We start from the raw sequence: 576,716 nt of genomic DNA, 5'->3' as shown, positions 1-576,716 counted from the left end.
TCAATATACATTAACATCCAATATACATTAACATCACACTGTATGCACTAAATATGTGGAGCAGATTCTTTACTGTCTGAGCCACTAGGGAAGCTCAGACATCAATTTACCTTAATAAAATTATTTTTTTAAAAAGAACCTAAAAAGCATGAGGCAAAACATTGACCCATAGTTAAAAGGAAAGGCAGTCCTCTCTTCAGTTAAAAAGATGCAACATGTTTCTGTCCTTCTGAGGTGTGAAGGGTGAAATGCTCCTTGCAAAGATAAATATGTACATACATGAATCTGTTTCTGACTTGATAAGTCAGGGCAAGAGTTTTCTTCCTACTGACTATCATCTCAGGTGCAGATATAAATAAAGAAGATGTAGATGAAGGGGCGAGTGGATGATCCCATAGCACCACTTCACTGGGCCAGTGATGACTCAGTTTTCCACGGACCATGAGACTTGGTGAAGCATATTCAATGTCAGATTTAATGGGCTGTTTCAGAAATGCTGTGCACACAGATCATGAACCAGAAGGCTGAGGAGATTACTGATAATCCACAGTAAATGGATTAAAAGCAGTAAAAATTGGGCTTCCCAGGTGGCTCGTGATAAAGAATTCACTTGCCTGTGCAGGGCACACAGGAAACGTGGGTTTGACCCCTGGGTGGGGCAGATCCCCTAGAGGAGGGCACAGCAGCCCACGCCAGTATGCTTGCCTGGAGAATCCCCTGGACAGAGGAGCCTGGCAGGCTACAGTCCATGGGGTCTCAAAGAGTCAGACACGACCAACGCGACTTAGCATGCACGCAGCTTATATTAAAACTGTACCACATTCACGGGCATTTATTCAAAACCCAGGTCTCATCTCCTTGTAGTCTCAGAACTTTCCAGCCTGTGGGGGCAGAAGAGGGAAGTGGCCGTGACATTCAAATTCGAAATCCCTGAGCTCCTGCCGCTTTCTCTCAGGCCCTGAGGAGGGCAGATTTCTCAGAGCCCTCGGGGAGGTCGGGAAGCGCATTCTCTGGAAGAAGCCTGCACCCCCAGGGCATTCTGGGGCGTCTGCCATGTACACGAGACTCAGGAGTGCTTGGCATGACATGGCTGACAGGACATGACAGGACTCATGCGTTCTCCAACGCTTGGATAAAAATAATATCGCACTTCCCATTGAACTCACTTGAATCAATGAAAAATAACCAGTCAAATCATTTTGGAATGTAGTTCTACAAAATGATACTGCTTTTCTCATCTGCCATGCTCCCCTGAGGGGTGACGTTGCCTCCGGTTAGAATCACCCCCCTGTCAGATGGCAAATTATATCACTTATATGTGGAATCTAAAAAGATGATACAAATGATCTTATTCACAGAACAGAAACAGACTTCGAAAACTACTTTTGGTTACCAAAGGGGAAAAGGGGGGCAGGGGATAAATTAGGACTTTGGGATTAACATATACACACTATTGTACACAAAATAACCAAATAAACAGCAAGGATCCAATGTGTAGCCAGGGAATGCTACTCCATTTTCTGTAATAACCTATATTGGAAAAGAACCTGAAAAAGAATGGATGTATGTGTATGTATAACTGATTCACTTTGCTGTACACCTGAAACCAATACAACACTGTAAATCAACTATGGCAGTGCTAGTTTAGTCTCTAAGTCGTGTCCAACTCTTTGTGACTCCATGGACTGTAGCCCGCCAGGCCCCTCTGTCCATGGGATTTCCCAGGCAAGAATATCGGAGAGGGTTGCCATTTCCTCCTACAGGGGATCTTCCCAACCCAGGGATTGAATCTGAGTCTCCTGCATTGCAGACGAATTCTTTACCGCTGGGCCACGAGGGAAACAAATCAACTATACTCCAATAAAAAATAAAAAATAAACTAAAAACAAAACAACAGCAAAACAATCAGCCTGTCTGTTCTATGGCAGGAGGGGAAGACGTGTTTGTTCTTTGGTATACTGACTCATTGGAAAAGACCCTGATGCTGGAAAAGATTGAAGGCGGGAGGAGAAGCAGACGACAGAGGATGAGATGGTTGGATGGCATCACTGACTCGATGGACATGAGTTTGAGTAAATTCCAGGAGTTGGTGATGGACAGGGAGGCCTGGCGTGCTGTGGTCCATGGGGTCACAAAGAGTCGGACACAACTGAGCGGCTGAACTGAACTGAACTGACTACATGCTATTAGCACCTCATATAGTGCTGCTTGGATCACAGAGCTTCTCAGAAAACAGCCATCCCTACACAAGGCTCTGACATAGATCTGTGGTCCCTAGTGCTGCAAGGCCACTACACACACATGCGAGTTAATGCACAGTCCTGGGGTGCCATTCACATGTCAACCCACCCACCTCTGCCGGATGCCCCTGCCCAGATCGACAGCAAGCTCCCCTCTCCTTTCCAGGGTCTATCCCCTGGTACCGGTACACAAACTGCCTTTAGAATGGTCTCTTCTGAGTAGAAACCAGTCCGTGCAAATAGATGCTCCAGGTCATCTGACACCCTCAGTGCGTCAACAGACACAGAAATGTTCCCTACCCCCCACTGCTAGCAAGGGCTGTGAAGCAAATGCCCTCCCCTGCCACCCGAAGAGCGGCATTGGCTGGTGACCTGCCGCGGAGTGTAGCTTGTTGATGTGCCTTGTTTTATCGACATAATGTGTTCAGAATTTGGAAACTGGATTTCTTAAAGCAGGGCTTAATTTTTACATTTTCACCCGTACCCACAACTCACTGTTTTCTTATTCCATATCCATTTATGGTACTTGCCTTTGAAAGCCTTGTGTCTCCTACACACACACACACACACACACACACACACACACACACACACACACACACACACACACACACCCCAACCTTTCCCCCCTGGCAGTTGTGAGAAGAGGACTAGGTCTATGTGGTCTTTGGTTGCACTATAACATTCTATAAAATAAGAATGTTCACATAACATTTTGAACAAGGTTCTAGTTTAAAAGTCTATGCTTTTATCAAATTGTCCTTTGGAAATTTTCTTTTCATGTTTAGCACTAGATTTATACTCAAAAAGTCTCCCTGCAAAGAGGTTTAGAATTTATAGGATTTTCCAATCCCCTATAGCATCAGAGTATAGAATAATCATAATGAAATTTTTATGAAGCTACTCTTTACTCTGTACTTTTAAGGAAGAAAAATAATACTAATATGTATTGAGTACATACTGTATGTCAGATCCTTTATTATTATGTTTAATCTATGAAATAATCATATAAATACAATCATGTCCCCATTCTATGTGAAAGGAATCTAGTGAACAGAGAATTTATTAGTTTACTTAAGTTCACACATTAAATGAAGTTTCACACAGATTAATTAGCTTAATTCTAGAATCCATATTCTTAATACTAACAAGCACCTTATTTTTATATCATCCCATTTATCTTCAGGATAATTCTGTAAGGTTCATATTACTGCATTCATGTGAGGAAACTAAAGCTTAGGAAAATTAATGTATCCAATATGTGTGTATATACATACATATATATATATGTATGTATATACACACATATACGGTGCTGAAGGGAATGGCAACCCACTCCTGTATTCTTGCCTGGAGAATTTCATGGGCAAAGGAGGCTGGCAGGCTATAGTCCATGGGGTTTCAAAGAGTTGGACATGACTGAGCAACTAACACACGCACGCACGCACGCACGCACGCACGCACACACACAGTGTTGAATATGTATTGAAGCCTAAGTCTGATTCCAAAGTCAGTGCTCTCGATCACAATGATAGATCCCTTGCTTAATCTCTAGACCTCTGAAATTTCTATTTCAAGTCTTCCATTAACTTGAAAGACATCAACAAGACAGGAGGGAAATGACTCCCTGTCTCATTTAGAATCTGCTCTAACATATAGAACCACAAGAGAAAAATGTATTTCTTTGCGATGCCTCCACAAAACCATTTAACTGGTTGGGCTACGGATGGGTGCCTGTAAAGGGCAGTGAAAGAGCAAGTGAATAAACGGTATTTTCTCTTGTTCACACCCCACTGAGCTGTACAGTAGGGAAAGCCATCTACTGAGAGGGTAACAGATCAGGATGTGAATCTCACTGTAAGCACTTATCAGTTGTGTCATGCTGGGAAAATTTTTTAACCTCTGTAAGCTTCAGGTTCTGTATCTACAATAAAGCCTTGTAACAAAACTCAGTTGCAACAATGGGCATTTATTCTTGTGTTCATAGTTTGTAGGTCCACCACAGGTTGGCTGATTGGGAGAGTCTCTGTTTCAAGTGGTGGGTGAGCTGGGATCACCTCCTCATTGTGGGTTTAACTCAGAATTTCTCTACATGGGTCAATTCTGGGGTCTAGAATAAAGGCACTGAGCCAGCTAGGGGAAGCTCTTCACATTGGAATAGGCACAAGAAGACATGTGCAAAACCAGATCCATGCCTTTGGTTGCATCATAGACACTGAGAATTCCATTGGCCAAACTAAGTCACATGACCGACCCCAACATCAACAGAGATGAGCAACATACAAGGGGGATTTAAATATTTGACTCTCATGATTTCCTTTTACATAAAATGGGAATAAGCATTAATTTTAAGAAATGTAGCTCCTTCCCAGCTGGAACCATGGAGGGTGCAGAAGAGAAGAAAAAGAAGGTTCCTGCTATGCCAGAAACCATTAAAAAAAAGCAAAAGAATTTCACAGAGCTTAAGCTCAAGTACCTGAGAAAGACGTTTGCCCAAAAGATGCTTCAAAAGGCAAAGAGAAAGCTTATCTATGAAAAAGCTAAGCACTTTCACAAGGAATAAAGGCAGATGTACAGAACTGAAATTTAAATGACTAGGATGACACAAAAAGCCAGCAACTTCTATGTACCTGCAGAACCCAAACTGGCATTTGTCATCAGGATCATAGGCATCAGTTCTGTGAGCCCAAAGGTTTGAAATGTGTTTCAACTTCTTTGCCTCTGTCAGATCTGTAGTGGCACCTTTGTGAATTGCCAACAAGTCACCTTCGTGAAGCTCAACAAGACTTCAATTAACACACTGAGAATTGTGGAACCATGCATTGCATTTGTTGTTGTTATTTAATCACACAGTTGTGTCTGACTCTTGGCAACCCCATGGGTTGCAGCATGCCAAGCTTCCCTGTCCTTCACTATCTCCCAGAGTTTGCTCAAACTCATGTCCATTGAGTCGATGATGCCATCCAACCATCTCATCCTCTGTTGTCTCCTTCTCCTTCTGCCCTCAATCTTTCCCAGCATCAGGAGCTTTTCTAATGAGTCGGCACTTCGCATCAGGTGGCCAAAGTATTGGAGCATCAGCTTCAGCATCAGTCCTTCCAATGAGTATTCAGGGTTGATTTCCTTTAGGATTGACTGGTTTGATCTCCTTGCTGTCAAAGGGACTCTCAAGAGTCTTCTCCAACACCACAGTTTGAAGGCATCAATTCTCTGATGCTCAGCCCTCATGATGGTCCAACTGTCACATCTGTACACGACTACTGGAAAAACCATAGCTTTCACTATACAGACCTTTGTTGGAAAAGTAGTATCTCTGCTTTTTAATATGCTGTCTAAGTTTGTCATAGCTTTTCTTCCAAGGAGCAAGCATCTTTTAATTTTATGGCTGTAGTCACCACCTGCAGTGATTTTGGAGCCCAAGAAAATAAAGTCTGTCACTATTTCCATTTTTTCCCCATTTATTTGCCACAAAGTGATGGGACTGGATGCCATAATCTTAGTTTTTTTTAATGTTGAGCTTTAAACCAGCTTGTTCACTCTCTTCTTTCACCTTTATCAAGAGACTCTTTAGATTCTCTTTGCTTTCTGCCATTAAGGGTACCCAAATCTGAAGTTTGTAAATGAATTGATCTACAAGCATGGTTATGGCAAAACTAAAAGAAGTCAATTGTCCTGACAGATAACATGTTGATTGTACAGTCTCATGGGAAATACGGCATTATCTGCATGGAGGATCAGATTCATGAGCTCTGTGTTGCTGGAAAGCAGTTCAAAGAAGCAAGCTTCCTGTGGCCCCTTAAATTGTCTTCTCCATGAAGTGGAATGAAGAAAAAGACCACCCATTTTGTAGAAGGTGGAGATGCTGGAAACAGGCAAGAGCAGATCAACAGGCTTATCTGAAGGATGAACTGAGATATCTACCGTGATTATTTTTGCAATCTGATCAGTTAATAAACAGCGATTGCTTTAAAAAAAAAAAAAGATGTGGTCATAGGATAGTTTGTAAGGTATGAAGAACCATCTAAGAGTAAAGTACTGTAATTACTTTTTCAAAGAGAAGCACTAATAGTCAGCAGAATGTGTTTCTATTTTGAGAGAAGTTGATATTTTGCAAAACAATATGCCAGTTCTTGCCCAGGAGATGATAGCTGCTCAGCCCTTTAAAGTAACTGGTGAAAATGTCATTTGCAGACAATAGGCTATGTCTGCCAAGCTTGGCATTTTGATGGTTATTTTAATGTCTTGGGCAATTAATTGCTGGCAGTAAATATTCACACATTTCAGTGAAATGGCTACATGGCATGATATTTTAAATTCAGTTTAGGAAGTAGGGATGCAAATCTGACAATACACATATGAGTACAAAGGGTGCCATGGAAATAGCTGGAAGGTGAAGACTTAGAATCAAATGAACTAAATCAAGTCTTAGAGAAGACAGAGTAAGTGAGGATAATTCACTCCTTTCCTCATCAATCACATGGCCAGGGCTGTTTTCTGTGCTCCAGATCAAATTATTCTAACTGTCCTCCTGCTGGATTATGATGTATGTCAGCTGAGGGGAAAAAAATGGCTCATCAGATGAGCATTCTGTGATAGGCCACTCAATGTGCTAATTTTTTTAGTAGGCTTTGTTGATAATCTAAAGTTCTCTGGATTTTGAGATACATCCAGTGCTGAACATGACAATTCTTGGATTGCCTGTTTTACTAGTCCATTATGATCCAGGAAATGTTCCCCTTGCTGCTTTTTCCCATAAGTTGAGTTGTACTATACAATTATCTACATATATATATGTAGAATATATATATATATATATATGTATATATCAGTTTAGTTCAGTTCAGTCGGTCAGTTGTGTCTGACTCTTGGCAACCCCATGGGTTGCGGCACACCAAGCTTCCCTGTCCTTCGCTATCTCCCAGAGTTTGCTCAAACTCATGTCCATAGAATCGGTGATGCCATCCAACCATCCTCTGTTGTCCCCTTCTCCTCCTGCCTTCAATCTTGCCCAGCATCAGGGTCTTTTCTAAAGAGTCAGTTCTTCCCACCGGGTGGCCAAAGTATTGGAGTTTCATGAAACTCCAATACTTTGGCCACCCGGTGGGAAGAGTTGACTCACTGGAAAAGACCCTAATGCTGGGAAGGATTGGGGGCAGGAGGAGAAAGGGACGACAGAGGATGAGATGGTTGGATGGCATCACTGACTCGATGGACATGGGTTTGGGTAAACTTCGGGAGTTGGTGATGGACAGGGAGGCCTTGCGTGCTGCAATTCATGGGGTCGCAAAGCGTCGGACACGACTGAGCGATTGAACTGAACTGAACTGATGATACATATATGGGCTTCCCTTGTGAGTCAGCTGGTAAAGAATCTGCCTGCAATATGGGAGACCTGGGGTCAATCCCTGGGTTGGGAAGATCCCCTGGAGAAGGGAAAGGCTACCCACTCCAGTATTCTGGCCTGGAGAATTCCATGGACTGTATAGTCCGTGGGGTCGCAAAGAGTTGGACACGACTGAGCGACTTTCACTTCACTTCACTTCATATATATATATATATATATATATATATGATCAACTGTCTCAAGACGTTTAACCATCGCTAATTTTATCGGAGGCCTGGTTACCCATCAGGTAATGTAAGAGACAGCAATCTCATGAAATAGCATGTAAGTAATACAGCTAGTAACGTTAATAAAGCTTTCAGAGGGATTTAAGCCATGAGCTTCTAGAACCAAGTCGACTCCCCAAATGATCACCAAGGCTAGAAAGTGAAACACTTAAGGCAGAAATCTAATTTTTCATGTGTCATTAAATGTATAATATTAGAGGATTCTTCTGGTGTGAAAATGCAGCATTCAGTTTGAATTTTAATTCAAATTCAAGTGCCTCCTTGAGATGCTGTAAGGTTATAGAGGGCCGTGTGACTTTGTAATGCAACTTTCTTCATCAAAGAGACTTCAGAATTCAGTAGGCTAATAGCTTGGTTACTATCATTTAAGGGTTTGTTTCTGTTAAGGCTTCAATGTGGACAATTACATCTTCTAATTCTACTGAAGGCACAGAAATAGCTGCTAAATGGTCATACCAGTGGAACACAGATCTCTGAGTCCATTAGGCTGTGTTAATGGCAAATTTGCTAGAGTCACATCTAAATTAGCACTCAAGTGGCCTTGAGAACAAGAGAATCCTAAAGTACACATTCCTATTCATCCTGGTGGAAGCCAGGGCTGTAGATAGGTGCTTCAGAGCTATTGAGTTTCATTAGGTGTGACCCTGTATATTTCTGGTTGCCTGACCCAATTTGTTCCATACCAATCACTGTCTTTAAGGGAAATGAGATATTGGCATTTTTCATAAGGCACCCAGGCCAATTTTCTAGTGTTATTGAACTCATTATTTTTTCTGGGTGCTATTCTCAGTCATGTCTGACTCTTTGCAACCCATGGACTGTAGACCGCCAGGCTCCTCTTTCCATGGGATTCTCCAGGCAAGAATACTGGAGTGAGTTGCCATTTCCTCCTCCAAGGGATCTTCCTGACCTAGGGATAGAACCTGTGTCTCTTGCATCTCCTGCTTTGGTAGACCAGTTCTTTACCACTAGCTCTTACCTGGGATGGTGCAATTTAATTGTTCCCAACATAGCAGGGTCTTTAAACTTAACCATACCCTGGTGTTAGCCATATAAATCCATCCCATAACTCAGGAAGGGTCCATGTAACAATCGAGAAGTTACAACTTTCTATTGAAATGTAGCTCATTGTTCTGACTGAGATTGAATAATTTTAAAGAAAAGCTCATATTTATGGCCAGAATCAGAGTGAGTATGCTTGATTGTCTGAGTAAGGGTGTCCCGTCTATCAGTAGCATTAGAAGCTTGTATAGAACTTTTTGTTCAATAGTTGAAAAGCAAATTTCATGTATTCATGCCAGAGGAAATTTTGAAATAACTTTCTAATTTCTCTAGAGATAAATTACAAGACCTTTGTCATATGAGAAGGCAATAGAAAAGTATATAGTTAAAAGCACTAAAAAATGTATTAAAGAAGAACCTCACATATAATGGTAAGAATAATAACAATATAATTTTTTTTCTGGGTTTCTATTTCTCAGCTTAATTCTTTGGTTAATGTTTGGAATACTTTCAGAAAAATATAAACTTACTGAGCCTCAAAACAACCCTTCTTTCCCACAGAGAGAACCCTTTCAGTAAATCACTTAGAAAACTTTTTATTCCCTTTTTCACATAGCTTTTCTAAACAGGACAGGCTTTCTCCTTTTGCTCTTCTGCCTTGGCCCCCTTCTCTTTATCAGCTTTTAACCTAGACATTTTTTCTTGCTCTTCTCACTACAATGACCACACAGTATAGTCAGTATCCAGTTCAGTCGCTCAGCTGTGTCTGACTCTTTGCGACCCCATGAACTGCAGCACGCCAGGCCTCCCTGTCCACCACCAACTCCTGGAGCCTACCCAAACCCATGTCCATTGAGTTGGTGATGCCATCCAACCATTTCATCCTCTGTTCTCCCCTTCTCCTCCCACCTTCAATCTTTCCCAGCATCAGGGTCTTCTCAAATGAGTCAGCTCTTCGCATCAGGTGGCCAAAGTATTGGAGTTTCAGCCTCAACATCAGTCCTTCCAATGAAAACCCAGGACTGATATCCTTTAGGATGGACTGGCTGGACCTCCTTGCAGTCCAAGGGACTCTCAAGAGTTTTTTCCAACACCACAGTTCAAAAGCATCAATTCTTCAGCGCTCAGCTTTCTTTATAGTCCAACTCTCACATCCATACATGACTACTGGAAAAACCATAGCCTTGACTAGATGGACCTTTGTTGACAAAGTAATGTCTCTGCTTTTAAATATGCTGTCTAGGTTGGTCATAACTTTTCTTCCAAGGAGTAAGCATCTTTTAATTTCATGGCTGCAATCACCATCTGCAGTGATTTTGGAGCTCAAAAAAATAAAGTCAGCCACTGTTGCCACTGTTTCCCCATCTATTTGCCATGAAGTGATGGGATTGGATGCCATGATCTTAGTTTTCTGAATGTTGAGCTTTAAGTCAACTTTTTCATTCTCCTCTTTCACTTTCATCAAGAGGCTCTTTAGTTCTTCTACACTTTCTGCCATAAGGGTGGTGTCATCTGCATATCTGAGATTATTGATATTTCTCCTGACAATCTTGATTCCAGCTTGTGCTTCCTCCAGCCCAGCATTTCTCATGATGTACTCTGCATATAAGTTAAATAAGCAGGGTGACAATATACAACCTTGACGTACTTCTTTTCCTACCTGGAACCAGTTTGCTGTTCCATGTCCAGTTCTAACTGTTGCTATAGTCAGTATAGATGGTTGTTATAGAGGAGGAAGCAGGAAATACTGTTACCTTTACGTACCAGGAGCTACTGTATACAATACGCCCGAATATAAAATCACTCCTAGGCAGCCCGGTCCTGCCTGCCCAGTGGAGCCGAGGACCCTGGCAGACACAAAGAGAGCCATCAGAGACAAGCAGTAGCTACAGTGATCTCTGCTGAAGGCTTCCCAGAGGGGAGCCATTCTGGGGAAGAAAATGCCTCCCCTTCTCTGCAGTTCAACCCTGAACATCACAGAATTGCATCCAGTTTTCTTTGGGTCAAAGGCAAGAGCTGAGTTAATCACCCAGTGTAGTCACTCAAAAGCAAAGTTTGGCTTCTCCTCCAGGGCAGTCCCATGGGAAGCCATGCGCCCTCCGACACTGCTGTGGGAGGCCTGGAGGGGGAGGCAGAAGGTTAAGTTGATGCTCACACCTGCAGGAATTCTTATTTTTCGGTGTAGAAACTTCCCTATGTTTAAAATTCCAAGGGAGAGCATAGACATGGTAAAGGCTGTGGTGGGAGATTAAATTACAGGCTGTGCTTCCTTCATTTTCAAAGTCGGCGGTATAGCATCTCCAACCTCTATCGCTCTCTCTGATCTCAGCTCCTGGCGTCATACCACCTTCTCTTACTCTGAACCTACTGCTTTTATCACATAGGGACCTTTATGATTACATTTGCTGGCGCAGATAAGGTAAGATAATCTTCCCTTCTCAAGATAATCCTATCTGGAGATTTCCTCTCTTTTTCTATGCAAGCTCACATATTCACAGGTTCTAGGAATTAGGATATAGGCATCTTGGGCGTCTTTAGGGGGCTTATTCTTTCAATCACAAAGGGGAAACAGTTTGTGGTGAATATATGGAAGATGAATGAATTAATTAACTATGAGAAGAGGACATATGTTACACTGAGTAGAAAGGGAGACCATCTTTGACGTTCTTTAACAGAGTATTTGACAGAGTACAGCTCCCAAGCAAAGTGATTAAGGTTTAAAGAACTGCAGTCTGGAGAATTCAAACAAAAATAAAATAGGGTTCCAATTTAGAAGAAATGGGACAAATGCCCAACTCCTAAAAGTAGAAGGTAATATGAAACTTTCTTTCTATCTTTTATTCCTTCTTCTTTATTTTTTTGCAAGAATAAGGCAGTTGCTAGAATAGCCAGTTGCTAGAATAACCTTTGTCTGACTCTTGTCTAAAATAAGATGTCTCTGCCTCTCAAATTTCTTCTAAGACTCAAACAATGATTTATATCTAGAGCCTCAAGATCCTAGACTGAAAAGCTAAAAGTCCTCCAGCAGAAGGTCCCCAGAAGGGCAAAATATGGTTAAAATACTATACTGATTTTATAAATCATAATTTAAAAATATTTGTGTTTGAAAATTAGGAAACTTTCCAAACATTAATTAAAATATTTTTATTAACTTTTGGCATGAAACTGCTATTCTTAACTTGAAGAAAGCACATTTAGAAGAAAAGTTTGGAAGTATTAAACAAAAACAGACTTTATCAAAAACAACAACAGACTTTATGACTGTAAAAACGTCACATACATAGCACAAAACTGATTATAATCACAGAAAAAAGAACTCTACTCAACTTCATAGTATTAGAGATATTACATAAAACTAATTTTAGAAAATAAAACCTCTTTTCCACCTTTTCCAAATATGTTTTTTCAAATCTGAATTCCATGGTTCTCTTTCATTCTCATTAGGGTGTTATGATGGAGTAGTCTTGGTTGAGGTTGTTAGTCACTGACAACAGAATCCACTATAGCTATTAATCAGACAAAGATGCGATTTGGTACAAGAAGTTGATGGGGATTCAGTCCTAGATGCTGCTCAGTGAAGAACAATGCAGCCAGATGGAATGAAGCTCTGCACTAGAAACATCACTGCTGACACTGCCTACCAGATGCCAAGGCAGATCTACCCTTTTGTATATGCCATATGCCTAGACCTTAGAACATTCCCTATGTCCAGAACAACTAACCATGATTGCCAAAAACTGGATCTTCTCAATGTGGGGCTCTGCTTCAATGTTCTCCCTTCCCCCCAAGACATGCGGGATCGTGTCTGTGTGTGCAATTCCGTTTCCTTGTAGATTTCTACCTTCACAGAGTTCTGTTTTTGGCAGCACCATGAGATGCCCAGGATCTTAGTCCCCTGACCAGGGGGCGAATGCAGGACCCCAGTGAAAGAGCACAGAGGTAATATCTGGACCACCAGGGAATTTCTCAATAGTTTCAAAGTATCATTTTTAGTGTGACAGTATCTATAGCTCTGGAAGGCAAGCTAGAATTTGTTGAGTCAAGCAACTATAGTATCAACCATAAGCATTAGACTTTCTTCTTTGGAGTTTTTTTTTCCCCCTACATAGAAATGTAGGGGCATGTATGCAGCACTGTGCACTTTTGCTAAGACAGGAGGTCAGTATTAAAAATTACATGGACCCTAGGTACCCTTGACCTCAGCCAGACTCAGTGATCCTAGGCTGTGAAACTTAGAGACTGACTTACTGCTCCCCCAGGCTGGATGATTCTACTTTCAGTTCAGTGCAGTATTATGCTTATCTCAGGCCTGAGTTTCAGAAATCAGGAGGAGAGGAGTTTTGACCCTAAATGTTACAGAATCTCTGTGTCATAGGATGGGCTTCCCAGGTGGCACTAGTGGCAAAGAATCTGCCTGCCAATGCAGGAGATGTAAAAGACATGGGTTTGATCCCTGGATCAGGAAGATCCCCTGCAGGAGGGCATGGCCACCCACTCCAGTGTTCTTGCCTGGAGACTCCTGTGGACAGAGGAACCTGGTGGGCTGCAGTCCATGGGGTCACACAGAGTCAGACCTGACTAAAGCGACTTAGCACACGCACGTGTGTCATATGGTGATTGATTATAGCAGCCCGTGGCAGTGCATCCTTGGAGTCTGGGTGTGATCTTTTTTCCCTCTGATCTCTTGTGGCCAATGAGGACATGAATCAAGCATGAAACCTGTCAGAGAGAAAGGAGGCCCAAAATTGTATTAATCCATATTTATTGAACACTCATACCTTCACAAAGCACTTCTTCATACAGTCTTAAAAGTCTTGGAAGTCAAGTAATTGTAAGGCAGGAGGCATGATTATCTTCATTTCAAAGGCAGAGGAAGTTCAACTTAAACTGAGTTGTCCAACTTCATAAAACTAGCAAAAAGCTAACCTAAAACTCGAATCCATATCTTCTAATTACAAGCGCACCACTTTTCAGACCACTCATATTTGCATTATATTGAAGAGAAGGGTTAGAACCTGAAGTACTGCTTCTGTTCTGTGTGCTGGACCCTGTCTCACACACTTTCATTTGTTATCCCACATTTCTTCCTAACAGTTCCCTGGGGGAGGTGTTATTACAGGTAAGGACACAGGTTCAGAACCGCATCGTGCAGGTGATAAATTCTGGGGACTGTGGAGGTGGACCAGGGGTGAGGGCAGTGGGAATGTGATGTATATCAGACTCAGGACCCAGTCCCTCAAAGAGGACTCATAGATGACTCCTGCCTCTGCTGAAATTTCCTGCCCCGCTGGCATCATTATCTCAAGGTGAGTGGGGACCAGTTATGGTGAGGCTTCCCCATCATTCTACATCATTCTACTCACAGCTCAGGCCCAGGGCTCCCCTCAGGGTCCTGCTACCGATCAAGTGTGCCACTAAGCTGCTTGGTTGTAACAGTGGAGGGATAAGCCAGAACTTATCATTTGGGAGCAGCGTCATTGAAATATGGTTAATATTCCCCAAATATCTCAGCTTTGGAGAGTCACTCACTAAGTTAACAATTAACCATCTGACCCAATCCCCTGGCTACACAAAACCTAAAGATGTTCACAGCAGCAATTCGGGTATTATTCAAAATAGCCAAAAAGTAGAAACAACTGAAATGTCCATCAACTGATGAACAGACAAAATGTCCATCCACATAATGGAATGCCATTCAGTCGTAAAAAGCAATGAAGTGCTGATCCACGGTACAAACGGATGAAACCTAAAAACGTGTGAAAGAAGCCAGCCGCAGAAGGCCACGTTGTGTTCAATGCTATTACCATGAAACATCCAAAGCAGGCAAACCCACAGAGACAGGATGAAGTTAAGGAGTTGCCGAGGTTAGGGAGAGATGGACTGCAGAAGAACTGCAAGTGGATATGGAGCTTATATGGGGGGTGATATAATGCTCCGGAATTTTAGAGAGAGAGATGATAAATATGCAGTTCTGTGAGTATATTAAAAGTCACTGCATTCTACCCTTTAAAAGGATAAACTTTATGGTATGTGATTATATCTCAATAAAGCTGTTATTTAAAAAATTAAAAATAAATGCTGCATGCAAAAACATCCAGTCTCAGTCACTTAATCATACAGAATTCATCAAGCATGTGGCTATAACCTTCTAGTAGCATTTAAGAGCTTTTCATAATCACATTGGATATACAGAATTCTTTCTAGAGAAACCCACATTTAAGTCTTAGAGACTGAAGTAAAAATAAACTCTTGAAAAAATTCACTGTGGAAAAATAAATTTGTGTATTTCTTTCAATGTATGTTGATTTCATTTAAATGACTGTCTTCAGAACTTTTCAAAATTTAAGTCTTTTTTAAATGTTTAAAAGTCATATAATACAGAACATACTGTTTTATCTATGTTTAACTGTGCAGATCAGTGACACCTTTATTCACTCAGAATATCTTAATAGAGTAGCTACTACGTGTGGAATACAGAGCAAAGGCCTGCAGGAGAGCCCTTGTCAGAGAAGAACCCTTATCAGAGAAAAACAAGGCAAAGAAAATGTTAGAGCTCACAAGAAAGATGACACGTGCCCAGATACTCCTGAAGTTTAGTCCTGGGTCTGGTGCTCGGATGCGATTCCTCCTCTGGCCACAGCGAAAGTTGCCAACTAAAGTCTTTCCCGCTAATCCCAAGGACTGTTTTAAAAATCTGTACAGAACTCTGCTCCAGATGGATTTTATCAATCACTAAGCACAAAAGTTGAAACTTCTTTGGGGTCCAGGTTCGTCTAATCCCCTCGTTAGATTCAGTGAAGTAAAGACACTTATCATAATTTCAGAGCTGGATAGTACTGACTTAGGACAGGAATCTGAGTCTCCTAATCTCCGTGCTTTTCCCTATGAAGTGTTTAAATATTAATAAATAAATCCTGGGTGGTAGCAATATATGACTTTAGGAGAGGAAAGACAAATACAGGCCTGGAGGTTGAGAAGCCTGCAGGGATGGTACAGGGCTTGGAAAAAAGAGAGACAGAGAGAAACAGACCCAGAAAATGCATGAAAACCAAAAAGAACTGAGAGTAAAGGAAGAATCTTTATACTTAGGGTATATAGGCACCCAGGAGGTGAGCCTTCAAGGGTATCAATAGACTTCCCTATTTTTCAGAAAAGTGCCTGCTAGTTACTGGTATTTGAAAATTTTACAGCAATTTTAGCCTTTGTGCATCTCCACTTGATAAACAACCTTGGGGAAAGCAACACATCGGATTCTCTCATTTTACAAGTATTTATTGAGCACTTAGAAAGTGCCAAGCTCTGGGCTAGCTTGGGTACCCAGTGAAGGGGAAAAAAAGCTTAACTCCCGCGAGGGACTTGGGGTGGGGTCAACAGATGTCACAGGATTTGTGAACCTCAGGATGACCACACTCATCTCTCCCCTTTCTTAAAAAAAAAAAAATGCTTTTTTTGGAGTATATCATCACAAAATCTACAAACAATAAATGCTGGAGAGGGTGTGGAGAAAAGGGAAACCACCCCGCCCCGTACTGTCAGTGGGAACGTAAATTGGTACAGTCACTAGCAACAACAGGATGGAGGTTCATTTAAAAAATTAACAATAGAAGCACCACATGGTCCAGCAATCACACTCATGGGCATATATGCAGAGACAGCCACAGTTCTCACCTCTTCAGAATGGGTTGTGCATTGGGTGTGCGTGGAGGAAGGAGCTTGAGTGTAAGTTGGGGCCAGGTGGCTGCACGGTGTATAAATCCAAGCTGATACATGTGAACTCTGTTTCATAAACTGCAGAAAGAAGATGGGGCTTGTGAATGAAGTCTCCACGGCCTCTGCTAAGGGAGGAAGCCCCAGCATGACTTTGCCCGAGTCTTTGTTTCATGGAGGTACTGCTTGGCAGACAAGCCAACGGTTTGTCCGGGGCCACCCAGCTAGTGAGTAGGACCCAGGGCGTCCGGTTCCCGGGCTTCCTTGTCCTATACCCTTCACATTTCTTCCCAAAGGCCCGATGGGCTGGAGCTAGAATGACAATGAGGGGCGATGTGTCCTAGACAAAGCCCGACCTTGGCTCCTCACTGCCAGGGTCTGTTTACCTTATTGGCTTTCTGTGTTCTATCAAAACAAACAAGGACTATGGCCAGCATATGGACTAGCACGTGAGTGAGTCAGGAAGGGACTGTCCGCCACACATGGAGCCACCTGAAACTCGCCCCGTCCCTCTGTCTCCAAGGACTGTCTGGGGGGGCAGTGTGTTGGCCTGGGCTGCAGGTGACCCGGCTGGATACGGCCAGTTCGGTGGTGCCATTTGTCATGAATATCAACACACTGCTCTGTACTAGAGGAAGATGCTCCTTAGAAAAGAGATGCTGTGTTTCCGGTGAAAGAGTAGCTCTTTTTAATTTTACTTATTCTCAGAAGAGAGGGTCATGAGTTGGGGAGAGTGAAATGGGCTCTTTTTCTTCTTGATCCTATGAAACTCTGATAAGCATAAGCAAGATTTCTTGAAAAGCTGTCAGGATGGGCAGAGGGTACAGAGTTCAGCAACAAAGTTAGAAGTAAGCACAGTCTAAACTGAATATCTAAAATACACAGCAGTATTTGCACAATAAGGGCTTCCCTGGTGGCTCAGACAGTAGAGAGTCTGCTTGCAGTGTGGGAGACCCGGGTTTGACCCCTGGGTAGGGAAGATCCCCTGGAGAAGGAAATGGCAACCCACTCCGGTATTGTTGCCCGGAGAACCCCCATGGACAGAGGAGCCTGGGCGGCTACAGTCCATAGGGTCGCAAAGAGTCGGACACGACCAAGCAACTTCACTACAAAGCTTTAAGCAGACTGACTTTTATCTGGCCACAGTGCATTTTATTAAACTTTTAAAAATGATTTATCATGATTTTCCCAAAACTTAGTAGCAGTTATAATCTATGATGCATAATAGCTTCAACACCTGGCAACTTTTAAAAGTACACCTGTTATTCCTGTGTGTTTGTGTGTGTTTGCCTCACAGTATACAGTTCCCTGACCAGGGGTTGAACCCACATGTCCTGCAGTGGAAGTGCAGAGTCCTAACCACTGGACCGCCAGGTAATTCCCAAGGCAGTTCTGGAAGCTGGTTTGAAGGGAGATTTCTGTGTCTGTAGAATGTTAGGTTCTTCTATCTCCTCCAGGGCTCTGGCCCCATGAGTCACCCCATCCAGCGGTGCATTGCCTTCAAGAAGAGTGAATTAAAATAGAACTTAGTGAAATCCCAACCTGAGACCTTCTAGGCAAAATTAAGAAATAGCAATGAGACACAAGCATCTAGTTAACACAATGTAACATGATTAATATTTTCCTCCCTTGGAAGAGAAGAGTCAATTACTTTTTAAAGCAGTAGAAGAATTCTGATATATACATTGGGAACTAAGTAGGTGTTAGCTTCAGTGAATCCAGGGTAGGAAGACCCTGAGTGAAGTCCAGAGGGAAAGGATCACATAATAAGCTTTCAGAAGACCTATCAGTGGCCCAAAGATGCCAGGATGATAGAATGAATGGGGCAATGATGAAGTGGAGGGAAGGCAAGCAGTGGGTGGCTTGCTGTTGCCCCTGCAGCCATATGGAAACCATCATCGGGCCCTTACTTCACCAGAGATTTTGAAAAGTGTGACTCTCCTGAGATCTCTGAAGACTTCCAGTCAAACATACTCCACGCTGACCCTGCGTTTTTGATGTTCAATTCAGACCCTGCTTAATTCGAGCTTTGCTGCTGAACTCTCCCTTCTGCCCATCCTGAGAGCTTCTCAAGAGAGCCAGCTTGCATTTGTTCGAGTTTTGCAGGGTCACAGGAGGAAGAGGACCCATTCCACATGCACCATCTTGTGACCTCCTCTCCTGATTGCGTGGCCCATGCCACCTCCTCTCATGCCATCTATCATCCTGTCTCCAACGAGCCGCCCTGCCTCGGAGATGAGGGAACCCACGGAGAGGATGAAAGAAAGCCAAGGAGATTTCCTTTTCAGTAAAGGAGGCACATTCATTTTATTTGATGTACAGTGTTTACATTGTTTCTCCTACCTCTTTTCAGGAAAGACCCCCGTTTGGTGACAGTAACCTCTCTCAGTTATTTCTGTCCAATAATTTACCCCAACGGAAAATTAGTAAACATTAGATAATATATTGTTATATATAATATATTATATATTATAAAACATTACCTTTGGTATTGTTTAGATGTTTTCAAACTTCCTTAAAATCATTTAGGGAATGACAGATGTTATAAATGAATAAAAGAATGAATAAATGACATAAAGCCAAAAATTTACCACTTCGTCCTTCCAGCCTTATCTACCACATGGATTTGTAATTAAATATTCAGTGCATTATTTAAGAAATCTTTTAAAAGTGAGGTCAGTTTTGTTTCAGGAATTTTTTTTTGTTTATTTGTATTGAAGTAGAGATGCTTTAAATATTACATTAGTTTCAAGTGTCCAACATAGTGATGGTTCAATATTTTTATAAATTATACTCCATTTAAACCCGTCACAGGGAGGATCACCTCTTCTGTGTACTTGCTGACTGGATCACGTCCTTCACTCTCCTCTAAGTCTTTCTTTACAGTCTTAGTTGTACAGGAGACTTTCTGCCAGTTTCCAAACTGTTTTCAATGAGGATTGTTCCACATGTATGGTGTTTTTGATGAGTTCATGAGCAGAAGTGAGCTCAGCACCCTTCTATTCCACCATCTTGGTTGGGTCACATATATTTGTTTCTTTCTACTGTCTTTTTCCTCCCCACTTCCAAAAGCACCGTGACATGAATGATAAGTATGCTTGATATGGAGAAGTCAATCTCAATAAGTATCCTAATTATTATTTTTGTCTATCTGGGGTCATTGTATTTTTTTTTTTTTTCTCTATATGGTTTGAGAGCTTTACTGGCACTTTATCCCCACTTCAGAATACAAAAAAAAAGGTTTTTTCCTTGGTATTTTAAATCCTTCAGTTGCTTTATACAATTCAAATGTTAAATAACTTTCTACTTTAAAACACATATAGGGCTTCGCTGGTGGCTTAGTAGAGGGGACACAGGTCCAATCCCTGGTCCGGGAAGATCCCACCTGCCACAGAGCAACTCACGTGGCATTTGTCCGTGCGCCGCAGCTACTGAAGCCCACGCTTCCCAGAACCCTGCTCCGCAGCTGGAGGAGCCCCCGCAGTGGGAAGCCCCCGCACCACGACCAAGAGCAGCCCCCTGCAACTAAGGAAAAGCCTACAGAAACGAAGACCAGCACAGCCAAACATGAATAAAGAAAATCAAAGAAAGACACGTGTATATAGAATCTAGAAAAAAGAGTACCGATGAGCTTATTTGCAGGGCCGGAGTAGAGGTGCAGACGTAGAGAACAGACCTGTAGACACAGGGAGGGGAGAGTGAGGTGAACTGAGAAAGCAGCAGCAACATGCATACGCTGCCACGTGTAAAGCAGACAGCTAGCGGGAAGGTGCTGTGTAACAGGGAGCCTAGCCAGTGCTCGGAGTTGGCCTAGAAGGGTGGGATGGGGGGTGGGGGGGAGACTCAAGAGGGAGTGAGTGTACGTGTGCATATACTGAATTCACTTTGTTTTACAGCAGAAGCCAACACAACATCGTAAAGCAATTACATTCCAATAAAAAGAAAAGAAAGAGCCATCAGAAAGTGACTGCTCAGTCACGGAAGGTGGCCGTGGAATCTGTGTCAGTGACAGGTTTTACAGGGTCCTGGGGCTCCCCCTTTACAAGGCTTTGGGTGTCTTCACAGAGTTGCTTGTAAGATGGCCCTAAGACCGTCATCGCTGGTGTCACTGCTGTGGGGAACCACTCAAGTTTGCATTTATATGAATGGTTTTCCCTTTATTCCTTTACAATAAAAAGAGTCCCAGTAAGCCTTCCCTCAAAAAAAGTATTTGTTACTTTAAAAAAAAGCAAAAAACAAATATTTATTCAGAGTCTAGATTGAGGCAGGCTCTAAGTTCAGCACTGGAGAAATTAGAATAAAAGTAGAGTTTGTAGAATTAGCAGGAATTCACTAATATCGGCTGTATCTCGACTCTGAATTGAGCCACTGCTGCTGCTGCTAAGTCGCTTCAGTAGTGTCCGACTCTGTGCGACCCCACAGATGGAAGCCCATCAGGCTCCGCCGTCCCTGGGATTCTCCAGGCAAGAATACTGGAGTGGGTTGCCATTTCCTTCTCCAATGCATGAAAGTGAAAAGTGAAAGTGAAGTCGCTCAGTCGTGTCCGACTCCTAGCGACCTCATGGACTGTAGCCTACCAGGCTCCTCTGTCCATGGGATTTTCCAGGCAAGAGTACTGGAGTGGGGTGCCATTCCCTTGGCTAACCTGAGAGCAAATGCCAAGTTCCAACATGATGGATCTTTCTGGAGCTGATCACTTATCTTTCCTGGTGGATGAACTCTTGTCAAGTTAGAACAATTTCCAACCTATGGACATCTGTTCATTCTTCCAGAAAATGCTGTAGAATTCCAGAAACCTCTCAAATAAAATGCGTTTGTCCTTGAGAGATCATTATTTCTACAAGATTATCACAATTGTTGGAGATTTTTTTCTTTAGGAAAGAGGTAGATCAGTCTTTGTCCTCCTTAAACTTTTAAAGTGATAAAAAAAAGTCATCCACGAGCAGAGCTGTCAAGTGCGAGTTTTACAGATAAAAATAGAGAACTTTTCTCCCTCTTCATCTCCAGTTCCAAAGAGGCTGAGAAGTCTAGAGGTGTTCTGTAACCCCAATGCACATCCCATTGCAAACGAGGTATGGTTGTGGAAAAAGAATCTGTGTCTTTGAAAACTCATGAAAAATCTATTTCTCTAGAAATTTCATACAGAATATATGCTAGAGTGGCTCTGCCCTGGGAAGAAAAAAGGGTGAAGAAGGACAGGCTGATAAAACAGGGAGAAAAGAATAAGAACTAAAAAAATAAAAAGATAATGACGAGCATAAAGAAGGGAAGTAATGGGGTGAATTGGTAATTATAGGCTTAAGACAATTTTTTAAATTGTATTATAAGTACCTATTATTACCATGACACCTACTATTCCTTGACCTAATTTTTTAATGAGGCAATGTTTTAAACAGGTTAAAAAACACTTTAAATCATGTAGTATGCTAGGCATCTTCCCAGAAGGCATCCTTTTTTTTTGAGAATAAGGTGGTGAAACATTGTGGCAGAGAAAAGCTTTTATGAAAGGTCCCCTTTGTGTTGATTGAGGTTTTGCAAATCTGCTCCTAACAGAAGGATTTGCAGTCGGATTATCCAGATCAACTTGCTGAGCCAAGGAATGGCTTCTTATTTCATCCTGATTGTTTTTTTGTTAAACCTAATGTTTAAACCCCAGTCCTAGAATCTTCAAATAAAGTTTGTTGACTAGTGATTTAAAGAGAAGGATTCAATGAGTGGGACTCAAAACTGGGCTCCAGTAAGAATTTTTAAAAAAAGACTGCTTCTCTCAGTTTCTCTGTGAGAGAGAGTAGCATTGACTTATATTCACTTCCATGTGTAAAAATGATAGCTAATGGGAAGCTGCTGTATAGCGCAGGGAGCTCATCTCAGTGCTCATGATACCTAAAGGGGTGGGATGGGGGTGGGTTAGGAGGGAGGGAGGCTCAAGAGGGAGGGGACATTTGCATACTTATGGCTGATTCACGCTGTTGTATTGCAGAAACCAACACAATATTGTAAAGCACTTATCCTCCAATATAGAAAAAAAGATACACATGTGTATATATACACATATTAAAAAAAAGAAAAAGAAAAAAATTTTAAGGCTTGGTGAGTTGGGTGAGGGGTTCGTTGTTAATTCTAGCGAAAATAGTACTGTTTCCAGAATAGTTTTACAGTAATTTCAAGGACTTTTTGCAGATTGTTTATGGCATCACCAGAGACCCGCATGTAATAATAATGAGAACTGAAGTGGAATGTCCTGAGCACCCTTCTGGGGGACACCCAAGGGGAGACCCAGACCAGCCCCAGTTCTTTGTGAATAAGTTGGATTTGAGAGCCCACACCCTGAATGATGGGGCCTGAAGGCCTGCATGGCTACGGATCCCACTTGATCCACTCTCATTACCCCAGCGGAGTCCTGATTCACCCTTGATGTGGCAAGTAAAACTGAATTTGCTGTAGACACTGGAGCTGCCTGCTCTGCTCTGACTCGGCCAGCCAGCCCCCTCTCCATCTGTGGACTATACGGTGACAGGAGTTGGCGGGCAGCCCAGGGGAGAGCGATCTACATCTCTCCTGGGCTTCCCAGGTACACAGTGGTAAACAATCCACCTGCAATGCAGGAGACTGGGTTCTATCCCTGGGTTGGGAAGATCCCCTGGAGAAGGGAACAGTTACCCACTCCAGTATTCTGGCCTGGAGAATTCCATGGACTGTATAGTCCATGGAGTCGCAAAGAATCAGACACGACTGAGCGACTTTCACTTTTGTCTTCCTAGGTGGCACCGTGGTAAAGAATCTGCCTGCAATGCAGGAGGCACAGGAGACTCGGGTCCAATCCCTGGGTCAGGAAGGTCCCCTGGAGAAGGAAACGGCAACCCACTCCAGTATTCTTGCCTGGGAAATCCCACGGACGGAGGAACCTGGCGGGCTACAGTCCATGGGGTCACAAAGAGTCAGCCACGGCTGAGCACGTCAGCACAAAATGGAACAGGATATTGTTAGGAAATTCAACCTGAGCTTCACTTGAACAGAATGAGTGAGATGTGAAAATAACACAAAGGATGTTAAAGTGTAGAATCCGTTCAAAGATGCTATTTTTAGAAACATGAGAAAACTTGATTCTTCTTTCCCAACCAGGCCAGCGCCAACTACTGTCCACGCTGGAGCCCAGCGGGGGCTGGGTGCTCTATAGTTATCAGCCCTGGCTCTCTGGTTGAGAGTCACCGAGTCTGTGAGTAATCAAAGGAGGGAATCGCTGCCACTGGTCGCAGTCCTCGCCCTGGAAGGAGCAAATGGGTTCACCTTGGTCACCTCCTCATGGACACAAGGCCAAAGCCGGTGGTCCCAGGGTCCGGGCTAAGGCAGCGTGTCTGGTTTTCCAGAACCAGCGGGCATCTTTAGTCACGTGGCTGGCTGCAAGGAAAGAGGCCCAGTCGGGTCCAAAGTCATTTACCCGGACCCATCTTCACACATCCTCCTCTTCCAGTCTACCGGGGAGGGGGTGCTGATCAGGTTTCCAAGGCTGCCTTTCTGCCCCTGGCACTTTATTTTTCAGCAGCCGCTTCTTTCTCCCGCCTTACTTTTCATTCCTCGGTCCTGGTTGCAATCCTTTCCCGCTCTGAATGTCCCTTTGGGACATTTTGCCTCCAAGGCTCTGAGTGGCTCCTGTCAATCAGTCATACCTCAGTCTCTAGTTGGACACATTCAGAACCCTGCCTCCTTTTATTGATTTATTTTTAATTAAGTTTTATTGGAGTATAGTTGCTTTACAACGTTGTCTTAGTTTCTGCTGTACAGCAAAGTGAATCAGCTCTACAGATACATACATCCCCTCTTTTTTGGATTTCCTTCCCATTTAGGTCACCACAGAACATGGAGTAGAATTTCTTGTCCTATACAGTTGGTTTGCATTAGTTATGTATTTTATGCAAAATTAGTGTATATATGTCAATCCCAATTTCCCAATTCATCCCACCCCCACCCCTGCCTCCTTTTAGATGTCTGGCTTTATAACTAAAAGAGGGTCTGAGAAATTTGGAGGCATCTTAAAGTTGTTCTTTTAATCATAGATAATACAATGACCATATAGCCTTTAATGTGGTCACGAGTGTTCAGATTTGGAAGTTCTCCCAAGTCTGTCATCCTGTGCTTCTACCCATAGCCACAACCCTTCCCAGCTGCCCCTGTAGACCTACACATTACCACAGGGCCTCTCAAGACTCCTAAGCTGCTAAGGGATTGAATCTGTGCTTCCTGCCATGAAAATGTACCAGTGCTGTGATTCATGATCTTGGCTGCACATTGGAGTCACCCAAGGATCTTAAAACATCCTGATGCCTGGGTCTCACTCATGAAGATGCTGACCTACTTGGTCCAGACATTGACACCAGAACTTTAAACATCCTCCCAAGTGATTCTAAGGTGCAGCAAAGACTGTGACTCCCTAAGGCCACAGAGTTCACATCGTTTGCCCTAGTCCCTCTCCCCTGCCTCTCTCTTACCCACTTCTGTGTGTGCGTGCTTACTTGGTCAGGCATGTCGCACTCTGTGTAACCCCATAGGGTGTAGCCCATCAGGCTCCTCTATCCAAGGGATTTTTCAGGCAAGAATATTGAAGTGGGTTGCCATTTTCTTCTCCAGGGGATCTTCCTGACCCAGGGATCGAACCTGCATCTCCTGTGTCTTCTGCATTGCAGGTGGATTCTTTACCCGCTGAGCCATTGGGAAAGACCCTGTCTCCATCCCCTGCTAAATTTTCATGGGGGCTGACATGACAGACATGAACGAGGAAACTCCTGCGGAGGCTTTGTCTCCGTCTGGAGTGAGCTGGCACTCCGTTCCTCGGGCCGATGTCAGGCCCTGGCTGCCCGGTGTGTGCCCCCTGGCCATTTGACTTAACCGTCACCCTCCCCATCATGGCCAGATGGCGTTTTCTTTATTTATTCTCTCATGTGCACATAGTTCTGTAACCACAAAAAGTAACTGAAATATTAAGCGAAGAAGAAGCCCCTCCCTGCTCCCATTTTTTGGCTCTCAGTTGCCTTTCTAGCTGTGATCTGTGGGAGGAGAAGTTGGTGGGTTGTAGGGACTCAACCTTCCAGGGTTTTGCACCAGGCGCTTGGTCTCAGATAGAAGCTCCTTCCTTTCCCGTGTGGTGTCTGGGAAGCTACATCTGCCCAGCAGTGACCAGGGAGGAAAGGAGTGTCTTCAGCACTCAGCGGATCCCAAAGAGGGCTTAGAAGTCCCTAACAGAAGGAGTCTGGGGGATTGCCCCTACGGAGGAGGGGGGAGGGGAGGGCCGCCCACCCTGTACCCACTTTTGGGAAATGCGCATGGGACAGCTCGTGCCCTGCAAGCCTCTGAACGGAGGGTCAACCATGACCTCCCTTTTACTTCTTTGCCTTTTAGTTCCCACTTCATAAAAATTGCCACACTTTTTCATTCGTGTCCTGGTTATCTAGCTTTTCTTTGGGGAACCACAAGATTTACCAAGAACACGAGCAGATCTTAGTCTCCAACTCTCTCTTCATTTTTAAAACAATTCTTGGCGTATAGTTGAACAACAGTCTTGTGTATTTTCAGGTGTAAAACAAAGTGAATCAATCATACATGCATTCATTCTTTTTCAGATTCCTCTCCCATACAGGTTACTGCAGAATATTGAGTGAAGTTCCCTGTGGTATACAGCAGGCTCTTGTTCATGATCTATTTTACACATAGTAGTGGATGTATGTTAATCCCAAACTCCTAATTTATCCCTTCACCCACATCTCTCTTCTAATGGCCTAGAAGTTTTGTGATCTTGGACACAGGTTGGCAGCCCTTTTTCTCCTCTGCTAGTTGCTGTTGATCTGGTCTTGTGTCCAAGATTTACAGAGCAAAGAGGTTGATCTTGGCTCCCACCCATTCAGTGGAGCAAGGTGGGGAGGGAAAGAAGGAGAAGGATGTTCTGCTCTAAGAAATGGCTGGTTCTCTCTGCTGCTGCTGCTGCTAAGTCGCTACAGTCGTGTCCGACTCTGCGCGACCCCATAGACGGCAGCCCACAAGGCTGCGCCGTCCCCGGGATTCTCCAGGCAAGAATACTGGAGTGGGTTGCCATTTCCTTCTCCAGTGCATGAAAGGGAAAAGTGAAAGTGAAGTCGCTCAGTCGTGTCCAACTCTTAGCGACCCCATGGACTGTAGCCTACCAGGCTCCTCCATCCATGGGATTTTCCAGGCAAGAGTACTGGAGTGGGGTGCCATTGCCTTCTCCGAGGTTCTCTCTAGGAATATCTAAATTCAAACACATCATACTACTGCAAAGTTTAATTTCCTTCCTGGACTCTCAAATCTGAACAACTTGAAAAAGACAACCCTGTTCCTCATATTAATTTGACTTTATTTCTTATGAACTAAGAGCTTAGCCTTATAATGACTAAGAAACCATTCACCGCTTTCCCTGAGTTCTATTGAAAAGCATCCCACATTACCATGTCAATGAAACTCTCTAAACCCAAATCACAAACGCCTAAGCCCTGGAAAATGCTCAGTCAACACCTCAAAATGTTAGTCCTCTAGAGTTTCTAACTAAAGGAAGGAATTAGATTATTTGGAAATTGTGAGATATCGAGTCATAAATGCATCAGACGTGAACAGAAAGCATGGTCTGTTTGGCTTAAAAAGAAATCTCTGTTCCAAAATAATAACTGAGGAACTCTGTGTGTATATATGTGCACGTTGATACTCAGAAGCTATTTACATCAGCCAAAAAATGTTCTAAAAATATCAGTAAATGGCCTATATCTTTCCTATTTACTGTGGATTTGGGATAATATCACAAAATGTAACTATTTCCTTTTGAAGTTTAATAGCTCTTTTCAGGCTGGTAATATAATTTTGTCCATTAATCCAGGCTTTTAAGACTCTATCTCAATTTCTAATTCTAATATTTTGACATAGAACCATACCCTCTAGAGAAGGAGAGAAAGAAATAGGCTTCATGTCTTTTCCTAAAAACATAACTCCTGGCTTCCTATTTCTATAATGGGATTTGGGTGGGGGGATTTGAAAGGTACCATTATTTCCCTTTAGTGGTCATAGTTTATGTCACATATATTTGCTTCAAATATTTGTCACACAACATTGCTTTGTCAAGTCTTTGTTATGCCATAGCTCCCATTTTATTCTGCACACAATGAAAAAAAAAATCAAAGGAAAACTGACACTTTCCATGGGTTTATCCTGTGGCTGGAATTCATTTACATCATGTGAATAACATTTTAGTAGTACAATGGGTACAGAAAATTTCACAGATAAGAACAATCAAAATCGATAATGTTGCTGTTCAAAAGAAAACAAAATGGGACAAAATTGCTGTCTCCTTGTCACAAGAAATCCTTTGATTTAATTTGCATATTTGGAGAGTGACAATTTGTTTTAAAGGTGCACCAGCATTTCCTGCCCCACAGCATAGGCCCATTCAGCCTCATTTTTGCTTCCTTCTTCTGGAAATAGGAGGCAAGAAGCATGGAAATCAGCCTCCAATGACAGCACAGGCATCGGTTCACCCTGCCCACTTCCAGCTGACTCCTTGCTTTCCTCCTCTTCTCCTTTCAGACCCAGTTGAATCCTCCACCCTCTTTAAGGAGCCATCAGCAACTCTTCCTTCCCAGTACTGCCTCTTCAAACAGACTGCAGTCTCCTGAAGTTTAGGGATCTTGTCTCATGATTCTTACCCACTTACAGCGTGTTAGGTGTGTGGTAAGTTCAGCTGACTTTTGAATTGAATGATTGATCATTCAATCAATAACTCATTCAACACGTGTCTGTGGAGAGCCCTCTGAATATGAGGCTTTCCTCCAAGTACAGTGAAGGCAACAGGAGACAGCACGGTCACTGTACCTTACTTAGCATCATGATTGAAACTCCAGGAAGAAGTACCCCTTAGGGAGCAGCAGTGATCAGTGACAGAGGATGCACCAGCTCTGCTTCTGTCCTGCTAAGAACTCTTCAAACCCAAGCTTCGCTGGGGGTGTAAGTCCAGGCTCATGGACCAGGAAACGCCTGGGATGCAGGCACAGCATGGCATGTGCCGGGGGTGGCCGTATCAGGTCTCGGTGGGGTAGGACACCCTAGGAATATTGAGGTAGTTGCAGTGGCTATGGCATCCGACTTTCCCTCCTACTCCCTTCACATTCTGGGTCACGTGGAGGGAGGAATCAATTGCATAGGCCCCTCGGTTTCTCCCCAGCTGTGTCCTCACTTCCTGCCCTTGGTCCCAGTATTCAAATGTCAGCTCTGAGAAACAGAAGATGGGGGGTGAGCCTCTCCATGCCTTAGGGAGAAACAACTTTATTAAAGGGGTTTCTAAGAGGCTGAGAGCAGTTTGGGGTTTCTTTTTCTCGAAAATTATGACATCATTTACCACTTATTATTTGCAATGTGCCAGGTATTTGTCTTCACTGTCTCCTTTTTACCGCATTGTGCAGGGACATTCCTGCCTTGAATGGATGGCCAAGCAGAGGACATCCGACACCCGGTGGATCAGGTGGGTGGACATTACTATTAGTCATGTGTACTCACAGCCCAGAGGAGGAGGCTACTGCAGAGTTACACAGGGGGTGTGCTGAAGAGCAGAGTGAACGGGCAGTGGGGGCAGGCTATTTAGTACCAGTGAGACAGGCTGGAACCTGGGGCCCTCTGCTGCAGAGCTTGCACCTGGACAAATGTCTCCTCCAGCGACAAAATACAAAGAATCTATCAGGGACTAAAAATAACTGTGTGCGTGAGCAGAAAATACACAAAGACCAAAAACCCAGTCGCCACTTCCGAAGAGCCAGGTGCAAGACTAGGAGGTCAAGAGAAGTAGCAGGGCACTGTGCATGCCCTCGGCATTCAACACCCCCAAAGGGGTGGGCACCCCTCCGCCCAACACCTGGACCCCCCATACCCTCACTTTATATAAGGAACCAGCTCGCCCCCACCTTGGGGAGCAGATGAGCAAGGGGAACTGTTCCTTGTTCCTTCTCCCCCCTGGGGCAGTAGGAGCCCCAATAAAGCCTTGCCTGAATTTCTTGTCTGGAGCCTGATCAATTTCGATTGATTGGGGAAGGTCAAAAATCCTGGTTGGTAACACCAAGAAGGTGAAGTACCCCCACTTCCCACAGGAGAAAGTGATGGGCTTATTGGAATAATTCTGTGGACTGGTGGGAAACTGAAGCCTGCTATTCGGGGGTAAGCAAGGGCTGTGACTGGCTCCCATGATAAGAAGGGTTGTTTGGTCCAGGGAACTTATCCTTGGGAGCAGAGGGGTAGAAAGGGGAAAAGTAGGTAAGCCTCTCATGCCCTTCCCAATTTCACAAGCTGTCAAAGTGGCACATAGCTTTGAGCCTCGCTTGGACTTAGGTCTTATGTCTAAGTATTACAGCACACACTTGACACACAGTATCTTATTTAGTGTTCATAATAAGCCCTGCAGTCATTATTTGTTACTTCATAGTAAAGAACTGAAGTTCAGTCATCTCGGGTGACTTCTCAGGAAATGGAAAAATCCAAAATTCAAAGCTGGATATCACACCATATCTGTGATCTATGCAGTGATACAGCTTTGAGGGATTCTCTGCAAATAATTCCAGGCCATGCTTCTAACTAACAAACAATGCACTTGGACACCGTGATGTGAATGAGAAGGTGAAGGGGAGATTCCTGATACTTTTCCCACCTGCATACAGAGCTGGAGCTGCAGCCGCACTGATGGGAAGCCTTTGGGTACAGTGCATACGCTGGTCCCTAAGAGAGTGTGAGTGAGCGCAAGTCACTCAGTCATGTCTGACTCTTTGTGACCCCACAGGGGTTCAATTCCCAAACCAGGGATCGAACCCAGCTCTTCTGTTTTATCTTCTTTTAGTTTTGCTTCCTTTTGGTCTTTACCCTACTGGGGTCTTTGGGATCTGTGTGTGTGTGTGACAGCATGCACCATACCTCTTCATTTTAGCTTAGGCTTGATTTGAAGAGCTGAAACAGGAAAACACTTAAGGAGCCCTGAGACTCTCACAGAGAGCTGCTGTTTCTTTTAGCTTTGCTTTCCTGTTCTTTATTTTTTTTTTTTAATGTAATCTCTCCTTTTATCAGCCTTCATCATTTCATACTGTAAGAAAGTGAAGTCACTTAAGGCAAATAACCTTATGAATCTGCTGAGTGTGAAGAGAAAAGGCCATGGTATAGATGAATGGATCAGGAGGGAGACACCTAACTCCAGGGGTTTCCAGTTGGTAAAAACTCATGTTGTACAATAAGTATCATTATGTATTACACAATGACTGGGTACTGATTGCTTGCAGTGACACAAACATAAGCAATCCTTCAAAATCAAGTATAAATATAACAAGAAAAAAAGAAATATGGAAAAATTCAGAAATGTCCAACTGTTATTATTTCTTGGCTGAAACTCTACTGATCAGTAGTTGGGTTCCCCAACAAAATGTGAGACCAAGAGAATTTTAGAAAGTAGCAATTTTAAAGAAATGAAAGCTATGCAAAATGCATTGTAGTCCTTCCTTATATAGTTCATAAGCATGAAAAAAAGAATTCTAGGCTGTTAATTAATTCATAATTCTGGAAAATAGTTTTCCATGCAGTGAATCTATAATAATAACTGTTACACAGTCTCTCTCCTTCACTCCCTTTATGAGAGACCCTTATCTTCCCTGGAGAGACTCTGTGCCACCATTTGCTTCCAGTTGCTTCACAAGCCACTCTTAACCCACCCCTGGAAACCATGTATAAAATCACTTCACGTGTGCTAATGATATGAGCACTTACACATCTAACTGATATATATTTAACCAAGATAATCCTTTAAATCATGATCATATGAGAAAGTGACATTACATCAATACTACTGACAACTATTTTTCCTGTGAACTATGGAATATTTTTTCCTCTGACAAATTCATCTCTTCTCAGAAATATGCAAAGTTCAGTGCAGAAGAGTCACAGTACAAGGTGCTAATTATCTTGTAAAAACCTTCCTTCCATTCCGCTGGGTTCTGTGTCCTTTGAGTTTTAAGACGTTTTCAAGGCCAGTCTTAGGAAGATGCTTCAGACTAAAATGCAAACACATGGCTTGGCATGGTTCTAATCAACCTCATCTATGGTGAGTTTCGGAAAAGAGCTAAACATTTACTGTCATCTCATCTGCACCTACAGTTATTTTGCCTTTCCGTGAGAATCAGACTGAACACAGGAGAGCGGCATTTTGGTACTGATGAAAGGTTTGCTCACAGAATTTTACCAAGTAGAGGTGTGACTTGTCTCTACACACAACACACACATAAATTATTTCCCTTTGAAATAAAGTGTGCCCTTCAGGCTAGGAAGGCAGTAGCAGTGATTTAGTTCTCCCCATTCATCTTGGGGAACTGCTCACTAAGGCAATAGGCAGAGTCCTTGAGGGAATCTTTTTGCTCATCCTTATTGGTACACTTTTAGTATTATTTATCATGGATTGTAGTAGTCAGCTGTTGTGCCATAACACCACTTAACAAACAACCTAACAATCTCAGTGCCTCAGAGGAGTGTTATGGACTGAACTGTGTACCCTTAAAATCCATATGTAGAAACCCTAACCCCCAATGTGATGGCATTAGGAGGAAGGGTCTTTGGGACATAATTAAGAGCAGATGAGGTCCCAAGGGCCCAGCCCTTGTGAATGGGCATAGTGCTGTTGTGAGAATCCTGAAAGACCCTGCTGCCCTCTGCTCTCTGACCACGAGGGGATGGTCATCTATGGACCAAGATATGGGCTGCCACCAAACACTGACTCTGCCAGCACCTTGATCTTGGACTTCCCAGACTCCAGAACAGTAGACACAACAAATGTTTAAGGCAACCTATGCATGCTACTCTGTTACAGAAGCCTGGACAGAGTAAGACAAGGAGGGAACGTTTATTTCTCTTGCTCCCAATTCTGACAGTCAGCAGACTCTGCTTCCAGCTAGCGGCTGATCTGTTTCAGGAAGTTGAGGATGTCCACTTCATGGTCTCGCATCTTCCTTGGACCAGGGGCTACCTGAGGTCGGTGTTCTTGTGATGAGTAGCAGGAGCACAGCAGTGTGAGTGCAAACACCTGATGCCTTTTAAGGCCCAGACCCTAAATTGGCACATTGTTACTTCTTTCCAGAAAGAGGCAGTGCTGGTCACATGGCCCTGGGTAAGATGTGATGGTAGCATGGTCCAATGTACCACAGGAGTATTTATTTTCCTCTGATTGACTTTTTAAAATTGTGCCTTCGTGGGACTTCCCAGGTGGCGCTAGTGATAAAGAACATGCCTGCCAATGCAGGAGACATAAGAGACACAGGTTCGATCCCTGGGTTGGGAAGATCCCCTGAAGGAGGGCATGGCAACCCTCTCCAGTATTCCTGCCTGGAGAATCCCCACGGACAGAGGAGCCTGGAGGGCTACAGTCCATAGGATCACAAAGAGTCCGACGTGACTGAAGCAACTTAGCACTCAGTATACATATGAAAGACCATTTCAAAATGGCATTTGGTTTAGGCAAGCCTAAAACCATAGCTGTGGTTCATATATACAATGGAATGTCACTCAGCCATTAAAAAAGAGAACAAAATAATGCTGTTTGCAACAACATGGATGGACCTAGAGATTGTCATACTGAGTGAAGTCAGACAGAGAAACACAAATAGCAAATGGTATCATTTCCATGTGGAATCTAAAAAATGATACAGATGAACTTATTTACAAAACAGAAGTAGACTCATGAATGTAGAAAGCAAACTTATGGTTACTAGGGGATAAGGTGGGGAGAGGGATAAATTGGGAGATTAGGATGGACATATACACACTACTATACACAATCGCTGCAGATGGTGACTGCAGCCATGAAATGAAAAGATGCTTGCTCCTTGGAAGAAAAGCTATGACCAACCTAGACAGCATATTAAAAAGCAGAGACATTACTTTACTGACAAATGTCCGTATAGTTAAAGCTATGGTCTCTCCAGTAGTCATGTACAGATGTGAGAGTTGGACCATAAAGAAAGCTGAGCACCCAAGACCTGATGCTTTTGAACTGTGGTGTTGGAGAAGACTCTTGAAAGTCCCTTGGACAGCAAGGAGATCAAACCAGTCAATCCTGAAGGAAATCAATCCTGAATATTCATTGGAAGGACTGATGCTGAAGCTGAAACTCCAATACTGTGGCCACCTGATGCCAAGAACTGACTCATTGGAAAAGACCCTGATGCTGGGAAAGATTGAAGGCAGGAGGAGAAGGGGGTGACAGAGGATGAAATGGTTGGATGGCATCACCGACTCAATGCACATGAGTGTGAGCAAGCTCTGGGAGCTGGTGATAGACAGGGAAGCCTGGCGTGCTGCAGTCCATGGGGTTGCAAAGAGTCAGATACAACTGAGCAACTGAACTGAACTGATAGACAAAATGGATAACTAATAAGAACATGCTGTATAGCACAGGGAACACTACTCAATACTCTGTAGTGGCCTATATGGGAAAAGAATTTAAAGAACAAAAGAGTGGATCTATGTGTATGTATAACTGACTCACTTGCTGTACACCTGATACTAACACAACATTGTAAATCAACTATACTCCAATAAATTTTTTTTAAAAAGAATAAAACTCTAGAAAAGGGAAGACTAAAATCACACAGGGAGTACTTCATCTCCCAAACTGCTTATTTTTCTTACTTTTGATTTTTTTCTAGATGAATCACAAAGTTATGTTTTGATGATCTCTCTCTTGTTTACAAAAAATCAGAAACTAAGTTTACTGCATACTTTCCCAAAGAAAAGAGTGTGTGTTATGGCTACTAGCACCCAACTTGTCATGGAGAAGAGCAATGGGAACATTAATAAATTGGGATTCAGCATGGACCCATAATGTAATATACTTATTACATTATTAATTTATTGTCTTAAAACCTCTTACCTTAATTATAGCTGTCAACGCAAAATGGTTGGTACTTTCTCAGTAACGGCAGTATACTGTAACATGCGAGTGAGTGTTGGTCACTCAGTCACATCCGACTCTTGCAACCCCATAGACTGTGCCTCACCAGGCTCCTCTGTCCATGGAATTCTTGAGGCAAGAATACTGGAGTGGGTTGCCATTCTCTTCTCCAGGGGATCTTCTCAACCCAGGGATCGAACACGGGTCTCCTGCCTTGCACACAGATTCTTTACCATCTGAACCACCAGGAAACCCATACTGTAACGTGGTGAAAATCAAATATTCCTGTAGTTATTAAATTGTATAGTCTGTTCCTTATGATGAGCAAGAGTTATTAAATCATGGCAGCTCAGTTAAGACATGCAAATTGTTAACTTGGACAAAATCCAATGTCCCTGAATTCACAAAATGTCCAGTTAGGCATCCCCATGACAGGTCGCCTTGGAATGACACAGACTGACACATGAGGAGCCAGCGTAGCCCCCCCGCCCCCCGTGTATCAGAAGACTGGGGTTGAGGCCCCCACTTTCCCTACCTGACTTGGGAGACCTGGTGAGCCACTAGAGGTCTTGGGGTATAGACCCTTAGGTAGAGAAAGAGGATAATAACGATACATAAGGTTCTCAGGCGTAAATGAATGAACCGAAGTGTTAGTTGTCATGATGATGAGAAATGTGGAGACATGTGTTCTCCTGACATGGAGCAGCGTCCTGAGGCTGCTGCTAGAGTCACGTCAGGGAACTGAAACCCCTGCTGTACCTTGACCTCTTCAAGCTGCAGTTCCCTCATCTGTAAACTGTGAACTGTAATAGGATCTCCTTCTGAAGTTTGTCCTGAAGGGTAACCGGGGAAGGCCAGCACGATAGCAAGCACAGAGTCACTGCTTAATAAATGTTATCGGCTGACAGTGATTATCTGCATCACTTTATGGTAGATGTTAAATTTCTGCAACACAAAAGGGCCCCAGACGGCATTTTATTATATTGAATCTTAAAAATATTGCACTTAATTTTTGGCAACTATTATTACTTTTATAATAGAACATTTTGGATCGGGCTTTTAGACTCCATGAGGTGGCGCTCGAGTGGCAAGGGAACACCTCCTTTTCTGAGCTCAAGGCCCAGGCGTCTCACACCCTAATCTCCTGAATGAAAATATAGAGGTTGCCCAGGTCTCCCAAGAAGCAGGTCCCCACGTGTGTGGAGATGTGGGAGGAGCTATAAAGACAGAGATTCCAGCTGATTTCAGCTCTCAGGTCAAGTGTCACACAAGGAATTGAATAAACGGCACTAGCCTGCACAGTGACAAGCAGTTACAGCTTTTGATTTAAAACCTTCATTAAAAGAGGTCTTCAGATGAAATGAACTTCATCCTTTTATGACAACCAGAAGGGAAAATGTAAGACCATGTAATCTGCGCTGCAGTTGAAATCAAGCCTATTTTTGGCTACATCAGGTTGAAGTTGACAGTGCAGTCATGTAGCCTGGCTAGAATAATTAGGCTGGTTTTATGAAGCCTCTTCATCGATTCCATTCTTTTCACGTATAATCGTTTGACTTATCTTGGAGCACAATCACGACAGTAACAACTCTGATGACAGGGGTGACCACGACGCTGGTGGCGAGGATGCGATAGGAGCACAGACCATGTATCTGATCGCATCTCCCGAACATCTCTGCAAGTCACTGAAGCTCCATCTCCACGGCCACATCTCTGCCCAGCCTTTTCTACCTGAGTTTAGTGCAATAAACACCCGAGTTCCACATCCCCAATCATTCCCCACTCCTGACAATTCATTCTGCCTGCTTCTGCCAGTTATCTTAGAGAAATGCAAAGCTGATCACATGCTCCTCTGGGCTTGGGACTCTCCAAAGATTTTGTGAGAGGCAGCGGGAGTTTCCAGGAACTTCAGGATGAGAGGAGCAGAAGCCTATTGGGTTTGGGGGATAGAAGCAAGAGACCGTTCTGGAAATCTGGACAGAGTTGGTCAGGAAGGGCTGTGTTAGCATCTTGGCATTACTGGGGGGAAGAAAGAGCCATGTTAGCATCTTGGCATTGTTGAGGGGAAGAGAGAGACCAAAAGTCCAGAAGAAAGATGAAAATATCAACAGTAGTTCTGAATGGTGGGACTTGGACTACTTTATATATTTTTCTTCATGTTCTTTAAAGTACTCTCATTTTCTACATGATTCTGTCTTCTCAGATGTTTAAACACAAGTCATTTTTACTTTGTAAGCAAAATAAATCCTGTGCTCTCTTTTTGCCATACCACAAGGCAAATTAAAACATGCGGTTAATTGGGCCTCTCTGTGCTTGATGCCTCCACAGTACCTGCATTTGTGGCACAATTAACTGTTTTCTAATGGGCTTCCCACTGTCTCTGGCTTTTGAGTGTCTTGCCTGTAGAAAAGTCTTTGAGCTAACCGGAGCCATCTGTGTGCCCCATCGACCAAAATGTAAGTCAATTGGAGTAACAGTGTCTGTATTGCTCTGTGAAAGGTGAGGGTCGTTGTGCATACCGCTGGACGAAGTGATCATTGAAGTTGTAAACTGAGCCAATTGCTAGAAACTGTGTGAAAATTGCTGGAAAGGAATTGATAAAAAAAAAAAAAACTTTCAATTTTTTATGACTTTTTAAAATGTTAATCAATTTTTAAAATTGAAGCACAGTTGACTTCAATGTTGTGTTAATTACTGCCAGACAGGGAAGTGATTCAGTTATACATGTATATTTGTTGTTGTTGTCCAGTCGCCATGTCATGTCCGACTCTTTGCGACCCCATGAACTGCAGCATGCCAGGCTACCCCTTCATGATCACTGCCTTGTCCTGGAGAAGTGGCTTCAGTAACTCAGTGAAGCCATGAGCCATGCTATGCAGAGCCACCCAAGACGGACGGGTCATAGTGGAGAGTTTTGGCAAAAGATGATCCACTGGAGGAGTGAATGGCAAACCACTCCAGTATATTTGCCATGAGAATCCCATAAACTGAATATACAAAGGCAAAATGATGCATGTATGTACATTTTCTTACCGTTCTTTTTCATTATGGTTTATCATAGGATATTGAATAGAGTTCCCTGTGCTATGTATATAGTAGGACCTTGTTGTTTATCCAAAGAACTTTCCACTTTTGAGCTACTGCTCTTAAGGACAAATATTTTAACGGTTGGGATTTTAGCTCTGGAGGAACTTTCTCCTGAAGCTGGGGCAGGAGGTGTGGTAGGAACTCGGATGTGATTAGATGTGGGGCACAGAGGTCACTGTATCATTTTTCCAATTAAACTGTTTTATTACCTATGGCCATTTCCCCCTTTAAAAACTGTCTTTGTTTTCTGGAAAGGAAGCCAGCACAACCTGATCACAGAGTCACTGTTTCTCGCTCTCGTATTTTTACACGGAAGTCCTCATTTCTTAGAGCTGTTATACTTACTTTCCAGCCCTGAGGCGTTTCAAGAGGACAGAGATAGAGCCATTTCAAAAACAAAATTCTCCCCGCAAACTAGGAGCAAAACAGGAAGATCCAGGTATGCAATGGCATTCACTGATGGATGGCATTTCCTGAAATTTCTCATAACTGATTCTCAAGAAAATCTCCCAAAATACTCTCTGGAAAGTAAAGGTTAACATGATCTATTAGTTTGTTAGGCTGCCATAACAACATACCGCAGATGGGGTGACTTAACAGAAATGTGTTTCCTCACAGTTCTGCGTGTCCAGGATGAAGGTGTCAGGGAGTCGGATTCTCTTGAGGTTTTTCTCCTTGGCTGCAGACGGCGCCTTTTCTCTGCGCCCTCATGTGGTCTGTGTCCGGATCTGTTCGTATAAGGACAGCCCTCAGACTGGATGAGGGCCCACCCTAAAGACCTCGTTTCAGCTTAATTATCTCTTTAAAGGTCTACCTCCAAATGCAGTTGCATTCAGGGAATCCCCTGGCGGTCCACAGCTCTCATTGCCAGGGCCCCAGTTCAATCCCTAAGTGGGGGACTAAGATCCTGCAAGCCAAGGAGCGCAGCCAAAAGAACCAAAGAACAAAAACAAAAACCCAAAATGTAGCTTCATCTGAGATACCACAGTTACTACACTGGCGGTTAGGACTTAAACATATAACATTAGAAGGGGACACCACTCAGCTGATACCATATGGTATCAGTTGGGAGGAACAGAGGGAAAAAACAGTAAAGCACTAAAATATTACTTGTCCTAAAATATCAGTAACAATGATAATATGATCCATCAACTTTGAGCAGAAATGAACATGGACTTCTTTTCAAAAAACTCTCGAAAGCCAAATGTTCTCTTGAAACAGATCATTACCCCTTCTCCTTGCAAAGGTGGGGGACGGATGGGATGGGAATTTGGGGTTAGGGGATGCAAGCTATTACACAGAGAATGGCCAAACAACAAGCTCCTACTGTAGAGCACAGGGAACTATATTCAGTATCCCATGATAAACCATGGAAAAGGATATTTTAAAAAAGAATGTGTATTTATATATGTATCTGAATCTCTTTGCAGTACAGCAGTGATTGACACAACAGTGTAAATCAACTGCGCTTCGATTTTAAAAAAAGGAATGAGTCTACAACAATCTATACATTTCATTTAAGGGAAGTGTGACAGGCAGCACATAAACATAAATGTCTTCCCTGTTTAATTACTTCTAGGGTTGGAGGGGTCTTAAGGAGCTTCTTACAATAAAAACGTGCAAATAGTAAGTGAAACCAGTCAGAATAACTGACAACCTACATGTAACGGCAGGTCAAAAGTAAAGGAAATTAAACTGCAGCTAGATGGATTTTAAGATCATATATAGTCACTAAACTAGAAGCATGGATATTTTTCTCTTAATTTCCTGGCATAGGCGGCCAAAGAACTCTATTTTGGGCTGGTATGACGCTCACTCTGCAGGAGGGGAGAGCGGTTCCCTCTTTGCGGCAGCAAAGTCTTGCTAAGCACAGACTCTGAGGACCCACGGTGGGTCCCACTTGCCAGTGAGTGAGAGGCCAGGTATGTCCCCACCAAGTCCCCAGGAGTCCTTGGTTACAGGCAACTCGCAGGTGGCAGCTCCCTGGCACCCCCAACCTTCTGTGTAAGTGCTAAGTGCGCTGCGGAAGCCAGAGAAAACCCTCTGGTGGACGACCTCAGGAGCTGCCGGGGGAATCTGCCCAGTATAGATGGTGATGGCAGGATTCACGGAGACATGACTCCACAGTGCAGGGTCTTGAGCACCACCCTCACCATCACCCCAGCAGGGACTGGGGAACCAAGCGTCATCATCATTCCCAGGACTGAGAGCTACGCACGCATCTGTCCTGCCAGGAGCAGGGTTTACTTTATGTGTCCACGGGATGTCAGGGCTGGGCTCTGAGAGATGGGTGTGCCAGGGGGTTGAATTGATGCGGTGCCCAAGCACAGGCTCTGCTAACTGGCTGAATGAAAACCTTGCTTCTTTCCTTTTGAACTTCATTTCTCCCTTGTGCCTAAGAAAAAATACCTTGCCCTATCCTACTCCATTTATTCTCATGAGCCTTAAGGTGTAACTTCACAGAATGAAAGGATGCAAGATGAATAAGCATGTGGCTTTGCAGGTGGATAGACCTGGGCTCTGCTATGGTGCATCAGCTGAGTGAGCCTCGGTCACTCTGCACCACGGTCTCCTCGTCGGTATCAGAGGAACAATGATGATATCTTCTCAGCAGGGCTGTCGTGAGGAGAAAGGTGCCAACAGAACCGCTTCCTATGCCAAGTACATGATAACTGTAGTGAGGGAAAGGTGAAATTAATTGATGGGAGGGTCTTCTATTTTATATAAGGTTCCTGATCTGTGACTTGTACACAGGGGTTCCTCGGCCTATGTTTTAATATGAAGATGAAAGTTCTTGTCAGTTTCAGTCAGTCCTGTTTGTCCCCCCAAAGCTTCGCTTCCAGGCAGCACTTCCCCGAGATTTTCTTCGTGTGTCTTTCTCTTCTTGTCACCGCAGCTTGCTCCCCAGAGAGTCAGAGAATCAGGATGACCGTCAGTGCGGATGAAAGACTCTGAGAGCAGACTGACGTCTTTCCTGTATCTTTCCTCCAGAAGAAATGGGGACAACCCTAAGGAAGCTGGATTTGTATAAATTAGCACCATTCTCCTCCCTATGAGCTACTTTTTAAAAAAAATTTTATATGAGTATAATTGATTTATCATATACTGGGTTATAGTTGGTTTAGTATAGTTGGGCTTCCCTGGTGGCTCAATGTTAAGGAATCCACCTGCAATGCTGGAGACTTGCAAGACATGAAGATTTGATCCCTGGGTCGGGAAGATCCCCTGGAGAAGGAAATGGCAACCCACTCCAGTCTTCTTGCCTGGGAGATCCCATGGACAGAGGAGTCTGGTGGGCTACAGTCCATGGGGTCACAAAAGAGTCAGGCACGACTTAGGGACTAAACAACAACCTGTTGATTTACAGTGTTGTGTTAGTTTCAGGTACAGCAAAGTGATTCAGTTATACATACGCATCCACCATTAATTTTCAGATTCTTTCCCATATAGGTTATCACAGAACCCTGAGTAGATTTCCCCGTGCTATGCAGTAAGTCCTTGTTGGTTACCCTATGAGCCATTTTCCTTGGAGGAGGAAATGGCAACCCACTCCAGTATTCTTGCCTGGAAAAAATCCCATGGACGGAGGAGCCTGGTGGGTTACAGTCCATGGGGTTGAAAAGAGTTGGACATGACTGAGCGACAAAGCACGAGCCACTTTATTTTAACATCTATTCAACAAGCAATGTCATTAGCTCAATAGCTGGCTTGTTCTTCTTTAGACCAACAACCAGACTTTAGATTGCCTTTCATTTTGCAAACACTCCTCTGAGAGAAAAACAATAAATGAAATATAAAAAGAAATACATTTTTGGTCTCAACCTCAGAGAAACCCACGATGTATTCATTTCAGGCTTAGCTTTCAAGGTCATATCTAGAAACTTCTCATCAGTTGAAAGCTCATATGGCCACAGGCAAATAAAGCAAATGAGCTGATTCTTTTTTGAAAATAGTGAGCAAAGTGCAAATCTGTCAGCCAAAGAGCACAGTTCACAAACTTGATTGACTCAGTTGCCATTAGTGACAAGTGTAAATGATTTTCGGCGAACTTGGGGACAGTCTTGAAAATACATCTAATCATTTCGCCGGAAAACCCAAACCTGCGCTCTCTCTAGACCAAAATGACTGACAGATTTTGTTTTCATTATTCCCATGATCTTGTTTCCTGGTGTTTTGGGGACCCAATTCCCCATGTTACCCCAGTGTGCACATAAATACACACACACACACACACACACACATAATTCTTAAGTGATTCACACTAGCTTCTGGTCCTTTTCAAGTTGAAGAGGTTAGAGTCATGAAGACAGACAGATTTTCTTTCATTGTCGCTCACCCAAGAAACCTATGACACACAGGGCTCTGTGTGGCCCCATGAGGACTCCGTGAGGTCTTCCGTCCTCAAGATCATCATTTCCCTGGGTTGGAAGGAGAAGGTCTTGGACCTTGAGGAGTGCCCCCTGCTGGGCCTCTGTGACCCACTAATTCATCTGGTGCATTTGGGACCTTCCATATAATGAATTTGGGCCAATGTGAGATATAGAACTCAAGTCTCCCTTTTCCCTAAGCTCTGATTCACTTGCTTGAACTCAGCAAAGGGTCAGGGAAGGCCTTGGCGAATGTGCAGTGCATGAGTTTGCCTCTAGGTCACTTTGGGTCAGAGCCAGCCAGCTTGATCCATCAGTAGTGCCACTTTGGGATGCCAGGCTGGCAAGAGCTCTGAAAACAGACCAGCGTGTGGGGGTGGGTGTTAGCTGCTCAGTCGTGTCCAACTCTTTGCGACCCTGTGGACTGTAGCCTGCCAGGCTCCTCTGTCCATGGAACTCTCCGGGCAGGAGTACTGGAGTGGGTTGCCAGGGCAGAACATCCTGTAGAGGTGTTCACCCGCCTCTTGCCTGCAGGGTGGTCCGTGACCATGCTGCGTTTATGCTGCTCCTCAAAGAAAGAAGTATCGACCCCTTCTCCCGACCCAGGAAGGTGCATCAACATCACTGTCTCCATTTCTCCACCGGGAAGCCAGGTCACACACGGCACAGAGCACGTTATCCAGAGCCCATTTGTGAAAGGGAAATGAGTCCCCTCGTCATATGTTGAGGGGACAAGAAGCTTTTTTGAATCATAGGTATTCTTGATTACAACTCTGTGGCAGTGCAGGAATCTTAAGTGCCTTCCAAATCCTCAGAGAAACTTGCCTAGAGCCACAGATGCTTTCACGGGGGGTAATGTTTATGTGGCTCTGCTTCTTTGAAGATGGGGGACAGTTTATCAGGACAGTTTATTGCTGTTCTATTAGGGACACGGATGGTTATATGCAAATGCGAGTGCGAGTCCCCAAGCCTGCAAGGACTTCAACACCTGAGAAATCAATAGGTGAGCTCAGCTCGTGGACATTTCCATTCCTGACATTCTAGGAGTTCACATATCTCTAGTAACCTGAACATTTAATTAAGCAGAATTTTCCACTTGCCAGCTGTGCCAGACAAATGAGAGGACTCACTGTATGAGTCAATAAGAAAACCTACCCCAGAATGCCTTCCGCCAGAGGATGTCAGAGTAAGAATTACTGTGGGCAATCAGGGAAGGACATAAAAAGAACAAAGTGTACACAGCACCCTTTGTATATCAGAGCCTTACAATCTGCCAACGTGTGCCTGAAAGTTAAATCTCCCATTACATAACTTTCTATCCCTTTCTTAAAAATGTTCCAGTCGCATTGGCATGTTTTATGATTTGCCTTGCTTCAGAGATAAGCACTTTGCAAATGACTAAAGTTCTCAGGTGTTTTTCTCATTGGAAAGGTTGTGGTTAGGGAGGGATGAATTCGGAGACTGGGATTGACCTATATAACACTACTGGGTATAAAACAGGTAACTAACGAGAACCCACTGCATAGCACAGGGGGCTCGACCCACTATTCTCCAATGACCCATATGGGCACAGAATTTGAAAAATAATGGATGCTTGTGATGTATAACGGAGTCACTTTGCTGTACACCAGAAACCAACACAACACAGTCAATCAGCTATGCTCCAGAATGAAATAAGAATTGAAAAATGAAATACGTATAAAGGTGGAGGCTGAAGAGTGATGTTGAACGAGGTGCTGAGCAAAGAAGCTGTTTAGGTAGAATGTTCAGAAGGGAAGGTGGTACCTGCCTCAGATAACAGTTCATTTCCCAAACCATACACAGCCCTAAAAGAGGTCGCTCTCATAATCGTAAACGTGTGTGAAGGCTCAGAAACTATGGAGCTTGCTGGGCTCAGCCCTGAGTGTGCACCAAGGGCCTTTTCCTGTACAGCCAGCTGTGAGCTTCAGGCAGCTCTGTCCACTCCCTGGTATCACGCCCTGTCCGGCTGGTGGGTCGAACATCCCCATAAGCTGATGGGAAGGGTATTTCTTTTCCATTCAGGCCCCAAAGGAGCCCAGTAGCCTGTTAGTGTTTGAAAAAAAAGAATTAATTTTCTCCTCCAATGGCTTATATCCTCCAATGCACGACAATTTTAAAAGGTGATTTTTTTTTAAAGCACTTGCGCTTACAATGTTCACTGGAAACGTACAGGCAGGGAACGGGATTAACCTAGGATGCTCTCTTAATTCCATGGATGTGGAGAATTACACACGGAAATGTGAGGGTGAAACTTGGCCACATCTGGACGAGACCAGGACTACAACTCAAGACTCTGTAGACATTTTGCCTGGATAGGTGCTTTCACTAGACTAATGTAATTGATCAGAAGGAAAACAGGCTCCTATTTGTAAGAACCTAATGATTAAATTATATCAATTCTTTACACCACTTATGTCGGTTCTTTATATTCTTTTATAATTGATGCTTTCAAACTGTGATGCTGGAGGAGATTCTTGAGAGTCCCTTGGACTTCAAGGAGATCAAACCAGTCTATCCTAGAGGAAATCAACCCTGAATATTCATTGGCAGGACTGATGCTGAAGCTCCAATATTTTGGCCACCTGAGGTGAAGAGCCGACTCATTGGAAAAGACCCTGATGCTGGAAAGATTGAAGGCAAAAGGAGAAGGGGACGACAGAAGATGAGATGGTTAGATGGCATCACTGACTCAATGGACATGAATTTGAGCAAACTCTGAGAGACAGTGCAGGACAGAGGAGCCTGGCGTGCTGCAATCTATGGGGTCACAAAGAGTGGGACATGACTTAGCGACTGAACATCATCAACAGAAACAACAACAAGAACAAAAGATTATCTGGAAAAAGCAACCTGAAATGGATTACGTGATTTGTGAAAGCTACTCTAAAATGAATGTGACTCACACACACAAATAAATACAATGAATTAACTGAATATTTTAAAAGATAATCTTAGCAATGATCTTATTCTTCAGGGAAAGAAAGTGTATTCAGTTAGGCATCTTTCTATGGTAATACTTACAGAGATATATTATAAGGATGTCCTCCAGGGGGTGTTAAGTCTTCAGTAAAGCTCCAGTACTGCTGAAAGGCATTCGAATCCAGTTAGCACAGACAGGCAGACAGTCTGGCTTCCTTCTCTCTGGGAGGCAGGTGTTCTAGGGCCCATACCCTGAATTTCACATCTCAGGAACTGTATGGACAGGACAGGACCCATAGGGCTTTCCATGGGCAGAGATGTGATTCTTGAAGGCCCCCAAATACTCTCATATGAGTTGGACAAGGCCATGTGAGTCAAAACAGCAAAGGATCCCTCCTTCCTACTTAAACCCACAAAGGGCTATTTTTGCTGTTCTTTCTTAATGAAACCATTGCTTGGGAGTCTGCAAATGTCTAGGCCTTGGGAGCCAGCAACTCGAAGTAGTAAAGTGCACGACTGCAAAGCATACAGCAGCATGGCTGTGTGACGCACCGGTGACCGGGTGCCAACATCGCAATACTGACAAGCTCTAGGACCCTGAATTAATTACTTGAGCTCCCACATCTCTGATTCCTCATTCACAAAAGACTACATCATAGGGTTATGGGAGGATTAACCAAGACAACCCAGAGGAAGTGGCTGGTGTACAGGAAGTGTCCCATAAACACCATTAGTTGCTTTTATTCCGCAGTCTGGGTCCGGTCCTCCCGATGTGGCCTCAGCCGGTCCCTCTCCTCCCCCTACACAGACCCCTTCATCCTGCCCACCCCCTGCAACCTTACCCCAGTGCTCCCTCTGCTTCCTCACCCGCCTCACCATCTGATGAGATCTCACCCAGGTCTCTGACGTTCAAGTGCAGCTGAGACCAAAGAGACACAATCCCTTCCTCCAAGAACCAGACGAGGCTTCTCCTATCTCTGAACAATATCAGGGGCACAACATCTTGATCCAGAGGTGTATGTGTCTGTCAAATGTATGGAACTGGATGCCTAACACGGGTGCATTTTTTTAACGTGTAAGTTGTACCTCCATCAACCAACCCAGTCAGAACATAATGAGAAGACCTCAGTCTCTGAGGATAGGGAGACTTGGTTCAAGTTCTGATACTTTCTCCTTGGCAGGACACTGGACCTCTTTCACACACAGCTTCCTCCTCTGTACGTGGGGTGGCTGTCCCTTTCTCCTCTAGGAGTGAGTGTTTAGAGGTATACTGTACAGGCATGCTCATCTGCTTCAGTCGTGTCCAACTCTTTGCGACCCCATGGACTGTAACCTGCCAGGCTCCTCAGTCCGTGGGATTCTGCAGGCAAGAGTACTGGAGTGGGTCGCCATGCCCTCCTCCAGGGGATCTTCCTCACCCAGGGATCAAACCCGCATCTCCTGGGTCTCCTGTATTACAGGTGGATTCTTTACCACTAAGCCACCAGGGAAGCCCTAGAACCATAGTAATAGTAGGCAAATGCCTTGCACTGGGCTTGCAAGCTGAAGTTTAATGATTATTAGGACCTTCGTTTTTGGCATAGGCATTTCTATGTTGGTCACAGACCTCTGTCTACCACAAGGTAATCTTGAGGACAGAATATTTGTGGTTTTTTCTTTCCCATGTGTCTAGCAGGGAGTAGACATGGGTGTGTTTAGCTAAACACACTGAGTTTTAGGTACCAAACATTTAGAAGCATCAGAACTTAAGGCTCTACAGCATGTCATGCTACATATTATCACCTGGGTTGGTTTGCTAAGCCTGCCTCTTTCAAAGTCTGACAGACACTTTACTTGGCTGATAACTCAGCTATGGCTCCCCAGTGTACAGTAGAACTTAATAACACATCTCTCATTGGGATCGCTCTTTAGGTTCACACGGGTTGTCTGTATTTCTCTCTAAAGCAATTAGAGTTTTCTGGACCAATAAGTCACTCTGTTTTTCATGATTCAAAGTTAGGCTTTTATTTGGTTTCAAATTAAAAAAATAAATTTCATTATTAAATAGTGAGATGGATCTAACTGAGGTTCAGAGAAGTAGCCGACTCAGGAACAGACCGCCAGGGGTACAATTCAGGGGTGGATTGCCTAAACGAAAATGAGTAGGTTGTCATGTTTGTTCAAAGTTCAACAGTGGCATAATTCAAAGGAAACTGAGATACAAAGTTTCAAATGTTTACAATGGATGAGAGAAGTAAACCAGCTTATTCTACTGCAATCCCAAACGGATTTCTTTTTCGATGCCAGGCAGCTCGGACACTACACCACGGTGCTAATGTCGTCGGGTTCGTCAGCTTTCTTTTGCCTGCTCGGCAGGGACTTCAAGTATTCAAGGTGTCTTCGCGCGTCCTCCTGATTCTGCCTCACGTAATACACCACGTAGGAGATCACCATGGTGAACCAGCCAAACATGGTGACCAGCATGGCGTAATCAGTCGTTTTTTTAGGGAGGTTACAAAGGTCGGCGTCATTGGCAGCGTTGAGGAACGGCCTCCCAGCGTGTTCGTCCAGCACGGAGGTCTTGCAGATCACATTGTGGGCTGTCTCGTGATTGGACGCCATGCTCCGCAGGACTTGCTGGAGCGTACAGTCACAGTGCCAGGGGTTGTTGGCAATTCTGGCTCTGGCCTTCAGGTTATTGAAGGCGTTTTTGTGCACGCTCTGAATCCGGTTGTCAGACAAGTCCAGAGTCTGCAGAGTCTCAGCGACTCCCTTGAAGGCGTGCTCGTCGATAAACTCGATGCCATTCTTGGAGAGGTTGAGAACTCTTAGTTGATGGAGGTCCTTAAAAATCTCATTGGGGATGGATGTGATCTGATTGGAGTCCAGGTACAATAGGACCGTTTCAGGCGGAAGATCTCTAGGTATTTCCTTGAGATTCGCATTGCTACAGGTGACATTTAAACCCCCAGAGGAAGAACAGAGACAGCCCTTGGGACACATACTGGCGGAATGAAAGCACAGTATCATAAGAACGAAACTTTGGAGGAGGAGACACATGGAGAGGGAGCGAGTTAACCACAGGTCCACCAGATTCATGCTGGGATGTCAGCATAATCACAAGCCCAAGCCTCATCTACTCCGACAAGCACGTGTGCTCACGGTCCCCGCCCTGTCCACACTGTCGGTCTCCTTCCAGAGTGGTCCAAAGGGCTGCTACTCACACACGCATCTCTTCATCATGCTGGTCCTCGCGTGGGCACCTAAAGGGAAGAAAGCAGACGCAATGAGCTCTTTTGCAAACAGTGGCGGGGCGGGGGGGGGGGCATCGCAATGAAACAGGCATCTGGCATTTTATGTGGGCAGAAGAGTTGGTTATGCAGGTCATTTCCGTCAGCACCCCTGGGGGTTATCTGTGTTATCGGAGTCTCTGCTCAAATCCCAGGCGCTGGGGAAGTGGAAGGTCAATAAACGACGACATTTCCGAGCGACATCGCCTTGTTCCTGGTGCGGAATGTGAGCAAACGGTCCAGATTCCTCTCCTCTCCACTGGCCTTTGCCACATCCTGCGCCCTTCCTAAAGTCGACAGCAATGAGATGGAGTCACCCCTCTCCCTCCTCCTGCAAGAGGCATCAGTGTGACTGAGCCCTTCACGTGGGCGGCAACGAGAAATCACCCTGATATATTACAGTTGATGACCGTAGATAACAACAACTTCCGTGGCTTTTGAACGGCTGTCCAATTTGGAATATTTTCCCTAAAGAAACACCTTACTTGAATTATGAATGGGATGAATGGGTACATCCCAACCTTCACAGCACAGTGTTGCCAGAGAACTCCAGCCTGGAATCTCCAAAGGAGCTGCCTCCCTCAGGACCTCTGGGGAATACACCACACCCAGAAGGATGTCCTTACGTGAATTTCCAAAGGATTCTGTTTTCTAAACAATGTAGCCCCTCTCCAATAGATCTTTGAATATGAAACACAGTTCCAAGTCTTTTTTTTTTTTAGTATAAAAAGAGTTTTGAGAAATACTAGCCTCTTATATGTAAGTCAAATCATTAAGCTGTGCATCTTAAACTTATACAGTATGAAGTTCTGTCAGTGAAGCTGGGGGTGGGGGGTGGGGAATGACATAATTAGCAGCCAAAGAAATGCAACTGTAAAATGAGCTATGAATGTTTTTCTTCTATCAGTATAATTTTTAAAAATACCATCTGTATGCTTATAAGAACAGAATAATACGGATCCTCATTAACACATATTTTGAGAATATGTTTTGGAAAGAAATTTGGCAATATCTATTGAGAACATTAAATTTTACATATGTATATGTGTATATATATATATCTTTTGACATTGTAATTTTCTTTCAAGTAATCTATTCTAGGGAAATGTTCTAAGATAAAACAAAAATGTACTGTCACCCTCCCAAAAAGAAATACTAGCCTCTAAGTCCTCCTCAATCCCCTATTCTTTTCTTTCCAATTGTGTGTGTGCGTGTGTATATATGTATATAATCATTTATATATATAAAATCATATTTATGTGCTTTGTCCCTCAGACGTGTCTGACTCTTTGTGACCCCATGGACTGTAGCCCACCAGGCTGCTCTGCCCATGGGATTTTCCCAGCAAGTATACTGGAGTGGGTTGCCATTTCCTTCTCCAGGGGATCTTCCTGACCCAGGGATGGAACCCATATCTCCTGCATCTCCCGCACTGGCAGACAGATTCTTCACTGCTGAGCTATTGGGGAAGCATTATATATATGTATTATATAAAATATATATATAATATATGTATATATCCCCTGGAGAAGGGAAAGGCTACCCACTCCAGTATTCTGGCCTAGAGAATTCTGTGGACTGTATAGTCCATGGGGTAACAAAGAGTTGGACGCGACTGAGTGCCTTTCACCTTTCACATATATTTCCTGTTGAGCTGTTGTTGGAAAAAGGCCTAAGAAATTGCAAAACTTTAGTGATATGAGCAAGGTTATGAACTTACCCCAAAATAGAGATGTGAACATGAGTTTACACTTGAAACCGCTCTCTCGTGCAAAGAGGACAGGCATTCTTGCAGACTGGGGAATAGCTCTCAGACAGACTCTGTGCCTTGCCCTTGGTCACAGAGCTCATAAGTGGTACAGATGGCAGTCGAGCCAAGGCCTCTGTTCTGACTGGTTAATCTCACAGTTCTCCTCACTACCCCTACAGCTCTTTCCCGATTCCATCTGCCCCATGGGGACAAACAAAATCCAGAGACTGCTGCAGCGTCTGATGCTGTTACGTGGCGACTCAGTCCCACACGGAGGACCCCATGAGCCCCAGGGAGGGGGCTCCCTGCCCTGTGGAGGGAAGCCGTGCCTGACTTCAGAGGATTCTCTCTCAGGATCTAAGGAACCAGGAGAAGGTTCATCCCTCTTACAGCCGTGAGCAACAAAAGACTCTGCAAACTTGTCTTTTCTAAAGATCCCAGATGGATAAATAGAGAGGGAAATGACTCCAAATGTTACCAAACTCACAGAAAAGAAGATTAATGTGAGCTGAAAACATAACGAACTGGGTTGTTCATCACGGAAAAAAATCAGATTAGCAACAGCAGAATGAAATGAATGTGCTTTTGGAATCTCGAGTCCCTCAAATGCCAGAGAGGCTGGAGCTGAACCCCGAGGCTGACTAAGCCATCCGTCAACAGCTCGTTTTATCTGCAGGGTAAGTTCACCTCCCTCCCATGTTTTCCTTCCTGCAAACCTTCAGCGCGTGGTGTTTGGGGACTGTAGGAATTGCTTAGATGGGGGAGAAAGGACATAAATGGGAAGTACTGGAGGCTACATCAGAGAAGAAGGAGGGCTGGCAGAGGACAAGGCACAGGGTGCTGGGCGGAGGAGAGGAGACGGAGAAGTGAGTGTGAATAGAGAACTTAGAGCTTCCTGTCATCAGCCAACCTCCACCAATTGAGTATGTGCCCCTCCATCTGCCTAAATCCTGTGAAACAGTGCGAAGCCTCCTCTAGAGGAGACTCACATCTCTCCAGAGCCCGAGTCCATCTGGAGAAAAGTGTTCTCTAATTTAGACTATGGGCTTCCCAGGTGGCTCAGCAGTAAAGAACCCGCCTGCCAAGGCAGGAGACTTGGGTTTGATCCCTGGGTCGGGAAGATCTCCTGGAGAAGGAAACGGCAACCCACTCCAATATTCTTGCCTGGGCTACAGTCCACGTGGCTACAAAAGAGTCAGACATGACTTTGGTGACTAAACAACAACAACAATTTAGACTATAAGCTCTGTGAGGGCAGGGACTTGTTTCTGCCTCACGTAGAAATAATAACAAACAATTAAGAAGTAAACAGTGCACTGAATTTGTATTTCAGCTTTCATCCTTATGAGCACTGTGCTCGTGGGTAAGTTATTAACCTCTCTAAATCTCACTCCCCTTCTCCTCATATAGAGATTATAAAAGCATCTGATGACAGTGTTGATATAAGAATTGTATTAGATAATCCATGCCAAGCATCTAGCACAATCCGTAGTAGGTAGCAAGTGCTCAACAGTTGTTAGCTATAATTATTATTATTATTCCAGAAGCACTTCCAACTCCTAGCATAGTGTTACATAAATATCTATCATTCTATGAATGAACCTGAAATATTCAGCAATCTAGCTGTGCTTTTTCTTCCCTACGGTAATTATTTTCACTATTCTGGCACATAAACATTGGCTTGTCAAATGTCTGTTGGTTTTAAATGTCAAAAAAGTAGCTTCTGACAAAATCACAAGTGTAGACTCCTACTTGCGGAGAAGGCAATGGCACCCCACTCCAGTACTCTTGCCTGGAAAATCCCATGGACGGAGGAGCCTGGTGGGCTGCAGTCCATATGGTTGCGAAGAGTTGGACACGACTGAGCGACTTCACTTTCACTTTTCACTTTCATGCATTGGGGAAGGAAATGGCAACCCACACCAGTGTTCATGCCTAGAGAATCCCAGGGACGACGGAGCCTGGTAGGTTGCTGTCTATGGGGTCACACAGTGTCGGACACGATTGACGCAACTTAGCAGCAGCAGCAGTAGCAGACTCCTACTTGAAGAACAGAACTTTTTCTCAGCACACATCTCTAGACTTAGTCATTGTTTCTTCAGAATAGTCAGTCCAATGGTCATGGTCACAGACAAGAGATGGTTAGGATGCATCTTCTCAACATCAGAGTGAAATTTGTCTTGAGATGAAATCCTTCATGCCCTAAATGGTCCACCTATACACAGGATGGAATGTCTGTTGGGAGTATAAATCCTGCATATTCCTTGCATTCAAAGAGGTTGGACTCAAAACTATTTCATTTTCTCTCTGTGATTCACAAAAAGGGAATGGAATCTTCTGAGGTTGGCTAAATCTCTGTGTTGCTGCAAAACAGCCTCTAGAGCCTTCACCCTCACCCAGGACTTTAAAGTGACAAAAGACGCAGCATGTAGAGACGTCCAAAGACATCGCATCAAGGTTACCTCCAGCAGGGAGGACAGAAGAACTGTCTCTCCACTCTGTTGTGCTGACTGACTGTTTTCCAAAGGGATTATCAGCTTGGCATCGCCTGCAAGTACTGGTTAGATCAAGAGCGATTCCCAGGAAGGGAAGCCGTGGGGAGATGTGTCTCTCAGAGTAAAAACCAGGCATTCTGCAGACACCAGTGCTTCTCCAGCAGAGGGCAGAGCTAAGGAGGCGCCTAAATGCCCTCCTGTTGTGACCCGGTCAGGTCTAACCAGAGTAGCAAACAAGCCATCCTTCTGCGGGGTGGGGGGAGGGAAATGCCTCCTTGCTAACTTCAGAATGAGCAAGTGGAACATAAAGGAGCCCTGGGGTCGCCTTGGTGAGGGGGTAGGGCACAGCAGCACTCCGCCTGCCGTCTTGAGAAGGAAGACGACCCAGCATGGAGACAGCCCAAATGAAACAGCATCTCTTCTACCTCCTAAATTCCCCTTCGCATTCCCCGGCTCATTACTTCTGCCCTATCCTACCCCCCTCATTCCCTCCCAATATGTCTGGGGCCACGAGGAAGCTACAGGATTTCTGGGTGTGCGGTCAGGCCTGAGCTGCCCCCCCCAAAGAGGACCACTTTACCCCTAGACCCGAGCCTTGCTGCCATGTCCCTGTCACGCAGGTTTCCTTTTTGCCCCTTTGGCCGCAGCTCTCGGCATGCAGAAGCCCCCCGACCGGGGACTGAACTTGTGGCCCCTGCAGTGAAAGTGAAATCTTAACCACTGGACAGTCAGGGAAGTTCCCTGTCACACAAGTTTCTGAGCTACAGTAATTAATGCTGGGATCGGGTGGCAATCCTCAAATACCATTTTCAGAAAGAAAAAAAAAATGTACTTAGCAGCCTACACGAGAAGGCAGTTCTTTTAGTGGCTGATTAAAAACTCTGTCTTGCATGGAAACAACCTAAATGTCCATCAACAGAGGAATAGATAAAGACATGGTCCACACATAAAATGTAATATTAGTGTCTTTAGTGTTAGTTGCTCAGTCGTGTCTACCTCTTTGACCCCATGGACTGCACTCCACCAGGCTCCTCTGTCCATGGGATTTTCCAGGCAAGGATACTGGACTGGTTTGCCATTTCCATCTCCAAGGGGTCTTCCTGACCCAGGGATTGAACCTGGGGCTCCGCATTGCAGGTGGATTCTCTACTGACAGAGCTACCAGGGAAGCCCCAATAATGGAATATTACCCAGCCATTAAAAAGAATGAGATAATGCCACTTGCAGCAATATGGATGGACTTAAAGATTGACATACTGAGTGAACTTAAGTCAGACAGAGAAGGAGACATCCCTTATGTATGGAATCTGAAAAGAAATGATACAAATGAACTTATTTACCAAACAGAAACAGACTCACAGACTTAGAGAACAAACTTATGGTTGCTGGGGAAAAGGGATAATTACAGAATTTGGGATGGAAAGTACACACTGCTGTATTTAAGATGGAGAACCAACAAGGACCTACAGTATAGCACAGGGAACTCTGCTCAATGTTATGTGGCAGCCTGGATGGGAGGGGGTTTGGAGGAGAATGGATACATGTATATGTATGGTTGAGTTCCTTCACTGCTCATCTGGAGCTATCATAATATTGTTAATTGGCTATATCCCAATATGGCAGCCTGGATGGGAGGGGAGTTTGGAGGAGAATGGATACGTGTATATATATATGCCAGAGTCCCTTCGCTGTTCAGCTGGAACTACCACAGTATTGTTAACCGGCTAACCCCAACATAAAATAAAAATCTAAAAAAAACCAAAAAACAAAAAAAACCAGGGGACTGAATAACCTAGACATTACCAGTTCACTTTTGCTTTTCTTTAACTCTCTGAAGCGCCCCAACTTAGACAAAAATGTAGCTCCGCTTTGGTGTAACTTAATTATCTAAGTTTAAATACTGACTACCACTTATTTGTGACCTTGGTCAAACCTTTCTGTGCATTTAAATTCTTTGTCTAAAAACCTGGCATAATAAGGGACTTCTCTGGTGGTCCAGGGGTTAGGAAATTACATACTGATTTCTTTATTTGCTCAAGTTTTCTGTCAACTAAGTTGTTGCTCAGTCTAATGTCCAATCACATGTCTGGTGTACATTGTTATATATGTGGATCCTCTGTAAGTGGTTGGGCTTTTGTGTACTTTACTGTATAGTACTGTGTAGAATACATTAGTGCAGTATTTTTATTTCAAGCCCAGAATGTTAGGAAGCAAATGAAAAAGCAGTGGTGATGTAGCTGGTACTGGTGTACTTTACAAGGTACTGTCCTGTAAGATTGGAAATGTCTCTTGATTTTTTTTGTACTTTGTTAATGTTTTATTTGTGCGAAAAGTATGATAAGCCTATTACAGAATAGTAATATATAGTTGATTGTGTTAGTTGGGTACCTAGGCTAACTTTGATGGACTTATGAACGAATTGGACTTATGAACATGCTCTTGGAAAGGAACCCGTTCATTTGCAAGGGACTTACTGTATATCCTGGCCCCTCCATTTCCTCTTCAGAGCACTTCCTTGGAGCTACTAAGAGGCCGTCTCTCTAGGGCTATAGTCCTCACTAAGGTCCCAGAACAAAACTTATCTGGATGCTTTTAGATGTTTTTTTTTTTCAGTCAGCACTAACAAATAAACAACAGTTTATTTTTTTTTTTTTTTTTGAACCCAGCATCTCTCTCTCTCTCTGGGTGCTAAATAAAGAATAAAGATAAGGTTCTGTCTTCCCTGACGTCTGTCTTTATTACTCATCATGCTGCAAGGTTACAGGAAGACTGAGTGGGGACCGACCTGTCTCAGTTTCTTTCTGCTTCTCTGTTATTATTATTTCCCACTAAGTGCCTAGGGCATTTACAACAGTGAGAGCTTTGCAAACTCTTAACACACAATCTACATAAATGTAGGCACCCAAAGATACTCCAGTACTCTTGCCTAGAAAATCCCATGGACGGAGGAGCCTATAGTGCAGGCTACCGTCCATGGAGACGCAGAAAGTCGGGCACAACTGAGAGACTTCACTTAAAGATACTCCAAGGTCCAGAGGCAACTTGAAAACTGCTTTTAGGAAGCATTATCCATGCCGAATTCAGTTGCATCTCTGACTGGGATGGATGACTGTAACCATTAAAAAAAAAAAAAAAACAAAACTTATCATAGTCAGTGACTTGGTGGGGAAAGTAGAGGATTCAGATCTAAACTCAAGGAAATGAAAACACTAATTTAAATAGACACAGGTACCTCAGTGTTCATAGCCGCATTATTTACAATAGCCAAGATATGGGAACAACCTAAATGTCCATTAACACTTGGATAAAGAATGGCTGAAAAAATGTGGCATATGTATAGACAATGAAATACTATCAGGCATAAAAAAAAAATGAAATCTTGCCTTTTCCAACAACATAGATGGACCAGGAATATATTATGCTTAGTGAAGTAAGTCAGAGAAAGACAAATACTGTATACTTTCTCCTATATGTGGAATCCAAAAATTAAAACAAGCAAATGTGCACAGTAAAACAGAAACAGTGTCACAGGCACAGCAGACAAACTAGAGGTTACCAGAGGGGAGAGGCATGGAAGAAGGAAAATAGGGAGAGAGGATCAAGAGGTAACAAACTGCTAAGGGTTAGGAAAACAAGATACAAGGATGCAAGGCACAGCACAGGGAACACAGCCAATGTTTTATAACTTTAATGGAACATAATCTATAAAAACATAGAATCATTACAATCTATACCTGAAACTAATATAATACTGTAAATCAACTAAAGGTAACTATAAGTGATGATGGAAGTTAACTAGACTTACTGTAGCAAAATTTTTTGCAGTATATACAAATGCTGAGTCAATGTTGTACACTTGAAACTAATATAACGTTATATATCAATTGTATTTAATAAAAGATGTCAAATAATTATTAAGTGAAAATGTACATATATGCTCCCCTCTACGTAAAACAAAAGAGAACAATCTACACGCACACACACACACACACACACACACAACTGTGTAATTAAAATGTTATGGAAGAACATATAAAAATGGATAACATTTAGAGTCTGGTTCTAGAGCAGATGGTATGGAGAATTTTGACTTTTTATCTTATATTCTTCTCTACTATTACAATCTTGGCTGTGAGTATGATCATAATATTAACTAGGTAAGAAAAAGGGGTTGGTCTGTAGGTACCTACTGATAAGCTGTTTTCTGTTAGGGGTTGCAGGAAGTACAAAAGTATGTAAGACATGTGTCTCTTCTGGGCAGCTGAGTCATCCTAAAAAGTCGCTTAAACTTTCTGAGTCTTAGATAAGGGTACAGCACACCATAAGCCTGAGGTAGATAAAACTAGGGTCACCTCTCAGTTTGGGTGCCAGCTGGGGGACCTTGGGCAAACAAAGTGGCTGTTCGGAGTCCAAGGTTTCTCAGCTATAAATAAGAATAACATCTATTTCACAGGTTTCATATATGGTTGTGATTGTGCCGCTCTCATAGCAGATGCCTGACAAAATATCACAGACTCTGAACACACTTTCAAAGGCATCATAGTCAAGTTCAGATTTCCCAAGGGTTCTGTGGAATACCGTCTGCGAGTTGCAGTCATGTAAGTCTGAGAAACACCCTCTTTGAGAGTTACAATGGTCATCAGCCTATTTAAGGTTCTGAGAAATTACAGCAGAGGAACCTATTAACTCAGAATTATCCAAACATACTTGGTCCCCCTGCCAAAGGCCTCTGGTGCCTTTTATAGCATAACCATCCTCGGAATATGATAATTGGTAAATTCAGATCTAACTAAAGAACATTTAATATTATCTCTACTATTTCTCCTCTTCATCCAATATCCTGAAGGAATATGAGGTGACATGTTTTGCAAATGAGAATTCAATTTGCCACTTGATCCTTCTCAGGCCAAATAATATCACCATACAGAAATAGTTCCCACCAACTATTAATAACACTCATTGAAGGTAGAGATGAAAAAATGACTAATCTATAGCTATCACAAAGGATCATTTTGTTTAATGAAATACCTCTTGATTAAAACTTACATGCCCATAAATAAATTGCAACAAATGGGATATTACTATGTTTCAATTTCAGGCTCTCCAATTTCCTCACCCTCCCTCAGGCACCACTTTTATTTGTGAAAAAATCATTAATAACATGATCCTTGAGGGCTTTGAAAACCTTGCACACGTGTGCTCAGCTGTGTCCGACTCTGTGTGACCCCATGGACTGTAGCCTGTCAGGCTCCTCTGTCCATGAGATTTCCCAGGTAAGAATACTGGAGTGGGTTGCCATTTCCTTCTCCAGGAGAGCTTCCCAATGCAAGGATGGAACCTGCGTCTCCTGCGTCGGCTGCTGCTGCTACTGCTGCTAAGTCGCTTCAGTCGTGTCCAACTCTGTGCGATCCCACAGACGGCAGCCCACCAGGCTCCGCCATCCCTGGGATTCTCCAGGCAAGAATACTGGAGTGGGTTGCCATTTCCTTCTCCAGTGCATGAAAGGGAAAAGTGAAAGTGAAGTCGCTCAGTCGTGTCTGACTCCTAGCCACCCCATGGACTGTAGCCTACCAGGCTCCTCTGTCCATGGGATTTTCCAGGCAAGAGTACTGGAGTGGGGTGCCTGCGTCGGCAGGCAGGCTATTTACCCCTAGTGTCAGCTGGGAAGCCCCTTGAAAACCTTATAGAGTGCTAACTCAAAGAGACGGCTTTGGAGTTAGACATATCTGAGCTCCTAACTTTGACTTTCAATCACTTGCGTGCGTGCTAAGTCACTTTAGCTGTGTATAACTCTGTGTGACCCTATCGGCTATAGCCTGCCAGGCTCCTCTGTCCATGGGATTCTCCTGTGTATAACTCTGTGTGACCCTATCGGCTATAGCCTGCCAGGCTCCTCTGTCCATGGGATTCTCCTGTGTATAACTCTGTGTGACCCTATCGGCTATAGCCTGCCAGGCTCCTCTGTCCATGGGATTCTCCAGGTAAGGATGCTGGAGTGGCAAATAGTTATTAAACATATACAGTTACAACTCTTATTAACCCGTATCTCAACAGGATTGGATTTTAAGAAATGTGAATGTGAGAAATAGAATATTTAGACTATGGTTTTAAGAAAAGTTGTTATAAATGGTACATTACATTTGCCTTCTCAAAATGTATATCCTCTTTCTCATGCAACTTACTGACAGAAACTGACAACTTTATGCATATTTCTACTGGAAGCTGTAATTAAATTGGAACTTTTTAAATTAAGGAAACTAAATTTTCAAAGTAATTTCTTATAATTGTATCAAATTCTTGGAAAGTTGTATTTTTATTATTTAAAATTGATAAATCTGAACTCCTGGATAAAAAAAAGAAGTGGCCTTAGGATTTGCTTTGATCACAGATGAAGCAGAAGTTACACTTTCCCTGTTCTAAGCCTCGGCCCTTTCAAGAGTCGGCATGTGCTCTTGCCTTTGCTCTGGGAATCTCCCCAGACACCATGACCAGTGCGCTGGGGAGTGTGATCCCATGCAGGAAAGGCCCACTGTCCCAGCCTAGACCCAGCCACACTCCTGACATGTGGGAAACCCAAACCAGAGGATCAGAGCCAACTATTGGATCCGCGGGTGACCACAGACTCATGAGTGAGCCCACCTTAGACCAGAGGGCCATCCAGTTACTCATGAACTTGTATGCAAATGCCACCAGGTTTGGGGACACTATTATCTCTAAAACTCTAGCTGATACACATGACCATTTAACAGTTTAAAAAGTTAATATATTTATGTTAATTACCACAAGGCCCGATTGACATTTAACAGATTCATACCAACATCTATTAGAAAAAAATGCTTCTTAAAGTCTAACAGAAACCTCATTCAAGAAGGTTGTAATGGCTCAATGCTGAAGGGCATTAGCAGTTACATTATCAGTAGAAACCAGATCATTTAACTCTATCTACTGACCATGAGCATCAATAATGTTCCAAACTGCTATGGCATCCCCTAAGTAGCTCAGGAAAGCCAATACATAGATGAAAGACGTTCATTCAAGACCAAGATCAAATCTGGATAATACATTTGAAACACTGTTTGCTCCCATATCCCTGGTGCCTATGGCTCAGCCCCCAGAGTGGGGTCAGAGCTCCATCTGTGTAGCCAGGAGCAGGGGCTCGGGAGTCAGACTGACATTGAGTCCCAGCTCCATCCCTGACCTGGCCTTGTCTCACTTTCCTCCTGTATAAACAAAGATCACAGCAGTAGCTCTACTTCTTCTGTTTGTGGGTGCGTGCTAAGTCATGTCTGACTCTTTGAGACCCCATGGACTGTAGTCCGCTGGGATCCTCTGTCCATGGGATTCTCCAGGCAAGAATACTGGAGTGGGTTACCAGGCCCTTCTCCAGAGTATCTTCCCAACTAAGGGATCGAACCTGGGTCTCCTACATTGGCAGGCAGATTTTTTTTTTTTTTTTTTTACCACCGAGCCACCTCTTCTATTTGTAGTAAGGATTAAAGGAGATCATTTAGGTGAAACACTTGAAACAGTATGCGGCACTAAGTCAGTAAATGTTAGTTATTTCTGTTTGTTGAGCGATTTCTGCTTGACACATATTCCTGGAGACAGGGCTTCAGAAGCCATCATGCAAACAAAGACAATTATTGAAGAGACAACTACAGGGAAAACCAAGTTTCTAGAGAGTCAATGAAGAAGGTTTTTTTGAGTGTTCCTTGTACTACTTTTATTTTTGCAACTTTTTAAAAGTTTGAAATTATTTCCAAATAAGTTTTGAAAAACTTGAAAAAAATATATTAAGAGTGTCACATACAGATATGAAACTCATACTGTATGCATACCACTGGCTGAATTTTTCACTTAATCAATAGTTTCCCATGTTATTACATAATCTTTTAATCCATCATTTTTATTTGTTAATTTTTTTTAATAAATTTATTTATTTTAGTTGGGGGCTAATTACTTTACAATATTGTAGTAGTTTTTTACTGTGGTAAAAGTCACACAATATAAAACATACTATTTTAATTGTATTTAACCATGCAGTTCAGTGGCACTGGGTACATTCACACTGTTGTGCAAATCTCACATTATCTGTCTCCTGCATTTTTCACCTTCCTAAACTGAAACTCTGTCCTCATTAAACAGCAACTCCCCACCCAGTCCCTGGAATCTACCAATGTACTTTCTGACTCTGAATTTGACTGTTCTAGGTAACTCGTATAAGTGGAATCAAACAGGATTTGTCTGTACCTGATGTATATTGGGATGCATTTTTAAGTTAACTTAACATATATCCTACAGACAGATTGTGCCTTCTTTTTCCCCCTGTGCTATGCAGCAGGTTCTCATTAGTCATCTATTGTATACACAGTAGTGTATATATGTCAATCCCAATCTCAGTGAAGAATTTAAAGGTCATGCCTTAGCAATTGTGATGACACAGAATTGAAATAAACAATATTTTATTAATTTAGGCGCTATTGCCAGCAGTCAGTTGCTCTGAGGTGCTCACCTGTTGCTTTGTCTGCAAAAGGTGTCCATCAAATGAAGCCAGCTCTCCATCGCAGGCACCTAAAGGTAGAACCCCAAAGGATGGCTTTCTCCAATTTCATTTTGGCCACTCACCCACCAACACTCCTGCCTAGACCTGTGACTTCACACAAAGTGTCACCGAGTAATCCAGGCTGATAACCTGAGGCTGACATCTGGACCCTGATTTCATCTGCATTCAAATTATCCTTCCTTCTAGAATCTCACAATGTTTCCTTTCCAGAATGCCTGTGTGTCAAACCAAGTAGAATTGCTAGCCCTCCAACCTGCTAGCAGAAAACAAGTAGTGGATAAATTATCCTGAACCTTCATGTGATTTGCCTTCAATTTCAGACTGATTCTTCATTCCACTAAGGCCCCTAATGTACACTGTCACTTTCATCTTCTCGGTGACCACATGGGGGATCATGTAAGATCAAACTTTTCCTCACTGATTTTATCCTATGATACATGTTTTTCAAAAAGCTATGGCCTCTACTGTATAGCACAGGGAACACTGCTCCATACTCTGTAATAACCTATATGGGATAGGTATCTGAAAAGGAATGGATGCATGTATATGAATAGCTGAATCACTTTGCTGTGCATCTGAAGCTGACACAACATTGTAAGTGACACTACACTCCCATTTTTAAAAAATTAAATAAATAAATATGCTAGCATGCTAATATGCACTAATTAAGTATGCTAATAAACAAATATGCTAATATACATTAAAAAAAAAAGCCAAACCTAAGTCTTCCTTAGAGAAGAAGATAAGATGGAAAAACAAGCAATATCTACAGAATAATAAAGTCACACAGAAAGCTTGCTTGGATACTACTGATGACAATTTAATTCAAGCCAAAGGATCCTCAGACAGGCAGTCTCCTGTTTATGAAATTATGCCCTTGGGTGAACGAGGCCGTGCTTTTAGATTAATGGCTTGGGTCTAGTCTAGAGCTGTTCTCACCTCTTCCTGTTCTCCACCCGAGTCCCTTATCTTCTTGGTGAAACATAGGCTTCTTCCCCCAAAACTTCCTTTTACATAAGGAAACTCAACAAAACAAAAAAAGGAAATCAGAACTGAAGTTTCCATACTACGTAGTTCACTGAAGGTCCATAGGGAAATGTGGGGCTCTGTGTTGGCTTGATTTTCCTCTAGGAATCACCCGGAAAAATTAACAGCTATCCAGGGACTTAGCTTTTGTCAACAACAAACCAAATAAAACTTTCCAAACTCACTTAATTGTCTTCAGGATGCAATAAGACTTCCTCAACTCCTCGCGCAGATGTAAGATGCCAATTGAAATAAAACCCAATGTGGATTCCCCACCCCAGCATGTACTCTATCTTGGGGAAGAAACCAGCCGGGTAAGATAAGTAAAAAAGGTAAGAATTGGTCCAGGTGAAGATAAGAAAGTCAGGCAGTGGAGAGAGCCACTCCCAGAAAAAGATAACAAATTCCCATTTCTGTCTCCTCTGAAGGCTTGCACAGTTTTTAAAATGTAAATCATCAGAATATTAAGAAGCAGTCACAAGCTCGATTGCCCATAGGACAGTTTCAGAAGCTGTGACCAAATTGCTGTTCTTGTTCAGTCGCTCAGTCATGTGTGACTCTTTGTGACCCCATGGACTGCAGCGCACCAGACACCTCTGTCCTTCACTATCTCCCAGAGTTGGCTCAAACTCAAGCCCATTGAGTCAATGATGCTATCTAACCATCTTATCCTATGCTGCCCCTTTTCTCCCGTGACCAAGTTGCCTATGTATTAAAGCAAGTCTTATACACAGTCAGCTCCAGCAACGACTGGTCAGGTGAAAGCGTGTCGTTTTTAATGCCACCTTGGTGTTTTGCTTTGTCTCAGGATGTGAGAACGGGAGAAACGTGAGTCTGGGCTGGCCTCCCGACTCCCTGACATAGTGACACTTGATTTAAGCATGAAGACATCATTCTCCCTGCTGCCCCTCCATGGCCCCGCATCCCACGCACTTCTTTCCACCTCGGCAGTTCCTAAAGCAACAGGTAGGAGGGGTGGACAGGGTGGTCGTGAGCAGCCCCAGGCTGACTCGGGGTCAGGGACCCAGGAGGTGCTCAGGACCTGCTTGCTCAATGAAGGGCTGAATGGCTGAAAACAAAGCAGACGTTTCTCAAGAACCAAAGAGGCTGACAGGGTGTGGACGTGCTCCCTCTCTTTCATCTAGATGGTAGCCGAGAAACCAACGGAGAGAGAGCACCACTGATGGTGACCTGCTTCTCACGCAGTCGGGACCCAAATCAACGCAGGTAGCCTCTCACATTGAGAAAATGAAGAAGGCAGCATCCAGTTCAAGAAAACCAACATCCAGTGGGATCAGTAGGATGATGCCCGGCATGGCCAGGTGGGTTCACTGTGTTTAACACGCAGAGATGGGTCCCGGTCTCTCAGATGCTGCGTCATCAAGCCAGAGACACTGGCCTGGCCTATGAGTTTCAGAAACATACAGTCAAAACATGAAGGTAAAATATTTATGGAGAACCAGAGGCAGAGAAGGGCCTCTCTGGTAGGTTGGTGGTAAAGAATCCACCTGCCAATGCAGGATATTTGGGTTTGACCCCTGGGTCAGGAAGATTCCTTGTCAAAGGAAATGGCAACCCACTCCAGTATTCTTGCCTCACAAATCCCATGGGCAGAGAAGCTTGGTGGGTTACAGTCCAAGAGGTCCCAAAAGACTCAGACACAACTTAGCGACTAAACAACACCACCACGCGTGGCAGAGACAGACTGAATCTGTACCAATTGGACTTTTCACTTTAATTGTGTGCCATTTCCCTCTTTGCCTCTCCTCTGTCTAAGCTCATCATTGACCCTGAGGGAAAGGGAGTGTCTGAGAGTCTATAAGGCCTCTTGGTGCTTAGCTGCAGGGAGCCCTCTGGAGGCGAGGCCATCCTGGCAGGACTCTGTGACACCGAGTTCTCTTCAATGGAGGAAGCAGATGGCACTCATCTCGTGATGGGGAAGCCAAGGCCTTGACCACATGAAGAGCTGACTCTTTTATGATACAGGTAGTAGACTCTTATCTCTTTGGGCATCCAGGTAGGTCTGTTCCAACTGATTAACAATTATCTATGATGGGGACCATGCTTGCCTTTCTGTAGGCAGAACTAGGAGAGAGTGGTTGAAAGTCTGCTCTAAGCAGAGGTGATAGGTGGTTTGGAAAAGGTCATTATTCTCTTCTGGTGCAGGCAAATACGCCCTGATGAGGCTGGACTTTCCATCTGAACAAAGAAACAGCAAGCACTCCTCCCTCTGTGGCCCTTTATTTACAAGATATGTCTGTGGAAACAACCTAAATATCCATTGGCAGAAGAATGGATACAGAATATGTGGTATGTATATACAATGGAATACTAATCGGCCATCAAAAAGAACAAAATTTTAAAAAAAAGAATGAAATAATACCATTTGCAGCAACATGGATGAACCTAGAGATGATCATATTAAGTGAAAAAAGTCAGAGAAAGACAATATCATATCATATCACTTACATGTAGACTCTAAAATAGGACACAAAGGAACCTATCTGTGGAACAGAAATAGAATCATGGACACAGAGAACAGACTGGTGGTTGCCAAGGGGGAAGGGAGTTGGAGGAGGTGTGGAGTGGGAGGTTGGGGTTAGCACATGTTAGCTGTTATATAGAGAATGGATAAACAACAAGGTCCTACTATAGCACAGAGAACTATATGCAATATCCTATGATAAACCATAATGGAAAAGAATATATATATAACTGAATCACTTTGCTGTACAGCAGAAATTAACACAATGTAAGTCTACTATGCTTCAATTAAAAAAAAAAAATACATTAAGTGTATGTCTGTTATCCTCCACAGGGGAGCATGTCTGATATCTGCTGACCTGAGAAGGGTTGTCACCTGGCTGTCTGGTTGTAGACATATTCATAAAGGTCTCTTTTCTCTTAATTTATCATAAAACTTTCATGTTAAGTCTTCCCAGGTGCAAGTCTTCCCAGGTGCACGTGAAGTTCCTGAGCCTTTTTCTGAGATGAGGAAGGTGGAAGCTTCAGAGAGGCATGTTTATAATGTCAACAAAGGAAGTGCTCACAGACAGCGTTCCCCGAGGCCACCGTGGGGACGCCTCCTTGTTTGGAGGCTCTGCCCCGCAGCCACAGGCAACACTGCTGCTGCTGCTGCTGCTGCTGCTGCAGGAGGTGGAGGAGCCTCGGGCTAATGTCTGATGAGTCAGACTCTGGATTCTTCCAACCCCTGGGATCTCTCTCTCTCTCTTCCATCCACCTCCTGGATCCCGGGTCATTTTCACCACTCATTATCACCAGCACCAGAAGGAAGGTGGAGGAAATGAAAGGAGATGAAATTCAAATGAATCAATCCTGCCACTTTTTCGCAGCTCAGCTCAAGAGCGTACAGGGGGGAGGCAGCGGCTGCTCTTCTGTGGGTTCCGATTCTCTGAGCTATTCCTGTGCCCCTTGCTGCCAGGCAATATTGAGGGGGCTGGATGCAAATGAGCTATGGGACAGAAGCAGAGAGGCGGAGGGAAGCTCACTCCAGCAGCAACTTCTTCAAAGAAAAGGGAAGGGATGTCACACAGAGTAGCCTGAGCTTTATTAAACAAGCTCATGTTTGGATTCATCTTATTCCCTTAGAAGTAGAGGGAAAGGGATGCGAAGACCATCCTGAGAGCAGTTATAATGCAGAAGATGCACTGATTGTCATAGCAACAAAAAGAAAGTATCCTGCAAAGAGTATGCCGAGGACAGCAAAAACAGACACAAGGAAGAACTGTAGGAAAACCCGAAAGAAGAAGGAAAGGAAAACAAAACACAGGAGTATCTTTAACCCCACCGTCATTCACACAGGTGGGCTGCGGGAGAGGGCGGGAAGCTGGAGTGGCCGAGCGTGTCCTCTTCTCTCTGAGCTCATGTGATGGGAAGGGACTGGACCCCGGTTCCCAATGTCCTGTCCTGCTCTGGAGCGGACCCTGCGATTTGCCATCCACACGGCCCTGCAAGGAAGAGCTTATGTAATAGGAAGGGCTTGTTCCTGCTACTGGGATGCTGGTGGGGAGAACCACTTTCAGGGACTGTCTCCAAAGCAGAATCACTTTGTCTCCCAGGAAGAACCTACATCCAACGATGGACCAGCAAAGGGGAGAAAGTCTCGGGCATGCCAGCCCATTCTAGGACAGCTCCGAGCTGCTGCGGGGTGGGCTGAGGCCGTCTCAGGCTCTGCATCACAGGGTAACTTCTTCCTCTCTCCAGTCCATCCCGTCCCATCCACAGATGCTGATCCCAAGTGTACCACTTCTCAATAAGCCTCTTGCTTGCAGAGTCCCATTCCCAGTCTTCTCCCCGGAAAGCCTGACAAATGATCATCCTGCCTGGGATACACAGTTGATCATTTTTTTTTTTTTTCCTGAGCTAAAGATTCACTCGTGGTTGTGATATTAGTATATATAAGAGAAGCTACAAAACACACCCAAGAAGAAATGTGAGCTGAGGAGGTGGGAGATGCAAGAGACAGAAAGGGTGTGCGTGAGCCGAGCGGGAATAGGATAAGGAGACTGGGCTTCAAACTGAACCTAAGGAATAGGGGACGCCAAGAAGTCAGAAGCACGCCACTCAGCAAACGTTATGGCACCCAGATCAGGTCCATCACTCAGCAAACATTACGCCACTCAGATCAGGTCCAAGCTTGCGGGAGGGGAGCAGCGAAGGGGTCCAGAATGGTGCTCAGCTGGTGAGATGAGGGGTGGAGTTCGGATGACTCCTACACCACAGCTGAGTCCACTAGTGGGCAAATGACCATTTGGGGCTAAATCTAAGGACAGGGCGCTTTCCACTTGGGGGAACTTCTGGCAATACAATCTGAAGAGAATGTTTGCCACCAGAAAAAGGTGTCATGACAGAGACTGGACTAAATTATCATTGCCACTGCATGGCATCACACACAGCCTTTAGACCCTATGTCTGAGGGGAATAGAGCAGGAAACAGCTCGACGAATGGAGATTCACGAAACCAAGGTCTTCTTGGATTCTACTACAGGACGCTTTAAGCAACTGAACTGCAATTAAGATATGGCAAAAAACAGGATAGTATGCAGCTATTTTAAACAAACAAGAATACACACAAACATTCACCAATATACACGCAGAAATATATATATATGTACACACATGGGCTTCCCTTGTACTCAGCTGGTAAAGAATCCGCCTGCAATGCGGGAGACTTGGGTTTGATCCCTGGGTTGGGAAGATCCCCTGGAGAAGGGAAAGGCTACCCACTCCAGTATTCTGGCCTAGGGAATTCCGTGGACTGTATAGTCTGTGGGGTCACAAAAAGTCAGACGTGACTGAGTGACTTTCATACACACACACACACACACACACACACACACACACACACACACACACACACAAAGTCCACCACATCTTAATATTAGAAGAAAAAAGCCAGTTGTCTAATTCATGCAATAAACAAACACATCTGTGGCATCAGTTGCTACATCTGATAAACTTACAGGTCACTCACATTTACCATGCATAAACACCTCTGGAGGAATTTACAATGGCCGATTGCATCCCCATTTTCCAGGTGAAGAAATCGAGCCCCAGAGATGGTAACTAATCTGCCCAAGGTCACAGAGTTAGTAACTAGCTAAGGTAGGATTTGAACTGGTGGAGAGTCCCTGCAGGCCACTTCTTTCTCTCCGTCCTTCCCTCTCTCTTAATCTGTGGGGGTGTGTGTGTGCTCTGTCTCCCTCACCAGCACACTGAAGCTGGCCCTGCAAAGAGGAAGTATAGTGACACCACCTACGTCTGTATGAGACCCTCAGGTTTACCAGCTGCCTTGATGGAGGTGTGGTCGTCATTACGGTGCTTTGGAAAATCTTCAGTGCTCCCTGGCGGAGGGGGAGGGCTTCCCCCCCCCCCCCACTCTTTGCAGTTAGCTGTCACCATGTGATCACTTTGGCTAATGGATTCTGAGCAGAACTTAGGTGAGTTTTAAGGATGCTTTTAATCTCTTCCTCCATCTTCCTGGGTCTGTAAGTAACTCAGAAAAAGCAGATCCCGTCACTAACACACTGGACACACAGCAGGAATGAGAATTAACCAGGGGTTGAACCTACATTCTCGGTAGTGAAAACTTGGAGTCCTAACTAACTGGACTGTGAGGAAACTCCCCAACTTTTGTACTTTGAAGCCACTGAGATCTGGGGATCATTTATTGCTGCAGCATTGCCAAGCCCATCTTCGCCATTCTGAAGTGCTTATCCTTTGTCTACAGATAAGGAAACTAAGGTTCAGAGAGGTTTAATGATTTGTCCATGGACACACAGTAGTAAGATGGGAAGCCTTCTTACAAGCAGAGATTGAGGAGTGAGATCGTTTTAGGAAGCAAACACACACACACACACACAGGAGCCCCAGCAAAGTCAAGAAGGCCAGAGAGAACACTGGAGCCACTGCAAATATTCCAGGGTTGGGGGGGGAATGGATTGATGCTAACAGGGCAAAATCTGGGTCCTGAATTCCACAGGAATATCAAGTTCACCCTGAACTATTAAATATGTTTACAGAAGGTCAGTAAGAAAGCTGGAGCAAAGGACTGGAAATTGTCAGAAAAGAGACACAGAAGTGTAAACAGAGACACAGCTCACGTCATGCTTCAGGCCAAGACAGCATCAAGATTTTCCACCACCAGGGCCCAACTTCTGACCTTGGCTGGTCCTTTAAATGCCGTGTAGATTGACTCTCTGAGTTGATGTCATGGCAACCAGCTCTACTGACTAGTTCCATGCAATCTGCTTTCACCTTTGGCTCCTTGGCCACTATCACAAAATGCAAAGCTTCAGAGAGGGCTGGAACTTTATTTTTTATATTTTTATTTTTTAAATTTATTTACTTTTTAATTGAAGGATAATTGCTTTACAGAAGTTTATTGTTTTCTGTTAAACCTCAACATGAATCAGCCATAGGTATACATGTATTAAAACTTTATTTTTTAAAGGGTGGGAAGAGGGAGGCTTCCAAAGGAATTGTTCATCCACGATCCTGCTGAATAACAGGCAAACTGTCTAAACTGGCTGATTCACCAGCAGAAATGGGATGAGATACATCAGCTAGAAGGAGCCTGGGAAAACACTGAGAGGCTGAAGCCATGTAGTCAGAGGATCAGCCCTCAGACCTCACCACGACTCAGAGCCCAAACAGCAGCGCCGAGACTCAGCTGGCAAGCTGTCCTTAAGGTAAGAACAGAGGCTTATTCCTCAAGAATTCTGTTCACAGGTATTTCAGGAAAAGTGGGCGTCCCAGCACTGTAAAATAAGCAAAAAAGTGGAAAAGAAACAGCCTGCCAAACAGGAGACATGGGTTCAATCCCTGGGTTCAGGAAGATCCCCTGGAAAAGGAAATGGCAACCCACTCCAGTATTCTTGCCTGGGAAATCCTATGGACAGAGGAGCCTGGTGGGCTACAGTCCATGGGGTCGCAAAAGAGTCGGACACGACTTAGTGGCTAAACAGCAGCAGAAGCACAAAAGGAATCCTGAGTGATTTCTCTCTTGGCCCAGAAGAACTGATGACCACTGGGCTGGACAGGGTGGTAGAAGTGACCAGGAATCTTTCCAACGAGTCCCTTGGACTGCGAGGAGATCTAACCAGTCAGTTCTAAAGGAAATCAATCCTGAATATTCATTGGAAGGCCTGATGCTGAACCTCCAAACTTTGGCCACCTGATGTGGAAAGCCAGTGTTTGCCATGCCCCTATTATAGGTGTGACCTGACCTGCTGTCTCCTTTGTGGATGGGTCATGGGAAGCCTCATAACCTCGTGAGTTTCCTTCTCCCAGATCTTGACCTTTCTGAACCTCCTCCCATTCTCCAAAGGGACAGCTGACTCCTCACACGCCTTGGAACTCAGCATGACTAGAATATGAACGATCTCAGAATTGCCTGCCCAGATTTAACTGGTGTGTATGTATATATATATATTATATATATATAAAAGTGCACCCGGAATTGTTTGAGTCTGCCATTTTTAATACATGCGGCAGAATGCTCGTGTAGAGAAACACAGAGTGCCAATTAGGTAACCTGAGATCTTGCATCGTTTGGGGTAAACACAAAGGAAAAGTGAAACAGGAAATAATTGATATAGAAGGAGGAAAAAGAGTAATCTTTTGACGCTGATGTTCTGTGGGTGGACACCATGTGCAACTGCAGTGGAAAGGAGTAGACCCACCCAAGGGGGCCAGTGACACGCCTCGTATGAGCACCCTGAGGGGGGTGTTGACGGGGCCCAGGGAGCAAACAACGCCCCACCAAAGGGAGCGTCTGGTTTTTCTCCAGGCTGGGGAAGGTCTTTCTGGAGGCGCTCGGCCAAGAAGCGTATTTTCCCATCTCAATGACAGGGCTTCCTGGGGGAAAGTAAATAGCTCTTCCCACCAGGAACAGAAGCAAAACAAAATGTAGTCACGCAGTAAACCGGGTGATGAGAGAGCAACAAAGATGCCCTCTCCTGCAGGTGACACGCGTGTGTACCTGGGAGGGGAGAGCGAAGGAGAAAGAGGGTCTGTGAGGGAAAGGGGGCGATGACCAGGCACAGTCAGTGTCCAGAGGGCCCTAAATTCTAGGCAGCATGGGAGAAACAAAGTGAGCATGGGATGTATGTGCTGGACAAAGAAGAAGGAGTGGCTACCAAACTCCTGCCAATGGGCTTCCCTGGTGGTCCAGGGGCTAGGAATCCGCCTGCCAATGCGGGGGACTCGGGTTCAGTTCCCGGTCGGGGAGCTAAGATCCCAAGTGAGAGCCCGTGTGTTTCAATTCCTGAAGCCTCCGCCCTAGAGCTGGTGCTCCACAACACAAGAAGCCCCCGCAACAGGAAGCCTGGGCAATGCAGTGAGGTGTTGCTCCCGCCGTCTGCAACTATGAAAAAGCCCACGCACAGCAGTGAAGACCCAGCAGGGCAAAAAAACAAAAAAACAGAACCCAACTCTTGCCAAGTACCGAGTGAGACTTGGTTACTGCAGTCTCATTGCAGGTTAATGGTGTAACTTGGCTATGGTGTAAAATGGGTCTGGTTAAACCCTGCTCAATCTGGTAAACACCTTGCATCGACCGGGTTATTAAATGAATCATTTTGTTTACATTTTCTATTCAAGAGCCTTGGCCCACTTCAGAAATACTTTTGTTTATAGCAGGTTCATCAGCCATCTGGTTGTTACTCTCGCACCAGGCAGTGATTGACATTAATGATAATCTAGTGATGAGAGTGATGACTATAATTGTGGTGGCTGAGAGCTATGTAGCCCTGCCTTTGGACCAGATGCTCTGTACACATCGCATCATCCTGTCCCACTCTCAGAGCTACCCAGAGAGGTGCGAACCATGGTCTTCCCTTTCACAGATGAAAGTACGAGAGCTCAGAAAAAATCGCTTCAGTCCATGGCACAGACTGATCTAAGTCTGCCAATTCAAAATCTTGGGTCCATCAACATTACGGAATATCATCTCTTGCTGGGTAGAACTAACGCGGCTTAGCTTTATTCTTGCCTATTATTAGACTGTGGGGAAGGGAGGTTTCACGCGCTACCCGTATGTTCCTATCGTGTGTGCGTGAATGCTGAGTCACTTCAGTCGTGTCAGACTCTTTGCAACCCTATGAACTGTAGCCCGCCAGGCTCCTCTGTCCATGGGATTTTCCAGGCAAGAATACTGGAGTGGATTGCCATGCCCTCCTCCAGGGGGTCTTCCCAACACAGGGTTCAAACCAGAGTCTCTTGCGTCTCTCGCATTGGCGGGTGGGTTCTTTACCACTAGCAACATCTGGGAAGCCCTGTATGTTTCCATAAATTTGTTTAATTCAGCCTTTGTTTTCAAAATGCTTTTCCCTGTTACAACTACATGTTCAATATTACAAGTTTTTTTAACCATAAAATCAACACCTATAATTATGTTCATTTACACAGTTTGCTGTCATCTCAGGTTACCTGTGGAAAAGAACTTCCATAAACACAAAAGAACAAGTAAATGCCAAGGAGAACAGAAACTTTATATTAATATCTCACTCCCCTATCATTGCCTACTTCTTTCTTACTCCCTTAAAAGCTATTTTTTTTAAAAAAGCAGGAAGGGAAGGGGACAACAGAGGATGAGATGGTTGGATGGCATCACCGACTCGATGGACATGAGTTTGAGCAAGCTCCAGGAGCTGATGATGGACAGGGAAACCTGGCGTGCTGCGGTCCATGGGGTCGCAGAGTCAGACCTGACTGAGCGACCGAACCGAACTGATCCAGACCCCAGTATTTAAATTATCTGGTGTAGCATGTAAGTGACAAAAACACATTTTGGAGAGAACAAAACAACAGGCTTTCTCTTCTCTGTCTAATGTTACCTTTGGGTTTTAGTTTCCAAAAGAAAACTCTATGATTAATAATGAAACAGGAAAAATAAAGTCCTCTTTCTGGATTAGGATTCTGTTTGAAATATTTGGAAATCTGTGTTTTAAGAGATGCCAAAACAGGTTCTCTCTCTGGGCTGGAAGATAGTTCGATTCTTTTGATCACAATGAAATGAAAAGTCTTGGAGACCAAGAGGGAGAAGCCGGCTATATTTCCCTCTGCCAGACGCAAAGCCCAAACAATGTTTGCATATTGCCCATGGGCTTTGGTAGGATTCTTTTTGAAGGTGTAAAACATCAATCGTTTGAACAACTCTGGCCTGCAGAATAGAAACTGCACATTTGTGAGTTGGGGTGACAGGCTTCAGTAAACTACAGAAGTGCCCCATGTGTGACATTTCTGGGATAACCTTCCAGCAAATGGATAAAACGTAAAGTCCTAGTTCTCAAGCCCATTGGGAAATTTACAGTCTCTGTGGCATTAGACCTCGTCCAGAAGAAATACCATCAGGACTTCATTTGTAAAATAAAGACATAGTCAATCCCTAAATAGATTAAGGAGATGCATATGTCAAAATGCAATGTAGTAGGACTCCTAAACACAGAAACTTTAATAAAAAGAGCATGTATGCACACCATTCTTTTTTCCTCCCTCTGTGAATATCTTAACTGAGAAAGCTCTTGAAGCTTTGGGACAATAATCACAATTTATTGATACCTTTGGATATGTATAAGAAGAAAAACATCTTGACAGGGCAAGAACCAGGAGATTCACATTCTTATGGAAATGTCCTGAGGTTCTTCCATAAATTTCAGTTAACACTAAAGCTCTGTACATTCCTTTGTCAAGTAAAAAGAAATGGGCCATTTAAAATAAAAACTACGATGAGGTATCACTTTACATCAGACAGAATGGCCATCATAAAAAAATCTACAAACAATAAATGCTGTGGAGGGAGTGGAGAAAAGGGAACCCTCCTACACTGTTGGTGGGAATCTAAATTGGTGCAGTCACTATGGAGAACAGTATGGAGGTTTCAAGAAAAGCTAAAAATAGAACTACCACATGATCCAGCAATCCCACTCTTGGGTGTATATTCAGGGAAAAACATGGTCTGAAAGGATACATGGACCCCAATGTTCACTGCAGCACTGTTTACAATAGCCATTGACATGGAAGAAACATAAATGCCCATCAACAGAGGAATAGACAGAGGAATGGATAAAGAAGAGGTGGTATATGTACAATGGAATACTATTCAGTCATTAAAAACAATGAAATAATGCCATTTACCCCAACATGGAGGGACCTAGAGATGAGGCTTATTCTAAGTGATGTAAATCAGACAGAGAAAGATAAACATCATATGATATCACTTATATGCATAATCTTTAAAAATGATACAAATGAACTTATTTACAAAACAGAAACAGACTCACAGACTTAGAGAACAAACTCACGGTTACCAGTGGCGAAGAGTAGGGAAAGGGAGAGATTAGGAGTTTGGGACTGACATGTACACATTGCTATATTGAAATAAAATGCCTTTCCATAATGGGGAAGGCAATGGCAGCCTACTCCAGTACTCTTGCCTGGAAAATCCCACGGACGGAGGAGTCTGGTAGGCTACAGTCCACGGGATCGCTAAAGAGTCGGACACGACTAAGCGACTTCACTTTCACTTTTCACTTTCATGCATTGGAGAAAGAACTGGCAACCCACTCCAGTATTCTTGCCTGGAGAATCCCAGGGACGATGGAGCCTGGTGGGCTGCCATCTATGGGGTCGCATAGAGTTGGACACGACTGAAGCGACTTAGCAGCAGCAGCAGCAGCAGCAGCAGCAGCAGCAGCCTTTCCATAAAAAAAGAAAAAATGGGCTAGTTAAGCATATTTGACCTTTCTTCCACAAAATAATAAAGCAGAATAAAAGAAGTGTTCTGGGGTGTGATGGTGCTTAGTTGGTAGAAGCCTACCCAAGGAGGTATCTTTTGAGCAGAGAAATGATTTTCAAAGCTAGTGGGGGGAATAGTGCTCCAAGGCAGTAGGAACAGCATGTGTCAAAACCCTGAGACACCCTCAGCTTCTTTGAGGAACAGTGAGAAGCCCAGTGTGGCTGAAGACACAGGGGCAGGGCGGAATGGTGGAGAAATGTTTAGGGAGGTCCTCAAAGAACATGGTGGGGGCTGCAGTTTATTTAAGCATGATAAGCCACTGGAAGATTATAAGCAGAGAAGCAAGATGATCTGATTTATACATTAGAAAAATCATTAATTTTCTGTTGTGACCGCAAGAAGGCCACCACCTGCTGTCAGCTCTCCTACAAATACCTACAATACACAGAATGTCCATCCTTGAGGACTTTGTGCCTCCCTGTTCAAATCTTTGATGGCTGAATGAATAACTGAATGAATATGTCAGTGAAAGGTTCCGGTTGTCCACATTCTGGCTGACCAAGGCAAAGAACCCTATGCTATCCCGTATTCATTACAATTCTTTCTCATCGAATCTATCTGGACTTGTTATAAGCCAGTGAACATGTCGTCAACAGAAAGTCCACCCAAATATTTATGGAAGAGGAATTCTAGTTTTTACTTAGTTTCTAATGGGAGATCAGAAAAATATACATTTTTTTCTCTTAGAATTTAAGAAATTAAATACCCTTCCTCCCAGAAAGCTCTTCTTTCCTCTTAACTCTTTTCCTCAGCTTTCATGCTGAGCTTCAGCAGAATGTAATCTGGGTATTAGATGACCTCCAAAGTCATTTTGACCTCTGGTTCTAGGAATCTATAATTTTACATCCTCCGATTGTGGTGCTTTCCCAACCCTTCTTCCAGAGGAAGAGTCAGGAACCAGCATCACCCTTGCCATTAGCACTTGGCTGTGAGGGTCCCCAGGATCCCAGGTGCACAGTCTGATTCCTTAGCTACCAGCACTAGCCAGCAACCCCACTGCTTCTCCAGATGATCTGAGTTTCATCGGGAAGGCCTCTCTGGAGCTTTCATATGCACCTAAAACAATTTCAAAATGCGAATTGGCTGCTCGTTGTGCTGGCGGCTCAGTGTTGGCTAGCAATGAGAATGTGTTTCACGTGTGCAGTGTGTTTCTTTGAAGTTATGGAATTATGGTCTTGATAACACCCTGAAGAGCCTTCAAGGATCCATGGCGTTGGCACAAAGTGTTCTCCCAGGGTCCCTCAACCAACTGGCCAATCTACTTTGACTCCCACAAGCTACCCCTCTGCACACACAAGACTGCCACCCCCTCCAGAGGAGGTGGAGGAAACTGCCCTGGGCAGTGCAACCTCCAAGATGGACAGTGTGACCTCCAAGACGGGCAGGGCAACCTCCAAGACAGCCCGGTGCCCGTCGGCCTGCCACCGGCCTGGCAGGGCCTCCCTCATCTCCGCCCCCCGTGTGGACGACAAGGGGAACGCAGTCTCTGCCGCACACGCCACCGGTGGGTAAATATTTTCCACAACAACCCACACACGTTTCCACTTCCCCGGAGGAAAACATGGCCTCCTTGTATGATTAATGCTTTATTTTTGTACAGTCCCATGCAGCTTTCAACGTGCTTCCCGCACATGATCTTCTTGGATTGTTCAACATCCCGGTGAGTAAAGGAGACGTGGTCCATGTCTCCATTTTGCAGGCGGGGAGACGGACGACTCAGCTCTGTGACTAATCAGTGACGGAATGAGGGTGAGCAGCTGTGTTCTCTGACTCCCAGCCTGGTGGCCTCCCCAGCCCAACTCTGACATCTCACTCAGCTCTCACTTTTTTCTGTGATTCTGAACCGCAACTGTGTCTATCGAGGGCAGTGCCTGCAATGAAGTCTAGAACCCCACCCTCCAAAACCAGGCTTCCAGCCCCGTGTTCATGGCCATGCACAATTTCAAAATGAAACAGACGGAGGTCTGACACAGGGTTGTCACATTTGGTTCTGCCAGCTACCACTGTTTTATCATAATAGAAGTGGCGTGTTCACCATAAAAATAGGGTGGGAAACATTTGTGATTAAGAGTTAGTCTTCTCTAGGAAACAACCGTGAAAGCATTTTACATCATTCTTTTAAATTATATTTTTGAATGTACATGCAGAAAAATTAAAATAACTTTTCTGCATGCTTTGTACCTTTTTATTCATTGACACAAGTTTGTCAATCTTGGTACATGTGCTTGTGTACAAATATATATATATATACACACACACATATACATATTTATTCAACAGTGTAAGAAAAACACAGTCATTCCAATTAACTTCACTTTTATCCACATTGTTATCAAACCTCCAGTTTTATTTCTGCTTGGCAAATATGGAAGCAGCACTGAGTTCTTCGCCTGGCTTGGAATATTCTGGGCAAACAAAAAGTGGAGGATTAATTGCTTCTGTGCCCCTAGCTGTCTCTCTCTGGAGTGCCAGGGAGGTGGTGGGTAGTTCAGCTGCAAGTTCTGGACCACAGCATCACATTGCAGACCTGAGAGCAAGCATCACTGGCGTTGTTTCCACACTATATCTGAAAGTCTCCATTTATTAAAAAAAAAAAAATGACCCAAACAGTACCTACCAACCTATATAGACATCTACTTATCTGCAATAAAAGTCAGGGAAAAACCCTGGAGAGAAGACATTCTCCTACAGTCCACAGAAAATACCCATGAAACACCATTAGTGAGAAGGATTCCCGTCCTTTCTGCTTATGGTAGGTACCTGAGGGTATTTCCAGCTATTTCAAGTCCAGTCATGGAACATCAACAAAACAGGTGATATAAACTACTCTGAAGACATTTGACATCATATTTAAGCACATGCTATTGGAGAAACAGTCAGGAGGGCCAGTGAAGAGGACTCAGTCCATGCTGACACTCAGGTCAAACCTGGAGACTCTCCACTGAGAAAGAAAATATGGAAGGAGCAGATAAGAAAGGGGCAAATTTGAGCTCATTTTTATAAATGCTCAGTTTGAAGTACTCGTGGGACTTGCAGGTTGTGAGGTCTGGATGTATTTATACATCCACTTACTTATCTAAAAACATTTATTTATGTACATCATCTGAATGTCAACCTCTGTGGGAGGTGTTATGGGTAAGAAAGAACATGGCGTTGCTTCCACAGGGAACCTGGACTTTCACAGCAATAATTTCTGAGGTAACTGATAGAGCGCTTTTATTCTCTGAGAAAGCTTGTTTTAAAATATATGATTCATTTGGAAATTTTAAAGAGCATCCTTCATTCTTTCTTATGAGAAAACAGAAATAGAAGCCAAGTGCTATAATTTGCATAATCCCATATTTTACTTTTCTTCTGTTCATCTGGCTACATTAATCCAGAGCTTACATTTTATTTTAGTCCATCTAATTTCATCTTAATAGTTTTCACTCACCTGTTAGTGTCTTTGCTTTTGTCCTGTGACAGCAGGACAAAATATATTGACCAAATGTGAGTAATTAACCTGCTGAATTGGAGACAGTTTTCCCACAGACTCAGAGAAATCTCTATTAACCTTGGGAGATGGTAAACCTCACAGCCACATTTCTGATGGTGTTGCACCATTAATCCAAAGTCTAACTCAACTTAGCTTCCCCTGTAAAATGCAGAGTATGCTCACTCTAAAAAATTCAAGCGGGTTAAATAACTTTCTCTCAAATCACGGAGTAAATTTAGTTCAAAACCTTCTCATTAGCAGATTTTTTTGTGTGTTATTTATTATTATTTGTTATGGACAGAGGAGCCTGGCGGGCTACATCCATAGGGTCACAAAGAGTTGGATACGACCAAAGTGACTGGGCACACGCTTGCACACATACACACACACACACACACACCATCTACACTAGGCCAGGAGATGAGACGGTGTCTCCTGCAGCCTGTCCAGCTCTCTAATGCAGGGCACAACCCACAAACAAGGAACTCAAAACAACGAAGTGGAAGAAGGGTAAGTGTCACTCACAAGTCCAGCGGCTGCATTTAGAAAATGAACTTAGAACTAGCGGATCTCACCCAGACTTCATGTCTGAAATCAGGTGGGTAAGCAGCCCATTAAGGAAGGCATCCTGTGCAGGGCACAGGAAACACACATCCAAACTAGAGAATGATGAGCGGAGGGTTCTTGTTCTTTCTGCTGGGAAATCCCAGGGTGTTTGCAAGGATCTCAAGGCAAGTCATGGGACATCAACACTAGAGCCAATACAAACTACTCTGAATCCACCTTGGATTGTAGGCGTGTATTCTCTCTAATGAGTAGTCAGGAGGGACCATGGGTAGGACTTGGTCTAGGCAGACACCCAGGTGTCAGGCTGGGTGACTCTTCACTGGGAAGGCTGAGAAGGACGTTGTCCCAGGACTGAAGCTGGGATGCGGACATTCTCAGGGAGATGGTGACTGGGACCTCACAGGGCCTGTGACCCCACAGAAGGAAGAGCAGCCAGAGAGACACAAGCCACGGAGGAGACTGAGGGCAGTGCTTCCGGGGTCTCCCCATCACCAGGGGGCTGGGGCCACCGGCTTCTTCTCTGCTGAGTTACATCCAGCCCGGCAGTGGGTACAAAACAGGCACACGCTCACAAGTAGGTCTGTGCATCCACCCCACCTTCTGGGGTGGCCCCGTTTCCTAAGCCTGCCCCTCAGAACCACCCCAGGAAGCTGAGAAAACCTTGAGAGAAGGACATTTTCATCGCACTGTGGCTCAACTCCAGGGCCAAGTTTTTCTCCCCATCTACAAACTCCGAAATACCCCCTTCCACGTAGGTGGTCTTTCGTCTCACACGGGGCACATCTAAAGAAACAGCACTGCAGGTGCTGCTGGAAATGAAAAGCTTAGCCTAAGAGAAATAAAAGAAGGTATGAGCTCGGTTTTAGACACCTTATGTTCTGGGTTTTTTTTTTTAAGTTATGATTTCTAGGAAGAAATGAAGGCAACCTACGAACACTGATTTTTTATTTTTTGACTTGACATTTGTACGAAAAGATGGCTCAGCACTACAACAGACCTTTGTCTGGACAATTCAGGAGTGGTCGCTAAGGTTTATTTCACATGGACACATTGATAGAGGCTGAAGCTAGAAGTGGACTCCTGAGTGCTGTGAGCCGTGGCAAGTGGAACTTTTGAGCAGCGAGTTACGCTGGCCCACCTCCCACTCAGCACCCTCACCTCACTTCATCTCACGTGCGGCTTGCTGCTCTCCCAACATCACACTGAACTCTTTAGGGAGACTGTTGCTTTCCACTCCCCTAATGAAATAGTTACTAGGATAATCTCTATTTTATGCTTGGAGAAACTGAGACACAGAGGTCAAATAACTTGCCCAAGGAAGCAGAGTTAGCTTGTAGGACTGGGAATCCATACCTGGACTCATGATCTCCTTCTACAATAAAGAAACTAAGAACATAAAATAAAAGACTAAGAACAGGGCTACCATACGATCCAGCAATCCCTTTCGTGGGGGTATATCTGGAGAAAACTATGGTTCGAAAGGTTACATGCACCCCAATGTTCACTGCAGCACTATTTACAATAGCCAAGACATGGAAGCAACCTAAATGTCCATGATGAACTGGGTAAAGAAGATGTGGTTCATGTGTACAATGGAGTATTACTCACCCATGAAAAGGAATGAAATGATACTGTGTGCAGCAACATGGACGGACCTAGAGATGATCATACTAAGTGATCATACTAAGTGATCATACTAAGATGATCATACTAAGTGATCATACTAGAGATGATCATACTAAGTGAATTGACAGAGAAAAGCAGATATCATGTGATATGATGCTTATATCACATGATGTAAACATATGATATGCTTAAATGTGAACCTAAAAAGAAGATATGAATAACCTTATTTACCAAACAGAAACAGACTCACAGCCTTAGAAAACAAACTTATGGTTACCAAAGGGAAAACATGGAGGGGAGGGATAAATTGGAAGTTTGGGATTGACAGATACATACTACTGTAGATCACCAGCAAGGACCTACTATATGACACAGAGAACTCTGCTCAATATTCTGTAATAACCTAAGTGGGAAAAGAATTTGAAAAAGAATAGATACATGTTCATGTATAAATGAACCATTCTGTGGCATGCCTGAAACTAACACAGCATTGTTAATCAACTATAGTCCAATATAAAATTAAAAATTCAAAAACCACTCAAAAAACAAAAGAAATAAATGGCTTTTGCCTTCAGCTTGTTCATAAAGTCTTTGATGCAGTAATAATCCCTGATATTTTCATAGCATATGTGATATTCCATGACCCTAATGACTTGGGAATAGCCTTAGCTCCATTTTATAGATTAAAAAGTTGAAAAACAAAAAACAATTGGCCCAAGGATCTAGTGGCAGAGGGAAGAAGAATTCACACCTTCAGAATAATCACTCAAAGGACGCTGCCTTCTATTGCCCACCATGTCCTTCTAGCAAATAGGAAGGAGGGGATGGGCATCAAAACGAAGTCCTGTTAGTTATTTTGGGAAGCACACTCCTGTGTCTCCACGTTCTAGGAGACTGCTTCCCTGTGTCTCATCACTGAAAGGGAAAGGGATGGAATGTCTCCTCCTCGGAGCTGGGCAACCTAATAGGAAACGCCCATCCTTTCCTAACCACCCTCAGTGCTCCTGTGATGAAAGTAGTGAATGGCACACAGGAAAAAGGTAAATGGGATGGAGAGAAATGATCAGAATGAGGTACTAAACTGTTAGCAAGCTCAATCGGGCAAGGGAGGGTGGGAATATTAAGTCAAGTCACTTACAAAGAGAAAGCTAATTAGGGTATGTAGTGGGGGAAGAGAATTTTACTAAGCTCAAAAAATGGGCTTAAAGTTGGAATTTCCTGGCATGGAAGAAAAGGGTTTAATCTTTCACCTGGGAGCCAGTTTCCACCCCAAAGAAACAGACTGAACCAAAGCAAACTAAAACAAGCTAAAATAACTGGCTGGGAAGGGGTATCTTTGAACACGTTCTGCTTATGGAAAAGCCAAGAAATCATCTTTCATCAGCAACCATATGACTTTAAGTAAGATTCAACTTTGGGGCGAGAAAACTAATGAAGTGTGAAATTGTTTTTTCTTTAGAAAGGCAAACAAGAAACCTCTTTTAAATATTTTCCAAGTTACTGATTTGTTCTCTTCCAACAGGACAGATTTTACTAAGAGACTAAATTTTAAAGAATAAATTTCAAGCAAGTAGAAAAGTTTGGGGCTCAGCTATAGGACTCTTGGGGTCACCATGGGGTGAAAATGTAAAATTTACCATCTCCATACTTTACAAATACTAGCATATTGACATAATATTTTTGCTTTGATAATCAAGTCTTTCATTTTCTGCGTTTAGCTAAGCCAATTGAAGGTTGTTAATCCAGAGGTGGAAGAAGGACCACCCAATGATGTGATTTGCTCACTTTTGATGAAAGGAGCTAAAGGGTAAAACCAAAAGCAAAAGAGGTGTTCTGGACACATGTGACCGACGTGGGCTGAAGCATGATGTGGTAGAAACAGCAAGGATTCTGCCAGTCACTCATCTCATCACATTTTTGTTTTCACCTTTATAAGCACAAGAGCCCTCTGAACATCAGCACATCTGTGGACCTTCCATTAAAGAGCTGAACTTATTTAATATTCATTGACTGAAAAAAGTAACTAATGGCAACAAGCTATTCCAAATTCAGTAGGGCTTTTGAATGCATTTGCATGTATTAATCTCAATGAAGAGCATACTTGTATGTTTACCCAAAGGTTGAATGTGTGTGTGTGTGTGTGAAACAGTAAGTTGTTCAGTCTACAGACGTTTGATAAACATGTGGATTTGAAGACCCTTATAAGTAATCCACAGCTCCCTGGGATACGTCAGCTGCCAGATGGGAATTACTGAACCCTTTCTCTTCTGCTAAAGACTCCATGGTCTAAAAATAGACTTTGGAAAGCATTTCAGCATGTTATCCTGCAAAAGTATGCATCCTATATGCATTGATAAAGAACCAGAGTATCACACACTGAAATGAACAGTATTCACTGCCGACTAGAAGACCTTAGGGAGGTTTGTTTGCTTTTCTGTATTTTCCAAATTCTTGGCAAAAATTATTCATCCCTGTTGTAGTTAAAACAAAAAATTAACAAAAGGTCTTCATGCCACTTCATCAGGAAGGTCCCAGCATTTGTCTGCAAACTTAAAACAGAAATAGAGACACAGATGTAGAAAACAAAGTTATGGTTAATGAAGGGAAAAGTTGGGAAAGGAAAACTGGGAGATTGGGGTTGACATGTACACACTGCCATGTACAAAATAGATAACAATAAGTACCTACTGGACAGCACAGGGAACTCTAGTAAGTACTCTGTAATGATGCATAAGGGAAAAGGATCTAAAAAAGAATAGATACTAATACATGTATATGTATAACTGGTGGCTCCGATGGTAAAGAATCCACCTGCAGTGCGGGAGACCTGGGTTCTATCCCTGGTTCAGGAAGATTCCCTGGAGAAGGGAATAGATACCCACTCCAGTATTCTTGCCTGGAGAATTCCATGGACAGAGGAGCCTGGGGGGCTACAGTCCATGGGGTCGCAAAGAGGTGGACACAACTGAGCAACTTTCACTTCATGTATAACTGATTCACTTTGCTGTACACTTGAAACTAACACAACATTGTAAGTCAACTATACTCCAATACATTTTTGTTTAAAAAAAACGACCTCAGATTCTTGGCAAATGTCCCTAATACCTGCTCCCAGTCTGTCCTGGGGACCCGTTCCTGCAAGGTGTCATAGGAAATTACAGAAAACTAAACATTCATTTTCTCATGACAGCGTACTCCACAAAAACAGTTTTGGGCAAGAACAACTACCTTGTCATTTCCTCTCCACCACAGTGATACCTCTTTCCAGCTGAAATTCCTATCTTTGATGAAAATGTTACAGTCATTGTATTTAAAAAAATTTTTTTTTAAATTGACGGTAATTGCTTTACAATGTTGTGTTGGCTTCTGCTGTACAACAATGTGAATCAGCCATGAATAGACATATATCCCCTCTCTCTTGAGCCTCCCACCGCCCATCCTGCCCCTCTAGGCCATCACAGAGCACCCAGAGGAGCCCCTGCGCTCTACAGCAGGTTCCCACTTGCTGTTTCACACACGGCAGTGTAGACACGTCATGCTCCTCTCTCGGTTCGTCTCCCTTCCAGTCCCCCCCATGTGTCCACAAGTCTGTTCTCTATGTCTGTCTTTATTCCTGCCCTGCAAATAGGTTCACCTGTATTATTTTTCTAGATTCCACATATAGGCGCTAATATATGATACTTTTCTCTTTCTGACTTACTTCACTCTGTATAATTTTCACCCAATGAGATAGCTCACGGTAATCCTCAAAACTGTCAAGCTCTTGACAAGCAAGGAAGGACTGAGATATTGCCCCAGATCAGAGAAGAGGAGGCAGGATGGTGAAAGGTAACCTGGATCCCGGGTTGGACTCTGAAAAAGAAAAGCACAGGAGTGGAAAACAGGCAGCACCCAAATAAAGTTTGGAATGTGTTTGACAGCGATGCGTCAATTTTCTAATTGTGACAAGCTGACGTCAGATGTGAGCAAGAGGGGAAACAGAGTGATGCTACACAGAAACTCTCTGTTCTACCTTTACAACTTTGTGTATGTCGAAAAAAACTTCAAATTTTTAGATTAAAAAATTTCATTATGTGTTGCTAAGTACTCAGAAGGATCGGTTGAGATAATCAGTGTAAAACCTTGCAGAAGGAATCCAGCAAGTGTTCATGTGCTTCCTCTCAAGTAAACCCTTAAAATCCCACCAACATTTTTGTTATAAGTCCTTTTTGGGGTGTTTTTTTTTAAACTGGGTCTGTTTTAGTAAAAGAGCATGTGCTCCCAAGACAGTCTCATGCTCCCTCAAACCAAACGTTTTGTGTTAAAATAAGTTAGTCTGAGATGTTATTTCCAGAAAGGAAATACTTATCTTTCTCATGTGCCATTCCAGTATATGGTTTACTGTGACTAAATGAGGATTCCCAGGGGGCTCAGTGGTAAAGAATCCACCTACTAGTTCAGGAGACAAGGGTTTGATCCCTGGGTCAGGAAGATCCCCTGGAGAAGGAAATGGCAACCCACTCCAGTATCCTTGCCTGAGAAATAGCATGGACAGAGGAGCCCGGTGGGCTACAGTCTATGGGGTCGCAAAAAGTCAGACATAACTGAGCACACACACGAACACACACATGACTAAACGGGATTAATAGTTCATTATCTGTCCAGCAGTACATGAAATTATGCATACACGCATACCTACTCGAACATTTTCCTTAGCTCCACTCTTGGCTCATGGTAAGACTCAGAACCGGTTAGCTTCCTCCCAGCCCAGGGGACAATCACCCAACAACCACCCTGAGACAAAGCCAGTTGGTCCTCATCGCCGCCTCCCTCCAATCCCTCAGAAGGAACTTCATTTGTTTCCCTCAGGAGGAGAATATTGGGTCAGTTGTAAAGTAAGTGAATCTAACTGATGCAAGATGAACAACTTGTTTCATTACTGAGCTGAACTGATCAGACAGGTTCTTTCACATGTACTTCTTTTTAAAATTTTTTTTTAATGTTTTTTATTGTGGTAAAAGTCACATAATATAAAACAAACTATTTTCATCATACTGAGCTCCACAGTTCAGAGGCATTAAGGACACTCACATGGTTGCGGATCTCTCACTATCATCCATCTCCCGAATTTTTCATCTTCCTCAACGGAAACTCTGTCCCCATTAAATACTAACTCCCCACTCCATTCCCCAATCCCCGACCCTTGGCCCCAGCATCTACCAATGTACTTTCTGACTCGATGAATTTGACTATTCTAGGTATCTCGTATGCGTGCTGTGTGCTAAGTCACTTCAGTTGTGTCTGATTCTTTGTGACCCCATAGACTGTAGCCCGCCAGGCTCCTCTGTCCATGGGATGCTCCAGGCAAGAATACTGGAGTGAGTTGCCATTTCCTTCTCCAAGTTACCTCCTATAGGTTGAATCAAAAGGTATTCTTTGACACGTACTTCTGTCTCGGCTGAGTAAAACTTACCCTCTTGTCATAAACTTTCGTGAATGAAGATGGCTGTATGTTTTCCTGCCCTTTCCTTCTCCACCATGACTAAGGTATGTGTCGTCAGCTTTTCCTCACACACTTTCTTGAAGGCTCCTCTCTGTAGACTTTCAAACTTCCACACCTACGACTAGCTTTAGGAGCCACGTCAGAAGTGCATCCCACAGGACGCGCCCTCAGGACAGAGTCCCTCTGTTCTCCGTGGCGCTCCGTCCCACTTCTCTCTGGTCTCCCTCCTTCTGGACCATGAGGTTGTGGCCGCATTCCAGGGATGGCAGAAGAGTTTTTACACAGAGGAGGTTTTCAGAGGTTTCTGTGAACTTGATTTAAATTACTGAACACCATGTACAGTGAAAGGACCGTTTCATGATTTTTGAATGATTTATTAACTTCGCAAGCCTTCCAGCCTGATGCCAGATTTCATTATGACACTAAACTTTTAGCTCTTTCATATGTATTTCAAAGCACCCAGTTAGACAGGTTTTCTAGTACATAAGCTCCTCTTGTGAACAAGCTCCTCTTACGTGCCTCTGGGAGTTGTGTGGACTCCTTCAATCAACCAAGGAAGGAAACTCTTAGCAAAATAAAAACATACCTTGAGGTTTGACTGTAATTCCCACAGCTGCCAAAAAATTCTCCCTGTTTCCAAAGAATGTCTGGCAAGTCAACATTTTTTTTTTCCCTCTAGGTTCTTCCTTGCTCATCTAGCCATCTTGGTATCTGGTTATTTATCTCTTTCACTGTACATATTTTTTATGATTTACTGCCCCAGCTCTCTTTTCTAAACTATTGGGACTGACTTCTACTCTTGACTAATAACAGCCTTTTGAAATTTTGGTCGATAATAATAACAGAATGCACAAAGGGTCAGATGGGAAGAGAAGCATGTCAACAAGACAAAGCAACCGTGCTTCCAGGAAATACTTGGAGCAGAACTGAATGAGGAAGAGAAGAAGACAGCCAAAGATGTTAAGAAGAAATAGTTTAGTATGATTTTCAATCACAGCAAACCGAAACTTGGTTTGAAGTTGGATACTCAGCTGAGTCAGTCCTGCAAACTGCGACCTGCCTTGGATTAGAAACGGGGTCGGCAGCGGGGCTCAAGTCTTCTTGGACACTAGTCAGGGCCGTGCCTTTATTGTAGGATGACCTCTGGGCTGCTCTAAACGCTTTTGCTCCAATCAGTGCTCCTCAAGGTGTGAGCCACAGACCAGCAGCCTCTGCTGGTTAGTCCTTAGCACGGTTAGTCTTTATGAACCACAGTTAGGGTTAGGGTTAGGGTTAGGACAGCAGCAGCGTCTCGTGGGAACTTGTTAGAAATGCAAACTTGGGTCCCACCCTGACATGCTGAAGCAGAAACTCTAGGAGCAGGTTCTGCATCCGTATTTTAATAGCCCCCAGGCTGTTCTGACACACGCTCAATGCTGACCTACGGACCTCTCCATGCAGACAGCTGAGTGACTTGGAGTTTATATTTTGGGAAGAGGCAGCCCTGAGCCAATACTGACACAGTGGGTGTTTCAACACCCGCCCTGCCTCACTGCAGGTGGGAACCTCACTGTTTCCAGAACCCCCTGTAGAATTCAGCCACACTTACCCTCTGCGGGACTCCTCTGAAAATACACTTAGCCTCCTTCCTTTCACCTCCCTGTCTCACCTTCCCACCCCCACCCCAGTCTTTCCTAGGACCACCTCCTAGTCAATCAGTCTCACTGAATCCTCAGCTCAGAGTCTGCTCCTAGAGAACCAAGCTATCTCCTTCTGTGGAAACTTCAGCTTCACTGGTGGTACCCCGCAGCCTGGTGTCACATTATCAATCACTTCCAGACTCCAGGTACTAACTAGAGCCTGAGGATGACAAGGTCAGGACTCCCTGTGGCCTCAGAGCACTGGGGGCTAGTGGAGTCGTGGGAGGAGCAGACCTGTGAATGGATCTCATGGATGTAACAAAGCTGAAATTCTCAACAGTGCTGGGAAAACATTCTCCGTAAAACTCCCATACGAGGCAATTGGCCAAGCTAACTGCTGAAGTGTGGTTGGGGTTTACAGTGTCAGGATATGGAAAGCGAACAAAATATTCCAGCCAAAGTCATGGACCAAAACATGGAAGTGAGGAACAGAGAAAATGCTGCATCACGTGACATTTCTCTGGTATTAAATTCAGACTGAAGAGGGGTAGGTGATGAAGTTGAAAAAAACGGAGACGTTCTAAAGCACAGAAAGACTTCTCCGTCCCCCTAAGTAGTGTGGCCTTCATTCTGTGGGTGATGGGCACGGGGTGATGGGTCTTCAGCATGAGAATTCTCCTGGCTGAATTACATAGGCAATTCTATCAGCAAAGGGACCAAGTCAATGACTCCAGTGACAGTCTAGGCAGGATATAATAAAGGTCTGAACTTGAGGATAATGTGGAAACGAGGAAGGATTTAGCAGGTGAAATTGGTAAGACTTCCACTGAATAGATGCAGTTGTGACTGAGAGGGAGGGTGTGGCAAGAACAAAGCCGGGTTTCCGGCTTGAGTGATGCAGTTAACATAGAGCCGTGGTCATTTCCATCGTGCCTCTTCAGAGTCAGGGCGAAAAGAATCATGCTGAGACTTGCGCCTAACCTCGTGTGTGTGTTAGTCGTGCAGTCGTGTCCAACTCTTTGTGACCTCAGGGACTGTAGCCCCCCAGGCTCCCCCGTCCCTGGGGTTCTCCAGGCAAGAACACTGGAGTGGGTTGCCATTTCCTTCTCCAATGCAGGAAAGTGAAAAGTGAAAAGTGAAAGTGAAGTCGCTCAGTCGTGCCCGATTCATAGCGACCCCATGGACCGCAGCCCACCAGGATCCTCTGTGCATGGGATTTTCCAGGCAAGAGTGCTGGAGTAGGGTGCCATTGCCTTCTCCAGGGGATCTCCCAGACCCAATGACTGAACCTGGGTCTCCTGTATTGCAGGCAGATTCTTTACCATCTGAGCCACCAGGGAAGCCTGCTCCTAACCTTGGGAAAGTTAAATATGACTAACATTTTAAATTAACGCAGTCAATTTAAAAATTCATCAGTGCTGAAAGATGCAAGGCAGCTCTGATTGGTGCTGGTACAGAATTGCCTAATCAACAGAAACACCAGGTACAATTACTATGCAAGTCCTTTCAGTTCAACACAGTTTCGGCATGATTACTCTAAATGGGAAGTTTATGAAAGGCTCCAGTCTTTAAGTAATTAATAAAATTCAAGGTCTTGATAAAAGTAGACGTAGAGACATGCAGACATTTACTAGGAGAAGAAATGGGAAATGAACAGTCGTATTCAGGGAGTAAAAACATAATCAGTGTGACCTGTCAACAAGCAAACTGCAAAATGAGAGCCATAGATTACTATTTGGACAAGCAAAGCACAGCCCCAACCCTAACCCGACCCTGTGGTTCATAAAGAATAACCATTAAACGTGCCCTTCTGTCAGAGACAGAACCCGATTGAGCCAGAAGGTGCCTGCCAAAAGGGAGAAGCTTGGGGAAATGGCTTGGAAGAGGTTGTTCACTGATGTCGCTGTGTCCAGAGGCCTACGGTCCAATCCAACCCAGCCCCCTCCTCTCGTACCTCATGCACTGGGAGCAAAAGGGGCCAGACCGGCAGAGCCAGCATGAGAACTCAGTTCCGCTTCTGCCCAAGTGTTCCATCTCTTCCTTCTTAGGAAGGCTCCTTGAGTGACAAGGACGCACAGCTTTCCTCCTTTCCGCTCTATCTGACTTCCAACTACTCAGGATCCAAAACGAGGGAAAGGGCAGCAGAAACGACTGGTTTCAGGCTTTCCTAAAAGTAATGGAGACGCAGGCTGGCTTCATCATCCTAGCATCAACCTAAGGCTTCCACTAACAGATCCATTAAGAGCACCGGGCAGTGGAAGGAATCAAGTGATGGCACTACCACCAAAGTAGGTACATTCTCTCCATGAACTTTGCAATTATAGATGCTAATTCCAATTAGAATAAAGCAAAGTGTGGTGTCAACAAACACACACACGCCTGTTTATCTTTAGACACAAACAGAAGCCAATCAGCCTGGACAATGCCATAGCTACAACAGAGTTGAAGAACTGGATGGTAGAGAACTTCAGAGGAGGGGCTGGTCTACCAGGGAGAAGTTAAAGCATCAATGGGGGCCCTTCAAAGGGACTCAAGGGCAGAAACTATTAATCAGTATTAATGGGTTTCCATACTTGAATGGCTGGTGCCATATCTATCAGATGGCTATCAGTCCTAGAAAACAAGAATATTTTTCTCGTGTTAAACTCTACAAATCCCAGAGTATTGAGTATGAGTAGGGCATGGTAGAGAGTCTAAGAGTAATGAATTAAACTGACAATAATGATGTTTCAAAAAAGTTAGAACGGGCTAGCTTTAATAGCTAGAAGAAAAGACTTAATTATCTAACTCAAGAGATGGATAAAGGAAGGCTTTTACGAAAAGAACTGAGATGTTTCTTTCTTTCACGGTGAGGTAAATGTGACTAGCTTTCTGGGACAGATAAGGAAATGCTCAGGAGATACATTAAGGACAATAGCATTTCTCAAAGGAGATTCCAGATCCTCAGATAATTACTAGAAGTTCCTGAGGGGTCCCAGAGATGCGACGTGTAACCCCAGCCAGGATCACAGTGATCAGCAGGATGGGGACACCCTCTCCATTCTGAACCTTTCTGCACTTTCCTGACCTTCCAGCCTTTCAGAACAGGCAAAATGTCAGACAGCAACTCTGGACTTTGATCTTGAGCCTGAGGAATCTAAGAACCTCAGGAAATGCAGTGTTACTGTGAACTTAATGGCAGCTGCATCAACCAAGGGATACGGAGCAGGACCCGTGGGGCTCCAGGGCACAAAAGCCTCTCTGAGTCCCCCATTTCTTGATTACAGGAAACAGCCTTCATTCAGCCTCCATGACCCTCCCTGAGATCCAAAGGGCAGGTTTAGACAGTTCCTACTGGAGAAAGAGAGGGCATACAGAGATAAGCGGCCTTCCAAGGTGACGCAGTGGTAAAGAATCTGTCTACCAATGCAGGAGACACAAGAGATGCGGGTTCAATCCCTGGGTGGGGAAGATGCCCTGGAGGAAGAAATGGCAACCCACTCCAGAATCCAGAGGAGCCTGGCGGGCTACAGTCCATAGTGTCGCAAAGAGTCAGACACGACTGAGCAAATGAGCACACCAAGAAACACTAGTGCAACCTTGGGGCTGGATCCTGCTTCCCCATCAAGGCATACACATAGCTCTATCTTTGAGCTGTTTTGCAGATACCGAAATCCCTACCAGGTAGGAGAAGTTAACTGTTTGATGCCCACAAGCAAGTAGACTCCAAACTGGTTGGAACAAAAAGGTTGATGATGCTGACTCCCGAATAACTCACCGTCAACCAATCAGAATGATTTCCACAAGCTTATCACAGCCTCTTTGAACCATTACTATAAAATGTCTCATCAAATCCTCCCATACTGGGGACACAGGTTTGAGGGCATGAACCTGCTGTGGCCTTCTTTGCCTTGCAAAGCAATACTCCATCCAAAACTCTAAGATTTAATTCGGTGATGGGGTACAGAGACATTACTTTGCCGACAAAGGTCTGTCTAGCAAAGCTATGGTTTTTCCAGTAGTCATCTATGGATGTGAGAGTTGGACTATAAAGAAAGCTGAGCGTCAAAGAACTGATGCTTTTGAACTGTGGTGTTAGAGAAGACTCTTGAGAGTCCCTTGGACTGCAAGGAGATCCAACCAGTCCATCCTAAAGGAAATCAGTCCTGGATATTCATTGGAAAGACTGATGCTGAAGATGAAGCGCCAATATTTTGGCCACCTGATACGAAGAAGCGACCTATTGGAAAAGACACTGATGCTGGGAAAGATTAAAGGCAGGAGGAGAAGGGGACAACAGAGGATAAGACGGTTGGATGGCATCACTGACTCAATGGACATGAGTTTGAGTAAGCTCCAGGAGTTGGTGATGGACAGGGAGGCCTGGCCTGCTGCCGTCCATGGAGTCGCAAAGAGTCGGACACGACTGAACAACTGAACTGAACTGAACTGGGGTGCAGAGGCCCAGATTCGGCTTCATGAGTTCCAACTCTAATGACTTTCACAGGTCTGGTGCATTGCAGGGCTGGGGGGCGGGTCGCTGCCATAAATGCTGCAGCATCAGTAGGAGCAGGCGTTCAAGGCAGCAGTGTGTGTGACAGCCAGGAATGGGGAAAGCATCAATGTTTACTCTACAAATGTGAGCAGATAATCAACAACACATCCATTCGGTGTGGTATCACATAGCCATTAAAATACATGTACATATGTATATATGTAAAACGGAGGAGATAAAATTACCTGTATAGCACGATCACCACTAACAACAAAAACCACCTGAATTCATAAAAATCACCAAAATATTATAATAACAGTATTTAGGGGTGAGGATTGAGATTTTGAGTGTCATTTCTTCCTCCTCTTATCTATTAGTATTTTCTCAGTTTACTTTAAATAACCATGCAGTAACGAATTGAAAGCAGGAGTCTGCTTTGGATGAAGAGCAGGCACTTCTACTTATTCTGTAGTTGTAAGTGTGGTCTTCAGAGAGGAATTACCCTTTTGGCTCCATATTCAAAGCTATGACACTTTACATCTTTACATGTTCTTTGCACAAGACCTTCCCACAAGCAAAGGCCAATGCATGCGTGTGTGTGTGTGTGTGTGGGTGTGGGTGTGTGTGTTGTAGTAGTCAGGGCATTTCAGTTAGAAGATGCACAAAGCTCCAGGGTCAGCATTTCTATGGGATAATTTGAAAGACACTCATAAGACACTATGGCTTCCCTGGTAGCTCAGTCGGTAAAGAAACTGCCTGCAGGACAGGAGACCCAGGTTCAATCACTGGGTCAGGAAGATCCCCTGGAGAAGGACATGGCAACCCACTCCATATTCTTGCCTGGAAAATCCTAAGGACAGAGGAGCCTGGCGGGCTACAGTCTATGGGGTTGCAAGAGTTAGACACAACTTAGCGACTAAATGACCACCACCACCACCATAAGACACTTAATCATCCATTCAGGGTGTTTTTGAAATTGTTCAAATGTCTAAGAAGATTTATAGGAGCTGTTAGGATTTCACATGGATTAATGGTAGGTCAAGGATAAAATTATATCAAAATTAACTTTTTTGTGTGGGAAAGAACAGGCTTCCTGGGGTATGAAGCATTTCTTAAAACTTGGTTTTAGTTGATTTACAATGTTGCATTGGTTTCGGGTGTACAGCAAAGTGGTTCAGTTATATATTTGTTGTTAAGTCATTCAGTCGAGTCGGACTCTTTGCAATCCCATGAACTGCAGCACACCAGGCTTCCCTGTCCTTCACCATCTCCCGGAGTTTGCTCAAACTCAGTTATACATATTCATATATCATTCATTCTTATTTAGATTTTTTCCAAGATTAACTCTTCTTAACAATTACATATTTTTAAAGAAATACCTATGTATGATATGCCACACAGCACAAAGGCCTGAGGTCAGCACTAGTAACATCCCAGTTGTACAGATGAAGAAAGAAGTGCTTAGGCAAGACAGCAACTCACTCCAGGTCACACAGGTAAGAAATGGAGCTGCAGATTATCTGACCTCAGGTCTGCCTCTGAGACCACTACTCTGTATTGTCTGCCTATTTTGACACCAGAAATACACACCCAGATATCTTGGAATAAAGTGGTTCTCATAGAACATCCTTCCCTTATCTACGTTTGCTCTAGAACAATACCAGAGAAGGCAAGGAATGTTCTAGAAGACACACACATAACAACTACAGGAGATGCTTATACCAGCCACTCCAGAAACCTAAATGAACCCTATCTTGGAAGCCACAGTTAAAAGAAAACGATAATGCCATTTTCTGTGGTTTGCCTTTGATTAAATCAGCTTTAAAATGTTACCTGTTTGCATACATAAAATTCACTGCATCTTTGGTCTGGTTTGAATTTGCTACTTGACTTAGGAGAGAGCTAATAACTGTATCCAGCTCTAACATTTACTCTGAAAGACTTACCATGATCTGTTGCTGAAAGGAAACAGATTCTGATCTGGCTAAATTAAATGAAAAAGAATTAAGTTCTGGTTTAAAATTGACTTGCTTTCCAGGGGAGGGAAAAACTGGGAGTTTGGGACTGACATATTCACACTACTATATATAAGATAGATAAGCAAGGAGGACTTACTATATAGCACAGGGAACTCTGCTTGGTATTCTGTAATAAACTACATGGGGAAAGAATTTGAAGAATGACTGTATGTATATGTGCAACTGAATCACTTTGCTGTACACCCGAAACCAACATAATGCTGTAAATCAACTCTGCTCCAGCATAAAATAAAAATTTAAAATAAATAAAATTTCCTTGCTTTACTTCCATGGATTTCTGACAAAAAGAAAAGGAAATTAATCTCTAATCATAATTTTCACAATTTAATTAGGAGGCACTTTCATCAGCTGCATCCAGGAACCAGAGACATAGATATCCTGGCCCCCGCAACACAAACTAAACCCCTATAATCCTCCTTTATCATAATTCCATAATCCCGACTCCCTGAGTTCTCCAGCTGAGGAAGAATGTAATAATGTAATGATGGGGGGGGGATCTTACATTAACTCCTGCTAAAATTCAGAGGAGGAAAAATGTGTGTAGCTGCAATATTAAAACTCTAAGAAAAGTGAGGGCTTTTAAAGAAGGATAACTATGCCACGATGAGGCAAGGTAACAAGAAAAATCATGGTTTACATCCGAGCACTAAGTTCTAAGATGAAATTGATTTCATCATAAGACGCTTTACCAAATGAATAGCAAAATGCAAGAGGCGTTGGAAAATCATTTCAATTCAGATGGGCTAACACTTCCAAGAAGAACCTCCAGGGCACGATATCACAAAATAGGAATGGATGAAATCAGCAGATTGGCCATCTACTGGTGTTTAGCCTCTACAAAATATCCTATTTTCAGAAAACCTAAGAAAACAAATCCAAAAAGATGTTCTTGTTTTTCATTTCAGGATTTCAGACAAAACAAGTTCTTCCTGAGGAAGCAGCAGAAATATAAACAGAGACGAAAGAAACAGAATTTGAATATTTACACAATACTATTCAAAATACAATAGTAATCAAATGCATCCATCTAATTTTTGAATCTGTCTGTACAGTGGAATATAATTTATTAAGTTTCACATGCATTATCTTATTTCAATTTCCCAACAATTTTGAGAGGTTCCCAGGGCATCATGAGGACAGAGAGGCCAGAAGATTTAATCAAGGGCAAGTGCAAATGGCAGAATCTGACCTTGAACTCATATGTTCTTGCTGTCATGAGTCCAGAAAGAGCCCAGAAATAGCCAGCCTCATACATGTGCTCAATCGCTAAGTCCCGTGCGACCCTTTGCGACCCCACGGACTGTAGCCTATCAGGCTCCTCTATCCATGTCTATTCTTGCTCCAGGCAAGAGTCCTGGAGTGGGTTGCCATGCCCTCCTCCAGGGGATCTTCCCAACCCAAGGATCAACCCGTGTCTCCTGAATTGGCAGATGGATTCTTTATAGCTAAGCAACCAGGGAAGTCCAATAGCCAGCTTACCCAGATTCAAAACCTGAACACTGCTGCTTTGGAGAACGTCACCTTTCTGTAACTCAATTTATCTATAAAAGTAGAGACAATAATAGTACCTACTTCCTAAGGTTGCTGTCAGGATAAAATGAGTTGATATTTGTAAAGTGCTCGGCACCCAGTAGGCACCATACATGAGTCTGTTATTAACATAAGTACAGCTAGCTGATTCTACCTCCCCTTTAAAACATACAAACATTTGTCAAGTCGTGTTCCCAATATTTATATTTGGATATCCCCAAACTCCCAATGTTCTGTGCAAAATCATTAGTAAGTTAGCCTCTGATTACAGCTGAGACCCTCAGTTTCCTGTGATCCTGATACACCCTTGCTCTTAACAGCTAACGGTCCCTCTATCGGGTAATTAATTGGTGGTAGTGACACCCATGTCATCCCTTGAATGGAATGGGATCTGCCAGCCTCCTGCTCATTGTCAATGTAAATGCAAAGAGAATTGGAGCTGTTCAACTTATGCAAATTCACAATTGAAAAGACATCAAGGATCCCACTTTCCTCCTGGTTACAATTTCTCATCTATTTTGACAAGTGCATCCCAGGTATTTCTCCTTATTCCAGAAAGCCCATCATCTGAAAATGCGTGAAGAAGGAGACCTCAGTAAGAACAGGCCCACCTCAACAACTCCAGCCCCTCCTCAAGTATGGTTGCTGGACCAGCAGCGTCCCTGGGGAGCTCGTTGGAAATGCCAAATCCTGGGTCTCACTTCCGATCGAACGTGTCAGAATCTTCGTGGCAAGAAGCTCCCAGGTGGTCCCTGTGCAGGTGAAGGTCTGAGAAGCAGAGGGGCCACCCTGCAAGGGCTTCACCTACGGTGTCTCTTTTCTTGGAGGGGCCGTTTAAAGAAGGACATGCTGCTAGCTGGTCAGTGGGTGGATAGAGTTGAGAGGAGCCTAAATTGGACTGCTGGTGCTACACTCTGGCAACCATTCTAGAAGGAAAGGCGAGCCAGTCCCTCCTGGATTTTCTCTACTGTCTCTTGTTACTTATTAAAGTTTGAAAAAGCAGATGCAACCTCACCTGCAACGAGCCAGAAAAATGGAAGAGTGACTCATCCCACACTGCGATTAGCAGAGCAAGCCCGTCGATTCATAGCTGACTGAGCCCAGAAATGAATGAAAAGCCAGGTCAGACAGACGATCCCCCTTCTGCATGACTTGGCCTCGAAGGCAACCTGGAAGGTAATTAGCGTCTTGGCTGGAATTGAGAAGTTTCAGGAGACAACAGGAAAAATAAGAGAGAAAGGAAGACAGCCTAACGAATCACTCTAATTGTGGAACTGAATGAAGAAAGAAACGGTGAGTCTGTTTGAGTGACTCACACCAACAATTCAGAGCAGTGACTTTGCAAGTCAGAAAGTGGGAATGTGATCAGTCAGGATAAACCCTCGGTTCAAAGACAGAACAAACAGTAGTGAGGAGAGCTGCATGCTACGGGACAGAGTCACTAACCATTGCTGTGCCAGCCACTTGGTTTCCTTGTCTTTAGCTAGACAGTCTCTTTGAAACATCAGTGTATCAATCCCAAACTCCCCGTCTATCCACTCTTCTCCTCACAACTCTCCCCTTTGGTAAGCACAAGCTTGTTTTCTTAGTCTGTGAGTCTGTTTCGTAAATAAATTCATTTGTATCATTTTTAAGATTGGGCTCCCAAAAAGTTCATTCACATCCCATGAAAAAAATCCAAGTGAACTTTTTTGGCCAACTCAGTATTTTGTTATTTAGATTCTCACTGCTATATATAAAATGGACAACCAATAAGGACCTACTGTATAGCACAGGGAATCCTACTCAATATTCTGTAATAACCTAAATGGGAAAAGAATTTGAAAGAGAACAGATATGCATGTATATATAATGGAATCATTTCGCCATACATCTGAAACTAACACAACATTACAAATCAACTATACTCCAAAAAAAAAAAGATACACTATTTCCATTTGACTTGTTTATATGAAAAAAAGAAAACAGAAAGAAACTTGAATGTAATTCAGTGAGTATGAATTTCAAACATGGAGATGACTCAGGCTGTTCCCTTAGGAGTTTATAGTCACTCATGATGTGTGCTGAGACATCTATTTCAATTTTCTGAAAAAAAAAATAGTATTTTACGCATAAATATTCTACTTCATTTAGGCAGGAGGAAAGGACAAAGGAGGGAGTTTGGGTTCAGAAAGAAATCTTTAAGACTTTCCTGGTGGCTCAGTGGTAGAGAATCTGCCTGTCAATGCAGGCGACACAGGTGTGATCTCTGGCCCAGGAAAATCCCACATGCCATGCAGCAACTAAGCCTGTACCACAACTATTGAGCCCAAGCTCTGGAGCCTGGGAGCCACAACTAGAGAAAATCCCTCACAGCAGCAAAGACCCAGCAGAGCCAAATGATAATAATAATACATAGAAATTAATTAATTATTTTTTTAAAAGAAAGAAGTCTCCAGGTAAAATAGTTCCCGGTGATACCCAAAACAGAAATCTGACATTAATGGCTTTCAGATACTTTCACATAGGTTACTGATGTGTACATGTTCTGGATCCCTATAAAGAAGATAAGGCAAGTGATTTTCCTCCTAAATTAACAGAAAAACTTACCAGCTCAGAAAGTCTGGATGAGAGAGACATGTTTGCACAGCCACAAAGAACGAGAGATAAGAATTTGAACTCCATGTCTTAATCTAGAATTTTTCCTACTCTCCCATGCTAGTCCTAAGTTGCATGCCCAGATATCTTATTTAATTCTAATTTTGATCTTAAGTTATCCTATGGAGTGTAAAGGGCTTCCCAGGTGCCACACTGGTAAAGAATCCACCTGCCAGTGCAGGAGGCATAAGCGACATGGTTCAATCCCTGGGTTGGGAAGATTCCCTGGAGGAGGAAATTGCAGCTCGCTCCAGTATTCTTGCCTGGCAAATTCCACGGGCAGAGGATCCTGGTGGGCTACAGTCCATGGGGTCGCAAAGAGTCGGACACAACTGACTGCACATGTACACACACAGAGCAGACATCAGTAGGCGGTGGTGATTCTGACTTTCAGACAAGAAACTTGTCAAGTGGCCCCTACAATGGGTCATCACACCAAAACCTCAGTCTTTGGATTTTAGGCCCAGGGACCTTTCCCCTGTTTTTCTGTATGAATACTCTCTAACATCTATCCCCTCTTCTTGGACACCCACCTTGACTACCTTCCACAGTGTTCCTTGCAATTAGCCATAGTCACACTATGATTTCTAGCCAGTGAAATGGGAATGCAAGACATGCATGCCTCTTCTAAGACTTGGACCGCAAAGTCTCCTAGGTACACACCTCTAAGCCTGTTCTGCTTCTGGCTGGGCTGGAATGGAGATGACAATGACAAACTTGGAAACCATGTATTGCTGATAACAGAGCCACCGTCAGCCTGGGTCCCTGAATGACTGTGTGGAGCAAAGTCTGCTTCCCACCTCACCACTGACCTCAACCGCCCTCAGATTGGACAATCACATGGTTAAGAAATAAACTTTCATTGTACTGAGTCATGTCACATTTGGGCGGGTGAGTTGGTGGATTTTCTTGGCTGTGATACACAAGCTGTCCTGCACACTGGCTCGCCTGGGGCAGCACCCTGTCTCTGGCTCTACTTCATACAGACGATCAAATTCATCTCCACGGTGGTTCCCAGGTCAGTAGGGGAGCCAGGCCAGCAGGCGGAGCCATTGAAGGCAGAGCAGAGGAGCAGATGAGACCAGGCTGTGTGAACATACCTGAGTCTGAAGCCCCACTCTATCATTTATGAGCTATGCAAACTCTGGCTGGTCCCTAGGCATCTGAGTCTTGGTTTCCCCATGTGTAAAATGGTGGTCAGTTCAGTTCAGTTCAGTTACTCAGTCATGTCCGACTCTCTGTGACCCCATGGACTACAGCATGCCAGGTCTCCCTGTCCATCACCAAGTCCCAGAGCTTACTTAAACTCATGTCCAAGGAGTCAGTGATGCCATCCAACCATTTCATCCTCTGTCATCCCCTTCGCCTCCCACCTTCAATCTTTCCCAGCATCAGGGTCTTTTCCAATGAGTCAGTTCTTCGCATCAGGTGGCCAAAGTATTGGAGTTTCAGCTTCAACATCAGTCCTTCCAATGAATATTCAGGACTGATTTCCTTTAGGATGGATTGGCTGGATCTCCTTACAGTCCAAGGGACTCTCAAGAGTCTTCTCCAACACCACAGTTCAAAAGCATCGATTCTTTGGCACTCAGCTTTCTTTAGAGTCCAACTTTCACGTCCATACATGACCACTGGAAAAACCATAGCCTTGACTAGACGAACATTTGTTGGTAAAGTAATGTCTCTGCTTTTTAATATGCTGTCTAGGTTGGTCATAACTTTTCTTCCAAGGAGCAAGCGTCTTTTAATTTCATGGCTGCAATCACCATCTGCAGTGATTTTGGAGCCCCAAAAAATAAAGTTCGCCACTGTTTCCCCATCTTTTTGCCATGAAGTGATGGGACCGGATGCCATGATCTTAGTTTTCTGAATGTTGAGCTTTAAGCCAACTTTTTCACTCTCCTCTTTCACTTTCATCAAGAGGCTCTTTAGTTCTTCTTCACTTTCTGCCATCAGGGTGGTGTCATCTGCATATCTGAGGTTATTGATATTTCTCCCAGCAATCTTGATTCCAGGTTGTGCTTCGTCCAGCCCAGTTTTTCTCATGATGTTCTCTGCATAATACATACATGATCATGGTGATAATAAACAGCAAGAATGTTATGGTCAATTTTAAGCTATATCACGACTTAGGTGACATGCTTGGCACAGACCAGGGCGTGAAGGATATTTGGTCACCAGTAGGCATTTTTCATCTTCAGGTGATGCACTGCTGAGCTTTCCATCACCACAACACAAACTCTGTTGTAGCTGAGGGTGATATTGGTGCTTAATAATGGAGAAGTAGAGACTGCAGCTCTCCATCTGTTATTCTAAAGAGGACACTGCTAGGAGGACAGTTAAGACAATTAAAAAGATGAAGGTTTAAGTGCTGTTGACACAAATGGGACGATGAGTTAGTGACTAGAGCAGAAGAGTATTTGTCTCCAGTCCTTCTGGCTTCACTAATAATCCTAGGTCAACCTGTCAAGTAAGATCTACTCATCAGCAAATGCCTTAGTCATGCGATCTCGTAGGAGGCTATGGATTGGATTTCACTAAGTCTGCATAATCAAAGCAGCATGTAACCCAAATACAGACATTATTACGCCTCTCATAGTCCTTAAGAGAACATCAGAGTGTTAGAGAAAATTACATTTCTTTATCCGTTGGCCACGGACTTTAAAGATAGGGTCATAATATTTGTTCTATAACTTTGGGCTTACTTCTTTCATTACTTTCTTTGCCTAGTAATTTCAGAACTTTACTTTGGAAAGTTCCCATTTATCCTAGTGCTTAGTGAACATCACACACACACACACACACATACGCACACACATAAAGTGAAAGTGAAAGTCGCTCAGTCGTGTCTGACTCTTTGCGACCCCATGGACTATACAGTCCATGGGATTTCCAGGCCAAAATACTGGAGTGGGTAGCCTTTCCCTTCTCCAGGGGATCTTCCCCACCCAGGGATCGAACCCAGGTCTCCCACATTGCAGGCGGATTCTTTACCAACCGAGCCACACGGGAAGCCCAAGAATACTGGAGTGGGTAGGTAGCCTATCCCTTCTCCAGTGGATCTTCCATACCCAGGAATCGAACTGGGGTCTCCTGCATCGCAAGCGGATTCTTTACCAACTGAGCTATAAGCGAAACACACACACATAGGGACACCACAGTTTTTCCATTGCTTCAAACCTCATCCAATGATCACCAAAATAAAATGCCCCCCTATAAAACTACAGCCATGCAGTACATTATTTTCAAATTCCATGACATTTCAAATTCTCCCGTTATTCAATACTGCACTTTTAAAATTGACATTATCTAAATCCAGGTATGTTTAGTGAAATTATATGTTACCAGTTCAGTTCATTCACAGTGAGAACAAACCATTCTTCCTAGGATTATCAAACCACCAGGAGCTGCCTTTCCTGTGGGCAGACTATAAGGGAGGATCAGATCTAAAAGCACTTTCAAAGATATGCTGGTGTGATTTTAACTATGTTTCTCAGCCAATCTCATGCAGGTATTTTAGCATCCAAGCTGACACATGGCAGACTCTGACTGCATCCTCTGGGACAACACTGACAAAATGCCCATCGCCCTATGCAGAGGCCACGAGGGCCACTGACCAAAGGCTGCCTATGTCTGTCCCTGAGCTGTCTCACCCCAGTCCCTCCCCCTCATCTTTACCACTCCACTCTGCTCAGCGTTACTCTGTCTGTAACACCCCTTGCAAATTTTCGCTTGTGCAAAGAGTTAAAGGTGTTAAAGAATCACTGGCAGGGGAGGATATCTAACAAGAAATGACTTTGTGTTATTTTTATGGCACTGGTTCCTAAGGTTAAACTTCTATTTATGAAAATTGATACCAGTTTTCCACCAAGCCTGGCAACCGAGCCCCTTCTTTCTAGCACATTCTAACACTCCCTGGCTTTCTCTTCTGCTTTTCCTTTATGCTGCCACGTTCATTCTAGCCAAAAAGAACTCTGCACTGGGCCACTACCTGCTTTCTTATTTCTGTTTTTCGTCTAGGTAGTTCCATCCTCCTAGCACCCTCCTTACTCCCTGCCAAAGAAGTCTTTGCTATTTCTCTTTTCTGTGAAGGACTCCAAGAGCAATCTGCACATCTCATGAGCATGATTATACCTTACCTTATTTTATAGCCATGTATCAGAACCACCTGGGAGATTTTTCAAATTACTGATGCCTTGCATACGTGCGGGCATGCTCAGCTGTGTCTGACTCTTTCTGTGACCCCATGGACTGCAGCCTGCCATGCTCCTTTGTCCATGGGATTTTCCAGGCAAGAACACTGTGGATTGCATTTCCTACCCTAGAGGATATTCCAGACCCAGGGTTTGAACTCGTGTCTCTTGAGTCTTCTGCATTGGCACGGGGATGCTTTACCATTCCGCCACCTGGGAAGACCAGTGCCTTAGCCCCAGCCTTAGAAATCCCAGTTTGCTGTGCGCAGGGGACAACCCAGGCCTCAGAGAATCATAGAAGCTGTGCAGCAGACTCCGGGCTGCAGCAAAGTCTGAGAACCACTGCTGTAGACACTTGGGATCTCCTCCAGGCTCCTGCTACCGAAAGATCAGTCTCTATGCGTGCTCACCTTGGCATAGATGGAATGGCCTAGAAAGCCTCAAGCATCCAATTCAGTGTCTGAATCCATCTGGGCCTAGGCTGGCTAAGACACCCAAATCTCTGATGGCTTTTCAGTCATAACTCTATTACATGATCGCACAGGTTGTTAGAAATAGACCACCAGGAACAGGAAGGCATGACAACGATTCAGCCAGGCACTGGACTGCTTCCATATCTAGGAAAAGTATCACATAGGCCATTTTAGGTTGCTAAGTAAACCTGGAAAGAAATATCTATTTGGTGCCACTGAGTAAGGACACTAAAATCTTTTCCTCCAATATCCACGTGATATAATTCAACTCTGTAAACTAAATCCTATCGATTAGAGGAGCCACTGTTTTCAATCTGGTGTCTTTCAGCATGGCTGTGCCTGGCTACACTATGGCACACATGTGGGAGAGGCTATGCTCCAGAAACAGTTCAGAGTGAGTTTAAATGCGTGCCATTACTTCCCAGGTGGCTCAAGTATAAAGATCCACCTGCAATGCAGGAGACATGGGTTCGATCCGAGTCAGGAAGATCCCCTGCAGGAGGAAATGGCAACCTACTCCAGTATTCTTGCCTGGAGAAACACATGGACAGAGGAACCTGGTGGGCTACAGTCCATGGGGTCACAAACACAACTAAGCAACTGAGCACGCATGTCATTATGAAAGAAAAAAGTGAAAGTGTTAGTCGCTTAGTCATGTCTGACACTTTGTGACCCCATGGAGTGTAGCCCACCAGGCTCCTCTGTCCGTGGGATTATCCAGGCAAGAATACTGGAGTGGGTTGCTATTCCCTTCTACAGGGGATCTTCCCAACTCAGGGATCGAACCCGGGTCTCCTGCATTGCAGGCAGATTCTTCACCATCTGAGCATGTCATAATTCAAAGCAAAATCGAACACCTGACCATGAGCTGTAATTGGAGGTATGATTTAAGAGCCTAGAACACTCACCACAAACAAGAGCTCTCAGAATCTCTGCTAGGTTTTAGGGTATCTTGTTGTTCAGTCGCTAAGTCATGTCCGACTCTTTGCGACCCCTTGGACTGTAGCCCACCAGGCTCCCCTGTCTACCTCCAGGTTATCTTACTGTCGTTTAAAAGACAGTGTGAACTCTCTACTCTCTGAGTTCTTCTGACATGTTTTGTGTTATTCACCAGCCCTCTCAGCCTCCCAGGTTCTGAAATCAGTGAGAAATGACATGTCAGCTTCTCCTAAAACATTATTAATGGCAGAGCAGTGTCTGTCACATCTGAACTCACATGTGTATCCAAGCCCATCTCTGAGGATATTTTCCATCAGTCCTTTTGCCATCTTGTTACTCTGCCTGTAGAAAAATGACAGGCATTCCAGATTTCCTGGAGAAGCTGTCCAGACAGGGACTGGCAGGCGAGCTAAATGTCAGGGAGACGCACCTCATTTTCCTTTCATTAATCCCCACTAATGTTTTCTCTACCCTTCATTATTCTCTGTCCCCCACTACAGTCTATGCTTTTTATCTAGTGTTTTAGGCATTTTTTGTTCTCTCTTCCTTGGCATCATCTCTGCTATCTCTTCCATTCTTTTATCTCACAAGCTCAGCCTTTGGTTTTGGAGTGACTCCTCCCTAAATGTGAATCTACTGAGGATGCAGTCACCCCTTCATCTCCTCCTCGGCCCTGGCAATGCCTTGCCCACACTGGTGGTAGTGGAAACAATTCCATCTGGAAACACATTAAAGATACAGGTGTACACCGTAATAAAAATGGGCATATATAAGGACCAGGAAAGGAGAGAACACAGAAAAAATTGAAAATATTTTGTAGGGCTATGAAATTTAGGGAGATGCTTTGTTTTACTTTCGCTAGTGTTGTTATTCCTTTGTTAATAGAATTTTAAACTTTTGAATAAAAAGCATGATTTTTAAAAAAGTATTGTTGTTGTTTAGTCACTAAATCATGTCTGCCTCTTTGTGACCCCGGGGACTGCAGCACGCCAGGCTCCTCTGTTCACTATCTCCCAGAGTTTGCTCAGATTCATGTCCATTGAGTCAGTGATGCTCTCTAACCATCTCATCCACTGCCACCCCCTTCTCCTCCTGCCTTCAATCTTTCCCAGCATCAGGGTCTTTTCCAATGAATCGGCTCTTTGCATCAGGTGGCCAAAGTATTGGAGCTTCAGCTTCAGCAACTGTCCTTCCAGTGAATATTCAGGGCTGATTTCCTTTAGGATGGACTGGCTGGATCTCCTTACAGTCCAAGGCACTCTCAAGAGTCTTCTCCAACATCACAGTTCAAAAGCATCAGTTCTTCGGCACTCAGCCTTCTGTATGGTCCAACTCGCACATGCGTACAAGACTACTGGAAAAAACCATAGCTTTGACTATATGGATGGACCTTTGTTGGCAAAGTGATGTCTCTGCTTTTAATATGGTGTCTAGGTTTGTCATAGCTTTCCGTCCAAGGAGAAGCATCTTTTCATTTCACCTTCTGCAGTGATTTTGGAGCCCATGAAAAAAGTGATTTATCTCTAAAATATCTGCGGATTGCCTTTTAAAAAGTGGGCTCATAGAGTGAGTAATTCACAGAGTGAGGCAGACAGTAATGAGGGCCTTTGCGGAGGAGGGCGGGTGTTGGAAACGTCCGGTCCTTCTAAAGCACAGTGCACTCTCTGGACTGAAGGCTTCCTGCGCATCCTTCCCCGAGGCGGTGCTCATTTTCTTGTGGCCCTGGAGCTGACCGGACTCTCAACCTCTGAAGCCTTGTGTTAGTCTGCCGGGCTCCCAGAGCTCTTCCTTTAGCTTCCCTCTTCTGACCCACCTGCCAGCTGTGCGGTGACACCTAACACGTGGCGGCAACATATGCTGGGCGAGCAGACAAGACCGAGAGAGACGCTGGGGCAGCCAAGGGCCGGCTCCGCCCTGCAGGCCGGGCCCAGGGACCCGGCCAGTCCAGGTGATCACACTGGTAGCGTCCTGTTCTCATCTATACCATGGCTTTCTGAGAACCCGTTGAGGAGAGAAGAGAAAGTCAAGGGCCTAACTGCAGTAAATTCTCAGTATGTGGTCATTTTTGTTACACCAGCACCTTCTCAGTTAGATGCACAGGTTCCATGGATGGGGAGGGCAAGTTGGAGTAATTTTCCATCTACTTCAGGACAACCATGTTCTTAACACAACATTGTAAAGCAACTATAGAAATTAATTTTAAAGTTTGTTTGAAGTATTTATAGAAAGGGCTTCCCTGATAGCTCAGTTGGTAAAGGATCCACCTGCAAGGCAGGAGATGCCAGTTCGATTCCAGGGTCGGGAAGATCCGCTGGAGAAGGGATAGGCTTCCCACTCCACTATTCTTGGACTTCCCTTGTGGCTCAGCTGGTAAAGAATCTGCTTGCAATGTGGGAGACCTGGGTTCGATTCCTGGGTGGGGAAGATCCCCTGGAGAAGGGAAAGGCTACCCACTCCAGTATTCTGGCCCGGAGAATTCCATGGACTGTAGGTCACAAAGAGTCAGACACAACTGAGTGACTTTCACTTACACTTTCATTTATAGAAAAAAAAGAAAACTATATTCTTTAAGATCGGCAAAAGATACTTTTGTAATTCATTTGAAGGCATGTTCATTCTCCCCACTTCAGAGGGGCTCCAGAGAGAAGAAAATGAATAAAAGTTCTCTGTGGGATTTGTTCTGACACTTCTCTTTCATTCATTTATTCATTCACTCAGCAAATACTTACTGAGCATCAACCATAGGCCGGACTCTCTGATAGGTACCTGGGATACAGTGTCAATAAAACAAATTTATTGACCCCATGGAAGAAATGACAAATACTAGAAGAAATGACAAATACCAACTAGTAAGGGAACACACACACACGCTCACATATAATGTATCAGCGGGTGATGAGTGTATGGAGAAAACTCACCGGGTAAGGATTCTAGAGCAGGGTGTGAGAGGGTACAGAGTGATCACGTGTCGCAGGTGATGGACAGAACAAGACCCTCTGACATCCGTGTGGAGTCTTCTCTGGACACCTCCTTGGAAACCGTTCTTCAGTAAGATGGACCCAATTGATGCACAGAAATTCTTAGTCTATACTACTCACAGAGTAATTCGTTTTCAACATATCCCTCCTCTATCTGAAAAAAGTGACTTTCAGCGATAATCATGAAATGTGCACTCACCAGATGAAATCACGCACATGAAGGAGCCAAATGTTAAACATAAATAAAAGCCACAAATGGTCTCAGGGAATGACAGAATTCGTGCAACTCGAAGTCTATTCCTTTTTATGATCACCGTGTTCTTGTGGTTTATTCCAAAGCTACAGGTTCAGTGCAAGAACAGGGGCCTCCCTGGTGATCCAGAGATTGACTCCTTGCTTTCACCGCACGGTCAGTCCTTGGTCAGAGGACTCAGATCTCTGCATGCTGTGAGGTGGCCAAATAAAGAAATAAATGCGAGACTACCAGAGGTGCTGGAGACCCAAGCTGTGCATGAAGCAGGAGAAGGGTCCCAGAATAACTGTGTCCTTGTTGACTGGATGGCTGAAATCATGTGAGCAGCCTGCATAACTGGGACTTCTCCCTTGGAATCAACTTTCATGTAGAATACAGTCTTTATTACATAACAAGAAGAATGTGCTGGGACTTCCGTGGTGATCCAGTGGTAAAGAATCCGCTTGCCAATGCAGGGGACCCAGGTTTGATCTCAATCTTGGGAAGATTTCACACGCAGGGGAGCACCTAAGCCCATACATTACCACTAAGGGGCCCACACCTTAGCATCCAAGAGCTGCAATTGCTGAAGCCCACGTTCTCCAGAGCCTGTGCTCCATGACGAGAGAAGCCACCACAGTGAGAAACCCACACACGGCAGCTAGAGCGTAGCCCGCAGGCAGCAATGAAGACCCAGCACAGCCCCAGACAAACACATTTTTAAAAGAAGAGTCTGCTAATCTGGAGCTCACACGTATTATTAAAGTTGAACGGTAGCCACAGCAATGCATATTTTGGGGAGGAAATAGTGTTTTATCACTGACGTTATTTAGAAATGTTAGTGTTGCTGATGATGAGAAACAGAACCAGTCTAAGCCCATCCACAACAATTTTAAACTTTCTCCCTGCCCGCTACTCCCACTGCCTGCACCCCCCGCAGACATGTCACCGATGGGCTGAGATGGGTGCCCCTCCCTCATTTCCAGATCTAGCCGGATCCCTTCTCTCAAATATGTTTCACACTTTCCTTTGTGGCCCTTTCAGAACCTGGAATGCACCATCCGTATAGTAAAAGTCAGGTGGTCAGACACATTTGTTGAGGTTCAGCAGAAAAGCTCATCTGATCCTTAGAAATGGGAGCCACCCAACCTTCCTGTTGATTAGAAAGCGCATCAGTTCATCTCTGAGAGCAGGTGACAGGTATTACTGAATACCAACACGTGTAAGCTTGAAAGCCAGGCAGTGAACGGGGGCACACAAGTTAGGAAGTGTGGTCTGGGACCTTAGGACATATGGTCTTGGACACAGCTTATGAAAAGCAAAAAAACACAGAGGAAACAAGTTCAAGAGACAGAAGTTTACCAAAAAAGAGAGATCACTTTAACGAGGGGTGGTGAAGGAAAACTTCTGCATCCATACTTGACCCCGCTCTGAAAAGGATGCGTTGGCTTTGCGTAAGAAGAGGAAGAGGAGAGAGAAAATGCGGAGCATGTCAGAGTCAAGCAATGTGGATGATGGTCCAGCATGAACACCGAGATGCACCCTGAAATACATCTGGGGGAGCAGAGTGGGGCCATGGGAGGGCCTCATGCACCAGGTTCAGGAATCTCACTTTATAGACAACTGTGTTGTGCTGTGGTTAGTCACTCTGTTGTGTCTGATTCTTTGCAACCCCGTGGACTATAGCCCACCAGTCTCCTTTGTCCATGGAATTCTCCAGGCAAGAATACTGCAGTGGGTTGCCATTCTCTTCTCCAGGGGATCTTCCCAACCTAGGGATCGAACCCAGGTCTCCCACACTGCAGGTGGATTCTTTACCAGCTGAGCCACCAGGGAAGCCCAAGAATACTGGAGTGGGTTGCCATGCCCTCCTCCAGGGGATCTTCCCAACCCCTGTGTTAGACAACCAAGGGTCGCCAACCATTTTAAGCAAATAAGTAACCAACTCAAAGTGGTATTTTTGAGACATGAATCTGGTGGAAATACAACACAAGAACTGAGCTGGAGGAAGAGGCTGAAGTAGGTGCAAATTTGGATGCATAAAGGTGAAAAGCGATCAAGGCCCCAACTGAGGTGATTCTCCCCCAAACTGAATGGAAATGTATGACTTTAGGGGCTTCTCAGGTGGCGTTAGTGGTGAGGAACCTGCCTGCCAATGCAGGAGATGCTTGAGACAAGGGTTCCATCCTGGATCCGGAAGATTCCCTGGAGCAGGGCATGGCTACCCACTCCAGTGGTATTTCTTTCTCTTGCCTGGAGAATCCCACGGACAGAGGAGCCTGGTGGGCTACAGTCCATAGGGTGGCAAAGAGTCAGACACGACTGCAGTGACTTAGCACGCATGCACACACATGTGATATTAGACCAGGGATCAAATACCACAAAATTAAAACTCATAGAGTTTGCATTTCTTTTTAATTCAGAGAATATGAAGACAAGGGTGTGGGGAAAATAGTCCCACAAGCGTCATCTAGGAAATTTCTCTGCAGTTCGTGGATGTCGGATTCTGAACTGAAGATGAAATGTTCCGACATAAATGTTCCTGAAGAAGCGGCACAGAGAGGCCAGAGGAACAAAGGATTCCCTTTGAATGTTAGAGCTCAAATGTTCAGTTTTTCCACAAAAGCCACTAAAAGCTTTCCATCCCCCAGAAGAATCACTCGCATGGTGTTCAAGAACATTCTGTCTGGTGGTTGGTCCCACCTGAGACAACTGGCCTGGGCTCAGATGACGTCATAGGAAACCCTGGCCCCTTAGGCATTTAGCATCTACCTTCTATTTCTATTTCTTTCCTTGAAAAACGCGTGTGTGCTCAGTCCCTCAGTCCGTCCGACTGTTTGTGGCCCCATGGACTGTAGCCTGCCAGGCTCCTCTGTCCATGGAATTTTCCATGCAGGAATACTGGAGCGGGTGGCCATTTCCTCCTCCAGGGGATCTTCCCCACCCAGGGATTGAAACCTCGTCTCTTGCATCTCCTGCCCTGGCAGGCAGATTCTTTACCACTGTGCCACCTGGGAAGTTTCCCTGAAAACATGAGTAACTTCAATTTGAAAAAGAGGTACGCTTTAATCCTTGGTCTGAATGAGTGGTATTTCAGAGCTGTGATTAATTTGTGATTTCTCCCATGCTAATTAATTCACCTTTCCTCTTTTACTTTTATTTTCTTTTCTTTTGGTGGAAATGCTGGGAATGAATCACCTCTCCTCTTTAAAGCTCCCTTCAAGAACCCTTAAAATTCTCCAGAAAAGTGTCCTGTTCTTCTTTATGAGTTGACTTAAGGGAGGAATGAAACTTTAAAAGAATTTTGTTGTTGTTTAGTAGCTAAGTCGTGTCTGACTCTTTTGTGACTCTGCAGACTACAGCCCGACAGGATTTCCCAGGCAAGAATACTGGAGTGGGTAGCCTATCCCTACTCCAGGGGATCTTTCTGATCCAAGGATCGAACCCTGGTCTCCTCCATTGCAGGCAGATTCTTTACAACTGAGCCACCAGGGAAGCCCTTAAGAGAGTCTGTAGAGTCACTATATTTATTACAGATAATTTGCTGATTTTAAGTCAGAGTCCATGTTAGAAATTTGGTGTTTCCATGGCCATGACCTGCAATACCCCTGGATTCTCTTGGCTTCTTATGAACACCAACAGTCTGTCTAATGGTATAACGTTCGTAAGAGAACTGTAAGCTGTAATATCTAAGTCTCCACTTAGTAGGGTACTGATAATAAATGTAATCACTTCTCCTGTGCTCAGTTATTTAGTAGGATAACTTAGAATCAAGATGCTGTAGTTGAAGCAAAGTTCAATCATAAGAACTTTATAAGAACAGATACTGTGCCTTCTTCAAGTTTACTCATTGTATGGGGAAAATTGGTGAATGTATTCAAAGGGTACGCACGTCCAGTTGTAAGATGAAAACATTTTGGGGAGGTAATGTACAGCTGGTGATGATAGTTAATACTGTATTTCTATTTAAAAGTCATTAAGAGAGTAGATCTTAAAAGTTCTCAAAAATTTTTTTTAACTGTGTGGTGAATCTGTTAACTAATCTTACTGAGATAATCATTTCACAATATGTACATATATTGAATCATTACATTGTACACCTTAAACTACACAGTGTTATGTGTCAGCTATAGCTTTATATCTATAAAGCTAGGGAAATGTTTGCTTAAAAAAAAAAGAAACTGGGTGTTGCAACTGTTCATTCTTCAAGTCATTCAAATTAAAAATTAAAAATAATATAGTGAAAATATTTTTGCATCAAGCTTCAAAATTCTTGTGCTATATATTTCTTTTTTTGGTAGGCAGGTGCCTTTATATGAGGGTTCTCTTTGGAGTTTGACAAAGAAACTGCACTTTCCAGGAAGAGGGCAGGATCTGGTTTTCTGGAGAGGGGAGAGAAACAGATTCAATGTGCAATTTCCTTTCCTGACTCAGTTTACCAAAATCTTTACATTCCAATACAGAGGGAGACTATCCATTTTGAGACTCACAGGTAAAGTAATTTTTTCCCCAAAATTCAAGATTTATTTTCATTTTCCTAAACTGGATATTTCAGTTTCCCCGGGAACCTGAGCTCTTGTTCATTTCCTGGGAAAACTGAGCGTGGGGAGGGAGGGGGCGCAGGACCCTCGCACACTGTGTCTACAGCCAGGTGGCCTCAAGGCAGGGCTCTGGCCGTCTGAAATCTGGCCAGTCAGCCTCTTGGGATGATCGTCACACTTCCAAGAAAAATAACACACACCTTTCTAGCCACGAATCATGGACTAAGATTCCGGAAAGCCCCTCTTCTCCCTCTGCAATTTAAATCGAGCTCTTTCAAAGTCAGCATACTACATCTTGATGGAAGCCTGAAAAGGTTATCAGTAGTAAAGGTTGAAAATTTTCCACAAAGGTAGGTAGATGGGGAAAAAAAAGAAAAAAATGTTTATACTGAACCCAGGGGGAGGTGCCCAGAGGTTTCTCATCAGCACCGCCCTTGAGGACCACCGCACTGCCGTCCTGAAGGAACGCAGGGAAGGAGGGCTGCGCTCGCCCCCGAGCTGAGCCCCTGTGGTTGTCTCCACTTTCCAGACCAGGGGTCAGGACGCCCGTTTCTTGAAGCGAACCGCGGCACAGGAAGCTGTGCCAGCCGTGATTGATCTAAACGGCGCCGGTTCTGCGTGGTCCCCTGCACTCTGGCTACACCTGGGAACGGCCTGCTGACGACCAATTTCCAATCCGGAGGATTTTTTCCTCTTGCTTCAAATTCCTCCGAGTTTCATTGGAAACTGGTGCTAATGAGATGTATCAGGGGGTAAGGGTGATGTCGGAACTGCCAGGATCTTTACAGAAAGTGCTGCGAGAATGTGAAGAGGATGCCTCGGTCTGGGCGCTTCCCACCGGGGAAGGGGTGCTCCCACGGGAGGGAAGACTGACCGACGTGTTACTTGCATGGAGTTTTAGAACTTCTCAAGTCCTCTCAGAAATCTCTCACCCGGGCTTCCCAGGTGGCTAGGCGGTTAAGAATCTGCCTGCCAATGCAGGAGACACGGGTTTGATCCCTGGTCCGGGGAGATCCCACATGCCATGGAGCAACTAAGCCCCATGTGCGCCACAACTGCTGAGGCTGCGCTCCAGAGTCCGGGACCCTAAGTACCGAAGCCCACACTCTACAGCCCGTTCTCCGCAACAAGAGAGGCCACAGCGTGGAGAACTAGAGAATAGCCTCCACTTGCTGCAACGGGGGAAAAACCCACAGAGCAACAGAGACACAGCACAGCTAAAAATAAATAAATAAATAAAAATTTCAAAAAAGAAAACCTCATATCATCCAGCTCCACAAGGCTCTTCCATCTCTAGCAGAGTCCCCCATAACTCCTGTGCAATTAATACTTAGTGAGCAACTTGTTGAGATTGAAGGTGGGAGGAGAAGGGGATGACAGAGGATGAGATGGTTGGATGGCATCACCGACTCCATGGACATGCATTTGAGTAAACTCCGGGAATTGGTGATGGACAGGGAGGCCTGGCGTGCTGCAGTCCATGGGGTCACAAAGAGTCGGACATGACTGAGTGACTGAACTGAACTGAACTGTACATAACCAGGCACTGGGCAATCAAGGTAGTCAAGGCCGCTGTTTCCACCAAGTTCAGGGTGCACAGGACAGAGCATCAGAATCAGCAAAGGAAGCATCAGGGTGACTTAGGAGACGGAGAGAAGGCGTGAAGGAAACCCATCAGGGGACCATGTTGCAGCAACCAAGGATGGGAGCTGCTCGGAGTGGTGATGCCTGAGCTCAGAGCCGAGCATGAGGAGAAGCCCCCGGGGATCCGAGGGAGGGACATGGGGCCGCAGCAAGTGCAGGCTCGGCAGCTTCCGAGCAGGAACATGCCCAGCAGCATCTTCTGCAAACAGAACCAAAGGCAGCAGGCTAACCAGGCTGAGCAGGAGGATGGTGGGAGGTGGGCTGGAGTGTGAGCCTCCAGGCTAAGGAAGCAAGACGGGGGAGGGGAGGAGACCGGGTTTGTGTCTGTTGGGTGTGTACTCTGAGCCAGGCCTTGAGCCAAGTTCACGGTTGTGAGTAGGGAGGCTGTGCCTCGTCCCAGGTCTCCAGACCATGCCAGCCTGCCCAGACCACACTCTGCCATCTGGGAGGCCAGCTTCAGTTCACCCAGGTGGAAACAGGGCACATAAAGGAACATGGACATTTTGAATCCTTTCTACCTGCCGGCTTATCCTCGGAGTGATTTCGCATGAAGGACATCATTTGGGCCTGGATTTTAAAAATCGGAATTTCTCTAATGCTAAGGAATATCGTCTTCACTTCCTGTCCTTGGCGGCCTCTGGGCTGGAGAATCAGCTGACTGGTTCTACACTCTGGGATAAATTCAAGCACTGCAGATAGAATATAATTATCAGATGAAACTGAAAAGATGACTGAAAAAGAAAACAGATTTAATGCCTCCAGGAAATGATACCGAATGGATCATGCTCGGTGCTACAAGGAGAATATGATATCAGTTCTGTCCCCCACCCTCCTTTACGCAAGTTTGAATAATCTCCCTGTCACTGCTTTTACATGAACTCAAATTGCTTTAGAAACCTGTCACAGTGAATTAGCAAAAGCAGATAGTAATTCAGAGGGGTGCCAGTGTGGCGTTACCGAACATTGCTGGTTGGAAGGCTTCCTGCAGCATTATTCGGGGACAATAACTCACTTTGATCACCGAGTGTCAGTGTGAGCAAATGATGGGCTTTCTGTGGTTTTTAGATTTAACTTTCTTAAAAGTCTATCATAAAGATGGAAAGCGCACAGAGAACATCTGCCGGCATCAACACAGGAACGCGGACGTGGGCACAGCCGGTGTTGGCCCCACCCTGTGGCCACTGGGCCTGGATGAACCAGGAGACAGACCCCACGCAGCCCAGCAGACATGTGGGTTCCAGAAGATCCTTGACCTTGACATCAGGGGCAAACTCGAAGGCTGGGAGAATGAAGAATCGAGGAATAATCCATCACAGAGACATGTAAAATGGAATATTCTTCCCAGTGATCTTAGCGATGGGTCACCTCCCCAGAGACGCCTTCAGGCCACCACCATCCTGTCTCATGTGCCTCATCACCCTCTGTCATGTTCCCTCATGATTTTCTTTTTCTTTCTAAGACTTAGCGATTTTTTAAAATTACTCAGTTCATCTCATTCCTTACCTAGATATTTCTGTTTCCCCACCGAGAGCACAGTCTCCACGAGGAACAGGACTCCACAGTCTCCCATGAGCCCCTAGGAATGATGTCCAGAGCATGTAGGCCCTCAGTGAGCATTTACTGAACGACTTTTGAATTCACAAAATTCTTATTATACCAGAGGCTATTCTGTATTAACAGTGTTGTTTGATCAGCTGTCATAGCAAAGCCTGTGCAAACTAGAATCTGGGCTGTCACCATGAACCATCCTTGGCTCTGCTGACCAGAGACCGACTATGACTAACAGTTACTTGGAGGAAGGACTCTTAGCTGTGGAGCAGCTGCAGTTTTCTGCACAATGTAAGTCCACTCCTTCCTGAAACTGTGTATAAGCCCCTGTGTGCCTGTCTTTTCAAGTAAAAAGCTGACTCAAGAGTGAATGATTGGAAATGCAAACAGGTAGAAACCAAGGGTAGCTGTTGGGCTAGGGAACTGGCTGCAGTTTGGACTATAAATCTGCCACATGGCAGACGGGGGATTCACCACTCCCAGTTCCCTGAAAGATGTAGAAAAAGGTATGACACAGGTCCCTAAGTTGTTTTTACAGGAAGCAGACTCCCTTCAGATGAAAACTGCTGGCCACAAGAACACAGACCCTAGACTGGTTGAAACCAGAAGGTTGATGATGCTTGAAACTTCACCTTAATGCCAACTAGTCTGAGAATCATGCTTGAGCTGATGGCCCACCCTGCAGCCCTTCTCTCACACTGCCTTTAAAACGCCTTCCCTGAGGGTTATCAGGGAATTCAGATCTTCTGAGTGTGAGCTGCCCATTCTCCTTGCGAGTGCCCTGCAATAAAGGCTGCACTTTCCTTCACCACAACCCAGTGTCAATAGACCAGCTTTACTGTGTGTGGGGGAGTGCATGCAAGTCTGGTTTGGTAACATTAATAAGACTGAGAGAATGTTATCCAAATTCTCAGCACTTACTGTTTGATCTGCTTCCTGAAAGACTTAGCTTATTGCTGAGATTTCCCTATGTCACAAAGTCTAATAGTTTCTCCAACTTTGTATTTTGAAAAATAAATTTAAGTCTAAATGTACCAAGGAGTACAAGAATTGCTACCCTGAGCATTCTGGATGAACTGACAATTTTCTGTCACCTTTGCTTTCCCTCTCCTTGTACATGAGTGTGTATGTGTGAAGGTATGCATGTGTGTCTACGTATGGGCAAGTATGTGTACATGTCAGTGTCTGTGTGCATATGTATCTGTGTGCATATGGGCATATATGTGTACATGTCTATGTGCATGTATGTGCATATGTGTGTGTTTGTGTTTCTGTATCTGTGTGTATATATGGGCATGTATGTGTGCATGTCTGTATCTATGTGTGCCCCTATGTGTTTTGTGTGTGTATGTATCTGTGTGTGTGTGTGTGTATACGGGCATTATGTGCGCAAATGAGTATATGTGGATGTATGTGTATTTTGGCTTGAGCTGTTTGGGAGTTAATTATTAATGTACTTCATCCCTGCATACTTTAGCATGAATCTCCTAAGACCAAGAATAGTCCCCTATGTGATGATTATCACACTCAGGAAATTTAAAATTGATAACTCTATTATTATCTAAAGAGCAATTGGTTTTCAAATTTCCCCAAGTGTCCTAATGTTCTTTATAACTTCTCATTTTTGAATCAGGGTCCAACCAAGAACCACACATTATGTTGAGTTGTCATACCTCTTTAGTCTCCTTACTCTAGAATGGCTACCCAGCCATGCTTTCTGCGGGTGTGTGTGTGTGTGTTTTCGGGGGGGGGGCTAGTGTTTTATGACAAGACATTTTTGTACACTACAGGGCCAGTTGTTTTAAAAAATTTCCCTTCATTTTAAGTTGCCTGATTTTTCTCCTCTAGTTAAATCCAGGTTAAAGTCTAATGTTTTAAGCATCTAACGTGACCAGTATAAAGTAGATAGAAAAACACAGGTCCCCAGAGGAATCCCCTGGTTAGGACTCCATGCTCTTACTACCGAGTGCCTGGGTTCAACCCCCGGTCAGGAAACTAAGATCCCACAAGCTTTGTAGGATGGCCAAAAAAAAAAAAAAAAAATGAGGTTCCCCAAAAGGAGTTTTTAGGCTGAAATACCAAATCTATGATGAATAACACTTCCAACATAAGTATCAGAGTCAAGGATCACCTGATAAGACTGTCTCCTTGTCTGAATTTGTTAAAAGGCTCGTTAAGGCAATTTAGTGTTCCCCACATATTAGTCACTCACATCGTACCATCAAGAATTTTGCTATTAATACACCCAGTTTTACCTGTGCTAGCATTTATGCTATCTTCTAAAAAATTCAGTTTATTTATTTAAACTCCTTCTTATCCTAAGAAATGATACCAATATAAATAGTTTTGCCATTCTTGCTCTATTTTTCTATACTATCGAAGTACACATAAATACAAAAAAAAAAATTGTGCACATCTAAAACACATCTACAACTTCCACTGTAGTCTGGGGAAATACTGACCAGAGTGGGTCCAACAGCTCTGTGTGCACTCGTGGGCACGTGTGGGTATGTGTGGGCACAGCACAAAAAGCTCTCTCAAGTACCAAGGAAATAAGAAGACGCCAAGGTTGCCAGGCCAAGCCGGGGGTCACATTCAAACACGACAAGACCTGCCGCTCCTGAGACACAGCTGCTGTCCCTGGACACCGGGTGGATGGGCTCTCCATTCATTTCCCAACCCCTCAGCAGGCAAGGCTGAAACCGGGGCCAGGACAATGCTGCTAGAGCCAACGCTGACACTGATGGAGCCGCTGTGTCCTCCAGGAGATGACTCTTCGTGGTCTGCAAAATACCTGGACTGGATCACACGACTTTTGCCGTTTCACCCTCTACCTTTCCCAGACAAGGAGACTGAGAGCCAGAGATGCTTGGTGGGCTGTCCAGTGCCACGCTGGGAGTTGCTGGTGAATCAGGACCTTCATCCACAAATTCAGATGCCTGGGCCAGTTCATTCCACCCCTCTGGAATTCCCCATGCTAAGCCTACATAGCTATTTATATGTAAAACCACCTACACACACACATATACACACATAAAACCATATTTATATACATGTATACAACACACGTAAACACATGCATACTTACATTATGTAAAAACCACGTCCCTGCTTCCTGCATGCTTCCTGAACACTCTTTCACCACAAATGTGTCCCAGAGAGAAGGGCATTCTCCAAAGCTCCCCTCCTGCCCACTGTGTTTGCCACTCACCAAACAACCATCTCTCCTGTAACCCTGTTTCCATGAACCCCACAACCAACCTGGAACACTTTCAGGATCTCTGCCCATCTACTATTCCTGCCAGTGTGTAATTATACTATTAATATTTGTTGTTGTTTACTCGTTAAGTCGTGTCCGTCTCTTGTGATCCCATGAACCGTAACCCGCCAGGCTCCTCTGTCCTTGGGATTTCCCAGGCAAAAAGACTGGAGTGGGCTGCCATTCCCTTCCCCAGGGGAGCTTCCTGACCCAGGGGTCGAAACCACATCTCCTGCATAGGTAGGTGGATTCTTTACCACTGAGCCCCAGGGAAGCCCCGATCAGATTACAGAGGGCAGCTTTAGACCTGCAGACAACAGGGCTGGGTCTGCCACTTCCTTTCTCCCCTCATCTATGACCCTTGAACTACAGGCCTGGCTGCCTCGGGGCTGGGTACCAGCAGCTGGTAGGTCCCCATTGGTCCAGGACACACTCAGGGCCTCTCACCTCCTGCATCCCCACATCAGCTGGCTCATTTTGCGGCATCTGTCTGCTTAGCCTCTCTCCCCACATCCCCTCTTCTCATCCCCGCTGATATCCCTTGAGGCAGGCCCTCACCTCCCTACACACTGTTACAAGGCCTCCTTCGTAATATCTGGTCACACTGCCTGCTCACCAGTGAGTGTGTGCTCCGTGGGGCCCCCAGGACCCTTCCCAGGGATGAAGGGGGATGAGACTCTCCATACTACTGCAGACAGCACTGGACTGTAGATATGACGGTGACTGTTTCCATAATACCACAGACAGGATACTACACACATGATCCATCTTTTCTCCTCTTCATCTGTCACAAGTGGATTGTGGGGTTTTCCCAAGGCTCTCTGCCATGGGCTCTCACAGCAGTGAATCAGGAGCAGGTGCGGGAATCAGATATTCACATGGTGTGCAGAAACCTAAAATGAAACCACTCTCCTCACTGAACTTTTGTTTTGGAAAATAAATTCTTTTTCATAAAAAAATGTTTTTACGCCAATATATAATGTGCATATTATTGTTAGTTTCAATGCATTAGTAACCATTTCTAAAATTTCCCAGTTTTAATTTCTAATTTACAGTATTCAGTAAATATGGACAACATAACCCATGTAAACAAAACCTCTTTGAGATCCTCCATCAGAGTTGAGAGCCCAAAAGCTTTCTGATGCCGGAAAGTTTGAGAACCACTGCCTGAGTTATTTTCTTAAAGAACGTTCGTTTATCATGTTACTCCTGCAACGTATAAGCTGTTGCTACCCAGAAGTAAAGTCCTTATGAATTTAGCAGGGCCTTGAAAACTAAGATCATGGTATCCAGTCCCATCACTTCATGGCAAATAGATGGGGAAACAATAGAAACAGTGACTGATTTTATTTTCTTGGGCTCCAGAATCACTGCAGATGGTGACTGCAGCCATGAAATTAAAAGACACATGTTCCTTGGAAGAAAAGCTATGAGCAACCTAGACAGCATATTAAAAAGCAGAGACATTACTTTGCCAACAAAGGGCCATATAGTCAAAGCTATGGTTTTTCCAGTAGTCATGTATGGATGTGAGAGTTGGACTATAAAGAAAGCTGAGCGCCAAAGAATCGATGCTTTTGAACTGTGGTGTTGAAGAAGACTCTTGAGAGTCCCTTGGACTGCAAGAAGATCCAACCAGTCAATCCTAAAATAAATCAGTCCTGAATATTCATTGGAAGGACTGATGCTGAAGCTGAAACACAATACCTTGGCCACCTGATGCAAAGAACTGACTCATTGGAAAGACCCTGATGCTGGGAAAGATTGAGGGCAGGAGAAGGGGACAACAAAGGATGAGATGTTTGGATGGCCATCACCAACTCAATGGACATGAGTTTGAGCGAGCTCCAGGAGTTGGTGATGGACAGGGAGGCCTGGTGCGCTGCAGTCCGTGGGGTCGCAAAGAGTCGGACACGACTGAGCAGCTGAACTGACTGACTGAGGCTGGTCATCCCACCCACCGCCCACTCCCTTCCTCCATGGAGCCACCCCACACAGCTGTCCTAAGCCAGCTGCAGTGGTTTTATGTTGTGTTGACTTTGCTTCATTTGCCCGTGTTTTCCAGAGTTCCCTAGCCTGGGGGATGCAAGTGAAGACTGCCCACAGCAGAAATCCGTGTGAACCCCGGCAATGGAAGTGAAGCCACAGCATCACTGGGCAGCCCTGTGGCGGCTCCCAGGTGGTGGCTCCCCCGGTGCTGAGTGTGGAGGTGGCCCGTGGTTCTGAGTGTGTGTGTTCAGCTCCTCCATCTTCTCCCACAGGCAGGGGCTCCAGTTCATTCTCCCAGGCTCTGGTGGCCCTTGCTTCCCTCATCTCGCGGTTCCCTCTCCGAGCCCTGCTGACTTAGAGCAACTTCAGGCCCATCACTAGGAGACGCTGTACTTTCTGGAGCTCTCGCCGGCTCCCTCCCTGGGCCCTGCAGCGGTTTTCCTCTGCTCCCTCCTGTGCCCTGTGGACACCTGCATCCTGAGCTTCTCTCAGGACTCCATGAGGTCTGATTCCTACGATGAATCCATTAGGCCATGTCATTTGTGATGGCCCTGCTCCCCTTCCCACTTTATAATTCATACTAAGCCATCAGGGTGCCCCCCTCCTCTGTCTGATGGAAACCCCCGCAATGGTAACTTTCCTCAATTAACCCTGAGTCTGAGCCAGGCTGGTACCTGGGGGGCCTGGGACCCTTTGCTGCAGAGCTCACACCTGGACAAACGTCTCCTCCAGCAACAAAATACAAAGAAACTGGCAGAGACTAAAAACAACTGCCAGATGAGCAGTTGGGGCAAATTATGGACAACAAGATACACAGAGACCAAAAACCCAAGCGCCACTTGTGAAGAGCTGGGGACAGGTATGAAAGCAGAGTACTGCACATTGCCCCCTGCCCTCAATACCACCCAAAGGATGGTCAAACCACCTAAGTCACCCCTCCAGCCCGACCCTCGGGTCCACCCCTGCTCTCACCCTGTGTAAGGAACCGGCTCAGCCTCGTCAGGGAGTGAGCAAACGAACCTGTTACTTGTTTTCATTCCCCACTATGCAGCAGGGACCCCCATAAAGCCTTGTCTGAATTTCTTGTCTGGCCTCTGATCAATTTTTATTGATTGAGGAGGCCAAGAACCCTGGTTGGTAACAGGTCTCTGAAGCCCTTTTGAAGCCATCCTCATCAACTCACAGCCCAGCTGTAAACGCATGACTCTTTTCTCCCCGGCACCCTCCTGGCGTCCTGCACATTTATGTAGCGCTCCACTTGCAATTCCCTGTGACCTCAGTTTTCCATAGATCTGTCTCTGCCCCCATGTCCGCAAGCTCTCCACAGTCAGACAGGATCTCATGGTCTGTAGTTTTCTTTCCTCAGTCCCTGGAACAAACGCATATTCGTGAAATAACCCTAACACAGGGGAGGTGGAATGAAAATGGCATATGTATTTCTAAAGGTCAGACATGAGGGGGAAGGCTGAATGAGAAAAGCTGGAATTGAAGAATTCCATATTTCTAAGCAGGAGGGTCTGTATAAGGCTTCGTAGGCATAAGGATGACTTAGGGAGCTTGTTAAAAATGCAGATTCCTAGTGCCATGCTTTCAAATATTCTGATTTAGCTGGTTTGGAGCAGGGCCTACAACTCTTCAGTTTAAGGAGACACAAGGGCTCCTGAGGAAGAGGGTCCTTAGAACACACCTATGAACCACCAGCAAAAAGGATACAGTGGTGGGAAGGATGCCAAGGTCAGCAGTTCTTAGATGAAGATATCCTGAATCATTTGGTGGGTGAAGGTAGGCAGAGCGAGGAAGACTTGATAAAAATGCAGTTTCCTGGGCCTCGCCCAATTTCTCAGAATCAGAGGTATCTCGACAGACACAGGCATGCGGTGTAGCGTCAGGAACTAGACTCTCAGTCTTGAGACCCTGGGGTAGCGGTGTGAGCTTCCTGCCACCTGCCCCAGCCCTGAATCTTCCTCCCAGGAAGCAGAGGGTACGGGGGCAGGTTGCCCCTGGGTGTAGGTGACCAGTAATCTCCTTTGGTTACAAGAGAGATCTTAGAAAAAAGATCAGGAGCTTTTGGAAAAATACTGGATTAAGAAAAAGACAAGTAGAACGGATTCACAGAAAGAACAAAGAATTGGAAGGACAAGCCTCTCTCTGTAATTTTCCCACTGAGTTTTCCCTGTGGGTTCTGTGTCCAGGGACCCCTCTCCAATGATGCCCCATATAATTTGGACCTGCACCATCTAGTACAGTAACCAGCTTCCAGCACTTAAAATGGCAAGACCGAGAAGCTAAAGGCTGAATTTTAATTGTGATTTATTTAAAACTCAAAAACTAATACTCATTCATTTATTGGAAGATGTTTAGATATATTTGAAACAACTTGGATATGCAAATCTGATTTTCAACAGTACATTTTATGAAATGTAAATATAGGTCAAATAATCCCGATGAAAATTCAGTGTCCAAAATGCAATGGGCTGCGGGGTATAAAATACACATGAAATTTCAAAGACTTGGTGTGAAAAATATTTAATACATTTTAAATTGGTTTTATGCTTAAATAATAATTTGGAGGTATTGGGTTAAGTAAAATATATGTTAAAACTAATTTCACCTTTCTCTTTTTACATGTGGAGTGTAGCTACTGAAAAGCTGAAATTAAGTAAGTAGCTAGTATTATGTTCCTATTGGACAGTGCAGTGCGGTCAAGACTGTAAACCGTGACACCGAACATTGTCACTGAATATTTTTAAACCATCTTGGAACGTTACTCTATAGATAGAAATGTGTGTATAAAGTCATTCCAGAGGACCACAGGTTGACTCCAAAGATGCTCCCATTTTGGACACTCAATTTCTTCTGGATCTCACCTCTACCCCACCTCCACCCATGATGGAACAGCCTTCGGGGTAGCTGACAAGTCCCTTCTGAAAAGAAGCCTCGGGATTTTCAACTCCCAGTCTGGTGTCTACACACCTTGAGCACCCTCTACCTCCAGCAGCATCCCTTTCAAATGACTTTGGCTTATTTCAAACCAGCCCAAACAGTTCAAGAACTAGCACTGATAAGAATATTCCAAATCTTATACTACTGGCTCTCAAAGAAGACCCAACACTATTTTAAATAAAATCAATGGCATCTCTCTCCAAAGGGACCAGTTACGAAGCCAACTGCTCCTTAGGTTAAGTTCTCGAATGTTTGCTAAATAAACTACTAAACAGAAAATGACATTCTTTTAAAATTCCTTCTAACAGGTTGCATCCATCCGAAAACTGCTTTGTTTGTTATCAGGTGTTCACTCACACCTTGAGACAGAGGTTTTTCACTCAGGGTCCATCCACCACTCCTCAATATTACAGCCGTGGCTAGAATAAAAGGGATCCACATCATGGAAGGTCTTTTCTGATTTTTTTTTTCTCCACTGATTTCCAGCTGAAATTCAGCATGTCCTTCAAATTTCAGGGCTTCCCTAATAGCTCATCTGGTAAAGAATCTGCCTGCAATGTGGGAGACCTGGGTTCAATCCCTGGGTTGGGAAGATCCCCTGGAGAAGGGAACAGCTACCCACTCCAGTATTCTGGCCTGGAGAATTCCATGGAGTGTACAATTCATGGGTCACAAAGAGTTGGACACGACTGAGTGACTTTCACTTCACTTCACGTCAAATTTCAAGGCAAGCAACAAACTACATGACTATTATCAGGACATATGATATCAGCAATAAAAATCACAGCTTTTTTTTTTCTCATATCAACACAGTTATTTCAGAAATCCTGAAATATCATTTATGCACATCATAACTTTATGGTAGTTGATTCTTCCTGACTATAGCACCTCATAGGCTTCCCAGGTGGCATGAGTGGTAAAGAACCCACTTGCCAGTGCAGGAGACTTAAGAGATGTGGGTTAGATCCCTGGGTCGGAAAGATCTCCTGGAGGAGAGCATGATGACACATTCCAGTTTTCTTGCCTGGAGAATGCCACGGACAGAGGAGCCTGGCGGGTGACACTCCATAGGGCTACAAAGAGTCGGACACGACTAAAGCAACTCAGCACGCACACATGCATAGCACCTCATAACACAGAGGTAACTCTTGGTCAATTTCTACTCTGGTCATTGTGGGTAAGGTGGATTCTCCACCTGGCGATCCAGACACGGAACATGCTTTATGGCCTTACCTGTCTACACTTGCTTGTCCTTCATGGATACATCGGAAGAAATCAGCTTTATTTGTTAGAGTTTTACAAAAATGAGAATTTGTAACTCTTTATAAGTTAGCATTGTTTTTTGAAATATGATAGGTGAATGAACTATAAGTTTTTATCAGGCAAATTCAAACACATCTGATGGTTAAGCTAACTATTAAAGTGTGTTATTTAAAGTAACTTTTAAAATATGGTGACAGACTGGGCAGTGATATAGGCCATGCATAAGGCTGTAAGTTCTGTGAAAATCAGTGTGTTTCTGTATTTTTTTGTCCTTTGTAGTTCTACATACCTTTTACATTTTAACTTTTTTTTACATTTTATTTAAACAAAATAAAATGTAAAAAAAAAAATAGTAAGCGATACATAGATTTCACTAGACTGCCAAAATAACACATTGCAGGATAAAAAGTTAGAACCCCCTTACCCAAGCCTTACAGGACTCCAAATATCCATGTGTTTTTAACTCAGGGCACCTGCTTCTAGTAGGATCCACAGTGTCACCTAGCGCCCGTCAGGGTCACCCTCACACTGCCTTCTCCGCCCACAAATGAATAGCAGAAAGTCTCTCTGTATTTCTGTCTCTGCTATTGTCAGCACACAGCAAAGGCAGAGAAGGGAACGTGGCTGTTAACAGAAGTGATGGTCCATAGCTTCACCTGAGAAAGCCCTGGAAGCTGACAGTGACTGAAAGAGTTTGGAGCCTGGGGAGCAATTCAATAAAATGCCATTAATTTTTCTTAGAAACCAGTTGGCTCTTCCACCCTCAATATGAAAAGTGAATTAAAATGTCACCAGTTATTTCTGACGTCACTTCCCTTCATCGGTCGAGTACAACATGAATGTGTATTTAGAAACAGCGCAGCGCCTTCCAATCAAAAAGAAAGTTAAGTGGGGCTCACACAGTACAACCAGGCTGGGCAGAAGAGGGTCATGATGTTGGAAGCCCACATTCCTCAGCGCTGTTGTCCCAACATTTAGAAACATCCCTGGCTTAAAAACAACGCTGTTGCTTTTAGAAATTTTATTCTTTTTTTTTTTAAAAAAAGCACCAAAAACAAGATTCAGCCCACAATTTAACATTGTCAATACATATTCTTCATTACACAACTGACACGCCAACTGTTACCTAAGCACGTCAGACTCTTCAAATCCCACACCCACACATCCTGAACTCATCTGCACCCAGAAATGAATAAGGATGAAGAGCATCTTGAGGAAATAGCATCCCCATTCTCAAATGGCAAAAGCCATGGAGCAAAGTCCTCCTAGTGTCTGAGGAATCTCTTGGAGGAACGGGATCTCTCGGAGGAACAAGAAAGACCTCGAGAGCCACCATGTTGTCAGAAAAAATTCACATCTTTATATGACAACCTGTCCACTGGGTATTTAAAGTGAAAAAGGACGTTGGAAGTCCTTTCCAATTTTGAGGTCCTAAGATTCTCACATAAAGAAATGATTTTTCTTTGTTACTTTACTAAACTAAAGGTAATAATGTTTTGGTAGGTCAAGAGCTTAACTCAGCATTTTCTTACAGAGAATCGCTCCAGGAGACCTTATGTGGGGTGAACACGTGAAAACCTCAGACTACTCATAGCTTCTTCTCTACAAGAATTATTTTTCCTTCATCTCCAAAACCACAATTGCAGGAAATTTCCAACACTCAAATGAACTGTTTTCCAAATGTTCGTTTATCAACTGAATGTTTCCCACTTCATTCATTAGTGTTGATTCATTCTTTCCTTCGACAAGAAGTTACTGAGTGCCTACTAAGTGCCAAGCTGGCAGTGAGCATCAGATATCATGCTATGAAAAAGGCACATCTTTTCCCAGAGATGTTCACAAGGTGGCTAGGTACTGGGCTAATCTATAGCAACCTCCTGCATTAGCCATCTCAGGCTGCCATAACAGAATACCATAGACGGTGCAATAGGAATTTTGTTTCTCCCAGTTTTAGCGACCGGAAGTCCAAGATTAGGTGTCAGCGTGGGCAGTGTCTGGTGAGGGCCCTCTCCTTGGGTCACAGACGACCCTGTTCTTCCTGTATCCTCTCGTGGCCCTTCCTGGGTGTGTGTCCATGGAAAGAGAGAAAGCGAATTCTCACTGTCTGGCCCCATCCTCCTGACCTCTCGCAACCCTAATCACCTCCCAGAGGTCCCATCTCCAAACACCATCACATTAGGGGTTGGGGCTCCAACACCTCCTTCACAGTAAATATGCTATTTGACCCATAATGTTAATTCTATAGACTTAAGTGTTTCATAGGGCTTCCCAGGTGGCGCTAGTGGTAAAGAACCTGCCTGCCAATGCAGGAGATGTAAGAGATGCGGGTTTAACCCCTGGGTGGGGGAGATACCCTGGAGGAAGAAATGGCAACCCACTCCAATATTCCTGCCTGGAAAATCCCGTGGACAGAAGAGCCTGGTGGGCTACAGTCCACGGGGTCGCAAAGAGTCAGACACGACTGAAGCGACTTAGCACGCATGCACATATGCAAGTGTTTCATATCCACCTCAGAAGAGTAAGCCCTTGGCTTCTCTGCTGTTTGTCTCCAGCAGAGGTTGGTGAGGAACAGGCACCAACAGGGGGTGAGAGCTGCAGCAGCATCAGACACCTCAGTCCTGAGGGCCCAGGTGGCTTGGAGCTTGCAGGAGACTGAGGCAGACCAAGTCTCAGGTCAGCTCCTGAAGCAGAGGCGGCAGTGTTCTGCAGTGGGGCCAGAATCCAGCTCTGATGCGACTTTCAAAGACAGGTGTCCTGACTTCACGGCCCTCCTGCAACTCTGAAGCGTCTCATGATCAAGTTCAATTAGGAAATACCACAAAATGAATACAGATAACACAAAATCAGAGTAACAACAGGATTCAAGGCATTATGCTGCTGCTGCTGCTGCTTAGTCGCGTCAGTCGTGTCCGACTCTGTGCGACCCCACAGACGGCAGCCCCCCAGGCTCCCCCGTCCCTGGGATTCTCCAGGCAAGAATACTGGAGTGGGCTGCCATTTCCTCCTCCAGTGCATGACAGTGAAAAGTGAAAGTGAAGTCGCTCAGTAGTGTCCGACTCTCCGCGACCCCATAGACTGTAGCCCACCAGGCTCCTCTGTCCATGGAATTCTCCAGGTAAGAATACTGGAGTGGTCTGCCATGCCCTCCTCCAGGGGATCTTCCTGACCCAGGAATAGAACCTGGGGCTTCTGCATTGCAGGCAGATTCTTTACCATCTGGGACCATCAGGGAAGCCAGTTTTCACAAAGCTGCAGTGACAGAGTGCTTTTCACCAGGCCTGATGAAGTAGGTTGGGGGCCTGTCCACTTCTCTTCTGTACAAAAGCCAGCATCCACCAAGCTCCCTCAACTGAAAATAATTCCACTCTCCTCTTCGGGTATGATCATTTCCGTAAAAGCCTACATGATCAAAGCCGACCTGGAAGGGAAAGGACTCGAAAGAGGGGAAACTGCACAAATGTAAGTGCAGATCCTGACATGACCCCACCTAACACCTCACAGGGCTGACTGCACCTCGGGAACAGTCACCACACGCGGCCCCCTCTTCCCCACAACCTCCAATCCAAGCAGAAGCAATGAATAGCTCTCAGCTGGATCTGTGACATCCAGCCTTTCAAAATGGCACGTCAAGCTCCTTGCGATGTTTTTAACAGAATGAAGGAGAAAAAACACTCCTACATTTCTCTTCCCCCATCGATCATTTAAATTAAAAAGGCAGGTGAGGATACCCAGGCAGCTCTGGATGAATGAGATGGGATCAAGCTTGGGCTGCACTGAGCACAGGGCTCTGCCCACAGCCCACGGGGCCCCGGGCACAATTCTAACCTGTGTCTGGTACTTTGCAAAGGCTTGTATCTCCATAGTCCATAAGGCTCCTCACTGCCAGGCCGGCAGGACAAGAAATAGCAGAGCCACGTGGCAGAAAACCAGAACTCCGAGACCTCGAGGGGCCTCTCACCTGTGGCCACACAGCGACTATCAGTGTCAGTCACTCAGTCGTGTCGGACTCCTTGCCACCCCATGGACTGTAGTCCTCCAGGATCCTCTGTCCGTGGAACTTTCCAGGCATGAATACTGGAGTGAATCGCCATTCCCTTCTCCAGGGTCTCCTGCATTGACAGCAGACTCTTTACCATCTGAGCCACCAGGGATGCGACTGTCAGAACCGCATTCAAAATTGAGTCCAGTGTTCAACTGCAACCTTACGGGGACAGTTTGGGGATCTCGAGTCCCTGTCTGTTACAGGAGATTGGACACAGCCTCCCGATGTGCTTTGCTTTGTTTATTTTGCTTATTTTTTTAATTGAATTAGTTCTACCATTAAACATCAGGAGCTTTTGCATGCAAATCCAGATGTCTGACTTTTTTTTTTTGGAAAATCCGAAGCTTAGACCTGTGCTGCTGCGGGCAACAGGAAGGCAGGGCTAAGAGGGGACCGCGGGGCACTTCACCCATAATCCAGACACGATCGAAGCCCCACTCCCTCCACCGGCTCACACTCAGCCGCACAAAGCCTTCGCATATCAGGCTGTTCTCTTCGGTGCGGGTGCCTCTGGTCCCGGGACCCTCCTTCTCCTGAGAGGCTGCCACCTGTCTTCCCAGTTACACAGGTTTTTATCATCTATCTTTTTGGATTCCTTTCAAATGTCCCTGGCTCCGTAAAGTCCATTCTGATATGCTTGGAAGAACTAACCAGGCTTTGTTTAAGTCTCTTTGACATTTTCTTGTGCTTGTTTTATTGGACCATATATGCAATATTCAGTGCTGGGCACAGAGTAAGCAATCCCCAATGTGGTGATCAATACTAAAATCAAAGACTTCAGTAGTACTTACCATGCATCAGAGACTATTCAAAGTGCCTTATGCATACTAACTCACTTAAGCCTCACGACGACCAATTATTACACCCATCTGATGTAGGAAAAACAGAGGCGTGTTAAATGTTAAAGCTAGGACAGCCTCCCAGATTCCCTGACACAACTTCAGTGGCAGAAGAGGCGTGAGAATGGAGTCTGGCGACCTCTGGATGAGAAGGTGGATTGGATGGACCCTTAGACAGAAGGAAGGGAGGGAAAGAAGAAGGGAAAGCAAGAGAGAAGGAAAGAAAGACAGATGAGCTGTCAGGAGTTGGTAACAGCAGATGGAGGAGTTTTCGTGGCAGGAAGTGCAATCTTCGGGTGGGGGCAGGGGCTGTGGTGTGAGCTACTCATTTTTAACAGTAGACTCTCTGGGAAGACTGCCCTGCTTTAAAATGTCAGTCAGTTTCTGGGGTGCAGAAGGCCTGCCACAGCTGATGTCAAGCTACCGTATGACCCCACCCAGTGCAGAGTTTGAGAGGTGTGAAGCCTTGTCCATGCTAACTAGTACAAACACACCAGCCTGAATGCCTCAGGGTGCAGATGCACCAAGGAAAATGCCAATTGAAGACACAGGCAGGTGATGAAGGACCTACTGAACCATCATAAGGATCTAATTCTTCTAGAGGCAACCAGGAGTAACTGAGCCATTTTCAGCAGGGAGGGACATGATTCCACAGTTATAAAGGGTTAGACAGAGATGAGCACACAGTCCACACTTCAGGAGCTCCTCCTCTGTCTCTCCCAAGCGATGACTCTTGTTGCGAGGAGAGTTATCCCGACTCCATCCCTGTGCCTGCGGCATCCTCTCCTCCATCCCCTCACTCGAGCTGCAGCCCCTCAGGGTGGTGGGGAGTCTCCACCTGTCATTGTTGGATCTGTGCTACCTAAGGAAGGCGGCGCAAAGCAGTGAGCCTGAACCATCTTACAGAGGGAGCCCCATCTCGGGAGTATAAATGAAACAATGCCACTGCAGACCACAGTGCTGGAAGGGGCTTTAGAAACCATCTGGCTTCCAAACACCTTCTCACCAAGGAAGGAGAGCAGAAGGCAATCGTTTTAGCCAGCCCAAAGACCCCGAGCTGGTAAGGTCCAAAGCTGGACCGAGAACCAGGCTGCCCGGCTCCCAGTCGAATACTCTACATGCACACAAAGACAATGTTTCTGAGATGCCATGTACCACCTGCAGAGCCAAAGGCTTTCTTAGAAGAGTCTTTTTTTCCTACTGCCGAGCTGGTTCCACTTCACCAGCTGGAACAGACAGACACAAGGCAATCTCTAGAAGCAGGGACCTGCTGTCATTTCCCCCAGCACAGGACAACACGAGCCATCTGCTCAGGGAACACGCTGTGACCTCGGTCCTCCTCCCTCACTTGAGGTCTTATGATCCAGTCTAAGAACTCTCCAGGTCCTGGCCTCTTCCCACGGGGCCTCCCTCCACCTGCCTGCACTGAGGCCATTTCCTGGTAAGTAGGATGGGCAGGGACAGGAAGTGAACCTTGCAAAGCCACTGTGGCCACTCTGCTTTGGAAAAAAAAAAACGAAAAAAAGATTGTTGGAGAAGGTGAAACTTCCAGCTGAAATGTACCATGGTCTAATAATTCAGCCTCACGTCAGGTGAAATTGGCCAAGGCTTCAGGACATCCGGCCAAGGCAGCAATCGGGAACTGAAATGCAGGCCAGCGTTCACCCAGCCAGGACCCAAAGGCTGCAGCTATTCCAAGGAAGCCCATTGTCCAGTCCTTACAAAGGCTTCCTTCAGCCTGGCTGTGGCCTGCCATGTGGCTTCTTTCAGCTAGAGTTGTTCTCCACTTCCCAACACCCATCAGTAGCCACCACCATGACTCCTGGGAACAGGGCAGATAATGACAATCCCTTGGGCCAGAGAAGTGAAAACTGATCTGGAGAGAGAGACCCCTGGGGAAGTGATAGCAGCTGAAAGAAAGAAAAGAAAGTGAAGTCGCTCAGTCGCGTCTGACTCTTTGCGACCCCATGGACTGCAGCCTACCAGGCTCCTCTGCCCATGGAATTTTCCAGGCAAGAATACTGGAGTGGGTTGCCATTTCCTTCTCCAGGGGATCTTCCCAACCCAGGGATCGAACCCGGGTCTCCTGCATTGCGGGCAGACGCTTTACCATCTGAAGCACCAGGGAAGCGGTGGATAGCAGCTGAGGGACCTTATGTTACCATTTGCCCAGGCCCATCCTGATTCACACCCACTTTGTACAGCAACAACTAGGTTCTCTTTCATTCTCGAAAGTACCCTGATCATCTGTGGTCACCCTAGCCACAGACCTCTCCAAGGCGTCTATCAACAGAATTCCAAGAATCCATGAACTTGAATACAACAGTCACGAATGTGCTTCCCGACAATGAGCTACAATTTAGCATCTCATTCTATTATAAATGCAGGCCACAAACTTTAGATGGAGTACGCGTGCCCACGACACTGTCACCCAAACGTACAAATGGGATGTTTTCCTATCGAGGTTCAGGCCTGCAGTTACCCAAGGCAGCATCACACTCACCCAATTATTGGTCTACATCTGATCTTGTTACACTGACGCTAGTCGGTCACAGTGGTTTATGTAGCATGTAAAATGGTCTCAATAAGATTTGTGCTATAACCTTACGTATTGCAATGTATACATTGAAACACATCATTCTAGGGTCCCTAAACTTGTCAGACCGCCAAAGGGTACCATGGCATAAATAAGATTAAGAGGCTTTGGCCTGGTGTTGCAGAAGCCACCTTCGCCAAGGACAAAGGACATGGGAAAGAAATCCTGCCCTCTGGGTGAGGTCTCAGCCTGCCACTGAGTTGATCCGGACCTTGAGGAATTATTCAGGGGCACTACTGACAGCTTGCACACCTCTTCTCCAGGCCTTTATCAGTCCCATCAGCTTTCTTCATCTTCTCTTATTTTTATGCCTTTCTTTATCCTCTGGGTTGGGCTTAAGCCAGGTATCTCTTTGTCTTCCTGTGCTGATTGCTGGGCCCTCTTCCTTTGGGTGGTCCATTTCCCCTGATGCTTGCCACTGCCCCTCCTTTTTCTCCTACCCCCACCTCCACCGATTCTCCATGGCCTCTCTCCTGACCTGGTGGGCTCTCAGCCATCCCTTTTTCATAAGTTTTGTAGCAAGTGCTTTGCACACCAAGGGTCTGCATACTATCTTTCATTGGGGCAGGGTATTCATTCTGTTGATAGGAAGTGCTTTTGAGAAGCACCTAAAAAACAGACTTTCCACCCAAATAAATGACTCTGATACACTCCACGGCAGGAGATGCTATAACTCTGACAACCCAAGCTTAAATATAATCTGTAGAAAGGATGGCAAACCTTCCTGCTTGTTAATCCCTCATGACCAGATGTCTAGGGAAGGTCAGCAAGCTGGGGCCAGGATTCCTCACAGAGCATAAATTCCCAGTGTAGCCACAGAAAGGATCCTGCTTAGTCACTGCTACTCGGGTGAGCCCTCTGTATGCAGGCCTATACAAGCACTGCTCTTCTAGATCAGAACTGAGGGCAGACTCGAGGAGAAGTCAGTGTGACTTAAGGACCTTTGTGCTTTAGCTCTGGACAAATATACAAGTGCCCTGTGCCTTCTCCCTCCTCCCACCAGGGGAAATATGCATCCTGAAACAGCCATCTCCTGCAGCAAGGGACTGACTTATACGCAGACTGAAAAGTCTATCAATGATCTAAGAAAAGAAGAAGAGGGAAAGAAGGCAGGAAAAAAGAGAAAGAAAGAAGGAACCGATCTAAATTTGTGTTACTCCCTGCTTAAGAGTGACTCACAATATTATATATTTTTATTTTTTATATTTGTTTCCATTTTACTTCTACTAAGAGGCACAAATCCTTTTTCAAACACTGTCTCAAATCCTTTTTTCAAAACCTGTCCCTGGACAAGTATTAACACAAAAAGCAGCTCAGAGAGTTTAGGAGAAATTGAAACCATAAACTTTATAATATCTGTTAATTTATCCTCCGAGAGAAAAAAGTCTTTATCAGAGTGGTTCTTTTTCAGTACATGCGTGCATGCACGCCAAGTCACTTCAGTTGTGTCCAACTCTATGCAACCCTATGGACTGTAGCCCACCAGGCTCCTCTGTCCATGGGATTCTCCAGGCAAGAATACTGGAGCGGGTCGCCACGCCCTCCTCTAGGGGATCTTCCTAACCCAGGGGTCGAACCTGCATCTCTTAAGTCTCCTGCATTGGCAGGCAGGTTCTTTACTACTGGCACCGCCTAGGAAGCCCTTTTCAATACTTAATTCATATTTTTAAAGAAATTTTAAGTATTATGCAGTCCTTACTCTTAACTTACTCACTTTGGGAAAACGTGGTCCAAATATGTCAGGTCTTGAGAGGGTTTCAGACTTCATTCTTACATGAAATGGCCATTTTACATGTCATGTTGTGATGTATTAATTCACCAAGTTTTTACAAAGCACAGATAAGTATATACCAGTATGTCAGATCAAAGAGCTGCCATTATGGTTCCCAGCCACTTGTAGAATAAAGCTCATCATAGCCACAATCTGAAGATAAATCCTGTGGATTATTCAAATCTAGATTAAGATATTATATTTTTATTTAAAATAAAGCCAGTGAAGAAATAGCTTCTCAGGTTCTACTTGGCTATATTTTCTTTTCCTTATCTTCCCCCTGTCATCACCTTCAAATTCCACAGATCCTTATTATTCGGATTCTCTTGTTAATAAAAACAGGTCAAACTCAGATGCTCTGGCTCTTGATTCTCTCATTTTTACCTATCTCACCAAAACTGAGAATTTTAATTCTTACTATGTATTCTGTAAAAATAGTTATTCATTGTGTTCCGAATAAAAAGGTTTCATGTGTTTCATAACCTTTTCCTAGAGCATGTTGCTCAATAATAATTGTTATTCTGTCAACAAACTTGCGGAGAAGGCAATGGCACCCGACTCCAGTATTCTTGCCTGGAAAATCCCATGGACGGAGGAGCCTGGTGGGCTGCAGTCCATGGGGTCTCGAAGAGTCGGACACAACTGAGCGACTTCACTTTCACTTTTCCCTTTCATGCATTGGAGAAGGAAATGGCAACCCACTCCAGTGTTCTTCTCCAGGGACAGCAGAGCCTGGTGGGCTGCCATCTATGGGGTCGCATAGAGTCGGACACGACTGAAGTGACTTAGCAGCTTAGCAGCAGCAACAAACTTGTGTTTATACGGTTTAAGATAAATATACCCCCAATGAATTGTCCCCGTAGAAGCGCTGTGCGGGCCATGGGGAGTGAGTGTGTAAGTCAGCAGAGGGGATGTGGACCACACAAGGGACAAGGAGACAAGGAAGCTCCCGGCATCCCTGAAAAGCTAGGAACTGGAAACCAGGGTGTCCGCCCAGGGCGAACGATGTCTTCCTCCCATGGTTCCTGAGAGAGAGACCCCTTCTCAGGGAGGCTGTCATGCCTGGTTCAATGCCACATGGTTTCTGCTCCAACACTGCCGGAATCCAGCTAAAGCAGCAACCCCTCCTTCAGAAGATCACCCTTCTGGGATGATTTGAGGTTCAGGGCTCTCCCTGTGGACTGGGGTTTCGGTACACACTTTTCCCTACGTATAGTAAAAGCAATATGCGTTTCTAATGAACTCTCTAGAAAGCGAATATTTCCCTTGAGATAACCAGGGACTCTGGGATTCAGATCAGTCAGCCCAGCCCTAAGGGCGGACTGAGGAGGTGGGGGGGGAAGGACAGCATCCCGCAGGGCACACCAGAGCCCTCTGTCATCCGAGCCTCTTTCCATCTGCCTCACCCCTGCCTCACCCCCACATGGGTGTCCTTGCTGTCTAAGGGCCTGCATCCTGGCTTGTCACAGCAACAGGGGTGAAAAGCTTGTTCCAGGGGACATAAAAGGCACCAAATCTCCACCATCTGCCTGCAACTCTTACCTCCCCCGCTTCGGTGTGACTCTGAGAAACAGGCTTTCCCAATTTCCTCTCTGTTTACTTTTTGTTGATTCAGCTCCAGGGGAAGAGCATCTTGATACTGTAGCTGCAGGGGAGAAGACAGGGCATGTTCTTAGGAATCAGAATTCTGTCCTACAAGAACGCCCAGGGGCATACGGAATGCCCAAACTGCTAGAGAAAGCCCCCTTTGTTAAAGGGGCTCAGTGAGTGAGATGCGGCAAAGAGTAATTTCCTGTTTCTGAGCCCCAAGTATGTCCATTTCTGAGTCCCAAGTATGTCCACCAGAAAGATGTGGTTTTGCCTCAAGTTGACAGCAGCCTAAAATTTAGGATCAGAAATCAGAAACCAATGATCAGAAATCCAGGAGAAATAACACCAAATCGCTTCATTGGACCCAAAAGGATTTTTCCCTCTAAGGTCCAACATTTTCTTTTATTTTCACAAATACCTGGGGGTGTGGGAGGACAGAGCCACTCCACTGGACAGAAGGACGTGGCTAAAATGGTTGAGAATGCCTTTAATTGTCGTTGGAATTATTGAAAAGCCTGCACAGTTAGTCTTTTATCAGAAGACTTATAAATGGTCTACTGCAATTTTTGGCAAAAGACACACATTTGTGGTGGTTTAACCACTCAACAATGGTGGCTTTTTTCTGGTTATGCAGATAGAGGCATTTAGGCCAAGTTAGTGAAGAGCTCTACTTTTTTAATAAAGTTTTTCCCTAATCAATTTTTCACAAATTAATTTTAAGATGCTGAGAAACAAATGCAGTGAGCCCAGTGCATGTGTGCATCAACATGGGCTATTTCAACCAAGGGTCAGAAGACGGTGGTTCCAGTACTAGCGGTGCTAGAAACACACAAAAATGACCTTCATCAGGGAATCTCCTTCCCGCCTCTGGGCTGGGAGGGACAGAACTGAGAAGGCTCTCACTCTGATATTCTGGGATTCAGTCACAAGAAATAGACTCTTGCAGAATCCAGTGCCTACGATTTGTGTCTCTAGAGCAGACCCTGCTCATACTCATATCCCCATTACACATCTCACATTTACAAAGGGGCTTCCCAGGTGGCGCTAGTGGTAAAGAACCTTCCTGCCAATGCAGGAGACATAATTTACACGGGTTCGATCCCTGGGTCTGGAAGATTCAATGGAGCAGGGCATGGCCACCCACTCCAGTATTCTTGCCTGGAGAATCCTATGGGCAGAGGAGCCTGGCGGGCTACAGTCCATGGGGTCACAAAGAGTCAGACATGACTGAAGCGACTTACCATGCACACTCTCCAAAAGAATTAGAAAAGAAGTCCAGTCCTGGTGGCCAATTCCCTAAATCTTCTTCCAGTGCTGGATCCCACCCTGCCGAGGTACGCCCCAAGAGACCCATCAGTGTCACAGCCCCAGGAGCCTCACAGGCCAGCATGGCGCTGCCAACACGGCCCTGAGTTGGAGTAGAAGACTAGGACCCACATCCTGTGGACAAAGGGTCTTTGATAGCAATTAGGGTTCAAAGCAGGGACACAGGAGTTGTCCTCCACCCAAAGACTAACCCGTCTCACCACTTACTGGCTGGGTGACAATGAGCAAACCGATTACTTTCTCCATGGCTTAGTTTCCAAAATAACTCTCCTCCAAGGTTGTGAGGCTTTGTGCCCAGGAAATCATCAGAGCCCGGCACAGGGTAAAGGCCAGTGTGGGCAATTGTCCCGGCTACCTGGCCCCTCAGAAGATCTCCCCAGCAACCTGCACAGGCACCTTAGTGCGGATTTAAAGTCCTTCAGCAGTTGCCAAGGGGACCTTCCTGGTGGTCCAGGGGTTGAGAATTTGGCTGCCAGCGTAGGGGACGCAGGTTCGCTCCCTGGTCTGGGAGGATTCCACATGCCAGGGAACAACTAAGCCCAGCGCCACAACTACGGAAGCCTGAGGCTCCAGGGACCCCTACGGAAGCCTGAGGGGACCCGGCACCTAGGGAGCGAGCCCCACTCTCCTAGGGAGGGAGCCCCACTCTCCTAGGAAGGGAGCCCCACTCTCCCGCAACTAGAAAAAGCCTGCCCACAGCAAGACCCACCGCAACCAAACGAATGATTTAAAAAGAGTTGCCAAAGGACACGTTCTGTCTCTTTCTACAAGCAAAGCAAGTGAGCAGAACACAAACAGGCCATAAGCATCCAGAGAGAAGCAGGTTCTGGGAGTCAAAAGCTCAATGGTGAGCTTGAGCAAGGGACTTAATTCTAGGATCCTACCTCAAGAGCAGGGGAATTCGGAAGAGACCAAATTTGGCCTGTGGGGTGTGGCCTTCGCGCTCAGAAGCTGCACCCCAGCCTCGTCCCAGGGCACCCCCCGACAGCTGTTTGGGGCTCTGGAGCTTGTCTTCGGGACGCAGGGAGCGTGCGGCCGCAGGGGGACCCTGGATGGACGGGAATGACCCAACTCAGGACTCCTCCCTGAGTGCGGGCCAGTCGATGTCTCTTCCAGAAGGGTCTGGCCGAAACCTGGGGCCCAAAAGAGGGGTCTGCGCGGAGTTCTCCCAGCTGGGATCCAGAGATGTCTGCAGGGGAACCGCAGGGACGAGACAGGGGTCCCCCTCCGCGCCTGCAAGTGCGAGAGCTGCGCAGGGAGGACCCGAGGGTTTCTGGCGCTCCAGACCCAGGCAACGTTCAAACCCCTCTTCTCTGGAGCCGGGAGGAAACGACCCGGGACTGGAGTCTCAGCCGAAGGCGCCACACGGAGAGGGGCGTGCACTTACTCAGAGAGAGGAAGGGTTAAACCAGGAGCTGCCAGGCCTTGGATAGCCTAGCGAGTTCCCCGCCGGCCTCCGCGGGGCCGCGGGGTGAGGGGGGCTCCCCTTTCTTCTCCACAGCGCTCTAGGGACCCCCCTCCCAACGGCTTTCCCCACCAGATTGCTGGGGTGCCAAGAAGGAAAGGGGCTCGCCTTCCCGCATCGGCCAAGACGTCTGGAACAGCCCAGAGGGTCTACCTGGGGGCAGAGAGGTGAACAGAGTCCCCTCTGCCCGGGGCCCCGGGTCTGGGAGCCAGGCCTCCCCTCCCACCCTCCCCCGAGGCCCGCACCCCCTCGCCCCGCGCCCCGCCTTTCGCCGCATCCCCTCGGGGATCAGCGCTCCGGAGCCGCCGGGGGGCTCGGGGCTCCCCGGGTTGCTCACTCCGCCCAGGGGGGAGGCGCAGGAGGCGGGGGAGGGGGCTGGCGCTGCAGCCGCGGCCCCTGCGCCGTCCTCCCACCGCCTGGGACCCAGGTCTCCACGCCCAGGCGCGGGGGACACTCCCCAAGCAGCACACAAGCCTCCCCCCGGAGTCCCGGAATCCCCTTCCCACTCCGCGGCTGCGGAAACACCCCGAACTCCCAGGCGCCGGGCTGGAGGGTGGGCGTGGGCCGGCCGGCCGGTCTGCGGAAGGGGAAAGGTGCAGCGTGGGTGCTGGGGGAGAGGGGGCGCCGGGTCCCCTTGGAGCTGGGAAAGCGCCCCCCGACCACTCAATCACTGCCCAAGACCCCAGCGGACACGGTCTGTTCCACCCGGAGACGGAGATCGCCCCAGTCCAGGCATCCAGAAGCCGGCCTTCCCACGCCCCCCACCCCCGGGCCCGGCATTCGGCGGCCGGGGTCTGCCCCCCGGCGCTTCCCCGGATACCCGCCCCCTCCCCCAGCCGTATTTACACACCCAGTCGGTGCCCTCCACACTCAGATTTCCAGAAGACGGCTGGAGAGCCGGCCCCTCGCCCACTTGAGCCGAGCATTTGGGTCTCCCCTCAACCCGATCCGTTTCCACCTTCAGCTTCCTCCCACCGCCCCCCCAACACCCCGCCGGCCACCTTTGCCACCCCCCACCAAACCACTTACTTCACCCACCCGGATCTGCACTTGCCTTCCCACGGCGCACAGCCGCAAACCACTCCGAGGGTTTCATGACCGAGTTGGGGGTGGCACACGGGAGAACCGACCGACTCCCGCCGAGCCGGATGGAACCCCGGGGCGGGGGGAGGGGGGCAGCCTCCCCCCCACGTCCCACCAATTCTATTTCACCCTCTTGGCTCCTACTCAACCCCTACAGGCAGGATGAGCACCGCTGGGTCCCAGACCCTCGCCCCTCTGCAGGGAGCGAAAAGTCGACTGGCAAGAACACACAGAGAAATAGACAGATGCCTCCGGCGAGGCGGGGAGGGGGGCGGGGGGGGAGGGTGGGGGGAAGGGCGCAAGCGAGAACTAGACGTGCAACTTGCACGCACTGGCTGAGCGCCGCGCAGCGAGGGGGCACAAAAGTTTGCAGACTGTAGCACTGCAGCCAGCGCTACGTGAGCAAAGAGGGTCGACAACCCCACCACCACCACCACCACCACCTCTCCCGCCACTCGCCAGGAGGGGGTCTCTCCAAGGATCTGCGCCAGGGAGCCTGGGGGTTGGACACGGCTCAGAAATGGGGTGATGGTTCTTCTCTACGGGCTCCGGGGAGGGACGGCCTAGGTACCCGGGCTGAGGGGCCAACGCGGCGCTGGGCGAAAAGCAACAGGCGGCTGCACCTTACCTTGCGCCAGTCCGCGGCCGGGGCGGCTGCTCCATCCTCGCAGCGCACGGAGGAGGCGTTGGGTGCGTCTGCGGGGCGGCGTGCGCGCTGCCAGACCCGCAGCAGCCGCCGTCCCCGCCCGAATGCCTGCCGGGCTGCCTGCCTCGGACCGGGCCGGCCGGGTGGGCCGGTTCTCCCGCGGCGGCGGCGGCGGCGTTGGTGCGCGGGACGCGGGCGGTGAGTGGCTGGGCCGCCGTCCCCCGGCGCCTCGGCGGGGAGAGGGCGCGGCCCCTGGGGGCGCGAGGAGGCGCCGCCGGGCTCCCGCTGCAGCGGCGGCCGCTGCAGACCCGGCGCCGGGCCCGGAGCCTCGCTGGAGGGAGCAGACAAAGCGCCGCCCGCCCAGAAGCGATCAGCTCGGTCGCTGGAGGGGAATCGCCTCCAAAGCCGGGCCGGGGAGGAGGAGGGGGGAGGAGGTGCCTGGGGACTGCAAGAGCAGCAGGGGACGAGCGCGACAGCCGGAGCCCAGCCTCGGCGGCGCGGGCGCTGCCCTCCTGCCTCCCGGGCGGGGGTCGGCGAGGGAGCGAGGGGGCGGGGGCTGAGCGACGGCCGCAGGAGCCGCGGAGCTGGGGCGCGAGCGCTCGCTCGGCGCGCCGCCCTCGCCCCCCTCGCTCACACCTCCTGGCATAGCTCCACTCTCAGCATGCTACGGCCGGATCCTTGCTCCTGTTTTTCTAACTCTGGAGATCAGAACCGAATTTAGCTGGCCGGAGCAGCACAACAGTGGGGATATGTGTGGAGGAACCTCTAATGGGAAGAAAGGAGGATGCTTGAAATCCTTTCGACAGATGATGGTCCACTGGGTGCCGAGTATTGCGCTTGGCTATTTTGCCAGAGGATGATTAAGTGGGATACTACTCCCGCCTCCCCCCACCCTCCCGCCCAAGACTCCAAGATCAGACCCTGGAAAGGCCCCCTGCAGTTCCGGAAGCCCAAAGTTTTGGGCTCAGAGCCCTTCCCCTCAGCCAGTCCAATCAGTTCCCCAAAGCAGAAGGTGTTAGAAAATTAATTTTTTCCTTCCTCTCCCTGGGAGGACTGTGCATGTATGTGCAGCCGAAATGGAGTCTGTAAGTCCCTTAAGAAAGTGTGTGTAAGAATAAAGCGAATTACTGATTTTCATAACGGTATTGTTCCATGATGTAAATTATTTATCAGATCTATACCAAAAGAAAAGGAAAAAAAAAAGCTGGGCCAGAGGACCTGGCCTCCCCAGGGTTTACAGATACCACCTTCTTTTACAGTCCATCTTCACTCTCACCCCAGGCAGAATTAATCTTCCCTTCTCTTTGCTGTCACCGTTGTATTTGCCAATCACTTGCAGGATTTACATATTTATAGATTTGTTTATAGATTTCTATTGCTTCACTCACCTGTGAGTATTGTTAATTTTTTTCTCCACTGCAACATCCAGCAATGTGTTTTATCTAACCTGTAGGGTTCTCAAGGAAAGCTTAACCAGTGGAAGGTCGATTTCTCCTTCAAGCAGCTAAATCCCAGTGTCTCTAGAATCACAAGGACTCAGTGATGAAATCTGTAAGAGTTTGGGTGGAACAGAAGACACAGATAGTTAAACTCACACCTCTGTGAGCTAGAAATGTAAAACTGTGTACTTCATTCTTGTTTCTAAACAATCTTCTCTCACTGACCACCCCACCTCTGTCTGCAGAATTCCCAAAGGCAAAGAAAACCAAGCTGTTGCACAGCTGCATAGGGTGAGAGGTACATACCCAGCGCTAACACCTAGAGCAAACCCATTCCAGGTGAGAAGGACCAGACAATTTTTCTCATTTCGTGACCTGTGTCAAGTCTGTTGGAAGCCTGCCAAGATTTCCTCATTTCCAGTGTGGCTCTCAATTCTGGATGCATTTTCAAACTGTTTGAGCAGTATTTCATTGCTGAGAGAGTGTGTGCTTTGTGGCTTAGGGATATATTAAATAATCCTTTATTTTCTGTCCTTACTTTCTATCAACTATAGGACAGATACCGCAGATCAGGGCTGCACTATGAAAAGGGTCCATAAATGTGTAGGAGATTGGGGAAAAAAAAATGACTCCTAAGATATTTTCTAAGATGATACTGTGATTGGAAAGGTTGTAGTTTGAAGTTTTGTTTATTTATTTTGTTTTGTTTTTTAGATAAAGTCATAGGTAAATATGGATGGCAGGTGTGTAATTTGGTATAGTGTTTTTCTGAAGGGAAATTTGGCATTACTATTGAAAACATAATAGGTAAATATGGATGGCAGGTGTGTAATTTGGTATAGTGGTTTTCTGAAGGGAAATTTGGCATTACTATTGAAAACATAAAGTATTTGCATGTCATTGTCCTGATGACTCTATTTTTAGAAATTCATCCTCAGGAAGTAATTGAGGATGTACAAGAAGATTTATCTACAAGGATTATTATTGCTGTGTTGCTATTACTAGTAGAAAATTAAAACCAAACTCATATCTCACAAGAAAGAAATGGTGAAATAGTTTGAAAAACTATTTCAATATTAGTCAGACATTAAACTGTTGTTGTAAGTGGATAGGTGAATATGGTCAGGAATGATGGTTATAATATAATTTTCGTTGAAAATATCAGATGCAGAAGATGAGAAAATTGTGAAAATTAAAATCTGGGACAGATCTCAGTTTGGACTCAGACAGTTTTACTTGCCAGCTGTGCTATTCCTCTCTAATACCTTGGCTGTATGATTGGATTGATGTTATTTACTTCATAGTGTTTTTGTGCTTTAAATTAAATAGTATTTATGAAAAACTTAGTGCAATGCCTAAGGCATAGTAAAATCTCAATATGTTTTCCTTTTGGCAATTATTAATTGTTAAAGATGAGTTTAATACATGTTTTGTTACATATATATGCATTTAGACTCCTATGTAGAGTAATATGCACTCTAGACAATAAATATGCAGTTTAAACGATAAGCATTGTTTATCCCTCTTAATACTGGGATTATGGGTTTCTTTTAAAAAATTTATGTAGTAATCAAAAGCAGTGGAATTAGTTTTCTCTTAATTAAAACAAACAATTTCTAACTATTGACACAGGAAATCTCTAGACTAGGATGTTTCTGCTCTAGTCGATTCACATAATCAACAAGACTTGCTGACTATTGGTGTCACCCAGGCTATAAAAAGGATAAATGACAGCGCATGGAGATTGTCACCTTCCATATAAACTTGGATTTGTTTTGTAGCAACCAGGAGTCAAGTCCAGCTCAGCAAAATATGCTGCTTAGTATGAAGAGCTGACTGGTTGCTGTTCCCACCTTGTCTTAGGAGCCAACACAAAAAAGGAAGAGGAAAGAGAAGTTATATTTGTAACTTTTGATTAGTGAATTAGGGAAGAAAGCCTGGCATTGAAGGGCCTTGAGTGTCTGTGACCTTCACATGTACAGCAGTGGTCCCTATGGGTTGGAGGTGAAGCTTTTGTAAAACTTCTCTGAGTATCTTACAAATGTTACAGAAATATAAAGGCCAACAATATTTACTGGTGTTTTTAGTGCAACTTTTTTTTAAAAATAGGGGTCAATTATTTTAAAAGGAATATATTTCAGTAATTTTGCATGTAAAGGAAATTCTTTGAATTTTTAATTGTCTCCCTTTGAAACTCTCAACAGAAAGAGAAATGTATTTCTCTGAGTCCTTGAGTTGAATTTCTGAAATCAAGATTTGGGGTGTCTAAAACTCTGGTGTCTAAGGAATGAATGGAATCAAGGTGAAAAGTTGTTACTGTCATGACTTCTTTGTGGAAGGTGTGCTGGTTAACTGCTCTTGATAGGGAACCACCCTAGAACTTCTTGGCTTAAAATAACACTCCTTCCTTGTGCTGAATCTGAAATCTGGACGAGGCTCAGAGAGGAGGGCTGAGTTCTGGCCTGCGCTGTGTGAACTCAGAACAGACACTTTCTCTGCCTCCCAGATGGCTCACCCCGCTGCCTGGCGGGCTACAGGCTCTCAGTAGTCACGGGGAGCTGAGGGCGGGGTCCTCACTTCCCTTCCACGTTGACCTCTCCATGTCTCTCTCTCCACAGCTTCTCACAGATTTCCTCATTTTATGCAGTCTGTTTCACAAAAAAAGGAACCTCAATAGAGATGGTTACATGGCATCACCGACTCAATGGACATGAGTTTGGGTAGACTCCGGGAGTTGGTGATGGACAGGGAGGCCTGGCGTGCTGTGATTCATGGGGTCGCAAAGAGTCAGACACGACTGAGCGACTGAACTGAACTGAACTCCCTTTCCCAGGAAGAAGGGGGAATGTAGGACAAGGAAAGCAAAAGCTTTCTCCAAAAATTTCTGACTGTGAAATTGTCAGCCCAACACAAATTGAACAGTCAAAACCAATCTTCATCCTACAATTAGCTCCAAAAACACAATATAAATCAGATTTTCTGTGAATGTGGAAAATCTAAACTAAGTATTGCCCATTCTGCAAACAATCCAGTCTTCACACAATATTATACGTTTTGATCTGAAACTCACCAGGCAAACTATTTAAAAAGATAATCATTTGAATAATTTAGGCAAGTGGATCCATTTTTCTTCCATTTATGGAGATTTTTCATTAAGAATTGGAGGACGAGCTAGATATGTAAACTGGCGCAGCCACTATGGAAAACAGTATAGAGGTTCCTCAAAAAATTCAAAAGAGAACTCCCATATGACCCAGAAGTCCCACTTCTGGGTGTTTATTTGAAGGAAGCAAAAATCACTCCCTTGGAAAGACACTTATACCCCCATGTTCATTGCAACATTATTTGCAATAGCCAAGATATGGAAACAACCTGTGTTTATTGACGGATAGAAGGATAAAGTAAATGTAGAATATATATGTGTAATGGAATAGTACTCAGCTGTGAAAAAGAAAAAAATCCTGCCATTTGTGACAACATGGAGTATCTTGAGAGTATTATGCTAAGTGAAATAAGTTAAAGACAAATACTGTATGAGTTCAACGTTTGTGGGATCCACAAAACAAGACTCATAGACACAGAGAAGAGACTGGTGGTTGCCAAAGGTAGGGGTTGATGGGTGGGAGAAAGGAGTTTATTGTTTCACACCAAAAAAATTACAATAATTTTAAGATTATCCATTTAAATGAATTCAAAGTAATTATACACACACACACACACACACACACACACACACACACACACTCTTGAGAGTCCCTTAGACTGCAAGGAGATCAAACCAGTCAATCCTAAAGGAAATCAATCCTGAATATTTATTGGAAGGACTGAGGCTGTAGCTGAAGCTCTGATAATCTGGCCACCTGATGCAAAGAGCTGACTCACTGGAAAAGACCCTGATGCTGGGAAAGATTGAAGGCGGGAGGAGAGGGGGACGACAGAGGATGAGATGCTTGGATAGCATCACCGACTCAATGGACATGAGTTTGAGCAAGCTCTGGGAGATAGTGAAGGGTAGGGAAGTCTGAAGTGCTGCAGTCCATGGGGTTGCAAAGAGTCGGACATGACTCGATGACTGAAAAACAACAAATATTTATGTAAGTATATATACATAATCATTAATAATGGCTCCATATAGTAAAAGACCAAATTCCTAATCACGGTTTTCATAAGCCTCTGCAATTTAACTTTCTTCCCAGACCTATCTTACACACTATTTCATAGCCTCTTCCACCTTCTCAATGTTCATCCTTGTTATCTGGGCCCTTTGTTTTGATTAGAGCCAGCTGTTGACAAATTCACTACCCTCCCCCCCACTCGCCCCCACCCACCAAGTAGGCTGCAAGTTCCTTGAGAGCAAGGACTTTATTTCAATCTGTTTATGTCCTCACAGCCCTCAGCCCAGAGCCACACATGGTGTGGATGCTTGATGTACACTTATTGCAAAGATGAATAATTCAATATCGCTCCCCTTTCTGACTCAAATCAGTCTATCTCCAGCATGGCAGTACTGCTCGTGAGTTGCTCCACAGGGGAGCTAATTAACTCTCTGAAACTGGAAAATGTTTTCAAGTTCCACAACACTTTGGAAGCACTCAAGAACACTAATATGTGCAGTAAAGACATTATCATCACTTCCCTGACACATAAATAGTGAGTAATCCCTTTTTAATGTGTTAGTTTTGAACATACTAGATGAATTTACAGGTGGTAATGGATTGTTGGTTCACTTCTATTGATGGGCATCTTGTGTGGACTGAATAAGTTGTGGCTTCCTCCAGCTCTGTGGTTTGTTCATCTCTCCAGCTTTCAGAGTCTCTGTTTATACATACCTGCTGCCAGGAAGGTGACTGGCATGTGAGAACCAGCCTCCTGGGGAGTCTGTGTCTTGACAGGTAGTGCGGATCCCTATGGAGTTCTAGGAGTGCCCTCTTTTTAAAAAAGTTGTCTTGGAGTGTAGCTGATTTACAATCAACTACAACTAGTGATTTACAATCAACTGCAACAAACCCAACTAGTGTTGGGTTTCAGGTGTGCAACGAAGTGATTCAGTTATACATGCATCTATTCTTTTTCAGATTCTTTTCTCGCATTTATATTATCCCAGAAAGTTGGGCAGAGTTCACTGTGCTATACAATAGGCCCTTATTGTTTATCCATTCAATATCTTATGTATAGTAGTGTGTGTTTGATTATCCCAAGCTCCTGATTTATCCCTCCCGCCCCCATCTTTCCCCTTTTCCCTTAGGTAACCATAAGTTTTCAACATCTGTAAATCTGTTTCTGTTTTGTGAATAAGTTCCTTTGTATCACACTTTACAATGAGATTCCACGTGTGAGTGATATGCCCTCTTCGTCCCCAAGCCACATATGTAGTTACCATGGGAAATGTCATGTGACTACAAAGCTCAATGACCCAGTGGGAAACCCCTGCTTCAAGCTGGAATTATCAGAATGTTGGACAGGAAAACTGCAAGGATTGGGTTAGTGAATCTAGAAGCCATGGGCGGGAATGCTGTCTGCCACGTGGAGAAAGTCACACTTCCGCGTGACATAAAGCTGCCACCCAGGGACAGATTTGAGAGGAAGAGCAATTGAGTTCCTGGTTCCAGCTGTTTGGAGGTCCAGCTACAGCTTTTTATTCATCCTCTCTTCAATCAATGTGCCTCTTGGCTTCAACGAGTTCAAATTTGGTTTCTGTCACTTGGGACCAACAGGATTCCAATCAATGCAACATCAAAGAGAGATCTGAGAAACGCTTCCCAAAATACACTTGATTAAAGTTGGAGAGAAAACAGTTGGGGATACTTTGATATGAAGCTTCTGTTTTGAGAAGTTAAAAGCCCAGTGAGTAACATAAATTGAATCCTATTTTTGTAGGCAATAAAGATAGAACCTGACAGGTAGAAACGGGATCCGATTGTCTGTGATTTATTAGAATGGTGGCTTCATGAGGGCAGAGGTTTGGATTCTTTGCCATTTTCCGCAGTGATGACAATAGAATTCTGCACATACGTAGGGGTTTAATGAATATTTGTTGAGTGACAATATATTTCTTTGTTGTATTTCTTCCTGGCTCCCAGGAAGAAATAAGAAAAACAACCACGTATTGAACTTACTTTATAAACCAGCCATGGGGCTAAGTGTCATCAGACATCTGATGTAATTTGTTACCTGGCTTTGGAGTGGGGTGGGGGGCAATTTCGCACTGAGGTCTTTCATGCTCAGAGATTAAATTGTTTGCTCAGTTTACACACAGATGATATGTGTTGGGGTCAAGATCTGAACCCAGGAGCATCGATCTCTGAAACATATGCTCTCTCTACCATTCCCCAATCATGTATCAACATATTTATCTATAGGCAGAAACATCTGTGGTAGACTGAAAGAGGGTAGGAATATTGGACTGAAATATTGCTTCATGTATGATTTCAGCCCTAATTATCAAGGGTGTAGTGACCACAGAATGAGTCCTCATCTACAGACAAGTTAATGCAGGTCTGAGATCCTGCCTCCCATATTCACTAATCAACGTCTCTGTGGAAAGTCTCATCATCAGGATGGAAGCCCTCCCTTTCCTCCCTCTGCTTTTCCATGAAGGGATGTCATAAGACTCTCAGTCCCTGGTCACTGCTGGCCCTCCACCACCTTCCGGGGGCATCTGCATCCTCAACCCCTCTTCTCCTAACTGCAAGCACCTGCTACTCTGTGCCTGGTCCATGGGTGGCAGCCTGGGAGTGCTGGGGACCGACTGCCCCTCCCCCAGTGACTCATGCCAGGTGATGGGTAGAAAGTCTACATGACTCCTCTGCTGATTTGACACTAAGGCATGTTCCACACCGTCTCCCAGAGGCCCTTAACATTACTGTGCCCCAATTACCGACAACACTAACTCGCTCCAAGGGGAAGCTTTTACTGGCTTCCTTGTTTCACTTTCCCAGACCTCTAATAAAAGTTTCCAGAGAAACTGAACTCTCATCTCTATCTCAAGACTGCTTCTGGGACAATAAGTCCCTGAAGGAGAAGGTCAAATTACTTGACTGATGAATTTAAAGGAAGAAACAGCATTACCCTTTACATCCTCTCTTTTGGTGATAGCAAGTCCAGAGGCCATGCCTATTTGTCCTGCCTCCTGCCATGTGTGAGGTCTTGCCCCCAGTGGAAGGTCTTCAATTAGCAACTGGATGGATAAGTCAGTTTAATTCAAGAGTGATGTATGAGGACACCTTCTAGTTCCTTACAGATCTAAAATCATGTACTCTAATCAGCTTTGCTAGAAATATAGTGAACATTTGGATTCTGTCTAGAATAGGTCCACATGATTCATAAAAGCCAAAAGGTGCAAGCAACCCAAATGTACATCAAGTGAAAAATACAGCAAATATGTTATATCCATGCAATGAAATATTATTTGGCCGTTAAAAGAGATGAAGCAGTAGTACATGCTACAACATGCATGGACCTTGAAAAACTTACGGTAAGTGAAAGGATCCAGTCACAGAAGATGGCATATTATATAATCATATTCATATGCAATGTCCAGGAGAGCTATGGAGACATAAAATAGATTAATGGTTTCTTAAGGTTAGGATGGGGAAAAGTGAAAGTCACTCAGTCGTGTCCAACTCTTTGTGACCCCATGGACTATACGATCTATGGGATTCTCTAGGCCAGAATACTGGAGTGGGTAGCTTTTCCATTCTCCAGGGCATCTTCCCAACCCAGGGATCAAACCCAGGTCTCCTGCATTGCAGGAGGATTCTTTAAGATGGAGGAGGGGAAGAGAAAGTGATGGGTAAAGAGTATGGGGTTTCTATTTGAGGTCCTGAAGATGTCCTAGTTAACTAGAGTGTTGGTTGCCAATGTGTGTGCTGTGCTTACTCGCTCAGTCATGTCCTACTCTTTGTGACCCCATGGACTATAATAGCCCACTAGTCTCCTCTGTCCGTGGGGATTCTCCAGGCAAGAATACTGGCGTGGGTTGCCATGCCCTCCTTCAGGGGACCTTCCCAACCCAGTGATTGAACCCAGGTCTCTTGCATTGCAGGCGGATTCTTTACTGTCTGAGCAACCAGGGACGCCCTGGTTGCCCATATGTGCTAATACCATTGAAAGTACACTTTAAAGAGGTGAATTATATTGTATGTGAATCACATCTCAAGAAACCTGTCAAAGTTAGGACTACCTGGTGATGCTAAATGCTAAGATTAGGGGAAGCTGGTAAAAGGTCTACGAGAATACTCTGTACTAAACAGGCAACTCTTGTATAAAGGTGAAACTATTGCAAAATAATTTTTAAGTGGGTCTAAATTTGAGAAGAGGGCTTCCCAGTTGGCTCAGTGGTAAAGAATCTGCATGCCAACACAGGAGATGCAGGAGATGTGGGTTTGATCCCTGGGTTGGGAGGATCCCATGCAGGAGGAAATGGCAACCCATTCCAGTATTCCTAGCTGGAGAATCCCATGAACAGAGGAGCCTGGCGGGCAACAGTCCATCAGGTCACAGAGAGTTGGACACACCTGAGCAACTGAGCACACATACACACAAACTTAAGAAGGTCCAAACCGGAGAAGGTTCAAAACCTTTCTGACTCAGTTTTTCTACTTATGAAGCGAAGTGACAGTCACGCAGTCGTGTCCGACTCTTTGCAACCCCGTGGACTACACAGTCCATGGAATTCTCCAGGCCAGAATACTGGAGTGGGTAGCCTTTCCTCTCTCCAGGGGATCTTCCCAACCCAGGGATTGAACACAAGTCTCCCGCATTGCGAGCGGACTCTTTACCAGCTGAGCCACCAGGGAAGCCTTTTCTACTTATAAGAAGCAACACTATTCTAACGGTCATCTCATCAGGTGGCTGTAGGAGTTAATTGAGATAGTGTATATGACATCAATGTATTTGGCAAACATCCTCTCTCTGAGTGAAATAATAGAAACTTGGGTCCATAGGACAGAATCACCATTGTGTCTCAGGTACCCCATTTCTTCCCAAGATTTCCATTATCCTCCATGTCCCCTTGTTAATTTTCTGATATAAGATTTGGCCTGATAAGATGTGGTCAGAATTCCAACTGTGAGGTTAATATTTCTTTAGCATTTTATTTATTTATTTGTCTGTGCCAAGTCTGAGTTGTAGCACGTAGGATTTTTAGTTGCAGCATGTGAGATCTAGTTCCCTAACCCAAGATCAAACCCAGGCCCCCTGCATTGAGAGCACAGAGTCTTAGCTGCTGGACCACCAGGGAAGTCAAGGTTAATATTTTTATAATATGACTGCAATTCAATAGACGCAATGAGCCAGCTCACTTTGCAATGTCAGAGATTTAGGGGAAAAAAGCAGGGTGACATTGACAATTGATACCCAAGTAGCCATCCTTAGGAATCAGTTGTTCTTGTTTCTCTTGAATCCCATAAGAGCTATTTTTGTTATATTTGGGTTTTATGAAAATGGTATCATTCAGTCAGACCTACACATGGGTCTCAAGTTGCTTTGTTTTCTTCCTTCTGTAGTTTTTCTGGAAGCCAACACAATATTTCCGCTAGTTGGTCTGGAGTCAGTGCTGTATCTAATTATGGGGTTGATTTTCTTCTTTTGTATTCAAGTCTCCTCCACCCACTGGGGGGTGTTGGGGATTTGACAAGGAAGCTTTTCCTACCATCCCTGTTTCTTTGCAAGAAGCCAAGGGCGTGGGGGAAATGCCCTTGTTGGAGTGCAGCTCGGGTTTCAGGCCTCTCTTATAAACTTAAGCGACAAAGGAAGTCACAGTCAAGTCATTTAATCCCCCGGGCTTCAGTGTTTCCCTCTGTACATTGAGAGGATTGGCCTAAGTCATCTGCAAAGTTCCTCTCAGACCTGACATTCTCCAAAACAGAAGTATTTTCCTGAAGTTCACTGACGAGTAATCGCCAAGCAGCAGAAAAGTGCTGAGATGTTGTTAGCTAATATTATCTCTCATCTGCTGGCGGGGTCTTGAGGGGAACATCCCCGAGAGCAGCCTGGTGTTCTGGTGTCCGCTCTGAGAAAAGGCTCAGAGAGCACAGGAAGAGGGGATGGTGGAGACAGTTGGTCCTTCCGGTGTGGTCAGGGGTGGTTACGATGCTGAGATAGACACAGAGAGAGCAGAGGCAGGCTGGTCTCCGAGCCTGGAAGACGAGCGTTACATAAGTGCAATTTCACTTTCTGCGTTAATCTTTGCTGAGGTAATTGCCTTCATTCTATTTTCAGTGTGTTGTTGGCAATGCTGCATGGTCTACTGACAGTTGTTCAATAAAAATAGAGATCATACCCAGGAGGAAAAGTGCAATATTCACACGTGGCCAATGTTCTGCTTCTGTGAGTGATGGGATTCAATTCCTTAAGAGTCAAACGTGGAGAGGCATTTGCTAGTGAGTTTGACCAGCAATCAAGCCTGAGTTACACCTGCGGGCTGCAGGGCGTGCCTGGCACACACCTTTGTACACGAGAAGCTGAGCAGCAATTCCAGCGAGGGAGATCTTTTCAAAATGAAAGAACCTGAAAGGCATATTCTTCTCTTGCATATGACTCACCTGATTGAACCAAGTGTACCTCCCAACAGCTCTCTGATGGTCCCCACCACACTATCAGGCCCCCTCCACTGCTGTCTTGATTTCGGAACACGGTCATTTCTCACCTGAACCCTGAACTTCCTGCTGAAAGGCTCACTCCCTGATTCTTCTCGGCACAGCAGCTGGAACGACCCTCGAACCTGCAAATGTGACATACGTGCTCAGAATTCTTCAGTGGTTCAGGATAAAAATCTTGACTTCCCTGTACAGCCTCCAAGTTCATTATCATTTCTGCTGCCTGTGTCATTAGTCTCACCCCCTGCCACACCCCCTTCTTCTAGTTCTGTCACGCTTAGCTGCTTACGGTTCTGTCAAATTCCTCACCCGCTGGTGCCCCTCAGTGAGGTCCTGCCCAGCATCTCCACCTCTGTAGCCAGGTTCTCCTTGCTTGTAGGTTTTTGTCACCAACACCCTCCCCAGACTGTCTTTCCTAACTTCCCGGAAGACCTAAGGGCTATTTCCACCCCCTCATTGTTAGTGCTCTGTGGAAACTCTTTCAAGGTGGCGATCATCAAACTAGCCTGGTCATGGAGAACACACACGTGATCATCTCAAGGCTGGAGCCATGTGTCAGATGTTTAAGTCCCCCGCGTCAAACAGATAAGAGGTGTCCACACAAATAAGGCTGTAATTAGTAAAAAGGTAGATAAAAGCTCTCTGCTTCTTTTATTAGGAAATTAGCTTACTAAAGAAAAGTTTTATGACTATTGAATTACAGTATTATTTTCTTTATGTAAACTTTGTTCTGTCGAGGTTCAGTCCAGTTCAGTCACTCAGTCATGTCCGACTCTTTGCGACCCCATGGACTGCAGCACGCCAGGCCTCCCTGTTCATCACCAACTCCTGGAATTTACTCAAACTCATGTCCATTGAGTCAGTGATGCCACCCCACCATCTCATCCTCTGTCGTCCCCTTCTCCTCCCACTTTCAATCTTTCCCAGCATCAGGGTCTTTTCCGATGAGTCAGCTCTCCACATGAGGTGGCCAAAATATTGGAGTTTCAGCTTCAACATCAGTCCATCCAATGAACACTCAGGACTGATCTCCTTTGTTCTGTCTAGAAAGTACATTATTTCACTGTTGATAAATTATGACCATGGTGTGTGTTTATTATTTTAACAGGATAAAATCACACACACACATAAAAATTCAATAAAATGTACGTGGGAGAGACCCAGGAAAACTGAGTAACTCCCGTTGTATGTTTTTAAATTAAATTTTGAGCTTGGGAAAAAAAAGAAAACGGAAAGAGCATTTGCTAGGCACCGACGATGTGACCGGCTCCTTGCTGGGTTTGGTGCGGTGGGGAATGTGGGGAGGGACAGGAAGGGAAGGAAGCAGTCTATGACCCACACCTGACGGAATAAAAACAGTGACCAGAGGATGGGCAGAGACATCAATAATGAAAAACTATGCCGATTGAAAATCAGTGAGCTGGAACGTCCTCCAGTCTTGGGCAGAACTTACTCGTGAAATGGAGAAAATATTAAGGGGAACTTTAAAGAAGCAAGAATATTGGCTCCAAGACTTTTAGGATGGCTCAGCAGGTAAAGAATCTGCCTGCAATGCAGGAGATGTGGCTTCGATCCCTGAGTCGGAAACATCCTCCCTGGAGGAGGAGATGGCAACCCGCTCCAGTATTCTTGCCTGGAGGATCCCTTGGTCAGAGGAGCCTGGTGGGCTTCCGTCCACAGACACACCTGAGCACGCATGCGTACTCCATGCACTCCAAATGACTTCAACTCCCTCAGGGAGTGAAAGGGCCCTGGAGTGCTGACCTTAAAGCCTCCTAGCATATTTGAAGATGACCTTGATAATTAAGCATCTAGCCTATGGAGTAGATCAGAAAAATGCTGGTGTTCCAAATCAGAGGAATCCCAGTAATCACTTTTCATGATCTGCAGACATATTGAAAGAAATTCTTAAGTAGATGATTTTATACCCAGAGTTGGTTCTAGCAAAATTAGTATTGTCTTTAACATAGAAGGTGCTGACTTTTTAAAAAAATTTTTTGGCTGCCCTGTACAGCTTGTGGGATCTCTGTCCCCTGGGATCTCAGTTCCCTGAGCAGGGATTGAGTCCAGGCCATGGCAGTAAAAGCCCAGAATCCTAACCATTAGGACACCAGGGAACTCCCTGAAGACATGGATTTTTAATGGGGAGTGTTGGGAGGGGAGACAGGATAAGTGGTAGAGAGGAAATTATAATGAGATTTGAAGACGGTACGATACTATGGAGTTAACATTTTAATATTAATAGCTATCGTGAATGATATGAGGAACCTTTAAAAAATTTTGAACAAGGTATATCACAGTCATATTTGCAGGCTAGAAGTCTCTGACTCTCTATGCAGAGCGGATGAGAGGTGTAAATGGAGGGATGGGGTAGTGAGATCATTTAGGACTCTATTAAATCCTCTTAGTGAGAAATGTTAGGGCTCTGAATCCAGACAATGGAAGGCGGTGAGGTGGGCACCTGGAGAGGAAGATGGCTCTGACATCATCTAAGTGACACTTGACAAGATGGTTTCCAATCTTCCCTGCCCTGTGCCAACTCAGCAGGGTGTTCCTAGCCCTGCAAGATTTCCTTGGCCAAAAAAACTCTAACCACACTGACGAATGTGGTTGGCTGTCCAACAAAATGATCATTCTCCTTCCCACTATTCTTCTAACAGAACCTACATCTCACTGTACAGGCTGAATATTTGCTTTCCCAGAAGCCTTTGCAGTGAAGGATGACATCAGTCATGATTTCAGTCAATGGAAACTAAATGGATGCTTGTTGCCAAGAATTGCTTTAGTAAAAGCCTTTCTTTGTATGAAAAGGATAAAAGGAGGGATAAATTTGTCTTCTACTTTTCATGCACTTTTTCATGCCTGTGTGTGATGCCTGGAATCCTGGCAGCCATTTTGAGACCTTGAGGGAGAAGCCTGAAGACAAAGCCAGAAGGCTGAGAACAGGTTGAAAAGTGCCTGGGTCCCTCCTGATGTTGTTTGAGCTTCTGAATCAGCCCTGTCATCACCTAAATACCTTCAAACTTTTGTTATATGAGACAATAGAAAATCTTGTTTTGAAAGTTCTTCCAGCTCAAATGTTGGCCGGTGGACCAACCATATCAACAAAATCCTGAATTTGTTAAAACAGCAGAATCTTGGGCAATACCCCAGAAATGCTGAATCAGAATCTGCATGTTAATAAGATGCTCAGCACCAGTTTAAGTCACTTTTAATTGCAAACTGTGTTCTGTTGGTTGAAGAATCTAAATTAAGATACTAAATACAGCTCCTTTCATAATCGTAATCAATTGCACTCTTTTTCTGTTATTCTACATATGTGCTCATCCCTCTGTCACAGGATGCATTTTATTTTGTTACGTGTATGTAACCCATTTAGAACCATCCATGACAGTCTGATCCATACAACTTCATGGACTCCTTAATAGAAGGCCCTGTGTCCTACTGACCTTTGTCCTTGCCTAGTATTAAGCTCCGTGAATGTTCAAGTATTTGTTGAATGAAAGAATAAAGGAAGTAATAATTTCTTTGCAATTCCTCTAGCCAACAAAAATTTTAGAACCTCCAACAAGTAGACCTAGTGGCTTCTCAGCTATGCTGATGACCTGCCTTGGGCTATAATGTATTCTGTTTTCTTATGCAACCACTTTTCCAGGTAGAACCCTGATTGACAGAGCTCTTCAGGGTTCCAGATGCTCAAGTAATATTGGTTCGTCCTCATATTAGACCACATCACTGCCATCTCTGCAGAGCTTAGTTGTTGGAAGAATGAAAGTCATCTCAAGGTTGCTCTCGTCAAAGTCACCAGATTCAGTCCCTTGGGACCACTCTGTACGTATGCTGCTTAATTAAAAGTAATCAATGCCAAAAATCAATCCACCATTTAGCATCAAGCCTTGACCACCGACTACAACCAGGAAGGAAATCCCTGGCCATCTAGAATTCAGGAAAAGCCAAAAAGGGCAGGCACATTCAGCTGACTCTGCTTTCCTTAAAAGTTTCTGGCAGTGGCCAAGCTGAGGGAAGCTCAAAGGCAGGGATTAAATATAGAAAATTGATTTCTCTTTTTCATTTAATAAAAAGCGTCCATAGATTTCATAAAGTAGAAACCCTGCATATAGGTCATCCAAATAGAGAACACACACACACACACATATACATATACGAGACTATCCTTCAGCCATCTTACAACACATACACAAATATATAATAATGTGATTTGACTTCCTGTTGGAGCCAAGGTTTTGCAAATACACCTTCAGAGCCAGCAGTGGATCTGTGTGCTGACCTGCTTCCTCAACCTCTGGAGAAAGAGCAGAGCCTGCAGGTGTGCTGAGCAAGGCCCAGGCCTCGGAGGAAGAGAGCCAGCCTGTGGTTCCAACCCCTTAATGCTTAGAGGGAGACGCAAGCCCATCTCAGTCTCAATTTACTCAAACGAGTACCATCCTTTTGAGGATGAACACCTCTCAGCCACAAATTTCAGGGTGGATAAGGGAAAATATACAATTATTACCTAGAGCTCTAATTGGGCAAAGAAATAGATGTGATGTAGCAAAAGAACCCCCAGCAGCACCTGCCATAATTCAATATTGTCAGCTGAAAGCTAAACTTTGTTGGACCAAATTACCCAGTAAGAATCACAAGAAACCACATATGGACAGCTGAGGTTACAAGTCCTCAATTGTCCTTGGCAAACAGGGAAACTGCAGATGATTTTTCAGAATCTGGGGATGCCAATTAGCAAATTTTGCCTGCTCAAATTTTGGTCTACATTGAGAAAATCAGTGCTATAATTGGTGAGGGCATTTTGTTCACTCCCAGAAGAAAAACTAATGCTATGTTTTTACTAAGATACTTTTGAGACACTGTGCATCTGAAATTCAGTGGAAGTTAATTTTTCAGAAAGACAGAGTTGGTTCACTAAAGTATATGGTTCCCAACCTGGGCCAGCATCTCGCTCACACTTATGATGAACACATGGAGCCCTAAGAGGTTGGGTGACTTGCCCAAGGTCACCCCATTAGAGGTAGAACCAGGATCACAGCCTCAATGAGATTTTTGCTTAGAGCAGTGATTCTCTACTGGTGGCTGTTTTGCTAAGAAAAATTGCACAACGTCTGAAGACATTTTTGGTTGTCAAGCCAAGAGGAAGGTACTTCATGTACACACTTCCTTCTTGCATTTAGTGTGTAAAGGCCAAGAATGTTGTCAAACATCCTGCAATTCACAGAACAGCTCTCCAACCTGGTAGGGTTGAGGTTAGGAACCCAGGGATAGAAGTGACATTCAAGCGTAAAGGCTTGCAGACACACACACACACACACACACACACACACACACACACACAGCATTCAGAAGAGGATAAAATAGCCATCTGCATTAATTTTAACATGATGAGCAAAACAAAAACGGTCATAGCAACAGCCCACCCTGATGCTTTCCATGGCATTTCTCTCTCACTTATTTCACTCCCAACATCAGCATATTCTGCTAGCTCCACTTTCAAATTCTACTCCCAAATGGGCTGCTTCTCACCAGCTCCACTGATACCTCCTAGCCTGGCCATCATTGTCTTTCACCTGGACCATTGCAATAATCACCTAAAGGTTTCTCTTCTTCAACTCTCCAGCTGTTCAATCTCTTTCCTATGCACAGGGACCTTAATTGTGTGAAACTGATCCTGTCACTTCCTTGCTGGAAAGCTTAGTCTCCACTGGGACTAATCCCACATCCCAGTGTGCCTTTGGAAATGAGTGGGCATATTTTTGATAGTCATGACAAGTGAGGCACTGCTAGCCTTTAGTAATGGGGATAGAGGAAGCCGAATGTTCTCTAATAGGAGAGATGGTGAAGAATTTACTTGATTGGAGTGGGAGGTTGGGGTCAGCAGATGTTAGATAAAGGATGGATATAGGATGGATAAACAAGGTCCACACGGAGAACTATGTGCAATATCCTATGATAAACTGTAATGGAAAAGAATATAAAAAAGAATATACGGGTATGTATAACTGAATCACTTTGCAGTGCAGCAGTAATAAGACAACATTGTAAATCAACTATACTTCGATAAAAATAATAAAATAGAAATAATTTTAAAAAAGAACTGACTTGCCCATGCTCTTTATCATCTCTGGTAAAGCACAGAAGCCTCCCTGTCAACCTCATTCTCCATCTGGCCATCTGCGCTGCAGTCAACGACACCGATGCTCCTTGAATCTGCCAATCTTCTTGGCATCTCAAAGGTTTGGCACCAGTCATTCCTGGCCACAAAGCTCTTCCCCCAAAACCCCTAAGCCTCCCTCTCTCACTTCATCCAGGTTTCAGCTAATTTGTCATCTGATGAGAAACAGTGTCACAGTCTTATCTAAATTAGCATCCCCTTTGTTCTGGTGAGATGTTATTTTGCTAAATGTTTCTCCTTTTCCTTTATTGACACCTGACACCATCAGTTCAGTTCAGTTCAGTCGCTCAGTCATGTCTGACTCTTTGAGACCCCGTGGACTGCAGCACGCCAGGCTTCCCTGTCCATCACCAACTCCCGGAGTTTACCCAAACTCATGTTCATTGAGTCGGTGATGCCATCCAAATATCTCATCCTCTGTCATCCCCTTCTCCTCTTGCCCTCAATCTTTTCCAGCATCAGGGTCTTTTCAAATGAGTCAGCTCTTTGCATCAGGTGGCCAAAGTACTGGAGTTTCAGCTTCAACATCATGTCCTTCCAATGAACACCCAGGACTGATCTCCTTTAGGATGGACTGGTTGGATCTCCTTGCAGTCCAAGGGATCTTCAAGAGTCTTCTCCAACACCACAGTTCAAAAGCATCAATTCTTTGGTGCTCAGCTTTCTTTAGAGTCCATCTCTCACATCCATACATGACTACTGGAAAAACCTAGCCTTGACTAGACGGACCTTTGTTGGCAAAGTAATGTCTCTGCTTTTTAATATGTTATCTAGGTTGGTCATAACTTTCCTGCCAAGGAGTAAGCGTCTTTTAATTTCATGGCTGCAGTCACCATCTGCAGTGATTTTGGAGCCCCCCAAAATAAAGTCTGTCAGTGTTTCCACTGTTTCCCCATCTATTTGCCATGAAGTGATGGGACCAGATGCCATGATCTTAGTTTTCTGAATGTTGAGCTTTAAGCCAACTTTTTCACTCTCTTCTTTTATATTCATCAAGAGGCTCTTTAGTTCTTCTTCACTTTCTCCCATAAGGGTAAGGTTATCTGCATATCTGAGGTTATTGATATTTCTCCCGGCCATCTTGATTCCAGCTTGTGCTTCATCCAGCCGAGTGTTTCTCATGATGTGCTCTGCATATAAGTTAAATAAGCAGGGTGACAATATACAGCCTTGACGTACTCCTTTTCCTATTTGGAACCAGTCTGTTGTTCCATGTCCAGTTCTAACTGTTGCTTCCTGACCTGCATAGTAAAGTATATATTTATCAGTGTACTGTGTCTCCTGTCTCTCCAATAGAAACTGGGCTCAGAGAGGGCACGGTTTTGTCTGTTTTACTCATCTCTGTATCTTCAGTACATAGAACAGTGACTGGCCAACTGACTGGTGAGAAATAGATAAATACATCTGTGGTGTGTGTTCACTTAGAAAAAAATCCATCCGGAAATATGAGTGTGGTAAGGATAAAGAGGAAAAACAGCATAAATTTCCTTTGGACTTTATGGCTGTGTATGCTAAAAACACGACATAGCCGAAAAAAAAAATTCATTCACCAAGGACTGTTTGCAGAATTATGATTAGAAAATAGTCCTAACTGCTGTTTTAGTTATTTGGTGACCATAATCTGTCTTTGTGAACTGAGTAGTAAAACAGGTCAAAGCTGTTTCTCAATTTCTCTAGTCTATTTCTCTAGAACTTCAGGAATCACGGAACAAAAGAATAACATTCAGTGAGATCTATTCGTAAGATATAACTACCAGTATTGTTAAGGGATGCAGTCTCATGGACTATTTTGTGTGGATAATCTTAAATGAGTAAACTGAATAAGAAAAGTAAGAAAAATTCCTCCCCATTAACTTGGATGGTACCTGGGTGTCTGGCAAAACTTCGATTGCCTTGGGCCTGGTTTCGGGCCAAAGAAACAAACTGCTCTCTCAGGGAAAAGTGTGAGTTTGGAGAGACAGCCTTCCAGCAGGCCCTCGCTACCCAGGCAGAGCCTGGCATCCTCTCCCGCCAACCTGCCTGAGCTACAGATGGCCGCCTACACCTGCTTCCGGCCCCCACACTTGCTTCCGGCCCCCGCATCAACTTCCGGCCCCTGCAACTACTTCTGGCCGGGCCGAGGAGCCTCAGGGAGGGAGGAGAGTGTATTGTGGAGGACACTCTGGCGTCCCCCTCATCCCTTGGATTTGCGGACCCCGTGTGTTTTGGGGCCAGATCCTATTGACCCAGAGTCCCACCGGGTCCTTTTGTGAACGTGGTGTATTGGGGGCTGCTCTCAGGAGACAGGGGCAGGAATCGGAGCTGGAGTCTGGCCTCCAGCAGATCTCAGGGGGAGATCTCTGGAGTGCGTCCCCGGGTGGTCTTCCTTCAGGCAAGAGCGCCATCCTCTCATGGCTCTCTGTCAGTCAAAGCCAGGCTGAGACCTGGGACCTGGGACCCGGGACCCGTTGCTGCAGGGCCTGCAACTGGAGAGATATCGCCTCCAGCAACAAAATACTAAGAAACCCTAAGGGACTAAAAGTAACTGCCAGCATGCTGCCGTTGGGCCAGATTATGAAAAATAAGATACAAAAAGAACAAAACCACAACTGCCAGTTGTGAAGAGCCAGGAGCAAAGGCAGAGTAGTGCGCACACCCTCTGTACTCAATACCACCAAAGGGGTGGGCAGGCCACCAAAGCCACCCCTCACCCACCCCTCACCCACCCTTACCCACGCCTCATATAAGGAACCCTCCCAACCCCTCCCCCTCAGGGAGTGAGCAAGGGCCCCTGTTACTTGTTCTCGCTTACTCCTGCTGCAGCAGAGACCCCAGCAAAGCCTTGTCTGCATCTCTTGTCTGGCCTCTGATCAATTTCTAGTGATTGCTGAAGACCAAGGACCCTGGTCCGTAACCAGTCTATCTTGGGCCTCTGCTCAGCAGGATGAAACATGACCTCCGTGGGGTCAGCCGTGACCCGCAGCAGCCACTGATCACAGACGCTGGATGTGCCGTCCTGTGAGGGGACTGGGATGAGGTGCCAGCAGCATTTGCTTCTTGTCTGCCTGAGTCCCAGAGGGACATGAATCAGAGCTTTTAAAAGAATTCCCCAGAGCCTTTCCTCTAAGCAGCCTTGCTGGCCACAGCATTATTCACAGTGGCCCTAAGAATCATGTCGGGTCCCTTGAGTTTCTTCTCAGGGTGGTCTGCTGATGTAGGGCAGGGTCCACATGGTATTTGCAATGTCGAATAACATCTCCTTCTCTCCTTGGAATGCTCCACACATCTTACAGAAAAGCCATATTAACAAGTCTCAGAGAGCAGTGGAAGAGGTTATAAAAATAGATGTTAAATCATCTAACTTAAAGATTTTTTAAAAAAGAGTCCCATTTCGTCAGCAACTTCGAATAATAATCAATTGAAACCATTTCAGCAAGGTCTTTAGAAATATTATTGCTACCAACGAGGGCCCTTGGCCTTGCCCAATCACTAGAAATTGATCAGAGGCCAAACGGGAAATTCAGGCAAAGCTTTACTGGGGCCCCTGCTGCACATCGGGGCGTGAGAACAAGGAACAGGTTTCCTTGCTTGCTCCCCAGGGGCGGGGAGCTGGTTCCTCACATGGGGGAGGGTAAGGGTCTGTCAAGGGGCTGGGCTGGAGGGGAGGCTTAGGCGGTCTGCTGACCCCTCTGCTGGTGTTGAGTGCAGGGGACATGGATAGTATTCTGCGTTTGCCTCCCACCCCCTTCTTTTGCTCCCGGCTCTAGACAAGTGGCGTTTGGGTGTTCAGTCTTTTTGAATCTTCTTGTCCATAATTTGGCCCAGCTGCACATGCATGCAGTTATTTTTACTCCCTTCTAGTTTCTTTATATCACTGTTTTGTTGCTCCAGGAGATATTTGTCCAGGGTACAAGCACTGCAGCAGAGGGTCCCAGGCCCCAGTCTATCTCATTACATGCATGTCTGTTCTTTTCACTTATTTTCTTTAAACAAAACAAAAATATCTCTGAAGCAACACGATCTTGCCCAGGGTTCTCAACCTTAGCACTCTTTACATTTGGGACAGGTAACTGGAGGGACAGATAACGTTCTGGGCATTGTAGGATGTTTCCCAGCATCCCTTCCCTCGGCCTACTAGAGGTTAGTGGCACCCCTGCCCCACCACCATCCCCTCACATGGCCAAATGTCCCCTAGACGGCAAAATTGCTCCTGGGTGAGAACCATTAATAAGGCTGAAGAAACCCAGATGGCCTTTGGAGTCTTGGTAGCACCCGTGGCTAACTCGGCGTCTTGAGCAAGTTAACAAGTGATTCTAAACCTTGGCTTAATCGTATGTGAAGTGATGATAGTACATCTCCTACAGAACAGTTGTGATGATTTAAGCAGAGAACCTGGCGCGTCCATCCCTATGGGTCACCACTCTCGTTTTCTTTCTGGACTAAAGCATTTTCAAAAGCATTCTTATGGGTAAAGGAGTGATTGAAGGGCCATTTAATACCAATTAGGATGGGAAGCACAATTTAACTTCAAAGATCTAAGAATGACAGAGGAAAAACTAGTTGCTTCTAACTGGAAAAGATGTCACTCTTATTTCTCCCCTTTCAGCTTCTACTAAATATCCTCTGGGGAAAGTATACTGGAAAGTTAAATAGGTGTTTAAAATAACATTTTCTGAACACTTAAAAAATGCATCAGACACTGTTCTAAGAACTTTGTATACAGATTATTGACCATCTATCCTCAATGTACAGATGACAGTTCAGAAGCAGAGAGTGGTTAACTAATTTCCCCAAAATAGCAGAAAATGATGGGGCTGGAATTTTTACTGAAGCAATCTATGGTATTGGAAAGTAGGAGAGTCAGGTCTGTTTCTAAAAAGACAGTTGGTGGCTTGGGAAGAGAAATACCCTAAGAGAAACAGCCACAAAGAGTTGACAGCCGTTTGTTGGCCTGCCTGTAAAAGCCAGTCCCGAATGCACAATTCTTTCTTGAATTAAGAGCTTATGCACGCTCAGTCGCTCAGTGGCATCTCTTTGTGACCATGGTCTGTTGCCCACCAGGCTCCTCTGCCCACGGGATTTCCCAGACAAGAATACTGGAGTGGGGTGCCATTTCCTTCTCCAGAGGATCTTCCCAAGCCAGGGATCAAACCCAGGTCTCACACATCTCCTGCGTTGGCAGGCAGATTCTTTACCACCGAGCCACCTGGGAAGTGATTTACACATTTTAAATGGTAAAGAAGTTCACAATACTACAATAAATACAGCACTTCACCTTGAACGAAACCTGAAGTTTGCCTGTGGAAATGTGCTTTGGAATCATAATACTTTGTGAGTTACTGTAAAGGGGTAGAAAGAGGGTTTTTGTGAGGTCATTCAGAAAGGTGTAGCACACAAACCCCCTGGGAGAAGGGAATGGCTACCCACTCCAGGATTCTTGCCTGAAGAATCCCATGGCCAGAGGAGCCTGGTGGGCGACAGTCCATGGGGTCGTAAAGAGTCGGGCACGACTGAGCGACTAACATAGCACAGAAAACATTATCACTCATCATGGTCTCACCCACACGTAAGTGACGGATTCGCTGAATATAATTTTCCTGTGGACATTCAGAGAAACAGACTCTATCACAGTCAGATATCTACTGCATTAATAGGGCATGAAGCAGAGTATTATGTTGCAATTTCCAGTTAACTAGGTACAGATTGTAGATACAAAACATTAGTCCTAGTACTTTCTTCTATTTATATCAAACACATCACTGTATAATATGGTTGGCTAAAATCATGTCCCGAATGGGTTCATTATATTTAATTATATTCTAATTAATTAATTAACTTCATGTATACTACATGTACCCATTTTCAAAAGATTCAAAAACCGATAAATGCATTTACTAGTGAAATTTTAATGAATAAATATCAGATCATATTGTCACTGATAACTTGGGGAATACTTCTGAGCTTGCAGTTACACATGATTATTATTGTATGATTATTAATAATAATTATCACTGCTTTGGTGAAAATTCAAAGTATTGGAAAGTAGCCTCCATACAGTCAAAGGCTTAACAGAAAAAAAAAAGAAGAAAGAAATGTACAGCACTAGATGTGATGGGTGTGGCTCGTAACACATGCGACCTGAGGCGGCTGGTACATGTGTGAAGTGTGTGTGTGTGTGTGTGTGTGTGTGTGTGTGTGAGTTCTGATACTCCTGTGTGGCTTGGTCCAGCTAGGCGCCGTTTTCAGCATTCACCTAACACTTCTTGTGGATGAAATCACACATCCACAAACACAAAATTCTTGCTATGCTCAAACTGTTCCTTAATGTATTGATAACATTGTAATGTATTGATAACATTGGAAACAACTCAAGTTTCAAAATAAGTGTCAGAGCAGAACTGACGCCTCACAGATGTTGCAGTGCCAACACATCACACTATAGAATGTCCAACTATTTTTCTTTGCAAAGTCTTGCTTTCTCAGTAGAGTCTGTTGTTGCCACCAACAGCTACTCAACTGCCTCAACAGAAGCCTTGAGAGGATGTCCATCTCCTCTCTCACACGCTGTATCGAATCAGTCACCAGCCGCTGTGCCTCAGAGTCACCCTCTCTTCACCGTGGGAACAGCTCATGTGCACGCTCACCACCTCCTGCCAGGACTCTCACGAGAGTCTCCCACCTGGTTTTCCTGCCTCGGTTCCCATCTCCCTACATCTGACCTTCTGTGTCACAGGGATCTTCCCTAGAGCAGGGATTTCTGAGATTGAAGGCCCTGTACCCCCATCTGTATGAACTTGGGTAACTTACCTAAACGGTCTAGCCCTCAGCTTCCTCATCTAGAAAACAATCACAGGATTGTGATGAGAAGAAAATGTCTAAAGTGCTTTGCCAAGTGTCCAGTATATTGCAGGTGCTCAGCGAATGGTTGTTCTGATCAATGACATCATTATAGTTGTCAATAGCATCATCATCAGGACATCGTCATGGCTGGGGAGTTTCCCCATACTGAAACCCTGGACTTGGACTCTTGAAGTCATTCACTTTAATTCAGTGCCGTGTAACACTCTTTGAGGGCCTTCCGCACCCAAAGCGGTATCAAGGGAGATCTCAGTGAAACCTGAGTAGTACCTCCAAAGCCAACAACATACCATATTAATACCTCTACTTTAAAGTGATTGTCAAGATGGCTATGGATAAAGTGCAAAGGGAGTATTAAAAAAGGAAAATTCTAGCAGAGGATTTGGGATGTCTTTGGAGAGAAGATCAGATTTGACTGGTCCCTGAAGAAGGAGAGAGGCCTCGAGAAGCAGTTATGATGAATGCGGTCCATTTTAGAGCCACGTGGGGGTTGGATGTGGCTGAAGGAAGGGAGTTTTGTCTGTTTCGATGAAACGTGTGTAGGGGGGTGAGGAGTTGGGGTGAGACCTGGATCACCGATGGGTTGGTGAGGGTTGAGCAGTCTAGGGTCCTGTCCACTTTACTTTAAAAGGAAGTTCATGTCCATTCGTTTGTCTCCACATCCACCATCCAGCCCAGGACACATCGCTCACATGGGGCACTGCAAAGGCTTCCTGTGGACCCTTCCTGCTCCTGCGTTTGCCCTTAGCTCCCAGCTCACATGCTTCTCTGTGTTGGTCAAAGTAGAAATCATGCTATCTCTTCCCTCATTGCTCTTATAATAAACTTAAACCCCTTTCTCTGGCCTGCACAACTTCCCTCCATCTTGCCTTCACTGTAACACACCTGCCTTAACCACACCTCCCATCCCAGCTCTATGACCATGTCCCTGGAACAGGAGAAGGTTGTCACCTCCTCTGAGCTTTACCTTTGCTTCTCTTTTGGCTAAAGTTCTTCCCTCTTTCTTTGGATGGTTACTTCCTCATCATTCAAAACTCAACACAGCGTTTCCTAGGTAGCTCAGTGGTAGAGAATCCACCTGTCAGTGCAGGAGACATGGGTTCAATTCCTGATTCAGGAAGATCCCACATGCCGAGGGGCAGCTGAGCCCATGCACCACAACTCTTGAGCCTGTGCTCTGGGGCTCGGGAGCCCCAGCTACTGAAGCCCGAGCACCTCAGGTCTGTGCTCCACAACAAGAGAAGCACCGCGCTGAGAAGCCCGCATGCCGTGGCAGCAAAGAGTAGCCCCAGCTCGCTGCACCTAGAGGAAAGCCCACACAGCAAGGAAGACCCAGCACAACCAAATACCGGTCAATAAATACATACGTGAAATTGTATATAAAAAAGACTCAACACAATGACTCTTTTTTGGAGGAACTGTTCCCAACAAACCTATTGAAAAGACACCACCCTAACCACAATCTCGCACGTCACCCTGGCTAACCTGTCCATGGACCCATGATTTTCTATGCCATCCGGACACAAGCTCCCCCTGTCCAGTTGCCTGTTGTACCTGCGGTGCCCAAGATACCACCCATGCAGAATACAGTCACCCCTTCAAATCCACCAGTTCTGCATCTGTGGATTCAACCAAGTGCAGGTCAAACATATTCAGAAAAAAAATTCCAGAAAGTTGCAAAAAAGCAAAACTTGAGTTTGCCACATGCAGGAAACTATTTACAGAGGTTTTCACTGTACTGTTGGCTGCTATAAGTAGTATAGAGATGATTTAAATGTCCGGGAGGGTGTGCCTAGGTTAATATAAGGGACTTGAATATCCAAGGATTTTGGACCCTGTGGAGGTCCTGGACCCAATCCCCTGGGGATGCTGGGGGGAGACTAAGTGTTGAGAGATTCTGGTTGAACAGACACACAACTGTGGGTCAGGACGGGCTAGCCAGATGGGTAGGAGAGGCCCTACATGATGGACTGAGACGTCCAGGCTTTGCCCTGTGATGGTGAGGGCTTTCTGAGTAGATGTATTTTATCTTCCTTCTCAGCTTCTTCTCCACCTACCTGATAAGTCCCACAGACCTAAATTTCAAGGCTCGGCTCGGACCCCACCTTATCATGGTGATGAACCTTGGTCGCATCAGCTGATGGACTCTCTCCTCTTCCTCCTCTGCATCCTGAGGTCATTTTTATTATTTAAGTCTTTTTTGGGCACAATTGCATGGTGCAGAGAATTGCTGAGTATTTGTCCGTCTGTCGATGTTTATCATCTCAGACAGACTTCTAGCTCCTTGAAGAACTCTAGGTACAATCCATGTCCTGTGGCTCTTAGCATGTCTCTTGTGGGTTTGAAGTGTTTCCATGTTTTCCAGACCAGTTGCAACCAGGACCGCCTTGCAGTAACGAGTCCCCTGGGGTGATGGTGTTAAATTGACCTAGCGGGCTACCTGCCCCCCATCCGAGTGAGCCTCCAGCCTGGGAGCAGCCCGAGCTGGAGCTGGTGGAGCCGGCTGTCATCGGTCCTGTGTCCTCCCATCTTACACCATCGTGAAGCAAAGGAAACCCAGCCTGGAGGAGCTGAGCCACCAGAAACGTCAGCCCCATGTTTTGTTCAGTGAAATCACTCCCAGCCTGACTCAACCTCAGAGCGTTTCTGAAAATGCATTTGGCATCAGCAACTGAAATTCCGGTCTCTGGGATGTGCTTGCCACACGGATGTAACTTGCAAACAGCACGCGGGAGAGACCAACTCAAGACAGTTTATCCCGAGAAACTAGGGGATGCTCTGTCTGGGTCACGGAGGTCAGGCAGGGTCAGGCTATCCTGTCTCTAGACCACGGAGGGACGGATCCAGGGCAGGGTGGCCTTAACAAGGATGCGGAGGCCAAGGACGGGGTGGTCAGGGCCCAAGGGCACTGTCCTCGCCCAGAATTTGCTCACACTGCTTCCCGATACAACAGAAGCTATATGGCTGAGAGCTGGCAAAAGTCACCAACCTCTGGCTCCTGGAGGAACTAGACTCAGTGGACATGAACTTGAGCAGACTCCGAGAGACAGTGGGGGACAGAGGAGCCTGGCGTGCTGCAGTCCATGAACACGACTAAGCAACGGAACAACACAGCAACAACTGGTTGCTAACCTGGGTAAACCAGTGCTTAGACTGAGTAACCAGGCCCTGGAATGTGACGGGGAGAGAGGCCTGGGCCACACTTCCCCCTCACTCTGGACAGAAAATGTGGTTGTCATCCTGCGACAGACAGGGGCTATGTAGGTACACCCACCCAGCGTCGCTGCCCTGGCTGAGATGGTTCTGTGCTGTGTACTCCAGAGCCTCCGGGGGCTGAGCCCCAGGAGTCCACCCAGGACCCAGGCAGATGATGGCACAGCCTCAGCAGGCGGCTCTCCTCTCCCTACCCCCACCTTGCTTCCTGCTGTCACCTTTCCAGTAAACCATCCGAACTCTGTCTCTCTCGCTCCGCAGACCTGGAGGATGGAATCTGGCCACGAAAACTTTTTTTTTAAGTTTTGGGTTTGCTGCATCTCCTTTGCGGTGCTTAGACTTCTCTTGTCTGGAGCACAGGCTCCAGGGCGCCTGGGGTCTCTCGCTGCCATTGTCCCACAGCATGTGGGATCGAACCCACATCCCCACATCAGGGATCGAACCCACATCCCCTGCATTGGAAGGCAGATTCTTAACCACTGGACCACCAGGGAGGTCCCAGCGGAAACTTTCTTAAGAGGCAGAGGGGGTGTTTCAGACATTTATTGGCGTCTTCACCAGAGGCAGGTTCTCTGCCTGGCGCTTGCCCTGTCTGCCTGCATGGCAACACTCACCTCTGCGGTGAGGCAGCTCCAGCCCTGCTCAGATTGAATGTTCGTGAAGCAATTCCCAACCACATGGGTGGCAGCCAGCGGACAAGTGAACCTTTCGCTCTTCAGAGACACAGCTTTCAGGGGCATCTGGCCCAGTTTCCCGAAGGTTCCCCCAGATCCGCATCTCCTGTGCACACAGTGGTAACCTGACCGCAGGGCACACCTGGGCGCTGCCTTCTCTTCCCCACCCTGGAGCCTCTGGACCCCTGCCAGTGCCTCCTGAGACCACACACGGTCCACATCCAAATTCTTGCCACAGGATCTGCTTCTGGGGGAGGCCGGCACAAGACCACGTATGCATTTCATTGGATGCCAGCAGGGAACAGCTGAGTCCAGTAATGGAGTGATGATAATGATCACTTACTCTTCCAAGGGTTTTATGTGTGTGAGCTCACCTCATTCTCAGGTTACCATAACGATCTGAGTGTTATTATCTCTATCACATCAGAGATGAGGAAAGCAAGACAGAAACTATCTTATCCTTGGTCACCCACCTGGTTACAGAGGAACCAGGATTCTAGGCAAACGGGCCTGGGCACAAGAATCAGTGCTAATTTTCATACAAGGAATCAAGGTTCAGAGAAGTTGATTAACTTGCCAAAGGTCACACAGATGGTAAGCGACAAGGCAGATCAGAACCCACGTCTATCTGCAGCTATTACATGTTGCCTGCTATAATAAACAAAATTCCCCTGGAGGTCTCTGAATGCATTCAGCTTGGTTCTCTCTGAAGGGTCAAGGCTGGACATGTCACCTGGCGCCCCATTCAGAGGTGGTCAGCATCGCTCCACCCCACAATCCCGTGCTGAGAAGGAAACAAACCTATACGGTAGAACAGGAGGAATCTCCAAGCCACCATGTAGCCCAACCCTGTCTGTGCTCCCACCTGGATGTTTTTCAAAATGTGAGATTTCTTAACAAGAAAAAAAGGAAAGATTTTGCTTTTAAAGTTTCTGATCCTTGATCCTACCAGCAAAAATGCTGTTTGATGAATTTATTGTTCTTCAGAAGAGCGGGGAGACAGACTAAGGTTTGGGCTTTAAGAAAACATCAAAGCCTTCTTTGAAAAACATCAAAGGGCTTCGGCATCCTTCTCTGTGACTCCCTTAAATCACTGACCACGTCTGTAAGCAGAAAGCAAGTGGGAGTCATAGCACACTGGTGCGGGGTGTGAGGGAGCTGCTCAGCTGTGTGAATTTAGGCAACCACTTCACCACTCGGAGCCTGACTTTTCACAAAATGGGAGTCATAATAGTGAAATGGACGCAGACCCTATGGGGCCTTCCCAGGACAGACCCTCATATCCTCTGCCTACCTCTTGTTTGCAGAAAAGCTGCAGTCTCCCAGGCCTCTGCTGAGTCACAAGAGCCTAGCTCAAGAATTAATGAATGATCAGGTGGTAATAAAAAGTAGCACTTGGACCAGGGGAATTGATGACGGTTTAAACTATAGATCAGACATAGAGCAGTCACAGAATCTTTAGCTCCTCCCTGAAGGACACGAATAAGAGTGTCTGATGCACACTCCTGAGTTGTTTCACAGACACGAAAACCCACACCAGATGGAAGAAGCTGACTACACGATGGCCATGAGCACAGAGCCCCTAGACCTACCGGAGCCTGAAGTTGATGATAATTTAATCCCATGTGACACTGCCCTGCAGTCTCACCATCAACCAATCAGAGAATTGATCACATACCTGTGACTTTCCTCCCTCCATTCAGCCTTTAAAAAACCTTGCCTGAAGCCCTTGGGGTGGGAGAGGGGATCTTAAGAAGCCGCCCATACTCCTTTCTTGACTCCTGTAGTAAACACCGCACTTTCCTTCTTCACACTCCCATGTCAGTAGGTTGGCTTCCCTGCATGTGGGTAAGCAGACCCAAATGTGGTTGGGTTACAACAGTGCTGGCTATGCCAGCCTAAGGTAGGATCACGACGGGGCGAAACGTACAAAAGATGTTGCAAATATTAAGATGTTAGGGAATCGCAACATTGCAAAGCATGTTGTATATATCTTCCCTTAATTCTGGCTTCCCTAGTGGCCTAGAGGGCAAAGAATCTGCCTACATTGCAGGAGACTCAGGTTCTACCAGTATTAATTAATGTGACAAATGTTCAGGGAGTACATACGAAGTGCCAAACAATGTTCTAGGCTCGTAGGACAGGGGGTAAGTAAAAACAATTTCTTACCAGACTCCTAGTATGGACAAAATAAGCAAAAATTCAATTTGTTAGAGGTGACAAGTCCTGAGGGGAAAAGAAAAGAAGGAGGAGCGGCATTGGAGGGACAGTTCCGCTCTTAGAGCGGCTGGTAACGGCCGCCCTGAGAAGGCGTCATTTGGGTAAAAACTTGGGGAGCTGAGAGTTCAGACCTTGAAGGAATAGCTCAAAGTGGTTAGGCAGTCTGGGGTTTCAAAAATGCTAACTGGTGACCAGCCAAGCTCACCTTGGCAACAAGCAGAGTCTGGTTCAGCAGGTAGAAAAGTGAGCTCAGCTGGCCCTGATTCTGAGAACGCTATTGTAACTTATGGGGGTCCAGGATGTGTGTGCATGCTAAGTCGCTTCTGTCGTGTCCAACTCCGTGTAACCCCATGGACTGTAGCCTTCCAGGCTGCTCTCTCCATGGAATTCTCCCAGCAAGACAACTGGAGTGGGTTGCCATGTCCTCCTCCAGGGAATCTTCCCAACCCAGGGATTGCATTGCAGGTGGATTTTTTTACTGCTGAGCCACCAGGTAAGCCCGGGGTTCAGGACCCACTCCCCCAAATATTATATCTCCAGCATATTAATATCTTCAGCTGAAGGACTTTTTTTTAGCGGCAGAAGCCAAACTATCACTCTGACCCCACCCCTCGCCCTTCTTCTTGGAAAGTAGGAGATAAATCTGCCCTGTGGAAGGTGCCCCCCGAACCAGAAAGGAGGCAGGCATTCTTATCACTTGAGACAGGGGATCTGGGGCAGAGACATCTGTACAAATAAACCTTGTAAAACTCACCCTTTTCCTCCTAGTTCCCTCTTCGCTTACTATTTCCAGCCAGATCTTTCTTGCAGCTCTTTGCAAATTTATTGTTTCTTTGTCTTCCTGTTCTAGTTATTCCTCCAGGTCTCCCTTGCCTGCAAAGGCTCCCACGTACATGTAGACATTCAAGCAAATGTGCATGCTTTTCTCCTAATCTGTCTTTGTGAGTTTAGTTTTCAGACCCAGCCAGGGACCCTAAGAGAAGGGAGCAAAACGATCTTCTCCCTTACATAAGCCATTCACGTATCTGGAACCCCGGTTTGAGAAACTTGAGAAAATGACCGAAAAATCTGGCATGAAGCTGGCAGCCTGAGAGACCCCTTCTGCAAAACTGGCTACCATCGCAGACTCTTGAACTTCTGTTAGGGCTGAGATCACCACATGGAGGAGAGGGGCTCGTGGAGCTGGCGAATCTCCCTAGTACTGTCTGCACAGGGAAGCCGTGTGCTTTCCAGCAAGCTCCTCCTGACCATGAGAAAGTGGACAGCGTCCCCAGTGCTTTGGAACTGTGACCAGCTCTGTAGCCTCCCATGGCATCACAGAGCCACAAGGAAGGCAGCGTGTCCACAGGGTGTCAGGGTGTCAGGGTGTCAGAGCATCAGGGTGTCAGTAGTGACTTCAGATGGTGAAGCTGGTCCAGACCACATCTTGGACTCCTGAGGGTCACTTTGATGCAGAGTCTTCATCTGCAGGAGCTCTGCTGGGCTGCATTTTGCACGTGGACATCAGGAAGCAGAGCCTTGCCAATGTTTTGTGGCAGCCTGGATGGGAGGGGAGTTTGGGGGAGAAAGGGTGCATGTATATGGATGGCTGAGTCCCTTTGCTGCTGTTCACCTGAAACTATCACAACACTGTTAATCGGTTATACTCCAGGACAAAATAAAAAGTGTAAATTAAAAAAAGAAAATAAAAGAGGCAGAGTCTTGAGCAGAAGTCCCGGGTGAAGCCTTCAGCCTGAGTTTTACTTTAAGTGTTGGGCACACGTTGCTATGCTCAGCTTTCTTTTGAAGCGAGAAGAGGAGGTTGGAAGGGCTTCAGCTGCTCTGGGGTGTGTCCTTGGAGTTCAGAGATGAGATAAGAGACTCACAGGCTGAGAGCAGGACCCGACTCCTCACCCCACGCTTGTCTCTCCAGAAACCTCCAGCCAGAAAGCGTCAGGGTTTCTCTCTGTACCCTGGGGAATCATATCCTCATCTCTGATGAAAATTTTTCATCAGGATAAACCATTTGTGTTGTAAGAAATCATTATGTTATTTAAAATGGGTTCTTTTCCTAATCAGTTAGATGCAGACACAAAATAACTCAAGAGCTGTAAGAAGGAGAGAGACGTTTATTACACTCTCGGATCTTAGAGAGGGGGGCACAGCTCACCACCCAGGGGCCACGTGGGACGAAGGAGGGACTTGGGGCAGCACTGGTGAACAGCTTCCCTGGAGGCTCAGACAGTAAAGAGTCCGCCTGCAATGCAGGAGACCCGGGTCAGGAGGATCCCCTGGAGGAGGGCATGGCAACCCACTCCAGTATTCTTGCCTGGGAAATCTCATGGACAGAGGAGCCTGGTGGGCTACAGTCCAGGGGGTCACAGAGAGTCAGGCACAACTGAGTAACTTTCACTTCACTTCAGTGAGCAGCAGCCTGAAACCCAATCTTGGTTCCTTAAGCAGGGATCAAACCTGGTCACAGCAGTGAGAACGCCAAATCCTAACCACTAGACCACGAGGGCCAGAGTCTAGAGTCTCAGCCCCAGCTCTTGTCTGCCTTGAAGAAAAAGAAAAATTGTCAAGGAGACAGTAAGTAGACAGGAAAGTAAGGTGTTTATCAGAAAAGAATGTGGACGGATGCATGGGTGAGCTCAGACAGGTGTGCCTTTGGGAAGTTTAAGTCCTTTATACGGGCTGGTCTTTGTTTCCCTCTGACCAATCATCTTACTTTTTGTTTGACTCAGGGCCCTCCTCTACGTGCACATGAATCCTTTAGCAAGATGGACTTCTGTCCAAGGGCCTTTGGGAAGTTATTAATAGCAAAACTTATAGTGATCTGGCGTCTGCTCCCTTTTTGACCCCCCAAGGAGCCTTCCTGTGCAGGTGGAGTTGAGGTCTCCCTGACCCCGAGGATGGGAAATATGTGACCTCTTGAGTTTTTACCCACACAGAGCTTAGCCTCTCTACGTCCTTGCCATTGTTGTTGCTGTTGTTTAGTCACTAAGTCGTGCTTGACTCCTTGCGTGTGACCCCATGGACTGGAGCCCGCCAGGCTCCTCTGTCCCTGAGATTCTCCAGGCAAGAATACTGGAGTGGGTTGCCATGCCCTCCTCCAGGGGATCTTCCTGACCCAGGGATCCAACCTACGTCTCACGTGTCCTGCATTGGCAAGTGGGTTCTTTAAAACTGTGCCACCAGGGAAGCCCGCCCCAGCCCTTTCTGTTATCTTAAAGCATCCACAGGAGACAAAGCCCAGTGATTTACTCCTGTTCCTGTTGTTATTTCTACTTCAGAGTATAAACAGGAGGCTGGTTGTAACTGTCTACGCCGGAGCCCATCTCTCTCCTGGCTCAGGACCGGGGAGCCGTCTCCACCAAACAGGCAGGAAGCCGAGAGAGAGTGAGGACCTGGATCAAGTGCCTGTCCAGGGGCTCAGAGAGGAGAGCAAGAGACAGGACAGGAGGGGGTGTCCCCAATGCATCTGAATGTCACCAGGTCACAGCAGGGGAGGGCAAGAAGGCGAACTCGTGGCAGGGACCCGCCTTCTGACTCCTGTGTACCTGTTGGCCCGGGGGGAGGTGCTCACAGCCTGGTTGTGGACGTGTGGAAGTGCCGGGAAAATAGGAGCAATTTCCTTAACAATTTACAACACAACATCCTTATTAAGAAGAAGATGTTGTTCACATCTCCCTGAGCCGGACCTCCCGCCGGGACAGGGGCTATCAAGCAGAAACATTCCAGGTCCTGCCGGCAAGCTAGAAATCTCTCCGTGGAGGTTTATGTTTCCTGCATAAATGAGTCAGGCCCTGGAGGCCCCTTCCGGGTCACCACACCGTCCCTATTTTTACCAGCCTTCTGTCCATGTCATCTGTACTGCTCGTTGGATTCTTGCTAGTCAATCTGTTTTCTCCAATCTAGAAACTATTTTCATGCCAAGGATAGATTAAGGAGGTGTTTTTAAATTTTTAAAACTAAAAAAATATTTACATTAATACCGGGTGCTTCTCTAACTTAGTTATGCATTACTGAGCACCGAAGCGTCACTGACGCTAGGCAGTCCCTGTACTAAGCGTGCGCGTATCTTTTTCTCCATTTAATCATATCTCTGTGAGGTCAGAACTATGAGATAAAGGGGGTATTTTCAATGAGACACCTGGGGCTCTGAGAGGTAAAAAGTCCATGGAGGTCACACAGCCACAAAGGAGCCACGCCAGCCCCCCCCCCCCATCATCTAGCTGCAAAGCCATACTAGTTAACTATTTCCGCATGCACATTGCCCCCAAACTCAGCAGTTTAAGAGACCACACCTTGATGATCTCATTCACCTTCTCAGGGCTAGGAGCCAGGGAGACTCAGCTGGGTGGTTCTGGTGGACGGAGTCTCCCTAGACGTTGCAGTCAGGAGGTTTCCTGGGGCTGCGGTCACTCGCTCCTTCCCTGGATTGGAAGGTCCCAACCCACTCCCTCGGTCCTGGTGGAAATTTCACTTCCTCACTACGTGGGCCTGCCCGCGGGTCTGCTGACAAGGCGACACCTGGCTTCCTCTGAGTGAACCGTCTGAGTTAGAAGTTGGCCAGGATGAAAGCTCTGGGGCGTGTCTGGTTGACTCAGAAGTGACAGGCACTTCTTCCATTAAGACGCTATTGGCCTCGGAGATCAGCCCCTGGGGAACCTGAGGACACGGGCCAGCTGTGGGCTTGGGGGAAGCCACGGATGCGGAACTTCATTGTTGTTTATTGGGCTGAGTTGTGTCTGACTCTTTGCAACCCCGTGGACAGGGGTTGCCAGGCTCCTCTGTCCATGGTATTTTCCAGGCAAGAATACTGGAGTGGGTTGCCGTGTCCTTTCTCCGGGGATCTTCCCCACCCAGGGATCATACCCGAGGCTCCTGCCTTGTCGCCTGCATTGCAGGTGGGCTCTTTACTGCTGAGCCACAGGGAAGCCTGTGGGACTTCATCACCCACCACGGTTTGATGTCAGCACCTGAAAGGGACCCGGCAGCTCCCGTGGTTCCAGGAAACAGAGAAGGAGGCGTGCTGTCTAAAATTCTCTCTTTTAATGTCGCTCAGAGAGCCTCAGGTAACACGCGATACATTGACAGCAGCTAACACTTCTTAGGACACACACGCTTCTTGTTTTTTTACTGAGATCCTTGATGAGTTAAAATTTACATATCATAAAACTCACTCATTTACATGCATAATTCAATGTTTCTTTTGCAGTTCATTAACTTACAGAGTTTTGTCACAGGCACTACAGTTCAGTTTTAGAAAATTCCATGCCCACCCCTGCTCCAAAAGCACCCGTTTGTGGTCAGTACTGTTTCTGTGCTCAACCCAGGGTGATCTGCTTTCTGTTGCTGGAGTTGCCTTTTCCTAACTCAAACGGTTCAGAATCCACCTGCAGTGCAGGAGCGGCGGGTTTGAGCCCTGGGTCAGGAAGATCCCCTGGAGGAGGGCAGGCAACCCACTCCAGTGTTCTTGCCTGGGGAATCCCCACGGACAGGGGAGCCTGGTGGGCTGCAGTCCAGGGGGTTGCAAAGATTTGGACATGACTGAGCGACTAACACCCATGCAACACACAAATAGATGGAGTCATGTGACACGTATTCCTTCCCACCTGACTCTTTTTTTACTCAGCGTAATGTTTTTGACCCTCAAATACTTTCAATCTCTTTCCAGCTATATTACTTTATTTTTATTGGAGTATAATTGGTGTACAATGTTGTGTTAGTCTCAGGTGTAAAGCAGAGCAATTCAGCTATATAAACGTATATCCACTCTTTCACAGATTCTTTCCCCATATAGTTTATTACAGAGTATTGAGTTGGATTCCCTGTGTCATACAGTAGGTCCTTGTTGATTATCTGCCTTATATATAGTAGGTGTGTATCTGTTAATCTCAGACTCCTAACTTATCCCTCTCCCCACCACGTTTCCCCTTTGGTAACCATAATTTATTTTTTTTTAATCCGTGAGTCTGTTTCTGTCTTTTAAATAAGTTCATTTGTGTCACTCACCCATTTTGACAGGAGACAGAAAGAGACAGAGAGCTTGCTTTTCCAGATTCCCTGGACACAGACTCACCATCAGATTTTGTACAGTTTTTCTCATAACATGGAGGACATAATCCAGCTCAGGAACTAAGAAAATACGATGGTGAAGGAAAGGGAGAAATGAACCATAATGGCAATACACGTTTGTCTGCAAAGGCTCCGAGCCTACTGTCTCTGGGCTATAAAGGGAAACCAGTAGGTTTCTGAGGAGTCTGAAAGCCCTTGAGCACATATGGCAGACTTTTCACTTAGGAGAGTGGAGATGAAGGTGGGCAGGGAGCGGGCTTGGTGACGTGGAATCTTGTGAGGTGAGGCCGTCACCACAGGTCTCCAAAGGGGTCCTCAGAGCTGCCAGTGGTAAAGGTGCCCCAATTAGGGGAACCCTTTAGGAGTGAGAGGAAGATCTTTTAAAGGTTTGGGGGAAGAAAAGTTACCCTTGGAGGACATCTTTCTGACTATATTGTGAGGGGCAAATTGATGGGGACTGGGATTGTTGGCCAGGAGATCAGGTAGAAGAAAATTGCCACAGCCCAGGTGACAGGTGACACTGCCCAGGTGATGGGTGACGCAGCCCAGGTGACGGGTGACGCAGTCCAGGTGACGGGTGACGCAGTCCAGGTGACGGGTGACGCAGTCCAGGTGACGGGTGACACTGCCCAGGTGATGGGTGACGCTGCCCAGGTGACGGGTGACGCTGCCCAGGTGACGGGTGATGCAGCCCAGGTGACGGGTGACACTGCCCGGGTGACACTGCCCAGGTGACAGATGATGCAGGTCTGACTGACCCGCTGTGGAGAAATATTCAGGGAACACAGATCATACTTGGGACTGGCTCAAAAAAGAATCTAAAATGCCTTCCAAAGTTTCAAATTGAAGATTTCCCTGGTGGTCCTGTGGTTAGACGCGCACTTCCAATGCAGGCGGTGTAGGTTTGATCCTTGGTTGGGGAACTAAGATTCTGCATGCCATACATCGGGGTCAAAAAACAACACATTAAAAAGAAAGGTTCAACTTGAGTAAGAGGAAAAAAAGATGGCACCACAGAGACAGAAATTTCCAGGCAATGTTTCCACTTCTCTCCTCTGAGCATGTTGAGGATCCTCTCCTGGGCTGCTCCCCTGCTGTTCAGGTTTCTCTGACCTTCAGGATGTCCCCACAAGCCCGGGGAAGAGTTCATGATCCAAACCCCTCTCCCTGCCCGGGAGGGTCCCACACCATCACTGGACTGCTCTTTCCCCACTTCATGCTACTGAACAGCTGAGAACCTGCCAGAGGGAAACCAACCCAGGAGGAAAGGACCTTCAGAATTCATCCAGAGAATCCCAGGAATCCAGGCAGAGCTTTTAGGAGCTCACCAATTCTCTTTTTCCAGCTGATAGCTAAAGGGTGTAGGCAGAGAAGCTAAGGCATGTGTTTCCATCTCAAATCATTTCTCTTTTTTAATTATTTATTTATTTTTGGCTGTGCTGAGGCTTCATTGCTGGGGCTTTCTCTAGCTGAGGCCAGCGGGGGCCACTCTCTAGTCGCGGCTCATGAGCTTCTCATTGTAGCAGAGCGTGGGCTCTAGGGTGCACGGGCTTCAATACTTACGGCTCCCAGGCTCTGGAGCACAGGCTCAATAGTTGAGATCCACGGGCTTAGCTGCTCCACGGCATGTGGGATCTTCCTGGACTAGGGATCAAACCCATGTCCCTTGTGTTGGCAGGCGGATTCTTTACCACTGAGCCATCAGGGAAGGCCTCGGGCTGTTTCTTAGTGCCGTTGGAGGAGCATTTTCCTTGGCCTCAGGCTGTACTCCTTCATTGCTGCTTCAGACACAAGTCTTTAATTGCTACAGAGGGATCCCTGCCCTTGTCCCAAGGGGTTGGTGGTCTTCACAGCAATTTGCTATCCTAGAAGTGACGCTATCCATCTTACTCTCTCTGATCCAAATGAAAATCACAGCTGGCAGCCACAGCAGAAAGTGGCTAATGAACTAGCTCACACCACGGTGTAAATGCTCTGAATAGGTTTAGCTGTCTCACACAAAGCAAAAAATTAATCCAAAGAAATGAATACATTATGCGGAGTTTCAAATCCACAGGACTTTATTTTGAAATGGAAAATACATCTTTTCTTTTCTGAGTGTGTGTGTGTGTGCTCAATTGCTTCAGTCATGTTCAATTTTTCGACCCCGTGGGTTGTAGCCTGCCAGGCTCCTCTGTCTATGTGATTTCCCAGGCAAGAATACTGGAGTGGGTTGCCATTTCCTCCCTCAGGGGATCTTCCTGACCCAGGGATCAAACCCATGTCTTCTGAGTCTACTGCATTGCTGGTGGATTCTTTACCACTGAGTCACCTGGGAAGCCCTTTCTTTCTGTTTGTGTGCCAAGTCACTTCAGTCGTGTCCGACTCTGTGCAACCCTAGGGGCTTCAGCCTGCCAGGCTCCTTCGTCCATAGCATTTTCCAGGCAAGAATACTGGAGTGGGTTCCATCCCCTCCTCCAGGGGATCTTCCAGACCCAGGGATCGAACCTGTGTCTCTTATGTTTCCTGCATTGGCAGGAGGGTTCTTTATCAGGAGCACCTCCTGGAAAGCCCTCCTTTCTGCAAGGCTACTCTAAATCAACAGAAACCAAGGCATCAAGTTCCATTGATTGGCTAAGAGGTGGTCTATATAAGATACTCCCAAGAGGGTCACAGGCAGTACATTTTCAAGACCAACCATCAGGCCAACTAAGTTCTGAGATGAAACCTTCTCCTATTTCAGAGAATGATCACATCCATATCAGAAAGAAAACTTCTCATTGGGTGATGTTTTACATTGAATGCACACTACAGATAGTGGCAAAAATAAACGAAAGCTCTGTGAAAGAGCAAAATATTTTCATGTAACTTTGTTAGTGGTGGACTAGTGATGTAATCTGACATTTTATATGGAAATCCAAACGTGTTATCTGAATAGGAAAATGGAAGGGAGCTGGAGAAAGTGACAAACCTTTCAGGACTGAGAGGGGACTTAGGGAGTTCACTATTCTGAGAAAACAGTGGTTTTTCTGTCTCTCAGTTTAAAATATGTCAATTTCCTTTGAGTTTGTCCCTGTTGACAAATTTCCTGCTTGAACATTTCCTACTTGTTGATTCAATTTTGAACCTTTCCTACTTGAAAAGATTGCACAGAGTGTTTCTAATTAGGTTTAAAATACTTCTTAGTTCTGAAATGGAAGGCCATTAGGTGTTGAAAATTGTAGCTATTCAGAACCCAATAGGTCAACCAGTAGACCTGTTTCTTTTAACTTTTGGAAGGGGAGTAGCTTAAACATATAGCTGTGTTATAGTCCACTATATGGAAGAATACAATTTAATGATACAAACTAAAGAACACTTTTTTCCCCCACCAAGTTATGTTTTTCTGGCTCAGAATTACCTTCTTTGACATAAAACTTGTTTTTTCAGTCAAATCATAGACTCCTAAGACAAAAAGGAGCTTACACATATATCTACCCCATGGCAGGGCTTCTCAGGTGGCTCAGAGGGTAAAGAATCCACCTGCAATGCAGGAGACCCAGGTTCAATCCCTGGGTCAGCAAGATATCCTGGAGGAGGAAATGGCAATTCACTCCAGGATTCTTGCCAGGAAAATTCCATGGACAGAGGAGCCTGGCGGGCTATGGTCCACTGGGTCGCAAAGAATCGGATACGACTGAGCGAGTAACACACTCTCAAAGATCCAGAGAGCCCTGCTCTTTCAACTCACAATTTTGTCATTAGCTTACACAGGTGCACGGAAACAGGTGGTCTCTGAAGGCAGGAGGTTTCGTTTCAATGTTCTGTTCACTAAAGTGCCTGGTACAGTGTGAAGCACAGCAGAAACTCCACAATCACTCATCGACTCATTAAGTTTAAAGGCTAAATCCTCATTTTTGAGAGAAAGGAGTACATACTGCAGATGCCAAAAAACAGGTCTATCATACCAGTATCCTAGGCCATAGAATCAGTTTCACTGTATACAAATTATAGTCACTGAGTTCTTGTGTTGGTTCTTATAAGCATCATAGCTGATGCATTGCCTCAGAACTCATAGGCTGAGAGGGTCACTTGTAGCCCACACCTCAGGGAAAAATACATGTTGCCCAGGTCCAGGGTGTGGCAGGCAGTGGGCACAAAGTCCGGGTGCCCTGGGTTGGTGCAGCATCTACGGGGCTAGCTCCCGAGCATCTGCTCACACCCCATCTGGCCTGATCCCACTGTGGCTGGAGAAACCTTGAAGAAGAGCAGGAAGCTCGCTGTTCTTTCCAAGGAGTGGCTGCTGGGGACAACCTTGCCTCCAATCCCCTCTCCTCATTCAACCTAAACCTCATCCTTGCTTAGACAAGCTCTCTTCTCCTGACTATAGAAGAAAGGGAAAATTCATGCTGTATGCGTAAAGAGGAAAGCAATTTAAATACTGCATGAGGCCTCATTTTACACGTTAAATCTCTTATAGTTGAGTCAAGTGATGCTTGAATTTGACCACTTAGAAGCTGGGTGTCAACAGTAGAAGTGAGTTTTGTTTCCAAGTCTGTGGTTCCCACCCCTTGGCTGTTTATCAAGGTCATGGGAAGTGGAGGGGTACTTTTGATGACACTAAGATCTGCACCCACGCAACTGCAGATAATGAGTTTAGCTCAGAGTGGGGCTCAGGCATGTGCATTTCTTTAGAAAAGCTCCCCAGAGAAATTTGATGAGCATTCAGAATTGGAAACCATCATTTTAAGATAGCACCATGGAGATAGTGCTTAATTGCTCAGTTGTGTCTGACCCTTTGCAACTCTGTGGACTGTAGCCCGCCAGGCTCCTCTGTCCATGGGGATTCTCCAGGCAAGAATACTGGGCGGGGGGGGGGGGGGGTTTGCCATTCCCTTCTCCAACGGATTTTCCCAACCCAGGGATCAAACCTGTATCTCCTGCATTGCTGGCATGTTCTTTACTGTCTGAGCTACCAGGGAAACCCCTGGGTCTTTGGACACTGAACAGAGAAAGTACACAGGGCAGAATGAAAAAAAGAATAGAGTTGGCCCAAAATGGAGACATAGTAGGAAATGTTGTGAGAATCCAACAAAGAAAATTACACTTGGTAGAGGGCGGCACTGTTGGGAGTTCATTCAGAGGGTTGCCTTGATGGTACCTGGAACAAAAGGTGGGCTGAGTGTGCCGAGAGGGCTGCAGAGATAATTGGAACAGATATCATTACAGGACTTTCTGGCAATGAGATCCCATTTTGGATGGGAAATTTTTTTTATTTAATTAAAAAAATTTTTATTATAGTTGATCCAAAATGTTGTGTTAGTTTCAGGTGTACGGCAAAGTGAATCATCTACACATATACACATGTCCACTCTTTTCTAGATTTTTTTTTCCATATAGGTCATTACAGAGTACTGAGTAGAATTCCCTGTGCTATACAGCAGGTCTTTGTTAGTTAACTATTTTATATATAGTAGTGTGTATATGTCAATCCCAATCTCCCAATTTATCACTTTTCCCCACATCCCCATTTGGTGGCCATAATTTATAGATCTGTTAATCTGCTTCTGCTTTGTAAATAAGTTAGTCTGTACCATTTTTTTTAAGATTTCATATATAAGCAATATCATATGATATTTTTCTTTCTCTGTCTGCCTTACTTCACTCAGTATGACAATCTCTAGACTAGACGGGGGAAAGTATAAAAATCAGTCTTTGGGGATGGAGAACAATGAAGAAGAATGAGTCAGAGAAGGTGCACCATTTCCAGGCAAAGGAAGGTGTAGACGTAGACAGTGATGTTGGAAAGATACACCAACGTTTGCTTCTAAAGCTTTGAGTTCGAAGCCATTCTAGGCTATCTCAACAAAAACTCCCAGTTGGTAGCTGAAGAGATTGGAGTCTGAATGAAAGAGAGCTTGAGATTTGGATTAAGAAAACATCTAAAGAAGAGCATAGTGATGGGGGTGATGGATTCTCTAAGACGGAGACCCCAAGAAAAGAGGAGCCAAGAGCCTCAGGCTCAGCAGAGGGAGCCATAGCAGTGAGCTGCTTCCTGCCTGGTTTTATTGAGACTGAAATCTCAGCCTTTCACCCAGAGCAACTCCGCTTCATGCGATCAGTTCAAAATCTTCCATCCAGAATGAAATGCCATCTATACACTTTCCTGATGTTGACCAATTAGCTCTAACCAGACGTTTTGTCAGACAGAAAAGAAAATGTATATATAACAAGGAGAGACACCTTTGAAAACTGTGACCTTTCATTTTTCATATTTTATTCATCTTTTTTAGCAGAGAAGGTTAAACACATTGTTATTCAAACTGTATTACTAATTCATTCAATTCACGGGAAAGACTTTGAAACTTAGTAGTTCTAAGGATTTTAAGCATCTTATTTAATTTTTAATTGACCAATTAAAAATTTTTTCCATAGCTCCTTTTTATTTTAGGCTGTAAAATATGGAGCAATCCAGGAATGGTTAACAGAGTATCTATGTGTGATGGCATTCAACAGGAAATTGTACAAAATAATAATTAGCTTGGGTCTGCACATGGCTCAGCTGTCCTGTCATCAATTTTCCCAGCTGGAAATTGGGACAGCAATAGCTACCTGGCAGAATATTAAATATCATAAATTATTATATACCTTTCTGATGGCATATACAATAACCAATGTTATTCAAAAATATGAAAGGTCTTGGGAAAAGGCTCAAGCTATAGAGTTAAGTGAACATAGGAAGCCAAATTTATCTGCAATATGAATCCAATTTTGTAACATACATATATTTTATGCACAAGGGCAATCATCAGGACAAATCATACTTAAAAGACTGTGATCATTTCTAAGTGATGAGACAATGAATCACTTCTATCTATCATTTCTTCTTTTTTAGTTTTCTGCAAAGGGCATGCATTACACTAGTATCACTGACCCTGCTCACAGCGCCCCTTGTCTTGCTGTGTCTCACGGCGGGCACTGTTCCCTGAACCCGTGGTGGGCAAGGCAGGAGCTAAGAGGCTGGAAGAAGATGCGAGGAGCCGTAGAAACCGCAGACATGTTTCTTCTCTCCTGGCTGGCACAGCAGCCGGAGCAGCAGACGTAACATAACACAACATAAGGGCACACAGCCTTCAGGGCTTTTCCAGGTGAAGCCGGTATCCACATACCTACAGAGCAAAAGCAGCCCGTGGCCAAGCGAGTACCCTGTGAGGCGCATGCGCAGTGCTACATGCGCGCTCAGCTGCTACGTAATCATTGTTCACAAAGCGCCGGGCAAGAGGGAGAGGCCGAGGGGCGAGACAGCCTGACCCTGCCGTCTTGGCTAATTTGCTCTTTTCCTAGATAAACAGGAAAAAGGCAAATTGTATAAAGCCCATTTTTCAGGGCTCTTGTGATGGTAAAAGATAATTGTACCAAAAGAAAATGTCTGTTAGAGTGCATGACACAGAATATGTGCTCAGTATACGATCGTTTGGTGGTGGCTCAGTCGCTGAGTCGTGTCAGACTCTTGCAACCCCATGGACTGTAGCCCGCCAGGCTCCTCTGTCCATGGGATTCTACAGGCAAGAACACTGGAGTGAGTTGCCATTTCCTTCTCCAGGGGATCTTCCCGACCCAGGGATCGAACCCGTGTTTCCTGCATAGGAGGCAGATTCTTTACCAGCTGAGCTACAAGGGAAGCCCATATGATCATTTAAAAACCAAGAAAACGTTAGGGACTTTCATGGTAGTCCAGTGGTTAAGGCTCTGCACTTTCAAAGCACAGGGGAAAGGTTTTGATCCCCGGTTGGGGAGTTAAGATCCCACATGCTACATGCCTTCCCTGGTGGCTCAGATGGTAAAGAATCTGCCTGCACTGCAGGAGGCTCAAATTCGATCCCTGGGTCAGCAAGGTCCCCTGGGAAGGGAATGGCTACCCACTCTAGCATCCTTGCCTGGAGAATCCCATGGACAGAGGAGCCTGGTGGGCTACAGTCCATGGGGTCGCAAAGAGTGGGACCCAACTTTCAGGCTGGGTAGAATGGCCTAAAAATAGATAAATAAAAACCAAGAAAATGTTATTAAACATTAATGAGTACTTAACTATGTTTCGGACATGACACATAGCACTTTACTTTTTTTTTTTCTTTTAATTTTCATACTAGTCTCCTGTGGTAGGTACTGGCCATACCATAATTGTAGAGATGTGGCAAGTCACTGAGAATAAAATCCAATTCCTTCTTTTACTTTTTAATTTCAGAAGGGGAACATCATTTTAATAACAGCTTCTTCAGTTAAACGATGGTTAAATTTGATGTCAAAGAGCAGTCCTCTGTCAGCAGACCCTGTGGGGGAAATCAGAGGGGCCCAGGAAGCTTTCAGCGTGGTCTGCAAAGTCAGATTTCTCTGCATCTCGGATATGCAGTTATCTGTTCCAACAAAGGAAAGCCAGAGACGCCTGTCAGCCTGCAAAGACCTCAGATCCCAGGGATGAGAAGAGAATCGGAGGCTGCTTCTTAGGCAGCTCTGCCTCGGGCCACATGGCAACACCAACAAAACAGGACCCAAGATGAGCACAGCCTAAGGAGTAAAGGAGAGAAGACTTGTGCTGGGCAGGATGGCGTTACTCCATTTTATCTGTTTCGCTGGCAGTAAAGCTGACACCCCTCCCTGTTTCTTTGTTGTTGCTGCTGTCCTGTGTTCTCTTGAAGCATTTAGGACTTAATTAAAATAGTCTAAACAGCCATCGTCTGTCAAGCTTATAATTCTCCTCGAAAACCTCTCTGTTCGCCCCTTCGTGAATTTCATTATACGAAAATCAAAGAGAAAAGTTCGGGAAATTGTCACCAGGAAAATAAATGGGGAAAGGAGTGGTGAAGGGAGGAGGGGGCAGCGTCTGCGTTAGTTTGAGCGGCAGCAAAGCCATTCACATTTTCAGCTTGCTCCTTTTCAGGTGACGGAGAGATCCAGCAGCTGTCCGCAGAGAGCGCTAAGTCTGTTTAGTCTCCCGGCCTTCTTCGACTCTTTCTTGTTGGCAGGAGAGGACTGGAGGAGGAGAGAGAACTCCGCCTTTTCTTACTGCTGCCTTGACCCCAAGGGGCAGGAAGGCTTGTAAGCTCTTTGAACTGTGCTCCGTTTCATCTGACGGAGGCTCCTGTGTGGACCAGCAAAAGGCCTGTGTCCAAGGCAGAGCACAGTCAGGATCCAGGAGCTGTGGAGACTGGAATGCCCACTGGTGGCTTGATATGTGTAGCTTTCATCCCTTATCGGTATGAAAAAAGCTGAGAGTTAAAATGGCCTGTTGTATTGATTTTAACATTATTCCTAGCTTCGTTTTGGGGTACTTTCCTAGAGTTTACCTACCTTTCCCCTCACTTTTCCTGATTTATATTCTCTTGTGGCATTTTATGCATTATTGTGAGTTATCTTAAGTTATTTTTAGAAAAAGAGTGAGATATTTTTAAAAGTTTAAAAAATTGTTTGTGGACCATGTGTGTGTGTATGGGGGGTCGACTCAGCACTTGGAAAGAAGTTGTTCTCTAGGAGTAAAAATCTGCAACAAGACACGAATCTCACTTTCACTGGGAACACCACAGTTATTCACTGAATTTTCGGCATTGAATATAGATTCAATATAGTCACGTGTACTTAGGTAAAAGATGTTTAACACTAAACACTGATCCTGCCAATGAACTGAAGATGTCTAGTTTCTCTGTGTCTATGGTTGAATCCCAGTCTGTGTTTATCAATTCATTTGGAAAATGGTACCCTCGGAGGCTTTGCAGTGGCCAGACCATACCCTTCCCTTGGTCTGTCTTTGGCTGGTTTTCCACGGCATCCTGAGATAATGTTCTGACTGTAATTAGTTTACTTTGGAGTTGACCCTTAGGAGCACCAGAAGGGAAGAAGAGGAGTAAGTCAAAGAAGGGAGGAGGCCTCTGTGGTCAATTGAGCTTCAATCCCCTTGGAAGGCTCTCAAAGACCTTGTGGGATTGCCTCGGAGCTGTCCCCTAGAACAGTCCTTATTCTCATTACTTTCCTAGGTGGCTGAAGATTGCTCCCAGGGGATTAATTGCATAGGACATGGCTCAGGCCGAGTAAATTTCTTTGGCCAAAGAAAGCTTGCAGGCACAGTTACTGATACTGGCAGGAGAAGCCCTTGGGGTGCATGGGAATAGTGACCTCTGACAAGATTTGGGGTGGGCATTGGCTGTAGAAAGCTTCAGTGAAACTGCACTCTTTAAAAAAAAAAATTATTTGTTATGGGTCTTAGTCATGGCATAAGGGATCTTTCTTGCAGCACACAGACTCTCTAGTTGTGGTTCAGGCTCAGTAGTTACAAAGCACAAGCTTAGTTGCTCAGCATGTGGAATCTTAGTTCCATGACCAAGGATCGAACCTGGGTCCCCTGCATTGCAAGGCAGATTAACCGCTGGATTACCGGGGCAGTCTGGAGATTGTGCTCTTGCTTTCCAAGCACCTGCCTTCTGCTGCTGCCCTATTTATTCACTGTGTTCATTGATTTTGATCCTGATTTCCACTCTCAACTTTATGAGATTGATCCATGTTAAATCACTCAAGAACACCCAGGGGGGCTTAGGGTAGTAACAATACTTTTAAAAAAAGATTTTAAGAGAAAAAGCATTGAAACTGTGATCATGGCAGATAGCACAATTTTATCAACCCTCCTTTCATGTTAGAATTGTTTTCATTTGAACTATACATGGTGATTGGGGAAGCCCAGGGCTCAGGGCTTCTAACAGTGTGAACACAGTCCTGAGGATGAAGATGAGTCCAATCAGAACCTACTTAACGTTCTAGCCCTAAGGGCACTGGAGTTGCCCTCCCAGCAGCCAAGCAGCTGCCTTCTTTTTTAGGGATGGCGTCAGTGTGGAGGAGTGAAATTGTAGTAGCAATGCCTTTACTGGCTAATTCTGCCCTTTAGACCGTGGTGATTGGACACCTGATCAAGTTATGTCAATCAGATTTGCTGTCTGAGGAATTTAAAGTTTGGAATGAAGAAAAACCGAGCTTTAGTGACTGGTTCTGGGTAACTTTAAGGTGGTAGAACTTTGAGAGTCCATGTGCTCTTCTGCGGTTAAGTCCTGATTCTTTTTATCCTTTCCAAAGACAAGATCCTCCAACAGCTCTTACAACTCCCAGGTGAGTATGGTGGGCGTCCATTTGTCTATGCCCCGATTCCCATTTTCTAACAAGGCACTGGCTGACATGCAGGTGTCTGTTTCGTAGATAAGGTGATCCATCCTCAATCCAGTGTGGACACTGGTGGGACCAACCCAATCAGTTAGCCCCGTTTCTTTGTTGTAGTGACTGGTTCAGGTAACACAGGTCAGTTCATTCCCTGGGCCACAGGGATCTCTTAATTGTTGGGCATATCATCCAATTCAGGCCAAAAAAGATACAAGAGGATGTTTTCTGGGAGAAAAGTTGGAAAAAAAGTAATTCTTCCTTTTTCTAAGTAATGGTCATAAAATTCTGCCTCTTCTCTTATGGGTGATTATGTGTCGATGTGAAGGCTAGGACTACGGCAGCCACTTTTCCACCATGAGGGAAAGGAGCTTGAAAATAAAACATAACAGAGAACAGAGAGACGTGTTCTTCACGTCATCACCAATCATTGAAACCATCCCTATTGCAAGGATATCTAGTTATCTGAGCCAATAAACAGTTTTTATTGTTTAAACCTGTTTGAGTCGAATTTTTAATTTTTTGTAACTACAGAAACCTAGTTTGCCTGAGTTCAAGTTTTCCAAAATCAAACTCTCAGACCATTCAAATCTAACTCCATTTGAATGCAGAGTTCCAAAGAATAGCAAGGAGAGATAAGAAAGCCTTCCTCAGTGGTCAATGCAAAGAAGTAGAGGAAAACAATAGAATGGGAAAGACTAGAGATCTCTTCAAGAAAATTAGAGATACCAAGGGAACATTTCATGCAAAGATGGGCACAATAAAGGACAGAAATGGTATGGACCTAACAGAAGCAGAAGATATTAAGAAAAGGTGGCAAGAATACACAGAACTGTACAAAAAAGATCTTCATGACCCAGATAATCATGACGGTGTGATCACTCACCTAGAGCCAGACATCCTGGAATGCGAAGTCAAATGGACCTTAGAAAGCATCACTACAAACAAAGCTAGTGGAGGCGATGGAATTTCAGTTGAGCTATTTCAAACCCTAAAAGATGACGCTGTGAAAGAGCTGCACTCAATATGCCAAGAAATTTGGAAAACTCAGCAGTGACCACAGGACTGCAAAAGGTCAGTTTTCATTCCAATCCCAAAGAAAGGCAATGCCAAAGAATGTTCAAACTACCACACAATTGTACTCATCTCACACACTAGTAAAGTAATGCTCAAAATTCTCCAAGCTAGGCTTCAACAGTACATGAACTGTGAACTTCCAGATGTTCAAGCTGGGTTTAGAAAAGGCAGACAAACCAGAGATCAAATTGCCAGCATTCCTTGGATCATTGAAAAAGCAAGAGAGTTTAAGAAAAATATCTATTTCTGATTTATTGACTATGCCAAAGCCTTTGACTGTGTGGATCACAATAAACTGTGGAAAATTCTGAAAGAGATGGGAATACCAGACCACCTGACCTGCATCCTGAGAAATCTGTATGCAGGTCAGGAAGCAACAGTTAGAACTGGACATGGAACAACAGACTGGTTCCAAATAGGAAAAGGAGTACGTCAAGGCTGTATATTGTCACTCTGCTTATTTAACTTATATGCAGAGTACATCATGAGAAATGCTGGGCTGGAGGAAGCACAAGCTGGAATCAAGATTGCCAGGAGAAATATCAATAACCTCAGATATGCAGATGACACCACCTTTATGGCAGAAAGTGGAGAACTAAAGAGCCTCTTGATGAAAGTGAGAGAGGAGAGTGAAAAAGTTGGCTTAAAGCTCAACATTCAGAAAACAAAGATCACAGTCCCATCACTTGATGGCAAATAGATGGGGAAACAGTGGAAACAGTGGCTGACTTTGGGGGGCTCCCTAATCACTGCAGATGGCGACTGCAGCCATGAAATTAAAAGACACTTACTCCTTGGCAGGAAAGTTATGACCAACCTAGACAGCATACTGAAAAGCAGAGACATTACTTTGCCAACAAAGGGCCGTCTAGTCAAGGTTATGGTTTTTCCAGTAGTCATGTATGGATGTGAGAGTTGGACTATAAAGAAAGCTGAGTGCCGAAGAATTGATGCTTTTGAACTGGGGTGTTGGAGAAGACTCTTGAGAGTCTCTTGGACTGCAAGGAAATCCAACCAGTCCATCCTAAAGGAGATCAGTCCTGAGTGTTCATTGGAAGGACTGATATTGAAGCTGAAACTCGAATACTGTGGCTACCTGATGGGAAGAATTGACTCATTGGAAAAAGACCCTGATTCTGGGAAAGATTGAGGGCAAGAGATGAAGGGGACGACAGAGGATGAGATGGCATCACCGACAGGATGAACATGAGTCTGGGTAAACTCCGGGAGTTGGTGATGGACAGGAAGGCCTGGAGTGCTGCAGTCCATGGGGTTGCAAAGAGTTGGACACGACTGAGCGACTGAACTGAACTGAACTACCAAAAGAATATGCAGCTGATGCAGACAGGAAAACTGAGGGCGTAAGAGCAGGGTGATCATGAGCTTGGTGCTTTCTGCAAAGCTCAAGCAGTACTCACACGTCAGTGCTACCATAGCTAGTGAAATGCTCTAAAGAATTGAAAGCGTGGTGTGATGGCCCGACTCCAACATGGTCCCCTGTGACCCCTCTCTGCTCTTTTACTCCCTTAGTTAGGCTGTTCCACTGAATGGAGTTGGCCTGTGAATCCAAGAACATCCTGCAGAAAGGATGGGGTATCGCTTATGAGATTAGGTCACAAAAATCACTGTAGCTTCCATCTTGTTCTTGGGGACAACTCACTCTTGAGGAAACCAGATATGGTGTCACGGGAGGAGCACACCCAGTTGAGCAGTGGAGCAGGTGACCCACGTGGTAAGGAACCGCGGCCTCTCCAAGAGCCAGAAGCACTCACATTTCTGTGAGCAGGGAGCTACTTGGGGAGTGGATCTTCCAGTACCAGCCAGAGCATTCCTCTGAGCAGTTCTGGCTGACATCTTGACTATAATATTTGATAAGACACCCTGAAGCCAAATAAGGCCTCTGTACCCCAACACCAAGGTCAACCTCAGAGGCAGAGTTTTGGGTGAAGTTGAAAATAGCTTTACCTCTTTGACAGGCCAAGAGGGCCACAGTGGGCTAATTCCCTCAAAACTGCCTTGGAGGGTGTAGGGAGGAGTCACAGTGTTCAAGGAGCAGGGCTCGATCAGCTCACACACCTTCTTCTGATTGGTTGGTGATGAGGTCATCGGGAGTCAGCATCACCAACCTTCTGGTTGCAACTGATTTGGGTCTCCATGCTTGCGGGCAGCAAACAGGTAAAACTTTTCTGCCTGATGGGGGTTTCAGTATCTGCAAAACAGCTTGAAGACAACGTTACGTGTGTCCCTCGAGGGAGAACCAGGACCCTGCCCCAAGGCTGCAGCCTTGTTTCTTCTCTGCTCCTCCCTTTTCTCTGTACCCCCTCCCTCCCCTGATTAGCAGGAGTCTGAGCCTGCCCTTCGGATCTCAGGAAAGGTCATGGAGGCTGGATGAAGCCTATTTTCTATAACCAAGAAATGGGCAGGACTTCCCTGGGGGTCCAGTGGTTAAGACTCCACACTCCCAATGAAGGGGGTCTGGGTCTGATCTCTGGTCAGGGAACCGGGTCCCACATGACATGACTGAAGACCCCACGTGCCACAGTGAAGATCAAAGATCCTACTCGCTGCAGCTAAGACCTGGCACAACCAAAAAAATAAAATAAAATAATAACTGCTGAAAGAAATGGGGGACATAGTAAGGCTTTTTTGCCCAATAGCCCCACAGGGTCCTGCTAGATTTCAACCACAGGATGGCCAGACAGCTCAGCTATGCCACTTTGGAAGTTCTGTTCCACAGAAGCTGTATAAGACAATAAATGTTGTTTTAAGCTGCTAAATTAGGGGGTCCATTTTTAAGGAGCAATAGATAACTAATACACATGGTAAACCACCTACATATGTATATAATTCCCAGAAGAATTTGTCCTTTCCATATATATATCTCCCAAGTGGAAATCTACTGTTTTGAAGCCTGAATACCTTCCCTCATCTCTTCCTCCCTTCCTTCTCTCCCTTCCTCCCTCCCTCTCTTTCCTTCATCGTGGGCCAGGAAATGAGCTAGGTACCTGAGTGTATTGTCCCTGCTCTCTCGGTGCTTCACCTGTAGCCTGCAGATTTCCTAAAAATCCTTGGGTTTGCCTCGGGTTTATCAGCTTCTGCTCTCAGTATTCATGGAGAATACAAAGCTGATTGGAAAAGCTATTTGCACATCTAGCTAAAAGCCTGAGCAAAAATGAAAAATGTTAAAATGAAGGCAGGCTCTCTAACCGAATACACTTAAACACATGATTCTGTCAAAACCCAGTGACTGTCTCAAACATGATGACCCCACACTGACCTGACGGCACCAGGGAAAAGATAAGTCGCTGCCATATATCCAGTGTTGAGGATTTTATTTTTTTCTTTTTGACAAGGCTGTTCAGTTTTGACTTTGTACATGTTCTCAGAAACAGTAGCTCCCTAGTGGATGGAGGTAATTGTGTGCAGTACCCAACATGCTCTCTGTTCAGAGTCTACTCCACACAAATAAGAACTTAGTGCTTTTTATTTGGCTGAGGATCCAACTGTAATATTATGGAAACTCCAGAGCACAGTCCAATATGCGAATCCAGAGGCTCTGATGCTATCTTTCCCGGAAGAATTTGTTCTTTTCAAAAACAGTGTTAACGGTGAAGCCATAAAAACACCAATCTGTCTAGTTTTTTCTTTTTTCAACTTATATAGGTCTTTTATTTCCCACTTCAGGGAATGTAATACTAGAACTGAGCTCAAGTGTCCTGCACTGGGCCTTCCCAGGTGGCTCAGTGGTAAACAATCTGCTTACAATGCAGGAGACAGGGATTCAATCCCTAGATAGGAAAGGTTCCTTGGAGAAGGAAATGGCAACCCACTCCAGTATTCTTGCCCAGGATCTCATGGACAGAGAAGGCTGGTAGGCTACAGTCCGTGGGGTTGCAAAGAATCAGACACAACTGAGCAACTGAGGACATACACACACGCTAATAACTAGTGATCGTGAACCATTCTGTGTGATTTTTTTGTCATCTGTATATCTTTAAATCTTTTGCCCATTTTTTGACTGTCTTGTTTTGTTATTATTTAGACAGTCCATTATATATTCTGCTTAAAAGTCCTTTAATAGACCTATGATTTGTAAAAACATATCTTTTTATTCTTAAGAATGTCATCCAGAGAGATAATCCTTACTTTCAATGAAATCCAGTTTATACATTTCTTTTATGGATTGTGATGTTGGCGCATATAAGAAATATTTGCCTAACCTAAAGTCACAGAGAATTTTTTCAGTGTTTCTTTTATTAGTTCTATAGTTTTAGGTTTTACATTTAGTCTAACTTTTAGTCGATCACCTCCTTGAGTTATTTTAGTATATGGTTTAAAATAGATATCAAGGCTTTTTTTTTTTTTGGACATCAATTTTATTTTGCATTTTTGAATGTTAAAATTTTCAGGTCCTTTTATTGAAGAACATATCCTCTCCCCATTGTATTGCCTTTGCACCTTTGTCACAAATCAGTACATCCTATATGTGCAAGTCTACTTCAGGACACTGTATTTCGTCCCACCGATCTATTTGTCTAGATTTATGCCAATATCATACTGTCTTGAAATCATATAGTACAACCTTTCTAAATTTGTCTAGCTTTTTCAAAGTTGTTTTAGCTAATCTAGGTCCCTTGCATTTTCAAGCAATGATTTGAATCAGCTTGCCGATTTCTATTGAGTGTCTACTGGATGACTGCGTGACTGAGCACACACACAGGAATTTTACTTGGTGTAACACTGAATGGATGGATAAATTTGAGGGGAAATGACATCTTACACATATTAAGTCTTCCAATCCTCAATCAAGATTCATCTCTCCATTTGCTTAGTCCATCTTCTTTATTTTCTTGCAGCAATATTTGTAGCTTTCTATGTATGGGTCTTACATATTTTATATCACACTTATCCTTATTTTATACAGTTATGGCATTGCAAATGGTATTATCAAACTTCAACTCCAGATTGTTTATCACTGCTGCTGCTGCTGCTGCTGCTAAGTCACTTCAGTCGTGTCCGACTCTGTGCGACCCCATAGACGGCAGCCACCGGGCTCCGATGTCCCTGGGATTCTCCAGGCAAGAATACTGGAGTGGGTTGCCATTCCCTTCTCCAGGGGATCTTCCCAATCCAGGGATTGAACCTGGGTCTCTTGCATGGCAGGCAGATTTTTACCACCTCATCCACCTTATCTGTATATAAAGATTGTTTTTCATCTTCCCTTTCAATCAGGATGCCTTTAAATTTTAAAAATAGTAATTTTAGATTTACAGAAGAGTTTCAAAGATTATATAAAGTTTTACTTGGTGTTCCTAAAAAGTTGACATCTTGCATTTGTGATGCATTTATCAAAAATAAGTTACCTTCAATACAATACTATCAACCAAACTAGATATTATTGCAAAATGTTTCTCTTACTCTTTGATAATTTTCCTTGTTGAGGAGTCTACTGTCCCTGGCACTAATATAGCCATTCTTATAATTTGTGTTTTGTACAATATATGCTTTCTATTCTCAATTTTTAGCTGTGCGAATGAGTATATTTTAAATACGTTTTATATAGAAAATATACAGCTGAGTTTTGCTTTTAAGCTTAATCTGATAGTCTCTGTTTTTATCTGAACTGTTAGGTGACTACAGTGTTATCTACATTAAAATGTAGATTAAAGGGTCAAAAGTTGAGTTGACACCCAGCATTTTACTGTATTTTCTGTTTGTCCCATCTGTTTCTTCCCAGTCTTTCTTGCGGTTTTTTGAATTAATGCTTATATTTAGTAGTCCATTTCCGTTGGTTTATTAGCTACATTTCATTTTAAAAAATGATTTAATTGTTGCTAAGAGTTTAAAATGTAGAATGCATTTCTTTTGCTAATAGAGCTACCTACATATAATAGTGTGTTATCTCGCTTATGAGACCCACACTTCAGTGAACCCAGTCCTGTCACCTCTCCAGTACTTTAATAGTTTTCATAGTTTTCCTCGTATACATATTATATAATACATATTATAATACATGCTGCTAATGGGCTTCCCTGGTGGCTGCTCAGTGGTAAAGAACCCACCTGCCAAAGCAGGAGATACAGGTTCAATCCCTGGATCGGGAAAACCCCCTGGAGAAGGAAATGGCAATCTACTCCAGTAGTCTTGGTTGGGAAATTCCACGGACAGAGGACCCTGGAGGACTACAGTTCAAGGAGTCAAAATGAGTCGAAAGGAACTTAGCAACTCAACAACATGTTGACATGTTGCTATTAATTGCTACTATTTTTGATTTAACCGAAGTTTTTTTAGGGAGAACTTCAACTTATTGAAGATTTGTGTGGATAAAAACTACTAGCCTCTACGAAAATGACCAGGATCATGCATAACTTGTAACCAAATATCCTGAAGATAGTAACAATTAGGTCATCATCTTTGGATTTAACCACATATTTGCTATTTTATCATATCCTTTTATTGATTTGGGTTTCTATCTAATATCATTTTATCTTCAGCAAAAAATCTTTTAGTATTTCTTTTAGTGAAGGTTTACTGATAAATTAACTCAGTTTACTTTGACCTAAAAAAATATTTATTTTGGCTTTATTTTTGAAGTATATTTTCCCTTAACACAGAACCCTAGGTTGACAGATTTTTTTTCCTTCCTTTAAACAGAGTAAAGAGGTTGTCTCATTATCTTGGCTCTTGCATTATTTATGATGAAAAATAAGCATTTATTTTTACCTTTTTTTTCCCCTTTGTAGATAACGTGCTCTTTCTCTCCTAGGTGTGCTTTTAAGATTTTCTCTTTTTCATTTATTTCAGCAATTCGGTTATGATGTGCTTTGGTCTAATTTACTGTGTGTTTATTCCAGTTGGTGTTTATTGAGGTCATGGATCTGTGGGGTTTGCTTTTCAACACATTTGAAAACTTGTTAGCTTTGGTCATTCTTTCTTCAAATATTTTTGGTGTTTCTTCTCTCTTTCTGGGACTTAGTTACTTATACATTAAACCACTTGATAATGTCACAAAGACCTACGTGGTTCTGTTCATTTATTTAAACTATTTTTCCCTCTCTGGACTTCAGTTTGGATCATTTGTGCTGCTATGTTCTTAAGTTCGGTTGACATTTATCATCAGCATCCAGTCTGCAGTTAAGCCTATACAGCGAACCTTTCATTTCAGAAATTGTAATATTCAGCTCTAGAAGCTTCATCTGGCTCTTTTTTATATTTCTATTTCTCTTTTCAATATGATCGTAAGTCCTTTAACTTTTTGAGCATATTTATAATAAATATCTAATCTTCCTGTGTGCTAATTCCATCCACAGTTGTATCCAATGATAGCAAGTATCTTTCAAGCAAAAGAAAGTCAGTATATGAGGCAGAAACAGACCTAGCAGTTTGTAGTGAGAATCCTAATGTCAATATGCCAGGCTGGGCCACTGCCATGCAATGTCTAAGCAGACAATGTTTTCATGTGTATCTGTGTCATTGATTGTCACATGAATATGAGTGGAAAGGGCCCTCTCTGGTTGGAGTTTCATTTATTCTGATTTTAAATACAAATATTTATCCCCCATTCCTCTTGCTCAAGTAATTTTTTATTTAACTGTGACTAGAAGGTCAAAATTTTAGTCACTAAGGATTAAGTCAAAAGAAAAAAAGATGTCAAAATTTCTCTCGGGCGTTAGGGTTTTGAAAGTGCCCTCCACTCCACTCCCGCTCTGAGCTCAACTTATCTTACAGACCAGCCACGACCTCAGTGTTGGTCTTCTTCGTGGTTTGAAGGTGCAGCCTCTGATGTGATGAAGATGAGACCTGGAATCTGCAAGGAGGACTGAGATGTATCTAAGTTCATCTGGGAGGTGATTCCTGGAAGCAAGAATGAGGCGTTGGGAAGAGGGAGACAGAGAAGTTACCAAAGGCAATTGGAGCGTGGAATGTGCTTGTCTAGCCCTGTGCCCTGGGGTTCGGTCTCGCCAGGGTACCTCTGAAGCACTGAAGCCACACCCAGGCTCTGTACCCCAAACCCGTGATCAATCTCAGAGACAGAGTTTTGGATGAAGCAGAAACAGCTTTACTGCTTTGCCAAGCATAGGGGGCCTCAGCAGGCTAATGCCCGTGAGACTCTGTGTCCCGCCCTGGAGGAGGTAGTGAGTTTTATAGTAAAGGGTTCAAACAGGATGTGATCGGCTTGTGGACATTCTTCTGACTGATAGGCGGTGAGGTAATCAGACGTCAGCATCATCAGCCTTCTGGTTCCTGCAGGTCTGGGGTCTACCTGCTTGTGGCAGCCCACCGTTAACGTCACCTCCTGGTGGCAGTTTCATTCTGCAAAAGAGCTCAAAGGTATTGTTGAGTGTCCTTTGAGGGGGACCGGGGCCCGGCCCCTCTGTTTCTCACCTGACCCTTCCTTGTCTCTGCACCCTGTTCCTTTCCTGATCTGAGCCTGCCCCTTGGAGCTCAGGGAAGGCCATGGAGGCTGAAGGAAGCCTGTTTCCTGTAATCAAGAAATGGGGGCCTGCCCAGGAACCCCACAGGGTTCTGCTCAGTTTCAGCCTCCCATGTTGCGTGCCTTAGATTTTCCGGTCTGAAGGACTACCGAATGTAGGTAGCATTTTCTGTCAACTCTCTTGCTCCATTAATTGAGGGTTGACCACAGGGCAGTAAATCCCATTAATGCTGGCCTGGATCCCTAGCTGAGACGGCTTCCTCACATCCAGAAAGCCCAGAGACAGAAAAGCAGGGGACAGTGTCAGCGGCCAGTGCGCGAGTCCACGGCTCCTCGGCTCAGTGGTGGCTATGACATGGGCTATACGAAACAGCTGCCAGAAATTGGGTGTTTGCGTTATTTTTAAAATGCAGGATTCCTCATTAAGAGTGAGCTTCCTCCTGATGAGTGTGTTTCTTTCCAGTGAGACGGAGCATCTCTGAGTAGAAGGACTTTTCCATTTTCTAAAGACAGATGAGGATGAAATTTCATCTCTCTCCAGACACAGTGCCATCTGGACTTGGGATTAATGACCATAAAGATAAGACCTTTAGAGCACTAATCCCAATGTAATTGGAAATGCAAAAGTATAAACATGTGTACACATTCAGGGGCTAAATTTCTTTTATGAGAAATCTGGAGGGACTGTGTTAAATATGACCTTGTGAGCAGATAAAATAGATGCCATTTACAACCTACATCTTGAGAACTGCCATACCTGGGTACAAGAGGCTGTACTAGAAATTCCTCCATGCTTAAATTAGGAGAAATTTCATCATTTTATTTTAATGGCTTTAATTAATACACAATAAACTGCATATGCTTAGACTGTACGGTTTGATCAATTTTAACATATGAAGACATCCATGAAAACTGTCACCATGATCAAAATAGTAAACAGATCGATCAGCCCCTCAATATCATTATACTCTTTCATAAATCTTTTTCCACCCCTTTTTCTTCCCAGGCAACGACTAATCTATCATTTTCTATCATTGTAGATTAGTTTGCATTTTAGACAAATGTATATAAATAGATTTATTCAGTACGGACTTTTGTCTGGCTTTTTAAAACATGGTATAATTATTTTGAGATTAATTCATGTTGTTTTTTTGCATCAATAATTTTTCTTATTTTTAGGGCTGGATATTTTCCATTGCATTGATCTAGTATAATTTGTTATTGATTCATCTATTGATGGGAATTTCAGTTTATGGCAACTGCAAGTAAAGATGCTCTAAACATTAATATTCAATACTTTGTATGAACATATGAGCTCATTTCTCTTGGGTAAGAGAGAAATGGCTGGATCACATGGTATGCTTCTTAAGAAAATGTCAGATTGTTTTCCCAAGTCGCATCATTTTACATTCTCACCAGCAGTGTCCGAGCATTCCAGATGGTTGACGTCATTGCCAACACTTGGTGTGCTCAGAGTTTTTACTGTAAGTGGGTGTGTAGTGACATCTCTTTGCAATTTTAATCTGCTTTTCCCTGAGGACAAATAATGCTGAGTATATTTTCATTGCCTTCTGTATATCTTCTTTGGTAAAGTGTTCAAAACTTTTGCTTATTGTTTTATAGCCTGTTTTTTCTTATTATATTGGGTTTTGAGAGTTCTTTTTATATTCTGGATACAAGTTCTTTATAAGTATCGTCTTTTCAAATATTTTCTCCCCAGCTAAGTTTTGTCCTTTCATTTGTATAGTGACTTCTGCAAATTTCTAAAATTTGATGAAGTTCTATTTTTTCTTTAATGAATTCATACTTTGCCTATGCCTAACCCTAGATAACAAAGTTTTTCTTATATATTCATTACTAGCATTGTGTAGTTTTAGGTTTTATATTTAGGTATATGATGAATTTTGAATTTTTTTAATGTGGTACAATTTATGACTCAAGGCTCATTTTCCCACCATGACAATGTAAGAATAGAACAGTGGCAGAAGAAGAATAAGTAACTGAGATCTCAGGCCAGTGACCACTGGTCTCCTTGAAGACTACTCTTCTCCACTACAGTCTGACATGCTTTGGAGGTGTCGTATCTAATCTTAACCCAATCTGGAAAATAGGTACAGCAGGTTGGAGCACCTCCCTGAGCTCGCTCCTATTTAAGTCACGGCTGCCGTGGCCATCTGGGCCAGCTCGGAGTCACCTCTTTGGCCACCTCCCACCTCAGCACTCTGCATCCCATCTCGCTGATGCCACAGCGTCCGGTCTACGCAGCATCGCAAGTGCAGCCTGGAAGTGAGGAGGCAACACTCCAGGGCGACCTTCCGCGAAGCAGACTGAGGACCCGTGGACAAAGGCTTCAGGCTCCTGTCTTCCAGAAGAGCGATTCTGAGAGGCATCTGCTCTCTTCTCAGGAGGCCATGGAACCCCTGGGCTTCACGGCTCACAGTCCAACCTTAGTTAACATCACGCTGCCTGCTGCCTTCCCCTCCTTCCTTATTCGATCACCTCATGCCTCATTGTCGCTTCCTGGGATTATCGACCAAAGGCAACACTCTCACCCACGCCCTTATCTGGGACTCTGCTCTCAGGGAAACTCAACCCAAGGCAGCAGTTAGGGTTACATCTGTATTAGAGAGAATTACCACCACTCAGGCCAAATGATCTTCCTAATTCATCAGACTCACAAGTGGTGAAGCTGGGATTTGAACACAGATCTATCTGCTCTGGGGACCTAGGTTCATTCCTCAGGACCAACCTGCCCATCCATCAGCATAGTGTTTTTTTTTTTTTTTTTTTTTTAAAGCAATGCTTTTTTTTTTTTTTTTTAAAGCAACAGCATAGTGTTTTGCGTCAAGGAGGAAAGTCTCTTGCTTTTACACCAGCAGGAACTTTTCATTGTGATACTGTTGCCATGGGAATGACACTTTATCATCTCTCTCTCACATTCTATTATAAAGTGTATACTTGGGATTCCAAACCATAAATATGTGTCCACAAATTGTTAATCTGTAAACTAACCTGCCAACCAGCTTCAGAGCAGAACTGGTTCTCTGGCCAGCAGAACTGCTGTTCCCCTTTTTTGAAAACAACAAAGGCAAGGAAGCGATGGGACAGGCATCTACAATTAAGAGAGGTCATTTACTTTTCATGCCTTGTGGCTTTTGGTCCAAAGGCAGAAAGTGAAAAAGATGGAATCTGCTCTTGCAAGGGATGACATTTACTAATGATCTCCCATGTTTCCAGGTCACTTGCAGCATTTTTCAGCTAATCCTTTGAAAATATTTCTGAAGCCAGTCTGAGTTTTTACCTGTGGGAGAGAAATAGCCTGTGTAGGTAAATACCAACATTATGGCCACTACATGTATTTAAAAACAGAGCACCGTGTGCCTCACAGAATTCCATCAATTGCATGTAATGTTTTTCAGAAGTCCTCATTCTTCTGGGAGCTACCAACTGACATGAACATCTTCAGGCCTTTAGTGGAACTAAAGGGGAATTCATAGAAACCAGAATTGCACAAAGGCAACTGAAAAATTGCGCTTCCCAGGTAGCTCAGTGATAAAAAAAAAAAAATCTGCCTGCCATTGCAGGAGACTCTGGATCAATGCCTGTGTCAGGAAGATCCCCTGGAGGAGGAAATGGCAACCCACTCCAGTATTGTTGCCTGGGAAATCCCATGGACAGAGGAGCCTGGTGGCGTCACAAAGTCCATGGGGTCATAAAGCGTCGGACATGAGTTAGCGTCTGAGCACGCACAAGCAGGAACAGCAAATTTTAAACAAACTTATTTATGCTAATTGGCCCACCCTGGCTGCAGACCTGTCCCTTCATGACAATTCAATTTCAGGAAGCAGCTGCCCATGCAAACCATGTTATTGAATTGGATGAACATCTATTTTCTATTAACTTCAATGAAAAGATTACCTTTAGTCGCAATGTGGCAATGTGTTACATCCATCAAAGCTCTAGTTTATAATAGACTTGTTCTGCTGTGATCCTGTGTGAGTATCTTCTTTCAAGGAAGGAGTCACATCTGGGTGATTGTTTTTAAAGAGCATCTGGAACAATACCCTGAGAAAATCATACGCTAACAACCCTTATGAAAGATAATGTTTCTACAATCTGCTTTGTTCATAAGAAATAAACCCAATAATATAGCACTGTTACCAATATCTTGATATGATGGGTTCTGTAATTATTCCATATATCCATTATTTTTCCCTGTAGAGGATTATATATCTTTGTCTTGTTGCTAGCAGGTTTGCAATATTCCTGGATTCGCTGATACTACTGGGTCTCATCACCTGGGTCCCAAAAGATCTAGCAGAATCCTCAGACTTTTCAATTTTTCATCAAAGAAGACGATGTCCGCCAGTACATTGTGAGAAGATCCCTCAACAAAGAAGGTAAGAAACCTAGGACACAAATACCCAAGATACAGCATCTTGTTACTCCCCACATTCTGCAACACAAATGTGAGCTCTGCAAACACAAGTGCTAAGAAAAATAAAGAAGAGGCTGCAGAATATGCTAACTTTTCAGCCAAGGGAATAAAGGAGGCCTATGAAGATGAACAGGAGTGACACATGCATTTTCCAGGTGAAATTTTAAGAGCTATTTGAGCTGCTGTCATTTTCTCTTTTCCCTCTTCTGCAAAGCTAGCAGCGTCTCACAGAGTGCCTGCTCCTTCCATCTGGGTTCCAGAATGATGACACGTTAGAGCAGAGCTTCAGCTCATCTGAGACAGTGTGTAGGGTTTGGGAGTTATTTGTTTCACCTGCGTAACCCAGCCCACACTTGTAACTGGGCTGGACCCTGGGAGGCCTTCACAGAATAGACCCCCTCCCCACCATGTCCTCCGCCTGCCTTTTGTCCATAGAAAAACGTTAAAGAGTAACTTTAATCAGAGAAGTGAGAAATACAGAAAGAAAGGAAAACAGCCAAGCAGGACAAAATAAAGGTGCTTTAGTCATTAAAAAAGTCAAAGACTCTTAGTTCTTCCTTGAGGGCTATAGATAACATTCTGAGCCCTGGCCTTTGAGCTACTTCGCAAACACTGAAACCCCACCAGGTGGAGAAGTGCGCTGCACACCGCCCACAAGCGCGCAGACCCCAGGCCAGCTGGGGCCAGGAGGTTGGTGATGCTGACTCCCGATTGCCTCACCACCAGTCAATCAGAAGACCATCCACGGGCTGATCATAGCCTGCTCCTTAACCATGATAAGACAACTCACTACCCCCTCCAGGGCGGGACACACAGTGTTGAGGGCAGGAAGCTGTGACCCCCTTTGCTGGCAAAACCATAGGGCTCTTTCTGTCGACTTCACCCAAAACTCTGTCTCAGAGATTTAATCCGTCACGTGAGTACAGAGGCTGGATTTCAGCAACACACTGATATACCCATAATTACAAAATTTATCCATTCCCTTGGAGAGGTCCCAGCTCTTTAAGCTGCCTTGGCTGGTGGACCAGCTACGTGAACAAAGTTGGATCTTCCAGCCCCAGCATGCATCACATGGAGCAAGGATAAACCATTTTTGTTGTGGTTGGGCCCAATTTTTGCTCCGCAGAATCCTGAGCATGTGAAATTGTTGCTGTGCAAAACATTTAAATTTGGGGTTGTTCATTATTCAGTGATAGGTAACCATGGGATATGATGGTTGCCTGAACCACTTTCTGGGCATGCTATGAAACCTGTTTCTACTGATACAGTTTTCCTAAACTCGGGAATTTGTTTTTAGGATTCCCTGACTCCAGATAATTTCTGTAGTTTCCACTTTTTTTTAACACTATCCTTGGTTTTTGTAACACTATCTTTGGTGTTTGTTTTATTAGGATATAGTTGCTTACAACGTTGTGTTAGTTTCTGTGCTACAACGAGGTGAAGTAGCTATATGTACACATATATCTCCTCCCTCTTGTGCTCCCCTCCCTCTCCCCAAATCCCTTCCCTCTAGGTCATCGCAGAGCACTGAGTTGAGCTCCCTGTGCTTTATAGCAGCTTCCCACTAGCTCTCTATTTTATACGTGGCGAAGGCAATGGCACCCCACTCCAGGTACTCTTGCCTGGAAAATCCCATGGACGGAGGAGCCTCGTAGGCTGCAGTCCATGGGGTCGCTAAGAGTCGGACACGACTGAGCGATTTCACTTTCACTTTTCACTTTCCTGCATTGGAGAAGGAAATGGCAGCCCACTCCAGTGTTCTTGCCTGGAGAATTCCAGGGACGGCGGAGCCTGGTGGGCTGCCGTCTATGGGGTCGCACAGAGTCGGACACGACTGAAGCGACTTAGCAGCAGCAGCAGCAGTGTATCCTTTGTTTTGAATTTATAAAATGGCTATCAGCCTAAAACATCACACTTTTCCAGAAGGCACTACTGTCAAATTCTGATAAAATACATCCTATTTTAAAATTTCCTTAAATTAGAATTTAAGGATTAAGAAAACAGAGCATGGGAAAACTGAAATGCATTACGTGTTTAAATGTCAAATATAATGAGAAACTGCCGTGATTTTTTAATAATTGTTTTTCTCATCTGAAAAGCACATTTTTGCCCTCAAAATATTTGAAGACTTAGGAGTTTAACATTTCACTGTTATATCCCCGAAACGTTTTAAAATATTCACAGTTTCTCCCGGATGACAAACAATAAATTGTGTCTTCTGGTTTTAAAGAGAATCACTTGAGTACAAATGAGGCATTGGAAAATATCTCTTTAGAAAGAAATCCCGTGGCCCTTGGTATGCGACAAAGAAAGGTTGTAAAAAGGGTTAATTTTAAAATTCCAGATTTCTCTAATTCCAAGTAATAATGATGAATGACGTATTAACAGACCAATGTTTTTCTTTGACAAATTGCATAGATGTCTGAATGATACAGCTTTATCCTGCTTATATTTTCATCAGATTTTTGATAATATAATACAATTAAGGAAGAACCGACATATTAATGATATTTTCAGAGTTAATGCATATGGCAATAGCTAATAATGTGCTTAATTTGTTGAGGGCTTACATAGCCAGGCATCGTACTGAAAAGTTTTATATTCTTGTCTCACTTAATTCTTACAACAAACCTATAGGTCAGAATTACTAGCTCCATCTCGCAGATAAGAAGACTATAGTTCAGAAAAATTGAGTGACTTACCCATGGTCACAAAGCCAGCCATAGGCGGAATCAAGATTTGCATATAGAACTCTAATTACAAAAACACACACACACACAACCCCCCCAAATCACACAATAACCTGTATTTTAACTAATAAGCTGACATTCCAGAAAGTTGAGTGATGTTCTAACCCTTCTTTAAAGGAACATAAAATTTCTTAAAAGATCATTGTATTTAACTCTGCTGTATCCAACAGAATAACTTTATCCATAAACCTCTATGTCAAAAGATGAACCTCCCCATTGAAGTATAAAGCTCTTATCACTTGCCTCTTAAAATGCTGTGACAAATCCATGACATTCTCCATCCTTGTAGAGGCAAGATCATATTCACTCTGATTTGCTTCAGGTAATTTCTTAAATTGTAGTTTATTTACTCTGAACACAGAAGTACACATGATAGCTGTGAAAACTAAAACTAGGACAGAAATGTCAACACATATTGTTGGCAGTTTAAACTTTCTGAAATCTATTGTCAGGACTTGGTGTTTACATTGGAGAAGGCAATGGCACCCCACTCCAATACTCTTGCCTGGAAAATGCCATGGACAGAGGAGTTGGTGGGCTGCAGTCCATGGGGTCGCGAAGAGTCGGACACGACTGAGCGAACTCACTTTCACTTTTCTCTCTCGTGCATTGGAGAAGGAAATGGCAACCCACTCCAGTGTTCTTGCCTGGAGAATCCCACGGACGAGGGAGCCTGGTGGGTTGCCGTCTATGGGGTCACACAGAGTCGGACATGACTGAAGCGACTTAGCAGCAGCAAGTGTTTACATCCTTCTACATATAGATCAGAGGTTTGATGTATGTTTAATTAAAATCAAATTGTATCATACACACTTTTCTGAAACTTGCTTTTTCACTTAATAGAGCTCTTCCTGGTACTGAGGATCTCATTTGCAGGGCAGCAACAGAGACACAGATGTAAAGAGCAGACTTTTGGACACAGTGGGAACCATATGTAAAATAGCCAGCAGGAATTTGCTGCATGAAACAGGGAACACAAATCCAGTGCTCTATGACAACTCAGAGGGATGGGAAGGGATGGGAGGTTCAAGAGGAAGGGGAAATATATACCTATGGCTGATTCATGTTGATGTATGGCAGAAACCAACACAAACTTGTAAAGTAATTATCCTCCAATTAAAAATAAAATAAAATTTAAAAAATAGATCTCTTCCTTCTCTCCACAATCCTTTCATTTAATTTGCTACAATTCTTACTCCACAATGACATCCTCTGTTTCTTCACTGTCTTTCTAGAAGAGCCTCTCCAATGCCTTAACTTAAAGGGCATGAGGTGTGGGCCTTGAAGACTGTTTTGTGCTCCTTCTTCTCAAGCCAGCTCTCCTCCCCAACCTCACAGACCAATGGTCCTGGATTTGCTTGCTCCATTCAGTCCGTGTTCCGCAGAGAGGCTTCCAGACCCACACTAATTACGCCCGGGACAGACCTCAGCTCTGGGAACTCAGCACCCTCCTGCCACGACTGTGCCTAGCTCCTCATCACCGCCATTCCCCATGATCCCCGTTTAATCAGTGCTGAGATAGCTCATGCCAACTCACGTCACCGTTCTGGGAAACTCCCACGTCACTTCAGTCCGTTACCCTCTGTGCTTTCTCCCAATCCAATTTATCTTCTCGAGTTAGCCATTTTAATCATGCTCTTGTCAATTTTCTCCATGCCTGCCAGCGCTTGGTGAGGACAGCTATACTCCCTCTCTGTGTCTAAGGCAAGTTCCAACAGAGTGAAAAACCACTCGGCTCAGTAACTTGTTCTGGGCAAGACTGGGTAAGGTCTTGGGAGTCACTGTTACAACCCAGGAAGTTATGCTGAGATTTTGAGCAAATGAATAACATGACTTGATTCGTTTAATGGTTGCTCTGTGAAGAGTAGAATTTAGAAAAAAAACTTGCATTGAATTAGGGACACTAGTTAAGAAGTATTTGCCTCATGTGGGGCTTCACTGTCCCCATATTGAGAACAAAGAAAAGCTGACATGGAGATTTTTCAGTCCATTCAAGGACTTTTTAACTTAGAAAGGAGTAAATGAACGTCACAGGTCTCAAAGCCAGCTAAGCAGCGGGCAAAAGTTGATCGCATAGGACTCACAGGAGAGTGAATGGGCATAGTCCTTTTGAAATCCAATTTACCTTAGAAGGATTATGTCCATTTCTATATTTTCAGAAATACACTGAAAAGAAAAAATTTGAAATCCATAAAAAAAATATTTATTTAATAGACATTGATTGCTGCACTACTTATAATATTAAAAAAATGAGGAGTAAATAGTCTATTTTAAAAGTAAATAGTCTATTTTAAAAGTAAAAAGAATGGTGAAATAAAGATACAATGATATGCACTAATTAAAGTCATATTTTCAAGACAGTTTCAGTAGATGGCGAAATACATATGTTTTTTGTTTTCACCAGACTTTTTTTATTGAAGCATAGTTTCCTTACAATATTATACTAGGTTCATTTGTAGAGGACTGGGATTCAGTATTTTTACAGATTATACTCCATTCAAAGTTACTATAATAGCTGTAGTTTCCTGTGCTATACAATATATCCTTTTGCTTACCTATTTTTTTTAATTTTGAGTATAGTTGCTTCACAATCTTGTGTCAGTTTCTGTTCTACAGCAGAGTGAATCAATTACGCTTACACACATATCCTCTCTTTGGGGGATTTCCGTCCCGTTTAGGTCACCGCGGAGCACTAAGTAGGTTTTCTTGTGCTGTACGGCAGGTCCTCATTAGATACCTATTTTATACACAGCAGTGTATACATGCCAATATATACAGTTCATCCCTCCCCTCCATTATCAGCTTGGTGTCCTTACGATTGTTCTCTATGTCTATGTCTCTAGAGAAATACATACGTCAAAGACCAAAGTGACAGTATCTTATTATAAAGTTGTATATTAATGTGAACTTGACTGTGTAAAAAATAATCAAAAACTGAAAATGTTTTAACATAACAGTAGCTACTACCTCGTGATTTTTATTTTCCTCTTTATAAGTTTCTGTATTTCCTATGTATTTTACAAACATGCACTTTCCATCAGAGAAAGTAAGCAAGCTATACACATCACATTTTCATGTAAAACTCAAATATTATTAACAAAAATATGAAACAAGAAATGCTATGATCCATTTTGAGAGTGGACAGTTTATCAAAATCATCTGGAGGCAACTATTCTTTAGAGGGGACCAAAACAATGGCAAAGATATAATAAATACCACTTCCTCTTTTATTTTAGTTCTATGGGGAAGGTCTGGGAAGTAACTTATATCTGGAATCATAGTTTTCCTCAAAACCACCATGTAAAGACTCATGTTTAATGAATGTACTTTTAATCTCAGTTAGACTAAATAAACCATTTTGATTCAAATTCAAAATTAATCCTTAATGGTGTTAACAATTATAAACCTTCGTTCTTTAAAATTTGGCTTGGTGTTTAATGTATCGTCATAATCACCTTGTAAACTATCTAAAATCTGTGTGAAAGTGAAACTCACTCAGTTGTGTCTGACTCTTTGGGACCCCATGGACTGTATAGCCCACCAAGCTCCTTTGTCAATGGAATTCTCCAGAACCTACGGGAGTGGGCTGCCATTCCCTTCTCCAAGGGATCCCCGACCCAGGGACTGAATCCTGGTTTCCTGCATTGCAGGCAGATTCTTCTCTGTCTGAAGCACCAGGGAAGCCCACACAGAAGTAAAGATTCGTGGGTCCTTTACTGTTAACAAGAGTTTGATTATCTGCTAATACACGATGACTGGAAGGACCCGCACTTAAGTTAATGATGAAATTCAAGTTTTCAGTAGTTCTGTGTCTCTTATAAGAGACAGTAGTTCTGTGTCTCTTATCCAGAAGCATTTGGATCACAAAAGAGAACAATGAGGTTACACTTCATTATTCAGCCCAGAATCTGTTCTCATCGAAGTCCTGTATGCCAAAGGAAATAATCTTATTTTGATTTGGAGCTCACTTACAAAGGAGAAAAATAATTGCCAAGAAAATGTAAAGGAAGAGAAATCAAAACAATGGCATTTTAAATGAAGCATGCCAAAATGATGCTAACTCTGGCCTCTGGCCTCTGACACTGAATTAAACCTCGGAAACAGAGTTTGGGGTGAAGTGAAAAGAATCGCTTCCTCGCTTTGCCAGGCAAGGGGGACACAGTGAGCCGATGCCCTCGAGGCTGCGTGTGCTGACCTGGGCGGGGGTGGGGGTTGGGGCAGTGATGGCTCCAAGAGGGCGTGATCAGCTCACGGGGATTCTTCTGATTGACAGCGGGAAGCAACTGACTTGCAACCAATTCTGAGGAGTAACTGTCATTTATGAACTTCCATCACCAATCTTTTTAAGACCGCTTTTTAAATCTTACATCGGCATATAATTGATTTACACTGTCCTGGTAGTTTCAGGTGCACAGCTAGTGATGCAGTTATTCATATAGCTCTTCTTTGTCAGGTTCTTTCCCATACGGGTTATTACAGAACATGGAGCATAGTTCCCTTGCTATACTGGTCCTTGTTAGTTATCTATTTTATATGTAGTAATGTCCACATGTTAATCCCAACCTCCCCCCCCCACCCTTTTCCCTTTGGTAACCATAAGTTTGTTTTCTTAGTCTCTGAGTCTATTTCTATGTTGTAAATAAGTTCACTTGTATCACTTTTTTTTAAGATACCACATATAAGTGGCATCCAGTGACATTTGTCTTTCTCTAAAAAACTAAAAACAGAGCTACCATTTGATCCAGCAGTCCTGCTCCTGGGCATATATCTGGAGAAAACCATGATTTGAAAAGACGCATGCACCTCAGTGTTCACTGCAGCACTATTTACAATAATCAAGACGTGGAAGCAACCTAAATGTCCACTGACAGAAGAATGGCACATATATAGAGAGAAGTACGGTATATATATAAACATGTGCATATATACAATGGAATATTACTCAGACATGAAAATGAATGAAATAATGCCATTTGCAGCAACATTATTGGACCTAGAGATGATTATGCTAAGTAAAGTCAAGTCAGATATCATGGGTCTTTAATTTAATCCATTTTTTCTCAAGAATGACTAAGCATTTTTCTCTTACTAAGGTACTGAAAGTGAAAGAAAGTGTTAAGTCACTCAGTTATGTCCAACTCTTTGCCACCCCATGGACTGTAGCCCACCAGGCTCCCCTGTCCATGGGATTCTCCAGGCAAGAGTACTGGAGTAGGGAGCCATTACCTTCTAGAGGGGCTCTTCCTGACCCAGGGATTGAACCCAGACCTCCTGCATTGCAGACAGATTCTTTATTGTCTGAGCCACAGGAAAGCCCCACTAAGGTACTAGAGGAGGTTAAATTTGACAACAAAACACCAAAACCGTAAGAGAAGAATATGATAGCAGAAGATGAAAACTCCCGTACACTGTCAACAATTTTTTTTGAGCTGATGACCTTCAGAACTACATTTTTGAAGAATGGCAGCCAAGCAACAGCAAAGCATAAATTATCTCATTATTTACTTTACTGTTAGTTTATGACAGGTAACCATGTGACGCTCAAAACCCATTCTATTTCTAAAAAGTACACACGATTAATTTCTAATAAAATGATTCTAACTCCAAAGTGAAAATGAAGTTTGATATCATATAATGAATGAATAAATACATAATTGTTTTATTTGCTTGTTTATTTGCAACTAAAACACAACCTCATGTGTGTGCTCAGTCATGTCTGACTCTTTGTGACCCCATGGACTGTGGCCCACCAGGTTCCTCTGTCCATGGAATTTTCCAGGTAAGAATATCGGCTGGGTTGCCATTTCCTCCTCCAGGGGATCTTCCCAACCCAGGGATTGATCCTGTGTCTCCTGCTTTGGCAGACGGGGTCTTTCCCACTGTATCACCTAGAACACAACTGCATACTTTCCTCCAATCTGAAATGTATCTTCAAGCCTATGTTGGAATGCATATGATTTGATATCCTGGCTACTTCTCAAGGTAACATGGACTAGAACCAAGTATATATACATACATACATACACACACACACACACACACACACACATATATATATATATACACACATATATATATATATATGCAATGCAAAAGCAAAAGCTTTACAATTGCTTTCTGTCAGACTTCATAGCTTTAGTATACACTGCTGTGGGAATGGGTGACATGTATTCCACTTATCAAATAGCTTCAATTTAGCAAGCAAGGAAATGGAAAACTCACTTTCATGCTGAAGTGCCATCATAACGTGGGTTACTCTGAGATAAGAAGGGAAGTGTCAGGGCTCCAGCAGGAGGATTCTGCAGGTAACCTTCCACTTGAAACTTCTGCTTGCCCCAGTAGTCAGTAAAATCTCTGACGCCAATCAATCAGCGTTTGTCATTCAAAGAAGGTGAGTGGAGGAAATCAGTTTTAAAATGCCCTTCTTGCTTCTCTCCATCATGCAAATCAAAACCCACAGTCCACCAGCACCTTCTGACTTGTGCCCCTTCAGCTTCCTACCACGCATAAATATTTCTCACGAATTCTGAACAAAAGCCAGGAGACAGATACCTCAGCAAAGGATACACGCCTCCTGCACTTCAGGTCTAGCTCTTCAGGTCACAGTTTATCTTTCTTGGCCCAATAATTGGTCCAATTAAGAACGTCAGTTATGAGAGCTCATAGAAACAAATTCATGGATCACCAACGATCGGAAACTAGAAGAAACCTCAGGAATTACCTACATCTCACTTTTCAGCGTGGGGTATGGAGAACTGAAGTGGATTTTGCCATCATGCTGTTGTGGATCCATCCCATTAGAGGTAAGCTCTGCGCTGGTTTCTCAGATAGGTCCTTTATCTCAAGTCATTGCTCTCCAAAACACTGTGATCACGATTGCCGAGAGATAAGCCAGTGTATGCTCTTTATCTTTTTGCAGGAGGGAACTCTAGAAAAGGGGCTATAGAATGTCCTTATCGTGTTTAATCAAATAAGACTTATAGAGGATCACATGTACTTATTTTATTTCAAAGGGAAAACTGACAGTTTTGGAGAGGGAGACAACTGAATGACAATAATAGGTTGCTCTTTGGCTACTCTGCCGTCTTAAAAGGCAGAGTGGGCTTGGGTCCAAAGTAAGAGTCCTTTCAGTATTACAGCCTCTATTAAGGAAATGGCAACCCACTCCAGTATTCTTGCCTGGAGAATCCCATGGACAGAGGAACCTGGCAGGCTACAGTCTATGGGGTCACAAAGAGTCAGACATGACTGAGTGACTAAAACAATATTAATATAATTAGTCAAAGTAATGGTTTAAAAATTAAACATGATTCTCCAATGAGTTCAATCGGATGATCTTGTTTTTCTGACTTACTTATAAACACAATCCTCTAAGTCATATAGAATGAAGTAAGTCAGAAGAGAAATACAAATATTGCATATTAACACATACGTGGAACCTAGAAAAACGGTACAGATGAACCTGTTTGCAGGGCAAGAATAGGGATACAGACACAGAGAACAGACTTGTGGATACCGTGGGGTATTCGGAAAGGGAGGGGTGGGATGAATTGAAGAGATTGGGGTTGACATGCATACCTTCCCATTATAAACTAGATAGCTGGTGGGAAGCTGCTGTATAGCACAGGGAACTCAGCTTGCGGGTCAGTAGAGGGCTGGGATGGCGGGGTCGTGGGGAAGGAGGGTGGCTCAAGAAGAAGGGGACATATGCATGCATATGACTGATTCACTTCGCTGTACAGCAGAAACTAACACAACAGAATAAAGCCACTACACTCCAATTTTAAAAAACAAAACATTAACGTGACCGATAGTGCTTACAAGATCGTAACAGCACTGAGTTTTTCAATATGATTATATCTGCATGGAAGTTCCAGTGAGTTGGGAGGAGAGCCTGATATGGCATGTCTTGCCCTAAATGTCGGGTTGATGATGATCCACAGTTATTTACTTTAGGTGAGTTTGAGAGACGACATTTACCACTGATAGCTAAAATAAATGGAAATTCTAAAATAAAGCCATTAGGCATTGCTTTCAGAAATAGAACCCTCAGTGTGGAAGAAAATGTTCCATGAGGGAAAGCAAATAAAAAGCACAATAATATCCATGGATTAAGGTGCTGGTAAGAGAGACTAGTACAGAAATATCCTTTTTTTAAATATGTAACTTGTTAAATTCCCTCTCAAGTTAATACTTAATAGGGAACTGGGGATGTAGTGAAGTGTGAGATAGTTTTTCCTTTATTTCTTTTTCAAAATCATGTGAATTACTCACTTGACACACACTATAGACTGGGATTTAGAAAAACCAACTAACAAAAATTACTGACACCGGAAAATTCAGAGATTCAGCATGAGTGTGAAACAACTTGTTATTCATTTTTCTGTCATATGGTTAAACTATTTCATTTTCCCTTTGAAAATGGTAAAAGAATCAGTCTTATTGGGTTCAGAATGAAATAATTCAACGTCTTTCCAACAATGTGGTTAGTAAGTGATTAAATAGTGAGTGATGCTGCTGCTGGATGGTTCATAAAAAGGAAAATTCTAAATTGTCTAACCAGTTCTTTGCCCTTCAACAAAAGCCCAATTCAACAAATTTTCACTGAAATCCTGCCACATAAGAGTAACTGCCCTAAATCCTGGGGCAGATTCAGAAAACATGGCCCCTGGTCTTGAGAAAGTCACATTCCTCTCAAGTGGTAGATTAGGAACAGAATCCCGGGCAATTGAGTTCTTTGCTCAAGGTCACATAGCACAGCGATCTTTAAAAAACATCATCTTCAATGTATTTGTGAGGCTCTCTCAAAGTTGGCAAATCTTCTTGACATACTATCAATAATGTGACAAAAACAGACTACGTGGTAACAGGAGGGTAACTTTTTGCTTGCTTTAGAGAAGGAAAAAAATACTATAACAATCACTACAAAGGACAGAAGAAGAGAAAAAGCTGAAACACACAACTTAGGAAATGGAAAATAACCACAGATGAAGAAGATTCATCTATTGAAAGATAAAATCAAATTCTCCTTGAGAGGAATAATTTTCTAAGAAAATATGAATGACAAAAGGAGAGACTAAAATACACCCACCAAAACGGAAGGCATGAGAAAGGCTGTCAAAACGGCGTCTGCTCTCTCCCTCCACTTCCAAAATGCGGCCAGGCTAACTCTTTCAAAATTCCACAGAATGGTTTGCACTGAGCCCTCAAAGAGACACAGTGTCTCTGTTGCCTAATCCCCAGCACAGCACCTGGCATATATTAAGGTTTAATCTAGGTGTGATCAGAAGAAATTAGAAACAGCATTTGCTATTGAAAATATTTCACAGAAAAAAGAAGAGCTAGTATAACTCTGATAGAAAAACCTAAGAGGATTAGCAAGCAAGAAAACTGTTGACTTACCATCTTACTTATCAATATAAAGCCTCATGTTTTCGATCAAACATGAGCAAATCAATCCCAGGGTCTATGCAAAGGAAAGTGTTCCATGACAAAGTAGAGTCTATATTTTCAGTGAAAGACTAGTTCAGTATTAGGAGCTTTATTTACACAAATGAACTTACAAATGACTTAAAGCCTCCTATGATCATTTCAACATGTTAATGTTTTTAATAACGAGTGTTATCCATATCTGGCAAAAACTCTTCAAAATATAAGGAAAACTAACGTGATTAAAATCACATTTTAATGTGATTTTTTTAGAAAAACATTCTAGCTCAAGTCTGATGCCAGCATTAAGGCATTTCAGGCGGATTCTTTACCATCTGAGCCACCAGGGAAGCCCAAGAATACTGGAGTGGGTAGCCAATCCCTTCTCCAGGGGATCTTCCTGACCCAGGAATCGAACCAGTGTCTCCTGCCTTGCAAGTAGATTCTTTACCAGCTGAGCTACTAGGGAAGCCCCATAGTGAATTAAAATAAATTAAATTAGAATGAGGATGGGTATTTTTAATTTTTATCATCTAACACTATTCTAGAAACCCCCATTGTGATCTGGCAGGACAAAATGAAAACTATAAATATTGAAAATGAGGAAAGTATCATTATTTGCTTATGATCTGATTATTTAGTTGGGAAAAACAAGATAATGAATAAAAAATGTTTACAAATTAAAAACCAAGTATTTGGTAAAGTGTGGATCACAGAAATAAACTGATATCAATAGATGAATATATACCAATAATCAACTCAACTAGTAACCTAACAAAACTAGCTAAAAAATCAGCTAATCATTTTTAAAAATTTAACATTTACTTCTTTTGTTACCTTCATGTGATTTTTTTTTTTCTTTTTAGGCTGCAATGGGTCTTCATTGCAGCTTTTTCTAGTTGCAGCACACGGGCTTCTCCTGTTGTGGAGCGTGGGCTTAGTGGTGGTGCAGCAGGTGGGATCTTAGTTCCCCAGCCAGGGATCGAACCCTTGTCCCCACATTGGCAGGTGGATTCTTAACCACTGGACCACCAGGGAAGTTCCTTAACCAATTATTTTAGTAAATAATTAGCACATACCATAATAAATAAAGTAACATCATCAAAATAATTCAATGCAGTTACCAGCAATGGTGCAAAATACACCAGGACTGAATTTCATAAGGCTTGGGAAGAATAACTATGCATATGAAAATAACACAACATTCCACTGAAGAATATAGAGGATGACTTGAATACTGGAGATACTAATTCGCTAAAAGTAAAATATTTAAAACAAATGTGGGAGACATTTTCTTTTTCTAATTTTTAAAATAATTTCATTTATTTATTTATGTGTTAGCTTTGGCTGTGCTGGATCTTTGCTGCTGTGTGGGCCTCTCTCTCGTGGTGGGCAGAGGCTACCCTCTAGGCATGGTGCACGGTCTTCTCATTGCACTGGCTTCTCTGATTGTGGAACACAGGCTCCAGGGTGCAAAGGCTTCAGTAGTTGCAGCTCACAGGATCTAGAGCACAGACTCGGTTTTTATGGCTTAGTTGATCCGAGTCATGTGGGATCTTCCTGGACCAGGGATCGAACCAGTGTCTCCTGCATCGGTAGGTGGATTCTTTACCACTGAGGAAGCCTGGAAACATGTTTTAATAGATTTTCTACATGCAATAATTTTTACACAGCAAAAGAAATCAGACTAAGGAGGCAAGTAAAAAGTAATTTATAAGGTGATAAGTGCAAATAGCCAACAAAACTATTGAAAAAAGTTTAGTTTTACTTGCAGTTAAATAAATGTTAATAAAATGGATATTATTTTTATAGGTCAATAAGTTATTACTGATTAAAAATAATACTGCAATTAATCCTTTGGGAGTTTTGGGATTATGAATTTTCATTTATACCTAAGAATATATATTGGCACAGCCTTTGGAGAGGCACTTTTAAAACACACTTTAAAACCGAATATATACATCAACTTTAACCTAGAAATTAAAATCTGGCAGTATATCCTAAAGAAAATAAACCACATCTTTTTTATCCATTTATATGTTGATGGACACAGTATACTTTCATTTCTTGGCTTTTGTGAATAATGCTGCCATGAACATTGTGATGCAAATGTCTTCAAGACAGTGATTTCATTTCCTTTAGATATATCCCCACAAGTGGAATTGCTGGATCATATGGTAATTCTAAGGGGCTTCCCTGGTGGCTCAGCAGTAAAGAATCTGCCTGCAGTGCAGGAGATGTAGGAGACACTGACTTGATCCCTGGGTTGGGAAGATCCCCCGGAGGAGGATACGGCAGCCCACTCCAGTATCCTTGCCGGAAAAATCCCATGGGCAAAGGAGACTGGCAGGCTACAGTCCATGGGGTCGCATTACGGTAATTGTATTTTTTAATTTTTTGAGAAACCTCCATACTGTTTTCCCTAATTCCACAACAGAGGATGAGGATCTTTTTTCCTCCACATCCTTCAAGCATTTGTTACCTCTTGTCTTTTTGATGATGGCCATTCTAACAGGTGTGAGGTGACATTTCCTCGTGGTTTTAATTTCCATTTCCCTAATTATTAGTATGCTGAGCGTCTCTTTATGTGCCTGTTGGTCATTTGTATATCTTCCTTGAAAAATGTCTATTCAGGTTCTTTGCCAATTTTTTAAAAATTAAATTAAGGGGACTTTTGCTGTTGAGTTTTATGAGTTCTTAACATATTTTAAGTATTAACTACTTATCAGATATATGGCTTGAAATTGTTTTCCCAATTCATAAGTTGTCTTTTTACTTTGTTGATGATTTCTTTTTGCTGTGCAGAGGCTTTTTAGCTTAATGTCACCCTACTTATTTATTTTTTATTTTGTTGCTTATGCTTTAGGTATGATTTCCAAAAATATAATTACCAAGACCCATGTTTAGAAGCTTTCTCTCTAGGATTTTCATGTTTTCAAATCTTACATTTAAGTCTTTAATCCATTTTGAGTTAATTTTTGTGAGTGAAGGAAGATAGTGGTTGTTTCATTGTTTTACATGTTTTCCTTGCACTGTGTATTGAACAGACTGTCTTTTCTCCATTGAGTTTTCTTGGCTTTTCCTTGTCAAATATGAGTTCCTCATGTATATTTGAATTTATTTCTGGGCTCTTGACTCGGTTCCATTGATCTATTTGTTTTTATGCCAGTACCATACTGTTTTAATTACAATGGCTTTATAGGTTAGCTCAAAAATCAGGAAATGTGGTGCCTCCTGCTTTGTTCTTTTTCCTCAGCACTTCTTTGGCTTTGGAGAGTATTTGGCCTTTTGTGATTCCATCACTGTTTTTAAAAGAGAAACCAAATTTTAATATAAATATCCATCAATAAAGGAATCAGTTATAGTATTTATGTACAATGAAATTCTCTGCTGCTATTAAACATTATGATGCATATTTATAGTTATTGAAATGAAAAGATGTCTATGAATAGAGTTAAAGCAAAAGGACTAAAGAAAATTGAAAACACAAGTCACAAAATCTTTGTAAAGAAACAATTTCAATATAACTGAAACACTTTCATGTAAAAGTAAGTTCTGGAAGGATATAGTCAGAATATTCTTAGTCAGATGGTGAGTCTTTAGCCTCTTCTATATGTCTTCCTTATTTTCTGAATTTTCTACAGTGAGCATATATGCTATTTTTAAGCTTGTATTTTTAGAGCAGCTTTAGGTTCACAGAAGAATTGAGGGAAAGGTACAGAGGTTTCCCATGTATTCCCTATTCCAACACATGCAAAGCCTATTCCATTTTCCATATATATTTTTTTAATATGGAAAAAAATGAAGGCTTAAGAGGAAATGTGTTATGTGTAGGGGCCAGGGGAGCGCTGAGGAGGTGATAAGACTGCATACATGGCTCACTGTAGAGAGAAGGCTGTCCAGGAATGGACTCCTCATAAGCGTTTTGGTTCTAGAGCAGTTAAAATTGTTTTCTGCGTAAGTCATATATCCTTGATGAGCATATACATGGTCGAATTTAAAAATAAATCCAATGCCAAGCTTTTCTCTCTAGAGCATGTATGCTCTGCCTGCACAACTGTAAACAAGACATCCTTAGGCAGCTGGGGGTGAAGCTGGCCCATCTGGAAAGCACACAATAGACCCTCCCTTGTTTAAAAAGCCAGGTTGAGAACATAAGTTAGCACAGTCATTTGGGGACTCTAGCATTGCTTATTAAAGCTAAATAAACACATATCCTTTGACTCAGTGACTTCACTCCTAGATTTATGCCCAATAGAAATAAATGTTAACATATTCATCCAAAGACCAGTACAAAAATGGTCACGGCTGCGTCATGGTAAGAGGAAAGAACTGGGAACCACCACAAAGTCCATCAAAAGAAAACAGTGATATATTTATACAGCAGAGCGCTGCACACTGGAGAGGAACTACATACTGCCAAACGCAACAAAGGAGATGAACCTCCCGTAATTTTGAGTGAAAGAAACCAGTCATTGAAACATCATTAATATTAAGCTCCATTTCCATTAGTCCAAAAACAGGAAAAAGCAATCAACAGTAATAGAAGTCAAAACAATATTTGGTTTAGGGATGAACTTATTTTCTAGAAATATCTTGATCTGGGTGGGGATCATGTGGGTATGTACATACGTAAAAAGTTCGTGGCTCAGTGGTAAAGCATCTGCCTGCAATGCAGGAAATGCAGGAGATGCAGTTTCGATCCTTGCGTTGGGAAGAGCCTCTGGAAGAGGAAACAGCAACCCACTCCAGTCCTGTTGCCTGGAAAATCCCATGGACAGAGGAGCCTGGCGGGCTACAGTCCACGGGGTCACAAAGAGTTGGACACGACTGGGCACACACCACCATCACTGAGCTATAGATAAATATTTGTGCATTGGTTTGTATAAAATTACACCTCAGTTAAAAAGTTTTCTTTTTTAAGTAACTATTAATAAAAAGGTAATCTTTCCAGGAAGAAAAATATCAGGTCAGCACACTAAGTGAGGCCTGTTTCGGGGTTTTCCATAGTCAGCACGTTTTCAGGCAGTGGGAAGATTATCGTATCGTCTGAGTACATCTAATGATTACAACTGACCAGGAGTCATTTATAGAAATTGTTCATAAATTTTTAAACATACTGTCTGGATACATTTCTAGAGAGCTTTTAATACTTCCCGATAGAGGTCCTCTGCTGTGCTTTTCTGAGCTCATGCTCTGGACATTGAAGCAATTGAAAAATTCAGGGCAGGTTAACTAATCTTAGTAACAAAGAAATCCATTGCTTTTGGCCTTTTGTCTTATTTGATATTCCTTTATTTTAGGCCCATCATATTCTTTTCGCTTAAACGAGCTCCAAACATGGAATTCCTGCCGGACTCTTCGATGTGCCCGCCATTCTAATCTTGCCAAACCCTCTCCACCTGAGGGCTCTGAGTCAGGCCTCTGCTGACAAATTGGCTTGATGTCTTATCTGTTAGAGGAGGAGGAAGAGAATTTGCCAAGGGCAAACTGTAAAAAATGTCACGATCGGTTCTCACAATTTTAAGAACCTTTCAAATTATTTCATTCTATCATTTCTCTACTGAAATATTTTGCTTTCCAGAGAGTCTTCTGGGTGGAAAAAAATGCAAGCTCTGTACTATAAAGTTGCCAAAGTGCACAGCATAGTTACAAGGTCCTGCATTTTGCTTTTATGGCTATAGTTTATTTTTATCTAACACTGCCTCGAGCTTCCGAAAGAGCCCTGCTACCTTGAGGGATGGGGACAACTCAGACCTGCTCATTAATGAAGGGCCCGAGTCTTCTGATTCAATACCTTCCTCTCAGCATAAACTTGAGGCCATTCCAAGTTGAACCCTTTATTAGGTCGCTGAGATCCGTAAATGGTCTTATTTGTTTCGCGGGGTGTGGGGGAGACCATGACTGTTCTGGTAAGATGGCGATGCTTTCATCTTTCCTCTCCCTTCCATCTCCTTTCTCCAGGGCGGCATTTGGTATCTGGGGAGCGAGCTGAGAGGGGTTGCCGGTACAACATCCCGAAAGGGGAGTGGTCCCCGCAGTGCTGTGCACCTGCTGCTTCCTCGGGTTTCTTTCTGAGCAGACAGCCCCTCACTAGTGGCTTGTGTGATGGATGTTCAGGTGCCATTTACACCTAAAGTTGATGGGTAGATCTCTCCCATCTGGGTCAAGGCTCAGTGTTTCCTGGTGGTCTCAACCTCTCTTCTGTTCTTTTTAAAAAATTTTATTTAAGTATTGTTGATTCGCAGGCTTCCCTGCTGGCTCAGTAGGTCAAGAATTCACCTGCAAGGCGGGAGATCTGGGTTCGATCCCTGGGTTGGGAAGATCCTCTGGAGGAGGGCATGGCAACCCACTCCAGTATTCTTGCCTGGAGAATCCCATGGACAGAGGAGCCTGGCGGGCTAGTCCATGGGGTTGCAAAGAGTCGGACACAACTGAGTGACTAAGCATGCATGCATGCATATAGTTGATTCACAATGTGGTATCCGTTTCGTGCGTACAGCTTAGAAGTTCAGTTATACATATATACTTGTCCGTTCTCTTTTTCAGATTTTCTTCCCATATGGATTATTACAGAATATTGAGTAGAGTTCCCTGTGCTATATAGTAGGTCCTTATTTGTTATCTGTTTTATATATAACAGTATGTATATGTTAATCCCAAGCTCCTAATTTATCCCCCCCCCCCAAACATTTTCCCTTTTGGAACCATAAGTTTGCTTTTGAAATCTGTGAGTCTGTTTCTGTTTTGTAAATAAGCTCATTTGTGTCATTTTTTTTTTGATTCCACATATAAGTGATATCATATGATATTTGTTTTTGCCTGGCTTACTTCACTTTATTCACTTCACCTGGCTTCCCTGGTGGCTCAGAGGGTAAAGCATCTGCCTGCAGTGCAGGAGACCCGGGTTCAATCCCTGGCTTGGGAAGATCCCCTGGAGAAGGAAATGGCACCCACTCCAGTGTTCTTGCCTGAAGAATCCCATGGACCGAGGAGCCTGGTGGACTACAGTCCATGGGGTCGAAAAGAGACACGACTGAGGGACTTCACACTTATACTTACTTCACTTAATATGATAATCTCTAGGACCATTCATGTTGCTGCAAATGGCATTATTTCTTTTTTTTTTTATGGCTGAGTAACAGTGCATTGTATTTATACCATATCTTCTTTATCAGTCTGAGTGATGCTTTGTTTTACTGTTTAGTTGCTAAGTCGTGTCCTACTCTTTTTGTGACCCCATGGGCTGTAGCGTGGCTCTTCTGTCCATGGGATTTCCCAGCAAAAATACTGGAGCAGGTTGCCATTTCCTTCTCCAGGGGATGACACAGGGGTCAAAACCTTGTCTCCTGCATCGGTGGGCAGATTCTTTACCACTGAGCCGCCGGGAAAGCCCCTGATGGCTACTAGAGGGCACGTAGTTTTTCCTTCCTGAGTTCCCTCGGGGTCACCACCTCACCGTTGGCAGTGGCTACAACAGCCGATGACCAAGGTGCCCTTTGTTTGCTGATATGGCAGGCAGTGTTTTATTTCTCACTCATCTCCTCTTGTATGTAACATTCTCCCACCCTCAGCAACAAGCCAAATAGTACATTTGCTATAAGGAGGCAGGGTGTTTTATTCACATTTTTTTTTTTTAACTTTTTATTTTGTATTGGGGTATAGCCGGTTGACAATGCTGAGATAGTTTCAGGTGAACAGTAAAGGGACTCAGCCACACATACACATGCACACACATGTGTGCCCAGTACAGGAAGCCTGGATGGAAAAACGCTCAAGGTATTTGGAAAATTCTGTTTTTCTAATGAAAGCCTAGTTTCAAAGATAATTGTCTTTCTGCAGCATCATATCTTGGTCCAACGAAAGATGAACTCTGGCTTTCAGAAGATCAAAATGAACTTTCCGTTTGCACTCCTGATGTAACAACCCACCTCTCTGCTTTCTGAACCCACTTCTCCACAGCAGCAGGCGGGGAAGGGTGTGGCCATGGAACTACAAAGTACAGAGGTCGTTAATATTTTTGCTAAATTTCCCTTGTAATGGATCGTGTTCACTGAGATCCTCATTCTAATTCTTTCTTTGAGGGACTGGTGGTTAAAGAGCTCAAATTACCGAACATGTTGCATATTATAAAGCAGAAAGCAAATCTATCCCTAGTGCTAAAACAGTATTTAAATTACTTAATTACACATTATGGAACCAAAATCCCCATATACTGTAATTATTTTCAAATACTCACTTTCCTGCCAATAGCTATATTTTGCCAGGCTGTGAAGACAAAGCAAATTGGCAAGCTGATGAGAAACCTGTCATGGCAGCACAGAAAATCTTTCTGTTGCCCGTTCCACAAGCAGGTGCCTGGGATTTGATAAGATGGGAGAGGAGAATTTATTTGTTGCTAGGATTCGGGCATGTGATAGAAAACAACTTTCTGCTACTTCCATGTTCATGACCATACATCTCTGCTGGTGAAGTGTTGAGGGAGGTGTGCTATCTCAGAGGGCCTACCACCTACCACAACTCTCCAAATTTGGAGGAAAAAATATGGCTGGGCCACACCCCCCCTAAATCTGCTTCAAGCTGAAGCCACTAGAAACGTATCTCAGGAGGCTCCGAGGAGCTCCAGTTCTTTCTGTCTCAGCACAGAAAGAATCCAGTGAGAGGCAAAGTGACAGCTAAGAAATGATTTACTAGAACAGGATGCTTGTGAGGTTTATAGGCAAGCAAGATGGTGGCACCACCAGCGTTTAGTGAGCTACCGCTTTATAATCAATGGAAAAGTGGGGAGAAGGAGAAGACCGCCTTCTTCCTCCTTCTTAAGTTGACGTCACTCTTTCGTCACCAGCTCTTTGTCCAAGTCACGGGGAGGAGTTTTCTTGTCCCTAAACGGTCAAGACAGGACTGTCATGGGGCAATGGAAATGAGCAAAAAGGCAGTAACACATGGAGACTTGGTTTCAATCCCTGGGTGGGGAAGATCCCCTGGAGAAGGAAATGGCAACCCTCTCCAGCATTCTTGCCTGGAGGATCCCACAGACAGAGGAGCCTGGTGGGCTACAGTCCATGGGGTCACAAAGCACCAGACATGACGGGTGACTTTCACGTTCACGTGCTAAAACGCAGTAAGTCATCTCGAGTTTCAGCACAATATTACTCTTTTCTTATATTTTTGTTGTTAGTGTGCAGAGAGCACGTCCTAGGGATCGCTAACTTACTGAGCTCACTTGGCAGAATGCGGGTCTCGTCCTGTCATCGTTTGATTGTTTGGGGACCTGCTTCATGCTTCGGTTGCATGGTTTTGTTGCTAAGCAAGCTTGCTTGGCTTTGTGGTTGAGCAAACCTACTTTCTTGAGTGATTATTAACTTATAGGGTCTCCCATGCTTTTTTCTCTACTTAAATCCTCTAGCGGGAGTAGAGGATTTTGTACTTTGTCCCTTTGTCCCTTTACTCTGTCCCTATCAAGCCCAGCAAAGAACCTAGCAAAATGCCCAGAGCGCTGTGTGTGTGTGCGCGCGCCTCTGTGTGTGTATGTATGTATAAGGCGGGAGGGGATTCAAAACCACACATTCACAGAAGCTATTTCTAAGACTTGTATAGGGCCTATCTTCTATCTCTTAGAGTCCTTGCTAAACACCCAGCATATATGTCCCCAAATACTCCCCACATCTTTTGGGCTGCTCCATAAAATAAATTACCTACAAGAATAAAAGTATTTGGCTTTGAAGGTCTTAAGGTACAGAATGTTTAGACACCTTCTTCTCTCATAACCAAGATTTTTATTGTCAAAAATCCTACATGTAGAAATTCAGGCAAATGCACATGACTATTTATAAGATCTGGCTCTGTTTCCTACATTTCTGTGCATATAGGGATGTCCTTTGCCCCTTCAGGAAGCCCCTTTCCTGTAGTAAAGGGGCTTTACTGTAGTAAAGGGGCAAAAGCCCCTTTCCTGTAGTAAAGGGGCTTTTCCGCATCATGTAGTACGATTTAAATCATGAACAAGACATCTCCAAGATACACACGGGGCCTATAGAAAGGCTGAAAGCCAATCAGGACACAGACATGGAGATGTTCTGCAGGGCAGTGACTGTCTTTAGGATCCTTGTACTCTAAGTCAAGGTGGGGGGAATATCTTTGCTACACATGGAGGTTTCATTCTACAAATCTGCAGAAGTCCATTCATGAACACCTAGTCACAGCATACTACCCTGTAGGGAGAACTGAGTAAAGTCCCTAAAACAAGGTTCTTGTGAAGCCAAAACTTCGTAAGTGATGCCTATACTTACCCCATCCTAATTGAAGCTAGTTTGAATACTTCCACGTAATATGCCAGAGAAGAGTTATAAGTACAAACCAGCTTTTAATTAAGAGGAAAAGAGCCTATGTATGCTTGGCTGATTGGTGTTCTTTTGGTCTTCTTAATGTAGAGTGCATTGTCTCAGCATTTAAATGGCTTCCGGCTAGTAGGTACTTCTTTCAAGGCCACAGAGACTGAAATTAAGATAACACATATTAACAGAGTAGGAATAACAATAAAAGCAAATAATTGTCCTGGTTTAGGGTGCATATTGTGAGTGATTCTAAATGCATGGAAATGTAGTTATTACACCAGCATGGAGGATCATGGACCTATTTTATCGAAGTAATTACATACTCTTATTAAGTTTTGGGCACCTTGGATCATTTTAGGCAATTGAAAATTGGAAAGGAAATGTCAAACAGGTCTAATGCATGACAAACAACTTGACTTCTTGACATCAGTGGACATGGCTTCTGAGTCTCAAGGCCCATTTGCTATAGAAAATGCATGGCCTGTTGAGTTTGGGGAAGTGCTGAAGTTCAAACAGATGGCATCAGAGACAATGTTTCCCTGAAACTGCCGTGTGGATAGAGTACCATACTAACAATAGCAACAACAGTGATACTAGTGGGGTCTTACTGAATACTTAGTACATGTCAGGCATTATTGTAGGTAGGTCATAGGTTTTAACTCATTTGAACTTGACCAGAAGTTCTGCATCATGTGGTAAGAAGCATTCTGGTATCATTCTGACCATGATAACACTCCCTTCTGATCCCCAAATCAGAGGCGCTTACTTGTCCCCGACATGACACGGGCCCTCTCCTGTAACGCCATTTCATCTGTGAGCATCCTCTTCGGCTCACGCTTCTCTGGCTCCCTTGTTAGGAGAACACAGGCTGACTGAGTCCTTCATCATACTGCCTAGATCGCTTGTGATGATTCCCCCTTCATATACTTGTAGAATAGGAGCTGAGTAAATTAAGACGTGAAAATGTTAGTCACTCAACTCTGTCTGACTCTTTGCGACCTCATGGACTGTAGCCCGCCAAGCTCCTCTGTCCATGGGATTCTCCAGGAAAGAATACTGGAGTGGGTAGCCACTCTCTTCTCCAGGGGATCTTCCCTACCCAGGGATCAAACCTGGGTCTTCTGAATTGCACGCAGATTCTTTACCTTCTGAGCCACCAGGGAAGCCTCAATAAAGAAATATTATGTAGCTTTTTTTTTTTCTCAAATACTATTTCAGGATTAGTTTTCAATATTCTTTGCTTTTTGATGAAAATTCCGAATCTTTGTTTATAAAACAGTATGTAACTTTGATACCAATTTGTAAAAACGTTATACATATATATATATACATATATACATATACATAGACATATAAAGAAGAAATAGATCAGAATATATAACCACATTAACAGGGATCATCTCTGGGAGGGAAGATGATTAATAATCTTTTCTGCCTGTCTGTTTTCTGAAACAAAATGTTACAAGGCTATAATAATTGTCAACTGTTAAAAGACTTATTGATTTGAATATAATTTTGTACACGCACGCTTAGTCACTCAGTCGTGTCTGACTCTCTGAGACCCCATGAACTGCAACCCATCAGGCTCCTTTGTTCGTGGAATTCTCCAGGCAAGAATACTGAAGCAGGTTGCCATTCCTTCTCCAGGGGATCTTCCTGATCCAGGGATTGAACCTGCGTCTCTTGTGTCTCCAGCATTGGCAGGAGGATTCTTTACCACTGAGCCACCTGGGAAGCCTGACTATAATCATGGTTTTGTTCAATTACTTTTGCTGAATATTGACTAGCAAGCAGAATAAGTAGAAAGAAAAAAAACTGACAAGCAATAAGTATTTCATAAAAATTTCTAAGTGGGTAGTTTATCCTTTGAAAAATCTGAGTTTCACTGATTAAAAGCTGAGCAAATATTGCCAGGATTTCTCCCATTTCTGTCTTTCACAAAGAGATATTCCACAACTTGACTCCAAATCTAAGGTTTGGAAATATTAGAACTCTTTGGCAATCCACATATAGACTCTTGCTAAGTGATACCAGGCCAGGGCTAAGGCAAGAAAAGAAGCTTTCTTGGACACTTATACTCTCCTAAGGCACACTATAAAATTCTGGCTTCATGAATTGGAGTTACTCAAAATAACCTTACTCTGAACAACTTGGAGAAGTCAGGATTCTTTAAAACCATCCTTGTCAGGGGTCTTATTGATCAAAGAGTTTCCTGCCCTTCAAAGCTACGTGGCTGCCATGAAGAAAACTTTTCTAACAGAAATCAGCTAAAGTCTGTGCAGAGCTATTTAAGGGTCAGCTGATGCCGAAACAGCAAATTCTGAAGCAGGTTTTGAACCCATAGAAATTAGAAGAGCTTTCTATCTTGTTCCTATAGTCAAGTAAAACTTACTCTTCCTTCTTTATGGCTGCAGTAGCAACTCTTTGCTTAGTTACCTCATGGTGGTGGTTTAGTCGTTAAGTCATGTCTAACTCTTTTTGACCCCAGGGACTGTAGCCCTCCAAGCTCCTCTGTCCATGGGGATTCTCCAGGCAAGAATACTGGAGTGGGTTGCCATTTCCTTCTCCAGGGGACCTTCCTGGCCCAGGAATCAAACCCGGGTCTCTTGTATTGCAGGCAGATTCTTTACCGACTGAGTTACAAGGGAAGTTTCATAAAAGATTTCATAAAAGATGAAATCTTTTAGCTAATTCATAAAAGATTTCAACTGTCCATATAATTAACAATGGATAAGATGACATTTACAGGAGAAATATAACCTGAAAGATGAAACCAATTTGTCATAGAACAATTTTCTATTTGGTGAGACTAGCCAGGTATATACTGCCTAGATTAAACCACAGATGGTTGGTGAATCTAACTTTATCAGATTGGAACTTTTGTTATTCCCAATCTACTGATTAAGGTTTATTTAATTTTTACATCACCACCAAGATTCCTATAATTTTATTTATTTATTCTAACTTGATCATAAATTGTCAAAATTCTTCTTTTCAATGGAGTTGAAGAATAGAAAGTGCCTTGGTATTTTTATCTTCAACATAAATACATCTAACTAGCAGAATCTAAAGATTCTTCAAATAGTTTGTTAATGCTAAAAGAATGAAGGAAAACGTATACGATATTTTTAAAATTCATTTTTACTTCATTATAAAAATAATGGATGTTCATTGTAGGAAAAGTTGAACAAACAGAAGCAAAATTAGATATAAAAGTGTCTCATATTTTCACCATGTTGAACTTACCACTGTTACCATTTGGTGTATATACTCTTTTAGATTTTTTCCCCATTTTGTAGATAGATTATGCAAAAATAATTTTATGCTACAATTTGCTTTTTATTTCTCTGCAACACAGAAAAATCATCTATATTATAAATGCAATTCTACATTTTTATCCTTAAAGTCTGTTTAATATTCCATTATTTGATAGTAGCACAATTAAATAATCCCTTATTTTTTGGAGACTGAAAATATTTTCAACTATTTATTATTATTATAATGACTAATAGTGATGAAGATCTTTTCACTAAATTTCCAATCATTTCCTTTGGTTAGCTGTTTATAAATATGATTTCTTGCTCAAAAGGTGTACACGTTTTAAAACTTTAGTGATTTATTGCCAGGTTACTATTCAAAAGAATAACACTATCTTTTTCTCAACACTGTTTACTCCGAGAGCAATTTCTCTAAACCTTCTGCAACACTTAGTATTATCATTCTTAACATTTACATATCATAGTATAAAAATAATAACTAAGTATTTTAAATTTCTTTAAGTATTAGTAAAGTTGAAATTTTTTCATTTATTTATAATTAAATTGTATGTATTATTTTGTCAACTGACTTTCTTACTGTTATTTTTTAATTATGGCAACTTTATTCATATTTATTTTGAACTAGTTATGTATTGGGGCTTACCAAATGGCTCAGTGGTAAAGGATCCACCTGCCAATGCAGGAGATGCGGGTTTGATCCCTGGGTCAGGAAAATCCCCTGGAGAAGGAAATGTGAATTTACTCCAGCATTCTTGCATGGTGAATCCCATGGACAGAGGAGCCTGGCGACCTACAGTCCATGAGGTCACAAAAGAGTCGCACACAACTTAGCAACTAAACAACAACAATTGCTGATATATATTTAGGATATGAATACCTTTCTTGCCATAAATGAAACTAGTGCTTTTCCAAATTTTCATCTATGTTGAATCTTATTAGTGTCTTTACATATCACTTTTTTAAAGTTCTTAAACACCAAACTAACTGAAAAAGTTGTTAAAATAAGGTTATTCCTATAAGTATTAAGCTGGATAATCCCAAAGTCTAACTTGACCTTTTTCTCCTAAAGTGGAAAAACTCTAACACCACCCTGAAAGATTTATATCGGGTCTTTTCCTTTAAAACTTCAAAAAATAATAGAATAGCAACAATCATAGAGTTTGACCCTGTGATTCAAGCTCTGTTATCAGTAAGACAAGAAGATTTCTCCAAACTGTATTTTGTCTCAGATTTCTTCAAATGATACTTGCAGTTTTGATGAATCCAGCCAACATGTGAGATTCATGGTAGCAGTTTTAAATCCAGCCTCCAGTGTAAAAGCAAGAATAATTCTGACAAGACATTGATTTGCCGACATCTGGCTGATGACAATGGCTTAGAATCGTGTCTCCTTTCTGTTAAAAACAGAAGCTCTTGAGTGTAGGTATAAACAAGATGCAATGTAAACGTGGCATCTTCTAACAGGCTTGGAATTCTTGATGCCTTCAGTAAGCAGTGTCACTTGGCCCCAAGAGAGCGGCGCTCACTGTGCAGCCCAGTCTCTCTCAGGCCCCGCCGTGCACCGGTAACATGGAACAATCTTCTCTCCTGGGGTAGCGTGCCGCACGCACAACATCGGGGCTCTGCCGCTCTTCAGCATGATGTTGACAAAAATCTACACCTCAGTCACCTCCTCTTGACTACCATCAGAGGAAAGAAAAATGGGGCCAATGGACACACACTCAGAGTCACACTGGCACTGGCTTATGTTTATTTTTGTGGGGGCAAAAGTGATCATAGAACCTTTAGGGCATCCATGTGGTCTCACTATTCAAATGTACACGTGCATAAAGAGGAAGTATTTAGCACATCATTCATAGAGGTACGGGCTTCCTTGGTGGCTCAGATGGTAAAGAATCCGCCTGCAGTGCAGGAGACCTGGGTTCAATCCCTGGGTTAGGAAGATCCCCTGGAGAAGAGAAAGGCTACCCACTCTTGTATTCTGGCCTGTCCATGGGGTTGCAGAGTCAGACACGACTGAGCCACTTTCACTTTCACGTGGATGTACAGACTTCCATCTGAAGTCCATCTATAGGCCCCTAAAGAGGTTAGACCTTTCTGTTCTACAAAATGTGATTTCTTATACTTATCTGAGGGTCCGAGAAGCAACAGGAAAGGAGCACATTCACCAGGAGACCCGTAGTCTGGTTCCAAACGTTAGACTGTGATATGAATTATGTCTCTCGTGACTGCCAATAGAACGCCTTCCTCTTAAAAAAACAAAACAAAACAAAACTTCTGAAGACCAGAATGGACAGTTGGTCCATTTTGTTCCAGGAGAGCTGACCAAGCCCTCAGTGGATGCACCATTGTAATAACAATAAACAGTCTACTCTGTCGAAGGTGATTTATTATTTCCATCACCAGAGAAAAGCCAGTCTTCCTGCAGATGCAGGCGGTGAGTGTGTTCTCACACACAGCGTGGTGCTCTTTGTGAAGCGTTGACCAGACAGTGAGAAATCAGATATGTCCTCTTCCTGGGCCGCACACAACCCCTTCCCCACTTTCTCTCTCTGTCACTTGCCCACTTTCACTCTTGTCTAACACTTACCACTCAACTCTCATACATACTTTGATGACAGCCACGAAATAAAAGGTGTACTTCAGATGGAAGTCGGGCAGCTCACCTTAATTTGTTATAGTTCACATTGTATTTGCTGACCATTTCATTGAGATCTGGGGAAGCTGACACAATGTTAAGAAACATATACCCAAAGAGAATTTTAAAAATCATATTAATCAGGGTGTAAGATGAGATGGTTTCCCTAACAATTTGGGCTCTCTATTGGGAATAGACACACACACACACACACACACACACACACACACACACACACACACACACGTTTGTTGGAAATCTTTGACTCATAGAAGCATCTCTACCTTTGTCTCAAAAAGGAGTTCTTCCTCTGTTCTTGTCTCTTGTGTCTAAATTTCTCTTTTTTTTTCTTTATAAGGATATTAGTTATATTGGGATTAGGGTCCACACTAATGGCCTCATCTTAATTTAACTAATTATATCTGCAATGATCTTATTTTCAAAGGTGGTCATATATTCTGAGTGCTGGAATTTAAAACTTCAACTAAAACTTTTGCAGGGGTGCAATTCCACCCATAAAACTGTACATGCATATGTATGCATATGTGAATATACATAACTTTATGGGTTTATATATGTACATCACATATAGTCTTCTTCTGAAGAATATATATGGTAATGATTCCATATATATATGGAAAGAAGGAGAGGGAGAGAGAGTGCAAGCTAGCCTTATGAAGGTGTAGTTAGTGATAAAGGTGCTCCCAAACGACTTGCATCCCAGGATCTGGCTCACACCTCAGTCCTCGAGTTCTCTGAAAATGACCTGGAGTGGTGGGATGAGCCCCAGAAGAAGCAGCTTCCTTAGACACCAGAGGGCTCAAGACAAAAACAATTATTTACCCTCTGACACCCTCTCTCTTCCAGTCCCACAACTCCAGTGTATTTGGGGAGGTCTCACCTGGACTTGTTCCTTTTTGCATTCTCCCAGATCCCCCACATCCATCTGAATGGATCATCAGTTAAGATCTTAGGCCAACAAGCAGCCTCAGCTCTAAACAGGCCCTGAACTTTCCTGCACAGATGAGTGGCCCCTGATGTGCTTGGCTCTGTGTGCGTCGGTGGTGAACAGCTCTTTGTGATCCCCTGAACTGAGCCCATGGGGCTCCTCTGTCCACGGGGCTTCCCAGGCAAGAATACTGGAGTGGACTGCCATTTCCTCCTCCAGCCAATCTTCCCCACCCAGGGATCGAACCTGTGTCTCAGCTCTCCATGTCCCTAAAATAGGCCTTCGCTCCTCTTCCCCAGGGAGGCAGAGGGGAGAAGAGATGCAAGATGAATTAGAAGCAGACAGATGGTCAAACCCTGAGCTCTGTACTTACTAGCTGTGTGAGCTTGGACAAGTTGCTTAACGTCTCTGAAATGCAATTTACTTCTAAAAGCGTTTAAAAACACAGACTTCACACAGTCATTTCAATATTGAAAGAAATGTTGGGTGTAAAAGTATACAGTGCCCGGTCATTAGCACATGCTTAGGACATGCGGGCTTCTCTTTTCATCCCACGGAGATAATTGTTTTATACAGCCATCATTCGACCTTGTCTAGAGCCCTTTGAAAATCCAGTTTCTGAGCACATTTTTTGCTTACTAGGATGCCATTTCCAGTCTTCTGACCTTCAACCGCTTTGTGATTTGAGGAACTGTTCAGACACGGATGTAGTTTCATCTCAGAATATGGCGAAGTGCCAAGCACGCATCAAACTCGTTTTCCTCAGAATCAATCTGCTCGTCTCCTTTTCTCGTGTTTTGACAGATTTCTTCCTGAAAAGTTGAATTACTTGTTTCCTGAAGAAAAAGAGCCCAGGAGGGATGGAGCCCACACACACACACACTGCCTATCCAAACCTCTACACTCTCACACGTAACTGTTTGGGCAGCAGTTAAAGGGAGGGAGAGACGTCCAGCCCTTCCCGTCTCCCATAGGAGGTGGACGCTTTTCCTTCTGGTCACCGCAAAAGTACATCTCTTTTGTGCTCTTCTTGCAAATACTAACCCTTCGCGTTCATGCTCAGTCGCTAAGTCATGCCTAACTCTTGCGACCTCATAGAATGTGACCCGCCAGGCTCCTCTGTCCATGGAATTTCCCAGGCAAGAATACTGGAGAGGGTTGCCATTTCCTCCTCTAGGGGATCTTCACGTCCCAGGGATCGAACCCGTGTCTCTTGCGTCTCCTGCTTTGGCAGGCGGATTCTTTACCCACTGAGCCACCTGGGAAGCCCTGTTAGTTCACATACTTGCTCCAGATAGCAGATACTTCAGATACTAAGGCCATATTGTCTCTACAGCAACTACTCATCTCTACTGTTGTAGCTAAAATACCATGGACAAGTCATAAGCAAATGAGAGTAGCTGTGTTCTAATAAAACTGTATTTACAAAACTAGGTAGTGGGGTATATTTGGTCCACGGGTCACTTGCCAAATATACCCTTTATTTAGGAACCTCATAATTATGAAGTGTGGCTCTTGTTTTTCATGATTTCGTCCTTCAGTTTAAGTTTTTCCACTGGTACTACTACTTTAAGGAGAAGATGCTAGGACTTCCCTGGTGGTCCAACGGTTAAGACTCTGAGCTTCCAATGCAGGGGGCACAGGTTTGATCCCTGCTCAGGGAAGTAAGATCTCATATGACAACCTGGTGTGGCAAAAAATGAGAAAGAAAGAAAAGAAAAGGATGCTGGTAGAAAGCCAGATGGATAAGGAATCAGAGCCATAGATTTTAATAAAAGCACTGACTCATATCTGCTCTATGACTAAGTTAAGTCACATAAGCTCTATGGGTTGCAACTTTTTTATTTGTCACATGGCAGCTGTTTCCTCTGATTTCAGGGCTAGTGTAAGATTCCAGTGAGATAAAGTATGTGATGATAGATTGTAAACTACAAAGTAATCGCGAGCTGCCCTGGATATGTAACAAAATGCCTTAGCATAGTGAGGGCCAATAATATCTCATTAGATAGTATTCCTTATGACAACTTGTAAACTATTCCTTGGGAATGTTATTCTGTATTCAGCATCTTATATCAATTTCCTTCCATGGCCCAGAGCAGGAAGAAGATATATATTATGGCAACAGTTCCTCTGAGTTTTGCCAGCATCATTTTTCTCTGTTTCTTCACCAGCAGAGGTTTTCTTTTCCCCACTTGACCAGTTCCCTGAATTTCAACACTTTGTCTTCTGAAGCCAACTTTTGCAATTCTAATTTGTAGAGAATGTGTAAATATATCCATCACCTATTTTCTGTGTAAGTCCTGGCTCATAGTAGTCATGAAGCATTTTGGAGAACACGTATTTTAAAACAAAGTTACATAGATTGCAGATTGTGGATCTTATAGAAGGAACCCTCTATTTCATTCTCTCTCTCCATGGGATGCTGTAAAGAGACTCTTGAATGTCTCATACCTCATTTATATTTTTCCATCACTGAATTGAATTCAGCAGTTTTTATAGTAATATTAATATCTATCAGGTTTAAATCCTAAATGGCCAGTGTCAGCTTTTCCTTAGAAAGGGAACACCAAATGCCCTTTATGTTTTTCTTAATAGACACTCTGCTATTACAGTACATATAGTTCATATTCCTACCACAAACACATCTGATTCATCAAATTTAAAAAATTTTATTGAGGCATAGTTTATTTATGATGCTGTGCTAAATTCTTCTGTACAGCAACGTGATTCAGTTATACACATATACACATTCTTTTTTATATTCTTTTCCATATGGTTTATCCTAGGATATTAAATATAGTTCCCGATACTTTGGCCACCTCATGGGAAGAGTTGACTCATTGGAAAAGACCCTAATGCTGGGAAGGATTGGGGGCAGGAGGAGAAGGGGACGACAGAGGATGAGATGGTTGGATGGCATCACCGACTCGATGGACATGGGTTTGGGTAAACTCCGGGAGTTGGTGACAGACAGGGAGGCCTGGCGTGCTGCGATTCATGGGGTCGCAAAGAGTCGGACACGACTGAGCGACTGAACTGAACTGAACTGAACTGTGCGCTACAGTAGGACCTCGTTGTTTATCCATCCTATATATAATAATTTGTATCTACTAACCCCAAACTCCCAGTGACTCATTAAATTTTTAAGTCTTATAAATTAATAATAATAACATTACTTCTGAGTTAACATAAGAGTTGCTGTTTTGGTACAAGAAGAACTGATAAAAGTTTTACAGAACTCTTAAACAGAATGGGGCTATTAATTATAATTGTCTAGTTCTTTCCTCAGATCATCTCACCCACCATCTCACTAAACTCGTGGATTAGAAAATAGGCCAAGTGGCTTGAAAGTCATAAAAATACTGAGAAAATACAAGATAATGATGACATTTACATTTTACTGGAATCAAGGAAAAGAAAAATAAAGGCAAAAGAGCAGTAAGGATATAAAACTAAAAAAAAAATAAAAAGAATAAAGAAATGCATGGCTAGACTAGAACAAACGTTTACATGAACTGCTATTATCCAGTGCATGAAAATTGCCCAAATGAAAGCAGAGGCAGACTATATGTTTAAAAAAGGAGGAGAAACAATTTTTAAAATGTGTGTTCACCTTCATGCATCTTATTCAGTACTCTGACACACTGAGCCAAAATTACAAGGATGAAAGAGTTTCACACTTCTCCAAGCATTCCTCCAGAATGAAAACAAAGTGGCTTAAATAGAAATAATAAAGGCACTTCTAAGGGGGTGATTTAAATTCTGTGAATGTTACCTTATATTTTGTGACTCCAATTTGGTCCAGAAGAATGTGGATAGGGATTTACTAAGTCAAAGGAAACAACTGAAATAAGTCTAAGGGCACACACTCTTTTGGTCCAGACGTATATGTACGTATTTTCAGTGGGCTTACAATGCTGTGTTAGCTTCAGATGTACATACAGCACAGTGATTCAATTCAGTGATAAATATGTTCTTTTTCAGATTCCTTTCCCTTATTGGTTATTACAGAGCATTGAGTAGAGTTCCCTGTGCTATACAGTAGGTCCGTGCTGGTTCTCTATTTTATGTATGGTGGTGTGTATATATTAATATAAGTAAGATAGGAAGTTGGGATTAACAGATTCTAATTTTTTAAAGGCTTAGATTTTGCTCGTTAAAGTCATGTTTTTCCTTTCAGATATTAATATTTGAAATGTTTGAGAGAATAATAGGCTACAGTAGGCTATAGGTGTAGTTTGAGATGTTTAAGAGACTCTGTTCAATTGAATGTATAAATGGGGTTTAAGTTTAGTGTTAGTTGCTCAGTCGTGTCTGATTCTTTGCGACCTCATGAACTAACTATAGCCTGCCAGGCTCCTCTGTCCATGGGATTTCCCAGGCAAGAATACTGGAGTGTGTTGCCATTTCCTCCTCCAGGGGATCTTCCCAACCCAGGGATCAAAGCCAAGTCTCTTGCCTTACAGGCAGGTTCTTTACTGTCTGAACCACCAGGGAAGCCCTATAAATAGGGTTAATTGTTCCTAAATAGGATGCCTTATAAGATCTGTACCTTTAAATTTTGTAGATAAGTTGATTGTTAATAAAAATAAAAGTGGAAGTATTCTTACCTTTACATAAAACCACTTGGATTTTTTTAATCTAAGCTTTTAAGGTGACACTAGAGGCTAAGGAAAAACTAAGATTTGAAATTAACTATATTAGTTGTTTAGCTGCACATTAAAGAAAACTAACCACAAATAGATATTTGTATACTTAAGCACTTCTGCCAGCAAAAAGAACCCTAACTGACAATTCATTGGGAAGTTTGAAGGAAGAAGACATTTTTTTTTAATGAATTTCAAATGTTTGAAATTGCTTCAGCACATTTATTGATTGCTTATGTACTAAGCTCTGGCCTAGGTGCTCCTTTAAAGGACTTGGGACAAAAAAAAAAAAAAGGGACTTAGGACGATGCATCACCCGCTCCTGCATGCACGTTTAGTAGTTATTGGCTATTATTACTAACAGAAGACTTCTTTGTGGGCATGTGTTTGTATGTGTGTGTATGTCTCTGTATGTCTACCTCTCAGTCCATATACATCTCTTTCTATCAGGTTTCTGGGGAGATAAGAGGGAGAAAAAGAAAGAAAATGGAGAATAGTAGAGATTGAAGGTGCTCCTTTGTTAATTTGCAATAGACACATGCCTGCACACACACACACACACACACACACACACACACGCAAATCTGGTATGAGCCTAGAAGCAGTCCAGTCTTTTGGAGTGAAATCTGAAAAAAACATCTCTCATTGGAAGGGGCAGCCACTTTGCCTTTATCTGACAACCATTTCGATATGAAAGGAACGGAGGTCTTGGGAGATAACATGACTTGCGGTAAACGCCCATCAAAGGTAAACAAAACCACACACTCGCTGATGCGGGAAGGACAGATTTCCAACAGTAATAATTATGTTAACAGGAATGAGTCTGGCAGGAATGGAACTCATCCTCCAATTGTTCAGAAGTGAATCGTCATTTTAAAAGGGAAATGGGGGCATAAAGAGGGGCCCCAGCGGGGGCTCAGTAGAGTTAGAGAAGTGAAAAATGACAAAGGGTTAACCAGTGAAAATGGGACACTGGTCTGCTGTGCCTGCTGGCAGAGACCAAAGTTAGGATTCTGTCCTCTCACAGAGCTGGGCACTGCCAGTCCTATCCTCAGAGATTGGCTGAAATAAATAGTAAATTTTAGGACAGAAAACTTGAGTTTTCTAGGCATGCCCTTTAGAGGGGAGAGAGGTGTAGACTTGGGCTGTTAGAAACTAAATTGATGTTTTGAGCTGTTAGAAATGGGGTTGCTGTTTTGAGCTGTTAGAAACTAGTCCTGGCCAAGAAGAGCGCTCAGAGGAGCCTGGCTAAAGGCAGGGCAAGGAGAGAGTCTGTGTTATCAATTAGTAAAATTTCCAGTAATGAGATTTGCATCTGTGATTCAGCTGGGTTCTGGTAATGATAACTGTACAAGAGACCACCCAGAAAGCTTTTACTGTGGAAAAAAAGTCTTCGCCCATCTTTGTTAAATGAACCTAGCGTCACAGCTGTGGAGCCTTCTCTAGTTTGCAGGTTGAAGGGTATACCTTTGTGTGCAACAAGGAGAGCAGGTCACTTGAATTCCATCTAAGTGTTCTGAATTTAGTATGTGAAACCCATTGCGTCTATAAATAACATCACCCCGCTGATAGGTACACTTCATTTTTGTTATTGCTTCTACTCTAGTCAATATTGCTTTATGTCCTGTTGACAAATTCTGTGGAAACAATCAGAACATCAACCTCAAATAAATATCACACTGTCATATTCAGGATGTGAAACAGGACCGAGACACAAATACCAAAGGAGCAGGCTCGTGGGCCATTGTGTTTGTCATTCTTTAGGTTATTTAAGCCTAAAATAGCTCCCTATATTGTCTATTCTAGGTCTATCTTTGTGAAGGCTTTAACCCTTTATTTTTTCTTAACCCTTTTTGAATCTATGTATGTCTTCATTCATTAGCTCTTCAATATAATGACTCTGTAAGTTCATCATCCACTAAAGGAAGCACAGCTTCTATTTACTGCCTCACAGGCAAGTTAACCAAGTTCAAAGTAACGACTTTTTTGGGCACAGGAGAATGTCAGAAAATGAAATATAAACTGTCATTTATCCAGGCAGATTTGGGCTGATGTGTAGGGATAGGTGGTAATCCTGAGCCTATAGAATAAAAGGTACAAGAATCTTCTGACTGCTCTATCTTTGCAAAAAGCAAAGGACCTTTGATCTATTGCAGTTAATATCTCCTGATAAGACATTCCTAAATTAAACAAATCATTCACCTTTATCAGAAGATAAAGACTTCCAGGATATCATTTAACAAATTGCTTCACACACAGAGGGTCTCCTGGATGAAAATTCATTTTTCTTACCTTGTGGAAAGAGCGATAAGAAAATCTTGTTTGGTTCATCACAGCACCAAGTGTACCCATGATCAAAAGTTCAGCAAGAAGGCTGGATTCTCAAGAGCCCATTGTATTTCTTCACAGAGTTTTATTTAAAAAGAGAGAGAGAGAGGGAAAAAAGAAGAAAAAGAAACATTTTCAAGTGAGGAGAGAAGTGACTTTGAAGTAGCACTGCTATCTCGGCACCAGAAGGATGTGGGTCGCCAGGTCAGTTTCCTCTCTTCCAGACTTTCATGTCCACGTTTCCATCTTGGCAGAACCATAGTCGCTGGGAGATGATTTAAAAGATTGAGGGCTGAGATGATCTTTAGAGACCTTCTAGCGTTTTCTTCAGTAATTGCTTCCTTGTGTGACACAGAAGAAAGAAGCTTTTGGGGGAGAAATCATTTGTTCCTGCATCTTCCTCCTAGTCCTAAATTCTCATTATTGGAATCTTGTTAAGACGTAGCCAGGATCATTCAGTTCACACTAGAACACATATCCTATCTGGACATTAACACTTTGAGGTATTCTCGCTGATTTTTCAAATACAAACTGTGAGAAAGAAGGAGCAGACATTTCAGGCCTTTTTCTAACATAAGTAAAGTTAAGCTAAGAATGTTTGAAATTGAAGTGCATATGACTGAAAGTAAATCCTATGCTTACCATGTGGTGGAACAACATTATAAAGAGAAAACTTGGAGAAACGCTTCATTCGTTTGTTGCCCGCTGAAAAATATCACCGCATTAAATAGTTTCTTCTTTAAAATTTTTTTTTCTATTAAAGCATAGTTGAGGGACTTCCCTGGTGATCCAGTGGCTAAGACGCCACGCTCCCAATGCTGGGGGCCTGATTTCAATCCTGGTCAGGGAACTAGATCCCATATGCCACAACTAAGCATTTGCAAGCCAGAACTAAGACTCGGCACAGCAAAATAAATAATAATAAATAAAATAAAAAGGTAAATATTAAAAAAAATAAAATAGAGTTGATTTACCATATGATATTAGTTTCAGGTGTACTACATAGTGATTCATTATTTTTAAAGATTATACTCCATTTAAAGTTATTATTCAATTTTGACTATACTCCCTACACTGTACAAAGTATCCTTGTTGCTTATTTGTGCTACACACAGTCGTTTGTCTCTTAATTCCCCTCCCTAATCTTGCCCCTTCCCCTTTCATCTACCCTCTAGTTTGTTACGTGTGCGTGTGTCAGTTGCTCAGTCGTGTCTGACTCTTTGCAAACCTGTGCACTGTAGCTCACCAGGCTCCTCTGTCCATGGAATTCTCCAGGCAAGAATACTGGAGGGGCTGCCATTCCCTTCTGTATATCTGCAAATCTGTTTCTGTTTCTGTTATACCATTCACCTTTTAGATTCCATATAAAAGTGATAATACACAGTATTTGTCTTTCTCTGACTTATTTTACTAAGCAGGTCCATCCATGGTTCTTTCAAATGGCAAAATTCTACTCTGTTTTATGGCTGGTCATATACCATTGTGTGTGTGTGTATGTGTGTATTCCATACACAGGTCCTTCTGTAACATCATAAGGAAAACCCAAACAAACTTTTTAGACAACCAAATATAAACAGCACTTCTTCTTTATCCATTCATCTGTTGATGGACATTTAGGATGCTTCCATATCTCGGCTGTTGTAAATAGTGCTGCTATGAACATTGGGGCACATGTATCTTTTCAAATTAGTATTTTCATTATCTTCACATACAGCCCTAGGAGTGGGATTGCTGAATCATATGGTAATTCTATTTTTGGTTTTTAAAGGAACCTTCATACTGCTCTCCATAGTGACTGCACCAATTTACATTCCCACCAACAGTGCAGGAGAGTTTCCTTATCTTCACATCCTCACTAACATTTGTTATTTGTAGACTTTTTGGTGATAACCATTCTAATAGGTATGAGGTGATATCTCATTGTAGTCTTGATTAGCATTTCTCTTTATTATTCACAATGTTGAGCAGCTTTTCATATGCCTGTTGGTCATCTTATGTCTTCTTTGGAAGACCCCAGGGATGAGGTGCCCAGTATGTGGCTCAAACCCCTAGCTCCCCAGGGAGGATCCCCAAGCCTGTGGTGTCCCCCTCCAGAATCCCAGGGAGATCCCCTCCTTTCCTGGGCCCCTGCTAGGGGTGCATCAGGATCACTTCTCTTCCCTTCCTACCCAACTCTATGCGAAAGTGGCTCAGTCATGTCCGACTCTGCAACCCCATCCATGGACTGTAGCCCGCCAGGTTCCTCTGTCCATGGAATTCTCCAAGCAAGAATACTGGAGTGGGTAGACTTTCCCTTCTCCAAGGGATCTTCCCAACCCAGGGATCCAACCAAGGTCTCCCACATTGAAGGCAGACTCTTTACCAGCTGAGCTACCAGGGAAGCCAAGTCCATGTGGATCTTTCTTTATAGCCCTGGTTGTAGAAGAGCCCTTCTGCCAGCTTATTGCCAATGAGCGCTGCTCCACGTGTAGCTATATTTTTGATGAGTTTGCTGGGGGATGTGAGCTCAGCCTCCTCCTTCTCCACTATCTTGATCTCTGGCTACATTAAACATTAATAGGTTATTTCTTTCAAATTCAAGTTATACCTGTCCTTTCCTGATGATAAAGGTATGTCTGAAAAGCTGTGCATTAATCAGCCATTGTCACCTAAATCATAAGTTATCAAAAACCTGCTCTGTGATTTCAGACATTGTTCATCTCCAATTTGAAATCCTAATGATTTAGTTTCAAGTCTGTCCAGTCCCACCTCTTAGTCAAATAGTTGATGGTCTGTAAATAAAAGTTTAAATGCACTAGGATGACTCTCTATTTATTGGATTATTTTTGCCTCAGACTTATTTTTCAGAACTGACAATTAAAACCTAGATCCTCTGCACCATAAAATTTAAAGGCTACATAACAGGTTTTCTTGCAAGAACATACACCTTTCTAATGAAATAGAAAGTGAAGTCATTTTGATGGTCTATGATTCATATGGAACCTGCTACAAAACTGGTGCTTAATAAACAGCATCACCTCCCTTCGATGTCCCTGTTCGTTTCATGCATTTCTACACTTTGTTTCCCCCTTTTCTAGACCAGGTGCTCTGCTGGGCCTTGTACACAGCTGCAACTGGAGGGACTATTTATTGAGAATAGCTGCTACCTCAAAAATAAAAAAAAAATCCTAATGTGGGCATAGCTTCCTCATATTGGTCACTGAACGTATTCACCTGAAGCATTCCTGTTAAATGAAGCTCTGATCAAATATATTCCTGTGGTCTTCTTCTTCGTGAAAGGTCAGTGTTGGGAAGCAAGTGCTTACAGTTGCTGTGCAAGGCAGGAAAACAGGAAATTAGCTCTAATGATTCAGGCTGCACAGATTTCTGTCCTCTGCTTAAGCTGGAAACCACTGCACACCAGGCTCACTTTCCCTTAGCCACCTCCCCCCATTCTTGATATCTCTTAGGACTTCATTTGAACTGAACTGAGAAAGATCTGAATACATGTAGCAATGTATTTAAAGGGAAGCTTGATAAATGAACCATATATTTGGGAAAAGTAGTTTGGATGTGATCATTAAGAATATAAGAAACAATATTTAGGGAAAAATACACACAGTGGAAAATAGCCAAGAGAAAAAACCATTGCCAAATTGTTTTTTCTTTTCTGAGTTTTTAAGTGTGACTCAGCTGGAGGATTCCAGCCATCTGTGTAGTATAAATAGATTTGCAAGAAGATAAGGATTTGGTCTGTGAACTGCTGGGGGTGGAAATGCCCCTAGTTTTCAAATCTGGCTGAGACTGTGGCAGTGCAGGGGGCATCTGGACAGTGGCCACAGGTTGGCTGTCACCATGATAGAGAACATGGAAAGATATCAAAAACAAAGAAAAAATATAAAGTCAAGGCAAGAGAAGTCTATGTGTCACACTAACATCCTCCTCCTCTCTCTAAGCCATGTCAGGTGAATGACTGTCCGCCTTGGCCTCAGAGAAATTCCAGGAGAATAAAAGAGAAAGGTTTTATTTGAGTGGCAAATAAAACACACAATTTTTCAAAAATCAGGAAGTTATGTAAGAAAGAATAAAAAGTGGTAGAAGAAAGAACACTGGTTTTACCATGATCCAGTCCACAGGCATACAAAATGTCTTCCTAAAGCAGTAACTCACAGAATGTGGTTCCCAAATCAGTAGCCTCAGCATCACCCAGGGATTTTCTAGGAACACAAATTTCCAGTTTCTACTCCAGACCATGTGAATCAGAAGCACCAAGGCTGGGTCCCAGCAATCCATATGTTAAAACACCCACCAGGTGATTCTGCTGGACGGTATAGTCTGAGAACCATGGCTCCAGGCATGCAGTAAATGACCACTAAAAGAGAAAACTGTCATCTGAGACAAGTCCTTGCCTGCCAAGACTTTATGTGTTATGGATCTAACTCACACTGGATGTACAACAGGGATGGAATGATCAGGAATCTCAAATGCCTACTGCAGATAGGAAGCTGTGTACAGCTGTGCCAGTGGCACTCGGAGCCAAGGCGGGTAGCATGACTGTGGGCAGGGTGCCAGGCAAGGACTGTGAGGACCTGGGAAGACCATTGACCCACCCACAGGAGCCGACATTATTCAGCTCTGGCTTCTTTTTGCCACGAGGAACTGCAAGTCCATTTCTCTCTCTCTCTTTTGTTTTAAAAGAAACTGGAAATAAGAATTTTTTAGTCATAATGAACATATTTGAAAATCTTGACAACTGGTTCAGTTGTAAAAAAGAGAAGTATCATTTAGCTAAAGAAAAGTGATGATGGGTGCAGATGTAACCTCTGTGTTGGACCATGATTACAGGCTAGAATGAAGTGGGAAAAGGAGAGCAGAAGGTGTGAAGCTTGGGTTCTCCCTTCTATTGTGTATTTCCAAAATGACGTTTAAAGACACAGCAATTTTTAAATACTCTAAAGTACCACTTTCCCAAAATTTTTTGAAATTCCATCACTAGAGATAATCTCAATTAGTTTAACTCTTCATGCTTCAAATATTTTCTTCCTCTTGAAAAATCCTACAATGGCAGTCATGGGAATATGGCCTTTGGAGTGACATGACTTGGTTCAAATTCTAACTTTGTCATTTTCTAACTATAATTTTAAAGATGTTATGAAGTCTCTCTAAACTTCCATTTCTTCATCTGTAGCTTAAGGATAAGCAATACTATCTTTTCTGTGATGTTTTGTGATAATTTTTGTTCAATCTCAATAAATGATATTTACTGTTCTTGTTTCAATTATAAGCACCTTCTTATGGGTGAGTTTATTAAACTGCTTTCTGCTGGGAATTTGAGAGGAAGAAAATTTAATGGTGAAAGAAACAGAGTTAATTGGAGAACAGAACAACAGGTAGAGAGAAATAATTATACTTTCAGATGTCCTAGAAATTGACAGGATGGGCAGCAATTGCTGTGGGATTTCTTGGTCTATATGTCATTCTTGTGAGAGTGGTCTTGTCCCCAGAGTTCTCAGGTGGATAGAGGTGATGGAGACGTGTTCTAGAGTCAATGTCTGCAGACCACCACCAACACATCTTTAATGAAGAACTTATTAACTCTTAAGACTCCTTGAAAACAAATGGCCAAAATATATATACATTTATATTAGGTTTAGAACTATCTCAAAAATTCATCTGCGCCTCTATTCTTGCCTATGTCTCTTCCACCACTCTGCCACACTGTTATTAATAATTGATAAGAACAAAAGTCAGTGATATATTTTTCAATTATGTCCACAATTTTCTTCTCATGGATTAATAATAAAGAACAAAAAAGTATCTGACCAGTGAGATATATTATACAGTAGGCGTTCCGTCCAAAACTTTACTTTGAAAAGTACAGGTTAGAACCCTGTGGATATTTCAAATAAAACATAAATGGAAAAATTAAAATGTCTAAATTTTCTTAAGGCATTCTACCTTGTTGCTACTGTTGATATAAACCCAAATAAGTTGATTATGTAGGACATCTTTTCTCTAAACTTTTGGTAAATTTTCACTTTTGGCCCAATACATACTGAAGTCAAACAAACCAAAAGGTTGTCGTTTGGAGCAGAGTAAGTTTTATCGAGGGGCCAAGAAAGGAGAACTGGTGGCTCACGCTCAAAAACCCTGAGCGCCTCAGTGATTCTGGGAGAAAAGTTTTTATACACTAAATGTGGGGGGCAGGCTGCAGGGCACATGACTCTCTTCTGATTGGTTGGTGGTGAGGTCACAGGGTTATGGCCCAGGAACCTGCGGTCAGACTGAAGTTACCATCCTCCGCCTGGGTGGTGGCTTCGTTCGTGTGACCCTGAGGGGGATCCGGGACCCCGGCCCAAGGCTGCACTGTTTTTCTTGGCCGCCCCTCCCTCGTTTCCGCATCCCCTCCCTCCCTGACCAGCAGCTGCTTGAACCTGCCCCTTGGAACTCAGGGAAGGTCAAAGGGCCCACTGAGGCTTATTTCCTGCAAGAATCAGGGGACACAGAGAGACTTTTGTGCCCAGAACTCCCGAAGGGTTCTGCTCGGTTTCATTGCTCCGGGGTATATATAAACCTGATCTCAAGTTACCCCCAAATTAAATTGGACAACTTTAATTGGTCATTAATTAAACATCTCTTCTGCCATATGTGCCAGTAAAACTGACCTGAGTAAGAAGCCAGAAAAACAGGATTCTGAGTCTTTCCATTAGTAGCCCTTCCCTGCTGACTTCATGAAGCAGTAAAAATCAACAGTAACTACATCCAGAGCAAAAATTCTGACCACATTTAGACTACAATAATTTGCAGCAGTCATTATGTATGAACACCTAGTCCACAACACCTAAGTGTTCTCAGAGGTCTAAATCAGAGCTGACTTCCAGGCTCATTGTCACAACTCAGGAGTCTCCTGAAGTACTGAAAACCTGGTATGTCAGAACACCTATATCAAAAAACTTCCCAGGAGGACTGTCATAAGTGTAGCTTTTCTTGCTTGATTTATATTTAATGGTGATAATCCCAACCACCTTTGGCACAGTTGAGTGAAGCTGGAGCAGACTGCTGCTTAAGAGAGAGGCATTTGCCTATGAGTTGGTTGGTGGCCTTAGCATGAGTCTTCTACCGCATAAAAATGTCCCATGTTTCATAGTGACAAAAGCAATCGTGGCTTCATGACAATTGTGGACCCAGTAAACAAGGTTTCTTAGTATTCACTCTTGGGCACTTCTTTCCCTTTGAATAATCTAGCTGGGCCTATTGACTTGATTTAATCAAAGGACTCGTGCAGAATTTAAGCTCTGGACTTGGGGACTTAGGACTTAAGAAGGCCTGCCGGTGAGAACTACAAAACTGTCAGCAAATAACGGCTCCATCCAAACCCCTTGTGAGGCCGAAACTCGACTTCTGTGCTCAGGGGCTGAATTAAATCTTGGAAACAAATTTTGAGGTGAAGTAGAAAAGAATAGCTTTATCACTCTGCCAGGCAAAGGGGGTCACAGTGAACTAATGCCCTCAAAACTATGTCCCAACCTTAGGCTGATTTGATGAGGAGTTTTATAGCAATGGTTCAAGGGCAAGGTTGCTGATAAAGGTCCCAGTGTGTGCAGGGCCTGCATTTCTTTAATCTGGTCTCTAGTGGTCTCCTGATGAGCTTTTGTGGTTCTCAAGGTTACCAAATTTTGACCTTTTCTCTGGAATGAAGAGTGCTTCATCAAGAAGTTAACATCTTCCCTTTGTTGGGGGTCTTAGTTTTACAGAAGGGCTCAAAGATATTGTTATGTGTATCCCGTGAGGTGGAACCAGGACCCTGCCCCAAGGTTGCAATACTGTTTCTTGGCTGCTCCTCTCTTATCTCCATATCCCCTTCCTGCCCTGATTAGCAGCTGCTTGAATCTGCCCTTTGGAACTCAGGGAAGGTCAAGGAGGCTGGAGTCGATTCCCTACAAATAAGAAACAGGAGACACAGAAAAGCTTCCGTGCCCAGGAGGGCCACAGGTCCTGCTGGGTTTCATTTGCACTATGAGACCAAACACTAGCAAGGCTTTTAGCAACAAGAGCTGTGTCTCTGAGATGATCCTAGCCTCTGCTTAAAACACCTGGCTGAGGAAGCTCAAACACCACCAGGAGAATTTATTGTTTGTTCCACCCTAAACCTCAATGCTCTCTAGAGAAGTTACTTTAGAAACCTTGCAATTATAAAATCCTTTTGAGATGTAAATCTGCTACCTAAACTATTTCTCCGAGGACTTGAGAACTTCTCTTTGGAATGCAAATGTTCAGGGAGGTAACTGTTGCTCTAGCTAGTTTCTGGGGTAAGACAAGGGCCTAATTTAAGTGAACTGTGGTGTTGGAGAAGACTCTTGAGAGTCCCTTGGACAGCAAGGAGATCAAACCAGTCCATCCTAAAGGAAATCAGTCCTGAATATTCATTGGAAGGACTGATGCTGAAGCTGAAGCTCCAATACTTTGGCCACCTGATGCAAAGAACTGACTCATTGGAAAAGACCCTGATGCTGGCAAAGATTGAAGGCGGGAGGAGAAGGGGATGACAAAAGATGAGATGGTTGGATGGCATCACCAACTGGATAGACATGAGTGTTTGAGCAAGCTCCGGGGGTTGGTGACGGACAGGGAGGCCTGGCGTGCTGCAGTCCATGGAGTCGCAAAGAGTTGGACACGACTGAGCGACTGAACTGAACTGAACTGTGTTAGGTTCCAGCACTGCCTCTTGTCATAAAGGTACGAGAAGAGAAGTCTATTTCTCTCCTGGGTAAGTGCCAAATTGCAAACCCAGAGGCTCAGTCACTTAGACTTTTTACCCCTCAGTGCTTTCCTCCTAGCATCCCAGACTTTAAAGTAGCCTACCTTTTCTTTCAGTGAAGTTCAGTTCAATTCATGCTGGACTCGTCCCTCTTGGAATAGTTATTCCTGAACTAATCCATTCTTACCCCTGTAACTAATGTCTGGCTTTGGCATCTGTGAAAGCAGCATCTGCTTTTGTTCTGTTTGTAGCACTGAGCTCCCACAGAAGAAGTCCAGATACCCTGCAGGAAGGGAGGGATCCTGAGAGATCCTGCTTGGGGAGGAAGGAGGAAGCAAGCCAGGAAGGGAGGGAGATTCCTGTACACACGACCCTGCCAGGTTGTGCCAGCGCCCTGGGTGGAGCTGTCCTGGGCAAGGGCCACTTGTGGGTGAAAAAGCCCCACTTGTCTGGGAGACATGAGAGCCATCTCTGCTCACCCGTGTGATGCTCTGACCCACACAGTCAGGAGCAGATGAAATAGTTGCTCTTTGACAGATAGGATGATACTCAGTCATAGAGAACCAAAGAATCACCCATTGACTCCCTTGCAATGTGGAAAAGAGAAGGCAGACAGCAAAACCCACAAGTCAGAAGAAAGCATGTATTTCCTGAACATCAGAGACAGAGAAGAGAAGATAAAGGGATTTCAGTAGCAGACAGATGTACACACTGAAAAAAATGCACAATGCTAGAGTTGTGAGTTAGGTTTTATTTGGGGCAAACTGACGCCTATAGCCCAGGAGACAGCATTTCAGAGAGCTTCTAAGAAACTTTCCTAAAGACGTAGGGGAAAGGTCAGTATACAACGTGATTTTGGTGAAGGGGGAGTATATGCAATTAAGCACATATTTTTGGGAGAAGATTGAGGCCCATCTCATGAAGGTTACTGATGGTTAAAAGGAGCAGATATGTCCATTAATGATCTTGATGCTTTCCCAGATATGAGAAGATGCAATAATTTAGGCTCATAAAATGTTCTCCTGAAAACATGTATCTGAAGACCTTTCCTGCCAGTTCTTCCCAGAGCACAGATGCCTCGTTTCTGCTCTCTACCTTGATCTCCTTTCAGGGGTGCTAAAGGTCAGTGACTTCAGTGGCTCATAATTCAATCCTGGTAGAGATAGATGGCAAGTGTCCATTTGTAGGTGGCAGGGTATATTGGTGAAAACACATCTTGGGAAGGACCCTAGTGCTTAGCAGCATTCCTGCTCTCCACCAGGGCTAACCAGAAGCTGAAGCCAGGCCTGAGGTTCTGAGCTCTGTGATTCCTGCATCCTGCACCAGCTTGATGGCCACAACATCCTTTGTCCACTGAAATGGCCAGTGACGCTGTTTGTCCACCCTTGTGAGAATGGAAACTTTGACTCTCTAATCACATTGTACTAACTTCTTAAGTGGGGAAACCAAAGTTTGGATAACTTTCTCAGTTCAGTTCAGTCGCTCAGTCGTGTCCAACACTGCGATCCCATGGACTGCAGCATGCCAGACTTCCCTGGCCATCACCAACTCCCAGAGCTTACTCAGACTCATGTCTATCGAGTTGGTGATGCCATCCAACCATTTCATCCTCTGTCATCCCCTTCTCCTCCAACCTTCTATCTTTCCCAGCATCAGGGTCTTTTCAAATGAGTCAGTTCTTCACATCAGGTGGCCAAAATATTGGAGTTTCAGCTTCAGCATCAGTCCTTCCAACGAATATTTAGGACTGATTTCCTTTAGGATGGACCGATTGGATCTCCTTGCTGTCCAAGGGACTATCAAGAGTTTTCTCCAACACCACAGTTCAAAAGCATCAATTCTTCGGCGCTCAGTTTTCTTTATAGTCCAACTCTCACATCCATACTTGACTATTGGAAAGACCATAGCCTTGACTAGGCGGACCTTTGTTGGCAAAACAATGTCACTGCTTTATAATATGCTGTCTAGGTTGCTTATAGCTTTTCTTCCGAGGAGCAAGTGTCTTTTAAATTCATGGCTGCAGTCACCATCTGCAGTGATTTTGAAGCCCCAGAAATAAAATCTGTCACTGTTTCCACTGTTTCCCCATCTATTTGCCATGAAGTGATGGGACCGGATGTCATGATGTTAGGTTTTTGAATGTTGAGTTTTAAGCCAAGTTTTTCACTCTCCTCTTTCACTTTCATCAACATGCTCTTTAGTTCTTCACTTTCTGCCATAAGGGTAATCTCATCTGCATATCTGAAGTAATTGATATTTCTCCTGGAAATCTTGATTCCAGCTTGTGCTTCATCTAGCCTGGCATTTTGCATGATGTATTCTGCATATCAATTAAATAAGCAGAGTGACAATATACAGCCTTGACATACTCCTCTCCCAATATGGAACCAGTCTGTCGTTCCATGTCTTGATCTGCATACAGATTTCTCAGAAAGCAGGTAAGGTGGTCTCGTATTCCCATCACTTGAAGTATTTTCCACAGTTTGTTGTGATCAACACAGTCAAAGGCTTTGGCATAGTCAATAAAGCAGAAGTAGATGTTTTCCTGGTTCTCTCTTGGTTTTCCAATGATCCAACAGATGTTGGTAATTTGATCTCTGGTTCCTCTGCCTTTTCTAAATCCGCCTTGAGCATCTGGAAGTTTACAGTTCATACACGGTTGAAGCCTGGCTTGGAGAATTTTGAGCATTACTTTGCTAGTGTGTGACATGAGTGGGATAACTTTCTACCATCTACCAAAATTTTACAAGGCAATAAAATTTTGCTGAAGAGACACAGATATCAAACTGAAACATACAACTCAGATTGGGACTTGAACCCATGGGCTGGGACTTGAACCCAACCAGAGCCCAGGGTGTGTCATTTAGCTACTGTGTTACAATGAGTGTAGAATGAGGCTCAAGGCCCACTAGAAATCAAATCTTCAAACATCTTGGACCTAATTGGTTCTAACTAGTTTTTATCATATCCTCAACAACTATGTCATTGTTTTAAAGATTGTTTCCTGTCCCCTTCACTTCTATTTTAACATGCTTAAGCTTCCAACTGGATGGAAGGACCTACAGGAAAGAGCAGAAGCCCAGCTTAACAAATGTGTGACTGACCATGTTGAAGAGTATCAAAACTTGGCACTAGTGGTCTCAAAGAGGTATGGCATTATTTAAAGGGACAGAAAACAAATTACCAGGCAGTAACTTGCTTGCTTTAAAGTTTTCTCTCAGCCCTAACCAGGCTAGAAATTGAAGAAAAGGAGAGGAAATTGAATTAGTGAGAAGCAAACATTGCATTTAAACCAAAGATTTGAAGCACAGAAGTACCCATACCACCAGAAGTCTTCCTTCAGGATATGATGAATGAAGCCATCAAAGCAACCAGGGTTTCCTTTTTAAACTATTCATGAACCCGGGCCCCACTGACCGTTATCATTAATGGTATTCATGCATCTTTCATCTCTTACAATGAACTGCAGTTTCAGAGTGAAATTGTCAATATGTGTTAGTTCCTCTGGGGCAAAAATAACTTAGAAACACAGCCTGAGGCAGTAGGCACTGCCAGGCTTCCTCTGTCACCCCCCCTACACACCCCCCTCCCAAAAACACACCTTCCTTTTTTTCCCTCCAAAGTAGGTGAGTCTGTTAGAGAGTGACCTACCAGCTCATCCCCATTTCTACTTGATGCATGGCATGGCCTGGGACAGAACTTTGGTCTCTGTTCCATTAGCTATTTTCATCAGCAAATCGCTGGTGAGAGAGAAAGAGTTATTTCTCAGGATGGACATGTCTTATGCCTTGAGTGGTTCCCTTAGACAGTGGCTTCCCTTGTGGCTCAGCTGGTAAAGAATCCACCTGCAATCCAAGAGACCTGGGTTCGACCCCTGGGTTAGGAAGATCCCCTGGAGAAGGGAAAGGCTACCCGCTCCAGTATTCTGGCCTGGAGAATTCCATGGGCGGTATAGTCCATGGGGTCACAAAGAGTCGGACACGACTGAGCGACTTTCACTTTTGCTTTTACTTTTCACTTAGACAGTGGCAGCTGATTGTTGAAATCAGGGTTGGGGTGGGGTTTATGCTCTCTATGGAGGATGTTTCTCTTAATTGGGCAGTTTAATTGCCAGCCACTTAGAAACGCATGCCAAGCCCTGTCAATTATCAAATAGTTTTTGCCCACATCAGCTTCCCCTCTGAAGCAGCCACCTTGACTGGTTAAGATCCCAGTGGGACCAACCTTTCCCTCCAGCTCTTCCCAAGAACAGTCTTTCCACGGGCCACGCACTTATCCACACAGAGGAAATCCACTTGTCAATGGTGCCATGAAAATCCTCGATGAGCTGCATCACTATAATGTGCAGATCTAATATCAAAGGCAGTTACTCCTACGCCTCTCGGTTTCCTGTATTTAGCCAGCACCAGCCTGGGGAGACAACAGACAACACTTGGAGCCCAGCTTATCTGATAGAACAACATAACCTTTAGGTCTGATAATCATGCCAAATATTGAATGCTTAAAAGCAAATGTTATTATAATTAACTGCATTCACAAATGACAGCAGCTTCCCTTTCTAAAGCTGGCTTGAAGATTTTCCCTCAAGACTCAAATAATAATAATAATAATAATAACACGTGAGCATAGAGCCAGTTCACACCAGATGCCAGAAAGCTACCCAAGACCTTCAAAGTTTAGCAGGTATTGTTGTCTGGTGTATTTGGCAGATCACGGTGAGAGTGTAGCCAACCCACAGAGCCCATGATCACCGTGATCCTGCCTGGGCAGATTCCCAGAAAGGACTGTTTAACCAAACTCAGGTCTAGCTGCTCTCCTCTCAAAAATCAACACCAAGAGGAAAGTGTTGGTAGAAAAGAAAATGTTGCTTTTAAATAGAAAACCAGCCACTGGGGAGAAGGCAGACTCAGTGTCCTCCAAAACCAACTCTGAAGATTCTGTTCAGCCATGAAAGTTTTTAAAGGAAAAAGGGAAGTAATCTCATTTAATCGCTGAGATGGGGGGGGGGGGTGGTCAGAGTCATCGTCACCCTCTACCGCCTGCAGGTTTGTGATCTTTCTTAGATTCCATCTTGTTCACACAGTTTGTTCACAAGATTACTGAAGGGGAAGCTGGGGAAGAGATCTGGTCATCTGTTAACTACTAATTCTTCATTTCTTTTTCTTTGATCTGCAGAAAGAACCAATAGGTGAGGCAAGGTGTGATCAAAAGAGCTGAAAGTTGTGTCTGGGCCAGAGATGAGGGGTGCCTAATTTAAGGTTAGCTATTAATACAATAAAGCTTTGCTAAATTGACAAGAAAAGGGGCTTCCTGCAGAGAGCGCTTTCTTAAAAAGAGTTCTTTTCTGCCAAAAACTCCTTACATTTCCTTACTTATCAGAATATCGTTCCATTTCTATGGGGTTAGGGGCAAAGAGTCATCTTCTATAACTTCTTCCGGCTGACATAGGGCACCATAGTCTTAGAGTGCATGATGTCAACATGGATCTGCAGTATCTCTTTGTTTTTAGTTGCCCACTTAGGGGCAGAACAAGCTACAATTATTTTGATGCTCACAAAGACATCAATTATTCTGAGCAGCAATGTGAATCTCCTTCTCTTGAGGCCAGTTCTTGGATTGGTGGTGGTCCTAGATTCAGTACTGCTCAAGGTGGAGCAGCTGATGTCATGGCTGCAGTCTGGTCCTCAGAAACTCTGGCTTTTTCTGTGTGGTGACGGCTACAGTATCTGTAAAACAACTCAGGAGCAGGCGTCAGCTGCTGAGTCTGTGACTCAATTGTCCTGATCATTAACCACTCAAGACAGCCCTTTTGTAACTCAGGGAGACTCAGGAGACTTTGACTTTTCTACAAGGAAGAGGCAGGGGATGTGCAGGGGCCTTGGCACTTGGGGGTGGAGGGAAGCTGCAGGGTTCTGCTGGGTTCCAGGATTCAGAGGAGGCAGGAACAGAAAGATGCTGATCTAACTCATTCATTGTAAATAAATTTCTGTTCGTCCTGAAAAGACTTTCTGGGTCTCAACACTATGGTGAATTCCCCATAGATATTTGATTTATTTTTTCTTATTATTTTGTTTATCACACAACCAATTTGTGTTGATTGTAGACTGATTAGAAAATACTGCTGAACAAAAGGAAATGTAATCAAATCACACACACAAATTCTGCTGTTCTCAAACAACCACTGTTAATATCTTTATATATTTCCTAAACTTTATCTTATGACCATGACAACTAAATTTTATGTGAAACACTTTCATAGTATCTTTTAAAAAATTAATGTAACATACTTCCATACAACCAAATATGTATGTGTGTGTTCTGTTGTGTCTGACTATTTGTAACCCCATGGACTGTAGCCCACCAGGCTCCTCTGTCCATGGGATTTCCCAGGCAAGAATACTGGAGTGGGTTGCCATTTCCTTCTCCAGGGGATCTTCCTGACCCAGGGATCAAACTCACATCTCTTGACTCTCCTCCATTGGCAGGCGGATTCTTTACCATTGCACCACCTAGGAAGCCCCAGATGTGTATGTATCATCACCTTAATAATGGCCCATTATAGTTAATTACCCTGTTACCACGCCTTTGGGCTCTTTCTAGCAAACATATGCAGAAGTGGTCCTGATGCCTTCCACAAACTTCCCAGAGTCCACTCTTCCACAGGATTGCTGGACATTTCAACGTCAGCACTTCAGGAGCTGTGTGTTTGTACTGACCATGCTTTCAGTGAGCACATTTTAATACTGCCTTTCAGCATTGCCTCCAGAATCTGCTGCATGTGATGATGAATGTTCACACTTTTCCAATATTAGGCACATTGGCAATCAGGGAGAAGGGAAAACACAATCCACAAAATATAGTAGAGTAGCCCAAAAGCATCCACACAAACCTAAAAATTTCTATGAAGTCTTCTTTTATTTTAGACATGTAAGTGAAATTTTAATTCTAGTGTTTCATGTATCCAAGTCAATATTAATACTATTTTTTTTACCCAATATCTTCATGTTTAGCTGGTGCTCTGTTGGTACCAACACATCATGAACCAATGAATCATGTACCATGACTCCAGTGCTATGACTCCCAGGGTTATATGGCAACAGAGTCTGTGCTTTGGTCAGGATTATACTTGTGAAAACAGGCTCAGGCCAAGATAAGCCAACTCCTGTGAGTATAGAGAATGATCAATATGAGGGATTTAACTTTGATATGATATCACTAATACTGCCTAAGTTTGTGCTCCAACCATGTAAATACTTTCATACATCTTATCCTGTTTGTCCAGATACCTACCAGCCTTGTGAAGGATCAAGCAGTGGGAATTATTTCTATTGTCTGCTTCATCTGGAATGCTGAAATGCCTCTTATTTTCCTTGAGCTCTAAATTGAAGGAGGGGTCTCCGTATTATAGCTCCCAGTTCTGATTGCATGCCATTTGCTGTTGCAACACTTACAAAGTCTCCTCACGTGAATCTCTTAATACCTGGAATAAAGCACATTACCTACCCATAGCCCTCCCTGCCAACAATCTGCAGATCATGCTCACATGGCCAATGCACACAAAGGAATCTTCCTGTTCATGGAAGTAACCACACCTCATTCTTATTCTTGACCTCCTTTACCATGATGGCCACCCCCTACTGCCGCCAGGAGCAGCTCCTTCCAAGGACCACATCCTGGCTACCAACCACATGGTTCTTCCTGTGAGTCCTTAAATCTCACAGCCTCATAGTCTTGCCCACAACTTCCCATCTTTCTTCCTCCATTAGTACTGCATTTCCACCAGATATCACAGTAATCTCCAGATTCTACCATTTCTGCTTGGCCTCTCAGTGACTTCTGACCTCACACCCTTCCTTTCTCTACCTGAAACTGATGATCCATTATCTTCTGAACTTATGCTTGGAATTTTCCTTTCTGGTCTGCTATTTTTCCCCTTTCTTCTTTTTCCCTACTTCAGTGGGATCCTTACCCATAGCTCAAACCAGAAATCCAGAAGACATTCCTAGTCTCCAAGCAGTCCTTGCATCTTGCATGCCACCTCTTCAAGCGGTCTCTTGAGTCTCGTTCTCTCTCCACGTTGCAGAGCTCCTGCCCGTACAGGGATTTCGAGTCCTCGTTTGTTTCGCAGCCTCTCCCCGCATCCTGTAACATCTCTCCCCGCATCCTGTAACACCTCTCCCCATGTTATGCTAATGATGAACGCATCATGCCTCCCTCATCTTCCCTTCCACCAACACCCAACCAGGCAGGATTCTGCAAAAATTTTTTTGTTTTGTAATTGGTTTCAAAAAGGAATCGGAAATGACATTTGCAAATACATGGATGGACGGAGAGACTGTCATATATAGTAAAGTCAGAAAGAGAAAAACAAATATTGTGTATTAACACACGTTTGTGGAATCTAAAGAAAGTGGCACAATGACTCTTCACGTAGGGCAGGAGTAGAGACACAGATGTGGACACAGGGGAGGGCGGGACGAATTCAAAGAGCAACGCGGACACGTATGCACTACCCTGTGTAAGACAAAGAGCCAGTGGGAAGCTGCTGCAGAGCACAGGGAGCTCGGCCCGGTGCTCTGTGATGCCCTAGAGGGTGCCAGGGAAGCTCAAGGGGGGCATACATGTATACCCATAGCTGATTCACTTTACCGTGCAGAACAAATTAGCACAACATTATGAAGCAATTATACCCCAATTTTAAAAAGACAAAGAAATATACAATAGGATTATAAAAACAGGCAAAGAGAAAAAAAGTTGTGGATAAAAAAGATCAAATCAAAGATAAAGATACATGTCATAAAGACATATAGAATTGCTTGTTAGGACCCCAAATTTGGATGTGCACTTCCAACACAAATAAAAAAATCTAATCAGTTACAAGCTTCATCACATCTGTTAAGATAAAAACTAATGAGTTACTGGTTGTGAGCCTGGAGAGAATCGCCTCTCAGGGTCGCCTGGCCCAGTGCTCAGGCTTCCAGACTCAAAAATCCTGCTTACCCTTCAATGCTGGGGCTCAGCCTTTCCTTGTCACGAGGGGTGTTCCCTTGATTCTACCTCCACCCGCTAACTCAGCCATCCACTCTTCCTCTCCACCTCAGCGTCTTGGACTTGTCCCTCTGTTTACACTAGTGACCCTGCTGAGTGTGCTAAGCTCCATCTTATCCATTGGGCTCATTGAGGGACAGACTCTGTCAAGCTCATCTTGACATCCCCATTAATACTGGGGAGTTGTAAGTAAAGGGTAAAAGATTTATGCCTTTTAGTATTCTTGGGAAACCCAAATAGGACTAAGGCCAAGACTGACTTTTGTGAGCTAATTCTAATCATGTACAACTTTGGCATTTCCCAGCCAATCTGTTCGTTTCAACCAAATTCAGCTTTCTTTCATACCAAACATGTGCATCAACAAGAAGCTTACTTAGTGAGTTTGTGGGCAAAGGTGAGAAAATAGAAAAAACGCCAGTCACCCCTCCTCCTGATACCCTACCTCTGGCCCAGTGTGGATGATCCTCTGGTCTCCAGAAGCCACCTGGGAGCTAACCCAATGATATTCCCTTCCTTCCTATGTCCAAAGGGGTCAGACAAGCAAGGCCAGTCTCAGAATGTTCTCCTAGCATGATGGCTGTGAAGCTGACTGATAACAGCTTTTTCTTCTGTGAGCTGAGCTCATACCTACTTCTGTTCTTTCCCCACTTCCATGTCTCAGAGTCTTCTGTTGGTCCCTCTGGGCTTCCCTGGTGTCTCAGACGGTAAAGAATCCCCTGCGATGCAGGAGATCTGGGTTCGATCCCTGGGTTGGGAAGATCCCCTGAAGAAGGGAACAGGCTACCCACTCCAGTATTCTTGCCTGGAGAATCCCATGGATACAATCTGGTGGGATATAGTCCATGGGGTCGCAAAGAGTCAGACACAACTGAGTGACTTTCACATATTGGTCCCTCCACCTAAGAGTATAGTAGCAGAAAAGGTCGTGTCTCTCACTGGCTTATTTCTGCCCAACTTCTCAGCGTAAGTGGAGGAACAGTAGCAGATACTGGCTCACTGATGGCTCCCGTCTCCCCTTTTCCTGTACACATTACACTTTCCCGCCCCTCTTTGCAGTAGGCAGGTCCAGGTAATTAGTTCTAACCAGTGAGTTGATGGTAATCCAATTGTTCACCAACTCTTTCCCTTCTCCTGTAGAAGGGAAAGAGTAGGTGAACAACTGTAGGGGAGATATAAACATATGTTCAGAAGGAGTAAGAAATATCCTTCATCACAAATAATATATAATGATTCCATTAATATATATTTTGGTTACAAATAACATATAATGATCAATAGGTTGTGAGATCATAAAATAAGATGCTGAAACCATGTGTTCAGGATCTTTCTGGAAAGTATGCATTTTCAGATCTCATTCATTTGGAAAGATGTGTGATTCTAGGGTAAAAAATGGCAAATTCTTTTTTCAGGGGAAAGCTCAACAATTTTTAACACAAGGACCAATAGGTAAACAAATCCTGAAAGCCAGCTGGAAGGCCTGAGCAATAGTTTCTGATATGATGAGATGGGGTAGATGACCAGCCGTCACTTCTATGCAATCATGAATGGTTTGGTTACAGAGGCAGATTTTTGTCAGAGGGAACGGTCAGATGGTAACCTGAACCTCAGCTAAAGAAATGTTATGCATAAAAGGGCTGCTAAGCCTTCACATTTCATAAATTCTCAACATGTAGCAGCTTCTATGCAAAATACGAAAAGTGTTGAAACAAGCTGGATGCCAGGATTTGTATTTAATTGCCTCTCTCACTTCCTATAGCTTACTTCAAACAGAAGTATGCACTCTTTTTACATTGCCTGCCCAGCATGGTTATTTGCCAGTGAGACTGTACTCAGTCTAACCTTGAAAAGAAAGAAAGGAAGGAAGGAAGGAGGAAAGAAGAAAGCCCTTTCCTGATGATTAAAGTAGCTCCCTACAGTTGAGCTCAGCTCTCAAGTCCTTATGGTTTTGATTACCTAAGACCCTCACACTAACATGTGGATTTCACAATCAGACGCTTACACGGTTGCCTAATGGTTATGTTGTGGAGTTACAATGGGAATGTTATACATGGTCAATTCAAATTTTGTCTGAAACAACAGTTTTGAGGGGCTGGACTATCTCTACATTTTAGGACTTTAGGCTTAAGCTATCTTCCTGAGTTCAGGAAAGAGTATCTAAATTCAAGAATCTGGAGTCAAGATCTCTAACTGCTCATAATAATTGCTAAAATAGTAGCTGGTGTTGGCACAGCCATTTTGCACTAGAAACTTTGGTCTGAAGTGCCAAGGGCAAGGCCTCCACACATAGGCCCCTGTAAGTAAATGAAACTAGACTAAGCACCAAGGGAAAAGAGAAGATGAGACTGATGCTCAGAGTGGGTGAATAACCTGCCCCAGATCACACTGGGGGAGCTGGAATTTGAACCCAGGTCAGACTGATTTCAAAACCTGGCCTTTTTCACAGGGCGGAGTGTGTGTGTGTGTGTGTAGGGGAGGAGGGGTTGTTGGGAGCAAGAACAAGATGGTAGAAAAAGGAGGATCTGAGCTCCCCTCCTCTCACACTGTGTGAGAGGAGGTGCCAGAATCACAACTAACTGCTGAACAACAATCGACAAAGACTGGAGCCTACTAAGAAACTGGAACCTACTTCCGAAGACAAAGACCTGCCGCTCTCATCTCTCACCAATGAGATGGTAGGAGGGATGCATTCTCAATACAATCAAATTTCAATTCGGATTTCAGTATTTTAAAGATATCACCTCTCTCTAGATTGAGCTGTAGACGTAGGACAATCCCAGTCAAAATCCTACCAGGTTTCTTCCTCTTTTTCCTGCAGTTTTGCAACATATGATCCCAAATTCATACACGGAAATGCAAAAATAAACAAACAAACCCCCAAATAGCAAGACAATCTTAAAGAAGGAAAACAAAGCTAACGGACTCACACAAAGTTTTATCAAGAGTTATTTATTTATTTATTTATTTATTTATTTAGGGGCTTCCCTTATAGCTCAGTTGGTAAAGAATCTGCCTGCAAGGCAGGAGACCTGGGTTTGATTCTTGGGTTGGGAAAATCCCTTGGAGGAGGGCATGACAACCCACTCCAGTGTTCTTGCCTGGAGAATCCCATGGACAGAGGAGCCTGGCAGGCTACAGTCAATGGGGTCACAAGACTCGGACACAATTTAGTGACTAAACCACCAAACCATTTATTTTTTAAGGATTATTTTAAATTGCGTTAAATCTACAGATTGTTTGACATTATAACAATATTAATTCTTCCAAACCAGAAATACAGGATATCATTCCATTTTCTTTGTATCATCTTCAATTTTCTTCATCAGTGTTTTATAGTTTTCAGAGTATAGATCTTTCACCTCCTTGGTTTCAGTTTATTAACTTTTAAGTTATTTAAGTTTTTTAACTTAAGTTAAAAGTCAAGTTAACTTTTAAATTATTTTGTTTATTACATTTATTAACTTAAAGTTTATTAATAAACTGGTTAAGTTTATTCCCAGGTATTTTATTCTTTTTGTTTTGATTTTAAATAGAGTAGTTTTCTTGCTTTCTCTTTATGATAGTCCATTATTAGTATATAGAAAAGCAACAGATTTCTGTATAATAGTCTTACATCCTGCAAATTTGATGAATTAATTTATTAGTTCTAATAGTTTTTCACTAGAGACTTAAGGGTTTTATAAATAAAGTATCCTGCCATCTGCAAGTAGTGAGTTTTATTTCTTCCCTTCCTTCTGTTTATTTTTCTTGTCTGATTGCTGTGGCTAAGACTTTCAATTCTACATTAAATAGAAGTTGCTAGAGTGGGTACTTTGTCTTGTTCCTGATTTTAGAGGAAAAGTTTTCTGCTTTTCGCCATTGAGTATGATGTTAGCTATGGTTTTGTGATAAGTGGACTTTATTGTGCTGAGATATATTCTCTCTATATCAATTTTGATGAGAATTTTTAATCATAAATGGATGTTGAATTTTGTCCAAAGTTTTTCTGCATCTGTTGAAATAGCCATGTGATTTTTATCCTCCATTTTGTTAATGTGGTGTATCACATTGAGTGGTTTATAGATACTGAAACATCCTTACAACCCTGGAATAAATCCCACTTAGTCATGACATACGTTCTTCTTTATATATCATTGAATTCAATTTGCTAATATTTTGTTGAGAATTTTTGCATCTATATATATTTATATGTATGTATATATATACATATATATATATTAGTACCTTCCCAGGCAAAGGAAACTAAAGCAAAAGCTCACAAATGGGATCTAATTAAATCTAAAAGCTTTTGCACAGAGAAGGAAACCATCAATGAAACAAAAAGACTGAACTGGAGAAAATATTTGCAAATGATATGATTGTTTAAGGGTTGAAAGCCAAAATATATAAACAACTCATTAAATTCAATATCAAAAGAACAAAGAACCCAGTTATCAATGGGCAAAAGACCTGAATAGACATTTTTCCAAAGAAGACATACAGATGGCCAACATACACATGAAGAGATGTTCAAAATCATGAATCATCAGAGAAAAACACATTGAAACAACGAGATAGCACCTCACACCTGTCAGAATGCTATCACCAAACATACCTCAAATAACAAATGTTGGTAAAGATGCAGAGAAAAGGAAACTCTTTACACTGTTGGTAGGAATGCAAATTGGTACAACAACTATGGAAAACATTATGGAGATTACTCAAATGACTAAAAACAGAACTACCATATGGTCCAGCAATTCCTCTCCTGGGTGTATGTGTATATATATATATATATATATATATATGCCTTCAGAGAAAAAAGAAAAATTAGAAAAGAGATACATACTTGCCAGGGCCCAAAGCAGCATTATTTACAATAGTCCAGATATGGAAGCAGCCTAGGTGTTCATCAACAGATGAATGGATAAAAATGTGGCATATATACAGTGGAATACTACTCAGCCACAGAAAGAAATTTTGTGATTTGCAACAACATGGGAAACATGGAGGGTATTATGGTTGGTGAATGAAGTCAGATAGACAATAATAAATACTGTACGTTATCACTTATATGCGGAATTTGAAAAATAAAACAAATGATGACTATAACAAAGTAGGAATAGATTCAGATATAGAGAACAAACTGGTGTTATCAGTGCGGAGAGGAAAGCAGAGAGGGGTAAGTTAGGGAGGTTGAGAGACATAAACTATTATGTATAAAATAAACAAGCTATAGGGATATATTGTACAGCCTAAGGAATATAGCCAATAATTTATAATAACTTTAAATGAAATATGTTATATAAAAATATTCAGTCAGTATGTTGTACACTTGAAACTAATATTCAATTTAAAAAGGGAAAAATGAATAGAATGGATAATCAAAGAGGGTTTTGGTCAAGCATGTTACCTATAGGAGTTAGTAACCAGAAAATAGCATGAAGGTGGCTTTTGGACTATTCTTGCTTTTCTATTCCTGATCTGTGCAATGGTTGTCTGTGTTCACTTTGTGAATATTCATTAAACTATACACCTAAGAACTGTACAACTTTCTATAGTAGGTTAAACTTCAATAAAATTTTAACGTAAAACATCAGCTTAGAAGGCAGAAGCCCCTGTGTTATTCATAATCATGGAATACCAGGGGGAATATAAGTGGGTCCTGTGGCGCTAAGAAAAGACATAAAATAAATGAACGGAAAAAAAGAGTGAATGTGAGTATGGTGGGGGAGAAAGTGCCAGAACTGAGAAAACTAACTCAAATTTCTTAATAAACCCCCACTTTCAATATAACACAAGCAATGGAAGAGAGTGTCTTTATAGTTATAAGTATTACCTATATTCAACTCAACAACTGTCTGGATAACCTTCTGCACAACATTCTGTGAAGTTTTATTATTGAAATGAATGAAAAGAAAGGGATCTCTGGAAATTCCCAGGTGGAAGAAGAACTATATTTGAACTACAAAACTCAGGAGTAGCAGATGCTAAAAACAGCCAGGTACATGACTGTTTGCAAAATATTGAGACATACATTTGTATTTGAGGAAATGTGTTTATAGGAACTCCTATCATGACTTCTATTTCAGTCAATAGAGTGATTTTCACAAAATATTTTAATCACCAGATAATTTAAGGCACTATATTTCACTAGTATGAATATACTTTATGAACACAATTACATTTATCAAAATTTTGTGAACAGATGCTATGGGCAAAGTTTGTAAGAATAGATCTTCTTTTCTAGAATTAGGCCTTTGCTTCTCAAAAAGCAATCCAGCATGTATAGACATTTTGACAGACTAATGATAGATAGATACATTTTCATGGCAGTGCAAGGACTAGCTTCCAGATAAAAGAGTAAGGCCAAGTGATAAAACCTTCAAGTAATGCAAATATGTCACAGAGCTCCTTATTATGCCATCTGGCCATCAAGAAAAAAATGGAGAAAACACACCAGTTACATCTCAAATAAGCCCCCTGCTGACCGAATGGTCTTTAAACATTTCGCTGAAGAATAAATTTTTTAAGCCTTTGGAGTTTGCTGTCCATTACAATGATTACTAAATACGTATGGTATCTTGGATTTTGGCTTCAAAGCAGTCATTTTGATTCTGCTTATATCTTAGGAAAGTGTGTATTAGAAAAACCTGGAGGATTGGGCAAAAAAGACAGACCTTTCTGCTCTTTGCTGCATGAACTGATTAGTCAGTCTTCTGTCTGTAATATTTATGTCCTCAGTGAGGGGGATCGCTCCTGGCAACAGAGTAGCAGCTTCCCCACCGCACAAAAGAAAAGGAAGGCATAGCTCCGCTTTACAGGGGATAAACTGGTGAAAAAGAGCTCATGGTTACTCTGTGTCAGGCACTTAATTCCCACAGCAACCTTCTGAGGACAGCATTATTTTCCTATCTGACAACTGTAAGGAAGATGCTTAAAAGTGAACAATATGCAAGTTTGCACAATCACTGAATGCCAGACCTTGGAGGAACTTGGCTCCATGACTTGCACGGTGCGCAGGCCATCTTCCTGTCTCTGTATTAGACTTCTAGGGGCTTCTAGGGATTGAGACTCTGTACTTGCAATGCAGGGCGCTTGGGTTCAATCACTGACCAGGGAGCTAAGATCCCACATGCCATGGGTGAGGCCAAAAGATTAAAAATAATTAATTAACAGACTTCTAAACTCACCAGCTGAATACAGACAGCTTAGTATCTTCAGAATTATATTTGCAATGTTGCCGCTTGATGCAAGGAACTCAGGCCATTCTTCGGGGGTAGATCTACTACCGTATGGTGGGGCCGTCCCTGAACTGAGTCAGCTCACCAAGCCTCTAGACCTGTCTCTCAGGATGGCCCTGAGGAGCCACCAATCTCTAGAAACCTCATTGTCTCCCATTTGTAAAATGAGATGACCAGATTCCAAGCATGGTTTTAGATGTTGTTTAATGAGCTACATAGAGCTGACTCAGAGGTCTCTGTGGAGTAGGAGTACGTGGTTGACTGAACGTGTAGCCTGAATTTTTCACTCCTCTGGAAGAGAGCCCTATACATAAACCTTTGCTCGCATGGTCAGTAGGGTATTCTCTGCATTTCTGAGTCTGGGCTTGAATACGTGTGAATTGTTTGGGCGGATGAGATGTTAGCAGACACAATGTGCTAAGAGGCTTGCAGTGCTCCCTGGGGACAGAGTCTGCTCTCCTACACTTCATAATGTACCACGAGTACAGTTTCTCCCTGGAGTTTCATGTCCCTTTAAATCCGATCCACAGGAGACACAGGCAAGGGGGGAACTGAGCGTGATCCCATTTGGGAGCCTGCGCTCCACCACCACCTCCCCCCGCCCCCCCCCGCCCCTGGGTGACAGTCGAAAGGAGAGCCATCCAGGTCACAATCGCAGAATCTTATGAGCACAGATGCTTGCTGGTGTAAGCTATTGAGATTCTGGAGTTTATGCAGCAAGCAGACACTGAAAACCAGCACTCAGGAAAAAAATATTGCTGGAGGGACTCCAGAACCCTCTCTGTTGCATTAGCTCTGTTTATATACAGGGCAACCGCATGACATTTATTTGAAGAACAGGTTCTCCAGCTAAAATTTTAGAAAACATTGAAGTGGGTGATAATTTATACTCCTTTGAGAAATAAGATTTTATGATTCAAAGGCTAATTTTTAAAATAAAAATAACAACATAGCTATTAGAAAATGCAGTACGTGAGACCCATGGCTCTTAACTCTATAAATGAGTCCATAAGGAAACACACACTATCCAAAATATTCCCACATCATCAGTACTGATTGCACTGCTGCGATAGCTAAATTTCAGCATCTACCAAGACAACATTTTTGTGCATTTTAGGGAACAAAATTATGGCATAGAAGATAATAGCCTGGAAATTGATGGCAATTGAAATACTGAATTTCCTTTTTGGAGAGCTAGCATTATATTCTTAGTTATTTCCTCACCTCAGTCAGGAGAGGGTTACTGGATTGCTGTTGTTGTTTTTCACTTTGTGCCTCAGAAATTGACGCTAAATGACTTGGAGGTGTTCAGAATCAGGGCCGTAGGCTTCCTGTGTTGGCAAAGGTTCAACAATTCCTTCAGCGCAGATGGTGTTTCATGGGCAGATAAAAGAGCCAGGAATTAGAGGTGGGTCCCAGTTTCCACACCAACTGCTGCCCCATAACTAGTTGTTGACCCCGGTCATCACTGGATCTCCCCTCACCTGTGTCCTCACTTAGAGGTGAGGCCAGAATACATACCCTTAAAGTGCCTGTTAGCTCCAACTCCTCTAAGGGTTTGTGACAAAGACATTAGAAATGGTGTTAGAGAGAGCATCCCATCAGTCAAAGACCAATATGAAAAGTCAGGAAAAGAGGAAACTCCCAAATAGTGAGGGTCACAGAGAAAGGTTCCCTGGGGCTTCCCTGGTGGCTCAGCTGGTAAAGAACCTGCCTGCAATGCGGGAGACCTGGGTTTGATCCCTGGGTTGGGAAGATCCCCTGGAGAAGGGAAAGGCTACCCACTCCAGTATTCTGGCCTGGAGAATCCCATGGACTGTATAGTCCATGGGGTTGCAAAGAGCTGGACACAACTGAGTGACTTTCACTCACTCACAGAGAGAGGTAATGCCTGACCTACCTAAAACTTACACCATTACATCTCCATGCTCTCCAGGGCTGGGGCATTTCTTCTGGCAAGTTCGAGTAAACTGAGGCCCTGCTCTCAAGGTTGACAATCCCAGGCAGACTCGCTCCCCAGGCATGCCTGGCCATCATGCACTCACAAGGCATTATGTGTTCCATGACAGAGGGCAAGAACTGAAGGCTCATGCACCCATTGTATTTGGCTTCCATGGCATTTAAACATACGGGCTTATTGCTAATGTTTAAAAACTAGGACCTTTCCCTCAAAAAGTCAGATTTCTGGTTTCTGTGAAAGCCTGAAAGATGAGACAACTGCTGGGTCTTTATTCCAAGGCAGCGCCAACTGGCCAGAGGTGAGAAAGAGCTGCCTGCTCTGCGGTAGGGCCTGTGTCCCTGGTTATCAACAGCTTTGCTGTCTGTCTTCCACTCATTCTGAGCACCTGCCTGGGCCCCATCTGTGAGCTCCAAGAGAGGCCCAAAGGAAGACAAAGGTTTCACTGGCAGCCTTCCAAAGATCATGCCTGGGTATAAAATCAGTGATTCATGAATTATTCTGGGAGTAAACATCTCAGATCTCCAAAGGAGCCTACCTAAATCATTTAAGAAATACTCCAGAATACTGAGTTCTCTAGTTAAAAATCACTATAATAAAGGTGCATCTCTCAGATCTAAAAAGAGTTTGCTAAATGGACTCATTTTGCTTTTGCCTACAATTCTGTTGTTATCAGTATGGAGAGCTCAGCTTCCCCCAAAGGCCACTGCTGTTGTTCAGTTCAGTTCAGTCGTTCAGTCGTGTCTGACTCTTTGCAACCCCATGGACTGCAGCACGCCAGACTCGCCTGGCCATCACCAACTCCCGGAGCTTACTCAAACTCATGTCCATTGAGTTGGTGATGCCATCCAACCATCTCATCCTCTGTTGTCCCTTTCTCCTCCTGCCTTCAATCTTTCCCAGCATCCGGGTCTTTTCCAATGAGTCAGTTCTTCACATCAGGTGGCCAAAATATTGGAGTTTCAGCTTCAGCATCAGTCCTTCCAATGAATATTCAGGATTGATTTCCTTTAGAATTGACTGGTTTGATCTCTTTGCAGTCCAAGGGACTCTCAAGAGTCTTCTCAAACACCACAGTTCAAAAGCATCAACTCTTGGGTGCCCAGCTTTCTTTCTCACATCCATACATGACTACTGGAAAAACCATAACTTTGACTATGGACCTTTGTCGGCAAAGTGATGTCTCTGCTTTTTAATAGGCTGCCTAGGTTTGTCATAGCTTTTCTGCCAAGGAGCAAGCATCTTTTAATTTCATGGCTGCAGTCACCATTTGCAGTGATTTTGGAACCCAAGAAAATAAAGTCTGTCACTATTTCCATTGTTTCCCCATCTATTTACCAGGAAGTGATATTGTTGTTATTCAGTTGCTAAGTTGTGTCCGACTATTTGCGACCTCATGAACTGCAGCACCCCAGGCTTCCCTGTCCTTTACTATCTCCCAAAGTTTGCTCAAACTCAAGTCCGCTGAGTCAGTGATGCCATCCAACCGTCTCATCCTCTGTCGCCACCTTCTCCTGTCCTTAGTCTTTCCCAGCATCAGAGTCTTTTTCAATGAGTCGGCTCTTAGCTTTTTGAATGTTGAGTTTTAAGCCAGCTTTTTCACTCTCCTCTTTCACCCTCATCAAGAGTCTCTTTAGTTCCTCTTCGTTTTCTGCCATTAGGGTGATATCATCTGCATACCTGAGGTTATTGATATTTCTCCTGGCAATCTTCATTCCAGCTTGTGCTTCATCCAGCCCAGCATGTCGCAGATATTCTCTTCATAGTGGTTAAATAAGCAGGGTGACAATATACAGCCTTGACATAATCTTTTCCCAATTTTGAACCAGTCCGTTGTTCCATGTCCAATTCTAACTGTTGCTTCTTGACCTGCATACAGGTTTCTCAGGAGACAGGTAAGGTGGTCTGGTACTTCCATCTGTTGAAGAATTTTCCACAGTTTGTTGTGATCCCCACAGTCAAAGACTTCAGCATAGTCAACGAAGCAGATGTCTTTTTGGAATCCCCTTGCTTTTTTCTATGATCCAATGAATGTTGGAAATTTGATCTCTGGTTCCCGGCCACTGTAATGTAATACAAATAATGGAAATTTTCTGAGACTGTGTAAGTAGTGATCAGAAATAAGTTTCACTTTCCTATTTGGCTCTGTTCTTGGTTTTGTCGCTAGGAACTTTGGAAAATATGACTTCCAGCAAGGAGAAATTTTTGCTGTTTCAGACTCAATCTGTGGGGCTTAAGACACAGACTGCTGAGTTCCATCTTCAGAGCTTCTGACTCAGGTGGTCTGGAGTGGAAACTGGGATTTGCATTCCTAAGAAACTCCACGGTAGTACGATGCTGCGGGCCCAGATGACTGAGAAGCAGTGTCACAGGATAACCTCGGGCAAGTAACTGCCATCTGGCTTCAGCTTCCTCATTTGGAAAACATGGGTAGAATATAATCCTCTCTGAATTTTTTTTTTTCCCCATCAAAGAACAATGAAGAAATAGACTAAAATCCATTTTATTTTCTTGCATCATAACCCAGTGTAACTGTGGTTTCTTTCCTTGTAGACATTTGATGAGTTTAACATTAACCTGAGGTTTGAACGGCAGAAGGCTCTTTATTGGGAAAATACAATGCTGTTTTCTCAGCATTTCTAGAAAATATCTTTCTTGAGAAAATGCATCCTCATTGTCTTTCACTCTGTGCTTTTTAGAAAGTAGAGGAGTCTGGGAAAGTTCTAGAGCTACACACATTTTAAAAGATTGAAAAAATTTATTTCTAGTAATAGTAATTTTCTTTATCTTTGGTTTTAATGTATGAGTCCAAAAATAAATTTAATTATATAATTTTAAAAAGAGAGGTATTCGCTTCTTTCTAATTAGTGGACATCATGGTGGTTTTAGCACAAGGATTCCACATTTTAAAAGGTGGCTCTGACTGAGCTTTAGTGATTGACAGTTTACTGTAGTCTTTCCTGTGATAACTAACTAATGAGGTCAGAGACCATTACTGAGATGTCAATACAATTTGATCTTGTTAAAATAAATTATATTTGACTCATCTTCTACCTTCAGAATCACCATTCAGAGACTGATTAGTAATTTAGTAGGGGTTTACCTTCCTCAGAAATAATTTCCTCATAACCATAAATATAATCTAGCCTCTAGGCCTCGAAACCCAAACGCCGTTTCATCAACAGTAACACTGCTGTGGGATTTGCTCACTGAACAGACCTTTTTATTTCTTCCCTTTACGTTTCCCTTGTGGAAAAAGAAATCATGTATGTATATGTGTGCGTGTATACAGATATGTGGGCTTCCCTGGTGGCTCAGCAGTCAAGAACCAGCCTGCCAATGCAGGAGATCCAGGTTTCATCCCTGGGTCAGGAATATCCCCTGAAGGAGGAAATGGCACCCACTCCAGTATTCTTGCCTGAAGAATCTCATGGACAGAGGAGCCTGGTGGGGTCACAAAGTCCATGGGGTCACAAAAGAGCTGGACGCAACTTAGCGACCCAGCAACAACAAGAATACAAGTGAGTGTATTACATGCACTGTACATATATTAATATATCCCAAATGGCCAAATAATTCTATGTACATACACATTTATTAGGATACAACATAAATTTTGTGCACTAATCTTAAGTAACAGCTGGATGATATTCCACCCATGTAAACACTTTAGCTGTTGTTCATTGTTTAGTTGCTCAGCTGTGTTAGAACATTTTGTGAGTAAAGCCATTAAGGAATTGTCCTGGATGCTGAAGGAGGCAGTCAACTCCCTTCCAAGCCAGAGTTCTCCCTTCCTATCCACACCGCACAGCAAATACCATGAATCAGAGAGCAGGCTTTGCAGGAGCATGGGTACCTATGGGAGCTGGTGTTGAAAAGAGCCCAAGACTCCTGTGTTTACATAATCAGCCCATTATAGCACCACCACTCCTGATGAAAGCCAATCCTTCCTTCCAGGCACCTGAACTGCCTATTACTCTCAAATGAGTTATTTTCCCCTCCTGAAAATAAGGAACTAAAACTAGCTGCATGCATGTGCAGTTGGGGCAAATTGTGGACAAAAAGATACAAAACGGCCCCACAAAGAACCCAACTGCCACTTCTGAGGAGTCAGGAACAAAAGCAGGGTGTAGAGAGCAAAAGCAGGGTACTGCATATGCCCCCTGCACTCAGCACCACCTACGGGGTGGGCAGACCACCTAAGCCACCCTCCAGCCCGACTCCTGAACCCACCCCTACCCTCACCCCTTATAAGGAACAGCTCGCCCCCCACTTGGGGAGCAAGTGAGCAAGGGATCCTATCCTGTTACTTGTTCTTGCTCCCCACTGCACAGCAGACCCCAATAAAGACCTGCCTAGTCTGGCCTCTTGTCAATTTCTATTGCTCAAGCACCCTGGTCAGTATCACTCCTGGCCTGTTCTCAATACTCATTTTCACCTGCATAAATAAATTCAGGATGGGTGAGGAAGCGGGAGGAGATTGCGGTTTGCTTCTCCCCATGTCAGGAGGCAGTCACGGGGTCTGAGTAGGAATGAGGAAGCGTTGTGGTTTGGTTTTACTGGGAACAATAACTCAGTACTTATTGAGTTAATCCCTCTTGTCTTCCTGTTGATGGATTCTCATGCCAGTTTCCACAATAGAGCCTAGAAATATACCAAGTCAGACAGAAAATAGAAGGACAAGCAGAAATGAACTCAGCTCATTGTAATTCTGTAACGTAGTCACAAATCCTTCTTCTCAATTTTCACAGAATAAATTCAGCAAATGTTTACTGGACACCTATTAGGTTCCATGGATACAAAGATAAGCCATAGTCTCTGTCATCAAGAAAGTTTCTATTTAGAAGGATAATTGGGACAGATGCAGCTTTAGTTTCTTTATTCATTTATTTAATAATAGATGTTGTGTTTATACATTCTTCCAAACACCATGCTAGGTTCTCGGCTGCATATATAAATAGTGCTGGCCTCATAGTCTAGAACAGCAATGACAGGAGGCAGAATCATAGAATAACAGCAGTTGCACAAGCTTGTTCTACAAATAATTAGCCCTACTCTAGGTTGGATATTCAGGATACAATGACAAACAAAATACACAAGAATGAAGCTTCTAATATTTTCCTGGAGGAGAAAAAATAAGCAAGACTATTACAGATTTAGGTAAACTTTATATAGTAAAGCACTAATAACATTAATGACAATGAACACATGAATAATAATCATCATAAACAATCATTAGTAACAAAATTGTTATATGACCAACTGACAGTGGGCCTTTAACATCTATTTTCTTATTTAGTCTTCAAAATAAACACTGTGAGCTGGTTATTACACCCAATTTGCAGAGGACGAAATAGAGATTCAGAAAGGTGAAGAAGTTTTCCAAGGTCATACAGCATTGTCATAGCAGAGACAGAGATGTGAACACCAGTTTGGGCTTCCCTGGTGCCTCAGATGGTAAAGAACCCACCTGCAATGTGGGAGACCCAGGTTCAATCCCTGAGTCAGGAAGATCCTGTGGAGAAGGGAATGGCTACCCACTCTAGTATTCTTGTCTAGATAAAACAAAGCCATCTGCCATCTGTTCCTTTTCATGGCTGAGTAATATTCCATCGTGTATATATATGTACCACATCTTTTTTATCAAGTTCTCTGTTTATAGACATTTCAGATGTATATATACACACTATTGTATATAAAATAGATAATCAACAGGGACTTATTGTAGAGCACAGGAAACTCTACTCAATGTTCTATTTTAACCTATATGGGAAAATAATCTGAAAAAGAATGGATACATATGTATGTGTAACTGGATAATTTGCTGTACACGTGAAACCAACGTAACTTTATAAATCACCTATACCCCAAAATAAAATCTTCTGAAAAGTGAGCTTGCTGACTCCAGGTTGTTCCCATCTGTAAAAAAGACACATGTACTAGTAACCTATGACAGTTACCAATAGATCCATTCAGTCTGTGAAGAAATCAGTTCTTTGGAATTCGTTACCCCCTTATTTAATGCCTTAATCAACAGAGAAGGAACCAGGAGGCAGAGGGGGTGAGCAGCTTTCACTCACCCACCCCTCCGATGGCCTGCCCCCTGTAATACAAACCAAAGCCTGAATTGCACTGACATCTTCTACGTGGAATCCAAGAGCTGTTATTCAGGCTTTAACCCCTTAACTGCTCCGTGCCATCAGCCACGGCTCACCCAGGGGATGTGTTACCCATCACAGACGACAGACACGGACTCCCTGGGAAATCACAGCAGAAAGGGAAATGGGATTGGCCACGTGATGCAGAGTGGAGAGAAAACAGGAGACTGGAAGCAGGACCGGAAGTCAAAGGCTACAGGGCTGCCCTGGGCTGGAGCTGCCACCACCTTGAAAGCCATCCGTTGTTCGTTCTCCTCTACCTCTACTCAAGATGGTCAATGCTAGGACACAGCACTGGTCTCTTCTCGTTTTAAAAAATTTTTATTGTTGATTTGTTTATTGCTGTGCTGGGCCTTCGTTGCTGCATGGGTTTCTCTCTAGTTACAGCGAGCAGGGGCCACGCTCTAGCTGCAGCGCATGGGCTTCTGTTGCGGACCACGGGCTCTAGCGTGCATGGGTTTCAATAGTTGTGAAGCCTGGGCTTAGTTGCTTCAAGGCACGTGGGATCTTCCTGGACCAGGGATCGAATCCAAGTCTCCTGCGTTAGCAGGCGGATTCTTTGTCACTGAGTCACCAGGGAAGCCCAGCACTTGTTTCTTATGGGCAAATACACAAGAAACAGCCCCTGTCCACAGACTGTGGGTGCTCTACAGTATGCATTGCTGGAGTGCTAAACTGAGGTTTGTAAAGCTCAGTGAGGCTTTCCTTTCTCCTAAATCTATGTGCTGAAAGCAGACTCCGCTGCTGAGACTTGACCTGGCCCCCTAGGAAAAGGTGGCCCGTGGAATGCACCAAGTTTGCCAATCACATCAGCGGCTCCACCTTCTGTGAAAAGTAGTCAGTAATGGAGTAGAGGCTCTCTCCCCCTCTCTTCAGGTGGGGAAGGGTTGGTGCTGTGGTTCAGTCGCTCAGTCCTGTCTGATTGTTTGTGACCCCATGGACGGCAGCATCCCAGGCTTCCCTGTCCTTCACTATCTCCTTGAGTTGGCTCAAATTCATGTCCATTGAGTCAGCAATGCCATCCAACTGTCTCATCCTCTGCCACCCCTTTCTCCTCTTGCCCTTAATCTTTCCCAGCATCAGGGTTTTTCCAATGTAAACAGGAAGGGTCAAAGCACCCTAAGAACTGGAGCATTTGCAATCTTCCCATTTCAGGGAACTTCCATCAGCATGTAAAAATGCTGTACAGCTCCGTTACCCCCTTAAAACTCATTAGGAGAAAGATCAGTGTAACATTTCAAGCTCATCTCAGCAGAATATACTTACATCCAGTTTACGTAAATCACAGAAACCTCTTCTTCCACCTGTGTGGGGGCAGGGCTGAGGGAGGAGGGGGCATCTGACGCGTATCTTTTCTGAAACCATGCATCTTGTATGACACACAAATACACTGTACCTTGAGCGATTTCTGAACATCTTATTAGAATCAAGGTCAGTAATTCTTTTTAATGACTCCAGTATGCCTCAGCTTCATACACCAAGGGACCACTATGAGTTCTGATCAGGCACTCTAAAAGGCTAGAAGCGAACAGGATATGGGGAATTAGCAAGGATAATCTTTAAAGCTATTTATTTTTTTTTTTTTTTTTTTTTTATAAATTTATTTATTTTAGTTGGGGGCTAATTACTTTACAATATTGTAATAGTTTTTGCCATACATTGACATGAATCAGCCATGGGTTTACATGTGTTCCCCTTCCCGGACCCCCCACCCACCTCCCTCCCCATCCCATCCTTCTGGATCATCCCATTGCCCCGGCCCTGAGCCCTTGTCACATGCATCGAACATGGAATGGTGCTCTGTTTCACATATGACAATACACATGTCTCAATGCCATTCTCCCAGAACGTCCCACCCTCACCTTCTCCCTCAGAGTCCATAAAATTGTTCCATGCATCTGTGTCTCTTATTCTGTCTCGCATATAGGGTTATCGTTACCATCTTTCAAATTCCGTATATATGCATTAGTATACTGTATTGTTGTTTTTCTTTCTGGCTTACTTCACTCTGTATAATGGGCTCCAGTTTCATCCATCTCAGTAGAACCGATTCAAATGTATTTTTTTTAATGGCTGAGTAATATTCCATTGTGTATATGTACCACAGCTTCCTTATCCATTCATCTGCTGATGGACATCTAGGTTGCTTCCATGTCCTGGCTATTGTAAACAGTGCTGCGATGAACATTGGGGTACACGCGTCTCTTTCAATTCTGGTTTCCTCGGTGTATATGCCTAGCAGTGGGATTGCTGGGTCATATGGCAGTTCTATTCCTAGTTTTTTAAGGAATCTCCACACTGTTCTCCATAGTGGCTGTACTAGTTTGCATTCCCACCAACAGTGTAAGAGGGTTCCCTTTTCTGCACACCCTCTCCAGCATTTATTGCTTGTAGACTTTTGGATAGCAGCCATTCTGACTGGTGTGAAATGATACCTCATTGTGGTTTTGATTTGCATTTCTCTAATAATGAGTGATGTTGAGCATCTTTTCATGTGTTTGTTAGCCATCTGTATGTCTTCTTTGGAGAAATGTCTGTTTAGTTCTTTGGCCCATTTTTTGATTGGGTCGTTTATTTTTCGGGAATTCAGCTGCAGAAGTTGCTTGTATATTTTTGAGATTAATTGTTTGTCTGTTGCTTCATTTGCTATTATTTTCTCCCATTCTGATGCACAGGGCGAAAAAAATGAGAAGGAAACAAAGCCTCCATTCTGAAACCCAGACACATAGTCTAATTCTGTTGCAAGATAACATTAAATCCTTGGCAGGTCATTGGAGGAAGAAAGCTAGTTCTTCCATTTGCCCAAAGAGTTTGCTCAGTTCTGCTTTTATATTAAGTTTCTATGACTTGAAGCTTTACTAATAGTTTTAATTGAATCCTGGGACTGGTGGTGAGCACTAGGGCTTGTGTTTGGGGTGTTTAAACATGGTGATCCCCATCTTCCTCCTCTGCATCCTTGAGACACCACACATGCAGCTCCAGGAAGCCAGTCCTGAGAGCCTGTGTGCATTACAGCACCATGTGGCTTGGTGCCAGGCAGGCTACAATTCATGTCCTGACAGTATCCATGCCTCAAAGTTATGTGCATCCTTCACAGCAAACATAGGAAGATGAACAATTCCTACTCCACTTAAAATGATCAAAATCCCAAAATAAAATTATAAAAGAAAGAGGATGTCACCATAACTATTCATCAGAGGGTCCTCCAAAGCATAAGTCAGAATAGAAAGGCTTCCTAGAGGGTAAAAGTGAGAAGAATGCAGAACAAACAAGCAGAACCTGCATCTCCTGTGTTGGCAGGTAGATTCTTTACCATTGAGACACCACAACAATTTTTTATTAGGCTTCTCATCTCAATACTATTTATGAATTCCTCTGATAAGCCTGTGATTCCCTGGTGGCTCTGATGGTAAAGAATCTGCCTGCAATGCAGGAGATCTAGGTTCGATCCCAGGGTCATGAAGATCCCCTGGAGAAGGGAATGGCAACCCACTCCAGTATTCTTGCCTGGAGAATCCCATGGGCAGAGGAGACTGGCGGGTTCTATGGGGTTGCAAAGAGTTGGATACGACCGATCAGCTAACATTTGTAAGCCTGTAATGGTAGAGAATAGGGTAGGTGTCCAATGTCTTTCCATTAATGGTTGAGCTTCCTATAGTATGTCAAATATTTTACAGTTCAGGAGCTCTGCACATTTCTTTGGAGAATGACTGGGATCAGGTCTAACTGCCATGAACCCAAACCTCAGAGGGTGCATTTTGTCTGGTACGCTTACTGCTACCATTTATTCACAGATTAACAGTCATTATTATTTCCAGTTAATGTCACTTTTACAACAACCACTGAGAACCATAATTTTGTACTGAGTGGCATTTCTTAGCATCTTTCCAATTACTAAAGTGTTGACCAATGAGATAAAATTATAAAGTGGATTTCTTATCTTGGGAAAGATTTTTGGAAATTCACACACTAATCAAGAAAAAGAAACCTCATCTAAATATTTTCCAAGATTCTATATCTAGTCTGGTGGTTTTTACATAGAAAACAACAAAAATAATACCATAATTCCTCTGGTATTCAGTTGGGAGTTCACTAGAGAGTTGTTTTTGATTCTATGCATTGGTCGGTGAAAGCTACTCTGAGTTCATCAAACATTCTAATCCTTCCACGAATTCAGTCCAGATAGTTGCTCTTTAAACATCTGTGTTATTCCAAGTGGCTGGGGTTAATAAAGATGAGCTCAATATAACTCCTGTCCTCAAGATGCTCACATTTTAGAAAAAGTGTAAATATTGTCATTGGATCATTGGAAGATGCTAATTTCATATACAATACTAGTATGTTTGGTTCTTGAAATTTTAGTGTGGAATAATACCTTTTTGACTTTTTTTTTAAGTCGCTCAGTCATGTCTGACTCTTTGCGACCCCATGGACTATACCGTCCATGAAATTCTCCAGGCAAGAATACTGGAGTGGGTAGCCTTTTCCAACTTCATGGGATCTTCCCAATCCAGGGATCGAACCCAGGCCTCCCGCATTGCAGGAGGATTCTTTACCAGCTGAACCACAAGGGAAGCCCAAGAATACTGGAGTGGGTAGCCTATCCTTTCTCCAGCGGATCTTCCCAATCCAGGAATTGACTGGGGTCTCCTGCAATGCAGGCAGATTCTTTACCAACTGAGCTATCAGGGAAGTGTAAAGGGCTTTAATTTCAGGATGTGATATTGATTGCTTTGAGCCCTGAGCCCAGTGTGGATGACCACGACTGTCAAAAACAGTCGAGCAATCTCACAGATGGGAGGGATGTAGGAAAATATTGAGGTAAAATGCACTCATTCTCTTTAGGAAAAGCTTTCCCATGAAAGAATGAGAAATTTTCTTTAGACCCCTAGCTCCAAACTGGACCTAAATGCCATAATAGTCTTATCTTAAAAGACATTGTAAAAATAACCCCCCCACTAATCAGATTAATCTTTTGATGAATGGTGGTATTTTAAAAAATTAAGATGAACCTGGATGATAGAATATATAATTTACAGTAATCTTCAGTTAACTTGGCATTAATGAAACCCTATTCATAAGTACATATACTATGGGCATATAAACAACTCTTTTAAAAATTAAATCCCGTTTGAAGTGAAAACATTCCTTCTCAGTCATGCTGTTTGTTCATTTAGAAAATTAAATCCTTTCCTCATAGATAATGGAAAAATAAGGCTTCCCAGGCAGCGTAAGTGGCAAAAAATCCACCTGCAATGCAGGAGACGTAAGAGATGCAGTACAATCCCTGGGTCAGGAAGCTCCCCTGAAACATAGTTGCCAAAATGGGGAGCTGATTCTACGAAATGGCAACCCACTCCAGTCTTCTTGCCTGGAGAATCCCATGGACAGAGGAGCCTGGTGGGCTACAGTCCCTGGGGTCACAAGGAGTCAGACACGACTAAGCAAGTTAGTGCGCAAGTACATCCTCAGAGATAATGCAAAAGTAAACTTTGGTCCAGTCAGTGTTGGAATTATGAAAAGATTCATAGAAGACAACTCAATGACACTTTAGTACACATTTAAATGAGTAACTAGTTTTCAAGAAATGATTTCAAACAACCTTAACAATACCATGCAATTTAAACAAAAATATCTCACTTCCATTCTCCAAAATGCTCAATTATTAATGCTTCTATAAAATAGCACTCAGCTCCTTGGGTTCAGTCAAAACTTTTTTATCATCTGAGCACACTCTACCTTATCACTATTCATCTTTTGTACCAAAATTTAAGCCAAAGGAGCCTAAATATTTTTGACAGACATGCCATGAATTTTCCCATAATTACATAGAATATTCCAGGTAACTGTTTACTCATATCTCTCTACCCTAAGATCTAGCATAGTACTGTTCCATGGGAAGTGTTCGGAGAACTGACCCCAAATTCTCCATCAGTTCAGTTCAGTTACTCAATCGTGTCTGACTCTTTGTGACCCCATGGACTGCAGCACACGAGGCTTCCCTGTCCATCACCAGCTCCCAAAGCTTGCTGAAACTTGTCCATCGAGTCGGTGATGCCATTCCCTGTACCCCTCTGATATGTACACCATCCAAGATTCCATTTCTCTTTTTCTCTCTCCAAATACCATTGATCATAGAGAAGACTATTGGAAAAGATCTTCCACAACTAAAGATATCACAAAGGGGCCACATGAGGCGAGTGAGAGGGGCAGAGACAGGGTATCGTCAGGACCCACACATCCGGGCGGATAACCCACAAACAGGAGGGTATTTACAACTGCAGAAGCTCCGCCCAAGGAGTGAGGGGTCTGAGTCCCATGTCAGGCTTCCCAGCCTGTGGGTCCTGCATCGGGAAGGCCAGCCCCCAGGATGCCTGGCTTTGTAGATGTGGCTTTGGGGAGCCAGAGGGCTGTAGGAAATAGAGACTCTGCTCCTCGAGGGTACGTGCTGAATGGCACATGGTCTGGGTCCCAGGGCAGACAGTCCCTGGGAAGGAGCCTGGGTGAGACCCTCTTGCTGGTCTCCGAGAGCCTCCCAGAGAGGCAGGAAGCAAAGGGGACTCCCTCTAGCAACATAGCTGTCAAAACAGGGAGCTGATTCTACCAAACGGCAGGTACTATTTTGGAGTACTCCCTCTGTGTCATCAGTGCTGGGAGCTTACCTGCCCACCAGCCAGTAAGCCCCAGCCCTGGAACACCCCAGGCCCTGCAGCCAGCTGCCCCAGGGTCCCCAGGCCCTCAGCCAGGAGAGCTAGGACCTGGTTCTGTCCACCAGTAGCTGCGGCCTCTGTGCAAGGCAGGACTGGGCAGCCAACCAGGCAGGGCCAGCCCTGCCTAGGAGCTTGCCACATCAGGGGTCCCACTCTACCCACACAGGGGGCACCCCTAGATCATATAGCCCAGCAGAGGGGAGGATGCTGCTGGACCCCATAAGTTATCTCGTGCATAACGCCACAATACCAAGATCATGAAAGATAAGCTGCTGCTGCTGCTGCTAAGTCGCTTCAGTCGTGTCCGACTCTGTGCGACCCCATAGACGGCAGCCCACCAGGCTCCGCCGTCCCTGGGATTCTCCAGGCAAGAATACTGGAGTGGGTTGCCATTTCCTTCTCCAGTGCATGAAAGGGAAAAGTGAAAGTGAAGTCGCTCAGTCGTCTGACTCTTAGCGACCCCATGGACTGTAGCCTACCAGGCTCCTCCGTCCATGGGATTTTCCAGGCAAGAGTACTGGAGTGGGGTGTCATTGCCTTCTCCGTGAAAGATAAGCAAGCTACCTAAAACATTCAAAAGACAGGGAGAATTAAGTCAAGTATCCTCCACAGGGTAAAATCCTCCCCAGTTGAAAACGATTGACTTAACGATTCTTCACAAGACAGAACAGGAATTTAGAAGACAGTAGAAAACTTTGATGGATCATGAAGCACATATTAAAAGACAGAAAAAGCTATGTCACATGAATAACTGAACACAGCGGCCTGTAGAGTCGCTAGGTGGCCAGGCTCATCAGAAGTCCTGCTACAGAATCAGTCCCGGGACCACGGCAGTGACCTCGGTCAGACCCTGAATACCCGTGGGACACAACCCTGCTCCCTGCTGGAGCGGGACATGGCAGGTTGCTGCTGGCGGGGCTGTACCAGGAAAAGGTCCTGATGGACCAACAGAAAGGACTCGCCGCTCGTTTATCACCAGCTCTGGACCCAAAGTCCAGTCTGAGTGTCAAACTCACTTCACATGTCTGAGCCCTTCCTAAAAGACTGTGACTAAAGGGCTCCGATTTGATGTTTCTGGAGTGAGAAGTGGGTTCTGGAATCTTTCAGTGATAGGAATGGGATGAGATGCAAGGCAGTCACAATATTTAAAAAAGAAAAAAAAAGGAAGGAAGAAAAGAAGGAAGAAGAAAGAAGAAAGAAGAGGGGAGGGAGGAAGAATGAAAGGAAGGGAGGGAGGAGGGGAAAAGAAAAGAAAAAGAAAAATGCCCACAACAGACTTTTAACAGAAACAATAGACAATATTAATCCTTTGAAGAATGGGAGGAAGTGATAAATCCGTTCTACGAAAAGCAGCATAGAGACCTTCAAATTCCTACTCAGATCAATGTTGGAGCAAGCCGAGAAATCTTGGAATGCTAGTTAGTGTATCATGGTGGTCATGCTATGCAGGTAGCCACAGCGCTTGCTTGAGAGGGGGAGATGCCCTGTGCAGAGCGGGCTCACAAGGATGCTCTCTGTGTGAGAGGATGGAGGGAGCGTGCTGGTGGCGGAGACTCCGGAGGACACTGTCAGACCCTCCCGTCCCCATCCCAGCCCTCATTCCTGCCCCAAGCCAGCCTCGTCCTCCTCCGCCTGCTTCCCTCACGGCCAGGAAATTTCAATTACCTAAGTGCAGTTAGAACCAAGCTATGGCATTTCAGGAATGCACCGCGAATAGCCAAACAGTCTTCAAAGGAATGTAGATTTTTCTCTCCTCTACATGTGCCAGGAAAAAGTTTACAGCCCCATTTCCTATCTTCTTCAAGGAACAGACTCAAGACCTGGGGAACTGAAACCCCTGTCCACTGTGATCTCCTAGACAAAAGCCTGTCTAAAAGAAACACATCAAAGGATGCATTTCCTATTTCTGCCTAAGTTCTGAAACAACGTGTCAGCCTTATAATTCGTGCTTTCATGTAACTTCCACCTTGAATTACACACAGGAAAAAACGAACTTTGCAGAAGTCTTTTACTTTAAGCTGAATTTCTCTGCTTGTCTTTTTCTGTTTTCTGGTGTACAGACCATCTCTTCCCGTGGCCAGGGATTCAAAGACAAAGCTAAACCGTGAAATTGGTTATAAAGAGTACCTAGTACTTTCTTTTGCTTATAGATGCCGATAGCTCTTTCTTTGGATAGAAGTTTTCCTTCCAATGGTAGCCAAAAGGTCTGTTCAACTTTTTCTGTTGCATATGACCCCTAAAAGTTGAGGTTGACCTTCAGTCCAGCTGCTCCCAAAAGTAGTTACCTTCCATTAAAACAAAAGAGGAAATGGGGGAGAGGAATCAGGAAGATAATGGATAAATCTAGAAATAGCAAAGAGCTAATCCAACCAGTAAGCTGTAGGAGATAGAATAATATTTCTCCTTCCCTCTAGCAAAAAAAATCAATATATATTTGGTTGAGTCAACAAAGTTGCATGCTATTTTTTTCCAAATGATTTTTCTCAGTTTTAAAATCAATTATCTGAATGGATTAGGAGGAAAAAGACAGAGAAGTGCTTTGTAATACAGACCTGGTTTTACCTCTCAAAAACAATGACCTATCTAGATGAAACTTCCCCTTACTTCTAGGTAGGTTTCAGGACCAAATATATTATATAGATTATTTAGGGTGCTTTCAGCAGCAAGTAACAGAAATGCCATTTCAAACTGGTTTAAGTGTTAAAAATTTGTGCTCTAACATCAAAAGAAGTCCCAAGAGGGTGTAAGCCTTTGAGTTATTTGATTTAGATAGTTAGCAATCCAGAGTTTGGCATTTGTTCCAGTCCACCAGGCTTGGGGACAGTTTCATTTTCAGGATGGTAGCAAGGTGGCACTTCAAGGTGATCAGCACAGACATGATATAACTGAGAGGAAAAGAGCATCTCTTCTTGGGACCTTTGTGGAGGTTTCTTTAAAAAACTAAAAGTAGAACTAGCATATGATCCAGCAATCCCACTCCTGGGCATACATCCAGAGAAAACCATGCTTCCAAAAGACATATGCATCCCAGTGTTCAAAGCAGCACTGTCTACAACAGCCAGGACATGGAAGCAACCCTGGTGCCCATCAACAGATGAATGGATAAAGAAGACGTCACACACACACACACACACACACACACACACACACACACACACACACACACAGTGGGATATTACTCAGCCATAAAGAGGAACAAAAGTGGTTCTTTTCTAGAGATAGGGGTGATGTGTGCTTAGTTGCTCAGTCCTGTCCAACTCTTTGTGATCCCATGGATTGTAGCCCACCAGGCTCCTCTGTCCATAGGGATTCTCCAGGCAAGAATACTGGAGTGGGTTGCCATGCCCTCCTCCTATGGGATCTTCCTAACCCAGGGATCAAACCCAAATCTTCCCCATTGCAGGTAGATTCTTTACCATCTGAGCCACCAGGGAAGCCCAGAGATATGGATGAACCTAGAATTTTCTTTATCTCTTAATCATCAGAATTGGATCACATGCCTACTCTGAACCTTTAGACTAGTGGTTCACAAATTAGATAGTCAAACTATTTGGCATTTTTGGTGGTCACAATGACTAGATGGCTCTTAATAGATAGCAGAAAATACCTAGACTGCTAAACGCCCGGTGATAAATGGACAGTTTTTCACAAGGAAGAATGGTACCACCTAAAATGTCAAGACCCTTTTTGAGAAAATTGCTCTTAACATAATCAAACATTCTTTGGACAAGGAAGTGGTTCAGCTTTCCCTTAGGCCTTTGTAAGAAGGAAGGGTGAATATCTGAACAAAATTTAAAAAAAGCATTTTCCTGTTAAGAAGAACGTAGTTGGCAATCGGTGCTGGGTTAGACATCCAGTACCAGTACTCTTGCCTGGGAAATCCCATGGACGGAGGAGCCTGGTGGGCTGCAGTCCATGGGGTCGCTGATAGTCGGACACGACTGAGCGACTTCACTTTCACTTTTCACTTTCATGCACGGGAGAAGGAAATGGCAACCCACTCCAGTGTTCTTGCCTGGAGAATCCCAAGGACAGGGGAGCCTGGTGGGCTTCCATCTATGGGGTACCACAGAGTCGGCCATGACTGAAGCAACTTAGCAGCAGCAGCAGCGGCAGTGTTCACTATGTTATATTACCATCATTGGATCCTGAAATAAATGTCATTTATTTACTTATTATTGTATTGAATTATTTCATATTTTAAAAATTGTCTGAGAACTCTTAGAGGCTTAGAAGATCAACTAAGAGGCGGTTGCCATGACCTCAGTTTGAAATGATTTGAATATTAAGATAGCGGCACAGGGCATGGGGTTTCCCTGGTGACTCAGACAGTAAAGCATCTGCCTGCAATGCAAAAGACCTGGGTTCAATCCCTGGGTCAGAAAGATTCCCTGGAGAAGTGAAAGGCAACCCACTCCAGTATTCTTGCCCGGAGAATTCCACAGACAGAGGTGCCTGGCGGGCTACAGTCCATGGGGTCACAGAGTGGGCATGACTAAGCGACTGACACACACAAACACACAGGGCTTGGGGAAAAGTAAATGGATCCTAAAGATTATTGGAAAGAAATTAACAGATATTGGAAAGTGACTAGTTTTAAAGAGATAAGGGTGATTTCTTGGTTTATGGAAGTCTGAAGTTATCCACTGAATTCCAGCCACTCTCTCATAGCCATTGAAAAATGTTGTAGAAGTAGTGTCTAGCAATTATTGAGAATGTACTTACTGTTAGACATTGTAATGAGCACTTTACGCCCACTAATTCACTGAATCCTTACAATGGCACTTTAAGGAAGCATTTCATTGTTAGCTCCAGTTTACAAATAGAGGAACTGAGGCCCCAGGGAAGCAAAGCCTGCTGTGAAGAAGAATGGACTAGGTAGGAGATTAGTTTTTAAACTGAACTCTGTCATGAGCTGTGTGACCTTCAGGAAGGTATGCTTCTCTTTGGGACTCAATTTCTCTAATTATCAACTGAGAGTGGTTAACCAGATACCAAAGATCTATGTTCATGGTGCCTACTGTTAACCAGAATTCGAGAAATGAAGACCTGATTGAAATAAAAAGGCATTTATTTGAGGTTTGTTAGGACTGTAGCCCAGGAGACGCAGATTCAAAAGCAACTGATTTGTGTTTTGCTGGACCACAAAATGGGGAAAACTTAGAAAGGCAACAAAACCTCACAAGGTCACATGCATTTTTTGTCCAAAGTTAGATTGGAGCTGGCAAGAAGTAAGGGTGCTTGCATGGCAAGGATGAGTTGAGGTTCAAATTCACTACATAGTTGTGAACGTTTTGATGGGGTGAGTAGGGCGGGACTTTGAAGCTATAAGGTTGCAGGTAGCAGGTGCTGGCAGATACTGTGAAAACAGCTGATATGGCCTCAAATCTGATACAGTTCAGAAAATACAAGTTCTAAATGATGGAGGAATAGTGTCTGAAAGCAAATCCACAATGGCCACCTGACTCCCTTTAGGGTGTCTGAACAGCAGTTACTCCATTTTGATTTTTTAAATGATCTTAAATATGTCATCACTATAGACTTTTCAGTCCTCCAAGCCTGAATTTTAGATGCCCTAATGCCATTTCCTATCATCTAAACTACAATAGGACTGGCATAATATCGACATTAATAACAGCTGAATAAATGCTTGATATAAAATGTTGCAAGGCATCCCTAGTGGCTCAGATGGTAAAGAATCTGCCTGCACTGCAGGAGACTCAAGTTCAATCCCTGGGTCAGGAAGATCCCCTGGAGGAGGAAATGGCAACCCACTCCAGTATTCTTGCCTGGAGAATTCCATGGACAGAGGAGCCTGGTGGGCTATATAGTTCATGGGGTTGCAGAGAGTTGGACATGGCTGAGTGACTAACTTTCACTTTTCAACTTTCTTTCAGAAAATGTTCAAATTTTATTTACTCTTCACCATTGATCAGTAGAATACAGTGGAAATGGTGCTGTGCCAATTTTGAGCTCAGCCCTTCACTGGCCTGAAAGCTTCTACTTTCTTCTTGGAATGTTCTTTGTTGGAAGTCAGATGACATGCCCCCGGAGAAGAACCAGGGCCCCCCAGTCACTGGACTCTGAGTTCCCAGTCCAGCTGCCAGATGACTTGAGCCTCCTAGGACCTAATCCAATGTCACATCTGATACCATGTAAAGCAAAACAACCACTCAGTTATCCTACATTGTGATGTAATAAATTACAGTTTTAAGCCACCAATTTGTGGGGTGGTTTGTTTCACAGCAATCAATAACTGAAATAGTTACTGCAAATATACCCATTTTACAGATCTAGAAACTGAAGCTTATGAGAATTTAATTGTAGATCACATATCACGGAAATGGTGGAATAGATATCTGAACAGAGTTCTACCAAATTACAGAGTCCACAGTTGAAAACACTATGCCAGCTTGTCTCTCATCTTAAAACCAAGTTATCAGCCATATGTTTCTGCAACATTTGAATTTGGATAGCATTTTCTCCTATAAAGAGAACCGCTAAGCTTACACAGGCATTACAAAAATCTGTTTTCTTTAATTAATTCTACAATTCCTAGAAGTATTTGACAAATAACGTGTGCTAAATGTACTCAGATACTTCACATGGATTACAAACAAAAAGCCAGAAACCTAGAGGAATGTTCCTCTCTCCTTGTCTCGCTGGAGTTCTTTACTTTTCTAAAGCCTAAGGCAGTGACATGCAGCCTTTAAAGTCCCTTGTCCATCTTGCCAGCAGTGCCTTAGACACCTGTGCATTAAATTAGTGCAATATTGCTTTCAATCTGCACTTAGCATTTCCAAGTGTTCATCATCTAGAAAAAGGCACCGATACATCATGACTAAGTTCCAAACAGATGGTTTCAAAGTCTATTTAGCTGGTGCTCCTTTTTTTATGAAGCTAAAGTAAAATTCGTTCAGCAAATGCAGCTATCAAAAGATAACTGGGGGGCTGCGTGTGTGTGGGGGGGGGTAGGCAAATGAGCTGACTTAGCAAAAATGAAAATCCTGAGTATTTCACATCGAAACAAGCCAAGGCAGTGATTGAAAGGGGACGATGCACCTTTTCTTTTCATGCTGGTTCCACCCCTCCTGCCCTGGTGCTTGTCCAAATACAGTTTAAGTGAAGATACAACGGCATTTTTCCGTGGGTTAGTGCTACAGACTGGGGTACACGGGAAATGTGCTAGCGTGTGGGGTTAGGATGAGGCAACGCACTTGGTCAAACGTAAACAAGTTACAACTTTCCCATAAAATCTGTCGAAGTCATTGTAAGAGTACAGTATTATCTATTCCACATGTCATAACTGAGGTAAGCCTAGCCTTCTAACTCAGCTGTAAAAACTCTAATTGAGACTTTCACATCAAGTGGTAGTAATAGCCATAATGCTATACATTCATATAGAGCTTCATGATTTGTCTGTTATCTATGTGGAACTTGATCTGATCCTTATAATAACCCCAGACTAAGTCCTAGTAATATACAAGCTCAGAAAGTTCAATAACAAACCAGGAGTCAACTCCAGACTCTACAATACCATAACTTCAGCTGCAATGCTCGACTCCAAGTTTCTTTTAAAAAGACGGGGTGAGTACAAACTACTGTGTATAAAATAAATAAGCTGCAAAGATATACTGCACATCATGGAGAATATAGCCAATATTTTATAATAACTATGAATGGAATATAATCTTTAAAAATTGTGAGTTTATGTGGTTCACCTAAAACTTATATATAATATAAATAATATATATTTAAAACCATTTCTCCAATCTTTTATTAGAGCTTCAGCTTTTTTCGAGTTTTTTAAAAATTTATTTTTTTTAATTGGAGGGTAATTGCTTTACACCATTGTGTTGGTTTCTGCCATACATCAGCAAGAATCAGCCATAGGCATACATATATATGTCCCCCTTCTTGAACCTACCTCCCACCTCCCACCCCATCCTGTCCCTCTAGGTTGTCACAGAGCACCGGTTTGAGTATAGCTTCAATTTTTTTATTTCAATTGATTTCTCTTTATTGAGGTATAATTTGGACGCAGTAAAACCCAAAGATCCTAGACAGACAGTTCTATCACTCGGAAAGCTCCCTCACGTCCTTCACCAGGCCGTCTTCATCCTAGGCTTTTCTCTTCTTTTTTGCCAAGTACTTGTTTTGCCTGTTCTAGAACTTTATATAGATGCAAAATTTTGGTTTTTGCAACTTGGCCTCTTTTGCTCAACATAATTGAGAGTCATCCATGCTATTCTGTACTATGACATGCTTATATACTGGGATGTACTCACAATGTGTAGATAAGTAGCTTACTCTTTAACACTACTGGGTAGCACTCCACATCTGAAGGCACCACTCTTTGCTTATCCATTCCTCTGTTGATGGACATTTGGGTTGTTTCTGTTTCTAAACAGCTTCATTTTAACACTAAATGTTTGGCTCTTAAAATGAGTCCATTAATTAAGAAATCTGCACATTTTCCTTTGTGTGTGTTTCTGTGTGTGAGTTAAAGTAGAACTGACTTTGGGAATCAATATAGTTATGCTAAACACTTCGCATTTGAACTATAAAATAAGTTGGTCTGGTTCCCAGACTTCAAGGCTGGGAGGTAAACAGTTGGAGGGATGCTAATGTCAAAATAGCCTCACAACTGAGCAGTCCAGTGTCTGAGCTCAGTGGTGGGGCTGTCCTCATAGGAAAGAGATGGGCATTCAGTGCTGTCGTTTCAAGGTTCCAGCTCTATGCCTAGCACTTTGGCTGATAGCAATGTTTCTGTAAACACTCACCAGTGAGATGCTGGCATCATGTATGTAAACAAATCAGTGGTTCTGATCATTTAAAATCCTGGTATCAGCTGCCTCTCTCCCTTTCTCTAAGGCACTTAGGCGCATCCTGGTTTGCTAATTAAAACCCAGCACTAAAGCCTTTCAGCCTTGTTGTGTGCAGCTAATTGGACCTTCAGGGATGCAATAAATGAGTCAATCAGCATTCACTAGCATGCATTTATCTAGCACCTGCTGTGTGCCAAACACCGCACCGTGTTAGCTGAGTTTCCTAACAGGGTGCAGGGAGAAAATGTTAAGTTAAAGAACACTAGGGTTGATGTCCAAAAGCCTGAGTGTGAGTACTGCTTTTGCACATAACTATTTTGAAGATTTCTGGCAATTCACTTTGTCTTGGAACCTCAGTTTTGAGTTAATAAGAGGTCCTGATTTTTTCAGGGCACAAGCTCGGGTGTGAAAACAAACATATGCCCTTAATATTTCTACCACTCGACTATTCTGGGTTCCTAGTCTTTTGGATGGCAGACATTTAAACTCGCTGCATTTAAGGAATCGCCTTCTTTCCCTATAGAATCCTTCCCATTTGTCCCCGGAGCTATTGCTGAGTCCCCAGGGTTCATGTACTATGTGGAGGGGAACGGATATCAACCAGCTGTGCTCCTTCACTTGAGGTCCACTAATTGTCATATGCTCTTTGGGTCTCAAGTCCTTACTCCTCCAGAATAAGTTCCTTTTTCTACTTTAAAACCTCCCCAGGTCTTCCAGTTTCAGGCCCCCCCTTAGCGCCGCTCTGGGCCTGGAAGGGAGAAATTCTAGACTTTCCAGCACTGCGCTCCAGGACCTGGTCCAGATGCTCTAGGCTCCGGATCATAAGCAGGCCAGCTGGCATTCACTCCCTCTGCACCTGCTTGGATGGAGGGTCTTCTGAGACCTTGTGATTTTCTCAGACTGCATCCAGAAGGCAAAGCATTGGCCCCTGCTGGTGTCCAAGGAACTCTGTGTAAATTAGAGAAATAACATCCCTTTTTTTGTGAATGAGTTGCCCAGGTGCACCTCTTCTGGGCAGACCAATTAGAAGACTTGTTGGTCTGCAGGCTTGTGGGCAGTGAGCCAGCTGGACTCTCAGTCCATTGGCGAGAGACTGAGGGCCTGTGCGGTGCCATCCTAGGCTGGGCTCTCAGTCGCTCCTCCCTGGGTTCTCCCACCCTGTCCCCCTCCTGACCAAGATTCAGCCCACGCACTTTAACCTCTTCTGTTCCTCTTCACTCGCACTTTCCTTCCTCCCCATCTTGAAGTAGGCAACAACCTTCTCTGCTCACAGAATTGTCCTATTCTCCTTTCCACTGGATATGATAGGCATTTGGTAAACAGTGGCTTTTCTTTCAAGGAACTGTCACAGCCATGCATATCAAAAGATTCTTTGGGAGACTTGACTGGCAGTCCAGTGGTTAGCACTCTGTACTTCCACTGCAGGGGGCACAGGTGTGATCCCTGGTCTGGGAACTAAGATCCCCACAAGCCTCATGGCATGGCCCCCCAAAAAAATTTGCCAAAAAAAATTCCAATTCTTTGGGAACTTCAAAGCCACCACTGGACTCTTCCTTCCTCTCTGTATTTCTGTGCGACCTCTCTCCCTAAGGTGAGGGACATCCAAGGTCTTGTGGCCCCAGAGGAGAAAGGACCACAGCTGAAGGACATACTCGGGGACCAGGGCAGCCAGGGAGGTGTGCTGCTTGGATCTCCTTCAAGAAAGACCTTACCGCCCAGTCATAAGGAGGGATTTTGGCTGACAGACTCCAGCTGTGGTGCCAGCAGGAGCTGGAACCGAGGTCGTGGTCTTCTTGGAGACCCTCTAGCCAATGACTGATCATAGTGGCTTTCAAGGGCTTGGCTGTTTCCTCCCCAAACGGGATTACTCCTAAGGATGACCTTTGCTGTGGTACCCTCACCAGGCTGACGCTTGACTGAATCTCGGTCACATCTGCCCAACAGTCTGGGGCTCGCCAGTACCATCTGGTTCCCTTTCCCCCCAGTGAACCTCCTGTGCTCATCACTCAGAGTCTGCTTCTCAGAGAAACCAGACTGACGCAGGTCTGAACTCCAGTAACCAATTAAATAACACCCTTCCAGGTAGCAGAGAATGAAAATAACCAAACAGTCTAATTCCTATGGCTGCCAGCATGCTCTCTTACATGTTCTTCATCTCTGTCTAAAAAAATGTGAGGGAGAGAACAATCATGCACCAGGTAAATCACTCCAATTTGCAAAATGTCCAAGAGCAGAGATTTAATTATCCCTGATCCTACTCGTCCCTTCCCTCGAATCATTCCATCACCAACGACAACAGCAACAAAGGCCAAACAGCACAACGACTGCAGAGCTGCAGGGTGACCCCAAAGCAACAGGTCTGCTTAAATCGAGTCCTGCTGTATTTGAATCATCTTTCCAAAAACAGGCAAGTGATTAAAAAATCAAAGTGAACTGGAAGCTGTCAGAAGTACTGGTTTGGTAAATAACTTTTTGGCCAAAGAATAGAAAACATGATTTTCGCCATAAAGGAACACAAAAGGTATTTTTTCAGTATGTGTGTATGAGTAATGAGTTCTGAGTGCCCTGCAAAAGTCTGACCTTGGCCTTCAGGGTTGCAGGCAGTGGTGACGACACTCGTATTCCCGGTAAGTGCGATCTCATTGTAGGTTCCCTGTAGATATGTCTCTTCAGTCAACTTTTACCCCTTGAAAGGATTATACAAAACCCTCTGTAGGAACAGAAAGAGGCTCATAAAGTGGAGGGTTTAAAATGATTTCAGCACCAACAACATCACTATAAGTTTTGGAGCACCATGCGAAGTCACCATGAAGGTCAAAACACTCATTTGAATGTAAAAGTTGTATGTTATCTGATCAGTTGAAAAGTTAGTTCACTTTCATTCCTACTGCTCACTGGATGTTGGGTAAGGTGGTGTGGAAGGGAGGTTGAGGATAAGACGTGGAAGAGGAGTTTAGGGAAAGAATGCGGCCCATCGGTCTACAAGTTTACTATTGCATTTTAGGAGTCTCATATGTGAAGAGATTGTCCAGAAAAACAGGAGCAGTGGTTCTAATGAGAAAGGGAGGCTATTATATTTCTTGCAAGCTGACAGACTTTCCTCCCAAGAGTTTAGATGAGTCCTCTTCCTGCGTGTTCTTTCACCTGAAAAGGTGTCAATCCCCACCTTACCCCTCTGCCATCCGAATCTCTCAAATTCCACAGTGGAAAGCACAGGAAACAAAACAGAAACCAAGATTTCAAAGAGGAGTCTGACAGAGTTTGGAGGTTCTCTTAGTCTCTCTCTCTCTCTATTTTTTTTAAACATTTTGTAGAATCGCTTGCTCCTTGGAAGAAAAGCTATGATGAACATAGACAGTGTATTAAAAAGCAGAGACATTACTTTGCCAACAAAGGGCCATACAGTCAAAGCTATGGTTTTTCCAGGAGTCATGTACAGACCTAAGAGTTGGACCATAAAAAAGGCTGAGCACCAAAGAACTGATGCTTTTGAACTGTGGTGTTGGAGAAGACTGTTGAGAGTCCCTTGGACTCCAAGCAGATCAAACCAGTTAATCCTAAAGGAAATCAACCCTGAATATTCATTGGAAGGACTGATGCTGAAGCTAAAACTCCAATCCTTTGGCCACCTGATGCGAAGAAGTAACTCATCTGAAAAGACCCTGATGCTGGGAAAGATTGAAGGCGGGAGGATAAGGGGATGACAGAGTATGAGATGGTTGGATGGCATCACCGACTCAACGGACATGAGTTTGAGTAGGCCCTGAGAGTTGGTGCAGGACAGGGAAGCCTGGCGTGCTACAGTCCATGGGGTTGCAAAGAGTAGGACACAACTGAGCAACTGAACAACAACAAGCAGAAAGACAATATCCTCTGTTTACCAACAAGTTATTTCAACTCCCTCTATTTCTTGCCATAATCACAAATTCTTCTTAACTTCTTAGCATGTGGTGTATCCTATTGATTGGCCTATCAAGAAATTAAAAGCAAGCAGAGCAGTCCAACTGGTGGATGAGTGTCCTAAAGCCTCCAGAAATTACTTCTTGGTCAAGAGGATCTTACATCCATCCTAAACTCATCACAGAATTCATCTGTTACAAAATCTTGAAACAGCACCTGAAGACTTCCTGTTGGGTAGAATCCCTTTTGCTTCTTTTATGCTGTAATTTCCTGTGCTCTGCAGACCAAGGGATTCCCTTCAGCCTCTTCCAGGGTGTCTTGGTGAGTGAACTAAAGAGTACATTGAGAGGCTGTCTTATTTGATTTCCTCAGGAATGAGTGTAATGACAGCTAGACTTTCTAAATGTGCAAATAGCTTTAAAAAAGAGATTTGTTTTTCCAAGGACTCTGTTCTCTGGCTTACTCCTTATTGACCACAGCTCTGATCAAACATGCTTCCAAAAGTGAGTGATACATTATTGCCCCAATTATTGTAAAGCAGCTATACCCCAATTTTTTAAAAGGGGGAAGAAAGTGTCCAAAACGGAATCACCTCCAATCCACCAAAAATGCCCTTCATCCAATGTCAATTACGGATGTGCTTTAGATCACATTAGGCCAGCAAATGTTTTCATTTTCACACTGTATAAGAAGAATTCATTTGAAAAGCTATTTTTCATTTGTTTTACTTTCAGGCAACTGCTTATTCCTCTCCCTCATCATAATGTCATGCCCTCCTTCCCAGTCTATATAGTAAAAAAAAGAAAAAAACATTGGGTAATACTAAAATCTAAGAACACATGGAAAGCTTTGCTAGGAAGAAAGAAGTGAGGAACTAGAAGGCAAATCACTTAGTGTGAAAAAATAAAAGCAAAATCTTAAAAACTGAAGTCTCTCTGTGACCTTCACTTCTCCATTTCAAAGAAATCTGTGTTCTTTTCGCAAAAATATTTTGATTAACATTCATCTCCAGGGATCTATAAGTCACTGAGCAACAAAGACTGAACAATAGTGAGAAATAAACGTGACTTTCAACTCAGATCTGTGTTTTATCACCAGTTCTTTGAAGACAAAGGTTACTGAGTTTCCAGAGGATGCTGAAGCTCCTTTCCTGGGCTGCGGCTGTTCAGTCGCTAAGTCGTGTCTGACTCTCTGTGACTCCATGGACTGTAATATGCCAGCTCCTCTGTCCTCCACTATCTCCCTGAGTTTGCTCAAATTTATGTCCATTGAATCAGTGATGCTACCTAACCATGTCATCCTCTGCTGCCCTTTTCTCCTTTTGCCTTCAATCTTTCTCAGCATCAGGGTCTTTTCCAATGAGTCAGCTCTTTGCATCAAGTGGCCATACTTTTGGAGCTTCAGTAATCAGTCCTTCCAGTGAATATTCAGGGTTGATTTCCACAGTGATTTTGGAGCCCAAGAAAATAAAATCTGTCACTCCTTCCATTTTTTTCCCCATCTATTTGCCATGTCATGATGGGACCGGATACCATGATCTTAGTTTTTTGGATGCTGAGTTTCAAACTAGCTTTTTCACTCTCCTCTTTCACCTTCATCAGGAGGCTCTTTAGTTTCTCTTTACTTTATGCCATTAGAGTGTTATTATCTGCATATCTGAGGTTGTTGATATTTCTCCCAGCAATCTTGATTCCAGCTTGTGAGTCATACAGCCTGCTATTTCGCATGGTGTACTCTGCACAGAAGTTAAATAAGCAGGATGATAATATACAGCCTTGTTGTCCTCCTTTCCCAATTTTGAACCAGTCTGTTGTTCCATGTCCAGTTCTAACTGCTGCATCTTGACCTGCACACAGGTTTCTTAGGAGACATTTAAGGTGGTCTGGTACTCCCATCTCTTTAAGAATTTTCCACAGTATCTTGTGACCTACGCAGTCAAAGGCTTTAGCATAATCAGTGAAGCAGAAGATGTTTTTCTGGAACTCCCTTGCTCCTCCCCGTACTGAGAGGGACCATAGTCTGAACGGCCACACCCAGTTCCCTGCACTGATATGTGGTCAACATTATATAACTTATTTTGTGAATGGTGGCCTGCACCACATTTTCTAAGGACACCTAAAATCAAACATTCTGGACTCTTTCTCTACTCAAAAATTGGGCTAATTTCTGTTTCACAAAATGATAGAAACTATTTCCCATCAAAATCCCATTAAAACAAAACATGATTCATAAATCATTCAATGTTATCCTTAATGTAAACCAACTGGACAGATGACTAAGGGCTAAATAGCTACAGTTTCAAATTTTAGAGAAAACAATGATAATTGAAACTGCTACCTAATTGGAACTATATCTATGGGATATGGGCTATATCCATGTTCAGAGAAATATCTATAGCCTTATGTGCTTACAATGGTCAATAAATAATAAAAATTAATTAATTTTTGATTAAAAATATTTATGGAAAACAAGTAGACACACTAAGGAAAAAACGGATTTAACAAAGATAAAAATTAGAAAAGAAATAAGAAAAATAGAGATAATAAATGAATTAAAAAGCTGATATTTAGGAAGTAAGATAAGCATATGACCATTAAGCTATAAAAGAAGGTCACAAATGTAAATATTTAAAACAAGATAACAGGAAAATAATTGCAGATAAAAAGAAAAGCAAAACAATTATATATATGTGTGCATGCTCAGTTTCATCCGACTCTTTGCGATCCTATGGACGGTAGCCCGCCAGCCTCCTCTGTCCATGAGATTCTTCATGGCCAAGAATACTGGAGTGGGTTACCATGTCCTCCTCCAGGGGGTCTTCCCAACCCAGGGATCAAACCTGCCTCTCCTGTGTCTCCTGCATTGCAGGTGGGTTCTTTACCACTGAGCCACTGGGGAAGCTCTGGGATAAGTTTATTCAGTCCTATGTATATTAATTGGAAAGATTACAAAAATTAAAAATTTTAATGAAAATATAACTCAATAAAATTGGCCCTGTGTAATATGGTGAAACAAACAGAAAGAAGTGTATTTCAACTTGGACTTCACTTGAAAATCATCTAGGATGTTTCTGAAAGATGACTCTAGACTAAATCAGACCTTCTTGCAACAACCTGTGATGAAGTCACATGTGGAAACAATCATCCCATCAAGGGTTAGAGAAATAAGATGACAACACAAAGTACATCTTTATGAAGTTAAGGTAGAGCTGACAGGCAGTCAGACCTTAAAGGCAAGACCAGAGAGACGGAAAACCCAAAAAGCGAGCTGACTTTCTGCATGTCGCCTTTCCTCTGGGGGCACATGTTGATTCATGGAGCAGAAGCAAAAGGCTGCGAATACCAACAAACAGACATTGCAAAGGGGCAGAAATATCAGCAAGGTTTGGCAAGAGCACAGGGTCGGGTCCTGAGGAGGGTGGTGGGGGGCGAGGAAGGAATCAGAATTCAGCGGTGGAGAGGCAGTCAGAATGGAAGGTCCAAGATCCCAGAGAAAGGCCATGCAGAGCTGTGAAATTTATTGGTTTCCCCTGAAGACATTTACTGAATTCTCCAGCTGCCCAGACCAAGAGGTTAAAAACCCATGCAGAAAGCCCAAGTCATGCAGAGAGAAGTTCCTGGCAGTCTCGTGGTGTGAACCAGATTAAATTTGGAATTTGGGACTTGGTTGCCTCTCAGAGAGTCAATACTAGGTTGTCTGTTGAAAACCCTAGCAGGCTACCCATTAACAGCAAAGGGAAATCAGAAATAGACTGAGCTTTCCTAAGACCTAGTTTGAGTCAGATTTCCCCCCAGTTATTCCGACCAAGAAAGACTTTAACATACTGACCTCTAAATTTGTTCTAGGGAACTTCTCAATCTATCACTTCCAAAATTCTCTGAGTGTCAGTTTACTCTGGTGGTTAATCCTGCTTCACTACTATTATGGCACCATTCCTTTCTAGTGATTTTGCCAGAATTTGCCTCTGTCTCCATCCTCAGAATCTTCTTATTTCCACTGAAATCAGGAAACCCATTTCAATAACAGCACCCCCATGTCTACAACCATCAAACTAAATTGGTCAGACAAAATCCCTGATGTCTAGCTTTCCTGATTTCTACATTACATCAGAAGGATGTAGAACTTCCTTTAGGTCTTTGAGAAGGATCAGAAGGCAGCCAGTCTGAAAGCCACCAATCTGTTTTGCGACCTCCCATGGTGAGGCATGAGATGACCCAAGAAGCTGGAGGTGAAAATAGCAGCCAAGCCAAAGGTTGGCCCAGTTGCCGGCAGAGAGTTATCAATTGTCTTCACCAAGCCGAGAGAGACGGATCATAAGTTCCAGTGGCTGACTTCAGCAGGGAATGCCCCAGAATGGACAGCAAGCAGATACAACAGAAACACGGTCTTTGAGAACGCATTCAAGACTTCTGACTGTTCCCTTCATGGGGTCACATAACCAGCGATTTCCCCATGGCAACAGGCCCAGATGTCACTTAGAAAGAAGCCAGGATAGACAGATCTGAAAATTAAGAGCATCATTTGAAAGGGCTATTCAAGTTTTTTAACTTTAAGGATTAAAAGTTATTATTTTTCCATGTTAAGCAAGTCTGGGCTTTTGAGAAAGATCAGATTAGTTATCCCGATCAGTTTTTAAAAATATACAGTATGTGCATGTGAATTTACTGGGAATAAAGTTTATAAACATGCTACACTTTAAAAGGAAACCTGAAAATAGCAAAGAAAGGAAAACATCCCATTTAGAGCATAATCATGAGGGATGTAAAATATTCATCCACCCGTCTATCCTTCCAAACATCCAGTCATCCTTGGAATAAACATAGCAAAATATGAGCAAAAATTATACAAAAATGTGGTTGATTGAGAATATGAGAGGATTAAAACAGACACCCAAAGACTCTGCATGTAAACTGTATGTCTCTGTTCCTTGATGGGACTTCTTGGTGGTTCAGTGGCGAAGACTCTGCACTCTCAGTGCAGGGGGCCTGTGTTCAATCTCTGACCAGGGAACTAGATCCCATACGCTGCAGCTCAAAATCCTGCATGCTTCCACAAAGACCTCGGGCAGCCAAACGAATAAATGAAATTCCCTGGGCATTTAAAAATCTATATACATTTTTTTTTAAAGTAATACAATGAAAAATTCCTAATCTAACAAACTTAAGTTTGCTATAATTCCACATCCAGCAAATTTCTCTTTGTTACCTTTCATACGCCATTAACCATGCCCAGAATTTCCTGGGGTAAATCAAATTAGCTTGTTCAGGATGAATACCTAACAAGAGCTTTTTTTTCTTTTTTACCATCCAACATTAGCAGATCCTAATTTTACCCTGATGCTGAAAAACCTAAAGGTAACATTATTTATGCACTATAGTTAGAACAACTTGATGAGATTTTGGGTCTTATGATTCCTTTTAGGAAATGAACTCCAGTGTGTTGCATATTTTAATACCCTCACTCATTCTAACTCTATTCTAACCTACTCCAAAATCTTAGTCTGACTTTTCTGGGCAGATGGGCCATGAATACTGAACACTTAATAATTTACACCCCTGGGAAAGGTCCAGCAATATAATAAAATGTGAAATTTCTGACCAATTATGGAGCATAGCTAATAATAGAGCAGCAGTATCAGCTCACTTTCATCAGTTTGATGATAATAGAAACTTGAGATTGAAGGACCATAGATGCTTCTAACTTTTTTTAAACTTGGAAAACTTTTGTTACAAAAAATTTCAATCATATATAAAAATAAAGAATATTTTAATGAACCCATAATCACACTATTCAGATTTAATAATTATAGATAGGATATGTGCTTCATTTCTTTTCCTTTGCTTAGGATTTTTTTTAATTTAATTTTTTCTTTCAATTTTATTGAGATACAGTTGATGAAAAGCACTATATAATTTTAAGTGTACAGTATAACAATATGACTTATGTATTTAGGAGGTATGAATTAAGGGAAATTCTCAGGTTCCCAGTCAAGCAGGAAAGAAAAGGTTTAGGGGAAAATAATCACCTTGGTGTCAGGTATTCAAATTTCAGTCTCTAAAGTTTCATAAATTGATATATCTATATAGAAGCAATTTAGTCAGAAAATTCAGGACATACCCAGGTGTCATTCAAAGGCAGTGATTTCTGGTTCTACAGAACATTATGGCATTCTATGATTTTAACAAAATTGTGTAAAAAATTTGGTCAATAGTTTCCATCAACCAAGTAAGTATAATGCTATCTAATGACAGAATCCATCAAAACTTTGCAAAGTGGTAATGTGCCTTAACAGCATAAAATATGTGCTGTTATACACTTCTTTAAGCCTCTCAAAAACAACTGTAATATTGCAGTAGAATGTTATCAGATTAGAGCTCTTAGTGAATGACTTATGGTTGAATTTATCATGCCTTTAAATGATAGTTTAAAATATGTTTTAAAAACCTTGGGTGGAATTTTCCTAATATTTAAAATATTTCTGTCTTTGTTAGCAAGCATTGGATATAATTTAAACTGTTATTGATCAACAGAAGTGGTTTTTTTGAACATCAATTTTAGTTTTTATTATGATAATTCAAAGTGTACTGACAATTGGTCCCAACATTAAATATCTCAAACTTAAGTTCATTTTATGAACTTATTATTTATTCATAACTTATTATGAATTTCATATTATGAAATTTCCCAAACACAGACATTTGCCATTTTTATAGCTCTTTGTCACTTGGTCACTCATCTTTTGTTACCAGTTTATCAGTGTTCGGGCTTCTCTGATGGCTCAGCTGGTAAAGAATCCACCTGCAATGTGGGAGACCTGGGTTCGATCCCTGGTTTGGGAAGATACCCTGGAGAAGGGAACAGCTACCCTCTCCAGTATTCTGGCCTGGAGAATTCCATGGACTGTATAGTCCATGAGGTCACAAAGAGTCAGACACAGCTGAGCGACTTCCACTTATCAGTGTTCACATTTGCTATCTGGATGTGCTTAACTCTAGCACAAGTTTCTACTAATTGTCTAATTTCTACTAATCTTCTAATGGTCTACTCTTATATACTGGAACAAGACTGTGTTACAACTATGTGGACTGGTCCAGGTGCCTGGGACAACCCACTTGAGTACCTCTGCCCCCTCCAAAGAAGGGGCTATTTCTCATGAAATGTTCTCGTTTGGTGACCAGAGCATGTCCCAAGTTGATCCAAGCCCACGGGCCTTCAATACGAAACACTGGTGCAACTTGCTACAGTGGTGCCATTGGAATTTGGGCACAAATGCGTGGGTGAACTGTCAGAGTGTGTCAGCTGTTTAGCAGTAGCTTTAAGAAGCTTGCTAGGCGTCCTGTCGGGAGAAGATGCAGGGTCACACCAGCTATGTCTTTCCTCCAGCGCAGCCTGAGCACAAGGCCCCCAGCTGGCCCCACCTTCATCTCTGTCCCCCCGCCGCTCCCAAGTGGCATTGGTCTTCACCTCCGATGGACTGAGACCTGGTTTCCAGGGAACCTGCAGGCCATGAGCAGGAGGCCCACTCCGCTACTTTGTAACTTAGTCTGCCAGGCTCCACAGGGCTCTCCTGTGGCTGAAAGTGAAAGTTGCTCAGTTGTGTCCGACTCTTTGCGACCCTGTGGACTGTCCATGGAATTCTCCAGGCCAGAATACTGGAGTGGGTAGCCACTACAGGGGATCTTTCCCACCCAGGGATCAAACCCAGGTCTCCTACATTGCAGGCGGATTCTTTACCAGCTGAGCCACCAGGGAAGCCCAAGAATAGTGGAGTGGGTAGGCTATCCCTTCTCCAGCGGATCTTCCTGACCCAGGAATCGAACCGGGGTCTCCTGCATTGCAGGTGGATTCTTTTCCAGCTGAGCCACCAGGGAAGCCCAAGAATACTGGAGTGGGTAACCTATCCCTTTCTAGCGGATCTTCCTGGCCCAGGAATTGAACCGGGGTCTCCTGCATTGCAGGCAGATTCCTCCTCTGTCTTCTTCCTTGGGCCTTGGGAGAGTTGGGGAGAAAGCATCAAATTTCACTTTTGTTTTTTCTTATATCTTACGAGTCTGCATCTGTTTCACTCTAGAAACTGGAAAATGAATACCTTAATCCTAGGTACATGCCACGGTGGTTAAAGCTCAATAAAAAGCAGCAAGTCCCTTCTGCAGCTCAGCCTCAGGGCTCCATAATCAGGGGCGTGCACAGCCTGGACCACGTTAATCTTGGCAACTGAGTCATTTCTGCTATGGCAGAGTCTGCCCATCCCTAGATGCTCCCACTCTTCTTCCAAAGAAAGAGCATTCGGGTCTAACACTGTGTCCAGGTAAAAGACCACATTCCTGGTCCTCCTTGCAGATTGTTGTTGTTGTTCAGTCGTGAAGTCGTGTTCAACCCTTTGTGACTCCATGGACGGTAGCACACCAGGCTTCCGTGTCCTTCACTATCTATCTGAGTTTGCTTAGACTCGTGTCCATAGAGTTGCTGATGCCACCTAATCATCTCATCCTCTGTCGCTCCCTTCTCCTCCAGCCTCAGTCTTTTCCAGCATCACGGTCTTTTCCAATGGGTCGACTCTCTGCATCAGGTGGCCAAAGTATTAGAGCTTCAGCATCAGTCCTTCCGATACATATTCAGGGTTGATTTCCTTTAGGATTGATTGGCTTGGTCTCCTTGCTGTCCAAGGACTCTCAAGAGTCTTCTCCAGTACCACAGTTCAAAAGCATCAATTCTTTAGTGCTCAAAGCTATGACAAGCCTTGCAGATAAGTAGGATCTTAACCATCTGTGACTGTGTTCTGATCAAGGAGACAGAAGAGGAAGTGTTGAATGAGTGTTTCTGGAATGATTCTCAAAAAAGCAGGAGATGGCTAGGATGTGTGCTTGTGCCCTTCCCCAGCTACCTACTTTTTAAAATATTTGGATATGATGCCTGGGGCACTAATCACTCTATTGGACCTTGAAATGATTCTGTGCTAAAATGATGGAGCAGAGAGATAGATGGAGACTGAGATGTTAACAACCCTGTACCTCCACCACTATCCTGAAACTGCTCCCCTCCAGACTTATTTTAGGTGAAATGTTGTGCGTTTAAGCCATGATTATGTTGTATTTTCTTTGATATGTAGTTGATCCTAATTCTAACTAACACACTGCTTTCACTGTTCACTGTAAAGCTTCAGGTAAGTCCCACTGCTCAGAACTGAGCTCCACTTTGTATTATTGTATAAGTAGTGTTTCGTTTTGTTTTGTTTTTTAGTTAAGGGCCATCAGCAATGGGCTAACTCCTGAATCGCCGATATAGCCCAAACTGTACAGTGAACTAAGCAACAGCTTCCCATAAAAACTCTTGCTATTCGTTGAGTTTTCAAACATTGATAATTTCTACTGCCACAGTGATTAAGGGCATTCTTAATGAAATCTATGTCCTAGTGATAGGATAAATTGGTCTTTTATATATATATTTCCATTTGGAAAGTTGTCTAAACATTAAAATCCTAAACTTCAATGACAGCCAATTTTCTTTCTTTTATTTGTTTAATGAAGCACAGTTGATCTACAATGTTGTGTTAATTTCTGTTACGTAGCAAAGTGACGCAGTTACACACGTATACATATATACTTTTTTTTTTGTATTCTTTTCCATTATTGTTTATCCCAGGAGATTGGATGTAGTTCCCTGTGCTGTACCATAGGACCTTGTTGTTACCCATCCTATCTATAATAGTTTGCATCAGCTAACTCCAAACCTGTCATCCGTCCCCCACCCCACCCCCACTTGGCAACCCCTAGTCTGTTCTCTATGTCTGGGAGTCTGTTTCTTTTTCATAGATAGGTTCTTTTATGTCATATTTTAGATACTACATATAAGTGATATCCATGGTATTTGTCTTTCTCTTTCTGACTTACTTTATGTAGCATGATAATCTTTAGCTGTATTACTCCATTTAATTTTTTTAAAAAGTGAATCAGGCAGGCTTCATCTCATACCCTGGTGAGAGATTGGGTGGTCAAATGAAGTGAGCAGAAACAAGTCATGAAATTAATCACAGTTCTGAATAAAATGATGGGTCCTGGATCAAGGTCCTCAGAGAAACAGATCCTGCCTCATACAGCTCCCTGAGAGTCAGCTGTTAACAGATCTCCCCAACCTCCATGTTCAGTGACATCACACTGAAAGCTTACAATCAGTCACGGTGGCAGTATTGATACTGCAGAAATCAGCACATGCTGCCAATTGAGTCACCTCTGTTTTTCTCGGGGAGTCAGAGGCTAAACCACTTGCGGTGTCTGGCTACCGCAAGTAGCCAGTGGTGTAGACTGGCTACACTTGCAGAGGGGACAGCACACGGCTAAAAGCGAGTGTGGGTCCCTGGAGCACCCACTGGGCGCGGGAGTCTCATTACTGAGTCACAGCACATCAGGATGGAGTGGTTGGGTAGCATCACTGACTCAATGGACATGGACCTGAGCAAACTCCAGGAGACAGTGAAGGATAGGGCAGCCTGGCATGCTGCAGTCCGTGGGTCACAGAGTCGGACATGATTGACTTAGCATCTGCACCACAACAACAATCTCAGATCAAGAGGGGACTCATAGGCCAAGAATCCCAGTGCGCATGTGATGCCTGAATTTCCCCAATAACTACTCTCTGTATCAGCTCTCCCGCCTCTGTGTGGGTTCTTCCAGCACTAGAAACCTTCTCTTCTCCTGATACAGTCACTGTCACTCTCTGGCTAGGCCAATTTAATTTTTAGAAATAGTCTCTTTAGCCTTGAGTTACTTGGAGCAGCCAGCTTCTCTTCCTATATTTCACTCACTCAGCTTTTCTTTATAACACAAGTATTTACAAAAGGACACGTTTCCCCTGTACCTATGTTGAAGAGGCTTTCTTACTCAGCGGTCAATGCAAGGTTTTCTTTCAGGACAGTGGTCATGTCTAATGACAACAGCACGTCTCCCTGGAGCAGTGACCTGTCTCACCTGTAGTCCTACTACGTAGTCTCGCCCAGACTCTATTCACAAGCCCTTTTCCTCCCTCCCAGACATGGCTGAGTGACTTCTTCAATCATTTTTAGTCTCTTATTGCATCCAATTTCCCATCATAATTTGGCTTTCCTTTTTCTGGTAATAACATCTAGTTTCTATATTGATTAGTATAAATAATGTTTGCCTTCTCTGCATTTTATTTAAACAATGACCATCTATCAAGCAGCCAGTGTGGGGCAAGAAGTTCAGGAAACCAAGACGCTGTGAGATCTAAGCTCTGCCTCTGGAAGCTGTTATCTGCTTGTGACATTTATTCTCGGGGTTCATGATGGCGATTCTGTCCCCAGTGCTCTTCCTACGGCTTTTACTAGATGCAGGGTTTCATACGGCATTTCAGATTTGGTTTTTTTAAGTCCATTCTTACACACTCTTCTATTTTCATCTTAGTATTCATTTTTCTTAAGCTGAATTTCTCCCATTTTGAGTTAAGAGCATCAGCTTATTCTGATTTATATTTAAAAACCGCCACTTAAGAAATCCGGCTTTATCCATTTGTCTCTGTACCCATATCTATCAGTTACCCATCTCCCCTCTTTTTTGTTTTCATATGTGATTTTAAAACCTAGCCTGCAAGTATGGAGTTTACAAATATGACATCAAGAAGCAGTTTTACACAAAAATACAGAATAAAGATACCACAAACAAATATCATAGGGTATCACTTATACATGGAATCTAAAATATTACACAAATGGACTTATCTACAAAACAGAAACTGAGTCACGGACATAGACAACAGATTGGTGGTCGCCAAGGGGGAGGGACTGGGAGTTGGGATTAGCAGATGCAAGCTATTACATACAGTTTGGATAAACAACAAGGTCCTGCTGTATAATGTAGGGAACTCTGTTCAATATCCCGTGACAAGCCATAATGGAAAAGAATATATATTTGTATATGTACACATATATATCTATAAATGAGTCAGTTTGCTATACAGCAGAAATTAACACTACAATGTAAGTCAACTAAACTTCAATAAAATACTAAAAAATGGTACCTCATCTCTAAATATCTGCCTCCTGAAGCATGAAAAGCATTTTATTCATATCATCATATTTTGTTCTCTCTAAATGATGGCTTAAGTATAGACAGAATTTCTATCCATCTGTAAATAATACTTCAAGGGTTAAAAGTCATGACTTATAACTGGCAGGCTCAGGTTTTAGGCTACTAACTCCCAAGGTCTGTGTTTGCTCTCAGAGTTTCCTCCTGCTTTCTAAAAATTGGTCTGATTAACCTCAAAGCCAATCCTATCTTGCGGGTGTAGTCTCTGCGTGCCAGCAGCAATGTTTGCCAGACAATAAGGGTAGATGGCTGGTTTTCCAGAGCTTATCTCAAGCAAGGCTGGTATGACTGGCTCTGTACACACTTTTGAGAATGAGGGGTGACTGTCTAACTCCAAGGTGGAGGTCTTTCTCAAGATCCCACTTCTCGAAGACCTCTAAGAATGAAAGAGCATGAACGGTAAGTTAGACTCAATGAGAAATGGTTTCAACAACATGGGATGTGAAGCCAACCAGATGTTAATGTGGATAAGAAATACAAATCTAATTCATCAAGAATTAGGAAACCACAGACCTTTTCTCTCTATATACAGCTGTGTTGTATTTAGTCTCTCAGTTGTATCTGACTATTTGCAACCCCATGGACTGTAGCCCGCTAGGCTCCTCTGTCCATGGAATTCTCCAGGCAAGAATACTGGAGTGGGTTGCCATTCTCTTCTCCCAGGAATCTTCCCAATCCAGGGATCGAACACAGGTCTCCTGCATTGCAGGAGGATTCTTTACTATCTGAGCTACCAGCAGAGCCTCTGTAAAGTTAGTTGGTCTATTTATTTCAGGAAAGGTATCCACCATACAAACTTAGAATGGCCTGCTCCTGACTAGGGCTCAAAAAAGTTAAGCCTGGAAAACTGAGTGATTGCTGATAATGGAAAAGAGGACACTAGTGAAAATACACCAGCATCGCCTCATGAATCACAGTCTTTGGTTATAAAAATGAGTCTGTTCTCCTTTCTGGACCATTTCAGACTTCACAGGACTAGCCTTGCTTGGGGACATCTTGTTTTTCACAGTAAATTAGTAAGCAGCCAGTGTTGACTCTAGCTCCCTTTCTGACAAACGCGCACTCTCTTGGCTTTTTCTCTCTAACCTCCTTTTTACTCTCCACCACCTGCAGCCATTCACTTTCACAAGAGCAGACGGGTTTTTTCTTTTTTTTAATCAACCGGTCTTTCTCTCTGCTCCTTTGCATGTTCAAGTTTTTTAAACAAACCTGGTGTCTTAAGTTTATTTTTCTAGTTAAAAAGGCAACCAAAACAGACACACACACACACAACCTGTCCATGCCGCACTCTCTTAGGAGAAGTCCAGGGTGTGCTTACACGTGAGGCAGTGAAAGAGAGAAGGGACGTTTGCAAATCCATTTCTTTGGCTGAATCTAGCTCCTCCTGGCATAGAGCTGTGTTTATGTTACCAAATACACTCTTATTTTTTTCTTTTTCTTGTTAAGGGTATCACCCTGGCCCCGAAAGTCACTCTGTGTATAAGTGCAGTTCTAATGACTATTGATTGGGAAATCCCAGCCCTTCATTTGGCTGTCAGCTCCATCTGGCGAGTTAGAAATAATCAATAGCAAAGTGGAGGCTGTAGTAGCAGCACAGAATGTGTCTCCCCTGGGTTGGGCGGCCGTGAGGGTGGGTACTCGAGTTTGGGGAAGGAAGTCTGGTGTATGGCAGCTTGGGGAACATACTGCAATTTCCAGAAACGTATGAAGCGGTACCAGAGTGGAGGTCTAGCCTAAGTAGACATAGCTGCATCTCAAGATAATTCCAGAAATGTGCCACATATCATAGCAAACTGATCATGGGCTGTCTTCTATCACATGGTGGAACAGCTTCTGAAGCAAGGGCTAGTGCTTTGAATGGGGTGACAGTCTGAATGGGCAGGCAATAGAGTGCAATGATTACACCCACTCTTTGCAGGATCGGACATCCTGAGCTGAACTCTCAGTACTAACATTTATGCATGGTGTGGTCTTGGGAAGGCTATTTTAACTCACAGAGCCTCAGTTTTGTCACCTGTGAAATAGTCCCATCATTAGTACCTACCTCAGAGGGGTTTTTGAGAATGAAGTGATCCACATAAAGCACTCAGCTATACTTGGCACTTCATAAACACTCCACGGTATTAGCTGCTGCTCTTGCTGTTTCTGTTAATAATACGATTAACCCCAGTCGGCCCCTGCTCTAAGGCCAGCTTCGGCTGCAGTACACCCTTCAGGCTAATCCTGACAGGAGACACTCATGGTTATTTAGGAATTTCGATTAAAGCTGTATTTCATCAATGAGCCAAACAAATATAAACCATATATCAAGTTCTTGTGTCTAGATTTTATTTAGTCTGTATAAACAATTGAAGTTGTAAACCTGAATGTGTGATGCTGTTTATCCTTTTGAAATTTTCTCTGGCTGGTGTTACCCTGTATGAAGATTTGAATCTTTTATCTCTATGCCCTCTTCTTTCTTTCCGTGTCTCCCTGCAGCATAACGGTTGAAAATCTAGGCCACACACCAAATAAGCAGCTAACGCTTATCTTTGCACAACCTTCCCACCAAAGGATGATCCACACTTTACTTCAACACTTCTGGTAACTAAAACTACCTCTGCAACTCTCATGGCAGTCCAGGCTTTTGTGCCTTTTGAATAAACCTCTTATTTTGGTATAATTTTATATCTACAGGAAAACTGAAAAAAAGACCCTTCTTTAGTCCCTCGTCTTCTAAGAACTGTTGCTTGTTGTTGCTTAGTCGCTCAGTTGTGTCTGACTCTTGCAATGCCATGGGCTGTAGCCCACCAGGCTCCTCTGTCCATGGGATTTTCCAAGCAAGAATACTGGATTGGGCTGCCATATCCTTCCCCAAGGGATCTTTCTGACCCAGGGATCAAACCCATGTCTCCTGCATTAGCAGGTGGATTCTTGACCACTGAGCCACTAGGGAAGCCCATTCTAAGATATTGCCAACAAATGTATTCTTATGAGAGGGTGGACTTCTGTGGGCAAGTGATTTATCCTCTTCCCCCACCCACAGGCAGAGTGCATGTCTCCATGTCACTAGTGTTGGGCTGAGCTGTTTGGATTACTTGGTCCAGAGGCAGAGTGACCATAACGTGAGCAGAGAGGCCTTTAGCACTTTATGCCTGGGGACTGCCTGCTAGGGGCCCACCATGAGACGTGCATTCCCCAGGCAGCGGTGTGCCAAGGAAGAGGAGAGACACATGAAAAGACCTGAGTCACATCTCCTCCTGCAGCTTACCTGCAGCCTGATGCAAGACTGCTCTGCAAAGGCCAGCTTGGACCAGCCAGACCACACTCTCCTACAGACCCATTAGCAGGAAATAAATGCTCCCGGATGTAAACCACTGAGTTTGGGAGTAGTTTTTTCCTCAACATCATTTGTGGCTAATCTGGTTGATGTCCTCTCTGTTTTAAGTCAGAACATCATAAGCCATTTTGCTAAATTCCTTGCTGACACTGCGAAGTATTTCTATAAGAGCCTCCTGAAATATCTGTCCTAGAATCATATCCCAGTGGTAATTTAGGAATTTAGTTTAATAGTCATCTAGTCCAAGAGTTACACAGTAGAGTCCTCCCAACCTCCTGGGATTCCGATTTAATTTATCAGCAACATGGTCTGCTTCTGCTGCTGCTAAGTCGCTTCAGTCGTGGCCGACTCTGTGCGACCCCATATACGGCAGCCCACCAGGCTCCCTTGTCCCTGGGATTCTCCAGGCAAGAGTACTGGAGTGGGGTGCCATTGCCTTCTCCCAACATGGTCTAGGCATCAGTATTTTATGAAAGTTCCCTGGATGGGAACAACATGCAACCAAGATGGAAAACCATTGACCAGTGGGGTGAGATGTGGAGCCTATGCTGTATTTTTGGAGGAAGAAGCTAAGGAAATCAGAGAGGGCACAAAATCCCAACCAGGCCACGTGAAGGCCTGTGCAGTGATTGCAGGAGTACCCCAAGTAGAGTTTCTGTTACAGTCACAACAGCTATAAAATCTCATGGGTTCACTGTCACTCACTCAGTGGGGGCAAAACAAAAGCTCAGGCCCAGGACCAGTGACATCTGCAGACACTGAAATGCTGAGAAACTGTGTGATTTCCCCAAAGGAGGATCAGCCAGAGCAGTCACGGTGGGACGGGTGGATAAACAAGAAATCTTTTGTCTAGAAAGTCGTTTTTAAGACTGCACCTTGGGAGACCTGTTTAATTATAATGCCTCCAACTTTATAACCAAAGAGATTTTTGTTCCCTTTTAAATAAACAACCCAGTTAACAAGTTTTTGCAACCCATTTTAAACTCCTCTGGGCACCCTTGGACTTCTCAGCTGTGGTTCCAAGCAATCGCTCTGCTCAAATTATGTTGATTAGAAATCTATAAAGTCTGACATTAAGCCTTGACATAAAAAGGATCAATGACAGGTGATAAAATTATAAAGAAAAAAACTGATTAGAGGAGAGAACAGAGTGGTTACAAGTCACAAAGACCCTGGTTCAAGTTTGGACTTACTGTTTAGGAGCTGAGGGATATCGGGCTAATTGCTTTAGTTTCTTTGCCTCCATTTCCTTGTAGACATGAAATGAAGTGCAGAATTTTTTCACCGGAATTCTGGTGAGGAACACGCTAACCTAAGGCAAACTGTACCTCCCCGAGGGCGGCAGGCAGTTGAGGGAGGAATGAAAATAGCTCTAAAGGAAGGGAGAAATAGGAGGGGAAGTGGGGGCCAAGAGGGACTCTGGGGACAAACCTAGGCAACTGATTAAAAAGCAGAGACATCACTTTGCTGACAAAGATTTGTATAGTTAAAGCTATGGTTTTTCCAATAGTCATGTACGAATGTAAGAACTGGACCATAAAGAAGGCTGAGCACAAAAGAATTGATGCTTTTGGGTTGTGGTGCCGGAGAAGACTCATGAGAGTGACTTGTATGGCAAGGAGATCAAACCAGTCAATTCTAAAGGAAATCAATGTTGAATACCCATTGGAAGGAGTGATGCTGAAGCTGAAGCTCCAATACTTTGGCCACCTAATGTGAAGGGCTGACATTGGAAAAGACCCTGATGCTGGGAAAGATTGAAGGCAGGAGGAGATGACGGAGGATGAGATGGTAGGATGTCATCATCAACACAATGGACGTGAGTTCGAGAAAACTTCAGGAGATAGGGAAGCCTACTATGCTGCAGTCCATATGGTCACAAAGAGCCGGACGTGACTTTAGGGACTGAACGGCAATAACAAAGATCCACAGGGCTTCTCAGGTGGTGCTGGTGGTAAAGAACCCACCCACCAGTGCAGGAGAGGCAGGAGAAGGGGGTTTGCTCCCTGGGTGGGGAAGGTCCCCTGGAGGAGGGCGTGGCAACCCACTCCAGTATTCTTTCCTGGAAAATCCCAAGGACAGAGGATCCTGGCAGGCTACAGTCCACGGGGTCACAAAGTGTCAGACATGACTAAGCACGCATGCCAAGATCCACATGGCTTGTCACAGTTTCCAGAGCTGGATTTGAGAAGGTTGCAGACAGAGTCTGGCTCTAACATGGCCTTGTAACATCAAGGTTGTTGTGAGGGTAAAAATGTGCTAAAATGTAGAAAAGCATTTGTTCCAGCACATAGAGAGTATCAGACAAATGGGTGATACTAGATCACTTATTATCATCATGACTGTTCTCATTATTAATTTTTCCTATTTTTAAAGATAGCTAACAGGCATCCATCTATTCTAAAATGTTTACTTTAAAAGCCCATGGCACTACAGGAAGCATTGGTTAATGTAACCTACAAAATAAAAAGAAAGTGAAGGATTTTTCTGAGGACTTCAGAACCCAGCTGTACTTTCAGCTCGATTGTTTGATGATTTCAGGCCCAAGCGCAGGTGAACTAAGTGAAGTTTTGGGGCTGCTAAGAGAATGCAGTCTACAGAGGCCATAGTGATCATTCGCAGAACTGCCAGCTGAGTGATGGGGGCACGTCCATATGTTTCCAGAGTTCCCAGAACTGTTCATGACAGTGTAGTGAACAGGAGAGAGGGCTGAAGGGAGTGAAAGGAAGGAAATGAAATGAGGAATCAATGCCCTTTCTAATCCAAAGAAACAAAAATGTGGCCTGAAATAAAATAAGTTCTGACATAAACTTTCTCTTTCTAATTTGTTCCGTTTGTACTTGGCCAAGGAAACTGTCTAGTGTCTCTGACACGTTGAGGACAAATCGCTACGGAGGAGCTCTGCACGTGCAGCAGCTGCAGCCCCGCTGAAGGCCAGCAGATCCCGGAGAATCCTGAATCCCGGCAGGCTTGGGAAGGGCCAGCCTGGGGAAATGAGTCACCTGGAAAGGAAGGCTCCTCTTTCTGGCACTGAAAACTCAGCCTCCGGTGCCAAATCAAATCTCTGAGATACAGCTTTGGGTGAAGTAGAAAAGAATAGCTTTATTGCTTTGCCAGGCAAAGGAGGACACAATGGGCGTGTGCCTCAGAAACTGTGTGTCCCAACCCGGTGAGGATTTGGTGAGGAGTTCTATGGCCATGGTTCAAGGGCGGGCTTGCTGATAAGATTAGGGTGTGTGCAGTCTGCAGCCCCTTAATCTGGTCCCGGGTGATCTCTTGATAAACAACTCTGGCTCCTTTAACCTAACCTCAGGTGACCTTCTCATTGGGGGCTTTAGTTCTTCAGAAGAACTCAAAGATATAGTTCTGTGTAGTGATGGACATGAGTTTGAGCAAGCTCCAGGAGCTGGTGATGGACAGGGAAGCCTGGCGTGCTGCAGTCCATGGGGTTGCAAAGAGTTGAACATGACTGAGCGACTGAACTGAACTGAACGGATCTCTTGGTACAGGACCCTGAACCAAGGTTGCACTGTTGTTTCTTGGATGCTCCTCCCTTATCTCTGCATCCCCTCCCTTCCCTGATTGTATGTGTCTGACTCTTTGGGACCCCATGGACTGTAGCCTACCAGGCTCCTCTGTCCATGGGACTCCAGGCCGCAATACTCGAGTGGGTTGCCATTCCTTTCTCCAAGGGATCTTCCTGACCCAGGAATCAAACCCATGTCTCCTGCATTAGCAGGTGGATTCTTTACTGTCTGGGCGACCAGGGAACCTGAACCCTGATTAGCAACTATCCTTATCAGCAACTGTTTGAATCAACCTATTGGAACTCAGGGAAGATCACGGAGGCCGGAGTCTATTCCCTACAAATAAGAAACAGGAAACACAAAAAGGTTTCTGTGCCCAGGAGCCCCACAGGGGTCCTGCTCAGTTTCATTCCCTGCAGTGCTCAAGGTGGGAAGAACCAAGTGCCCTACCATTGGCTTGAGAAACACAAAGCCTAACAGAAACCACTTTATTCTATACTGAGCAAAAGCCTCCCTCATCTGGGGAACAATGTAGCTTCCAGTTGCAAATCTGCTCCAAACACTTCCTGCTGTTGTGCAACTTTCTTCAACTGAAAGGAAGACCATCAGCATGAACCACTGTTGCTTAAAGAAATACAAATTTGTACCTAAGATGAGATGCCCTTTGGAGACACTGAATTATTCATCTCCATGAATACTACTGTGGTGAGCCCTGTGCCCCGTGGATTTAGGATGTATCTTATCTCCAACAAATCCCATCAGAAAGGAAGCTGGGGATATGAGCTTCTATTTATATTTCTCTTATACACTTTCAGAATGTGTTCATGTAGGGCCTTTAGTTCATTATAGCTGTGAGTATTTAAGAAAGTATTTGCTGAGCTAGGTTCACTGGTATGAAATGTAAGACACATTCTGATGTATACTCCTTTCACCTCAAAAAGACTATAAAAAAGATGGGATCTCTGCAACTTAGCCCTGGGGCTAGAAGGGGAAGTGTTCCTGTTTCCCAAGGTAAGGTAATTTTAGCCATAGTTCCTTCCCAACCATAACTTAGTGGAACAATCATTTTTCCTTATCTCAGTATCAGGACCCTTTGGCTATGATCTCTATAATCTCTCTCTCTCTCTCTCTCTATATATATATATACATATACATGTGCATGTGTGTGTGCTAAGTCACTTCAGTCATGTCTGACTCTTTGTGACCCTTTGGACTGTAGCCCGCCAGGCTCTTCTGTCCATGGGACTGTATATCATGGGGCTTCCCCAGTGGCTCAGCGAGTCAAGAAATTGGCCGGCAATGCAGGAATTGCAGGAGACACAGGTTCAATCCCTGGGTCAGGAAGATTCCCTGGAGGTGGAAATGGCAACCCACTCCAGTATTCTTGCTGGGAGAATCCCATGGACAGAGGAGCCTGGTGGGCTACAGTCCAAAGGGTCACAAAGAGTCAGACACAACCATGTCTGTGAATTTCTTTATATGGAAAGTCTTACAAACTCAGTAATTACATCCCATTTCATTCCGTTATGAGTTGAACCATCTTAATAGTAAAGAATAAAATTTTATAAACTCAGGACCATCCCAGAACATTAATATACGAAATAAAATTGATGGGAAAAAATAATACCTGTCATGAAGACAGTAAAGACAGTTACACAGAAATAATGTTTTAAAATGTACTTGCTACACTATTGACCATGGAAAACTCCTGACAATCTTACAGCTCAGGGGTCTTCAACTGAGGGGGATGGTTAACCCTATGGGACATTTGGCAATCCTTAAACTATTTTTGTCACAAGCAGAGTGGGGGTGGCATCAAGTAAGTGGAGGCTGGGGTTGCTGCTGAACACCTGACAGCCACTCATAGGCAATAATTTTCTGGCCCCAAATGTCACTGATGCCTGTTTAGAACCCCCATTGCAACTGTGGTCCTTGGGAACTCCAACAGGGAAACTGAGGAATTAAAGTGAGACCAAGAGCTGAAAACAAGAGGTGGGAAATGCTGGATGTGGGGGAATCTGTTCATTCCAGAAAGAAGAAGGAGCAGCAGAGAAAATGGAATAAAAGACATCCCAATATATAACCAACATGCAACTACACTATCTAAATTCTACTTTCCCCTGGAAAGAATTAAACCACTAAATTTAAATATATCACAGCATCAAAGAAAAAAAAGAATACATACCATTAATGGAACAAAATTTTATAGGAATTTCCGGAAAATGCGAAGCAAATGGAATAGAACTGATAGGTAGAGAAAACGGCAACCCCAAATAGGGTAGGATAGGTCTCTGGGAAAAAATTTCAAACAAGCCAGAATCATTTAGAAGGTATAGGACAGTGTTCCCTAAAGTTGGCAGCGCATTTGAATCTGGGCATCTTTAAAGTTTTCAATGCCCAAGCCACACCCCAGACCAACTAAATCACAATCATGGGTGGGGGGTGGAAGGGGAGATGCCACAGGAGCATTTCTGTAAGTTTCCCTGGTGATTCCAACGTGAAGACAAATTTGGAAATCACTGCTGTGGGAAAAACCAAAGGGAAAGGAACAGTAATCAACTAAAGCAGTACTTCTCAGAATTTCACCTGCCTATGAATCACTAAATGCCCCAAATGTAGATTCTGTTTCAGCAGGTTTGGGTGCGGCCTGAGATTCTGTATTTTTAATCAGCCTTCAGGGGCTGCCCATGCTTCTGGTTCATGGATCACTGTTAGAAGAACAAGGAACTGCAGAGAAGTAAACGGGCCGGTCCTGTCCCCTCATCCCCAGCCGCCTCCAATCCTCATTAATACCCAAGCTGCTCCTACTGTTCATCCTCTGGGTAAAGCACTGAGGCTAGTTTTCTAAACAAAGTGGAGGGGAGGCCGGGGAGGAGGCCGGCAGCAAATAAAGAAGACCTAAGGGCACTCCTGGCCTGCACAACAGACGGTGAGAAACGAGAAAATAAAGGCCAGTGAACCCAGGAGCTGAAGGTGTTTGGGGGCATCATTTTTATCCACAAGAAAACAAAAACAAGGACATAGGTTACAGTGAAAGTATTTTTGGCAATGACCTTAATTACCGAAATTAGTGAAATCTTACAACTAAGCATTAAATAGCCAGTAAGGGAAATCAACCCTGAATACTCGTTGGAAGGACTGATGCTGAAGCTGAATCTCCAGTATTTGGGTCATCTGATGTGAACAGCTGACTCATTGGAAAAGTCCCTGCCTGATGCTGGGAAAAATTGAAGGTAGGAGGAGAATGGGGCAACAGAGGATGAGGTGGTTGGATGGCCTCACCGATGGAATGGACATGAACTGGGGCAAACTTCGGGAAATGGTGAGGGACAGGGAAGCCTGGCACGCTGCAGTCCATGGGTTCACAAAGAGTTGGACACAACCAGGTGACTGAACAACAACAACAATTATGTTATGGAAGAATAAGCAATGACATGGAAAGAAATTCATTGGGTAGCTTCAATTTTAAAAATACAGCAGGATGGACAGAAGGGAAATAATAAATAAATGAGTGAGCAAGAAACACTTTTAAGAGTATATATACCTACTAAGTAGGAGAAGGAGATGGCAACCCACTCCAGTACTCTTGTCTGGAGAATCCTGTGGACAGAGGAGCCTGGTGGGCTGCAGTCCATGGGGTCGCCCAGAGTTGGGCACGACTGAAGCGACTTAGCATGCATGTATGCATGCATTGGAGAAGGAAATGGCAGCCCACTCCAGTATGCTTGCCTGGAGAATCCCAGGGACGGAGGAGCCTGGTGGGCTGCCGTCTATGGGGTCACACAGAGTCGGACATGACTGAAACGACTTAGCAGCAGCAGCAGCAGCATACCTACTAAGTGAAGTAAGTCAAAGATAAATATCATAGGATATTACTTATATCTAGAATCTAAAATTATACAAATGAACTTATTTATAAAACAGAAACAGACTCACAGACATAGAAAACAAATTTATAGTCACCAAAGGGGAAAGATAGTGGGGAGGAATAAATTAGGAGTTTGGGGTTAACATATACACACTATTATATATAAAGCAAATAACTAATAAGGACCTAATATATAGCACAGAAAAATCTACTTAATATTCTGTGATAACCTATATGAGAAAAGAATCTAAAAAATGGATATATGCATATGTATAACTGATCCACTTAGCTATACAGCTGAAAGTAACACAACATTGTAAATCAACTATATTCCAATAAATTCTTTAAAAAAGAGTTAATTGCACTTGTAGATTACTTGTCATTATGTCTTGGGAAGGGGTGGTGGAATTGTAGGTGATTTTTATCTTCTTGGGCTTCCCTGGTGGCTCAGATGGTAAAGCGTCTGCCTGCAATGCCGGAGACCCGGGTTTGATCCCTGGGTTGGGAAGATCTCCTGGAGAAGGAAATGGCAACCCATTCCAGTATTCTTGCCTGGAGAATCCCATGGACAGAGGAGCCTTGGTGGGCTACAGTCCATGGGGTCGCAAAGACCCCATCTTCTTCTTAGTAGAGATAAGATAATAGAAATAGGACTTTTTTCCTCAGCACAAAATATGTAGGTCTCAAACATTACTTAGTCTTACTCTCAGTGCCCAGAGGTTAGTTAAGCTGCTCCTGATGGTCCTCCCAGGTCCCTGGCGCCTGCCCACCAGCAGCACCTATGGCCAGTGCTGCCCACCACCTCTGCCCCACAACCCAGCGCCATTCTGTTCATGGACATCTGGTGTTACTAATGAGCTCTCCTAACCTTGGGCTCCGACGCCACCCAACAACTCTCAGAGCTTGACCTACAAGGCCAGCTCATTGCTCCCAGGGCAAACAACCCTGAGTGTGGCAGTCATTCAGGGATGAAACGAGACCAAAAACTATTATAAATAGTGAATAGCTATCACACATTTGTTCTGGTTTCATGTCTCAAAATGGTACCCATGCTAGGTAGCCTTTCCCATCTCAAGGAGTTTACACAAAAGTCTTAAAACCAACTTGTGTGTTCCCAATCATCAGGCCCCACATTTCTTTATTTTTATTTTTTTTAACGCCATAAACATTTGTGCTGGAGGATAGCTGATTGACACTGTTGTGATAATTTCGGGTGAACCATGAAGGGATCAGCCATAGATACCATGTCTCCATTCTGCCCCAAAGCCCATATACACTGGCAGGTTTGGGGAGAGCGGTTTATATGGATACCTGGGATCCTCCTTGACTTCTCAGGATTCCTGACGTTGACACATTGATGGTGTTCCTTCTCATGACCCCACACTGACTTTAAAAACAATGGTTTCTGAAGAAGCTTGTGGCACAGTACTTCACTGATGAACATATTAGCATAACGGGAATTTTGTTTTTAAAAAATTAATAATCCAGAAGATGATAAGTGAACAAGATTTAAGACTATAGGTCATAAGTGACTGCTATACCATGGGTTCAATTACAACACCATTTAGCTATTTTAACAGCACTTGATGCAGAAAGAAAAATTGATCAGAGTATTTCAACTCTCCCTCCCCTCAAATATTGACATGGCATTTCAAGTTTCTGGCTAAAGATTCATGGGCAGTTGCTTCTGGTAGACTATCAGTCATTCTGTGTCGTTATGGACAACCTCAGATCTGAAGTTATTAGCTTTTTAACCCTTCTTTGTAATTAGATCAGCATAATTTTCTGTTAAAAGGCAATAAATCAATAAGTCAGACAAAGGAAATATTTCCCACCTCAGGCAATATATAATTAGCCTATTAGCCTCAAATGTCTTTGAAGCAAATTGCTTGAAGTTTATTGTCGAGTTAAATTCCTCCAATTTGCTAAGCATCTATCACAGGTTTGTTTACATGTCATGCTATACAGTAATTATAATTAAGCTCTTTGTTTAGCCATAATTTTTTCATTTAGAGCCCATTCTTATTAAAATGGAAAAACTCTCTACACACTAAGAAGAAAGCTAGAAGCTATCATTAAAAAATAGAAGAGTCAAAAAAGTCATCTCTATCAAAGTCACCTAGCTCAAAAATGTTATTTGTAAATATGTTTTCTATTACATTATCTTTCTAAAATTTTATAAGTTTATCTTTCTAAAATTTCATTGGGAAGACACTCTAAAACTGCAGCTAATGAAAGACAAACTATGATTCTGGAAATCATCAAGGCAAGTGCTGTTAGCACAAAAGAACTTGACAACTAAAAAAAGTCTGAAAAGTAACAATATCCTTTACTGAATATTCCAACTATTAAAATTATGTATGTCCATTAGTCAGCTAATACTCTGGCATTCAGTTTCACAAATCAATCTTCTCTGAGTTCGCAGCATTGATAGATTTTCCAAAGCCCTACCATTTCTGGTGAATTTAACAGCATTGGATTTCTTTTGTTGTTGTTGCTTTTAGTGAAAAAAAAAATTTTTTTTCTTTTTATTTATTTTTATGAAAAATTTTTTTTTTTACTAACCTTTGTGCTGAGAGCTAATTTTCAGTAGATTGCAGAGTGGGGACTACTCTGCTATGTATGAAACCCCAACCCCAAAGCATTCTTCAAAGCTAAAAGCTACAAACTACCAGCTACCAACCAAGAGACAGACACTCTATTAAGCGCCTGTCAAAAAACATCTAGCCAAAAACTTTCTCCTTTCTAAGCAATAACTCTAGACTTCAAGGGCCCAAGAGCCAATATGAAGAAAGCTGTGCAGGGATCAGCATACTCCAGCTGGAGAGAACCGTAGCGTGGTTTGGGGGAAAGATGGATTTGAGACCGTCCCCATCTCTCAGTGTTGAACATATTGCTAAGACTGCTGCTTGAAGTTGTTTTTTATAAGTAAGTATATAAATATTTTGGCTATCTCTGTTTTTCAGGGATAGGGTTTAAAAATGAGAAAAAATGTGTCACCAATATGTAGTACAAGAAGACAGTAAAGATCAAGAAGAAATCATTTTCTCCCAGGGTTTCTTATTATGCAAAACTCAACGTATCTGAAAATAAAACCCATGTCCTCTTCCTCTTTAAAATCCTGGCTTATCATCCCATGAATCTATTTTATTCAATGGTGTGTGTCATTATTATTCAATCAAATAGGCACAAATTCTTAAAGGCACCTTTTTTCCTTCCTTCTTTATATATCAACTCAATTTATCATGAAGTCCTATCAATAATTCAAAATAATTCATTTCTGTTCTTCCCTATTTCTTCAGATAGGTTCTCAGCCTAAGGCTTCACTAAGATATTCCTAAACATAGAACATAACCTAACAATAGATCACATAACTGACTGGTTTTATTCATTAACATAATATAAATGTCCCAATTTATAATTTTACATTTTCATCTTGCTTTATCCAGTGAAAAATCTATTTCTTTGGGATTGGAACCTGATAACCATGAAATAAGGACTCTTAGAATTGATTGAAATAGGATGTGATTATAGTCAAATAACATTTTTGGACTTATTATAGAGTTTTCCTTTCTAAATCAAAAGTCATGCCAAATACAGAGTGTCTACCTTTTTCCTTTTTTAAAAAATTTTATTTCATTTTATTGGAGTATAGTAGATTTACAGTGTTGTGTTCATTTCAGGCATATAGCATAGTGATTCAGTTACATTGTTGTTTAGTTGTTAAGTCAAGTCCAACTCTTTTGTGACCCTATGGACTGTAGCCCACCAGGCTTCTCTGTCCATGGGATTTCCCAGGCAAGAAAACTGGAGTGGGTAACCATTTCCTTCTCCAGGGGATCTTCCCAACCCAGGGATCAAACCTGCGTCTCCTGCTTGGCAGGCAGATTCTTTACCACTGAGCCACCTGGGAAGAATCAGTTATACAAAAACATATACCCATGTTTTTTTCTTTTCCCATATAAGTTATTACAGAATATTAAGTAGAATTCCTGTGCTGTACAGTAGGTCCTTATTGGCTCTCTGTCTTATATATAGTAGTGTGTATATGTTAATTCCAATCTCCTTATTTATCCCCCTCTATCTTTCCCCTTTGGTAACCATAAGTTTGTTTTCTGAAATCTGTGAGTTGGTTTATGTTTTGTGAATAAGTTTATTTATATCATTCTTTTTAGAATCCAGGTATAAGTGATATCCTATGTCTGACTTACTTTACTTAGTTTGATAATCTCTAGGTCCATTCAAGTTGCTGCAAATGGCAGTATTTCATTCTTTTTAAAGGACTGAGTAATATTCCATTATATATATATGTGTGTACTGCATCTTCTTTATCTATCCTTCTGTTGATGTATGTTTAGATTGCTTCCATGCCTTGGCTATTGTCAGTAGTGCTGCTATGAACATTGGGTGCATGGTCTTTTCATCTCTCTCATTCCAAATACTGTATTAGTTATTGTGTGCTTCAAAATCCTGGTGCTGAAGGGTCTGCTTCTTGAGTAATCCTCTCCCTCCATGGGTGAGTTCATCCTGTGTGGCTCCATGGGCTGCCGGAGAAGTTTTACAACATGGCTGGCTTCTCCCAGAATGAACAGTCCAAGAGCAAACAAGGCAAAGCCAGATGCCTCCTACGGTCTGTCTTTGGAAGTTGCACATCATCTTCTCGTTGGTTTCACAGGTCAGCCCCACCTAATGTGGAAAAGGATTGTCCAATGGTGGGAATACCAGGAAGCAGAGATTACTGAGGGCCACTGAAGAGGATGGGCTCAAGGTCAACAGCAGGCGACCATGACTGCGCATGTTGCAGTCTTCTAGCATTTTTGCAGGTCACTATTTCATTTTACAATTGCCCAGTTTACAAATATATATTTGATTAGAAGAGTAACTTCTAGATTGGAAATTAGAAAGACAGTAACCTGAAGCTTGGTACATAGAAACAGAGCAGTAGAGACGGAACCTGTTACCTGAATCCAGGTAACTCTAGAAACCTACTGGAATAAATGGCTACAACAAATCTTCTCTCCAGTTCCACATGCTTATATTTATTTATACTCCCTCTTTCTTGTCATGTGAAGTGAAAGTCACTCAGTCGTGCCCAACTCTTTGTGACCCCATGGACTATACAGTCCATGGAATTCTCCAGGCCAGAATACTGGAGTGGGTAGCCATTTCCTTCTCCAGGGTATCTTCCCAACCCAGGGATTGAACCCAGATCTCCTGCATTGCAGGAGGATTCTTTGCCAGCTGAGCCAAAAGGGAAGCCCAGAAACTCTATAGAGATTCATGATCATGGGTTTTGGTTTCACCTCACCTCTTAAGTTTGACACCTGAGCTACATTGAAGATTCAATTACAGCTTTAATAACCGCATCTTCACCACTCAAAATGCGGTCTAAGGACCAGCAATGTCATCACTATCTTGGAATTTGTTAGAATTGCAAGCTGATGAGCCTCATTTCAGACCCATTGAATTAGAATCTGTATTTTTAACAAGATGGGAGATGATTTGTGTGGGGGTTGTTTATCTAGGAACTACTTCACAGACTGAAAGCTGTGAAGTCACATTTTTTACTGCTTTAAAGAAAAACCCCTATAGCGTCCATCTACATGGCAGATATCTCAGATCACAGTTGACTGAGTGGCATCACTATAACCTCGTGTGCTGGACAGCCTCTCTTGGCTTTTCCCAGAGGAAAAAGCAAAAATTCATTGCTATTCCTCTCTGTAAAATCTAAGTGTGCAGATAGAGCTGAATGTGAGGAATACATTTTTTCATTTTTGTTTTTCTCCTAATGTACTGAATACAAAGGCATTAGGTTCTTTTCAAGACAGTAAAGGATCAGCGTGCAACACAGGAGACCTGGGTTCGATCCCTGGGTTGGGACGATCCCCCAGAAGGCGATTGGCAACCCACTCCAGTATTCTTGCCTGGAGAATTCCATGGACAAAGGAGGCTGGCAGGCTACTGTTCATTGGGTCACAAAGAGTCAGACATGACCGAGTGACTAAGAACACTCATGGTGAAAATCTTACAGAAACACAAAACGTATAAAAGATAAAATCACAATTCTCTTCAGATAAAATGCCAACTCCCACCATGAACTTGGGCAAATCAGCAGCTCACTCCTAGTCTCAATTTTCTCATGAGTAGAATATGGGTCAAAAGAGGAACACATCAAGTTTTTCTGTTTACATTTTTTGCACTTTTACAGTCATGCAGAAAGTCAGTCCTTTCTTTCAGTCGGTCCTACCATCTGGAAGGGATGGATAGAGAGGAGTTTTCTAGATAATATTCTGGAAATTAGAGCTGTAGGGCTCTTCACTTTAGAGACGAAAGGACTGAAGTTTACCTGAGGCTTCGCACCAAGTAAGTGCAGAGCTGAACGGAATGACTCCACCTATGTGAAGTTTGTTGTTGTTCAGTCGTGTCCTACTCTTTTCGACCCCATGGACTGCAGCACGCCAGACTTCCCTGTCCTTCACCATCTCCCAGAGCTTGCTCAAACTCATGTCCATTGAGTCACTGTTGCCACCCAACCATCTCACCCTCTGTCATCCCCTTCTCCTCCTGCCTTCAATCTTTCCTAGCATCAGGGTCTTTTCTAATGAGTCTGCTCTTCCTATCAGGTGGCCAAAGTATTGGTGTTTCAGTTTCAGTATCAGTCCTTCTACTTAACATTCAGGACTGACTTCCTTTAGGATTGACTGGTTTGATCTCCTTGCAGTGAAGTTTAGCAAAGGTAAAAATAATTTACGGCAATGAGACTCCTGTCTGTACTCATGGGCACCACTTCTCAGGTTACAGAGTAGAGGATGGTGAGAAATGCATGGTGTTTCCAGCTCCACACTTACGTCACATACGTGGAATCATTCCATTTGCACCCAGAGACTGCTTCCCTTCACTCAACATAATGATTCTGAGATTTGTGCACGTCCTTGACATGTGAATAGTCAAGTGCTGAAACTGAAATGAGATCTATGTAAAAGTCAATGTTTCACAAATACTTTCCCAATCTGAATAAATCAAATGAGGGTATTTGCAGGCCCTAAAATTTCCTTTTCCTTCCAGACTCTGTAGAGTTAGGAGATAAAATGTTATCTCCCATTGAAACTCCAAGCTCTAAATATGCTGTCTTTACTCAGATTGGCTGAGATGGTCCTGAGATTACTATCACCAGTAGAAATGCACTGAGCACTCCTCCCATTAGAACAGGGGATCTGATAGTAGGACAGGGTTTCCTTTGTCTGGGGAGATGCCCAGCACTGCCAGTTACCAGATCTGATGGGAATCTTCCTGGAAAGCAAAAAGCACCTGAGAAAAAAAATCTTCTCTATCTGTCCCATGTCACTATGGCAACATGTAATTATTACAGCCTCAAGGAAGGAAGCTTTTCCCTACCCAACAATACACTGCTTTAAAACCAGTTGTTCTGAATAGGATCGTTCAGCATAAACTGACAGAAGAATAATGTATTGATCACAATAGTGATGAAAGTTTATGATGTGAATCTTACCAACTTGTTGACATTGAAATGAGGATTTGACTGTTAGGTCACTAATCTGTGATCCATCAAGAAACAAAAATAAAAGTCCTGGCCGAGATTCCATGGCCAATGGGAAGCAGATAATTGAGGCAATCACTTGGCAAATTCAAGCCGAAAAGCATACAAGACAAAGTGGTGCTCTCTGTAGTGTGAGTCGCTCAGTCGTGGCCGACTCTTCGCGACCCCAGGGACTGCAGCCCACCAGGCTCCTCTGTCCATGAGATTTGCCAGACAAGGATACTGGAGTGGGTTGCTATTTCCTTCTCCAGTTATCTCTCTGTAGGATAACTGCAATTATGTGTCCTGGAGCAGAAAGGTTTAAATGCTTTTTCCCATGGGTCTTAATTTCCATTCTTTGTGAGAAAAATTACTTTCTGATATTTTTCAACATTGAGTAGCCACCCCCAATTCAATTGCAGGGATGATTTTAGGTATACATAGATGTAAATACAGTGCCTTTATCATTTTTCTAAACTTCCGATGAGTCTAAAGAAGATTGGCAAGATATTATCCTTGATGTTGAGGCCAAGATACTATGTTCCAAGGAATATATTTTGGCTTACGTTCACTTTTGATATAGTGAATGACTACTTTGGAACTGGTATTCGTGAGGTGCAATGTACTATAGAGTATCATTGCAATAACAAGTTATAAAACTCATTTCAAACTGGCACAAGCCATGAAAAGCTTAGAGGTCAGTATTGCTGGAACCTGATAACATGTTCTGATCCATGTCTCAACTTGTCACAAATTTGTCTCCTTCCTCTGTGATGGCTTTATTTTTTTCCCAGCTTTATTGAGATATAATGGACATATCATGTGGTATAAATTTAAGGTATAGAAGGTGATGATTTGGTATACGTATATATTGCAAAATGATTACAACAATAAAGTTAGCTAATATATCCATCAACTGACATAGTAACCATCTTTGTGTGTGTGTGGTAAGAATTTTTAAGATTTCCTCTCTTAGCAACTTTCAAGTATATCATCCAGTATTATTCATGATGGCTTTATTTTTAGGTAGAGTCTCTCCAAGTGGTAAAGACAGTAACAGCCAACCCAGCCTTGCTTTCTTTAACTTAACTTCCCTAGTGGAACATTAGAACCTATTTCCTGATAGTTCCAGCAAGGGTCTCAGGAAGATCCAGCGGGGCCCACAGGGCCACAGATTGACTCAGAAGGGAAAGGCGGAGTTCATTGCTATCATGTTTGCCTGAAACCCTCAGTGAAGCTTAACTTTGCAAATTCACCTCAAAGAGAATTAAAACTGGGCTCATTGTGTTCAGGGGGTGTTGTTAACAAACCACGTACCACCCAACAGAGCCCTGTGTTAAGCTGTCTGAGTTAAAAAAGAAATAAATGACAACGTTAACTCCTATTATCTGAGAGTTTATGACCTAGCAGGGAGGCAGGACTTAAATAAGAAATTAGAGAATCTAAGACAATATTCAGTTCTCAGTAACACTGAAGAGTTCAGATTAAAATAGGTATGAGAATTTATTAAAGTTATTAATCAGTGTTGGTCAAGTATACTTGCTACCTGGCCCAGCAATGCAACTTATAGGTATTTACTCAAGAGAAATTAAATCATATATTTACAAAAGACAGAAACAAAAGTGCTTACAGCAGCTTTATTCATGGAATAGATGAATGGATAAATATATTGGGATATATCCATACAATGGAATATTACTCTTTGATAAAAAGAGAATCACTACTGAAATGGATAAATATAAAAAACATTATGTTTAGGTAAAGAAACAAGGCACAAAACACAGCATACTATATGACTGTATTTAAATGAAATATTGGATCAGGTAATTAATTTATAAGTGACAGAAAACAGATCAGTGATTATTTGGAGTTAAGAGTGGGGGACTGACTTCAGAGAAGGACATGAGGGAAACATCTAGAGTGATGAAAATATTCTATATCTTAATTGGTTACACAGGTATCGACATGTAAAAACTCAATAAACAGTGCACTCAAAACGAGAGAGTTTTTGCTTATTCAAATTATACTTCAAGGTGATTAAAAAGAGATTCATAAAAGCAATGAACCAATGTTAGCAGAGCAATCAAGGAGGTAATACATTAACATTTTATCATTAAAAGTGGTTGTGGGCTTCCCTGATGGCTCAGATGATAAAGAATCTGCCTGCAATGTGGGAGACCTGGGTTCGATCCCTGGGTAGGGAAGATCCCCTGGAGGCGGGCATGGCAACCCACTCCAGTATTCTCGCCTGGAGAATCCCCATGGACAGAGGAGCCTGGCGGCCTACATGGTGTCGCAAAGAATCAGGACATGACTAAGCACAAGCAGAGTGAGGTGGGGGAAGGGACAGTTTAGGAGTCTGGGATTAACATACACACACCACTATATATAAGATAGATCACCAACAAGGACGTCCTGTACAGCACAGGGAACTCGACTCAATATTCTATAATAACCTATATGCAAGAGGAATCAGAAAAGATGGGATACATGTATAACAGAATCACTTCTTTGCTGTACACCCGAAACTAACACAGTATTGTAAATCAACTATATTCCAATTAAAAAAAGAAAGAACAGAGAATGACATAACTCAAGACATGCACCTACAATCAATTCTTAACAAATTTTGATGTTTTGCAAAATTTGCTTCTAATTTTTTCTTTAATAAAGCATGAAAGGTAATAAAAATAGTCATGACTTACAAATTGTGTGTATGAGAGAAAAAGAAAGAGGGAGAGAGACAGAGGTGGTTAAACTGCCTGACAAGATGGGATGAAAAGAACCTAGACACTAGATTCAAACGAATTTTTTCTTCTCCATGCTGTTCTTGCCACCAACTGACAGGAAAGTGATCCCACTTCCATTACCTGTGAAACTGACCAGAACCTATTTTGGAATGTTAAATGCTATTAAATGTAAAGGTTAAATGAAATTAAAAGGACCTGATGATAAAGAAGAAAATCTACTGCATGTATTAGAATGAGGAACATAATAAAGAATGGTGAAATATGGATGACAGAAGATGACAGATGATGACAGATAGATAGATATAGAAGGGGGATATATTGTAGTTAATTTTGGCAAGAGGTTTTGTCAAGTGTAAGGAGGCAATTCTGTTCACAGAAGTACAAACTTAGTGGAAATCCTTTGTTCAGAAAGACAAGGAAAAGGAGGTTACAGGATGGTTTCAGTACTTTGACTGCAAAAGCAGTCACTATTATGACTGGGGAATGTGAGACAAAGATATTCACCAAGAGCAATTTATTCATTTTTGCTCCTCACCAGGATTCCTATTACAGTGATATCACAGTGAGATATATCAACAGTGACTGAAGGTCTAACGCAAAAGAGTGAGGCGTTAGAGGGTGGTCCTGAGTCTGTGATCAGTGCACTGATCCTGCACTTAGGAGAAGTACCACCTGATCTGTACCAGCCTCTGATGACCTGGTCCTTTAATGTAAAGTCATGACGGGTATGTATAATCATGTAATTCCTTGCTACATGGACTGGCCACTTCTGGACCACCAGTAAGCTGATTAGAAACATAGACACTCAGGCTCCACCTACCATCTGCTGAATCAGGATTTGCATTTAAACAAGACCCACCAAAGTCTGAGACCAAAATGTCCTGATCCGTTGATTCTTGAAAGGAACTCAGGATTGGAAGCAAGTTGAGTTTATTCTTCTGCTGTGGAGACTTGGTCTCAGGCTTGGAATTACTGACTTGGAAAACTCTTCCAGGCTTTGGCTACAACTATCCAAAGCCCACTCAAAGGGGTAAAAGAGTCAAAAGCCACAACAGGGGCAGTGCGGACAAGAAGTCAGAAGAACAATGTTGGCCAAGATGCTCATCTCAGCAGTGTTTACGGACTTGCATGTTGGAGCCACACTGAGATGGTACTTCTCACCATTGGACTGACATTTAAAAGAATGGGAAAACTGGAACTACTCACATTTACATTGCTGGTGAGAGGGAAGGGCACTCATTCATTCTGAAGAGCACTTCAGCACTAGCGGATCATAATCTAATGACTAACAGGTCATTGCACACTTCAGTAGCTACCAGAGAAAACCCTGCACAAGTGCCCAAGGAAGGTGACATCCAGTCTGTCTCATGAGGCTACTGCAGCACTGTTAGCGACAGGGAAATACGGCGACAACCTACGTGACATCCAAAAGAAGCATCGTCAAAACAAAACATGGTATTGCTTTACTCTGGAATACTGAAAAAAAAAAAGTGTTAAAGAGACTGTTGTTCAGTCGCTCATTCCTATCCAACTCTTTGCGACCCCGTGGACCGCAGCGTGCCAGGCCTCCCTGTCCTTCACTACTTCCTGGGGCTTGCTCAATTTCGTGTCCATTGAGTCAGTGATGCCATCCATCCCACCATCTCATCCTCTGTCGTCCCCTTCTCCTCCTGCCTTCAATCTTTCCCAGCATCAAGGTCTTTTCCAAGGTGTCTGCTCTCACATCAGGTGGCCAAAGTATTGGAGCTTCAGCTTCAGCATCAGTCCTTCCAGGGAATATTCAGGACTGATTTCCTTTAGGGTGGACTGGTTGGATCTCCTTGCAGTCCAAGGGACTCTCAAGAGTCTTCTCTAGCACCACAGATTGAAAGCATCAGTCCTTCGGTGCTCAGCCTTCTTTATTTAAAAAGATCGGGAAGTTCTAAATAGATCCACATAAGGAGATTTCCAGGACACACCAACATCAGCAAGTTAGCAAATTAATGTGGAGAATAATACGTACAGTGTGATGCCATTTTTTAAGAAAACACACTAATTTATACAGGTGTAAATCTGCAGGTTGCACAGAGAAATAGGACCCATGACACAGGCAAGTGACTGGAAGAATGCACCCCAAACCCTTTAGGGCTGTTATCTCTAGAGAGGAAGCCGGTCCACCACATGACAGCATGGGGGAATTTTAATTCTGCAGAAAATCATATTTTTCTGTGAAACTCACCCATACACCCATATACTGTGAAAAATAATCTTGAGAATTATCATCATTTTATGGGATGTTGTCTGGGTTTTCCAACTGGGAAGATGCTTTACCACCTTTACACATAAAAATGAAAAATTCTGAAACATGTTTCACTATAAAACCTTGGCATTTTGCTACACGCTTTACAATCATTGGTTATTTTCTTCTCCCAAAAAAGAGACTGTTAAAATACTTTGAGTAAGGTACAAGACTAACTTTTCTCAGAAATGTGAACATTTCTCCTCAAATTTAACATAGGCATAAGTTAGCACAGAATAGTGTCTTCTTAAGTAAGTTTCTACTCAGTGTCCAGCACTATATCTGCCTCCTACCCAAGCCCAGGGCCACACGATTTACTTTGCCTCCTATTGTTACACAAATATCCCTAATTCCTACTGCAGCTCTGTGATGGGCCTATTACTATCCCCGTTTCTAAGTGAGAAACAGACTCAGCAGGTTAATAACTTGCCCCCCATCAGGTTTTGTAAATGAAACACCCCAGTCTTCCAAATTAGTTGTGCCAATTTACATTTCCACCAGTATTTAATGAATTTCACTTGTTCCACATCCTCACAAAGATTTTGTACTATTACTTTTTAAATTTTTTTTTATCTTTTGAAGTATTTTTTTCTCTTTAAAGTTTTATTGGAGCATAGCTGATTTACAATGTTGTGTTAGTTTTCAGGTGTACAGCAAAGTGATTCAGTTATACATAAACATATAGCTACTCTGTTTTAGACTCATTTTCCATATGGGTCAATACAGAGTATTGAGTAGAGTTCCCTGTGCTATACAGCAGGTTCTTACTAGTTATTTATCTTTTATGTATTAGTGTGAGTATGTCAATCCCAGTCTCCCAATCTATCCCCCTTTCTCCCCTTGATAACAATAAGATTGTTTTCTGTATTTGTGATTCTACTTCTGTTTTGTAAATAATTTCATTTGTACCATTTCCTTTTTAGATTTCACCTATAAACAATATCATATGATATTTGTCTTTGATTTACTTCACTTAGTATTAAATATTTAGATGTTATTGTGAGTGTATAATGGCTTCACCTTGTTCTAATTTTCGTATCTCCAGCACCTAACAAAACTGACCACCTTTTCAGGTTTATTGGCCATTGTTAATTGCCTATTCAAGTAATTTGTGCATTTTTCTATTGTTTTAACAGTTATTTTATCTGGGAAAGACCTAGGACTCGGATTTTCCAAAATGTATCCATTGACAACATTCTTTTCCTGATTAACCATCTACTTCCACTAATGTACAAGGTGTCTGGAACTTCTATAACAACTCTTGAATTCTGCCTACTGATAGGACTCAGACATATTCAAACATCTGACAGACAGAGGTGGTCACAATGGAAGGCAGATTAGAGAAAGGGACAGTGAGATTCTGGGATAAAAACTGCCCTAAAACATCTGGCACAAGAAGGCACCATGAACAGAGACTGAGACGGAGGAGAGCGTGGGCCCGTGGTGGCACCAGTGTCTGAATTCAGCCCAGTTACGGTGGCAAGTGTGTGCCCTGGGTGACAATCTGCATCTGGGAAATGCAGAAACCGATTTACTCTCATCATACTTTTTGGGTAAAGCAACTTTACTATGAAGAGTTTTTCCATCTTACAGCAAAGCTGCCACAAATTGAAGAGTAGTGTTGTCCTTTTTTATCAAGCTATCTTGACTGTCAAGTGTCTCTAGGTTTAAACAATGAAAATACTACAATTTTCCTCCATACTTCCTTTCAAAATTTTTCAAATATGAAGAAAATCTGAAAGAATTTTGGTAAACACCTATATACCCACTGCCTTTTGTTGTTCAATCACTCAGTCGTGTCTGACTCTCTGGCCCCATGGGCTGCAGCACGCCAGGCTTCTCTGTCCTTCACCATCTCCCAGAGCTTGCTCAAACTCATGTCCGTAGGGTCTGCAATTAATATTTGACTCTATTTGCTTCAGCACATAGCTATCCTCCCATGAATACATCTTACTTTTTGAAGCATTTCAGAGTAAGTTGCCGACATCAGTACATTCCCCCAAATTATACACACCATTAGCCAGAAATCTTGAAGCAGAAAGATTGATGCTGGAGCTGAAGCTCCAATCCTTTGGCCACCCGATGTGAAGAGCTGACTCGTTGGAAAAGACCTTGATTCTGGGAGAGATTGAGGGAAATAGAAGGGGACAACAGAGAATGAGATGGTGGGGTGGCATTACTGACTCAATGGACATGAGTTTGAGCAAACTCCAGGAGTTGGTGATGGACAGGGAGGCCTGGTGTGCTGCAGTCCATGGGGTCGCAAAGAGTCGGGCAGGACTGAGCAACTGAACTGAATCAGAAATCTAGCATTACAATTTTACCAATGCAAGGCAAGAGAAAATTTCAGTTTCCTAGCACGTGGAGGGGCTTAGTGGCATGACTTCTTAAAACGAGAAAGTTATTTGTCGCCCATGACATTAGAGGAAGGTACCCCCCAAAATCAATAAAATAGCTATGGATTGCATTTTGCTGGGTATTAAATTGTGTTTATTTTGGCACAAAAGGAAATTGGTTTCTTTCCCCTGAAACTCCTCTATAACTGCATCAACCCTCTTTTACATTTTATGTATAGACGTCTGTCAGTCCAGAAGTATTGGGACAAGTGGTTTTGAGAAATTGCGAGGACACTTGTCTGTCCACTGAAGAGGCCAAAATAAATCCAGTGATGTTTCTTTCAGGTTTTTTTCTTTAATGTCCCAAATTATTTGCAAAGAGCCATTATTTAGCCTCTCAAAGCTTGTCTCTTATATAGATGTTATACGGAATTTATGCTTAAGTCATAACCTTTCATGAAGCTTTTGTGGGGGGTACTCTAAGCTGCACTGTTTTATTCTGTGTGACTGGAAAAAATTCCTTAAAGACATTATCAAAGCCTGAGGAAAATGCTTATTAATACTCAAGGGTACCAGCATTATACCAGTCATTTTATTTTCAGTTTGAGTATTTTAAACTAATTTGTGCAGAACTATTTTTTGTTTCCCTAAAGAGTTTTCCTAATTAATCTGGGGAAAGAAGCACTTCCACTGACACAATTCAATGTCGTAGGACAAGTTGATGTCACTTTGATCCTCATAAATGATAGGAAAGATGAGCTTAGGCAAAAGTAAGGAATTAGCGCTCAAAATGAGGTTCTCTCCTCTTAACCTTAGCTTGAACTAGAATCTAGACACATGGTTACTGAAATAAGCTACCTTTAAATCAAGGGTCTATGTTTCATCATTTTTGACATAAGGTAATTTTTCCATATCTTATTTTTATACAGAGCATAATAGTGCATAATACAGAGTTTCAAATACTTGGCCTCCAAATGTTCTCAAATAAAAGAATGAAGCTATTTCTACTGGAAACCAGAAACCAATCAGTTGGTAGAAAGCAAATTATTCAATCTGTCTAATGGCAGCTTAACTAGACAGACATCTTCAGACTTGAGATGCTGAAACAAGTTTCAAGTCTCTAGAGACCATGTGAAGCTAAAACCAAACACAATTAAGCTGAATCTAGACCTATTTTATGGCTCAATTTCCAATTTCAGAATGTGAAGTCCAAAAAGAGAGTCATGTCTATTGTGTTCTGTTTGATTTCCATTTGTTTGATGGAGAATAACTTTGACAAGCCTAAGAATGGAATTTCCTCTCAACCAGAAATCAAAGATAATTTATATCAGGGAATAAACTCTAGTCCAGCAGTCATTAAGTAGCTGGGTGACCTTTGGAAAGAGACTTCATCTTGCTGGACATTAGTTTTAGCTTCTAAAATTTAAGCCTCTGAACTCTATAATTGTTACTATCCCTTCCAGGCCTGATTTTCTACGATAACATTTAAAAATACCTTTAAGCTCAAATAATGTACTTTCTAGAGCTGGTCCTATAAGAGACCAATTCGTAGCATCATAACTAATGAAACCAAGACAAAACACTGGCAGTTGGTGAGCAATCATAATGATAAATACTTTAAATTCAAATCAGGCTGCATAATTTACAAAGAGCTTTCATGCTTATTTTTTCAGTGTCATTTCTGAGTTTCCTAAGACAACATGACTTGCAAGAAATAAGTCCAAAACAATCATTTGATTCAAAAGACACTGTATTAGACCCATGGATATAGATAACAGACTTGTGGTTGCCAAGGCGGAAGGAGTGAGTGAGGGATGGAGTGGGAGGCTGGGATTAGCAGATGCAAACTATTACACGTAAGATGAACAAACAGCCAGGTCCTACTGCAGAGCACAGGGAATCATAGTCAATATCCTGTGATAAGTTATAACGGAAACTATACGAAAAAGAACATATATATATTATACATACACATATATATGCATAATTGAGCCTCTCTGCTGTACAGAAGAAATTAACACAACACTGTAATACAACCATACGTCAATAGACTTTTTTCTAAATCTTAAATAAAGGAACTCTGTATTATCCATGAACACTTGCTACTTTTGTGGTAGAAGAGTACATAGAACTGGCTGTCAGTGTCCAACTTTGACATTAAAGTGAGCTTCTTAAAAGATACTAGTATCTCCCTCTCGCACCATGAAACTTCAACGTTAAAAATGCCCAAAAGTCCTTTAGAGGAAGAAAAGCATGAACCTGTATCCAAAATCAGGCCTACCTTTACTAACTAAATGATCGAGGGGAAGTTAGTGAAGCTTTCTGAGGCTCAGTTCTCTCAATTATATAAAAACAAGTGTGTGTGTGTGTGTGCGTGTGTGTGTGCGTGCGCACGCATGCATATACCATCTACTAAAAGATCTATTATAAAAGTTATAGTCTGCTTACTAAAATCACTATGCTGTATACCTGAAACTAATATGATTTGCAGATTAACTACCCTTCAATTAAAAATAAACAAATATTTGAATTCTTGAGTCTTGAGGATTCAATGGGTCTCAATGGATTACGCCAATTGGACGGTGTGATCCATTCACTAATAGGAAAACCTGCTACGTTTTCTGAATGTCGTGCCATGCTTTCCCAACAGTTACTACACTCTAGTCCATTTACCTACTGAGCATGCAAAGGGACATTTGGGCCTGTCAAAATGGCTCTAAAAGCACAAACAAATGACCATTTTTCTTAAAAGAACATAACTACCACAGGTCTTAAAAATAGTAGACGTAAACATGAACTACCTTTTATTTCTCCCATCATGAGTCAAAAAAGCCTGAAAAAGTCCATTCTAGTTATAATGCTGTTTTTCTCTCAAAACAAAAGCAAAGAGAAATTTAAAATACAGGTAATTGTCTTTTTTCTCTTTGTATAATATAAAACCTCACATCTAATTTGGGTCTCTACTGATTCTATTAAAGCATACTTTTTTTCTGAATATTCCGCCAAAGTGTCAGGAACTGGACACTCTGAATTTTCAAAGAGTGACTATTTTTACCTTTCTTTCTTTCTGCCTCTCCAAATAGTGCTATTCACTTTGTCAAGCAATTTTCTTAATAAATGCCCCTAAATTCCCATGCAACAGAGAAACGACAGTGACTCAGGAGGTTATGTCTGCCTGCTGCAGAATAACCACAGAATCATCAGTGTCAAAAAGACCAGAATGAAAATTACATAAGATCACGGCCCTAACACACAAGTGGGCTTCTAGGCAAACATTCATACATTCATTCAAAACATATTTATTGTGGATTTATTCTGTGCGTGGCACTGGAGAAATAATGGTGAACAAAAACAGAGACGATGTCCCTGTTCTCATGGAGATTACTGTTTAGGAGGGATGATCAAGCCATCACATTAATGGATATAAATTAAGACAAATGCAGTGAAAGGAAAGGAATATAGTTCTATCAAGCATATTATTAAGGTGTATGGTTAAAGTCTGTATTAAAGAATATAGGCAAGGACATATGATCCAGCAATCAAATTCCTGGGCATATACCTAGACAAAACTATAATTCAAAGGGATACACACAGCCCTATGTTCATAGCAGCACTATGTAGAGGGGCCAAGATATGGAAACAGCCTAAATGTTTATCAACAGATGAATGGATAAAGAAGATGTGGTGTATACACACACACACACACACACTTACATACATACAATGGAATATTACTCAGCCATTAAAAAGAGAATTAAGTAGTCATTTGCAGCAACATGGACGCAACTGAAGATTATCATACTGAGGGAAGTAAGTCAGAACGAGAAAGACAAATACCATATGATATCACTTATATGTAGAATCTAAAATATGATACACATCAACATACCTACAAAAACAGATGCACAGACATTGGAGAACAGACTTGTGCTTGTGGCAGGGAGTGAAGGAATGGGAGTATGGGGTTAGTGGTTGCAAACTGTTCTATTCGAATGGATAAACACCAAGGTCCTACTGTATAACACAGGAAACTATATTCACTATCCTGTGACAAACCAGAATGGAAAAGAATATTAAAAAGAATATATATATGTGTGTGTGTATAACGGAATCACTTTGCTGTACAGCAGAAATTAACAACATTATAAATCAATTGAAAAAAAAGTGTACTTGAAACTAAAACAACATTATAAACAACTAGATTTCAAAAAAAATTCAAAAAATATAGTGGGTAATCAATGAAGAACTTAAATTTGTCTAATGTTTCAGGTCCAAAACACCAAAATTAGATTTAAAAAGCACACAATCAGTTAATTATAATTTATTTTTAAAGAATATTCTATGTATTAGCTATGTGTGTAAAAGTATATATTTATAGAGAATATTTACATTTAGCAGACTAAAAAATTATGTGAATATGTGTTTAGCTATTTCACTCATTGAAATAAACTGAACATAAACATTTTGCTTTGTAGAACACAATGCATTTATCTCTCCAATATACATTTCTAGTCATTCCCACTGTGCAGACTAAATAATTAATCAGACTAAATTATTATCAAAAAAACTTGAAATTTGTTACTTGGGCACATGTTTTTCTAATTCTATGGTCAAATCAATGATGTTGACTCTTTTTATCCATCTCAGTGATGTTAGAGAGGTAAGGTACTTCCACGGGGTCAGATAGGTTCAAGTATAGCTAAAAACTTTCCCACTTAGTAAAAACTTATGTGAATTCTGTGATTAAAAATTCCCACTTCTGGAATCCCAGGAAAGCCATATTTACTCTGTGGGCGTGGCAAGCTTTAGCCCCAATCCTCTTAAATGTGGAGGCTTAATAATTTCTTTTTTATTTTTATTTTGTATTATAGTTGATTAACAATGTTATGTTAGTTTCAGGTGTACAGCAAAGTGATTCAGTTAAATTTTATATATATATATATATATATATATTCTTTTTCAAATTCTTTTTTGAACAGCTTCCTGTGCTATACCTATATATATATAGATATATAGATATATATATAGGTCCTTGTTGGTTATCTATTTTATATAGAGTAGTTTGTACATGTCAATCCCAAACTCCCAATCTATCCCCTACCATTTTTCTCACCTTCTAACCATAAGTTCATTCTTTAACTGTGTGTCTGTTTCTGTTTTGTTAATAAGTTTGCGTCATGTTTTTTTTTTTAGATTCCACATGTAAGAAATATGCTATGATATTTGTCTTTCTCTGACTTGCATCACTTGGTATAATAATCTCCACGTCCATCCATGTTGCTGCAAAAGGCCTTACTTCGTTCTTTTTTATTGCGGAGTGACATGCCATTGTATACATATAGCACATCTTCTCTCTTCTCTATCCATTCACCTGTCAATGGACGGTTAGGTTGTTTCCAAGTCCTAGTTATTGTAAATCATGCTGCAGTGAACTTGAGCATGTATCTTTTTAAGATTAAACTTTTTGTCTTTTCTGATGCCTAGGATCGGGATTGCTGGATCATATGGTAACTCTATTTTTAATTTCTTAAGGAACCTCCATAGTGTTCTCCATAGCGGCTGCAATAACTTATATTCCCACCAACAGTATAGGAGGGTTCTCTCATCTCCACAACCTCTCCAGCATTTGTCGATTGTAGACTTTTTGATGATGACCATTCTGACCAGTGTGAGGTGATATTTTAAACTACAATGAGGCTTAGTAATTTAGATGCACCCTGAAGCAGCTATGAAAACAGAAATCTGTGAGTGAATGTTTGTAAAGCACTGAGTCATCCCTGGCAAATAGGAAATGCTCTATAAATATTCACAGAATGAATAAACCTCTTTAGAAACAAGAATTACCTTTTTAACAGATTGTTATATTCTTCAAAATTGTATGATTATTTGTCCTGAGAATAATTTGACAAAGGAAAATGAGGACGGCTTCTATCATGCCTTTCGTTGAACAAGTTAGCAAGGTTTTTCATGGCCTCCTGCAATTTAAAGTCCAGTGTCAAGGTTCAACCTTATAAAGTGGTAGGAAATCCAGCAAATTTGGACTCTTTCAGCCCTTAGATTCCAAAATGTTTTTGTCTGAAGGCTTAGCTCAGTGAACCGTCTCAATAAATGTCTACAAAAATACACGCTTAACTATTTCACTCATTGAAATAAACTGAACATAAATATTTTGCTTTGTAGAACACAATGTGTTTCTCTCTCCAATATACATTCTATGTCATCCCCATTTTGCAGCAGCAATGTGATTTTGTATAGAAATGGCCCACCCAAGCTCCAGAACGCATCCCAGCTGGTCCAAACCAGTTAAGAAAATCTCATACCTTTCATCAGAACAATTTGAGTTGAGAAAGAAGAAAAGAAGAGGATGAAGACTTTTGTTCAAATGGTTGTAGAAAGCTATATTCTTCCTACCCCAGGTATAAATATAGAAGCACTTGCTCTGAGTTCCTACTGGAAGCTATCTTGTGACCATGAGGAAGTCAGCTTGAGGGTTAATCCAGCACACAAGGAGGGTAGAGCAAAGAGAATTGCTGAGAAATAGATCAGAACTTTAGTTTATGCCCAAAGGCTGCTCCTCTTGATGAGGGTAAAAGAGGAGACTGAAAAAGGTGACTTAAAACTCAACATTCAAAACCTAAGATCATGGCATCTAGTCCCATCACTTCATGGCAAATAGATGGGGAAAAAGTGGAGGAAATGACAGATTTTATTTTCTTGGGCTCCAAAATCACTGCAGAAGGTGACTGCAGCCACAAAATTAAAAGGCACCTACTTCTTGGAAGAAAACCTATTACAAACCTAGACATCATTTTATAAAGCAGAGACATCACTTTGCCAACAAAGGTCTGTCTAGTCAAAGCTATGGTTTTTCCAGTGGTCACGTATGGATGTGAGAGTTGGACCATACAGAAGACTGAGAGCCTAAGAAATGATGCCTTTGAACTGTGGTGTTGGAGAAGACTCTTGAGAGTCCCTTGGACTGCAAGGAGATCCAACCAGTCCATCCTAAAGGAGATCAGTCCTGAATATTCATTGGAAGGACTCATGCTGAAACTGAAGCTCCAGTACTTTGGCCACCTGATTTGAAGAGACTCTTTGGGAAAGATCCTGATGCTGGGAAAGACTGAGGGCAAGAGGAGAAGGGGGCAGCAGAGGATGAGATGGTTAGATAGCATCACTGACTCCATGGACATGAGTTTGAGCAAACTCTGAGAGATAGTGAAGGACAGGGAAGCCTGGTATGTTGCAGTTCATGAGGCCGCAAAGAGTCGGACATGACTGAACAACAACAAAGGCTTCTCTACCTCTGGAATCTAATTTGTTAGTTAGTTTGAACTGAAATCATTTTAACATTCCAATTTTGACAATAGACACGTAGAATTGGCAGAACCAAGGTAACAAAGGGCAGAAATACAGGCTCCTCTATCCATGACTGGGAAATTAATAATGCATTTTATTTAGATTCTTCTAATAGTGAATATCATAAAAAATGAAAGGAATAAGACATGCCAAGAAATACCTTCCATGTCTCTGGTGATTTCCATAATCACATCATTCAGTGATTCTAACTTGACAAAGTGATGAGAGGTAACATGGTAGCTGTGCATCAAATCCCTCCTTTAACAACTATAAAATCTTCCAAACACTTCTGTTTTCCTCCTGAAAGCATATACAAATTCCTTATTACCAGGATTGGTTCTTTTGGTTTATGTGTGCCAGTTCATCATTCCAGAAACATCACTCCAATGCCATGCTGGTGATATTTCCACATCAGAGGTCTTCTGAACTGAATAGATCTCTGCTTCCTGTGCCTGCCTCAATGCAATTGTTTCACTGATCAGGATACAGTGAAATTCAAGAAAGTAACTTGCATATAATCACCATCATACTGGCAAAACTATGATAGAAGTCCAATTTCTTTATCCAGCACTCTCCTGAATACACAATGAAAACAGATTTTAAAACTAACGTATCTGTCAGCTATTGCTGTGTAACAAACCACCTCAAAAATCAATATCTTAGAATTATTTATTCTCATCAGTTTGTGGGTTGGCTGGGATTCCTCTCCTGCAGATCAGTGGGGCTGTTCTACTGGTCTCTCAGCTTACTTGGATCGTAGGTTCACCAGAAAATGTTCTTCTCATGGAGATACAGAGTTGCAAACAATATGACCCAACTGCAGAGTCATATTTAAAGCCTCTCCTTGAGTTGAATGTAGTGAGCTTCCTATTGGCTAAAATAAGTCATGCGGTCAAGCTCAAGGTCAAGGGGAAGGTATTTAAAAGATATTGAGAAAAAGCAAAATATTAGGGTCAGTAATTCAACCTACTAATGTAGGTTGAATTACAAATGTAAGCAGACTGAGGATCATTGAATAAAAAGTGTACTTTCTAAAGTAAAGTCAAAAATGAGGTTTGCTATGAAAAGAAAAGCCCAGGGGCATTGCAGTTAGGCACTGCCCTGGGTAATGAGTACAAAGCAGACAACTCATCTGAATTAAGTTCATTTATTTAGCTTGAGATGAGGATTAGTGCTATCAATTTCTCATTAAGTATTAAATCACAGTCTCTCATCCAGGCAAATTAGCCTACATACTACTGACACCAATGAAAGTCCACGTGGGCTCTGATGTGAAAGACATAGATGTGAGCACAAACTTGCTGTATATAAATAGAAGACTTTACTAAGCACGTACAAGCAAATATCTCTTTATCCAATTCTGAAAGTCAATTTTCAAATTTTATCAGAACCACTGAATTGGGGCCAGAAGATAAAATTGAACTGTTTGGCTCATGTTTTTAAGATGCCACCTGTTTCTCCCCCTTTACTGGTGCTCAGGAGGCAAGGGGTTTGTGAGAGGATGACTCAAAGAACAAACAGCCAGCATGCAAACAACCTTGGTAGGGAAGCGGAGTAGGATTAAAGAAGAGAGGTAGGGATAAAAGTTAAGGTCACAGAAAATTTAAAACGCACATCAGCGCAGTCGCAGCAGGGCGTTCTGCTGATGCTGATCACCGCCACAGCGGGAAGTTCTAAAAGTGGTGCCTGTTATCACGTGATCAATGGAAACCCATGCTAGGAGTTTTCGTAGAAAGAAAAGTGATTGTTTACTAGTCTTCCCACCATGGTTAAGCAGACACAGTACAGTCATCCCTTTGGTACCTGCGGGGTATTTGTTCTAGGTGGACACCCGGTGGACACCAAAATCCATAGTTGTTCAAGTCTTTTATATAAAATTGTATTGGCATGTAACCCACACATCTTTCCGGATGCTTTAAATCGTCTCCTCATGTTTTATAATGCCTAATACAGCACACACGCTGTGTAAAACACTGCAGTCAACACCCTGCTATATTCACAATGGACGACAAGGCCTTACTGTACAGTACATGGAGCTCTGCTCAGCGTCATGTGGCAGCCTGGATGGGAGGGGGACTCGGGGAGAACGGTTCCGTGTACATGGGTGGCTGAGGCCCTCCGCTGTACACCTGAAACTGTCACAATATTGTTAATCAGCTATACTCCAACACAAAATTAAATAAAAGTTTTTAAAAATGCTATGTAAATCATTGTAAGTACAATGTAAATCATTGCCAGCCTGCAACAAATTCAAGTTTTGGTTTTTGGAACTTTATGGGATTTGGGTTTTTTTCTGAATATTTTCAATCTGTGGTTGGTTGAACTACAGATACAGAACTTGCAGATATGGAAGGCCAACTGTACAAGTTATGTAGTAAAATAGAATCTGGATTCAAGTCTGGATGCTATAGCAGGAACAAGCACTGGCCTCCATTATTTCATTAGCTGGGAGGATTTTTTCAAATCACTTTGATTAACCTACATTAGCCTCTGTCACCTCATCTGTAAAATGGAGAAATTAGTAACACCTACCCTTTAGTGTTGCTGAGGCAACCAAATAAAGATAATGTATACCCAGCTACTGGCATGATTCTTAGCGCGTAAAAAAGGTTCATAATCAGTAGCTAAAGTCATTTCATGAGCTGTTATATTGACGTTTTTACCATACTAGGAACGGATAATAGGTATTTGTTTAAAATTGATGAATTATCTTTTTCTCTTCTATTCTGCATATTCCAGGGGGCTGCATCAATATGTATAAACCCTTTCAATAGCAAATCACGATTTTATTAGAATGCACCAAAAACAGTTTTAAGAAACAAAAATGAGTGCACTCCTGGTTTGTCAGTGTTTTAGTGATAGGTAAATGAAAATAAAATTTATGAAATATCTGGTTCAGTTACTTTGAGGAACATGCATTTTTTTAAAAACTTCTCTGGGCTATTCTGAGGCAGATAACCTACATGTTGAGAAAAAAATATATATATATATATAAAAACCATGGTCTTTGATGTTTAAAAAACAGAAAAATATTTGTAACTACTTCAACAAATCCTAATGGAACCCCATAGATGGCCATTTCAAAAGAGATAAAGAACAGCACTATAAAAGAAAACAGATTACTTCTGGACATGGCTATTTGTAAGAGAGGAAATTTCCCCTCTTACACCTAGTTAGGAATATGGTAAACTTCTCTTTCTGTGTGATTTTCCATTATACAGTGAAGTGAGGATCATCTGGAATCAGCAAAGTACCTACAAAAGGTTCTTTTTGGAAAATAACAAAATGAGAGCTTTAAGGATGGATTTACAACCCTAGGACACTGGGTGTGACCTAGTGATGTCATCTAGTTCAAGGTCTTCATTGACGCTTAGGGGAACTAAGGTTGCTCAAAATGGGAAAGGATGCCATAGATCCCTGGTTTATTAATGACTAGGTGGGATAAGAACCACAGCTTTCACTTTTGCTTGTTTCTGCAAAATCAGTGATTTTCAACCTAAGGTGGAAAGGGCTTACTCAGAAGTCTGTTGCAGTATTCCTAGACATCTACTGAGAATTTTCTCATGATAAGGTGATGGAAGACAAATTTAAAAATTGACTTTCTTTGCTTTTCCTGGAATTATGTAAACTCAGTCTGGTAACACTGATGTTCTCATGCTGCCCCAAGACTCCAGAAATATTCTGAAAAAGATTTCAAAAATTGTTGCACTATAACACACCACCTTGTCATGGAGTTTTCCAGGACAAAATTGATAAGCCTGACTCTGGCCCAAGCCCAGAAGACACCCCTATTTAAAAAGAACCTACTTGCTCAGACCAAACTGCAGAGAGACAACTAAAACAGGTACCCATAGCAATGAATGGTGTTTACTGCCTATGTACTTAACTTCATTACAATTAAAGTAATGATTTATGCATTTTCATAATAAATGAAAATAAACTAAACTTGGATCATTGGTTTAAATCTGGAGTCATGTTTATGTGAGAAACTAATCATAACCCAGATGGAACTAACTAATTATTATTGAGGGAATGCTATTTAGTAAAAAATCCTACAAAATACAAATCTTTGGCAGCACACATCTTAAAAAAAAAAAAAGCATCCTGAAATTATAGTACTCTATCAAGCTACAAATTCACCTCTTTGACTCAGTCAGTAAAGAATCTGCCTACAATGCAGGAGACCCAGGTTCAATCCCCAGGTTGTGAAGATTCCCTGCAGAAGGAAATGGCAACCCACTCCAGTATTCCTGCCTGGAGAATTCCATGGACAGAGGCGCCTGGCGGGCTACAGTCCATGGGGTTGCTAAGAGTCGGACACGACTTAGGCACTAACACTTATTTTTTTCATCAAGCTACAAATTCACATTTTAGGGCCATGAACTACAACTTTAAGACTCCCAAAGTGAACAAATCTCTAGGAGAGAATCCCTAAATTCAGTTTTCAAGCATCTGTACATTCATCTTTTATTCCAGTGCTATAAAACGTCTGAGCCTCTTTAGGAAGCTGTTCGTCCTTATCCGATCTTGCTTTCCTGTAGGATCCATAAGGAATCCCTATGGAAAAGAGATTGTGCCATTAAAAAGGAAATCAGTGATTTGTTGAGTAAAAATTGCGTAGGAATCCTGCTAGCTAAATAAACCCAAACAACAGCAAAGAAAATAAACCAAATTGTCTATATGCTCTAGAAACACTGTGTCTCATGGGAAACAGAAGGATCTATTAACGTATTAGTATTAGGAGTTACCGTCCAACACATACAGTATAGTCAATTCTCTCTCACCACCATCTATGGAAGAAAAAAAATCTGCATATTTATTTGGCTGCAACTGGACACATGTTTTGAAGATTTTTACATTTTTACCATTTCACAAGTTTTACCTTTTCAACATTTTCTATCTATCTCTTTTATTTCAATTTCTGACAGTTCAAGTCAGACTTCTTTCTAAATCTCAAGACTTAGATGTAAAATCAGGAATTCCAAGAATATCCTACAAGCAACCAAGAAAAGCTCCAAAGTGTTTCTTTTAAAATGAACCATTCCTTAGTATGTAAATGATGCAAAGGAGAAGTCATATTTAATCGGTGCCTACCATATCGCACTCTCAATGCTCAGCACATTAGACAGAGTATCTCAAACTCTGTCATCTATGGTATCACTATTCCCACTGTCAATAAGGAAACTGAAACTGGGGACGGCTGACTAGTCCCAGCATGAGCACTGATAGACAGTGGTGCTGAGTCCACTCTCTGCCCCTACGTGACTGTGCTGTGTGCTCAGTCACTTCAGTCATGTCTGACTCTTTGCAAGTCTATGAACCATAGCCCGCCAGCCTCCTCTGTCCGTGGGATTCTCTAGGCAAGAACACTGGAGTGGGTTGCCATTCCCTTCTCCTCTTTCCAACCTGGGGATAGAACCTGGGTCTCCTGCATTGTAGGCAGATTCTTTACTGACTGAGTCAAAGGTAATAAACATATGGTGATGGTTTAGTTTCTAAGTCATGTCTGACTCTTGTGACCCCATGGACTGTAGCCCGCCAGGATCCTCTGTCCGTGGGATTCTCCAGGCAAGAATACTGGAATGGGTTGCCATTTCCTTCTCCAAGGGATCTTCCCGACCCTGGGATTGAACCCAGGTCTCCAGCAATGCAGGCAGATTCTTTACTGACTGAGCTACCAGGGTTAACATGAGTTACTATTGTTAATAAATATATAACATACAGTAAAAGAGACTTGCTGTGTGTGAGCAGCAGTGAAAGTTCTAGAACGTGAGCAGAGCTTCAAAAATAGTCCTTCACTTTAGGCAAAATAGTTTCATATTTTCCACTCATAAATAATTATAATATATTATTATCAGCAATCAAAAGATAGGTGTGAAGCCCTATGCCCCTATCATGTATGACAAAACTCACATGTCTCCTGTGGCATTCACGTAAGGGGGAGTGGGGAGAAATGCCCAGGACCCCAAGCGGTTCTCTCTCTTCCCCACATGCAGTTTCCCTGTGATGTGTTAACCACCATGACTAACACTTTACTGAATCTTCTCTTTTACTTCAGATGGTGGGGTGGGCTTGGGGGGGAAGATGCTTTTGAAAAAACACATCAGAAGAGACACATCCAAATTCATGCACTTCCTCCAAGGGCATGCCCTTCACCTGACAATGCAAACTCCTGGGAAGTTTTACTTTGAGATACACTTGCAATGCTGGTTTATTGACTACACTTTTATAGACAGTTCTGTTCCTTTATATTGTACCTTATATTTGAAAAAAGAGAAGCCAACTTATCTCCAAGCTTGATGAGCCATTTAGGTCAGCAGGCTACACCATGAAACACTTTGGTCTTTTTCCAAAAACCATAATGACCCAAAAGTCGTACAACCATGGAAATGCTTACCCACTGTGTCAACAGCTTAGGAGGAAATTCTAAAAGAGAAGTTTCAAAGATGTTTTCATCAGTAACAACATCAATTGCAAACAAATCTATGGTCCCTCAAGGTCAATATTTTGAAGGTGCAGATATTCATTAGGAAGTATAATTTTTGGCTCGGATGAGATGTGCTTGTTTATTATTTTTTATTTAGCCACCACTCATGCAGCTTAGCCTTCTTTCTCATACTTTGTTTCAGAAAGAATTTAAATGAGTTTATAAGGAGACTTTAAAATACAAGACACAGCAAAAATTACAAGTGAAGTAGAAGAAGAATTAAAAAGAAAAATGCATCAGAGACATAAACGGAGAACGAGAATGAAGTTAGAACACACATCACAGCGTGAACTTGTGACCTGCAACGTGGCCGGCAGCCCATGGGAAGAGGCCAGCCAGGCCAGCTACACAGTTCACAATGTCCACCGGAAGGGAAGCTAGCCAACCGCTCGCAAAGAATTGTGTAACTTACACCATTTCCTTTTCCCCATCAGCCCACGCAGCCCTTGACCAGGCAGGGCTGGTCAAGTTTGTCCTCAGAAAATAGTTTTGAATCAATTCACTGTCACAGGTGACCGAGTGAACAAGTCCCCAAACCTTGCTCCACACTAAATCACCCAGTGGAACACGGCTCCAGTGCTCACGGGTTTCAAAGTGTTGAGGCAAGTATGATAAGACGCTTGCCTTTATCAAAACAAGATTTGAAAATAAGAGTATCTAATCGAGAATAATGTTAATTCCTCCAAGAAAGTATTTTCAGATCCCTCCAAAAGTTCTCTGATTAGGCACTAATGTATGGGAATTGGATGGAGTGCTGCAGCCCAGGGCGTCACAAGGAGTCGAACATGACTTCGCGACTGGACAACAAATATTCAAACTTTAACAAGTGTCACTCCCAATACATTTTATCATAGAATAGTTATGCCTCCAGTAATTATTAGAGAAATGCAAATCAAAACTACAATGAGGGATCACCTCACACCAGTTAGAATGGCCACCATCAAAATTCCACAAACAATAAATGATGGAGAGGTTGTAGAGAAAAGGCAACACTTTTACACTGATGCTGGGAATTAAATTGGTGCAGCCACCATGGAAAACAGTAAGGAGGTTCCTCAAACAACTAAGAATAGAGTAGTCATATGATCCAGCAACCCCACTCCTGGGCACACATCCAGATAAAACTCCAATTCAAAAATATACATGTAGCCCAATGTTCATAGCAGCATTATTCACAATAGCCAAAAACATGGAAACAACCTAAACGTCCATTGGCGGAAGAATGGATAAAGAAGATGTGGTACATATATACAATGGGATACTACTCAGCCACAAAAAGAATGAAATAATGCCATTTGCAGCAACATGGATGGACCTAGAGATTATCATATTAAGTGAAGTAAATCAGAGAAATCTGTATGCAGGTCAAGAAGCAACAGTTAGAAATGGACATGGAACAACAGACTGGTTTCAAATGGGGAAAGGAGTACATCAAGGCTGTATATTGTCACCCTGCTTGTTTAACTTATATGCAGAGTACATCATGCAAAATGCTGGGCTGGATGAAGCACAAGCTGGAATCAAGATTGCAGGAAGAAATATCAACAACCTCAGATATGCAGATGACACCACCCTTATGGCAGAAAGCGAAAAAGAACTAAAGAGCCTCTTGATGAAAGTGAAAGAGGAGAGTGAAAAAGTTGGCTTAAAATTCAACATTCAGAAAACGAAGATCATGGCACCTGGTCCCATCACTTCTTGGGAAATAGATGGGGAAACAGTGAGAGACTTTATTTTGGGGGGCTCCCAAATCACTTCAGATTGTGACTGCAGTCATGAAATTAAAAGACACTTGCTCCTGGGAAGAAAAGCTATGACCAATCTAGACAGCATATTAAAAAGCAGAGACATTACTTTGCTGACAAAAGTCCATCTAGTCAAAGCTATGGTTTTTCCAGTAGTCATGTATGGATGTGAGAGTTGGACTATAAAGAAAGCTGAGCACCAAAGAATTGATGCTTTTGAACTGTGGTATTGGAGGAGACTCTTGAGAGTCCCTTAGACTGCAAGGAGATCCAACCAGTCAATCCTAAATGAAATCAGTCCTGAATATTCATTGGAAGGACTGATGTTGAAGCTGAAACTCCAATACTTTGGCCACCTGATGTGAAGAACTGACTGCTTAGAAAAGACCCTGATGCTGGGAAAGATTGAAAGCAGGAGGAAAAGGGGATGACAGAGGATGAGATGGTTGGATGGCATCACCAACTTGATGGATATGGGTTTGAGCCAGCTCTGGAGTTGGTGATGGCCAGGGAAGCCTGGCCTGCTGCAGCCCATGGGGTCGCAAAGAGTCGGACATGACTAAGCAACTGAACTGAACTGAAATCAGAGAGAAATAAAATACCATATATCACTAATATGTGGAATCTAAAATATGACACAAATGAATTTACTTGAAATAGAAACATTATCTATGAAATAGATATGAGAACAGACTTGTGGTTGACAAGGAGGGGGGTTGGAGAGGCTATTATACATAGAATGGATAAACAACAGGGGCCTGCTGTATAGCAAGGGAATGATATTCAATATCCTGAGATAAATCACAGTGGAAAAGAATATGAAAAAGAATTTGTTTTCCATAATAGTCTTTCCATTGATTCTCATAGCCATGCCAGGGAGATGACTGTAGGACAATGTATAATAGCGGATTCAGATTTTCATCTCAATATTGCTTAAAATGGAAGAAAGTAGAAAATAATATGAATCTCCATCAGTTGGAAAATAAGTAGAGAAAACAAGTTATGATGCATACTGATGACAGAACACAGGTAATCTTTTAAAATATGGGTGGAAAATGCCCGTATGTAAAAAGCGGAAATAGTATATAAGATAGTGGAATTATTTTAATTCAATTTCCTCATTGTTACAAAAACCTCTCAGTATATATTTTTGTATATATGGAAGAAGGAAGAACAGAAGAGTGGGAGGAAGGGAGGGAGGGAGGGAGGAAGGAAAGAAAGAAGGAAGGAAGAAGCTAACACAATATTGTAAAGCAACTATACTCACAATTAAAAAGTATAATAAAACAGAAAGAAAGAAGGAAGGAAAGAGAATAGGAGGGAAGGAAGGAGGGGGAAGAAATCCCGAATTTTTTTAAATCACTGCCTCCCAATAGGATGTTTCTTCCTCCCTGTCCTGTTTTCTAAAAGGCCTGTAATAACAACATACCACTCTTGTAACAAAAAAATATGATTTTTCAAATGCCCAGTATGGGTGGCTTGCTATCATCTGCACCTGCTGTTTTCTGAGGTGACTACGCCCCTCTCTGTCTGGCCATGCCATTCTGGTCCACCTAGAGCCAGGCCCTGTGAGGAGATGAACAAGTTTCATAAATGAGCTCTTCCACTGCAGTACAGAATGCGAGAGAGAATTAACGGGACTTCTCAAGGACTATCCTAGAAGAGCTGGAAAGAGTGTAAGTTTGTGCAGCCTTACTATGCAGTCATATCCAATATGGTGCAAGTCCAGTCAGGCTGATTAAGCCAAGGACCGCCCAAACCTTTAAATTGCTCAAGCTAAGACATAACAGTGTGTTTCATGTGAATCATTCATGCCATATTGACATAGGCTGGTACAAGCCTTCAAATTACAATTTTGATGGAAGAAGATAACTAATTGTTAACTCTAGGATCACATGAGTAGACATACTTACTCCTCATGGTCTGTATATTAATCTTCATGTAGGGAAAATGTTCTACAATATAAACAGGGAAAGATCTCAGACAACTGAACACATGCCTTTATTGCAGTTAAAGTCATCCCAAAGTCATAGAATCTCATGATTGGGAAGTACTTTATTTCCTATTAAATGTGGTCAAATCAGGTAAAGTCAGCATCTTTCCTATAATATTCCCATATACGGTCAGTTAGAAAAAGTCAAAACTTTTTCTAGGACTGAAAAAAGTACTTTTTTGTCAATGTAAAGAATGTCAAGTGTGCTACCAACAGGGAAAAGGAGATGCTGGTTGATTTCACTGTTGAGGGCCTTTATATAAAACACCTCATTGCATCTTTACAACAAATCTCTAAGGTCTTTATATTATCTGTGCCTGTAATAGGAAAAGAAAAATTGCCAACAGTAAAAGATAGAGCCTGAGGATTTAAAAAAAATGTTCAGCTATTTGACCGTGTTTCTGCTGCATCCAACTGGCATAGTCTCTGCTTCCAACCTGTGGGAAGTAAAGACCTACCTGTATCTATTCCATCACAGCCATTTGAACAAAGGGCAATTCTTTTGCCCCTTATGATGATTTTCCATCTGCTGGGTATTTCATTCTTTTTCAGAATATTTGGTTGTAACCAAGTCAAGTAACCAAGACTGGATTTAAAGTTTCTCAAGCAATAAGGAAAAAAGGTATTATCTGATATAACTTGAAGTCCAGAGGTAAGGCAAGTTCTCATTTGGTCAACACGATGGACAAATCTCATCTAAGACCAAAGTTCTTTACTTCTCTCCCACCTAACACCTCTAAAAACTTTCCTTTGCCCTCAGTCTGGTGTCTCTCATCACCCCACGATGGTTACAGCTAATCCAGGCATCGCATCCAGACTTGACAACCTATATACCCCACATTTCTCCCTGAACAATGAGAGAACTCTCCTAGAAGCCTCCAGCATTCTTCTGCTCACTGAATTGGGTCACACACTCATCTTTCAATCTATAACTGGCAAGAGCCACGTGACCTCCTTGACTCGTTGGAACTAATCAAGATGCCATCTCCAGAGCTGGGGATCTTCCTAACCCAGGGATTGAACCCAGGTCTCCCACAGTGCAGGTGGGTTCTTTACCAGCTAAGCCACCAGGGAAGCTCGGGATGGGGGCAGCTTACCTGAAGTATGTGGAGAGGGCATGACAACTGAGCTACCGGATGGGTGTTTCCTAAACGACAGAAGTGAGGGTGGGGGAAGGTGGCTGGGTGGCCAACAATGGTGCTAAACACACAACAAAAGAAAGTCCAAGCCCACCCCAGCCAAACTAGCCTAGGAATGGTCCCAGGCTTCCACCTCCCAGATGCTTCATCTACATATCTTGCTGTCATCCATGACTCTCTGAGAAACAGTTGTTTGCTCTTTCTCTAGAAATCTCAATTTCACCCATGTTTTAGGTTCAGGTCAATCCCACCTCTAGCCTATTGGCCCCTCTTGTTCTAGAGTCTAACTTGGCATCTGACTGGTGACCTTGGATCAGATGCAAACCTCACTGACTTTCCACTTCTCAGTGTGGGCTGCAACCTCCAGGAACTGACCAGTCCCTTGCTCTGGGGGTGTTACCGCCATGCCTTTGGCCCAAGCAGCCACAGACCTGGAGTTCCTGGCTCTCCCTCATATTCTGGGTGTAAATGGAAGCAAGTGACGAGATCCGGCATTTCAAGAAGACACCCAAGGGACCACGTGATGCAATCCTGCAGTGTGGCAGAGTTAACTGCCCCTGATGTGAATCTGAACCAAGGAGACACAGGACATGGGAAGGAACTGGGCCGATGAACTTCCTGTCCTCCATTCCTCTTGTTGGCTTCCCTAAGCCAGAGTTTCATCAAACAGACGGCCTGGAGATGTCCTTTCAGCTCAGTGGATGCACCAGCCGAGCATTCTAGAGCATCTCTTCGTGGCAATAGCCAGCTTGGCAATGCAGGGCTTCACCTTGGTTCATATCTTTCTTGTCTTTCTTCTTTACCTCACTCTGTGCCCTAGACTCCATCTCCCAAATAAAGCCTCAGCACTTCAAGCCTTGATTCAGGCTCTGCTTTCTAGGACTCAGGCTATGACAGACCTCACAGAAAGCAATGGGCTGCATGACTCTCTAGACCACCAGTCAAGGGATCTGTCTGAAACTGGATGTGGGGAAAGTACTGCTTCAGTCTCAACTGTGAAGCCTGCACAAACTACACTGTAGAAATGGGTAGGTATTTTCAGGCTATTTAGGGGGCAGGGGAAGAGTTGATTTTGCTTGGGGACATATCAGCAGCATAATTAATTCAATTGGACATAAACATTTACCTGCAGAAATGTAAAACTATTCTATAACACGTAAAATCAATAAAGCCTATAACATGATGTCACTGCAGAGGCCACGTCCAAATCTTCCTTAATACACATCACTGGCTGGCTGTGCCTGTGTGTGAGCTCAGTCACTTCAGTCGTGTCTGACTCTTTGTGACCCTATGGACTACAGTCCACCAGTCTCTTCAGTCTATGGGATTCTCCAGGAAAGAGTATTGGAGCTGGTGGTCATGCCCTCCTCCAGGGGATCTTTCTAACCCAAGAGTAGAACCCACATCTCCTGCATTGCAGGTGGATTCTTTATTCACTGAGACACCTAAACAAATCAGAGGACATTTTAATTTTAGAAGCACATTGAACCCCCAGAGATATTTGTTTACATTATCCATCAGAACTCAGAGACTAAATTTTGATGGTAGGTCATATATAATTTTAGAAGCAAAGAAGTCAACCAAAAAGGTATATTGGCCATGGACAGTGACTAGTAATAAAAAAAAAAAAAGTCATAAACATAACCATAGAGAGAAGGTGACAAGGGAGGAAAATTTGAGTTGGACTAGACAAAAGTAAATTTTAATTGGCTGGTATTGGAAGATGCATTTTGTTTCTGGTGTGACTTCTGCCTCGGGACTTGTTCACTGAGCTCCTATTGCCGTCATGACCTGAGATATAAGCCATCAACTGCTGCCATGTTTTTGTTCGTGTGTTCCCATCTGCCTGGAATACATTTCTTTGTTTTGTTGTCTGATGCCTCTTTTTAATTCAATTCCTTTGTTAACTCCTTCAAGGGTATTTCTGCACCACCCGACAAACTGACACACTACATCCTGTGGACCTAATACGGCCCGCTCCTGGTTGCCACACGGCCCATAAGCCAGATGGGCTTCCAGGTGGTGCTAGTGGTAAAGAACTCACTTGTCAATGCAGGAGACACAGGAAACCCTCAGGTTTGGTCCCTGGGTTGGGAAGATTCCCTGAAGGAGGGATGGCAACCCACTCCAGTATTCTTGCCTGGAAAGTTCCATGGACAAAGGAGCCTGGTGGGTTACAGTCCATGGGGTCTCAAAGAGTCGGATATGACTGAAGCAACTTAGAACGCATGCATGAGCCAAGAATGGTTTCTAAGGATCGATATTTGCAATCTCTCTGACGACAGAGAACACTAAGTTTGAATCCCACTGAAGCAAGATGTTATCTGCTCCCAACAAAAAAATAAATACCAGAATTCTGTTCTCCTCATTAGAAGACCTCCATTCCAAAGAAAAAAAAAATTATACTCAATAACTAGCAGCAAATTTTAAAATGTCTCAGTTAAAATTGATGGGCATTTCTTCACCCTCTTGTTCTATAATACCTCTGCAAGATCCTTGATTTTGCCTCTTGGCCTACACAGGTCAAAAATATCAGGTTGGCGAAAATGATTGCTTGGGTTTTTCCATAAGATGAAACAGAAAATCTGAACGAACGCTGTGGCCAACCCAATATTTACTACCTCACCCTCCATAGAAAAATAATCTATCAACCTCTACGCTAGAACAACGGAAGCCAAAGCAGCCAGAATTTTCTCTCCAGAACCCTGATTATAAAGATAAGGAAACCAATGCCCAGAGAAGCAGAAGGGCTGCCCCTCCCTTTTCTCCGCAGCCTTGAGCCTGGCCTCCCAAGCCCCTGGGCTGTGCCAGGCTCCTCCCCAAGACACAGCTCCCCAGTCGCTTTCTAAGTGCCTAGAAAGAAGCAGGATTTCCCAGAGAACATGGAAATCAGACAGTGCGCCCAGGGTCCACCAAATATACCTCCCCCCTCGGGTCTTTTGTTCCTCGTTGGATTTAATGGAAACCCAATGCTTGGATCACATTCAAACCTCCCTCTGTCTCCGGCAAGAGCTTAAAGATGCTCTGTGAGAAGCAGCTGTGAAGAGGGAATGTGATCGGTTAAATGGGAGCAGAGCCAAAAGCTTGAAAAGAACTCTACGGCCTAATCATGGTTTATTAAAAACCCTGGCAAGGTGCGCCTGACTGACAGCCGGCCTGCACCCCAGTGAAACGCGTCAGTGAAGATCACGCCGCCTCTGCCTGGAGGCCTGCCTTGGCACCTAGCAGAACTCTGTACCAAGGTGCAGGGTTTGTACTGGAACTCCATTCATCATGTTTACCAAAAGGTCAGACAAAACCGAGCAGCCTGCCTGGAGATTTTATTTAAATTTAATGTGTTTTCAAGAAGCTTTGAAAACAATAAAACTCAGCCTGCACTTGGATAGAAGGAGCCATTTGATTTGTACGATTTGTGTTTCCAAGGTCATCAGCTCTATGAAACTTGGTCACCAGGCCCTGGGATGAGAGGGGTTAAGAGCTGACAAATAATAGGAGAGCTTTCCCTCCGTGTTCAGTGAAGCTTTGTTTATTTATTTACTTCCTTATTTATGTTTTTTGGATTTTATACAGTGTCTTGATTAAATCCCATCTGAGAACATACATTTTAAAAAAAATATATATATATATATACAGGAATGAAGGGCAGAGCCTGGCCCTGGTCCACCCCAGACACAGGCTGCTGCTGCTGTGTGACCTCAGCTCCACTCTGCAGCCTCTCTGTGCCTCGGTTTCCCCATCAGCTGTGTTGCAGGATTTTCACTCTCTGTCTAGCTCTCTCCATCAATGAAGCTTTATTTAAACACCTGGTGATTATAGATATTTCCAGAATATCTGCTTTAAAACCATGGTGATTATAGGTATTTTCAGAATATCTCCAGATATACTGAAGAAATTAGAATTCCAGCTCAAGCGTTTTCAAGTCCACAGAAATGAGAGATAGATAGATGGACAGACAGACATGGTATAGTTATAGCTGAAAGGCATGATTTTCTGGGCAATTGCTCGATGATGCCAATCGTGTGTTATTCTAAACCTCAAAGAGAGGATATGCAACCAGGCACACTGTGCTCAATTTGTAGCAGAATTTTCAGAAGGAATATTCACATTATGATGTGACTAGCTGGGCAGGTTTTTCATATGTATATATATATACACACATACACATACATATTCCTACATATATATGTATATATATATATATATATGTTTCCTATATATTCCTAACTGCACTTATGTGACATGCATCTTATTACAGATACTTCTCTGTAACAGGATGCTTGTGAGGACAAGGGCATGGTGGTTCTGTCTACTGGGACTATTCCTTGAAACAAATTCTCCCCTTCAATTCATTCAGGTAACTTCTACACAAACAAACTAGCTCTCAAGGGACCACAGAAATATTGTTAGTCTTAATTTGGAAAAAAGGCAAAGATCCAGGAAGGTTTTCACAATTTAAGAAATAAAGGAACCAGACACATATCATATGGTATCACTCATATGTGGAATCTAATTTTTAACAAATGAAATAAATTATTTACATAATGGAAACAGACTCACAGATTTGGAAAACAGACTTACGGTTACCAAAGGGAAAACATGGCAGGGAGGAATAAATTAGAAGCTTGGGATTAACATGAACACACTACTATATACATATATATATATATTAATATGTTAACCAACAAGGACCTACTGTATAGCACAAGGGACTCTGCTCAATATTCTGTAATAACCTAAATAGGAAAAGAATCTGAAAAAGAATGAATATATGTGTGTGTGCATATATATATATAATGGAATCACTATACTGCACACCTGAAACTACTGCAACACTGTAAATCAACTGTAATCCAATAAAATTTTTAAAAAATACCAAGAGAAAAGGGCGAAAGAAACATACGTGTCACTAATGTGTCAGAAGGGAGGATAAATCTGCAGAACTCCCATTGGTCTGAGGAGGGGGCCGATAAGAAGGGAAAAACAAGATTTATCATCTTTCTACCTTTTCCATGATACATTCTTTTATGTACCTTAGAACCTGATACTCTTTTGTTTGCAGAACAGTATGTGGAAGACGGAAGAGTGAATCAGTGGCAGAACCAGCTTTGCCATCAGACAATCTGGAATTGAATCTTCATTCTGCTGCTAAGTTGTCATCTAACTTCTCTGAACCTCAGTTTCCACAAGTCCAGCAGGCACCTCAGGATAGGCCTTCTTTATTTGTTTGTGGTGAGAATTAAGTGAGATAACCTATGTCAACATCTCTGCACGGTGCCTGACTCAAGTTCACTGAGGCGCTGTGGAGACCTTCCCTACAAGGTCCTTATCTTCACTCGGAGTCACGAAACTGAACGGGAGCTTAGGGCCCACGTGCTTGCTTCTCAAATGTGAGAGCACACCTCAGTCACCTAAGGAACTTTCTGTTTTAAAATCTAGATTCTTGGGCCCTTCTCCGGGCCCTTCTCCGATCTCTGGAATGGATTTCTGACCTCAGTATGTTTAAAAACCAGCTCTCGAGTGATTCTAGTAAGATATCCGGTGTGGAACCTTCTGATTTAACCTGTGCTGTGCACTTAAGTCACTCAGTCGTGTCTGACTCTTTCCGACCCCATAGACTGTAGTCCACCGGGTTCCTCTGGGATTCTCCAAGCAAGAATACTGGAGTGGGTTGCCATTTCCTTCTTCAGGGGATCTTCCCAACCCAGGAATCAAACTGGGATCTCCAGCACTGCAGGCAGATTCTTTACCAGCTGAGCTACCAGGGAAGCCCTCTGATTTAACCTACTCTCCATCAAACGGAAAAATCTCTTCATCACCCTTGCTCCAGCCTCTTCAGGGCACATCAGTGCTCCTAAACAGACAGGATCTTGTGTTGTCTCAGTCCAGGTGTTAGACAGTGTTTTCTGAAGGTCAGAAGTCTTATTTCTATGCTCCCAGTTTACCTCTTAGTATGCCCTTCCTATGTGATAACTTTCCTAAAATATTAAGCCTGTTGTATCTAATTCACCAAGCCTGCTATATATCCTTTCTCTTCTCTAGTTACTTCAAATATTTCCCCTAGGACATAGTTTCTAATCAACCATAATCAATCAACTGTCAACTATCTTCCTCTTCATCCTAACAACTAGATCAGTTATAATAGTCCTCCCTGCAAGATCACACTGGAACACAACAAAATTCTCTGTGTGGTCTAACTAGCACAAGCAACCATTTCCATGATCTAAGCAGTCTAATATCTTATTAGATGTTAATAAGATGTTAGATAAGTAGTGTCTCTCTTTTGACAACTCTTTTAACCTGTGATGTGACAGGTCCATCAGAACCACAGATGTTCTTCAGAAACTGCTAGCAAACCATGTCTTCGTTATTTTCCCATGTATATTTAACCTACTGATGCAAATTAAGGGCCAGTTTACTCTTTAAGTTTTTTTTGGAGGCTTTGGAATCATCATCCCAACTTGTGGAGGTAATAAATAGAATTTTGATTGTAATCAAAATGTGCATTATTTGTCTTTACTTTGTGTCATCTAATTCAGTTGCTGACTTAAAAAAATGCAGTACTGAGGTGAAGCCTATATGACTCCATTAGAGACCTCCACCTGGATGGACATAGCCCCACACAACTAGCGACAAGTCTGATCCTCTAATGCTTTGCTGACATCAAGAAAAAAATTGATTGGAGAGTTTGATGCATCTACCAACCTCATGAAGTATTTATAAGGGAACCGAAATCAGCTTCAGTCATCTTCCTCTAAATTAATACAGGTGTTCCTCAGCATCCTCAATGGGTTGGTTCCAGGTTCCCCGATGATCACAAAATCCACAGAAGCTCAAGTCATTGGTATAAAATGGACCAGTACATCCAAGGCTGGATTTCACATCCACAGGTATAAAGAGCCAACTGCAGGCAGAAGTGGCTATGGATCCTTGCCTTTTCTAAAGGTACATAACAACTTAATGATCTATTTCACAATGTTGCAAGGTTGTAAACATCAAGGCTGCCAGTTTATATCAACCAGAAGCTAGTCTTTATGAGAATAAAGGAATTATACGACTGTCCTCATCTTTCTGGAACTTCTTTATGTGCCCTCAGAGGTTACGGCCAATGATGCTGAGACTCAAATCACATTTCTAAGTTCCATTAGCATTTTAGAGGCTTGGTTCCTTTTATTCTTGGGTAACTTCAGTTCTGTTAAATTTACTAGGTCTTCTTTTACTGGCTCATATTTCTTGCTTTCCAGGTGGCTCAATGGTAAAAAAAAAAAAGAAAAAAGAAAAAAAAAAATCCTCCTGCAATGCGGGAGACATGGGTTTAATCCCTGGGTCAGGAAAACCCCATGAAGAAGGAAATGGTAACCCACTCCAGTATTCCTGTCTAGAAAATTCCATGGACAGAGGAGCCTGGCAGGCTACAGTCCATGGGGTTGGAAAAGAGCTGGACACGACTTCAAGACTAAAATATCAACATTTCTGAGGCCACAATACTTCCATATTTTGTTTTTAGCATTTTTTTCTTTGTTCTTGGGAAGGGTTTTTCCTTCCTAGACAATTGAAACAAAAATAGAAAAAGTGAATTCTCCTTTCTCTCCATCAAGTTAATACACAGGTCTGTTTTTCAGGCTTCAGGCTTGATACTTCCTCTCTTGTTCCAAAGCCCAAACAGCTTTCCAAGCCACTGCTACTCTGGGAACATACTTCCCAACTTGATCTTCACAGTCCTGGGCACTGCTTTCAAATTAAACTTTGATCATCGGACACTTGAGGCCAGATAATTCTTTGTTGGAGGGTAGAGGGGCTGTCCTGTACATGTAGGGTATTCACCGCTATCTCACGCCTCTGCCCATGAGATGCCTGTGGCGCACACACACCCCTGTCTCAGCGATGACAACTTGAAGACACCTTCAGACGTTGCCACCAGTTGAGATGCTAGTCGGGGAAATTTTCAGAATCATATTTCAAAACATTCAGATGATAAGAGAAGGAAGTCCTGTCATGTGCCACAACATGGATGAAATTTGAAGATGTTGTACTCAATATCACTCATTATTAGAGAAATGTCAATCAAAACAACAGTGAGGTATTACCTCACACCGGTCAGAATGATCAGCATCAAAAAGTATACAAATAACAAAAGCTGAAGAGGATGTGGAGAGAAGGGAGCCCTCCTTGCTGTTGGAAGGAATGTAAGTTGGTGCAGGAACCATGAAGAACAGTATGGGGGTTCTTTAAAAAGCTAAAAACAGAGCTATCATATGATCCAGCAATCCCACTTTTGGGCATATATCCAGAGAAAACCATGATTCAAAAGGATCCGTGCATGTTCACTGCAGCAGTGTTTACAGCAGCCAAGACGTGAAAACAACCTAACTGTCCATCAACAGGTGAACGGATAAGGATGTGGTACATGTGTACAAGAGAAGAGTGCTCAGCCATTCAGAAGAAGGAAATAATGCCATTTGCAGCAACATGGATGGACCTGGAGATTATCACACTAAGTGAAGTGAGTCAGACAGAGACACATACCATATGGTATCACTTATATGTGGAATCTAAAAAAAAAAAAATGGCACAGATGAACTTATTTACAAAATAGAAACAGACTCACAGACATATATAATGAACTTACTGTTACCAAAGGGGAATGGGGTGGGGAGGGAAAAATTGAAAGACTGGGATCAAAATATACACACTAGTGTATATAAAGTTAATAACTACCTCCTGTATAGCACAGAGAACTCTACTCAATATTCTGTAATGACCTATATGGAAAAAGAATCTGAAACTGAGTGGCTACATGTGTATTTATAACTGAATCACTTTGCTGTACACATGGAGCTAATACAACACTGTAAATCAACTATGCTCCAATAGAAATTATTAAAGAAAGAAATTTGAGGACATCATGCTAAGTCAAATAAGATCACAGTAAGACAAATACTGTATGATTCCACTTGTATGAGCTATTTAAGTAGTCAGAGTCACAGAAACATAAGTAGAAGGTTTGATCCCTGGGTCAGGAAAATGTCCTAGAGAAGGAAATGGCAACCCACTCCAGTATTCTTACCTGGAAAATTCCATGGGCAGAGGAGCCTGGTGGGCTACCGTCCATGGGGTCCCAAAGAGTTGGACACAACTGAGTGACTGAGCACTTAAAAAAAAACCAACTTTTAGATTATAAGGTAACCTTCCTTGACAAGTGCCCCTTGCTGCCAATAGGCTGCTGCATACTTATATTTGCTACCAACACCTCCATGCAATCTGGATTGTATGTGGGCATCCCAGGGACCCTCCTCGGGGGACCAAGACCCCCAAATTAGAGCTCTTAGAAACTGTCTGTTGAATCAGACATCTCCCCTATTTCATTGGCACATCTGTCATTGTTTAGCCCACCAAAGAAAAAGTCAAACACTTTCTCCTCTAGAGCCTCTCAAATCAAAAAGTTGCGATGAAAATAGTGAAATTGTGAGATAATCCCCTAAAGTTCTCAATGCTTCTAAGTCCAACACCCACACAGACTCTGGGATGAAGGAAACTAACCAGTTCTCTTTGACTCTTTCTTACATGCGCTTACCTAGAAATGCTGAGTTATACCAGAAGTAATCTTTTCTCCTTGTGGTTTATTTCTAACTACTTTTCCAACAAAGTTTTTTTTGTTTGTTTGTTTGTTTAACTTTAACCGGCACATCACTCGTACTTTTGGTGATGTGTCCTTGTAATAAAGTCAGCTGAGCAAAACCCAGAGGGGAGGACGCTTTCAAATGTCTTTGGGAAGAAAGGAAACAATCCACCAAAAGAAAGGCAACACTGTTCCTTTACAAACAGCCGCTGTGGCAAAGAAAAAAAAAAAAAAAGAACGTACAGAAAAGGACAGTTTTGTGATTGTAGGGGCTGCCAAAGTCAGAATTCCTGCCAACACCGAAGGACAGAAACCTAGAACGCTGGGCGAGCAGTTCCCAGGCTGGCTGCTGACACGCAAAGAACTCCAAAGCCGCCCTTCCAGGGAGACGAGCTGCTTGTCGTCCCTCTAAAGTCCAGAAGATCGGCCTGCCTCCTTGTGGCACCGTGACCTTGACTTTGTAAAAGTTCCCGCCACAAACCCTTTCCCAGAGATTCTTGGGAAGCTTTCTGAGTCCGACACAGACCACGTTTGACACCTGCCAGTAGCCACTGGGCCAGTATTTGTCAAACTTTAAGGTGCTTGGAAATCATCAGGAAAGTTTATTTTAAATGTAGCATCCTGAGACCCGTCCACCAGAGATTTACTACATTCTGGCTGGCGCCTAGGAATTGACACTGTTAACTAGCCACACTGGTAGTTCTGATACCTGGTTGAGAAACACCATCCGAGGTGCTTCTGGGTGAAGTTAAGAAAACCTAATCCTGTGGTCTGGTCATATGGGCACAAAATCTGTTTTATCCTGGTTTTCCCTACTTCTCTCCCCAAGGCCAGAATCAGCACATAAGTAACAAAAAACCATGCTACCAAAGGCTGTATGTAAATCCTTCCCAAAAAGAGAAATATATAAAAGGCAATGCTCACCGAAAGATATGTGCTCAGTAAAATACGCTGTCACTCTGTTAAGCTTCAGTGTCTGTATTCTTTTCTCAAAAAAAAAAAAAGGCACAGGCACATATTTTTTTCCCCTAATATGCCAGGAGGTTTAAATATTACACGCAAATGCCTTTGTTACTGAGGGCCATCTCCACCGTGGACAATGGAGAATCCACCCGTCAAGTTGGCTCAGGCGTCTGTGTTTCTGGGCGAGACAAGTTCTACGTTGTCCACCGGAGAGGCAGCTGATTCTGACTTTTCTATAAACCTATATCTCAGGCCTCGAGATGACCCTGCACGAGCAGGATCTCTCTTTTCCCAGATTCGTGGGACAGAGGCTTTTAGAGGAGGTCATGATAGCATCCTCTCTGGTAGTGGCGGTTTAGTTGCTCAGTCGAGTCCGGCTCTTTGCAGCCCCATGAACTGTATGTACCCCACCAGGCTCCTCTGTCCGTGGGATTTCCCAGGCAAGAATACTAGAGTGGGTTGCTATTTCTTTCTCCAAGCATCATCTCTATTTGAGCCCAAATCAATGTTGTTTTTACTCATGTTCTACAAAAATAAATGGACACACAAATAGGATTTTTTTTCCTTATATTTATGAATAGATACAGAAACGAAAGTGCACAGAATGTCAGCACACAGCTGAGTGTTTTCACAAAGTTGAACACACCTTTCTAAACTATCCTCTAGATCTAGACATAAATTATCACAGGATTCCAGAAACCACCTCTCATACCCTGCCAGTCGCTGCCCCTCCCGGATAGGGGCGAGAGCATGATTTGCCTCTTACTGGCCGTTATGAAAGAAATAATGTCACCTGTGCTCTTTTGTGTCTGGGGTCTTTCCAAAAAAACTGCTTGTAATATACGAATGCCCAACCTTGTTCTCCTGGGATACTGTTGTTAATCAAACCTGTAAGATGTATTCAGTAGAGCAAAGCGATGGATCTACCTTTGAGAAAACTCTCTAAATTTTAGCAGTGGCTTAAAACATAAAATTGTCAGATACCATAGAAACCATTGCTGCCTTTCCATGACATTAAATTCACACCAACTGCCTACTGTGTGGCCCCCACTGGACTGTCTGCTCTGCACTAAGACCAGGAGGGAGAAAAGGCCTGGCCCACACCCGGGAAGCACTGAGAATGTGTCCAGAGAAGTCAGTGCACACCAAAAAAGAAAGAAATATCAAAACTGTGTATATGTATTTATAGTACTACACTATGTAGTCCAGACAGTTAGAGAAGAAAACAGTAAGGTTCTCCTTGAGTTACAGACAAAAATTGCAAAATGAGTTCTGGAGGAAGGAGTCCAGTGCCTGCTTCTTGTCAAGGGAAGTGTTCACAAGACAAACGGTACCGTGTCCTGGTCACCGTAGCGGGTGATACAAAATCTGTGTTACCCATGGCACTAGGGCAGGAGCAGCAGCCCTGCAGGGAGGTCAGGATCAGGTGAGCGCAGGTGGGCAAAAATAGGTAATAGGTCCCCATTAGAGGGTGAAGAGAACTCTTACACTGTTGGTGAGAATGTAAATTGGTACAGCCACCATGGAAAACAGTAAGGAGGTTCCCCAAAAAACTGAGGGCATACACCCAGACAAAACTATAGTTTGAAAAAATATATACACCCCTATGTTCATGTAGCTCTGTTTACAATAGCCAAGACATGGAAGCAACCTAAATGCCCAGTGACAGAGGAATGAATAAAGAAGATTTGGTACATATATACAACAGAATACTACTCAGCCATTAAAAGGAATGAAATAATGCCATTTGCAGCAACACGGACCTGGAGATTCTCATACTAAGTGAAGTAAGTCACACAGACAAAGACAAATACCATATGATATCCCTTATATGTAGAATCTAAAAATGATACAAATGGACTTATTCACAAAATAGAAACAGACTCAAAGACCTCAAAAACAAATTCATGTTACCAAAGGGGAAATGTGGGGGAGAGTGATAAATTAGGAATTTGAGATTAACATATATAAACTACTATATATAAAATGGGCTCCCAGATGGCGCAGGGGTAAAAGAATCCACCTGCCAATGCAGGAGACGCAGGAGACGTGGGTTCGATTCCTGGGTCAGGAAGATCCCCTGGAGGAGGAAATGGCAACCCACTCCAGTATCTTGCCTGGAAATTTCCATGGACATAGGAGCCTGGTGGGCTACAATCCATGGGGTTGCAAAGAGTCGGATATGACTGAGTGACTAAGCATGCATATATGAAATAGATATCAACATGAACCTCCTGTAGAGCACAAGGAACCTTGTTCAATATTCTGTAATAATCTATACGGGAAAGAATCTGAAAAAAAATGGATCTACAGATATGTATAATGGAACCACTTTGCCATACACCTGGAACGAAGACAACATTGTAAATCAACTGTACTCCAATGTAAAATAAAAAATTAAATTAAAAAAAGTAGGTTCCTGTTGACAAAAAACAGAAAGGAATGTCGACATTTGAGAGTGAGTGGTGGTTTGCCACCGTGTTATTTTTCCCTCAGGGAATCTCAGCACCTCTTTATGAAACACTAGTGCTTGAGCCAAACAGGTTCCATAACTGAATCTCATGTCTTGGTAACAGCATTCAGGGTCAGGCAACAGTTTGTTCTTTTTAGTACTGAAGAATTCATTTAAAGTTGGCAAAAGTGAAAGAAAAAAAAAAAAAATATATATATATATCATTGACCTGGCGGCAGGAACTCTTTCATATGGGCTTCCCTGGTGGCTCAGGCAGTTAAGAATCTGCCTGCAGACTGCCTGCAATGCAACAGACTTGGGTTCAATCCTTGAGTCAGGAAGATCCCCTGGAAAAGGAAATGGCAATCCACTCCAGTATTCCTGCCTGGAGAATCCCGTGGACAGAGGAGCGTGGCAGGCTACAGTCCATAGGGTCACAAAGAGTTGGACACGACTTGGCAACTACCCTACCACTTTCCCATATATATGTTAGCTATAATCTTCACCACATCCTAAAGAGCAAGTATATGAAAACTAAGACTCAGCTGCAACACTTATCTTAGGATTCAGTAGCTTGTAAGGGGAGCTGACTAGACTTGATATAAATCTACCTAGATACAGATGTCTAGATAGAAAACCTAGAGAGCAGAGGGCGACCCCCTTCAGGTAGGTATGCTGGCCCAGTGCAATCAATAATGATATAGTATTTTCTATTCTATATATTCTTTACTTTGTATTGTCCTTAACAGTCCCACAAACAAATTCATCCCCTTGGGACCTGGCAGTGGCCATACTAGCAAAACCAGGCCAGTTGCAGGGGGGTCTGTAAGCGGGAGACTACAGTTGAAGGCCAGGACTTCTGGTTTCATTGCCACTGTTGTTCCCACAGAATAGAAAAGCAAAACTTCGGTACATGTGTATAAATTTGGAAGATAAACTGTAATGCGGTCCTTGAGTCATAGGTGAAATAAAAATCCAAGATATACACACGGATGAAATGTCTTTATAACACAGTTGCTCAAAATGCCCTTCTTAAAAGAGACCTGGGGAGGGGGTAAGACTCAAATAGTCCTAACAATGATGTATTTCATCAAATACCAGCTTTCTCCGCAGCATAGAAATGTCTACAGAAATGGCTTTGCCCGCATCTGTCTGAGAATCAGAGAAGCAGAGGAAGGTTAAACATGCAAATGAGACCACAAAATTCATGACTGTGGGTGCGTCTGAATTCCCAGCCTGCCTGCTGCAGGGCGGCACCTGGCTCCCCTGGATGAAGGAACAGAAGCACAAAAGAAAGCTGGCAGGCTGTCCTGGAAAATGCACCACGCTCGGGTGCCTTGGCTGAAAGAATCAGGCAACATAGCAAGACTGTTTAAACGCTCAGTGGCTCACCTCAGCCGAGGGAGCCTTGTGTGGGCAGTGCTCACTGAGATCCTTGGACCTGGCTCCGAAGCCAGGCATCCACACCACTAAAGAGCCACGGAAAAGGAGCTTCCTGGGAGGCCAGTGCTAGGCCAGACAGCCCCTCACCCCAGGGAGTCATGAACACGGTTTCTAAGGGCAAGTGGGGTGCCTTGTCATCACAGCCACATAAACACTTGGCTCCAGCAGCCCCAGGCGCCTCCTTGACAACTGTTACCTACTCGCTTCAAGTGTCCCCCTTGTGGTGGGCGATGTCAGGGCTCCACCGAGTTCCTGGGAGGTCTTCTGACCTTGGCATATTCCCCTCCTCCCTTTGGTGTGTTTTACATTCCAAAAGTCTGCCAAGTTTTTTCAAGAAGGGGGAGCTCCAGGCACCTGAAAATTCAGGTGTCTCTTGGAGATCCCCGAACCAAAGACTGACAGGTGTCGGCGTGTGAAAGACGTCTGCCCGGGCTCCAAGACAAGGCTGTTCGCACCTGGAATTCCACGGAGATTGTCATTCAACACCACTTTCCGCCTTCTTCTAAGCACGGGGGCTCAAATCCAGCCCAAAGAACCAGCTGCTGCTGCTGCTGCTGCTAAGTTGCTTCAGTCGTGTCCAACTCTGCGCGACCCCATAGACAGCAGCCCACCAGGCTCCCCTGTCCCTGGGATTCTCCAGGCAAGAACACTGGAGTGGGTTGCCATTTCCTTCTCCAATGCATGAAAGTGAAAAGTGAAAGTGAAGTCGTTCAGTCGTCTCCGACTCCTAGCGACCCCATGGACTGCAGCCTACCGGGCTCCTACATCCATGGGATTTTCCAGGCAAGAGTACTGGAGTGGGGTGCCATTGGCTTCTCCGAAAGAACCAGCAGGAGGAGAATAAAAAAGCCACTCTCCACAGTATACTGCCTGTGCTCCGAGAAGCCCACCCGCAAGAAATGTGACTAAAGAACCTCTTGATGAGGATAAGAGAGGAGAGTGAAAAAGTTGGTTTAAAATTTAGCGTTTGAAAAACCAAGATCATGGCATCAGGTCCCATCACTTTGTCCCAAATAGATAGGGAAAAAATGGAAGCAATGGCAGATTTCATTTTCTTGGGCTCCAAAATCACTGTGGACAGTGACTGCACCCATGAAATTAAAAAACGCTTGCTCCTTGGAAGAAAAGCTATGGCAAACCTAGAGAGCATATTAAAAAACAGAGACATTGCTTTACCGACAAAGGTCTGTATAGTCAAAGCTATGGTTTTTCCGGTAGTCATGTGCATATGTGAAGGCTGAAAGTGAAGTGAAAGTAAAAGTCACTCAGTTGTGTCTGACTCTTTTCGACCTCATGGACTATACAGTCCATGGAATTCTCCAGGCCAGAATACTGGAATGGGTAGCCTTTTCCTTCTCCAGGGGATCTTCCCAACCCAGAGATCAAACCCAGGTTTCCCACACTGCAGGCAGATTCTTTATTAGCTGAGCCACAAGGGAAGCCCAAGAATACTGGAGTGGGTAGTCTATCCCTTCTCCAGGGGATCTTCCCAACTCAGGAATCAAAACCAGGTCTCCCGCACTGTAGGCAGATTCTTTACCAGATGAGCCACAAGAGCACCCCAAAATTGATGCTTTTGAACTGTGGTGCTGAAGAAGACTCTTGCCAAGTCCCTTGGACAACAAGGAGATCAAACCAGTCAATCATAAAGGAAATCAATCCTGAATATTCATTGGAGGGATTGATGCTAAACCTGAAGCTCCAATACTTTGGCCACCTGATGCGAAGAACTGACTCATTGGAAAAGACCCTGATGCCAGGAAAGGTTGAAGGCAAGAAGAGAAGGGGACGACAGAGAATGAGATGTTTGGATGGCTTCACTGACTCAATGGACATGAGTTTGAGCAAACTCTGGGAGATAGTGAAGGACAGGGAAGCGTGGTGTGCTCCAGTCCATGGGGTTGCAGAGAGTTAGATACAACTTAGCTACTGAACAACAACAACAAAAAGAATGTCAACTCCCGTGCACCTGTTTCAGTTACACAGATCAGGAGGCCCCCCTGCACATCAACAGATGCAAAGTGATCCTGGCGAAGATGGTGGAGGCATGCTCTGTACCTGCAATGTCTAAGGAACAAATGGTAGAGTCCAAATGCCGCACCCCAGATTAAGCATCTGGAAGGAGATAAAACTTTAAGAGGCCATGACCATTTGTAGATGATTGTGCAAAGAAAATGTGCCAACAGATTTGCACTGGAAAGAAGTTCTGCGCAGCTGCAGGTCAAAAAAAAATTAAAAGTGTGGCTGAGGCAGAAAATCAGTTTGAAAAGTCAGGAGAGACAGCACTGGTTCTAGGGCCATGGTTTTTAAAGTCTGGTCCAGAGGCATCAGCATAGGCTCTGTTTGAGTCTGTTAGAAATGCAAATCCCGGGCCCCAACCCACACCTCCCCAGGGGTGGTTTAGCAAACTCCCCGGGGGTGGTTCTGATAAATCCTGAAGTTTGAGAGTCCCTGGTCTAAGGTTTGATTCTCTTAGAAGTCTGCTCCCAGCAGGGAATAACTGTTGTCACACCCTAAGCACCAGGTATTATGGAGTCAATGACTTAGGTTTTACAATTCTGGTGTAGACCCGGTAAAGCTTGAGTTGCAGGGGTTTTTCACTGTAGCCTTAAGGCCGTAAAAAGAAAGGTCAAATCCATTGCTCCCTGGTGTGTGGATCAGGCTTGGGGGTTTCTTTGTCTGCCCTCATCTGTATAACTGTCGGGTGGGTGGGAACCAATTTATGTAGAAGCTCCAACATGCCTCTACCTGTTTAGGATGTTAAAAAAAAAAAAATGGAAATAAGGAAGATAAACAGAGAAGCGGAGTCAAGAGTGATTTTTCTAAGTGGAAGTGCTGTGAGATCTCAGGGACCTGAGTGACCTCTCTTGGCCTTCGCTTTTCTCTGCTTTAAAATGAATGAGTCAACTGGATGATCTCCGTGGCCAGTTCCAGCTGTAACACTGCAGCCCTCACCCTGCAGTCTGTGCCTCTCAACCTCTTTGAGCTCCAGAGTCCCTGGGGCTCCTATCACCGCTTCCTAATCTCTGGGTCCATTTTTGCTGCTGATTTTCCCAAGGGCAAACCTCTGTGGATTAAAAAAATACCTTTCAAAGCCTCTACTTTTGACCAGGGTGTGCGACTGGTAACTACAAAGAAAATAACCGGGTAAGCATAGGCGAGGAAGGTGCATTTCAGCAATGGAGGACAGAAAAGAAACAGAGTTTAAGAAGTATTAAAACAAAAACAGAGGTTAATAACACGAAGACAAATAGTTTCTCTCTCTCTCTTAATATGTATTAAACTATTTTCTCATAGCTACAACTCTCCTTTCTCTTACTGTTAATTTTAAATTCTCACTTCATACTTTGCGCCATTCTTCCCTTGTGTGAATAACTTCTCACCACAGTCAGAGGAGGTAGGAGCCGTCACATCTCCATGTTACACTGAGAGAACTGAGGCTCCCGGACATTAATTCACAGGCCCAGGGTGATGCGGAGAGTAAGTGGCAGAGTTGGGACCCAAACGCAGGAAAAGCTCAGTCCTGAGCCAGGTGCTAAGTCCTCCAGTGTGCTATATCCCTCAAATTTCTTTTTTTTTTAACTGTTATTTTGGAATGAATTTAGGAAGCCTGGTGAAGGTTTGCATATGGCGTTTAGTCACTCAGTCATATCCGACTCTTTGAGATTCCATGAACTGTAGCCCGCCAGCATCCTCTGTCCATGGGATTTCCCAGGCAAAAATATTGGAATGGGCTGCCATTTCCTTCTCCAGGGCATATTGCTGACCCAGGGATCGAACCTGTGTCTCCTGCATTGGCAGGTGGGTTTTTTTACCTCTGAGTCACCAGGAAAGCCTGTGAAGGTTGCCCTGTTACTTACAGCGGCCCATCCAGGTTGTTGCAGACTCCCTTGGGCAGAGGAGGGGCACGTGGCTTCGAATCCCCACAGACCGTCATTGGAAGAGCATCTATTTTCCCCACCACTAGGATGAATGACACCAAGACAGGCCCTTGGGTGACACCAGGGCCTTCATGTTCACCATCAGATCTGAGTACCACCCCAGATCCATTCCAAAAGCCACGCGTGCAACCTGGGAAAAGTCTCCTGAGCTTGCCAGGCCTTAGTCTACCTGGAAATGAAGGAAAGATTCCTTTCCTAAGGGGAAAAAAGAATCTGTGACTATCCTCAGATCTCTCAGATCTTCCTGGAGATATGCTGATTTGCAGCCCAGCTCCTTTGCATGCGCAGAACTAACTGTAGAAAAGTGAGGCACACAGTCAGAACCCAGAAGACGGAGCTGGGACTTGTGTTCTCCTACATCGAAGGCTTCTCTTGACCTGAAGTTGCTATATTTACATGCCATATATTTGTATGTGGGTTTTGTTCTTGCTTTTGTCCCTTTGCTTCACCTCCCACAAGTTAGAATATTGTGAAAAACACAGTTGACTGATTATCCTAGAAATCAAAGCCTTTGTTTTCAGAGAGAGTGGTTGCCATATCCTACACGTTGGTATCTAGCCTGCTTACATTACCACTTCACGTCTCATCATCTCACACAATTTTGCTTTTCCTTGTTTAAGCTAGAAATGACCCTATGACTCCTGGGAAAACCTCGCTGTTTTCTCCTCCACCTTTCCATAAACAAATAGTTCAGAACAGGGGGAATGATTAGGCATCCCTTGCTTACTTTGAATCATATCCACTAGCATTTCCAAATGTGTCGTTGATTTTCACTTTTTGGTAAGACTTGGTGAATTGCAGACTGAGAGTTCAGAGAGGCAAATCAGAGCTACTCTTGGGTTTGAACTTCGGCAAGGAAATGACAGTGTTGGTGTACCTGCCAGGGATAAATTTGTCCTTCCTAGTTGATTTTCTGACAGGTTCAAAATGTAATCTCAGAATATGTAAAATTACATCTCTTCTGGGTACTTGTAATGAATCTCAATTTCTTCTCAATATTCAGTACACAGGTTCCAGTTCAATTTAGTTGTCAAGTCACAGCAAGATTGATAACCCTTTAGAAGAGTAATCATCTTACCCAACTAACTCAGTGGATTTCCCTCAGTGGGAATTTTGACTCTTGTAACTAATCCATGGTCCTAGGAATCATGATACCCGAAAGAAACTTAAGAGATGTTCTAGGTCATCTTCACATTTAGGTTAAACCGAGTTCAAAATAAAACAGAACCTCGAGATCTTTACTCAAAACAGCCAAAGATTCATTAGTCTTTTTTTAGTAAAGAAACGCTTGTTTGGGGGGCTTCCCAGGTGGCTCACTAGGTAAAGAATCTGCCTGAAATGCAGGAGATGCTGGCAGACAGAGGTTCCATCCCTGGGTAGGGAAGATCCACTGGAGGAGGAAATGGTAACACACTCCAGTATTCTTGCCTGGAGAATCCCATGGACAGTGGAGCCTGGTGGGTGACGGTCCATAGGGTCACAAAGAGTCAGACACGACTGAGCGACTGAGCACTGCCAGTACTTATTTTAGTAGACCAACACACAAAATCATTCATTTCTAAGTGCCCAAGGGAAAGAAGAAAAGAAATGGTTTTGACAATCAAGTGTTTAATATAATTTAAACCTAAATGAAACTTGTACTTTAACTCACTAAGAATCTTTTACAGAGCCATGAATTTAACACCTTAAAAAAATGGCTGAAATAAAGTGTGGGCATTTCTAAAATAAGTGTACTGTTGGCATAGACAAGCAGTGGCATTCAGAGCAACTAATTCAAACTGCCAGAAATATATTAAAATAACTCTGCACCTTAACAAAGAAAATTCTAAAATTAATTTATATATTGTATCACTCAGGAATCTTATTTGCAAGCAATATACTCTGTGGCTGATTTAATCAGAAAATGAATGAATTGAAATGATATCAGCTGCCTGCAGAGTTGAGTTGATAGGAAGGTTAGAAATTGGTCAGGAAGAGGCGATACTAGCCACATCCCAACCAGGGCCAGAGTTACATCACAAGACTTACCCAAAGGAGACTCTGCTTCTGATGTCCTTGAAAACCAAACCCAGTAGTTTAAACAATGTCCATCAATGGCCCCAGATTCCTGGTGTTACTCTGTACTTGCTGCCTGTGAGCGTCCCAGAAATATATATTTCCTCCTCTGCTGCTTCCACCAGAATATATGGGAATGAACGATGCCCTGTTCTGACTGCTTTGCATTTCTAGCTCCCAATCTATGTATATAGGTGGGTCAACTGATTGATCAACTTTACATCAAGTGGCTACAAGAGAGGTCATGAAAGGAGACTTCTACCCTTTTGCACCTGTGTTATATGAATGAACAAGGCTCACCAAGACCCATGGGCGGCGGTGGGTGACAGAATAGAACAAGTTATGCTGCAATAACCAACAAGCCCCAAATCTTAGTGGCTTTGACAAAAGCATTCCTGTTTGTTTCTTTTTTCTCTAGGTCACAGTTAACGTATCTGTAACTAACTAGCTGGGAGCTCTGCTCTGTGTTACTTTTTTTCCCAAAATTTAAGCATGTTTATTGTAAATTAAAAATTGTAACTTTTTAAATTCCTCACAAATATCTGTAAAACAAATATACCTGACTGAGTAGTTAGGATAAAGTTTAACGAACAATAATAAAATATGCCTCCCAGAGAATATATTGTAGAATGCTCAAAATGATTCTGTTCATCTGGGGTATGTCATTGGTGAAATTAGGATTTTTAAATTCTTTCACTTTTATTGGGGTAAATGGATAGGAGAGGTCACTGTGGAGTAAGTTTCCCTCTATTCAGCACAGCTGGAAAGCAGCAGCAGATAATAGCAGAAAATGTCAGTGCCAACTAAAAGTCTCCACTAAACCGTTTCCATTTACAATCTGTCATGTGATTGCTGTGACCTGAGGTCACTCCTTGCAGGCTTTTCCATTAAGACATTTTTTCTTCGTTTCGATTAGTGTAGAACCAATTGCTTATAAGCATTCCATCAACAGCATGTCTAAATTCACGATAAAATGCTGTTTTTTCAAAGCCTGCTTTGTGCAAGGCAAACCCACAGGTAGCAGATGGACACTTTCTGGTGCTAAGAGAGCTGTGTATTTATTATAAAACAGAATTCTGTTGCTTAAGAAACAGCTCATTTTATGCTTCCTTTACAATAAAAAAAGGCACTCATTTTCTGTTACATACCCCCAAATTATCTTAGTTGGCATAAATAATAGAGAAACAAGGAGAAACCAACATGGGAAAAGTCTATAGTTTTCAGTTGTTGGATAAATTACCCACTTTTGTTTCTTTGGCAGCACTTTCTTTTAAGGCAGCATTAATTTCCTGAGACATGGAATAACTTTCAGGACTACGTCACGTCTGACAGATTTTACTCACATCTTAAGCAAAACACATTGAGGAAGGTAAAATTTGCCCCATCTTGCAAATCAAATATAAGTGGCTATTTAGTCTTGATATTAAATTGTATTTGACTTCTCTCCCCCACCGGCTTGGATCACTATCAAATGGCTGTAACTGATTCTTCTGCAGTTTCAACCAGAACTTCTGATCTTCCAAGAACAGAACTTTGATTTTGTTTTACAGAATGCTAGGGCCTATTCTAGCCTTAGTTATTTACAGATACTTCTGTCAAATTGTCAACCATAAAGTGAAGGTATTATTCACTTCTTCTGACTGATGAATTCTGATATCAAGAAGCTGATGGGGAGGGATTATTTTTTGAATGAGTTCCTGCAGAGCTTCACATACATATCTTCAAAGGGGAAGAATAAAATCCACCATTCCTGTCCTTATGTTCATGCAGGATTGCAAAAACACAACCCAGTTTTCCAAGAACACAGTAGCAATAGCATGAAACTGATCGAGATGGTAAGCGTGAGTTCAAGGACGTCTCTTGTCTATCCCTGTGGGTCACCACGGCTGTGCCTCTGTGCAAGCGTCCACCTCCTCTGCAGCCTTCCTTGGTTTTTCCTTTCCTCTGACTGCCACTTTCCCTCCCCTACTCCTCTGCAACGTCTTTCTGTAACTAACCAAACTTTTGAATGGGAACACTGCATTTCTCACTTTGTACTTATGTTTCTGCCTCTTGGAAAGTGAAGACTGCTTTATATTTCTCTCTGAGAAAGTAAAGGAAAAGTCGTTTCACTTTAAAATTTTTAAGTACTTCTTTCCCAGAGGCCTTTACTTCAAAAGAAAAAGAGCAAAAGAAGCTCCTCCCTCTACTGAAAGCCTCCCCAGGAGAGATACAATCAAGCACATTTAGTTCCTTACGGGAGAGAAAGATCAGGCAGTCATCAGGCACCCCTTGCTGGGAAAATCTGGGACATGAGGGCCATTTCCACATATTTGGTTAATTAAAAAGTTATAGCTTTATTTTACTGACTCTATAGAATGATTTCTTTTTCTGCATTTTGAACATATGCTCTGGTACTGAATTTTTATAATGCAATGCTTTAGAAAAAGCATGAATATAAAACTTCTTTTAAACATTTCCAACTCTAAACCCTAAATGCCATTTCCTTCTGTGAAGTAAGACTGTAAAAATGTGCAATTTGGGTGTTACAGGGCCTACTGTTACTACAGAAGACAATATAAGTCAACTTCTCATTACAATGGTATGTGTTCCATATTACGACTTTTGATTATGAACATTGACTCCAACCATGACTCATCATTCCTGTGAGCTTGAAGACAAGAAGGTAAGAAATCTAAAGAGAAAAATTTCATAATCAGTATTTGGGCAATAGAGGACTTGGGTTCTACTAAGATTGGAGAAACGCTGAAAGTCTTCTCTGTCCCTCTTTATGAAAGATAATGTGCTGTCATTGTGTCCAAGACAGTTTCAGTGTGGGATTCCTGTTACTTGTAGCCAATAGCATCTAAATGTATAATATAGTTTTCTTAATTAAAAGCAACAGAGTCCAACTCTGGATCACTTAACCAGAAGAAAAGATATTAGACAGATCCTTGAGGGATCCCAGGACCGACTAGATCAGATCTAGGAGTTCACATCAACCTGGGGAATTACAGAGGGCCACGGCTCAGAACACCATCAGACTGTCATCAGGGTTATAGTCTCAGTTTAATGTCTTGCCCCTCATTCTTGTGTTCTTTATTCAGGATTTAATATCTTACTGGCCATGCTTAGATCACTTCTACTCTTGGGGTCTGCAGACAGCAGGAAGGATGGGAAGATTAGCTCCCTTCATCTTCATACTTGGAAATGAGCAGTCTCCCTCCCAGAAGATGCAAGACAGATAACTCCCCAAAGGAAATGGAATATTAAGAGACATGAGGATGGACTCTGGGCAAATTACAATGACAAATAATTTGGCCAAACAGCATGGGCTTTGAAGTTTAGATAGACTCCATTTATTAAGGGTGTGACCTTAAGCAAATTACTTTCTCCCTTCAAATTTCAGTTCTTAAATCTATAAAATGACCATAATTATGATGATGAAAATAACCTTTGCTTTGTAGAATTCTTCCAAAGACCAAATAAAATAATGTGCCACAATCTTTAACATGGAAACCACAGCAGAGGCGCTGTGGACGAGCAGCACCAGGGCTCCTGGTATTTCCAGAAGAAGTGGGAGCTCTCTGTTGTAACAACATCTTTCCTAATTGTAATATTGCTCTTTGAAACCTCATGACTTCAATAGCAACAACCTGGAGGATGCTGTGGGCAGAAGGCCAGTCAGGAACCCTCTAAAAGCCTTCATTCTAATATTAGGTCTAAGAAAAAGAAATCCCCTTGTGCTTGGGAGTCAAGGTGATATGTCTGAATATTTCCCTACCTAAGTGAAGGAAATTCTTTCCTCAAGGAAACGCTAAGGGGCTCTCAAGGTGGCTGGGCAACATCTTATATTTCAGATTCCCTCATCATCTCAGTGAATTCAGCCCTCGAGAGTGGTTCCTTATTCCTTGACAAGCGATCTAAGCCACTCAAGCTATGACAGTTTCACTCACCGTCATCCGTTTTCCCCATCATTCTGCCCTCCATCACTCCTCCACCATTTCGCCCCACAGAGGCCCTGTGGGCAGGACCTCTGGGCTTTCGCTGGCACTGAGTGTCCTCAGTATAGGGAAAGTGCCCCTCAGAAGGCCCTGGCACCAACCCTGGTTTCTAAAGGAGCAAAATCTGCTAAGGCATTAAAGCTAATGGCTTAGGGGTGTTTGGTTATGAATAAAATCTATCAATCTTTGCTATACATCAGGACCTTGTTAAAGAGCATATATATATATATATATATATATATAGTATAACTGAGTCACTTTGTTGTACAGCACAGATTGACACAACAATCCTTCAATTTAAAAAATATAAAAAAAAATTAATGAACTGGTTTAAAAAAATAAAAGCATTAACCATTAGTCAACTATAGGGAAATGCCTAAGTTTTTAGCCTCAGAACAGCATGGTAGATCAATATCTCTATTTTACAGTAGGAGACCTGAATTCTGATTTAGTTCCATCCCTCTTTCTAAGTTAAACAGAATGGCTAACTTTCCAGCGAAAAGTCTGTGCTTTGTCTTAGTACAAGGGGCTGGGGAGGGGTGTCCATCCAGGGAGTACATTTCCCAGGCCCTCTTGTACCTACACTGGGCCATTTGACCAGTTCTTGCCAACGCGTGAAAGGCGGCATGTGCCAGACTAAGAGGGCCCAGAAGAAAGCTGTCTTCCTCATACTGAAGCAACAGAACGTGTCTCAGGACTTAGCCCAGCATCGATTCTTCTGTCTCAGCCCGGAAAGAACTCACCAAGAGGCAGAGAGAAAGGTGAGGGAAGAGTCTATTAGTATGGGACGGTGGTGAGGCTTACAAGCAGGCGGGCAAGAGGGTGCTGCTCCAAGAACTGAGTGGGCTACAGTTTTATAATCAAGTGAAAACTGGGCGAAGGGGAGAAGACCACCTTCTTCCTCAATCTTGAGTAGATGTTTTGCTTCCATCATCAGCTCCTCCTCCATGTCAGGTGGGGGATTTTCCTTGTCCCTGCATGGTCAAGCCAGGACTGTCATGGAGCAATGGAAATGAGCAAAAAGTAGCATCATATACTAAACTACGGCAAGTCCTCTCAGGCTTCAGTATAACGTCAACCTTTCTCTTAATTTTTGTTTTCAGCGTTCATAGAGCAGCGTGTCCGTTAGCTTACTGAGCTCACCGGGCAGGATGCGGGCCCCATCCCACCGCTGTTTTACTGTCTTGGGACACATCTCACGCCTCTGCTGCGTGCTTTTACAGCTAAGCAAGCTTGCTTGGCTTTGGGGTTCAGCAAACCTGCTTTCTTGAGTAATCATTAACTTACAGGGGCTTCCTCTAGTTTTTTCTTTACTTATGATCCCCTAGTGGGACTATTTTTTTAATCATCTTTTTAATTAACTATTTTTTAAATAGTTAAAATTAAATTTTTTTATTTTTTTTATTTTTAATTAACTATTTGTTTAATTTAATCACCTACTCTGTCCCTATCAACATTGTCTTCCCCATCAGCACTGACCAGAGAGGAATGGGGGTCCTAGGAGGCGGTAGGGCCATGAAATAACAGGAACCTGGATCATTATATAGAGCAAAGCCTTCTTCCAATCACAAATATCTATACTGAGCTATATTTAAGCCACTAGATACTTTGGGAGTTATTTCTTATAGCTTCCTACTCTAGCCTAACTGAGACATACGTGCTATATAAGTATTTGTTGACTATATGAATTTTTTCCCCTAGTTTTTTTTTTTTTATGCATGGTTCTTGTACTTCTATAACAGTGCTATAATTGAGGGTGTTATAAAAGTATGCTCGTACAGTACATAGTTTTCTATATTACACTCCTTTCCTTTTTATACTTCCAGTACTTTTTCCATTTTCTTGTAAGCAGAATTAAATGATCGTCACAATTTCTGAGGGGATATTCCATAACTTAATAACTGATTTATCAGATTTCCCTGGGGGTCCAGTGGTAAAGAATCCACCTGCCAATGCGGGAGACATGGGTTCAATCCCCGGTCCGGGAAGATTCCACGTGATGTGGAGCAACTAAGCTCATGAGCCACAACTACTGAAGCCTGAGGGCCTAGAGCCCGAGTTCTGCAACAGAAGAAGCCACCGCAATGAGGAGCCCGAGCGCCACAACTAGAGAGCAGCCCCGCTCGCTGCAGCGAGAGCAAGTCCTCAAGCAACAACGAAGCCCAGCACAGCCCAAAACAAACAAATAAAGACATTTTAAATAACATTTATCAGTGGAAATTTACACCGTTGTACATCTTTCACTCTGATAATTCAATCTTGCAATGAATAATTTCATAATTGAAAACGCATCTGAACATTCTGGGCTTCCCTGATAGCTCAGTTGGTAAAGAATCCACCTGGAAAGCAGGAGACCCCGGTTGGATCTGAATATTATATATTCTCAAGTAATATTTAGATAGCTGTGCTTCTTTTAACATACAACCTTGCTTTGCTCAATGTCTATGAAAATGTTTAACATAGTCATCTTTCAAATAGTGAAACTTAGTTTTCTTTCAAGACAAATAATAGTTAGACTAAGCCTTCATATGCTTTCTCTCCTCTCTTCTGAAGGATGCAACAGCAGCACTCACATCTGCTAAGGTGTTTGGAGCACTTATGTTTAAGGCCTGGATTGTTAATATCTTCAGAAGACAGCAGCTGGATCCCCCTTGAGGTTCCAGCCATAACCAACTCATTAAGACTTAAGGGATTGATCCTGACATTAATAGATTTAATAGCAGGGTTAATCTTTTATACTTCAACTTAAAAAAAATTATGTCACGGTAATTGATTTTTGAAAACTACCTCCACTGCAACAAAAGCTGTCAGCCGAGTACTGGGATTCATCATGTTGCAAGAAACATATTACGTTCATGCAAATTGTTAGGGCTTCCCAGATGACACTAGTGGTAAAGAGCCTGTCTGTCAGTGCAGGAGACATAAGAGATGTGGGTTCGATCCCTGGGTTGGGAAGATCCCCTGGAGGAGGGCATGGCAACCACTCCAGTACTCTTGCCTGGAGAATTCCAAGGACAGAGGAGTCTGGCAGGCTATAGCCCATAGGGTCGTGAAGAGTCAAACACGACTGAAGCAACTTATGCACACAAATTGCTGATAAACTAAACAAAGTCTCTTCCATAACATTTTGGAACTATGTTTTTTCTGCCTTCAAACCTTAAATTTAGATATTTATTAATAAAAAGGGGAAACAGTTGAAAGAATTATGCAGAACCTTTGGATCTCAGACCCCTCATACTCAAGGTCCTTGAGACAAGCTTCCAAGATTTGTTGTAAAAACACACCAGTTTCTCATGATTTAGCAAAACTGAAAAATTGAAGTGGAAGAAGAAAACGGATTCTGAAAATAGAATTAGGAAAATAGCCTTGAGAGGACTGGCTATATGTCCTCAACTTCCTATCTTAGAGGAACAGAAAATATGTCTCTTCTACCTCTATTCATTGGAACAGAAAAAAACAGAAGACTCAAAACCATGCTGGGGAAAAAAAAATACCTGTATCCTACTTTTTCTTCTCCTTGACTTTGAATTTGTAGCTCCTGCTTGCTTGCTGGAAATTCTCTTAGCAACTTTGCAATCATAACTAGTGTGTTTTGGATTTAGTGTCATCCTTCAGCAATTTGTTTCCTTTATGTCTCTTCTGTCTTTTCTCCTCCATCCTAAATTTCTCCAAGTGAGAACAAAAGACAACTCTCCCTACTGATTCAGAACGTGGAGGCAGGGATCTTTCAAGTGACTGGCTATACCAACCAGACCGCATTCCAGTATAGTCCTGGCAGGTGCACACACTGGCATTAATCACGGACCTTGTTCAGTTCAGTTCAGTCGCTCAGTCATGTCTGACTCTTTGCGACCCCGTGGACTGCAGCACGTCAGGCTTCCCTGTCCATCACCATCTCCTGGAGCTTGACCATACTTAGTCTGACTGTCAAGAATGACTCTCAGCTCTAGGGACAACTTTGCTCAATGCAGACAATCTCCCTTCATCAGTCCACAAACCATGCAAGAATTTACTTGACCATTAGGCAAAACTGTACCTAGAGACTCTGCCACAGACATTTCAAGCTCTTGAGGCTTTCTGGGCTCACCAGATGGACCGTGAAACATTAACATGAGAACTGTGAGTCCACTTATTAAATTTTTGATGGACACTTTGTGATGTTACAGCCATTTTTTTTTTCATCTCACATAATTTACAGCATCAGGAACTTCCCAATGTTACAACAAGCTTACTCCATAACTCTGGAGAATTCAGCAGATTGAAGTGGACATCATCTGACCCCTTGAAAAAGGTACTAAGGTGCCTCACTTGTTTTGTATTTTGTTCCCAACTAGTGAAGCAGTTTAAGCAGAGAGCTTCAAACTATTTTATTGATGAAATCAGAGAATGAGACATTTGTGCACACTTTTCTTTCCCCCAAAAGGTTAATTCCAAGATGAGAGGCTCTCAATCTGATGGTGTCTCAAAGTCTCTAATAGTATTTACTTACAAACACTGTATGTTAATTAAACCAAAGCAAATTGTAGACTTATTTCCTCTTTTCTGTATATGTCACCAGCAATCTTCTTCCTCCTTCTTGCTTAACTCATTCCCTGTAGAATTTTTTTAAGTCATAGAAGAGGTAGCAACTAGTTAATTGGGAAACTGAAATAAGAAGAGGACTCATTAAAAAATCAGTCATATAGTAAATGGATAAAGAAGATGTAGTACATATATACTCAGCCATTAAAAAGAATGAACTAATGTTATTTGCAGCAATGCGGATGAAACTGGAGATTATCAAACTAAGTGAATTAAGTCAGACAAAGACAAATATCATGTGATATTCCTTATATGTGGAATATTAAAAAACAAGTTACAAATGAACTTATTTACAAAACAGATCCAGACTCATAGAGAATGAATTAATGGTTACCAGGGGAGAAGGACAGGGGGAAGGATAAATTAGGAGCTTGGGATGGACATGTACATATTGCTATATTTAAAATAGATAACCAACAAGGACCTAGTATAAGAAACAAACAAAAAATATCAGTCACCTGGGAAGGTCTTGGTGAGGTGATAACTTATGAGTTGATCCTCCACGATGAGAAGGAGGCAGCCATGTGTCTGGAGTATTCAGCGGCCAATTCTACAGCATGAGCTTGGGCTGTTGAACACCCAGGAAGAAGGCTTCGGAATGAGACTAGCAAGGGGCGGATCGGGGGAGCTCAGTGGTGGTCTGGGTCATGCGGGACGTGACTGGGGCTCAGCTTTTGTTCCAAGTGCGGTTGCCAGCTCACCTGGAGCATTTTAAGTGGGAGAAGGATGTGATCCATTTGATATTTTAAAAGATCACGGCCGAGTAAAGAATCTTCTGTGGAGTCCCAGAGAAGCCAGTCAGGAGGCCACTGTAGCAGCTGAGGGGAGGGCTAATGGTGGCTGGTAGTAGAGTGACGGCTGTGGAAATGGAGGAAAGCCGGTGGATTTCAGATACGCTCTGCAGGCAGAGGAAAAAAGAGCTGTTTAGGATTGCTCATGGGTGTGAAAGAAAGTGAGTGATAAGGAATGACTTCTAGGCTTTGGGCTGTAGAATGCAAGCAGCTGGTGGAATTCTACACTAAGACAGGTGATGAGAGGAGAAGAGACATTCTATCAAGAGTTCTGACTTATGCTAACTTTCAAGGGCTTATTTGTAAATAAGGGCAGGCCATGAACCTGGAACTCAAGATGGATGTCAGGCCAGATGTCGAGAGCATGTCCATTTAAGGCCGTGAGCTTTGACGAGACCACCTCAGAGCGGAGACAAAGAAGCAGAGAGAGCCTATAACTTGCAGGGGAGTCACCTAAAGGAAGAGGATGAAAGGAGATGGAGACCGCAAAGGAAACTGAGTACGGAAGCCAGAGGAGAAGAAAAATAACCGAGTGTGTGATGTCTCGGAAGCCAAGGGAACAAGGTGTGTCAGGAAGACAGGTGGACACAACTGGATCCAAATCCACTGAAAGGCTACAAAAGATCAGGACAGCAAGTGACCACTGGGTCTGGCAATATAGAGGTCACCCATGACCTACACAAAAGCAGCTTCAGAGGACTGGTCTATGGAAGTCAGCTGAGGAGGTGGGGGGGTGGTGAGAGAAAAAACAAATGATGCTGATATTAACTCAGTAAGATTTTCTGTGGAAGAGAACACAGAAAGGCAGTAGGTAGGTTGGGGGGATCTGTAGGTGTCTCTGAGGCTGCTATTGTGTGTATATCTAGAGGAAAAATTCAACAGAGGAGGAATCATTCATTATGAATGGATAGGAGGGTGTAGCAGAGGAAGTGACTATTTCAGAATGGAAGCGAGATGGATGAATCCAGAGCCCAGTGAACTTGCAACCAGAGATGCAGATCTTCTGCAACAGAAGGAAGACAACTCAAGAGCACAACCTCAGAGAGCTGTAAGACCGCGGGCACCCAGAGGCACTCAGCCTCTGCTGCTGGGGCTCAGACTCCAGTTCTGGGACTCAGAGGCTCTGCTCCGTGCCAAACAGGACTTGACTTCTCCTGCCCTGTTTCTAATCCCTGTCATCCTTTTCCTCCCCAAGTTTCCACATCCTCCCTACTCCAATTCCTCATCACTTTACAAAGTGCAATTCAATACCCTCTTCTTCAAGAAGCTCTTTCAGCCTACATGAATGTCCCTTGTCTGAATTCTAACAGTTCTATGCTGCCTGCATTTGGCATTTCACTATTCTACTATTTTGATCTCTAAGTATTTCTTACCTTAGGTCTTATTTGTATGATGGAATCAGATGTCCATGAGACAGTAAAGAAGTTTTTAATATCTGGTCTTTCATAGAGCCTACATGTTAGAAAGGACACTGTTCCATCTCAGAAACTACCTGAGTGCTGGTGGATTGTTGCACAGGTAGAACAGAAGAGACCAGAACAAATAGTCTTTCCAGTGAATATCCATCATTACTACACAGTTAACTCCAAACTCTAATTAATTTAGGGTGAATTAAGTTCTGCTGGGGCATACGGTATAAGCAATAGGGTGCCAAAAGCATTGCCACCACAGCTCTTTGGACATGTCAGGCCAAGGTCAATTGTGCCAGAACCCCTGAGATGAGACTCCTTAAAATCAAAGCTCATGGTATTTCCCACATTTATTAGGAAAGATTATAACACCTATCACTGAAGGGTATGATTATTAAATTACCATTTGCAATAGGATATATTACTCTTATTCAACCCATATAATAGATAGCATAAACTAGTACAATCTGCCCACAACTCACAGTGACATATTTTTATTGATGTGTTCTGTGCTGAACAAAAAGGAAATGTGATTATATGTCATTGTCATTTCAATGAAGGAAATACAATTTATTTTCTCAGGATCCTCAACTCTATTGCTATTAAATTATGAATGTTCTCTTAAATCATTTGTGTCTTCATGAGGTTGGGATATGCTGAAACTACAGCTCATACATTCTTTCCCACTCCCTGCATTAGCTCTAAACTACCCTTCATGACTAGCTATTTCTAGTTGGATTTAAAGCACATCAATTTCACCTAGATCTATAAAGTCTAGTGATGACTTGCTGTGGGAAATCAGTTGTGTACTGATTTGGTGATGGCTTCAGGCTCCCTTGGCTAGCAGTCACCTCAATAAGAACAGAGTGCTCAGGAAAGAAGGAAGGGGTTGATTTTCATCAGCCAGCTCCAAATCCATTTTCCCAAACACACACACACACACAAATAACAATGTGAAATAAAGTTTATCAATGAATTAACAGCTGGGTTACATTTTGTTGATTATAATATAAAGTGCCTGCAAGAATTCTAATCCCTGATCACCAAATGCTCCTTGGATTCTTAAAATTCTTCATGTTGGGACTTCCCTGGTGGTCCAGTGGCTAAGACTTCATGCTCCTAACACAGGGGGCCCAGGTTCAATTTTTGGTCAGGGAGCTAGACCTAACATTCAGTAACTAAACATCCTGCAACTAAAAAAAAAAAGATTCTCCATGCCACAACTAAGACCTAGCACAGCCAAATAAATAAATAAGGTTTTAAAAGTTGTGCATGCTTAAATATAAATTCTCCAAGCAAGGTTGCAGACCAATACATATTAGATGCTTTTGGCCTGTCTACAGGATGGGTTGGGACAATAAAATGGTAGGAAGGGCTGGCAAGGGGGTACAGAGTGATAGGGCAGTAATTCAGAAGTCATTAACTCTAGTATAGAAAAGCAAAGGTTATCACACAGAACATTCTGTAGAACATAAAGGTAAGAGGGGAAATGTGATTGTTTCTTGTAGTCATTCATGTTTTAATAAATGATTTTCATTACTGAGGGGCGTTACTTCAGGTGAAAGAAATACAATAGTCTTTTAAAAACCTTCTGAAGAAGGTTTATTTAATGCTCTTGAAATTGTCTTAGTTGAAAATGTGTTCTTGGTTTTCTTAAATTAATCTTGATCTTTCCCTTCGCTTTCCTCCAAAGCCCTAACCACACTCCCTCCTCAGGCCCTCTTAAATCAGCTGGGGAGAAGTCATAATTTCCTCTTCAAGGACATTCTGCTTCATAGAAGACATGATGAAATTGTGTGCCATTTGGAGTTTACAACTAATTATTTTGCTCTCTGAAAACAGATTGGAGCTGTCTAAAGAGTCTATCTAGGAAAGAAATGTTCCCTTTCTTTGCCTTCTTTTAGATGTGGACATGAGAAAGGTTACTTTTAATGTGTTTGAAAGCAGTCATTTCACCAACGGTGCAAGAGCACATTCCTAGCTCAGTTTAGGATCACTGTGTCTCTGTCTGCTCTAATTCCTTGAGGCACAAAGTTCCGATTAACACTGCAAGTCTTGACAAATAGAAAAGGAACATTCCTTCCCACGGTGAGCAATGCTGTTTGTTGACTTTTCCAATGCTGTTCCCTGGCTTGGTGTACCATTTCTGCATGGGCTTTAGTTGACCTACCCCACTGGGGTCAGGCTTCTTGGGAATCCTCTCCAGATCTCCTCATGCAGAGTTAATAACACTGTCTTTGGGGCCATTGATGGATTTGAAACTGCCCTTACCATCCACAGGACCATTCTTATCTTGCTGCCCCTGAGAGAACAGCGACTGTCCTTGATCTGTCTTTGTGTTCTCATTGCACACAGAAGGTGTCTAATAAAAGCCTGATGAATGAATGATTTTCTGATCTGTTACCATGAGCTTTGTGATCCTGGTGAGTTATGTAGTCTCCTGATGTCTCAGTTTTTGTCAAATGTGACTAAAAACATAGACTTTACTAGATTGTAGACATGAGTAAAAAATTAAATGCTTATCAGCATGCTTGGCCTATAGAAGGAGTTTGTGCAGGTGACACTAATTCCCTACCCCCGAACCATCCCTCCTGCTACAAAAATTGTGGATGTTACACCAGTGTGTTTAGAGAAGGGGTGCCCATCCTTCACACCCAGAGGGGGAACTCTTTTAACAATAGGTTTAGGAGGGGGCTGAAGACTCAGTTAACAAAACTCTAGGGGTTTCTTGGCTTTTCCTCTTCAATAAAAGAGTGTCAGGAGGAAAAAGAGCATCCCTTCTTGTCTTCCCTGCACATTGTTTTATAAGCTGTGGCTTCCATGTACACAGAGCTTGTACAATAAGGGGAAAGTCAAGAGAGTTACAGAGAAGCTAACTCAAGGAACCTGAAGTCTCTGAGTTATTGTACTGAACTGGCCAAAAAGCTCATTCTGGTTTTCCATAATGTCTTATGGAAAAACCTGAACGATCCTCTTAGCCAACCCAGTATTAACAAACCCTGAAACCACTTTCCTGTAGACATTTTAGAACGTGAGCCAATAAAATATCCTTATTGTTAAGCCACTGTACTTGACTATTCGGTTACTTGAAAGGGAAAAATTCCTAACTAACAGGATGCTAAGCAAATGCTAGCTATTTAGTAGTGGTATAGCAGTAATAATAGTACTAATATTAACCATTTCAGCCAGTACTAGTGTTCTCTAAACTATCTGTTTTCATGAGGAAGCAAACTCTAGCTGGAAAGCATCTCATACTTTCCCTGGTGTTATTTACAAAATAGGAATTCCATAAGCCAAGATTGTTTGGTCTATTAAGAAGAATGAAACTTGGCCATCTGCACCAACATGGATGGACTTAGAGATTATTATACTAAGTGAAATAAATCAGAAAGAGAAAAACAAATACCATATGATATCATTTATATGTGGAATCTAAAATAGGATACAAATGAACTTATTTACAAAACAGAAAGAGATTAACATACATAGAAAACAGACTTATGGTTACTAGGGGGAAGGGGGGAGAGATAAATTAGGAGTTTAGGATTAACAAATACAGACTACTATATATAAAATAAATAAACAAGAAGAACCTACTGTATGGAGAAGAAGTAAAAAGAACTACAATCCAGCAGCTGCCAGAATGAAAACTGCATCACAGAAGTTAATCAAAATGAAAATGTAGAGAGTTACATCCCAGATGAAGGGACAAGATAAAACCCTATAAAAACAACCAAATGAAGTGCAGATAGGCAACCTTCCAGAAAAAGAATTCAGATTCATGATAGTGAAGATGATCCAGGATTTCAGAAAAAGAATGGAGAAGATGCAAGAAATGTTTACCAAAGACCTAGAAGAACTAAAGAACAAACAACAGAGATGAATAATATACCAGAAGGAATCAACAGCAGAATAACTGAGGCAGAAGAAGGGATAAGAGATCTGGAAGACAAAACGGTGTAAATCACTGCTGCAAAACAGAACATAGAAAAAAGAATGAAAAAAAAAAAAAAGGAAGACAGCCTAAGAGACCTCTAGGACAACATTAAATGCACCAACATTCGCACTATAGGGGTCTTAGAAAAAGACAGAGAGAAAGGATCTGAGAAAATATCTGAAGATATAATAGCTGAAAAATTCCCTAACATAGGAAATAGTCAATCAAGTCCAGGAAGTGCTGAGAGTCTCAGGAAGGATAAGCCCAAGGAGGGACACACCGAGACACACACCAGTCAAATGACAAACATTAAAGACAAAGATAAAATATCAAAAGTAACAGGAAAAATGACAAACAACATACAAGGGAACTCCCATAACATTATTAGCTGATTTCAACAGAAACTGTACAAGCCAGAGGGGAATCCCATGATATAGCTAACGTAATGAAAGGGAAGAAACTACAACCAAGAATACTCTACCCAGCAAGACTCTGGTTCAGATTTGATGGAGAAATCAAAAGCTTTCCAGACCAGCAAAAGTTAAGAGAATTCAGCACCTCCAAACCAGCTTCACAACAAATGCTAAAGGAACTTCTCTAGACAGGGAACATAACAGAAAGAAAAACCTACAAAAAAGTGACCCAAAACAATTTAAGAAATGGCAATAGGATCATATACATTGATAATTACCTTAAATGTAAATGGATTAAATGCACCAAACAAAAGACATAGACTGGCTGGGTAGATGAAAACATGTGCATAGATCTACTTCCACTTACCACATCACTCTACTTAACCCTCCAAATTACATGTAATTATTTTATATTGTTGGATTAATCATGTTTCCATTATGGCTTACAACTGCAATTATCTTTTATCTTTGTCTAGCTACTGATTGTGAGAACTGGTAAACACATTTTACTGTTGTGATTATATAATTGATATTCATTTAATGCCATTGTATCATGATTGGTCAACAGAAAAATAATAGAATTTTATATCACTAAAACAACTATTTAATAGAAAAACCTGTAATCACTTTTTAAAATCCAGATGCACATTAGAATTATCTTGAAATTTTTTAAAAAATACAAATGTCTAAGTATTGCTTTTTTCTCCAAAGCTCCAAATATGATTCTAATAAGCAGTCATGTTTAAAAACAACTGAACATTATGATCTTTTATCTAGTTTGTTTCACTTTTCTATTTCATATTCAGTGCTCCCATTTCATTTAGTTTATCTTTTCCAATTTCTCTGTCTCTTTTTTTGTTTTTCTTTCTCAAGTATTAATCAAGTATAGTAGAAAAGGTTTTGTATACACACATGTATATTACGTATGTATAATGTATATATATGTATGTATAATTATATATTTTAGAAAACATAAATTTTTGCCTAGCTAAAACATTTATGACAGTTTGGCCCCAATTGTTTGACTAACTATGAATAGAATGCTAGGTTTTGATATAGTTCCATTTATTCTGGCATCTTGTATTATTGCTAAAAGTCTAGAAAGGTTATTAATCTTAGTGAATTTTAAAAAAAAATTTGAATGAGACTTGAAACTTCTAATCCAATTCTGAGAACATAAATACTATGTCGTAAAAAAAAAAAAAACAGAAAATTAATATATGATACAGTATTATTAACTAAAGTACAGATTTTGTTCAAATTTCACAAAATTTTATGCTAGTGTCCATTATCTGTTTTCATACCTTATTCAGGATTAGACACTGTATTTAGCTGCATTGAGCAGCTTCAGATACATAAGAACTTACCAGAATTTGTTCAGGTACATGAATAATCCTACTTTAAAAAATCTGTCTTCCTCAGTTTAAATTATTATTTAAAATCTTAGATATAAAGTGTTGAAACTAAAAAATCACTGACCGTCTTGTTTCCCATAGTTTTCCTGAGATTATCTTCATTAGAAAGGTCAGTCCATTGTGCCCAACGAACATTTTTATCAAGTCCCTGAGAACTTGAGAATAAATTATCATTGCTGCTTTTTTTCTTTCTTCTTTTATTAACAGAGTAGGTGTTTTCTATTTCCTAATTTCTTGGACCAGAGTTTACTATTAGATTAGCTAAAGGAAACATCTTGGTCATTTATATCCCTAACTGGATTTCTGCCTAATCCCTTTACTTGTGAGATTTCCCGTTTTTTTCCCCTGTGAATTGTTACAAATAAAAATATAAAATCTCACTAATCACTCCCAACTTTTCCTGCCCATATTCTTGGAGCTTTTGTTACTTCAGGAAATTACTGACCCTGAGAGACCTCAGTACTTACATCTTCATTAAGATGTTCTCTTAAATATGATGTTTTCTTAAAGTTTAGATTTAAGATCAGGACAAAATTACATATTTCAGTATGCAGGATAGAATCTAATAGCACCCATCAAAGGCTGGGAATTTCCAGTTTTCTTAATCAAAGGACTTTTCAGAGCTGAGACACCATCCAAATTGAATCCATTTCAGTATTTGGGGGACTAAAAATATACTATCACATTTGCAATTCCTTTTGCTGTTCAGCGTATGCAATCCTTCACAGCTGTATTCTAGCTTCATTTACTTTTACATTATTTTGCATAAAATATGTTTACTTTCATTTAGTAAATCTTATTTACCACTAGATAGTTAGACTCTAAGATGTTGTGTGTATTTTTCTTTAAAATACAATAACCCTTGCCATGGACAGCCACAGAACTGACTTTGAGAAATCAGGCTCTAGCATCCCTGCACTTTTTGAAATGCACTGTAATTCTCTATTACACTGGGTAGGCCAGATAATGCAGAATTAAATTTATAATTATTGGACTGACCTATGCTTATTCATTGAACTTCCATGTTCTCACTTGTTTGTGGAATACATTTATCAGAAAATAGTAAGTTTACTCCTTTTGAGAAAGGGGTAAAGTGACAGCAGCCCATAACTGAGCCTCTGGGGAAAACATAGGTATCAAGAGTATGTTTAAATGGGGCAGTCTGGAAAACAAAACATGGTAAACTCTTAGACTGTCCCTGTGATGAAGACAGAGATCAGAGCTGATTTAGCGATCTCTGTAGCCCCAGCACCAAACGCAGTGACTAGCACAGAGTGGATGCTCAACAAATGTCAGATACACTTGTGAGTTATAAATCGACATGCATGATATTCTGCTCAGGGCCGTGAAAGGTGAAAATTATTTCAATCCCACCTCATAGAAGCTTAGTGTATTTGAACCCCAAAGTAACACTAAGTGGTGGTTAAATAGGTGGGAAATCATAGCAAAGTTGGGACTAATCAGGGTTGAGGAGAAGATACCTCTGGGATAGAGTATTTGTAGAGAAGAATCCTTGCAATGCCTTCCTGGCTCCTTGAAAGGGTGGTGGGTAGGATGGAAAAATACAGAATCAGGAATGTGTGTGGAGTGCCAGAAGGACAGGACATCAGCCTAGAAAGATGTAGGAGAGTCATGCTGCAGGGCAGAGAAAGTCTTATTGGAAAAGGGACTCGTGTGTGTGTGTGTGTGTGTGTGTGTGTGTGTGTGTGTGTGTGTGTGTGTGTCATGTGTCACTTTTATAAAGTATGGGCTCATAAAAGGGAGGCACCTCTAACTCTGAAAAGAAAGAGGAGGAGAAAAGATGGAAGAGCTACAACAAGGCTTTGATGTAAAGAAAAGAGTGGGTAAAAATGTTCTTTTTCATAATCTTTGGCTTGAGGGTAAACTAGGATGAGATATCATCTGTCAGGAGACCCAAAGCAAGGAGGATTTGGGCTTTAAAAAAGGTAGGGGAAATAACTGTAAAAATGATGTCAGAGGAATAGAAGTTTTCAGAGTCACAGACCACAATGGACATGTGTTATCAGCCGGCACTGGGAGCTCAGATAACACTGGGGAGCGTGAAATGGATTAAAAGCCACCACTTCCAGCAGCTATTCCTTTGTTCTGCAGCTCTGGGGCAGTGAGAGAGAAGGAGACTTTGGAGATGACTCCAGTTTACATAAGCAGCTCTTTGCAGGAAACCGCCCTCAGCAGGAAGCCCCTTTCCTTGTCACTTTAGCAAAGCTACATTGTAACTGACTTCTACCTGGGCACCCCCATCTCTGGCCCAAGGACACCTTTCAGATCTTTCAATCACATAACACCTTACCTAACTTGTCAATTCTTTCCATAGATCAAAGAAGGAGAAATGAAGAATCAGTACTTAACAGATGACCAGCTCTCTTCCTTAACCTCCCCTTCAGTAACCTCAGGAACAAACTGTGAACAACACAAAGTCTTGAGGAAGTTCACAAGGGGTCGACAGCCTGTACACAGTGGGGGTGGTGACTGCCGTGACCCCCATTTCAGAGACGAACTTCCCTGTCTCCTTTAAAGCTTGTATGGCCGAGCAGAATCTTTGGGGGATTTTTCTGGGAGATGCTGAGTCCACCATCTTCTCAGATTGCTGGCATTCTGAGTAAACACCTTTCCCCTCTACCGATGTCTATGAGTCTGATTTTGTAAAGTGACAAGCAAGACTCCAGGGCAGAGCCGCAGAAATTGATGAGCAAGCACAGCAGATGCTGCTAGGAGCCAGGGGATCTGAGTTATCAGGGAGAAGAGCTCTGATGGAGCCCTCTTGGCTAGTTTCCAGCCTAGCCAGGAGCTAGGAAGGGCCAGAAGAAAGAAGGCTGACCGGATGAACAGGAACCGTTGAGTCAGGCAGAAACTGTCATCAAAACCAGTTTTCCTTATCAAATGGCTACACAGCTAGACTCCATTTTCCAACCTGACTTCCAAATAATTAGGTTTGGTCAGGGACTGAGTTCTGAAAAATAGGATGAAAATGGGTTTTGGTTTTATACAGCACTTTTGAGCTGAGAAAATTGAGATATGAGTGTACTCCGCCATGATCTCTTTGCCCATTCATCATTTTAAAAGCAAGCACTCCAAGAACCTAGAGAAGATCAGGACTGACCACAAAATGGAAGGAATCTGGGTCCCCTGGATCACACGGCAGGTGCCCAACCAGAAATAGACATGTGAGTGGACAGTGATATGCACGAAAAACAAGCTTCTATTTGAAAAAGACAATGAGATTTGAAGGTGTATTTATTACATCAGCTAGCGTTAGCTTAACCAGTATACTGAGCTATTGTGACCCATGCTCACTGACTGGGAGAATCAGCAGATTTAGAAAGAGAGGTAGGAGGAAGGAGAGCCAATTCAGGGTGCTGGAGGTGGAGGGATTCCAGGAAGACGTGTAGTCCTGCTGGTGAGAGACACACCGCAGTGGTCCCGAAGGAACACACCTGTTATCCCCCTGAACTGCAGCATCAGATGAAATAAGTGCAGACACATTGGGCCAGAGGATCTAACAATCACTTTCGTATTATACAAATGGGGAAACTGAGGCTTGGTATTAAAAAACAAAAAAACAAAAAAAACTTGTCCAGTGAGGGATCCTGGATCAGATGAGTGGGATTTCCAGCTATCATGATGCATAATTTTCTGCTTGACTTGCTAGAAAGCTCACAGAATATTTCAGAGCCATGGTTCTCAACCAAGGGGCAATTTTGCCCCCAGGGGATATCTGACTCTCTCTGGAGATATTAGTTGTCAAAACTGGCAGCTGGCATGCTGTTGGCATCTAGTGGGTGTAAGCTAGGGATGCTGCTAAATATCCTATAATCCTCAAGACGGGTATCCATGCGAAAAAATAATCTAGTTCAGAAAGTTTACTGTAACAAGACTGAGAAACTGTTTTAGAGCATTGTGAAAGGGAAAGTGTTAGTCACTCAGTCGTGTCTGACTCTTTGTGATTCCGTGGACTGTAGCCTGCCAGGCTCCTCTGTCCATGGAATTCTTCAAGCAAGAATACTGGAGTGGGTAGCCATTCCCTTCTCAAGGGGATCATCCCAACCCAGGGATCGAATCCAGGTCTCCCAAATTGCAGGCAGATTCTTTTTCCATCTGAGTCACCAGGGAAGCCCTTAGAGTATTAGGTGACCATCCATAATAAAAATTTGGCTTCTAATTTTAAGAAAAACTAATTGTGTGGCTAATCTAAAGTTAGTTTGACCTTGACATTAGCTCATCATTTTCATATATTTATTTTTCCAAAATCTCATTTTGTCTAGAGTGAAGTCCTATAAAGAAGGACAAGCTTTCCCAATAAAGTATGTATTAACTGAAGAAAGGCCCCAGGAATTTGGCTTACACATATACAGCTGTACACTGCACATTGAAAATTGAGATTTACCAAGGACAAAAGTCACTGCAGAAAATCAATAATCCTCAGAGATAAGAAATGCTCAGCTCTCATGGATATTCTGTTTTCACCTTAAGATGCACAATTGCTTGCCATATTTGGTGACCCCTGTAGAGAAGGAATAGGGAAAATTCTACTGTGTCAAAAGGAGTCATAGAGTTTTCTGGCTGGCTGGAACAACACAGAGGCGAAGGTGGTTGTAGGAGTCTATTTTGCAGGTGGAGATGAAGGACGAAGATTACAAAGGCTCTGTTATCAGCAGTGAATTCTAGGCTGGCTACACTTCATGCTGCTTTTTTGGAAAAGTCTTCCTGTTCTTCTCAATGCCCCATTATTAATCTCAGCTTGCCAGGGAGAATTTAATTCTCCCTCTATTTTGTCCTTATTTTTAGCTGTGAGAAAAGACACTGCTTATCATATTAACTCTGACAGGAATATACAAATGTATATTCCCAGTTCGTGTGTGTGTGTTGCGCTCAGTCACTCAGTCACGTCCGATTCTTTGGAAGTTTATGTATATTTATATTCACATTGCATGTCCATGTATGTATGCATAGGGTAAGGACTCTGATACTATGTTGATAGAAACATATCATTCTTTTCTGTTAATAATTTTGGAAGAGATTCTAAGATCAATTAAATATTCTGATCTGGCTCTTTAGACACGTATTAGAAAATGTCACTCTGAGTTCACTTAATTTGTTAAATACTTGCTTAAGATATGTACTTCACTTTCCTAGGTTCCTGCAAATTTCTCAAGCCTCATCTCTTTAGTAAATTAGACACTCAGCCATGTCTAAAGTATTTTTACTGAGCTAACATTCAATGTATAACCTATGTTCTGAGAAAGTCACTAGAACAACCAGTTGTTTGAACAACCAGTATTTGAACATCTGTTACAAGTTAATGTCAAGAGATTACTGATTGTGTTAACCAATATTTTTTATACTGGTATCCATGGTAAATCCATCATTACACTTAGCTTCAATGTTTATTTACAGATGAAAATTTTGCAGCACTTGGCCAGGTTCATTTTTCATATTCAATTTCAATAAAGCAATGTGTGATTGTAAAACACATGTGCAAATAGGTTTACAAAAGGAAGAAAAGGAAAGGGAAGGGAAAGGGAGAAAAGAGGCTGCTAAGGACGAATGAAGAGAATGTGCTTGTTATTAAAATAGCCTTCATTGCTTGAAACTTAAGACAACACTGAAAGCTAGTTTATTTTCTAAATAACGAGCAAAGGTAGGGGGAAAAAACATTAAAACGAGAATTTAGAGAGAGTTGTAGGGTCATAAAAAAAATGTTAGTTTGCAAGAAATACAATCTGCATACTATAAACTGATGAGGACCCAAAGAATGTTTAGCCCCCTCTCTAAAGAGATACTTAATTGGATTCAGAAAAAAATGAAACTCAGTAGAAACCTCTCTAATCCCGAAAAAAAATGGGGACAGGAGAGCTGCAAGGTGCTTGAGTTGAATATGGAATTATTTTTGGAGAAAAATTTTAGTGTAAATGAAGTTAGAAACAATTTTAGTTATTTTTGTGTTTTTCACTCTTTAATATTTTAAAATCAATTTATTATTTATTATTATGTAAAGATACATTTTAAAAGTATAAATATGATTGGATTTAGTGAATAACTAGGTAATACCTAAATCATTGAATTATTTCCAAAAATTGATATCACCTAAATTATCAAAGTATTTACATTATAGTCACAGCTCAGAATTCTGCCACCATGTTCACTTGGTGGCATTCCTGGTTGAGTTTAACAAATTAGGCCACATTAAGCTTCCAAAAATATGAATTATGAGCACTTGTGTGGATTTTAACTCAAAGCTCTAAATCAAGGATTAAAAATGGATGATGATATGACCATGTAATCCAAGACAGCTTCTATTTATTTCTCTAGTCATTTGAACTTACAGTCATACTGAGCTAACCACTGACAGGGCTAGAAGGAGCCTCCCAAATGTGCCATACTTGCATGTGGATTATTTTGAGCTAAAGACAATCAAGACCTTGTGTGTTCAAGAGAAAAATATCAGTTCAGTCGCCTAGTCATGTCCGACTCTGCGACCCCATGGGCTGCAGCTTGCCAGGCCTCCCTGTCCATCACCAATTCCCGGAGTTTATCCAAACTCATGTCCATTGAGTCGGTGATGCCAGCCAACCATCTCATCCTCTGTCTCCTCTCATCCCCTTCTCCTCCTGCCTTCAATCTTTCCCAGCATCAGGGTCTTTTCAAATGAGTCAGCTCTTTACATCAGGTGGCCAAAGTATTGGAGTTTCAGCCTCAGCATCCTCCTCTCTTAACCACACAGATGAATTTAAATTGGGGGCCTTTCCCCAGATAAGAATTATGAGCAGAGGTAAGTTTTACCTGTGTGGCAGGGCAAACATTTGATTACCCAACCTCTGCTCTTCTTCTTGTCCCCTGAATTACGATCCCCCGTCACATCCCTTAGCTCAGAATGGCATATACATCTTATTTTACCTTTCTGTCCTTGAATCTCACATGTGTGGGCTTGTGCACATGCAGAATTAAGCTTGTCTTTTTCCTGTTTTTCTGTCTTCTGTCAATATGATTATTTGATCAGTTGAAAAAGCTTTGAAGGTACAAGAAACGTCTTTCTCCTCAACATTATCTTACCATAGGTGACGGGTTAACCTCTGTTTTTTGAGTTTTCTTAGGTTTACTTTTAAGTATTATAAAGTGTAGAAACTGCCCCATGTAGAAAACAAATAAAAGAAATGCTTTGTCTAATGTTTCCAAGGAAGCAACTGTATTCAGATTAGCATTCATAAGTGATGAATAATTCAGAAATAATCACTATTTCCATTCATATTAATGCAAATTAGCCCTACAGATTAATAACTCCCATGGGTTCAGGATCCAAAAGAAACTGGTTACACATAAAATAAATTGCACTCTGAGAGTAGAGGAATATCAGTAATAATTAAAATTATGACCCAAAGCAATAATATTGTTATTCTCTGGGTTCTTAATATTCACTTCCACAGGATATACCATAACAAAGATAAGCTAGGAAAATGTGGGAAGTGTAGTGAAAAAATCATACACTGGTTAAATTATGTTGCAGGACAATGGATTTTAAATTTTATTTGCAAATTTGTATTTGCTTTCATGTACTAGAATCTCATAAACTCAACTTTATGAACGTGAAAGGCCTACTCCGATTAGCAGTATACTTTAAAGATTTTTAAATGAGCACCCAAGTATTTGTAGTAACTACAACCAGAATAACAATGAGCTGTCTTTTAGAAGCCCAGAGGGAAACCTATTTTTAATGACTAGGAGAGAAAGATTTGCAATTAGCATATTCATTATTTGTATGTAAATTGATGAGTCCAACAGCTGCTTAAGGGTGTTAAAAAACAATTTGTTCTATTAAGCAGTTTAAACATTCTTCTTAAAAATTGTGTTTACCTGTTTAATTTGCTGAACAATGTCTTTCTTCCTTCAGAGCACTGGGCGAGGGAGAAAGATTCAGATTGCTCATCGGTCTCCCATTTTCCCACTGGTGAGATCCTTGAACAAACAGGGAGACAGAGGCCACAGTTCAACATTAATATTTGGGTTACTTTCTATGTTCTTTTGTCAAGGGTTGCAGCATTCTTTGGTTTAGGTGAGGAGATATTTTGCAGCAACAAAGGTTTTCTAGCCAGCATCAGAACTTTTCTAGTCCTGAATCCTCCAGTGAGTTCAGGGGAAAACAGTGGAGACTTTAAGAGAAAGCATTTTTTTTCTTCAAGGACTATTGGTGAACAGTCAGCTGTGGCCTCCACCCAGGCCCTGATGATCTGCATTCCCAGGTGGCTCAGTGGGGAAAGAATCTGCCTGCAATGCAGGAGACCCAGGTTCAATCCTCAGGTCGAGAAGATCCCCTGGGGGAGGGCATGGCAACCCACTCCAGTATTCTTGCCTGGAGAATCCCATGGGCAGCGGAGCCTAGCAGGCTCCATGGGGTCGCAGAGTCAGATCCGACTGAAGCGACTGAGCACACACACTCATGCAGATGGATGTGTGGGACTCATCAGGGGTGAAGAGCTGTCCCTGCCGGAGGATTCCAATCGTGAGAGCCTTGCATTTCTTTCCTAAGGAGACATGAGACTCTTGAAGAGAAAGCCACCCTGTGGGCCCCTAGGATTTGCTCTGGGATCGCTCAGCATCTCTCTGTTCCTCTCCTTGCAGGAAACCATGGCAAACCATCCCTTGCCAATTTCTGTTAGCCTGGAAGATGAATCAGTATGAGGTCAGGACAGGATTTAAATCCTGTAAGCGCCACCCATACCAATGCCCTTCCCTCTGCTTGTCCTGTGATCTAGACCAGGGCTTTGCAAACTGCACTGTGTACAGGAAGAAGGCAGAGCACCATGTTAAAGCAGATTCTGGGACCTCTCTGCTGGTCCAGTGGCAAAGACTCTGAGCTCCCAGTACAGGGTCCCAGGTTTGATCCCTGGTCAGGGAACTAGATCTCACATGCAGTAACTAAGAGTTTGCATCCCTCTGGTGAGGGATGACAGGGCAGAGCTAAATAAATAAATAGCAGATTCTGAATCAAGAGGACAGGGTGGGGCCTGGGAGTCTGCATTTCTAACAAGTTCCCAAGTAAGGCTGCTGGTGGATGTGATCTCTGCGGGGCAGCAGTGAGCAGTGGCGTGAAATGAGGTCTTAATTCCCTGCCCAGGAATTGAACCTGGGTAGCCTGGATGGAAACCAGGAATCCTAGACAGCAGACCAGCAAGGGCTAGAGGCTAGGAAGTTATTTTCCCCTTGGATCTTTGTCCCCAGTGAAAAAATGCCTTTATCACAGAGGCAGAAACTGTAAATGCAGGTACAAAGTTTGTTATCAGAGACACAGCACAACAACAAGGGGGAGAGCACAAACAGAAATGGTTTGTTCAGCTGAGACAGAAGCAAGGCAGAGATGCACACCCAGAGAGAAAGGGTGTGCACCTCCCCCCTAGTGAGGGGGAGCATGGTAATCAGGCAGTTAGGTCATTTATACAGGGCAGTTCTTCTGGGTCTTTGTCTTCCTTCAGGCCAATTATCTGGGTTGTTTTTTTTCACACCTGACCTACACTGGGACACTCCCCTCGGTGCACATGTACCCCTGAGCCAAGATGGATCTTGAAATGAAGCCTTCTGGGAGGAGCTAGACTCACCATGGCCTGGCTTTATCCCGTGACTGCTGACCCACACGGAGCCTTTCTGTGCATGTGTAGTGTCTCCCTTGTCCCAAAAGAGGTGGAAGCGGAGATCCCTTAATCATTTATTAAACAGAGTTTTGCCCATCTTTGTCCTTGCCATGACTATTACCTTAAGTGTTTACAAGAGAAACATTGGCTATTTACCCTGTTTCTGTTGTTACTAACATTTCGGAGGGTAAACAGGAGACCGATTGTAAATGCTTTAACTGGAGCCCACCTATCTCTTGTCTCAAGTAATGCTAACAGCTGGAAGTATCCAACCTGAAGCCCACTTCTTCATGCCCCATGAAATGCAATCAGGAGGCCGGTTGTAAATGTTTAAACTGGAGCTCTATCTCTTATATCAGGTGAGTCACATTTGAGTAGCAAAGGCCTAGAACTGAATCACAAGCATCTGGTTTTACCCCTGGGTAAAATATAATAATAAAAATGTGCTGGGCTGAGTCGTTCAGTTGTGTCTGACTCTATGTGACTCTACAGACTGTAGCCCGCCAGGCTCCTCTGTCCATGGAATTCTCCAGGCAAGAATATTGGCGTGGGTTGCCATGCCCTCCTCCAGGGGATCTTCCCAATGCAAGGATGGAACTCAGGTCTCCTGCATTGCAGGTGGATTCTTTACCATCTGAGCCACTGGGGAAGCTCATGAATACTGGAGTGGGTAGCCTATCCCTTCTCAGGGGATCTTTCCGACCCAAGAATTGAACTGGGGTCTCCTGCATTGCAGGCAGATTCTATACCATCTGAGCTACCAGGGAAGCAGAATACTGGAGTGGGTAGCCTATAATAATAGTTGTAAAAATAGCAGCAACGTATATATTACATGCATATCTATTACTTGTTTTATTTTCTCCATGAATGTGCAAATTGATGTAAAGAGAGATTAACAACATGTTCAACACCACACAGCTAAGGACAGAGTCAGGGTATGAACTCAAACGGTCCTGCCCAGACCTGTTATACCTTAAGGTCCATCCCCGCTACAGTGAGCTCCACGCCCAGTGTCTAATCCCACCACCCTGGAGGTTTCATCCTGCGTTTGTTTCATCCCAACTGTGAGAACTTCTCATTTCTCTTTCAGCCTTTGGGCTTCAACTTTCCTACAGAATTTCTGATTCCTTTGTACTTAGGGCCCCAGCAACTCCTAGATCTCTGGCAAAACATACCTCTTTGGGCTTCCAGACCCACTGCACCAAATACTCCAAAGAGATGGGAAAATAAACAGGGAGGAAAGAGTTCGGGCTTACTTCAGCCTACGCTGAGACATTTGATAAGTTTTTACCATCTTTGAACCTGTACTTCTCAGCAGCACCAATCAGAGGCTCACGTTACAGAAGTGCAACCAACAACCTTGCTGTTTCTAGCCAAAGCCTTATTCGCTCACTCAGCAAAGTCTGAGATTTAGATTCCAACATTATCCTGTTGCTGGCAGTCTTTTAGTGGCTTTGACAGTGGTGATGGCTCAAGAGAAGACATTAGCAGGACGACAGTGTCACCTATTCTGTGCTAATAAAGAAAGAGCTACCATTGCACTTAGGTCAACAGTCTGACTTAGGAGAGACGCAACATGATACAAGTAGATAGCTCTGGCTGACAGTCACCAAGGCTTGGAAAACGCATATCCCCATATTCACAGCTACGGTTAGACTGAGGAGGCCGATACCCATGGCCTAGATGCTGATTCTAGAATGTAGACTGAGATTATACCAGAAGCAGGGTCACCTTGAGAGACTGTATAATTAAAATTCAGAAAACAGAGTTAAGGAGTCATAGTATTCCTTTTTAAGATACTCTACAATCATGAGTCGTCCCTTGATGGTAAGGGAAAGCACCTGGGGAAAGACGCCCGAGGTACTGGCATGTTTACAATAGAGGTCACAAGAATCCTTCCTTTGGAAGACAGAAGGCATCTTTCATTTTAGTATAAAAATAGTCAGCGAAAATATTCTCTGCATTATCTTCCTACAGGACCCTTTTTCCATTGTCATGATCCTAGTGGACTGTGTTTGTTGATCTCCACCTGTTTTTGGCATCTTCAATCTATCAGCACATTATTCTCCATGCTGGGGGAAATACAGTTGCAAACCTGAACTTGACCATGCTTTTCCACTGCTGTTCAGAAAATGATGTTATATCACACACCCAAAGACTCAGAGCTCAGTTAGAATTTTCTATTACCCCTGAAATATTCCAAAGACTCAAAGTTGTTTTGTTTTTTTTTAAGAATCCCAAGTCTAAAACTGTGCTTTTTATAATATCCTGCGTGTGGGAACAACAGAAAATGAACTGAAGGGCTTTAAACATCTCACACTGTCTTCAACTGTCTCAGAAAGAAGAAAGAGTAAGAGACGGGGGGGGGGGGGGATGTGTGTGAATCGAATCACCAGAGCTATTTCTTAGACAATACTGCTAATGTGGGACAAGCCTTCCAACATATGTGCAATTTGTTCCTTCACTCAGTACTTCCTGAGGGCATTCTACCTGCAAGACACTGAACGAGATGCTAAGGATCCTGGAATGAACAAGACAGGTATGATCCTTGCCCTCAGGAACATACAGAATAATGACCAAGCGATCTATCTTCAATGCACTATGAAATCAACTACTTTTTAAATTTATTTTTTATTGAAGTATAATTGCTTTACAGAATTCTGTGGTTTTATGTCAAACCTCAGTACAAATCAGCCATAGGTGTACATACGTCCCCTCCCTTTTGAACCTCCCTCCTATCTCCATCCCCATCCCAACCCTCTAGGTTGATACAGACTCCTGTTTATGTTTCCTGAGCCATACAGCAAATTCCCATTGGCTATCTATTTTACATATGGTAATATGAGTTTCCATGTTACACTTTCCATACATCTCACCCTCTCCTCCCCTCTCCCCATGTCCTTAAGTCTATTCTTTACGTCTGTTTCTCCATTGTTGCCCTGTAAATAAATTCTTTAGTACCATTTTTCTAGATTCTGTATATATACGTTAGAATATGGTATTTATCTTTCTCTTTCTAACTCACTTCACTCTGTATAATAGGTTGTAGGTTCATGCACCTCATTAGAACTGACTCAAATGCATTCCTTTTTATGGCTGAGTAATATTCCATTGTGTATATGTACCACAACTTCTTTATCCATTCATCTGTCGATGGACATCTAGGTTGCTTCCATGTTCTAGCTATTGTAAATAGTGCTGCAGTGAACAATGGGATACATGCATCTCTTTCAGTTTTGGTTTCTTCAGGGTAATATGCCTAGGAGTGGGATTGCTGGATCATATGGTGGTTTTATTCCTAGTTTTTTAAGGAATCTCCATATTGTCTTCCATAGTGGCTGTATCAGTTTACATTCCCAACAGTGCAAGAGCGTTCCCTTTTCTCCACACCCTCTCCAGCATTCAGTTTGTAGATTTTTTGATGGGGGCCATTCTGATTGGTGCAAGGTGATATCTCATTGTAGTTTTGATTTGCATTTCTCTAATAATGAGCGATGTTGAGCATCTTTTCATGTGTTTGTTAGCCATGTGTATGTCTTCTTTGGAGAAATGTCTGGTTAGGTCTTTTCCCAATTTTTGATTGGGTTGTTTGTTTTTCTGGCATTTCCATGAGGTGCTTGTTTATTTTGGAAATTAATCCTTTGTCAGTTTTTTCATTTGCTATTATTTTCTTCCATTCTGAGGGTTGTCTTTTCACCTTGCTTATAGTTTCCTTTGCTGTGCAAAAACTTTTAGGTTTAATCAGGTCCCACTTGTTTACTTTTGTTTTTACTTCCATTAATCTAGAGGGTGGGTCATAGAGGATCTTGCTTTATGTCATCGAGTGTTCTGCCTATGTTTTCCTCTAAGAGTTTTATAGTTTCTGGTCTTACATTTAGGTCTTTAATCCATTTTGAGTTTATCTTTGTGTATGGTGTTAGGAGGTGTTCTACTTTCATTCTTTTACATGTAGCTGTCCAGTTTTCCCAGCACCATTTATTGAAGAGGCTGTCTTTGCCCCATTGTATAGTCTTGCCTCCTTTGTAAAAAATAAGGTACCCATAGGTGCATGGGTTTATTTCTGGGCTTTCTACCTTGTTCCATTGGTCTGTATTTCTGTTTTTGTGCCAGTACCATACTGTCTTGATGACTGTAGCCTTCTAGTATAATCTTTTTTCTGCTCTTCAGAAGTTATTTCCACCATTTTATTTTCCAGCTCGTTGATTCATTCTTCTGCCTCAGATATTCTGCTATTGATTTCTTCTAGAGTATTTTTAATGTCAGTAATTGTTTTGTTTGTTTATGTTTATTCTTTAATTCTTCTAGGTCTTTTTTAATAGATTCTTGCATTTTCTCCATTTTGTTTTCAAGGTTTTTGATCATCTTTACTATCATTATTCTGAATTCTTTTTCAGGTAGCTTGCCTATTTCCTCTTCATTTACTTGGACTTCTGTGTTTCTAGTTTTTTCCTTCATTTGTGCAGTATTTCTCTGTCTTTTCATTATTTTTTTTCTTAAGTTATTGTGTTTGGGGTCTCCTTTTCCCAGGCTTCAAGGAAAGTTGAATTCTTTCCTTGAAGAAGGTTGAATTCTTTCTTCCTTTTGGTTTCTGCCCTCCTAAGGTTGGTCCAGTAGTTTGTGTGAGCTTCCTGTAGGGTGAGATTTGTGCTGAGTTTTTGCTTGCTTTTCCCCTGATGGGCAAGGCTGAATGAGGTGTAATCCTGTCTGCTGATGGTTGGCTTTGTATTTTTGTTTTGTTTGTTGTTTAGATGAGGCGTCCTGCACAGACTGCTACTGGTGGTTGGGTGATGCCGGGTCTTGTATTCAGGTGGTTTCCTTTGTGTGCGTTCTCACTGTTTGGTACTCCCTATGGTTAGTTCTCTGGTGGTCCAGGGTCTTGAGTCAGTGCTCCCACTCCCAAGGCTCAGGGCTTGATCTCTCTCTCCCTGCATGTGGGGACTCAGGAACCTGGGGAGTCCTCGTCATGGCTGTTCTGCTGGCTGCTCTGTGAGCTGTGAGTCCTGTTTCAGCTTGGAAACGCTCTAGTTAATACGTCCACTGGAACTTCTCATAAGAAAGGGGCTTCTCTGGACTTACCTTCAACATATGTCTGACCCAATACTAGATGCCCCAGATACAGGACTGAACTAGAGAGAACGAGAGAGGAGTGGACGAGTACTTTGCCCTCCCGCAGTTGGTTTCCAGTTGCATGTATATTGAGCAGTGTATATAATTTCCGCCTCAATTCTCTCATCTGTGGAGGGATAAGAGAAGGCACCGTGGCCCACTCACTGAGCTCCCCGGAAAGCGCTCTGCCTCCTCCTTCTCCTGAGGGCCTCACGTGGGCACGTGTGCCTGAAATCAACTATTTTTTAACACTACTTTAATCTTCCTAGGCTTTTTATTTTCTATCATTCTTTTCTTTTATGAAGGACTTCTTCTATAAATTCTTACAAGAGTAGCAAATACTAAATATTACATTTGCAGTAAGATATAATTTTTAAAAACAATTCCATGTTGGGCAATTAGTGGAGAGAGAGTCTGGGAGCACTTGAGGTTGGTGTGGCAGAGTTAAAATAGCAAGTTGAACATAGAAGATGGGCCAATATGAGGTACTTAAAAGCACTTAACAACAGCAACAATAATAAAGGCTATTTTAGCACTTTACACACAGTATCTATCTTTAACTTCCATGACAACTCCTTGTGAAAGTATAGTTATTAAAGTCACTTTCAAGTGCTACAAAATGATGCTCCGAGAGGGTAAATAATTTGCCCAAGATAGTAAAACAAGCCACTGCTGAGACCAAACCCAAGTGCCCTAGTCCAAAGACAAATTATCAAATACCATGATATGCTGACCTCTCAAATTTTGGCATATGTGAGAGAAAAGGAGAATATGGGACCAAGTCACCTATAATCAATAAAAAGAAGATGCCAGTTGAAGTGTGGTTGAGAATAAAACATCAGATACTTAAAGTTAATCCAAAATTATAAAGACTGAGGATGGAGAAAGAGGTGAGGTGAACAGCAAACCAAGGGTCCAGGCACAATCTCTTGAGTGAACATCCTCTGATGGGGTCCCCACAGAAGATGGATGGTGTCAACCTGAGCGTGAATCACAAATCATCACCCAGCCTGAGCCTTCCTGCCCAGTGTCTGAAAGACCCTTTCTCACCACTGCTGTTTCACCATGAGATACTGCCACTGAGCAAAGTCTGTCAGCACTGAAGCAGCCACCACTAACTCTAGAGATGCGCCACTTACCAAATGCAGTGGGAACCAGTAACTTTTCTATTATGGTGAAACTTGAGGAGGTGCCCTGACAAATTCAACCACTGTCCTTTCCCTCTCTACCAATAATATATCTGTAATAATAACTTGGGGGACAAAATTCCTCACCCTTAAATATCATAGCATTTGCAGGCCTGAGGACTTTCCCTGGTGCTTTGGATTTCCTTCTTCTCCAAGGAACATGGAAGAGAAACATAACCCTGAATCAGGCAGGGAATTTTAAATTTTAAAATTCTCTAGCAATTAAAAATTTTTTTTACTATTATTTTTTAGTGGAAGTGTAGTTGATTTACAATATTGTGTTAATTACTGCTGTACAGAAAAGTGATTCAGTTATACACATTTTATATATATATACACACACACATAGATACACACACACACACACACACACACACATATATATACATAATTTTTTTAAATATTCTTTTCCATTATGGTTTATCACAGGACATTGGTATCATTCTGTGCTATACAGTAGGACCTTGTTTATCCATCCTATATATAGAAGCTTACATCTGCTAACCTCAACCTCATATTCCATCCTTCCCCCCAAAACCCTTTCACTTAATTTTTTGTTGAGCAAATTCTGTAAATAACTGTTTGAGATCTCAGCTAGGCCTTAAATAAAGTGTGGAAAGGGTGACAAATAGTGAAACTTACTGCAAAATTCAAGAAAATTTATAAGGTGTCAACACGTTATCTTTCTATAAGGATGACTTGCATAGAAAAATTGCATTATTCCAGAAAACCTTAACTTAGGCATATTAAATGCCACATATCCAGAAATAGACCACACAAAAATACTAACAGATAACAAGGTTTTCTGCTTATAAATTTAGCCATCCCAGACCTCTCTGATTCCAAACCCCTCACTTTAAGCTTTTTTATTAGACTGAAGAATCTAACCTGGCAAAGCGAGAACTTTAGACTGTATTCTATTGAGATGGGTGAGTGAGCAGAGTATTTTAAAGGAAAGAGGGAAATGACTGAGCTGATTTTATGTAATGGAGTAGTTTGGAACTTGAGGAGATTATTAAAGAAGAGAAGTGACTGGAGACAGGATTTGGAGTCAATGTAAAGAGGCAACAGTTGACTTTTAGTCTAGATTTTCCCACTACCTTTCCTACCCAGCCTCCTGAAAGCTCTTTTTATCAGTTTCAGCCAGCTTCTGACTGGCCTCAGGAAGCTATCAAAGTTCCCCCAGGCACTGAGGCACCAATCTTTCCTTCTGTTTCTCTCTGTGTCTTGCCTTAGGGCAAAGGGTATTCCAGTCACTACTGCTCTGTAACAAACTACCCTACATTTATTACTCCTCAGGATTCTTGGTCAAGAATGTGAGTGGGGCTTGGCTATGCTCTTCTGCTCCTGGGAGTGTTGACTAGGTACACTCAGTGGTACTCAGAGGGTAGCTACGCTGGTCTGGAGAATCTAAGATGGTTTCAAACATACAGCTGTGTGCCTTGGCAGGCACAGCCAGTGGTCTGGGCTTGGCTAGAACTGTTGACAGGAGCGTCCTACACAGCCTTTCAACACGGTGTCTCAGGGTAGTTAGGACTTGAACCTCAGCAGCTGACTGTCTCAAGATGATGCCAAAAACTCAGCCTCTGCACACCAGTGCCAAATCGAATCTTGGAGACAGAGTTTTGGGAAAAGTAGAAAAGAATAGCTTTATTGCTTTGCCAGGCCAAGGGGGACATGGTGGGCTTGTGACTCAAAAACTGTGTCTCAACCCAGTGAGGATTTGTTGAGGAGTTCTGTGGCAATGGTTCAAGGGCGGGCTTGCTGATAAGATTAGGGCGTGTGCAGGTCTGCAGTCCTTTACTCTGGTCTCAGGCGGTCTTCTCATTGGGGGTTTTCATCCTGCAGAAGAGCTCAAAGGTATTGTTATGTGTGTCCCTTGAGGGGGCAACCAGGACTATCTCCCAAGGCTGCATTATTGTTTCTTGGCTGCTCTTCCCTTGTCTCTGTATCCCCTCCCTTCTCTGATCTGCAACTGTTTGAAAGTCTTCTGTGCCCTGAAGTCCCACATGGTCCTGCATGGTTTCAAAGAGAACCAGGCAGAAGCAGCATGGTTTGGGGGCCTTTTCTGATCTAGCCTTGAAAGTCCCTCAGGGTCACTTCTGTCCTGCTCTACCGGTGACATGAGAGTCCTAGGCCAGATTCTAGAGGACAAGAACTGGGCTCCACCTCTAAGTAAGAAAGTTGCAAGGTCACACTGCAGATGAGCTCCTGAGGTGAACTTTGGACATTTTGGGACAATACCCTCTGCCACAAGAGCACAGAGTTGAAGTCAGGTAGGACTGAGTTCAAATTTTCTTTCCTAATTGTGCAACTCCTGGAAAATTACATAATCTCACAGAACTTATTTCCTGTTCTATGAAGTAGGATTAAAAAAAAAAAATACTTGCTACTTTCATGGTCTGTTGATAAAATTAAATAAGAAGATATACACAAAGCAGTCCAACTGTAGTCAGTACTCAGATGTTTATATTTTTCTCTCATCCCTCTCTAGAACCCGGAATAGTGAAACTGAGCAGGATCCTGTGGGGTTCCTGGGCATGAAAGCCTTTCTGTCCCCATTTCTTGTTTGTAAGGAATAGACTGCAGCCTCGTTAACATTCCCTGAGTCCCAAAGGGCAGGTTCAAACATCTGTTGATCAGGGAAGCAGGAGAGGCAGAGGCAAGGGGAGAACAGCCAGGAAACAACAGTGCAGCCTTGGGGCAGGGTCCTGGTTCCCCCCGAGGGATGTACATATCTTTGAGCTCTTCTGCAGAACTAAAAACCCTAACAAATGGAAGGTGTCAGCATTCTTTGTTCCAGACAAGGTCACAGAATGATAACCAGAGAAGTTCATCCGGAGACCACCTGAGGCCAAATTAAAGGAGTGCAGGCCCTGCACAAAACCTGATCCTTAACAGCAACTCCACCCTTGAACTATTACTATAAAACCACTCACCAAATCCTCCCGGGTTGGGACACACAGTTTTTGGGGTACAGGCCCACTATGTTCCCTTTTGCCTGGCAAAGCAATAAAGCTATTCTTCTCTACTTCACCCAAAACTCTGTAACCAAGATTCAATTCAGCACTGGTTCACAGAGGCTGAGTTTTTAGCATCAATACTACAAGCCACAATGATCCTTACAAGACAGAGTCTCCACTGCTTTCTCACATCTACTGCTGCCTGATAGCTGACTCATTTCTACCCCCTTCTCTTTTTGATCTCACCCTGTTTTCTCCCCATCTTTTCAGTACCTCATCCCCCAAGATGCTGACAGATGGATTATTCACTACGAATAAGCCAAAGCAAACACATCCGTTTTCTGAGACTACTGCCAGTGATCTTGGGCAGACAGAAAAAGTAATATTCAAGAGCTTATGCAGAACGAAGGATCTGTTTATCCCTCGACAGAGAGCAAAATTTTAGACCAGTTCCTAACTCTTCACAAATTCTAAATAGATAAGTGTATATTCGTGCACATAATGATATTTGCTTTCCAGTATGCAGCAAAAGGACAAATTCCACTTTTCATACTGAATGTAATTATAGTATAAGTGTTTATGTAAAATTTCAAATCCAGCCTCAAAAAGCACTGACAGCAAATAAGAGCGGGTTTATAAATCTTCTACAACAGCACCATGCTCGTTCAGCTCTATTGTGTATTGACCAAGCGCTTCTTTTATCCTTTTTTCATCCTTCCTTCCTTTCTTTCATTCTTCTCGCCTGTGACAATATGCCTCACTCTCAGTGATATATTTATATTCAGGCATTGTTTGGAACACATAAAATTGTGATGATATACAAAATATAGGCCAGCCCAACGTGGGACAATCCCAGATTAGCTGAATACATAAAGCAGGGAGCAGTGCTCAAAGCAGGTCTCCTGTGGCCTGGTCCCCTAACTGTCCTGCCAGATGGTAGGACCTGAGTGAGTAGGACCAGAGATCAGCAGAGCTGTTTTCTTGCTGTTACGCATGTTGTTGTTGCTCAGTTGTTAAGTCATGCCTGACTTTTCGCAACCCATGGATTGTAGCACACCAGGCTCCTCTGTCATCCACTATCTCTCGAAGTTTGCTGAAAGTCACGTTCATTGAGATAGTAATGCTATCTAACCATCTCATCTTCTGCTGCCCCCCTCTCCTTTTACCTTCAATCTTTCCCAGCATCAAGACCTTTTCCAATGAGTTGGCTCTTCACATTAGGTGACCAAAGTATTGGGGCTTCAGCATCAGTCCTTCTAATGAATATTCAGGGCTGATTTCCTTTAGGATTTACTGCTTTGATTTCCTTGCAGTCCAAGAGAATCTCAGGAGTCATCGCCAGTGCCACAATTCAAAAGCATCAATTCTTCAGCACTCAGCCTTCTTTGTGGTCCAGCTCTCACATCCATACATGACTACTGGAGAAACCACAGCTTTGACTATATGAATCTCTGTTTGCAAAGTGATGTCTCCACTTTTTTATTATATTGCCTAGGTGTGTCATAGCTTTCCTTCCCAGGAGCAAATGTCTTTGAATTTCAAGACTGCAGTCACTGTCTGCAGTGATTTTGAAGCCCAAGGAAAGAAAATCTGTCACTGCTGCCACTTTTCCACATTCTGTTTGCCATGAAGTAATGGGACTGGATGCCATAATCTTAGTTTTTTGAATGTGGAGTTTAAGCCAGCTTTTTCACTCTCCTCTTTCACCCTCATCAAGAGGCTCTTAGATTCTCTCCACTTTCTGCCATTAGAGCGGTATTATCTGCATATCTGAGGTTGCTGATATTTCTCGCAGCAATCTTGATTTCAGTTTGTGATTCATCCAGCCTGGCATTTTGCATGAGGTACTCTGCATAAAAGTTAAATAAGCAGGGTGACAATATATAGCCTTGATGTACTCTTTTCCCAATTTTGAACCAGTAAATTGTTCCATGTCCGGTTCTAACTGTTGTTTCTTGATCCACAAACAGTTTTCTTAGGAGACAGGTAAGGTAGTCTGGTACTCCCATCTCTTTTAGAATTTTCCACAGTTTGTTGTAATTCACATACTCAAAGGCTTTAGCGTAGTCAATGAAGCAGAAGTAGATGTTTTTCCAGAACTCTCTTGCTTTCTCCATTATCCAATAAATGTTGCCAATTTGATCTCTGGTCACGCTGCCTTTTCTAAATGCAACTTGTACATCTGGAAGTTCTTGGTTCATGTACTGCTGAAGTCTAGCTTGAAGGGTTTTGAGCATAAATGTGCTAGCATGTGAACTGAGCATAACTGTACAGTACTTTGAACATTCTTTAACATTGCCCTTCTTTGGGACTGAAATGAAAACTGACCTTTTCCAATCCTGTGACCACTGCTGAGTTTTCCATATTTGCTGACATATTGAGTGCAACACTTTAATAGCATCATCTTTTAGGATTTGAAATAGTTCAGCTGGAATTCCATCACTTCACTACCTTTGTTCATAGTAATGGTTTCTAAGGCCCATTTGACTTCAGACTCCAGGATGTCCGGCTCTAGGTACACCATCGTGGTTATTGGGGTTATTAAGATATTTTTTGTACAATTTTTCTGTGTATTCTTGCCACCTCTTCTTCATCTCTTCTGCTTCTGTTAGGTCCTTGACATATCTGTCCTTTATTGCACCCATCCTTGCATGAAAGTTTCCCTTATTGTCTTCACTTTTCTTGAAGAGATCTCTAGTCTTTCCCATTCTATTGTTTTCCTCTACTTCTCTGCACTGTTCATTTAAGAAGGCCTTCTTATCTCTCCTTCTTATTCTCTGGAACTCTGCATTCTATTGGGTATATCTTTCCCTTTCTCTCTTGCTTTTTGCTTCTACTTTCCTCAGCCACTTTGCCTTCTTGCATTTCTTTTTTCTTGGGGATGGTTTTGGTCACTGCCTTCTGTACAATGTTACAAATTTTTTTCCATAGTTCTTCAGGCACTCTATCATATCAAATCCCTTGAATCTATTTATCACCCCCACTGTGTAGTCATAAAGAATTTGATTTAGGTCATACCTGAAAGGCCTAGTGGTTTTCCCTACTTTCTTCCATTTAAGCCTGAATTTTGCAAAAAGGAGATAATGATCTGAGCCAGTCAGTTCCAGGTCTTGTTTTTGCTGTATAAAGCCTCTCCATTTTTGGTTGCAAAGAACATAATCAATTTGACTTTGGTATTGACCATCTGGTGATGTCCATGTGTAGAGTCATCTCTTGGGTTGTTGGGAAAGGATGCTTGCTATGACCAGCATGTTCTCAGACAAAACTCTGTTAGCCTTTGCCCAGCTTCATTTTGTACTCCAAGGCCAAACTTGCCTGTTCTTCTAGGTATCTCTCCCTACATTTGCATTCCAATCGCCTATGAAGAAAAGGATATCCTTCTTTGGTGTTAATTCTAGAAGATCTTGTAGATCTTCATAGAACTGGTCAACTTCAGTTTCTTTGGCATCAGTGGTAGGGGCATAGACTTAGATTACTGCGATGTTGAATGGTTTGCCTTGGGCGTGAACTGAGACCATTCTGTCGTTTTTGAGATTGTACCCAAGTACTGCATTTCAGACTCTTTTGTTGACTATGAGGGCTACTCCTTTTCTTCAAAGGGATTCTTGCTCACAGTAGTAGATATAATAGTCATCTGAATTAAATTCGCCCATTCCTGTCCATTTCAGTTCACTGATTCATAAGACGTCGATGTTCAATCTTGCCATCTCCTGCTTGACCGCATCCAATTTACCTTGATCCATGGACCTAACATTCCACGTTCCGATGCAATATTGTTCTTTACAGAACCGACTTTTCTTTCACCACCAGACACATCAACAACTGAGTGTCATTTCTGCTTTAGCCCGGTCACTCTGTTCCTTCCAGAGCTGTTAGTAACTGCTCTGCTCTTCCGTAGTAGCGTATCGGATACCTTCCAACCTGGGGAGCTCATCTTCCGGTGTCATATCGTTTTGAGTTTTCATAAAGTTCATAGGGTTTTCGAGGCAAGGATACTGGAGTGGGTTGCCATTTCCTCCTCCAATGGACCATGTTTTCTCAGAACTCTTCACTATGACTTGTCCATCTTGGTGGGGGGTGGGGGGACAGCATGGCATGGCTCATGACTATCGAGTTTTGCAAGCCTCTTTGCCACGATAAGGCTGTGATCCATGAAGGGGGGTTATTCATGAAATAAGCTTCAATTCATTGGTGGTTCTTTTTTCTGAAGTCCTAAAATCGCTGTTACTTTGAGGAAATTACAGAAACTGACTAGGAGAGTTGCCCTACATATCTTGAGCCTTATTTTTCACAAAGCAGTGTAAGCTCTAATGTGTAATCAGATCAAAAGATGGCTTCACCACAGGAGGGATGAAGCCCAGAAATACTTGATGCTACCAAAAATATCACTTAACAGGACCCTTTAGGGCATATGCCCAGAACAGTCATGGAAGGATATACACTGTTGACCACCTTTGTGTTCTGTTCCTAAGAAAGGCAGTGATAGTCACACTCAGTTCAACGGCTTGTCTGTGTGTTGTTCCATCAAAGGGTGCTGACAGCCCTATTTAAACAGACTTGCTGTGGCCTCAGACAGACCAAGAATAATTGGAAGCTAATTTACCGTGGAAAGCTTAATGATATTTGAAATCACAGATGAGCGATCGGGAGATAGCAAGAGGAATATTCAGGCAGGCAAATAGGCATAGTGTCAGTGACAAACACAGCTTGTTTCCCTCATGAGCTGCAGCAAGCCCCCAGCCACTCTGTCAGGCAAAGTTGCTGTGCCTGAATTCTTTATAAATGATTGATGCTATTTTTTTTAAAACTATATAAATGATTGATGCTATTTTTTTTAAACTAAGTTCACCTTAATTGAACATGCATATGGAAAAAGAATAATGTACTATGGGGCAACAGGAATACTTTGTTCTCTCTGCCTTTTGTGCATCAGGTTTGGTCTTTGGCCTTTACAAATGTGTTCAAAGGCTGTCCTGTCTGCTTTTAAAATTCATAGACTCATAGGCTTAGAGAGGCCTTAAAAGCTGGTCTGGTACAGATATAAGGTTCTTGCTGCTTACTTGGTTTGTTATCCAAATTCAAGGTGGTGGGGGGCAGGTCTTGAACTGCTTAAGGCTGCACTGGGGGCCAGCAGAATGGAGACCCAGATCCTAGACATTCGAGCCTCCCTCCCTCTTTGTGGATTCTTCTTCACAACGACCCCATCTGGATCCATTCACAGAACCTCCTTCCTCCCCTCTGTTTGCTTGGGCACCATATCTCAGCCCGGGAGAAAAGGGAAGCCAACATTTGGTGTTTCACCCCGCAGCTCCTCTCATCAGCTTCTCTGCAGCCCTGCTCTGCCCTACACTTCTCTTACCTCGTGGAAAGTAAACTGGAGACAAGGCTCCCCTTCGTCCTGCCAGCCCTGCCTTCTCCTTGGGCCTATTGCAGGAAGTCCAGATCTGAGCTCCTGAGAGGTTTTATGCTGTATGAGTTCTGTTTCTCCACTAAGCAGAAGCTAAGATGCTCGGTAAGGGTTGATGTTGCTGTATTAGAGTCTGCTCAGTGTGGCTGTATTGCAAGTGGTTGAGAGCTGGGGGCTCTGAGTTTGGCCTGTCTAGGTTCAGCTCTGGGTTCTCCTCCTTCCTCATAACCGACAAGCTGCTTCATCTCTCTTGTCTAAGTTACCTTATCTGTAAAAGGGGGATGATAATATTGCCTTGTGGAGTTATTCAGAACATCAAATGAACATGCTTGTGAAATCTTGTCCAAACGCATGGCATGTATGTGCTCAATAATCTTTTTTATTATGATGTAGGTACACAGTGCATTGTGTTGGCTGTAACAAATTCCAGCATCCATGCACAAGACGTAAACCAGAAAACAAGGTTCCTTGCTTACTAAATATTGGGATTGGAAGGGAACATGGGTGAGGGTGGTGGTGAATGCAAGAATGAGACCCCACCTCAAATGAGCTCAGCCACACCCACGATGGGCCTGTTGTCAGACATCACCATTCAGCTAGGGCCCCCAAGGTCTCCTGGGGGAGATTTGTGACCCACAAAGGGAACACGTGAAAACACTGGCCCTAAAATATGCAAAAGTCTCTAAACCGTCAGGACCAATCCAGTGGGACACAGTCCACCACAAGGGAAACTCAGGGACTTTTATGCAACACTTGGTTTATCTGCCAGCCAGATTCAACTGAGAGTCTTGCACCCAGGAATGGCTTCCTGAGAATTGCACATTTCACTTCCCCCCATTCTCGTCCATGAAATCACTCTTCCAAGTGTAGTGCTGGGGAATGGGTGGAAGAGAGGCGTCTCTTCTGAACTTCCCTAACAGGAGAGAGGAAGAATAAGGTTTGCTTAACATTAAAGATGAAACAAACTTACCAAGGACATCAGGGCAAATTGCCATGTAATGATGCAATATGATGAGTCACATTTAAGTGTCTTTACTACTTCCATTGAATTATTATAAGAAATGAAAGAAAACAAAAATCATCTTTAACTACTTTGGGCAAATGATGGGTTCAGGACTTCCACAGAAGTTGCCTGAGCTTTCACCCCATCAACCAACAAAAATTCATTTTCTATGTTGCTGTTGTTTAGTCACTAAACTATGTCTGACTCTTGTGACCACATGGACTATAGCCTGCCAAGCTCCTCTGTCCATGGGATTTCTCAGGCAAGAATACTGGGGTGGGTTGCCATTTCTTTCTCCAGGGGATCTTCCTGACCCAGGGAAAGAACTTGTGTCTCCTGCATTGGCAGGTGGATTCTTTACCACCAAGCCACCAGGGAAGCCTGAATTTTTCTTTTGTTATGGAGACCAAGATGACATCATCAAGCTCTGCCTCCTGGAATATACGTGTTCAGACTTTTCTAACATTAATGCTAGCTAATAGCCACAGCAGGAAAGAACAAAAGACAAATAGCTTATTTGCCCTGTTTACACTTCTATTTCTAAGGCTAATATTTAAAACTACCAATCTATTTTTATCACAAGCCTTTGAATCTGAAAAATTGTATTTTCTAGTGTTATATCAGAGCCCTACAACTAAGGTGATAGACTATTTTCAAGTGGTAATAATATTGCTGATAATAATAGGCTTTAATTTGACAAATAATTGGCTTTGCATCCAGAAATGGATAATGAAACACTACACCAAAAGGCAAAATTGTTCTTTTTTCCCTTGAAGTGGATATTAGGGATATTTCTTGAACTGTGTACTACAATGTACAAATCACTGAGTTTAGTATTCCCTCAAGAGACAGTCTCAATTATTGAAAATCATGATGAATTTGCCTACCAAACTAGTGATTCAAAAATCAAAACTATTTTTTTCAATTGTAGAGGCTGGGAGTTCTACTCAAGACCAATCTCTTTTATACCTTTAATACCCTTTATCCGCCTCATTTCTCACATTTCTGCCCCCTTGTATTTCCCACTTTGCAATCTTAGACATTTTTTGGGGTGGGGGTAGGGGGGGTCCTGAGCCATGTGATTTCACTTCCACTTTGAGGTCCCTGCAGCCACTCTCTCCTCCTGACCACTCGCTTCCTCCACAGACCCCTCCTAGGCAGTGAAGTCTCCCCTTAGCCTCTAGACCAGACCAGCAGTCCTGATTTTATGCTTTTGTGTGTGCGTGCGTGTGTGTGTGTGTTAGTTGCTCAGTCATGTCTGACTCTTTGAGACCCCATGGATTATAGCCCGCCAGGCTCCTCAGTCCATGGGATTCTCCAGGAAAGAATACTGGAGTGGATAGCCATTCCCTTCTCCAGGGGATCTTCCTGACCTGGGAATTAAAACTGGTCTTCTCAATAAAGCTTGTTAAATGAGACTTGTAGTTGCCAAGGCGGGGAGGAGGAAAGAAATGGGAGGTTGAGATAAGTAGATTCAAGCTATTATATACGGGATGGATAGGCATCAAGGTCCTGCTGTAGAGTACAAAGGACTATATTCAGTACCCTATGATAAATTTGAGGATTTGAAATAGTGCAACTGAAATTCCATCACCTCCACTAGCTTTGTTTGTAGCGATGCTTCCTAAGGCCCACTTGACTTCGTATTCCAGGATGTCTGGCTCTAGGAGAGTGATCACACCATCGTGATTATTTGGGTCATGAAGATCTTTTTAGTATAGTTCTTCTGTGTATTCTTGCCACCTCTTCTTAATATCTTCTGCTTCTGTTAGGTCCACACCATTTCTGTCCTTTATTGTGCCCATCTTTGCATGAAATGTTCCCTTGGTATCTCTAATTCTCTTGAAGAGATCTCTAGTTTTTCCCATTCTATTGTTTTCCTCTATTTCTTTGCATTGATCATGGAGGAAGGCTTTCTTATCTCTCCTTGCTATTCTTTGGAACTCTGCATTCAAATGGGTATATTTTTCCTTTACTTCTTTGCCTTTCACGTCTCTTCTTTTCTCAGCTATATGTAAGGCCTCCTCAGACAACCATTTTGCCTTTATCGCATTTCTTTTTCTTGGGGATGGTCTTGATCACTGCTTCCTGTAAAATGTCACGAACCTCTCTGGCAGGTATGCGGGTTGATTCTAAATGTGATTTTGCCCCTCCTAGCATCTTGCTGGGGCTTCTTCTTTGCCCTTGGACATGGGGTATCTTTTTGGTGGCATCCAGCATTCTCCTGTCACGGTTGTTCAGCAGTGAGCTGTAATTTTGGAGTTCGCACAGAAGAAGAGGAGAGCACATCCTTCTACTCTGCCGTCTCGTAGCAGAGGACTGGAAAAGGTCAGTTTTCATTCATCTCTCAAAGAAAGGCAGTGCCAAAGAATGTTCAAACTACCGCACAATTGCACTCATCTCACACGCTAGCAAAGCAATGCTCAAAATTCTCCAAGCCAGGCTTCAACAGTACGTGAACTTCCAGATGTTCAAGCTGGATTTAGAAAAGGCAGTGGAACCTGAGATCAAATTGCCAACATCCGTTTGATCATCAAAAAAGCAAGAGAGTTCCAGAAAAACATCTACTTCTGCTTTATTGACTACACCAAAGCCTTTGACTGTGTGGATCACAATAAACTGTGGAAAATTCTGAAAGAGATGGGAATACCAGACCACCTGACCTGCCTCTTGAGAAACCTGTATGCAGGTCAGGAAGCAACAGTTAGAACTGGACATGGAACAACAGACTGGTTCCAAATCAGGAAAGCAGTATGTCAAGGCTGTATATTGTCACCCTGCTTATTTAACTTATATGCAGAGTACATCATGAGACATGCTGGGCTGAATGAAACACAAGCTGGAATCAAGATTGCCGGGAGAAATATCAATAACCTCAGATATGCGGATGACACCACCCTTATGGCAGAAAGCGAAGAAGAACTAAAGAGCCTCTTGATGAAAATGAAAGAGGAGAGTGAAAAAGTTGGCTTAAAATTCAACATTCAGAAAACTAAGATCATAGCATCCAGTCCCATCACTTCATGGCAAATAGATGGGGAAACAATGGAAACAGTGAGAGACTTTATTTTTGGGGGCTCCCAAATCACTGCAGATGGTGACTGCAGCCGTGAAATTAAAAGGCGCTTGCTCCTTGGGAGAAAAGCTATGACCAACTTAGACAGCATGTTAAAAAGCAGAGACATTACTTTGCTGTCAACAAAGGTCTGTCTAGTCAAAGCTATGTTTATTCCAGTAGTCATGTATGGATGTGAGAGTTGGACTATGAAGAAAGCTGAGCGCTGAAGAATTGATGCTTTTGAACTGTGGTGTTGGAGGAGACTCTTGAGAGTCCCTTGGACTGCAAGGAGATCCAATCAGTCCCTCCTAAAGGAAGTCACTCCTAAATATTCATTGGAAGGACTGATGCTGAAGCTGAAACTCCAATACTTTGGCCACCTGATGCAAAGAACTGACTCACTGGAAAAGATCCTGATGCTGGGAAAGATTGAAGATGGGAGGAGAAGGGGACGACAGAGATGAGACGGTTGGATGCCATCACTGACTCAAGGGACATGAGTTTGAGTAAGCTCCGGGAGTTGGTGATGGTCAGGGAAGCCTGGTGTGCTGCAGTCCATGGGGTTGCAAAGAGTCAAACACAAATGACTGACTGAACTGAACTGATAATAAACTTTGATTGAAAAGAATATGAAAAAGAATGTATATGTATGTGTACAACTGAGTCACTTTGCTGTACAGAAGAAAGGAGTACAACACTGTAAATTGAAAAAACTATTTTTTCAAGTTTTGGAAAAGTCAGCAATAGTCCAGCATTTTCTCAGAAAGACAACCAATGCCATTTTAGCTATACAAGCCTTATCAAAAAATGAAGTCTACAAAAGAATGTCTATTAAGCCCTTTGAAGTAATACATCATGTACACCCTATCTCAGTCCCTCGTTCAAATATCTTTGTTTGATGACGTATATTTGGTGGAGCCATGGGTCAGGACCCTGCGGCTTTTAGCACAGAGCATTAGCGCTCCAAACAGAGTGCTAATGAATCAGCTATTCCATAGGTTGCTCCCTTCTGTAGTAGTGTTCTACCACAAGACAGCACATCCCTCTCAGGTATGGGAAGAAGAATCAGTGTAGCTGATCTGGGCACCAAGACTCTGGGCAACTCTTAGTGCAAAATCTGTCAGAGTCCCTAGGAAAAGGGAATGAATCCTGCCCTCAACAAATACCCATCCAACCCCAGGGCTCCTGAAGCTGCTTTCACAAGTAGTAAAAGTTGTCAGCCCGTGATCCATCATTTTTGGTAGGCCTGCCTCCTCACAAAGCTGAATGATGAAAATCCTCCATTAAGCTCACCCCATACACACACACACAAAATTCACCCATCTCTTAAAATAGCTGTAAAACTCCTCCGTATGCTTTTCTCCTACCACAAAATGAGACTAACACCCACGAATCTTAAAGGAATATTTCTAAAGTACCATGAGTCAAAGCAGTGAGAAATTATGTATACATGTTATTACAGAAATGTCTAAAATGATTAAGAAGGGATTCATTTCAGCATCAAAAATCTTTACAGCTTTCCAACATCATGGAAAAGTTAGCAGATATAAAATACTTTATGACATTTCTCAGAAAATAAAAGAGAGGAATGTAAATTTCAAAGAAATAAGAAAGTGTCACCAAGAAAAATGTAGAGCAAAAGATTTAAAATAGAACTCCTGAAACTGAAAAACAAACCCTTTGTGGGCCTTGGTAACAGTAATGATGATATTCAAGATGATTAATAATAGAGTCAGCACTCAGAGAGCCTGCTTACCAAGCAAGGCATTCACAGATTATTCCACCCATTAGTGGAGGCAGAACTTGAATACTTCTTTTAAAGAGGAAAGCCATATAGGAAAATCAATCCTGTGTCTTATCAAGACAATTGTCCTCTCTTTTCATTGGTAGTTTTGATTATTGTAAACAATGCAGAAATGAAACAGCATACTGTTAAATTTTGTTTTCATTTTTCTTTGTTGAATGTACTGTCTCTGTTTGGTTAATACATGATTTAGTTCAAACCTTCACATAGACAAATTTTATAAAGTATGCTTTTCGAAATACACAGTTTTGGTTCCTTACATGTTTGGATCAAATACTTTGATAACATTCTTTTAAAATTTAGTCATGTGTTTGAGTTTCCAACCTACAGTACAAATGAGCCAGTAAACCATGGGCTGTCTGCTCCTATTTATCTAATAGGGCAAAATCATCATCAATCACAGGGAATCATTTGTTTTCTTGAAACAAGTCATACAAGAAAGAATATTGCATTGCAGCATGACTACAGTCACATTGAATTTAGCATCCCCAAGCCTAGGATACAGGTTTTTGGTCATGATCTCTGGTGACCTCAGCCTGCAGTGGCTTGAAGCAGGGCTTCGGTTCCCAGCCAGAGACAAAGCCAGGTCTTGGCAGTGAGAGAACCAAATCCTAGCCATTAGACCAGTGGCCAGTGACAAGGGCCCTGGCCCTTTTCTTTGCAAAAAATGAATTTCCACAAAGATGGAAAGTAGTGAGCCAAAAGAGTACAATACGGGTGGATAAACACACAGGCAGACTTGAGACCTAGTCTCACCCTTCTGGCAGCTTAAATCACTTCTATGGGGCATTTATCCCAGGTTTCTTTTGGCCAATAATTTTGATCTGCCTGGTTCACAGTCTATATTTGGCTTATCTCAGGGTCATCCCTTGTGAGTCAAGATGGATTCCACTGAAGAGGCTTATGGGTAGTGAACATCAGTTAGCATCACTCCACTTTGACTACCATGGAGCCTTTTTGTGCATGTGTGGTCAGGGAAGTGTCCTGATTTTGAAAATGGTCTCTTATCTTCTATCTGGGCAGGACCAGCCACTTCTCTCAATTGTCCTGCCATCGATATTTTGGATTTTCAGTCCACAGGGGACGACTCTCCAATCACTTTAAACTGGCAATGGAGGGGGGCATCCACCTCTTGCCTCAGTCAGGTTCCTACTTTGTATTCGAGTTAAAGATCCTCCCATCTGGTCATAATCAAGCTCCCCTTAAACAGGGAATGACCTTGATTTCTAGGCTAAGGGCTGGACTGTCTTCCTGGCTAAGTCTCTCTATTTATCCCTGGTGAAAGGTTCTTGAAGAACTTATTCATCTGTTTGGAGTTGTTGGGCAGAGAGGAAAAGAGCCTTTAAAAGGCTAAAAGGGAATCCTTCAGCCTAAAGTGTATTGACACAAGATAATAACTCAAATATGCGGGAGAAAATGAAGAGCCAGAATGGTAAATATGTAGGTAAACAGTAAACACTTTAAAAGCATATTCCCGCAGCATGTGGGATCTTAGTTCCCAGCTCAGGGATCAAATCCACATCCCCTGCATTGAAAGCTCAAAGTTTTAACCACTGGATTACCAAGGAAGTCCCCTTCCCTTAACTTCTTATGTACAGATTGTATAAAGTAACAATTATTAGCACTGTGTTGTCAGATTTCTAATAAGAAATGTAACATATAATGATATAACAATTATAGTATAAGAATAATAAAGAAGAGGAAAGGAACAGAGCTACATTGGAGCAAAGTTTCTGTGTTTTATGAAAATTGAGTTAGTCTTAATCTATAGGAGCTTGTGATAAATTAAGATGCATTTTATAACTCCTAGAGAAACCATTGAGGGAATCACTGTTTAAAAAAAGTTTAGAAAATCAATGAAGGAATTAAAACAGTACTTCGAAAATATTTTCTTAACAAAAAAGAAGGCGGTAAAAGAAGAGAGGAATAAATAGGCAATTCAACAGAAATTGTTGGAGATTTCAATAACAAGATTCAATAATTGATAGAGCTACTTTATAAAAAATCAGCAAGGATACAGAAGACTTAAACAGCACTACCAACCAACTCAAACTATATTTCAATAAAGTTGTGAGGTTTAAACGGCTAATAAATAATATGAAAAAGAAAAATAAGTGGCTCTGTTTGGCTGAAAATGCTTGATCTCATTATAAAAAGAAAATGCAAATTAAAAGTGTATTTAAGATACAGTTTTACAGCTCAGTTTTGTTAAGATTAAAGTTTGTAACACATCTGACTGATAAGTATACAGGCAGTAGGCAGCCTTATTTATGGCTAGGAGCAATATTGATCTGGTGTCTCCTCCATGGGAAGTGGTTTGGCTTTATCTATCAAAATTTAAAATTACATGTTCCTTGACTCAGTAATTACATCCTACTCCCACTAATGCCAAATAATGAATTTACATTCCATTTGCTACAAGCAAAAGATTGCAAACAATCCAAAAGTCCATCATCCACAGTATACCAAGATAAATTATGGCATAACCAATGAGTAGAATCTAACGTATTTGTAAAACTATGCAGCTCTATGTGAGGTATTTGGAAAAGATTTGCAATCTCTAGTGCCCAAAAGTAAAAGCAGGACAGTGTGTATAGAGTAAGCTGCCACTTGTGAAGTAGGAATAAGTACAGGATTATGCAGTAAAAGCATTCATATGTTCTATACTCATCTTCAGGGAATGAAGATGAGTTCCTTAAAAACAGGGAAATAATAAAACTTCATTTTCAGTGTCTACTCTTTTGTACTTTTGAAATTTCATTATCATGTGCAAAATATCAAAAGCAATAACAGCCTGATAATTATCTTTACAAAGGGGCTTTGAATAAGCTTAAAAGGGATTTCAAGAGAGTACTGGGCCCATGCTAAATGGGATAGAATATTTCCATTCTGATTATTAATCTAAAACATCGAGACACTCATTGATATCCTGGTTTACAAGTCCTTGCTTGTCACTATAGCAACAACTACAAATTTGGACTTTAAAATACTTCTGTTTGGGAGAAATTTCTATTTAAGTACTAGAAAAGTTATTTAATTCAAGCTTGACTTTTTGTATGGTGGAATTATTTTTTGAAAAATCAAACATTCCATTTTAAGTGAACTTTTTTAAATTGAGGGTTTATTTTCCTATAATCCATGGTTGTAAAAAAATAATTCCAGAATATTATTTCAGACTGTTGGAAGTTCAGAGGATAATTATGCTAAAAACGAAAAAAAAAAAAAAGAAAAAGCTCCTTTGACACACACTTGGAGAGCAGGAAGCATTGACTCCTGCTCTCATAGAGCTAATGGTGATTCAGCATCCTTGAAGCAAGGGTTTCCCCCAATGGTCTCATATAGACACACGTTCCTTATCAAACCTCATTACACCAAGTATTTTAGGTCTCTTAAGCCTTTTTTTGGTAGCCCTTTCTTTCCTGCCTGGGATTTTTTTTCCTTTGGTGTCAATGTTATGTTTTCTGTTAATTTTATTATGTCTCCTCAAAACCTGAAAATTTCCAGTTAATGAAACTTCCAAAGTTGAAGCACCAAGGAGCTGAAGACTGTCAGAGAAAATGAAATATCAAAACCTACATGGTAGACAGGATGGAAAGCTGATCTTACCATCTCTCCCAGGCTTTTTCTACTAAAGAAGCTCCACACCGACTCCTAAAGACCTAAGACTAACACTTGACTTCAGACCGCTAATGCTTTTCTCTTTTAAATACAACCAAATTGACTTAGAATTTTTTTCCCGTGCCATTTAGCAAACATTAGTTGAGGGACTGTATGTCAGAGACAGTCTGCTTAGCATTAAAGAGGGGAAAACAAGTCAGTCCCAGTCCAACCTGCCAGGAGCTCAGAGTCCAAGTGGGAAGACAGCCAGGTACACACATAATTGTGATAAAACATGTAAAGTAGAGGACACTGTGAAGAAGGAGGTGATTCTGAGACAGGCTGGCATCTGGGACCCGAGATTCTCTGCTCTAACTTCTTTTGGAAAAAACCGAACGAACTTTTGGTCAACCCAATTTAAAAATGTGAGTTGAAATTTGTTAGGTGCTCAGGCAGCAGGCAGAGGACTGAACCAGTATGCTGTGTTACGGGAAATACCTAATAGTGAGACTTTAAAGAAAAATAACCCTGAGGGGTGGTGGTTGCAATGGCAGGGATGGAGGAGAAGTCAACCCCCCCACGCCCCCGCCAGTCTACCTTTCTAGTTTCTCCTCACTTACCTAGGAATCTGTGTTATAAACCCAGGAGAATTTCACAGGACTTGGGTAATTCAAATATTAGATTTATAGGTAGCTTGCAGACTGTAAATTAACCTATAAACATGCCTTACAGAGCTGTTTGCAGTGGGTAAAGTGTGGAAGCAACCTAGATGCTCACTATTTTGAGTATGATTAAATAAATTATGATAGCTCCATGATATGTAACAGTATGAAATTATTTTAAAAACTAAGGTAGTAACAAGTGTGCAACGAACACTGGGGTACATGTGTCTCTTTCAGTTATGGTTTCCTTAGGGTATATGCTAAATAGTGGGATTGTCAGATCATATGGTAGTTCTATTTCTAGATTTTTTAAGGAATCGCCATACCGTTCTCCATAGTGGCTGTGTGTGCCAAGTCACTTCAGTCGTGTCTGACTCTTTCCGATCCTATGGACTGCTCCTCTGTCCATGGGATTCTCCAGGCAAGAATACTGGAGTGGGTTGCCATGCCCTTCTCCAGGGGAATCTTCCTGACCCAGGGATCGAACTTGTGTTTCCTGCAGCTCCTGCGCTGTAGGCAGATTCTTTACAGCTGAGCCACCAGGGAAGCCCAATGTGGCTGTATCATTATCCTATGTAAAACAGACAGCAAGTGGGAATTTGCTGTGTGACAAAGGCAACTCAGCCCAGTGCTCTGACAACCTAGAGGGGTGGGATGGGAAAGGAGATGGGAGGAGGCTCAGGAGGGAGGGGATATATGTATACCCGTGGCTGATTCATGTTGACGGATGGCAGAAACCAGCACAATATTGTAAAGCAATTAGCCTCAGATTAAAAAAAAAAAAAAAAATCAGAAAAAAAAAAAACCTAAGGTGATGTTACATGTACTAAAATAGATTCACTCCAGGATATAAACTTAAACATTTAATGAAATGACAAAAAACTAGGGTTGACCGTGTATACTGCTCTTTGTAGGGGATTTTTAAATGTGATGCATACATTACTAGATATGTTGTTGCTGTTCAGACCTATTAAACACATAATGGTTATCAGTTTTTAAAAATCAGACAGCTCAGGAAGTCATTCTCTTCCCCCATTCCCTCTTTCATCTGTGAAAATAAACAAGCTGATACTAACCAGGATGGTTATAGGAAGAGAGATGGAGCAGGGACAAGAATTCATATGCAATCGCAGAGTTTCCCTGCAGAATTGAACACGGTCAACAAAAACACCACATATAATACTTTAGCTGGGCTTCCCTGGAGGCTCAGCGGTAAATAGGAGATGTGGGTTCAACCTCTGGGTCAGAAAGATACCTTGGAAATGGACACAGCAACTAACTCCAATAATCTTGCCTGAAAAATCCCACGGACAAAGGAGGCTGGCAAGCTACACAGTCCTCAGGGTCATAAAGAGTTGGACACGACTTAGCAACTAAACAACAATACTTCAGCGAGAGTTTTTTTTACCAGCATACTGTTCTTTAGATAACATATAAAATCTTATTTTTCTTTCTTTGGGCATATATACAATTGTTGTGATTTCAGAGGCAGAGGCTTGGGGACTGTCAAGCTGGTCAACTGCGTGTCTTCTGGAACACAAGGACTCTGTCTGCCAAGCATTAGAGTCTGACATCAGGGTAGCAAGCTGTTCTGTTTAACAACAGCCTGGTGCTATAAGGAGCAAAATGAAAAGTGTGGATGTTTTATAGATGCCCCTGTGCTGTGGATGTGGTTGTGTTACAGTTGGTTCTGCCTCAAAGGTGTCATTTTGAAATTTGTGCTAGCAATGAAACTAACATTTGCTATCTTTCATGTACCTAAGGGCTTCCCAAGTGGCTCAGTGGTAAAGAACCTGCCTGCCAATGCAAGATCTCCTGCAGGAGACGCAGGTTCAATCCCTGGGTCGGGAAGATCCCCTGGAGAAGGAAATGGCAACCCACTCCAGTATTCTTGCCTGGAGAATCCCATGGATGGAGGAGCCTGGAGGGCTACAGTTTATGGGGTCGCAAAAGAGTCAGGCACAACTGAGTGTCTAACACCTTCACTTTCATGTACCTAAAAGTTTCAGTCCACTGTATTTTTTTTTCCCAGCCTCATAGCTTGCAGGATCTTATTTTCCCAACTAGCAATGGAACCTGTGCCCACTGCGGTGGGAGTACGGGGTCATAAGCAGTGGACCACAGGGAAGCCCCTGAGACATATTTCAGTCATTGTGTGTGCCTTCCATGACTTGCACACGTTCCTCACGTTCCTGGTTTAAGAAGGGAAAACTGGACTCCATTTTAATCGACTTCTGTACACTAGCACAAAATAAAAGGAAAGAAAAGGGAAGATATTTTAAAACTGGAAGCATCTGGAGTTCATAAATGACCAAAGCAATAGGACACATCCCAGTTTTACTCATAACAAAGGATCCCGCAAAGAAGGGCCTGGAAGACCATTTTCCTCCCCCCTCACAGCTCTGAGGAAATCAAGGGAGGCTGAACTATTTCTCTGGTTTCACTGGAAGTGGGGATATTTAATGATGACAAATTAAGAAGCCCAGTGCCTCACCGGCTGCTGTCCACTTGGATCACAACGTGCTGCCCAGAAGCGGTGATGCTGACCTGCCCGCTTAGCCTGTAGCCCTCACGGCCTCCAGACCTCAGCCTCCACTACTGGATCCTTCTTAGCCTCCAGTCTGACCCCAAACAGCTTTGCGTGCTAAGTCACTTCAGTCATGTCTGACTCTTTGCAACCCTATGGAGCCCGCCAGTCTCCTCTTGTCCATGGGATTCTCCAGGCAAGAATACTACAGTGGGTTGCCATTTCCTCCTCCAGGGGATCTTCCAGACCCAGGGATCGAACCCAAATCTCTTATGTCTTCTGCATTGGCAGGCAGGTTCTTTACACTAGCGCCACCTGGTAAGCCCCAAGAGACACCTTTGAGGTTAAAAAACTAAGTTTACAAAGCTGGAGTCCTTGGCCATGTGAACTCTAGATTATTACGACTAGAATTTGAAAGGCCTTTCCTGACCGCCTGTGCGGCATGCGGTGGTCTGATGAGAAGTCAAAGCTGGGGCTTCCCTTCTCCCAGCACCTGTGATGTGTCCTCCAGGGGAATCGTGTCAGAACGGAGGTTTCCCAAGCCAAAAATACATGACCAGCTTTCCAAAAGAGCCGTCACAAAGCATCCATCTGACTCGCTTGGGACAAACACACTCCCCTGCAACCCTTCCCTATCCTTTGTTCACACACAGAAATCCATTCTTTCAATCACATTTCTAAGCTTGGAAATACGCTGCTCACATGATAATGTTAAAGGGACACTTGAGAGGTCATCCACCAGACATGGGCAAGCAGTTCCAAAATCACGTAGCAAGGATTCTCCAGCCAGAGCATCGATCTGCATTCATTTCCCTCCATTTGTAATCAGCCTCCTGTCAGCCAGTGTCCACACTCACCACATCATGGAGCCAAAAAGATGTGACCATGGTCTGTTTCTCCAGGGGAAGATCTCTGTAACTGACAGACATATGCAGACACGACCTGAAAGGCAGGAGAAGCTCAAGTTCTTTTAGACCATACAGAATCTGATACAAATTCTCCACTGCCCTTATAAACGGTGCATTGCTGTGCTAAAAATAGCTGTTTGGGAGGATGAATGTTACTTGTCACGAACCAACTCTAGAGGCTCTGGTTCATTCTGGACCATATTCAAGACATCCAACACCCCCATACACCCTTTGATGTAGATCAAAAATTCAGGTTGTCTTCTGTGCTTCTAACCAACTGGCTACACAGCTCAAACTTCCTCAATCCCCTCCCGACATTCTACTTCTTTGCTAGAGTGGCTCACAGAACTCAGGACCAGTTTACAAGATCCTAGACTGATTACAAAAGGACATAACCAGGAACGGCCAGATGGGAGAGATGCAAAGGGCAAGATTTGTGGGAAGGGGGGCCAGGCTTCCATGCTCTGGGCACCAACACTATGGTGGCATGCCCACATGCTTACCAAGAAATGCTCCAGGGACCGGGGAGGCGGGTTCCAGAGGGAGGGCACATACCTATACCTACGACTGATTCTTGTTGATGGATGGCAGGAACCAACACAATACTGCAAAGCAATTATCCTTCTATTAAAAATACATAAATAAATAAATAAACAAGAAAAAAAAAAGAAACTCTCCATATCTGTCCTTTTGGGTGTTATGAAGGCTTCATTTGCAGGCATGATTGATTAATCATTGGCCGTTGGTGACTGAACTCAATCTCCAGCCACTTCCCCCCTCCCCAGGACATAGGGGTGGGCTGAAAGTTTCAGCTCTCTAATGCTGGTGGGTTTCCCTGACAACCAGCACGTCCACTCTTTGGTCACTTCAGTTCAGTTCAGTCGCTCAGTTGTGTCTGACTCTTTGCAACCCCATGAATCGCAGCACGCTAGGCCTCCCTGTCCATCACCAACTCCCAGAGTCCACCCAAACCCATGTCCATTGAGTCGGTGATGCCATCCAACCATCTCATCCTCTGTCATCCCCTTCTCCTGTCCCCACTCCTTCCCAGCATCAGGGTCTTTTTCAATGAGTCAGCTCTTCACATCAGGTGGCCAATGTATTGGAGCTTCAGCTTCAATATCAGTCCTTCCAATGAACACCCAGGACTGATCTCCTTTAGGATGGACTGGTTGGATCTCCTCACAGTCCAAGGGACTCTCAAGTCTTCTCCAACACCACAGTTCAAAAGCATCAATTCTTCAGCACTCAGCTTTCTTCACAGTCCAACTCTCACATCCATACATGACTACTGGAAAAACCATAGCCTTGACTAGACGGACATTTGTTGGCAAAGTAATGTCTTTGCTTTTTAATATGCTGTCTAGGTTGGTCATAACTTTCCTTCCAAGGAGTAAGCATCTTTTAATTTCATGGCTGCAATCACCATCTGCAGTGATTTTGCAGCCCCAAAAATAAAATCAGCCACTGTTTCCACTGTTTCCCCATCTATTTGCCATGAAGTGATGGGACCAGATGCCATGGTCTTAGTTTTCTGAATGATGAGCTTTAAGCCAACTTTTTCACTCTCCTCTTTCACTTTCATCAAGAGGCTCTTTAGTTCTTCTTCACTTTGTGCCATAAGGGTGGTGTCATCTGCATATCTGAGGTTATTGATATTTCTCCCAGCAATCTTGATTCCAGCTTGTGCTTCCTCCAGCCCAGCGTTCCTCATGATGTACTCTGCTGCTAAGTCGCTTCAGTCGTGTCCGACTCTGTGCGACCCCAAAGACAGCAGCCCACCAGGCTCCCCCATCCCTGGGATTCTCCAGACAAGAGTACTGGAGTGGGTTGCCATGATGTACTCTGCACATAAGTTAAATAAGCAGGGTGACAATATACACCCTTGACTTACTCCTTTTCCAATTTGGAACTAGTCTGTTGTTCCATGTCCAATTCTAACTGTTGCTTCCTGACCTGCATACAGGTTCCTGAAGAGGCAGGTCAGGTGGTCTGGTATTCCCATCTCCTTCAGAATTTTCCAGTTTATTGTGATCCACACAGTCAAAGGCTTTGGCATAGTCAATAAAGCAGAAATAGATGTTTTTCTGGAACTCTCTTGCTCTTTTGATGATCCAGATGGTGTTGGCAATTTGATCTCTGGTTCCTCTGCCTTTTCTAAAACCAGCTTGAGCATCTGGAAGTTCACGGTTCTCGTATTGCTGAAGCCTGGCTTGGAGAATTTTGACCATTACTTTACTAGCATGTGAGATGAGTGCAATTGTGCAGTAGTTTGAACATTCTTTGGCATTGCCTTTCTTTGGGACTGTAATGAAAACTGACCTTTTCCAGTCCTGTGGACACTGCTGAGTTTTCCAAATTTGCTGGCATATCGAGTGCAGCACTTTCACAGCATCATCTTTGAGGATTTGAAATAGCTCAACTGGAATTCCATCACCTCCACTAGCTTTGTTCGTAGCGATGCTTCCTAAGGCTCACTTGACTTCACATTCTGGGATGTCTAGCTCTAGGTGAGTGATCACACCATTGTGATTATCTGGGTTGTGAAGATCTTTTTTGCACTGTTCTTCTGTGTATTCTTGCCACCTCTTCTTAATATCTTCTGCTTCTGTTAGGTCCATACCATTTCTGTCCTTTATTGTGCCCATCTTTGCATGAAATGTTCCCTTGGTATCTCTAATTTTCTTGAAGAGATCTCTAGTCTTTCCCATTCTGTTGTTTTCCTCTATTTCTTTGCATTGATTGCTGAGGAAGGCTTTCTTATCTCTCCTTGCTATTCTTTGGTCACCTCAGGGCTTTCCAAAACTTGCCTCATTAACATAACAAAAGACAACTTTACCATTCACAGCATTTAAGAAACTCCGCATACTACTCAGCCATCTAAAAGAATTAAACAAGGCCATCTGCAGCAACATAGACCGTGTCTGGTGTCCGGGCTCAGTCATGTCTGACTCTCTGCGACCCCGTGGACTGTAGCCCACCAGGCTCCTCTGTCCATGGGATTCTCCAGGCAAGAACACTGGAGTAGGTAGCCATTTTCTCCTCCAGAGGATCTTCCCAACCCAGGGTTAGAATCCTGTCAATACAGGAAAAAATGGGTTCAATCCCTGGTCCGGGAAGACCCCACATGCCGTGGAACAACTAAGCCCATGCATCGCAACTACTGAGCCTGTGCTCCAGAGCCCAGGAACCGCAGCTACTGAAGCTCACTCACCCAAGAGCCTGTGCTCCACAACAAGAGAAACAGCTGCAAAGAGAAGCCTTCACACCACACCTCGAGAGTAGCCCCTGCTCTGGACAACTAGGGAAACCCGCGTGCAACAACAAAGACCCAGCACAATCAAAAACAATAAGTACATAAATAAATTTTAAGAAGAAATGTATTTAATAAATAAATTTTAAGAAAGTTATATATATAACTCAGTTATATATATAATTGTGTCTCTCTGCTGTACAGAAGAAATAAACACAACATTGTAAATCAGCTATGCTTCAATAAAATTTTTTAAAGAAAAAGAAATTCCAAGAGATCTGTTCTGGGATGGGAACAAAAATGAAATATATATGTCTCACTATAAATCACAACATCACAGGCACAGTTGACATTGTGGCTGGATAATTCTTTGTTGCAGTGGGTTACCTTGTGCATTGTAATATCTTTAGTAACATTCCTAGCTTGTATCTACCTAACCCCCTTTATGACAACCAAAAATGTCTCCAGATATTGCCAGAGGTCCCCTCAAGGGCACAATCACCCTCAGCTGAGACCGCTTACCTCAACGATGAGGGTAGAAGATTTAGGGAGGCCTCCAGAACCACAGAGGTCGGACAGTAGGACCTCAGGCAGGCTGGTTGAGGTTCAGGGACAACTCTAGTCTCTAGAAAAGATGTGGGGTGTAGACCCATCAGGGTTTCAATTGTTGAAAATGGCCTCACCCTAAGTGGCTTGAGCAATAAAAGATTATCTATTAGAATAGGACCTAAAAAGTCCAGAGATAAGCTAACTTCAGGTATGTGAGTAATTCATCAGTGTCAGGGAACCGTTGACCAAAATCGCCCACCTTGATAGGCATGATGATGACCACTTGCATGAGCTGTCTCACAGTAGGAGGCCCCGACAAGGAACACGGTGCTGGGAGAATCTGGGAGGGACCAAAAGCAGGGAGAAGATGCCTGCCCATACAATGTCTTGTCAATCTCCCAGAATCCTTTGCACTGGAGTCCATCTTGGCTGAGAGAGGTACTTGCCACCAGGAAGGACCCTGAGTCAGAACAAATATGGGCCAAGCAAGATGACTGGCAAGAGACAACCAGGAACTAACCCCATTACCATGAACCCAAGACTTTGAGCCACATGGCAGAGCAGTCCTCCTGGGTTCCCTTACCCTGCACCCTTATTTCTGCCCGGGCACCCATTCCCAATAAATCCTCTTGCTTCATCATCACATGTGTCTCCTGGGACAATTCATTTCTGAGTGTTAGACAAGAGCCCACTCTCGGACTCTGGAAGTCCTGCAACATCAGGACCCCATTTCTCTCCATTGCTGCTCTCTGCTTTCCTGTATTATATGGCCCCTTCTCATGGTGGCAAAGCCCCACCACTCCAGGTCTCATCCCACCAGCTCAGCAATCAACCCTGACATGAAGAGAGCTTCCCTTTCTCAATATTCTAGGTTAAAAAAAATTTATGCTTATGGCTGATTCACCTTCATGTTTGGCAGAAACCAGCACAATTCTGTAAAGCAATTATCCTTCAATTAAAAAATAAATAATTTTTTTTAATATCACAATTGGGTCTCTTAGACCATTGTGTCTCATTTCAGACTGATCTGAGTTGGGGAACATGAAACTGATGAAACTGATGAGTTGGGGAACATGCCAAGTGATCAGCTCTGAGGCACATGTCTCTCCTGGATTTGGAGTTTCACCCAAGGTACCTAGGTTATCACTGGAGGTTGGAATGGCTCCCAAAAGAAACTCTCAAGATGCTAATACCAGAAAGGGGCACTGGACAGGTGCAACAGTGTAAGTTAGCAGTTCGAGCCTAGGGAAACCAAGGCACTAGACCAGAAATCAAGGTAAGGGCTCTTGTTCTAGTATAAATAAAGAGACCCAGTGCTGGCCTCTGGGCATAAGCTGCTCAGATGGAATGCTATTTATAACTGTTTTCTCTCAAACTTTCCTTCCCAGATCTCTGAGCATTTATTAAACATGAAGAGTTTTATGCATTCAAATAACAGCGTTTAATCTTTCCCCCTGCCTGGTTCTATTTGCATACCTTTGCCTTCATTCTGCCCTTTCTGAAGATCCCCTGGGGTAAATTCGGACTTGGACTGCCTCCTTCTCACTTGATTACAGACAATTTCTGTTTTCTGCTGCTCACACACTGACGGATGGTGACCCAGTGGGGTCTGCTAACTGCCAGGTTGAGGACAGGGAGGAAGATTTATAATATCTTGGCCAGGCAGTGGGAGCAGCATATTTCTTCCTGACTTAGCTAGTAAGCAACTGATGTCCAGAAAAGAAAAAGAAGAAGAAGTGTTACTCACTTAGTCGTGTCCGACTCTCTGGGCCCCCCAGGACTGTAGCCTGCCAGGATCCTCTGTCCATGGCATTCTCCAGGCAAGAACACTGAAGTGGGTTACCATTCCCTTCTCCAGAGGAGCTGCCCAACCCGGGGATCGAACCTGGGTCTCCTGCATTGCCGGCACATTCTTTACAGTCTGAGCCTCTAATTTACGTCCAGAAACAGAATGCTTTTTGTGGTTTCTGCCTTCATCTTCACATTATAGTCTCCCTGTGTGCCCGTCTGTGCCCAGTGTCCACAGATTCTCTTTTGATAAGGACATCAGTCACACTGGATTCGGGGCCACCCTGACTCCAGTGTAACCACATCTTACTGATTACATCTGCAATGACCCTTTATCTAATTAAGGATAAAGTTTTCAAAGTACGGTCTCCCTAATGAGACCATAGGTGCGATTTTCACTTGTTTAAATGCTGATTCCTTTTATAAAGTCTTTCTGAGGGTTTCTCTGCGAACTATGTCTTGTTACATCCATCTCAGGTGACACACTGTTCAGGATATGAAAGGAGCAGCTGCATGTCCCTTATAAACCTGCACTTTTCTGCTTATTTAACTTATATGCAGAGTACATCATGAGAAACGCTGGGCTGGAAGAAGCACAAGCTGGAATCAAGATTGCCGGGAGAAATATCAAAAATCTCAGATATACAGATAACACCACCCTTATGGCAGAAAGTGAAGAAGAACTAAAAAGCCTCTTGATGAAAGTGAAAGAGGAGAATGAAAAAGTTCACCTAAAGCTCAATATTCAGAAAACTAAGATCATAGCATTTGGTCCCATCACTTCATGGCAAACAGATGGGGAAACAGCGGCTGACTTTAATTTTTGGGCTCCAAAATCACTGAAGATGGTGATTGCAGCTATGAAATTAAAAGACGCTTACTCCTTGGAAGGAAAGTTATGACCAACCTAGACAGCATATTAAAAAGCAGAGACATCACTTTGCCAACAAAGGTCCATCTAGTCAAGGCTATGGTTTTTCCAGTAGTCATGTATGGATGTGAGAGTTGGACTATAAAGAAAGCTGAGTGCTGAAGAATTGATGCTTTTGAACTGTGGTGTTGGAGGAGACTCTTGAGAGTTCCTTGGACTGCAAGGAGATCCAACCAGTCCATCCTAAAGGAGATCAGTCCTGGGTGTTCATTGGAAGGACTGATGTTGAAGCTGAAACTCCAACACTTTGGTCACCTCATGCGAAGAGTTGACTCATTGGAAAAGACCCTGATGCTGGGAAGGATTGGGGGCAGGAGGAGAAGGGGATGACAGAGGATGAGATGGTTGGATGGCATCACCGACTTGATGGACATGAGTTTGGGTAAACTCCGGGAGTTGGTGATGGACAGGGAGGCCTGGCGTGCTGCGATTCATGGGGTCACAAAGAGTCGGACACGACTGAGTGACTGAACTGAACTGAACTTCTGATCTCACCATGTGACAAACTGCAGGGGGTCATGTGAAAATGCAGAGGCTAGTCTGTTCTCATAGATTTACAGCTGTTTTGCCCAGTGAAAGCTCCTGAGGACAGCAACTTTTGTTCATCGAAGACAGTAGAGTGTCTGTAGAGGAACGAGCCTGTGCTGATGACATCTGCATCAGCATCTGCTGGCCCATGGTTTCGCCTGCTCTGCAAATAGCAGTCTTGGGTTCCCAGTGTCTGGGATGGACCTGAAAGGGATGCTTTCAGTGTGTTCATCCCTAAATGATAACACAAGAGTTGTTCATTTACAAGTATAAGAATAGTCAGTGGATTGGAATACCAGTCCAGGTTGCCTCTCATTCGGAAGCTGATAACAAGCCTGCACGTCTACTGTGATAATTTTCTGGTCTGGAGTCCTCTTCCACTGTGCAAGCTTGCTGACGCATCACATAAAGCTCTGTCCTGCTCTTTTCTGTACTAAGGCACTGCATGGCAGTGTCCTGCAAAGACTTCAGATCTTCAGAGTCTTATTTTGAATCTTTGTTTTGACTCTCAAGAGTCTGTGATCCGAAACTTATTTCACATCTATTTTCTCATCTCTGAAATGTAGGCACAGCTCTTTAACAACATTGTGCTGAAGTATACCTGTGAGTCTGCGCGGCATTGGGCAAAATGGGAGCTCTACCCACAGTGGCAGTTGAATTGTTTCAGGATTTCTGTTTACCACTTGAAATAATCCTTGGTTTCTGTGTTAGTGACCATAAAATATTTTCTTTCACTCTCATCTTTACAGAGGCTTTCCTCTTCTAACCCTCAAGACAAAATGCTAGCCACCTGCTTTATTTATTAACCCAGAAAAAAAGAAACCTCTCTGCTTGGTCTGCAGCCAGTACACAAGAGCACTCTTCCAGGCCCAGGGTGGCTCTGACTTGGACCACTTAGTGATGCTCCGTGGGTAACACTATTAGCATCCCACCCGAAGAGCCCTCCGGAGACAGGACAGCCATCCCAAGCCTGATGCGGTGTTGGCTATGGAATTGTTTGCTGTGAAGATAACAGTCAATTAAACACACACACATCTCAGGGGGTATAACAGATGCTTTTGTGAAAATAACCTTCACTAGGAATTGAGCTCTACTTGATACAAAGCATCGCTTACTACAGGGCGAAACACATTTGTTGAGACCTGTTCCCCCTAGCTTCCTTTTCTCACTTCTTCATTACTCCCAGATGGCTTGTGCAGAGGATGCTGTCATCTGCCCAGCTGAAGGAAACAGAATCAGCTCATAAGCACATCTCTGGTAACAGAGACCTAGGCAAAGCAATGGCTCTTGAGGGACTCTTTGCATATTTCCTTACTGCATATTCAGAGTCCTTAGCATCTGATTATGGGGCTTGTTTTCCTGGCTGGTCAGTCTCACCTTTCATGTGTATGTTCTGCTTTCAGCTCGTCCCTTGGGGTTTTAGCCTCTGTCATGTAGCTCCTCTTAGGAAATTTCTAAGCGACTCATTCCTTTAGTAAACCTAAGAGGAAGAGCTTCCGCTAGGAGTTGAGGATACGTGTATAACTGAGCCACACAGGAACACGCACCAGTTACAACAGCTGATGGACGTGCAGGAGCTGCAAGCCCCGGGGCAGCCCGGAAACAGCACATCTCATCAGAAACTGAAGCTTCTGAGCAGGTCCCTCCCCATGCTCCAACAGAAAGGCTGCACGCCAGGCAAGACGGGGGAGAGCCATGATCTCAGATGTCCTGCCCAGCCAGATGTGACCCTCAGGCGCAGGGCTCCATCTGTGGTGGGAGAGTTGGCTAAGAACACAGGGGCATGGTCTCAAGGGTTCTGCTGCTAAATGAAGCAGAAAGAACCGTCACACAGGGTCAAAGGGTTGACTACATATTTCTTCACTCCTCTAGATCTCGGTTCAAGGTGGTCACAAATGATTCCTCATATGCGAAAGGGGTTTATGGCCATTCATTCATGAGGACTCCTGGGTAATTCTCTGACAGGCCCAGGAGACAGAGACTGAGCTGTGGAAATCACCTCCTGCACCCCCAACCCGCCACCCCCTTTCCCCACCTGGATCCACACCATGACCGGTCTCTGATGGTGCCATGGTTATTCCTGTTATTCTTGTTCTTGCTCTTATTTTTTAAGGAATAAGAATTTGTTTTCTGCTTTCTTGCTGTGAAATAACAGCTCCTTGCATTGTATTTCATAAGCACCAAATTAAATGGATGGAGGGATTGCAACAAAGAATTTTATTTTTTTTGTAAATTACATGTTTAGGAATCTGTAAGTAGGCTAAGAGGATAATAAATTCTGAGGCTAATTCACAGGAAGGCATGAGCCTTAAACTGACCACAGCCGAACCTCCACAGGACTAATTTTATAAACAGAATAAATCTCAGATAATACAATGAAGGGCTCAGAACTGTCTGTCAGGGTGCTTGATGGAGACATGCAACCTTCTGGTTCTAATTACAGCTGGAGAAGCAGGTATCAATAGGATTTGCAGAGAGCAAGACACCCTCCAGTGTACCAATAGGACCTGTTTCTTTTCTTTCCAGTTCAGAATGGAAATGAATCCGACATCACTATGCTTCTTTTTAATGCCAGTAAATTCTCAAGTGCTGCCCATAAGGCCCCAAACATCATCACAGGGTCAATTAAAGTCCAAAAGGAGAGTTTTTGAATGGGTCAACCCACCATAAAATTTCTTCATTACTTTTATTTGTGTTCCCACAGAAACAAATAATTTGGAGGCAGATCCTCAGAGACAAGGACTCCAGTATAGAAAGTTTATTTGGGACACAAAGAAAACACCAGAAGGAGAGTAGGAAGTGACAGAGGGAAGAGAAGGTGGCCAACAAGAGTTATGGAGCAAGTCACTAGAGGGGCGACTGGAGCTCACCCTGTGGAGACTCTGGGAAACAGAATAATATTCACATCAAAGCAAGTTCCCCTGTAAGTGTTATGGGCTGAATTACATCCCCAAAGAAATGCTGAAGCCCAAACCCTCAGGACCTGAGACTGTGATCTTATCTGGGAACAGTGTCATTGCAGGTGGAATTAATTACGTGGAGATGTGGTCCCATTAGGACAGAATGGGCCATTCATCCAATATGCAGTAAAAAAAAAAAAATGTGAAAGTCGCTCAGTCGAGTCCGACTTTTGTGACCCCATGGATTATACAGTCCGTGGAATTCTCCAGACCATAATACTAGAGTGGGCAGCCGTTCCCTTCTCCAGGGGACCTTCCTGACCCAGGGATCAAAGCCAGATTTCCCGCATCACGGGCGGATTCTTTACCAGTGAGCCACCAGGGAAGCACATCATCCAATACAACAGGTGTCATTTCAAGAGGATGATGTGAAGACACTGGGAAGGATGTCTTGTGGAGACAGAGCAGAGATGGGAGGGACACAGCTGAACGCTGAGGATTGCCAGCAGCCAAGGCTTCTAGTTACAGTCTCAGAGAGAGTGTGGTCCTCATGACAACACCTTGATCTTGAACTTCTAGCCTCCAGAATTGTGAAAGAATACATTTCTGCTGTGTTAAGGCCCCCAGTGTACTGCATTTTGTTGTGGAAGTTCCTAGGACACTCTCTGAGGATCTGGGCTATTGATCCACCACCACTTGTCAGCGGTTGAGGACAGCTCTACCAATGGCTAAAGAAAGCCATGCCCACAGTTCTTCTGGACTTTCAGCCACAGACAGAGCAGCCTTTCTAGGTTCCAGAAGCGTCCTCAGTGTAGAGACACCCACACGGCAGCTGGGAGCACAGGGACATAGTGTGAGAGGTCAGAGCTGGGCTTCACCTCCGAGGTGCCTACCAGACAGAGTCCAGCTCTCTAGATGGCTCTCAGAACAAGAGCGATTTGAGGTCTGAGCAGCACTCAGTGAGCTCTTGCTGGTTTGAAGACCGTGGGGGGCAACTGCCTCTAGAAGCCAAGCCGTGTGGGGTCCCCTACTGACAGCCAGCCAGCAGGAAAAAGGAAAACAAGATTCTGCCAACAACCCACAGGAGCTTGGGTGTAGATTTTCTCCCCCAAGCCTCCAGAGACATGCCAACTAGCCAACACCTTGACGCTGGCTTCTTGAGGACTTTTCAGGCCACCAAGTGTTGGTGAGGCTTGCCATGCAGCACAGCTCACTGAAACAAGCCCTTATGCCCGTGCTCACACGGGAACACTTGCCTGGATTAAGTGTGTTGCATGCACTGTCTCTAGCTTCACCCCAACCTTGAAGTCAGTCCTGTAGAATTATCCCATTTCACAGATAAGGAAACCGAGTTTCACAGAGGTTGAGCAACTCATATATATACATTTACCACTAATGTCCCTGTTATCTCTACTCTTGCCTTTTAATGATAAAACAACACTTGAACCTCTGAGTTTTTAAGGTCATTTCCCAAAGGGTGTCACAGAAAGAGATTCTGGCGCAGACATTGACAAGAGCTGGCTTCTTGCCCTTTTAGGAAGGCAGGCATCACTGCTGCAAGGCTTCCATATGCATGTGCCCAGAGGCATGCTGACTGCTCCAGGAAAGCAGCGGGGAGCAGAGGCCCTCTAGGGCAGCAAGGGTCCACCTACACTCACCATATGTCAAGTAGGGACACGTGAGCATTTGTCTAAGAGGTAAGCATTCTCAAAGTTGTCACCTGGGAGCATATGGCCCTTGGGATAGAAGAAAATGCCCCACTAATATACCAGGTGTTCAACACCATTTGCCAAAAAATGTATGTTATTTAAGACAGCTTTTTAATTTTTGGAGGAAAGTAGAGAGGTGGTTTTTCCTGAGGCAACTTTCTAGAACCACTCAGTTATACTCAATAAGCTGCAGCTACTATATACAGGGAAAATGCATAGCCAAACAGTAGTGAGATTGTGCCATGCTCTTAAAAATATGGCCCCAGATTATAATCTAGTCTATTAAATATCATTCATATGACCAAATTGAGAAATAGGCAAGAGATCAGAACAATCACTTCACAAAAGCAGGAATCCAAGTGTCCAATAGACATATGAAAAGACGTTCAACTTCATTAGGGCGTCAGAGAAATGTAAACTAAAACTCCAAAGAGACATCATTGACAATCCACCAAAATGGCTAAAATGAGAAAGACATTTTACACTGACATTGTAACTCAATTGCTGACGTGTGTGGGGCCTGACTGGAAATGTCAAATATTGCTGATGAAAGGAGTATAAATTGGTCTTTTAGGATAGTCTTGAGCAGCATGCACCCAATTTGAATGTACTTTTACTATAGTGAAGTGAAGTCGCTCAGTTGTGTCTGACTCTTTGCAACCCCATGGACTGTAGCCCACCAGGCTCCTCCGTCCATGGGATTCTCCAGGCAAGAATACCGGAGTAGGTTGCCATTTCCTTCTCCAGGGGATCTTCCTGAACCAGGGATCGAACTCGGGTCTCCCTCATTGTAGACAGATGCTTTTACTGTCTGAGCCACCAGGGAAGTCCAACTTTTACTATGTGACCTAACAATTTCACTGTCTGGTATGCCCAGCAGAAATGTGTGCTCACCATCTGACATACAAAAGAGTGTTCATATATACCTGGATCATAATGTGGTACTTGAAAACTGACTTTCCACATAGGAGACCTAGTCAGTAGTCCCAGGCTTCTGTCCCTCTGACAGACATTTTCTCTGGGGTGTCATCTACCCAGAGCCCCCAATGTGAGTTTGGCCTGTAGGGATTAGAATAGTGGCTCAATTTATTAGCTGTGTGGCTTTGAACACATCATTTAAGCATCAGTTTTCCTGTCTTTGAAATGGAGGCCATAGCGATGCTAATTTCATAAGAGTTCATAATGTTACCATAGACACAGCAGCTAGAACAGTGCCCAGCACACAGTAAATGCTCCATCAGTGTGATCCCTATCAAGGCTCTCTCCATAGTTACGCACCAGTATGCAGGCTTCCCAGGTGGCTCTAGTAGTAAAGAACCCACCTGCCGATGCAGGAGCCACGGGAGATACAGATTCAGTCTCTGGGTTGGGAAGATCCCCTGAAGGAGGAAATGGCAACCCACTCCAGTATTCTTGCCTGGAGAATACCATGGACAGAGGAGCCTGGAGGGCTGTAGTCCATGGGGTCGCATGGGGTCGCAAGGAGTCGGTCGTGACTGAAGCAACTTAGCGTGCACATGTACATGCAGCGGCGTATTTCAGGTAAACTCGGGACAATTCAGCTCGGGGTTCACTTCCTATAAGTGCTTCAGGCAACGGACAGGTAAGCATCAGTGATACTGCTAAAATCAATATTGTTAGATTTTAAAATTATGTACCTATATTATGCTGATCAAAAAAAAACTAAATTAAAAAAGGGTTAATCTTTGGACTCACTGAGTCTTTAGTCTAAAAAGAACAACAAAGCTGGCAGTATTTATAATAAAATACTGCAATGCATAAATTAAATGTGTTAATAGTTTACAAATAACCACCCAGGTCCACTGGATGCTTTATGGGATACTCAGAAAACCATGGTTACCAGATGGTCCTCAGTTGGCCAAAGCCTGCCAAAATGAAGATACAAGAAGGGAGCAACATGTTTTTGTTTAAGGACAAATGACATATTCAAAATTTAAGACTATTTTGGCTCTCAGTAATACAATCTGACAGGATTGTTGGATGACTGCTTTCCCAGAGTAGCCCCTGAGTTCTTGGCCATTCTTAACAATCTGGGCTTTACGTGGCTCTCCTGTGAGATGGTAACCCCAGGCCCACCCCGCGCGGGCTCGCCCTCCCAGACCTCCTGAGGGAGGTGGGCCCGGTCCCCAGCCCCCTGGAAGCCCACTGGCTCGGGGTTGAGGCATCGCTGGTCCCTGAGGGCGGACAGCAGCTGCGGACGCCAGCCCATCACACCACCTTCTGCTTCTGCACTGTGTCTGGGCAGCGTGAGAAAGACCATCAGGAGAAAGCAGAGAAAACTTGCTTTTGCTTTTCTCATTCCTTGTGTTTTACTTGGTAGGAGAAAAGGAACTTACCTTCCCTTGAAAGCAGCTGATCAAGCTGATAATGAGACTGAAGAAACAGCGTCAAAATCCACAGGCCACTGTCAGCTTGGGATGAGGGAATCTTCGCCAGAACGCTCTTTATGCTGCAAGACCAAGTGGCAAGACATTTAATGAATGAAACTTGGAGAAGTTAAAGATGTTAGTTATGTGAAAAAAAAAATCAGGAAAAAAACGACAAAGTAGGAACAAGAAAACACAACAGGAAAGTCATCATGAGCCTGCATTGTGGTGAACCCCCAAATGTCTGCTCTATTCCCCTGACCCCAGCTCCAGGGCACAGTCTTATGGGGCAAACTAATCACAGAATTCCCAACTCCTTTGTCAAAGGCCATTTGCCAGATAAACCACATGCATTTTTCTTTTTTAATTTCGGTTTTATTGAGGCATAATTGACAAGCAAAATTGTAAGACATTAATATTTAAAATGTAAAACTGGTGCAGCCACTATGGAGAACAGTACGGAGGTGCCTTAAAAAACTAACTATAGAGCTACAATATGATCCAGCAATCTCACTCCTGGGCATCTATCTGGACAAAACTCTAATTCAAAAAGACACACACACCCCTGTGTTTACAGCAGCACTATTGGCAACCACGAGGACATGGAGACAACCGAAATGTCTGATGACAGAGGAACGGATAAAGAGGAGGGTACATGTATGCAATGGAACATTACTCAGCCATAAAAAAGAATGAAATAATGCCATTTGCAGCAACATGAATGGATCTAGAGATTATCACACTAAGTGAAGTAAGTTAGAAAGAAAAAAATAAACGCTGTATTACATCACCCATATGTGAAATCTAAAATATAATGACACAAACGAACTTACCTACAAAACAGAAACAGAATCAGCAACACAGAGAATAGACTGGTGGTTGTCAAGAGGGAGGGAGTTGGGACAGGGGTGGAGTGGGAGTTCGGGGTTAGCAGATGTAAGCTATTGTATATAAGATGAATAAACAACAAGGTCCTACTGTACAGCACAGGAGACTACACTCAATATCGCGTGACAAACCATAATGGAAAAGAATATTTTAAAAAAGACTATATATAAATATATATATATATATATGTGACTGAAATGCTTTGCTATACAGCAGCAATTAACACAAAATTGTCAGTTATATATTTCAATTTAAAAAATAATAAATGATATGTACATTGTGGTGATTTGTTTTAAGCACACATTGTGGAAGGATTTTTCCCATCTAGTTACACAACCATCAAATCACTTACCTTTTTATTTTGGTAAGAATATTTAAGTTCTACTCTCTCATTAAATTTCAATATTAGAGTGTTATCAACTGTATTCACCATGTTTTACATTAGATCCTCAGGTTTGTTCATCTTAGAGTTGAAAGTTTGTACTCTGACAAGGTCTCCCTCTTTCCTTCACCTCCTGCCAGCCCATGGCAACCCTTTTTCTTCTCTGTTTCTATGAGTTGCCTCTTCTTCCCCAGATTCCACATCTCAGGGATACCCTGCAGTATTTATCTTTCTCCATTTGGCTTATTTCATTGAGCATGCTACCTGCTAGCTCTGTACATATTGTGCAAATGGCAGAATTTCATCCTTTCTCATGGCTAAATAATTTTCCATTGTGTAAATATGTATGTGTGTGTGTGTGTGTGTGTGTGTGTGTATTTGTGCATTTGTGTGTACCACATCTTCCTTATCCATTCTTCCATTGATGGACACTTAAGTTGTTAACATGTCTTGGCTGTTGCAAGTAGATCTTTATTTATCTTAGACAAAGGATTTGCTTTAGGGTCGTCCCCTCTGTGTAGTATTCAGCAATTTTGCTCAGTAATTATGGGAAAAGTGTACTCTGCTGGCTACCATCTTGTGAGGGGTCAGAAAGCTAAGCTAGGAAAGTAAATCAAAAAGAAAGGAGAACCCTCAATAAACCATGCTTGAGACCTGCCTCACCTCTGTGCTTTTGGTAATGTGAGCCAATAAATCCCTTCTATTGTTAAAGCCATTTGGCTCCCATGTTCTTATTTGCAACCAAAAACTTCTAACTGATACACTACCTGAATAGATTAATGCATGAAGAAGCCAAAGGGTGATGGAATTTTGGGAACTGGGACAGAGCCTTGAATGAGTCTGGAAATAATCTCATTGAAACGGAGTCCAGAAGACGATTAAAGAAAAAATTCAGTGCGGGAAATGAGAAGTCATTTGCTTAATTAGAGTTTGGGGACAGTATTTGTATCGGGAACATTTCACCTCAATGAGATTGCAAAGAAGAAAATGACTCACTGTTCTCCAACTGGCAAAAGCTGAAATCCCTTGTCTAAGGGTTATTGTTCTCTGTGATGGCTCCATAATGTTCTGCTAACTTGCTTACATATTTTTCAAAGGTATATTTTTCTCTAGGAGCCTTAGAGGCAATGAATAAGGACATTCAGGAGATACAGAGGTGGCAGCTTAATGAAAGAAATGAAGCGCATATTTTCATACACATTCTGGATTTGGCAGAATCTGATATCTGCAATAGTCATTTTAAATGTTAATGTTTGAACTACTAGATTAAAGAATACAACCCAAATTAGCTGCTGGATTCCATCCAGCAAAACTCCCCACTCCAGCCATCCCTCTGCATACAGAAGTCAGATCAGTCCAGGGACTGGGTCTTCGCACTTTGCCCTCTTCAGCCACAGCTGTCCCTCACCTGGCACCTCTAGGATCCCATTTGTTTGCACAGATTAGATTATTCTATGCTAAAAGGATTACCAACTTGTGTATTAAAGTAATACCCACACAGGTTGCTTTTAATTTGCCATCAATACTAAATTATTCAAGTGGGCCTTAGGAAGAACTGCTGTCAATAAAGCTAGTGATGCTATGGAATTCTAGTAGAACTATTCAAAACCCTAAAGGATGATGCCATCAAGGTGTTGCATTCAATATGTCAGAAAATCTGGAAGACCCAGCAGAGGCCCCAGGACTGCAAAAGGTCATCTAAATTCCCAAGAAGGGTAGTACTAAAGAATGTGCTAACCATCGGACAATTACAATCATCTCCCATGCTAGTAAGGTCATGTTTAAAATGTTGCATGATGGGCTTCAGCATTATGCGAACCAAGAACTTGCAGATGTCCAAGCTGCGTTTAGAAAAAGAAGAGGAATCAGAGATCAAATTGCCAACATTCGTTGGATCACACAGTAAGCAAGGGAATTCCAGAAGAACATCTACCTCTATTTTTTTGACTACGCTAAAGCCTTTAACTGTGTGAATCTTAACAAACTGTGAAAAGCTCTTAAGCAGATAAGAACACCAGACCATCTCACCTGTCTCCTGAGAAACCTGTATGCAGGTCAAGAAGCAGCAGTTAGAACCCTGTATGGGACAACTGATTGGTTCAAGATTGAGAAAGGAGTACGACAGGGCTGTCTCCTGTCACCCTGCTTGTTTAACGTATACTCTGAGCACATCATGAGAAATGCCGGGCTGGATGAGTTACAAGCCGGAATCAAGACAGGCAGGAGAAACATCGACAACCTCAGATGTGCAGATGATAGCACTCTAATGGCAGGAAGTGAAGAGGAACTAAAGAGCCTCTTGATGAGGGTGAAGGAGGAGAGTGAAAGAGCTGGCTTAAAACTAAATAAAAAATCTAAGATCATGGCATCGGCCCCATTACTTCATGACAAACAGAAGGGGAAAGGTGAAAGCAGTGACAGAGCTCCTCTTGGGCTCAGAATTACTGCAGACGGTGACGGCAGCCATGAAATCAGGAGAGATTGCTTCTTGGAAGGAAAGCGATAACAAACCTAGACAGTGTGTTGAAAAGCAGAGATATTACTCTGCTGACAAAGGTCCATATAGTCAAGGCTATGGTCTTCCCAGTGGTCACGTACGGTTGTGAGAGCTGGACGGTAAAGAAGGAAGAACGCCAAAGAATTGAAGAATTGATGCCTTCGAACTGTGGTGCTGGAGAAGACTCCTAAGAGTCCCTTGGACTGCAGGGAGATCAAACCAGTCAATCTTAAGGGAAATCAGCCCTGAATACTCATTGTAAGGACTGATGCTGAAGCTGAAGCTCCAGTATCTTGGTCATCTGATGCGAACAACTGACTCACTGGAAAAGTCCCTGATGCTGGGAAAGATTGAGGGCAGAAGGAGAAGAGGGCATCAGAGGATGAGATGGCTGGATGGCATCACTGATGCAATAGACATGAACTTGGGCAAACTCCAGGAGATGGTGAGGGACAGGGAGGCCTGGCGTGCTGCAGTTCATGGGGTCACAAAGTTCATGGGGTCACAAAGTTGGACATGACTCGTCAACTGAAAAACAACTGAATTATCTATCTCTTCTTATTCAGATTTCCTGAATCAATGACCACATAAAAAAATGCAGCTCTTAGGCTCACCTCAACCCATGTGTTCAGAACTCACCGAAGAGTCTTTATGGAAACAAAGAGCCAATTGTCGAGGACGACCAGACAGGGAATTGTAACACTTGACAGGTCAAACACTGAAGGAATGACAGCATTTCTTAAGATGAAAATGCACATTTATTTCTCATTTTAGATTTCAGTAATTGCAGTGCATCTTATAACTGGCCAGGCTATGGTGATGACAGAGATCTGACTGCCTGCCTGACCACATCGTGGACACTTCATCAAGTTATGTGAATTGATGGTCCTTTGTGTATTGTTGGAGAAGGCAATGGCACCCCACTCCAGTACTCTTGCCTGGAAAATCCCAGGGACGGCGGAGCCTGGTGAGCTGCCATCTATGAGGTCGCACAGAGTTGGACACGACTGAAGCGACTTAGCAGCCACTTAGCAGCAGCAGCGTGTATTGTTTAAATGCCATTTAAGACATCTTCCTGGTTGTGTCAGTTTGCTAGGGCTGCCATAACAAAATACCACAGAGTGGGTGGCTTGAAGAATAGATATTTATTTCTCACAGCTCTGGAGGCTGGAAGTCCAAGGTCAAGGTGCCAGCAGGGCTGGTTCTCCTGCGCCTTGTCCCCTGACTGCAGACAGCTCTGCCTGCATCCTCACATGGCTTTTTCCTGTGCACCTGCTCCCCTGCTATCTCTCTTCTCATCCAAACAGTTTTGTTTTGCCTTAATCACTTCTTTAAAGGTCTTATCTCCAAACCGAACTACATTCTAAACTACTTCAACATGCACGTTTTGGGGGCACGCAGTTCAGCCCGTCAAACTGTCTGTTGTCTGAAACCTTTCAGTGGACATCTTTTGGTAAGACTGCAAGAGTGCCAGCATCAAAGCTTCTGGAATGTGTATCTTATGGAAAAGAAAAATCCAAGAGACAAAAGCAAAGTACTCTTTAAGAAATACTGCTTTACAATACTTTGATGGCGCAGAGGGTAATAACCTATGGAAAATGCAAAAATGTTAAAGCTTTGTGCTGTGGTTTGTCAGATTTTCTTACTAAGGGGTAGATAGTGAGCTGTCTTATAATCAGTGGTATCCGTTCAGTTAACTGGTCTATTCTTCTCAGCATCAAACCGACCTTTCAGCACTTTGGGATGCTTGAACTAGATGTGGGAACCACAGACCCCACACGCCCATGCTCCAGGGTATCCTGGTCAGCTCTGCCAGTGGCAGGCTGACAGGGAGGCAGGTGGGGAAACAGAGAGAGGAATTACTTTCCAGTTCTTGACAGCATTGCTTAGATAACAGCAGACAGTAGTAGCCTCTGCCTCCAGATTCCTTTTTTGTTTTTAATTTTTATTGGAGTACAGTTGATTTTGTATTAGTTTCAGGTGAATCAGCTATCCACATACATATATCCACTCTTTTTTAGATTATTTTCCCATATAGGTCATTACAGAGTATTGAGTTGCCTGTGCTATATGGATGCCCTTGTTGGTTAATCTATTTTATATATAGCAGCGTGTATATGTCAATCTCAATCTCGCAATTTATCCTTACCTTCTCCACCTTTCTCCCCTGATAACCATAAGTTTTCTTTTTACATCTGTGACTCTAATTCTGTTTTGTAAATAAGTTAATTTGTACCATTTTTTTAGATACCACAAAGAAGTGATATCATGTATTTGTTTTTCTCTTTCTGACTTCACTTAATATAATCTCTAGGCTCATCCATGTTGCTGCAAATGGCAATATTTCACTCTATTTTATGGCTTATATTCCATTGTATATAGCCCCACTGGTGTCTCAGTGGTAAAGACACTACTGCTTGCATTGCAATCTGCTTGCAATGCAGGAGATCCAGGTTCGAGCTCTGGGTTGGGAAGATCCCCAGGAGAAGGAAATGGCAACCCACTCCAGTATTCTTGCCTGGAAATCCTATGGACAGAGAAGCCTGATGGTCTACAGTCGATGGGGTCACAAAAGAGTCGGACACGACTTAGCAACTAACCAACCAACCATCCATTGTATATGTATACCACCTCTCCGTTACCTGTTCATCTGTTGATGGACATTTAGGTTGCTTCCATGTCTTGGTTATCGTAAACAGTGCTGCTGTGAACACTGGGGTGCATATATCCTTTTAAACCATGGTATTCTCTGAATATATGCCCAAGAGTGGGACTGCTAGGTCATATGGCAGCTCTATTTTTAGTTTTATAGGGAACCCCCATCCTGTTCTCTATAGTGGCTGCACCAACTCACATTCCCATCAACAGTGTAGAAGGGTTCCCCTTTCTCCACACCCTCTCCAGCACCCTCTATACCTGAAGATTTTTGATAATGGCCTTTCTGACCAGTGTGAGGTGACATCTCATCGCAATTTTGATTTGCATCTCTCTAGTAAATTAGTGGTATCAAGCATATTTTCATGGGCTTAGCCTTCAGATTATTTTGGCAATTCCAGAACCAGCCATAGCCTGGGCCCCTAGAGAGATGCCCAGCTATGCTCACCTCGGCCACATTGTAACCCCTCAGAAGCTCAAGCACCAGCCACACAGGACCAACCTTCTCGGTTTGGTGAAACTACTTCTTTTTATCCCCTACTGTGGTAATCACTAACTGTACTATCTATATCTAGGTAACTTCAGCATAGCCTTCTAATACCTTCTTCATCAATTCCTGTATTACACCACCTCAATTGGAAATTCCTGGTATGGTTCACCTTTCATTATATGAACCCTGCCTAATACAATGTCTTAGATTAGATGAAATAAAGGACCTTGAAAATATTCAAGTAATCTAAATATTCTGTTTAGTTTACTTACACAGTTTCTATAATATAAACCACTTTACGTGGATAATTTTCCTCAATTATCCATTTCTTCAATTTAGAGCTTCAGAGCTTATTTTCTGTACAATCTTTCTAGCCTTTACAGTTTCACTATAACAGGTTATCTGACTTCATATTATCTTTGTAGCTTCTACCAACCTCATTCACTCAAAGCTTTATCTATAATAGGTAACCATATACAAAGGAATATACACACAGGTTTACCAAGCGTAAACTGCACTTTTGTTTTGAAATGACTCATCTATTAAAGCTGGGTCTTGATAATAGTGGAAGATATAATTTTGAATATGTTTATGATAAAATATTTTCATGCATGTAAATTTCCCTGAATAAATTCATATGTTACTGCAAATGGGTAAGAGAACTTCCTGGATTTAATGTTTCTCCCTAAGAAAGTTCTCTTTTGTGAAAAGACTTTTTTTTTTATTGAACTATAGTTGACATTCGATATTGTGTTAGTTTCAGGGGTACTACATAATTATTTTGTATTTGCATATATTATGAAGTGATCACCACAATAGCTCTAATAGCCATCTGTTCCTACACAAAGTTATTAAAATATTATTCACCATATTTCCATGCTGTATGTTACATTCAGTAACTGACTTATTATATAACTGGAGGTTTGTCCTCTTCAACCCCCCCCACCTATTTCACCTACTCCCTCACACCTCTTCCTTCTGGTAAATACTCATTTGCTCTTTGTATCTATGAACCTATTTTCACTTTGTCTTGTTTGTTTTTTTTTTTTAGATTCTACGTATAGGTGAGATCACGCAGCAGTTGTCTTTCTCTGTCTGACTTATTTCACTTAGCATAATACCCACTAGACTCATCCATGTTATTGCAAATGACAAGACTTCATATTTTATGGCTGAGTGTTCACATCTTCCTACGTGTGTGTGTGTGTGTGTGAGAGAGAGAGAGAGCGTGTGTCTAACTCCCAGTCGATCCCAGAGGCATGAGCAGTAAATGCCTACTGTTTGCTACGCAAGGTTATAGTTGCTATGCAGTAATGCCAGCTCACACTAGACAGGTTCTGGACCAACATTTGGCTGCCTGATTGGACCTGGAAATTTTGTCTAGGGTTTAGAGGAACACTCAGGAATTTCAACCTGCTTAAGTATCAGGATCAGTGCTCTCCTTGATTTCAAGTGTTAGATGGTATAATTTGAAAAGAAATGGTATGGGATCCAGAAACTGAATTCAAGTTGTGATTCTGCGACAGACTATCTGTTGCACTTGAACAGCTCCTTAACTTCTCTCACTTCAGGCTCCCCATTTCTAAAATGGGGATAACAGCACTTGCTTCAGGCATTTTACAGTGATTAACTAGCATCACACAGGTAAGATGTAAAGCCAAATGTATGTGTTGTGGGTCAAATTGTATTACCCAGAGAGAGTTGCTGAAATTCTAACCCCAGGTAGCTTTGAATATGACCTCATTTGGAAAAATGGTTTTCCAATGCAATTGAGTTACAGTTAGGTAGGTTCTAATTCAATGACTGGTGTCCCTATAGTAGAGGTAGATTTGGAGACATACATAGGGAATAAGGTCATGTGACTATGAAGACAGGCATTGCAGTTATGTATAGACAACAAGGCTGCTTATTTAACTTATATGTCACCCTGCTTATTTAACTTATATGCAGAGTACATAATGGAAAATGTTGGGCTGGACGAAACTCAAGCAGTAATCAAGATTCCCAGGAGAAATATCAGATATGTAGATGATACCACTCTAATGGCAGAAAGTGAAGAACTAAAGAGCCTCTTGATGAGGATGAAAGGAGAGTAAAAATGCTGGCTTGAAACTCCACATTCAAAAAACTAAGATCATGGCATCTAGTCCCATCACTTCATGGCAAATAGAAGGTGAAAAAGTGGAAACAGTGAATGATCTTCTTTTCTTGGGCTCAAAAATCACTGTAGACAGTGACAGCAGCCATGAAATTCAAAGACGCTTGCTCCTTGGAAGGAAAGCTATGACAAACCTAGGCAGCATTATTAAAAAGTGGAGACATCACTTTGCCAACAAAGGTCCACATAGTCAAAGCTATGGTTTTTCCAGTAGTCATGTATGGATGTGAGAGTTGGGCCATAAAGAAGGCCGAGGGCCAAAGAATTGATGCCTTCAAACTGTGGTGCTGGAGAAGACTCTTGAGAGTCCCTTGGATGGCAAGGAGATCCAACCAGTTAATCCTAAAGGAAATCAACCCTGAATGTTCACTGGAAGGACAGATGCTGAAGCTGAATCTCCAATACTTTGGCCACCTGATGCGAAGAGCTGACTCACTGGAAAAGACCCTGATGCTGGGAAAGACTGAGAGCAAGAGGAGAAGAGGGCAGCAGAGGATGAGATGGTGGGATGGCATCACCGATTCAGTGGACATGAAAGCGAAGTGAGTTAATCAGTCATGTCCAGCTGTTTGCAACCCCACAGACTATACAGTCCATGGAATTCTCTAGGCCAGAATACTGCAGTGGATAGCTGTTCCCCTCTTCACGTGATCTTCCCAACTCAGGGATCAAACCCAGGTCTGCCACATTGCAGGCGGATTCTTTACCAGCTGAGCCACCGGGGAAGCCCCAGTAGACATGAGTTTGAGCAAACTCTGGGAGATAGTGAAAGACACGGAAGCCAGGTGTGCTGCAGTCCATGGGGTCACAAAGAGTTGGATATGACTTAGCAACTGAACAACAGCGAACTGTAGACCACTGATGCTAAGAACTGCCACTAAGAATGGCTGGTAGGTACCAGAAGCCAGGAAGAGGCAAGGAAAGGTCCTTCCCTAGAGCCTTCAAAGGGTGCATGACCCTATAGACAACTTGATCTTAGACTCTCAGCTTCCAGAGCTGTGAACAGATAAGCTTCTGTTGTTTTAAGCCACTCAGCTTGTTGTACTTTGTCAAGGCAGCTCCAGGGATGGATGTAATAGGTATTGTGCTAAATTATGAATTTTACAAGAAAGAGTCAACCTAATCATGAGTATAAGTGAGCTACCTTCGGGGACTTCAGAAAATCTGGGGAGTACGATCATTTTTCCACAGGTGAAATAACTAAGCTTGTATAATTTGAGTATTAGTATTAGCTTGAACCCAACTGTAACCACAGAAGAATAAAGTTCAGGGGATTTCTCATTACTCAGTGTAGCAGTAATATATAAAATATTTAATAATCACTGCTATTCTTTGAATTACAAACACTGTCCTCAGCGTTTTTAGTGTTCTTGAGAAGTTTCAATGAGTTAAAATTCCAAGAACACTGTGAAGTACTGGATCACTCAGGGCTTAACCAGGTCTGACCAGGAAAACACTATCTTGAATATTTAAAACAGAACTGATAGGAGGCCAACAAGGGATGCTGAAACACTTTGGAGTCACAACATCAGGATGGAAGTCAGTGGGAATGTAAATTGGTAGAGCCACTATGGAGAACACTATAGAGGTTCCTTAAGAAACTAAAAATAGAACCACCATGTGACCCAGCAAACCCACTCCTGGGTGTGTATCTGGAGAAAACCATAACTTAAAAAGATATACAGATACATGTACCCCAGTGTTCATTGCAGCACTGTTTACAATAGCTAGGACATGGAAGCAACCTAAATGTCCATCAATAGATGAATAGATAAAGAAGATGTGGTACATGTATATAGTGGAATACTACTCAGCCATAAAAAAGGAATAAATTGTGCCATTTGTGGAGACATGGATGGACCTAGAGACTATTATACAGAGTGAAGTAAATCAGAAAGACAAAAACAAATATCATACATTAACACATATATGTGAAATCTAGAAAAGTGGTACAGGTGAATCTATCTGTACAGAAAAAATACAGACACAGACATAGAGAACAAACGTGTGGATACCAAGGGAGGAAGGGGGCATGGGATAAACTGGGAGATTGGAATTGACATATAGACACAGCAATGTATAAAATAGACAACTAAGGAGAACCTATTGTATAGACAGGAATTCTACTCAGTGCTCAGTAGTTACCTAAATGGGAAGGAAATCCAGAAAGAGTGGATATGTGTATACATATAGCTGATTTACTTTGCTGCACAGGAGAAACTAACACAGCAGTGTAAAGAAACTATACTTAATAAAATATTTGTGTGTGGCTTTAGGAGTAAAGTGCAAAGCTCATTGGGCCTGTGATCTCTAGCTCAGGTAGGATTCCTCAATAAAATGTTTTTAAAAAAAAGAAAGGAAGCTGCTGTCACCCCTGGGCCGGAGGGACAAAGAGAGAAGGCAGTGCTGCAAGAGGCCGGGGGCAGGGGTCCCGGGGTCAAGGTCAGGATGGAACCACAGCAGGCCTCCACCAAGCGAGCTGGAGCTGTGCGGACCTGAAGGAAGCCTGGCGGAGGCGGCGCGGCGCGGAGAGACCTTTCTGGCGGTCTCCTTCCTCCCACCCCACCCCTTCCCGCCACCTGCTGGCTGAACTGAGTCGGAGGAGGAACGGCACGCCCTTTGGGGCCCAGAGCAGAGCCGAGTCAGCAGCACCAGGGGCAGGCAGGCTGGTACTACTTCCACCTCACTTTCAAGGTAAAAGGCTGAGGACGCGAGGGATAAAGCCACGTGCCTAAGGCCACTCGGCTGGCCTGAGATTCGAACCCGCAGTCCAGTTTGCCCCAGGGCTCCTGCCCACTCATAATATGCTGCACTGGGTTCAGGAGGAAAGTGGAGGTGGGGAGTCCATCACGAAGATTATCATAACCGTCCACAGGTCAGAAATTAAAGACCTATATTAGACTGGTATATGTAACACTGAATAAAATAGGTTTCCCTGAGAAATATGACCAAGGCAAGAATTATTTATTTAAGAAAAGAAGGAAGGAGCTTTGGGTCGTAACAAATATTTGAAAACAGAGAGAGACAATTTATGTAACTGCCACAGTATTCAATCTCAAGTCAGAAAATGAGTGAGGCAGCATGATGAGATTCTTAAAAAATTCCCATTATCATTATAACAAATTGCACCTCCATGAAATAGCTTGAGACGGCTCTGAAAGCCTGCATTTCCTTTTGTGAAACTTCCCAAGTTGCTTCTCTTTTATGGCTTCCTTTTTTCATCTGCTTCAAGGCACATGCTGGCTATGCTATTCTCAATAAGCAACAGTATTCTAAGATTTTTTTTTTGTTTGCTTTGCAACTTTGATCCATAAGCCTGAGATGACAGTAGTGAAATCACAAGTGTTGATTCATGTACAATCTACTTTCTCTTCTAGGGGGTATAAAAAAAAAATAACAAAGAATTAATTAGACTAGGAAAAACTGTTGCATTTTTCTTTCTTTTTTAAATGATTTGTTAGCTAAGTTTAATTAAGAAAATCAACAAGTCTACTAGAAAATGATAATTACTTGAATTATGGGTGATACAAATGTTTTCTAAAAATATAAGTTGCAAAAAGGAAAAAACAGCTGAAGGAAACATAAATGTTCTTTCCAGTGGATGTGGCATATAGGAGAGAGACTGCATATATGGATTAACTAGAGCAGATATTCGGAGAAGGCAATGGCACCCCACTCCAGTACTCTTGCCTGGAAAATCCCATGGACAGAGGAGCCTGGTAGGCTGCAGTCCATGGGGTCGCTAAGAGTCAGACATGACTGAGCGACTTCACTTTCACTTTTCACTTTCATGCATTGGAGAAGGAAATGGCAACCCACTCCAGTGTTCTTGCCTGGAGAATCCCAGGGACGGGGGAGCCTAGTGGGCTGCCGTCTATGGGGTCGCACAGAGTCGGACACGACTGAAGCGACTTAGCAGCAGCAGCAGCAGCAGAGCAGATATTGCGATTTAATCAAACCAAAGGCCGACCTGTATTGATTCAGGTAACCCTGAATTTTCTTTCACTTCAAAATAACTGCATTTTCCCATTGCTCTGAATTATCCAGATGATTGCTTTAACCGTCTGCTTTACTGTGCTCGTGGAGATAAACATAAGGTGCAATGGTTTCCATTCCATGCCGGTGAGCTAAAGCAAAGCTATCCAGTAAAGGCCGCTGGGGTAATCCTCTAACATCAGACACTATCTAATGACTACCTTCTCTGTGTCAGTAACGGAATATGAGGAGGATGTGTGTGGGTTTTTGGTTTCAGGCATTGGAAACATATTGGATACAGGTGTCTGAATGGTTTGAATTATGGAACACTTAAAAAATTCCTGTCACAGACAAATACCATATGATAGCACTTATGTGGAATCTAAAACAAATGATACAAATGGACTTGTTTAAAAACAGAAATAGACTCACAGACATAGAAAACAAACCTAGGGTTACCAGGGGGGAAGGAAGATGGGAAGGGATAGTTAGGGAGATTGGGATTGATATGTACACACTAATATATTTTAAACGGATAACCAACAAGGTCCTACTGTATAGGACACGGAACTCTGCTCAATATCCTATAATAACCTAAATTGGAAAAGAATTTGAAAAATAATACATATATATGTATAACGAAATCACTCTGCTCTATTCCTGAAACTAACACATCATTGTAAATTAACTAGACTTAAAAAATAAAATTTAAAAAAAATTTTAAGAAGAAAGAATCCACTAGACTATTACTGACACTTCAGGAAATATCAGGAAAAAAAATTTTTTTTTTAATTAGGACAGTTTTTTCTAACATAGTATCAGAGGAGAAAATGCATAGGAAATAAGACTAGGATACAAAATGGTTGTTAAGGTTTTGGAATCTTGATTTCTTTTTCCCATTATTTTCCAGTGTTCTTATAATATGTTTATGATGTTAGTTTTATAATTTAAAAATGTTTTATAGCTCCTTCACTGAAACTTTTTGTAAAAAGTTTTAAGCTTTTTTCTTGTTTCCTTTCTCATTACTTCTTGCATGTATACACAGTGCTCCTTTCCTTTCAGTTTGTAACTAAACATTTATTTGTGCAATTTACTGATTAATGCTTGTCCTCTGCTAAGCTGCTCAAATGCAGAACTCTTATTCGTCAATGCCTTTTATCCCTAGTACCTGGCATATGACACACACTTGATTAAAAAAAAAAAGAAAACTTGACTAATGAATAAATGAGAGAACAGAAAAAAAAAATGAGGACAGTTTAAGAGATCTCTGGACCAATATCAACTGCACTAACAGTTGCATTATAGGGGTTCCACACAGAGAAGAAAGAAGGGGCAGGGACATACATGAAGACATAATAGCTAAAAAGTGTCCTAACCTGTGAAAGGAAACAGACACCCAGGCCCAGAAAGCACAGAGCCCTAAATAAGATGAACTGAAGAAGTCAGCCCAAGACACATTATAATTAAAATGGTAAAAATCAAAAAGAAACAGAAAATATTACAAGTAGCAGAGACAAAGTGACATGCAAATAAATTCTCATAAGATTGCCAACTGACTTTTCAGCAAAACTCTGCAAACCAGAAGGGAGTCACACGATGTCATAAAAGTGGTGAGAGGAAAAAGCCTACAACCAAGAGCTTTCTACCTGGCAATACTATCATTTAGATCTGAAGGAGAGAAGAGTTTTATAGACAAGCAAAAGCTAAGTATTCAGTCACTGAATAGTCTTCACAAGAATGTTTTAAGGAGCTTCTATGAGGCTTCCCTGGTGGCTCAGACAGTAAAGTGTCTGCCTGCAATGCGGGAGACTTGGGTTCAATCCCTGGTGTTGGGAAGATCCCCTGGAAAAGGAAATGGCAACCCACACCGGTACTCTTGCCTGGAAAATTCCATGGACAGAGGAGCCTGGTAGGCTACAGTCCATGGGGTCGCAAAGAGTCGGACATGACCGAGCAACTTCACTTTCTTTCTTTCTTTATGAGCAGAAAAGTCCTCAACTAGAAATATGAGAATTACAAAATGAAAAACCTTATTGGCAAAGGCAAACATACACTAGATCAACCACTTATAAAGCTAATAGGAAAGTTAAAAGACAAAAGTATTAAAATCATTTACATCTACAATAAGTAGTGAAGGGAGACAAAAAAAAAAGATGTAAAATACGGTGTCAAAACATTTAATGTGTGTGTGGGTGTTAAAAGACAAGGTTGTTAGTTTTAATTCTGTGAAAAGAACTGGCTCATATTTGGGGTAAGGTTTGGCTTTGACCTTACTGGTACTACATTTACACCCATGAGTAGCTGACCAGCGATTGTTGTTTAATGGTGCTTCCTTTACACTTTTCAGTTGACTTCCATGCCATCACAAAGGAAACTGGAGTTAAACTTTTGTGTAGTCTGTAGTAAGTATGTGTAATTTCTGTTTTATAGCTTATATATTAACATTTAGGGGTAAACATGTCTTAGCTAACACAATTAGTTCTTGCTTAGGTAAAAAGCTAAGTATGAAAGTATGGCTTATACTTAACACTTTGTTCTGTGCAAATGATTTAATTTCCTCAGGCTTTCAAAAACTAGGTCTTTTTTCCCCCAGAATTGGGTTGAAGTGCTTTCGGACCCAGTGCTTCGGGTTGGAGCGAGCTGGAAATGCGTGGAGGTGTCACGGGGTGGTGGTGGCTGGGGGCAAGCTGGGCCTGCAGGCTCCCTCTGCTGGAGAGGGGTGTCTTTGGCAGCCCCTCCCCTCTGGCCTGGAGTGAAGCATCGCTCTGATTTGGTGGCTCTTCTCAGCCACAGCTGCTCCGTCCCCAGGGCCGGGACATTCCGCAGTGGCAGGACCTCACAGTTCTCGCAGGGCCAAGAGCTGGGTTACAGTCACTCCTGTCAAGAGTCAGCTACTGGCCAGCTGGGCAAGAGATGTTTCTCATGATAAAGGTAGCACTCAGGTTTGGTGTTTTTTTCCTAAGTGCCTAAATAAGAAAGCCGGGCTGTTTGTACAGAAACATTTTCATAAGAAAATGGTTTTGCCCAGACTGTCTTATTCAGAGATATCTGTGTCAGCAAGCAGATAAACCTGAATTGAGGTTTAGGATCGGAGTTTCTGTGTGTGCATCAGGTCATATATAGCTGATTGGGAAACAGTTGCCATTAAGGAACTGAATGCAGTCATGGAGACAGTGTTAAAATGTGTCTGAGATGACTTAATGGTTTCTCCAAAGTGGAGAAAAGGTATTAAAAGAATGACAGAAAAAAGGGTAAGGACGCTAGAAAGTAGCTTAATTTATTGCACAATATGCAATAGCCAATGCTGTTTTGAACTAAATTCCGTGTGGTAACCTAACATATGCAGGTCTATGAAAACAGTGTGGAGTAAGCCCAGGAAGGATGGATAGTGTTCCAGTTGGTCCTCCTGTGAGGAAACACAGCCAGACTGTGGTGGGAGCCTTTACTGAGAAATAGTCAGTAGAAAGCTAAGAATCAGTCTTGGTGATTTACTCAGTGCCACTTCCTGCCATCATTTTGAAACTGTTAAACTGGGCATAGTTCAGAAAGTAGACCTGAGGCCTTTGTGGCAGGTGGAGCCGCATTCGTGCTCTGGCGGTATACCCTCTGCAGAACATGACATTTTCTCTTTAAGGCAAAGCACTCGTAGGTTTTACCTCTTTACTTTGTATTTACGTTTAAAGTTGCATTTGTTCACCTACCAGTGTTTACGAAATCCTTCTATTTGGGATGCTTTTTCTATAATAAAACGTTCTCATTTGTGTCCATGCCAAAAAAAATAAAATAAAAGACAAGGTTGTTAGAATGCTTTTGAACTTAAGATAACATCAACTTAAATTAATCACACACACACACACACACACACACACACACACAGTTGTTGCTGTTTAGCTGTGTCCGACTCTTTGTGACCCCATGGATTATATAGCATGCCAGTCTCCTCTGTCCTCCTCTATGTCCCAGAATTTGCTCAAATTCAAATCCTTTGAGTCAGAGATGCTATCTAATCATCTCATCCTCTGCTGCCCCCTTCTCCTTTTGCCTTCGATCCCTCCCAGCATCAGGATCTTTTCCAATGAGTTGGTTCTTTACATCAGGTGGCCAAAGTATTGGAGCTTCAGAGTCAGCAATAGTCCTTCCAATGAATATTCAGGGTTGATTGCCTTTAGGATTGACTGGCTTGATCTCCTTGCTGTCCAAGAGACTCTCAAGAATCTTCTGCAGCACCACAATTCAAAAGCATCAGTTCTTCAGTGCTCAGCCTTCTTTATGGTCCAACTCTCATATCCATACATGACTATTGGAAAAACCATAGCTTTGACTATACGGACCTTTGTCAGCAAAGTGATTTCTCTACTTTTAAATACATTTTATAGGGTTGTCATCACTTTCCTTGCAAGAAAGAAGCATCTTTGAATTTCATGACTACAGTCACTGTCTGAAGTGATTTTGAAGCCCAAGAAAATAAGATCTGCCACTGATTCCACTTTTGCCCTTTCAGTTTGCCATGAAGTGGTGGGAGCAGATGTCATGATCTTAGTTTTTTGAATGTGGAGTTTCCAGCCAGCTTTTTCACTCTCTTTTTTCACCTTCATCAAGAGACTCTTTAACTCTTCTTCACTTTCTGCCATTAGAGTGGTACCACTGCATATCTGAGGCTGTCGACACTTCTCGCGACAACCTTGATACAGAGATACATCACCCACCTAAAGCAGCCCCCCACTGCTCCACATGGTCTTCCTCTCTCCCCTGACACCTGCAAGCTCTCCTGGACTTGTTTCCATGGTGATGGCAGAGGTTCAATAGAGAGGGTACGTCCCAGTACACACGCCCAAGTCAGCCCTTGTGCTTGCACTGGGGGCTAACACTCTCTTGGCCAAAGCACGCGCCGTGACGGACCAGCCCAGTGTCGCAGGGCCATGCGGGTCATGCTGCCCACACTGGGGCGAGGAGAGGCACAGAGGGCGGGGAGGGTGAAGCCTTGCAACCCTATGAATCTGCTGCCTTCAGGTGACTGCGATGAGCCATGAACCAGGACCACGGAGCCACTGACGACCGGAAGTTTACTGCCTTTCCTGTGTACCTGGGAAGTGATCTTCCTGCGGGTCCTCCATGAAGTTTGAAACTTCCTGTAATTCTGTGGCTGGCTTTCATGTAAGGTTTGAGCCTATTCAAAATGAAAGAGTCATTATTTCAGAACTATGGGAGTACTCGCAGAGCAGACAAACATAAATTTTTTTACAGCAGCAGGCAGAATCATTTACATTGAATCGTAGTTCTCTCTCCCTCCTCAGTTCTAATATTCCTCTTCATATTTCAGCAGAAGGTTTAATTTTTCATTTTGACACTGTGGTTCAACCTCTTCTTCAATGGCTTATTTGTATAGAAAGCATATTTTATAAATCTCAGTAATGGATCCTTTTGTTCTTTGAAAAGAAAATCAGACATTAACAGTATTTCAACAAGTGCATTCATATGCTGAGGTTTTCTCAACAGACACTTTTTTCTAGATTTCTCTCCTTTGCATGTAGATTTGTTACTGTATTCATAAGTTCTGAAATATAGTTGGTCCTCAATACATGTCGGTTGAATAAATAAATGAATGCGTTAACATACGTTTGAGCATCCATCAGTTCTCAACCGGTAATACCCACAGAGGAAAGCTGATACTGGTCCTCAAATATGTAAACAAAATTATTTCCACCCCAACTGCAGCAACCAGAAGGAATGGATGGTCCAAGATCTTTACATCTTTCATACCAAAATTTCACATCATCACAAGCAGATGAATCTCAGGTACTAACAAACTTGGCTAAGAGCAAGTGTTGTTCATCAGCGCTTTTATAACAGTGAAAACCTTCATCAGTAAGGGAAGTGTTATGCAAAAATAGGAATCTGTCATAGAATGAAAACTTTTAAATTTTTTAATAGGAGGATAGTTCTTTACAATGTTGTGTTAGTTTCTGCTGCACAACGTGAATCAGCTATATGTACACATATATCCTCTTCCTCTTGAGCCTCCCTCCCAGCACCCCACCCCACCCCACCCCTCTAGGTCATCACAGAGTGACAGGCTGAGGATGCAAACTTTAAAATGGCCAGTGTGAGGTATTGTTGGAATTTTTTTTTTAAGAAGAAAGATACAAAGTTATATGATCAATATATTTACATTTAGGCAAAGATTTACATAAAAGCTATAAATGAATGCACAAAAAAATGATAATGGTTGTATTTTGAGATGCTTGCAGATGGAGGGTTTTTCTCTTTGATTTCTAAACTTTCTCTGACTTTTTTTTACTTTTTAAAATTTGCACAAAAGAGAAAAGAAAGTACAAACTAATCCTCTAATATACCCCCTTGGTTAACTATCTGTAAAACTCCAATCTTATAAAAATGTATTGAATGAATCTAGACATAACATTATGCTACTAACGTTTTGCCTACTTGGTAGACTTGGGAGATGGCACCCAGGGAGAACAATGTTCATGGAAGTGACAGGTCCACAATCCTTTACCTGCAATTCTGAAATCCAAAACACTATGAAGACTAAAAGCTTTTGGCAAAGCATTTGATAGCAAAATCTGACCAGAACTGATCAGGGGCTACCTTCACCACTTGGTGTGAATATTCCTCTGTTTCACTGCATAAAGATAAGTGTGTTGATTGCAGGATGCTGTCCAGTCTCTGATGTGTGAGGTAACATGCGATATATTACCCATATTACCTTCCAAAATCTAAAAGCTCAGATTGCAAGGATTTTCTAGAAAGGATTATGAGCTTGTACTATTTCTTCTTCCAGGATCAGTGACATGGTAACAACAACAATTCTCATCATAATATGACTGTAGTCTCCAGAGCTACTATTTTCACATTCACTACATGTCAGACAACATTTTCATTTCATGCAGACTTCTCTGTATACTCTTATTTCATTTAATCTTCACAACAGTGCTATGAAGCAGCTTTTACCATCTCAGCTTTAGGGCTGAAGGAAGTGATGTTTTGAGAGCCGTAACTGACTGCCACAGTCACACAGTGGCCCACAGTGGCGTTGGCAGTTGGGAGACCTCTCTGGAGCACTTCAGCAGTGAAGACGACCTTACTTCTCAATTGTGTTTCTATCTAGGGGCTTCCCAGGTGGCGCTATGCCAATGCAGGAGATGCAAGAGACTCAGATTTGATCCCTGGGTTGGGAAGATCCCCTGGAGAAGGAAATGGCAACCCGCTCCAGTATTCTTGCTGGGAAAATTCCAGGGACAGAAGAGCCTGGTGGCTACACCCCATGGGGTTGCAAAAAGTTGGACATGACTGAGCACGCAGCAAACACGTTATTCATTCTATAATACTTCCCTTCCTTGCTTAGGGAAACTCCACTCCTGTACCTCTTCTCGGTCCCTTAGCCCTGATTCAGGGCAGGCAGCCATTCATCTCATCAACTGGCCAATCTCTAAAGTGCGCAGTGTTGAATATTCTGGTCCTCCCAGCTTTGCTAGGAAAGAGATGTTGTCATTTACAAAGCAGTTTCTGTGTGTCGGGGACACTGCTGTCCGTGCAGCATCTTTCATCTTCCCATCAGGAATCGAGGTAGATATTATTATTTTCATTTTTGGGTGAAGATCTCAGAATTGTTCTGAAGAAAACTACTGTCTATTGAGTGACAACATAATACATAGTGTTTATCAAAGTACAATTGGCTGATGAAAGTCCTCAGAATCATAGAGACCCCTGTTCCCCTTGCCAGGCCAACCAAATCAAAATATCTGGAGATGGAGCCCTTAAGATGCTTCTCCCAGAGAACTCAGACACTGGAAGGTTTGAGCCTGGCCTGGCAGGATGTGTGTGGGATTGGAAACCAAACTGCCTGGCATTCCAGTCCAGACTCCTTCACATCCTGGCTGAGTGACCTTGACTGAGTCTCTTCCACTCTCTGAGCCTCATGTCTTATGTATAAGGTGGGGCCACTCACCTTCATGCCTCGTCAGTTGTGGAGGATGAACAAAGTACCATACGATGTGATGTTTTCTCTTGCCGTAAGACAGACACTCAAGAAACGATGTTGAAAAGTGAATAGAGCGAATAGATAAAAGAATGAATAAATAAACTAAAACCTATTTGACTTTTCTGGCTGTGCTGGCTATGCTAATTTGCCTGGGTGTCTCTTTTTTTAATTTCCCGCAAAGCCTGCCTGTTGACTTAACTTGGAGGAGGCATGCTTAAAGACTAAATATCTCTCTTGTACACTTAACGCCGCTTTATTTGTGCTTGGATCTGAGTTCACACAAAACCACGATCAAGTGAGATCAAAGAAGATGTTTGCAGGCCTTGATGGTCCACACTGGCATTTCTGAGCTTGTTCACAATGATGGAAACACTCTCGAGAAAATCCTGAGGGTGGCGCAACCCAGGTCTCACCTGTAAATAATGTTATTGGGTGTCTAGAAAAAACCTTTGAGCATAGGTGGCCTTTTCATGATGCAAGCCCCTGGCAGGGAGGCAGTTTCTGTGTTTTATCATGCTCTTAGTCATAAAATGGCAAATTCTGGCCCCAAGAAGTCTGTTTCTATGACTGGCTTTAGCCATTTCTGAAGTTTCCTTTGGCTATTTTTAGAAGTTGATAATCTATCCTGAAATACCTAACATTTAGTTCATGTGGCAGAGGGATACTGTATCTCATTAATCATCTTTCTCATATAAAATGAGCTAGTTTTACAACTCCATTTTTCAGATGGGGAGAATTTAGGCAGTGTCTTGAGGCCAAGTACCATTTGAGTCTGCAGGCTGCACGTTCTTCAGCCCCAAGCCACTTGTGCAGACATGTAAAGGTTAAGTTTCTAATCTCAAAAACTTTCGTGTGTTGTTTCTTTGTTTTTAAAGAAAATTGATGATTGTGTACTAAGATATTTTCGCTGATTTTTTTAGAGGGCAGATCTTGTCTGTGTACCATTTTGTTCCTCTTACCACTGAACTGGCAAGTGTCTTCACTTGTGTGGTCAGTGACGGGGGCTCAAAGTCCCTGTATTGTGGGGCTGTGCTGCTCAGCCGTGTCCAACTCTACATGACCGTGTGGACTATAGCCTACCAGGCTGCTCTGTGTGTGAAATTTTCCAGGCAAGAATACTAGAGTGGGTTGCTGTTTCCTCTTCCAAAAGTCCCCATGGATAGACTTTATTCCATATACAATCTGTGAAGAATCATTCTCAGAAATTCGAGTTGAAGCTATTAGGAGAAGTTAGTATTTCAGATTCTCTGCCTACACCTCTGTCACATAATTCTGAGACCCCACTTCTCAGAGTCTTCTTTTTATCACAGTTGATTCACAGACCATGTAGGGGTTAGGGAGTGCCAGCTGCCATGCAGTGGAAAATCCATGTATAACTATACAGTTTGCCCTTCTGTTCAAGGTTCTGCATCTTTGGAGTCACCTAACCTCGGACCATGTAGTACCACAGTATGTATTTACCAAAAAAATCTGTGTATAAGCGGACCCACACAGGTCAAACCCATGTCATTCAAGGATATACTGCATATCGATGTATTATCCATAACAAGCATCAGAATATAATGCGGAGAACACAGAGAAGCTGAAGGTAGAAAACATATCAATCAGTTTTACCCAGATTGTAATAATCTTAAAAACAACAACAACAAAAAAAGCACAGGCCGGGCTTCCCAGGTGGTTCAGTGGTGAAGAATCCACTTGCCAATGCAGGAGATGGGTTTGATCTCTGGTCCGGGCACATTTCACACGCCGCCGAGCAGCAAAGCCTGTGCACCCCCGCTACTGAGCCCACACCCTGGAGCCCGTGCTCTGCAATACGAGAAGCCACCACAATGAGAAGCTTGCCCACCGCAGCTAGAGAGTAGCCGCCACTCGCCACAACCCAGAGAAAGTCTGTGCAGCAACAAAGACCCAGCACAGCCAAAAACAAATAATCAATTAATTTAAAAAAATAACTGAAGGGCAACAGAGTCGGGGATGCCTGGGTTTGTGCTCCAGACTTCGCCTCATACACCGACTGCATAGCCTTGAGCAGCTTCTGCTGACCCTCGTTAGAAACAAAATGACAGCTCCCAAGTGGAGTCACTTGTGCTAAAGCCCCAGCTCGTCCAACTGAGGCTTAGCTTTTCTCAGAGTCTCAGCTCTCCAGGAAATGGAATCTTGGACCAGTCAATCAGGAGTCACCTGATCAACACCAACTGTTTGATCTGCCAGATGGACCCCTGAGAGCCCCCGAAAGGAAAGTACTCTTGCAGTCAGCAACCCACTTTCTGTCTAGTATAACGACCTCGTTCTGGCTCCCTACCAAAGTCTTCCATCTTGAACAACTTCTTGGAGCTCCTTTCTGACAGACTGGATGCCGTCTGATTTGAATCAATGTTTGCTCGGATAAACTTCTAGAATTTTTAATATGCCTCAGTTTATTTTTTGACACCGTCTGTGGAATAAAGGCTTCTGGGAAGCTGTGAAGTTCCTAGCTACAAACCACTGTAGTATGTGCTGGCTGAGAGGCTGGGCTAAGGTCTTAGACGACCCAAGGTTACATTATGGCTGCTGCTTACTGTGTGATTTGGGATGAGTTAATTCACCTTTCTGGGCTTCGGTTCCTGACCTGTAAAATGGAGATAATAACAGCAGCTACTTCACAGGGCTGCTGGGAGAAGTCAATGTATTATTATGAGCAGTGCGCATGGCACCATGCAGAGTAAGTACCTCAGGAAGGGTTTGCTGTCATCATCCCCATCCGGACTCTTTAGATCGACACTTTACGCTATGGAAGTTGTGTCTAAGTTGATCACTACTGTGGTATTCAATAAAATATCACTTCAGTCCTTTTCTTCAAAAAGTTTTCCCCTAAAAGGTTCTAAGTTATAGTTGCAGATCACCCACTAAAAGGATCTACTTGATTATTTATAAATTTCAAAGCAATTTTTTTTACATATCTGTCCCTTCCATCTAAATTTCCAACCCCAGAGTACTGCTGCTAAGTCACTTCAGTCGTGTCCGACTCTGTGCGACCCCATAGACGGCAGCCCACCAGGCTCCCCCGTCCCTGGGATTCTCCAGGCAAGAACACTGGAGTGGGTTGCCATTTCCTTCTCCAATGCATGAGAGTGAAAAGTGAAAGTGAAGTCGCTCAGTTATGCCCGACTCTAAGCGACCCCACGGACTGCAGCCTTCCAGGCTCCTCCGTTCATGGGAGTTTCCAGGCAAGAGTACTGGAGTGGGGTGCCATTGCCTTCTCCGACCCCAGAGTACAGACAGTATTTAAAACCACACAGAACGCGACAAAGGTATTTCAATAATTGACACAACTGCTTAGCAGTATCGTGAAGAAAATGTGAAAACTTTTTATTAGGTCAAGGCCTTTGGGCTGAACGGTGATCTGCAGCTTTCTGAGTGTTCCTACTGTAATTTCAGGGCTGATAAAATCCTTTTCTCCACAGGGATTCTGTCTTGAGTGAGGATTTAAAAGGAGCCTGACTTTCTAGGGCTCCTGTCTTTCCAGGCTCAATCTGAGCCTTGCCCTTTATTAACATAAAATTCATTTTGGATGAGCAGGAAAAGAGATGCAACGATTATGCTTCTTCAAAAGGCTGAAGCAGCATCCAGCCTGAAGCAGTTTCCCCATAGGATACAACCTGGTTCTCCCCACTGCTTGGTCTTTCAGGCACCGTGCATGAAAGGAGAGGCGGTGACCCCGACACAAAGATCCAGGGTCCAGCCCCGTCCTGTGCTTGCTCTGTTTTTGCTTTTTTACTATTGGAGTGTAGATGATTTAAAATATTGCATTAGTTTTGGGTGCACAGCAAAGTGACTCAGTCATGCATACACGCATATCCATTCATTTTCAGATTCTTTTCCCATATAGGTCATTACAGAATATTGAGCTCCCTGTGCTCTGCAGTAGGTCCTTGTTGATCATCTATTTTTTGTACAGCAGTGTGTATATGTCAATCCCAAATTCCCAATTTATCACTTCTCCCCACGTTTCTCTTTGATAACTACACGTTTGATTTCGAGTTAAGTCCATTTCTTTTTGTAAATAAGTTTATTTGTATCACTTTTTAAATTACATTCCATACGAGCTCTGTCTTAAATTCTGTGAATGCCCCTAGCATCTTTCCAACCCATTCTTCCTTTTTTCTCAAGTTGAGCAATGTTTATTTCTGTTGATGTCAACAAATGTAATCTTAGCAAATATATTTACGGAGCACTTACTTTAAGTCTAACCTGGTGCCACATGCTTTTTACCTCCTAATCTTCATGATAGAGTACTGCTATTATCAGCCTGTATTTTACAGATGGGGAAGCTGAGGCAGAGAGAGGTTACATGACTTTCTGCAAGATACACAGCCAGTTAGTAGAAAAACTGTAGTTTGAACCCACACAGACTAGCTTGAACATGCCTGCGGTGACCCCCATGTCCCCTGGAGGAATTCCTCTGGGAAAAAGCACACTGACACTTGTTAGGCCTGTAGAGACAGGTGACATTAAAGCGATTGAGGTGCGAGTGATGTGTTTCTTGGTAGGAAAGACTGAAAAGACGTTATTTCCAATGGTTCAAAAACAAGATCAAAAATAATGAAGGGCCAAGTGCTTCTTTGAAAAGTGAAAGCATCCATGTCCATGGACAGGACTTGGGCAAAACACCGCTGACTTTGTGCGAACAGAATCAAGAATGAGTCGGAAGTGGCAGAAGGCTAAGGATTCCAAGTGCGAGAGTCAGACGAGGAAGGGGGTGCCTGTCTCAGCTGCCTCTTTCCCCACCCCGCACTGCCCCCTCCCAACTCCAGATGCTTCTTCCTGCCTCCTCACACCTCCCTCTCTGCTGGGCTCTTCATCGCTTTTGAGGTTCTGACTCACCTTCAGTTTTTATGTATCTGAGCCTATCTCTCCTCGGTGGATCCAGGTGGTCAGGTCACCTCTGAAGGAAGAATGTCCCCTCAGAGGCATTTGGACTGGAACCACTCCAAGAAAGGGCTCCTAAGTGGAGAATGTGACAAATGTTTTTTGGTGGGTCTTTTTTAAATTGACGTGTAGTTGATATACAATGTTGTGTTAACTGTTTTATAGCAAAGTGATTTAGTTAAACATATATATGCATTCTGTCATTTTATATTCTCCTCCATTATGTTTACCACAGGATACTGAATAGAGTTCCCTATGCAATACAGAAGGACCTTGCTGTTTATCCATTCTATATATAATAGTGTACATCGGCTAACCCCACCCTCCCACTCCACCCTCCCCCCACCCCCTCCCACCCCCCCCCCCCCAGCAACCACAAGCCTGTTTTCCATGTCTCTGAGTCTGTTTCCGTTTTGTGGATATGTTCATTTGTATCATATTTTAGATTCCACGTATAAGTGATATCACATAGTATTTGTCTTTGTCTGATTGACTTCATTTAGTACAGTAACCTCAAGGTCCATTCATGTTGCTCCAAATGGCATTATTTCATTCTTTTTTTATGGTTAGTAACATTCTATTCCCTGGTGGCTCAGCGGTAAAGAATTTGCCTGCCATTGCAGGAGATATAGGATTGATCTCTAGGTTGGGAAGATCCCCTGAGAAGGAAATGGCAACCCACTCCAGTTTTCTTGCCTGGAGAATGCCACGGACAGAGAAGCCTAGTGGGTCTCAAAGAGTCAGACAAGACTGAGCAACTAAACCACCACCACCACAATATTCCATTGTATACATGCACCACATCTTTATCCATTCCTCTGTCGATGGACATTTAGGTTACTTTCATGTCCTGGCTATCGTAAATAGTGCTGCAATGAACACTGGGGTCCATGTGTCTTTTCAAACCATGGTTTTCTCCAGATATATGCCCAGGAGTGGGATTGCCAGATCATACGGTAATTCTATTTTTTCTTTTTCTGAGGATCCTCCATACTGTTTGCCACAGAGGCTGCACCACCTCATGTTGCCACCAATATTGTGACAAATGTTCATCGTGACCCCAACCGCCATGCATTTCAAGCCCCCCATGTGCCCAGCCTAAGGCTGAGCTCTTTTCTATGCCCTCTCATTCCATCTACACCCACTCTGACAGGGAGGTATTACTTCTCTAACTGAGAAATGCAGAAACGAAGACTGAGAGATTCAAAGTCACATGGGCCAGGGCTCCTCTGATTCCAGGGCTCCTCTGATTCCAGGGCTCCTCTGATTCCAGGCCACAGGGACCAACTGGCTAACAAGCAGGAAGGGGTGTCCGACAGGAAGGTGGCGGCCCCCTGCATTGATAGACAACCAGAAAACAAGATGGGAATAGGGCAACTCCCAGCTCAGGAATCAGTCACATAGTTGTCCAGTGTTTCTACTGCGATAAGTGGGCACCACGGTTTTTATCAAACCTTTCTCAGGACTCAGACCCTAAGGGAGCAGCGGCTCAGCCAGGAAAGGGCAGCTTGCCTACGTTTAGTGCCACCAAGAGAGACCAGAGAAGAGGGAAGATGTTTCCTCAAGGGAAAGAGCAGGAAGGAGGGTGTTAGGAAGGAGGGTGGGCAAACAATGCGGTCTGCGGCCTGGATGTCCCAACGTGGAGAAACAAGATTCAGACCAGGTCCTTCTGACACGCAGCTGGAGCACCTTTCTTGAGGGCTGAAAGGGAGATGGGAGGTAGGTTAGGGTTGCTGCTGGGGCTCACTGTCTTTAGCAAAATTGACAAGGAACAGAGCCCAGGGCCAGAGACAGAGTAGGAGCTGAATAAGTTCTTGTTGGTGCAAACAAACCAAAAAGATACAGAAGAAAGCCAGGACACATTCTGACTCCCCTTCCCCTTCTGGGGGAACAGGCACCTGTCTGTCATTCTCCAGGTTCATCCCCCTGAACCATACATGGCTTGAGGGTCTGAGTGGAATTAAAGGCCTGGGCTCTTATTTTCTTTATGAAACCCAGACATGGTCAGCACGGCCCCGTCACACAGGAGGCAGCAGCCCAGCTGGTGTGTATGAGGGCAGGCAACACACACAAGGGGTCTTCCCTTTCTGGGAAAAGAGAATAAACCACAGTACCCACACACTGCTCCCTGCTTTCAAAGGCAACCTGAACAAGTCTTAGAAGGAAAGGTTATGAGTTAGGCATCCAATGCTCTTCCTAATTCAGAATCTTAGAGACTATGGAAAGGAGCAGATACAAAGGGATGTGCTTTTTTAACAAAAGAAAAAAGAAGAATCATGTAACTGGGGGTCAGAAAAAGAATGCCATTCTCAAGAGATCAGGTTTCTCTCTTGTAGGTTCCTTGGTTCTGAAATCTAGGAGGGGACTTGTCATCTTTAAAGCACTACTTGGACTTAACATAAAAAATAAACTCTGGAGAAATCATACCATTACAGTTGACCCCATTGATCCTGTGACAAGTGGCATTCACAGGGCCAGACATCGCTGGAACAGTGACGGTCACTTGGGTTCAAAAATGAGATCTCAGCCATGAGATTAAGAGCTGGAAAAACCACTAAGTTCATTACTGTCATTCCCAAGGTCAGCTTTCACAGTAACAGCTGAAAATAGTTCACTGCCGAAAGAATAAGGAGGCTGTTGACATGAACCAAGATGAAGGCGACCCTAGAAATCATCAGCCCTGGACAAAAAGCTGAATGCTTCTGTAGGTGAGGATGGAGTTTTTAAAAGGAGGAACCACAGTTTTGTGGGGGGAAAAAAGCCTCAAAGCAAAATTCATAGGAAATATTTTATTTTATGACCATCATCAGAACTCGGTACATCTGTTTTGTGTCCCTAGAACAGGCCTTAGGAGAAATAACCTAGACTTTTTCCTTTCTTGTGAATTAAAAATCAATAATCTTGGACTCAAGTTTCCTCCAGGCTCAGAGACATCACAATTCTTTTTTTAATAATGAGAATTGTAGGTAGGGCTTCCCTGGTGGCTCAGACAGTAAAAAATCTGCCTGCAACGCAAGAGACACGGGTTCTCATCCCTGGGTCAGGAAGATCCCCTGGAGGAGGCCATGGCAACCCTCTCCAGTATTCTTGCCTGGAGAATCCCATGGACTGAGTCGGGTGGGCTGCAGTCCATGGGGTCGCCAAGAGTCGGACACAAGCGGACAACTAACACGCAGCACACACTGCAGGTAGGGAGGAACTGTAAACTGGATCACTGCTATTTTTTCAGGAACACTTGAAACTAAGGTCACAACACAAGTGGTGTGCTTGATGCACCAACTATTACAGACATCGTGATTAAGCTCCATTAAGAAGGTCCAATTGAGGGACAGTGGGAGAATTCCTCAGTGTTTCTCTAATAGTTCATGAGACACTCAAGTTCTTACCCCTTCTTACTGTGTGGTAGAAACAGACAATGTTAAAATTCAAAGAAACTCAAAGAACTAATTTTGGGAAGACAGAAAATGGGCGTATTACCAGTCAATGAACGCTACCCTTCATGTCTTGACAAGAGCACTAAGGAAGACAAAACAGTGTCATGTGACAAGGCACATATTTTTGAGCTGTGCTCAGTCACTCAGGCATGTTCGACTCTTTGCGACCCCATGGACTGTAGCCCGCCAGGCTCCTCTGTCCATGGGATTTCCCAGGCAAGAATACTGGGGCAGGTTGTCATTTCCTTCTCTGGAGGATCTTCCCGACCCAGGGGCCCAAGGTCTTTTGCATCTTCTGCATTGGCAGATGGATTCTCCACCACTAACGCCACCTGGGGAGCCCATATATTTTTAATCTAAATTTAATTAGTATATAAAATTTTATGAAACAAATCTTGGTTTTGCCATGTTTCTTCCTAATGCCATTTCCCTTTCTTGCCATTCTAGCTGTTCATTTAGCTTTTCTGAGCTAAACAAACATATTTCTTCTGAGATGGATTGTCTATGGATCTAAATTAATCTCAAACTACTTTAGTACTTTTCATGACAGAATTCATATTTTAGTAAACTATTAATAAGACAGGGGTTTTAGAGTAAATAATTCAATAGTGCAAAAGCTTGGTTGCAAGCTTTACTTTTTCAAATAATATAACACAACAAAAAAAATCCATTTTTATTAGGATACCCAGGAAGATATAAATGTATGTTTTTAATAGTTCTAATATATTTTGGATATAGTACTTAAGCACTTCATAAAGTCACAAAGACATGAAAATGAAAAAGCAAAATAGTGAAAGGGAAATGAATTAGAATCGCAACTAAAGAAGTGGATTTAGCTCTGACACATCAAATAGGAAGGTTGTCTCTGAATCCTGACAGACTGTTTCTTTCTCATTAGTGGCAGTATCAGTTTCTGACTGACAGTTCTTATAAAAATTATTCCTGTACTGACACAAAGTCTTTAAATTCCTTAGTGCTCTTTATTTATTAAAGTAACTCTTGATTCTTCTCACTAAAGGGGACAAGGAGATTCTGAGAAAGGAAATTCAGTCATAATCCACAAACCTAAATTTAGCCTGAAATTCAGGCACTACAACTCTTTAGCCAGAACTGTTTAAAAAAAAAAAAGGGGGCAAGAAAATGCATATTCGGTTTCCTTTCCTTTGATTTTGACTGTCAGGAAAGTACTTGAGTTCAGTGAAATGGCCTGGAGGCAAACAGAAGAACACAGGAGAAGCAAAATCTCTACATAACCCACCAGCTCAACAACCAATCCCCAGATTAGAGTTGATGATATTATCACAGCTTCCAGGATTTTAGAAAAAAAACACTAGGACTCTCAGAAAAGTGAACGAGATTGGCATGCCAGTAGAAGTAAAATGCAACTCAATCTTCCTAAAATCCCTGTCTCTAAAGGAAACTACTGACTCTCTTTCCCATAGCATCAAATTGTTGGGGGAGGGGAGGAACATAGAGAGAGAGGATGAAAGCTAAGATCAAAAAGACCTAGAGTAACAGAAAAAAAGGGGGCTACTTTCTGGAAGCAAATGGCTCCCAATGACATGACCAGCCTCAACTTCTTTGACAGAAAGTGGTATTCTCCACGATGATGTAAGTAGGAATGAAGACATGGTCTCCCTCCACCAGGCAGACTGAATTTGGACTGTGTCTTAGGTTACATTGGGGAATCACACTGATGACTCAAGAACCGTGATGATTCTGAGAGCATCTGTCCCTGTCTTTAGGCATGGTGTTTTGAAGCAGGCGGGACAAAGCATCATGACATCTGAGCTCAGTGGAAATAAAGTACATATACACAAAGCACATATAAATAAAGTACATATACACAAAATGTAACAACACGGCTACAATGATTGCATGTGGGGAGGGATAATTACAGTTTGGGATTGACATGTACGCACTGCCATATTTAAAATAGACAGGGAACAAGGCCCTACCGTATAGCACAGAGAACTCTACTCAATACTCTGTAATAACCTATATGGGAAAAGAATCTGAAAAAGAGTGGATATATGTATGCAAGTAACTGATTCACTTTGCTGTAGACCTGAAACCAACACAACATTGTTTATCGACTATGCTGCTGCTGCTGCTAAGTCGCTTCAGTCGTGTCCGACTCTGTGCGACCCCATAGACGGCAGCCCACCAGGCTCCCTCATCCCTGGGATTCTCCAGGCAAGAACACCGGAGTGGGTTGCCATTTCCTTCTCCAATGCATGAAGGTGAAAAGTGAAAGTGAAGTCGCTCAGTCACATCCGACTCTTAGCGACCCCATGGACTGCAGCCCGCCAGGCTCCTCTGTCCATGGGATTTACCAGGCAAGAGTACTGGAGTGGGTTGCCATAGCCTTCTCCGGTTCATTGACTATACTCCAATACAAAATAAAAAGTTTAGAAAAAGAGAAAAGAAATATGATAGCATGGTCTCCAACAGAGAAGTACAAATGAACAATTAATGATAAAACAAGGGAGAGGAAATAAGGGCCAATGTATAACGCCGTGTTTCTTCTTGTTTATTTCAACATTATCAGGGTTAAAGAGGAGCATGGCTACATGTGAGTTTGGGAAAACAGCAGGCTTCACAAAGGAAGTGCTACACAGATCCTTAAGAAAGAAAAGACTTTTACAGTCAAAGAAGATGGGCCTTCCTGCAAAGAGCAAACAGAATATTCATATATTATATATTATATATATATTTTGTATATATTATATATACATTATATATTATAACATTATATATATAAAATATATAAATATAATAATATACAATAACATATATAATGTATATATAATATATTATATATATTATTATTTATACTATATTTATATTATGTTATATTATATAAGTATATACAAATATAATAGTAATTATAATATATATCATACATATATCATATATCATATATATTTTATATTTTATAATATGTTTTATGATATATATGATATATATTATATACAACATATTATATATTATAAATATAATATATTGAATATATAATTATATTACATATTATAATATATAGTATATATATTATATATTATATTTACATTATACAATTTGGTATATATTATATTAATATATAATACATATTATTATATTTATATTTATATATTATATAATATATATTATTATCATATAATTATATATAGGTATATTATATTATATATACTATAATTTATATAACATAGTTATAATAATATATATTATATATAACTATATAATATATAAACACATATATAATATATATTATATATTTATATAATATATATTATATTATTATATTATAATATAATGTTTTATATATATAATAATATATATCATATATAATAATATATATCATATATATGATATATATATGTGGTATATATATGGTATATATATATCATATGATATATAACATATCATATGATATATAATAATATATTATATTATTTATAATTATATATAGTTATATTATATATAATATAATTTATATAATTACAATATAATATATATAATATATATTATGTTATATGTTATATATAATTATATATAATAATAGTATATATTTATAATATATATAATATATATAGTATATATTGTATTATAAATTATATTATAATATAATAATATATATCATATTTATATTATGTTATATATTATATATAATATTATATAAAATATATTATATATGATATATATGGTATATCATATATAGTATATATTATATATTATATTTACATTATATAATTTGGTATATATTATATAATATATTATAATATTTTATAATATTTATATAATATATATTATGTAATATATGTTATTATAATTATATAATTATATATAGTTATATTATAATAATATAATTATATATATAATTATATAATATAATTTTACTGGCTGTGGTTTTGACTATAGCCATCCTAGTGAGTGTAAACTGGTAGCTCATTGTGGTTCTGACTTATGTTCTCCTAATGACTAACAGTGAGTAATAATGTGCCTATACACCCTCATATATCTGATCCAAAGCCTCTGCCCATCTCTTACATGCATTCATACCTGTAAGCCCACATAGCTTCTTGGGGAACACAGCCACTGTTATGAGCAACTTCTTCCCTGAGCTCAACAGTATCCCACCTCATGTGGAGATTCTTTGATCTTAGTTAAGTGGTTCTGGGTAAGTTTGATTTTGGAGAAGTTAGAGAGCTGGGTAGGATCCAGAAAAAGGGTGAGTGCAGAATCGTTCATCTGCAGGAGAAGTGATCTTTACTGCTAGGCGTGGGTTGGGAATATTTCTCTGCCTTGTAAAGGCATCTCCATGCAGTTCCGTCACCTAGGAAATTCTACTTAAAGGCTCGCATAAGGACACACCCAGGAAGCCCACATGAAAACACAGAGCAGTAAAATGACTGATGAGGGTGATCCAAGCAAAGCATCAGCCTCCGTGTGCTCAGGACTTGCCCTCTTTCCCACAGGGCTGGGCCCTGGGCATGCCCAGCCCAGCCTGGCCTCTGTGCCCCCATTCCTGTGTCTAATATTTCCACAGCTCCGAAGTCCCTGAGGCAACCACGAGACTGTGCGACCTGTCGCTCACAACCCTGACACCCATGACCTTCCCCCGGCTGGTTTTCGGCCTGTACCACATTTTCATCCCAGTTCTCTCAGAGGAAGTCCAGGTCCGCAGCTCACTGGGTACCCATATTGAACTCTGACAGATGCCATCCTTGGTTTAGACCTGGCTACCAACTGATCCGTGCCTGGACCTCAGGGGAGGCCCAGCACAGCGGCTCCTGTCTCGTGCCCTTCCCAACCCTGGACCTGCTTGAGATGGCAGGGTCCTGGGCCTCAAACCTGATGCCAAAATCAGATGAAATGTTAGGGGTTTTGAGAGAAGGGTGAGTATGTGGAAGGGATGTACACACTTGGAACCAGATAGCAGGCAGACTACAGTAGCAAATTGCACTGTCTAAAAACGCGCATCTGGGACTTCCTAGTGGTCCAGTGGCTGAGACCTCACATTCCAAGGCAGGGGATGCAGGTTCCACCCCTGGTCAGGGAACTAAGATCCCATATGCTGCACAGCACGGCCAAAACATAATAAATAAATAAATAAATATTATAAAAATGCTACATCAAGGACAACTTTTGCACAGTAGGAAATAAACATTTTACTGAAAACCTTAACGAACTTAAAAATATAAAAGCTACATCTGTATTTTGGATCCCAAATGTTCTTTCCTTACCTTGCCATCGAGCAGTAAAATTTATTCCCCTCCCCCTGAAACTCAGAAAGCCTTTGCAATTGTCTCAATGGGTAGAATTCTGTAGAAGTACCGCTACGTTGTCGCCTTCGAAGGGTGGATTTACAAAGGCGGGGTGCTTCCACCTGGTATCTTGGGCTGTTCAGCCTTGAACCCAGCCACTGTGTGCAAGGACTGTCCAGACAGTGAGGGAAAGGATGTGTAGGTGTCCCTGCCAACAGCCCCAGCGGGCAAGGTCTCAGCCAACATCCAGTAGCAACCACCAAGCCTGTGAGGGATGGAAACTTCAGACAATTCTAGTCCCCAGCTGTCAACCACCCCCAGTTCTTGAGTCTCCTCTCTGAACCCCAGATTTCACGGAGCACAGGCAACCCACTAACCCCCCGCAGCTGTTTCCTGTCTGAATTTCTGACCCACAGAATCTATGAGCAGAATACACGGCTGCTCTGAGCCACTAGGCTTGGCATAATTTGTTGCACATTTATAAGTAAACAGAACATCCACAAATGATATGGGTGCCCAGGGTATAACCCTCCTCATCATTTCAACATCTTTTTGCAAATGAGACTTAAAATGAACACCAAGAGCAAACTTGGGGGTGAAAGCTGTATCAAATGGTCACCCGGGGGCATGAGGACATCCCCAAGAGCCAGCCGCACACTCGATTCTCTGTCTCCTGCAACAACAAATGCGATGGGCAGAAGAGCAAGCTCTTTCTTCCCGTTTCCAAAGGCGGGAAGCGCAGCTCCAGGACCACTGCCCACTGTCCAGCCTCAGTAGCAGTTCTCCACAGACACGTGTAGGGGCTGGACACTCTATTCTCCGAACTCACCCAAAACTTCTGCTCATACCCAGCACTGCCGACATGCCAGACAAGTTAGAAGTGACCCCTCCATCCCACTGAAGATCTTCACTTACCTGCCTTGCATCTGCCCCCTCTCTCAATAACATTACTCCACATTCTCTTTAGGAAGTGACCTCGACATAGATTGAAGGATTAGCCACAACTCTCTGTCCCTCCCTACTCCGTGCCCTTTGTGGTGTTCCTCCTGCTGCCTGCGAGAAACGTTCCCCAGCCTCATGGGCCGAGGGCTTGGCTGTGTGGGTTGATGTGGCCGATATGTGTGAGTGAAGGTGGCAGAGTGCTGGCCTGAGCCTAGGTTCTAAGAAGCAGCACTTTCCAGCCGCTGGTCACCTGTGTCATCACTATGGGTTTCCCTCAAGTGGTGAAGCTCATAAGAGAAGACTGCCACGGTCCTCCCACCCTATCCATGCTACCCAAAAAAGAACGTTTGTTTTCACTTCCTACATTTCCAGGAAACCTTTCCTTTCTGTCTGATAGTTAGTTAGGCTGATTTCCCTGAAATTCAACCCAGCACTTTCTGGCTTTTCCAAAAATCCCTTTTTTGTATCAGGATCTATTGTTTCCAACCAAAGTACAGTTGCTTGTATAGTGAAAGAAACATGACTGGGATATTTGGAATACATCTGTCTATTGAAAGAAATCGACATCTAATCCCCCTGAAGCAAAAACAGCCTGATTCAGAATGAGGAAGCTCTGGAGAAAAAAAGAAAAAGGTGCTGGATGTTAAAAATTCAACCTTTATCAAGTGCCCCAGGGGAAGAGGATGGAGTGTAGAATGTAAAAGGAACAGACTTTGACCTTCACCAGAAGATCCGTCATGCTTAAGGCTTATGCATAAGCCTCTGCGTTCACAGAATGGGATCTATACCATGGCTGGTCAATTAAGAAAAAGAAAAACTCCACAAATCAGTCACAGACTTTAGCTCTCTGCTTGCCAACCCAAGTAACCGCATCCTTAATAAGTATGCACAGCACACATGCACACACACACTCACACACATACACACACACACTCTCACACAGCAAGACTTCCTAGCAAATGCAGCCAGAGACCAAATTAATCAGAAATCCCTGAGTTATTTTACACAGTGTGACCTGGGCTCAACACTGTGATTATTTCTGGGGCTATTATACGTTATTTTTATACTAGTCTCCACATGCCTTGCTATGTTTCCCAGGTGTGATCCATCATATGCCATTCTCTTCAGGTTTCTCTCAGCTATTACCCTTGGCTGTGGGCTAACTGTGTGGAATTTCACGACAAAAGCCAACACGGTGGCCTGCGTGGCGTCTCCATTTCTCAAGCGTGGCAGGCGATAGGATGTGGGGCTCCGTGAGAACACCCAGCCATTCATCCTCCAGGTGCAGAGGCCATCATCTGCTGCCTTTTCTTCCTTTGCCACAGAGATCGCTCTTCGTATTTATAAGATGTGAGGTTTTACTGACTGTTAATGTTAATACAAAGCACTCAAGTTTGACCTTACGTTCTCATTTTTCATTGCATGAAAAATAGAGCAAAAGAAACAGAAAATGGATTCTTAGTAGGTTCACCTCAAAACACCTCCAGTTCTGAATTTCAAGATCCTGAAATGCATTAAATACACAAAGCTAACAGCAGGAACCAGTCCATCCTAAAAGAAAGAAAATCAATCCTGAATATTCATTGGAAGGACTGATGCTGAAGCTGAAACTCCAATACTTTGGCCACCTGATGGAAAGAACTGACTCATTTGAAAAGACCCTGATGTTGGGAAAGATTGAGGGCAGGAGGATAAGGGGACGACAGAGGATGAGATGGTTGGATGGCATCACCGACTCAATGGACATGAGTTTGAGTAAACTCCGGGAGTTGGTGATGGACAGGGAGGCCTGGCGTGCTGCAGTCCATGGGGTCACAAAGAGTCGGACACAACTGAGTAACTGAACTGAACTGAACTGAACAGGGGGAAAAAGTACCAAACATAAGCCCATAATAAGAAACATATTTTAAGACTGTCTTATAAAATACTGTCCTTAAAGTATCTCCCTCCCCACCAGAAAATATACCATGAAGCAGAGAACAAGCCCTCCCTAAAATGTAAGGCTGAAAAATGGAAATTTCTGAACCTTCTTTTGTCTTACAGGGATCTGGAATTTAGGTGAACTAACAAAAATTCAGACTTGGGGAAAACCAGTGAGTGTGAGTAGTAGAACTTCAGCCTAAGTGAGGGGGCATTCCTGGGCCAAGGGAACACCAAAAGCAACTACACAGTGTTGGTGGAGGGCAAAGTTTTGGGACATGTAGGCACATGTTCATCCCCTAATATGTCTTGTTACCCTATTATGAAGTCTCAATTATGAGGAGTCTATAATGCAAGGTTACCACTGTCTAATACATTTTTTTAATGTACCTTTTAAACATACCTATCTTATACAAGCAAAAGGCAATGGCATCCCACTCCAGTACTCTTGCCTGGAAAATCCCAAGGACAGAGGAGCCTGGTAGGCTGCAGTCCATGGGGTTGCTAAGAGTCGGATATGACTGAGTGACTTCACTTTCACTTTTCACTTTCATGCATTGGAGAAGGAAATGGTGACCCACTCCAGTGTTCTTGCCTGGAGAATCCCAGGGACGGGGAAGCCTGGTGGGCTGCAGTCCATGGGGTTGCTAAGAGTCGGACCTTATACAAAACAGTTTCTGGCCAACTCTGAGACTTACCGAGCTGAGCAAAGTCCAGCCTCAGTTTTCAGAGAGGCTGCATGATAAGGTGAAAACAGCACAGTACTCACCCACGTACAACGCAAGACAGGTAAAGGGCTCTGTGATACTGACGGAAGAAAGGAGGCAGAAGAACAAGGATGGCTGGATTCTGAGCTCCCGATGGAATCTTGGTGGCTGAGTGGGGGCCCTGGGGGCTGTTCAGCTCACATGATATTTTAAAAAATATTTTCTTTGAATTTGTTGTCAACATTGAAAAACTTTGGAATATTGCTTAGCTGAAATTCTGACTTCTCTTTCAAACTCTGAGCTCCCTTTTCACCCTAGCAAAAATTACTGAGAGCAGAAGAGGGGTTTAAAGCAGACACAGGCTCCTCAGTTTGCCGCAGTCCCTGCCATGCCCCGTTGTACCCAACACCGGGCCTGCTTCATTCCTTTCTTTCGTCTGTCCTGCACTATATGCATGTGAGCCTGCCTTAAAGGACAGACAGGATGTCAGCCAGAGCTGGAGAGGGAAGACCCAAGCAAAGGCCCAGAGGCAGAAAAGTTCAGCTTATGCTCAGGAAGCTGTGAGCAATCTTTTTGGGCTTAAAAATGAGATAAACTTAAAAAGTTTCCCAGGTGGCGCTAATGGTAAAGAACCCGCCTTCCCATGCAAGAGACGCAGGAGACACAGGTTCAATCCCTGGATCGGGAAGATCCCCTCCAGGAGGGCATGGCAACCCACTCCAGTATTCTTGCCTGGAGAATCCCATGGACAGAGGAGCCTGGTGGGCTATAGTCCAAAGTGCTGTAGAGTTGGACACGAAGTGACTTATAGCACTCATGCATGGTCAAAATGTGAAGTCAACTAGAATGTTCTGTCAGAGAATTGCCACCATATGAGGAAGCTTCCAGAACAACAAATCATAGGTGAGCAGAACAGAGCTAGGATTCCATTGTAGAAATTCAGGTAGTTAAGTGTGGAAGGAGTGGAAAGACAGGCACAGATTTAGTGGGCACTGAGCAGATGGTATGAATCAGAATTACTGAGATGGTGAGGCAGGGAATGAGTGAAGTGGATAGGGAGAAAAAAAAGCCATCAAATGCCTCTGTCGCTGGAGTCCAAGCTCAAAGTCCTTCCGGGACAAGCGTGTAACAGAAATATAAGTCAGGTAGGAAAAAAATCCCAGGTCAGTGCAGACTTTGATGAACTGGGGAAATGTGTATTCACAATCAATTTATAGAATCAAACAAAAAAGCAGTGTGCCCATTAAACAAATCATGTCAATGCAACAGAATGAGCCAGCTGCCCACCACGAATCTTGAAACTGGTTAAGAGAAATGAAAGGCCATGCTTAACCACAATGAGATGGCATGTCACTCCTATCAGGACGGGCATCATCAAACAGAACACAAATAACAAATGCCAGCAAGGCTGTGGAGAAACTCTTGGGCACTGTTGATGGGAATGTAAACTGGTGCAGCCACTACGGAGAACAGTGTGGAGATTCCTCAAAAACTAAAAATAGAGCTGCCATGTGATCCAGCAATTCCACTCCTGGCCATATATGTAGAGAAAACAAAAACATTAATTTGAAAAGACATACACATCTCAGTGTTCACTGCAGCACTATTTATAATAACCAAGCTATGGAAGCAAACTAAGTGTTCATCTGCAGATGAATGGACAAAGAAGATATGGTTCACTCGATGGAATATTACCAAGCTATAAAAAAGAATGAAATTTTACCATTTACAACAACATGGATGGACTAGGAGGTATGCTGAGTGAAATGTGTCAGAGAAAGACCAGTACTCTAAATATTATCACTTATATGTGGAATCTGAAAAATACAACAAACTAGTGAAGATAACAAAACAGAAATGGATGCAGAGATATAGAGAAGAAACAAACTAGTGGTTCCAGTAGGGAAAGGGAAGTGGGGAGGGGCCTGATAGACAGATGGGATTGAGAGGTACAGACTACTATACACAAAATAGATAAGCAACAAAGATATATTGTACAGCACAGGGGATATAGCCAATAGTTTATAACAACTTCAAATGGAGTATAACTTTTAAAAATGAATCACTATGTTGTACACCTGAACTTATATAATATTGTAAGTCAAATATATCTCAACTTCAAAAATGAGAAAAGAATTCTGCTGGGAAAAAAGGAAATGCATGCTTATGGCTCAGCTTCCCAGGTGGCGCTAGTGGTAAAGAACCCGCCTGTGAATGCATGAGATGTAAGAGACGTGGGTCAGGAAGATCCCCTGGAGGAGGGCATGGCAACCCACTCCAGTACTCTTGCCTGGAGAATCCCATGGACAGAGGAGACTGGTGGGCTACAGTCCAGAGGGTCGCAGAGAGTCAGGCACAACTGAAGCACCTTAGCATGCATGTATATGCTTATGGTTCATCTCAGTAGAGTCCATCCAACCAGGGTGAACACAAGGAGAAGCTCAGAAGAGGAAGGCATGAGTCTTGATTTGGGAAATAATAGATAAATGATAGAATCTTGGGATTGAAGGGTCATAAGGTTCAAAATTCATCCATGTGTTGATAATCGCCAAGGCTGTGGAAGAAGATGAGAAAAGCAAGGGGAGAGGGTAGGAAGAGAACAGAAGCATCTCCCTCGGTGGGGGCCTTGAGGATGAGTAAGGAAGAGGAGGTGAGAAGTGGATGGAGAAACAGGAAGAGAACTGAGACGTCACAGTGCCGTGAAAACTACAGAAGAAGACTGTTCAGGAAAGAGGAAATGATCTTCAACATGACACGGCCCGTATGTAATACTGTCCCTTTCCCAAAGACTCGGACTTTTCTCCCAAAAGTGATGTTTCCGCAACAGCTTTGCACAGCTTCAAGTAAAAAGAATTCCAGTTCAATCTGTTTTTAAATCTTTGCTTTCTTCCTCTCTGCCTCCAGGCAAGGTCCCACATCTACGACAGAGTCATTATATGAAATGATGGTTTTTCTTTAGGAGTTTTTTGTGTGTTTGTTTGTTTGCTTTTTACAGTTGGATCATTGTGATCTTTGTAATGTCTCTCCTGTCCTCGCTCACAAATTTTTGTGCTCAATTACTGTTGACAAGCCCCAAGCTTAAGATGTGGGTACTTCTTACATAAAATGACATCACTGCAGAAGAGTTAACAAAAAGGCTGGATCATTTCTGACATCATTGCAAGCCTGAAACGCCGTTTTCAACCCCCAACTTGCCCCTGACTGAGCAGACACAGGTGGCGGTGACAAAGCATCTTCTACGTGATCTCAAAATCCATCCCATCCGCCGCCTTTTTCAGTGGCATTTGGAGGCATTCGTGCCTAGAGGAGCCATGTCTCAGGGGTGCCACTCACCTCTCCCAGGCAGCTGGGAAGTGAGGAGCAAGAGTGCAAGGATGCCCAAGGAGGCAGAAAAACTTCCCTGGGTGCCCAGATGAAGGGAAGTCAGGATATATGACCAAGTTTCCTGCACCTCCTTCTCAAAGCCATAAATCTGAAATCAAATCCTCTTTATGATTCCAACATCATCACTGAAGCCAAGATGACTCCTAAATCACCCAACTTGTATCCCAGATGACAACGTGCAGTTAGTGATTTTGCTTTAAAAATACATAAGTATTTGTCCTCCTTACTTACTTGAAAAGATGAAATAGCAAATAGGCAGGGTGATACTATTTTCTAATTTGGGGAACATCTGTCACCCAGAACCTGGTCAGGGAAACTACAACGTCTGGCTCAGAAACGCTTTAACTCTCGGCAGCAGCAGAGGCGCGTGACCGCAAACTTTCCTAGCCGGCTCGAGAGCCCTGCCGGAGGCCCTGGACCACAGTACGGCAGCAACTCCAGGGACACCCTGGGTTCCAGGGCTCCCCATGGCTTTTGAGGTATTCCATCACCCCTCCCGCCCTAGACGACCTCACTGGCTGAGCGCGTTCCCGACGTCGTCCTTCTAGAGACAGGGATTAAGGACGTTGTTATTTTCCATTTTCCACCAGTGGCAGTAAAGTTACAGAGTAAATACAGCTGATGGAGCCAATATCACATACCTGAGACGGTCGTCATCTAGAAAGGGAAGGGGCCTGTGATTTAGAGTGAGTGCTTTCGCTCAAGGGCAAAAAACGTCTCAGAGTAGAAATGCTCCAACTTAATACCCAAAGTTGAAAATCAGATGGCAAGGCCCACTGTGCAATGTGGTCCTTCTACAAGTTGATGCAGAAGCCGTTGCTTCCACTCTGATGTAGCAGCCATGGACACAGCAGCCTGCCCCCTGGTCCTCAAACGCATCAGCAATTGAATTGTGCCTGCCGCACTCCCTGCCTCTGTGCCTGCAGGGTCCTCTCTTTCCTTCCTGACGGGGTGCAAATCCTGTCTTCCTTATGAGGCTCTCTTAACTTCCTGGCCTACAGTCATCACTTTCCTGTAAATCTCTACTATCTTTTTAAACTGCAGGGTTCATCTTTGATCTGAATCCTACATGCACTCTTAGAGGCTGCAGGTGAACGTCCATTCCCCATACCCACATCATAAACCCCTAAGGACGGCAGCTCTCTGCGGACGACTTCTTTCCTCTACGAAGTTATCACCAGGCGATGCGGCCAGTCCTCCTAATCGCCACCACCCAATGCTGGAGGTCAGTCAGAGACATGTGGCAAGACACAAGGAATTAAAACACAAAATGCTCAAGAAGCGTCTTTTATTATGTAAAACAAACACATATTCTCCTCCGGAGCACTGAGCCAATGAAATTCATGCTGCTAATTCCCCTGAAGCAAGAAACTCCATTTGAGGAAAAAGTAGTTTCTGAGTCTTTCACAAGATCCAAGAAAGAATCTCTTAACATAGAAGCACTTCTTTTTCCTTCATCATCCAAATGACCATAATTTCTTCCAGATGATGTTTATCAGGTCGAGTCACCTGTCATTCTAAGGAGGCTGGAAATTTGCCTGCTTTCTTCCCTTCCTTCCTTCCATCCTTCCTTCCTTCTGTCCCTCCTTCCTTCCTCTCTTTCTTTCCTTTTCATAACAGTGCCAAGCGCTGGTCTAGATTCTGAGAATACCATGGTGACTAGGACAAAAATCTTCCCCTCATGGAGCTGACGTTCCAATAGGGCAAATAGACAGTACCTGTATGAGTAAGTAATGATCTATGCTGTGGAGAGAAATTAGTCAGGGAAAGGAACTAGAGGATCCTAGGAGGATAAGGAGAAAGAATGATCAGGGAGGCCTAAGAGGTACCATTTGAATGGAAACTGGGGAATAACTGCAAGGTAGGTCCACAGCCCAGCTGGGCCCTCTGTAATTCAGAGCTGATGTAAAATTCTATTTATCATGTGACCATTATGAGCCCCACTCAGCTTACAATGATAATTTTGGTTTCTAGAAATAAATGTCAGTTCAAAACCAGTGTTTATCGGCTTTGAAAAAGTGAATGAGCAAGTAGTGCTCAGGTAAAGAGCACCCAGACAAGGAGAGCAGCAAGTGCAAAGGCCCTAGGGCGTATCCCATTTGATGTATTTAAGGACTAATCAGGACAGCCTTGAAATCTGGAGCTGAATGAGTAAGGAGAAGGGTAGATCCTTCACTAGGAACCCAATCAGTGGTGCCTGACCTTGGACTCTGACCCTCAGAACTGTGAGAATAGAATAAATAATCTGTTGCTTAAGCCAAACAGCCTGTGACATTTGTTATAATGGCCTAACACAGATGTTAAGGAAATACCAAAGGTACATGAAGGATAGTGTGATGCAGAGAAGTGGAGAAAAACCTCCCAAAGAAGATGACCTTTAACAAGTGTTTTTCATCACTTCTATCTCTTAAGTAAATTTCTATCATTTAATGGAAGTTCTGGCTGAGGTTCCTTAATGCAAGTTTGTTGTTCTTCAAATTGGTGACATTCTTACCCACATATTTTTAATTTTTATTTTATACATTCTTTTCATGAATGCACAGCATCTACCCCACATCTGGCTCCTTTTATATATTTTCACATCTCTTTTTATTCAGTAAGTATTGTAGCATCTCTTTAAAGTTCAATTAATTCAGTGATCACTGAATCTACCTCTTTTATAAAGTAACAGTTATGAGCATGTTCTCTGGGAGGAAAACTCTCCAAGAACAGACATTCTTATGAAACATATTTTGAGCTGTGTTCATTTTGTTCGTTCTTCTGCCTAAAGCCCATTAGCCATGTAAGTCCTAAGAAAGAAAAAGGGGTCAAATTCTTTCTTTGAACAACATTCATGTTCACCTCCTCAGGTTATGGTCTCCATGGTAGAAGCCACTTTTCCACAACAGCACCCAATAAAGTCAGTCTTACATCACAGGCTATTAAAATACTTCCCTACCACAGACCCAATAGCCTTTTTAGCAAGTAAGAGAAATTGAACAAAGTGAAAATAAATTTGTCTCCTGATAAAGAAACAGGATATGTTTCTCAAGTGGGCTAAATTAAGGCTGCTGGAGCTGACGTTTACATTGCAAGTTTTACAGATTTTGTTGATGGAAATGTGTTTGCTGTTTAGCTTCATTCTGCTATCTTGTTCCATGGTAAGAAAAGTCACACTGCTTGCAAAACTGAGAAGCTTATTAGAATCCTGCAGTGTTTGCCTGCTTCGATTTTCACACGGCGGAGCCAACATGAGGGGAAGGATGGAGCTGTGAACAGGAAATGTGAGGCCTCTGCAAGCAGTCACAGCTGGAGATGGCAGCTCCAGGAAGCTCCTTCCCACCTCAGCATCCTCCTTCTCAAACAGAGGCAATTTCAGGGCTGATCTTGCCTAGAAAATTGCAGCTAGAGTTGAGGTCAGTGTGATGGATTGGAACTGCACGGGACAGTTAAGAAACTGCTCTGGAAATTGCCAAGAGATTTTTAAATTCATTTTAATGATTTCAGCTCACTTCAAAGGGTCTTTGCATCATCAGGTGGTTTTAAAATGCCAAGTAGGCCTGCTGGTCAACTGGGTTGAAGTGAGAAAAAAGCCACACTAAGTCAATGTGTCTGTTTTTATTCAATCCTTCATGAGGCAACTTTGCCAATATTTCTAATGGGCCCACTATGAAAACCGAGTGCAAAAATCACGGAGGTGCAAAAATCAATTAGAGACATAAGCTTTGGGAAATATAAATTGGAGCAAATGAAAAAATTAGATTAAAATTCCCAGAAGTACTACAGAAAACTACAGACTCAAGGCAAGGAGAGAAGCCAGTGGATAACCAATAAATTAAACTGATAATTAAAAGAAAACATTCCTAAAATAAATTTCAGCTTTTATTGGAAAAAAAAAAAAAAAAAGCTCTTTAGAATGTGGATCTGTCCACAGGGCATAAAACTATGACACTGGCTGGAGAAAATGGAGAAAATGTCACAACCGAACATCACATGTTTACTAATGACACTCATGCTTCCCTGGTGGCCCAGATAAAGAATCTGGAAAGAATCTGCCTGCAATGCAGGAGACGCCAAGGTTTGATCCCTGGCTTGGGAAGATCCCCTGGAGAGGGAATGGCTACCCACTCCAGTATTCTTGCCTGGAGAAGCCCATGGACAGAGGAGCCTGGCGGGCTATAGTACATGGGGTGGCAAAGAGTCGAACACGACTGAGTGACTAACACTTTCACTTTCACAATGACACTCACCCATTCCACTGGGCTACAGAAACTCCAAGAAGAGAGCCGCATGTTTATGAATGACAAATCTATACTGCTCAACAGAGGAAAGCTGCCTTTTCTTTCATTACCTTTGAGTGGCTATTTTAACCTAAGAATGTGAGATTGGTGTAGTTTTCCAAGTGGCAACCTGATTCAGAAGGGAAACTCTGATTCAACCAACCTGTCTTAACTAATTCTTGCTTATATAGACCCATGGTTTTTCCATAGTCATGTGCAGATGTGACAGCTGGATCATAAAGAAGGCTGAGCACTGAAGAACTGATACTTTCAAACTGTGGTGTTGGAGAAGACTCTTGAGAGTCCCTTGGACTGCAAGGAGATCCAACCAGTGAAAATCACTGCAGATGGTGACTGCAGCCATGAAATTAAAAGACGCTTACTCCTTAGAAGGAAAGTTATGACCAACCTAGACAGCATACTAAAAAGCAGAGACATTACTTTGCCAACAAAGGTCCAGATAGTCAAGGCTCTGGTTTTTCCAGTAGTCATGTATGGATGTGAGAGCTAGACTCTAAAGAAAGCTAAGTGCTGAAGAATTGATGCTTTTGAACTGTAGTGTTGGAGAAGACTCTTGAGGGTCCCTTGGACTGCAAGGAGATCCAACCAGTCCATCCTAAAGGAGATCAGTCCTGGGTGTTCATTGGAAGGACTGATGTTGAAGCTGAAACTCCAATACTTTGGCCACCTGATGCGAAGAGTTGACTCATTGGAAAAGACCCTGATGCTGGGAAGGATTGGGGGTAGGAGGAGAAGGGGAGGACAGAGGATGAGATGGTTGGATGACATCACCGACTTGGTGGACATGAGTTTGGGTAAACTCCGGGAGTTGGTGATGGACAGGGAGGCCTGGCATGCTGCGATTCATGGGGTCGCAAAGAGTTGGACACGACTGAGCGACTGAACTGAACTAACTGGTAGATTCTTAGGTTTTTTATAGTTATCTGCTTTTATAAAAACTCTTCAATGAGCATCTTTTCATATGTCTCATTGGGCACTCCTCAAATGTTTCTTTCCAATTACAAACAGACAAGAAAAATGTCTTAAGCTTTTTAATCACTGTGCTAAAATGGCAAGGAATAAAGAATGGCATGTACGCACCTGTTAGAATACAAGAAATGGAACTATAAATTTCCCAAAGAGAACCAGAAAGTTACAGCAGATTGATTTGGAGCAGAGTTGGTGCTAGTGATAAACAACCTGCCTGCCAATTCAGGTGACATGAGACATGGGTTTGATCCCTGGGTCAGGAAGATCCCCTGGAAAAGGGCATGGCAACCCACTCCAGTATTCTTGCCTGGAGAATCCCATAGACAGAAGAGCCTGGCAGGCTGGGTTGCAAAGAGTCGGACATGACTGATGCAATTTAGCATGTACACAGAGTCTTAAAAGTCAGAGATTCTTGGTTTGAAATCACAGTCCCAGTTCCAAATTGGAAACAGTCCATGTCCATCCATGGAAATAGCAAAATATATAATAAAACACCTAAAGAATGCTATATAACTGATTTTTTAAAATGAGGCAGCTCTAGATATACTAACACAGAGGACTATAACTTTGTGTAACTTTTAAAAGTTTACTTAACTTTTCCAAGCCTTAGTTTTAATACCACAATGTGGAAATAATTTTTAAATGTATCTATAGCATATAGATACAGATTGTATCTCGTTGTACAGATTAAATGATAGAATAGTGACAAAAGTATATACTTAGCACACCACTTGACACAACATAAATGCTCAATAAATATTAGCTTCTATTATAATTCCCAATGTATCCCAAGATGGTGGAGATATCTTAACAACTCAAGGCCATTTACTAACATCAAAAATCTACAAAACTTCTGTTACATGGAGAAGGTTTCATGCTACCTGATTTGAGGAAAACACAGATGGATGAAGCAATCTCTGTCTTCAGGGTCTTGGGAATATTTCTGGTAATATAAATCATGTTCAGACTAACTTGAATAAATAAGGACTGCATAAGTATCATAAGAGAATATCATATGGACCACTACTATTTCACCGGCCAGCACTACCCTTCTTTAAGAAATAGCACCTCCTTTCTTTGGAAGAACTGTTCCTTTTCTAATCCCTGCATGAACGTGAAGACAGCCAACTATGGATATCAACTGGCCACAGCTGATAGGTCAGGAAACATGCATGTGACTTAGTCACGTGACCCCAGCCTGGCCAATCAGAGAATGTCTCACACTAAGAATGAAAGGAAAGGGGTGGACCTTCTCTAAGGGTGAAGGCATGAGATGAGAGGCTTGGGTGCTGTTTTCAGGAGTATGGTGATGAGAGTGGAGCCAAAACAAAGAAAGGCACGATGAGATTAGATTCCCAATTCCAGAGGCCCAGCCTCAACCCTGCCTTTTGGTGATTGCATGGGATATCACTAGCTCTAGGACAGCAGGGACTCTGTGTGTTTCAGGGGGTAGAGGGGAGCATACTGCATGGCTTCCAGGATCTTAGTTCCCCTCATAGGGAACTGAACCTGGCCCCTCAGCAGTGAAAGCATTGAGTCCTAACCACTGGACCACCAGGGAATTGCCAACATATGTGTTTTTACAGTGCCTGATACAAAGTAGACATACACTGTATCTCTCCCAAATGAATGAATAAGAGGTTGTAATATACCCCTCTTTTTTCTAAGCAAGTTAAAAGGTCATTCTTTTCTTGTGACCAAATCCAGAATTATTCTTGGTAAAGTGGAATTTTTTACAATCCTACCTCAGAAGGAAAGAGCAAGGGAGGCAAGGAGTAAGGACATAGAGCTCAGATTGTTATCCTGGGCCCCTAGGATGATGGCTCCTCCAGACCAGATCCTGTCCGAGTGCTGTCCACCACAAACACAGAGATATTTTGAGTTTGGGTTATTAAACCCTCTCGTGTAGGATTTAGTCTGGTTTAATAAAACACAGGTCTGGCTATTTTGTCTCCAAGACTGCAGATTTTAGAAACTGGAAATCAAAAGACAATTTGTTGTTTGCCTGCTTCCACCCCTCCTCTTCATATTTTCCTTCTTATTTTTCCTTTAATGAACCTACATATAAATAACTGGCCAGCCAGTTAGAGACTGGTGGAAATCTAAGAGGCTGGCATTGAACTCATTGTCAATAGGAAACTCACATTAATGAGCTCAGATTGGCAGTGCTTTGATGTAACATCCAGGGATTGAACAGCCTGCAAACACCCCAGTAGATATGAAACACACAGCTTACTGAGAATCACATCATTATTAAAAAACTGCACAATATAACTCCATGTGCATGACAGCTTGTGACATCATTATATTAAAACAAAATAAAAGATTGCCTCTCTGACTGTCAGAACTGTGACAGTTTATCCAACTGGCCTAAAAAGATTCTTTGAAAGGTATTTGTATATGTTTTATTCTTTAACATTTATTGACTACCTAACACAGGCTAGGAGCTATGATAGGAGTTGTTGAGCAAAGAAAAAAAAATGGGTACAGATCTCAGTCTGCAAACTAAGGCTCTAGCAGATGGCAAAGACATATTCACCAATTGTCATGTGCTTTTGACCAAATGTAAAATTTCAGAGGCAAGCCAAATGTCTCTGAAAGTGAGAGACAAATGAAAACATTTGGACACTGAAATCTACTAAGGAACGACACACATGGGAAATCTTTGAATGTGCGCTGTAAGAGCAGGCTTGGCATTGATGATTTTTTTCTTCAAGTGTGTATGCTTTGACCCAGTTTCTATTACTTGCCAAATAATTCAACACGATGGCCGTCTTATCAGACGGCTACAGCACAGCACCTGTGTTAACTGTTACTGGACGTGTTCTTCCAGAGACAACAGTAGGATCATTTCATCATCATCATTTCTGTTCTGTGAGAACAGAAAAGCATAGTTACGCCACATCGGCTGATTTAGGTCACTGAACACTGAAGTGGATGAGGTCTTAGAAGTCATCTTCTAGACCAGGGTCCCACAGAGTGAGGTCCTGGCACCAGCCACAGCAGTGCATCCCCTGGGAGCTTGTTATAAATGTACATTCTTGGCCCTATCTCAGACCTACTGAATTTAAAACTTTGGGCTGTGGTTCATCAATCTGTTTTAACAGCCTTCCAGGTGATTTTGGTGCACATTCAAGTTTGAGAACCACTGATCTAGATGGTTTCTTATTTTACAGATGAACAAACTGATCTCAAGAAGTAAAACAAGTTGATCAAAAAGAATGACAAGGACTAGAACAGGGTGGAAATCTCACATGGAACAAAGTAAGGTTGCTATTGGAATACTGAAGAATCATACCCTCAGACCTCAGTGTTTTTATTATTAATCAGGTTCTTCACAGGAATTACTTGACCCACTCAAACTGGATAATTTGTGTGTGTATTTATACGTACAGATGGGGCTTCCCTTGTAGCTCATTTGGTAAAGAATCTGCCTGCAATGCAGGAGCCCAGGTTTGGGCTTCCTGGGTTGGGAAGATCCCCTGGAGAAGGAAATGGCAACCCACTTCAGTATTCTTGCCTGGGAAATCCCAAGGACAGAGGATCCTGGTAGGCTACATAGTCCATGAGGTCACAACAGTCAGACATGACTTAGTGACTAAACCACCACCACCATATGTACAGATATGGGTTTAAGTATAAGGAGACATCAAGAGGTTGTGTTATAACTTATAATTGGTAACACTGGAAGAACAGGTACCACTCATCAGTCTAAAGGAGAAAAGGGACAAAGAGAAAAAGCCATATAGAAAAGGAAGCCTTAAAAAGTGTAGTGACAACATTGTAAGTCAACTACTCTTCAACAACAGCCAAAAAAAAAAAGCTGAAATGCAAAAGCACTGTACTAGAGATTTTAGTCAATGCAATAAGGAAAGAAAAAGAAATAAAAGATATCCAGATTGGAAAGGAAAAACAACAAAGTGCAGTGACTTTACTCATGGGACACAGCCAGCCTGAGGCCACTTCACAGGGAGGAATCCAAGGAATCCTCACTCTCTACTTTCCTCTGATTGTATCAGGGCTTCCTCTGGGGTGAACCAAATTGAAAGCCAGAAGGTAAAGGAACTTGTGGGTACAGTCTATACAGAACACCTCATCTGGTAGAGAGCAGGGTGAGGGAAAGGATGAAGGTGAACTTGAAAGGGCATTAGGAGATGCTTGAAACAACAGACAGACAAAATTGGCCAGCAAGGGACTTCCTTGGTGGTCCAATGGTTAAGACTCCACAGTCCCACTGCAGGGGCCTCAGGTTTGATCCCTGCTTGGGGAGCTAAGATCTCACATAGCGAAGAACAGCCATAAAAACAAACAAAAAAACAAAAAGCACGAATGCCAGCGATTTCTAGAAATCACAACAAACACTAGGAATTCATCCCCCTCTTCTGTATTCCAACTGCTTTCTTCTAAAGAAGTTATCAAAACAGCCAAACCACTCAGTAGTCAAAAAATTGGTATATTTCATCTCAGATGGTAAAAAATGTACCTGCAGTGTGGGAGACCAGGGTTCGATCCCTGGGTTGGAAAGATCCCCTGGAAGAGGGCATGGTAACCACTCCAGTATTCTTGCCTATAGAATCCCCATGGACAGAGGTGCCTGGCGGGCTACAGTCCATAGGGTCAGATATGACTGAGTACTTTCTTTATCAATAACAGAATTCCTAGATTTAGCTGGGAATGTGATCATCACACCTGAAAGACAGGTTTCCCAGAGCTACATGCAGTTGGGTGGACAATGTATCTAGCTTCTAGCCAATGGTACACAAGAATGAGTTATGTCCTTAACTGTAGGGATTGTTCTTAAGTCACCTCCTTCCAGCTGAGTGTGAATTCAGGCAAAGTGAACGCATTTTGAGTTGTCTCGGATCATAGTTGGTGTTGAGAAGAACTGACACACCACGCGGCAACAGGCCGGAAACGGGCTGCGTTTCTGACACCAGGGACACGCCCAGCCCTAGGCCGCCTCTCTCTCTAACTTGTGAGTGGGTGAGAGAAAAAATTCTTGTATTTTTAAACCCGTTATTTGGTAGCTCCTATCACTTGAATATAATTATAACAAACATAATCTTTATGTTATAACATGGAAAGATCAGCAAAGGTTTGCACTAAGGGTTCAACTGTACCACCACCACTCACCTAAATCCATGTAAAAAAAAAAAACCCTTAACCCCCAGTAAACTAAAAATAGAATTACCATATGATCCAGCAATCCCACTTCTGGGTATATATCCATAGAAAATTAGAATTCAAAAAGATACATGCACCCCATTGTTAACTGAAGCACTAGTTACAATCCAGGACATGGAAGAAACGTCAATGTCCATAAACAGATGAAAGGACAAAGAAGATGTGGTACATATATACAATGGAATATTACTCAGCCATAAAAAGGACAAAATATGTCATTTACAGCCAAGTAGATGCTACTAGAGATTAGTATACTAAGTGAAATAAATCAGGAAGAGAAATATGATATCACATATGTGGAATCTAAAAAATGATACAAATGAACTTATTTACAAAACAGAAATAGACTCATAGACTTCAAAAACAAACATATGGTTACCAAAGAGGAAAGGTGGGGGGAGGGATAAATTAGGAGTTTGGGATTAATATATGCATACAACTATTTACAAAATAAATAACCAGAAAGAACCTACTGTTTAGCATAGAGAACTCTACCCAACATCCGGCAATAACCTGTATGGGAAAAGAATCTGGAAAAGAATGGATACATATAACGGAATCACTATGTTGTACACCTGAAACTAACACAACATTGTAAATCAACTGTAAATATAAAATAAAAATTAAATTGAAAACCAAAATAAATTTTTAAAAAAGAAGCCCTTACCCCTAGTACCTCAGAATACGAGTGTTTGCAATAGAGCCTTTAAAGATGTGATTAAGTTGAAATGAGGCTGTTAGGATGGACCCAAATCCATACTGACTGGTGTCTTTACAAGAAGGGGAGACTAGGACACACAGACCCCAGGGATCCATGCACACAGAGAGGGGCCACGTGAGGACCCAGGAAGAAGGCAGCCATCTGTAAGCCAAGGAGAGAGGCCTCAGAGGAAAACAATCCTTGAGATGTCAAGGTCATGTCAAGGAGACATCAATCCTCCAAAACTCTGAGGAAGTAAATCTCTGTGGTTTAAGCCACCCAGTCTGCAGTATTTTGTTATGGCAGCCCTAGCAAACTAAGCACTTTATTAGGTTAAAGAAAAAAACACCTAAATACACAATGGTATGATTTATTATTTATAGGTCATATGCTGAAGTATGAAAATGTATAGCCAAAGACCTGGAAATACACACCAAAAGAAAAAAAGATGACCATAGTTAAAGTTGGGGAGTTAGTGTGGCATTGGGAATGGAGGCTGAAGGGGAATTTCACCTCATCTATAGGGGAAATACATTCAAGATGCCAGGTAACATTAACATTTTTAAAAATCTTTTTACTTCTTCTCTGGTATTGGCGGGACTTTGCTTCTGCCTCTGCTCATGGTGGTGACATGCAGCGTAAAGAGACTCTCAGAGCTAATGAGTAGTGTGTTTGGTTCTGGTGATGTTTTCTAGAAGAAAACCATAGTAGCCCAGGCTCCTGTGTGCTTTGGGTGCACGATCTGCAAAACTGTGGGAGCCCCGTGATGACTCTTGTCCACAAGGCTGTAGGGTCCTGTTCATATGTGTTATGTACTGAGTTGTCTGGGCTCAAAAGGAAATATAGGGAAGTGGCACCATTAATGGAAAAGAATATAAAAAAGTATGTACATTTGTGTGTGGCTGAGTCACTTTGCTGTACAGCAGAAATTAACACAATATTGTAAGTCAACTATAATTCAATATAAAATAAAAGAAATATAGTGAAGTGGCAAAGGGTCCAATCATCAGGAATGTGTTGTAATGTGGCTTACAATAGAGAGAGAAAAGGGGGTCTTCCCTGGTGGTCAAGTGGTTGGACTATGCGCGTCCATGGTAGGAGACGTGGGTGCAATACCTGGTTGGTAGGAGAACTAAGATCCCGCAAGTCGCACAGCATGGCCAAAACAAAGAGAAAGAAAGTCCTTTGGCTGGAAATTAGAGTAATAACTTTGAATAACAGGTCTTGGATCACCCTAGAAAGGACACATTGTAAAACTTCACATGGAATTCTTTCAGCCAAGGCAGGGATATAGAGAACAAGCCCTCTTGGGATGGGTGCTTCCCCATGTCCACATTCCCAGATTGGAAAGAAGAGAAGTGGTCCCTGAAAGAAGAGATATTCGGGATGTGGCATATGGAAATCTACCCTGAGACTTGGTGGCTATTACAGGAATAGCATGGATTTATAATTAGAGCAGCCAATGAATCACAAAGGACACGGTAACATGGCAACCCTTAGAACAATGGGATGAGGAAATAGGTCACAGCTCTATCTGGCCGTGGGACAAGGTTATTTCTGAATCCTGCACCTGGGCCTGGCTAAGAGAAGATTACCTTGGAAAGAAAGGATTAGAGGGTGCAAGTTTACTTGGTTTAGTGTGGGAAGTTTTAATAATAGAGGATATAGCTGTTCCTGTGATAGTTGTGTATTAAAGCGGCAAAGTAATATGAAGGAAAAATGAAAAAAGAAAAACAGATGGGGAAAAAAATCACAAATTGGATCCTTTTTATAAAGCAAAAATTAAGAGAAGAGTGAGATGTAGATCAGAAAGAGCATGTGAAAAAGGGTATAAGTCTAGCTAAAATAAATGGTGACCTAACTAGGAAGGAAATCTAAGATGGGATATATGCATACAGATAACAGATTCATTTTGCTGTACAGCAGAAACTAACACAACACTGTAAAGCAACCATACTCCAATAAAAAAATTTTTTTAAATAAAAATAAATAAAAGAAGTGAATTTAAATGACTACATTTGAAAGAAAATATTATTAAAGTGAGCTAGACCTGGTGGTAGAAGAGAGACAAAACAAGGAAAGAAGAAGGACATCACTTGAACCACAAGGCACTCACCCAATGACTTTAAAGCGCTCCCGGAAGATTCATTTTCCAGCTGTCACTATGAAAGGATCCTCACCTTGTGGAAATAGCATTATAATGCAAAACATATCGATAGAGTCTTCAGGGGCTGGTTCACACAGCTAGCTTTCCTTTGGAGGAAATATGGAAGGAGTTCACGCTACAAGGGAAAGAATGATGTCAAAATAGGGCGAGAGCCTGACCTGAGTACAAAAGTGTCCCCTTGCAGCAGGGCTGAGATCTCCCAGGTTCTGCATATCTCCTGCTTCTGCTGACTCTGGTAGGCATCAGAGTCGAGCAACTCATCCTATATTGATGTACTCACACTGAGTCTGAATTCTGTTCCAGGCTCAGTGCTGAGAAGGAAAGTCTCAAAATCAGTAATAGGGCTGAGCCACCAGGGAAGCCCGATTATTTATATAGCTAATATTTAGCTGAGCACCAAAAAATTGATACTTTTGAACTGTGGTGTGGGAGAAGACTCTTGAGTCCCTTGGACTGCAAGGAGATCAAACCAGTCCATCCTAAAGGAAATCAGTCCTGAATATTCATTGGAAGGACTGATGCTGAAGCTGAAACGCCAATACTTTGGCCACCTGATGCGAAGAGTTGACTCATTTGAAAAGACCCTGATGCTGGGAAAGATTGAAAGCAGGAGAAGGGGACAACAGAGGATGAGATGGTTGGATGGCATCACCAACTCAATGGACATGAGTTTGAGTAAATTCCAGGAGTTGGTGATGGACAGGGAGGCCTGGCATGCTGCAGTCCATGGGGTCGCAAGGAGTCGGACATGACTGAGCAACTGAACTGAACTGAACCAACATGTTTATCAACTTGCTATTCACCCTTGCTATTTGCATCATATACCTTCTTCAGGGTTTAATTTCCTTCTTAGGAAAATACTTCCATTATTAGTTTTTGTCATTTTGCTTATCTTATTTTGCTTTGATTCAGGAGTGGTCTGTAATTGCCATCTTGTCAATCTTTATAGTTTGAATGATAGTTTAGTTTATCATAGAATTCTAGATACACATTATTCTCCTTCATAACTCAGAAGTTATTTTACAGTTTTAAAGCTACATTTCTGATCATGAGTGCTTTCTTCTCAATCTGTTTGTTAAGATTTCATAGATGATCTGGCTTAGTGAGAGTTTTTTTTCAATCTTTGTCTTTGAAGTTTTCCTTTTTCATTATGATATACCTGGGTGTGAATTTCTGCTTGTCTGTTTTGCCTATGCAAGAATTCTTATGCTACTTTCTTCTTAAATGTTTTCTTCTGTTAGATATAGTAGAGATTTACAGTGTCTTAATTTCTGCTGTACAGCAAAGTGATTCAGTTACATGTACATATAAGTTCAGTTCAGTCGCTCAGTCATGTCCGACTCTTTGCAACCCCATGGACTGCAGCATGCCAGGCCTCCCTGTCCATCACCAACTCCCAGAGTTTAATCAAACTCATGCCCATTGAGTCGGTGATGCCATCCAACTATCTCATCCTCTGTCGTCCCCTTCTCCTCCCGCCTTCAATCTTTCCCAGCATCAGGGTCTTTTCAAATGAATTAGCTCTTTGTATCAGGTGGCCAAACTATTGGAGTTTCAGCTTCAGCATCAGTCCTTCCAATCAACACCCAGGACTGATCTCCTTTAGGATGGACTGGTTGGATCTCCTTGCAGTCCAAGGGACCCTCAAGAGTCTTCTCCAACACCACAGTTCAAAAGCATCAATTCTTTGGTGCTCAGCTTTCTTGAGAGGCTAGCTCTCACATCCATACATGACTACTGGAAAAACCATAGCCTTGACTAGATGGACCTTTGTTGGCAAAGTAATGTCTTTGCTTTTTAATATGCTGTCTAGGTTGGTCATAACTTTCCTTCTAAGGAGTAAGTGTCTTTTAATTTCATACCTGCAGTCACCATATGCAGTGATTTTGGAGCCCAGAAAAATAAAGTCAGCCACTGTTTCCACTGTTTCCCCATCTATCTGTCATGAAGGGATGGGACCAGATGCCATGCTCTTAATTTTCTGAATGTTGAGTTTTAAGCCAACTTTTTCACTCTCCTCTTTCACTTTCATCAAGAGGCTCTTTAGTTCTTCTTCACTTTCTGCCATAAGGGTGGTGTCATCTGCATATCGGAGGTTATTGATATTTCTCCTGGCAATCTTGATTCCAGCTTGTGCTTCCTCCAGCCCAGTGTTTCTTATGATGTACTCTGTATATAAGTTAAATAAGCAAGGTGACAATATACAGCCTTGACATACTCCTTTTCCTATTTGGAACCAGTCTGTTGTTCCATGTCCAGTTCTAACTGTTGCTTCTTGACTTCCATACAGGTTTCTCAAGAGGCAGGTCAGGTGGTCTAGTATTCCCATCTCTTTTTTTTTCTTTTTTTTAATTTTAATTTTTTTTATAAATTTATTTATTTTAGTTGGGGGCTAATTACTTTACAATATTGTAGTGGTTTTTGCCATACATTGACATGAATCAGCCACGGGTTTACATGTGTTCCCCATCCTGAACCCCCCTCCCACCTCCCTCCCCATCCCATCCCTCTGGGTCATCCCATTGCCCCAGCCCTGAGCATTTGTCTCATGCATTGAACCTGGAATAGTATTCCCATCTCTTGAAGAATTTTCCACAGTTTATTGTGATCCACACAGTCAAAGGCTTCGGCATAGTCAGTAAAGCAGAAATAGATGTTTTTCTGGGACTGTCTTGCTTTTTCAATGATCCAGAGGATGTTGTCAATTTGATCTCTGGTTCCTCTGCCTTTTCTAAAACCAGCTTGAACATCTGGAAGTTCACAGTTCACGTATTGCTGAAGCCCAGCTTGGAAAATTTTAAGCATTACTTTACTAGCATGTGAGATGAGTGCAATTGTGCAGTAGTTTGGACATTCTTTGGCAGTGCCTTTCTGTGAGATTGGGATGAAAACTGACCTTTTCCAGTCCTGTGGCCACTGCTGAGTTTTCCAGATTTGCTGGCATATTGAGTGCAGCACTTTCACAGCGTCATCTTTCAGGATTTGAAATAGCTCAACTGGAATTCCATCACCTCCACTAGCTTTGTTCATAGTGACGCTTTCTAAGGCCCACTTGACTTCACATTCCAGGATGTCTGGCTCTAGGTGAGTAATCACACCATTGTGGTTATCTGAGTCGTGAAGATCTTTTTTGTACAGTTCTTCTGTGTATTCTTGCCACCTCTTCTTAATATCTTCTGCTTATGTTAGGTCCATACAATTTCTGTCCTTTATTGAGCCCATCTTTGCATGAAATGTTCCCTTGGTATCTCTAATTTTCTTGAAGAGATCTCTAATCTTTCCCATTCTGTTGTTTTCCTCTATTTCTTCGCATTGATCGCTAAGGAAGGCTTTCTTATCTCTCCTTGCTATTCTTTGGAACTCTGCATTCAAATGAGTATATCTTTTCTTTTCTCCTTTGCTTTTCACTTCCCTTCTTTTCACAGCTATTTGCAAGGCCTCCTCAGACAGCCATTTTGCTTTTTTGCATTTCTTTTTCTTGGGGATGGTCTTGATTCCTGTCTCCTGTACAATGTCATGAGCCTCCATCCATAGTTCATCAGGCACTCTGTCTATCAGATCTAGTCCCTTATATCTATTTCCCACTTCCAGGGATGTATATTTAGCATCTCTAAAATATTCTATTCATTCTTTCCCAAATTTTCTTTTTGTTTTTTCATAATAGTCATTCTTTGGAATGTCTCCTTCATTGTTCTATAATTCACAATTATTGAGTTGTGAGTTTCACGATCTGATTTTCTGATTCTTATGACTTTTAACTTTCAAACATGGAAGTTGATCTCCAAGGGTTCTCACAGAACCTGGGCTGAGGAGCTTCCCTGTATGTAGTTTCATGCTTATCTCTACCATTGTCTAAGGGTGTTCTAAATGTCTGATTACTTTATGAATAAATCATTCAGCTAGGAGTTTTCATGCCACAGAAAAGGCAAATTGGGGTCCCTCATCCACCAGTGATGAAGGTTTCATGTCCCATGTCCCTCAAGCTGGGAGTTGTAGACTCCACCGGTCCCCATTTCACAGACAGACCAGTCTTCCAACCTAAATGCCTTCAATTCTAGTCCTTCACTTTTCTTTGAGCATTATCACACTTCAGTGAGCTCTTGGCATTTTTTTTTCTTTTCTCTTAAACAAAAAAAATTAACTGGAGGACAATTGCTTTGCAATGCTGTATTGATTTCTGCCATACATCAACACGAATCAGCCACAGGTATACGTTATGTCCACACCCTCTTGAACCTCCCTTCCACCTCCCACCCTCCCCCTCCCCTCTCAGTTCTCACAAAGTACCAGGCTGAGTTCCCTGCATCATACAGCAGCTTCCCACCGGCTGTCTATTTCATGTATGGCAATGTGTATGTCTCCATGCCACTTTGTCAGTTCGCCCCCACCCTCACCTTCCCCTGCTGCGTCCACGAGTCTGTTCTCTCTGTCTGCATCTCTACTGCTTCCCTGAAAATAGGTTCATCAGTACCATTTCTCTAGATTTCATGTATATGTGTTAATATATGATATTTATCTTTCTCTTTATACTTACTTCACTCTGTACAACAGGTTCTAGGTTCATTTGTCTCACTAGATCTGACTCAAATTCGTTCTTTATTATGGGTGTGTAACATTCCATTGTGTGTGTGTGTATATATATATATATATATATATATATACAACAACTTCTTCATTTATTCATCAGTCGATGGACATCTAGGAGCCTTTTGATATTTTCAAAGCATCCTTTCATCATTAATTACATCAAAACAAAACAAAATGCCATTTTTAATGACTGAGAATACTGGAAAAGGGAAAAGTAAATTAAGAGTTTAAAAAAAAAAATACAATGAATACTGATTGGAAAGCACACATTTTGACTTCATATTTTTCTAGGGTAAACTGTATTCTTAGAGTGTTTGCACAAAACAGAGAAGGTGGGTAGACTGTGGAGCCATGAGACCAACCTTTGGTTTGAGACTCTTTGGATAATGTGGTTTTACAAACTTGTTGGCCTCTCAGGGTTTCAGCTTTCTACCAGCCACATCAGACAGGTAGGGAAAAAGCAACACCAAAAACAAAACAGTGGAACAAAAATAGATACCCAGCTTCAGAGACGACCATGAAGAAAGATAAATTCCCAAAGGAAAATGTATAACATTAACACCACAATCTTTTTACGTAACACTTCTTAGTACAAAAAGAGGAGATTTTTGAAAAAGAGACCATCGCTAAAGCCATTAGGAAATGGGATTGCTTTAGGCCCAGTCAGCCTGACCCTAGACTTTGGTTCCTGAAGTGACACTTACTCAGCTGAAACCAGTCTGAGAGGAAAATAACATTTTCTAGGCTTTGGGAGCTGGAGAATTCTGTAAATTAAGACTTTTCCAAGAGATATTCTAATAGCTCCATTTTTAAACTGTGGTCTTGCTTGCCCTGGTCATACAGTAAAATATAGTCTGGACCAGTTCTTGTTAATCAGCCTCAAAAAATCAACTTACCTTATAACTTCCTCTTCACCGAAAATCACTCCCTTATGGGACAGGAGTAGCTTTGAGATTTCAGAAGATATTTATTATTTGCAAGGAACAGCAGATAAAATGTAAGCCCATTTTATCTGAGCAAAAAAACAGTAATCACCTTATAGACACCAGAGAAATGTCTACAACCTAGAAATGTGGGTGTTCTGTTGGGCAGCAACTGAGACTTATGTATACCTATCCATGCTCAGTCATGTCCGACTCTTTGCAACCCTATGTGGCCCCCCAGGGCTCCTCTGTCCATGGGATTCTCAAGGCAAGAATACTGAGGTGGGTTGCCATGCCCTCCTCCAGAGGGTCTTCCTGACCCAAGGACAGAACTTGCATCTCCTGCATTGCAGGCAGATTCTTTACCCACTGAGCCACCGAGGAAGCCCTTTATACCTGTGAGCCGATCTATATTAAGAATTGAATTTGGAACCACCTTCCTTCCAGTAATTCAGCAACCAAATACACTAGTCAGCAAGGTACAGCCTTGCAAGGTGAAACGCTTCATGTTTCTCACCACTCTCCCTCATTTCCTCCTTAACAGGACATTTGAAGATGATTTTAAAGATAATAAGATACATCTCCTTGGAGAAAAAGAATAATAGGGTTTCCAGCAAGTTCATTGCTAAAGATACTCACTGAAGCCTGCATCTTAAGAGTATTTTCCTCCCTAAGGTGGAGGCTAATCTTAAAAGGACTTTTCAGGAAACCTTCCTATTTTGGACCTGGAGACAGGATCTAGCAGTGAGACTGGCTCTGATGCTGGTGGGAAAAAAGGGCCCCACTCTCTCTATGCACTCCGGGAAAGTCAGTCAGTTATCTGCCAGGCTGAATTATAAATGTCAGGGGTGGAGATAAACAGTGTAACATAAACAACTTGGGCAGTTGTTAAATATTTTGACAATTACCCCTGTTGCCAGCTGAATTTTCACCTCTAGATGTCATTACTAGACAGTACCATTTGCCCTGAGTTAAGTAATTTTTTAATTTTCTGACCAGAAACTATAAAACTCTTAGAGGAAAACATAGGCAGAACACTCGATGACATAAATCAAAGCAAGATCCTCTATGACCCACCTTCTAGAGTTACGGAAGTAAAAACAAAAGTAAACAAGTGGGATCTGATTAAACTTAAAAGGTTTTGTACAGCAAAGGAAACTATAAGCAAGGTGAAAAGACAACCCTCAGAATGGGAGAAAATAATAGCAAGTGAAACAACTGACAAAGGATTAATTTCCAAAATAATTTCCAAATATTTCCAAGCAGCTCATACAACTCAACATCAGAAAAACAAACAACCCAATCAAAAAGTGGAGAAAAGACTCAAATAGACATTTCTCCAAAGAAGACATACAGATGGCTAACAAACACATGAAAAGATGCTCAACATCGCTCATTATTAGAGAAATGCAAATCAAAACCACAATGAGATATCACCTCATACCGGTCAGAAGGGCCATCATCAAAAAGTCTACAAACAATAAATGCTGGAGAGGGTATGGAGAAAAGGGAACACTTTTGCACTGTTGGTAGGAATGTAAATTGATACAACTACTATGGAAGATGATATGGAGATTCCTTAAAAAACTAGGAATAAAGCCACCATATGACCGAGCAATCCCACTCTTAGGCATATACCCGGAGGAAATCAAAATTGAAAAAGATACATGTATCCCATTGTTCATTGCAGCACTATTTACAACAGCTAGAAAATGGAAGCAACCTAGATGTCCATCAACAGATGAATGGATAAAGAAGTTGTGGTACATACACACGATGGAATATTACTCAGACATAAAAAGGAACACATTTGAGTCCGTTCTGATGAGGTGGATGAACCTAGAACCTATTATACAGAGTGAAGGGAGTCAGAAAGAGAAAGACAAATATCGTATTCTAATGCACATGTAAGGAATCTTGAAATATGGTACTGAAGAATTTATTTACCCAGCAGCAGTGGAGAAACACATAGAGAACAGACTTATGGACATGGGGAGAGGGGAGGAGAGGGTGAGATGTATGGAAAGAGTAACATGGAAACTTACAATATGTAAAATAGAGAGCCAACGGGAATTTGCTGTATGGCTCAGGAAACTGAAACAGGGGCTCTGTATCAACCTAGAGGGGTGGGGTGGGGAGGGAGACCGGAGGGAGGTTCAAAAGGGAGGGGATACATGTACACCTATGGCCGATTCATGCTGAGGTTTGCCAGAAAACAACAAAATTCTGTAAAGCAATTATTCTTCAATTTAAAAAATAAATTAAAAAAAATCACATAGCATTCAAATTTCAGCACCGGTGAAGCTGTATTGGACTGCAGCCATGCTGGTTCAGCATGCTTGTCCTATGGCTGCATTCATGCGCTTAACAGCAGATTGAGTAGTTGCCACGGAGTCCAAATGGCCCACAAATGCAAAAAGTATTTACTATTGTCATTTAGATAAGGTTTTCCACCCCCTCCTCTAGGTAGTCAAGCAACACCAAGGCAATAAGAGGATACCATGCTGTATCACGCTGAGTCTGATCAACAAAATGAGCCATTGCAGTGCTGTGATGATAGAACATTTGACACATGAATCGAGGCTTACAAGAATGAGGAACGAGCCAGAAGACGGAAGATCTGGAAGGTACAGCTGGAAGATGAAGAGAACAGCCACTACTGACTTTGGCTTGAGGCACCGGAGTGGGTGGAGAGAGCAGAGTGCCTGTGGGTCTCTGAGGAGCTGCTACCTGGATCAGGGACTCGGAGAGGGAGCAGGTGGAAAGGTCTGCGGAGCTACCACATCCTCCACGCCAGCCAGAGAATCTCCTGAAAACCAAAAGTGAGAGCTTCTCCCTTCACTTTTCTTTCCAAATTTCAGCAAGTTCTTCTTGGCAGTAAACTCTAACCCATCATCATTGTTAAGTCACTTCCACCTAAAACGATCCCACTTCCTGCTTTGGCCCCATGCTGCGTACTTTGTAAACTTGTCTCCCTTAATCCACTCAATAATCCTTTCAGGATGGGAGATTTAACTTCTTTTTATAGATGAGGAAACTAAAGTGTGAAGCAGTGAAGGAACTTGTTCAACTTCACAGCGTGAATGGCTGAGCCCAGGCACAGATGTCTGTTCCGTGTGACTCCCAGCCCCAGCACACAGATCACGGTGCCGTCTGCCAAAGCCAGGTTCCTCTCAGACCCTGCTTCTGGCACCCTTCCCTTCTCCCTGGCAGAATCCTCTGTTTGCTGGCAATCTAATTTACTCACAACCATACTTCCATTCTCCCTCCCGGAAATGAGACCTTTGGAGAGTTCCAAATTTAACTAGATTTCACTAAACTTTCCTGATTATAATATTAACTGCTGATTTCTCCCCAGATGGGGGTAGGATATATTGTCCTGGTTCTTTCTTGCACAGCATAACCTCAGTCAATTCACCTACCCCACTAGAAGTTCTCAAGATACAGCTTAGCCCAAGGTGTTCCTGACTATGAAGCAAAAAGCTTTCTTAACAAGTAGCCGACTCAATGGACATGAGTTTTAGTAAACTCTGGGAGTTGGTGATGGACAGGGAAGCCTGGCGTGCTGCAGTCCATGGGATCGCAAAGAGTCGGACACAACTGAGTGAGTGAACTGAACTGAACAAGTAGCCTCCTCTCCTAACACAGCATAGGGTACGAGCCAAGTGTGGGTTCTGGCATGAGATTACCTGTTTTAATCTAGGCTCTACCTCTTACCACCCATGCAGGATCTAACCTCTGAACATTAGTTTTTCTCATCTATAAACTAGAGATAGTAACCATATATATTTCATAAAGTGGTTCTGAGGATTAAATAAATTAAGACATAACAAATAACTTACTGCAATGCAGTTCTTACTATAAACCCACACAGTTGGTAACAATTATTATTATTTTCATAAATCTAAGACATCAGAAAATACTTGCTTTTCAAAAGCAAGTGCAATTTCTATCCAAGCAAATCAATTTGAACAATTGTTTCTGGTACGATGAAACAGTTTCTCAGTGTTATGTGGATAAAAGTAATGAATAGTAGTTAGCCAGTATGGCGCCTTGTGATTTTGAAACAGCTTCCTCATTAATCATAAACATGCAGAATCATTTTTTGTTCATGGACTAAATCTTCAGTTAATGGATTCTGAACCAAGGCTATGGTAGAGCAGCCAGAAGGGATGTGAATTTGTGAAGAAGCAGAAGTGGAGAAGGGCTTGGAAAGCTGCTGTTCAAGAGCTAATGCCTGCAGGACTCCTGCAGCTGATCTGCATGCTAATTACCTCACCAGAAACTACATTCTGCAGGGCAGACACTGCATCACTGACAGTCTCCCTCTCCCCCTCGGGTCTCTTCCTCCTGCTTCCATATCTCCATCACCCAATCTCTCTGTCACTACAAAAGAAAAAATTCCACCTTGTACCCAAAATGAAGCAAGAAATTTGGGAATAGTCGGTCTTTTATTGCGTCTCCATGGCTGGAAAGCAATTGTCAAAATGGCCCTTGGGATCCAGGCACACTAAATGGCTTTAAGCAAGAGAGTGACATGGTCAGATTTCAATTATAGAAACATCCACCTGGATGAAGCATAGGAAAAAGGGATCGAAGAAAGATTAGCCTGAAAGCAGAGCCTCTGTTATAATAATCCCGGGCACTGAATAAGGTGTTATAAAATGGACAGAAAGGGATAGATTTGAGAGACAGGAATTAGAATTTAAGACTGACTGGATAAGGAGCTAAGGGAAAAAGAGGAGTCAAGGATCACCCCCAAGTTCCTGTCATGGTCAACTGGATCCTCTGGGGCTAGAGATAATTACTAATTCAAATGATCATTTGATTAAATGGCCTCACACACCCAATTCATTAACACAATAGGTCAATATATTAACATTGAAACTATTCATCACCAGACACTTAAATAAATGAATGGGTGACATGGGAATTTAGGAAGCAATCACCTACTATCTATACGCGCTATGCCAGATCCCAGCAAGGATACAGAGATCAATAAGACACATAACACAACATTTACAAAGCAAAATTGGACTATTACAATAAGGTAAAAAGAATGATTCTCTATTAGAAGACAGGAGAACAGGAGATTAATTCCAACCTACCAGAATAAACAAGTGACTTTAGAAAAAACTATGACCTTGAATGGTCCTTGAAGAATGAACAGAATTTCAACAGGCACATATGTAAAAGAGACATTCTGTGTTGACAAAGTGGCTTAGAGAAACCTCACATGTTTGTGGATGTACTCACTGTACACCGGGAAGGCTAAGTGTTACATTTCTTCTCACCTTTAATGTTAGATGCACTAGCAATAAAATAGGAGCTCGAAGTAACACCTTAAACGTACAGGTCAATTGTGAAATGCAACTCACTCTTGTGTTGTGTAGTCACTAGACTTAGACTTGGTTTAGACTTAGTTTAGTTGCTAAGTCAAGTCCAACTGTTTTACAACCCCATGGACTGTAGCCAGCCTGGATTCTCCAGGCAGGAATACTGGAGTGGGTGGCCATTTCCTCCTCCAGGGGATCTTCCCAACCCAGGGATCAAACCTGCGTCTCCTGCATTGGCAGGTGATTCTTTGCTACTGAGCCATCTAGGAAGCCTACTCACTTTGAGTAGATAAAGTAAAAAGAGAAAGGTGTACCGTGGTATAAGAGAAAGCCAGGTATGACAGAAGAATCTTGCTTTCAGGTGGAGCTAAAGCAAGAGACACATCTGGGAGCAAGAGTTTACACTCTGTCTTGGGGACAATTGTGGAGCATTCCAAAGCTTTTCAGGAAAAAGTGATACTCTCAGTCCTGTGTTTTAAGATGATATCTTCAGACTTCAAATCACTGGTGGTTCAGATGGTAACCTGCAGTGCGGGAGACCCAGGTTCAATCCCTGGGTCAGGAAGATCCCTGGAGAAGGAAATGGCAAACCACTCCAGTATTCTTGCCTGAAAATTCCATGGACAGAGGAGTCTGGTAGGCTACAGTCCATGGGGTCGCAAAGAGTTAGACACAACTGAGCGACTTCACTTTCTTTTCTGTGCAAAAAGTCTAGGAAAAGCAATAGGTACTTAAAGAGAAAGGAAGAGGTAAAACTGTTTCTATTTGAAGATGAGATGAATTTTTAATAGTCATTCTGAAAGAAGCTATAAAAAAAAACTAGTAGAGATAAAGATTCTGCCTGCAACACAAGAGACGTGGGTTCAATCCCTGGGTGAAGAAGATCCCCTGGAGGAGGGCATGGCAACACCCTCCAGTATTCTTGCCTGGAGAATCCCATGGACAGAGGAGCCTGGTGGGCTACAGTCCCTGGGGTCACAACAGTCAAACACAGCTGAAGCAACTGAGCATGCACGCATGCACACCTGACATAAAAGGTTAATATTCAAGATACATCAAAAATTTTAAATGAAATTTTTAAAAGATTTTTTTCTGTAATACCATCAAAAAACATGATATACTTAGGAATAAAGTCAGCCAAAGACACATAAACTCTCTACACTGAAACTATACCTCATTGTTGAAAGAAATTAAAGGAAATTTAAATACAGTGAGCTACACACCATGTTGATAGGATGGAAGACTTGGTATTGCTAAGCTGTCAGTAGCCTCTGCCTCACAACCAAACTGTGCGTCCAATACAGCCCACATCGCAATGGCAGCTGGTTTTCTGTTGACCTTGACAAGTTGATTCTAAAATTTAGGTAGACTTGCAAATGACCTAGAACATCTAAAAACAATCTGAAAAGGAAAAACACTTAAACTTACACTACCTCCTTCCAGATTGATTCTGAAATTACAGTTATCAAACTATATGTGGAACTAGCATCAAGACAGATAATTACTGGAGAAGGAAATGGCACCCACTCCAGTATTCTTGCCTGGAAAATCCCATGGACAGAGGAGCCTAGTGGGCTACAGTCCCTGGGGAGGCGAAAGAGTCAAACATGACTTAGCAACTAAACAACATCACCGTTCAATACTACTTATTCCCATACATGAGGCACAATGCTTGTGAATTCTCAAGCAATAATGATGAGATATTTTCTTGCTTAATTTGGATATGGTTAAACCTTTCTAGGTGGCACAGCAGTAAACAATCCACTTGCCAATGCAGGAAATGCAAGAGACATGGGCTCAGTCTCTGGGTCAGGAAGATATCCTGGGGTAGGAAATGGCACCCCACTCCAGTATTCTTGCCTGGAGAATCCCATGTACAGAGGAGCCTGGCGGGCTACAGTCCAAGGGGCCGCAAAGAGTCAAACATGACTGAGCAACTGAGTATATAAGCCTTTCTAGAATTGGGAGTGCTAATTTGTGTCAAATTAATCAAGTATGGAATGTGTAAAAAAAAACATGCACACAGCCCCCTGAGTTAGAGATCCAACCTGTGATGTCACCTTCCTTCTGTGTCCTTTCATTATATCTACCCCTCAAACTAATAAAGAAACTAGCTGCCTCTCATGACTCTTCAGAGAAATTCTTCATTTAAATCCCTTTTTTATGACTCCTTTTTCTAAGGTTTTGATCCCTTTTCACCATTCTTGCAATAATTAAAAAAAAAAACCCCGAAAGTGAAATTCACTTAGGGTGGAGCTAGACATATTATTTACTCAGTGATCTTTAATCAAAACCAGTTGTTCTGGCCTTCCCCGGTGATCCAGTGATTACAAATTGTCTGCCAAAGCAGGGGACACAGGTTTGATCCATGATCTGGAAAGATCCCACATGCTGCAGGGCACCTAAGCCCGCAAGCCACAATACTGAGTGCTAGAGCCCGCTCCACAACAAGGGAAACCACCACAATGAGAAGCCCGTGCACCGCAATTAGAGAAAGCCCGGGTGCAGCAAAGAAGACCCAGTGTAGCCATAACTAATTGATATTTATAAAGATAGACAAATAGGTTAATAAAACAGAATTGAGAGCCTATACAAAATCTCACAAGTATACAGTCAGGTAATTTTTGGCAAAAGCACTTAATCAATCTACTGAAGGCAAGAAATCTTCCCACATCTACCTATCCATATGGAAGAAATAAACCTTTGTTATTTTAATCCCTACCTCACTCTATACAAAAGCTTAACTCAAAAGGGATCATAAACCTAGATGAAAAAGCTAAAACTATGAAAATTCTAGATTACATGGAAGAATACTTGCCTAAGGTAGATTAAGTTTTCTTAAGTAGGACTCAGAAAAGCAATAATGAGCAACACTACTTGGTATTTACCCAAAGAAATTAGACATTAAAATCCATACAAAAACCTGCACACAGTTGTTTACAGCAGATTTATTCAAAGTTGCCAAAAGCAACCAAAATGCCCTTGTTTAGGTGAGTCTTCTTCCCATTTAATGAATGAATAAATTAACAGTGGTACATCCGTACAACATTCTTCAGAGCTAAAACAGAAATGTATTGCCATAAAAAGACACTCGGGACTCTTAAATGCACATTACTAAGTGAAAGAAATCAATCTGTAAAAGCTACATTCTGTATGATTTCAACTATATGACACCGGAAAAAGCAAAACTATGGAGACAGTGAAAAGATGAGTGCTTGTCAGATTTGAAAGGAGGGAGGGATAAAAAGGCAGAACACAAGGGACTTTTAGGGCTGTGAAATTATTCTGTATGATACTCTGATGGTGAATACGTGCTTTAATTATACACTTATCAAAACCAACAAATGTACACTGAAAGCAAATTCTAATGCAAACAGTGGACTTTGAGTAATAATGACGTGTCAGAGTAGGTTCTGCGATTGTATGAGATATGCTACTTTGGTGGCAACTGCTGATGGTTGGGGAGGCTCTATCTGTGTGGGAGAAGGGGCAGACAGAAACTCTCTATTTTCCCTTCAGTTTTGCTATGAATCTAAACCTTCTCAAAAAAAAAGTATGTAGCACAGTCCCTGCAAAATAAAAGATTTATTTCACAGGATCATTGAACAAAAAGTCATAGGTCAGCTCCATGCAGGATTCCCTTTTATAAACTTTTCTTCAGAGACAACAAATACCTTCTAAACTCTAAGGGGATGTGGGTTCCCATGTAAAACATCACTAGGTTGATTTAAAGGCTGATAGCTATGCCAGTCAATATAATTTAGGAACCTTGGACAAATTAAGGGTGAGCAGGGTTTGGAGAGGGTCTTGAGAATACGTTTCACAGGGGGAAAAAAATCAGTTAATTGATCAACCAGAAGATTAAATTTCAGATAACTTCCTATTTGGGGGAAGAGAGGAAAGTAAGCTGGAAGACACCATAGCGGATTCACTGGCACTTGACCTTCTATGAAATTGTACTTCACATCTTGCTCAGAAATGATGGCTATGTCTGGCTGTACCAAGGCATCTGTACGTTTACAACCTCCCCAAGGAATTCTGATGCTCACCAAGGTTACACAGTCACCACTCAGAGTGCATTGCTGCTGCTGCCAAGCTGCTTCAGTCGGGTCTGACTCTGTGCGACCCCATAGACGGCAGCCCACCAGGCTCCCCTGTCCCTGGGATTCTCCAGGCAAGAACACTGGAGTGGGTTGCCATTTCCTTCTCCAATGCATGAAAGGGAAAAGTGAAAGTGAAGTCGCTCATTACCCCTCCGCTAATAACCTCCCAGGAAACCTGAGTATTTGGGCGATATCTTTCGCAAATATGTTTTGCACAATGTCTTAATAGTTGATACAAAAACTATTTTCAACAAGGAAAGTGTTTTTATTTGCAATGTGCCACTTGGAGAAATAGGTGACACCTCAAGTTATGAATATTTGCAAGGGACAGAGTGGCTGACCTGCTGTGGAGGAGATGGGAAGAAACTGGTTTTGCTCCTGCCTGGAGGCGACAGGACAAGAGGGAGGTCGAGAGGGCGGAAGAGGAGGAAGAAAGCCCCCGAATGGGTAATGTTCAACTTGAAGTTGTGTTTCTGAGACATCTATCCCAATTCAGAATCCCCACACCCATTCCCATGCTCGAAGCCTCACTAAGTCTACGGGCACAGAAATTGCCTTGTGGACAGAAGCTTTTGTGGAAACCAAACAAAGCACAGAAGTACATGCCTGGGTCCCTGTGCAAAGAAAATAAGGGGGATCTTATTGGACGGCACGCTGCCCGAGGAGAGAGGGTCGGACACATTCCAAGTCAGGATTGTTTTTAATGTATTTGTTTTTAATTGAAGGATAATTGTGTTGGCTTCTGCTACACAACATGAATCAACCACAGGTATACATATGTCCCCTTTCTCTTGAACGTCCCTCCCACCTCCCACCCCTTCCCACCCCTCTGGGCTGGTACAGAGCCCCTGTTTGAGCTCCCCGAGTCATAAAGCAGATTCCCACTAGCCGTCCGCTTACCTACGGCAGCGCATGTTTCCATGCTACCCTCTCCATCCGCCCCGCCGTCTCCTTTCCCACCTCTACCATGTCCACAAGTCTGTTCTCTATGTCTTCATCTCCACTGCAGCCCTGCAAACAGGTTCCTCAGTACCATCTTTCTCAATTCCATATATATGCCTTAATATACGATATTTGTTTTTCCCTTTCTCAAAGTTGGGATTTTTACAGAGTGAAAGACCCTCTGGAGCTTTGCAGGAGTCCTGTAGACTGCCCCAGGATAAACTATTTAAGAGCTGGACCAGTCTCTCCTGGATCTGAAGGAGGAGGAAGACTCCAGTTGCAACCTGACAGTTACACACGAAGCATCCTGGTCAACAGAAGCTGAGGAGCCCTTCGAGAGATGCCTCAGCTAGAAGGATATGTTGTTGGAGCTGGGTTTTGCCTGTGTACATTATTAATTTTGGGTCATCTGAAGGACAAGCTACAAAAACATCCACAATAAACATTCTGGCCACTCCTCTCAGCAAAAATCTACTGCTTGTCTTTTTTACAAATGACATGCAGGAGATAAAGGCAGCAGCAAGGCATCAATTTATAGAATGAGATTCTAAAAATATATAGTGTACAGTGGTGAAGACTGGCAGAATGACAAAGGAAGGGGAAGGGGAAGGAGCTCTTACTAGTCCTTCAATCTGAGCACTCGGCCCCCCATTTGGACAGCCCTGAGGGAGAACTCTTCTAAGCTGACATATCCCATGACAGGCTGGGATCACCAATCCTGGTGGTAGGGCAAAGCCCCTCTCCAGTTTCACACCATGGGACGTGACCTCAGAGAATTCAGGTATTGCAGCTTTCCACAAAGGAAAACATGCCACAGTTTTCGCAAAGGTTATAGACATTAAACTCAGTTCAAAAATGGTTAGAAAAAAAAAAAATGGTTAGAAAAGCAAGCATGCTGATCACTCCTGTTTAATCAATCTGTTTCAAGTTCCCCCAATGTTTAATTATGTAAAAAACTTTGCTGTAGATCCATATTCCTTCTGATACTATTCTAGAGCTGGAAAAGAGCCAGGGTAAGTCAGTATCGAAATGGACTTAAAAAATTAATTACAAGTACTTGAAAAGATTTGTGCAAAAACTTTGCCACCCACTTACAGGCCTATGTGAAATCTCTGTCCTTAAAATGTCCCATAGTCCATAAATTCTCCCCCCAGAGAACCCCTAGAAACAACAAAAGAACAAAAGACCTTATCACTGGCCTTTAGAAAAGATAAAACTGCAGCATTGTTTTTTACCCACACAATCAGAAGTCTTTGTTCAGGGTCAAGCGTTTCCCTTCTGCACTTGATGAATCCGCTGTAATTGTGATTGGCACCACAAATGCAGGTGCCCCCAGAGCTCTGGGGTTTGTCCGCCAGGAAAAGGTGCTGACGTTGCCATGTTATGTGACAGTCTTCTCATTTCAAAGTCATTTGCAGTTTCTCAAAAGGAGGGACATACATAGGAAGAGAAAAGAATATTCTCCCAAACTGTTAATGCCGTCTGATTCACCACGCCTTTGACAGCGGAAGGGGTCTGCGTGCATGCTTACATGTGCAGGGTGTGTCTGGCCCTGACTTTATGAGAAGCAAAAGGAACATTCTAGGGACAGAATGACAGCCAGCGAACATGGAATCCAGGCCAGAAATGATGCCCTCACCAACTTCCACAGCAAAATCCTGTGTCACCACCTTAATTAGTTTGAATAAATCAACACAACTCAGAACCTGAGTTACATGGAAAGGGTATTGTGCCATTTAATACCCTGTGTCTTGTGCCATTTGGGAGGTTGAAGTTTTTTGAGAAGAGGATTTATTCATATTCCACTGACTCAAAGGACATGAATTTGAGCAAATTCCAGGAGGTAGTAAATGACAGAGAAGCCTGGTGTGCTGCAGTCCATGGGGTTACAGAGGGTCAGACACAACTGAGTGACTGAACAACAATAATACCATTTCTCAACCTCCCAATTCTACTGCCTGCGATCACTTCGACCCTATTCATCAATTTGGACTACAATTAGGACATCTTTTGTTCCTATAAATAATCAGTCAAAACCTCACCTGCTATCGGGAGGTGATAAGGGTCCCCATCACCATCCAGAGCTGTCTTAGTAGCCAAAGGGGACTGGTCTTCCTTACAATGCCATGAACAGAAAAAGAAAAGAAATTCTAATCAGTCCACTAATCCTGGCACCTATGGTGGCTCCACATCCTCACCAACACTTGCTATTGTTCCATCTTTTAAAGTTATAGCCTATATCCCTGTTAAAGTCATAGCTGTTTTTTTTCTTCAGAAATGGTCAAGCTGAACATAAAATTCATATGGAAATGCGTGGGACTAGGGGATGTGAAGCAGCATCTCATTTTTGCTTTCATTTGCATTTCTTTAATAATAAATGATGTTGAGCTCCTTTCCATGTGCTTAATGGCCACTTTTATATCTTCTTTGGAAATGTTGATTTAAATCATTTGCCCAGATTTTAACTGGATTTTTTTTGTCTTTTTGAGTTGTAGTTCAGTTCAGTTCAGTTCAGTCGCTCAGTCGTGTCCGACTCTTTGCGACCCCATGAATTGCAGCACACCAGGGCTCTCTGTCCATCACCAACTCCTGGAGTCTACCCAAACCCATGTCCATCAAGTCGGTGATGCCATCCAACCATCTCATCCTCTGTCGTCCCCTTCTCCTCCCGCCCCCAATCCTACCCAGCATTAGGGTCTTTTCCAATGAGTCAACCCTTCGCATGAGGTGGCCAAAGTATTGGAGTTTCAGCTTCAACATCAGACCTTCCAATGAACACCCAGGATTGATCTCTTTTAGGATGGATTGATTGGATCTCCTTGCAGTCCAAGGGACTCTCAAGAGTCTTCTCCAACACCACAGTTTAAAAGCATCAATTCTGCGGCGCTCAGCTTTCTTCACCGTCCAACTCTCACATCCATACACGACCACTGGAAAAACCATAGCCTTGACTAGACGGACTTTTGTTGGCAAAGTAATGTCTCTGCTTTTAAATATGCTATCTAGGTAAGAGTTATTCAAATATTTCAAATGCTAGTCCTCCATAGATGCATAATTTGCAGGTATTTTCTCCCATTCTGTGGATTTTCTGTGGATTATCTTTCTACTTTATTGATAATGTCCTTTGAAGTATAAACATTTTTAATTATGGTAAAGTCAAATTTACAGATTTTTTTCTTTAGCTGCACATGCTTTGGATAACATACCTAAGAAAAGTGAAAGTCTGTCAGTCATGTCTGACTCTGTGCGACCCCATGGACTGTAACCTGCAACCTGCCAGGCTCCTCTGTCCATGGAATTCTCCAGGGCAGAATACTGAAGAGCGTAGCTTTTCCCTTCTCCAAGGGATCTTCCCAACCCAGGGATCAAACCCAGGTCTCCCACATTGCAGGTGGATTCTTTACCATCTGAGCCACCCTAAGAAACCATTGCCTAATCCAAGGATGCAAAGATTTGTACCTATGTTATTTTCTTAGTGGTTGCTCTGGTGATTACAATTAATATTTTAAATTATAAGAACCTAGTTCATATCTCTCCTCTCTACCAGTTCATTTAAAAAATATTCTAGGACTTCCCTGATGGTACAGTAGATAAGAATCCACCTACCAATGCAGGGGACATGGGTTCAATCCCTGGTTCAAGAAGATTCCACATGCCATGGAGAAGCTAAGCCCATATGCCACAACTACTGAAGCCCAAGCACCTAGAGACTGTGCTCTGCAACAGAAGAAGCCAACGCAATGAGAAACCCATGCACCACAGAGAAGAATAACCTCTACTCATTGCAATTAGAGAAAGCCCATGAGCAACAACAAAGACCCAACACAACCAAAATTAAATTAATTAATTAATTTAAAAGAGATTAAGTTCTGGAATACAAACTTTAAAAATATCTATTCTAACCTCATCAAATTAAAGTATGTATGCATGCGTCCCAGGTCACTTCAGTCACGTCCATCTCTTTTTGACCCTATGGACAGGCTCCTCTGTCCATGGGATTTCCTAGGCAAGAATACTAGAGTAGGTTGCCATGCCCTCCTCCAGGGGATCTTCCTGACTCAGAGATCTGACCCACGTTCTTACATCTCCTGCATTAGCAGGCAGGTTCTTTACACTAGTACCACCTGGGAAGCCCAAATTAAAGCATGCACAAAGCTAAACACAACCCAAATGTTAACGTCCAAAAAAGGAATAGTCCGTTGCCCCTCAGAGTGAACTACTTCAACAGTGTATGCTTTAGGTTCTTCTAAAGATTGTCTCCACATTTTAAATAATATATTAATACCACTAAATCTTCATTTATCAAATCTGAAAATCTCATTATTTCCTTACTTCTAAGATAGATGAAGATTTATTATTTGATCCCCAAACTCAGAAATGTTGATGTGTATGTCATTATTTTTAGTTGTTTTTTTTCTTTTCTACTGGGTTACCTTTATGAGTTTAGCTCAGTAATACAAGATAGTTCTTTTTCCACTAACTTGAGATAGAATCTCTTTACTTCCTACATTTGGGAGTGGATCTTACCAACTCATCTTCCTTCAACTTCTTCTCCCTTTGTCTTTTTCTCAACTTCAATTAGGAATACTTTGACATTTGCATTGCCAAAGTTGATAATATTTACATACTGTCTTAAAACATTTATAATTTTGAACCTAGTCTACAGGTTAACTAAATGTTGAAAACCAACAGACAATATTTCCATTACTATTACTCAACCATTCATGGTATAGCTAAGTAGTAAACTACAAGAGAAAAAATTTTCCCTGAGATTGCAACATAATTATCTCTGTGCCACTCCAAGAGCAAAGTAATCAGTTATAAGATCAACCAAACCAAGTTTTCTGTCCTTATTTCTACCTCCCTTCTTCCCTAATTGTTCAGATCCTGATACATTTTAATTTGCTACTTATGCGACCATAAGTTCCTTGTGTTTTTGAAAAATCAATTTTGCTTGTCATCAAGATTCTGATGAACTTACTTGAACCACAAATTTCATAAATTCCTAGTAAATATATATTGAAATCAAAGTATCTGAATAACCAGACTATCCCCACTAATAAATAAAGGGTTTTAAAAAATTGCTATTCTTCAAGGATTCTGTATTATTTCCTTTCTATTGCATGACTACTGGAAAAGAAGAGAAAAGGTATCCACTTTGTCCCTTTAGGATAAATTCCAACCCAATTTTAGCCATATCATGTTTTCTCAAAAATTTTGTTAACAATATTGATATCCTATCACCTAGCATGGCTTCTAGGAATCACAGTGACTTCTTATACTCAATATGAACTAACCAAAAGGGAAATAAATATTTTATTTTTCCATCATTGAACTAAAATTGTTTTATTTGTCAAGTTCTAAATAAAAAGCATCTGGCTTCATTTAAAGAATTAACCACTCTGGTTCCCGAAGAGTGTGCATATAATGAAGAATTACAATAATTAAATTCAGGGAAAGAAAGAAGGACCCACAAGCAAAATGTTGACAGTGATAAAAAGTAATACCATTGAGATAAATAAGCAGCCTTAATCATCAAGAGAGTGAATGATTTCTAGCCTCCTAAGTCAAGCTTTATAAAGTTACTCATAGCCTTTCCCATTTATGAAGGTACCACTGTCAGCCTCAGGGAGCACAGATTCTAATTTGGGTCCCCAGACCTCTATGAAGACCTTCTACAAGTTGATAATACGCTTGTAACTGTTTAAAGAGCTTTATGTTTATAAAATTCCTAGGTTGAGGGTTTACGGATTTCAGTAGATTTGTATAGAGTTCCAAGACCCCAGAAAAATTAAATAGTCTACTTGGATATTGTGTGTTGGCAGGCCAAGCCATAAGTTCGTACACCCAACACTGCTTCTTAGAAAAGCTACTAATTCTGTCAGAGCCACACATAACATACCTCTCTTCTTCCCAACTTATTAATTAGTCATGCTACACTCTAAATACCTTCTCTTTCATTTTTCTTATTTCATGCCTATTAGAAATCACACATAGCCTAAATAAAATTAAAAATGGAAGCCTACACCTCCTAAACAGTTATCTTTATAACCATCAGAACCATTGAATAATAGCAAAACATCTGTCAAAAAGTTCACTGAAAATTATTTTAAAACCATAGTAAGCCTCTGGTTCACTCCACAGGGGCCCGGAGAAGTGAAAGTAGAAAGTGTCCTAGATTCCTTAGATGGACACATGCATTCCAGACTGAGGACCGTACGTTGCATGGAAAGACAGGGGCTGGCTCTCCAGTGAAGGCTCAGGGAGCTAGTGTCTGGGGTAGAATGAGATATCCCCTCCTGGTGGCAGGAACTCGCCGCCCCTTGAGCCCCCTAGTGTTAAGAAAAAGTCACCATGATTGGTGGTCCTCTTGGGATTTTTCGAGGCACACCTACCACATTTAGGTGCACTTTTCTGACCCTGTTGACCACAGCGGCTGTCCACTGAGTGAGGCTGAGGACAAGTGGAGATTCTCCAGTGGGTCCAAGCTGCAAGGATGTAAGCTTGACTCAAGACAGCTCTTAACCGCAGTGCTCTTAGCAGCTAGAAGTGGGCTGTAGAGAAACTCACAACACTCCTTGTAAGGGAACATGAAAGGCTGCAGAAAGAGTTCTCCCCATGGGTGGAAGATGGAATAGGATAGTTTTCTTTCACTCAGTCAGTTGTGCTAACAAGAAAGCTTGAAACATGAGGGCTTACAATAAAGACTGTTTCTCACTCACTGGAATGCTGGCTCTAGGTGAACAGAGCATGGAGCCCTGCTCGGCATGTTTTCTTAGTCTTATGCACAAAATGAAAGCACAGCCTCCTTCTATGGCCTTGCATTCTTTTGTCAGACAAGAGAGACCGTCTCAAAGCTCACGACAACATCCTGATGGCTTATCTGGACATGCCAGGTGTGTCTGGCCACATTCCACCGGTCAAAACATGTCATGTGGCAAAGCCTAATCAATGGTCTCTAGAGGGGAAACTTAATCACTGACAGTGAGTAGCCTATATAATCCTTTAATAGGAAGGGAAAGGACTAGTTAGGGAAAATAGTATTGGGTTGGCCAAAAAGTTCATAACGTTTTATGGAAAAACCTGAACAAGTTATTAACGTATGGCCAACCCAATATAATCTACCACAAGCAGTGCATATCATTGTTCACTGTTACTGGATATGGTTTAAGATATGGTTTCAGAATACCTGGTTGAGGAATCTAACAAAAAATGATACAAATGAACTTACTTACAAAACTGACTCACCAATCTTGAAACCAAAATTAATGGTAACCAAGGGGAAATTGTGGCGGGAATGATAAATTAGGAGACTGGGATTAACATACACACACCACTGTATATAAAATAGATCTAACAAGGACCTACTGTATAACACAGGCAACTCTGCTCAACACTCCATAATGACCACATGGGACAAGAATCTGAAAAAGAATGGGTCCATGGAGACTTCCCTGGTGGTCCAGTGGCTAAGACTGCACGCCTCCTGCAGGGGGCCTGGGTTTGACCCCTGGTCAGGGAACTAGATCCCACATGCTGCAACTAAGAATTCACATGCTGCGACTAAAGATCCCGTGTGCCACAGCTAAGACCCGGTGCAGCCAAATAAATAATTTTTTTTTTTAATGGATAGATACATGTATAACTGAATCACTTTGCTGTACAGCAGAAACTAACATAATATTGTAAATCAACTACCCTCCAAAAAAACTTTTTAATGAAGAAAAAGGCCAACCGATGGGGAGTAGCTGACAGTTTAGCTGATTCATGAATAGAGATCTGGTACTACGAGACTTGAGGAGGAAGTGTATGTGTAGACCTCTCCAAGTGGACCCAGAGTAGGAAGGTACTTATGACTCATGTGGCTCCTCACCAGAGAGTCCCACCATGGAGGAAACTCTTAAGAATCAGACAATCGTTCTAGATGTTAGTCAGCCTTGGTCTTGCACCAGTAAATTCATGAACTAAGCGACTATGACAACAGGGACAAAGAAAGATCCCCATGAAGAGATGCTGGTCACTTTTTCTGATGAGTGTTCCAACTGCCAGCAGCAGCAGGAACCAGCCCTCAGCTAAGGGAAATAAAACCGCTTCCTTAGGCAAGGGCAAAGTAACCAACTAGACATCTTGTAGCAGGTTGATCACATTAGACTCCCCTTATCAGGGTGAGGACATTGATTTTCATCACTGTTTTTGGATCAGCAACCACACATAGTGACAAGGCATCCTTACAAATTGTCTCTGCAGTCTCCCAGTCACCCTGGAGCCTGGTCCTATAGCCAGCCTGCCCACTGGTTCCGTGGGCTACATCGTTTCCTCCCAATAAATCCTTGCAGCTCAGAGTCAGTTTCTGCTACTTGAAACAAAGAATCTAGACTGAGAAACAAAGTCCTTGGGATTTGTGCTCAGTCACTTTCCTTATGAAACAAAGCCCTGAACTCCCAGCTTCAAAATCCTGCTGTTTGTGACAATATGGAGGAGACTTGAGGGCATTATGCTAAGTACAATGAGACAGAGAGAGACAGACACTGCGTGATCTCATTTACATGTGGGATCTAAAAAAGTCAGATTCAGAGAAACAGAGAACACGTTGGCAGCTGTCAGGGGCTAATAGTGGGGAGTGGGGAAGATAGGTGAAGCTGATCAAAGGGTACGAACTTTCATTACAAGATGAGTGAGTTTGGGGGTGTAACATACAACACGCAGGCTATAGTCAGCAATACTGCATTGTATGTATATTTGAAATTTGCTAAAAGTGGATTCTAAAAGTTCTCACCACAAAAAGCAGTTTGTAACTACATGAAGTGTAGATATTTTAACTAACCTTATTGTGGTAATCATTTTACTATATATACAGATGTCAAATCATTGCATTGTACATCTTAAACTTGCACAATGTTATCTGTGAATCATACTTCAATAGAGCTGGGGAAAAAAATGGTCAGCTTCTCCATAAATAAAGAAGGAAGTTTCCTCCTTTTTAGAATCATAGGTCTGGCACCCAAGCTATAATCAAATCAATACAAGAGGAATTTCAAGAGATTCAAGTTTAGGCTACCTAGGCAAAATCAGGGCTAAGGTGAGCAATGCACCACTGAATTTGCTCCATGCAGGCAGCAAGCTGTCGTTCACTATAGCAGATGCTTCTCTTTCATAAAACCAATGCATATTTCTTGGCTATTTTGCCATCTTTTCCAAATACTTAATTTTTTCTGAATAAAATAACTCAAATTAGGCAGTTCTCTATTTAAAATCTAGTAGTAACTGTTAGCATGTCTGTAAGTTTTCCTTAGGCATTTTTACTAAAGTGATACATCTGGCAGCTTTTTAGTGACCAAAATTAGAAAGAGTTCAGACAACTCCAAAGCAACCTCTTAGCACTTATCTGGGTCTCCTGGATACTTTTTTAAGTCTCATGTTACATCCTCCCGCCTGCATCAGACTCCCGCCAGCCTTGGTGTAATGCCTTAGTCAAGATAGTCGAAACTCTGAAATCATAGTGACCAACTTAAAGCATCAAAGGTTCATTTCATGTCTATCTCGTTCATCTAATGTATATGTAAGGCAGTTCTTTCGTGATCTCAACTTAAATCTCCATAGCCCTTTGGCCTGAACAAGTCACGTGTCCTCAGCCTCACTACTGCAGAGGCTTGGGGTGCAGGAAAAAAACACCAACCGTAGGTGGAGAAGAACCAGGTGTTAGTCATCTGTCCTAGCATTCAAAAGCATAGCTTTCTTCACTAGCTGTTACATGTCTGACACTTTGTATGCACCAGGGCTATGAACTTGAGCTATCCATAGCCTTTCCTTGAAGGAGATTACAATTTAGGAAAATGCAGAGGTGAGAAACAACCAAACAATTAACAACTTCACATAATAAGCACAGGACAGAGGTCACTGTTTAAGCTCAAGGAAGGGGAAAGCAGGGTGAGATTCTTGGAGGAGGTGATTTTTGAGCTAAGTTTTTAAGGATCTACTCCAAACCAAGCAGATGATGGATGGGAAAAGAACATTCTAGACAAAGAGATCAGAATGTGAGGATGCCTTGAAAAACAGGAACAGCATGGTGATTTCAGAGACGGTGAATCAGAGGAGAGAAGAGATGAAGTCACAAAAGTTGACTTGTAACTACTTTCCTAAAGGATACTCATCAGAGCTGAGTCCCCTGATGTGCTCCATGGTAAAAAGACTCATTGGTTAAAAGTGTAATATGACTCTGAGAAATCCATAATTGAAAAAGACACATGTACCCCAATGTTCATTGCAGCACTAATTACAATAACTAGGACATGGAAGCAACCTAGACATCCATCAACAGATGAATGGATAAAGAAGCTGTGGTACATGTATACAGTGGAATATTGTATGTGATGTTCTTAGTCACTCAGTCGCATCTGACTCTTTGTGACCCCGTGGACTGTAGCCCGTCAGACACCTCTGTCCATGGGAATTCTCCAGGCCAGAATACTGGAGTGGGTTGCCGTGCCCTTCTCCAAGGGATCTTCCCAACCCAGGGATCCAACCCAGATCTCTGGCATTGCAGGCAGATTCTTTACCAACTGAGCTACCAGGGAAGCCCCTGGTAGCTCAGTAATACATATACAAGGAATATATATTATACAAGGAATATTGTATTAAAAGGCATAAAAAGGAATGTATTTGAGTCAGTGGTAATGAGGTGGATAAACCTAGAGCCTCTTATACAGAGTGAAGTCAGAAAGAGAAAGACAAATATTGTATATTAACGTATATATATGGAATCTAGAAAGATGGTACTGATGAACCCATTTGCAGGGCAGCAATAGAGACATAGAGAACAGACTTGTGGACACAGTGAGGGAAGAGGAGCCTGGGACAAGTAGAGAGCAGTGTGGAACCATGTATCATCACCACATGTAAAATAGAGAGCCAGTGGGAATGTGAGTTTATGACACAGGGAGCTCACCCCTGGTGCTCTGTGACAATGTAGAGAGGTGGAATGGGGTAGGAGGTGGGAGGGAGATTCAAGAAGGAGGGCACATATGTATACCTATGTCTGATTCATGTTGATGGGTGTCAGAAACCAACACAATATTGTAAAGCAATGATCCTCCAATTGAAAATAAGTAATTTTTAAAAGTATAATATGTTGGGGAGAGAAAGAAATGGCAACCCACTCCAGTGTTCTTGCCTGAAGAATCTTGTGGACAGAGGAGTCTGGTGGGCTGCCATCTATGGGGTCGCACAGAGTCAGACACGACTGAAGTGACTTAGCCACAGCAGCATGTTGGGGAAACTATAATAACATTTTAGCATACCAAGAGTTGTAAGAAACTCAATGGTAACCAAAGCAGCTTGACCTTTTATGACTAGACTTATCAAAGAATGTGAAATCCTAATAACAGCTCACAGAACAGGGAGGCTAGGGAATAGAGATGGAAAAAGTCAAGAGCTAAATTTATCGATAAATAATTTATAGATAAATTATAGATAAATGCTAAAGAATGTGAATTTTATCCTGAATGTTATCAGGGCAGCGAAGGATTCTAAATAGGATAAAAATTATAAAATGCTACTACAGGGTGGTTATCCAGGCATGAAACTATTAGGGCCTGAATGGCTGTTTTTAGAATTATGTCACTGAATCTGCCAGGACTGTCTGTTCAAAGTCTGGGTGCATAATTTTCTCCATCTCTGTATACATACACACATTCCACACCCAAGATTCTATGTACAGCAGAGGCTCCATAAAATGAAGAATGATTCAGAGCATTAAGTGGCTTTTGAAATGGTTCCCAATGATCTCTGCCCTCTTGGACTTCACACCCTTTGTATAATTGTTGTTATTGTTTAGTCGCTCAGTCATGTCTGCCTCTTTGATGACCCCATGGACTGTAACCTGCCAGGCTCCTCCTTCCATGGGATTCTCCAGGCAAGAGTACTGGAGTGGGGTGCCGTTTCCAGGGGATCTTCCTGACCCAGAGACCCAGAGACTGAACCTACACCTCCTGCACTGGCAGGCAGATTCCTAACCACTGAGACACCTAGGAAGCCCCCTTTGCATAATCCCCTCCTCTTAGGCATGGGCTGGACCTAATGACTTACTTCTAACAAATGGAATGTCATTCTGTGGTTAGGCTACAGAAGACTGTGACTTCCACATTTCTTTTCATTTTCTCTTGCTGGAATTTACTCTTGCCTTCTTGCTTGCTTGCTACCATTTTGTAGGATGTTTTGTGGATAGACCTACATGGCAAGGAACTGCAAGAGACCTGCAGCCAGCAACTCATGACGAGCGAAAGCCTCAGTTTACCAGACCACAGGGGATTTAATCCTACCAACAACCATGTAGGTGAGCTTCAAAGGGGATTCTCCCAGTCGAGCCTTGTGTAGCTGTAGTCTTTGAAGAGGACCCAGCCAAATGTGATTCCTGACCTACAGAAACTGTGAGATCATGTATTTTTTTAGCTGCTAAGTTTTGGGATAATTTGTTATGTAGCAATAACTAGCACGGTAAATGAATAGATGAAAACATCAATCAGTATACTTTTCTCTATTTTACGTCCTTGGTATTTATCAAGTCTCATCCCTTCCTCTTTGGTACTTGAATGCCTCAACAGCCGTGTGTCTAGTGGTACAATGAGCCCCCATCCTTTTCTCCTTTTCCACTATTCTTGCCTTTTCCCGTGTGACTTAGTCATCGTTTCCTATCTCCTGACATTGGGTTTAGCTGCATAAGGCTTTGGCTAATAGAAGCTTAGGCTTAAGAGGCCTTCAGTGTTTTCACTCAAATCGTCTCTCAGTGGTGCCACTGCTGTGAGAAGAATGTGTCCAAACTCGTCTGCTCATTCTGCAGGGAGGCTGAGAGACGTGGGACTGAGAACACGGTCAAGCCCAGTCTGGGTCACCTGACTCCCAGGCCATCCACTGAATCATGAGCTAAATAGATGCTTAGTCATGTGTGCTGCTAAGACTTCACAATTTTTGTTGTTAACATTACTACGCGGGTAGCTGATTGATACTACCTGTGTTCTAGAAAGGGGGGTGTGTTCTTCCTGCTGAAGAACAGTTAAGTACTTGAGTCTAAACATTAGCTCAAATAAAGAAAAAAGTATGTAGCTAATTTTTTTTCAGGTAATACGAAAACATTTGATCAATTTTCCTAAACTCTGAAATTTTTAGATCCTATTATTAGTGACTTGATACCACCCTCAACAAGTAACGCAGAAAAAGTGGATTCCAGTTGATCACTTACCTTAATAGGTTATAGACATATATGAAGCTATGTAAAAGAAAATCCTCTTTTTCTCTCATACAAAATTACTTTTCTAGGGTTTCTATTGTTCTGGTTGGTATAAAATCAATAGGGAGGGGAAAAAACTTTACTTAATTGTCCCTTTCCCATTACCATGGCTCATAAGTTTGATGCTTTTAAGGAACTTATTGACTCCCTGTGATCATAATTAGCTGGAGGTCATCAAAGTGCAGGGCAACTCTCATTCTGTTAGCTAAGTCTTTTCCATTAAATTTGTCATCACAGGGAGCAATGTTGAAGGGAAATGTAGTCCATGAATATTTCACATGTAACCTAAGAAACTCACTCTGTGGTGGACTGAATTATGTTGGAACCAAAGACTCCTACTTGACTCCCTTTAAGTCATTTGAAAGAAATGACTGTGATTTGCTTGTTACTATTTTTCTTTCCAGTTTATATCCCATTTTGTTTGTTTGTTTTTTAAAATGGACCTGATAAAAGTATTTCTTATTGCTCGACTCAAATTACCCAATCCCTTTCCTAAGACAGTTGAATCTTTCCATAATATTTATATAGTAAACCAGAGCTTTTCTGGGTGCTAGTATCCTAGCCAAATGCTTTATCATAAGCTATACGTTTTTCAGACTTTCTGCACTGATAGAATGTTTTGAAATTCACAATATTGGGAAAAGTGTTTACCACTCAAATCATACGGCAAATTGAACCCATTTTAATGAGGATGTGGAAATACTACTCCCTTGAAACACCAGTCTAGGCTTCAATTGCTATAATTATCCCTCAGCAGGAAGATGGTAGAGACTTTCCCAGCTGCACCAGCTGCATGGCTGTTGAGATGAAGAGGAGGAACAAACCGGGGCTCATGGGGGTTCTGGAATAAACAAAAGTGCAGATCCAAGAAAGAGATGATCCAAAAACAATCCAAATTTGAACAGACACAGGGCAAAATCAAACCAGATTTATCACTGTTTTGGAGTGCAGAGTAGAGCTCTTGTCAATGCTGGCTGCCAGGGTGGGACTTTCCAAGACCTCCATTAAAGCAGGACGCAGAAGAGCAGGAACATGAGCCAGACTCCAAGGGTGGGAGAAAATAACACAACATTGTAAAGCAACTATATGCCAACAAAAGTGAATTGCAAACAATTAGGCGAGATAACCATACACCCAATACTTTGTCTTTAAATACTTAAAAGCCAGTACAAGACCAAAATGAATGTCATGGCTTTGTTATCAGGCAAAATGGGTCTTTGCCCCAAACTATTTGAGTGGAGGACTATAACAAGAAAGGAGAAAGTTTAGATGTTGGTCAATCTTTCTCCAAGTCCGAGAGGTGATAGAAGGGAAAGGTGATAAGGTCTTCTAGAGGTCTGAGCAATACCAGACAAGAGACCTGTGCCTCACAAGTCCTTTCTACAACATGGTGAGTGGGCTGCCTTGCTGATGTCTCTCATAAAACCACTGCATAGGGTCAACACTACAGGGAAGACTGGGAGGAGTGTCTGTGGCTGGGGGGGAGGTGGGGGCAGGCGGTGCCAGGTGACAACCCTGGCTTTTTCAAAGGGTGACTACGCAGGAGGACACCTCCGATTTCCTTATACTTAGAAACAGGAAACTAGAGCTAAACAAGGCCTCTGATCACCCCGTCGTCCATTCCCTCAAAACAAACAAATAACAACAACGAAAAAAACAATATCTGAGGGTTTGGAATAAGGCAGAAGCCAGGTGAGCTGTGCTGACCTATGGCTAGAGGCTATGGAAGAAAGTGAAAGTGAAAGTCGCTCAGTGTGTCCAACTCTTTGTGACTCCATACAGTCCATGGGATTCTCCAGGCCAGAATACTGGAGTGGGTAGCCTTTCCTTCTCCAGGGGACCTTCCCAACACAGGGATGAAACCCAGGTCTCCCACACTGCAGGCGAATTCTTTACCAGCTGAGCCACAAGGGAGGGAAGACTGGTGCTTAAATCTCCTATAGGATGGCTGTTATTTCTTGATGAGCCTTTATAGAAGCAAGTCAAGCCTGAAGACCAGACTGGTTTGGCTCTTAGTGGGGCGGGAGACCAGCCGAACAATGAGAGTGATGTAGACTGAGGGAAAATGATCTATTTCCATCACTGACCTAGAGGCCTTCAATTAAGCCTCTTAGAGCTATAGGCAAAGGCCAGACCACTAAGATCTGGTTAATGAGTTTTTTAAAAGCCTTTGAAGGTGTAACTTTTTTCCTTCTACTAGTGATATAAATCCAGCTAATACTGACATAAATACAAGTTTCTTATTCTCACTTTACAGAAGTCTGGAAGGAGATAATTCTTGATTGTGGTAATTCAAAGATGTCATCAACTATCCAAGGTCTTTCTATCTTTCTGCTACACTGTCCTCAGTATACGGCTTTTATTTCCATGAATGTAAGATGTTTGTCGCATCTCCAGGCATCAAGACTGCATTCCAAGAAGAAAGGAGTGGAAAGCCAAAAAGACAGAAGAGTTTTCTTCTGGTAAGATGTCTCATTTTGTTTTATTTTTACGTACTGTCATTAATGGTGTATACCCCTATATTCTTCTACTACAAAAACTGAAGAAATGTTTTAACTACTCTATTTTTCTTGTTATTCTTTTTGACAGCTTTACTGAGGTGTAAGTTATATACCATTAAATTCACTCTTTTGGTATACAATTCAATGAGTTTTGGAAAATTTATAGAATTGTATAACTGTCACTACAATCCAATTTTAGAGCATTTCTATCACCCCCAAAAAGATTCTTCATGCCCATCTGCAATCACTCTCAATTCCTACCTACACCCCAGGCAATCACTATCTGTCTTTAAAGAGTTTTCTTTCCTGGACATTTCATATAAGTAAAACTATATAATATGTGATATTTTGTGCCTGGATTCTTTCTCTTCACAAAACACTTTGGGGTCCATTTATGTTGTAGCATGTATCAGTGGCCCATTCTTCTTTGACTAGTGAATAGCACTTCATTCTTTAGAAACATCACATTTTATTTATCCACTCACTATTTAGTAGACTTTTGGGTTATTCAGTATTGGATTATTGTAAATAATGATGCTTAAGCATTTATGAACAAGTCTGTGTATAGACAGATGTTTACTTCTTTTAGATGGATTCCTAGGAGTGGAATAGTAAGCATGAGAAATTTATGATAAAATGATTAATTTTAAGAAACTGCTTTAATAAAGGTTAAAGAACAAAAGCATTTTTTAAAAAAACTGTCACTGCAATAACCTGTTAGTGAATACAGAACATAAAAAGAGCTAAATTGTGATATAAAAAACTAAAACAGGGGTAAGAATAAAGTTATTGTATGCAATCAAAGTTAAGTTTCTTATCAGCACAAAACATACAGTTATATCTCTAAGATGTTTTATGTAAGTTTCATGATCACTACAAAGCAAAACCTAGAGTAAATACACAAAAGATAAGGAGGAGGGAAGGAAGCCAAGATACCAGTATGGAAAACCATCAATTCACAAAGGAAGACAGAGAAAAAGAAGGGAACATGGGAACTACAAGACAGTCAGAAAACAACAGGGTGGCATTAGTGAGTCCCTGCTGCTGCTGCTAAGTCGCTTCAGTCGTGTCCCACTCTGCGCGACCCCGTAAACAGCAGCCCACCAGGCTCCCCCATCCCTGGGATTCTCCAGGCAAGAACACTGGAGTGGGCTGCCATTTCTTTCTCCAATGCATGAAAGTGAAAAGTGAAAGTGAAGTTGTGTCCGACTCTTAGCGATCCCATGGACTGCAGCCTACCAGGCTCCTCCATCCATGGGATTTTCCAGGCCAGAGTACTGGAGTGGGGTGCTATTGCTTATACAAGTGAGTCCCTACCTATCAATAATTAATTTAAATATAAATTGAATTCTCTAATCAAAAGACAAAGAGTGGCTGAATAGATCTTTAACTTTTTATTTTTTATTTTCTGTCTGGCACAGTATCTCTGCAGCGGGCACACAGACTGTTAACCACTGGACAGCCATGGAAGTTCCTGAATTTAAAAAAAAAAGAAACACTTAATTATATCTTGCCTACAAGAGATTCACTTCAGCTCCATGAACACACACAGGCTCAAAATGAAGAGAAGGGAAAAGATATTCACGCAACTAGAAACCAAAAGAGAGCAGAAATAGCTATATTTATTATCATACAAAACAGACTGTAACTCAAAAACTGTAACAAGAGATAAAGAAGATCATTATATAATGATAAAGGGGTCAGTTCATCAACAGACTATAACAACCATAAATTTATATGCATCCAACATATGAGCACCCAAGTATTTTAAACCATCATTAACAGATCTGAAGGGAAAAACAGACAATTCAATAATGAACAATTATACATCAACAAATTGAATAAGCTAAAAGAAATGGATAAAAGCCTAGAAACATCTAACTTATCAAGACTGAATCATGAATAAATCAAAAAAAAAATCAGTAAGGAGATTGACTTAGTAACCAAAAATCTTCTAACAAAGAGAAGCCCGGGACCAAATAGCTTCACCTGCAAACTCTACCAAACATGGAAAGAAGAATGAATGTCAGTCCTTCTTAAACTCTTCCCCAAAAATACTGCAGAGGAAGGAACACGTCCAAACTTATGTTACAAGGTCAGCATTAATTACCTGAGTGAGAAAATGGTTCGGTTCAGTTCAGTTCAGTCACTCAGTCATGTTTGACTCTTTGCGACTCCATGGACCGCAGCACGCCAGGCCTCCCTGTCCATCACCAACTCCTGGAGTCCACCCAAAACCATGTCCATCAAGTCAGTGATGCCATCCAACCATCTCATCCTCTGGTGTCCCCTTCTCCTCCTGCCCTCAATCTTTCCCAGCGTCAGGGTCTTATTCCAATGAGTCAGCTCTTCGCATCAGGTGGCCAAAGTATTGGAGTTTCAGCTTCAACAACAGTCCTTCCAGTGAGCACCCAGGACTGATCTCCTTTAGGATGGACTGGTTGGATCTCCTTGCAGTCCAAGGGACTCTCAAGAGTCTTCTCCAACACCACAGTTCAAAAGCATCAATTTTTTAGCGCTCGGCTTTCTTTAGAGTCCAACTCTCACATCCATACATGACCACTGGAAAAACCATAGCCTTGACTAGATGGACTTTTGTTGGCAAAGTAATGTCTCTGCTTTTTAATATGCTGAATAGGTTGGTCATAACTTTCTTTCCAAGGAGTAAGCACCTTTTAATTTCATAGCTGCAGTCACCATCTGCAGTGATTCTGGAGCCCCTCAAAACAAAGTCAGCCACTGTTTCCACTGTTTCCCCATCTATTTCCCATGAAGTTATGGGACCGGATGCCATGATCTTAGTTTTCTGAATGTTGAGCTTTAAGCCAACTTTTTCACTCTCTCTTTCACTTTCATCAAGAGGCTCTTTAGTTCTTCTTCACTTTCTGCCATAAGGGTGATATCATCTGCATATCTGAGGTATTGATATTTCTCCCAGTAATCTTGATTTCAGCTTGTGCTTCCTCTAGCCCAGCGTTTCTCATGATGTACTCTACATATAAGTTAAATAAGCAGGGTGACAATATATAGCCTTGATGTAGTTCTTTTCCTATCTGGAACCAGTCTGAGAAAATGGTAGCCTCAACCAAAGTGAAGCCTGCGAGGAAGGGAAGATGACTTGGGCTTAATGAAATCATAGGGAGTGGATAAGCAGGGTGGCTGGTCAAATATGGAGTGTAATATCCCCTATTCTGCTTTTCAGTGGGGCTCTAAATCATAGAGAGACATTTCCGTTATCAAAGAGAATGGCTAGAGGGAGAAAACGACATCAGTGTGCCATACTTTTAAATTTTACTCATTGCTGAATCTGACCCATTTTCACATGAGCTGCAGTTTGATTTTACACTGCTCTCGAGAGCACTGCAGGATGGAATAACTTGTGACACTAGCCTGTTGCTGGTAACTAGTTTAATGAAGCATTGTATTCTAAACGATATAATGCGGGCGAGGTGAGGAGAGAAATGTTTTTCAGGAGCCATACGAATTTGGCTTTTGGTTGGCTATCCCTGAAAATTGTCCAAAATAAATCAGTACCGAATAAAAGATAGAACCAGATGTCAGGTATAATGGGGAGTCACCAAAGGGAGTGACAGCAGTGACATGAAAGAGCTGAGGGCCCTCTGAATTAAAAGGTCCCATTTGTTGATACAAGTTCTGTGCCTTGTCAGGGCTGCAGACACCTGCTTTATTGACAGGCAGAATTTCCAAGGCTTATCATCATGAAATACAGTACTCTGAAATTCCTTGGAGTTCCAGCTTGAAAACCAAAGCCAGAAGCAGATAATTGGCTAGATTTTGATAACTGCTTTCTCTGACAGAAGTTTCAAATTGCAGGCCAGTTTCCCAAGCCCCCACCAAAGCTCTCCTTCATTTCCAGAACAGAACAGTAACAGGACATCATGGGCCGGTGACTCTGTGTGGAGAAGCACCATCAGCACATCGAGGGGTGTGCAATTCAAGGCACCCGGAAGGAAATGGGGGAGGATGGTAAGAGTCCCTCTCCAAAGAGATCCCACACCCTTTGCCATCTGACTCCAGGGAATAAAGAAACAGAAATGGGATTGCTGGATCATACAGAAGCTCTATATTCAGTTTTCTGAGGAACCTCCATACTGGTCTCCACAGGGGCTCTACCAATTTACATTCCCACCAACAGTGTAGGAGGGTTTCCTTTCCTCCACATCCTCTCCAGCATTTATTGTTCATACATTTTCTCATGATGGGCATTCTGACTGGTATGAAGTGGTACCCTAAAACATCCATCAACAGAGGAATGGATAAAAAAGGATGTGGTACATATATGTACACTGTATACACACATATACCATGGAATATTACTCAGCCAAAAAAAAAGAAATGAAATTGTGTTATTTGCAGAGACATGGATGGACCTAGAGACTGTCACACAGACTGAAGTAAGTTAGAAAGAGAAAAATAAATATTAAATATTAATGCATGTATGTGGAATCTAGAAAAAGAGTACAGATGAACCTATTTGCAAAGCAGAAATAGAGACACAGACCAAGAACAAATGTATGAGCACCAAGAGGGGGGTGGGGTGGGGTAAACCGGGAGATTGTGATTGACATCTAGACACTGCTATGTATAAAAGAGACAACTACTGAGAGCTCACCGGGTAGCACACACACAAATAATGAGAACCTACTGCAGAGCACAAAACAAACAAACAGCGACATAGGGATATGGCTCGTCCACCCAGCCCCGTGGCCAGGGCTGCCACAGACGCTGCTGTTTGCTCACTTCTACACTCTGTTACACAGCGAGTTATCAGACACTCAGTAAGTCAGGTCAGTCACTCAGTCGTGTCCAACTCTTTGTGACCCCATGGACTGCAACACGCCAGGCTTCCCTGTCTATCACCAACTCCCGAAGCTTGCTCAAACTCACGTCCATTGAGTCGGTGATGCCATCCAACCATCTCATCCTCTGCCATCCCCTTCTCCTCCTGCCTTCAATCTTTCCCAGCATCAGAGTCTTTTCTAATGAGTCAGCTCTTCACATCAGGTGCCAAAGTATTGGAGCTTTTCAGCATCAGTCCTTCCAGTGAATATTCAGGATTGATTTATTTTAGGATTGACTGGTTGGATCTCCTTGCAGTCCAAGAGAGTCTCAAAAGCCTTCTCCAACACCACAGTTCAAAAGCATCAACTAGTATCATTGACTTCATGAGTGGTGAATTCTGAGGACACCAAGACAAATAATAAATAAGGACTCCTTTCTTGGATCAAGGTGAGAATGACTGCAGTCTCCACTGAGAGCTGTCTCTGTAGACATTTGGAGTGTTGATCCTATTTATTCCTCTCAATAACCACAAAATGTAGGTATTGCTGTCATTATTTAAATGGTAGTGAAAATGAGGTTCAGAAAGGCCAAGTGATTGTATCTAAGCTCATGCATCTGAAACAGTTGTTCAACCAGAATTTGATTTTCTTCTACTCTGACCCCAAATTCCTTGTTCTTAACTGTGCTTAGGCTTGTGCCTAGAGGGGGAGATAAAACATGGACACAAGCAAGTGTAACCAGGGCAGGCATGATGATCCCTGTAATGCTGTCTATATACCCAACGTTGTTCTAAACTTGGTTTAATGTATTTAATCCCCACATCCATGCCATAACATAGGTCCTAGTACTATCTTCAGGCTTCGTGGGTAGCTCAGCTGGTAAAGATTCTGCCTGCAATGCTGGAGACCCCAATTTGATCCCTGGGCCAGGAAGATCCCCTGGAGGAGGGCATGGCAACCCACTCCAGTACTGTTACCTGGGGAATCTCATGGACAGAGGGCCTGGCAGACTACATTCTATAGGTCACAAAGAGTCAGACATGACTGAGCGACTACACACACCACAATACAGTTTTATCTTCATTTTAAGGATGGAGAAACTGAACCACAGACATTCACCAAAACCCATACAAGCAGTAAAGGACAATGTTGGGGTCTGAACCCGGGGAGACTGACTCCAAGGACCCATGCTGTCAACTCATGCTCTCCTGGCACCCTGGAAGGGAGAGCACAGATTCAGAGCTAGAGGAGGCTGTGGTTTCCTGAGGTTCTCAAGCAGAAGATGTGGAAGAGCTAAGGGTTTGGGGGAAGGTGACCCTTTTGAACTGGGTTTCAGAAAAGAGGGAGATATGTAGGAGGGTGAGGTCTGTCGGGTGGAAGAAATTCTACCTAAGCAGACCTCTCCACTGTTCCGCCTTTATTCCGTCTTCAGCACTGCTTCTTCATAGCACTTCGTCAGTCGTCATCACTCACGTATTTCCTTTCTTCCTTATAGAAGGACCACAAGGGCAGGAGCCAGACACTCACCACTGTGTGCCCAGGGCTGGCTCTCCTCCGGGCACACAGGTCCTAGGTCTCTGTGCCCCTAATCTCTTTTTATAAGGACACCAGGCAGACTGGATTAGGACCCACCCTAACTGCCACATTTTACCTTCTTTAAAGGCCCTGTGTCCAAACACGGTCACATTATGAGGTTCTAGGGACCTGGGCTTCAACATATTAATTTAGGGGACGTGCAATTCAGCCCTTAATAACAATAACAATAACAGTGATCACTAATACATACTCAGTTCAGTTCAGTCGCTCAGTCGTGTCCGACTCTTTGCGACACCATGGACTGCAGCACGCCAGGCCTCCCTGTCCATCACCAACTCCCAGAGTTTACCCAAATTCATGTCCGTTGAGTCAGTGATGCCATCCAACCATCTCATCCTTTGGCGTCCCCTTCTCCTCCTGCCTTCAATCTTTTCCAGCATCAGGGTCTTTTCCAATGAGTCAGCTCTTCACATCAGGTGGCCAAAGTATTGGAGTTTCAGCTTCAACATCAGTCCTTCCAATGAACACCCAGGACTGATCTCCTTTAGGATGGACTGGTTGGATCTCCTTGCAGTCCAAGGGACTCTCAAGAGTCTTCTCCAACACCATAGTTCAAAAGCATCAATTCTTTGGTGCTCAGCTTTCTTTAGAGTCCAACTCTCACATCCATACATGACTACTGGGAAAACCACAGCCTTGACTAGACAGACCTTTGTTGGCAAAGTAATGTCTCTGCTTTTTAATATGCTGTCTAGGTTGCTCATAACTTTCCTTCCAAGGAGTAAGTGTCTTTTAATTTCATGGCTGCAATCACCATCTGCAGTGATTTGGGAGCCCCAAAATTAAAGTCAGCCACTGTTTCCCCCTCTATTTGCCATGAAGTGATGGGACCAGATGCCATGATCTTAGTTTTCTGAATGTTGAGCTTTAAGCCAACTTTTTCACTCTCCTTTTGCACTTTCATCAAGAGGCTCTTTAGTTCTTCACTTTCTGCCTAATTCGCTGTCTCCCTTTCCATGAGGCTGGGCCTTCTCCATTACTTTTTCCACCACTGCCCTTCAGCCCCATCAACTCTCTGCTAGGCCCCCCAGCCCTACCTACAGGGGGCCTAGGCACTAAATCACAGTTGTTCCAAGATGAGCTTAAATGACCAGTCCTGTCTATGCCTGCTTCAATCGTCACGCCCTTCCGTGGTCATGCTCTTCCATGCTGGCGTTAGATGTGGGCCACCATGGAACGGCGGGACTTTGGAAAATTGCTTCTGCACAGAAGCAGCTACTGAATGGGCTGGCAGTACAAGGGTGCCCACAGACACACACCCAGAAGCGGGGCAACAAGTCTTTCCTTAATGGGGTCTCCGGGTCGCACCTCGAGATGACCCTTGCAGTGCTCCAGCAAGCGGCCTCAGCTGATAACAGAGAAGGGTTGGGGAATAAGTAATCTAGCTTCCTCACCTGGTGGGACTGGGGCTGGTGGGGAGGTAATCCCAAGCAGGTTCCACCCTGTCTCCCACAGTCCCCCAGTTGCCCAAACACCTGCCCCATGCCACACTGTATATTGGATCTCTTCCCTTCCCCATCTGACTTCCCCCGAGTCCCTGCCCATGCTTCCAAAACAAGCCATGTACATTCACATCTTCATCTCTGGTCTGTTCCTAGGAGAACCGACCAAAATATCCCCCAATGCTCCTTTACTCATTCTATGTGATAAAAATCAGCTTTTTTTTTTTTTTTTAAAAGAATGACCTATATCTCCTGCCTCCCTTTAACTGCAGTTTCCACTATTTGTTCCCACCAAAGCAGTTCCTTGAAGGGGTCATGCCTGACCCTTACACATGCTGATGCCCTGAGGTGCAGACTGTTCCCAAAGCATACTGTGACTGCTCTAGCAAAGGGCTCGTTGTTTATCAGAAGGACCCACCCAGTTAACAGGAAGACATCCTGAGCACTTCTCTTTGACTTCATGAAGAGCAGGATGGTGAGGCACGCGTCTCAGTCATAAACCCCGCAGACAATAAAATTGATCTTCCCTGAATGGCTGAGTCTGGCACCTGCCGATGCGATACGAGTGCTGCTGGAGTGCCCACAGCTGTCCTCAGCAGAGGCCCAGGGAGACGGGCTCCACAAACCTCATGGACAACCTGCTCTTGGTCTACTTACACGCAGGTGTAGCCAGGGAAAAGCTCCCCCTGGCAAGGGATGACAGATGGCTGGAGACCTCTAGAGGGCTTGTTGCTGTGCAAGGAGTGGTAGTTCCAGATGGGAGAGGATGACAAAAAGCTTATAACCAAGAGCAGCTAATTTTTCTCTATCTGGGAAAATTGTCTGAGCTGACAGACATGTGCAGTGTGGGGAATGTTTGGTTTGGGCCTTCCTTACTTCCTTTAACCTGTAGATCTTGACAATTTAGGTCCACTGGAGTTATTGAGAAAAAAACAGATAAACTTATGATCCCCTAAGGGAAGCAGCACATAGACCTCAACCAGAGGCTGACAGCTGGAAGTCAGCCAAAGCCTGTGTGGAATGTGTGCACAGAGCCAAGGCTGAAACCCCAAGTGGGGCAAAGAGGTGCATGCGATTGAAGCATAAGAGCATCTTATACATTAGGTTTTTCAGAACTTATTTAGATTGTTATTTTTAATGCATAAAGAAGCTATGGTTATCTGCACACCATGGAATACTACTCAGCCATAAAAAGGAATGAATCTGAATCAGTTGTAGTGAGACAGATGACCCTAGAGCCTGTTCTACAGAGTGAAGTAAGTCAGAGAAAAATAAATATTATATGAAAGTGAAAGCTGCTCAGTCATGTCTGACTCTTTGTGACCCCATGGACTATATAGTCCATGGCATTCTCCAGGCCAGAATACTGGAGTGGGTTACATGAACTGAGGCAAGTGATGTAACATCTTAGCACCTCCATTTCCTGGTAAACAAAGATAATCCTAGTACTTACATCATAGAGTTACTGAAAGGGTTAATTGAGATAATGCAAGATAAGCACTTTGCACCACACTCAGCCCATAGTTTGTGCACAACAAATATTAGTTGTCATTAAATTAATATTATTATTATTACTATTATTAACAAGAAATACATAATGGAGCCACAGCTCTGACAATGACTCACACTGCCCAGAAGGGGTGGGACTCTGTATAAGCTACAGAATCCAGGTTATGCCTGCAGGGCAAATATTGGTTTCTTGGGTTTTAAATGGGAAGATTAAAAAAAGCACAAATTCATTTCAACATTTTTCCCCAAGGTTGAAATTAATTTTCTTTGAGCTTTGAAACTTCCTCCTTTAATTGTCTAAACGTTTGTAACTGAGAGAGGAATGAACTATATATGTAAGTTTATTTCCTCTAAAGGCAAAAAAAAAATTGAGGGCACCAAAATCATTTGCTTATACATAACATAAAGATCTAAACGGGGAAAACAAAAATTCAAAGACATTGCATGCGTTTGCTTCACCAGCTATGATGGCCGTAGGACATGTATTCATTTCCTAAACTGACAGAAAGAAAAATTGATCTCATCTATTCTGCCTTTGACTTTTTTTTTCTTACTTTTGAATGTGCTACAAGAATCAATGAGCAGTATATAGACAGGTATTTCACATTTAATATTTTTTATTTCATCAACAAAACTAATTTTATGCTAACATTTTCCATGGCGCTAGTGAGAACAGCTTTCAGGTGAGGAGGCATTGGCACACAGCACAGGTCAAAGAAAGCCACTTTGACTCCTTCTCAGCAAAAGGTGGCGCCTAGTGCTTCCCTGGTGGCTCAGGGGTAAAGAATTGCCTGCCAGTACAAGAGATGTCAGTTTGATCCCTGGTCCAAGAAGATCCCACATTCCCCCAGGGAAACTTAGCCCGTGACCACAACTACTGAAGCCCCCACGCCTAGAGCTCCACAACCAGAGAAGCCATCGCAATGCAAAGCCTGCGTACTGCAGTGAAGAGCAGCTCCCACTTGCCGCAACGAGCAAAAAGCCTGGGCAGCAACAAAGACCCAGCACAGCCAAAAATAAACCAATAAATATATCTTTCTTTAAAAAGAGGTGGAACCTATGTCCTCTCCCTCTGAACATGGATGAGCTCTAGGACCCTTTTCTCAGGGAATACAGGAGAGCCCCTGTTCCCTTGTCTGAGCCCAGGTTGTAAGAGCCTGGCAGTTTCCACCTCCCTTCTCTTGGAACTTTTTGGTAAGACCTGTTGGCTTGCAAACTCAGGGGCTTCACAGGTGATGTCTGAAACTGGCCCCAGACACGGAAGGCAAGGTTGGACCAAAGAAAGAGGCAGACCCTCCGGACAGGTGGATGGCAGGCTTCATAAGCAAGGGAACTTACATAGGAGACTGGTCTTGGGCAGCTGCAAAGTGAGTAGGTCTCCTCCCCTATCTGCCAAATCTTAAACATTTACACAGAGCCCTGAGCTGGTTCAATCACATGTTCATTCAGTCCACATGGGCCCAACACCAACTGACTCTCTCAAGGCTGTGTCCTTGAGACATCTCTCCCTGGGGGAACAGTGGGCAAAGCGCATATTCCAACAACAAGACAGGGGCTGAGGAGCCTTTGATTGCCCAGGGCCAGCTGGAGGGTCAATCTGTGCTCATGTTCTCTTGATAACATCCCCCAACAGAAGCCAGGCTCTCCTGAGATCACCATGCAGTGAGGAAGCTCAAGACATCCACGTGGATGCTCCAGCAGGAGAAAGAGACATACAAATAGCCCACCAGCCTGCAGCTACTCTGGACACCCCAGCCCAGCTCCAGATGTGTACGTAAAAAAGCCTTCAAACGACTCCAGCCTTGATTACCATCCGACTGCAGCCATATGGCGACCCTAAGCAAGAACCACCATCTGAGCCCTCTGACCCCCAAATCCTTGATCAACAGTATGGGCTTTTATTCATTGACCGAAGTGGTTAACTGCAAACCAGGCAATAGGCTTTCTTTCTACTACTACTTTATGCATTATTATAGAGATGGACCTGAAAGGGAGGTTCAATTCCACAAGCTTTATTTCAGATTCTCAATCCAATGTTTTCTGGTTAGAAATTGATTGTGTTACTTTCTTTAAAAATCATCATCACAATGATCTATCCCTGTCCCCTAATTTTCTTTATGAAGAAATAGCTGAATCTTCCTAGGCAGTTATATCTACCTATTAGTTCTTTATAGTATTGTTAAAAATGTACCTTAATGCTATTATTAATGAGCGATGGAGCACATCAAGTACTTTCTGTACTTTCATCTCCATACTTTCATATTCAAAATTCTGAAGGATGAAACTGAGCACTGTCTAGTAGGCTGAGCTGATAATATACTGGAATGAGACTGGACATCAGTAAAATGCTGATTCTTATTTTAAAAAAACATGGTTTCCAGTTTCCTAGTTCAGTTTAGGCATGACTCATGGAAGAAGACACTCCTCTTTCAGAGGTTTAATGTAACTTGTTCAAAACTGAAGTATGGAAGGACAAGAACTTCTACAATCTACTTTTATTTTTTGAGTGAAGAGCTTCAAATTCATTGTCCATTTCTTTCATTCACTACACAAATTGGGAACTTAATCTTTTCCCAAGCAGCAGCTCATTCAACCATTCACTCCACAAACTGGGTGCTACTTTGTCAGGCACCATGTAAGTCCCGGTGATACTGAGATTGGTCACTACCTGGAGTTCATACTCTAGCAACAAAGCAGGCGTTACACCAATAGTAACTATATGAGGAGCTATAAAGGCAGACCATGAGGAACTTTGAAAGCACACAGGAGAGACAACTAACTGAGTCAGTTCAGTTCAGTTCAGTTGCTCATTCATGTCTGACTCTTTTCGACCCCATGGACTGCAGCATGCCAGGATTCCCTGTCCATCACCAACTCCCAGAGCTTGCTCAAACTCATGTCCATCCAGTTGGTGATGCCATCCAACTATCTCATCCTCTGCCATCCCCTTCTCCTCCTGTCTTCAATCTTTCCCAGCATCAGGGTCTTTTCCAATGAGTCAGTTCTTCACATCAGGTGGCCAAAGTATTGGGAGTTTCAGCTTCAGCATCAGTCCTTCCAATGAATATTCAGGATTGATTTCCTTTAGGATGGACTGGTTGGATTGCCTTGCAGTCCAACGGACTCTCAAGAGTCTCCTCCAACACCACGTTCAAAAGCATCAATTCTTAGGCATTCAGCTTTCTTTATGGTCCAACTCTCACATCCATACATGACTATTGGAAAAACCATAGCTTTGACTAGACAGACCTTTGTTGGCAAAGTAATGTCTCTGCTTTTTAATATGATGTCTAGGCTGGTCATGGCTTTTTTTCCAAAGAGCAAGCATCTTTTAATTTCATGTCTGCACTCACCATCTTCAGTGATTTTGGAGCCCAAGAAAATAAAGTCTGTCAAGGTTTCCATCATTTCCCAATTTATTTGCCATGAAGTGATGGGACTGGATGCCATGATCTTAGTTTTCTGAATGTTGAGTTTTAAGCCAGCTTATTCACTCTCCTCTTTCACTTTCATGAAGAGGCTCTAAGTCTGAAAAGGCTTCCAAGGCATCCTACACTTTGATCCCAATAAGCAGCACCATAATGCCCCGGTTTTCATACAATTTAAGGTATAAAGCAATGACATGGCAAAGGAGATAAAATATCACCTTTTTATTGCTAGAGCCTTAATTAGAGGTTATAAGTTAGCATGAAAACCAAAGGGACCTAAATTAAATATACATTCAAACCAGGTGGTTCCAGACCAGATTAAGCAAGATGGACAAAGCTGAACTCAGCATACCCAGGTATTATTTCCAATTTTACCAATCAAGCAAATCAGTCATAACAAAATAAACAGCAACAAAAACAGCAGAAGGGTCAGAAGTGTCACACCAGACCACCTGGAAGAAACCATCATACGAAGAAACCATCACAGGAGTCTTCTATTCACAGCAGCAAGCCGTTCTCTCTTGCTCTAGCTGGTTTCTTCTCACCCTTCAGGTTCTCTTTAACAGCGAAACAAAAGTCACAACAACTCTTGATGGTTTCCACTAGTAGCAAAAATCAGCTGTTGCCCAAATAGCTCAACATTTAATAAATACCTTTGATGAATAAAATGATCTTTTTGCTGATTTACCATATTGGGCTCTTGAAATGTTTTCTATTATCACCATATGTTTCCTAAGCAAAAGCTGAGTGTCTAAGCCATTCCACTTAAAATATGATAGATTTATGTAATAAATTGAAAAGCTGCCAGCAAGAATTTATGCTAATTTTTCTCTGTTCTACCTTCTGAAGAATATATTTCCCTTTTTAAAAACTAAAGAAAAGAAAATTTAATGAAAATTAAATATAAATATTCACAGCCATTTCACATTTTACTTTCTGCCCTTACTCCAAACTCAATATTCCCTTCTGTCCATCCTCTAGACATGCAAACTTTTAGTACCAAAAATATGCCATAAACTGGGCTGGTAAAGGGTCGAGTGTATAAGTGAAACCATGTCTGTGAAAATATGGTAGCAACTACAAAGCATAAGGAGATGTGAGGAGATTCATAAAGGTTTCCATCTTATTAAGGTGATTGAATCCCTTTAATAAATTCATGAGCACATTCATCTTTTAAAGAAACTCACAAAATGGAAAATGAGGATGATTTTAACATTATTGTTCATGTCCAGAAACTTACTGGATGTCAGCAATAATTATTTTTTTAAATAAATGGATAATTGTAGTGAGTTAAGTGAAGAGGGGGTCCCAAATTTCCTTATCCTCCAAGTGACAGCCCCCAAGGCCTCTTCCCAGCCTCTGCCCTCCATCAGCTCGAGTTAAGATGGGGGTGCTGAGCTTGTGTCCTTGGCAATACCTCTATCCTACCCTCGGCCCCATCACCCCAAGACTCACAGCCTCACCACCACTGTCTGCCTCGGAGACCATGAGCACTAATTCTGTGTGCCCACAAACCATAGGCCCATTTACCCCTCAACCCCACACAGCTCTGCCCAATCGTTAATCTAACCCGCCTACCCCGCCCTCAGCCCCTCCATGGAACCCCTGATGCACCATCAGCAGAGCCCCCTTCTCCAGATGTGTGCTGCTGTGGGGGTAGGCGAGAAGGGCAGTGCAGGGCTGAGCACACACAGGTCTCAGTCCCACATCCGCCACTTACGACCCCTGACCTTCAGTGAGACACTCAATCTGTCTGTGCTCTAATGTCTCCATCTGTAAAACACCGGTATAGAGAGATCTTGTTTTGAGGATTAACATAAGTAATATACAAAACATGATGGAAGCGTCCCTGGCACACAGTAAGTGCTTTGTAAGGTTTTCTTTTTCCTCCCTTCTTTCCTGCTCCCAGTGAGCCCTGGCTCTCCCCCGGATCCAGCTTTCCTTAACACTCTGGCAAGGGGATCTTCCTCCACCCTCATGCTAATTGACTGAAGGCTGAATGGAGGCGCTTCTTGCTCTTCATTAGCCCTTCCAAGCCATCATCTTTCCTGCCTTGCAACCACTCTCTCCAACTCTGAGGTTCATACATCAAACCACACTGCCATCACCAGACACCAGACCACCTCATCTTACTCCTCTGGGAACCTCAACTCCCACATCATTGTTACCCTAGCTCTTTTGTTATCATACACTTTAGTGATTTCAAAGTCTTTGGGGATTATCCTTTCAGTTCCCTGGATTTGTAGTTTCCTCCCCACTTCAACCTCCGGTGATTTTTTCCTTAGCTTTAACTCAACAACTTACTGCCTTGCTTATACCCTACACACTGCCAATACACCCATCCCCTTCCCAGGGTCTCATTCTCTGACCATTGCCTGCTCTCTCTCAGCTCACTCCCTTTATCAGATAGCTAGTCAGACATGAGCGGGTCCCACCTCAGCCTGGAACAGGCCATCCGTCCCGCCCCCACCTGGACACTGGGGACCAGAACACATTCAGAGACCCTCCCTTTTGGGGTTAATGACCGTTAAGTTTCCAGCTTTTATCAGGACCAAGAAAGACAAACCTGTCAGTGTCGGTTGGGATTGGCACACCAAGACCTAAGAGGTGACTCCAAGTAACCTAGGGTTCATGATGCCCTATTTATGATAAATGACCATTGCGGCCTTTGCTCTCCCCACCATGGGCTTCACTTGGGTGCCTGCTCACTAGGAGAGAAGTTATATAACTTGAAGCTGTCAATCAACTTGTCAAATGACGCAGGACACAGGGAGGGACCACCACCCTAAAACACCCAGCCATACTCCCACTGCGGGGCGCTTCTGAGCCTCCTCCCTTCTTGAGAGTGTAGTTTCCTTTTGCTTAGTAAAACTCCTGCTGCTGAAAACTGCCAGCCCCCCTGTAACCATGATGAATAATCTGGCTCTTTTCTAAAGCAAATCCCTACACTCGTCCCCAAATTCTCTCACCTATGAAAGAATATCCTTCTAACAATTAATCACTTTCACTCTGCTTTATTATCTTTCTCTCTGTACTAGGTCATATCTATCAGTGTGCAAACTGGCTAGAAGAGGTCTGATGAAAAATCTTCCATTTCTTCACATCACCCTCCAGCACCCTCCACACCCTTCAGTGTGGTCCACTCTGACTCCTGTTTTTCTAACATATCCTAAAATCCTCTGCAGGTATTACTCCAATTCAAGTGTCTTCTCTAACACTTGGGCTTCCCTTGTAGCTCAGTTGGTAAAGAATCTGCCTGCAATGCAGGAGACCTGGGTTCAATTCCTGGGCCAGGAAGATCCCCTGGAGAAGGAAATGGCAACCCACTCAAGTTTTCTTGCCTGGAGAATCCCATGGACAGAGGAGCCTGGTGGGCTACAGTCCATGGGGTCGCAAGAGTTGAACACGACTTAGCGACTAAACCACCACCACCTCTAACACCTAAACCAACGACCAACGCTCTCCCCATCAGTAGTCCAGCTGTCCCTCTCAGCCATCACTGACACGGCCCATCAGCAGCATCGCACATGTGATGACTCCATCCTCCTTGGACCACTTTCTTCCCTTGTCCCCGGGACAGTAGTTTCTCTTGGTTACTTGCTACCTCACTGGCTACTTCTCCAATAGGACTTTTCTGGCTGACCCCTGTCTAATATGGAAACACCTTAAGACAGCTCTCAGGGGACTTCCTTGGAGGTCCAGTGGTTAAGACTCTGTGCTTCCACTGCAGGAGGGGAAGGGGTCAATCCTTGGTTAGGGAACTAAGATCCCACATACTATGTGGCACCAGTGGAAGAAAAAAAACAGTTCTCAGACTTCCACGTTTGTCCACTTAAGTGACTTCATCCCAACTCTTGTCTTTCAATTTTATTTTTCTCTAGCCCAACCTCTCCTGTGAACTACAGGGTGCCTAATATACCTGTCTAGTCAACAAATTTGGAGATGTACTAGGCTCCTCAAATTTAGCATATTCAAAATGAAATCACTAAATGCTTTCCACCCACAGCTCAACCTCTTCCTCCTAACTTGCCTATCTCAGTAAACACAACTCCATGCTCCCACCTGTTCAGGCTTCAGAGCCCCACTTTGACTCCTGTCCTTTGTCACATCCTATGCACTATTCATGAATATACCTTCAGAATATATCCAAACTCTCACCATTTCTCACCATCTCCACATGTCTCCCTTCATCTAAGCCAAAAGCCTCTCTTGTCTGAACACTGTCTTACAGTCTCCCAACCACTCCCCTACTCAGTTGAGACTTTCCCTGGCATCCAACATAATAGAGCAATTTCCCTACTTCCCTTCCCTACTCAGCTGTATTTTCTCACAGGGCAGTTATCAATATCTAACATAATCTACATTTACACATAAACTCTAGAAGAGTAAAGATCTCTGTGTTGTTTATTGCTATATTTCCATTGCCCGAAAGAATATGTAGGACTCAATATATATTTGTCTAATGAATAGTTCAATAAGTTTTGAAATAAGCCCCCAATGACTTCATGATCTAAATTCATCATGCAACCAGAATGGAAGACCCATGTGACTAGGATATCATGGTATGCGGGACCATTGTTCCTACTCATTACTCCACAGTCAGCCTTAAACCTTCTTAAACCAGCAATCAACAGAGTCTTATCTCATGTCCTCAGAGCTTACTATTTAATATATTATTCCACAGCAAACTTGGAAAACTAGTTCTTAAATAAGCTATACGATGTTCTTAAGGAAAGAAAAAGAAAATCTGTTCCCGAGAGGGTAAAGAGTGAACACAGAGGCTAAGGCAGAAGCAACAGCCTATGATAGGCCTGTTCAGAAAATAGGGCCATGTTGGAAGCAACGAAAGATAAACATGGATACAGGGAGGCTGACTGTGGAATGACATACTTCAGACATTTATTAAATGCCTGCTCTGCCAGACATTGTGCTGGGTGTCAGGACACATGTCAGGTGCATCTAAACATGAATATGGCAGATTCTTGTCTCTAGGTGTTCACAATCAGATATAAGTTATAGGATCAGTTAGAAATGGCAGCAGACCCTTGGATAAGCCACTGTCCTGGGGGTCCCAAATCTGGCTGTTCTTGGGACAGGACTGCTTAAAGAACTTTCCTTACCAGTTCCTAAAGCCCAGCCCTCGACCACTGAATTATCATCCCTCGAAGTGGTGCGTATTAGCAGAGAGCGACTTCACTTTCACTTTTCCCTTTCATGTACTGGAGAAGGAAATGGCAACCCACTCCAGTATTCTTGCCTGGAGAATCCCAGGGATGGCGGAGCCTGGTGGGCTGCCGTCATTGGGGTCACACAGAGTCGGACATGACTGAAGCGACTTAGCAGCAGCAGCATTTTATATCTACGTATGTGGATGTATATGTGTGCACATACATGGACTTCTTAGGTTCTGATACAGTCCGTAGACCATTATCTAGAATCACTGCTATTGACAGCTGAAAATATGGGAGTGAAAGGAAGATGAAGAATCATTGGAACAGTTATAATTCTTTCACCAGTGATGATCCAATTCATACGCTGAAGATTGTCACCTCTGAGAATGGAAGAAAATCTGGATTCACCGCTTCACAAGAGTAGAATTAGATGTTCGGGGACAAGAAGAAATAATTGAGAATTCTGAAAAGAGACTAAAAATACTTCTTAGGAGAAATAATGAACTGCACCAATTCAATAAGCAATAAAGTATTTCTCATGCATAATAAACTATGGAGTCACTTCTCAGGTATATCCATACCCACATGTCTATTTTCAACTTTTTTGTATTTTGAAACTTAGCGATGTAGTGTAGAAGAGTAATTATTCATTTCCCTCTCCAAATATTTTTGAAAATGAGAACTGCTATCTTAAAATAATGAATACTAAACTGAAAGGTGCAGAACAGATGCAGTGCCCAAAAAGATAGGTCTTGCTAATTAACTCAGTACTCATTAAAGACGAATGGCTCATGAAGCTAACATAATTGTGTTGTGGTTTAAAATGTATAATTAATATGGAAAAGAATGTATTATTAAAATAAAATAATTTGTTCATGCAATGGTTAGTCTGTGGCCTACTTGGGAAAGTAGAGTTTTAACTTTTACTGTGATCAACCTCATTTTTTTATTCAAGTGTTTAACCAACAGTTATATGGTGCTTATTATACACCAGGCATTCTCCCGAGCACATTACAAACTTTATTTAATGTTGCAGGAAAACACTGAGGTATATACTATACTGTCTACATCAGAGAGGAATCTGAGGTATTGTGAGTCTAAGAGGCTTGCCCAAGGACTAAACCAGAAAAGATCCAAACCCAGACCATCAATCCCCAGAATCCACGTTAAGGCAAGGCATCTGCCATGACCATACGAATTTTATTAATTTTGAAGAAATTTAACTCTTATCTGAAAATAGATAATGGAAGCTAGTTTGTGATATTCCACCACTCTAGCTATTGAACATATAAAAATAAATATACAGTAAATCCTCTACATATAGATAAGTCCCATTCTGAGAGTGTGTTTGTACGCCCAAGTTGTTCGTAAGGCTAACAAAGTGGGCCTAGGTACCCAACTAACACGATCAGCTATGTAGTCCTTTACTATAACAGGTTTTTAATACTTATCACACAAATAATACATAAAAAACAAAAAATAAAGAAAACAGGTTTGATCTTACAGTACAGTCCCTTGAAAAATACGGTAGTGCAGTACAACAGCTGGCACCCAGGGGCTGGCACCCAGTGAGCAGGCGAGAAGGGTTACTGACCGGAGGAGGGAGGGGAGGAGGGAGGTGGTAGCGCTGAAGGACCATCAGCAACAGGAGAGGGAGGGCCAGCTGCGACGTCACTCACGCCTGATGCCGACGGCACAGGTTCTGGTTCCCTGCTGTGCTCGATCCTACCTAACCTCTTGATACAACAACCCAGCACCATCGGGGTAGTAGCTCTTTTTCTCTCATCGCAGATGGTATAGTAGCACCGGACTGCATTATGAACAGCTGCTGCAACCTTTGTGGACCAGTCTACATTTGGGTCCTGTTCCTCAAAAACTAACAGTGCCTCCTCAAATACAGAAAAGCCCCTTGCCATCTGGGGCTTCCCAGGTGGCACAAGTGGTAAAGAACCTGCCTGCCAACGCAGGAGTCTTAAGAGATGCAGGTTTGATCCCTGGCTCAGGAAGATCCCCTGGAACAGGGCATGGCAACCCACTCCAGTACTCTTGCCTGGAGAACCCCATGGACAGAGGAGCCTGGCCGGCTACAGCTCACAGGGTGGCACAGAGTCCGACACGCCTGCAGTGACTTAGCAGCGCACATGCCATTTCCTGCGTCGTGAACCTCTCCAGTTCCTCAGTTACTTCTCCCTCTTGTCTCTCTTCGTCCTTTCTCTGGCCTCCAATTCCATCAGGTCTTCATTAGTAAACTCGCACTGCACAGCAAGGAGTTCAACAAAGTCATCCTCTTGCAGATCTAGCTCAAAATAATGATACTGTACTATGCACTCCATACAGTATGTAAAGTACATAGAAGCACAACCACCTGTAGAGGATGCACACACATGACGATGTACACCAGACGTCTGAACTAATGTACATGATTAGACAGGCCAACACCCACTCACATCTCTGAACGCTCACAATTCAAAGGTTCATATATAGCAGGCTTCCTGTATCTGAAAGATGAGCCAACTGAAATATCCAGAATTATCCACATGTCTGATTTTCCCATCTCTTATCTTGGGCTGGGTTTCCCCAGAAGCAGCTACTGGGACCAGGCTGTGAGAGTGAGTAGTTTGTTTGGGAAGTGATCTCAGGAAGTGCTGAAAGGTAAGCGGGCCCATGAGACACAGCCTCTTTATTCCATGTGTCCTTGAAGGAGCTGTCCACCATGATGGCTGGGCACCCTCCAAGAGACACAAGCAGGTGACCAAGCAAGGCCAGCCAGCTTTTCCTGAAGTTAAAATAATAATGACTTTGAAAGAGGAAATTCCTATCCAGCGCTTTGCTGAAATGATAGGAGGAAGATACGGATGCCAGCAGTCTTCTTAGTAGATGCATGGAGACAGCCTACCTGCAAAGAAGGCAAGCCAACACAGGCAACGTTTCCCAGAAGAGAAGAGCCCTGCCCTGTTGTTTGAGCCCGAGCCTGGCCGTGACTGCAGGACACACCGGCTCAGAGAGTCCCCACTGAATGCCCTTCTACTTCAGCTGCTTTGAGCTCTATCTCATATCGAGGGAGTCCCACCACAGCTTGCTACAGGTTATATTAAATCTACAGCACACTGCTTGGTCCACAGTGGGTGCCTGACAAATCGAGTTCTTTCCCATGCCTAGCACTTCCAGAAGATCCTCAGTTTCTGCCTCTGACTTAAAATTTTAGTCCTCATCTTCCCTCCCAACAGTAATTTCTCACTTACCTGGAAAGCATAGAGTCCACAATGATATCCCCCAGTTAGGTGACTTAAAACCTATGCTTAATATTAATATGTTAATGTTTTTTCTACTGTTAATATATTCCCTGTTATAGTCTGAGATCTGAATTCTGAAGAACAAATGTGCCTGTTTGTAACCACTCTTGTAAGAGCTTAATTTAAAATAAAAATGTAAAATAAATGAATAAAACAAAACAAAAATTCATGTGTACGGGACTGTGGGAAAAGGGAAAAGAGCTAAATTCTCTTTTCTATCCATATAAAGAAGGCTATGGATAGTACCTAAATTAATAAAATAAAATAGAAATCATAAAATCATTTATTGCTATGGAGATAAAATAATACACCACACACACATATATACATGTATAATTTTACACATCTCAGTTAAAAGAGATGAAAGTGAGTTCTCTTTGGAAAATGGAAGTAGGGAAAGTAGGATTAAGAAAAACTATCTTAAGAAGACAAGCATCATAGGATATCACTTAAATGTGGACTCTAAAAAGTGATACAAATGAACTTAATTACAAAACAGAGCCACAGACATAGAAAGCAAACTAACAAACTCCCATACTTTGAAAAGATGCATCACCCCAATGTTCACTGCAGCGCTGTTTACAATAGAGCAACCCAACAGACGGGTGAGTAAAAAAGATGGGGCACAGATACACAGCGGCATGTCGCTCAGCCAGTAAAAAGAATGAAATGATGCCGTTTGCAGCAACAGGGATGGGCCCAGAGATTATCACACTGAGTAAGTTAAATCAGACAGAGCAAGACAAATATCATATAATACCACTTACATGTGGAATTTAAAAAATAATACAAGTGAACTTATTTACAAAACAGAAAGAGACTCACAAGCTTTGAAAACAAACTTATGGTTACCAAAAGGAAAGGTGGGTGGAGGCATAAATTAGGAGTTTGGGATTAACATACACACATTACTATATATAAAATAATCAACAAGGACCTACTGCATAACACAGGGAACTCTACTTGATATTCTGTAATAACCTATAAGGGAAAATAATCTGAAAAAGAACACATATTGAATCACTTTGCTGTACAGCTGAAAGTAACACAACATTGTAAATCAACTATGGTGATATAAAATAGAAATTAAATTTTCAAAAGAAAAACTGTCTTAAGAAACATTGTATAACTTACTGGCTGTTTAATTTATGTACATGTATTAACATAACCTTGATAAAAAATACATGATAAGATATCACAATAAAACACAATTTAACAGGCTGCCAGTAGACTCACTTTCAGGCTACTTCAATCCTTTGCCATCGCCTTCACTCACACTGCCTAGAAAGCACAGCTCACTTATTACTCTCTTTCCTACTCATGCATTTTCACCAATGGTGTCCTTTCTACACGTCTGTACTCCCAGCTCAATAAAGTGGTCCTAGAAGCACAAGCCACTAAGTGCTGCATCAAGTTTAGCGGGACTTCCGGAGCTCCCCAGCCACTGTCCTGAACAAACACCGTAACAGAGCTCCCCAGCCACTGTCCTGAACAAACATCGTAACCTGTCTGTGGGGAAAAAAACTCAGAGAAGATATCAAAATCCCCCCAAACCAACAAAACTTTAACCACATTATTCTCTCTTATGTAGTTTTTCAGTTGATCTGTATTATGAGCAAGCACTCTTACACACTGTTCTAAATATTCAGTGCTTGAATGTCGAGTTTGCTAAGTGTTGTCGTAAAAAACGTTACAACCCTCATTTGACATACAAACGTCAGGATCATAAGCAGCTCTAAGACTCTGGACAAGCCACTTGAGTGTTCCGGGCCTTTATTAGCCGGTACATGAAAAAGGAGATGCATAGATGAATTAAATAAGGTCTTGGTTTCCCTTCCAGGAAGAACATTGTACAACTATTTAAAATTGGCTGCTCCACTTCAAATAAAGAAACTGCTTTCGGGTAAGAAGAATATAAATGTTAGTGTTCTAATGATAAAACTAATATTAACCAGGTGTCACAACTCTGCAAAGTGGAATCTGGCTTCCAGACAGAAACCAAAACTTCCCACTCCACCACTTCATCTTACCCCATATATTCATCTCAAGGGTCGGAATCAAGGCAGGAAATAACAGCCCCCCAAAGAGGAGGATCAGCCTTTCTGAAGCTTTCAGGGTTATGTTTTCTAAGTTGCTCAAATAGGGATACAGGTGCTACAGGGACCGTGAGCCTTCTCTTTCTTCTTCCTCTTCCTAGTCTCACATCCAGACAGCTACAGCAGCAGGCCAGCTCAGGCTCCCTTGGAATTGGCCACAGCAGGGTCTGGAACGGAAAATGTGTGAAACCTTTAACCTAGGAAATTCAGCACGGAGGCATTGGAAGCAGATGCTCTGTTACCAATACCCTTCTTATCTTCTTTTCTCTGCTACTGCTCACTGTGGCTTTTGTCCTATAGATTCAGTGTTAGGTCCACGGCAATACTGGGATCTCAGCAAACAAAGCTAGTAAAGGGCAGACCCTGGATCCAAACTCACGACTTCTTAAACTAAGAGTCCTATGATTCCCATTATACCCCAAGAATAGCAAAAAATCATACAGAGAAAAGAGTACGCAGGCTTGAGGGTCTTCCCACAATTAAATGAATTTAGGACAGTCCCATGGCCATGCTACTTCGCATATCTAACACAGTATTCCCAAGGAATTTAACAATAAATGCAACGTCTCCATCAGAAACAGCAGCAATAAGCTTTCAATAATTCATTGAGAAAAAAGTGGGAAGAAAATAAATTTGGTGTTAACACATTTAATAATGGCTCAAAATGATAAAATTATGAAAGAAGCATGAAAAAGGGATATGCTGCTGTTGAAATGACTAATCTTTTTGAGAGTGAAAATCTTGATATGAGAATAAGTAGATTTTTGTTTGTTTTAGGATGGGACTTTTTATTTTTGCCAAATAACTTCTAATGCTATGTAGAAGTAAAATATGAGAAAGACATTTACACATACTACACATAATATTTTGTATAGCACATTACAAAAATAGGTATAGATATGAATGATTCATAAGAAGGAAATTACATATTACTTCAGTAACACTTATCTTCAATTATTTTCAATCCCATTAAGGTGCTAAAACTCTTCAGAATGAACACAGAAGACAGTGTAACAGTGCCTGTATGACCAGTAATAAAGGGATCAAAGAGGAAATAAGGGACCTATGACTTGTTCTAAGAAACACAAAACTATTCTAGGGAGACATGTGGCTTTGTCAACATTATTCACAATTGCCTCAGCTATCTGTGTGTGCTCAGCCCCTCAGTCCTGTCTGACTCCTTGCAACCCAATGGACTGTGGCCCACCAGGGTCCTCTACCCATAGAATTTTCTAGGCGAGAAAGCTGGAGCAGATTGCCATTTTATTCCAGAGGATCTTACTGACCCAGGAATCGAACCAGTGTCTCCTGCATCAGCAGTAGATTCTTTACCACTTGGGCCACCTGAGAAGCCCCAGCTACATCTGAGTAACTGTCATTTAAACGGGTGGTGATCACCGTGATCACAGTCCAGTCCACCTACTAAATAGCAAACTGTGAGTATTCAGCCACAGAAAAATCCATCTGTCAATTTAAAAACAAAGCAAGAGAAAATCAGAGAATTCAGCTGTCATTAGCATCATTCTTGCTTCATCAAGAAGACTGGGCAATTAGTAAGTGAGATGTTGTATCACTGTTCAAATTTTTCCCATCAGACTCAGGATATGCAGTAACCAAGACTAGAACTTTAATCTCTCTTTAAAAACAATAAAAAAGGTATGCCTGAAGCTAATTTAATGCATGCTGTCACTCTCATAACAAGCAGCCAACAACCATCCCACCAAAGATAAAGTGGGAAGAGCTGAGCCCAAGCAGAGGCATAGTCTGTGCCTCCTAAAAGGTCATGCCCTTAGATGGCATTGTGATGATGGTGTATCTAGGTTTTATACCTAAGGTGGCATGGCATGAGTTAAGTTGAGGGCAGATAGCCAACAAGAGCTTCCTTTTCACCTGTCATAGGTGGGTCTTTAGTATCATAAATTGGCAATGCCCCCCAGATTAAAGGCCTGACTTGGTAGCATCATTTATTCCATGATTAACTCATTTCTGAGAGCATAGTTATAAATTCTTGCCACTCCTATATAATTCTCCCTTAATTGACAAGTTAGATGTGAGAGAATGATTTCCTATGATCATGCCACTACTCAGGAGATTGCCAAGATCTCACCATACTGTTGATACAGGTGTAGTCACCGTAATATTAATAATAATAAAATTCATTTCATTGGGTCTTTTTCCCACCTGCATAACTCAACATCATACGCCCCTACAGAACTTGCTCTCAGGAGTGTCTTATGGCTTCCAGGAGGCATCTCACCAAAGCTCACCACTCATCTCATATCCTTCTTCTCTGGACCCCTTTGGTAATGGAAAGTGTCTGGAAAGCCATGGACACCATTGCTTTGTGCACTGTGATTGCACCATTTTATCCATGTTCTGAGGGTTCATTTCTGTTTATCAATAAGCCCAGAGCTGAAAAGCCACGTAGCCCTGAGCCAACAGGAGAAGAGGTCAGTCCCTGAGGTGGTTGGTTTCAATTCCTGTGTTGAAATTGGGGTTCCACTGCATGACAGAAGCAGAGAGGACTATGTTTAGAACCCAGGTGATGCCCTGCACGTGTGCGAAGTCGCTTCTGTCATGTCTGACTCTTTGTGACCCTATGGTCTATAGCTCACCAGACTGCTCCATCCATGGGATACTCCAGACAAGAATTCTAGAGTGGGTAGCCGTTCCCTTGTCCAGGGGATCTACCTGACCCAGGTATCGAACACACATCTCTTAGGTCTCCTGCATTAGCAGACGTGTTCTTTACCACTAGTGCCACTGGAGAAGTCCCAGGTGACTCCCTAGGGTGGCATCAGTATTCCCTTGACTAATGATACTCCTCCCTAGGCAACCTCAGCAACCAAGTACAAACAGTACCACCAAGGGCTCAGCTCCTTCAGGAACAAATGCTCAGGTGGCCCTCTAGGGAAGAATAGACTAACCAAGGACTGGCAGAAGATTAGGAGAACAGGCATGGGATACAGAAGATGGAAGCATTGATTATCAAATTAGATCTCATGACTAGATCCAGAAGATGTGGTGACTGTGTGTGTATCAAGCATTTTCCCTGCTACTTTATCTGAAGGTCATGATTAATACTTTAGATTTGGGGTGGAAGTGCAGCTGAATTAACATTATCCTATGATAATATGTGTCTGATGGAAATTTTTTTGCCCCAACATAAGCAGCGCATTTTTTTTTTACTCAAAGAATAGTGGTATATGTTAGGGGCAACAGCTAGAGAGTTTCTGTTTTCCTCTTGAATTTACTCTTTATTCTTCTTCATCTGATCTTGTGCTGAATGAGAGACAGCTGTCATGACAGGATTTAAGGGATCCCTTGCCCTCTGGCTTCCCATTAAGTTTGACCAAGAGGAGTCAGTGACAGCAACCCAGAAGGGAAGGGGAAGAGTGAGGCTGGGTGTTTATTCTTCCAGCACTTACTCTGCTGGGTTGCTGGGACTTGGCTGACTTTTTCCATCATAAGTCAAAGCTCCTGGAGGCAGCCCTCTCCCATAGTATAGCTTACTCTCCAGGTCCAGAAATCGCTTCCAGTCCTTAGCCCTTCAAGTGAAAGACTCTGAACATCTCAACCGTTGCTAGTTCTAGCTGTACCAGGTTTCCTTGGCTTCTATTAATCTCCCTCGTCCACATCTCTGTAAATACCCGCTTTATCTGCTGATGACCCATTTGAAGAATGTACTTCTTTACTATCAGGCATGAAACTGGTATGAAAACCAATAACAAAAAGAGCAAACCCCTTGAACAAGCACACACAAAACGTTGTCCAGGCAATACCACATGCTGTGCCGTGAAACCTGTCTCACATTTCCAAGGACTGAAATCATATTAGGGTGCTCTCTCACCATAATAAACTTAAAGGTCCATAACAGAAAGAAATCTTGGAAAACCCGTAACATTGGAAAATTAAACACAACACTTCCAAACAATCTGCGAGTCAAAGGAAATTTTTTAAAATACCTTAAGCTGAATGAAAACAAAACTATTATCAAAATTTATGGGAATTACTGTAGTGCACTTAGGGAGATCTATGTCTTAAAGTACTTATCAAGGGAAAATATCTCAGTTTAATAACTTAATAGTCTACCTTAAACTAGAAATAGAAGAGCAAACTAAACTAATGCAAGTAAAAAAAGGAAATGGTAGTTATTTTAGTGTAAATCAATGAAGCAGAAGACAAAACAAGAAAGAAAATTAAATCAAAATTTTTTTCTTTGAAAATATTGTAAAGATTGACAAACCTTCTCTAAACTAACCATAGACAATCTTAATAAACTTATGTTAAAAACTGAGTTAATAATCAAAACTATTCCCATAAAGAAAAGCCCAGGGACAGAAATCTTTACAGGTGAATTCTATCAATTATGTAATGAAGAAATAATATCAATATTTGATGATATTTCAGAAATTAACAGATGAGGAGATATTTCCCAGTTCATCCTATGAGACTAACACCAGAAAAGATCTGGTGAGGAAATGTAAACTGGTACAACCTCTATGGAGAAAACATGGAGGATCCTCAAGAAAACTAAACACAGATCTACCATCAATTCAGTTCAGTCGCTCAGTCATGTCCAGCTCTTTGCAACCCCATGGACTGCAGCACACCAGGCTTCCTTGTTCATCACAAGCTCCCCGAGCTTGCTCAAATTCATGTTCATCAAGTCAGTGATGCCATCCAACCATCTCATCCTCTGCCGTCCCCTTCTCCTCCTGCCTTCAATCTTTCCCAGCATCAAGGTCTTTTCTAAGCAGTCAGCTCTTCACATCAGGTGGCCAAAGTATTACAGCTTCAGCATCAGTCCTTCCAATGATTACTCAGGACTGATTTCTTTTAGGATGGACTGGCTGGATCTCCTTGCAGTCCAAGGGACTCTCAAGAGTCTTCTCCAACACCACAGTTCAAAGGCATCAATTCTATGGCACTCAGCTTTCTTTATGGTCCAACTCTCACATCCATACATGACTATCGGAAATCTAGCAATCTGACTTCTGGGCATATACTCAGAGGAAATCATACTTCAAAAAGATACCCCAATGTTCACTGTAGCACTATTTACAACAGACAAGTCCTGGAGGCAACCTAAATGTTCCTTGTCAGGGGAATGGATAAAGATGTGGTCCATGTACAATAGAATCTTACTCAGCCATAAAAAGAGAATGAAATAATGCCATTTGCAGCAACATGGCTGGACCTGGAGATGATCATACTAAGTGAAGTAAGTGAGAAAGAGAAAGACAGATACCATGTGATATCACTTATATGTGGAATCTAATTTTTAAATGACATAAATAAACTTACTTGCAAAACAAAAACAGACTCACAGATTTCAAGAACAAATTTAAGGTTACCAAAGGAGAAACATGACAGGGAGGGTAAAATAGAAACTCGGGACTGACGTAGACAGATAATCAATAATGGCTACTGTATAGTACTCTACTCAATATTCTGTTAAAGCTTATATGGGAAAATCCTCTGAAAAATATAAGGAATATACATATATGTTTAACTACATCACTATGCTGTACACCTGAAACTAACACAACGTTGCAAATCAACTATATACTCCAATATTTTTGTAAACATGTTAAGTAAAAGAAGCCAGCAAAAATTACATTGTATGTACATTTTTACCAAATGTTCAGAAAATCACAAACTTATACGGACAGGAAGCAGTTTAGTGGATGCTTGGAGCTGGGAGTGGTCCAGTGATCTGCAAATGAGCTCAGCAGAGTATTTTGCAGCGATGGCAATGTCCCAAAGTTGTACTGTAAGGATATTTACCAAAAATCACTGAACTATACACACAATAGGGGTAATTTTTATTGTATGTAAATAGGTTTTGTGAAAAATGGGGGGAAAGTCATGTGAGAAGATTTTAATCTCTTTCTTACAGGTAGGTTGTGGAGATTTAGTGATTGCTAACAAAATTAACTACAAAATTAATAATGCAACATGATGGAGAAACGATCAGCAACTGCAGTTAAGCAGCATACTGATGCAGCTTTCCTCAATATGCTGATATTGTCGTGTGAGCTAGATGGCCCACACTTACCATAACATCCTTGGATGGACCAGGTATAGCTAACAGCCTCTTCTAAACACTGCCTAGTTTTCTTCTTACCAGTAGAATAAGGCAACTTAGAATAGCTTCCTTCTTTCTTGAAGTTGCCCTACTGAAGAGGTCAGATTAGTTGGTATGTCCCTAATAGATCTTACACAGCAACTTGCTGAAAATTACCCTGTTTTCTAAGTAATTTTCAGGCTCAATCAGAAGACTAAGACAAACGCACATTTCCTTTCCTTTGAAATCACAGGCAATTTGTCATGCACTCCTGCTTCAGAATTATAAGAACGTCTTCTTTTTGATGTACTCAGAGAAGCAGGTTCTTGCTTCATCAAACACTGCAGGTTACCTTGAAATGCATGCTGAAGGAGTCCTTCCTCCTCCAGCTCTCCTCCCTGCTCCTATGGAGCAAGGTAAGAACTTCCAGGACTATTCTTTCTCCTTGAAATCTTCAATCTGCTTTTTAAAAGCAATCCCTAAAGAATATCGTTCCTGTTATAGTTTTCTTTTCAGGGTCCGTGTATCAAGAGCCAATACTGATGTATGTCCATTCTGCGAGTTTGCCTCTATGTCACACATCCCACACACTTAGAGGTAAGTCTGTGGGTTCAGCAACGTGCAAGGCTCCTTATGCTAACTTGTGGGAGTCAGTCATAAGACCAATCTCGAGCTCTGACAGTCATCATGATCTGATGGGGAAAACAATATGCTCATCTAGAAAACCAGACAGAATAAAGTTTTTCAGTTGAGTGCCAGTGTTGGGAAGATGGTCACTCAGTTCAGTTCAGTCTCTCAGTCGTGTCCAACTCTTTGCAATCCCATGAACCACAGCACGCCAGGCTGCCCTGTCCATCACCAACTCCCGGAGTTTACCCAAATCCATGTCCATCAAGTCAATGATGCCATTCAACCATCTCATCCTCTGTCATCCCCTTCTCCTCCTGCCCTCAATCTTTCCCAGCGTCAGGGTCTTTTCAAATGAGTCAGCTCTTCGCATCAGGTGGCCAAACTATTGGAGTTTCAGCTTCAACATCAGTCCTTCCAATGAACACCCAGGACTGATCTCCCTTAGGATGGACTGGTTGGATCTCCTTGCAGTCCAAGGGACTCTCAAGAGTCTTCTCCAACACCACAGTTCAAAAGTATCAATTCTTCGGCACTCAGTTTTCTTTACAGTCCAACTCTCACATCCATACATGACTACTGGAAAAATCATAGCCTTGACTAGATGGACTTTTGTTGGGAAAGTAATGTCTCTGCTTTTTAACATGCTGTCTAGGTTGGTCATAACTTTCCTTCCAAGGAGTAAGCGTCTTTTAATTTCATAGCTGCAATCACCATCTGCAGTGATTTTGGAGCCCAGAAAAATAAAGTCTGACACTATTTCCACTGTTTCCCCATCTATCTGCCATGAAATGATGGGACCAGATGCCATGATCTTAGTTTTCTGAATGCTAAGCTTTAAGCCAACTTTTTCACTCTCCTCTTTCACTTTCATCAAGAGGCTGTTTAGTTCTTCTTCCCTTTCTGCCATAAGGGTGCTGTCATCTGCATATCTGAGGTTATTGATATTTCTCCTGGCAATCCTGATTCCAGCTTGTGCTTCCTCCAGCCCAGCGTTTCTCATGATGTACTCTGCATATAAGTTAAATAAGCAGGGTGACAATATACAGCCTTGACATACTCCTTTTCCTATTTGGAACCAGTCTGTTTTTCCATGTTCAGTTCTAACTGTTGCTTCCTGACCTGCATACAGGTTTCTCAAGAGGCAGGTCAGGTGGTCTGGTATTCCCATCTCTTTCAGAATTTTCCACGGTTTATTGTGATCCACACAGTCAAAGGCTTTGGCATAGTCAATAAAGCAAAGGTAGATGTTTTTCTGGAACTCTCTTGCCTTTTCAATGATCCAGTGGATGTTGGCAATTTGATCTCTGGTTCCTCTGCCTTTTCTAAAACCAGCTTGAACATCTGGAATTTCATGGTTCACGTATTGCTGAAGCCTGGATTGGAGAATTTTAAGCATTACTTTACTAGCATGTGAGATGAGTGCAATTGTGTGGTAGTTCAAGCATTATTTGGCATTGCCTTTCTTTGGGATTGGGATGAAAACTGACCTTTTCCAGTCCTGTGGCCACTGCTGAGTTTTCCATATTTGCTGGCATATTGAGTGCAGCACTTTCACAGCATCATCTTTCAGGATTTGAAATAGCTCAACTGGAATTCCATCACCTCCACTAGCTTTGTTCGTAGTGATGCTTCCTAAGGCCCACTTGACTTCAGATTCCAGGATGTCTGGCTCTAGTGATCACACCATCATGATTATCTGGGTCGTGAAGATCTTTTTTGTACAGTTCTTCTGTGTATTCTTGCCACCTCTTCTTAATATCTTCTGCTTATGTTAGGTCCATACCATTTCTGTCCTTTATTGAGCCCATCTTTGCATGAAATGTTTCCTTGGTATCTCTAATTTTCTTGAAGAGATCTCTCATCTTTCCCATTCTATTGTTTTCCTCTGTTTCTTTGCACTGATCACTAAGGAAGGCTTTCTTATCTCTCCTTGCTATTCTTTGGAACTGCATTCAAATGGGTATATCTTTCCTTTTCTCCTTTGCTTCTCACTTCCCTTCTTTCCACAGCTATTTGTAAGGCCTCCTCAGACATCCATTTTGCTTTTTTCCATTTATTTTTCTTGGGGATGGTCTTGATTCCTGTCTTCTGTACAATGTCACAAACCTCCATCCATAGTTCATTAGGCACTCTACCAGATCTAGTCCCTTAAATTTCTCACTTCTACTGCATAGTCATAAGGGATTTGATTTAGGTCATACCTGAATGGTCTAGTGGTTTTCTCCACTTTCTGCAATTTCAGTCTGAATCTGGCAATAAGGAGTTCATGATCTGAGCCACAGTCAGCTCCCAGTCTTGTTTTTGCTGACTGTATAGAGCTTCTCCATCTTTGGCTGCAAAGAATATAATCCATCTGATTTCTGTGTCGACCATCTGGTGATGTCCATGTAGAGAGTCTTCTCTTGTGTTGTTGGAAGAGGGTGTTTGCCATGACCAGTGCGTTCTCTTGGCAGAACTCTATTAGCCTTTGCCCTGCTTCATTCTGTACTCCAAGCCCAAATTTGCCTGTTACTCCAGGTGTTTCTTGACTTCCTACTTTTGCATTCCAGTCCCCTATAATGAAAAGGACAGATGGTCACTGTCTTAAGTAATTTCTTGAAAAGTTATAACCAAAGACAAAGATTTGAGTGGAAGTAATTTGTGCAGCAACCCAGGAAGAGTACCAGGTGAAGAGGCAAGTGTGAGAAAGCGGAAGCTCCAGTACCACTGTGGGCACCTGACTTGTTCCTTCCCGTTGGGAAATCTCAGAGACAGTGCAAGTACCCCCCACACCAGTCAGCATGGCCATCATCACAAAGTCTACGAGTAACAAATGCTGGAGAGGGTGTGGAGAAAAGGGAACCCTCCTACCTGCTGGCAGGAATGTAAATTGGTACAGCCCCTCTGGAGAACAGTATGGAGGTTCCTTCCAAAACTAAAAATAGAACTACCATATGATCCAGCTATCCCACTCCTAGGCATGTATTCAGAGAAAATCTAATTCGAAAAGATACATGTACCCCAGTGTTTATAGCAGCACTGTTTACAACAGCCAGGACATGGAAGCAACCTAAATGTCCATTGACAGATGAATGGACAGAGAAGATGTGGTACCTAGATACAATGAAATATTACTTAGCCAGAAAAGAGAATGAAATAATGCCATCTGCAGCAACATGGATGGATGGAGAGGTGATCATACAAAGTGAAATAAGTCACAAATACTATATATAACTTATATGTGTAATCTAAAACAAAGGATACAGACTTCGCTGGTGGTCCAGTGGTTAAGAATCTGCCTACCAATGCAGGCCACATGGGTTCAATCCCTGGTCCAGAAAGATCCCACGTGCTGCAGGGCAACTAAGCCCACGCAATGTAACTCCTAAGCCCATGTGCCCTAGAGACCACGCTCTGCAACAAGAGAAGACACAACAGTGAGAAGCCCGTGCGCCACAACTAGAGGATAGCCCCCACCTGTCACAACCATATGAAGCCCACATGCAGCAACGAAAATCCAGTGAAGCAAGAACTAAACAAAGCTTTAAAAATAATAATAAAAATGTTTAAATGATGCAGATGAACTTATTTACAAAATAGAAACAGACCCACAGACATAGAAAGCAAATTTATGGTTACCAAAGAGGAAGGGGGGAGGGATAAACTAGGAGTTGGGGATCAACATGCACACAGTACTAAATACAAAATAGATGATCAACAAGGGCCTATTGTACAGAACAGGGAACTCTACTCAATATTCTGTGATAACCTATATGAGAAAAGAATCCTCAAAAGAATACAGTATACAGCATATGTATAATAAATACAGTGTAACTGAATCACTTTGTTGTATACCTGAAACTAATACAACATTGTAAATCAACAATGCTCCACTATAAAATAAAATTTAAATTTAAAAAAAGAACCAAAAAAACCAGAAACAAACTACACAAGCAAAGTTGTCTCACTCAACGCCCTTCTTTGACTGAGAAAGGTGTAGAACTTACAGCCTCCCTTGTACAGGAGCAAGAGGAAGGCCTCAGTAGAGAGTGGAAGGTGCCTGTGGTATAGGATGGTACCTGCAGAAACTGGCAAGGTGAGTGACAGGGGGTTACAGACAGAGTCAACTCTGCAGCAGTCAGCAGAGACTTCGTGGGGAATGGCATCTCCAAGGTTCTTAAAGAAGGTACTGTGACTTGGTAGTGAAGGACAGAGTTTCCAAGGACAAGTGAAGGACAGAGTTTCCAAGGACATGCAAAGAAGAGGGCGTGAGTGTGAACATGTCGAGGAGAGGGAAACGGGAGCTGGCCACAGCATGGGTCCCAGGAAATGGCCTGTTCCATGCAGTCTGTGATTTAAGGGAGAAGGCATCACTTTCATCCTCAGATCTTTGCATGTACAAGTATTAATGATCTCATCGTACACAGATCTGATTAAATGCTCATTGGAAAATGAACAGCTCTTGGCTCAGTAAGAAGCAGACAATGTGAGAAGACAGAAATTTCAAGGGAAACTCATGGCCTAGAAAGTAAAAACTTGAGCAAGGCTAATATTTAAAATTTTTCATTATACAGCAAAGGAACAAACAATACTGGCCCTGAAGTCAAGTCAAAAGCCTGCAAAGTACAAGGCACATAAAGCTTAATCCAAGGGTATATTTGCAGGGTGTCTCAGACAGTGACCTTCAAAGAATCACCTGTGACGTTTCTTTAAAAACACAGATGTCTAAGCCAAATACCCAAATGTTTGGCTTAGAATCTCCTGGTGTGGGTCCTAAGTCCTTGTATTTTAAGATTCATAGGTAATCCTAATATGCACCTTGGATCACAAGCCACTGGTGGGAAGAGTCCCATATAAAAGGAGTTGGATAGTGGAGCCAGGGAAAGAGGGAGAAGGAAGACTGGGGTGGAAGCAGAAATGACCACTGGCCAGTAAATAAAACATCATAGATGGAGAAAGGAAAGAAGGTGGCAACCCTAAGAGGAAAGAAGGCCCCACACCTCCGATACCACAAGGGAGCTTGCACATGGCCTGCTGGTTCTCCACAGAAGACTTGACTCCCACACACCTAAGTCAACAGTCAAGTTAGAAGCACCCCACAGACCTCTCCCCTGTAGGAAGGGGGCCCTCCACAGAGCTAAGGAAGACTTAGTGAGAACACATCCCATTTTTCCCTCAGTAAAACAAACATGATCAGAAAGCTGCAACTTGATGGCACGCAGAGAATTTATCAGCTTTGTGTCCCAGTCACTGATTGAATGTTGAGGTTTGAGCCTTGTTGATTAACAACTATCATTTATTTCATCCACTAATGTGCAATTTGGGCACAGCTGGGCAGGAACAGGATGTCTCTGCTCAATATCTGAGACAAGGAATCTACCTCCCAATTGCCTCACTCCTGAGTGGCAAGTTGGTCTTAATCATCAGCTGGGAGTTCAGCCAGAGTTATTGGGTACTTATTTCCTGGGTACTCAGTTCCTCCCCCAAAGGCATCTCAAGAAGCTGCCTGAGCTTCATTACAGCATAGGAGCTGGGTTTTGAGAGTTTTCTAAGACATCAGGAGTTGTACTCGACAATCCCTAAAGGACTGGGGCTGGAGGCTACTCACTTCCACCACGTTCTGTTGGTCAAGCAGTTGGACTCTAGATAGTCAAGTTAACTACTCTTCCAAATTTGGGGGTAGTTCTCTAGAAGGGGTTGATAGAATGTGACCTACCAAGGAAGAGGTCAGGAGCGTCCCTTTTCTATTTTCCCAGGAGTAGGAAGAATAATAAGAACAAGGTAGTAGCAAGAGAATATTGAAGGCAGTTTAGGCAGAGGACAATCACGTGTTAAGTGATTGACAGCTGGGTGTAGGATGACAGAAGGGAAAGGACATGCCACCCAGCAAAATTTATTACGGGCAATTTAATCCCCCCCAGGTGTGTGTCCAAGACTCGTGACTCCCAGGTACTGTACCACGGGGCTAGAAATATGGGGAAGACATAGATGATTACTTGCCCATAAATTACATTATTTCCAAAAAGAGGGCCCAGAGAGAAAAACTATAGGAAGAATAGGAAGAAAGAAAAAAAGGATGAAGGAAAGGAGGGGGGATGAAAAGGAAGGAAGGAAGAAAAAGGAGGAAGGAAGAGGGAGGGAAGGAGGGGAAGAGGGAGGAGAGAGACACAGATAAATTTTAAATAAATTCAAAGTTCTAGGAAGTTTCCTGGCGGGCCACTGGTTAGGACTCTGCACTTTCACAGCCAGACATGGGTTCAATCCCTGGTCTGGAAACTAAGATCCTGCAAGTCACTCAGTGCCCGTCAAAAAAAAAAAGTTCTAAATTAAAATGAGATTCAGATAAATTCAGTCATGACGTTTAGTAATAATCAGAAACATTTAAAAAATTCAAAACTTCCATGACTCCCAAGTCAAATTCCAAAAGACTCTAGAGCATACTGCTCTGTAATTCACAGAAAAGCATTGACAGTGGCCAATGTATTATTAATTTCTTGACTAATTACTCTGGGTTCAAGGCTCCCATTGTGGTACAAAAACATTGTGGGCCACTTAACTCATTTCACATGAAATATAACTGACCTCTGTGAATTCCCATCTTTCAGGCCTTATTATTTTGTGATAAGCAAACAACTCTCTATATTGCAGGCTTATTTGTATTTCTGCCTTTTTCACTTTTTCTGATCCTCTAAATACTGTAACTCGGCACCATCAAGCTGAAAGAACTATTTTATCGTCACGAAGGACAGTCATACTCTCAGAAGCAAAAAAACTAAACTCGTTCCTATTATAGATGCCATACAAGGAAGAACGGCAAAGCACAGCAGTGGAAGTCACCGGCGTGGAGACCCAGCCCTTGAAGTCCAGTCCGCCACCTCCTAGAGAGGGACCTTGAGAAGCTAGCTCTTCTCCTTGGAGTGTTAGTTTCTTCACTGGACATAGGGTATAAATAATTCCTGTCTTACCTCGTCCACCAACTTGCCGTTAAATATCACGTAAGTTCAGGCCCTTCCCTGGTGGCTCAGTGGAAAAGCATTTGAAGAATCTGCCTGGCAATGCAGGAGGAGACACAGGCTCGATTCCAGGTCAGGGAAGATGCCAGTGCTGCAAAGCAGCAACGCCCCAGAGCACCACAGTCCTGAGCCCGCGCACCCAGGAGCCCCGCTCTCTACAAGAGAAGCCGCTGGAATGAGCAGCCCACACACGGCAGGTAGAGGAGCCCCGCTCACCGTACCGACGGGAAAAGCCCACACGGGAACGATGGCCCAGCGGAGCCAAAGGTAAATAAATCACGTAATTCTTACAAGGCGTGTCACTAAAGTGGTAACGCGCTGGAGGAAGCTCTTACCTGAGCGGCAGTGTCCGTATCCTCCAGGTGCCGAGGCCTCCACAGACCGGGACCCGCGGAGACGGCCTCCTCCCTCAGGTAGAGGAGGCTGGGAGGGCGGAGGGGTTCTCGGCCACTTCAAGTCCTGGGCCCGGTCAGCATGGGGGTCTGGGGCGCCGCAGGACTCAGGCCCCAGCCTGTCCCCGGGCCCTAGTTCACCCGCCGGCCCTGAGACTACAGGGCCCAGGGGCCTCACCGGCTCTGTGCCGCGGGGACTTCTGGGAGCTGTGGGCGGAGCCGAACCTGTGACCCCACTCGGGTTCTCGCGCTCACAGGGCGGCCCCTCCCTCAGGGTCAGGGCCCTCGGGCCCTATATCAATATGCGGAGTCTGAAAAACAAAGTTGGACCATAAAGACAGCTGAGCACCAAAGAACGGATGCTTTCGAATTATGGTGCTGGAGAAGACTCTTGAGAGTCCCTTGGACTGCAAGGAGATCATACCAGTCAATCCTAAAGGAAATTAACCCTGAATATTCATTGAAAGGACTGATGCTAAAGCTGAAGCTCCAATACTCTGGCCACCTGATGCGAAGAACCGACTCCTTGGAAAAGACCCTGGTGCTGGGAAAGATTGAGGGCAGAAGGAGAAGGGGACGACAGAGGATGAGATGGTTAGATAGCATCACCTCACCAACTCAATGGGCATGACTTGGAGCCAACTCCAGGACATAGTGAAGGACAGGAAAGCCTGGTGTGCTGCAGTCCATGGGGTTGCAAAGAGTCAGACACGACTGAGCGGCTGAGCAACAACAACAACAAAGTTGAACTTGTAGAAACAGGAAACAGAGTGGTGATTCCCGGGGGGTTGGGGAGGGGAAGGAAGAGGGAGAGATTAGTTACATGGAGCAAACTTTGAGTTATAATAAGGTCTGAGGATGTAACATAGAACACGGTGCCACAGCTGATAACACTAAATTCTATTATAACTTTGATGAGAACAGAAGGTGTGTTCTCCTCAAAGAAAATAAATATATGACGTGATGGATGTGTTAATGACCTCAACGACAAGACTGTTCACAATGTATACATGTACTGAATTGCCATGTTGCATACTTTAAATATCTTACCATCTTTCTGTCAATTACAGCTCAATAAACCTGAAAAAAAGAAGATGAAAAGAGGCCCATCACCAAAGCGGCTGTAATGACAGTCAGCTTCCCCAATCATCCGGGTGAGGCATCTCACCACCCTGGGATCACAACATGACCATGAATGGCTGCAGTGAAAAAACTAAAACAGACCAAACATTGGCGAGAATTCTCATCCTCAGCTGGAGGGAGCTAAGTGAGGAGAACCACTTTGGGAAACCAGAAGTATTCACCTGTGAGCACTCTATCACCTGGGACTGTTACTCCCGAAAGACGTGTGTGCTGCTGCTAAGTGTGTATGCAGTCAAATAAAGGTCGACACAAAAATGCTTATAGCAGCACAATTCAAAGTGGGCAAAATCTGCAAAGTGCACAAGTGCCCATGAACAGTAAAATGGATATAGAAAATGAGGCGTAGTCCCCAAACTGGTCATTATGGAGCAATGAGAAGGAGCTAACTGCTACTACCCTCAATGGCATGGATGCATTTCACAACTTAATGTTGAGGGAACATCCAGAAGCCAAAGAAAATACACAGTATGATTCCATTCCTATATAGTTCAAAAGTAGGCTCAAGTGATCTACAGTGAGCTTGAAAGGGGCTGCTGATGCGAGGAGTCATAAGACGGGCGGGGAAGCGCTCCAGGGTTCTGTTTATTGACAGAGTGAGTATGTTCGTGTCCTGAAAATCCGTCAGGCTGGACACAGGACTCCTGCACTTTTCTAAAGGTATGTTCCACGTCAGTTACAAAGTCTGCTTGAAATAACAAATGAGGCCATTTCAAGAGTTGGCTTTTTCAGGAAAGCGGATGAAATGAAGCTCTATCACGAACAAATTTAAGCTCGAATACCAACAAATTTAACAACAGACAACAGAACCCAGCCTCCTCCAAAAACTTCACCAGCAGAAATTTTTTAAAAAGGAGGGTTGGGAGAGTGGTAAATTGGCAGTTTAGGATCAGCAGATGTAAACTATTTATATATAGGATGGGTAAACAACAAGGTCCTACTGTATAGCACAGGGAACTATATTCAATATCCTGTGATAAACCATCATAGAAAAATTATTTTAAAAAGAATGTATAATATATATATATGTAAAACTGAGCCTGTTTGCTGAACAGCAGAAATAGACACAACACTGTAAATCAACTATACTTTAATTAAAAAATTCAGGGGTTTGTTGGGGAAGTAGCCAGAGATGCTGCTAAACTTTATAAACACACAGGACAGTCCGCCGATCACACTTCAATAAAGAATTGGCTGGCTCCAAATGTCAATAGTGCCACCAATGATCAATCTTGCACTACAATTTGACCTTCAAGCCCAAGAAATGGCCCAAAAGAAATATGGAGATAGAGAGTTGTGGGAAAAAAAAAAAATCCAGTTCTCATCATTAAAGGAGGTGTATGTGCTATTGGCAGAGAGCCCCCAAAAATACAAGGGCGGGGCTGCACCGGCCTCCATTTCTTCAGCCCCCACACTCTACCCACGCTCTTCCCCTCGGGTCCCCATAGGCCTCCGGATCCTGGAGCGAATGGGGTGTGGAAGCCAGATGGCTTTGCCTCTCACCCTCTGCTTGTCCACTCTGCTTTGCGTTCCCTGATGGAACTCTGATCAGCCCAACTACTGTTGCTGTCTTCAGCAGCTTGAGGACAGCTATTCCTTGATAGAGCAGATATTCCTTACTATAGAAAAAAAAAAAAAGCAGAAAAAAAGAAAACACTTGAAAAGTCTCCAATCTTTCAATCCTTGGCAGTGAGTGTTTCTGTTTCATGTCAGAGAATCTGGACTTGGCCTGGAAGGGAAAGGCAGCCGAGCGTGCCATCAGAATAACTAGGTCAATTTTCAGCTTCTTCTTGGAAGGCATTCTCCTCCTTCTCTCCCCTCCCTGCTGGGCCCTCAGCCGGTCTGGGCCAGCCACCTTTGTTTCAGATAACTGGCTCTCTCAGCCTGCATCTCACAGTCCAAAGGCCCCTGGGACTGAACAAACTGCCCACCCACTTTGAAACAAAGAATATAGTTCTGCTCCTGCGATTCAGGCATCTGGAATCGGTGACACCCACAGTGTACAGGAATTGGACCGCCTGGCGGAGAGTGAAATTGCACACGATGCCTGGTGACATTCTGGGCTTTGTCCACTGGCTCCATCAGAACACATCATTGGGCCCTGGGAAGTGCTAAGTTCCACACTGTACCCAGAGATGTAGTTTCAGAATTATGTCAGTGGAAAAGATATGATTTATCAGGCTTGCAAATAAAAAAAAAATCAAACAATAAAGCCAAAAGTCAGCCCAAAGAATCAGGTTCAAGGAACCCAAAAGCCCTAGGAAAAAACAGATGTGGAGGGAAGATTCTTTTCCATCAAAACTTCTCAGCACATGGCATCGAGCATCTAGATAAGAACGTGGTATGAACAAGGACATCTGCCATAGACGTTCTCACAGTTCTTCAACTACTTGTTTACCCCTATCTTTCTACCTTAAAACCTGTCCAAGAGACGGAGCTTATGTTCTTCATCTTATATATTCAAAATTCAGCAAAAACCTCACACCTATTAAGTACTTAATAAAATGATTCCTCCACCTTTCTTGCACACTTTGTTCCAAGATGACCCTCAAGAATTCACCCAAAGACGCGTTCAGCATCTTTGATCCCAAGACCTTAGCTACTATGCCAACAGCCAGCGCATGTTATCCATTAGGTCTTCCCCACGTGGATGCCATTTGTTCTTTATCAGGCGGCTGCCACTCCTGCACCAGTTGGCTAGTATTACAAACTCTGTGGGATTTGTGTCTTAATAGATGGGAAAAAAAAAGCCCTATTACTTTTTGAAGCCGAACATAAATGTGCACTTATTAATGACTTCTGTGATGTAAGTGAGACAATAAGGATAGATAGGATAGATATTGCCTTACTTACATCACAGAAGTCATTAATAAGTGCATATTTATGCTCTATTTACATATCAAACTAGCACATCATAGCTTGAAATGTAAGATCAAGAAATTCTTCCCAAAGAGAAAAATACAGAAAATAGGAATAAATCATGAGTCTGAGGAAACTCTGGGAGAGAGTGAAGGACAGGGAAGCCTGGCATGCTGCAGTCCATGGGATCACAAAGAGTCAGACACAACTTAGCAACGAACAACAACAACATACTTCTAAAAAAATCATAACTGCACCATCCACAACAACCTCCAAAAAGGATGTTTCTGGACTATATCAAAATAAATATTTACTCCTAATTGAAGGGCTCAAGTATAAATTACTGACATTAAGAAAAAACTGAAAAAAAAATCCTAACTTGACATGCTGTCTGTCAGGGATGAGTTCTTGACTAAATGAGGGGTCAGAGTTTCTCTGTGAGAAATGAAGGATTGGTGATGACTTCGAGACGTTGTTTCAAAGGCCTGGAAGGTGAAAGGATGTCATGGAATCGAGACAGCAAGTCACCCCAGGGATTGAGCTATTAAGGAGAGTGATAGAGCCTGGTCAGAGCCGAGTACAGAGAGAGAACAGAGGCAGAGACAGAGACAAGGAAGCCAGGGCACCCTGAGTGACCACCACCAAGCGGGGTCTCCACAAACACAAGGGCATTGTCACCACCTCTGCCCTCTGCTCTTCCATTAATTAGGATGTGCATCTTGCTTTGTTGGCCCCAGAAACATTTGGCACAAAATTAAGCTGTAATAGAGTATTATATACTCCAAAATCACTGCAGACAGTAACTGCAGCCATGAAATTAAAAGACACTTGCTCCTTGAAAGAAAAGCTATGACAACCCTAGACAGCATATTGAAAAGCAGAGACATCACTTTGCCAACAAAGGTCCGTCTAGTCAAAGCTATGGTTTTTCCAGTAGCCATGTATGGATGTGAGAGTTGGACTATAAAGAAAGCTGAGCCCCTAAGAACTGATGCTTTCAAATTTTGGTGCTAGAGAATGAGAGTCCCTTGAACAGCAAGGAGATCAAACCTGTCAATCCTAAAGGAAATCAACCCTGAATATTCATTGGAAGGACTGATGCTGAAACTGAAGCTCCAATACTTTGGCCACCTGATGCGAAGAGGTGACTCATTGGAAAGACCCTGATGCTGGGAAAGATTGAAGGCGGGAGGAGAAGGGGATGACAGAGGATGAGATAGTTGGATGGCATCATCGACTCACCCAACATGAGTTTGAACAAGCTCCAGGAGATGGTGAAGGACAGGGAAGCCTGGCATGCTGCAGTCCATGGGGTCACAATGTCGGACACGACTGAGTGCCTGAACAACAATAAGTACGCTCGGGATCATAATATTGATCATGACTTCAACAATAATCTTTTTGGAGTAAACCTAAAGTTCTCAGAGTATAAGCAATCAGAAAATTGCTACTAGCAACACAGAGTGAAAGCTTTAAGACCTAATTTCTAAAAGATATTAGTATAATGAGAAAATTATAGAAATGATTAAAAAATCTTTTCTTCACTCTAATAGACATTTGTAATGACTATATGGTGCTAAGTATTAACAAAGGGAAATGGAACCGATGATCAACCAATCTATCGATTTGTCAGTTATCTTCACACAACCAATGGCCAAATGATGATGGTCTTATATTTTGCCCTCAGTTTGTAGCAGGTATATCTGGGGGAAATTATGTGCCACCAATTTCTCTGGATGTTTTATGAGAATATTTAATCTTCCTGAGAGAAATATCACCTTCTCTACAGTTGAATAAAGGAAGACTCAGATAAACTAAGAACTTTCTCAAAATATGTGGCTGCAACAGGATTTGAACTCTAATTCTTCTAAATCATGTCTAAAACTGTCAGTATTTCAAAGTCCCAGATTTTGAAATTCCACAGAACCGTAAATTTTTAAAAGCATTTTGAAGGTCAACATAAGATTGGCAAATTTGTATTTTTCTAGGTAAGAACATTGACACACACACACACACACACACACACACACACACACACACACACCCCTTCACCATTTCATAAGAGAACATTTTTAACACCAAAAGAGTGAATAAACTCAGCTTTATTAATAACACATTATATATTCTTATTTTTATTGGCTGTTGTTACTTAGTCACTAAGTCACGTCCAACTCTTTGCAATCTCACAGACTGTAGCCTGCCAGGCGCCTCCGGACTTCTTAGGCAAGAACACTGGAGTCCTGGTTGCCGTTCAGAATGGCAGGATAGTGGTTCCCATTTCCTCCTCCAGGGGATTTTCCGGACCCAGGGATCCAACCCGAGTCTCCCGTATTAGCAGGTGGATTCTTAGCCACCGAGCTACCAGGGAAGCCCTTACATTGCTTCAAACGGGTACATTTTGATTAAATGACAAAAGCTTCAGCTCAGCTGTGAAATCCTGGTGACTGGCACTCGGGAACTGCTGCAGAAAACCAGAAAGCCTCTTCAGGAAACAAGGTCCCTCTGCCTGGAACGGGGTTGGATCCTAAAAGTTACTGGGCCCATTTTGTTGACTTCCAGCCATCTGCGTAGATCAAGTATCCAGGAGAGCATGGAAAATTATAAATTTATATACAGGAGAACATATAGATAGCTTCAAACCAATATGTATATAGGGTACTTACAGCCATTTTAAGAGTGCTGCTGCTGCTGCTAAGTCGCTTCAGTCATGTCCGACTCTGTGCGACCCCATAGACGGCAGCCCACCAGGCTCCTCCGCCCCTGGGATTCTCCAGGCAAGAACACTGGAGTGGGTTGCCATTTCCTTCTCCAGTGCATGAAAGTGAAAAGTGAAAGTGAAGTCGCTCAGTCGTGTCTGACTCTTCCCGACCCCATGGGCTGTAGCCTACCAGGCTCCTCCGTCCATGGGGTTTCCCAGGCAAGAGTACTGGAGTGGGGTGCCATTGCCTTCTCCGATTTTAAGAGTAGATAATGCTATTTTTGCTACCATTCTCTACAAATTGTTACTCTTCTAAAAGACATTTCTGTGTTGTAAAATTAAACATTCTTAAAGCTAGGGATAAATTAAAAAACTGCTATGCCTTGCTCAGATTTAGGTATATACATTAATCTATGTAAATTTTGCACAAACTTGAACTAACTGAAAAGGCACATAATTTGGTAGAAAAACCATATGGATGGATCTGAGTTCTCTTCCTGGTTGTTTCACTCACCATCATGACTTCCAGCAAACCACTAAACATTTCTTGGCCTCACTTTCTTACCAGGAAAAGGAGGGACGAATATCATTGTTCCCCAAGCTTCCTTTCAGCCTCACTAAACTCACTTGCCAACAGCTGAACTAAGGGCTTGTTTATGAAGGACCGTTTTATTCTTGGGACTTCTCTGGTGGCTCAGGAGTAAAGAATCCGTCTGCCAATACAGGAGACACAGGTTCAATCCCTGGGTTGGGAAGATCACCTGGAGAAGGAAATGGCAACCTACTCCAGTATTCTTGCCAGGAGAATCCAATGAACAGAGGAGCCTGGTGGGCTAAAGTCTATGGTGTCACAAAAGAGTCAGACACAATGTAGTGACTAAACAACAACAGTATTTTATTCTTATTGCTTTTACTTTTCACTTTCCAATTATATTAGCATTTTCTGAGTACCTTACAAAATTTAGAAAAATTGGCACAAAATATGAAGAAGAAAAAAATAAATAATAATTCTACCACCCAGAAAAAACAATGTTAACAATATGGTTAGTGTTTTCCAAGTACATTTTTACATAATTTATAATTTGATATTATATAAAGAATTTTTCCCAATTTAAGCTAACAGTGTGTCTGGTCCCAGGAAAACTTTGTGTAGGAAAGGTGGGGGTAGATACATTTCTTGATGAAAAATAAAAGTAAACTAAGAAAAGCAAACTAAAACAAGAATGAGATACTGCACGTTTTCCTATATTAGATTAACAAAATAGTGGCTTTCCTCCCTATGAGAATATTTATTGCTACAACACACCTTAGAGGAAAGAATTTGACAATTTGTATCCGTAGCCATAAAAGGGATCAGTAATTATTCTTTTCATAATATCCTAAGGGAAATGATCTAAAGATGCAGAAATGACTTCATCTATAAAGGTGTCAGCATCACTTTACGTACTCACACTGAAAACTTGATAATAACCTGAGAGTTCCACGTTAGGAGAACGATGACGTGATCATGGAACATCCCTCGGATGGAATATTATGCTGTGTTTGAAAATGATGTTCACAAGCTTCATTTTAAAGAGTCAAAAAAGGTATCTGGCTAGTGGCCTTAAAACATCTTTTTCTCACTGAAATATCTATAATGATGACTCCCCAATAGCCAAAACCCACAAATACATGGCTTATAGAAGTTTTAATCTCTTCCAACCAGAGAAAAACTATTCAAGTTTAGCTTAATGATGTAGAAGCCAAGTGGGAAAAAAGGGGCCCTCGCCACTCACTGCTGTCTGCTTTGACTCGTGTTGTCTTACTAATCAGAGAGAAAGGCAGACATCCCTCTTCTGCCGTGGATCTCAAAGTAGGATCCTCCAGCCAGGGGTTATTGTTGCTGTTTAGTCTCTAAGTCATGCCTGACTCTTTTGTGACCCCAAGGACTCTAGCCCGACAGGTTCCCTGGTCCATGGAATTCTCCAGGCAAGAATACTAGAGTGGGTTGCCATTTCCTCCTCCAGGGGATCTCACTGGTGTCTCCTGCATTGGCAGGTGGATTCTTTACCACTGAGCCACCAGGAAAGCCCCTTCAGATCAGTAGCATCAGCGTTACTTGGAAACATGTTAGAAATGTAAATTTTCAAGTCTCATCTCACATCTACTTAATTAAACACTGAGAGTGGTTGCCCAGTCACCTGCAGGTGATTCTGATCACCTGAGGCTAAACTTCAGAGCACTTGCTCTCCTGCCAGATTCGGATATCAGAGGCAGCCAGATTCCTCTTTCCCCTCCCCATTCCCTCATCAACTTTATTTGAAAGATCAGAGATAGCCACTCTTAGAAACTCATGTCAAAGAAGTTCAGAGTATCTGGGATTGGCCAAGGGCATCCCCAGGAGATATGTCTCCAGGGAGAAAGAGCTCAAGACAGCAGAAAGGTGAAAGGTCTTGCAGTGCAGTCTCTAAATGGTCCTTGCAGTTAGACTAGAATCTGCTACTTCAGTGGTCGAAGAGTGGGACTATGGGTGAGCAATATTTCCTCACCAACAATGAAGAGAGGGCAGGAATCAAGCCCACCACCAGATAAGCAACAAGGATATATTTTAGAGCCCAGGGAATTAGAGCCACTGTCTTGTAATAACTTTTAATGGAGTATAGCCTGTAAAAATATTGAATCACTCTGCTGTACGCCTGAAACTAATATAATTTTTTATTGCATTCTGACTGTTTTGCAACCCCATGATCTGTAGACTGCTAGGCCCCTCTGTCCACGGAATTCCAGGACAACTTCTTTCCAGGTTGCAATTTCCTACTCCAGGGGAATCTTTGTGACACAGGTATCAAACCCAAGTCTCTTGCATCTCCTGCATTGCAGGCGGATTCTTTACCACTGCCCCACCTGGGAGGCCCACAATATAATACATCAACTACATATAAACTAATATAGTACATCAACTACACTTCAATTAAAAAAAAAAACAAATGTAACCAATGTAATCAAACATTTGTTAAAGCATACCTTTTATAATACAATATCTTTCTATTGATTTTAAAATAATATATTTATTATAAGATTCTTTCAAAGTATTTATTATAAAATACTTGGAAACCACAGGGGGATTTTGGAGTTATGGCAATGTTCAACTTCTTGACATAGGGGTGGTTGCATTAAGGGACTAATTTTTTAAATATTTTTTAAGCTAATTATTTTTAAATAATTTTTAAACTAATTTTTAAATAAGCTGTTTACTAAGGAATAATGTGCTTTATTATACACATATTATTCTGTAATGAAGTTTTGTTTTAGTAAACTTTAGTAAAGTTTAGGACAGCTGTAGTCTATAATTGTAAATTATAAAAGAGTAACTTATTTATAGTTCAGAGAGAAGGAAGGGAAAGGGATAACTCTTGGTAAATTAAACACCATCTCAAAGCTCCTGAAATTGAAGTTCTTATTATTTTATTTAACAAAGATTTATCAGTATTAAATATCTCCCCATTTAAACCATCTGTAAAGCACATGCTGCTACTGCTAAGTCGCTTCAGTCGTGTCCGACTCTGTGCGACCCCATAGACGGCAGCCCACCAGGCTCCCCCGTCCCTGGGATTCTCCAGGCAACAACACTGGAGTGAGTTGCCATTTCCTTCTCCAGTGCATGAAAGTGAAAAGTGAAAGTGAAGTCGCTCAGTCATGTCCGACTCTTCGCGACCCCATGGACTGCAGCCTACCAGGCTCTTCTGTCCATGGGATTTTCCAGGCAAGAGTACTGGAGTGGGGTGCCGTTGCCTTCTCCACTTGCTAGTATTGTCCTAACTCGGTTGAGAAACCAAGGACTGGATGAGTAAGATAGCTTACCCAATACAGTGAATGGTAGAACTGAGTCCTAAATCCAGGCAATCTGCTTTGGGATGCTGAGTGGAAACTTTTTCTTTAGATTATTTTCCATTATAGGGTATTACAAGGTATTGTACTATACAGTCAATACTTATTACTTATCTATTTTATATATAGTAGTTTTTTTAAACAGTTTATATCTGTTAATCCTATACTCCTAATTTATCCTTCCCCTCCCTCCTTTTCCCTTTCACTAACTTAAGCTTGTTTTCTATGTCTGTGATTCTGTTCTTGTTTTGTATATGGATCTATTTGTATTACTTTTTAGATTCCACATGTTAAGTGATATCCTATGATATTTTGTCTTTGACTGCTTCATTTACTATGATCATCTCTACACCCCTCCATGTGGCTGAAAATGGTATCATCTCATTCTTTTTATGACTGAGTAGTATTCCATTGTATGTATATATCATATCTTCTTAAACCATTCATCTGTTGGAAGACATTTGGGTTGTTTTCATGTCAGGGTTATTGTAAGCAGTATTTTTGTGAACATTGGGGTTTGTGTATTTTTTCAAATTAGAATTATTGTTTTTTCAGATATATATTCGTGAGTGGGATTGCTGGATTATATTTTTAGTTTTTTTGAGGAAGCTCCACACTATTTTCCATAATGACTCAGCAATTTACATTCCAAGTCAGGGCTATCTTACTCACTTCACCAATGGTTTTCAAATGCTTTGGTTAAAACCTCTTCCTACTTTTAAAAATTACTGAAGTCTTTAAAGAATTTTGTCCATATGAGATACATCTATCAATATTTACAGTATTAAATTCAAAGCAAACATTTTTCACCTGAGAGCACACCACCACGCATTTCATTAGCCCTCAGAACAGTGTCATCATACATCACACAGCCTCCAGAAAACTGCACTCTGTACATGTGAGAGAATTCAAGTTACAAAGTCAAATAATGTCCTGGTAGTATCAAGAAAATAGTTTTCCAAACAGCATTAACATGAAACCAGAGCTGCAATTTGGTCACAGATTGATGATGATGTCGATTTGCGACTGTCCTGGGATTATAAGCAGAAGCTCAAACTGCAGTCTTTGACGTCTCACCCACAGAGCCGTCGAGCTGCCTGGGACCCTTTCCCATTTGGGGCTCCAGATGTTCTGTGACACGGGACTTCCCAGCACTGATTAAGTCTGGATGTTGGTCAAAACCCAATTTGGTGATGTACTCTCTGCTCTATTTCTCTCCTTTTTTAATGTTAGTATGTTGAAAGTAAGCTAGATAATGCTCTAATAAATATCTGTATTATTTGTTTGTAAAAAAAAAAGAAAGAAAATAGTTTTTTCAACTCACATCCCCTAGGGGATGGTCTACAATTTGAGGACCACTGTCCTACACTTCATGCTTGTGTAGTAAGAGAAAGATTCCCCCTGCTGTTTATCATAATTCAGATATCACAATGTAAAATTAAGCCTAGATTTTTATGAATTCAAGACAGCATCAGAAAATCTGAATTTGCATTCTAATACCATCTCTTGATAGCGAGGTAGCCGTGAGAAAATTATTTCACCTCTCTGAGCCTCTGTTCCTCCAAGGGTACACATTTAATTCTAACGACAACGACAGGAGCCAGAATTGAATGGCATACAAATAAAGAGAAAATGCCCACCATGTTTCCAACAACAATAGGAGTTTCATAAATATATGTGGAATTTCTAAATGTCATTTTTCTCCCATGAAGAATGAACAAAGGAAAATAAAACTGGAAGAAAAAGAGCCTTAATCTACTTTCCTTAGCAGTTCCACAACGTTAAATGATTCAAATCTATCTGACTGCAATTCTTTCAACTTTTATGCCTGGTCCTGTGTTCCCTAGAAGATAAGAGCTCTGAATAACTATTCTTTTGGTCCTTTCACCTTTGCTGAAACTCATCCATCACTCTTACCAGAAAACTTATGCTGCAAAGTCAAGAACCCCAAATGTCTCCAATTATCTCGGGGACTATAATGGAGTTTTCTGAACAAGTCTGCTTCACTATGTTTTTTCTTAATTTATTTTTAGTTGAGGGATAATTACAGTATTGTGTTGGCTTCTGCCATACATCAACGTGAATCAGCCATAGATATACATATGTCCGCTCCCTTCTGAGCCTCTGTGACCTCCCAGCCCATCCCACCCCACTTTATTTTTTAATACATAATGATATGTTCTAGCATCATTAGAAAGATGTATGGATAAGGCAAGGAGATAATGGACGATACCATGGAATCAAATAAGCAATGAAAAATCTTGGGAATCATTTCTTTAAATTAGAGTTTGGCAAACTTTCTCTGTAAAGGACCAGATGGTAAGTTTTTAAGCTTTGCAGGCAATATCATTTTACTTATTTATTTATGACTGTGCTAGGTCTCCATTGTTGCACGAAAGCTTTCTCTAATTGCAGCAAGAAAGAGCACTCTAGTTGCAGCGAGTGGGGACTCCTGTTCTCTGTGGTGCACCGGCTCTAGAGCATAGGCTCAGGAGCTGTGGGGCACAGGCTTAGTCGCCCCATGGCATGTGGAATCTTCCCAGACCAGGGATGGAACCTGTCCCCTGCATTAGCAGGTGTATTCTTAACCACTGGACCACCAGGGAATTTCAGCCATACCGTTTTTGTTGTAGCTACTCAACTCTGCCATAGTATAAAAATAGCTGTGGAGAAAAGAATCTTTAAAAAAAGAATAGATATATGTTTACATATAATGGATTCACTTTTCTGTACACCTGAAATTAACACAGCACTATATATATATATATATATATATATATATATATATAAATCAACTATACTCCAGAGAAAATTAAATTTAAAAATTAAAAAATAAAATAATGGCCTGGATAAACCTAAGCAGATCCTGTAGTGTTTCATTCTGAAATCAGTCTCCTGGAAAATGTCAAGACATTAAACTTATATTCTTTTTAAAATCTCTCATATGTAGGTTTATTTTCCATACCTGAAGATATTGTATTGTGATTATCTTTGAGCATCTGAATTTGTTTTCTGGGTGTTTACCATTATTCTAATTTCCTTGTTCTAAATCCCACATTAATAATGTTTGCAGAATATAAATGAACTATAATGTATATCATACACAAAGATCCTCAGAATATGAAATATGTTGCTATATTAATGTTTCTATGTTTTTCCCTTGAGATAAGTCATTTGTAAAGTAGCTTTTGCATTTTTATTGTAGCATAAGCACCAATAAATATTTATAATTAAAAAAATAGAAAAAACTTTTTTTAATGTCCTGGAAAAATATCCAGGCAATTGAAATCAAACCAACTTGGGACTCAGATGTTGCAGGGCCTTTCTTCTAGCCCTGAAGTAATCAAGGACTTGTTTCTCTTTGACCTAAATGCACTACAACTCCACAAGGATAAGGCACTGTATTTCAATTTATCTTCTAGTTTTATCACAGCTGTGCCATGCCTGTCAGCAAAACTCCGAGGCTGTCAGCATTTTCATTATAATGCTAGCATCTCAGGAGGTTATAAATCTGCCTAAGAAAGTCTGAACTAAAGCTTGGCATGAGAGTTCAAGACCACGAATTTTTTCAAGGATGAGCAAGCTGGCTCAACAAAAAGTAAGTTCATACTGAAAGCCAAACCAAAAAAGTCTTTCTTTAGGCTTCAGGACAAGTTTTGGTTGTGAAGATCCTCAGATAATTCAATTTAACCAGCATTTCTCGGGTTTCTACCAGAGGTAGCCTCTATTAATATTTTATCTCCCCACTTTATTTCCCTCAGAGAACCTCTTCCCCTTACTGACGTCAGCCTCTCATGGAGCTGTCAATCAGGGGGCTTTGCCTTGCCCACCCCCCGGGCACAGTTCGCACGACCCACGTGAACCAATCAGATTATTTCATCTCTGTAGGCACAGAAGGGCTCCAAGGACACTTTGGGACTGTTCCTTGTTTCAAGCTTGCTTCTCCGGGGGATCTTCCCAACCCAGGGATCGAACCAGAGTCTCTCATGTCTCCTACATCGGCAGGCAGGTTCTTTACCGCTACCACCACTTGAAAGGCGAACTGATACTTTTGCTACCAAAGCCCAAGTCTTTTCCACTCTACCATACCATTTTTTTTTCACAGAAAATAAATTTATGGGTACAAAGGGGAAGCTGGGGGGAGGAATAAATTAGGAGCTTGAAATTATCAGATATATACTACTTTATATAAAATAGATAAACAACAAGGACCTAGTCTATAAGACAGGAAACGATACTCAATATCTTATAATAACCTATAGTGGAAAAGAATCCGAAAAAGAATATATATAACTAAATTACTTTGCAGTGTACCAGAAACTGACACAACATTATAAATCAACTATACTTCAATAAAACAAACAAAAACAAAAAACCACAGTGAGATACCCAATACACACAACACAAGGGTTAAATTTTTTTAAAAACCTGATGAAAAGTGTTGTTGAGGATGTGGAGCAACACAGCTGTCCTGCATAATGATTCCATTAAACAACAGCCTGGACTCACTTATGAACCCCAAAAGTATGCATTACCCATTCATCTGGTGTGTGTTTGTAGTCTAGTCACTACTTTGCACTTGTGACTATCATACTTCAACTACACAAGGACTTACTGTAAACAGAGATTATACCATGAGACCTCAAGCACTCATGGTACCAACATCTTTGTCAGTTAAGCCTTTTTCCTCTCATTCTGCCTGTACTTCCCTTGAGTGACCTCATCCCCCTTTCTTTGTGCAAGTTAACAGGGCAGTGGCCCCAATCACTGGTGACCCAAGCCAATCCAAGAAAGCATGGAGATTTTCTCTTGTGGCCATGCCAATCAAAAAGACAGGCAAGACTGTGTCCTTTCCAAAATATTGGGGCATTAGTATGTTAGGCTAAAAAGCTATGACCAATACATCCAAAAATATTAAGTGGTACAAACAGAACAGAAGTTTATTTTTCAGCCACAAAACAGTCCAAGGAAGGTATTGTTGATTGGCCACGACTGTTCCATGCAGTGATTTGGGGACCTAGGCTGTTTCAACCTCATGGCTCTAGGATACTTATATCATCATCATCATCAACATCTATCATAAAGAAAAAAGAGTGTGGGAGAGGCTGATATCCTTTCTTAAAAGCCCAGGTGCAGAGGTACAGAGTGGGAAATGTTGAGTGGGGACTGTCGTCCATCCAAGACATCTGGCCAAAACCCAACTGCTATATAAAGAGAGAATAAATATTAGTAGTCAGCATGTGGACCCAACCATCCTGGTTTTATCTGCTTTGTTGAAGATCATCCCAGCAGACAAAATAACAGACAAGAGGCTCTGTGCACTCTTTTATCACTTTTTATTCACTACTGAGCCCTTTTCTCTTACTGTCTTGGGCTTCCCTTTATATCACCTCCCCCATGATACCACCCTATCTCTTTGATTAGAGGAAGCTAAGAATTCAATAATCTCTCCATTGTAACAGAATAGAGAGCCCAGAAAAAATCCACTTCCCTATAGCCAATTAATCTTTAACAAAAGAGGCAAGAATAGACAATAGAGAAAAGACAGTCTCTTCAGCAAGTGGTGTTTGGGAAAGTTGGACAGCCGCATGTAAATCAATGAAGTTAGAACGTACCCTCACACCACACACAAAAATAAACTCAAAATGGCTCAAAGACTAAAATATAAGACATGACACCATAAAACTTCCAGAAGAGAACATAGGCAAACATTCTCCGACGTAATTCACACCAGTGATTTCTTGGGTCAGTGTCCCAAAGCAAGAGAAATAAAAGCAAAAATAACCAAATGGAACCGAACCAAACTTATAAACGTTTAAACAGCAATGGAAACCAGAAACAAAACAAAAAGGTAACCTATGGACTGGGAGAAAATGTTTCCAAATGGTGTAACAGACAGGAGCTTACTTTTCAAAATATACAAGAGCTCATACAATTCAATGGAGAAGGCAATGGCACCCCACTCCAGTACTCTTGCCTGGAAAATCCCATGGATGGAGGAGCCTGATAGGCTGCAGTCCACGGGGTCGTGAAGAGTCGGACACAACTGAGCGACTTCACTTTCACTTTTCACTTTCATGCATTAGAGAAGGAAATGGCAACCCACTCCAGTGTTCTTGCCTGGAAAATCCCAGAGACGGGGGACCCTGGTGGGCGGCCGTCTATGGGGTCGCACAGAGTCCGATACAACTGAAGCGACTTAGCAGCAGCAGCCGCAACATACAATTCAATAACAACAACAACAGAAAACCATTGAAAAATGGGCAGAAGACCTAAATATGCATTTTCCCAAAGAAGACATGAAGACAGGTAATAGGCACACAAGAATCATTGCTAATTATTGGAGAAATACAAATCAAAACTACATGAGGTACCACCCCACACCAGTCACCTGGCCACCTCAAAAAGTCTACACATA

The 576,716-nt window shown here is 42.7% G+C and overlaps 2 protein-coding genes, 5 long non-coding RNA genes and 1 other non-coding gene across 27 annotated transcripts; 2 read left to right on the top strand and 6 right to left on the bottom strand.

Annotated features, from left to right (window-relative positions):
- Positions 1-46,908: 46,908 nt before the first annotated feature.
- On the bottom strand, positions 46,909-159,457 carry LRRC3B (leucine rich repeat containing 3B). Of its 20 annotated transcripts, none has more exons than XM_081521109.1 (5): positions 159,248-159,438; positions 151,249-151,323; positions 148,074-148,145; positions 140,550-140,710; positions 46,909-48,172 (listed from the first exon to the last, which is right to left on the bottom strand). In XM_081521109.1, the coding sequence occupies exon 5, from the start codon at positions 48,006-48,008 to the stop codon at positions 47,229-47,231; it is 780 nt and encodes a 259-aa protein (XP_081377235.1). In that variant the 5' UTR covers positions 48,009-48,172; positions 140,550-140,710; positions 148,074-148,145; positions 151,249-151,323; positions 159,248-159,438; the 3' UTR covers positions 46,909-47,228. The 20 variants fall into 20 exon arrangements, with proteins under 20 accessions (XP_081377235.1, XP_081377225.1, XP_081377223.1 ...); XM_081521099.1 differs by lacking the exons at positions 140,550-140,710; positions 148,074-148,145; positions 151,249-151,323; positions 159,248-159,438 and adding exons at positions 83,721-83,872; positions 96,180-96,333; positions 102,405-102,611; positions 106,584-106,995; XM_081521097.1 differs by lacking the exons at positions 140,550-140,710; positions 148,074-148,145; positions 151,249-151,323; positions 159,248-159,438 and adding exons at positions 74,135-74,251; positions 83,721-83,872; positions 102,405-102,611; positions 106,584-106,995.
- Positions 107,579-111,819, top strand: LOC145517852 (uncharacterized). Its single transcript, XR_014062387.1, has 2 exons — positions 107,579-108,795; positions 109,547-111,819. It is a non-coding gene; the product is annotated as an uncharacterized LOC145517852 (long non-coding RNA).
- A 61,061-nt stretch (positions 159,458-220,518) lies between the features above and the next one.
- On the top strand, positions 220,519-220,590 carry TRNAC-GCA (transfer RNA cysteine (anticodon GCA)). Its single transcript has one exon. It is a non-coding gene; the product is annotated as a tRNA-Cys (tRNA).
- Positions 220,591-224,002: 3,412 nt separating this feature from the next.
- LOC145517848 (uncharacterized) lies at positions 224,003-224,934 on the bottom strand. The gene is made up of 2 exons (XR_014062385.1): positions 224,760-224,934; positions 224,003-224,153 (listed from the first exon to the last, which is right to left on the bottom strand). It is a non-coding gene; the product is annotated as an uncharacterized LOC145517848 (long non-coding RNA).
- Positions 224,935-239,752: 14,818 nt separating this feature from the next.
- LOC145517849 (uncharacterized) lies at positions 239,753-245,218 on the bottom strand. The gene is made up of 2 exons (XR_014062386.1): positions 241,046-245,218; positions 239,753-240,373 (listed from the first exon to the last, which is right to left on the bottom strand). It is a non-coding gene; the product is annotated as an uncharacterized LOC145517849 (long non-coding RNA).
- A 34,436-nt stretch (positions 245,219-279,654) lies between these two features.
- LOC145517360 (uncharacterized) lies at positions 279,655-456,750 on the bottom strand. Its single transcript, XM_081519636.1, has 10 exons — positions 456,745-456,750; positions 453,678-453,945; positions 452,480-452,531; positions 435,704-435,816; positions 425,750-425,950; positions 425,464-425,566; positions 422,244-422,293; positions 421,638-421,722; positions 391,695-391,796; positions 279,655-279,947 (listed from the first exon to the last, which is right to left on the bottom strand). The coding sequence occupies exons 1-10, from the start codon at positions 456,748-456,750 to the stop codon at positions 279,944-279,946; spliced, it is 984 nt and encodes a 327-aa protein (XP_081375762.1). The 3' UTR covers positions 279,655-279,943.
- Positions 456,751-461,643: 4,893 nt separating this feature from the next.
- Positions 461,644-559,936, bottom strand: LOC145517841 (uncharacterized). The gene is made up of 3 exons (XR_014062378.1): positions 559,678-559,936; positions 545,585-545,817; positions 461,644-461,763 (listed from the first exon to the last, which is right to left on the bottom strand). It is a non-coding gene; the product is annotated as an uncharacterized LOC145517841 (long non-coding RNA).
- LOC145517844 (uncharacterized) lies at positions 523,693-528,094 on the bottom strand. Its single transcript, XR_014062381.1, has 3 exons — positions 527,222-528,094; positions 524,424-525,410; positions 523,693-523,787 (listed from the first exon to the last, which is right to left on the bottom strand). It is a non-coding gene; the product is annotated as an uncharacterized LOC145517844 (long non-coding RNA).
- Positions 559,937-576,716: the final 16,780 nt, after the last annotated feature.

This window comes from Giraffa tippelskirchi, chromosome 8 (genome assembly GCF_054371585.1).
Source record: "Giraffa tippelskirchi isolate mGirTip1 chromosome 8, T2T-mGirTip1v1.2.pri, whole genome shotgun sequence".
NCBI lineage: Eukaryota > Metazoa > Chordata > Mammalia > Artiodactyla > Giraffidae > Giraffa > Giraffa tippelskirchi.
The sequence above is the reverse complement of the archived record's forward strand: the minus strand, read 5'-3'. Positions and strand labels throughout refer to the sequence as shown.

Bases quoted from the DNA above. Each gene is read 5' to 3' on its own strand.
- LRRC3B (XM_081521113.1), bottom strand. From the start codon at position 48,008: ATGAATCTGGTGGACCTGTGGTTAACTCGCTCCCTCTCCATGTGTCTC.
- LOC145517360 (XM_081519636.1), bottom strand. The intron at 435,817-452,479 runs GTAGGTGAACAA...TTGGTCTTGCAG, and splicing joins GAAGGATTTCGTAAACACTG to CATAAAGAGCGTTCTGGCGA. The intron at 391,797-421,637 runs GTGAGTGTGGAC...TGTTTGTTCAAG, and splicing joins CTTTTTGGCTCCATGATGTG to GATCTCACCAGTGGGAAAAT.